The following is a 448,836-nucleotide window of genomic DNA, read 5'->3' on the forward strand; positions in this document are numbered from 1 at the left end:
GAAGTTCCTCAGTTGGAGAATGAAGGATGTTCACCCACACATGCACATGCATGCACACACACACACACACACACACACTCCCAACCATATGATACACAGATAGATAACATACACATATACACATATATATTATATATATAAATGAAAGATCAAATGGAATTATTCAAGAAGTTTGGAGAGAATGAAAAACATAAACTCAGCTCCACAGTCTTAGTAGAGAATAGCCCTGACTAGTGGCCAAGAAGGATTTTCTTTCTTTTTTGGTTCATTTGTTTTCATTTTCCTTTTTTTTTTTTCACTTTTTAGAAATAATCTATTGATCAATTAGTCATGTAGTTTAACGTTAATATAATTAATTGATAACCCAAAAGTGCACTCATGGCTAAATGTTTTTAAGTATTGAAAAATTTCTTGACTTATGCTTACAGTGCTAAATATGGTTACATATTAAATATTAATTACTTAATGTTTAATAAAATTTTATGGTGCATATGAAGCAATAAAGAAAGTTTTAACTTATTAATGTCAAATTAGTAATTATTTCATTAATATTTTATATGTTCCTATAAAGTTCTGTCACCCCCACCCCCTAAGTTAGTGATTGGCTCTGTTCACAACCCAGGTTTAATTAAAGAATTCAAGACTTGCTTCCAGCGTTATACAATTTCCAATTTAAAAAAATCCTATTTCTCCAATGAACACTTGCTACAGAAAAACAATATAGACTTTGCAAGCCAAGAGATACATTTGTAATTTCTAACCACCACTACTTGCCTGAATAAATCACTTAATTTATCTCAGCTCCAATTTTGCCTCTGAAAAATCGACTTTATAAAATTAAACTTCAGGGTTGTTTTGAGAATGAAGATAATGTTTTAAATTACCTGCCACCCTTGATGTGCTTACTAAATTTGCCACAATAGATGCACTATGGTGGAAAGAGAATTAGGCTAGGGATAATATGATTTGGGTTTAAGCCCTGGCAAAAGCAATTATCTGTCTGATTTCTTTATATGACACTTAACTTCTGAGAGTCTGTTTCCTTATGTTTAAAATAGAATAAAACCTGCCCCACCTTTCTCTGAACATCAGGTGAGATATTATAGGAGACAAGGTGGCAAACCTAAACGGATGCTGTAGATATAGGACCTAGGAAATCTCCTCCCAAGGTATTTGTGTCCATGGTATTACTTGGCCAAGGATAGCGAAAAAGAAGTAGATAGTCTGGACCTACTCAATGACACTCCAAATACTAGGAAAAAAGAAAAAAAAATCTTTCACTTCCACTATTTCCTATTCTATCATTCACCCCCACAAAACCCCAGGACTTCATCCTTGCTTAAAATCACAACCCTTGAGGGAGGGGAGGGTGGGTAATGGGTATTGAGGAGGGCACCTGTTGGGATGAGCACCGGGTGTTGTATGGAAACCAATTTGACAATAAATTTCATAAATAAATTAATAAATAATAAATAAATGAAAACATAAAAAAACTGAGAACCATAAAAAAAAAATCACAACCCTTGTCGGAAGGAGAAAACAGTGGCATCCAAAGGGATCTGTGTTGGATTTTACATCAAGGTCAATGTGTACTAGTTAGCCCAGTGATGTCCTAGTGCTCTATTGATGAGCTATGATTCTCCTTCTTACTAGGTCCTGAAAACAAGAGAATCCCTACTGATGATGGTAATTTTACGTCAATGTTAATTTATTTTTATCTAGTGATAATGACATATAAAATGAATGTGAATATATTTTCCTTTTTAAAACAAAAGACATGAGGACAGGAGATACATTGCCCCAAAGAATAAAGTCTTATGTTTATATTATTTGGAATTATATAACTGTTTAAATGATATCTGAAATCTGCATGAAAAGCCGTAGAGGAAACTGACAAAAACAAGTGAAAACACCTTCATGGTTCTAAATTAGTGCCTTTTAAATTCACATAATTCCCCTGGTTTTAAGTTTCTCATATACCTGCATTATATAGGATATGTTTAAATGATAAGAGAGTAAGGACCTGCCCCATCTTATTTAACACTACTACCTCAGCACATACACTCTTGTACATTTGTGTACATATCACACACAATATCAAGTACTATCAGCAGCATTATATGGAACAAAACTTACTGGCAACACTCCTCTAGTTATGATTGCATTTTTAAAGACAGTATACAGCCTTTGCTTTTCATTCTCAGAAGATTCTTGTGTTGCTAGAACTATGCCAGCAATTTCAATTTTATGTAGAAAAAAATACTTGTGACGAAAAGAAGAGGAAAAGAAAGAAATTTGGAAGACAACGGATTTAAGTGAAAAAGAAACACTGAATTTCTCTCTGGGACCACGTATTATTTGCTAAAAATGCCTGTTGTGCATACCTTAGACACTGAAGCTTATTAATATTCAGGAAGCCCAAATGAAAGTAGATATGCACACTCAAATTTAAAAATAGAAGATTTATGAAAGGAAAATCCTCCTGTGACTTGACACAAGTTCAGATTTTGCCTTTGACCAAAATAAACGAACATGAGTTCGCCTGAGCATTATAATCGATTAATCCTGTATCAATTTCAGCAAGATGCATTTCAGATGGCAGAAGGATAATTATTAGAAAAGTGTCCTTTCAGATTAATGGTTTATGATATCCATTACCTTATGTTTTGCTAGTATGACTTTTTAAAATATTATTTTATTGAAGATTAGGGGACAAACAAAAGACCGAGAAATTGAGCTATCTCAAGGGTTTGAAATAAATTTCATATCTGTCATCGCTAATACATGAGAAACCAAATAATACATGTTTACGCGGCAGTAGAAATCCCAACAAATTATATTAACTGTTTTGTATTATTTATATGTACCCTTGTGAATTTGATTTCTTTCCAAAAAATTTCAAGTCTCATTTTTAGAGCCATAGCTAAAATGCAATGCCTGATTTCTGTTGGATATTATATATCCTTTTCTAATAATATTTTATTCTTGTCTGTAGAATCCTTTTGAAGTTTAATTGAATAAAAGGTAAATATTATTATTTTTTAATAATAAATCCCAAATTTTCATGAATTATTTAACTATTGAAACAAAAATCATAAAATTAGAGGATTCCACATACATTTCCTGAGACTTTCTTTGTGGCTTTTGGAGATTCTTGGTTCTTAGGATTACAAAAACAAAATAACCTCAATGATTTCATAATTTATTAAAAGAAATAAACTCTCTCCTACAAGTAATTATCAAAGCGAACAAAACTATGAATTCAGCATTATAAACTATGATGCAGCCTTATGAAGAACACTCTCTGCAGAGACGAAGTACACAAAGTGTACAATAAAGTATATTTTCTGTGGGAAGTGAAGTAAGGGTGTCACAGAGAAAAACGGATGGAAATGTTGAGGAAAAGCTTTATGGGAACCCGATTGTTCTGCAGAAATGAGAATAGGCTACGATGTCAGAAATACATGTAAACTCAGTATGACATTGTAACTTCTGTGGGTTTAGTGAACTTACTCTTGTGTACTTGGTGTGTTCCAGAAGTCAATAGCATCTTTTTTACAGAGATCATGGAGCAAATTTGGAGTTGTACCCAAACTGCCTGGCACATAGAGGTTTGGTCATTTCTAACCACTTACATTTTATTCACAAAGGAAGTATTATTTGAATTAATGCTGCAAAATGACTCCTATTTCTCCTGATGGAATATTAAGAATGTTAATTTCAATTTGAGAGAAAACATAAGCAATATGTAGAAATAGAAATGTAGCACATGCACATGGAATATCAAATATTCTGTTATGACTAGAAGCTGTACAGAAAAAGTGGTGGGGGGAGGGCAGATAAGGCTGGAGAATAGACTAGGTCCTGACAGTAAAAAATTTAAATCCCTTGCTCATAAGTGTGGATAAGACTGTGTAAACAGTGGGAATCCGGAATGATTGATGGAGGGCTCAAATGGGCTGTGATAAGTTATCTGTAAATAAAATTTATTTTCTTAGTCAGTAATATGAGCAATACCATCACATGAGGATCTGCCTATTGGTCTATACTGTATATTGAATAAAGACCCAAAACACTTTAGCCAGTGCCATGTTACTTTCAGTGATATATTCACGCTTTGTATTTTTCCTTAAAAAAAACATAAAATATTACAATGCACAAACAACAGAGAAAGTAAATAACTGAAACCTGTGTAAGAATCAAGTTTAAGTAAATGTAAACATGTTGTCATCTTAAATTAGAACTGTCAGAGATTGACTTTGGCCATGAGAGCATGAGGCGCTCCACTGAACTGCTCTCCAGGGAAACTGTTGAAAATTATCAAAACACACACACACACTATTGAAAACCTTTGCAAATGGTCCTAAGAATAGCAAACAAACGAGGAAGAAATCTTTCAAGAAAATCTACAATTGGTAAGAAAGAGGAGATATGTTGCTTGAGTCTAGACCATTTCCACCCTCCATCTCAAGAAGACAGATATTCTACTCCAGAATACAGCAGCCAAAAACACAAGGATCCACTTCTCAGCTCCCAGTTACAGAGTGTTCTCCCCAAGAAACAGGATGTCAGAATTTCTCATCCAGCCCTAGCTGCATATTGCAAAGGCTAAATCCCGTGGTATTGCAGTCGAGAGAAAACCAGAGTGGCTTTACTAATACTAGACAAAGTAGACTTCAAAACAAACACACAAATAAAAATATTACTAGACTTAAAGAATGTTTTATAATGATAAAGGGGTCAATTTGTCAGGAAGATGCACCCAACATCAAAGCACATAACCATACAAAGCAAACATTTACAGATCTGAAGGAAGAAAGAGACATCAGTATAAGAAGAGTGGGAGACCTCGTACCCCACTCTTAACAATGAACAAATTGTCAGACAGAAATCAATAAGAAGACCACAAAACTAAACAACACTATATACCAACTGTAACTAACAGACACATATAGAACATTCCACCACAAGCAGCAAAAGACACATTCTTCGTAAGTGCACATGGACCATTCTCTTGCACATGCTAGATCACAAGACAAATCTTAACAAATTTAAGAACACTGAAATCATTTCATGTCTCTTTTCTAATCCCAAGACAAGGAAACTAGAAATCAATAAAGAAAATGAGAAAATCTAAAAATACATGAATATTAAACAAAACACTCTTAAGTAATCAAAGGGTCAAAGAGAAATAAAAAAGAAATTAGAAAAAACCTTAAGGCATATGAAAATAAAGATACAAAGTATCAAAATTCATGGGATGCAGGAAAAATAGTACTAAGAGGGAATTTTATAGCAATAAATGCTTATGATAAAAAGTAAAAACGATCTCAAACAAACCCAACTTTATGTCAAAAAAAGAACAAAGAACACACTATACCCAAAATTAGCAGAAAAGAGGAAATAATTAAAATTAAAGCAGAAATAAATGAAATACATACTAGGAAAATAACAGAGAAAAATAAATGAAATTAAGAGTTGGTTTTTTGAAAAGAAAAATAAAAACAGCCAACTCTTGGCTAGATTAAGAAAAAAAGAAAACTCAAATAAATAAAATCCGAAACAAAAAAGGAGACATTACAAATGATACCACAGAAATAAAAAGAATCATGAGAGTCTATTATGAATGGTTACACACCAACAAAGTGGACAACCTGGAATAAAAGGATAAAAACCTAGAAATTGGTGGTGGGAATTTAAATTTGTGCAGCTACTATGGACACAGTATGGAGGTTCCTCAAAACTAAAAAATAGAATTACCATTTAATCCAGCAATGCCATGGATGTGTATATATTCACAGGAATTGAAGTCAGGATGTTGAAGAGATATCTGTATTCCTCATTGCAGTATTATTCACAATAGCCAAAATATGGGAACAAACTAAATTTCCATTAATAGAGTAATGCATAAAGAAAATGCAGTAGATACATACAGTGGAATATTATCCAGCCTTCAGAAGAAAGGAATCCCTGCCATTTGTGACAACATGTATGGACCCAAAACATTATGCTAAGTGAGATAAGCCAGACACAAAAGGGCAGATACTGCGTGATTCACTTTTATGAGGAATCTAAAATATCAAACCTATAAAAAAAAGTAGAATAGTGGTTGCCAGATGCTAGGGGAGGGAGAAAGGGGGAGATATAGTCAAAGGATACAAAGTTTCAGTTACATAAATGAGTAAGTCTAGAGATCTACTATACAGCATGAGGCCAATAGTCAACACTGTATTGTATATTTAAAAATTTGTTAAGAGGGTAAATCTTATATTAAGTGCTCTTACCACAACAGAAGATCCAATACAAGAAAACATGGGTTTGGGAAGGAGACTTCTGGAAATGATGGATAAATGGATAGCCTTGGTTGTGGTGATGGTTCCATAGGTGTATACTTATCTCCAAACTCATCAAGTTGTATGCATTAAATATCTATAGGTTTTTGTATGTCAATTGTACCTCAGTAAAATGATTTTAAAAAAAAACCACTATGTCTTCTGTATTTGTAAAGCATATAGGGATAAGGAGGAATGGCTTACAAAGATTCACTACGAAACTTTTGGCGTGATGATTACATTATTATCTTGATTGTGGTGATGGTTTTACAGGTGTATACATATGTCAAAATTTATCAGATTGTGTATTTTAAATGTCAAGTACTTGCCAATAAAAAAAGGAAAAGAAAAATTTTAAATCAATATCCAAAGTCACCTGAGGAAAATAACACTCTACACATGTCTGCTGCTTCTATAACAACATTAAGAGGAAAACTGATAATTGAAAAATAAATGTATTCTATGTCCTACCTTGAAGACCAAATTGTTGCTAGAGCTGTGACCTTTGAAATCTTCAATTACTTATTAGTAACCGAATTTTACCTCTGGGTTTCTTTACAGAGCTTGCCCAAAAACTCATATCAATCTCTGAGCAAAAGGTCAGAGTGTTCTCCCATGTAGTATGGGTTTTCATTATTTCCTTATAAACTACGACATTTTGAAAATGTCAGCATCAGAGAAAACTTGAATGTTTTTTATTCTTTCTTTTTGATATATAGTATGAGATATATTACATGGAAAACATATGAAATTATTATATATATATATATAATACATACATATTAAATATATGTGAAAATATGCATCAGAAGAACACATAGAGAAGAAAGCCCTGACTAGGTTTTTAGTAAGTTGTGGTCCTCATTTTACTCTTTTTCTTTTATTTCATAATAACTAATTGAAATAGTTGCTGCAATTAGGTGTCTACTGAATAAGCAGCATCTGAAAGATGAATTAGTATTGCCTGTTAATGTTTATTATCCTAACAGTGAGATAGGGTGATTAACATCAATGTATGAATCATAAGTCTTGTGATTAGATGTAAAATTAGCATGCATGACACTACACTGTATCCATACAATAATATTACATGCACTCTATGGTGTTAAAATATTACAACACATGAATACCAAGGGAAACAAACTTTAGCATCTATTAACTACTGATCACCAGAGATGACTCAGCTGGAATACATCATTCCTACCTAATAGAGAAACTGCTATAGAACATGCCTTCTACTGTAAACTACTATAAAATCAGAACATTTCCAGGCAACAAAGATCCCAATGCAGGCATACGATTGCTGAGAGAAAAAAAACTCACGATTTTAGACTCATGTTTAGACCAGATTCCTGCCTGGGAGCACTTTTCACCGTGTAGTGGAGGGAGGTTAAGTCCAAACAAGACACAACAGTCTCACTACACTGAGGATGCAAAGGTCAAGTGTGGAGAGGAGATAGGATTCTCAGGGTCTAGAGGAGAAAGAGCTGTGCAAAAGAAGGGCATCAGATACTTGCATGAAGATCCTTCGTGGCTCCTGAGTTAAGAGCTGGGTTGCAATGTACAAGTCAAGAAAGACTCCATGAGGACTACCTGAGAATGGCTGCCTTAGGTTTGAAAGCCATGAAGGTGGACCAGAGATCACTCAGTATAGGAATAGGTCAGTGTTTAGGTCCAGCCAGAATTGAGAGGTTCTTCTGAACTTAAAAGACCAAAGTTTAGGAGTCAAATAAAGTTCATTCCTTATTACCGAGGAAAAAAGTAAAATAGATATGTCCTAGCAAAGAATGAAACTAAGCCAAACAGGATCCAGAGGATTCTCCAGTAACTCAACTCCATGCACCAACAAAGCACGACAATAAAACAGGACAAAGTGTACACATCTGAGCAACACCAGTGAACTAACTGACTGACATCTGTAAAATTTTAGACCCAACAAGACAGAAGATAAGTCTTGATAGTTCCATATCTGGTTTTTTAAATAATTTTGTATGTGAAAACTTAAAAAAACCTCAAGACACAGATAGTATCACTGGTAACTTATATCAAATCATAGCAAATATTTAAGGAATTAGACATCTAAGGAAGATATGATATCAGTACATCAGTAATACAGATGTGACTCAACTAATATGTTCTGCTCACCATCTCCTCCCATTCAATTCCATATATATTCTTTCCTGACATCTTTTTATTGTAGAAGAATATGAAAAATATTAATACAGTTATGAAGACACACATTCTGTGGCAGAAACCGGCTAGTTATTTGTGAACATTCATTTTATCTTGACACTGTTAGATCTTATTGCCCAGACTCCTTACAGAATCTGACACGGTTGTTTTCACCAACAGAACAAGAATAGAATTGGCACATGTTACCTCTAGCCAAGGTAGCTGAAAGCATGTGTACCTTCCCCAGTCTGAATGGTACTTACCTACTAGCCAGACCAACAGAATTCAGTCCTTGAAACATAGAAGTGCCACAGGTACAGAAAACCTGACCTCCTGACACCTGCATAGTTAGAACACCTTTATTCCAATGATTCATTTGCATATTGGTCTGTAATGTGAATGAGGAAACCTCATAACTTTAATTGTGGTAAGCCACTAAGATTTTAGGTTTGTTTTTATAGCACTTAATCCACCCTAACTAAAAACACTTCCATACTTTACCTCCTCATGCCAAACACTGTAGCTAAACATATCCTTAAGAAATATAATCTTTTATAATTTTTAAATCACTAAATTTTCTCTTTCAGTGCAATCTTCACCTACTTAGATAAGCCTTTGATGTGAACCTCTCTTAATTCTACTGGTTACATTTTACTTAGAATGAACTCTCTTACCTATTACTGGCAAATTCACAGAAATTCTCCTTTTATTATTCAGAGGCAATCCTATAGCTATTAAGGAGTCACTAATATCTTCCCTTTCATGTAGATTTATATGTTTCTCTGCACACAATGAGCCTCCATTGAATCATGTGCAGGTATAGCATCTTACAACTATTGCCCTCAGGAAAGGAAATTATTTCTAAACATGACATCGCTCGTTGAAAGTACATAATCCTAAATTAATAGTAGAGGTATATTAACCAGTAGATTTTCTTTCATTAAAAGATAGATGAACAAGCTGGAGGTAATATAATGTAGTAGGAAAAGACACTGTTCACAGATTCTGGGAGTTGGCTCACAAGTCTAGTTTCAATATTACAAATATCTCCTTAGGCAAGTCTCCTTAATATAGGAGTCTAACTGTCCTCACAATTACATGACAGCAGCTAGTAGATAACATTTATTGAGATCCATTGCTGTGTAACAAATTACCCCAAAACTTAGGGCTTAAAACAACAAACACTAATCATCTCACAGTTTCTGTAGAATCGGAACCTAGGCCTCATGTTGCAAGCTTGGTAGAGAAGAGCAGCAGCTGCCGAGAAAGCCCTTCCTAGATCCTTCTTCCCTATCTCTTCCACAAATCAAAGACTTCATCTGCTGGGGAAAACAAACAAACAAACAAACACTGTCTCCCTTAGGCCATTAGGGAAAACCATTACATCTAAGGAATGGAAGACAAAAAATCCACTCCTAGAGCTGGGACAGAAATCCATCCTGGGTAGAGACCTATTTTTGGGCATGAAATAGTATTACAGAGAATGTCCTATATCTAATACTGAGGTTTAATCAGAATAACAGAGGGGTGATTGGGTGGCTCAGTTGGTTAAGTGTTCCACTTCAGCTTGAGTGATGATCTCATGGTTCATGAGTTCGAGCCTCACATCGGGCTCTCTGCTGTCAGCACGGAGCTCGCTTTGGATCCTGTCTTCCTCTATGCCTCTCTCTCTCTCTCTCTCTCTCTCTCTCAAAATAAATAAATAAACATTTTTTAAAAAAGAACAACACAAGATGCCCTGTGCCCAGTACCTCCAGGTATCAAATGGTCTACTGTAGAGAGAGTGGCAAGAATGTGGAGAGAGATCCTCTCTGAGATGCAACATAAAGAAAATCCCTAATTTGAGGGGGGCATAGATATTGAGATAAACCTACTGGCAAACCAATCTAAACCAACACTAAACATAAGTTAATACTAGAACTATTTGAGGCCTATGGTATACTAAGGATAACAATAGAAAAAACACAATCCAACGTAGCTCAACTCCTAACTAGCTTGACTCAAAACCCCATTTTTTAAGGGTCTTGCAGAGTAAAAGGCAGGCCCATTTCCAGATAAGACTGTTTATCTCAGCTTCCACTATACTACATCTAATTTCCAGATTTCAACAACAGTAATACACTATAAAGAGATAAAGCAATCAATAGGACAATACCCACTGATGATCAATACCCACTGATATTTCAATATCAGTGATTTTTTTTATTTTTTTTAACGTTTATTTATTTTTGAGACAGAGAGAGACAGAGCATGAACAGGGGAGGGGCAGAGAGAGAGGGAGACACAGAATCTGAAACAGGCTCCAGGCTCTGAGAGGTCAGCACAGAGCCCGACGCGGGGCTCGAACTCACGGACCGTGAGATCATGACCTGAGCCGAAGTCGGACGCTTAACTGACCAAGCCACCCAGGGGTTATTAATATTTAATAATAATATTAAATTATTATTAAATTTAATAATTTAAATTATGATTATTAATTATGTTGAAGGATCTAGAGAATTAGTGTGCATGATGAGAATATTAATTTTAGCATAGATGAAAACTATAAGAAAGAATGAAATAGAATTACTCAAAATAAAAAAAAAAGATTTGGTAGTAAGTAATAAAAAAAATGCCTTGACAAGCTCACCATTGGCTTAATGTAGACAAGAAAAAAATCAGTGACCTTGAAGTTATATGGAAGATATATCAACATAGATCAAGAGAAATTATTCAAACTGAAATACAGAGAGAAAAAGGAGATTCAGGGTGGGGTCTCTCAAGAGCAAACATCCTCAGAGGTAAGAAGCAGAAGCTGCTAAGAGGCACAGCATTACTCTGACCTTTACTGTTGGCCAAAACAGGCACAATTTCTGCCCAGACTCAAGAGGGCAGAGAAAGGCACTATAGCTCTTGATGAGGAATGAGCCAGTGTTACATTGCATAAGAGCATGTGGGATGGGAGTTATATTGCAGCAATCTTTGTAAAATATAATCTGTCACATTAATACTTATTGACTTTCTAGCATGTAAAATTGTTGGGTGTCTTAAGATAAGTAGCCCCTGAATTGGCTAACCATATGGAATGGAGAGTTTGGCAACAAAAATTCAAATAACATGATAGAAGGTAGAATGTGCCAAACAGCACAAGCAAAAACAGAGTGCTGTGGAGCTTCAAAGGAAATAGTCAGCATTCCTGTGGGAAGAAATTTAAAAATAACACATGCCACAGTTAGAATGTGAGATGACCCTTCAAGGGACAGAATACGATTTTTACAGAAAACGGGAAGGAACATAATATCCAGTGAATATTCTAGTTTGTAGAAACAAGGAAGAAGAAAAATAAAAAGATGGGAAAAGCTTCTGGAATTTTTGTAGGAAACAGGAAATAATAGTGTTTATAAAAGAGCACTGAAAGTTAAAAAGCAGACATGTACATGGATATTATAAGGCAGAAGGAAGGAAACATCAACAGAGGGCTAAGGATGCTCTGCGAAGTATTCTGTGTATCTTATGTAACCGAGCTCCTATCATCTTCATAGCCATCCTACACATTTTAGTGCAAATAAAGGAAGTAGGGCTCTCAGAGTTTCAAAAATTTGTCCAAGGTAGAAGAGGGAGTCAACTCATGTGCAGTTTGGGAGCCCATACTTTATAGATTTCACCACAAGCCTCCCCCCGAAGGAATCTGAATTGGCATTTTGTGGAAATTAATAGAAGGGTGTGGACAAGAAGGCAAAATGATTTTAATTATGCTATTTAAAGATGTGAATAGCTTGAAAAAGAACCCAAGGAAGACAGGGAGACCAACCAGGAGGCCACTACAACATTCTGAGAGATGTGGGATCTTAAATTATGACAAGGCAGAAAACATTGAAAATTGAAACAGTTTTAAAGGGACTTTCAGACTCAACATAAGATTTAATGGCCAATTGTGCCTGGGTGTATGAGATATAAGGAGAGCAGTGGGTCAACAGAGCAGAAGAAGGGGATGATCAGTACAGATTTAGTCAGAGAAGACACTGGAAGATATATTTGGTCCTAGAGATATTGATGAATTAAAAAAAAAAAGATCAATTGTAAAAATAACGACCAACAACGATCAACATTACCAAAAGAGAGATACAATGACAATACAGAAAAGACATGAACAATAGCCTTGAATATTAAGAGAAGGATAAAAATTGTCTGAAAGCTCTGTAGGCTTAGCGACCAAAAATATATGAGAAGCAGGTGGAGTTTATGATTGACCTGGCATGCAGTTTTATTACCTGCAAAGAGTTCTGAGTATTTATAAATGAGCCAGCTATAAAACCTTCAGCAATATCTTACTGTTTCTCATCCAGCAGAGGCCCTTCATAACTGAAATATTAAAAAGTGAACCTATGTCACAATTCCAAAGTTTTACTAGTCTATTTCTCTCAAAGAATGATCCAATATTTTTATGGTAGGCAGATGGTCATTTTTCAGTGAAACACCCACCTCCACTTACTGAGAAACAAAATGAATGGGGTAACATTTCTTCCAGATTTTTCAGCATGGTCACTTCTCTTGTGAACTATTGATTCATAAAGTAATACTGTGTTTCTAAAGTAATTTTAATTAAAGTCAATATTATATATTACCTTAATTTTGTTCTTACAGTTCCCCTGATAGGAGGTAAATTATGATATTGTATTCTATTATCTCCATTAAATAATTGTGGAAAGTGCTACTTAGAAGAAATAATTATCTTACCCAAAGTTTTAAAAGTGTTGGTATAACTGGAACAAATATTAAAACCCAAGATTCCCAATGCCCAAAACTGATACTTACTCTTAACTGAAATACTTTTTTGTCATTAATAAAAGCAAGATCATATTTACCTAAATAATATTTTATTCCATGCCTATGCCAAACATATTTAAGTCTGAAAATTCTTTGTCCCTATGAAACATATGCTAATATATATTCATATATGTGAATTTATTCATATATATATTCCCCATATATTTATACTTAAATACCAGATTTATATTTAGTATTTATATACAAGGAATTAAAACAGTGTGTATATACAACAAATACTAATTATTTCCAAATATGATCTTAGGGAAACCAAATGAAAGTTGGAAATTCATTTATTTTTTAATTGTATTTAATTTTATTTATTTTATTTTGTTACTTTTTTTTCTTTGAGAGAGAGATAGACAGAGTGCACGCAAACAGACAAGAGGGGCAGAGGGAGAGAGAGAGAATCCCAAGCAGCCTCCACACTCAACTCAGAGCTCAATTCCAAGACCCTGGGATCATGACCTGAGCTGAAATCAAGAATCAGATGCTCAACCAACTTGAGCCACCCACGTGCCCCAAAAGTTGGAAATTCAAAGTCAGATCAAAACAGGGCACCTGGATGGCTCAGTCAGTTGGGTGTCCAAATTCAGCTCAGGTCATGATTTGGGGTCTATGAGTTCGAGCCCCATGTCAGGTTATGTGTTGACAGTTTAGAGCTGTCACTCTCTGTCTCATGTTCTGTTTTTCTTTGTCTCTCAAAAATGAATAAATGCCAAAAAAAAAAAAAGAATTCTGGAGCACCTGTGTGGCTCAGTTGGTTAAATGTCCAGCTTTGGTTCTGTTCATGATCTTGTGGTTGGTGAGTTAGGGTCCCGAGTCAGGCTCTGTGATGACAGCTCAGAACCTGACGCCTGATTCCGATTCTGTTTCCCTCTCTCTTTCCCCACCCCCCACTGTGCTCTCTCTCAAAAAACAAACATTAATTTAAAAAAAAATTCCAAGTCAAATCAAAACTAAGATTATACCAATATTGGACTTCTTGATTCATGCTACTGTAATCTGTCCACTTTTTGCAGGGGAGGGGATATGTTGTTACACCCATAATGCCCATAAGAGAGCATGAGTTCTGACTGAGATCATGGGCTTCTTAATTTGATTCACTGACATAAGCAAAGGTTTCTTTTGGTGATAGTCCTACTAAAATTGCATCACTAAATCTAATCATTATGAAACACCAGAAAAATGCCAACATAGGGACTTTTTTATGAATGGCCTGTAATTTTCAGAAGTTAAGACATGAAAGCCAAAGAAAAACTCAGGACATGTTCTGGAGTAAAGATATGAGAAAGAACCACAATTAAATGTAATGCTGCTTTGAATTGTATCTTGAATCATTGAGGTTTTTTGTCTTTATAAAAAATTAATGGAACAGTTAACAAAATTTTAGTGTCTATAGATTAATTATTAATATTGTAGCAATATTTCTTTTCTAATTTTAAAAATTGAACTGAAAGTATGTAAAAGAATTTCTTGCTTTTGAGAAATACACGTGAAATTATCTAAAGATAAGGCATCGGTTCTGCAACTTACTCTCAGATGTTACAGATAAAAGCACACGCACATGTATACACATGGAGAGAAGAGAGAAAGTAATTAAACAGATAAGAAGAAATGTTAATTTGGTGTGGATCTCAGAAATTTTATATTTTTTGTGTTATTTTTGCAACTTTTTAGTAAATCTGAAAATTTTCAAAATAACTTTTTGAAAAGATTATAAATTCTTGCTCACTTTTCTTTTGCTTAAGTTTGAATTTTCTGAAGCCAAGTAAAGTGAAATAATATACATTTTAAAAGAGAGGGAACTATGTGAATGCTACCTAAAATAATAAATTACAAAAAGGTACCCTCCAAAAAATTAATGTTCAGTGGTTCACATTTAGTTTTTAAATACCACTGTGTAAGTTTTTGTTAATATTAATGAATATATAGGAATGGATGGTAAATTGCAATGAGACTATTTCAAGTTAGATAAACTCTGTAAATTGCCAAGCACCTGCTAGCCACTCCATAGCCTTGAATGAACACAAAGGTATCACTGTAAGATTTTATTGATCATATTTCCTTGCCCTCGGGAACAAAGCCATAATGAAATATTTAGTATCTTTTTGTTTATAAAGTTTTTTTTGTAGATAGGGGTAAATGATTCCTTCTTTGAACTTCTTATTCAAAACAATTGCCCTTATAAGTGAATGATAATTATGTTAGCGGTATATAAAACAACAAAGTGGGGGGGGTTCTTCAACAACTCTATGTCAGTGCCACTAAAACTCTAGACTAGTCTTTTTTTAATGTTTATTTATTTATTCATTTGTTTATTTTGAAAGAGAGAGAGAGCATGAGGGGGGGAAGGGCAGAAAGAGAGAGAGGGAGAAAGAGAATTCTAACCAGTCTCCACACTGTCAGTGCAGAGCCCAAGGTGGGGCATGTGCCAAAATCAAGAATCGGACACTTAACCGACTGAGCTACCCAAGTGCCTGTAAGTTAGTCTTTTATCCCTAGAAAAATCTTTTTCCCTCAACTCCAAACCATCCTTTCTTTGTACTCCATAATTGTTCATACTTCTAGTATAGACTATCACATCTCAGCATAAGTAATCAGTCTCTTTTCTGGATTGTAATGTCTTAGAAGAAGGTACTGGTTCATATGTTGCTTTGAATTCCAGCAGTCAGCCTGTCACATAGTAGTCACTCATTAGTGATGCAGTGAGCCATGCTGAAAAACAGTGGGGACTGTGGTGTTAGGCAAGCCTGTGTGAACTTAAGCAAATTACTTAACCTCTTTTGATATTCAGTTTCCTTATATGTCAAGTGGAAATAACAATTTTTACCTCATAGAGGAATATTAAAGATATTCACTTAATGAATTTAAAAACTAGCTTGATCGCAGTGTGCAATAAATGTTAAAAAAAACTTTCTAGAAAAAAAGCTGAATTCCATCAATCTTAAGAAGTTAATAGAGCACAAAATAGAGTAAACAATATGGACAGAGACAGTGAAAAACAAACTATGAACCTATCCTTTCTTTCCATAAGTAATCTGTACTTTTTAGTATTAAATGATTATACTGAAATATTTTGAAATTCCTTTAAGTGGGATATCTATTAGTGTTGTGCAGGAAGTAGCAGGGTATCAAACAAACAAGCAAACAAACAAACCAAGAACAACAACAACAAAAAGGGGGAAGCTATTGTTTTAGAGTTTTCACTCCAAAATGATGCTTAGTTCCTAGCACATTTCCCTAATGCTATGCCAGGTACCAGGAAAGCTTTCACTGAGTGGATTATTGAGTATATAATTATCTGTTAGTGAATAAATGAATGAAAAGCCATTCTTTCTTTCTTTCCACTGTAACTTCCTCGATTGTTACCTGGGCATAAACTGCCATCTACAATAAAGCCTACCTTTCCCAGCCTCAAAGGGACAGCATAGGACTTCACAGGAAAAATCATGAAGTCATAAATATCTGTTTTTAGATTATAAAACCTATAAGGAAACAAGACAAGATGTGCAAAGGCAGAAGTCATGAACGGTTGAATCAAATCATAAAAGTATAATGTATTATGATTATTGTATATTTATTAAATATTTGTAATATATTCAAACAAAATTTTAAAGATATAAAGAAAGAATGCACAATTATTTAAAAAATAAAAAAGCATATTTGAAAAAAGACTGAAAAGAACTTCCAAAAATTGAAAATATACTGCTTGAAACCAGTAAGTAAAATGTGGTACCTATTTCAAGTGGAAATAGAGCTATGGAAGCTTCCATAGGGAACGAGGCAATAATGTACAGCAGTCCCCCCTTATCCAGGAGGAATACATTCCAAGACCCCCAGGGATGGCTGAAAACACAGCTAGTCCCAAACTCTATATATACTATGTTTTTTGTATGTGTGCATACCTATAATAAAGTTTAACTTATAAATTATGCACTGTAAGAGATTAACAATAATAGGTAATACTAAAATAGAACAATTATAACAGTATACTTTAACAAATGTTATGCGAATGTGGTGTCTATCCCGAAATCTCTTATTGTACTGTATTCACCCTTCTTATGATGCCGTGAGATGATAAAGTGCCTGCATGATGAGACAAGTGCCATGAATGACGTAGGCACTGTGACCTAGTGTTAGGCTGCTATTGGCCTTTTGAGGATAAATCAGAACGAGGATCACCTGTTTCTGGACCACGATGGACCTGAAATAACTGAAGCCTGAGAAAGTGCAACCACAGACAAGGGGACTCCTGTGCATGTTATTTCATTGTCTTTTCTATTTATAGTAACACGACATTGGAAACAAGTAAAGTTAAAAGATTAAATTAGTGCTATACATTAACAGAATATTTCGGTAGAGTTAATGTGTTTTCAAATGCAGTTCATGAAGTGAAAATACAATATGATGTCAACTGCCCTAGTACATTTGACATCCAGAGCTGATTATGTATTAGCACTGCCCCATTGAAAAATATTATTTTCAGCAATAATTATGCAATATGCAGTAATATTCATTTTCAATTTTATTTTAAAACAAAAAAATTCTAAACAATAAATGTCAAATTGAAAGACATTCCTCAAATTGAGTAAAATATTTCATGCATGTATTCAAATGTGCACCAACTAAGCAAAACTATCGTATCTGCTATTTCACTGTTTTAATTTTAAATACATATGCCCCAAATCTCCAAATGCTCATATAGAATGACAGAATTGAAATAAATAAGTTCTATTTATTCACCTTTATAATCATTATGCTCTCATCTTTAAAATTCAACAACTAGTATTTCTCAACCAGAGTTCCATGGAACCCTGTTTTTAGCAAGAAGTCACTAGAGTGTCCGTGAGAGAATATGTATTAAACAAAAGCAAGGTTGCTGTTTTGTTAACTTTACATGCCATGTGATACCAGTGCTTACAATGATGGGCAGTGGATGGCCCCTTTACCAATTGCTTCAAGGGCATTCAGGCCCAGTTGACAGTGTACAGAAGGGCTATGTTCCTTTGGCGGAGTCCAGGCTCCACAAGATGAGAAAGGCTATTGATAATTAGTGAGTATTCTATTGTTCAGAGGAACCAGCAGATGAGTATTTCAATCTATCCCTCTTCAATTAGCTCCCCCCAGTTCCCCTTGCATACAGCTGACTTACTTGAAAGAAAGAACATGCTTTACTCCTATGATAAAAAATCGCAGAGAAATTTTAATTATAAAGAAGGAATTTTCACATGTTGTGACCCAGCCACCCCTGTCATTCTGCTGTTTTAAGTGCTACAATACATGGCTTATGTAGATTAGAAGTACATTGTATTGTGAAGATTTCATGTTTTTAGTCTTCTCATTTTTTATGCCCTTCTCGTATATATTTTATTAGTTTTACATTTTACAAACATGTCTGATAGTTTTATGTTCTTTTTGAAGATGATGTATGAGCTGGAAGGTCTAGAACTATGAATAATTTTTATAATGTTAGAGATAAAGAATTACAATTTTCAAGTTCCTTCACTAAACTAGTGCAAGAGAGGACACAAAATAAATCCTTTGTTATAATGAAAACTACTCATCACTGGGTCTTTCACAGGATACTGATGCAAGTTGTCTTATCTCATTGTGTGTGGCAAACAAGTTTAGATATGCCACAATATCTCCAGCTAGATTGTAAAGCTGCTTAATGAAATATCACAGCATCTGAGAGGTAAAGGTACTGATTGTTTTAAACAACTATTGGAATCTCAAACAGTATAACTTTAAAAAAAGTCAGTGAAAACCTTCAAGAAGCAAGGTATTCAGCAGTTATGCAAAATCACATAGTTGGTGAGAATCTATTAATGCCAGCATATAAAATTATAGCAGTGGTGCTAGGTCAAGATGTAGTATAAAAAATTTGAAAGATTCCACCCTCATAAAGTATAATAAGTTGAAATATTGATAATATGTCACATGATGCTGAAATGGCTTTGTGTAATAAACTGGTAAACAATTGCTTCTATGTCCAAGTTGATGAGTCAACAAATTTTACTAACAATTGTCACACTGTAGCTTTTTTAAGATTTGTAAATGATAGGGAACTTTGTGAAAACGTTTCTGCTGCAAAGGGCTACTTAAAACAAGGAAAGGTCAAGATAGATTTAATAGTTTGTCTTCATATCTGAAAACAAAAACTCTGTCTTGGAGAGACTTGATGTCTTTCCTAATGTTCTCCCATGGGTAGACCAACTTAGAGATGGTCAAAAGTGATTTTTAAAAATGCATATTCTCCATAAAGTGCTGATATAAATGAGTTCCTTTTATAAGAAAGACCTGAGACAAAGTACTTGAAAGAAAAAGTGAATTTAGATACAGTACCTGGCCTCAAAGAGCTAAAAGAAAAAACCTATATAGGAGGCAGTACACACAATAAATGCCTTTTAAATGATACTATTATTACTTGGGGAAAAAACAGTAATCTGTATAATTTATGTGATAATCAGTGTTCACAAAGACAGTCAGGAAAGTGAGATATAGATTGATTTTGGTCTTTAAGGACAGATCCTAATTGGGTCAAGGGGAGTGGATAGAAACTTCCACACATGGGAAATAATATAGGCAAATGTGGAGATCTGTATGTCATTGCCATATTGGGCAGCAAATGAGTAAATATTTTACTATTTCACTCAATGTCCAATGAATATATATTGAGCTCTTACTAGGTCTCACATATTACACTGGGGATTGTCGGATCCAAGAGAACAAAACAGATGTAACACGTTTGTGGAAGCAAGTATTGGGACGTCAAATGGGAAATAGCTAAGTCTCAAAGTCCATTTTTCACGAATGCAAGTTCATTAGAATACCATTATGGTGAGGAAAGATGTTGGATAATTGACACACAATTCCAAAGTGTTAGTTTTCTTTGAAAAAAAGGAAAAACTGCATAGCCTTTATAATACAAATGTTCTCTTCATAGACATACAAATTATGAACAGTGTTGATGTAATTAGAGCTTTATGCTAAAGTATTAGTAAATGTCAGGAATGCTCAAAATATTGGGGGTACCCTTTCCATTCAGCTTCCTGAACGTGTGTTCTAGACATTAGCCAATATGTCTGTACATTAAAGTAAAAATGGCTGAATCTTTTGTGTTTTCCTCCTAAGTCCAGACATTATTATTTGAGTCAGGCACACAGTCAAGAATACTAATGAAAGATTCATTGACTGCTTTCTCTACTCACGACTAATAGCCATGGCAGATGGAAAACATTAAAATTGATTCATAATCCCTGAATGTTCATATCATTTATTGAATTTAGTTTTAAATGGGGAATAGAATGTTTGGTCCATACTGTGGATCATTTATACAGAACAAGGGCAGGTATCGTTTGATTATTCAGAGTTATCTCCAGGAATATTTATAGCAAACTTTCTATCATCATTTCCTTAACACTTAATTATGTCATACAAAATAATGTATTTTATGTTTGTTTAAAAATAAAATATTTTGGTATCCTTGGTAAAGTAAAAATGTGTGGAACAATGGAAAACAAGTGAAAAGGTCAAATTTATATTTCATTACCTAGAAAGATAATTCATATTGTAGCAAGTGCCCAAATATTAGGCATACATATTCATGTTTAAACATACGTTGAAATACTTGTTTTTGAACTCAATAATGTCTAATTCTTGGGGAACCTAGCTGGCTCAGTCAGTGGAGCATGTGACTCTTGATCTGAAGGTCATGAGTTCAAGCCCCACATTGGATATGGAGCCTACTTAAAATAAATAAATAAACAAACAAACAATAAATAAAATTTTTAAAAATTATAAAATCATTTTTAAACGAATTATCACTATTTTATACTGTATACGTATAACTCACCAATATTAAGTTATACTAAAATTGACTATATTCTTATACACACATGCAAAGTTTTTAATTAAAATCAAAATGAAAAAACATAACTTTATATCATGAAAAATAGGCTCTTAATTTATCATTTGACAGGCATCATATTCCCAGAGTTAGTCTGTTATTCTTTCTCTCTACACTATAGTAAAGGATCTCCACTGTTGCTCAACTGCGACTCAGCCTCCTGGCCACAGTTGATTGTTCCAGAGATAGACACTGATCCTAGTTGATGAGTTCCTACCAATAAGTTCCTTTACTGAGAAACTCGGATCAGCAAATTAGAGGGAAACCATTTTCTCCTCCGTGCTGGATGTGCTATTAAGTTTTACTAGGAGATTGTCAGAAGCTATTTTTCTTGCCGTATTGAGAAAGTTAAACTGCAGCAATAAACGATAAAGCATGTGAGAATAAACAGAATAAAGCAGCTACACAAGGACAGAGGAAGCAGAAGCCAACTGGCCAGCATTAGGACCTCTCCTCCTATTTCTAGTCCAGCATCATCATTCCTCCTGGATTTACAGAGATATGATAGACATTTTCTCACCTAACCCTCACAACTTGAGGAGGCAGCTTTTTAAATACCAGTTTAAAAATGTAGAGCAGAATGATGTCAGGAAGATGACAGAATAGGAAAACCTAGACACTTCTTCCCCCACCAAGACACAGATTTAACAACAAATTGGAAAAAAAATACCTCTGCGAGGAATACAGCAACCAGTTAAAAGATTGCTGCATCCCAGGCAAGCATGTAGCCAATCACATTAAAGCCAGTAGAGAGTTTTTGACACTCTCTACTATCTTTTGTCAGAGGCCTTCCCTTAACCTGCTCCCCTTCGCTGCTCCGATCATTTGAGAAGTAAAAAGAACACCCTCAGTCTTGCACCTTCTGTAGAGGGAAAACCAAGTTCCTCCCTGCTGTGTCTTTCTTTCCTGTGAGTCTCCTTCACCACTCACACAGAACACTTCAATCTAGTACTTCTGATCACCAAATGTGTGGAGGTTCCCCCACACACACAAGAAGCACTTCTCTGTGACACCAACTGGGTGACCTACATTTTAACTCAATTATGCCACTGTCTACCCAGAGAGAGCATCAGGTCCCACAAGTTAAGGGCTCAGACTCACAAGACTGTCACTACCCCATTTCTGATGCCAATCCCAAATAGTAGGTCCCCACATTACCCACAACTTCTGGGTGACTTGGCTGCAGATTGGAGGTTCCCCCAATCCCTCCCTTGGATTTGATGAATTTGCTACAGCAGCTGACAGAACTCAGGGAAACATTTACTTATGTTAATCAGTTTATTAAAAGATACGATAAAGGATATAGATAAAGCGATATATAGGGCAAGGTCTGGGAGTGTCCTGAGTATAAGAGCTTCTGTTCCGTGGAGTTGGATGGATCACCCTGCCAGTGCAGATGGGTTCACCAACCTGGAAGCTCTCTGAATCCCTTATGATTGGTCTTTCATAGAGGATTTCTCATATAGGCATGATCATTAAATTTATTTCTAGCTCTTCTTTTTTCTCTGGAATATGAGGTTGGGACTGAAAATTCCAAGTTTCTAATCATGGTTTGGTCTTTCTGGTTATCAGCTCCCATCCAGGAGTAATCCAGGAGCCCACTCAGAGTCATCTCAATATCACCTCAGTACAGCAAAAAATATTCCTATCACCCAGGAAATAACAAGATTTTCAGAAGCTCTGTGTCAGGAACCAGTACAGAGACCAATATATACTTCTCTATTATCTCACAAGGAGCAAATCCCCAACTCTCATCTTATCCCTGGGAAAAGAAAGGAGTAGAACATTTATTCAACCAACAGGCTCTGGAAGTTCTGGTGTCTTTCTTGCCTATACCCAAGCACGGAAAGGTTGGGGGTCTTTGAGAACAAAGTCATAAACCATGCACAAGAGTTTGCAATAACTTAAAGATTCTAAGGGGGAGAAAACTGTTAGAACTAAGAATCAAATCTTTCAGGATACAAAACCAACTCTCAAAAATCAGTTGTATTTCTATATACTAGCAATGATAAATCCAAAAAGGAAACTTAGAAAACGTTCCCATTTACTAAAACATAAAAAGAATAAAATACTTAGGAATAAACTTAACCAAGGAGATGAAAAACTTGTACACTGGAAACTACAAAACAGTGTTAAAAGAAATCAAAGAAGATACAAATGAAAAGACATCCCATACTCATGGATTGGAAGACTTTATGTTATTAAAAATGCTTATACTACATGAAGGTAAAAAAGTATACAACAACATATATCATTACTATAACCAACCTATTAATCCCCAAACTATAAAAAGAGTGGCATATTTTATACATTGTTCTGTGACTCCTTTTGAATACTGCATTAAGTAACATGTAGATAATTTTCTATGAGTTCATAAAGATTTTCTTAATTATAACTGGTTAATAGTTTATGGTATACCATAATTCATATTTTATACCTTCTGTTTAAGAAACAATGTTGTCTATAGTCTGATACATTAGTAAACTAGTCATTTCATGCCTGAAATAATATTCCTAGAGAATAAATTCCTAGAAGTTGTATAATTTAGCAAAAAGAGTATGAACACTTGTAATTTTGACAGATATTGCAAAATTTAATCAGAAAGTTTATATCAGTTGATACACCCAGAAGAACTGTGTGAGCACACTGGTTACACATACTCTTGGTCCACAACATTTAATCTAACTTTCTAAAGTTGGTCAATATGAGAAGTAAAAAGTGATGTTTTCATAAGGTTTAAATAAATAAATGTGGTTGAACAATTCTTCATGTGTTTAATAGCTATCTGTATTTTATGTATGTATGTCGTTCATAACCTTTGATGATTTCTTGATTATTTGTTACTGAATCCCAGTGATTGAATTTGAATTTTTATAAATAAAAATGTGCGTGTTCTACTTATCTGTTTGAAAATTCCTATGAGGGTATTGTCCCTGATTCTTAGATACATGTTTGATGTAGCCTAGTTTACACACTTTACTTTCTCATTGTTCATTTTTTTGCATTACCTATTAGTATATATCAGTTTTATTATTAACCCCTGGACTCTAGAGATATACATTTCAATAAGACCCTTACCCATAAAGGAATTATAGTTTTATGGGAAGACATTCAAACAGAATTATAAATCAGATAATAGTCACACATAACAGTATATAGGAGCATGTGAGAAATTGCCTAATCCATAACTGGGGACACAAGAATGTGTTAGTGAGGGTGAATCTTGACAGTAAAATAAAACTTAACCCAGAAAATAATGGAGAGAGGGCCTTCATTAAAGTGGAGTGAATATTTGTTGTGGCTCAAAGTCAAAAAATATATACCTTTAATTTAAGAAACGCAAATCAAAAATATTCTTTTAATTTCAGGAGTTCACATCAAATGTGAAGGTAGGTTTTGTGAGACGTGAGCCTGGAGAGGTAAATGAATGTTAAGGAGGCTGGAGTTTACAGTAAAGATCCCCTGAAGACTTGCAAGCATCTAAGTGACAGGAGGAGTTATGCATTTTAGGAAGAAAACATTGATTTGGTAAAAGACTGGAGACCGAATTGGAGCAGTAATAATGGTGGCAGTAAGAACACAAGCAGGAAATCATGCAAGACTGAATGTGAGGAGTCAACAAAAGGTCAGTGGATGACCGTGCAAACCAGACAGCATTTACCTGCAACGCCCGATGTTAAATGCCAGGAATTATCTAGAAGCAACTTTTAGAAGTGACTTTTCGAACTCTCCAACTGGAAGGCACATGGGATACACAGTTATAGATAAAAGTTATAGCAGCACATAGGAGCATATAGATCTACCTGATCTAGAACAGGGAATACAGGAAAGTGTCTAAACTGAAATGCTGGACCCTGAACCCCTCCAGTCTGGAGATTTGCAAGGAAGTGGCATCGTTAGGGATGGAACTAATTTTTTTTTAAGGCAAAGAGACATAGTGAATACTCTGGAAACAGATTAAAGATATATTTTACTTATCATGGAATGAAGTTTGCAAAGGTCACTGTCAAAAGATTATAATACATAGTCAAGCACAATGGGAGGTGAGATCCTCAGAAAAGAATCACAGAGGATGAAAACTGAGGATGAAAATTAAGGACAAAAAAAATAGGTGACACAAAAGAGTAACATAATGGACTGACAGCAAAGACGACAAGAAGAAGAATAATGCTAGCTAGATTAGCCTTGGATGTTCAGATAAAATTCAGTGTAAAAATGCCAACAGAGGTATAAGCTAAGGCCTCAAGTTAGAGGCTTGGCAGAGTCAGCAGGAAATTTGAAACTAATTTTGTAGGTTTATTTCTAAAGAGTACCTTCAGCTAGAAACTTCTGTTTCATTGATAATTTCTTTTCCTATAATTACTAATAAAATACCTAGATCACCTCAGATAACAGTTGAGCTTTAAGAAAAATTTTATTTTCCGTATACGCAATAAGAGAACTGCATTTTCCAACCTGCCGTTGAATTAATGTGCTATGAAATTTCTGAGTTTTCTGTATAACATCTGTATCAGAGTTTAGTCAGGAGGGAGAAATTATGCTGGTTACTTTAACAGAGAGAAATTAAAGTTGTTTAACAATATACTAACTTGGTGTAAAATTATTAACTTGGCAACTAGAAAGGCAAAAAGAGAAGTTACCATGGAGGGGGCAATTGTGGGAAGCTGTTACAACACCTATGTCTGCACAAACAAATGGAAGAGGCTAAAATTAGTCAACTAAGAAGCTGGGGAAGAGATCCTGGATGATGGAAATGCAGATCTGAGAGAAGGGCATGCTGCCGGGCTGGCGCCCAGTGTCTCTGACTTTGGGGTAGCACCTGTGGGACTCAGATTAGATGGGTATGCACGTGTGTATGTGTGCATGTGTGGTGTGTAACGTATACATAGTATCTATCTGCATATTATATAGGGCACGTGGGTGCTTAAATTGGTTGAGTGTCTGACTTTGGCTCAGCTCATAATCTCACAGTTCATGAGTTCTAACCCCGCATCAGGCTCGCTGCTGTGATCACAGAGTCCACTTCAGACCCTCTGTTTCCCCCTCTCTCTGCTCCTCCCCCCATCTCTCTCAAAAATAAGCATTTAATATATATACATATACTATATATATACTATACTATATGTATATATAATATATATTATATAATGTATATAAGTGTGTATATAATATATAAGTGCGTGTATATACTATATATATACATTATATATGTACAATGTATATATAATTATATATAATATACAATGTATATATATATTATATGTATATAATGTGTGTGTATGTGTGTGTATATATATATACATATATATTTTTTTTTTACTACAAAGACTCTTCCTAGAGTATAATTTTAAAAGCCTTTGTCCTTTAATTAACTCTGATATCAACTTTTTAAAAAATATTGTACCGTGGATTTATTTTAACTTAATTTTTTTCTGACACTGTTTCTTTACCTTTAGTAATCTAACTTAATATGTGAATAAGTTGTCTGCTGTCTAACGACAGCTGGAAACATTACCCATTGCAGCAGTAAAACCTTATTGGCCTTAGTAAATGAAAAATGCATTAATATCTGCCTTGCAACTCTTGCTGAGCATCCTGCTTCATTATGAGAGAAAAGAATCAGCAAATCTGCCATCTGTCAGCATTTTCCCTGATAGGGACTCTTCTTTCTCCGGCTACTTCACCTGTGAGCTGAATACTCATAAACATAGCTTTCCAGGATGGTAGTATTATGCTTGGCTCCTCAGGCACCAGTGTTTGGTAATCCATTGGTCTTGCTATCTTAAATCATGCAAACACTTTTTTTTTTATCTTCTACTGTCCACTTCTCACCAAGCTTAAATAGGCATCCCTTTTTTATTTAAATTATACTTTCATTCACTAAAATAGAAATAAAATACAAATATTTATGTGAATATAATAAAACCATTAGTACAGCTGCAAAAGGAAAATGAGTATACGTTAATTTGAGCACTGTTATTTCACAGAAGCTTAAGCCCTTATAGACAAAAAGGAGTCTGAATTCTCATGACAGTTTGCTCAAGCAAAGGAAAAAACAACAAAAGCTTAAAAGAAGTAAATCATTAGAAAAAAGAATGGTATCTTTTTTAAAAAATAAAGTTCTATTTTTATGAACTTAATTACTCCTAGAGCATAAGTTACTCATTAAGTCCTTCTATAAAAAAAACTGACCAACAGAAAAGGATAAAATTAAAATATACTTATATTTATAAATATTTATAAAATATATACTCATTGTTTCACCAAATCATTAGTAATATTGTCTTCACATTTCAGAACTCATAAATGTATTAGCACATATCATTGTATTTTTTTAATGTTGGGGCTGTCATAAGATTGTAACCTAAACGGTTTATTATTCTTTACTGAGGTCATAAGGCTGTGTAGCTGCATAACATATCTAAACTTATATGAGTTAAGTTTAGTTTTGTGACAGGAGGATAATGCATTTAAAGTACTAGATGCACAATGATAACCTTGAATGAGAATATTTTAGAGAATAAGCTTACTGTATTATTTAAACTAAAAGATTATAATTGTACTTTTTCACTTGGAAATGAAAACCTGGTTGTGAGTGGGGGAGTGGGGGGAACTAATTTGTCTAAATTGGAGCCCACAGTCTAATAAGAACTGTTTTTAGAATGTTTGTTCTCAGTACTATTTAAGAAATATGAGACTGTGCTAGCCCTACAATGAAGAAAATCAATTTAAATCAGAAAAACTGGACCTTTTCAATTGGTGAGTTTCAATTATATTACAAATAGCCAATATAAACTGACCTTCTTTATCTCCCCCCAAATTGAGAAAAGTAGTATTATTGATTGGTGGATATATACTTTTATTTTTTTCCCAATAATATAGTGAGGATTTTAAAAGGACTCTCACCTGGTTTATATGCTGTGGTAGCCAGACTTCAAAATCACCCCCAATGATTCTGATTGCTTGGCATTCATTTCTCTTATAATCTCTTTCCATACTGAATACATCTGACCTATGTAAGCAACTGGATATTGCAGAAATGATGAGTGTCACTTTTAGGACAGGTCATAAAAGACATTGTGTTTCTGCTTTTGTATGCTCTCAAACCACTGCTCTGGGGGAAACAGGTTACTATGTCATGAGGTCACTCAAGAAGACTTATGGAGGGGCCCAAATGATGAGGAACTGAGGCTTCGTATCAATAGCTGGGTAGAAACTAAAGCCTCCTGCAAAGAGCCATATGAGTGAGCCATTTTACAAGTGTTGCCTGCAGCCTCAGTCAAGTGTTGTTAATTATAGCCGTGGCCAACATCTTGACTGCCACCTCATGAAACACTCTGAGCCAGAACAACCCACTACACTACTCTTATAGAATCTTAATTCTAATCTACAGGAACAATGCAAAGTAGTAAGTGGTTTCTGTTGTTTTAAGTTTTAATTTATTGGACATCAGTAGATAACCAATACAAAAGTTAAGTTTAATATTAACCTTGAATCCATTGTTAGAGTAACTTTTTGGGCATCAATAGGTAACTAACAAATAAATAAATAAATAAATAAATAAATAAATAAATGTTTGATATTAACCTTGAATTTCAGGATTTCATGTGGGAAGAAACTCAGAATCCTACTTAAGATTACTCCAAGTCAGTCATAAAAATTCCTTATGTCCTTGAAGACTGGCTCAGAGGTTATTATAAAGCTGTTCAGTAATCGCATATTGAAAAATGGGACTGAACCTGGGAAGCTTTCTTTCTAACCAAAGTACCTGTGCATGCAGAGTATCACAGGTAAAAGGGGTAGTTGCATAGACATAATGATTATGAAAATCACAGGTAAGCATCAAAGATATCAGATGTAGCAGCAAGATCACACTGAGTCCAAGAAGCCAATGTAAGTAAAACTAATTTTAGTGATGTTCTTGAACAAATTTAAAAATAAGGGGGGCAGCTGGGTGACTCAGTTGCTTAAGGGTCCAACTTTGGCTCAGGTCATGATCTCGCAATTCACAAATTCCAGTCCCATGTCAGACTCTGTGCTGGCAGCTCTGAGCCCAGAGCCTGCTTCAGATTCTGTGTCTCCCTCCCTCTCTCTCTCTCTCTCTCTCTGCCCCTCCCCTGCTCGTGCTCTGTCTCTCTCTCTCTCTCAAAAATAAATAAACGTTAACAAATAGCAAAAACAAATTTAAAAAGGAGAATTTCCTTGAGAGGTAAGTTGGTAAAATGTCACACACATTGGATGTGATTTGTCATTTGAGAAAACAAACCTAAAGACTAAATCTATACTAATGACCAAAGAGTTCAGAGAAATACACAACTTAAACCAAGGTGACTTGAGAATTATCTCAAAGAAATAACAACTTCAATGTGGTTGCAATTTACATAGAAACCTGTTTATTTTGTCCCAGTTTGTAATAAAATATTAAAGTCAATATAACTCCAATTAAAAATATCCAAAACCTTTTAAAAATTTTTTTAAATGTTTACTTACTTATTTTGAGAGAGACAGAGAGCACGAGTAGGGAAGGGGCAGAGAGAGAAAAAGAGAGGGAGAGAAAGAGAGAGAGAAAATCCCAAGCTGGCTCTGCACTATTATCATGGAGGCTGACATGGGGCTTAATCCCACACAGTGAGATCATTACCTGAGCTGAAATCAAGAGTCAGACACTTAATTGACTGAGCTACCCAGGGACCCCAGAATCAAACAAAACTTCTTAAATGTGGTCTCACCAAAAACCCCACCCATGGTATAGTGACCCACAATCAGGGGCATCTCACAAATTTCAGAGCTTCTTCCTGAGAACAAGGGGTTTACACCCCACATCAGGCACTCCAACCCCTAGGACGTGCAATGGAGAGAGGAACCCCCAAGTGACTGGCTTGAAAACCAACAAGACTCACATTCAGGAGACCTAAAGCTTGTAGGGAAGTGAAATACTTCTCTTAAAGGGCTCATACATAGACTCACTCACCCCCAGGACCAGCACAAATACAGCAATGTGAAAAGTGTCTAGACCATGTATGAAGGAGACTTATTGGCTAATCTTAAAGCATCTGCCAGAGGCACAAGTGCCTGTTGGGATTCTCTCTCAGGGTGGAGATGCCAGTGGGCACCATTTTTGCACTCTCTCTCTCTCCCTTTATAGAGTCAGTGGATACACCCCAGTCCTATACTCTCCTTCTGCCTTGTTAAAGCCAGTGGGCATGCATGACCCATACAGGGAATATTCCTTGATCGACTGGCTTTGCTGGCTAGGGAGAGCTTGCATTTCTGGGTCCCATGAGACTGTAACAATCAGAGACACAGCTCTTGGCAGGTTACCACCCCCAGGGTACCACACAGACAGACAGACTAAAACATACCCCCAAGTCTTTCTGTGAAAAAGGTTCATTCACTTGTTCTGGAGCTTAAGAGACAGACTTCAGGTTTACCACACATCTAGAGGCTACTGAGAAGCTGTCAGGGAACACAGGCCAGGACACCATCTTTGTGTTCTTCTCAGCCTCATTACAGCTTGCCAGAACCTCCCAGAAAAGAGCTTATACACTCATCTGAAGCCCCAGTTTTTGTAACTGCCACCCAGGGGACACCTCTAGATCACCTGGTCTGTTGGCCAACATAACTTTGCAAGAAACAATGGGAGATGCATATGTTCAATACAAAGTTAATCCTACAACTCTTAGAAGCAATTTGATCGCTTCAAACCACTCCAATATATTTGTCTTAGCTTCCCCAATTTGCTGCCAGATTTAGCCAAGAATTTACAAATTCGAATTCAAAACACAATAAAACACATCGTGAGACCTTTATGTTAAGACAGATTAGAAATCTTTAACCTTTTCTCTCAACAGTACATCCAGTCAGTTACCATCCTAAATATCATCCTCATTTAGCATCTTGGCAAATCAGCCAGACATTATAGTAGGCTTGGGGAGAACTAGGACAAGAGGCTTATGCCTATGGTATTGCAACAGTGGTCCTTCTACCAACTTTACGCTATTCTCTAAAGTTATTTTTTTTGTTCTGAGAGCACTGATTTAATCACATCATGAAATTCATAATTGCATCATAAAAACTTCTTTGGTTTCGTCTAGAGGATGAACTAAATTCATCCTTCAAGACAAGCTAAAAGACCTTTAGGTCTGGACTTGATCTGGCATCCAGACTTGGTTTCTAGCTATCCTTCCCCACCTCGCTTATGTTCTGGCACAATGGTTTAAAACTCTGGCTCAGACTGGACTCACCTGGGGAGCAAAAATGCCAGTGCCTGGTTCCCAACCCAGAGAAATTAAATGAATGAGCCACTGTGACACAGGCTGGATGACAATATCTATTAAAACTTCTCTAGATGAGTCTAATGTGCATATGGCTGAAAAGTAGTTAAAAAGAACCACTACTCCATGTTGCTGTTTTGTTAGCAAGCTAGCCCAGTTTTCAGGTGTACATATTCAAAATCAAATGAAATGGGGATAAAATAATAAATTAGACTTCTTATTATTTTTCAACATGTGTAGGTTTCTATATTCTCATGCTTTGAGTCTGTTTGGAACAATCTTACCCACGTTTGCCACTTGGCAGGCTTCTACTTATACTTGAAAATGTAGCTTTAATACCACTCCTTAAAAGTATCCTCAGGACAGTTAGTAAATTCTAGTTCTAAACACCACAGCACTTTGAATTGATCTCTCTTTAAACATTGTGGAGAGATTACTTGCTCACCAGTCTACCTCTTGCATAAGTAAATATCACACCCTTAAGGACAAGGAACCAGACATTTTTTATCTGCTTATCTGACCTGTTCCTCTTGAGAGCTATAAGCAGTAAAGTAGGAGGAAAATCAGAATGTGGAGTCCCAGAAACCAATGGAAGACAAATTTCTGGGGAAAAAAATTATTTTTAACATGCTATGATAGTTAAATAAAATGAGGACCAATTATTTATAATATGGAGGCTATTTGTTATTTGGAGAAGCAATATAATTTAGTGGCTACAAAGAAGGACTTCAGAAGCATCTGTCTGGATTTTTATCCCCATGCCACTTTTTACTAGCTGCCTTGCAGGTTGTCATGTGGTTTAGATTAGCTACTAAATGGTTTTACAAAGTGTTTGGAAGGTAGTAAGTGTTATATTAGTGTGAGCTATATTACTAAAATATTAGCAATATTTTTACATAGCCATTTCACTGGAGTGTGGAGAATAAAACCCTATTTGGAATAAGTTTAAGAGAGATTTGGAAGAGAGAGAGGAGTATGTGTATTCTTTAGAGGAATATTACCATAAAAGAAAGCAGAGAAATGAGTTAATAGCTGGAGGGCAATATTAAACCAAGAGAGAGTTTTTATTTTTAAGAGAAGAGAAATAATAAGATGCTTGTATGCTAATGGGAATGTTCCAGTAGGGAGAAAGAAAATTTTTCAGTGCAAGAGACAGTTACCAGGTTCACTGAAATGATGTCCTTGAGGAGGTTAGAAAGGGGAGGGGGGAGTTTGTGCACAAGTGGAAAGATTGTACTTGGAAGTACAGTTTATCTGTGATAAAAGAAAATGGAGACGAGAGATTATGGTTCCTGAAACTCTGAGGCCTAGGAATGGTAGGTAGGTGGATAGACGTGGTGAGGGAAGACTGTGGAAGTTCTTTTCTAATTGTTTTGATTGGCACAGTGAGACAGAAGGCAGAGCGAGCAGCTGACAAACAAAGAGTTGGTGGAAATCTGGGGAAAGCTGGAGATGTAGGGTAGTTGCCCAGGAGAGCAGGAGAGAAATGGGACTGGGGGGACTGTGCTCAGATTGCCAGGGGGCATTACAAGCCACTCAAGATTTAAGGTTACAAATTTAAAGAGAGATTGTCAGTATATGTGTATGCTTTTCACCTGTCTTACTCAGCAGCATAGCTACAGTACCAAAATGTCACAAAATTGGAATAAACATTATGTTGTAGACTTGACAAAAATGAGGCGAGAAGTAAAGGAGTTATGAGTGGATGCAAAAGAGATGTTATAATGGTGAAGCATTAATTTTAAGATAGGTTGTATGGTCAATGGTTTTATGAAGGACATGAGGGACTAAAACAAGGCTAGGAGCAGTGGATCCTAGGTGGGTTGGGGTCTAAAGCCAGATAGACATGGGAGCTTAGGTGGTTGAATTCAGGTGCTTCTCTCCCTTACACCACATACAATTTAACTGACCACCTACCATTTATCCTTCAGCTTTGCCTTTTGATGTGGACTCTTCCAGAAAGCCTTTGCAAGCCCCACAGATTAGGTCGACTGCTTCTCCAATATGCTCCTAGACCACTCTATGCTTATTAGTTATATCTATTAAAGTAACTGAATTATCCATTAGACTTGTCATAAGAGGCTTGACTGTAGGCTGCTTGAGGGCAAAGTACCTGGCAACGTAAGCATTCAAAAAAGTTTTGATAGGCACATTAAAATATGTGTGACAGAGTCGATAATCAAGTCCCTTAGTGTGGTAGACGGAGTAATGGCTTCCAAAGATGTCCGCATTCTGACCCCCACAATCCAGGACTATGTAACTGTAACTGGCAAAAAGGACTTTGCAAATCTGATTACATATGAGACAGTGAGACTATCCTGGATCACCTGAGTGGGTCCCATGTAATCATAAGGGTCCTCTTAAGAGAGAGGTTAAAGGAGCTGTGGTAATGGAAGCAGAGGTTGAAGTGATGTACTTGATAATGAGGAAAGGGCCATGAGCCAGAAAATGCAGGCAGCCTCTACCACTAGGAAAAGCAAGGACACGGATTTTCCCCTGCAGCCTTGAGGAGGAACACACACCTTGATTTTAAGCTCTTAAGACTCATTTTTGACTCCTGACTTCCAGAACTGTAAGATAACACATTCGTGTTGTGGAGAGAGAGAGCGGGGGAGGGGCAGAGAGAGGTAGAGAGGATCCCAAGCAGGCTCCATGCTGCCAGTTAAGAGCCCGATCTGGGGCTTGATTCCACAAATCATGAGATCTTGATCTGAACCAAAATCAAGAGTCGAATGCTTAACCAATTAAGCCACCCAGGCACCTACAGATCTGTGTTGTTTTAAGCCAGTAAGCTTGTGGTAATTTGTTACAGTGCCAGTAGGAAACTAATAGACATGATAATTAAACTGATGATTCCCTTGGACTATGAACAGTACACTCTTCCTCTCCTTAAAGGGACTGAAACATCCCTAGCAGATACCATTGTCCTAAGGGCTGAATTTCTATCTCGCTCCCACATAAACCCAGATAGTTTTGCTTTGCCTTTGATTACCCCATCAGGTGATCTCCAGGATGGAGAATTAAATGAATTTTATTATGATGATAGATAAGTGTGACACAGTAATATCTTTATGCCATGTGTGGTTATAAGATGATAACAAAAGCCCCAGCTTTATAGACATGTTTTATTTCAGTTGGATGTAACATTAGATGTACTCTAATTCTTATACACATTATAGCAATTCCTTATTTAGCCTCAGAAACAGTTTGGCAAATGACATGCAGGTGAATTCAAATTTGAGAAAATATTGGCAACCAGCTAATAACTTTTTGCACAGTCAGTTGTGAAAGTGACTTACAGTGACAAAATATATTATACACACTAAAATATTTAAGCTCTCTGGACATATCATGAATCATGAGGCAATGGGTATTTTATTTTTGATGCAGCTAAATGCATCTGCAGTTTGATGGCCCTCATAAGTAATAATCTGAATTGCCTATCGGAGGAAAGTACTGGAGTTATTTACAAAGGAAAAACTAACCCAATAACCCAAGGTGTCACCATTTTATACAGAAATAAAGTGAACCTGGCAGCAAGAAAATGAAATGAGATAAGCCATACACTTTTAAATCTTATATTTTATGTAAAAAAAAAAACTTCATAAAAACTATTTATAGACATCTATAGGTTTACTGAAATAGAATTCATATGAATTGCATACATGATCAGCCACAGAGCTGACTCTAAAAATCCTTGTAATGACTGTGGTCACCCAAGTGTCTATGCCTATGTCTTCCAGCAGCCATGCCTCAGGCTGACAACCTCTGAGTTTCCTCCTTCCTTCAGTTCCTCAAAAACAAAGCCTCTTTATTCCACAGAGTGTGTCTGATGTCTGCCATTCTCTATTGCTTAATTGAATCAGAAGACACTCTTCCTATAAGCCTTGGTTTTATTCAGTAGATACTAACATTTTTGTTATTATGCAGTTTAAACAAAAGTCTGTTTTCCTCACATTTACCTAGGACTCCTATTTATTTGTAACTTCCTTGCAACAGACTTTTTTCAAGTCATTTCATTTCCCAATTTGTACTATGTTCACAGCTAATCTTCATTTTCCCATAATTCTTAATTATTGCTGTATTTTATAATTATTGCTTAAGGGGAAGGCATAAATACTATAGAAAAAACATAGCCTTGGGGAATTCATCGCTGGTATTATTTAGTTGTACATGCAGAGTAAAGTTATTTACCATCTTGAACTTCACTATCCTCTTTTATAAAAATGGATATTAACAATTTCTTCTAGCAGAAAGAACAATTAAGAGTATTTAGGTAAATAAATAATATAAAGTGAAAATGTCAAATACCCAGGTTGGCCTATATGGTATATGATGTGTTTTCTCTCCTTTCGGTGTTTAAGGAATATTGTAGTCTTGAACAAGGTAAGCTATGGCCAAAAGGGTGAGGAACACCACATTTACCTTTGTCAATGTCTTATCTGGTGAGAATAACATCAGCAGCAGCTACAACCATCCATCCCAACCAATCAATTCCTTTACCCTGTAGTTCTCAAAGTGTGGCTTATGAATGAATTCTTGGAAGTCCTCTGCAGATGGCCCACGAAATCAAAAATATTTTCAGAATAACACTAAGACAGTATTAGTGTTTTTCACTCTCATTCTCTTACAACTGTTCAGTAGACTTTTTTAAAAATTGCATAACACCTTTATTGCAACAGAGTAAAGGAAGAAACAAACGTGAAAATCTAGCTATTTTCTATTAAGCCAGTAATCAAGAGGTTTGCAAAAACATAAAACAATCCCACTCTTCTCATTATACCTTTAAAAATATAGTTACTGAACAAAAAAAATGTTATTCACGTTAAAATGTAGTGGGTATATTATTAATTTAAGCAAATTATTTAAGATTTTAAATGTCTTAGCTTTCATTTCCAATGCAGTAATCAAGATACTCTGCAAATACAAAAACTTTCAGCGGTCCTCAATAATCTTTACCCATGTAAAAAGTTCTGAGAAGATGTTAGGACTAATTCTTTAGGTCTTCTACTCTTGGTATATCACTCACTGTCCCCCCATTCCATTTGCATCATTTTATTACGCCACTGCTGTAACATGACTTGCTGTGATTCCTTGTGAGTATTAATTCATAATATAGTACTCCCCCTTATCCATGGTTTCAGTTTAGCCAGTTTCAGTTGCATGTGGCCAACCGTGGTCCTAAAAGCAAATGATCCTCATTCTGACATATTGTCAGAAGGTCAGTGGTAGCCTAGCGCTCTATGACAATGCCTGCATTATTCACTCCACTTCATCTTGTCACGTAGGCATGTTATCACACATCATCACAAGAAGGGTGAGTACAATACAGTAAGCTACTTTGAGAGAAATAGATCGTATTAGCATAACTTATTTATTTTATTATTATTTTTTTAAGTAGGCTCCACAGCCAACGTGGGACTTGAACTCACAACTCTGAGATCAAGAGTCACATGCTCTCTCTACCGACTGAGCCAGCCAAGTGCCCCACCTTCACATAACTTTTAATGCAGCAGATTGTTACAGTTGTTCTATTTTAGTATTACTTATTATTGCTAATCTTCTACTATGCCTTATTTATAAATGAAACTTTATCATAGTTATATATGTACAGGAAAAAGCGTAATATGTGTATAGCATTCAATACTGTTTGTGATTTCAGGCATCTACTGTGGGTCTTGGAACATATCGCCCACAGATAAGGAGGGACAACTCTATTACCCTTTGGAGTTGAATATATTCAACCATGATGTACACATGCCAAGTTCTGTATTACTAGAAGAGTTCAAGTGCTGTAATCTATATTTGCTAATCATAGGAAGAAAGATCGTTTAGAACAGGGAATAGAGGGCCTTCTCAGTTTTATTGGATATGGAGGCACTCTTCTCTAATACTCAGTCTGAAACTTGAGGTCTTCATGTCCCTACATGTGTTTGGATCCTTTCTCCTTTTTTCAACCAAGCAGAAACTCCATACATGGAAGCCTGCTTCTCTGTAGAGATGTTACATCACACTTCTTTCTTACATTTACAGTATAGACTCCAACCACAGCATATTGCTTTAGAATTCTGGCATGTACTAGTTTCTTCCTGTCAAATTGACTTATCCCTAGGGAAAGACTAATTGCCTTATGCCAATGGACTGATAGAGTCTCTAAAAGAACATGAGTTGTAAAAATCACTGTGCCTGACCCTGTTAAATAAGCCAGAAGTGAATTTTTTTGGTTATCACTTTCTAGAATATCTAAATTTTTTAAATATTATACTCTTAATAAAAGGTTTGGTTTTTGTTATTGTTTTTTGTTGTTTCTTTGGGAAAGTGGTATTTCTAGAGCATGCCAATTCCAGTATTCTACAGCTATGCTATCTCATATGGCTACTGAGCTCTTGAATTGAGATGTGTTGTAAGTTATACCTTGGGTATGGAAGACTTAATACAAAAGGAGATGGTTTATCCCTATAGTTTCAATTGCATTGTTCTGTTCTTCCTACTTTCACATTTCTGTTCTTACAATCCATTTTCCACATAGCAACCAGAATGGAAACCATTAATCATTCCCCAAGACTGTCAAGGTCATGAAAAACAAAGTCCGAGATACTAACAGACCAGAGGAAGCTAAGGACACATGACGACTAGACCAGAGGAGACTAAAGAACATAGCAACCAAATGCAAAGGAAAATTTGGTAAAATCCAAATAAAGTCTGGACTTTAGTTAATAAAAAAGTGCTAATAATGCTACTTCGTTGGTTTTACAATGTACCATGGTAATGTAAGATATTAATAATGAGGAAACTAGGTGAGGTGTACATAGGGACCTTCTGAAATTAAATCCCTTTCCTTTGCTCCCTTCAATGTCTTCCTACTTTTCACACAATGAGACCAAGTTCCCCTCATAGCTCATAAGGCCCCATCTGCCTGTCTGTTCCCATCTTGAATGCCCCCCTGCCTTTCCTACCATTTAGCTACTATTCTGCTCCTGAAATATGTCAAGGTAATTCCCACCTGAGGATTTTTGTATTTACTGTTCCTTCTTTCTTGAACCATAAAGATATTCCATGGCTGGCTACTTTCATCATTCATATCTCAGCTTAATTATCTGTTCAGAAAATCTGGTCATAATCTTCCATCTTAACTTACCATTTTCCCTCAAAAGCACTCAATATCATATTACCTTGTGGTACACATTACCTTTACATATATATGTATGTATCATTTTATAGAACTTATTTTTGAAATTAAATCTTTTCTGCTTATTATGATACTTATATTTTTTCTGTTTCTCACAAATCAAATTGTAAGGAGAATATTGTCTATTTTATCCATTGTTATAAATCCAGCACTGAGAAAAGTACTGGTGAATACAGGAATGTCCTGATTATTTATTGCTGTATAACATTCCAAAAGTTAGGGGAATAAAACAATCCCATGATTTTGTGATTTAGCAATTCAAATAAGGCATAGCAGGTATGGTCTCTTCTTGCCACCTAATGTTTGGAAATCCTGTTGGAATGGAACAAACAGCTAGGCTGAAATACTCAATATGTCTCCTCCAATCATACAGTAATCCAGAAACTTCAGTTGAAGGCCTCATGTGGTCCTCCATGTGGTTCTCTCCAAGGCCTCCTCACAACATGCCATTTGGGTTCCAAGAGAAAGCAACTAGAGACTTTCAGTCCAACAAAGAACTATACCCAGAGCTTTTTTCTACCTTATTTTTTTGGTCAAAACAGTGATAGGTCAGAGTCAAGGGAATAGAAAGGAGAAAAATAGTAATAATAAAACGTCACCTCTTGGGGCGCCTGGGTGGCTCAGTCGGTTAAGCGGCCGACTTCGGCTCAGGTCATGATCCCGCGGTCCGTGAGTTCGAGCCCACGTCGGGCTCTGTGCTGACAGCTCAGAGCCTGGAGCCTGTTTCAGATTCTGTGTCTCCCTTTCTATGACCCTCCCCCGTTCATGCTCTGTCTCTCTCTGTCTCAAAAATAAATAAACGTTAAAAAAAATATTAAAAAAAAAAACAAACGTCACCTCTTGATGGAGCAGTAGCAAAATCACAATGTAGATGAGTATGTGGATGGGAGATTTCACATGCAAAATACACTCACACCAAACCTAATTTTCCCAAAGTATCATTCAATTATGGAATCAAATCAAAATCGCTATATGATACCTGAGGCCTCAGCTGGGACAATTCAAATAGCTGGGGGTGAAGTGTGAAAAATGGCTGTTTCATCTTCACTATCATGGTGGGCAAGTTGGTACTGGCTGTCAGGTAGGAGGTCAGGTGGGGATGAGAGCTGGGAGCTATGATTTCTGCCCATTTGGGTCTCTTCAGGGCTCTTTCAAGGCAGGATTCTTAAAGGAATAAAGTAGAAGTTTCTAGGCCAAATAAGACTTATGTTTGTATTTAATCAGCCAAAGAAGTCATAGGGCGACACAAATCACAGGGGTAGAGAAATAGTGTACAATAGTTTGATGTTTCAGAATATGACCTTTTCCAGCAGAATGCCTAAATTTGCTCTCTGATTCCATCTAATTTTATTCTATGACTTTGTTATAATTTACTTAAGTCTCTAAGACTTGGTCTCCTTGTTTGTAAAATGAGGTGATAATAAGGACCTATTGTGTCATTGTAAGGATTAAGTGAGTTAATTCAAATAGAATATTAAAAAGCAGTCTCTGGTAAAGAGGAATCAACCCATTTGTATTATCTCTGCATTTTCCTTCATCCCATTTTTTGGGGGTTCCTATTCCTATGTTTTCAGGCTTCCAAGGAATATAGATTTTCTGAGAGCTAACATATGGCCTTTTCCTACTCTCACCTCCTCTCTTGTTTGCTACTGAGTTCAGATTATGGTTCTTATTTCTTAATTTATTATACATTATGAAAGATAAGAAAGTATAAGATTAGCTTTCTGGATGAATAAAAGAAAATTTGAAACCAACAAAATATTGTTCTATCAGTAAGCCAACATTGTTAGAATTTTGCCACATCACTTCATTTTTTTTTCTTGATATAAGATGTGTCAAACATCAGTTATATGTGTAAAGTAATTGTGTAAAGTAATCCCACTCCCTTAGGGATGTCACACATCTGGACATTCCAATATCTGGAATGTCATCCATAATATTATTTTAACAGTCTAAGAGGTATAGCATATGACAATGCAAACAAGTTCACTATTTTAAGCAACACATAAAGAAGCCCCATTGACTGAACCCAATTTACTGTATTCCTAACAGTGGTGACTTTGTTATAAATTCCTACTTACACATAATCAATTTTACTAAAAAAAATTGCTTATGGCTCTTTTATAAATTCACAAGCTATAATCATATAAATGACATTTTTCTACATAAAAGTTAAGATCTTAAGAATTTTTGCACTACATTTATTTGTAACCAAAGTGGATATATATAAATAAGTATTTTGCAAGATGTATACACTGTTCCATCAAAAACATTAATTGGAAGCAACAGAAACTAAGTGTGACTCATTTAAGCAGGAAATGCTTAAATGTATATTGGATAATTAATAGATTTCAGTAGTTCACAGAATCTCCAGGAATACTGCAGCTAGGAGGATCATGCCACAAAGATTGAAGACTGAAATCTGTTATCCCAGGACCGGACCCCCATTGCCATCACTTGCTCTTCACAAGACACTGCCATGAACCACTGTCTTTGCTTCATCTGAAGACCTGGTAATGCTGGGGCTGCAGGCCTCAGCCAACAGACCGGATTTTCCCATGACTCCTTTCTTCTGTCCCTTTCTGTGCCTAGATCTGGGTTCAATATTGTGGGCCGGTACACTTGATCGGCCTATGTGATATACTCAAGCTTATCAAGGGATGCTTGGAAGACAAGTATTTGGTATTTTAACGAGCTCTTCCTTCTACCCAGATATATAAGTTGTGACATCCCCTGAATATAGAAGTGAGATTCAAAGCACAAAAAAAAGGGACAAAAATAAATAAAATAATAAAATAAAATAAATAAAATAAAATAAAATAAAATAAAATAAAATAAAATAAAATAAAATAAAAAATACCCATGACAGAAATATAAGTATTCTAAAATTACTGGAAAACAGTAGTGAAAGTTAATGAGAAATTTATTTTACAGTATTAAAACATGTACTGATTTGCACTGACACATTGCAGCATTTGTTTTAAAGGTCAGAAGAAATGTTTTTCATTTTTCTAATTATAAATTATGTCTTTAGAGATGCGATGTGGTAATAACTTGGAAATTCCTTTTTTGTTGCATGTGTGAGGTTGAAAATAAACATGCCTGTCATATTCTTGTAAATATATTATCATTTATCTAAATTAGCTGCTAAGGTAGTAAAAATCAACTAAGAAAATATTCTCAGTACCATATCTGCAAAATCCATGTTTATAAGTCTCTGTTTCAGACTTTGTTGTTGCAATCAGTAGTCGATACTAGTTTTCAATATAGACTGAAACCAAACTACAATTACTAACAGCATGCTCAAACTGCTCATTGACATCCAGTCTAAAATGCATCCTATTTTATCTCCAACACAACTTATAAAACACACATGAAATTCTAAGAAATTAAACATCAAAACAGAAACTAATGAGGTGTGGATCCAAGCATCATACAATAAAAGTTAACGTGTTGGGAAAGGATAAAATATTCTGTTCCTAATGCGCATACTTTGAATTTGAATTTCTTTGAAACTGTTTTAATGAGGAAACCTAAAGGAAAAATCTCTTTATAGTCATCTTTACCTCTTTATAAAACATCAACTGTTTGGCTTTAGTGAAATGGATCTTAAATTATGAGCACAGAGTTACAAAGAAAGAAGAAAAAAATGAGCGTGGATTTTAAGAGATGGTGATGAATGGTGTACAATTAACATTATATTACGATGCTATTTGGCTGGGGAACAAATAAGTGCTCTGCCCTGTAAGTTCCTTTAGAGATGCTTAAGGGAAATTTATGCACAGAGAATGGAGCAAGAAAAGTAACTCTTTGTCATAACTGGGAATTTAAGTATCACATCCCCAAAGCAAAAATCTAGTGAGTTAATCAGCCCCAAATATTTTACATCTTCTAAGCACTATTGTCAATGCTAGGGACAATGAGACGAGCACTCAACATGGTACCTGTCTTCTTGGAGCTTAAAGTTTATTGGGAAACATACAGACCAGACAAGTCACTTCAGACAATTAATTGAATAATTCAAACTGCACCAAGGCTGCAGGCAGCGTATGGGAGTGTCTGAGAGTGCACCTGATTCATTGTCAAGAGCTGAGAAGGGGGCTGCAATTAGGCTGAGACTCCAAGGGTGAGTAAGGGTGAGCCAGATGGAGAGAGGAATATAGAGGAACCGTATGTTCGAAGGCCAGGAGGTGAGAAAAAAAGCATGAAAATTTTGAATTTACATAAATCCAGCATACTGAGTGAGGAGAGAGTGGCATAAAGAAAGTCTTCCGAGGTGGGCAAGGGCGAAATCATTCTGACCTTGCAAAGCCCTTTATGGTTTTTGGCTTTGTCTAAAGGTGACAGGGATCTATTGCCTGGGGGGAATAGTATACAATTTGCATTTTACAGAGAGCTTCCTAGCTTTAATGAGGAGAATAGGTTGGTTGGAAAAAAAAATACATGGAAGAGGGGAGAACAGTTAGGCCCCCACTTCGGTAGTTGGGGTAGATGAGTGACCCCATGGAATTCCTTACCTACCTTAGACTGACCTAGAAGCAAAGAAGCCCAAATTGTCAATCCTTCCCATCACCCTTAAGCCTAAACCCAAAGCAAGTTCATGTGGAAGCATTTAGTTGCAAGTTGTAAGAATGTGTTTGCCCGTGTTGTTTAAATTGTCCTCTGCTTTGTGTTCTGTGAAATATGTGTAGCCAGATTCAAGGACAAGTTTGAATCGGCATGAAATAAAATGCAAGTAGCCTGTCACTGCCTGAAAAATCAAAACTCTAACACTGGCTATATTTATTACTATGTACTGCCTTGAAATCTACCCCTAAAATTACACAACTTTGTTTTTTTTTTTTTATGAAAATAATTAGCATATTTTATAATGCTTTTGCATTTTCAATAGCTATTTTAAATCTTCTCAGTAAGGAGGACTCTACCCAGTTGTATTAAATAAACCCCAACTTTGGATGAAGTGTGTGTGTGTGTGTGTGTATGTGTGTGTGCGTGCGCGAGTTGGGAGTGAGAGGGTGGGGAGGGCATAGGGATAAAGAATTTTTCAACCTTAGAGCCTAATAGTCAATTTTTAAAAAATTCAACAGAGATTGTGAATGCATTGACTGAATTGCATGTTGTTTTTAAACATGTAAGCCTGAGTGTGGTATCCTGTTCCCTAGCATTCATACTGCATAACTCTGAGATTAATGAGATTCCCTGGCTCAGTCGAGCTATGTGTCGAACTACTCAAGCCTTGGTAATAAAATACCAGGACTGAAGGAGTTCTGAAGTGGCCCTCCACTCAGATGGCATCTTCTGAAACCTTAAAATCTCTGGTCAGAATGTTGAGATCAAAAGCTTACAATTCTGAGTGATCCAACCAGCACCGTTAATCACTCTACCATGAGCGCCAATGGCCCCACCTTCTTGTTGATCCTTTAAATAGTAATCCTTGCTTGATTTATTTAAGTGGCATCTGGGGCTGCTCTTTCCATCAGTCTGAACAAACTGTTGACATGATGGTTGTGCACTTTCCTGGCAGAGGTCTGACTATTTGGATTCTGAAAGAATCACAGCCTACTTGTCGATGCACACTTGGGGTCTGCACACCCACGAATACATAAAATGTGTGTTTTTGAACTGGTAGTGGAGCAGCAGCAGGCACTGACAGAGATTCAAAAAGACTGAAGTCTAGTCGGCTCCCCCGGGGCGTTGTGAGAACCCTGCTGCTCTGATGTTGCAAACCTGGCTCCAGAGCCCATGCCGTGCACAGCCCCGGCCAGAAGGCAGGAGTGCCAAAGCCTCGGTCATTGGCCCCTTGGACCGGAGGACCGTCAGATGCAGCTGCTCGCTACCCACCCTCCAAGTGGGCGACATTTGTGAGCTTCCTCCTGGGCGCTGTTTGTGGCTAGATATGCAGCTAGAGACCAAATAATTCTGAAACTGGAGGTTCTGATGTCTACACATGTAAGTAAACATTTAAAATACGAAAGGAGCAGGTTTTTTAAAAAATTCACTAATTTAATGACAATAGTAATTAAGTCTAACTCTCTGGAGCACCTGCTTGCAAAAACAGGCTCCAAGCATTGGCTTACCTGGGACAGATGCTACTGAATGTTACATGTAGGTCAGAGGCAGATTGAGCTAGAAGCCTGTAATTGTTTGCTAAGGACTGAATCATGTGTGCTATGGTGACAGCGTGATACCCTGGTGGCTGCAGATACAGGGAGATTCAGCCATTAGTAGGCTTCTCCTCCGAGAACATCAACAGGCATCCACAGGAAAGCTTAGGAGGATCCTGGAGAAAGGTTTATCTGTGTTGCTGCCTGGGAGATGCAAACAGCAGTCACCGCCCAAAGTCTACATGGATGCATCACGTCTATGTTCTCTATGGAAAGCTTTATTCTGCATGAGGAAGAACCACAAAAAGTTTGGCCTCAGTCATGGTAGAAAGCTATTGCACCCGAAGTATGAAGATGGGGGAAAAAATCTCTACCCTCGGAGAAGGAGAAGGGATGCACATTAGGCTCAAAATTATATTTACAGAGGAGCCAAGAAAACTGGTGAAAGCCATATCCTGAAGCCCAGGTCACAGTGCCTGCTTGATTGGGACTCATGCAGAACAGCAGAGAATACTGCCACACTCCACTCCATGTGCCACACTAACAAGCGTGAAATAAAAATCAATGTCGGATACACCTGGGGGCTGTAATAGGCAGATTTTCTTGAGGGAATAGCAGAAAGGAAAGGCCCATAGATGAACAGGGAAAAGACATTCAGGAAAAAAAGAGGGGGAGGCTCCTGGGTGCTTTAGTCGCTTCAGAGTCTGACTGCTGATTTTGGCTCAGGTCCTGATACCATGGTCCTGAGATCCAGCCCCGAGTTGTGCTCCATGCTGAGTGTGGAGCCTGCTTAAGATTCTCTCTCTCTCTCTCTCTCTCTCTGCGCCCTCTTTCCCTCTCTCTTTCTCTCTCCTTCTATCTCTCTCCCTCCCCCCCCGATCACGCTGTCTCTCCCTCTCTTTCAAAAAAAAAAAAAAAAGACATTCAGTAATAAAACCCTGGCAATCAGCTCACCATAGATAGATTTCAATTTCACTAGAGTAATTTGAAATCTCTTGTGCAGTGACAGTAATCACAGCAACAATAAAAACTTTAAACTCAGTCCAACTCTTAAAGAGACTAAAATGAATCCCCACACTATCAGAAGAAAAGGAAGATTCACCTCCAACCAAAAAGGATATTTATGCTAGCATCAACTGTCTTATGCATGTCTTGTATATACATACGTATACACATACATATAAGGCACAGAAAAAGTGATTAGCATGGGAAAGTTACAAACGGAAAATGTAGAGTATGTCCAAGATAAAATAGATATCTTCCTCCGAAAGACGAAAACTGTAAGAAAAAAGTAAATGGAAATTGGTGCCCTACAAGATAGATCAGTAGAAGTTACCAAAAACCTGAAAGGTGAATAAAACAAAGCAAAACAAAATGAGCATCCAAGAGTTGTAGGAAGACACCAAATGGTCTAAAGAATTTGGTGGGGCCCTTGGGTGGCTCAGCCGGTTAAGAGTCAGGCTCTTGATTTCAGCTCAGGTCATGATCTCACAGTCCTGAGATCGAGCCCCATGTTGGGCTGCAAATATGGGATTCTCTTTCTGTCCCTGCCTCCCTTGCTCACTCTCTCTCTCTTTCTCTCTCTCTCTCAAACTAAATAAATAAACTTAAGAAATAAAGAATGTGTAATTGAAATTTCAGAATGAGAAGACAGAGAGAAATGAGTAGAAAAAATATTTGAAGAAATAATGGCATGGAGATAGATACAACCCACAAATCGAGGAAGCTCAGTGAGCACAAGACTCATGCATAATAACTTTAAAGACTTTAGCATGTCATATTCAAACAAACAAAAAAAGGAAAAGAGATAATATTGAGGGCAAAGAAAAAAGACACACTAACCAAAGTAAGATAAGAATAAGTATTTCAGCCAATTTTTTTTAAGTTTATTTATTTTTGAAAGAGAGAGAGAGAGAGTGCACACACAGGGGAACAGCAGGGAGAGTGAGAGAATCCCAAGCAGACCCTGTGTCAATGCAATGCCTGACACAGGGCTCAATCTCACGAACTGTAAGATCAAGAGTCAAGACACTTAACCAACTGAGCCACCTAGGCGCCCCCAAAATTTCAGCAGGTTTTTTGTCACAATCCACGCGAACAAAAAGAAATAAAGTGACATCCTTAAAGTGAAAAAAGAAAAAAACAAAATATCAACCCAGAATTCTATACAAAGAGAAAATATCCTACAACAGAGATGGAAAATTGAGACTATTTTTCAGTAAAATGATGGTTGAAGGAATTTGATGGCAGACCTTCTATATAAGAAGTGATAAAAAAAGCTCTTTGATAAGAAAGAGCATGATGTAGGTCAGATTTGGATCTACAGAAAAAATCAGTTTTTAGAAATGAAATAAATTAAGGTAAAATATAATATTTTGGGTTTTTATCTTTATAACTTATTGTTTAAAAGAAAATTAGTTACAATATAATGTATGTTAGTAGCATGTGTGATAGTGAAATGCATAACAAAATGACACAAAAGATGGGGTGGAAAAAGTGGGAATATATAGTTATAAGGTCCATATTACTGCAGAAGTGATATATCAGTGTATGAATATTGGCTCAGATTACTTAAAATGAATATGGTAAAGCCTAGGAAACTACTGACTTCATAAAGAAGAAGCATAAATAATAAGTCAATAGAAGAGAGAAAATAAAATCCTAAAAAAAGACATAAATTCGGAGAAGGCAGGCGATGAGGTGAAAACAATCAAAAAACAAATGGAAAAATAGAAAACATCTAGCAGATCTCCAATTATTTGCATCATATTAATAATAACTTTCAATGTGGATGGTTCAAACACATCAGTTAAATGACAGGGGTTGTCAAATTGGGATTCAAAAAGCTGGAATCAACTTTATGCTATCTATCTATGAGAAAAAGTGCTTTGGGAACATTGCTTCACTTTTGGGGTGTGAACTTCCTCCTAGTGAAGCTGAAGGAATTGCACGTGTAATCACTAACTTGTCTTTCAGATTAAAGACTCTTGGTTCTATTCTTGTCAAACTTTGCACCTATAGGCAAAGAGGCTGGATATGATCTCTAATTTAATAAGCTCACAGTCTAAATTAAACAGTCCAGGAAATACATTCTAGAAAAAAAAAAAAAAAGATTGAAATGAGGACATATTCCTTGCTACTGGGACCATGATCAACATTAGACATCTTGCATATGGAGAAAAATTAACATTGGATTTATAATGTTGAGAATGGGTAGGAATTAGACACTGTAAGTGGTTCCTAAGAAAAAAAGAAATTGATTAATATGGCCCCTAATTCCAGCATAAAGAGTGGACTACAGGAAGTCTAAATTTGGAGACATTTAGTGCATGCTCACTATTAACACGTAATATGAATAACACAAATTTTGATGGCCTTTTGCACTTTTTACACTTACGATATGTCTCCTACAAAATAAGATTGTTCTCTTTGTCTTATCAAGCCCTTAAATTCTAAAATATTTTTAAAGTTTAATTGTGATATGCTTTCTTCAACTTTTTCTAGAATATTTAAAATCTAGGACGCCTAGGTGGCTCAGTTGGTTAAGAGTCCAACTCGATTTCGGCTCAGGTCCTAATCTCATGGTTTGTGAGTTAGAGCCCCATACTGGGCTCCACGCTGGTGGTGTAGAGCCTACTTGGGATTCTCCTTTCTTTCTGTCCCTTTCCCACTTGTACTCATGCTCTCTCTTTCTTTCTTTCTCAAAATGTATAAATAAACTTTAAAAAATAAAATAAAATAAAAATTAAGTTCATAGGTAGAAGCATTTCTGATTTTAAGGGAGTTCTATGTAACAGATGATAATTTTTTTATTCGAATATAACTTTGTTTTCTTTTTTTAATTTTTTTTTCAACGTTTATTTTTTATTTTTGGGACAGAGAGAGACAGAGCATGAACGGGGGAGGGGCAGAGAGAGAGGGAGACACAGAATCAGAAACAGGCTCCAGGTTCTGAGCCATCAGCCCAGAGCCTGACGCGGGGCTCGAACTCACGGACCGCGAGATCGTGACATGGCTGAAGTCGGACGCCCAACCGACTGCGCCACCTAGGCGCCCCTAACTGTTTTCTTAACTTTTTAAATAGTTTTTAATTTATTAAGTTAGCCTAAAAGGTGTATTAGATCTTTCTCAAAAATCTGTATAATGATAACTTTTTTGAATTTTAAATAACACAAAACCAGTGCCTATAATCACAGTAAAATCATTGCAGATATAGTGTTGTTTAATTCTAATATGGTAGATTATTCATAAGAAGCTTTATATAGAAAGAAACCCAGTTTGCAATGGAAAACTATTTTCAATTTGGCCACAAGATGGTGATATCACAAAGCAATTCCAAAGATAAACCAAATTATAATTGTGTTCTTACTAAGCCCAGCCTTTAAATGTAACAATTCTCATCAGTCAGTGTCTTCTCCAAAGTATTTTGTATTTCATTGTCTGTCTCATGTCTTCATTTTTGGGCTTTCTTTGTCCCTGACCCCTACTGCGGATTGCTATCCCTTGAAAGAGACCTATTAAATCTATTGTCTTGAAAACTGTATGCAAGGTTGGCAAAATAATATGTTAAAAAGAAGAAACAATATACTTCTATTTGTATTCATTGTTGCTATTTATTTTCTTCTTGTTATTTAACAGAAAAATTATTTCCTTTTCCTGGACTTACAGTGTCAGTTAACGGAACAGTCACAACCTGAGCAAACACTTGGGAAAATAACATGCTCAGAAACAAGCTAAAATAATATTTTCATTAATTTGGTCAGGTGCTTCTCTTTCCTCACCATCTGGATTTCCATGTGTTGAAAGGTTTGCCTAGCCAGCAGAGGCAACAAACAATTAAGGGCCTTCTCCAAGATACACAGAAACTGAAAGGAATTCTTAAAGCATCATTCACAGATGATTTGACATCCTTCATGCTGCATTCTGTCGTATTGTGTCAAAAGGGTGTGATTACTATTATTGTTTTATGAGGCTCAAAAAATTCAGGGTTTTAATGGTGCAACTCCTCTAGAATTCAAGTATAATATCTGAAGGTCCTAGAGACCCTCAGTGTGTCATTTAGAGGATAGCAATTTGAGGGTTTGTTGAAGCAAAGAATAAGTTGTACTAAAAATTGCAGAGGCTAATGGTCCAAAGATAAAAAAATGAGACAGTCTATGCACTATAAAGATAACTCAATTTGTACCCTTAAAAAGAAAACTTAAATTTCTCCAAGTATTTATGGAAAATAATTTCTGCTATACTTGTTAGCAGAGAGCATATTCAGGAGACCTCTTCTGAATGAGGAGTGGGCAGATTTTTTCTGTTGAAACTACTCTGCCATTATAGCAAAAGTGGTCACGGCAAACAGGTGAGCCAATGAGGATGATGGTATTTCAATAAAGTTTAGTTACTAAAAATAAGTGGAATTAAATACTTAGGAATAAATTAGACAAAAGAAATGCAAGACTTGTACACTGAAAATTACAAAGCATTGCTCAAAGAAATTAAAGACCTCAATAAATGGAAGGTGTTGCAGTTCCATGGATCAAAAAACTTAGTATCATTAAGAATACTCCCTAAATTAGTCAATAATTGAATGGAATACGTATTAAAATCCCAAATAACTTTTTTAGTAATAGGTTAATCCTGAAACTTATATGGACCAGAACAGCCAAAACAATCTTGAAAACAAGAACAAGTTGGCAGACTCACCACTCTTGATTTCAAACATAATACAAAACAATAATCAAGACCATTTGGTACTGGCATAAGGTACACATAGCAATCCTCTGGGCAGATAAAACTGAGTGAAACAACATCACTATTCTCAGGAACTCAGAGCAGATCTCTGAACAGAAATTTACATCTCGAATTCCACATTAACATTGTTGAAATTCATTCCTTGAAATATGTAATGAGAGCCAATTACGTACCAGGCACGTTGCAAAGCACAGGCTTAAACAGGCAAGATTCTTACCCTTGCAGAACTCAGCCTCTTAGGAGAAGCAGATGAAATTCACATCAACAAATGCATGATTTCAATGAATGAATTCTGTTTCAAAGTTTTGAATATAATCACACAGTCGTGTGTGAGAGAGATATTTTAATTAGCATTTCTAAGTATTTTGTTGTTCATTAAGCCTGAAAATCTCCTACAACAAAATATCATACACACACATACACACACACAGACATACATAGCTATGTGATATTTCAGAACAGAGTAGAATGAAAAATACAGTCTCATATTTGATTTTTAATATTCCTAATAGTTGATGTTTAGTGAAACTTTGTATTGTAATAAAAAAGTGGTTTTGGGAAGCCTGGGTGGCGCAGTCGGTTAAGCGTCCGACTTCAGCCAGGTCACGATCTCGCGTTCTGTGAGTTCGAGCCCCGCGTCAGGCTCTGGGCTGATGGCTCAGAGCCTGGAGCCAGTTTCTGATTCTGTGTCTCCCTCTCTCTCTGCCCCTCCCCCGTTCATCCTCTGTCTCTCTCTGTCCCAAAAATAAATAAACGTTGAAAAAAAAATTTTTTTTTAAAAATTTTTTAAAAAAGTGGTTTTAAAAATTAAATTCACCTAATTTACATAATCTTGGTCAAAACAGTTACAGCCATAAAATGACAGGTTTTGATTAAACAATATTTAATTGCAAGAATATAAAGTTCCACTTATCTGGATTCCCTCACTCTCCCATTCATCATTGATCTATTCACTAATTTAACAAAGATTCCATAAATGAACAATTACACCTGAGATACATGACATTTTTTTTTAAAGGTGCTTGGTGCTATGAAAACTTTCTCTTGCCAATAAATAATATCTTTGGGAAATGACTTACATATTTTCACACCTATAACTTGTCTCCATGTTTCCAATCTTAACTCAAACCAATAAATCTTAAACACTACTGCTGGATGAATTTTATCCTTAAGCGAAAATTAGGTAATGCCAATCTTCTGTTCATTTTTAACTTCCCCCTCTCCCCCAAAAGGAAAAGATTTCTTGTTATCATATTACAGATCTCCATCTATTTGATTCCAACCTGGTTTTAGTCCCCTCTCTCTTATCCTCACTCATGTGGGTTTATTTTTTCTATAAAAATCAAGATTGGGGAGCCTGAGTGGCTCAGTTGATTGAGTGTCTGACTTCAGCTCAGGTCAAGATCTCGCAGTTCATGAGTTCAAGCCCCTTGTCGGGCTCTGTGTTGATGGCTCAGAGCCTGGAGCCTGCTTCCAATTCTGTGTTTCCCTCTTTCTCTGTCCCTCTCCCTCTCACACTCTGTCTCTTTCTCTCAAAAGTAAAATAAACGTTAAAAAAATTATAAAACATCGAGATTGTCTTATTTGTTCCATGGACTCTAATGTTTTCTGCCCCAGGTGTGCCTTTGTTTATAATATTCTCCCTACCTGAACATTCTTATAATTTGAGCATAGATTGGGGGAACCTTCTCGGGCCATCTCAGAGTTAGCACGATGCTTTCACATTATGTTTATGTGGTGACTGCTGTTAATTAACTAATTGATTTCTCACATTCCTGTTGAATAGATGTTGAAACTGGTCTTCTGCAATAAGACCTCGCAAACAACACTACAGCCGAGAACATATATAAATGTGAGATATGAAGACTGGTAATTTCTACCGAATAAAAATAATAATATTTATTGAGTGCATATTAAACATTAACTTAGGCAAATCTCACAACAATCATATGAAGTACATCACTTTATGCCTATGTCTATGAGGGAACTGGAACACCCACGTACAGAACTTGTCCAATGGTCATATGATAGTAAATTGGGGACCAGGATACATACCCAGGCAGTCTAATTTCAAAGCCCACATTCAACCATGGCCATAATGCCAACATAGTGCCATAAAACAAAATCAATTTTAATCCACAAGGCAAAATGCATTCATGGCACCTGCAAAGAAATGCAGGTCTGTTGAAGTTGATTCTTAGTGACTGAGAACAATTCTGTTAGAAATTACATACTTTTATTAATGGCGGAATTCAACTTCCTACCCTGGAAATAGATTTCTACTGTTTTGTTTTCTAGCTATTGTTGAAGTAGGCAAATTGCTTAACTTTTGTAGGACTGTTTCCTCAGTTGGAAGGGCAGATAATACAACCTGCCTCATATGATCATTGTAAGTGTTAACTGAAAGAATGAATGCAAAAGTGCCCAGTACAGAACTAGGCAATTTACATACTACGTAACAAATTGCCTTAAAAAATTTGTGTAACAAATTGCCTCAAAATACAGTGGCTTGAAACAAAAAGCATTTATTTTTCTTTATTTCTGTGGGCCATCTGGGGGGGTCAGCTGATTGAAGTTGAGCATGGCTGGGCTTGACTCCAAGCTGCAGGTTGAAAGTCTGCCTTTATCTGTCTTGTCCTCCTTGGATCAGCAGGGTAGTCGGGGGCACATTCTGTTGTTGTTGTTTTTTAATGTTTATTTATTTTTGAGAGAGACAGAGTGTGAGCAGGGGAGGGGCAGAGAGAGAGGGATACACAGAATCTGAAGCAGGCTCCAGGCTTTGAGCTGTTAGCACACAGCCCTAGGCAGGGCTCCAACCCATGGACCACAAGATCATGACCTGAGCCGAAGTCAGATTGTTTACCTGACTGAGCCACCTAGGTGTCCCGTTTGGGGGCACATTCTTATCTCAATGATGGAAGAGCAAGAAAGCAAGTCAAGCCAACCTTAAGCCTGTGCTTCCATTGTGTCTGCTTACATGCCATTGGACAGAGAAAGTCACATGGTTAAACATCAGGTCAAGGGACAGGAAATTGCACCCTGCTTCTGCTGGAGGGACCCCAAATTCACAAGGCAAAGAGTATGGAGAGGGAGAGGTGAAAATTGACTAAAATCTATTCTCTAACTCATAAACACTTTGCACAGATCTGTCATCTATAGAAGCCAAAATGATAGTGACAGTTCTTTCAACTGTCCTTATAGTTAATACCATCAAAGATTATTCAAGGCATTTCCTGTGCTATAAATATTGCCTCAGGTATAGACCTTCCTTCCTTCTTTCCATCCTTCCTTCCTTCTTTCCTAAACTTTGACTAGAAAAATAAGAATAAAAGTTCAAATAAGTATTTTGTCCTCAATAATCGTATCTAAAATATGTTACTGACAGTGATTATTACATAAGTTTGTCTCTTTCCCCAATATGTGAGATAATAAGCTATAGCATTCTAAGTAACGATTTCACCGATCAAAATGTCTAATTAAAATAATAATAATAATTAGTTTTAGTCAGTGTGCTGTCATTGAGATTTTTAAGTTGGCATTACCTTGCTTAATAATATATTCTAAGCCCCTGGTAATGTTCAGAACCTCTGACACAGAATTCTTATATATAGCAGCCTTTTTCTCTGCCTGAGAACTGAGCCACTGATAGAGCTGTAGAGAACATTCCTTAGTTATCTGGCAACATGGTGTTTCTCGTACTGCAGCCCAGAATCAAAGACTTGCCCATTTGATGACAGGCTCTGCCAGAAGAACTGAAGCCTTCCTAGCAGGACAGAGCCTTTATCAAGAAACTTAAGGCGCAAAAGCCCACCAGGGCACATGCTCTCTGCAGGCCTATAGATCCCCAAATAAGGAGGTGATGGACAGGACCTGAGATCTCAATGTTCTTGGTACTTGCCCCCAAAGGTATCGTTCTGAGAGGCCAAGAATATTGCTCTAAAGACTGTCTCCACCTCTTGGCAAGTTCAGGACTAAGGAATACATGTCTAGAAATGAGTCTTTAGCCATAATCAGAGATATAAACATATAACCCAAAAAGTCTTAATCACAATATTAATTATAGTGTCATGTAAGAAAAAGAGTCTAAATATCCATTACATAGTCAGGATTCACAAAATAGAATATAAGGATAGGAGCTGAGAGACAATAGCTTTATAACTGACCATATGAAAATGTTTACATTTTGGTGTATATAAATAATGGTATATTATGCAGTTTTAGAAATGTTTCGAGGAATGCTTCAAAGCTTTGAAAAGCCCCACAGTATAATACGAAATTTAAAAAAAACAAGACTATAGATGCGTCTAATATAACATTCAATATACATATGAAATTGAGATAGCCCCACAAAGAAAAACATAAACATACTAATAAAAAATATGTTTAGAGCATGTAAGTTTTTTCTGTGTCTTGTGTCCATGAAATACAGCCAGACCAACACTAAACCACCCTACACACCTAGAAAAATCATTGGAGGATTAACACAACAATCTGCACAAACTGAACCACAGAATTCAGCAGGTACGTGGTGCGGAGAGGTGAACTTGGGGAAGGAAAAGCCGGCAGCAGGCAGAGAGAGGGCAGAGACTAGAGGGGGAGAATACGGAAAAAGCACCCCTCCCCAAAAGCAGCTGGAGAGAAAGTTGAAAATTGGAAACAGCCGCAGGGACTAAACTAAAAAGGGAGAAAGGAGAAAGAGGAGTGCAGAGTCTGCAACTCCGCAGCTCAATACCTGTCGGTGCTCTGGTGGGAAGGCGAATCCCCAGGAACAGAGTGGGGTCCGGGAGGTTCTCAGACCACACGGGGAAAAGCGGTTCCACTGCTGGAAGGACATTTGGTGGAGACTATTGAAGCCACCTGGTCCCAGCAGACCCCAGAAAACGGCCACATTCGCTGGTGCTGAAACTAGGTTGTTAACGGTGAAGCCTGGTGCCAGATGTGTGTTGTGATTTTCCACAATCCCTGAAAAGCTGCTGCTATGCTATCTCGTGAACTTTTTCCGGGGGGGAGGGGGGGAAGGGGGGCTGGCACCTGGCCGCAGTCTCGGGGCACTGGCAGCAGCAGAGTCCAGCAGGCATTCCTGGGTGCAGACATTATTCGGCCATTGCTCGGTGAGACCCTCCCGCAGAGGGGCGGAATGGGTCAAAGCCGCTCTGGTCCTTCAGAAGTAAGGGGCTGGGGAAACAGCCACATCTGAGACAAAACTCAGGAGAGAGGTACTGCCTGGGGCTTGGTCATGGACAGTGAAGGAGTGAGGAGTGGACGAAAGCTGAAGACAGAGGACAGGTGCACGATTGCTAACTGCAGAGAACAGAGTTCCCATACTGGAGGCTGGATAGCTGGGTGACATCATTTTTCACCACTCCTGCGCATGCGCATAGTCAACTAGGAGCAACCTCTGCAACAATCCACCCCAGTATGCTAGCAGCGCCATCTAGTGGAGACCGGAGCCGTTACACTGAGCCCCGCCCAACTGGGCCAACTTCACTCTTCAAGAACACAAGTCTCACCGCCTACTTAGTTTATGGACTATAAAACACTACATAGTCTGACTTCTAGTGGGAAACAAAGTAATTTCAGTCCTATTTCAACCTGTTAGCAGGTCGATCTATTCAATTTTATTTCTCTCTTTTATCTCTTTTACACTACTTTTCTTGTTCTTGAATACAGAAAGAGAAAATATTCCTTTTTATTTTCAGTTTTTATTAAAAATATTTTTCCTTAATTTTTTTACTATATTTTTTACTTTTGTGTAATTTCTTCAAATTCTATCTTACTTTCATCAATCTATTTTAGTCTACTTCAGTGTATTCACATTTTCAAATTTCAAACTATTTCCTTGTTTTCTTTTTTCTTTTTCTTTTTTCTCTTTTTTTGTTGCTTTTCTTTTTCTTGAATGCAGAAAGTGAAAAACTTAATTTTTAGTTTCAATTTCTATTAAAGATATTTTTCTTTAATTTTTTTATATTTTTTGCTTTTCTGTAAATTTTTTCAAATTCTATTTTACTGCCATCATTTTAGTTTAGCCTACTACAGTGTATTCACTTTTTCAAATTTTCAAACGATTTCTTTTTTTTTCTTTTTTCTCTTTTTTGTTTTTTTCTTTTTCTTGAATACAGAAAGAGAAAAAAATTCATTTTTATTTTTAACTTTTATTAAAAATATTTTCTTTAGGTTTTTCCTACTATATTCTTTACTTTTGTGTAAATTTTTTCAAATTCTATTTTACTCCCATCATCTCATTTTAGTCTACTTCAGTGTATTAATTTTTTCATATTCTGAAATGATTTCCTTTTTTTTCCCACTTTTTTTCCCTCTAATCTGTGAAACCACTTTCAACACCCAGACCAGAACACCCTAGGATCTAGCATCATTTATTAGATTTTGTGTTTCTGTGTGTGTTTAATTTCTTAATTGTAATTTTTTTAATTTTAAATTTTTTTAGCTTTAATTTTTCTACCTCATTAATTCCTTTTCTCCCTTCAAAATGACAAAATGAAGGAATGCACCCCAAAAGAAAGAGCACAAAAAAACGACAGCCAAGGATTTAATCAACACAGATACAAGCAAGATGTCTGAACCAGAATTTAGATTCATGTTAATAAGAATACTAGCTGGAGTCAAAAATAGATAAGAATCCCTTTCTACAGAGATAAAAGAAGTAAAAAATAGAATGAAATTAAAAATGCTACAACTGAGATGCAATCACGGATGGATGCAGCGGTGGCAAGGATGGATGAGGCAGAACAGAGAATCAGCAATACGGAGGACAAACTTATAGAGAATAATGAAGCAGAAAAAAAAGAGGGACATTAAGGCAAAACAGCAAGATTTAAGAATTAGAGAAATCAGTGACTCATTAAAAGGGAACATCAGAATCATTGGGGTCCCAGAAGAGGAAGAGAGAAAAATAGGGCTAGAAGGGATATGTGAGCAAATCATAGCAGAAAACTTTCCTAACCTGGGGGAAGACACAGACATCAAAAGCCAGGTAGCACAGAGGACCCCCATTAGATTCAATAAAAAGTGACCTTCAACAAGGCATATCAGAGTCAAATTCATAAAATACTCAGGCAAGGAGAGAATCATGAAAGCAGCAAGGGAAAAAAAGTCCTTAACCTACAAGGGAAGACAGATCAGGTTTCAGCAGACCTATCCACAGAAACTTGCAGGCCAGAAGGGAGTGGTGGGACATATTCAGTGTGCTGAATCAGAAAAATAGGCAGCCAAGAATTCTTTATCCAGTAAGACTGTCATTCAAAATAGAAGGAGAGATAAAAAGTTTCCCAAACAAAAATTAAAGGAGTTTGTGACCACTAAACCAGCACAGCAAGAAATTTTGAGGGGAACTCTCCCAGGGGAGAAAAGATTAACATATATATATATATATATATATATATATATATATATATAGAGAGAGAGAGAGAGAGAGAGAGAGAGAGACAGAGAGAGAGAGAGAGAGAGACAGAGAGAGAGAGAGAGAGACAGAGAGAGAGAGAGACAGAGAGAGACAGAGAGAGAGAGAGATAAAAGATTTGTGTATATATATATATATATATAGAGAGAGAGAGAGAGAGAGAGAGAGAAATAAAAACCAAAAGCAACAAAGATTAGAAAGGACCGGAGAACACCACCAGAAACTCCAATACTACAAGCATCATAATGCCAATAAATTCATATATTTCAGTACTTACTCTAAACGTCAATGGACTCAACAGTCCAATCAAAAGACATAGGGTAACAGAATGGATAAGAAAACAAGATCCATCTATATGCTGTTTACAGGAGACCCACTTGAGACTTAAAGACACCTTCAGGTTGAAAATAAGGGGATGGAGAACCATCTATCATGCTAATGGTCAACAAAAGAAAACTGGAGTAGCCATACTTATATCAGACAATCTAGATTTTAAAATACAGACTGTATCAAGAGATGCAGAAGGGCATGATATCATAATCAAGGGGTCTATCCACCAAGAAGACCTAACAATTGTAAACATTTATGCACCAAATGTGGAATAAACCCAAATGTATAAATCAATTTATCGCAAACATAAAGAAACTCATCAATAGTAATACCATAATAGTAGGAGTTTTCAACACCCCACTCACAGCAATGGACAGATCATCTAATCAAAAAATCAAGAAGGAAACAATGGCTTTGAATGACACACTGGACCAGATGAACTTAACATATATATTTAGAACATTTCATCCAAAAGCAGCAAAACATGCATTCTTCTCCAATGCACATGGAACGTTCTCCAGAATAGACCATACACTAGGACACAAATCAGTCCTAAGTAAGTACAAAAATATCGAGATCATACCATGCATACTTTCAGACCACAACGCTATGAAACTCGAAATCAACCACAAGAAAAAATTAGGAAAGGTAACAAATACTTGGAGACTGAAGAGTATCCTGCTAAAGAATGAATGGGCTAACCAAGCAGTTAAAGAAGAAATTAAAAAGTATATGGAAGTCAATGAAAATGATAACACCACAACCCAAAACCTCTGGGATGTAGCAAAGGCAGTCATAAGAGGAAAGTATATAGCAATCCAAGCCTTCCTAAAGAAGGAAGAAAGATCTCAGATACACAACATAACCTTATGCCTTAAGGAGCTGGAAAAAGAACAGCAAATAAAACTCCAAAACCAGCAGAAGACAGGAAATAATAAAAATTAGAGCAGAAATTAATGCTATCGAAACCAAAATAACAGTAGAACAGATCAATGAAACCAGAAGCTGGTTGTTTGAAAGAATTCACAAAATTGATACACCACTAGCCAGTTTGATCAAAAAAGAAAAAGGAAAGGAACCAAATAAACAAAATCAAGAATGAAAGAGGAGAGATCACAACCAACACAGCAGAAATAAAAACAATAATAAGAGATTATGACCAATTATATACCAATAAAATGGGCAATCTGGAAGAAATGGAAAAATTCCTAGAAACATATACACTACCAAAACTGAAGCAGGAAGAAACAGAAAATTTGAACAGACCCATAACCAGTAAGGAAATCAAATTAGTAATCAAAAATATGCCAAAAAACAAGAGTCTGGGGCCAGATGGCTTTCCAGGGGAATTCTACCAAACATTTAAGGAAGAGTTAACGCCTTTTCTCTTGAAGATGATCCAAAAGATAGAATGGAAGGAAAACTTCCAAACTCTTTCTATGAAACCAGCATTATCTTGATTCCAAAACCAGACAGAGACCACACTAAAAAGGAGAACGATAGACCAAATTTCCCTGATGAACATGGATGCAAAGATCCTCAACAAGATATTAGCCAACAGGATCCAACAATACATTAAAAAAGTATTCACCACGACCAAGTGGGATTTATACCTGGGATGCAGGGCTGGTTCAACATCCGCAAGACAAATAACGTGATTCATCACATCAATGAAAGAAAGGACAAGAGCCATATGATCCTCTCAATAGGTACAGAGAAAGCATTTGACAAAATACAGCATCCTTTCTTCATAAAAACCCTCAAGAATGTAGAGATAGAAGGAGCATACCTCGACATCATAAAAGCCATAAATGAATGACCCACTGCTAATATCATCTTCAATGGGGAAAAACTGATAGCTTTCCCCCTAATTTCAGGAACAAGACTGGGATGTCCACTCTCGCACTGTTATTCCACATGGTATTGGAAGTCTTATCCTCTGCAATCAGACAACACAAAGAAATAAAAGGCATCCAAGTCAGCCAGAAAGAGGTCAAACTTTCACTCTTTGCAGATGACATGATACTCTATATGGAAAACCCAAAAGATTCCACCAAAAAACTGCTAGAATTGATTCATTAATTCAGCAAAGTGGCAGGATATAAAATCAACGCACAGAAATCGGTTGCATTCGTATACACCAACAATGAAGCAACAGAAAGAGAAGTCAAGGAATCGATCCCATTTACAGTTGCACCAAAAACCATAAAATACCTAGGAATAAATCTAACCAAAGAGGTGAAAAATCCATACACTGCAAACTATAGAAAGGTCATGAAAGAAATTGAAGAAGACACAAAAAAATGGAAAAAGATTCCATGCTCCTGGATAGCAAGAACAAATATTGTTAAAATGTCAATACGACCCAAAGCAATCTACGTATTCAATGCACTTCCCATCAAAAGAACACCAGCATTCTTCACAGAGCTAGAACAAATAATCCTAAAATTTGTATGGAACCAGAAAAGACCCCGAATAGCCAAAAAGATCTTGAAAAAGAAAACCAAAGCAGGAGGCATCACAATCCCAGACTTCAAGCTATACTACAAAGCTGAAATCATCAAGACAGTATGGTACTGGCACGAGAACAGACATTCAGATCTATGGAACAGAATAGAGAACCCAGAAACAGACCCACAAACATATGGCCAACCATTCTTTGACAAAGCAGGAGAGACTATCCAATGGAATAAAGACAGTCTCTTCAGCAAGTGGTGCTGGGAAAACTGGACAGACACATGCAGAACAATGAACCTGGACCACTTTCTTATACCAGACACAAAAATAAGCTCAAAATGGATGAAATACCTCAATGGAAGACAGGAAGCCATCAAAATCCTTGAGAAAGCAGGCAAAAACTTCTTGGATCTTGGCCGCAGCAACACGGCCTGAGTCTGGAGACTCAACACGTCTCCAGAGGCAAGGGAAACAAAAGTAAAAATGAACTACTGGGACCTCATCAAAATAAAAAGCTTCTGCACAGCGAAGGAAACAATCAGCAAAACTAAAAGGCAACCGACAGAATGGGAGAAGATATTTGCAAATGACATATCAGATAAAGGGTTAGTATCCAAAATCTATAAAGAATTTATCAAACTCAACCTCCACAAACCAAATAATCCAGTGAAGAAATGGGCAAAAGACATGAATAGACACATCTCCAAAGAAGTCATCCAGATGGCCAACCGACACATGAAAAAGTGCTCAACATCACTCATCATCAGGGAAATACAAATCAAAACCACCATGAGATACCACCTTACACCTGTCAGAATGGCTAACATTAACAACTCAGGCAACAACAGATGTTGGCAAGGATACGGAGAAAGAGGATCTCTTTTGCACTCATGGTGGGAATGCATGCTGGTGTAGCCATTCTGGAAAAAGTATGGAGTTTCCTCAAAAAACTAAAAATAGAACTACCCTATGACCCAGCAATTGCACTACTAGGCATTTATCCAAGGGATACAGGTGTGCTGTTTCAAAGGGACACATGCACCCCCGTGTTTATAGCAGCACTATCAACAATAGACAAAGTATGGAAAGAGCCCAAATGTCCACTGATGGATGAATAGATAAAGAAGATATGGTGTATATATACAATGGAGTATTACTCAGCAATCAAAAAGAATGAAATCTTGCCATTTGCAATTACGTGGATGGAACTGGAGGGTATTATGCTAAGTGAAATTAGTCAGTCAGAGAAAGACAAAAATCATAGGACTCCACTCATATGAGGACTTTAAGAGACAAAACAGATGAACATAAGGGAAGGGAAACATAAATCATATAAAAACAGGGAGGGGGACAAAACAGAAGAGACTCATAAATATGGAGAAGAAACTGAGGGTTACTGGAGGAGTTGTGGGAGGGGGATGGGCTAAATGGGTAAGGAGCACTAAGGAATCTACTCCTGAAATCATTGTTGCACTATATGCTAACTAATTTGGATGTAAATTTAAAAAAATAAAAAATAAAACAAGTTAATAAAAAAAAAGAAAAATATGTTTAGGTGCTGGAATTGTGAATTATAAAGATTTCTTTCATATTTTGTGTACATTCCAATAATTATGGTTAATCTCTATAAGCATATGCATAATTAATAATAGCATGTGTGCATTTACCTTATTCAAGCAAAAACACTGTTAATATAAGCCTTAGCGATGGAATGCTCCTTTTTTTAATGTACCTTCGTTGTAGTTGAAGATTCAGCGATATTGGATGACTTATTTTTACAGATTAGATTTAATTCTGCATTTCTAGCTTTAAATTCTGTAAAAACCTAGTATTATAACTATGGTCACAAGAAAGTTTTTTTTTAATTTTTTTTATTAGTTTTCTTTATTTTTGAGAGGTAGAGAGAGACAGAGTGCATGTTGGGGAGGGGCAGAGAGAGAGGGAGGCACAGAATTAGAAGCAGGCTCCAGGCTCTGAGCTGTCAGCACAGAGCCTGATATAAGGCCCAAACTCACAAACCGTGAGATCATGACCTGAGCTGAAGTCGGAGGCTCAACCGACTGAGCCACCCACGCGCCCCACAAGAAAGTTTTTTAGATAATATTTTAGACAATATTCTATGTAGTGGATACAGTGATCATACACAACGCACAATAATTGTTGTCAATCTAATGGAAAAAAGGACATTAAGCAAAAGATAACAAGATAACTATGTCACACAAATTGTAATTGTATAAGTGGGGCTGTAATAAGTATAGTGATGAGGAATGCTGTGTAGACTGGAAAATGAAAGAAGGATTCTGGATAAAGGATATTGATGCTGAGACCTGATGTATTTGAATGTGAAAGTCATCAACATAAAGACTGTATACATTCCTTACCTTATTACAGAAGTAAATTAAATTGCCTTGGAAAAGAACATAGGTACAGTGAGATAAGGAGAGCAAGGATTGAGTACAATGAACTCTGGCCCAGAAGACAAAAAATGAAGACCTTGAAACAGATCAGGAACAAATTAGGGAGGAAGTCATGTGGTGTCATGGAAAACAAGAAGAGCGAAACAATGTCATAAGCCATTGAAAGGCCAAGTAAAATGAGAATTGACACGTTTCCATTTGGATTCATTTAGAAAGAAAATTGGTAAGATTATGAGAGCCTATAGCAAACTTGTTATGTAAACCTTGGGAAATATTTATTAATGTTGTTTGTTTCTAATATAATCATTTTCTTCGTTTTTATATCCAATTTATCTAGAGGTTTTGTTTGTTCTCCATGAACTATTTCCCTTGAATTTTAGTAGAGCCCTGTCAATAACCTGAAGGGTACTTAAGACTTTTACTTCCATCTGAGATACGATCTGTCTGTTAAATGGATTTTCTAGGTACAAGGCATTTTACTTGTTATCTGTAGAAAATTGTCCCAGAAATGTGCATATTATGAGACATACCTTTAGACTGAGAACCATGCATGATCACGCTGTGATAGTCTTGTTTATCTTATATACCACAGGATTGATTGTACTGGGCCTGTGTTATCCAGGATATCTCCTTTATGGAGATCTCCATCCACTGTCTACAATATGGTGAATAGTTTCTCTCTGACCCTGCATCTCATCCGTCATTGCTCTCGCCCTTTTGCTTGTATATTCTGACAACAGATGGCTTATAAAGTTAAACGACATTGGGAATCCACCACTTACCGTATCTCCCTGCTGGAGATTTCTAAACTTAGAATAATAAAGACCAGAGTCCTACAAAGAAATCTTTTACTTACTTTGCTGAATTTATCAAATTGAGGAAAGAGCCGTGGGTTCGTATAGTTGATAAAAGCTGCACGTTTTTTAAGCAATCTTTACACGCAACCTGGGTCTCAAACTCACAACCCTGAGATCAAGAGTCACACCCTCTCGCGACTGAGCCAGCCAGGCACCCCAAAGCTGCACTTTTTAATTACAAGGAAATAATCTGCTTATTATTCATTAGCTTCCATTCATCAATCAGGCACAGAAATAAAACTTGGTTTCATTCTGTTTCCCATCAGGATGTGCTGCTTCTCACCTCTTCTCAAATCTTTCTGGAGTCTAATTGCTGTCTAATACACATAACCTTTGCTCAGTTCTGTGCTGGAGGATTTTAGCTTGCTTCTTTTGCAGTACCAGAAGGCTTTCTCTGCCGATCTCAGACAAGGCTACAAGGTCCACCCTGTTAAACATCTGCTAGAGGCTTGACTTCTCCAGAGAAAATGGAACTGAGAGTCTCCTCACAGATCCACAAATGTCAAGGGAGATCCCACTGCCCCCCCCCTTTCCCCCTAACCTAGGATTTGGTTCCAAGGGAGTAAGAGATCTCTTTACTCATCTCAAAAATCTTTGGAGTCCTCAACACAGGGACAGTTTTCTTTTGTCTAGAAGGAGGGGGAAAGTTATTTTGCCTTTCAATTGAATGTTGCTTTTAGAATTCTGGAACAAATTATCTGACAAAGTTATTCTTTACAGAGGACAATCTCTAAAGCACTGAATATTTTTCTTTCCAGCTTTCAAAGGGGGGAGTGATTAGGTAGAATATGGAGGCAGGAAAAGCAGATCACTTAATACATAATACTTAGTGCTTAATATATCACCCTCACACATATTACCTTCTTAAATTTAGATTAGAAATGAGGAAAGCCACTCTGTGTTGTGCTTTTTTTTTAATGAAAAAATATTATTAATTTCAAAGACAGTCTTTATAAAATTGAAACTAAAATTCTTTTGAGTGAGGATAATCTTTTCTCCAAAATTGATTCATTTTTTTGTCTATGACGTATTTGTATGAAATCTAGTAAGGATGATTTTTTTTTCATACCTTAAACAGCCTTCTGTCAAAATTTAGTCAATTAGAATTTGTCATGAATATGTGTATTTTTATTATTTATTCTATTGGGAAAAAAATTATTATCCTTAATATTCCTTTACCCTTTTGAAGATTATTTTTGTCACGTCTCCATTTCACTTGTTAAGTACAGGAAGCACAAAACAATGAAACATAATGTCAGTATTAGTATGTTTAATTTAAAAAAATAATGCCCTCAGCTTATTAAACTATCTTTAGCACAAAACATGATATTTATGTCATAGGATGGCTTTCTATTATTTTTCCTTCATTGTAGAAACACAAAATTTAAATTTTATTTCAAGTTAATATGTATCTTGCTATTGATAAAATAATGAAAGAAGAATTAAGGCAGATTTCAGTTACATTTAATTAAACTATTAAGCTGAAGAAAGAACCTCTGACCTCTGAAATAAACTGAAGCATTGGAAGGTTTAAACCAGTCTCTTTTCTTGTTCATTAATAGATGGTTAGCAAAATATTTTTGTCCACAATTTAAATTCCTAAAAAGAGATATATTTTAATTATGTTATTTTTAAATTAGTCATATCTGATACAAAGCAGCATACTGCTAGTTACATTTTCTTTAATAAACTGCATGATAAAAACACACCATTTATTTTGGTAAGTATACTTAGAAATAAGTAATAGGAACCTATGAAAATCTTGTTTCCACTAGATTTAAATGCATTCACTATCTTTATGAATATTCCAAAGGGAATATGCAGACTAAATTCCAAGTATTTTTAGCTTGAACCATGCTAATAATTCACCATCTTTGATCCACTAAAACAGCATTTTTATATCATTCCATTTAAGAAATAGAATAAAATTTACCACATGGTAAAACATAAGCTCAAGGCATTGAATCGGAATAAAACTTGCCATTGATGTTGTGAATGGTCCTTTATCTTATATTTTTATTGTGAGGAGGGTGTTTCAAAAAATCATTTGGAATTATGACCTCTGAGTAATGAATTCTAACTTAAGTAAGAGACAGATATGCTGTGGTTTCCCTCTACCGAAGATAGTGTATTTGCACAGCACTTTTCCCTTTACAATGTGATTTGATGTGTTTAACCTCATCTGTTACTCAAATGGATCTGACGATGGAGGTGGGAAATACAGAACATCCTGCCAGTAGGGAAATTGAAATGTAGTGGAGTTAAGAGGGTGGCAAGGATTACAATACATCAGCAGATGACAGAGCCTGGAGCTGCACTAATCACATGTCCCCACTTTAAGGAGTGGCTGTCCACAAAAGGCACTGTTTCTCAAAGAAGTCTGCATTTTGTATGCGTAGTTCATTCTGCAGCGGCCTCCCACGCATTGGGGAACTTGTCACATTCCCAGCGCCTCCCCATTACGTGCCAGTACTTCTACTGACATTTACTAGGCAACCAAACATTACCCACTATTTCCAAATGTTCATGGGTGCACATTTCAGTTCCAAATGATAACCACTGCTAAATTGTAGAGCGGCGTGTTCCAAACCAGTGAAGTTCACTTGACTGAACAGAAAAAAAAATATGGCTGTATGGCATACACAAGCAAACTGAAGGGAAGTTGGAGGGGTCTGTTGGGTTTGATGGAAAAATAGTTTTCTTTCTTTTCTTTATGCATTTTTGATAAATACAGATAAAATACATGGTACCTGAGAATATAATAAATATAAAATTGGCACTCAACTTATATATAACAGTTTTGCAAGTTATTTGAATGAGATCTTAAACTTGCTTTCATGAGCATATTTTGTACCCAAATAGGCTTGAAATAACTATGCACAATTTTGGAACACATATTTTTCCCGATTTACTCTAAATTTTTAGTAATCAACACCAATGAACACTTTGTAAGTGGTAGCACATGGAAGTACAGTATTTATTACTTTTTCTCCAATTGGCAGACTCTTCTCTCCTGTAATTAGATGGAATTTAGTGGAATTATACTTCGACTATGGATCATTTCCCCAAATATAACATCTCTTCCTCTTCTTTCATTCCACAAACAAAATGTTGAAAATGTTGACATAGTAAGTGAAAGAATCCTAAATTCCACATTTTTCACATCGAGAATCTCAAAATAGTAGAAAAGCATGTCACCAACACATACAAAAATAACTCCACTATGATTCAAATTATAACTAGCATAAAAATTACGGGTAAACAATTTTAACTTCTTTACTTTCAAAATGAAAAGGCTGTCCTACTTTCAGAACCCTTTGTCAATACAGATTAATGTCTTTTCTAGTGGTTCTTTACTGTCACCTTAGTTTCATGTGTACAGAGGTATCAAACAAGATATATAATTTTAAAATATTTCTTTTATTTTGAAACTCAATATACATACAGGAAAACCCATGAAACATGTATGTAAAATTTAACACATAACTATAAAGTGGGTATCTATATAACCACTGTCAGGTCAAGAAACAGAACACTTCTGCTAAAAGGCACAGAGTGCTCTCTCCCTCCTACTGTAGGCCATAATCATGACATCACTTTTTCTCATGCCCATGAATACTTCCTAAACTAAAAATTAGATCAGTCTCTGTCTCCTCTCTCTCTCTCTCTCTCTGCATCTCTGTCTTTATCTGTGTATGTGTGTGGGGGGGAGGGGTTGGGGGAGTTAGTTTCAACAGATTTTTCAAACATTTGGTGTTTAAAAATTAATTTAAGCCATTACTCTTTCTGATATTCAAGTTTTTTTCCCCTCTAAATTGGCTAGTGGAAACCTCAAGCTGATTTCTAAGTTCTTTTGACAAGCTTCCATCAGTCTTGGAGCAATATTATTTCCAGGCTGTTTTTTAAAGCCAGAAACTATTCTTTGACAAATTTGCAAGATTAACGATTCACACAAATTAGTCCCCTCTAATGGGTAAACTTCCATCAAAACTTTTCCTTTGCTGTCTAATAGTGACTCTTGAGTAATCTATTTCTCATTTTTGTGGGGCAGGGGGGTTAAAAATTATAGAAAGTTGGGGCACCTAGATGGCTCAGTCTGTTAAGCTTCTGACTCTTGGTTTCAGCTCAGGTCATGATTTCACAGTTGGTGGGTTCAAGCTGAGAGGCTCTGTGCTGACACTGTAGAGCCTGCTTGCCATTCTCTCTCCCTCTCTCTGCCCTTCCCCTATTTGCTGTCTCTGTCTCTGTCTCTCTCTCTTAAAATAAATAAATAAACTTTAAAAGGTATATAGAAAATTGAATGGTCACAGCTTGGATTGTTTTACGTTAACAATTATATCACTGAAAATGGAATTCAGACCTAGAGGCAAACTTTGATATATAAGAGCTTCCCTTCCATGCCAGTGATCAGTTTATGGCCTCACAGTTCCAAATCCATTCTTCATAGTGTGTTCTGTAAAAATGGCCCTGGCCCTTTAACTATTTCTCCTTTTCCAGCTGGCAAGATGCTTATATTTGTCAGTAGAAAGCACTGGAGGGATACTCAAGTAGACAAGGAAAAGCTTGTTTGGTTTTGATTTTCTTCTTTTCCTGGTTCCCGTGTGCCCCCCTCACCAGCCTGCTCCCACACACATTCCTCAGTTCCGATTCCCCAGTGAATGGCTTGCCTGCCTTCTGCTGCTGCAGTGAACATCTCGTCCAGAAACAGGATCTTGCAATGCTTGGCAGGCAGCCTGCAGCTTGTCCAGGCAACCCTTCGGGAGGCTTCAGAGCACAGTGCGGTCTGCAGGGCATGCTGCAGAGAAGTTTCTCAGGGCTCCCTTTTGACTTCATAGCAAGTTCTGAAGCATAGCGCTTCTCTGAGGGTAGCTTTCCTAGGTACCCCGGAGGGCAGATTTATGGCAAGTTCTGCCAGTGAGGCACCATAAAAATGTCTCTATCATCCGTGAGCCACAGCTGTTGCCTTTTCCAGCAGGGTCAGTATCTTAGTCTTGCTTTGGTGTGCAGGTGGAGGGACTGCCCTTTGGGTGCCCTATCACAACTCTAGGCATGATGACCTCCTTATACATATTCTTTATTCTTTAGGTATCTTTATTTCTTCACTAACCAATTCCCCCATTACTTCAATCTTGTTACTATAAAGAACTCTTTATATTAAACTTTCCCTATTCAAATTCCAGCGTGGTTTCTCTTCCCTGAATAGATTCATACTGATACAGAACTGATACCAGAAGTGGATCCAGGAGCTAGAACTGCCCACATGGGATTTTGCCATTGGTTTGGTCCTGCCCTTGGACTTGAGTACCCTTCTGACCTCCTCACCAATAACAGATGAGATGCTAGTAATCCATGGCCTGTAGCAGCACCACAATTAACTAAGCTATCCCTTGTGACTGTGATGAAGCACTATCTGAAGCACACTGCCTTGGGAATCAAAGGAAATCAGGATTGCATTTGAGGATTATCACAGGAATCATGACCGTGGTGCAAGATGAGTTCTTTTGAGAACACTCGAAGGTTAGAGAAAAACTGACAACTCTCAGCTCAAGTCATTTCTTGATAACCATAAAGCTTCCATGATAGCCTTAAGAATCTCTTAATTTTTGTAGCCACATGGTCTATGTGGCCAGAAATCAAATGCAAAATTGTGGGCTGCTAGATTACAACAATTGAATTCACAGTCTCACCAAGCTTTACATGTAAAAATTAGTCAGTGAACCCTATAATAGGCAGATGGCCTGAACGGTTGGATGGTGTGTTTTGTGTCAACCAGGAGGATGTTTTTGAATGAGATTTACATTTAAATTGGTAAATTTTGAGTAGATATATAAGAGCTTCCCTTCCATGCCAGTGATCAATTTATAATTTGGGTGAGCTTCCTCTGATCATTTGAAGGGCTCTCTTGAGCAAAATGGAATTCTGCAGATGGGATTTGGGCTTGAATTGCAACATCAGCTCCTCCCTGGTTCCCCAGCCTGCCAATTCAACCTGCAGACTTCACTTGCCAGCCTCCATTATCATGAGTCAATTCCTTACAATAAATTCCTTCACTAAATATAAATATCAATAATATAAATATAGGTGTAGACATATAGGTAAGTTAGAGATAGAGACACTGCTTCTGTTTCTTTAGAGAATTTCTGACACAAAGGGGACACTCAATTTCCTGGAGACCCATCATAATCACTTCTCGGTTCTGCTGAACCCATAACTGGTGTCAAATTTCAGCATGCTCCAAGAAGACAGGTCTATGCTACACTTCTGGAAGAAATAACATAGACACTATCCAAATTGCAAGATTTATTTGCTACATATATTGACAGAAATCTGGGGACCATGTGTGGGAGTGAATTCTAAGGGAGTTAGACCAAGAGGTGAGAAATGTTACAGTAGTTCGTGCCAAATTATTTAATGTAGGTCAACTTGCAGAAATTCCAGCTTTAATGTCCTAGCTGGTAGCTAACTTGCTTGAGTGACAGAAATGGGGGCTCAATGGTATCCTATATTTAATGAGGCTGAAGCGCCTGAGCTTTCTTAGCATGATGCAGAGAAATGAATAAAATGATCCCCTCATTAAATCTCAGCTTCTCAGAAAAAACTCTTGATTTAAAGACTATACATCGTTTGTTATTGTAGCCACATAGTCAATACACAAACTTATGGAGTGCTTCCTTATTACCTAATTTGTTTCAAGCATTCATGTCCACTTTGAATAATCTTTCCCTCGGTGCTCATTTTGGTATTTCTTTGCAAAACACCCAGTGTTCTTCCATATCTCTGAGGGATTTTAACTGTTTTATTAACTGGGCACATTAATTGATGTCTGAAGATTCACTGATCTGCAATGAAGACTTTTATCAACTTCTGAATTAATGCCAACTTTGTATCATCTGGAATGTAATGCATTTTATAATAATATTATTCTGAAGTGATATCTTTTTATTTGATTCATAGTCCAGAATGTGGTGTTGAAAATTTCCTTGCTGGATGATGAAATGAGAAATTCTCTCCTTTTGTCAGGTATCTTGGTTTTAACTATTAATAATGTCACTTTTTCACTTGCTTGTTAAGCTCCAATACTTTTTTTTTAATAGCGCTTAAGAAAGATCTGTACTTGTTACCTATCTTTTATTTATAAATATTTTAACATGTTATTTCCTTGCATAAAATGATTTATTTGTAGTAACGTGGTATCAGAGTTTGCTTTGTACCACTCTTTAATTTGAAAACTTTTCCATGCAAGTAAATCTTTTGGGCTGAGAGAGCAAAGACGCACAGGGCATACAAATCCATTTTGAATAATTCATATTAGTTGCTCAATTTGTAATAAAATTTTTGGAAGGAACACTATGCCTGCTTTGCAAATCTGATGACTTTTCACATCTAAATTAAAAGATTTGACAATTAACAAGACAAACTAGGGTGTATGTGAGAGGAAAGTGTGGTTAAATGTTACACACTGAAGAAGAATGTAGACTTCATTGCTTTAGAAATATTCAAAACTGTCACCCATGTTCTTAAAAATACTTTTAAAAATCATATCAAAATTATGTATACAATAAGAAGAATGTTATTCAACATGAATTTTATTAATATAATAAAGTCCAAACATTTTCTGAAATATTAATAAAATGTATACTCGTGTATGATACAATAGTAAAAAATATTTTTCTATAGCCATAAAAGCAAACACTTTCCTGAATTTAGTGACTTTCATTAGGTAATAGTCAATAAAATATATATTTTTTATTTCTACTGCAACTCACTATAAAGTTTGATTAAAAACCATGACTTAGTAGGGGTGCCTGGGTGGCTCAGTCAACTAAGCATCCAACTTTGGCTCAGGTCATGATCTCGTGGTTTCCACATTGGGCTCTGTGCTGACAGTTTGGAGCCTGAAGCCTGCTTAGGATTCTGTGTCTCCTCTCTCTCTTCCCTTCCTCCACTCATGCTCTGTCTCACTCTCTCTCTCAAAAATAAATAAACACTAAAAACATTTTTTTAAACCATGACTTAGCTAGTTATTAAGTTTTAGGTAATCAACAAAATAAACTGTGCTTTCTCTGGAATTATTTAATGCTAGAAAATAACAATTATGAAATAATGACAACATATATTTTATTTATAGAACAAAAAATGGAAAGTAATAATTTTAAAGAAAATAAAAACTGAAAAACTGCTGTTTGCCTTCACAACAAAAGATTTCCATAATGATAGATTAAGAGTCAGTGAGTAATCAGGCAATCATTCAGATGTTTCAACAGGAGGGTAAGAGGATGGGTTAACAATCTGTCAGTAGCTGACATTCAGAAAGCCCTACACATCAAAATGATAGTTGCTGGGATTAGGAATTTACAGACGACACTGCACAAATAGTACAATTTAAACACATAACATAATAACTTTATAATGTTGGATTTTTTAAAAAATGCCTTCCATTGTTAATTACTGTAAACACGTACAGTCATCAAGATCTATTTCATACCTATATTGCATTCACAGCACAACTAAAGGTATGTCTTGCTCTTTAATATATAATATAAAGAACCATCATGTTTTAAATTTAGGGGAAATTTAGTGCTTGTTAATGAGGAAGTGATCATATTATACAAGCATAAGCTCTTGATTCTAATCTCTTCAAGTCTCACATCTAATCACTCAAGTTCCAATTACACATTAAAAAAATCTTAACTTGAAAAGAAGTTTATTGACATATAATTAACCTATAACATGATTTTAGTTTCAGAGTACAATATAATGAGTCGATATATATGTATATTGAGACATGATCTCCACAATAAGTTTAGTTGACATCCATCACCATAAATGGTTACAATTATTTTTCTTGTGATGAGAACTCTAAAGATCTACTCTCTCAGCAACTGAAAAATCTGAACCCTGTATTCTTTGCATCTTAGACCTTAACAACTGTCATGTGAGCTTATAGTGTTTTGTCATTGTTAAAAAGATACTTTTTCTCCTGAAATTGTATTCAGGGCAAATAACTAAACCCTGGTCCATGGCTTGTGATGACATCCATAACTTCAGCCAATAAGTAACAAACATGCAACAAGGTGAGGAGAAATGATCTACCCATTTATAAATGCTGTGTCACATCCCTAAAGGCAAGGGAATTAAAAGCAAAAATGAACTACTGGGACCTTATGAAGATAAAAAGCTTCTGCACAGCAAAGGAAACAACCAACAAAACTAAAAGGCAACCAACAGAATGGGAAAAGATATTTGCAAATGACATATCGGACAAAGGGCTAGTATCCAAAATCTATAAAGAGCTCACCAAACTCCACACCCGAAAAACAAATAACCCAGTGAAGAAATGGGCAGAAAACATGAATAGACATTTCTCTAAAGAAGACATCCGGATGGCCAACAGGCATATGAAAAGATGCTCAAGGTCGCTCCTCATCAGGGAAATACAAATCAAAACCACACTCAGATATCACCTCACGCCAGTCAGAGTGGCAAAATGAACAAATCAGGAGACTATAGATGCTGGAGAGGATGTGGAAAAACGGGAACCCTCTTGCACTGTTGGTGGGAATGCAAATTGGTGCAGCCACTCTGGAAAACAGTGTGGAAGTTCCTCAAAAAATTCAAAATAGACCTACCCTATGACCCAGCAGTAGCACTGATAGGCATTTACCCAAGGGATACAGGAGTACTGATGCATAGGGGCACTTGTACCCCAATGTTTATAGCAGCACTCTCAACAATAGCCAAATTATGGAAAGAGCCTAAATGTCCCATCAACTGATGAATGAATGGATAAAGAAATTGTGGTTTATATACACAATGGAGTACTACGTGGCCATGAGAAAGAATGAAATATGGCCCTTTGTAGCAACGTGGATGGAACTGGAGAGTGTTATGCTAAGTGAAATAAGCCATACAGAGAAAGACAGATACCATATGGTTTCACTCTTATGTGGATCCTGAGAAACTTAACAGAAACCCATGGGGGAGGGGAAGGAAAAAAAAAGAGGTTAGAGTGGGAGAGAGCCAAACAAAGCATAAGAGACTCTTAAAAACTGAGAACTGAGGGTTGATGGGGGGTGGGAGGGAGGGGAGGTGGGTGATGGGTATTGAGGAGGGCACCTTTTGGGATGAGCACTGGGTGTTGTATGGAAACCAATTTGACAATAAATTTCATATATTGAAAAATAAATAAATAAAATTTAAAAAATGCTGTGTCATATGTACACATGGAAAAAAGATCCAGTACATTTTGAAAAAGACCAGAGATGGCAGCTATTGTGTGCTGAATGTTTCTGTCTCTCAAAATTCACATGTCAGATCCCTAATCCCCAATGTGATGCTATTTGAGAGGGGACCTTGAGAGAGTAAATTAGAATTAAATGAAACCATGTGGGTAGGCGGTCATGATGGGATTAGAGTCTTCATAAGAAAAGACACTAGAGAAGGTTTCCTCTTCCTTGCACGTGGGCTAGACTTAATGATTCATTTCTAACAAAACAATGCAGAGTGACAGGATGTGATTTAAAAGTAAAAGATAAAGGACATGTGGTCTTTCCGTTGGCCTCTGTTGCATCATTCACTCTACTGTAAGGCAGTTGCCACAGTGTAAGGAGCTGCATGGAGAGAGCTATCGTCACAGAGGTAAAGCAATTAGAAGATTCTTATTTGTCCTTAACTCCAGGAAAACAACGGTTTCCAGAGAATGCACCAAAATTGTTCTATCAAGGTAACCAGTAACTTCCACATAGCTAAACCCAATAATCAATTCTTGGTTTTCATCATATTTAACTTATCAGTGGTAGTTCACATAGTTGCTAATTTGATCTTTTACTCAAGAGAACTCAGCCTCATGGGAAAGGATAGACTTGAAATGGTAGAGTAAACCTGAGTAGATGCCTTATAAAAGGCATTTTGTGTTTTTTTAGTGAGAGAACAGAACCTAGGCACAGCAACCAAGGCTGCATAGAGACTCCGTACACCTCCTGTTCTTCCCATTTCCTCAGGATCCATGAATAATAACAACCCATAAGCGTTATATATAATTATAAATTGATCATGGTTTAGATGGGGAAAGAGTCATGGAGAATTTACCCACTATATCAAAACAAAAAGAAAGTTCCAACAACTTGCCCACATTAACTATGAGCAAGAAAATAAATGGAATGGCCACTGTGCAAACAAAAAATGGAAGGGAAAAGAAATAGGAAGACATAGAATGTGGACAAAGAAGATGAGATAAAAGTGAAAGGAAGAAGTCCAGAAAAAACTATCAAGTCTCGTATTCGGGCACTAATGAGCATGAGTAAGGAAACAAAGGTGGTATTTATAGACAACGATACTATGTTATAAACCTCAAACTTGCTGAGAGACAAATTATTCCCATGACAGGGAAAAATGATAATTATGTGATGTGTTGGAGGTGTTAACTGATGCTACAATGGCAATCACATTACAACACATAAATGTATCAAATCAACGTATTGGACACTTTAATCTTACACAATGTTACATGCCAATTACATCTCAATATCTCAATTAAAAAAAAAGGTGGGAGACAGGAACTAAATATAGTCTGCAAAGACAGTCAAATAATCTAATCTCAAAGGAAACAAAAGAGAAGAAAAAAGATTTATCTGAAAGGACTCATTATAAGAAAGAACTTTAATGAGGACATGGGTCTGAGAGATGAGATTTCCTTAAAAAATGGACTTTCTAAAAGCTTCAAATGAAAAGTGAGACCACAATAGGAGGAAATTAATTGAGAATCAAACGACATTACAAATAATAATTATGTAAAAAAGAGATAAAAATAGAGACAGAATTAAAGAATAAATTAGTAACCTAAAAGAAAGTCGAAGAAAATCACTTTGAATGTAGAGGAAACTGTAAAGAAATTAAACTTATAAAAGAGAGAACAAAAGTAGAATACATGATAGAAAAGATGTTTACATAAGAATATTTCATTTCTTAAAAAAGAGAACAGAACAAATAAAAATTATAAAAATAGAACAGAAAGAAGTATTCATTAGGTAATAAAGTTTTCTTTAAAAAAAGAAAAATCTTCAGATTAAAAGAGCACACAGTGTTTTGTAAAAGAAAGAAAAAGAAAGAAAGAAAGAAAGAAAGAAAGAAAGAAAGAAAGAGAAAGAAAGAAAATGACACAAAAATAAATAACCAGACATATGCTAATGAAATTACTGAGCTTCAAAGATAAAGGATTTTTTTGATATCTTTGCAGAAATATCATGTCTCTTGCAAATAAAGATTAAAAATACTATCAGGCTGGCCCCAAGCTTCCAGATATTTTCCATTGATACATCTAATGCCAGAATGCGATAGAGCAATTTCCACACAGTTCAGAGGAAATAAAGAGCAATGCAATAATGTTTATTATAAAATCCACCAAAGCTGTCATTCAAACAATAGCAGACTTTCTCATACATGTAAGAATACCAATAAGACCCACTGGGTCTTATTTCAGTGGAATATATATATATATATATATATATATATATATATATATATATATGACACTCTATCCCACTGTGGCCAGGAATGCAGTTTGTTTATCATTGAATTGCCAGGATCTGGGTCACATGCCTATATCTCTGTCCTATTATCTCATTCCTGATTTATCTCATATATATACATACACACACACACACACACACACACACACACACACACATTAGAAAAACCAAGTGCTGATCAGAAATACCATGTTAAAAACCATGTTAAAGTGATTTTACTCACTGGCAATAAGGATTTACTTCCAAAATGAGATTAAACAGCTACAGGAAGATAAATGTTACGAATGTTGACAATTTCAAAATAAAAACATTTTTAAGGGGCGCCTGGGTGGCTCAGTTGGTTAAAGCGTCCAGCTCTTGGTTTTGGCTCCAGTCATGATCTCACAGTTTTGTGAGTTCAAGCCCCACATCAGGCTCTACACTGCCAGCGTGGAGCCTGCTTGGGATTCTCTGTCTCCTCCCTCTGTGACCCTCCCCGACTCGTGCTGTCTCTGTCTCTCACAAAAATAAATAAATAGTCTTTAAAAAACCATTTTTTTAATCAAATAAATGGGAAAATATGTATATGCATTATTTCGGTGTCTTCATTAATGAGGAATCTTCAGTCTTTGCTAATGAAGATTTGAAATACATTGAATTTGGTACATTAAGGAATGAAATTTTTATATATTACTTAAAATTGTACTTAAAACCAAGAGAATACTCACAAGTAATATCATAACTAACACATACCAGGAGATGAAGGAGAAAAGAGTTGTGTGATCTGTCAGCTTTTGACTTCCCAAAATATCCACTAGAAAGCTGATGTTGAGGTTTAGCAAGCAAACTTATGTGTCAGACTTACTATAATAAAGAAGAATACTGTTTTGCCAGAACTTGAGTAGAATCTCAGAAGGGAAAAATCAAGTTTTAAGGCCTGGGCTGGATGATATAAGGTGATTTTGCAAGACAGGGAACTGACTGCAATTCTGTAAAGTTCATGACATAAAACTTGCATTGCTGGGCACAGAAAGAATCTTAAAGTGAATAATGATGAGTAGGCAGCTAATGATGATCATTGTTTTGTTGGTTCATAATCTTATCTTCCAGAAACACTTCCTGGAGCAAGAATCTAATAATTTTTGCCAAAGGCCAATGTTTTTTGACACACAAAAAATGAAAGCATGCTATGTGCTAGAGTTATTTAGCACAGAAATGGTAAAGTATCTTGGAGCCAGAATTTCATAGAACAGGAATGGAAAAATAGACTGGTTTCAATTCTCAATCTCCTCTTTGATTATTCTTTAGTCTAGCAGGGAGAATGAACCATTATCACCTGGGGATATGACTAATCTAGGTCTGCACTGGTATTTAATATGTCGTGCTCAAGTGTAGACTTAGAATGACAATTTTTCCATTTCTAAATGCCATGTCAGATTTTCTTTTTTCTTTTCTCTTTTCTTTTCTCTTTTCTTTCTCTTTCATTTCCTTCCTTTCCTTTTTTGTTTCCTTTTACTTCCCTTCCTTTTTCCTTTTTCTTTCTTTCTTTCTTTCTTTCTTTCTTTCTTTCTTTCTTTCTTTCTTCTTTCTTTTGAGGACACTTCTTATTGGATCATTATATGGAACAGCCACTGTACAGCTGCACTTAAAACTTTGGAGATCATATATTTGAGCCGCATAACAGAGATAAATACTGAGGATAATTATGACCACAACTTATGGTTTCTTTCCAGTCCAGTAGCCAAGAGAGCCCAAATTAAGCCAAGACTATTTCCATATCAAGAAACTGCAGACCCAGGCACAGAAGTATAAGCCTAATTATGAATTCCATGATTTCATAGTTTATTTTCCAGAAGTTTTTAGCAATATTAAAGATTCCAGACAAGCTTCTAAAGTTTTAAGTACAACATTCTTTTTGTAAGATAGTTCACGTTCCACTTTGAGCAGTCTGCATTATGTCTAAAGTGGCTCTATTTAAACCACAATCAAATGACTTCAAAAGTTGAGGGTGATGGGACACAGGTATTAATATGCAGAGTGAGATTTAGATTACAGTGTGGAAATGAAGATTTGGCCTGGGGCTTCCTGTGGTGACAGAGATAAACAATAAAGGACACATGAGATTAGTTGTGGTTAATTCCTGAATGGGCACATGGAGGAAAGCACATCTATTTCCCAACAACAAAAATTCATTTCAGAGGCAATAGTGCTTTAAATCCTTATTTATGGAGCAAAAAATGCTGGCTATCCATTAGAATGATTTAAAGATCCTTAAAAATATACAAAGCTGAGACTCTTCCCTCAGAGATTTTTATTTAATTCATTTGGAAAGGAGCCTGAGCACTGATATTTTTTAGAAGCTCCACAGTTAATTCTAACTTGCAACAAAGAGAAGAATCACTGGCATAAAGTTATAACTCACAAAACAACCAGGAGTGACAGGATGTGACTCTCTCACAAAGAGAGCTTATAATATCTAAATCTGATTCATCCTTTATTACTGTTCTATGTCCAGAATGTGACTGAAAAGAACAGCGAATGCAGTGACCTCCGCAGGAAGGGAAGAATCCCAGGGTGGCAAGACTAAGTATCAACTCTGAACCTTTCAAGTCATATTACTACAATTACCTTCCAATGCAGCAGGTCTGATGTTATCATCTGATTTCTGAAATAATTTCATTAGCAGTGGTGAAATGAAACCTGGGTCTCTGGGAATGAAACTGGTAGGCAACCCACCAAAGTTTTATTTGATTTGTAGAACCGGAGTCAAGTAACCCATGAGAGACTTTGACCTTGACTCCACTTTCAAAACTGGAGAAGATATAGAATTAATAGTCTTTTGAATAAAGAAGAGGCCCAGGTCACCAGCCACTTGACATTGTCTAAACCTAGGCTATTCATGCTATTCTCATAGAGGCTTCTCTTTTAGACAGATATGCCCAAGAGTGTATTTCTCAGAAAAAGGAACATTCTCTCAGAGAGAGATTTGCAACCAGATTTTAGAATTGGGTTTCCTCCCTATGAATCAATAGTGGATCATAATACTACTAACAATATCATAAAGGCAAATGGGGGCAAGAGGTGTGAAAAAGTACAGGATACCATGAAAATGTATAAAGGGAATCTTCACTAGTTTATTTCAACTATTAGTAACGATATTGTGAGACTTTCCTTGAAGAAGTATTTCTTATAATTTATTTTAAAGATATGTCTACATAAATATTTGTTATAACTGAATGACTAGATGGAATGAGGAGGAGTTAGATAGCCAAAGGTAGGAGGAATATAATCTGAGGCAAGAGAAATAACATGTTTGGTTCTTCACTAGAGAAAAAGCATGTAGCCTATTTGAAAAACTGAATACAGTGTATTGTGAGTGAAACGTAGTGAATAAGAGGTGAGGCGGAAGAGGTAAAAGCATGGGGTCAGATCATAACTATCAGGCCTGCTAATTCTGGTCTCTATTCTAACACCAACAAGAAGCCTCTGAGTGATTTTAACTAATAATAAATCTAAATTTTTGAAAAATTTTTCTGATCATAATTTGGAGAAAAGGATAGAGGAGGGCAAGATTGGGTTTGGCACATTCACTGGAGTAGCCCAGGTGCAGGCTAGCGTTTCAGTACTCCGGTGTGGGACAGAACTGGTGAGAACATAGAACATGAGACCTGTTTAAGAGGAAGAAATAACAGAACTCCGACATTAACTGATGGGAAGGAGTAATGAAGGAAAAGAGGAAAATCAAAGATGGGCCTCAGGTTTGCCCTTGTGCATTTGAGAATCTCTTTTTTGAACCAGTATAACACAATAGTTTTGTGTTTATATCCTGTGGACAGATGACAGTCTGAGTGGTATCATAAATAACGGGTATGTCAGCTAAATATATTTACAATAATTTTCAACAGAGATTTATTTCTGAGCTTCTAAAGTCTTCATGTCAATCATTTTTTTAGTTCATAACAACAGACAATTGCTACATCATAATTTTAAGATGTCTAAATCTATAGCCATTTTCTCCACAAAAATCATTTCCAATTTCATCACTCAGGTACCAAGGTCCGTGGTTTCTTGCTCTTCAGAGCCTCTGACAGAACCAGCTGGAATGAGTACTGTCTCCAGGAGCAAACTCAACACTTACTTTCTCCAGCAGAGCCCTCTGTGACTTTAAGCAATCCTCCCTTTTCATTGGATTGATAAGAAATGGACACAGACTCAACTGCCATGTTACAAGATCAGGGAGTTGATGCTGGCTGACCAACTGTCTTTTTAGGAGCCAAACTGTCCTACCATTCAGCATCTGTATGCCCTGGGGCCAGATAGCTACCTCTGTGGGAATGGACACAATGCGAGATGTGGCAATTACGACACAGATAAGTCTACAGAGTAGTCAATACCGTATACACAAAACAAATGACTTACCCTTGATTATCATCTGTATCCTGCAGTTTATTCTGCGATGCTATCAGAAGAGTTATAAAGAAACAATTGTATTTTAGACTTAGTTGAAAATTGTCTTCTATCTATGATACAAAGAGATGTTAAATTACTTCACTAAATTATGTCAAAGTTATATGAAATTTGTAATTATTTTGGTGGCTAGTTTATATAAATAGGTAAACAAAAGGAAAGTGTTAAGGAATGTTGAAAGATGTCGGGGAAATTTGATTCTTCTAATATTGAAAAATTGCTCTGAGACCAAATAATTATAAGGCAGGCAGATCTTGTCAATATCTCTTAAAAGTGGCTATTTAAGAAAAAACTACAAATATTACAGAAACTATTTTGAGATACTAAGCTTTTGCTCTTACAAATTCTTAATAATACACTTTTAAATAGTTTGTTACTTGCATTACATGGTTATCTACATTTCAACAAACAAGAAAAAATGATAGCATGACCCCAAAAGGACTTGATGAAATAAAATCACTTTATTAAGTGATTTTAACTTTTAGTACTATCTGATAAACATCACAACCATATTAATAAATAGGTCAAAAAAAAAAAGAACAGATCTCTTGTTTTAAAATATGTGCCCTGGAATATTTACATTCCAAAGTAACCAAAGAACCTCCTTCTCTCTTTCTAATTTAGGCTTTTAAGTTTATAAGCACACCAAGGTAAGTGATGACTTTTCCTCTTGCTTCAAATTGGATTGCAACTTGTTTCCTAGTCAAGGAAAAAATCTTAATTTCACTAAAGTGAGAAATGAGTATTGCCCACACTAACTCGAAGGATGTCGAGCAGTCCAAAATAAAGGACTTTGCTCCTTTAGTCAGAGATAATAAATCACGTACAGCTACTTAATTATTTTCAGCAACATGTTTTCCAGTAGAAACTTCAGTCATTTCATAGTCATCTCACAGCATGCTTTTTGCCAAAAACATTAAAAATCAATTAGTTTTCATTAAAAAGTGATCATAAGATAATTCTATTTTTAAAATAACTTAGTTGGTGCAAAATATCTAAAACTGAAGTATTTTTCAAGAAGTTATTACTGTTTTCTCAACTTCTTCTGTTCAAGTTTGAATACTTGATTAAGGTAATAAATACTTCTATTATATTTATGTTACTGTAATGATTTGGAAATTTATATTATTCCAATGAATATATATTTATAAAATCTTTAACCTAAAACTTAAGGTCATTTTCTTCATTGGGCATTCTTCTAGATTAAAATAATTTTTTTTATTATATTAAACCCTGAGATTATGGTGTTTGTTTAACTATTACTGCAGCATAGCCAAAACTGTCCTGCCACATATGTATCATAAAGTGCCAGTTTCCTTGCGAGATCATTATGACTGTGCTAGACTGAGTGTCTCTCCTTCAAATTGGTATTTGGAAATCTTACCCTTCAGTGTGATGATTTCAGGTGCCCAAAGGGAGATAATTAGGGTTAGATGAAGTCATGAAGGTGAAGCCTTGTGAATGGGATTAATGCCCTTAAAAGAGTTTGAGAAAGGGGGTGCCTGGGTGGCTCAGTCGGTTAAGCATCCGACTTCGGCTTAGGTCATGATCTCAAGGTTTGTGAGTTCAAGCCTTGCGTTGGGCTCTATGCTGACAGCTCAGAGCCTGGATCCTGTTTCAGATTCTGTGTCTCCCTCTCTCTCTCTGCCCCTCTTCCACTTGTGCTCTCTCTCTCTCTCTCAAAAATAAATAAACATTAAAAAAATAAAACAAATAAAAGAGTTTGAGAGAGCTTGCTGCTCTCTACTCTCCACCATGTGAGTGGACACCAAGATGGCCACCTACACACCAGGCAGTGGTCTCTGGCCAAACAACAATTCTGCCTTGATCTTGGACTTCCCAGCTTCCAGAACTAGGAGAAATAAACCTTTGTTGCTTAAACACCCCCAGTCTATTATATTTTATTCTAACAGCCCAAGCAGACTAATATAGTAATTGAATAAATTGTACTGTGGGCTTCATTCATATCTGATTTAGATCAGATTTAGATGAGATTTTGGACTTTAGACTCTATAGTTGATGCTGAAACAAGTTAAGACTTTTGGAACTGTAGGGATGGAATGAATGTATTTTGAATGTGGAAAAAAAAACATGAATTTGGGGGATGGGAGCAGGGACAGAATGTTGTGGGCTGAATGTTTATAATCCCCTTCTTGCGAATTCATATGCTGAAGCCCTAGTCCCCAATGTCATGATAGTAGGAGGTGGAGTCGTTAGGAGGAAATTAAGATATGATGAGATCATGAGGGCAGAATTCTCATAAATAGGATTCATGCCCTCATAAGAGTCCCAGGAAACTTTGTTCCTCTCTACTTTCTGCCATGTGGGGTTACAAGAACAAAGCCATCTATAAACCAGGCAGCAGGTTCTCACCAAACAGTGAATCTGCTGATGTTTTGATCTTAGACTTCCCAGCCTCCAGAACTGTGAAAAATAAATGTTTGTCAAGCTACCCAGTCTATGGTATTGTTGTTATTACCACAAAAATGGACTAACACAATGACACACTGACAGATTTCTTTGTGGGTCTCATTTTTGTGGGTCTCCATTAAAATTTAGAATCCATTACATTTGATGCATATTGGTACAACTTTTGACATACGACAATAATGAGTAATAAAAAATGCAAGTTAAAAATTATTACTTTAGCATTATATACTTTATTTGTGCCCTGAATGACTAAGCAATGTATTTACAAACCTCAACTTCAGTCCTTACCTCAGGTCTAGTAATAAGAATGTCTCATAGCCCTGTCTTTTGCAAGTTGAGAGTTTTCAGATAAGAAAATAAATACCTGGGGCACCTGGGTGGCTCAGTTGGTTAAGCGTCCGACTTTGGCTCAGGTCATGATCTCATGGTTCATGGGTTTGAGCCCCACATCAGGATCTATGCTGACAGCTCAGAGCCTGGAGCCTGCTTTGGATTCTGTGTCTCCTCTCTCTGTGCCTCCCCCGCTCACACTCTGCCTTTCTCTGTCTCTCAAAAATAAATAAATGTAAAAAAAATTTTTTTAAAGAAAAAAGAAAAGAAATACTTGTATTTCAAGACCATCTCAAGCTTTCTTATTCTAAATGAATATTAACACAGACCAGGGAATGAAAGTCTATATATTTAGGAATGTCTCCTTTTGGAAATTATATTTAATTTTCAAATGCAAAGATATCTAGCCTGGCATAACATGAAATGAAACATATTTTGTATATAGTAGAAACAGAAAATATAAATATCTGTGTATAACTGTACATGAATGAGACTACACAGGAATGAGACTAAATTACAGTACAGTTTATTAAAGATTTCTGGTATGATTTATACTTAGGAAAACATATCATTATTTTTGTTTCTATTAAAACATTTTAGATATAAATAATAAAATATAATTCTCTTGAATAGTAAGAATACGGACTTTAATGATAAGCCAAATAACTATACTTTTAGGACCATATGGTATAATATTAGATTGATCCACCATAATTAAAGTTGACATGTCTCTCCAAATAAAATAGACTAGAGAGCAGTCCTATAAGAAAGAAAGAAAGAAAGAAAGAAAGAAAGAAAGAAAGAAAGAAAGAAAGAAAGAAAGAAAGAAAGAAAAAGAAAAGGAGAAGATCAAAGTGAAATAATGTGGCCTAATACTCCACAGGATGAGCATGGTGTGTTTTAAAAGTTTCCCAGCAGGTGCTATTTAATTTGTTGAATTTCCCCAAAATCTGTCCTTTAAATTGCAGTCCTTGAAATTTGATATCAATATTATGTCAGATTTAATCAGGTTGAAGAACTGCTGATTTGTGCATCATGTCTCAGCCCAGATTCAATCTGGACAGAGAAACCACATGGTGATCTGGACAGAGAAAGTTTAATGTAGAGAATCATTAGCCATAGCAGAGCTTTGGAGTTAGTAATAAGTAAAGAGAACTTGAAAATAATATAGCGACAGCAGATATATAAGAAGCATGCATCATTGTCAGGCCTGAGATACAGTGCCCCAAGAAAAGACCCTGGGACTGAAATCAAGATCTTGAGATGGCCTAGCAGTGGCTCACAGAACTGCAGAAAAGTCATTGTGGTACTTGCACTGACAACCTGCTGGAAATCTGGGGGAGTCGTTCATGGGGAAGGGTCTCACTGGAGGCACTGGACCATCTGAACTGGTGCTGAGGGCAGCTCCTGGCCCCTGGGTACGTTGATTGGAGAAACCACACACACACTGCAGGATCATCAGGACTCTGTGCTGTGCACCACCTGCTGCAAGAGTCAATCCCTTGGAAGGAGAGAACACGTTTTTCTTGGGACTTTTTTGTCCATGTTCATTGGTATTTCCCAATATCCAGAGTAAGTTACATAGGAGACCACAAACAAACCCAGAAAACTCACTCCCCTCAACCCTGTGCTGTTCTACAAGACTCAGCTCCCTGGTCTGTCTTCCTTCTTTTCACTTCACAGTCTTCTGATGCTTGTTTCATAAATAACATAAAAAAACATTTCTGTTTGTGTTTTTGTTTTTTTGTTTTTTCTTTTTTTAAGCTATACTTAGCAGGAAGAATAGGCTCCATTTTCCTGGAGCCAAAAAGTCTATCTTTGCATTCAAAATTATTTTTCTTTTCATTAACCAGTGCTTTTCTGACCTTTAAATGAGTGTATTGGCTCTGATTTGCACACAAAAAAAATTCTCTTGTGGCACCTACATTCGTTCTTTTCCCCCTTCCTTTTATTTTCTACTTTTCCTCCCTTCCCTTTGTTCACTTCTTCTCCACCTCCCATCCCTGACCCTTCCTTCCTCCCTCCTCTTTTCCTGCTACATTAGTTATTCAGAAACTATTACATTAAGAAGCAATTCAACCAGTTTTTTATGGCTATCTTTTCCAATGAGAAGACCTTCATGTTTATGTTGGTTTTGAAATATAAAAGTGGCAAAGGAGTTTTGTGGTTTCAAAACATAATTGGTTAAACAATTAAAGTTTTGGCAAAAAGCACCAAGGGGTTTTCACCATCAGAAATAATTTTTATTATTTATTTTAAGCAATTCAATGTAACTGGTAGCAAAATGGTACATAGACAATAAACAGAACCGATTCCCATAGGATTACAAGGACTATTACTGACTTTATGTTTTCTTTTGTGTGCAAGTTAAGTATTTTAAAAAGGCAACAGTTTGTTAAAAGGCTTTTATAAGCATCTTCTATTATTTAAATAACAGAAAGACTAATAAACTATCATTATTATAGCAAGCTGCTATGAATTGTGTCAACTATTAAATTTGGACTAATGTGCATAATCAAAAATAACCATTGTAAAATTTATGAAACAAAACTTTTAGTTTTATAGGAAATATAGTCATGTCTTAGCGTAAAGTCCTAGTCTTGACAATGGTCATAATGCAAAAATACTGAACTTGAGATCTTGTGGGGAAATAGAATATTCATAAAATCTTACATTTATTCCTAAAAATAACTGTAATGGAGTAATGAAATGGCAACTTAAAGAAGTATATGAGTTTTGATTTTTTATGTGCAAATATAAAATAAGTTACTTAAATTCATTGTCATTCTCCATTACAGACATTGATCCAATTCTGCCTTTAGCCTGAATAATTTATAGGTGCATGTGTAAATTTGTCAAGTATATTTCACATGTGTCTACAACATACACGCACGCATATGCATACAATCTTCGTTTTAAGATACAATTCCAATTTTAAGAAGCTTGTTATAAATTCTCTATTTTCTTATCTGATTAAAGAAAATTAAAGATAGGCTCTCTCTGTTTTAGGAGAAATTCTTGGTGTTTTTGTTATGCTAAAATGAGAGTAATAGAAAATACTAAAAACCAATAACAAACAGGCATTTCTTCTTCTCTAAGCCAAATTATACAATGGCTATAATCTATCCTTTTTTCATGTTAGGTTTTACATTTTCATTTTCATAGAATTATTCGGGGAATTTTAGGCTTTCTCTATGTTTTTTTTTAAGTTCTTCCACTGTCTTTCCAATTTATCTGTTTCTTTATGAAAAGAAGAAAATGTCTCTTTCTAGTCTTACACATCTTCTTTTCTGTGGAATTAAAAGTCAATGTCAAGGCCAGAAATTTTTAAAATGCAAAATTAGAAGAAAAATACCTTTTGAAATTTACCCTTCTCTCTCTCATGGGAATGCTGTAACACATTCCAACTACTTGGCAAACACTGCTCTTGTGCTTTTCAGTCTGTTTCTGAAGAGAAATAAAGCAGTAAGATAGCAGCACTGATGGCATCAAGGAGCGATTTACATTTAATTGATAATTGTCAAGTTCTTCATAATTTATACTAAACTTCAGTGGCGAAAACTACTTGTCGTTACGTGTGTTTTTCCTCACCGTGTGAAAACATAGTTCCTATAGATGATTTTTCAAAATTAAATCAAATTTTTTAAGATACCACTGTTTTGTGTATGAGGTTTCGATACTAAAGGCATAAAGGAGGACTTTTAATGTTTGAAATGTCCTTGTATTCCATAAATAGCATCATTTTGCCTCTTTGAATTTTAAAGGAGTTTTCTAAATAAGATATATAGATTAGGAAAATGTTAAAACTCCAGAGCCTAATGAAAACCATTACTGCATGTTTCAGTTAATGTTTCAACGCTTGGCTTAAATTTAAATTAACATATGGGCTTTAAGTATTTTCTCTGTTAGCTATTCTTTTAGGAGAACAATAAATATTTGCTTTTTAATACACTTTTCTTGGCAAACAACGTGTGTCGGACATAAAGTTAGCAAAAAGTTCAGGTACTTGACATTTTTTGGTTTCTTCAGTGTAATAGAACATGCTATGAACATCTCAAATACTAAAATGAATATGATATCATCTGAAAGGCAACAAAAAAAGGTTAAAATGACTTAAAGATTTATATGCTAAAGCAAATTGTGAGTCTTACACAAAAGTCAGCCACACAAGTTTGTTGGTTAATCTCTGTGTAGAGAAGGCTAGACATTGATGATGAGCTCAATTTTATAAAACAGCAAGTTTAAAGGATATGACTATTTAACTTTTAAGAAGAGCAACAATCTTCTGTGTCCATTGTGATGCACCAAATATACTTGGGTTTTTCGCTTACTTTCATAAAAACTTAATATTTTAAAAAACTGGCTTCATACACTTTGGATTATTGTCAAACAAATAACCAATTTAAATTTTGTCTTTTAATTTAGGTTTTGAAAATCATTACATTGATGTCTTTCAAATATTAATAGGAAGAGTACCAAGAAGCAATACTTTAAATTTCAAAATAATCTATACTTCTAAGAGAATAGATTTCTTTTAATATGAGAGAATGGAATATATTCTGATCGAGTTTATTTCATGCCAGCAGCACTTATTTTCCCCTAAGATTTAGAGTTGGTTTAAGCAAGATTCTTGTAGGAAAAAAAAAAAAGGTCTCTTATTTTCTTTTTATCAAAGTTGAGTTTCCTCCCGAGAGTCTTGACCTGTGGTATTGCAGATGCTGTTTTTTCGACTGGGTTCACTGTTTGGAAGGTATGCCAGCGGATCTGGTCGGATTAAGTATCTAATAAAAGAAAACAAAGCAAATAACTGTAATAGTAAATAAAGGCAAAACTAATTCACACTTACAGTTTAGACTCCTGCTTCAAATGTATTCAGTTTTTAGGTGATCTAAACCGTGTCTAGATACAGCACTGGTAGCAGGACTCACTTTTAATTGACCTAAAATATTTTGCAGGACTTGTATTATTTCTATACCTAAGATTATGATGATAAATACTGATGAATCAAGAATTATTATTTTTTAGTTATAATCCATTTCACCATCTTCATCTTATCAAAATTTTATGTTTTATTTTAGTATTCTATTGATTTATCATCCCTTTCTTTGGCTATTTTTCTAAGAAGCAGACCTAAATCTAGCCATGATACTTCTATTACTTAACTGCTCTTAGTCTTACTTTTATAATTCATAAATAAATTTGATCTAAATAATTTCTTTAGTCCTTTATTTAAATACTTCAGGATTCTAAAAAAAGTCATGATTTAATACATGCTCTGAAGAATACTGTGCAGAGATAACCTTTTAATTATCTGGAAATTAATCTAAAATTCAGGTTATGCTATGGTGAGCACTTATACAAAATAAAAAATAATTCTTAATTTATGCAACTAGTAAATAGGAAAGTGTTCATCTGCCAAACTCATACATTTAAATAATGTTATAATTTGTTTTAAGAGAGATGTTTTACTTCAGATCTCAAATAACGAGCTTCCATTTCTTGAGCACTTCTGGAATACTGCATTAGGAACTGGAAATACAAAAGGTCGCAAACCCCAACACCTGTCCTGCAGAAGATCCATTGAGTTTAATTTATAAAGCAGATAAACACAAGAAAAATAAATTCCAAACATCACAGAAAGAGAAAAAAGAAGCGACAGAGAGAATTAGGGAACACTATTCAGAAGGTTGAGCTGAACTTTGTCTCTAGGTTTGCTCCTGATCTCTTCCGAAAGTGAGCTTGATTTCAGGAGAATGGTTAAACCAGGAAATAGTGGAAGGTAAATTCAGGAAGAAGCGTAGAAAACAGCTAGCAGAGGACTTTAAGTTTCAGGATAAAGTAGTTTCAAACTCTGTCCCAAAGGCAGTGGGAAGCCACTGAGAGTTTTCAGGGAGAGAAGGAAAGTAAATCCGGGCAATGCAGCACTCAAAGAAAGTCTTGTTTCAGATGCAAATGAAACTAGTAATTCATAGTTTTATAATAATTTGGGAGGTACAAAAAATGAACAGAAAACCTAATTTGAAGAGATTAGTCTAATAGAGTATTGTACGTTTCCTCTTAAAAACTGAAGAAAAATATTCAGAAAACATGTTCCTTAATGAATATGAGAAAAGGCAATTTAAAACACAATAGTCTATTTTCTCCAATCAAATAAAAGTTGAAATTAATGTCCTTGAATCTATTAACTGGATATAGTTATCCATGCACACTGCTTTATAATTATTTTAAATATCACTAGCATTGTAGATTGATGAAGACAATTAATAGTGCACATTAAACTCTTTTTTTTTAATTTGGTAAATTGAACACATTACAAATTGTAAATTAAAGATGTAAAACGTTGTTTTGATACATTTATATATTTTAATACGATTGCCATTGATGCCATATTCATCACATTACATCATTATAGTGCATCATTATTAACCGTATTCATTATACTCTACATTAGATCTTTATGGCTTATTTATTTCTTGTTATAAGTTTGGATCCTTAAACACCATCAATCTCATCCCTCTACTTCCCCATCTCCTAGTAACAACCTGTTTTGGTATGGGTTTGACTTGTTTCTAGATTCCCCATATAAGTGATATCATGTAATACTTGTCCTTCTCTCACATCTCGCTTTTATAATGTGCTCAAGGTCCATCTACGTGTTGCAAATGACAGGATATCCTCCTTCCTCATAGCTAAATAATACCCACATCTTTCTTATCCATTCACCCATTGATGGGCATTTGGGTTGTTTCTATATCTTGGCTGTTGTGAATGATGCTGCAATATACGTGGGTGTGCATATGTCTCATCAAAATCCAGTTTTCATTTCCTTTAGATAACATATCCCAAAGTGGAATTGCTGGATCATATGGTAAATCTATTTTTAATTTTTGAGGAATTTTCATATTGTTTTCCATAGTGGTTGGACTAATTTAAATTCTTAACAACAGTGTATATAAGGGTTCCCTGTTTACAATATCCTCACCAGCACAGGTTGTCTCTTGTCTTCTTGATGATAGCCATTCCAACAGGTGTGAGGTGATATCTCATTGTGGTTTTATTTGCATTTCCCTGATGATTAGTGATGTTGAACGTCTTTCCATGGCATTGGCCATTTTCGTGTCCTCTTTGCAAAATATTTAGTTCAGACTCATTTTTTAGTCTGATTGTTTGGGGTTTTTAAAATAAGTTTTAGCTCTTTATATATATTGGATATTAACCCCTTATCTGAGTTACGATTTGCAAGAATTTTCTCCCATTCTGTAGGCTGTTTCATTTTGTTGATGTTTCTTTTGTTGTGCAAAAGCTTTTGAGTTTGATGTAGTCCAATTGTTGATTTTTACTTTCATTGTTTGTGCTTTTGTCATTATGACCAAAATATCATTGCCAAGACCAATATCAATGAGTTTCTTCCCTGTTTTCTTCTAGAAGTCTTATGATATCAGGTCTTATATTTAAGTCTTTAATCCATTTTGAGTGTTTTGTTTGTTTGTTTAGTGGTGAGACAGAAGTCTAATTTCATTGTTCTACATGTGCTTCTCCAGTGTCTCCCACATCATTTTTTTGAAGAGACTTTCCTTCCTCCATTGTATTCCTAGCTTCTCTGTCAATTATTAGTTGACCATAAATACAGGGATTTCATTTTGGGCTATTATGTCCCATTGACCTATAGGTTTATTTCTGTGCCAGTGCCATACCGTTTATATTACTATGGCTTTGTAGTATAGTTTGAAATCAGGAAGTATGATACTTCTGAATTTGTTCTTTTTTTCTCAGGATTGTTTTGGTTATTCAGGATCCTTTGTGGTTCCACATGAATTCTGGGATTGTTTCTTCTAATTCTGTGAAGAATACCTTTGATATTTTGATAGAGATTTTGTAGGGTCTGTATATGGCTTTGGGTAGTATGACCATTTTACCAACATTTATCTTTTCAATCCATGAACACAAGAGGTCTTTACATATCTTTGTATCTTCTTTGAGCTCTTTCAGCAAAGTTCTGTAGTTTTTTTTAAAGTTTATTTAATTATTTTGAGGGGGGAGAGGGGCAGAAAGAGATGGGGGGAGAGAGAGAGAGAGAGAGAGAGAGAGGGAGAATCCCAAGCAGGCTCCACACTGTCAGCATGGAGCCCAAAGTGGGGCTCCGACCCATGAACTGTGAGATCATGACCTGAACCAAAATCAAGAGATGGACACTTAACTGACTGAGCCACCCAGGTGCCCCAAATTTTTGTAGTTTTTTTTTACCTTATTAAAACACTGAGTTTATTTCACATATACATTTTTGTCTCCCTATCATTTCCATTTGTCTGAACACTACTACTACTATGTCCTATCATAACATTCCATACATAAAAACCAAGCAAAGGGTGGAGTGCCATCTTTAAAAACTAAACAGGCACTTTGGACAACACATTCTTGGCAATGGAACCTGGACAGTGTTCATCAGACATTCTCACTCTGCATTATAAAAAGGACAGTCAGATATCAACTGGTACAGAAGTGAAATAAGATGGAAAGTTTTAACACACTGTTTAAACTACTTTCATAAAGAGTCTTCCTCCACTGCTAGATTTCTTGAATAGCCTCTTTGCCAGTCATCAGGAAGCAATTCTTCACATAATTGATGAACTTGGCTTCCACTTTGGGAAGAGAACCACCTTTTTCTATATTTGCTTGCATTTTTGCTTTAATGTCTTCTATAGAACTAGGTTCTTTTGGTGTTTTGGGAGTCTTTTCCTGTTTTTTGAAAGATTCTTGACCTTTTGATCTTGGTGTTGATGGTTTTGAGTCTTTTCCATTCTGGTTTGATTTTTGTGCACTTTTGGCTGCAGTATCTCCTATAGATTTCTTTACTGGAGACTTTTCTTCAGATTTGTCATCATCAAAATCATCATCATCCTCGTCATCATCTTTATCGGCAGCAGGTTTCATTTTTTTTCCGTGGAACCTTGTTACCACTTCCAAGGGGCAGAACGCTTTCCAGATATACTAAGGACCTTCACATCCTCTTCCTCTTCGTCTTCTGACTCTGCATCTTCCTCCACAGTTATTGAGTGCTGTCCACTAATATGCACAGGCCCTGAACCACATTTCAACTGTAAGACCACAGGTAGTGTTATTTCAAAGTCCCCAAGGGAAACCATTGGCTCTTCACACATTTTCAAAGTTGCCAGTGTGATTTTAAGTGGACTGCCTTCGTAATGCAATGCCTCTGCTTCAACAATGTGCAATTCATCCTTTGCACAAGTCCCTAAACTGACCGATCTTAAAGATAACTAGTGTTCATTTTCATCATTATCCACCTTAGAGTGATAATCTTTGTCAGCCTTTAGTTCACAACCAAAAAGTTCTGGGGCCTCAGAGGGCTCACGTCCATGTCAATCGAATCTTCCATGTGGTGGTGACATGCACTTAGGTGAAAGAGAAGATGGGCAGAGAGAAACGACTATTGTTCCACAGAACAGCCACATAAGATGAATCACACCAGGGACAAAGTTTTGTAGTTTTTATGTACAGATATTTCACTCCTTTTGTAAATTTATTCCTAAGTATTTTATTGTTTTTGATGCTACTGTGAATAGGATAGTTGTATTTCTTTTTTTGATGCTGCATCATTAGTTTAAAGAAATGCCACTGATTTCTGTAAGTGGATTTTATAATGTCTCACATTACTTAAATCATTAATTCCAACAGGTTTTTGATCGACTCTTTGGAATTTTCTTTATATAAAATCGTATCTTCAGCAAATGGTGACAATTTTATTTCTTCCTCCTGATTTGGACATCTTTTATTTCTTTGTCTTACCTAAATACTCTAGGTAAGACTTCCAATACTATATTGAATAGAAATATTAAGAGTGGGCAACCTTGGCAACCTGATATCAGAGAAAACTTTTTCAGTTTTTCTTATTTATATGTTAACAATGAGTTTATTGTATATGGCTTTATTATATTGAGATACATTCCTTATATACCCAATCTGTTAAGGGTTATTATCATGAAAGGGTGTTATATTTTGTCAAGTTCCGTTTCTGCATCTATTGAGATGATCAGGTGATATTTATCTTTCATTTTATTAATATGATGAATTACGTTTATTGATTTGCATATATTGAACCATCTTGGCATCCTGAGGATAAATCCCGCTAGGTCATGGTGCATAATCTTTACAATATGTTCTTGAATTTGGTTTACATCTATATTCATCAGGGATATTCATTTATAGTTTTCCTTTCAAACCCTTATGTGGTTTTGGTATCCAGGTAACACAGCTTCATAGAATAAGTTTGGAAGTGTTCCCTCTCCCTTGATATTTGGAAGAGTTTAAGGAGGATTAGTATTAATTCTTCATTAAGTATTTGGTGGAATTCACTATTAAAGCCATCTGCCTGTGGAGTTTTCTGTATTACAATTTTTTTTATTGACTCAATCTCTTAAGTCATTATTGGTCTGTTCAGATTTTCTATTTCTTCTCATTCCGTCGTTCAGTCTTGGTAGGTTGTATGTTTCTAGAAATGTATCTATTTTATACATAACTATTCAGGTTACGTAATTTGGGGGCATATAATTGTTCATAGTGGTCTCTCGGTATTTCTGTAGTATCGGTTGTAGTGTCCTCTTTCATTTATAATTTTATTTGTCTTCTCTTTCTTAGTTGGTCTACTTAAAAGTGTGTCAATTTTATTTTTAAAAAAAACAGCTTTTAGTTTCATTGATACTTTCTATTATTTTTCTAGTCTCCATTTCATTTATTTTTCTATCTGACTTAATTTCTCTCCATCTGCTACATCTGGGCATAATTTCTTCTTCTGTTTCTAGTTCCTTGAGGTGTAGAGTTAGGTTGTTTATTTGAGATCTTTCTAATTCTTAATTAAGATCTTTGTAGTTCTTTTTTTTTAACGTTTTTTAAATTTATTTTTGAGAGAGAGAGAGAGAGCATGAACGGGGGAGGGTCAGAGAGAGGGAGACACAGAATCTGAAACAGGCTCCAGGCTCTGCACGGGCAGCACAGAGTCCGACGCGGGGCTCGAACTCACGGACCGCGAGATCATGACCTGAGCGGAAGTCGGCGGCTTAACCGACTGAGCTACCCAGGCGCCCCTGTAGTTCTTAATATATGCATTTACTGCTATAAACTTTCCTCTTAGAACTGCTTTTGCTGCACAAATCTTGATATTTTGTAGTTTCATTTTCATTTATTTCAAGAACATTAAGCTGCTTAATACCAATCACTTAGTTACTTATTGTTCTTTGAGCCAAATTAATGTTGCCCCTTTATTTAAATTAAACGTTTGAAAGCATTTTTTTAGAGAAACAAAAAGTATAATTCATTACCCCCTGAATTCATTGAAATAGCTGCAAAAGTTGCTTTCCCTTATTATTATCACTACTAAACCTATGAATCTAATAAAGTAAATTTCTTAAACATGTTTTTATTAAATACTTGTCACAGTAGGCATTTTTTCATGGCATTTATCATTGCTCCAGTTATAGTAAAACAATTATTTTAAGGGCCACAAATACGGATCATTGAAAAAAAGGTGGCTTCCCTATAGCAGTCAAACTGATGTTTTAGCTTAAATAAATAAAAAATAATAGTATCAATAAGGCAGAAAATGTCATGTTTATTTTACCTGTAAAATACATATTGTAACATACATATTTTATTTCTAAGTTTTAATTTGGGGAGAATTATTTTAAATTATAAATGTATGTTCAATGAAAGGACATGTTTATAGACTCAAAAGATGAACAAAATCTCCCCATTCATTCAAAAATAGTCATGGGAAATAATTATATTAAGTTCAAAAACCTATAATTTATTATGAAATATGAATAAGGTAAGCATAACTTCTTAAAAACACTATATCATGAACATAATTACAACTAATTTGAAAAAGGCATAAAAAGATTAGGACTACAATTAGCAGATGAAAAATTAATAAAAATTAATAAAACAATAAAAATTGACAATTAATAAAAATATGGGCTTAAAGGAAGAAAGACATATATAAATATGGACATAAGAAAAACAGAGCAGTTTTGTTTTATTATAGTAATATACCAGGTAAAGTCTCCAGAATGTGCAGTTTAAAGCAGATGCATCATAAATAAGATATTTTCATGCCACTTAAAGTCCTCCATAAATTCAGTATCACCACTGGACATAATTTTTGACAGCTGCTTTAAGAACTCTAACAGGTGAAATTATCATTCATCTCATTCCCTAAAGCTCCTATATTCTAACCAGTATCATCAAATGACAAAATAAAGCATTATACTAACTAGTTGTATATGAGGTACATTATAAGCTGTTTTCACACTGATTTGGGATCAAAGTTACTCCTGCTGATGTATTTTCCTAAGAAGTTTTTGAAACACACTTATGTATCTACCCTAAAATCATTATCTTTTTAGCTTTGCTTATCTGGAAGATGAAAAATAAATATTTTCTACATAGAACTAGCTTCCTTTCAAAGCTCCAGTACTCTATTTCTTTACGCTTTCTAGACATTTCCATGTAGCACACTGAATGATGCATCTAAACTCTAGCTTGTCATCTATCTCTCTTGTTTTTTGGATGTTCATATCAGCTTTATTCATAATAGAAAACTAATCATTTCCTTTTTCTCCACAGCCAACAATGCCCCCTTTCCTTCCTAGAAAATTGCTTCCCTTTTCTGACTTGCTTCAGTGAACGAGCATTCATTTATTTATTTTGCAATCAAATAGAATTGCCATGTTATACTCCTTTTCCAAGTCCCGTATCAATGAACAAGTCTTAGTCTTTGCCTCCATAAATGTATCTGCGTAGAAACCTGCCTTTACAATCCATTATCCTAATGCTTCCAGAGATTCTTATCTACTTCACACCTGCCTAACAACAATTTAACTGGTTTCCTTATTTTCATGTCTATTTCAACCTTAAGCCATCCTGCCAATAAATTCTACTGCTGCTTGCAATGCTCTTTAAAAAAAGAAAGAAAAGTACCCTTTCCATCTCAGCAGAAATCTCTCACAAAACATATAAAGGTAGGCTTCTAAATCTTGGCACATTACTAGCTTTAGTTCTAAACCACTTGCAAGGATCCATTTCATGCTCTGCATCACAGAATGTTCTCAGTCCTCTTAGTCTCTGACTTTATTAATGATTTTCCTGATTATAGATACAAACACATCCTGTGGACCTAACACCCGCTGAGACTTTTGGATCTTTGGTATTTGTATTAAGTCAGTAATCAAACCTGGAGTTAGCTACCTTACTTAGCTCAGCAGCTCTTGATCCAGCTCAGCCTCAGGACCTTGGACCTCAAGGGCAGATGCACATTAGGAAATTTCTCCCCTAGGCTGACACCATGAACTGTCAAAATGCCTTTCTAAAATCTTGCTACTTCCTTGTTCATCTATTAAGCACTGTTCCTTGCCTATAAGGTTTAAACTGAGTTTAAACTCCATATTTTTCACCTAAAGTCCTTCCAGAGTCAAGTTTAATGTATGTTTCCAATATTAGGTTTAATTAACAACAGAGATGCTAATAATACAAAGCTTTTTTACTCTGGTCAAACTGGACTCTGTAGGGTTGCCAAATGAAGCATATTATGCAATCCCCATGTAGTGCATTTTCTCCATCCATTTCCCTGTTTTGGAATGTCCTGTGCTTTCCAACTACACAAATCTTATCTACCTTTCAAAGTCTAGTTCAAGTCCTTATATCCTCTGTAATCACTGTAATTCACAGTAAGTTTTCCTCTTTGAAATGAGAAAAATACTGTCACACTCAGTGGATGCTTAATTCATTAGTAACAAAGCCATAGTATATATTGCTATTAAATTTTTTATGTTTAAATTGCAGTTTTGTTAATTAGAATGTAAGCACTTTGAAGTCAGGAAAAACATCTAATCTCTATTGCACTTTTAAGGAAACACTAATGCAATTGTACACGCATAATACAGAGTTTTTGATTAATCAAGTTACTACCATAAACCTTTTCTTAGTAAGTCTTTTGACTTATATTACTCAGAGCTTTTGGAAACTCTAAGATATTGAGGAGATAGTGTGGGGTATATCAAGTTTCCCTCTAAGCTGTTCTCTTATTATTCCACATATATTCTCTTATTTCTCCAAATATATAGGAGCTCAGAATACAGAATTCTTCTGCTCTTTCCTTCTTTTATGCATCTACATTCTACAATGTTTTTTATAGTATAGAAAATACATAATACATAGAATACATAGAAATACATGAAATACATTTGTTTATTAAACACAAAAATTAGGCTTGGAGTTTCTAAGCATTTATGACACAAGAAATAAGGGACTATAACGGTGAAAACAAAAATATAAAAATAAATAAATTAACTGGTTTTCTAAAAATAAATGCCTTATGTGAGATATGAGTTCAACTTACACAACATCATTCAGCTCTAGCCTGGTATCTGGAGACGGGTTAATCAGGATGTAGGAGAGGGTACTTTGATGATCATTCATTTCATCTAGAAGATAAATAAATGCCAAGTTTGTTATACTACTTACAGAAAATTACAGGAATTACTGTAGAGCATCTAATCTTCAAACCATATAGCTGTCAACGAGAGCTTGCTATAGTTCTGCCCACAGCATGATTGTGTACATAACTTTGACTATTTTCAAATTACTGTCATTGGAAATATCTGACAGGTACTCATTTTTTGTTCCAACAGATGATAGAAATAAAGTATCTAATTCTGTTCAGAACAACTACAGTTATATTCTACCCTCTTTAAGCTATTACACTGAAAGTCTTTCTATTAAAGAAATAGACAAAATGTTTATTAGTTTATTATGTCTTATTCATTATAAAAACTAATTGTGGTTATAGTTAGCCATCCCAGATATGAACATTCATATGGGTAATTCTGTGAAAAATCATCTGATGACATTCTGTTTAGAAAACACAACAGAGGGGTGCCTGGGTGGCTCATTCAGTTAATGTCCATTCAACACTTGATTTTGGCTCAGGTTATGATCTCATGGTTCTTGAGACAGCGCACTATGTCAGGGGATCTGCGATGACAGTGCAGAGCCTGCTTGGGATTTTCTCTCTCCCTCTCTCTCTGCCCCTCTCCCCACTCTCACGTTCTCTCTAAGTAAACAAATGAACATTAAAAAAAAAGAAAACACAATAGAAATGTATCTAAAGAGGTTGAAGGCTCTAAATATGTTTGACTTTGTTATAAGATATACCTGATATGTTTTTGCAAAATATAAAGATTCTCGTAGAATTAACTGTTTCAAGGAAAGTGTACTGCTAAATTATTTGTTTTTCTTCTAAGACAATATGTATTTTTAAAATAAAAGGCTATGTTCTTTCATTTTTTTTCAATTCACTCTGAAGACATTGTCAGCCTTCAAGTTTGGAGAGCTAACTTGCATTATATTGGGCACTTAAAAATAAAACAGCTTTGAGATCTCAATTTCTTAGCTGCGAAAGCTATGATAAGATGTAAATGTAAAGCCATGTGGACACATACTTCAGTAAACATCAATCCTCCCAAAGGTAGTATTTTTAGGCTGTGAGGATACTGCTCAAAATCCTTCTCTAGAGCCACAATATCTTTCTAGCCACTTCAGTTGCAGATAAGCTTGGTTCCTGAACAAAAGTACTGAGTTTTGCATTTTGATCCAAACTCTAAGAATGTATTTCATACCAATGGAGATATATCAATATTCAAATGCGTCAAGTAAAGGTCTTTTTTAGGCCAACATATTTGACTCTAATAATTTCCTGCACTGGAAAATATGTATCATTTTTTAAAAAATAATGTCTATCACTGTATTCCTCTAACTAGAAGCCTATCACTCTAATGAGCAAAATTTAATAATATTTTCGGTTATGATAGTTCAAGTTGATATGCAGATGTGCCATACTTTTAAAGTCTATAAATGAACATCTTTATCTTACAAGGACAATAAACTGCAATGTAATCGAACTCACCATAAGTTTGCCAATAAAACCATTATAATAATAAAATCATAACATTTATATTTAAAAAAGAACATGTTTGGTTGCATGTCTCTGGAGTGGACACAAGTAATTGTATCCTGGCATAGGGATAGGATTCTCAGGCCAAATAGAGACTGCTTGGTGAAATCTGAATTTCAGATAAAAACTAATAATTTTTTGACACACATGTGTCCCAAATATTGTTTGTGAGATACTTATGCTAAAACATTTATTTATTACCTGAAATTCAAATTTAACTGGGAACCCTGTATTTTTTATTTGCCAAACCTGTCAATTATACCTACAGGTAGATGGCTAACTCAACCAGTTGGAGCTTGGAAACCCAATGAATATATGATGTTGAGCTTATTTCAAATTAGGTATAATTCCAATTCAAAACATCTTGTACTGGTAGGAGATGACAGAGATTCTATATAAAAAGCAATTTTGATTTATCTATGCTTTTTGAGAAACTTTCCTTTTGTCTGAATTTCCCCAGGTGCTATACAAAGGAACATACTGATAGTACATTCTGGAGACTGAAACATGATGCTCTACAATGTAACCAGCCTACCAGAAAATCTCCATCTTATTTGGTTATGTCTAACTCAATTTCTTATGTAAAACAGTGGCATTATTTAAATTTCTCATATAAACAATGAATATTATTGAACAATGGCATTAGAGGAAAAACAATTTTAAAAATAACTTCTCAGTCCATGTTAATCCCCAACCTCTCTCTTTGACTATTAAAATAATGTTGTACTCATTTAACACCTGGAATGAAGTCAAGATATATTGGTGACTTGGTTTGCCTGTTATAAGTGACAAAACTGTGTAGATAGCTGAGAACTTTATAGCAATAGATACAACTATTGTGTTGATTTTTTTCTGCTCAAGTAGTCTCATTTATCATTTTGAAGATTTTCATTTTTCCATGCACTCCAGAAATCAAAGGAAATGTTTTGCTAATGTGCTCAATTCCATAATCCCATACGATTTATATCAAGACATGCATGGGTAACACAATCAGAGCTCATCATTCCTGGTTTCTTTCCTCATCCACCCCTTGCTGACTTCTCCTCAGTGTTAGGTTAAAAGAAGTTGCTGAGTTCAAAGCCACTCTCTCTTTCTCTTTCATGTCTGCCTTGCTGTAGAGTTAATTCTGGTCTGCTTTTTCTCTGTCACGCTGCTTTTTTGGGAAGTCCTGCAGTTCATTCTCCTTTCCTTTGTGACTCTGTGGTTACGAATTAGGAAGCAAGGTTTTAAAAGCCTGTTGTGGCCACATATCAAAACCACATTCAATGGTCTAGTTTTTCAGCTGCAAGTCTGGAATTATTGTCTCTATCGGTCATTCCTTATATTTATTCTTTTGTTATTTCTGAATTCTGATGGGGAAACTGGTAGGTCTCCTAGATCTTTAAGATCCTATTATAATCATCCCTTTGGTAGTGGCAAAGTCACAGTGGATTAAATAAGGTTCTTTACCAAAACTACAACAAATTTAGTGAATTAATAAATTTGCTTTTTAAAATGTTTCATGAACCAGAATCAATATTCCATGTCCTATCAGAAAAATATCTGCTAAGAAAATCTGTTGTGAGAACATTCAGCGTGTTCCTGATAACTAATATCTGACCCTGAGAAAATAAAAATCACTCTACATTTGCATCGTTTTATTGAAATTATTTCATCATTGATATAATTATCATAAATGAAAAATTATCTTATGAAAATTTACAATAAATGTACTAGAATATTGAAAAATTTAAAAGATATTTTAAAATTTCCAGTAGTATTTACCAAGAAACTTAATTTGCTGTATTAATTAGCATATGCAATTATTCAATCACAATCTTCATATAGCAAATATTCTGCTTAGAGTGTTTCAAGTAAATAGATCACATTAGAAAGGAAATGGATTTATACTCCTGTTGTTCTTACAAAATACTTCTTGTTAAAGTATTTTAAGAATACTTTTAAATACGGAGAACAAAATTTGATCAGAAAGAAATTGAAATCCTACATAATTTGTGTAGGTTTCATTAAATATTTCCAAAAGCATATCCATTATGTGTTATATAATTAAAGAGACATTTTATTATTTATTTTTTTATTATTTTTTTAATGTTTATTTTTGAGAGAGAGAGAGACAGAGCGAAAGGCGGGGGGAGGGGGGGTGGAAGGGCTGAGAGAGAAGGAGACACAGAATCTGAAGCAGGTTCCAGGTTCTCAGCTGTCAGCATAGAGCCCAATGCGGGCTGGAACACCCCAACTGCAAGATCATGACCTGAGCCAAATTCAGACACTTAACAGACTGAGCCACCCAGGCTCCCCTAAAGAGACATTTTAAATCAAGAGACTCAGTTAAGAACAGAGATTCTAAAACCAGAGTGCCTCTGTTGAAATCCAGCTTTCTCGGAACACCTGGGTGGCTCAGTCTGTTGAGCGTCTGACTTGGGCTCAAGGTCATGATCTCATAGCTCATGAGTTCAAGCCCTATTTTGGGCTCTGTGCTGACAGCTCTGAGCCTGGAGCCTGCTTCAGATTCTGTGTCTCTCTCTCTCTTGCTCCTCCCCTGCTTGTGTGCTCTGTCTCTCAAAATAAATAAAAATTAAAAAGAGAAAGAAGGAAATCCAGTTTTCTCAATTACTCATGCTAAGGCCTCCTTAGGCAAATTACTTAATTTCTTCTAATCTTTTGTCCTCGATTTCCTCACCTGTAAAAGGGAGGCGAACAATAGTGTTATCTCATAGGTTAATGTTAGAATTAAATTATAAATGAATAACTAATATAATGTAAAATTAATATATTAATATAAATGTTTAGTTCTTAGAATCAGTGTCTGATTTATATTAAGTGCTACATAAAGGTTTCCTATTATTATTGTGCAGGCAAAATCATTTCATAACCTATAAACAATAACTGTATAGATATTGCAATATGAAGGTGTTAGCATACAAAGACAGGGGGGAGAAAAGTGTCCAAAGAGAACAGCAATGGGAAAGACTGAGATGGTTGAGTTTAAATTGCAGAAAACAGGCCCTGGATTGAAGTGAGCAAGAAGGAGATTAACTGGGGTCAATGTTGAAAAGTCAAGCTAGGACCAGATCCCGTAGGGCTTTATAGATGTTTATCAGAAGCTCGAATTTTATTCTAAAAGCAATGGGAAACCAAGAAGGGCTATTAGGGTGGAAGATTTAGTGGTATGATCTAATTTCCTATTGACTATATTATGTTCCTTGGCTGCTTTGTGGGAAATGGACGTTAGGGCCTCAAGTCTGGTCTCAAGAAGAGTAGATAGACAGTGCAGAGGCCCAGGTGAAAGATGATGGTATCCTGGGAGCAATGGAAATGAAGGAAATTTGAAAGAAGGGAAGAAAAGATAGCTAGTGAGCCTGAAAGAGTGGGGATAGCGAGCCTGAAAAAGTGGGGATAGAGTAGGGGTAGGAAACATGGGAGCCATAAGGGAGGGAAGGAGAGATTGAGATGGTCTTAGATGGGAGAGATACAACAACATATATGGATGCTGATGAAAAAAGCAAAGACAAAGAAATTGATGTATTAGAGTGAGGGTATGTTTTTCTTCAGTCACTGCAAGAAACCTCATTGAGGAAAATACTCTCAGTTGCACAGTGCTTATTTCTTCTACATAGTCCAATAATCCAAATAATCAGTAGTAGCATAACCCAGTGATGATTTCATTTTTCCCACCTCTAAACTTCTAAACATATTATGTGTTATTCAACTATAAAACTGGTGAGTTTTATAATGCTGACTTAATTTGCTCATCTGTTTTAGTTTAATACCAAGCTATGCTTAATGAGTACAACTCTTTTGTCAAATTTACTGAATTTGCCAGTCTAAGGGGGAAAAAGGTTAGAGATAAGGATAAAAGAATCTTTCTGTTTAATTACCTCTATTTTAAGCAATTTTCATTACCTTCCAATAATTTAGAACTATTTTATGATACATAAGATAAAAATCAGGACTTTTGTAACCTCCCTTCATATAAACCACTAAGAAATGAAGATTAGATGAAATAATTAGTAAAACAAGCAGCATGATATAAAGCCAAGTTTCAGAAATTGTTCAGTTCCAACTCTGCCATGAGCCACTCCATCACTTACTAGCTTCAGACACAAAACTAATTACTTTGGGCTCAATTTTCCTTTTAAAATACAGTATGCAATGTTTCCTAACCTTTTAAAATCTATTATCTTTTATAAATATTAAAAGACCAAAACACAAAACCCTATTTTATCATTATTTTTGAAATTGATAGGGTATTCAAAAACAAAAATAATGGAAGTAAAAGTGAATAATACTTCTAAGAACATATTTTTTCAATGGTGTAAAGTCCAGTTTTGTTTTGTTAAAATGCTTTTTCCACTGCATGTGCCCTTCTCCCACCCCCACCAAGTACTGAGTAATTCAGAGTAATTTTGTGTCCCTGGTGAATGGGAGCTGCTCAATGAATGCTCGTTTCTTTCAAAATACTCTGACAGCAGATATTTTATATTAAGTGATGTGAGTCAAAATGATACAGGTTGTCTGCAAAGTCAGGAGTATAGGTACACCTATTTTTAAGTAGAACATTAATTACATTTTCAAATGTGTTAGGTATGTTTTCAGGTGAAGTACTTCTAAATTTAAAACTATGACTCTAGTTGATAGTCTTAAAAAGTAGAATAAATATACCACAGAAAATCTAAAAGATTTTGGAAAGACTATATATTTTTTCTTCATTTTAACAATTGACCACACTGCTTTAAATTTAAAGATACTTCACCTGAAACAATATCTGAGGCTGAAGAAAATGTATTGAACATAATATCTGCACAACCTAAAAATAACGTTTTCCAATTTTGCAGCTGCCCTGTATTATTTCCATATGACTTATAGGAGGCACTTTTGTGATAGTTGATAATCATAATTTGTCACACATGTATTATTTTGTTCTTCAATTTAGTCATTTAATAATGTTAACTGGTTATGATTAGACCAGTCACAATTCTAAATCAGAGGACAGAGCAATGAAAAGATAGGCCAAATCCTTTCCTTCATAGACCTTTTTAGCAATTTTCTGAGAAGCAGTATAGTATGTAAATACAGTCTTCAGAATAGAGGTCACACATCTATAGTTATAGGTTTACTTATAACACTAAATTTACTGTAAACTTCTTATATGATTTTAAACATTCTTTAAGTTATCTTAAGATAATCACTATTGTTCTTTTATCTCATACACTTGCTGTTAAACAAAAAATGAAATTCACTAATTCCAAGTGCACGAGGAGTCTAGACAAATACATACAGTAATGCAAGCTATACCATAATTATGATAGAGAACATTTCCATAATGCCAAAAAGCTCCCTCCTGCCCTTTGCTGTCGGTTGTTCCTCTCACTCCCCCAACCCTTAGCAATCACTTATTTCTAAAAACAATCACTTTTCTAGAAGTCTGCAGTGTGTTTCTGCATGGCTTTTCCCCTCTTTGCATAATGTTTGCATAATGTCAAGCATCCATGGTATGGCATGGATCTACTTTAATATTTATATAGCCACTCAATTTTCTTTGGATTTATGATTGCAAGAAATATATTTTTTTATGCTTTTACTTTTAACCTATTTGTTTCTTTAAATTTTAGGTGCATTTCTTAGACAATACAGAGTTGGACCCTGCCTTTTTTTTTATCTAATCTGATGAATTCTGCTTTTTAACTGAAATGTTTAGTCTATTTATATTTAATATAAATATCAATATAATTAGGTTTAATTTACCTTCTTCCTAGTTGTGTTTTTAAGATTTTAAAAATTTCTTCTTATAATCATTCCAATTCATTTGCACTATTGGTTGTTAGTTATATCTCTTTGATTTCATTATTTTTATTTTCTCCTGGTCATAGTTTGGCAAATGTTTTCCTGTAAAGGGCTAGATAGTAAATATTTCAGGCTTTGCAGGCTATACGATCTCTGTTGTATTTATTAAACTTTTTACACTGTAAAGTAAAAGTAGTCATAGATAATATACAAACAAGCAAGGATGGTTGTTTTTTTCTTTCTTTTTCTTTTCTTTTTTTCTTTCTTTTCTTTTTTTTTTTTAACAAACACTGGTGTACTGTACTTTGCTGTTTCTTTCTCTAGGGTTTACAATGTACAGCTTTAACTTCTCAGTAGCTATGCTTAAATAACATACCACTTCATATGTAGTATAACAATCTGACTACGTTATATTTCTCCTTTCCTATTATCTGAGTTATTATTGCCATACATGTTTGCTTGTATATATTCTATAAACCTTAAAATGTTTGTTATAAATAGTACAGTGTCTTAAACAAAATTTATGAGGTAAAACATATATTTTATATTTTCCCATATTTACCATTTATTTTTATCTTTCTTTAAAAAAAAGTTTATTTTTTTAGTAATCTCTATGCCCAATATGGGGCTTGAACCTAAGACCCTACAACCCCAAGATCAAGAGTCACATTTTCTTCTGACTGAGCCAGCCAGGCACCCCTACCATTTCTTTTTAGATCTAAATTTTCACCTGGCATCAATTCTCTTCTGTCTTAAGAACTTCCTTTAACATTTATTTTCATTGTGAAGATCTGTTGCTGACAGATTCTCTCAGCTTTTGTTTGTCTACAGTAGTCTTTATTTGCTTTTATTTTACAAATATCTTTTTACTGTATTTAAAGTTTTAGGTACACTATTTTATTTTCAGTACTCCAGTGATGTTTCTCTATTGTGTCTTGGTTTGCAAAGTTTCTGTCAAGAAGTCTGCTGTCATCCTTGTACAGTTGACCCTTGAACAATGCAAGAGTTAGGGTTGCAAGCCCCCTATGTAGTAGAAAATCTGCCTGTAACCTATGACTGCCCCCAAACTTCACTACTGATATCCTACTATTGACTAAAAGCCTTACCAATAAATACAGTCACTTAACACATGTGTATGTTATAGGTATTATATACTGTACTCTTGAAATAAAGTAAGCTAAAGAAAAAATGTTTTGGAGAAAATCATAAGGAAAATAAATTTACAGTACTGGATGTGTATACTGAACACAATATATGTGTAAGTAGACCTGCACAGTTCAAACTTGTGTTGTTCAAGATTCAAGTGTATTTGTTCTTCATTTATAAAATGTCTTTTTCCTCAGGCTCCTTTTGAAGTCTTCTATCATTGGCTTTTCAATTTTGTACACTGTGTCTTGGCATTATTGTATTTGTTATACCGCTCAAGCTTCATTGAACTTCAGATCTTGAATAGTTTGCATCAACTTTGGAAAAAATTTGGTCATTATTTCTTCAAATATCCATTCCCTTCTTTCCTTCTGAGACACCAATTACATGACTACACGATACTATCGCACCATAAGTAACATTCTATTTTTTCAAGGTTTTTTTCTCTCTCTCTCTCTAGTCTGCATTTTGGATAGTCTATTGCTTTGGCTTTATGTTCATTGATATTTTCCTCTGCAATATTCTGATGTTAATGCCACTCAGCATACATTTCATTTTTAATACTGCATCATAAATTCTGACCTCTAGGAAATTCAGTATGGTCTCTTTTAATCTTCAGTTTCTTTCCTTATCATACTTCTGTTTTCCTCTACAATGTTGAACATATAAACGATACTGTAAAAACTACTTAAGTATTTATGGTTTTCTGGATCTGTTTCTGTTGACTGATTTTTCTACTGGAAAAGGTCATATAAATGCATATATATTTTATTTTGGGTCCATCTCCATCTCTTGGGTCCATCTGATTCTCTTTTTTCAGGAAATGGAGTTATGATTTCTTTTGTTCAAGTGTCTGCACGCTATTGATTTATATTTTTTCTAGTTATTTAAATTGACAGCATAAATGGTCATCATAATTGGAAGTTTCTTTTTGTTGTTTTAATGCTTTCAGGTAGCCATTCTTTGCTCTGTCAATAATATGCTGAGTAAAAAGTTCATTCAACCGACAGTTGTTCTTAATGGTAAAAAATATTTCGTTTATTCAAATTGGCCACTATTCAAATTGGCCACATTTTTCTTACACACACATAAAACACAGCATTTGAATTTCTAGTCATAATGATAAAATATATGTATACTTAAGTGCAATTAAGTTGACTGCAGTGTTAAATTATGTAAAAATATTGATATTATTGAAAAATTAATGTCCTGAGAAGGACATGTTACAACTCCATGAAGAAAAACTGTATAGTTTCAATTTAGGGATATATGAAAAGTTCATTGCTCAAATATTTTCATTTACCAGAAATCATTATCACCTCATCAATTATGCCCTTTGAAAGCTTCATTACTTTATCTATTAAGAAAAGCATTGAGTTTGATATTTTTCTATTAATATTCTATATGTACAATGAGATTAACATAAAACAAGCACATCTATGTATTCTTCTATTTCTGACTGACTCTTCATGAGAATGAATCAGTTCTGGAAATACAGAGTAACATAAAATCATCCATATTCTGGGAATCTATACCGGGAGCATATTGACTGTATATATCAATATTATTGTATTCATTTGTATTGGAAAAAGCTAAATAATACATTTCAAAAACAATAAAAATTTAGTACCAATTTCTTTTGAAATACTAAAGTGTTGATGAAGTTGTTACAGTGACTTCAGATACTAACATTATTCCTCCTAAGTACTAAATGTTGCAAAACATTCCATAAGAAATATGGAGCTTTTTCCTTTCTTGGTAATTTTTTTTAGGATAAATTTGTAAATAATTTTGTACTAAATTAGGTACCTGATTTTTGGATTCAGATTTTGGGAAATTTTTTGTTAAAAGCTTATATAAAAATGATCATTGATTTATAAAAGAGTATGAGAAATTCATGATTGCTATTATTACTACTCCTCCTCCTCTTAGTACTGCTCCTCCTCCTTCTACCACCACCTTGTCTATTGTAACTTGGGTGGGAATAACGATCTTTTTGTTAATTTTGCTTATTTCTTTCCCATAAGAAGGAGAATAATTAACAATTGAGTCTCTAAATTGGCTATTAAAACAATATTTTGTCTAATCTGTTCATTATTTTGGGCAATTATAAATTTACTTTAGAAGGAAACTAAGACTTTCTGGTAGATGTAATAAAAGCCAGTGTCTAACTAGTACTTATCTCTTTGTTACTGAAAAGAATTTCTTTCTTTTCCTCCCTTGGGGTTTCATCTTTTAGTAACAGTACGAAACTTACAACAATCCATGTCAAAACCGGCTAGCACCTGTAGGAGCAGTCACACTAGGAAGACTTGCTTGCCAATTTATACTTAATAGTGTGTGCCATTCTGTGGCTAATCATCAAGAATCTGTCAATAGTTGGAAAGAATAATTTTTTGTGAGTGCGAGAGCCATTCTAAATATATTGTTGAAGAATAAGGCTAGTTATGAACATAAAATTATAATTATTCATATTTGCTGTATAGTTTATAGATTATATTTTTACACATACATTGTATTATTTTATACCACATCCCTTTAGGAAAGCTTTATTATCCTTGTTTGATGGTTAAAAAAACATGATTTTCAGGAAGATAGTAACTTGGCCTAAAAACACATGGCTAGCTAGGATACAATGCCATGAACTTTGAGGTGAAGTTTTAAAAATTATATTGAAATTTCCCCCCAAAATTCAATGGAAAGCAAGCAGAATTTGTGATTTTTCACTTCAGCTATTTTTCCAAAATATACAGGTCCTCAAATTCCATCTCCCAAATCCATAGGGTCAGATGTGTTCCAGAATTGAATTTTTAGATTTAGAAAATAATACTGGCCACATAATGTATACTATGTAACATCACATAAAATGTTACTCACCTTCCTGTCAAAATACTTACAAATTTACTGCATTTAAAACAAATATTTTGAAATATCTAAGCTCATTTCCAAATATCTAAGCTAAGCGTTCCAACTATGATCTTTTTCCTGTATTTCCAACTTCTTCACTAATGGCTCAATCTTAATAAACATGCTCCCATCTCCCTGATCTTCAAAACAGTCTCTCTCCCCTCACCACTTTCCCATGCAGTTAGCTTCGTATTCTCACCTTTCCTTCACAATGGAAATTCTTAAAAAATATCTACTGTGGCAGACAGATAGTTGTCTCTAAATAGTCTTTCTCCTTGTCTTCTTTAATGTTAGGTTTGGGCCATCAAAAATAAGCCATATTCTTTTCCAATGGACATAATAGAAATGGTGTGTGTAATTATTTGATAATATGTTTTAACTGAAAAGACCACTCTTTGTTCTCTGGTATCTCCTTCTTACCTGCTGGATGGAATGTGGACAAAAGAAGCAGAGTTCCCACATTTATCTTTTACTGTAATATGATTTTGACAAGAGAAGCAATAGATGGTGGAACAATGAGATAGATTACATTTTCAATACCTTGGGGTCCCTAATATATTTATATCCACTATATTCAAATCCTTACCTCACATCGTTCCTCAAGCTGCTCAAATTTGACTCGTATGCATGCCACTTAACTGATACAACTTTCACCACGGTCCATCAATGACTTATCACTATACTCAACAATACTCTTTGGCATTATTAATACTGCTTCCTATTTCTCAGCCCAATGCTTTCCAACATTTTTCACATCATAGAACACAGAAGAAATGATATTTGCACTCACATTGGGTAACAGACAAAATTGCTTATGGCTGGAAGTAACCAGCCTGAGGAGTGCCTCTAACCACCCCAGGTCCCACAGGGCTTTCTGAAAGTATAAAGGATCAGTGTCATGATAAACCATGTAATGAACTGATAGCATACTACTGTAATATGGCACATCTTTTGGGCAATTCAGTTATAGACATTTCAGTCTCTTGTTTTTAAAAAATATTCCTTCCCTTAACATTTCTGAAAAATACAAGTTTTTTCCAAAGTTCTAATAGAATAGCCCTTCATCAGAGGTTATTTCATCTACTCCTATGACTTTAATTCAAATCCAAATGCTCTATCAACATATACAGTCTCAAGTCTACATAACATCTCATTTCTTTTTCTGACACCCAATAGCAGAAATTCAGCTTCTTTTACAGCATCACCTACTGGAAGTCTTTTAGGCACTGAGTTAAATTTAGTATCTTTACCCCAACATATTTGTCTTCTTTTTCTAAGCTCAGTGAATGTCACCGCCATACACTTAATGTTCAAATAAGAACCCTCAGAAGTCATCTTTTGACTCTTCCATTTCCCTCTCCTTTATGTCTCATATCCAAAAGGTCAAAAGTAATCTATCCATTCTTTTAGAGCACGCCAGACCTAACTCAGAAAAAAAGCAGATTATAACTTGTGGTTAAATTAATCATCATGCATTTTTTTAAGTATGTAAAAATGTTTTTCAACTGTAAATCACCATAAAATACTGACAATATGTACAAAGAACGTGGTATAGTGGAAACATAAATAGACATAGAGTCAAAAGTCTTAAGTACTGACTTGAGTGTCTAGTAGGCTAGGAAATCATTTATATTTGAGACCCTGTTTTCTCACCTGTAAGCATTCCATTTGTTCACGCATTCAATGTGCAGTTACTGGGTTCCTATGTGTCAGGAAATGTGTAATATGTTGGGGATACAAAGATGAAAAGATGAGTAAGACATTCCCTTTCTCTCAAGGAAGGAAGGCAAACATGCAAAATAATAACTGGTTTAAAGCATACATCCTCAATGGAGGCAATATTGCCTCTGAGGGTGCAAAACTTGTTTTTGTTTTTGTTTTTATTTTGTTTTGTTTTTTGAGGTGGGCAAAAAAACCACAACTTACTCCTTTTATGTATAAAACACAGATATACATACAGTACTTAAACAGATATATGGAAGATTTGTGGTATTAATTGAATGCCAGTTCTGAGCTAAGGACATTACTGATTATCCCATTTGTCCCTCACAAGACACTTATGAGATGGGTATTATTATTTCCATTTCACAGTGATTAAAAAAAATGGCTTGGAGGAGTTAAATAATCTGATAAATCTATTGGCTTCTAAAATATAAGTCTAATAAATGCAGAAGTCCTATCTCAACAGGTCATTAGTCTATTCCCAGTACAGACCAATAATATCTGTTGCATGGATGAATTATTATGAGTTAGGAACACATGGAGAAGTTTAGTAAGTCCATGATGTATTAAATCTCAAGCCCTATTTTCATAATCTTTATGCTGTTAAAGGTGTCCAACACATGGTTTTAGAAAGGATTGATGGATCTATGGATGGATAGATGGTTAAAATGGACAGAGAGAAGAAGAAATAAAAAGGAAAAGAGAGCAAAAAAAAAAAAAGGTGGACAATATCCATTCTTCCTTTCTGTAAGAGTGAGTGTGAGAATTAAATTAACAAATTTATATAAAAAAAACACAACACAGATAATAACTAAATGCAAGGTACCTGATAGAAGTTTCATTAGCAAAAACATAATATGTTCCCTGATGATTCTCCCATGCAGCCAGTTCATGCATTTTTGTGTCTCTTAGAGTCAAACTGTTATCTGCCACAGTGCTTACAGGACCAGCCTTGGGTTATAATGTTCATGAAACACAGCTGGAACTTGGATGAACAATCATTTACTAGAACTTTCCAAAAAAAGAAAGAGTAGCTGAATAATAACTAACAAAAGTACACACAAATATAGGACTATAGTTCTATACGAAATACAATCATACTTAGTGTCATCAAATTAGCAAAGAGCTATTCATATAATTTTTAAAAAGAAGATAAATTTTTCTTCTAATTTATTTCTTAATGTAAGACCTTGTGTGATTATATTAAAATTATTGGTCATGGATGAGTCTGTACTACACTTAAGTAAAAAATAATTGTTTTAATTACATATGGAATCCTGACTCCAATACATTTCAACTGTATGTCCTTGAGCAAGGTCTTTAGGCTCTGAGCTTCAAATTCTTAGGGTAAAACGGGACACCTATCCAATCAGGGTTATGAAGAGTAATGAAAAATACACATAAAGCACCTAGCATAGTTCCTGGCACAGAGTTGGTACTCGGTAAATATGTTTAGAGAAACACAGGCTAACTTCTTTTAAACTCTAACTAATTCAACAACTAAACTTTCTCCCTACGTACACTGTTTCAAGTTGAGACTTTGGGGGCAAATATAGAGTGCATTCCGTTTTATCCTTAACCTGCATAATACCTACATTATCTTAGCTTCTGATTTACCCAAGTTATATTTATAACAACACCATTTTATTTATCACTTGGCTTTACTCTGAAGTGTGACAAATTTTTTTAATAAAATTCATAGGCTAGTAAACAATGTATTTTTAAATTATCTTTGTTTTTTATTTCAGCTGTGCCTTTTGATCTATACTGCAGTCACAGATCAACATAGGAAATAATAATTATTGATACAGATCTATACTATATATCAAGTACTGTTTGAGCTTCAAATTAAAGCTTTTGGAGACTTTTGTTCCTGGACCACAAGAAACTAAACAAATTTTACAGAGACATTTCAGTTCATCTGTGACTGCTACATTTAGTTGCTTGCCCATGCCTCAAATTCATTTTATCCCAGATCCTAGAATAAGATGTGGTATGTGTGTGTGTGCATGTGCACGCGTGTGCATGTGTAAGAACATGACAGAACAGGTTATAAATCTCAGCCACACTATTAACAAGCTAATTAGCAAGTTATTGTCTAAGTTTCCTTATCTCTAAAATGGAAGAGTTTTGGTGAAAAATAAAATTAAGATAATTTATGTAACAGGTTCAGCAGAGTGCCTAAAGAACTATGCAAATACTTAACATTTTTTGCATTTACTTTGGCTGTCATCATAATTTTCTATATTAGATATATGCCAGTAGTTATTTCAAATTGGCCTGTGAAACAAAAATGTGATTCTTAACTTACTAAATGTGAACCAGCTATACAACAACCATGGCAAGAAATCACAAGTCCATATCACACAATACTTTTAAAGAGCATACCATATCCCGCTGTAGAAAGACCCAAGTGTTTCATTCTATTATTCACAAGTTCAGCAAGCTCTTGTCTTTCTGACCTCCTGTAGAGGTTCAGTCGCTGCTGGGTTATTTTCTCAGCTGTTTTACCAGAGTGTTTTGGACCTTTTCTGCTCAGTCTTCGGGCCCACTGCATGCTCTTTCTCCGCAGCAAGGGATGGTCTGACTGGTCGCTGGATGTTGAGTTGCGGTGGTTGCTTCGGTGATGACCTTGTTCTTTGCAGTCTTTGGTGTCTTCCCACTCTTCTACACTGATAGATATTTGAGACTGTAAAGGAAATGGATATGGATAATTAGATATTTTAGGGATAATTGTAACCTGGAGGTAAGCTGATATCTTTTGCTAATATCTTGGTATAATTATATATCTCAGGAGACTTTCCCCAGAAAGAGCAAAATCTTGATCATTGAGTACATTTTGTTACCACCAAAAATATTATTTGAGAATACTTCTTTTGAACTTATATATGAACCAGATATCTTTGCATCTTCAATATAACCCTACTAGCATAGAGTTGTTTGGAGACACAAACAAAAAAAATATCTTATTTAAAAAAATTTTTTTTAACATTTATTTTTTGAGAGACAGAGAGAGACAGAGCACAAGCAGGGGAGGGGCAGAGAGAGAGGGAGACGCAGATCCAAAGCAGGCTCCAGGCTCTGAGCTGTCAGCACAGAGCCCAACACAGGGGGTCGAACTCATGAACCGTGAGATCATGACCTGAGCCGAAGTTGGTCACCCAACCGACTGAGCAACCCAGGCACCCCACAAAAAAATATTTTAAAATTTTATTCAAATAAAGTCAATGTAATGAACTTTTCCAAATCTACTACAGGCATTTCACATGAAATTTAAATAAATATAATGCAAGTTGTTTTACTTTTGGAATTCATAATATTTTAAAAGATTTTTAAATTATTGCTCTTTCTCAAAATGGCATTGGAATGAACTTTGTAAAGCGTGATTTTTTTTAATTTACTCACATGACCCAGAAGAAAACAAAACCACTTTTTAATTAGTTCATGCATTAACTATTCATGACATAAACCTTTTTCTGATTAAAATATTAAAACGTATTTCAGGAACTGTTCTCAGTATTCTAAGTGAAAATCTGTTGTAAATATTAATATTTCACAAATGTACTCCAGAATCATAAATAAAATTTAAATCAGGCTATTCTCCATTGGAAGCAAAAACAATAAACTCAGAAAGTGTATTTTGATTTACTTTTTTACTACTAAATCTGATTTTTAAAGTAAGAAGCTTTCCTTTGATTGTAGGCCCTTAATAAATAAAAGCTTCCTGTTTCAAAATGTTGCTTTTCATACCAGGAATTTAAACGAAATGCAACATGGATCAAAGCTGAAGGTCTTACCTTCTAAAAGGATGCATATGCAAATGAACAGTTTCCTAAATTGTACTGTACATAAGGGCAATACTCATGAATCTGCTAACTGTGTTTCCCTTCTATGCATGGAAGTTTGAACTTTAGCTCTATCATTCATGTTTTGCTGGGTTTCAAAGTAATACCGTTTAATGACCAATTTAAGTAAGGTCAAGAGGTAGATCCAATAAAACCCTTTAAAAGTGAATGTAAGTTACCAAGTCTCAGTCAATGCCTTCCATACAATTCCTAGTGGCAAGCTATGACATTACCTCACACTTAAATTCAATGAAAACATTTAAATATTCACACATTTCTGTTTCAAAACAGTGAGCGATATTAAAAATAATTTCTTTTAACTTTCAAATCTCCACAAGAGAAAATTTTATTTTAGTGTTTTTAGAAAACTTATTTGAGACACAGAATTTAAATTGGAAGTAATAAAATTTGGATGCTGCCTGGTTTTGCAATCATGGATACCTTTATGAGTCTTAACTTCCTCTAGTCTCACCTACTTGATAATATACTGTAAACCCTCTTCTGTGGAAGTAAAATACATAAGCCCTTGAGTAATATCTACCATCATTAAATAATACCAATCTTTGTTCAGTAGATTCAGTTTATATGTACTTTGTAGCAAAAATGAAAACATACAGATTTAGACATTTTGGCTTGCAGGGTTTTGTTAATCTTAAATTTATTTGAAGTGATCTTTCTAGTCAAAAGTCCCTGTGAGTAATAGTTTGATTTCCTACAAATGTGTGGAAATAGTAACCTTGCCAGTCCCATAATTCAAGTAGAGGATGAAACCCTATCTGTCTTTGCAAATGATTTTTCTTAGTTATATATACCAGGGAATGTATCAAGCAAACATCTAAAACATGAACTGAAGCCTACGTATGTATAAGCTAAAATTACTGAATACCCTGTTCATCATTGTTTTGAATTTTCGTAAGAAAGGAATGGCATGATTTATAAAGAAAATCCATAGGGATCACAAGGCCTTTTTGTCAATTATTCAATAAAATAAGTATCATTTCTTTGTATATTTCACTTTAAGTACAGAAAAAAGGAATTTGAAGGATTTGAAGATTAATTTTAAGAAATTTGAACCTGACAACACATAGATTGTTCCTTGTGTGTTTGAAATTTGCAGGTTTTTCTCCCATATTTCCAATATGACATAATGAAAAGTACACTGAATTTTATGTATTAAGATCACAAGTTTGAATGATATTTTGGATATTTCCTAGCTTTGTTCCTACAACAAATCTGCTTTAACCACTATGTAAAATGAGAATAATAATAACCATCTTCTACCTCATTGAAATGTTGTGCAAATTCCTATAACACACCAATGTAAAAAGAAAATATGTGCCAACTATAATTTTCTACATAATAACACATCCTAGTTGGAATAATTATTGACAATAACAATTACACTGGAAATAAACATTAGTTTTTCTATTCCTGGGTAGCAAATATGTGTGTGTACACCTGTGTGCTTTTTAAAAAGGTCCATTTAGGGGCACCTGGGTTGCTCAGTCAATTAATCTTCTGACTTCGGCTCAACTCATGATCTCATAGTTCATGGGTTTAGGCCCGCGTTGAGCTCTGGGCTGACAGCTCAGAGACTGGAGCCTACTTCGGGTTCTGTGTCTCCCTCTCTCTCTGCCCCTTCCCCACTCATGTTCTGTCTCTGTCTCTCAAAAATAAATAAATGTTAAAAAAAAGTTTAAGTCCATTTATAAATATACTTTCTTGCTGCCATCTCATCATCTGGATTACCTCTATTGTGTTTTTAACATGACACACCATAATCTAGTGGAAACAGTGTGGTGCTGGGAGATGAAGAAGTGCCTTGATCGTAGGACTTTTTCCTGAATTTAGAGTCAGAGTGACAGACTGCTTAAAAGCAAGACCACTGCCATCAGATAGACCTGGGTTTAAATACATGTTTCACCATTTACCAGCTCTGCATTCGTGGTTATGTAATTTAAACTCTCTAAGATTACGCCCATTTCCCTATATGAAAAGTGGTAATTATAGTTTTACTTTGCCCACAGTGTTTTTCTGAGACCTAAGAGATAATACTTGAAAAGTGCACAATATAGTGCCTGTCTCAGAAAATGCTCACTGAATATTAGTTAATATTATGGTTCATGATCTGGTATGAAAAGACAGTAAAAGGGAGACAAGAGGAAGAAATAATTATGAAGGGTTATATAAAAGTGAGAAATGGGTATGAAAAAGACAGGAATGACTCATATTTCTGATGTAGTTTTCTCTATCAGTGGCTGTACTTTACAAGAAATCAAGGTGTTGTAAACAAAGATTCCTTGGGCGTAAAGATTCCTTGGTTAAAGTTTTGTGAATCTGAAGAAGAGAACAAGTATTTAAGTGGAAGGGGAGATTTATTGCTCTGCACTGCTTCTAGAACTTATTCTTTATTATTTCTATGAATAACGGGAGGACTCTGGTGTGAGATTTTTGTACTTTTACTATCAGAAGACTAACATAATTACTAACATGAAAATCAAGATTTAATACTAATGTTTACAAGAATGAAAAAAGACATTTTCATATTGCTATTGTTATGGTCTGATCTGAATGTTGTATCCCCTCAAAGTTTCTTTGTTAAAATCTTAAGCCCCGAAAGTGATGGTATTAGTAAGTGAAGTCTTCAGAAGATGATTAGGTTGTAAGTGTTGAGCCCTCATGAATGGGATTACTGCCTTTAGTAAAAAGACCTCAGAGAGATCCTTAGCCTCTTCTGCCCTGGAATTAGCCAAAGAGATGTCTGTGATCAGAAGGGGGCCTTCACCAGACCATGTTACCACCCTCATCTCCCACTTCCAGCCTCCTGAGCTGTGAACAATCAATTTCTGTTTTGTATACGCTACCCAGAGCCTGTGGTAATTTACTATAACAACTTGAATGGACTAACACATATTTTTTATGAAATGCTTCTGGGAACATATTTATATAGTTCAATAAGGAAATGAAAAATTCATATGGCTAATCGACAGTTTTCATATAAATTTAAAACATTATTATTTTTAAAAATTATATTATTTTCCAAATATTGATCAAACTTAATATGGCTTTTAAAAAGCCTACAAATATTTTTTCACAAGAATGAGAATTGGCAGAAAATGTTTCTTATGCCTAAAACAGCTTAATTAGTTTCATTGTTTTCAGAAAGGTAGAAAGTGTCAGAATCACAATATATATCAAACATTCTTTTCCACACTCTACACACACAAACACATGCACATGCACACACACACACACACACACACACACACACACACACACACCCCAAAATGACTCAGTTCAACTTCCTCTCGATTTTTTTTGTTGAAGTTATTCATGTCATAAGGTTACTGAGCAATCTGTGGAACAAAGTGGTATTTTAAAATAAATCAATTCACCCAATAGTTTGAAAGTGAGTGTTTGTAATCTAGATTCATGACTCCCTTAAGAATAGTTTTATAGGCTTTAAAATAGACTTAAACTGTGCTATGTGATTTATGATTGAAGACATCCTGAATTGTTGTTAAAGAAAACTGAGGAAAATGAAATCACTAAAGATATGTTAGTTTAACACTTTATAAAAGAATTCCTATCTAATGTTTTCCATTAAAGGAAGGTTAGGAGCGCCTGGGTGGCTCAGTCGGTTAGGCAACTGACTTTGGCTCAGGTCATGATCTCACCTTTCCTGAGTTCGAGACCCACAGAGGGCTCTGTACTGACAGCTCGGAGCCTGGAGCCTGCTTCGGATTCTGGGTCTCTCTCTCTCTCTCTCTCTCTCTCTCTGCCCCTCCCCTGCTCACACTCCATCTCTCCCTCTCAAAAATAAATAAACATAAAAAAAATTTAAAGGAAGGTTAAAGTATAAGAATACTTGAGAGATCATCTGAATTTAATCCATATGCACCTTGGCTAGTGATCTGGGGTCTCATGGACATTTCTTTGTATTTAAAAAAGTTCACAAAAAGATGATTCCCCACTTTCTATAAAAGTTCAGATTAACCAATTCCTTTAGTCTGTGATCTAAGAAAAGATAGAAAATAACTAGTTACATTGTATTTAGATGTATTTTCAGCATATTTTCAGAATCACAGAGATAAGTAGACAATCAACAACATTATAGTCTAAAATATGCTGACTTTGGAATCCAATACTACATTGTATTTTCAGTCCTACCAGGCTAATACCTCATGACTTCGAACAAACGAACCGAGCTTCTTGAAAAATAGTGACAATTTTCACAATTTTCGATGCAAAAACAAACAAGAGAATTCTGTAGTAATTCTCTAATATAAATTCTAAAGTCAAATAATTACTCAAGAACTAAGGTTCAAATGATAGCTTCTTTTTAAAAGTTAATCACCTGGTGGAATAGCAAAACTGATTTCAATCTCTTGACTTCATTTTCCGTATCTAAAAATCAGCTATTTCGTCTCCATGTTCTATTTCATCTATTAGTCTGTGAATATAAAGTTTACCCATAGCACGTAGAACCTCTAGTAACTCACCATTCCAATCTGATAACTTCGAAGTCAAAATTTAATTTTATGTCCAAGTGAAAAAAAATCCCAGGTTGTCTATTTAGAGACAGTGCTAAATAATCCACAGACTTGTCCTAGCTTTCTAGCACTGTTGAACAGAATACATCTCTCTCTCTCTCTCTCTCTTCTCTTTTTTTCTCCTCTTTCTCTTTCCATCTCCCCCACCCCATATCTAGTACCTATCTTTCTGTTATTGTCCCTAAAAGAAAATCAATCCTAGTCAGTTACTCTTATACTTATGAATTCACTTTCCTTTTTTATTGTTTGTTCTAAATTTATACATTAAGTTGCATATTCACACATCCTTGGCAATATTTCGTGTGTGTGTGTGTACATGAATGTGTGTTTAATTAAATCTTTCCTTTCTTTGGTCTCTGTGGAATTTTGAAATCTAGCTAATTTATCATCTTGATATTATTTCTCACATTGTGGTTAATTTTTTCCCCTGGGCCTTTAAAACTGTCATTCAGAAACAATCAGTGTACAGGGGTTTCAATTACCTAACAGCCTTCCTAGTGCTTTTAGACCCAGAAAATCATACTTTTTTATTCTTTAAGATCTTAAATATTATTGTTATGTAATTGCTAACAACATGGTGGCTGTCTTCCATAGAATTTACATTCATCTGAGCTACTAAGAACAAACTGAGAAGGGAATGTTGTTCTTATTTTAATTGGCTGTATTATTATATCAGGTGTCCTAGTAAAGTGATTCCTAAAGATGTACATGATAGATGGATGGCATATATATTAGCTACTTTATTTTTCATCACATGTTTAGGAAGTTATACTCGAAAAGAACTATTTGGGCTCTCTAATTTATATAGACCAAAATCTGGGCAACGTGTGTGGGACAATGGTAGAAGAAACATAAAGTTGGATCAGGCAGTATTTATTGTTATGGACTCATTAAACAGAGATTCTGCATTGAAAGTTTCAGCTTGGGGAGTTAGAAAGGGTTCTAACAGTTTATCTGGTTGACTGGCTGAAACATGTACCAAAAGGTGACCCACAGTAAGCAAGTTGGACATGAGGAATCTAATCTGGTTTAATGTAAAGCAAGGGATTTAAAGTTGTGAGAAGATTGGAATGTAAGAGTAGATTTTTCACTTAAAACATATTCACCCACAGTGAGAGGGTCTAGAAGGCATTCCTTTTACCGCAATTGTGAGAAATATATTTGTGAGCAGAGCCTCAGTACCCTTGAAGAGTTCCAAGATCACTCTTCTCCCTGGGCCAGACCATAGTCTGATAATTGCAGTCACTCAGTTGGGAAACCTGAATGCAATGGGAGTAGCTGGATCCCAAGGAGGCATGGGCCAAGTGGTAGCAATCAACTGCCCAAGGTAAGCATGGTTATAATGGACAACAGAGTCAAAGCAGAAATCAGAATAGTCTGACTTGCACAGACCCATGGCACTGGTGTTCCTACAGGTAAAATAGGTGGGAAAAACCACTAAACTCTTACCTGATCTGCATAAGCATCAAACATCTAGGTCAAGTGAACAAAAATCTAACCTGAATCATAAAAATAGAGTGTCACAGACTTTCAAATAATCCCCAGAATTGAGTCAGTTTACACAACTAGAACGCTTCAAAGGAGAAGAAAGCTTGTTCCTTTTGCGGAAGGATCTGGCATAGTACCAAAAACTTACACCATTAATCTTTTACCCAGCCTTCCCCAAAGAGACATACAAACTTTTACCAGGGTGACTGTACACTGAAGAAAAGGAAACAATCAGACCTTTTAAAAAGACTACTGGAGACTGGCTCTGAAATGATTCTAATTCCAGGACACTCAAAACATCACTTTGGTCCACCAGTCAGGGTAGGAGCTTATGGTTGTCATGTGACCAATAGCTCAGGTCTGTCACACAGTGGACTCAGTAGGTCCCAGAACCCATCCTAATGATATTTTTCCAATTCCAGCCCCACATTGGCTCCCTGACCATACTGACCTACTATGATGGGAAAGGGCAAGCAGAAGCCACTAGACTAGTGGAAGAAAATATTAAACCAAAAGCAATACCAAATTCCTAGATGGACTGCAGAAATCAGCGCCACCATCAAGGACTTGAAATATGCAGTTGCAGTGATTCCCATCACAACCCCACTCAACTCACCTATTGGGCAAGTGCAGAAGACAAATGGAGCTTGGAGACTGACAGTGGATTATCCTAAATTTAACTAGGTAGTAACTCCAACTGCAGCTGCTACACCAAATGTGGTTTCATTGCTTGAACAAATTAACACATCCCCTGTACCTAGTATGTAGCTATTGATCTGGTAAATGTCTTTTTATCCATCTCCATCAATAAGAAACACCAGGAGCATTTTGCTCTCGGCTGCCAAGGACATCTTCACCGTTCTACCTCACTGGTATATCAACTCTCCAGCTCTATGCCATAATTTAGTTTGTAGGGACCTTGACAACCTTTCCCTTCCACAAGATATCACGCCAGTTACATTGATGACATTATGCTGATTGGACCTAGTAAGCAGGAAGCAGCAACTACCCAAAACTTACTGATAAGACATTTGCATGTCAGAAGGTGGAAGACGTATCTGGCAAAAATACAGGGAGCTCTTACTTCAGTGACATTTCAAGGGGGCCAAAAAAGCAGCACAATACCTAGTGGGTTTTTTTGGACATTAGAGGCAACATATTCCTCATCTGGGTGTGTTAACTCTGGCCCATTTACTGAGTGACCCCAAAACCTGCCAATTTTTAGTATCCCAGACCAAAAAAAAAAGGCTCTGTAAGAGGTCCAGGCTGCTATGCAAGTGCTCTGCCGCTTGGGCTCTAGGATCTAGTAAAACCAATGGTGCGTGCAGTGTTGCTCGCAGATAGGGGTGCTGTTGGGAGCAAAAACCTGCCATCCTCTGCGAATGGCTACTCTTCTTTGCGAACAAAGGAGCAAGCTCCTTTAGGGCTCTCTTAGTATTATTATACTGTGTGGGTTAGGTCAATGGAAAACTGCAAAAATCCAATCCAGATAGAACTACTAATGGCCCAGGCCACTAGACAGGAATGAAGATTTGAGTCACCTCACCAGACAGGTGCTGGCTGAAGGCAACAGGAATATAGAATACAAAAGGGAGTGGAAGGAAGTACCAGCTATGACCAAGTGAATAGTTAACAGAAGTAAGGAATGCAATTGTCATGCATATCTCTCCCTTATTTTGTTATAAGTTTATTTGACTGTGTGCATGTGTGTTAAGAAATATTTTTGTTTTCTTCCCTCTCTTATTTATCATGTAACGTAAAATGTATAGGCTTTATATCATACTGTTTAAGTATTATTAATTTTACAGCATACTATTTAAGTTACAGACATCAGGGAGACAAGGAAACATCACTCAAGGACTTTAGCTCCCCTTTGGTGAAGGACTTAGTGTGTTTTTATTTGTACACAAAATAGTTATGTTAACATGTTAAAAGGAATTAGGACCTTGTTATTGTCTTTGGAGATTAAGCATGTTTTGAACAGATGTATAAGGTGCCTAATTGACAAAGAGTGAACTCATGAAGGTTAATTTTGTGTGTCAACATGACTAAGCCACAGGGTGCCCAAACATCTGGCCGTTATTCTGGGTGTGTCGGTAAGGGTGTTTCTGAATGAGACTAACATCTGAATTAGTAGACTGAGTAAAGCAGGTAGTACTCCCCAATGTGGGTGGGCCTCATTTAATCAACTGAAGATCTGATAGAACAAAAGGCTATTCTACTTAACTGCTTCAACTTTGAACACCAGTCTTCAGCCCTTGAATGCAGCTTCCATCTCAGCTCTCCTGACTCTCAGGCCTTCAGACTCAGACTAGAGTTCCACCACGAGCTCTCCTGGGTCTCCAGCTTACCAACTGAAGATCCTGGGACTTCTTGCTCCCCATAATTGCATAAGCCAATTCCTTATAATAACACACACACACACACACACACACACACACACACACACACACACATCTACCTCTCTCTCTCTTTCTCTCTCATATATATATATGATATCTATATATAGATATAGATATATAGATATAGATATAGATATAGATATAGATATAGATATAGATATATATCCTGTTGGTTCTGTTTCTCTGGAAGACTCAGACCAATACAGTGACTTATGGCCCTTTACCCTACCCTCTTGGTGCACATGTGGAATCGTCAGTCTCAACACTTTTACCAGATTTTGGTGAAGGTGTCCCTCCTGTCTATGAGGGTTGATCTCAATATTTGGCACAGCAAGCAAGGTATGCAGGCAATGGCCACTGCCACTGAGGATCTTCTTTTGCTGAGGCTTATTAACTGATTTCACTTCCTGCTGCTCAGCAAAATTTTTGAGTTGTGTTGCCATCTATTATCAACAGTTTTATGCTGTGCAGTTTTATGCTGTATCTGTAGAGTCCTCCCAAGCTTCTGTTTATGATTAACTAATATAAGTTGGAAATTTTAATAATGAAAAGATAGGTGTTGGGGCACAGGGGCTGGGTGGCTCAGTCAGTTTAGCATTGACTTGATTTCAGATCAGGTCATGATCTCATGGTTCATGAGTTTGAGCTCAGCATCGGGCTCTGTGCTGATAGCTTGGAGCCTGCATGGGATTCTCTCTTTCCCTCTCTCTCTGCCTCTCCACCCCCCCCCCCAAAATAAATAAACCTTAAAAAAGGTAAAAAAAAAAAAAGATGTGGTTTAGAGATAATGCCCTCGTTTTAACTTTTATATCTCAGAATCCTCAGTTGGGGAATATGAAATGGATGAGAAATAAGAAATTAAGAATATGAGAATGTATAGAAAAATTTACTATTCAGGAAGCCAGGAATGAAGCATTTTTTATGGAATAGAATGGGTGATGAATATTATCAAATAGTTCTTACTACAGCTTTTTGCCCTCTACTATATATGTCACAAATAATAGCTATTGTTATAGAGGCACTGAGGAAGAGGAAAAGACATAACAAAAGGTCATTAGCTTATTTAGGACCATAGCACTACCCATGATGGGAGATTTTTAAATAAAAGTTATGCACCTTTTATTCATACAAGTATGTTATAGAAGTTACTGGTGATCCTGAGAAAAGAAATTGCTAAACAGCAATATTTAAAGGTTAATATTTCTCTAAAGTATGCATAACTCTTTTAAGTTGTAGTGTTCAGAAATATATTTTAAATGTTTAATGAAAATGCCTTTATTATGTCATGTTTCCATGAAAATGTCACTAACCAATACCACTAACACTATTTTACACTATTTTCGCATTGTTTTTCTTTTGAAGTCAGATGATGTCCACTTTTTTTCACTGTGTAGTAGTGGAATGTTTTTGTCTTCTCTGAAGGTATAGCATTTCTTCTCCAAGTAATGCTTACGTTTTTTGTCCTTTTAAAGAGAAAGTGATATTATCAGCATCAGAATTGCTATTACCATATATTTCACAAGTACTTTTTTTGTAGGTCTCAAGACACCCCTTCAGTCTTCTAATTGTTATTTAACTTTAACTGTTGTGTGCCACATGTTGATGTGTGTCCACTAGGCCAGAATGAAGGTCTGGCCCAAATTTAGATTGATTTCATCATCATTAAATATTGGTTTATAAGGAAACTAAAGAGTGGTTTTCTTTGACCAATTCATCCATTTTATGTCTAGAAACAAATAAACATAAGAGTGTACTTGCTTTCTACATAAAACACCCTTTTGGGGTTTCTATGATTAGGTTTTAAAATTTTTTTTTTTAACGTTTATTTATTTTTGAGACAGAGAGAGACAGAGCATGAACAGGGGAGGGGCAGAGAGAGAGGGAGACACAGAATCGGAAACAGGCTCCAGGCTCTGAGCTGTCAGCACAGAGCCTGACGCGGGGCTCAAACTCACGGACCGTGAGATCATGATCTGAGCCAAAGTTGGAAGCTTAACCGACTGAGCCACCCAGGCGCCCCTATTAGGTTTTAATGTATTATACACACTTATGTGTGTGTGTGTAAAGAATAGCTTATACATCTGAATAAACTGACTTACAATCAGCAAATAGAAGAGCACTGAATAAGCACATGGGTTTAACATCCTCATAAAGGCATTCCAATGGCTTACATTATTAGAATCATATTTTCATTGCCAGCTCTGTCTTCTTCACAGTTCAATTTTCTCTTACCACTTTCCAGAATTATAGGAATACACAGCCTAAAACAATGGTTTCAACAGTGAGTATATGTGTGTGGGGGCAGATACTACCCATTGTAGGGCAAGTTAGGGAGGATATCATTCTATCACCTCCGGCATTTTACAGTCCAGAATAAAAGGACTTAAGCATATAAATTCATGAAAAACCTTTACAGTGATTCTAATGGGCCAATTCCACCATTTTAAACACTGTTTCTCTCTCCCCCTTTCTCTTTCTATCATTTGAGAACCACTGACCCAAAACATATGGTAGTTATGGATAAATGAGCCTGTGGAAAGAAAATTTCTGTGATATATTTAATGTCTTAATAAATTGCAGGCATAATGGGGGTGCCTCGGTGACTGAATGGAGCATCTGACTCTTGATTTCAGCTAAGGTCATGATCTCAGGGTCACGGGATTGAACCATGTTGGGCTCTGCAATGAGTGTGGAGCCTGCTAAAGATTCCTTCTCCCTCTCCCTCTCACTCACCTCCCCCTCTAAAAAAATAAAAATAAAAAAAGAAGAATAGATACAATGATATAAGACTTCACAGATATAAATATTCACATTCTCATGTAAAGAATCTACACAAAACAGTATTATTGATCCAAGTATACTGTTGCTTACAGAACACCACTCCATTATGCAGACCTAGATCAATCTTATAATTTTCCATCTGGTTCTGATTTTGTAGACTCTAGTGGCCATTCAACAGAAAGCTGTAACTAAAGGCCTAATTTACTTCTAATGGCAGTGCAGAGTGAAAGCATGATCTCCATGCAGTTTAAGATGTTAAGTGGACAGAAAGTCATGACTATGTAGTTAAATTAAATCAAACAGATTGGATTCACTTAAACAGCTTCCTGCTAATAAGTGTTTCAATGAGATTCTTATTAAGTTAGAGTAAGGACATAATGCAAGTAAGAAATGCTTTCCTGGCGGTGGAAATGTACAAGATAAGAATAAAAGCCAGAAAATATTTTAAAATAATTGTAAAATAAGGTAAGAAAAAAGATCTAAGAGTATATTTTCTGTAAGAGAAAATGTGAAACAAAATTACAGATGAGCTTAGACACACGGTGTGTGTGTATGTGTGTGTGTGTGTGTGTGTGTGTGTGTGTGTGTAATTAGAATGCATTTGAGATATATAGTGAATATATACATGTTTGACTAACATTATAAAGTATTTATCCAAATCACAAGAATACTTACTATTATATTATTTTATAAATTTAAGTGTGTTGATACAAATGCTTTCTAAGGAATGTCATCCACTCAAAATGGTGCAGCAGTGAAAACTGATGAAATAAGATCTATGGTACTCTATGTACTCTGCTCCAGAATCGTTCGCCATTAGCTATGAATAATTAACACACCACTGCCCTTTATTCTAATTTGTGAAGTGATAATCATATGCTCCCTACTTAGTCTTCACTTTGCTATGTGTTGAGAAGAGACCATTTTACACACAGCTAGTAAAGGGAGAAGCCAACATTTAAACCCAGATCATCTGATACCAAGTTCATTTCTCATTTGGTCAGGCAGAGTAACTGAATAAATGATCTGTACCAGACACAGGGACAGAAAGATTATCAATAAAGAATGGCTAGAATATAAAGTAGTGTAAAATCCAGCAATAAGAAATTTGATTTGATATAGTAGGCATCAAATATCCACTATATGCATCATGCATCATGTGAGTAAAGTAAGGAATATGATCATTAATCTGTTCTATGCAAGATATTGAAGGGAAGAGAATTTAGATATTGTAAATCCACCAAGAAGTAATTAAATTCAAGAAAAGACATGAAGTTTTCATGTTAGCTTTCCGAGAAATCTTCCTTGTATGTTTACTGACACGTTCTGATCATCTTGATGGGTGCATCTGGTGCCTAGTGGTGCTCAATAAATATTTTTACCTCCTAGTAGATAACAAAGTGAACAGGATCTGGCAGAAAATAGGTTTGTCTTCATTTTTATGAATTACAAGGATGGAAAACACAAATCTGCCATCCATCAACATAGAGGTAATAATTGAAACCGTAAGACACAACGACTGTTGCAAGATCAAGTGTAGAAAAAGACCAAAAGACTATAAAACATACATTTAGTAAATGCCTGCTTATGGTTCCAGTGTCAGTTCCCATGTTGGTTCTTAAACAAAGCATCTGAGGACCTCAGAGCAGATGGTGGAAAAGAGAGAGGTAGTTCAGAAACCGGTAGAGGCTGCTACAGTGAGACTTGGTGATTAAAAGAGGCTCTGGTGTCAGTGATAAATTCTAAAACCAGGTCTGCTATTTCCAGGGCTTTTGACCTTAGTCAAGTTAACTTCTCTATATCTCTGCTTTAAAAACGCGAATAATGTTGGAGTGCCTGGGTGGCTCAGTCGGTTTAGCATCGACGCTTGGTTTGGCTCAGGTAATGACTCACGGTTTGTGAGTTCGAGCTCCGCATCAGGCTCTGTGCTGACAGTGTGGAGCCTGCTTGGGACTTTCCCTCTCCTTCTGTCCCTCCCCAACTTGCTCTCTCTGTCTCTCTTTCAAAGTAAATAAATAAACTTAAAAAAAATGAGAATAATATTGTCTGCCATATTGGCTTATGGTGAGGATTAAATAAAATAATAAAGTGCTTAGCCCTGGGCAGGGATCAAGATTAAGCCTTCAGGTGAGACTACTGGCAATGAACTTTAGCCTAAACTCAGGTGGTTAATGGAGTACTTTCTGGAAGTTAAAGATGAAGACCAGTCCTAGAAGTCCTAGATTGCTGCAGCTACTTGGGAGTCTTGAGCTCCAGAGCCAATCCCACGGACAATGGGTTAAGGACAAGTCTTCAGATGGGAGATCACATTGGCAGCATCTCAAATGAGCTGTTATAGGCAGAAATTGAACAATAGAAAGAGGGAGGGAAGTTTAAGAAATGAACCAATAAAAACAGGTAAAACACATAAAGAAAGTAATTCATAATATAAAAACTGAGGGTAAAGAATTTTAAGATGTAGAAGATAATGAACCCTGATAAAGGTTATATGATGTCTAAATAAATTAAAACTAGTTTAAAATGTCCATGATTTTGGCTAAAGACTTTTAGTGATTCAAGAAGAGAGTAAATACAGTAGTGGGGAGAAACTGTGGAAGAAATTGATAAGGAATAGAATAAACAGCCATATGAGCTTTTCTCAGATTTTAACAGCAAGAATGAGATAAGAAAAAAAAAGAATAAAAGGGGAAATTTTTCTTGAGAATTTGGGAAACCCATATATATTCAAAGGTAAAGGGAGAGAGTTGATGGGGAGAGAAAAAAACCTAAAAACAAAAATTAGAGCTCGAAAAGGTGAAAATTGTTGTAGAAACAATCAGAATTACAAAGATAAATGTCTTCATATCCACAGTACAATTAGAGGTTTTTCCTTCATAAAAAGTATTGCAAGAATGATACTTATATTGGAAGACTCAAACCCTCCAGTAAATGAAAGGGAAGACACTTTGCTTACACAGGGAGCTGACTGAAAGATGTTTAGACCTAGAATAATATCTATGAGAAAGAAAAAACTTCCATGGGTAAACTTGCAATTGGCTGCCATGATTCAGCAATGTGCCAAACTTTTGCCTTTAGCACCCAAGTGGTAAGTTGGAGAAAAGAGGTGATGGTGATGTGTACCACCTGAATACAAATGCAGAACATCTGAATCAATATGTAGAACTGCAACATAGCCAAAACCTACATCTGAAAGATTCAGTCCATTTCCAAACATAAAACTATAAAGTTTTTGACCAAATGAAAATTTTGTTTTTCCTGGGACACAGAGGAAACCCTAGCAAGTGTTTCTACCACTGTGTTTCTACCACATCTGGACTTATACCTGAGAATCCCTTGAGGAAAAGCAAGGTGAAACAGCTTGGCTTGTGACATATTACCAAATATTTTATTAAATACTGGATGCCAATTCACTGCACTTGAAATTTCATTTGTGCAGCTGGTCAGGTCAGATATTGGTATAATTTAAAACTTTAAAATATATGTTTGATCTCATTTGAACTCAAAGTGTTATAAAACATTCTAAAAAAGCAACAATAAAACTCTAAAACATGTTCCCCAAAATCATTATATGCCAGGGATATGTTCTACATTGATCTAAAATTTGATCTTAATTTGCTCAACCTGCAGGCAGTCATGGTAGCTGAAACCCCTGAGCGTCTTCATGCCAAACAAACACTATATTTTCAGTGTGGACCATCATGTGAAATAGGTTGGAAAGCAGTCCTCTAAAACATCATTCATGCACCCCAAAGTGAAGTTTCCTTGGTGATTACTTAGTAAATTCTAAAAGATTTAATATACAATAAAACAAAATAAGAATACTGAAAAATATAATAGCTGCAACTTTTAAAACCTTAAATAAATAATTTAAGATGTTTAAAATAATTTAGTGAACAGAATTTGCATTTATTATATAGATTCAAATGTATGACATAGGTAAGACAATAGTCATTACACCAAAAATTTGGATAATATAATACAGAACTTTTCTCCAAAATTCAACAAGCTGAAAAACAGACGTGTACTCTCAGATGGCAACTTTGGCACACAAGTTTTACAGTTAATGGGCTGAATTCTACCACTGCTTTCACATTCAAAATGCAATTTTTAAAGTTGAAAATACTTAGATTTGTAATAGTTACATTAATTATGTTAATGTTTGGGAGTGTGTGTTAGGTGCTAAGGCCATAATGACAATTGTTTATCATAGTTTATACGAAGAAAGTGGAAAATAAAATTAAAAATACAAATCACAGGAAGATAATATCAAGGTTTTCAGCAATATAAGTGCATGTATACATACATAATATTAAGAACTTTGTTTTCATTGTAATAAATCAATTATTAGCACTGATCACTGTTATCAAACACTAAACTGATGGTTTCTTCATGACAATAAATTAAAACTATTAAAGAATAAATTCAACATTAAAAAGTATGCTAGAGAAAGCCATCCCAGGTCCTATTGTTCCTATAACCCCTTCTAGGGGGACCAGCCTACACAGGAAGTGTACAAAAAGGTATGTTTCATATCACATTTTCAGTCCCAGCTGCTTGCATTGAAGGTGGGCCCCTCACTCAAGGACAGACAGACAATCCACAGCCACTAAGTGATGAGTAGGTAATGACATCACACAGTAAAACATATGATTGGATTAATACATAAACATTGTTTGAAGACAAACAGGTAAAATGATCTCACAATCTTATTAGGGAAATACAGACACACTAACTTGAGAATAGAGCATTTATAACACCTCAGCTTAATCAATTTGTTTTATTTTAATATCTGAAATATTGAATTCAATCATTAATATTCTTTCCTTTTAACAGCTCTGAATTCACAATTAAACTGGTTGAAGAAAGGGAGACAAAATACTTACTTGTGATGCTATTTCTCGAGACTGACACAAAGGAAGGAAAAAAGAAACATACAAAATACAGTTTAAACAATGACTAAACAATACATACATGAAACGATCAGCAACAAAGACAAAATATGACAAGTCCCCACTTAGCACTCACATTACAATTATGTGATTCATTGTCTATCACGGGGCTTCTGAATAAAATTAGATAAAGAATAGATTATTATTTTAAAAGCTTCCCAGAAACTTCTTATTCGATTATTTTTTGTTTGTTTGTTTGGTAAAACTGTTTCTCTAATGTTTGATCAAAAGAAAAAGTGGTACAAGTAGAGAAAACAAAACAACTGACAGAAGCTTATAAAGTTCATGAGAGAATATTTGATATGCTTATTGGCATTCAATAATCATTGTTGGCATTAATATCTGTACTGTTTTAAAATTTGCATCTCATATAAAATTGTTTTCTAAAATTTAATACTTCCAAATTTGGATGTTGTAATAAGATTGTTTTTCTCCAATGCATAAATTTAATTCATTTTGAGAAATATTCTGAGTTTTCACATTGGCTGTGAAGTCTAAAACTTGATCTGTCCAGTCACCATATAACCCTTAAGTAATTAGGGGATATAAAAGTCATGCTATCTTATTCTTCAGTTCTAAAGAATAACATTCTATTCACTTTTCAATGAGTGGAAGCAAAATTTTCAATTATATTCTTTGATATAACATTACTCAAGTCTGACAAATCGTCTAGCATTCTAACTGTTGTCACAAATCTAAACAATGCATAATGAACATTTAATTACAGCCTCCTTAATAAAACTGTTGATCTCAGGATTCTTAACACATGGCCCAAGAAAATAAAAACATTGCTTGAGTGAATAATGGCAGAATGGGCAGCTAGAATTTCAAAACTATTCTATCTTAATCCTTATTAAAATAATTTTATTAATGTGATTTTGTACATTTAAAAATACTACATTTCACCTTAATAGTCAAGAGTAAATGACTGATAGATGGGACAGTCAATGATTAACTATTCCATTAAATCACATGCTTTAAAGTTACAGGATTTACTAACTGTGAAGGTGACCAACAATCAGAGTAACATATTCCACTAATTTATTGTGCACACCGAAGAGATACTGGTACTTTAATGTGCTTTAAAATGATCTTTTTCTAATTTCTAGTACAATTCTCAGTGGTTACAATATACTTCAAACAAATGGGACTTTCAATACACTGGAAAACGAGGTAAATGCAGTTTCACATTTTCTTACCAAACAACCATAAGAACAAATATGTCTATTAATTAAGAACTTAACAGACTTTGGAAAATGGTACTGTACTATATAGTGTATGGTAGGAAATGTCCCTAGTGGGTCTTGGGTAACATTTCATGATAAAAAATAGTAATATTTCTGCAATGAAAAGTACGAATATTCACTTTAAGGGTGCCTGGGTGGCTCAGTTGGTTAAGCCTTGATTTCGGCTCAAGTCATGATCTCACAGTTCCTCGGATCGAGTCCTGCCTTGGGCTCTGTGCTGACAGCATGGAGCCTGCTTGGGATTTTCTCTCTCCCTCTCTCTCTGCCCCTCCCCAGCTCTGCACACATGCTTTCTCTCAAAATAAATAAACATAAAAAAAAAAGAATATTAACTTTAAGTGGAATAATAACATTAAAATCTCACAATTCAAGTGAGATATTTTGGATTTCGGAATTGTGGATAAAGGATTGTGGACAGAAATGTAGTTCCTCTTTGTCAGCAAGAGCAGCATGAGTCCTTGTGTATCCTGTGTTTTTTGAACCAGGAGATTCTGATGTTTATAAAGATTCCCTTAAATAGACACATATAGACAGTGTAGAAGTCTGGCATGGTGACATATCACCAGCTAAAAGGGGGAAGATCCAGCTGTACCCTACTTTCCATGGACTGATTTCTTGAGTCACTGTATGAACCTATGCTTTATTCTCTGTGTTTGTATGAATTCTCCTTCCACCAGTATACAGCTCACCAAAAAGCATACTGTATTCCAGGTCTTTTGTACATGTTACAATTTTAATGATAAATATTCTTCATCATCATTTATCTTCTCAAAGATGTCTGCTAGAGTAGTATTTCCCCTACTCCCACAGACAAAGCAAAATAACTTTTTTTCTCTACATTGAATATAAGAAGATACTAAAGACAGAATAGAAAATGAGTTGGCATGAAATCCCATGTAAAGTTAAATACAACTTTAACTTGTACTTTTTTTAACTTCATGAAATAACAAGGTAGCAAGGCCTAGTTTTTACGTGTGTTTATCCCTACTACATTCTGATATGAAATGTCGGCATTTAATAAAAAATTATCCACAGGATAGGACGGAACTTAACACTTGATAGTATAATCTGAAAAATAATAAATGATTGGGTCTTATATGACTATATATGACTATAAGTCTATTAGTTGTTTTTATTAATTATAAATACATAGTTTCATCAGAAAATGTTATGATTTGTTTTGAAAAATAGAAGCTTCCACTATCATCACTTTTATTTCCTTAGAGTTCATCTGCTTTTGTCTGTTAGCTGGATATGTAGTTTTTATCTCTGTTTCTATATAGCACGCCTGATAATTTTTTTTTCAGCCTCTGCTTTCATCTATTCACTTCATACTCTGAAGGAAGAGGAATTAATCTTTTCCACTTATTTGAGTACCTTTGCCATCTCCCATCATTTCAAAATTGTTCAAATATAATTTTGGTCAGATCAAAATTGAGGGCATACTATGACTAAATGCAATTTACAGATGAGCTATACAGGAAATGTGATTACTATTGATTTCCTGCATAATTTTTTTTGTCAGTAGTAATACTGTATTCCTATAGTTAATAACTATCTTATTTTTATTAACTGCTTAATTATGTATGTACTTAATACATCCTAAGGTCTTTGGCAATTGTCTAATCTTTCTGTAAGATATTGAGATATATAAGGTATTCTGTAGATTTCATCTTCCTGAAGAAATCGCTATGAAACCTTCTGACCCACTCCAGGTTGCTCTTATGCCTAGTGGTCTTTTCAGTGCAGTCCTGGGGAGGGATTTCCTTAGCCTCATATTTGTTGCCTGGATTCTACAAAATGTCTGGTTTCTTCCATACCATGATTCCTTTCTCAGTGCATTCATTTCTTTTGGTGGGAGTAGTTTCCTTAGAAAGCAGCCATGGGAAGAATGTTTTTGAAGACAATGCTAAAATATGATTTATCCTACCTTTACACAAGTCTGAAAGGTTTGGCTGAATATAGAATTCTAGTTCAGAATTGGAACTAGAACTAGTTGGAAACATTCCCTCAACATCTTGAAGGCATTGTTCCATTGTCTTTTGGCTTACGGAGTTGCTGTTGGAAAATCCCAAGTATAGTTTGCATGTGACCTACCCCTTGCTCTCCTCCTGAATCTTCTTTCCTTTAATATTCTGAAATTTTATGCTGCTGAGTCTTGATATGAATTCATTTTAATTCATTATAGTGGGCACTTGGTGACCCTTCCGATTTGAAACTTAACACACTTCTATTCTGGGATTATTCTTAAGTTATTACACTGATATTACTTCAATTTTCCCGCATCTCCTCTGTATGAAAGTCTTAACATTCAGATCTTAGACCTCCTGGACTAGTCCTCTAATTTTATCTTTTCTTTACTGTTTCCATTTTTGAAATTTTGTTCTAGTTTCCTGGTGATCTCTTCAACTTTATGATATGAACTTTTTTACCTCTGGTATTACATTTTCAGTTCCCAAGGTTTTCTTCTTTCCTAAATATTCTTTTAAAAATTTAGTTTCCTGTTCATCTTTCATCCTTGCAATATCTTATCTTTCTAATATTACTGATCACTTTTCAATATATAACTTTACTAATAATATATATTTGACATAGATAATTTTCAAATGTAAAATTCAGGTATTTTAGTAAATTTACCGAGTTGTAAAACCATCACCATAAGTGAGTTTCAGGATATTTTCAATACCCCAATAAACCCCATCATGTTCATTAACTGGTTCCCCATTTCCTCCACCTCACCCTGCTTTAGGCAATTATTAATCTGCTTCCTGTCTGCATACATTCACTTTTTATGACATTTCATAAACATGAAATCATACTATATGTGGTTTTTTGTGTCTGCCTTAACATATTTTTTAAACATTTATTTATTTTAATGTTTATTTTTGAGAGAGAGAGAGAGAGAGAGAGAGAGCAAGTGAGCGGGGGGAGGGGGCAGAGAGAGAGGGAGACACAGAATCTGAGGCAGATTCTGGGCTCTGAGCTATCAGCACAGAGCCCGACATGGGGCTCAAACCCACCAACTATGACATCATGACCTGAGCTGAAATCAAGAGTCAGATGCTTAACTGACTGAGCCACCCAGGTATCCCTATCATAATATTTTTGAATTCATCAAAGTAACAGTACATATAAGTAGTTTCTTTTTATTGATAAATAGTATTCTGTTGTATGGATATACATTTTGTTTATCTGTTTACTAGTTGATGGACATTTAGGTTGTTTCCAAATTTTGGCTATTATGAACAACGCTTCTAAGAACATTCGTATGCAAATGGCAAATCTTTGCATGGATGTATTTTCATTTGTCTTAGGTAAATACTGAGGAATGCAAGTCTTCATTTTGTGCTTTGAAATTGTCTTCTTCTTCAATGATCTATCCTTCCTACATAATTTTTTTCTTCATGTTTGTTTATTTTGGTGCCTTTGAGTTTCATTCTATTTCTTGACATACGGAATTTTTAGTTGTCTACTCGTATTTAAGAGTAGGGGACTGATAACATTTATTGAAAGCTCCTAGTGAAACATTTTTTATTGAGTTTCATGGTGATCACTGGATTATTGAATATCCCATGTCTACATCTTTAGGCTGTTCACTTGGCTTGGTCAGATTCCCTAGGGAAGACTCTTCTAACCTACTGCTGATGGGTACACTATACAAAATGTACCTTGCACTAAGCTCCCTGAATTTAGTATGTATCACTGCTCTCAACTATGCCTAGTGTCTCCCAGTCCACAGTATCTGTATCATCTCTCCATTGAAACAATCTTCAATCTTTGCCAGTGTGGAGTGAGGGACAGTAATACGGCTATCTGAACTGTCAAGGGGAATGGGGATCTGACAGCTATCCGAAAAGAATACGTTAGACTCTTCAATTCTAATTATTAAATGAAGTTTCTCCCTCCTGAAATCTGGTGTCTTTCTTCAGTTAAAGTAAGACAACCGCGTATTTGAGGCAAAGGTAAATCATTTGAATTCTAACGTGACTTTTCTTGAACCATCTGGTATTTGAGAAAGATGGTGGAATGTATGAGTCACTCTTTCATCTCATCAGAGATGCTAAGGTCTTATTCTTTGTTTTTGTATGGTCAGGAAAAAAAGTTTCCCTCTTCACACAAGACCCAATGTCTTTACTGAGTTATTTAATTGATGCCCCTTTAAAAATAAATAAAAGATTAATTTAAAAGATATGCACTTTAGTGGCACTTTGCATCTTACAAAACTATGATTGAAGATAGATACTCTTCTTCATGTTATCTAAAACCTTTTAAATAAGAAAGCTTATATTATATGTGTTCTTTTAATAACCAATCTTTCTCAAGATTAATTTTTATCTTTTCATGAATCAGACTATAATTACTATATAATTCAACAGTTCTATTTTTGCCTTACTTGCCAGGAAAGTAAAAGTAGAATTCTGGCTCAACTGTGGCACTAAGTTCATTTTAGATGTAGAATAACATTCATTTCTCGGCCTCTATTAATACATTTTGTTGTCAAAAAATCTTGATGGCTTTATTTTTATCTTTAATTATTTAAGTTGCTTCAATTTTTATACAACAGGCAAAAATATATGTTCCAAAAGATGAGTTGAATTCAATAAAGGAAGACAAGGGGTATCATCTTTATTTAACTCAGTTTCCTTTTATTTCCCCAAGAATATATGTTTTCCATATAAGCTAGAGCTTTGGGGATTTATAAACATTTTAATAAAGTGATCTTTTTTGTGATGGGAAGACTTGACCAAAATGTAGTGTTAAATGCTGCTTCATGGCAATACAAATACTCTATTATCCCTTCCCTACATATAATGTAAACAGAATAAAACAAAGTCCCTTAATAATATAAAATAATCTGAATATGAACTTGATCAAGGGCAGAATTTACTACATTCAAATTGACAAAGCCTATATGTAAGATAAGAGCATAATTCTCTGTTGAATGTAAATTTCCTTTATATTTACCAAGTTCAAAAAAGAAATGGTTAATTGCTTAGGTGTGAAAGCCCTTGTCTTCTATTAAAGGTTTTTAATCGAATAATAATTTTTTGGATCCAGTATTCTTAAAATTTTAGGATTATCTGGCTAAACTATCTTACAAATAGCAGAGATGGCAATAAAGTTCCTTCTAGCACTCCCGATCTACAGTGAAAGTGCCAGAAAACACCTCAGAAAAACTGAACTATTTCCTGCTGCCCTCAATATTACTTTTTGAAATGGCAAACCACAAAATTATCAAATAAACAAAACTCTCCTCTTTTACTCATAAAGCTCTTTATATATATATATATGGATTCACTTATTTTAACACAAACTGGTAAAATGGCTGCATGGATTACTAAAATGCATATAACTGATCTGAGCCTCACAGTTGAGTTAATTTTGCATAAGACCAGAAATAAATATGGCTAACCAAAATTTCAAATACCTTTAAGGTATTTGAGAAGAAAAATATTTCAAGAATATTTCAAGAAAAAAATATTTCAAAATATTTATATTAAGTAATTTTATAAATATTGGTAGAATAGTACATTTATCCAAAATTTTTATTTCATAAGAGAATATAATTTAAAAAGTGCATGTTATGGGGCGCCTGGGTGGCTCAGTCAGTTAAGTGTCTGACTTTGGCTCAGGTCATGATCTCACAGTTGGTGGGTCCGAGCCCCGCGTCGGGGCTCTGTGCTGACAGCTCAGAGCCTGGAGCCTGTTTCAGAATCTGTGTCTCCCTCTCTCTCTGCCCCTCCCCCGTTCACGCTCTGTCTCTGTCTCAAGAATAAACATTAAAAAAATTTTTTTAAGTGCATGTTTTGCCAAGGATTTAAAAATTATTTAGAACAACATTATGGGGCCAGATCAGTGTGAATATGTTTTCAGCTGTATGAGGCCATCAGAAATTTTGTTCTATATTAACAGATTCTATTTTGCTTTTAAAATGACGGAGCTTTCCTCTGGGAAGGTCTGATACTACTCCTGGAGGGTTTTATCTTGGCTTCAGAGTAGTCTTTAATCTAGAGTTTGAAAAATGTGAGTTTCAATGCTTACTAACTTCAATTTACTTCCTTCCAAATGTGTGTATATGAAATGAGCAGTATATTAGAAAGCTAGATTGTTTGCCCTGAGAAGCTCTCTTATGTGTCAGAAGGTTACTTAAAATTAATTTGCTACCTGACAATCTAGACATGCAAAATCTTAGATCTACAAAAGGCATTCAGAACCCAAAGTTCATAAACTCTAGAATAGCCCCTTAGCCAACAATGTTTTGCGAAATTCTGACATAGTTTACTTACAAATATTTAAGTTTTTGCCTCTGAGATGACACTATATGTCCAGAAAGCATTCTTTGTCACTTTCTATGACATATTTTTTTTAGAAATCCATTTCCAAAATTAGAAATGGCTATATTTAATCAGGTTAATCATTAAAATGGAATATTTTGGTATTTCCAAACCTCAGATGTAGTAAGTTTCTGGGACTCAGTCCTGTAGATCCCAATGGGAACATCTCCAGTAGAAGAGCACAACTTCTGGTAAAGTCTGGCATAAGTTCTGATCCATAGGTCATCCTCAGTGATTTTCATCTATAAGATATACGAATCATTTACACATTACATTAATAAAATAAAAATACAGTGGTTGTTTTTCACTTTTTAAACGTAGAATTCATTAAAACTTTGAAATGTCAAAGTGACATTCATAAGTGCTTATCCATGTATTGAACTTAGTCATAGCATTTCACTTCAGCTTATCCCTGGGGTTCCTCAAACTTCAGAAGACCAACCACTCAATTTGTGGCAGCAGGACATTATATTAGTTCAATAGAGTAGACAGTAGTCACATTGTATCAGTTCAATATTGGTAGACAGTAGTCACTGTTAGTTCACCGGGAGATCTTACAAAACGTGTAGACTTTGTGAATGTTGCAATGATTACAGGCTGCTACTAAAGTTTAGCAGGCAGGGTCTGCCAATGTTACAGATGCTACAGGTGCAAACACACTCCAGCACAAAAAGAAACTGTCCATCCAAAGTCCTAATAACTCTCATAATGAGAAAAAGGTGTAGCAGGATGAGTACGGGGCTCCCAGACAGAAGGCATAATTAAGTACTAGTCATTCTTCACGTATCAAAAATCTTAATAGTTGGCCAGTCACTTCACTGAATACGCCTGGATATAGTGTACTCATTTTTAAAACTAAGGGGTTAAACGTCATGTCAGAAACTGTCTGTCTCAAATGCCAGCTAGAAAAAAAAGACACTGGTTCTGAATTTTGTACAGAATTGCTATTTTCATGATTATTAACTTAAAATAATGTTTCCCCAAAAATTTTTATAGAATTAAAAAAAAACTATGATGATATTCTTTGAGCACATATTAGAGGAAAAAAGTGACATATATGAGTTAGCCAAACTATACCACAGATGGATTTCAGAAACATCTCTTAGAACAATCTTCTATTCCAGCGAATATTAACTTACAGAGCAAAGAAACCCTGATCCTGGTGTAGTATCCAATCCCAACAGAAGTCTGGTGATAGAAATCATATAATCCTTTACAAATGACTGCAATATAAACAAAATATGTATTTATTATGTGTATGAAATGTACAGAATAGCTCAGTGAGAACATCTTACCATTAACCAGTAAAAGGTTACTTCCCATAACACATCATTAAGCCCCCACAAAAAAGGAAATAAAAATCTATCCTGTCAGTGTCTTAAATACACAGGTACAGTTAAGATGTCCATAAGGAAATATGGGGAATGATTGTTTTATAGAGTATCCTGATATGCTTAAACTTTATGTATGCTATCAGTCATGATAAAAGTGTTTTTAGATTTTTAGTAGCAAAAAACTATGAGTTAAAAAAAAATAGAGAATATTAAAAAAAAAAAACCTTGAAAACTAAAATTTGCAAGGGGATATTCTAAAGGGTTTCTTTGGGACTAAGCTCCTTGCTAATAGAATAAATTTCTAATATTTCAGTAGGTCTAATTATTAATGATTAATATTTTAGCATTAAATATCATCATCAAACTATTTGATGTGGTAGCATATATTTTGATATGTTGCTAGAATACTACTCAACAGAGCATTAAGTTAACAATGCTTCCAACTTCTTCAATTTATTCTTAGCTCTGAGTGAAAAGAAAAACTTTCAACCAATACTAGTACATTTTCACCATGCCATGTAATTATTTCATAAACTATATAAAATGACTGCCTTGAATTTGATCTTCAAGTGTTAAAAAAATGAAAAGATTAAATAATTGTCTAGTTATTTTGCATAGCAAAGACTTTTTTTAAAGGTATAATACCTTTTAAATACATTTACTAGACTACTTTGTCCAGTACTTTTTACCAACAGCAAGCATCAGAAAACTAAACCCTCCCACTTAAACGAGCACATAAGGAAACACATCCATTCCCTTATCTCAGGCCAAAGAAATGGCAGTTTGGTTTTAAGGTGTGTTAGTCTTCTTGTAGTTATCAAGAGCAGTGGTGACAAGCACTGTCCAACTTCACTCGTAACTCAGTGTGTTTGCTAAAGAGGACTTTTAAAACACATTCTCAAGAACAAACTGAGGGTTGATGAGGGGGTGGGCGAGAGGGGAAAGTGGATGATGGGCATGGAGGAGGGCACTTGTTGGGATGAGCACTGGGTGTTGTATGGAAACCAATTTGACAATAAATTATATTTAAAAAATTTTTTAATGTTTTTATTTATTTTTGAGACAGAGAGAGACTGTGCATGAGCAGGGGAGGGGCAGAGAGAGAGGGAGACACAGGATCTGCAGCAGGCTCCAGGCTCCGAGCTGTCAGCACAGAACCCAATGTGGGGCTCGAACTCAGACTGTGAGATCATGACCTGAGCTGAAGTCGGATGCCCAACCGACTGAGCCACCCAGGCGTCCCAACAGTAAATTATACTTTAAAAAAATAAAATAAATACATTCTCAACTACTTAAAACTATTTTCCAAAGTGAAAAATTGAAAGTGCTCATGGAAAAGAAAGTAAACTGAGGATTTGGCAAATGACCATTATAAATTATTTTTTTAATGTTTATTTATTATTGAGAGACAGAGAGAGACAGAGCATGAGCATGGAAGGGGCAGAGAGACAGGGAGACACAGAATCCGAAACAGGCTCCAGGCTCTGAGCTGTCAGCACACAGTCTGACACGGGGCTCGAACTCACAAACCGCGAGATCATGACCTGAGCTGAATGAAGTCAGACACTCAACCGACTGAGCCACCCAGGCGCCCCCGTTATAAATTATTTTTGAGTCAGATGTGGTAATACAGCTAATTTGTTCACTGTGTTTGTCACTGAAGTATTCCTTATCCAGAGATCATTTGTCCTGTAACGTCATCAGGTCAAAGACAAGAGGTAGGAATGAGCCAAAAAGACAGGGACAATCCCACCTGATATCACAAAATCCATGCATTCAATCTCATATAATTCAATCACAGAAGAATATTTTTCAGTTTCCTTTAGTATCTATTTAATTTTATTTTCGATAATACTTTTTTCCCCCACCCCTCCCTGACTCCTCCGCAGATAATACTTATTTTTTTAAGTAGTCTTCACACACAGCACAGAGCCCAACATGAGGCTGGAACTCATGATGCTGAGATCAAGACCTGAGTTGAGACCAAGAGTTTGACGCTTAACAGACTGAGCCACCCAGGAGCCCCATTAGTACTTATTTTTTAATCATTTGTTTTCCAGGTCCACAAAGAGAAAAATTAAGAAAACTATTAAAAATGTACAAGTGATATGTGTTTCAAGTGAGAAGGAGAAAAAGGATGACTGAGAAGATATTAATAAAGAAAAACAACCTTCTGGTAAGTTAAAAAAAAAAAAAAAAAAGTACCACAAGAAACTCAAACACGATACAAATATGGACTCATTTACCAGGGATGAGGTTGTGAGTAATCAAATGAGATGTGCATGGTCTGAAGATGCGGGTTCACACTAACCATGGGATAATTTATCTTTCTGAGCCCTTGTGTCTCCTCTATTGTGATTGATAGCACTGCCTATATCAGAGTTTTCTTTGAGGAAGCAAATGATATTATGTCTAGAATAGAATTACATTAATAGTAAATCACTGTACAATTCTAGTCATTAATAATAGTTCTTAAATACATAATATAAACATTTATCCTCAAGAAGATGGGTTCAAATCATTAACCAAAAAAGTTAGATGGCATTTAGTATATATCTTAAGAATACACGCATGCTTGTTATATAATTTTAGAAATTTACTTATAATTTCTAGTATCTTTTTTAACCCATAAATGACTACTCTTTACCTATCTGAAAAATGAAACATAACATATCTTGTCTGATGTCAGGCAAAGCTAAATAGACAGTTACTACTTTGAAAATTATTGTTCTAGTTCACGCTTTCGGCGCTAGCTTCAGAAAACACCAACTTCCTACATTTGTATTTATAACAACAACAAAAAAATAAGGTATAAATGAAGAGAAAGAAATAACCACTGCTTTCCACTTCTATAGAACAGTTTCCCTTCTATTTACCCCATATATTAGCCTTTCTAGTGAGATTTTATTGAAACATAAGATACCAGGGCTAAGAAATCTGAAAAACATTGGTGCATAATGACATCCACCATTTGACTGCTAGTGACATAAAATCTTCAGTTTCAGGATTGCTCTTCAATCCCTTAAGAGATCAGAAGTATATGTGTGGGAATGGTGTGTGGGGGTGGAGGTCCCCCTCTTGGATTGCCCAGATAATGTGTCTGGAAACTTCAGGGTGAACAGGAGTGTTTATTCTCCTCTGTTGCTTTTGTTCCTGGACTCATCTGGCATAAGCAGATGGTTTGTGACATTGCTAGAGGCATATTCAGGGGCATAATTAGCCCGAAGGCCAGCTCTAACTATCTTCAGATTAGTTTATTCAGTCAAGCATTGCAGAAGAGGGTAGATAAAATACATAATCAAAAGGAAAATAGCACAACAAAATGTTTGAATACGTAATTTGAGATTAAAGCTATCAAGTAATTTAAAGCTCCATGAATACCTTTTTTCTCTTAATAGAAACATTTATAAATTGTCTGATTACTTGAGTCAGAGAATATGAAATATTACTGCTGTTCAGTTTCTGGTAGCCTTAAAAAAAGATTAAAATATACTGGTGCAAAATAACATCTCTAAATATCTTAGCTATGATCAAATGACAACGTTAACTTTGGCGTTCAGGAACAAACTAAATGTGTTTTAGATGTTGCAAAATCTTTTTAATATATTTTCTAAGTTTGCAATAATTAATGGATATTTAAAACATCCTTGGTTTATCACTTTATTGACATCAATTTGGTGTCTTATTTCCAAAAAATGTGCATTATGAAGAAAGGTGTCTTTTTTTTACTATAATCATTTTTTTCTTAGCTTCTTTTTTTTAGTGTGGTAATATGCTGAGAGTAATAGGCAAAATGTATTAAAATGTCACAGTAAACACTGTAGGACACTGATGCTAAAGAATGACTAAAAAATATTTCATAGATTATTCTGAAAAATAGTGTTTTCCTTACAAAATATTTCACAGGCACATTTGTCATGAACCACACAAAATAAAACACTGAATTACTTCCAAAGCCAATCTTAAGGTAACAGCTGCATGAGAAACACTAGAGGGATTATTTATTTAATAAAATCTAAGTGAGATTAGGATAAATACAGTAGAGAGAAAAGAAGGAAACACCACATACCTGATACAGAAGTGTGTCCAACATACTGATGCTGAACACCCTCCCAGCAGCAAAAGGAAGTCGAAACATAAAGGCCAAATTAGAACCTTTCTCTCGTTCTTTCTGTTCAGAAATTTGAAATGGAAAAATTTGTGAGGATTCTATATTTTACGTTTTTCTGCTTATGTTTTCCTGATACATGTGAAGAAGATATTTTCATTAAACGGTTGGTGGCTACACATGTACATGACTTCACACATTGTGGTAAGTGTATATAACTGCATTTTAAATACGTCCCTTTATTTTTCATGACCAAGTTTTCTTCACCAGTTAAAGTACCCAATAATTAAGGAAGGTTAATCCTCTCATATATTAAACATGTGTTTACTCTTTCAAATTTTTATTTAAATTCCAGTTAGTTAACATACAGTGTAATACTGGTTTCAGGTGCAGAATTTAGTGATTCAACACTTACTTAGACACTGGGTGCTCATCACAAGTGCCCTCCTTAGTCTCCATCACCTGTTTCACCCATCCCCACCCACCTGTCCTCTGGTAACCACCAGTTTGTTCTCTAGGTTAAAAATATTTACTCTTCATATATATTTCTGCAAAAGACTTGAGGTAATATAATAAAAAGAACAAACACAATAAAGGACTCAATAAAATGTAAAAAAAAAAACCTAAAACCACATAAAGTATCATTACACCTGGAAGCTTCGCTTTTGGATACTCTCCTATGTGAGGACACAAAAATAGGCAGGTAGGAGCCACCACATCCAGGGGTTTCCAACTTTCTGTCATCTGAGTTTTCGTTTCCCTAATTACCTTTAAGTTGTGCCCAGCCACACTAAACTGCAGCTAAGTTCTTTAAATGCCAAAAAGGAGAAGGAGAAGGAGAAGAAGAAGAAGAAGAAGAAGAAGAAGAAGAAGAAGAAGAAGAAAGGAAGGAAGGAAGGAAGGAAGGAAGGAAGGAAGGAAGGAAGGAAGGAAGAAAGAAAAGAAAAGAAAAGAAAAGAAAAAGAAACTGTGTGTGTGTGTATTATGTGTGTGTGTGTATCACAGTGTATGGGAGTTTCTTTTGAAAATTTTTGTTGCAATTAACTTCCCTTAATAAATGAAGACATGAGAGCAAATGCTTGTGTAAGACTGTAAGGGGCTTCTTAAGAACGGAAGTTAATCTTTTACTTAGCCAACAGTAATCTCAAAAATGCTGGTTTCATTTGTTGCCACCTTTCCTTGGAAAAGATAGATACAGCTAAGCAAATAAAAAACTCATATCTTAGCTATGATCAAATGACAACGTTAACTTTGGTGTTTAAGGCAAAGGAAGTAAGCTCCTGTTTCCAAAGTAGCAAATCTGGAGGAAGGGAAGGAGAGCCTCCCATACCCCGATTTGAAGACTGTGTGCAAAAGACTACTGCTCAAAGAATGAAAGAGGCCTACTGCCCTTGCTTATTGTGAAGGCATGAGGGTGATCTGACCCCTGGGCTTCCCCTGGACAAACAAATGAGGTCTGTCTAAGAGGACAGATGAGGCTCTTGGACAGATGAGACCCTTCCAAGTAGTGACACGAGTTATTACACCACATCCATCCCCTCCATCTGGTTGAGAAGACTGTCTAGACTATAAGAATATCCTCACTTGAGATTGTAGGGAGAGGGCAAAAGGAAAAATAAGCAAGTGATGCCCCATTTTTTGTCTGTGTCCATTACATCCTAGGATATTCTCTAATTTAGGAGGCAAGGTGTCGAGAATGCTTAGTTTGAACAGTACGTGTAGGTGGTTTGGAGATGACTTCTCAGTTCTTCCCAGCATGGATATTGATGAGTCAGATTGGCTGTCTGGTGAGATATGAAAATCCCTTCCCCAGATTAAGATTCTACCTCACAGTGGATAATATTTTCATCTTATAGAGAATTCACTGTTCTTAATGTCAGCTCTGAAAATCCTCCTCATTCTCTAAATGGTTATTATGCTTTACATACTCAGAAAACACTTTCTTATCGAGGGATGCTGCCCTTCTGTGTATGTGAACAATTCTGCATTTGTGATTTACTCTCTTTTTTAGTATTAACTGCCCTTATAGTGGAGAAAAAACACTGAAGATCCTATAATAAAATTTTTGAGTCCTACTAATTTTTAAGTTACATAAAAAAGTAAGAGCTCAAGTAACTCATTCCATCTAGATGAGAATACATTCCACAATTTCTTTCCTCTAGACAAAGAAGAAGTTGGATTAATTTCTTAAACCTCCCTTTTATAAATGCCATTTTATACATGGGGGAAAAAATTATACATGACTAACACTTAGTCTTACCATCCACTCCAGTGTCATTCTTTTTTTTTAAATTTTTTTAATGTTTATTTATTTTTTTTGAGAAAGAGAGAGACAGAGTGTGAGCGGGGGAGGGGCAGAGAGAGAGACAGAGGGAGACACAGAACCCAAAGCAGGCTCCAGTCTCTGAGCTGTCAGCACAGAGCCCGATGTGGGGCTGGAACTCACAAGCTGTAGATCATGACCTGAGCCGCAGTCAGACGCTTAACTGACTGAGCCACCCAGGCGCCCCTCCAGCATGATTCTTGGGACAGTATCATTTATCTACGCCTCTGTCTCTCAAAAACAACACATACACTAGCAGTTATACATTGGCAGTGCACAGTCCAATTGAAACTGCAGGAGTGTCATTTGGCCTGCGTGAATTTACTGAGGCTAAGTTCCAACACTTAACCTAAGAGTCTAAATTTCTGATTCCTTTTACATTTGGAAAATCTGATATCATAGGTCATGTCAACAACTGGCCATAATTGAAAGCATCTGCTTCCTTTTAGATTCATTCTTTCTTACATATGATTCACTTGATTCATCTGTATCACCTGGTTGTACGGTCAGGCTCTTGGTTTCCACTTTGGAAGATAAGACACGTAGTTGGAAATGAGTCAAGAGATCTGTTAGCTCATATCTTGTTTAAACAGTAACTTATATCAGAAATAATATAGTAAACTAAAAACACATTTACAATGTGTGTTAAATTAAGGGGGAAAAAAGGAAAAAAAAAAGCTTTGACTATTCCCATGGCTTCGGAAAAAACAAAGCAGTGCAATCAAGAAACACTTATCCATTAACTGTTATGTATCAGGCACTGAACTGGGTTGATAGGATGCAAAGATGATTAACAGAAGATTCCAATTTTGCAGGTATTCATAGTTTTGCTTAACAGACAGACTTAAAATCAAGTATTTACAAAGCCATGTGATGTGAGCCTGTAGAAGTCTAAGTATTAAAGAAGCCTCACGAGGATGCAGATGGTGTCGTAGATGAAGTGACATCAGACTAGAGCCTTAAAAGGCAAGTTTGCCAAACAAACAGGAAGCAATTATGCATTCCATGTGCATGATCTTATTCTGCTTTTTTACAGAATAAGAGATCTAAAATATTTACAGTTTCATTAGCTTTGGTTTTGAGAAAAGCAACAGCTATTCCTTCTTGTGCTTTTATAAACTATAAAATAAACTACCTGTATGCACTTTTCAAAAATAAAGGTAAGTTCAGTGCCATTTAATGTTGTTCAAAAGTTATAGTTCATAAAACACAAGTATCCTTTTAAAAATTAGTAAAATAAGGTAAATCAACAATAATTCCCACGACAAGGGAAGGTCTGAAAAACAAAACAGCATGTGACATGCAGATATCTCACTGAAAAGAGATCAAGAATTAGAACCAAATAAAATGTCTGCAGAAGCAGCTGATAGTTCTTGCTGGGGGAAATTTTGGAACAGGAAAGGTTAGAAAATACCACTGACACAATAATTACAGGAGAAATTCCACTCTGACTAGGTTATCAGCATAGACATGATGTTTTGAAGGATACCTGAAAAAAGACTTTGCCCAGGGGTACCTGGGTGGCTTAGTCAGTTAAGCGTCTGACACTTGATTTTGGCCAAGGTCATCATCTCACATTTTATGAGATCGAGGCCTGCATTGAGCCCGGCACTGACAGCACAGAGACTGCTTGGGATTCTCTCTCTCCTCTCTCTCTGCTTCTTACCCCATTTGTGCTCTCTCTCAAAAATAAATAAACATTAAAAAGGTATTAATAATTATCCACATAAATAACATTTTATCACTCCTTCAGAGTGGATCAGGTAATGCTTTTCTACATTCAAAAGAAATAGAAACTAATACCAATATTTTCTTCCAATTCTTTGTGGACCAGTAAGGGAAAAGGTAAATATTTGCTTAAAAACAGGATAAAAATCTTTCCTAATGAATCAAATCTCATGTAGGCAGCTAACACCAAACTTGCATTCAGCCATTCTAGTACTTTGATTATGAACAAAAAGTAGTCCAATTATTTGCACACACAAAAAAAGTAAGGCCATGTGTTTTGTCTGTTCCTATATATCTATCTGTTCCTCCCGTCACATTACAAATTCCAAGTATTTATTCTATTGGAAACCTCTAGCATTTAGTAAGGTATTTGGCTCATAATTGGTGCTTAGTAAATATTTATTGGCTTCAGTTTAAATTGAGAACATGAAAAATTTGCCTTCTTGCTTTTACACAGTTGATATGTTGAACAAATAATTCTGATAGTCTTCACTTATTTCTCCCAGAAGCTATCTCCAATTTTTATCATTTTGCTCTATCACTGACTACAAAATGATATGATTTGCAGACATGACTCTTTGCAGTCTGACACCAGTTCTGTGACACCAACTGGATGTCCTACAATTCAATTCAATTATGACACTACCCAGAGTTGACTCAGACCCCAGAGGTTAAGGGGCCTCAGTCCCACAAGACTACCCTCAGCCACAAGTCCTATGTATCTCCAAGGCAACTGTACTTCTGTCCAGACTGCTATAAATTTGGGGCTTTCCACAGTCCCCTCAGTTTTGATAATTTGCTAGAAAGCTCACAGAACTCATGAAAATGCTATATTTAATAATTATCATTTGATTATAAAGAATGAAAATGAATGGTGGATAAAAAAAAGGACACAGGGCAAATCTGGAAGGATCGTGAGCATAGCAGCTTCTGTCCCGATGAAGTCAGGACATGCTGCTTTCTTGGTACATCAATATGTTGACCTACCAGGAAGCTCTCGAATCCTCGTTTTTCAAGTTTTTATCAGTTTCATTATGTAGACACGATTAATTAAGTCATTAGTCATGTGATTAAACTCAATGTCCAGCCCCTCTTCTGTCCCTGGAGGTTTGGAAGGTGATGAAGATATTGAAAGTTTCAATATTCTAATCATGAGGTTGCTTTTTCTGGTTCTCATGCTGAAGCTATCTCCTCTATGAGTTGCCTCCTTAGCATAAAATCAGGTATGGTTGAAAGATATGAACAACAAAAGACACTCCTAAATTCCAAGATTTTTTGAAGCTCTGCATTAGGAACCAGGGACAAAGACCAAAAATATATATATATATATATATATATATAGTTATTATTATACCACACTATTAAACTCATATTTTCATTACTTTGCCTCTTACATTAGTGTGCAATTACCATATGATTGCTCAAGTGTAATTATGATCATTATTGAGGAATGGTGATAGTTCCAAAGCCATTTTAAAGGAAGCAGTTTTAAAGCAAATTGCATCATCTGCATGAATAAAAGGCTTTTTTATGAAATGCATCAAAACAAGAGAGATGAAATAAGTCTTCAGAGGGAAATGAGATAGAAATTTCTCTTTTCCATATTGCTGTCCTCCTCTTCTTTGTTTCCTTATTATCTGTCACATTTTTCATCTCTGCTTAGCTCCAATACTGTGTTTCTGATGCCTGTTACACTTACTTTTTTAGGGGAAGTCTCAATGACCCAACATGACCAATGTCCAAATGTGGGAAGTAATATTGGGAAAACACTGGCAGTAATGGGAATATCCAGGAGAAAAAGAATATTGTAAAGCAAAACAACTCAGGAACAAAAGTGGATAATAACAAAAGAAAGATCAGATGATGGGAAAATGCCAACTAAAGCACTAATGTTCAGAAAATGTCTTGATTATATACATTTGAAAAAAAATCAGTGATATATTGCATGTGACAGAGAATGTTGACTGTCCACCAAAATCTTTTGCCCAATTCTTCTTAGGCACATGACTGAACTACATTTCCCAGTCTCCCTTGAAGTTGGTGTGGACACATGATTGAGTTCTAGCCAATGGCATATGGGTGGAAGTTTATTTGCCATTCCCAGTCCTGGCTCATAAAAACTTCTATCTGTTTAATATTGGTGTATATATATTGTTATTTGCTTGCTGTCTTTCGTTGGGCATTACAAGGACAGTAGTAGTTCAGGCAAGAATTAGTTTCAAGTAGAGACTAAAAATAAACAGGTAGCTGAGAGATTAGGAGCCTCCAATACTTAAAAATTGTGTACTTCTAAATGCCAACAACACAGGAGAGAAAACTGAAACAAGGCATTGAACAACAAAGTCGAACCCAACACTATTGTCTCAATAACCTCAAGGTAGCTTCCAAGGAGATAGAGAGATGCATGGATTGAGGAGACGAAGAAATAAAAACTCAAAAATTATATTTTAAGAAGGAATTTTGAGGACAGTCTGGCCATAAAAATTTATGGAAGTAAGTATACCAGAAGTTTATCAAGTTTTTGAGAGAAATTAGCAGACTAGTCTGAAAAATCTTTAGACTTTAAATGTCTTGGGAAAAAAGTGCTTTCATAAGCTTAAAGATCTTTAGATTTTTTTTCAAATTTGCATAAGCAATAAGCAAGATACAAAATTCACACAGGCTGCAAGAAGTATGTACTCCCAAAGTGACGTGGATAAAAATAGCTTAGGAAGAAGCTTGAGGTGAGACAGGGGTCACATAAGACAACAGAAAAAGGAATACCTCCAGACAGCAAATATAAGAAAAGTAATCAAGGAATAATCAAGGACTTTTCTTTTTATAAGAACAGACGGAGGTCCTCAACAATATCTATTGTTCACATCACTGTCACAGACCAGTAATCCTTCCATGTTCTCAGTTCCCTCCTCTTCCTAATGGAAGTTATTATTGTGGATATTCTTCCATGAGTGGCCTCTTCCAGAGAATCCTTACAGAATATTACTTGCATTACCAATGGCAACCAAGGTTCTATTAGAATGCAGGGTCTACCAGGAAACCACCCAAATGTAATCATCACACAAGTAAAGCAGCCAGGGTCAAAGCAATCTAATCTTCCACAAGCATCCTGACCAATTCCAGCATTTCTTGAGTTTAAATGGAAACCACTTAGTGTCAAAAAAGTGTGGCAAGCAGCCCAGCTGTTGTTTGTTTCTAATTCAAAAACTGATTATGTTTCTAAAGGTGAATGTTTCATCTGTGTAAGTGCATCTAATTAGAGATAGAATAAAATGATATTCATAATTACATTCAAAAGAATAAAAATCTACCTATTCCTCAGCCAATATAACTCTAGAACGTGTTACTCAAATACTAGAAATAAAGGTCAGTTTCCTAATCCTAAAAATATCTCCTTGCATCCAGAGGACAAAGAAAGATAATTACTTTAAGAGATAAGTTAGCTGTATTTATATCAGATAAAAAGCACTGATTGGAAATGAACAGTTACCATATCATTGATGGCACATGTGTTAGTTTCCTAGCGCTGCCCTAACAAAGTACTCCAGACTGGGTGGCTTACACAACAGAAATTTATTGCCTCAGAGCTCTGGAGGTTGGAACTCTGAAATTAACATGTCACCACCATCGGTTGCTTCTGAGGATTTTAAGTGAAGGATCTGTTCCAGGCTGTTCTTGACTTGTGAATGGCTGTCTTCTCCCTGTTTCTCTTCCCATTGTCTTCCCTTTATGTGTGTCTGTTTCTGTGTCGAAATTTACTATTTTTATAAGAATGCCAATTGTATTAGATTAGGACCCCCCCAATGGTCTTCTTTAATCCAATTACCCCTATAAAAACCTTACCTTCAAATAAGATCACATTCAGAGGTGCTAGAGGTTAGGACTCCAACACATGTTTTTTTGAGGGGGAGGAACACAATTTAAGTTGAAACAGTCCAAAAGTCTAAAGTTTCTATGTACCAAATCCTTATTTAGATGAACAAAGTGGTAATGACTGAATTGAAAAGAATTTCCTATGACTTTATAACCTCCAAACCAATTGGTTTTAATTCCAATTCCCCTGGCCCCTCTACTTCTAAACAATTAGGGAATGTACCAACTTCCTTTATTTATTTTGGGAAATATCTAGAGCATGTCAGAGTAAATACAAATCTAAAAAATAAGTGAATTCCCCTGATGCCAAAAGACAAAGAAAACTCATTCCTTCCTGCTCTTTTTTGCTAAAGCATTTCCCCTAGAAAACCTGCGATTGTAAGTTCTCTCTCTACTTGAGAGGGATGCAAACCTTTTGAAAACCTGAATAATCTCTAGTCAGTTTTTGTAAATCAGTGAAGTCTTCCTTGGGAGCTTTAGAACTATCTTTCTGAAATGTGAGCATAAAGCATCCTGTCTTTCGGTCTCTGTGAGAGGTTAGCCTAGGTGCCGGGCTTGAAGTTGTAACTTTTACTCATTGCAGAAATACAAGAAGTTTTATTTTTCCTTTCTATCAAGACATTAGCATGTATGCAAATGACTGTATTTGCCTGGCTGTATAAAAGGATGAGATGCCTTTCTGTTTTTTGCAATCTCTTAAGTGGATTGCTTGAGATATATTGCAGTCTGATTTAATGCTTATTCAAGTAAAACTTTCCTACATTTGTGAAGAGGATTTCTAGGCTGGCAGAAGAGTTTAAATTAATTCCCCAACAAAAATGAAAATATCATTTTGTTCTTCTTTTTCCCTAATGCAAGAGACACACAAAAATATAGACACATACAGTCAACATTACTGAAAACATCTTCCACAGTTATGACCTTGAAACATCTATTCGGTGTAAAATTGAATACACAGAATGGAATGTTTATTAGTGACATCCACAACAATTTATAATTATGTTTTTAGTACCATTTATTTGGGTACTGACTATACGACAAAACAGCTAAATGTTTTGGATAGATCATGCGGTGTAATCTTGCAGCGATCCTATTATTTGTCTATTACCATTATTTCCAGAGAAGAATCCCAAAGCTATCAATGTGTAAATAGTTTATTTAGCCAGGTTCCATTCCTAGAAAGTAGTAGAGAAATGGACCAATCTAACTCCGGAGCTTGTATTCTTCATCACTAGGTGACCCTCGCTCACTTTGTCATGAAGGAGACCATCAGACACCAAGCCAGCACCGATTCCAGCTAGATTCCTGGTAACTGGGTTTGTCTGTGGATGCTGAGCCAATTCACTATGCCTGCCACCACCCTTTCTATGTTCTTAAAGAAGTGTGGCATAATGGAAGTTTTCTGTCCTCAATGCTAATGTCTTTAAGATTCTCTGCACTGACTTGACAGCTATGTAATCTTGGAAAACTTATTTTACCTGGCTTAAACTCAGTTCCCTCTTCTGAAGGCAGTGCCTGACAAAACTCAACTATGATAACAAAGGAACAGTGGGAAGGCTCTACTGACACAATGTATGTGACCAGCTCTGAAGCTGGGTATCAACAAACCAGAATACAGAAATGCCCTTACTCAGCAATACATCTCCTAGCAATTAGGACTATGTAATCAAAACAAAATGAAGTGAAAAAATGAACTAATCAAACAACAACAACAAATATAAGGCATCGTTTTCTGTATCTCTTATATTGTTATAAACAATGAAGATAGAACAGACTTAACACATTTTCACATGTATAAGATTGAATCTTATTGTTTTCTCTATATGAAATTCTCCCAGTATACTAATATCAAGTCAATGCTGCATGCAAAAACCATTTACCTTGACACTCTGTCTAGACATTAAGCATGGAAACCACACCTCTCTGTCCACATAACTACTTTGTCCGTTCACATTACCCTGATCCCTTGTGAATCCTAATCAAACTCCCACTTCAAAAGACTCTCACTAAGTAAGATTTCCAAAACCCAATAAACTTTGACCCAGTTCTAAAGCACTGCCAAAGTTCTGAGATGACCATCTCCCTTATCTAAGTAAGCAATAAACTCAGCTTTGTCTCAGATTGTGTTGGTGACATCTGGGAAGCTAACTTTCAAGAAAGCCTTTTCTAAGGCCTTAAGGATTATTTTAAACTGCGAAGCCTTCTATACAACATGGATTTCTTGACATAGCGCTCATGACATTATCAATATAACTGACATTATAAGCGGGTATATGCATTCTTGTTGAATTTAACTCTTTCTTAAATCATGCTTTCAATCTATAATAAATGATGAGAGAACAAGATATCTTCAGTATGTTCACTTGTGATACAAATGGTTCAAATCCATCAACTCCCATTAAAAAATTATAAACGAAGATTTTTAGCTCCAAAACAAGAATTCACAGCAGCATTTTTATTTCTACTATCCCATGGCATTTCTTTCTATATACAGGAATTGCAGAGTTACCCTTTCAAGAAAAATAGTTAAATGCAACCTCCTTAATAGGAAGTCTTACCTTTTCCAGTTTTGAAAGAGCAAGAGAGTAACAGTCTTTGGCTCTGAATTGCATGAATCTCATGTTGGCTGGGTGAGTAAGCTCTGTGATGATACTGAGACTGGAAAACAACCTACATTTAAAAACACACACACACACAAAAGCATTTGCATCACACTAACAATCCAATATGGTATATTTTGTAACAACATATTTATGAGTGAGTGATTCTTAGCCTTAGGCATAAAACTACATGCAATTACAACAGCAGGCATTGTCACATAAACTGTCTGTACAATGCAAAAAAAATGACATGCTATTTCCCAAAGAATATTTTAACCAACATTTTAGCACTGTAAGAAAAATAAATTTAGTAATTTGGCTTTTTATTAGATATTTTTCTCTCTACAATTATGAAATGGCATAGAAGAGAAGCTCATGAAGCTAATTTAAGAAGTCACAAGTGACTTTGTGGATAATATCAAAAGAGAAATTTATAAGATGAATATGACAATTGACAAAAATTCCACGTGATGAGCTTATTGTCCATAATATGAGTTCTTTGATCTTCTAAGATTCCCTATTCTCATAGTATGCGATTTTGAAGGTCACATCTTGCTATAATGATCTCCTGAGAAAAGAAAATATTTTAACTCAAATAACATTTCATTGTAATGAATTGAGGCCAAGGCTCAACTGATAGTGTTATTCTAGAAAGATCCTGAGAGTTTTCACACATCCCATAGCTTTGCATTAGCTTCCTTCTTATTCACCACCTTCTCCCAAAACACACACACACACACACACACACACACACACACACACACACACACAAGATAATAGTTGTCAGATCATAACTTCATTTTGTTATTTCTATTAACTGAGGCATATTTTTAGTATCTAATTTAATAAATAATAATGAAGTGTTTGTTATTGGAAAGCTCTGGTCTCCAAGACCTAAAAAGAGGTATAAAGAGATATGCTGGCCTTTAAATTAGACTCTACTACCCAATAGAGGAAACTATAAAAATGTGTAAGTTATAAGGCTGTATATATTTTTATAAGAGTGATAAATATGGCTGACTGAATCTCACAGACTATGCAGCATTAAGACACCAGTAAATGGATAGCTTGTGAGAAGCATCCAGGACAGTGTTGAGATATAAGGCCAGAGAAGTAATTTGTGAGAAAAACATAGCTGCAAAACAATGAAAATTTATTTCATCTTTTGGAAAGTTTAAATTTTCTCTGTGAAATAGAGCTTTTATCTTTCATACATATTATTTTTCAAACTTTGGATACTTTTGTGGGATTACTTGGGATGATTTCTAACACATTACATCAAGTAGAAATGTGTAGCTATATACTTGAGAGCTGAGTAACAGTGAATGATAATATGATTGGTTGATCTGGTCATTGTATTTAAGTGACTTATAGAGTTGAAATTAGATAGAACCAAAAAGTTTATATGATGTGCTGTTTCTGTTCTATATAAATGAACCAATACCATTATGTTATTTGAAACTGAGGAAGTGAATGCATTGTCTACGTCTGCCACCTAGTGAAAATCTAGAACTAAATAATACTTTAATGAAATGTTTTAGTGCATTGCCCTTTATATCTATAAACTATTACTTACATTCAATTATAATACATTCATAAATTTGTTTTTTAGCAACTTTAATTATGTATCTTAAAATATGAATCTGTAAATCTATTTCTGGGCTTTAATATGACCTAAACACATTTTGAGTATAAAACACTTTAGAAATAAAATGACATAATAAATGTACTTTTCCCTAGGTACTAGATAATAATAAAGCAATACTGTAATTGAAAAATAATATGGTCTGGGGTGCCTGGGTGGCTCAGTTGGTTAAGCTCAGGTCATGATCTCACGGTTCATGAGTTCAAACTGCATTGGACTCTGTGCTGACAGCTCAGAGCCTGGAGCCTGCTTCAGATTCCACGTCTCCCTCTCTCTCTCTCTGCCCCTAACCCACTCGCATTCTGTCTCTGTCTCTGTCTCTCTCTCTCAAAAACAAAAACAAACATTAAAAACAAGAAAAATAATATTTTTTTCTATTTAAAACTTTTCTACAATTAATTTATGTCCTGACTGAGTGATGTAAGCATCATTGTGGAGAGGTGCAAAATCTCTATGGACTAATTCCCTGCTTGGTATAATTTATTCAAAAAATACTTTTGACAGACATGCCCAGTTATGCTAACTAATAGAAGATGAAAAACACACCATATACTCTACTTGACAGACCACTGGGAGAAGTCTGAGACTACCTGCAATTATATATTCAAGAAAAACAAACATAAGGGCATACAAATCTGGAAAATGTTCACAATATTTTAATTTAAAAAACGGAGCTAGTGTGCTACACTATAAATTTTTATCTGTTGTGGTGGCTAGGAATGATGTTTCAGAATAACAAACATATATATTAATATATAGGTATAGAGACTCACTTAGATATGTAAAAAACCAGTTTCATATTACAATTGGCTCTCAACACTAAAATGAATATGAATATATTTTAATCTTTTAAAAATACTTTTTAAACACTTTAAGTCTGAGATATCAGATATCTCCTGTATGTAATTTTTTTATCTATGTAAACCAATCAAAATAATAAAAATATTTCTGCACTACATAAATGAATCATTCTTGTATTTATACATACTCATTATCAATATTTTCAATTATGTCTTTTCCCACATACAGAGGTATGACATTTCCTCAATAACTATGATTATTGTGTCAATAATAATCTTACTTGTGCCAACATAAAGACAATATTCTTTTTTGATTTTATTTTTTAACTTGCCATTTATGCTCTTTGCATCCTGGGGATGCAAGTCTTCTAACTGCACAGCTCTCCCCTCCTCTTACTTTCCCCTCAAACCACTCTTCACATCGTAGCTAAAATAGTATTTTTAAAACTCTATCCTTCAGTGATTTCCTTCCTGTTGTTCTAATAATGAAGATCAACTTGCTACCGTGCTCTACAAAGCCATGAATATTCTGATTCAGATTCAGACTTCAGCCTCACGTGGTCAGTCTTCCACCTGCTCTGTTCCAAGTCATCAACTTTGCCCGCCTCAATACCTCAGAGCCTTTGGATATGCTGCCCCCTTGTGGAATGTTCTACTCCTCTCCTCGCCTGCTTAGTCTATCAAGTAAACAACTGAGTAAAATTCTTCAGGGAGATAATAGGTAGGTGTTCCTTGATCCACTGGACTAGATCATACATTCTTGTTGTCTGTACCTGTATAACACTATATTCTTTTCAGTAGCTGCTACATTTATAATTCTCTACTGGAATATCTTGTTTAATATGTTCCCTGCTTAGACTATCACTACTTAATCACTACTGATCACTATGTCTGCCTTAGGCACTGCTCGGCCATAGCATTCTGTATAGTCCCCAAACTTACTAGATGCTCAATAATACCATGAATAAATCACAACTGTAGGTGTTTGTAGACGTCCTCCTGACCTACTATGGGGTTAATGCATGAATTTCTCTGATTCCTGCAATACACAGATCCATGACTTGAATATGTTCCCATTGCCAGAGCACCGATTATCTTACCAGTTTGATCAGCTACATTTTAGGAAAAAAATCAAAAGCAAAAATATCTTTATATTAAAACAAAATCAGCCTAAGAGACTTCTGAACTAAATCATTCCTAGACTTTTACAATGCAAAGAAAACTAATGTTAATTAAATAAGGAGGCCATTAGACTGAGATGGCGCTAATACCTTAGCAGGTTACTTAAACAAGTCAACACCTCAACCTATACATGCCTCAAGGTTAAGAAATCAAAACCAAAGGACAGCCAATCACGAACCGTCAACTAGGCTTTCTCAAATAATACAACCACTTAAGCTGTAGCTGATCAATTATTTCTTTGCTTTATTTCTGCCTCTTCTCTGTAAGTCCCTCACTCCTGTCCACGGAGTGTTTCTAACTACTTCCTACCTGGCACTGACAAATCTGAACTGATTTTTGCTCAAATAAATTAAAAAATTTTTAATATACCTTAGTTCGTCTTTTAAAATTAGCAAGTATTTACTTTTGTACCCATTCTGTATTAAACTAATGTTTATCTATCTTGTGTGCTCTCTAGAAAAACATTTGATTCACGACTCCTTGAGTTAATTTTCTCCTCTCCCTTTCTCCTGATACACAGACTTAGGCTGTTGGTTTGAATCGGCCATTTTTTTTCCTATATAGGATAGGATGAGCTAGTAAGTTGCTTTCAATATCGTCTTTTTTCTTCAGTTAAATGAGAATAGTGATAGATGACATGGCCATTTTGAAGTGGTTGTTTTTAACTCAAGGCACATTTTGGCATGCTTCTTTAAATTTAGTTTAGATATTAACACGTTCATAAAAATGTGAAAACAGGCAATATTTTCAATACACCAAGTGCTTGTGAGGTAAAACTTTAGCAAGAGACACTTAAATTTTACAGTAAGGACCTGCTTTTCTTTTAATTTGGAAATCAGACACTCACTTAGCAGATCTTTCAAGGAGAATGACCCATGACTGTTTTCTCTTAGATGTATAAACTAAGGTCCATAGGCACAGGAGAGTAAGAGGCTTAGCCATATTTGACTTGAAAAGACCTTATCTCCTATAGTCTTTGGTACTTTGAAATGGTCTCTAAGGTTGATGGGCCAATTGTTTAGGATTCAAGGAATCTCTTCAGAGTAAAGTACTAGAGATACTCTCTTACCTAGAGAATCTGGAACCTCTGGAATAGATTGTCCCTGAAGGAGTTTGCTGCTTACTATAAAGGACTACTCCGAACCCACAAAGGTAAACTCATCGTAAGTGAAGCAACAAATTTGGGCAAGTGATCAATACAGGGCCTGCTTAGGTTGTTCTGGTGACAAAGCTTGGCTGAGGCTGGAGGCCCCTCTTGTCCCAGCCATCCCAGAACAAACTTAAGGAATGTTTATCAAACATCTGAGTGTTAACACTTTGTATGTCATGCTCCAGACTCTGGATATGGAAAATAAAACACTTCCTGGGTAGGTCCTCTGGAAGAAACATGCAAGGGCCAAACAAGCAAATATATAATTGCCCTACTGGATAAAGACACATTGAATTGTGTAATCCAGTTTTCAATTACAAAACTATGTTTGAGTTATAAATGCAATTCCAGATGAAAAGGAATTCTCCCGATGCCCCCAACTGTTCTCTAATTCTTCCTAGCCCTGCCACCCAAATATACTGCTAGTGAATTAGTGAGTTTCTCCTATTTTCCCTTTGGTCTTTTGGGACTGAGTAACTCTGAAAGGTCCTTGGACAATCTGGACAAAAGAGAGGCCTTGTCAAGTGAAGCTGTATAGTAAGCTGGGCAGGTACGGGTTCAAGTGGTCACTGTGAGCTTCTGAATAACAACAAATTTAACCCTATTCCTAGCCAGCAAAACAAATCATACCAGTTTTTATCAGTAACTAGAACTAGAGCACTGTTGCTTTCATTTCATATTTGAATTCCATCTCATTCTTATGTCCTGGACTCTAATGCAACCACAGATTGAAGATTCCTCTAACATATTCTTTAGTAGTTTTAAAAGCTGAAAATGTAAAGGTCAAAATGCCCCATGTCAAAATGGAATGTCAAAATAATCAAGATAAATGGTATTTACAAACTAATAACTACACAGTCATTTACAAACTAATGCTAATAAAATGTAGCATTGCTCTATACAGAGCAACAGCAGAAGGTAATCTTAACTTGCTTAATATATACAGCTACAGAGAAGATTAGAATTCAGCTCTTGTTTGAGGAAATTAATGATATTCATGAAGATATAAGGATTGGCTGAGATATTTTTGTGATACTATTATTGAAAAAAAATTCTAGGACCACGATGGAGCTTCTCCTGTTGGGTTGCCATGCCAGCAAACTAAAAACTTAGATAACTTTTCTGTCTCTGTGATAACGTTAATTTGAATTTTGGGACCCACAAAACAGAGGCTGTCTCAGTGGCCTGGCCCATGTTACAAATCTAAACATGTCAGCCTGTACTTTTGGTAAATATCTATCAAGGAAACCCAATATACACCAACCCTAATCCTCCAACTCAGCTTTAGCTAGCTCAGCTTATGCTAGAAAACAGGATCTATTACTAGCCTTAGCAAATGCCTGACCTCCTAGCCCATCATGCCCTGTTTCCATGTTGCCTCTTCTCACATTCTATAAAACTCACTCTTGCCCAACATCTCTCCGGGAAAGTGTCTCACTGCTTGTGAGGCACTGTACTCCCCCAATTCACAGCCTGCTTTCCACTGATTAAAAAATATCGAACTTGGGACATCTGGGTGGCTCAGCTGGTTAGGTGTCTGACTCTTGATTTTGGCTCGGGTCATGATCTCATGGTTCATGGGATCAAACCCCACGTTGGTCTCTGCCCTGATAGAACAAAGCCCTCCTGGGATTCCCTCTCTTCTTCTCTCTCTGCCCCTCCCGTGCTCTTTCTTTCTCTCTCTCTCTCTCTCTCAAAATAAATAAATAAACATTTTTTTAAAAATATCAAACTCATTACTAAATTGTTTTAGGTTAGTTACTTGATACCTGTAAATATTCCACTTGACCAGAAACACAATATATCCAGTCAGCCAATCCCAAAATGCCAAGCCAACTCTGGGGTCTATACTTACTTCCTTGTTTTTTGTTCCTTACTCGTTTTTTGTTTTTCTTTCTTATTCCTTACTCTTTATCCCATAAAAGCTTCCTGCCTCACACTCCATTTTGTAGTTGTCTGGATCCTTGAGAATGGAGACTGCCCACTTCGTGAAATGTTAAATAAAGTCTGTTTGTATCACTTAACTAGTCTTCTTCAATCATTTTTAACACTATTGACTTTCATATACTCAGTGTTCTCTTAGAGATGGAGCCTTAAGCTTTAATCCTAAATAGCTTGGTATCCAGCCACTATGACTGGATTTCTGATTGCCTGGTGCTCACTTATGAAGATAACTGGATCCTACCTCTGGAATTTTGTCATCTGTCTCTAAGAAATTTCATGCAAGGTGATGGGCAGAGAAGCTGAAAGGATAGAAAACTGAGGGCAGAGGAAGGGAGACAGGAAAGAGAGTTAAGATCGGTGTCAGTTCACAGTAGTGGACACTAATCAGTGATTGGTGGACACTAATTCAGGGTTTCAGCACAGGAGTGATTATAATGATTGATATTGGAACTTAATCTGGTAAGCATGGAAGAAAAGCCCTCAGATGACTAAGGACAGTGAAAAGGTAGCAGAACCAGTGGATAGTAGGTTCTAGTGGAGACAAAAGGCTGCTAAGATTGAGGATATTAGAAGAAATACCCCCAATAGTACTCAGAGTAGTAGTACTCAGAGAACTGAATGAAACCGAAAAGAAGGAGGGTAAAATCATTGTTACTTCAAGGTAAAGGCTACGACCATGAGAACAGGTGGCTAAGATAAAACACTGAAAAGATCATCTGTGTAGGATTGCTGATACCATCAAGAATTATGATAGAAGCAGGATTTCTAGAGCCACAGTGAATCAGGAACTAAAATCTTCAAGGAATGTGGGTGACCTCAAGGGTGGTAACTGACTGCACCTATTGATGAAACTAATAAATTTGCATAGTTTTGGTCATTTATCTATATAAATAACATTCAGTACATCATGGGGATCCATGTGTGTCTTACTTTTGCACTTTATTATATAAGACTAGCCTAGTTTAGCACTAGTTTAGATTAGGAGCTCATGGATTACCCCATAAAAATGTTTCACAGAACTGTTTTCTTGGAAAATATTGTTATGTACTTAGTGAAATAATGGTAATATCACTACATGTATATCTACCCTTAGTTATTCTGGTCAGTTAGTTCAAAAATATTAGAGCCTTTGCATCGCTCAGTAAGATGGGGATTTATTATTGATTGATTGACTGATTGTTATCTTAAAATCAAAATTATTCATTCATAGTATATATAATAAAAGTAGGTCAATAGAAACTTTACCATAATAGAAATAAACTCATGATAAGTTGAAAGCTAAAATGGTATGTTTAATCAAAAGAACCAAAGATCCTCTCTTGTTAAAAATATAACTAGCTTTTGCCACACAGGGAATAAAAAGGATGATGTTACGTTGTTCACTGGCTGTAAATCTCATCCTTCTAAATTAATTTTATACCCTATAATATCCTTTTGCATTCTCTAGAGAAAAAAAATTACTTACATATCTGTCATATTTTAAACATGTGCTATTCTCCCTTTAACTGTACTATTTCATATAGCTCAAGAACTAGTCAGCCTTATTCTAAATGAACCGCCTCATTACAGTAACTTTAGAGGGTACATTTGTTCTCCTTCTGAAACAAGACTTTCTCATGCAAGTTCAGAGTAAATTTTCCAGATGCTGGAAAACAGACTCTTTATATACCTAATTTCCAGTCTTCACATTAACACTGCAAGAAGGGTTAACTATTGTCCACATGCATTTTATGCATGAGAGAAACTGAATTTCTATGAAGTTAAGAAATATGCTTGAGGTCACAAAGTGTCTACTAGCACCTCTGGGACAGATGAAGTTTGTTGTTATATTGTTCCAAGGTCTGTGGCTTTTCCACTCTGTCAGATGAAAGCGATCATGAGAGTGCTAATATTACAGTAGCCTTCAATGAATAATTGAAAACTACCAGTCACGTGCTACAGCATTATATATTTTTAAATTCCAATCAACTTTGTGATTAAGACATTGAGGTTTAGAGAAGGAAAGTAATTTGCCCAAGATCATATAGTAAATAATCAACTTAAGTGTGACTCACATCTAGCCTCTCTCTTCTGAATTCTAAACTCAAACTCTAAACTGAAAATTACCCTCAGTATATGCTTTGCTACAATATAAAGGTTATAAAGGTGGAGTGATGGGAGATGATGATGGAGTTCAGATTGTTTTATTTACTTCCATAATTTGGTAGCTCAGGTATGTCCTTTGGCCTTGTGCAAAAATCATGAAACTGAAATAAAGATCTTTTAGATATTTAAATTTTAAAATGATTTCAGAAAGAACCATTCAAGTGACATAGATGTCTTCATTTACAGGGGAGTTTTTGACTTTGCTTATAACATGACCTTTTCTTTGGTTTTCACTGGTACTCAAAGATAACCATAAAGAAAATTCCTATCTGGATGAGTTATGACTTGGCTCCTAACATGGGTAAATTATCTGTTCACAGTTTTATTCATTCCTAGTAATCCAGTTTGTAAACACGTACTATTGGCCACTGCCAGGCATAAAACCAAAATTGTAACATACATGGTCTGTCACAAATCATGACTACTACAGCACAGGATTTAGAATTTGTTATGTTAAACGATACAAAAAAAAAACCACACTTATTATTCTATTTATTTTTAAAAGAATGATGATCCTGCATTAAAACTTAAACACATGGTGGGGTGCCTGGCTGGCTCAGTGGGTTGAGTGCCCAACTCCTGACATTGGCTCAGGTCATGATCTCACAGTTTGTGAGGTCAAGCCCCACGCCAGGATATGCACTGATAGTGTGGAGCCTGCTTGAGATTCTTTCTCCCTCTTTCTCTGTCCCACCCCCTCGTCTCAAAATAAGTAAATAAACGTAAAAAAAAATTTTAAAAATTAAACATATAGTGCCAGTCATACATTAGATGTTAAATAAGTATTTGCTTTTGGATTGAATGAATGAACGTAACTTCAGGGTAAGTATCTCATGTTCACTCCTTTTATACAGACTCAGAGTCAAATATTTCACAGATATTTAGAAGTAGACAGCAGGGCAGAGCTATTCAGACAGTTACCTGAAAAGGGTCTGCACGTTTACAATCGTTTTGGCATCTGCCATGTAGTCTTCCTCGGCACTCATGGTACTCTCTTTGTCCACAACCACCATGTTGGCAGCGAAAGTCACTCCACACCTGAGTAAATCATCTAGGCTTTGATAAAAATCAACAGAGAAAAATGGACTTTCAATAAATCACAGTACTAAGATCAGTGCTTGCTTACCCACTACACTTGTATAGGTTGCCCTCATAGATGGCTTTCACAGAGTTTGCCCTGGTAGATGTTAATGGGGATTATAATACATTCTCTACAGATATTAAATAATTTGTATTTTTGAGCTGTTTATGTTTCATTAGATCTTAACCGTTTCAAAGCACTATGCTTTAAGAATTTTTAAATAATATTTATTAATTATATAAGGAAAACACCCATTTTGCAATCAAATAGAAATAAAGCATATCAGAACTTTTCTCTCACTATTTCAAAGACATGACATTTACATCTTCTTTATCCCTACAGTACTTTTGGTAAGAGTAGAGATGAATACTCATATTACCTTAGATGGTCTAGCCCAACAAAGAAATGTTAAACTATGAAATATTCTCAAATGTGGATTATCTCTTTGTGAGAGCTGTGTGTTAAAGATTGGTTCAACACAGCCACGAGCATGAAAAATATATAAATATCAGTTGTATTCAAACTTACCATTTACCATTTAGTTTTTGAGCAACCGATTGAATAACCTAATTTCTTTAGTTGCATGAAATAATTGCTAAACTAGATACAAGTTCCTGTGAATTATAAGTCAGTCTTCTCCCCTATCACTGATAAAAACTAGCAGTTTCCCACTGAATTAAAAGAAAATGTTACCATTAAAACTGAAACAAGGAAACCATTATCTCACTGCCTCTGCTTCATACAAACTAGAAAAATAGGGCTGAAGTAGATAGAGGAGACTAAATTTGAATGAGTGTAAGAATGTTGTCCATACAAAGTTGACTGAAGACCGTGTAGACCTTAAAGAACAGTAGTTCCTTTTAAATTCTTCAATTGAAGGGTCAGTTCCCTGAGGATATTTTCCAAGTGTGTGATTGGCTGAACTAGTCACGTTACTTTAGAGGGAACTGTTTTCTTCTTATGATGAGGAAGGAGGTGGGATTTCTTATTCTGTTATGAGGTGAGAGAGTATTACCAAAGCTCTGAGTCCAAGATCCCCAGGGGTAGTTCAGAAAAAATATTTTGCTTGGATCAGGAACAATGCTCTGTGGCAAAGATTTTATGGCTAAAACTATGGAAACAGAATGTTATTCCAAATAAATTTCCTATGGTAAGAGGGGCCAGTACCACAATATCCAATCAATATGATGATCAAGTTTAAATCCCTAGAAATACTTTATTTGGATGTTCCTTTTAACTAAGAAATTCATAATTGTTCTTAGGTCTATTAAAATACATTTTTTAAAAACAAAGAAATAGGTAGAAAATTAATGTGATATAGTCCCTTATGGGCCATAAAAATGATGCCTTCAATTCACTCTATTATAATTTTAAGTCGCTTTCTATGTCAGCTCTTAAAATCCTGCTCTCCAATTAAAAAAAAAAATCATGTCTCCATTATAATTATCTACATAAAAAGAGGGACAGATCAGGTGGAAGAAGGTAAGCCTGACTGGAGAAGGATATACACATGAAAGTTATGACAGAAAAATGAGTATTTCATTAGTAATAAATCAATGAGGTCGGAACGTGACAAAAAATTTCACTGTAAGTACCTGTGCCAAATAGCTAATAGTTACCTATACCTGTATGTATCAGTTAATTCCATACTCAAAATATTGGCTGCTGTAGTTCACATATAACCTAGGCAAATGATTTTAGTAATTATGATTAAGTACGAGTTTAAATCTGTAGAAAATACATAAAATTGGAATGGCATTTCAGAAACACGTAGAAACATTTTGTTCTTCATGTTTTAACTTTGAATCACTTATTTTTGTATCCATTTAATATTACATTTTATTCCTTTTTTATCTTTATTATGCTACCAGTGAATTATAATGCCATGTCTATCATGATTTTTCCACACTATCCTCTCTGCAAAGCCACTTGCCTATGTTTTTATTCAGCACAGTTGCTTTACACAGTTTGGCCACCAGATGGCTGACTAAGATAAAAGTTAATATTGAAAAAAAGATAATCTCAAGAGGAAACAACTTCCTTTGTACCCTTCTCTAGGCCTTCCTTCCCAAGAACTACAATGTGCATGTATGAGTATATGGCAGTGTTGTGAATGGGTTTTAATTCATTCAAAGGTGTGTCTGTTTTTTTAAGGGAAATTTCAAACATTGACAAAAGAGAATAACACAGTGAACCTCCATATTTCAATCACCCAACCCAGCTTCAATAATTATCAACTTGTTGCCAATCCTGCTTTTTTCTCCATTCATAGGAACTTGACCCTCTCAGTTCTTTGTCTCAACATAAACACTTTTATAGAGGAAGAATTCATTTCATAGTTTACAGCAACAAGGACAGATGGGAGGTTTATTCATCTTTTAAGTATTCTGTTTTTCTAATGAATTTTAATAGAATATTATCATTTCACAGTAACATTACTAATGATAAAATATAGTTTGATTTCACATTCATGGATTTAAATAGTAATTTTAATGCGCCTAACTACATCTTAGTTGGTTAGTATTAAGATAACTGATCATGTAAATTATATTAATGTAGACTAGAGGCTAGATATAAGTTAGTTTGGTCTTTAATATATCCGACAGCCAATAAACACTTCCAAAGTTATAAGACTTTGTTTTTCAATATCTACAGGACAAAACGTAAGCATGAAAGTTCTTAATTGATAACTTTTAGCATTTTGTTTCGACGGTTCTGGTAGACATTTTGTTGTTAATGGGTAGCTAACACATTTTATGTGCATATTAGTTTTATGATCTTTAGTTTTTATATTTCTTATATGCTCATGCATATAAAAGAATTTGTATTTTAATACTAACATATTGCACACATTTGACTTCTTAATTAACACATTTTTAGAAGTTATAGATTGATATACGTTACTAGAATAAAGTAAACTCTTAAGGAAATGCTCCAGTTTATAAATCTGGCCTAAAACAAACATCTCTAAATTACTTTGAAGGTTTCCAGAAGTTATGACAATGATATCAATGCATCACAACACTGAACCTTTAGGTTTTCTCTATCCCTCGGCCCTTAGTAACAACATTATTGCTACAGACAGTGCAAAACTAAAATAGCTTTAGAAACTAAACAAATGTGACAAAATTCTCATGCAGCAAGATTTGTTTTAATTCAACAACAGATTACTGCTTTAGGAAGTTTGAATACAAGATGTATAACACGAGACCATAAGCTCTGCATGCAAAATACACCATATTTGCAATACTGAAATGGCAAATTACACTCATCATGCAACACGGGGCACAGCACAGGACAAACCACAGGACACCACACTAGTTAGTGCGCCAAAGATTTTGTCACCTACTTGTCAATAGAGCCCACCATGTAGTAAACCATTGGAAACCAACAGATTGCATCCAGAAAATGCATATCTGGCCTAAGTAGCAGATGGGTTACAAAATGAAACACAATGTCACAACAGTGGCAGCGCTTCTAGGGAAAGGAAGTAAGTTGACTTAGTTTGCATTTCCAAAACTAAACACTGTTGACAAGATTAATTTTAAGTGCCTTTTTTCTTAACATTAATTAGAAAATATCATTTGTACTTGTTATGAATAATACAATGTACTATTATATTATAAAAACAAGTTGTATTTCTGCTTTCTAAATCAGAAACATTATGGCATTATTCTACAAAAATACTGAATTGATATCCTTAATTATGACTAAAAAGTCTTATCAATGACTTTAAAAATTATTCATGCAGAGGAGGAATCGTAAAATGAGAAATTAATGATTTTTTTCTTGGATGGCCCAAAGCATAGAGAACTAAATTAGCATGCTTATTAAGAGCAACCTCTCTAAGGGATATACACAATTACAACATGCCCTTTTTAATGTATCAGCCTATTAATCAATAAATATAGTATATGCACCCATGTAACATATGTATCATATAAAATTAAAAGTATTTCACCTTTACATAATTGACTTACTCCATGTATATTGTTGAGCAAATATATATTAAAATCTATACTTATAGGCATATTTGGGGAAAGAATCATAAACCTGGATGCTTCTTTAGAAATCACTTAATCTATTATATTCATTTTATAAAGTTATTAACTCTTTCATGCATCTATTCACTCAGCATATATGTACCCATATATTTATATAATAGACATTTCTATACTAAGGCATACAGAAAAAAGAATATCATGTTACCTTGTACTATATAAAATACAGCTTTCGGAACACATGTACAAAAGCACATAATTACAATATGTGTTTTAATCAGAAAAAAAAACACAATAGATTGCACTCAGAAAGCAGAATTGGGGATCATTTCACAGAAGTGATATTAAATTTGGATGTTTGCCAGTAAAAGAGAAGGAGAGGGAAATTCTAGGAAAAGGGAAGGATAGCATCTATAATACCCCAGCTAGATGAAGTCTTTTCCTCCCTGACCTATTTTCTTCCTGTTGATCGTCCTCTTAACCCTTTAACTCTAAAGAAAAAGAATGCACAATACAGTGAAGCTAAAAAGACAATCTTCCAAAGAATACTATTGTAATGTTGATTCAGCTCAACATTAAATTTCTTCATAGTCATTTTAAATGGCCCCATATTAGAACATATTATAAATGTACCACAATTAATGTTTAAAATCCTCAAGTATTCAGTATATAAATTATTCTCACTTTCATATTGTTAACTCTTGAAGTTACAGGTTATTTCCTATATCTTGCTATTATATACCATACTGGTATGAACATCTTTAGATGACATTTTCCTGTATTAGTTTTTAAATCATTTATGCCAAAGCATTCATAGAAGGATATTAATGAATCACAGAATACAGATATTTTAAAAACTCATGATGCATGTTCATTTCAATGAATATTATACCAATATACAGTCCGAGCAGCAGTCTTTTATAGAACCTTCTGGTTCGGTCTGAGCACTGCTCCGCTTCTTAAAATTAGAAGTGCCATTCTCATTGCTCCTTCGATAACTTCCATGACTCTCCTCCCCTACCTCATGTTTATAGAAGCAGGTGTGAGGACACCACAAGATTGGGACCGTACTGAGATTTTGCGGTGGTTTGAAAAATCATTTTGCCTGTGTCTTTTTTTGGTTGTTATTTTGTTTCATCTCTCTTTACTCCTTTGCAGTTCTACTCAGATAAAGTGAGTAGCTCAATAATCTATGTGACAGAGATGGATCTAAAATTCTTCATTATTAATTGCAGATACATACCCTGGCTGGAATAACCACACTTTTACTCTGACTCATTCTTTTACATTCAGATCATTTCAATTTCTTTATGCCATCTTCTCTATTCTAAAGGCTAGTAAAGCAAGAGTAAATAATGTTATTGAATAACTCAACTTAATGAAAATACTGAAAAACTGTGTAATAAACAGTACTGGGGTCACTGGGGACAAAAATTAAGTCCTTACTTTATGCCAATGCTCCCAATTAGAGTTAAAATAAAAATATGTCCTTTGCATTTTGTTGCTTTTTCCAGTAGGAATCATTAAAGGTACTTAGACATCAAAATTATTGCCTTGTTTTAGGAAACTCATGAATTTTAGCCACATGCAATTCTGCCACAAACATGTATTTACGATGTGCAAGCAACCTTCTACACCCTCAGAAATTACATTAGCATCTGCATTATGCTAGCTTAGTTCATCCTTACACAAATTCAACTATGTTACAAGGTAAATCAAGCCCTTGAAACCTAGTAAATATATAATCTTGATGAAGCATATCTAATGTAGAGAATCTTATATGCCATACTTTTTGCAAAATGTAACTTGTATAACGAATAGATTCATCTACTTTTATTGATAAAGTTAGTTTATAAGGAAACTTGAAACATAAAGAACATAGCAATTGTACATTTGTATGTACTATGTTAGCTCATTTAAATAAATTGGCAACAGTGTTCATGTCACTAAACTGCTTAGTAATTGATGAGTGACATAAATGATATCATAGGCACTTAATAGACTAATCTTTCTAATTATTGAAGTTAATTGGCAAACATAATCTTTACATTGAAAGACACTAAGCAAAAACATAAAACTCTAATAAAAACAGGAAATGTCCCATTCTTATGCTGCACCCTAAACAAAGGACAGATGAAGAATGGAATGTAGGAAAACAAAACCATCAATACTATAGAATAAAATGTATGCATTTTTTATCTGAATGTTAAATACAGAAGACCTATCTATGTTAGAAATTACATTATGGAAAAGTGAAAATAATTACAGATTTAACTCTAAAGCTCATCACAAAAAAATTAGCAAAAAAGAAACAAACATTTAAAAATGGGTTACTTAAGGGCACCTGGATGCCTCAGTCAGTTAAGCGTCCAAATTCAGCTCAGATCATGATCTCGCGGTTTGTGAGTTGAAGTCCCACACTGGGCTCTCTGTTATCATCACAGAGCCTGCTTTTAGATCCTCTGTCTCCCTCTCCTCTGCCCCTTCCCTGCTCACCCTCTCTCTCTCTCTCTCTCTCTCTCTCAAAACTAAACATTTTTTTTAAATGTGTTACTTATATATTTATATGTTACTTATAAATTCATAGATTCTTTTTGCTTAATATACAAAAGTATTTCAAATCAAGAAAAGATAAAGAGGAAAAGAGATCTAGAACAAAAGAAATGTACACAGACTAAAATAAAACATGTTGTATCTAAATAGTAATAAAAGAAATTAAAATTCAACAAACTCAGACGTAATTGATGTTAGTAAACAGAAAAAAAAGTGAGCACATCATTAATCTGCAACCTAACTGTAATTATATTAAGAAAGATGACTGTTTATGAGTCTAAAACATCATATTCTTACAAAAGCTTTCATTATAAAAATTGCCATTACATGCAAATGTTAATTAGCTACTGATTGTTAGGAGTGAAAAGGTTTGTGGATTTGCATGGATTTGCAAAGTTGAAGATCATTATTTCCCATTTAAGTAATAAATGTGATGGGCTTAATTTTTGTATTTCAAAATCAAGAAGTGAATGAATATAGTGAGACAGTTTATTTTGTCAGCATTTCATAATTCTGTTAAGTAGTTTATTCCTTTCTTAAAAATATATAAGTAGTTTCATTTAAGTGCTTAAAATAAATTTCCCTTTATTGTTAATTGGGTTTTCACCCAAATCCACTCATCAGTTTGAATAGTGACAATGTCATTTTCTTGATTGGTATGGGGGGTACGGGGACAACTGACATTTCCTGACTGCCTTACTAAGTGAGATATTTCACTAGTGCTTCACACACACTGTCTTATAAAGTCTCAAAATTAGCTGTTCAGATAAATGTCCTACTCATTTTACACATGAGAAAACTGAGGCTTAGAGATATCTGATAACATGCAAAAGCCTTAATAAGAAGTTAAGTAAGCTTAGACCATATCTCAGATCCATGAGTCCAAAGATTGAATGTCTTTAATAAGGGCTCTGATATATCAGACATTGTATCATTGCTTTTAAAATAAGCTGAAGTTTACTGGACACTATATATGAAAAGAAGATTGATGCACTAAAAGGATTGTAGAAAGAAGATGTAAAAATTTGGGAACCTAAGCCTGGATCTTGCACTTCAACTCTGTGTAGCTTTGGGCAATATATTCCAAAGTTCTTGACTCTTGTCTCCATCTCTTTTATGAAATGGTATTATCAGATGACTAGATGACCTTGAAGGTTGTGGTGGTCATCGAAATATTTAAGATCAGCATAGCACAACAAGAGACCAAACAAAACAGATGGCCAACCAATTAGAATCAAGACCAGCTCTAATGAGCCAGTATCAAATGCAAGATCTTTTCCACTGTGACTGGGTTTCATTAAGTTATCAGATGAGATCCACAAGTCTTTCTATTTGGAAACATTATGAAAACATATTTTGACATATTATGTTTGGGAATATTATCAATTTAATTTACATCTTAAAATCCCATACTTATGACATCTGTTATTGTTTATTTGTTATATTGAATTAATTGTTCTTTCAACTTAAATAGCCATGTACTGAATATTATTTTCAGCAATACTCATGTGAGTTTAAAACAAAGTCAAAACCCACTAAACTAACTACTAATTAAAAAAGTGTATACAATTCTTAGCATACATATTCTTATAACATGGAAATACGTTGAAGAAGAAAAGCATCATATTTCTTTGTAACACTGTAGGATAGATTACAAAATACTAGTCATGGCAGAGCAACAAACATTTCATTGTTTGAAAAAAAAGGATTGCATAAAACTTCCTGGAACATTATTTATTAGTGTTTAGTTTTCATTTCCTCATTCTTGGCCAAAAGAGCAGAGGACAACAAATAAAAATTTTAGACATCACTTTTGGGAAGGACTCAGGAAGCTAATAAACATTACAGCATGTACTTTCATCATTAACACTTTGAAAGAAAAGTCAAACCCTACAAAATTCATCTAACAAAAAAACATCATGGGAATAATCGGATTCCAAAATGTAAGTTATTAGGAAAGCAAAAAAATTTTAATGCAAAATAATCCAGTCAAAATATATTACTGTTTCTAAAAAGAATTCGCACTGTATTTTTTGCATATGTTAAAAACCTGTAAGTTAAGCAACATCATATAGTTGAAAGAACAATGAAGTATGAATTACATAGAAGGTTCTAATCCTAGAACTAACCTTGGAATAGTCATTTAACTTCTTTGGTCTGTTTTTCCTTGTCTATAAATTAAGAGTACTGTAACCAAGTGACACAAGCTGGTTTATTTAAATGTTATCATTGTAACTTCTAAACTTTGAGATTTTAAGCTGCTTGGTACATCTCTCTGAGGATAAATCATCAGTATATGATATAGATATATTTCTAAGGGGAACAAATGTAAAATAAAAGTAAAGTGTCCAGTATGATGACTGACAGGCAATAAGTGCTCAACAATTATTACTGTTATGAACAGAGGGTAGAAGTAAAGAATATTGACTTCTTTAAAGGATCTCTATGGTCTCATTCAGACAAAATACTCTCTCTAATAAAAGCTGCATCTAGATTTATGCGGAAATACTGACCAGTTTTCCAATAATTAAGAGGAACAGAGTTTTCAGGTTTTTCCATGATTGACCAGATTTAGGAATTAAGACTATAAAAACGACCAATTGTTTTTATAACTCTAAATTACAAATCATTCAACCAATCCATCAGTAATTGGGCATTTTGGCAACCTATTTATTCAGAACTAAACAAAAAGGGACTGATTTAGATATAACCATTCAAAAATCTACATAAGACACACACATAAAGGAACGCTAGACCCTGCCACCTGCTCAATGGGATAATAAGGTAGACACAGGAGGATTAATGATGCTGACATGGGATTACCTATTAAGACTAGATATTAAAACAGAGAAAAGTCCATCTCTATTCCATGGAGTAAACACCACTCCAAAATTTGGAGATATGGATTCTTTTGGGAGGTGTAATATCGTGACTTATAAGAAATATATATTTGGACATTCAGATCATCCATGATTCTTGGATCATAGCTCCCAAAACCCTCGGAATTTCCTGAGGAAAGGAGAATGGGAACATTTTTTGTCATAATGTTTGTTCTCTTGTCCTCAGTTCCTGATATCACTTCAGAGCCATAGATGTACAATGGGTGTCTTGTTATTCATAACAAGCCCCTTTCCATCACAACCAGGCTGATATTAATGAGGTGACTTCTGGGAACCACCTCTTTTGGGGGCTTGTTGTCAGGGGAACACACCATAAATACAGGGTTGGAACTTTTAGTCCCATACCCTGATTTCTGAGAAGGGGAGAGGGGCTAGAGTTTGAGTTCAACAACAAATGACCAATGATTTGACCAATTATGCCTACCTATGTAATGACCCCTCCATAAAAACCCAAAGGAAGGAGTCTGAGGAAATTTTAGGTTGGTAAACCCATGGACATTTGGCAATAGTGGTGCCCTCAGACAGGGTGTGGACACTCAATGCCCTTTCCCCATACCTTGCCCTATGCATCAACTCCATCTGGCTGTTCCTGAGTTATATCTTTTTATAGTAAACCAGTAATCCAGGAAGTAAACGTTTGAGTTCTATGAGCTGTTCTAGGAAATTAATGGAACTTGAGTAGGGAACTCTGATTTCTAGTCTGTTGGTCAAAAGTATAGCTAAAGGGGCACCTAAATGGCTCAGGCAGTTAAATGTCTGACTCCTGATTTTGGCTCAGGTCATGATCTCATGGTTCGTGGGTTCAAACCCATGTTGGGCTCTGTGCTAACAGTGTGGAGACTGCTTGAGACTCTCTCTCTCTCTCTCTCTCTCTCTCTCTCTCTCTCTGTTCCTCCCCCACTTGTGCTCTCTCTCTCTGTCAAAAAAAAAAACACTTAAAAAAAAAAGAAAGAAATATAGCTAACAACCTGGACTTGTGAGTAGCACCTCAAGTCCAAGGAGGGGGTCACTGGAACCTCCAGTCTATAGCTGGTTGGGCAGAAACACAGATGATAAGCTGAGCTTGTGACTGGCTTCTGAATGGAGGAAGTAATCTTGTAGGACTGAATTCTTAACCTGTGGAACCCTTAACCCAGACAGTAGTGTTAGAATTGACTTGAATTGTAGGACACCCAGCTGGTCTCGGGTATTGCTTGCTGGGGATGTGGGAAACCACCCACCAACACATACACACATTGAAACTGGGTCCAGGAACCCAATTAGATTTACACATTAGAACAAGAAATTTTACCTTGAAATAACGTAAAGCAGGGGAAAGGTCAGTTTTTACCCATTGCTTTACCACAGGGATACTTCTTTTTCAAGCCTCTTCCTATCTTTCTCTCTGTATTCTGGGGCCTCAGTTGATCCACTTCGATCCAAGCCATACAAGATGAGGATGTTCTAAGGCAATCAATTTGAAAATGCACCTACCTGAAATACTATCTCTAAGGGAACAAACACACCAAAAGCACAAAGAGCCAAAACCTGATGTGTTACAATTCGCAGGGCCAATTGAGCATTTCTTGTGTGCCAGTTCAACCAGTCCCTTAGAACTTCCTGCCAAAGAGGTTCTAGAATTAGGGATACATTCAAAGGCCTTGGAGGTATTTTACAACCACTCCATTGCCATACCCATCCCGCAACCCAACTTTCATCCTCCTAAGATTTGTTTCATTAAGCTTTAATTTCTTCTGACATCAAATCCAAGTTTCTGCTCCCCCCACACCTGCCCTAAATTTACCTAATCTTTCCTTGGATGCCAAAGTGATAACAGGAAAGTCACTGATTCATCATACCTGAAAATTCTTCAACCGAAACCTCTAGAGTGTTCTCAATTTTTAGAGTTATCATTGCAATAATGATGCTAGAAAAGATGCATCAAAGAGTGTCTTGATATTGGTATATTCAGAATAAACAATGTCACTAAGTTAAAATAGTGAAAAGATATTTCTGTTTGGAAAAACTTCTTTTGATAAATTTTAAAGGCAGAACAAGGCAACAGATTTTGGCCTCATTTAGTTTATCCTGAAATTTTGTATCACTTTGGAATTTAAGAGGAGAGTTGGAGGATCCTAAAATATGGTATTGATCTAAGAACCATCTGCTACCAATTTTGAGCCACAGAGAGGAATATCATAATTTTAGGACACAATGGGTTTGATCATAACATTCAGTGACCCACATTTATATTTGCATAAGGATTGTGAAATGCTTAAGTAGTCTTATCTCACAAGAGTATATCAATCCCACGTTTTCAAAATAAATGAACATGGTAAAGCATTAATTATTCATGTTATGGTATAGAATGTTGTTTTAACAGTGGAAGAATCATAATAACTTATAATTATGTATCATACTATCACATAAGAATGGATCATTAATATGCTTAGCGGATAATTAATGGTTCTTTCAAAAGACAAGAAATTTGTCTAGTTTTGGCAGAAATTTTCCAGGCTAGCTGATTAACTTAAAGAAAATAACTGTAATTATTTCAGTGGCGTCTTTCCCATTGATATTGAGTGATAACAACTTGCAAAATAGTTTTAAATAACATGCCTGAGCATCTTGCTCCAGTGATGTTTCAAGTAGTATTTGTGAAACATAACCATATTCAGTGATTGTTTTAGCACAAAATATATCTCCCAATGAATCATGTGCCATAATGTATCTGATTTAAAATATTCTAAGCAAAGTAAAGTAAATTATTTTTGATATAATGTTAAAAACTCTTTGTCTTGTTTGGGTATTTTAAAATATACTTACGGGTTATCCAATAGCAGTACTATGGGATTAAGTTCTTTCTTTGGTCTATAATATGCCCTGAGAGGAACAATAAAATTATACAATCCATTTCCAGCTGTTTCAGCTGCAACTATAATAAGCTTATTTTTGAATCCATAGGCTTTTGCGTCCTCATAGTAGTTATGCTGGCAACTCTAGAGAAGAAAAATTATACAAAGAAATGCCATTTTTACACTCCACTAAAATTTGGTGAAAAAAATTTAGGATATATGGAAAAGTAAAATTAAGTTAACCTAGTAAATCCCTTATTTTATAAAAAATTTGAAAATAGTTACATTTTTCTATGCCGTTCTCCAGCCTGCTTCAGGAAACGAAGGTGTTCATGGCAAGACAAATGATTGCGGGTGTGTAGCATGATGTAGGGGAAGAAAAAGTCAGCAATATGTGTGCACACATGTTCTACTGGAAACTGAAACTTACTACTAGATGACATCTGGGTATCTATATTTAAAAATTATCATAATGTGTATGTATATCAAAACATCATGTTATGTTGAATATATGCAATTTTTATTTGTCAATTATATCTCAATAATGCTGGGAAAAATCTACTTCTGACTTTCATTGCCAGAAATAGAATAATTAAATAACCTTTGAACATTCCAAGTACTGAATATCTAAAGGGACGAATATGGAAAAAACATTTTCTTTGTTGTTAAAAAACAAAAAAGCAAAACAAAACAAAACAAAATCCTTAATTATATAACTGTATATCTGAGCTGTCAAGATAATGATAGAAATACACAAAAGTACAATACTACTACTGGTAATAACAACAAAAACAATAACAATACTTTATCAAAACTCATTGTTGCCCTCAGGGTATTTTGCTATTTTCTAGGGGGCTGGTACTTAATAGACATAGCAGTATTAAACCAAGGTTCTTTTAAACTAAATTATCTGCATGGAGAACTCCTTTAGTGTTCTGCTTTTTCATCTATCTATGTCTCTATGTGAGTTTGTTTATTTGGGTTGAGATTAGTTGATTCTCTGTGGATTCATCACCAATTCTGGAATATTCTCTACCTTCATTCTTTAATAAAAAATTACAAAATGCTGTTGGGAACAAGGCACCATGAGTCAACAGAAACAATAAATGATAGAATTAGACTCACAAAGACTACAAATTATTGATGTTATTAGATTCAGAATATAAAACGAACACATTTACTGTATTTAAAGAAATAAAAGAGAACATTTAAAGTATGAACAAATAAGAAGAGATTATTTAAAATACTCAGGTAGATGTTAAGAGAAATGCATATATTTGGGGCACCTGGGTGGCTCAGTTGGTTAAGCCTCTGACTTCGGCCTAGGCATGATCTCACCATTCCCTAGTTCAAGCCCCACACTGGACTCTGTGCTGACAGCTCAGAGCCTTGAACTTGTTTCAGATTCTGTGTCTCCCTCTTTCCCTGCCCCTCCCCAACTCATGCTCTCTCTCTCCCAAAAATAAAATAAACATTTAAAAAAAGTTAAGAAATGCATATATTCTCTTTTAGAACTAAAAAGTACACTAATTAAAAATAAAACTCAAAAGCTGGGTAATATTACACATTTGATGCATATGAATGGGGTCAACTACAGGGCAGAGTTGAAGTAACTACTCAGAATGTGAGAAGGAAAGTGATATAAAGTAGTAAGAAAAAATGAAGATATTTGGAAAACAGTGTGACAGTGTCTAACATATATTTAAACGAGATGCCTGAAAATGAAAGTATCAGAAAGAAGCCCTATTCAAGTAAATACTGACTGAGGATTTTCTAGAATTAATGAAATACTCAAAACTTCAGTCAAATAATAAATAAAAATCCAGCTTCATATGCATGGTAATAAAAGTGCAGAACAACCAAGGCAATGACAAGATCTTAAAACCAACCAAACAGAAAAGAGAGACTCTCCACAGGGAATAGGAACTAGGATGATGGCCACTTCTCAAAAGCAACATGGAGCCCATAAGGCAGTAAATAAAATCCCAATGTGCTTAAAGGAAAAAGAAAACTCATAGCTTGGAATTGGACACCCAACAAATCTATCTTTTAAGATTAAGAATATTTGTAGAGAAACTGAAATTGACAGAATTCAACACTGATAGGACCTTAGTAAGAGAATTTCTAAAAGCTATAATCTGGGAAGTAGAAAAATGAATCCAGAAGGAAGGTTTAAGGTATAAAAAAGAATAGAGAAAGGGGAAATGGTTTTAAAAAGGAGGGAGCAATAAGCCTTCATTGGAAGTATGATTGAAGATTTACTAATATAAGTAGGATCTGCAACCATATGAAGGAATGAGGTCACTCACAAAGAGGCCGTGGAAAGGGAAGAGTGACAGGTGATGTTGAGACTATTAAGAACTTGAAGATTTATGAAGTAAAATGAGAAACAAAAGAACTAATTTAGGAGTAGCTCAATTAGCGACACCTGGGTGGCTCAGTCAGTTAAGTGTTCGACTTCAGCTCAGGTCATGATCTCACGGTTTGCGGGTTCAAGCCCTGTGTCCAGCTGTGTGCTGAGAGTTTGGAGCCTGGAGTCTGCTTTGAATTCTGTCTCCCTCTCTCTCTCTGCCCCTCACCCACTCGTGCTCTGTCTCTCTCTCTCTCTCAAAAATAAATAAACATCAAAAAAAAATTTTTTAAGAAGAAGTAGCTCAATTAATAAAAAGGAGAAAACAGGGAATTTAGTGTTGATAAACCTTGATCAGGAACCAGCTTGTTGATGCTGATGCAGAATGAACTGGGCAACATAATCCCAACTCACACTTCACAGATGCAGTAGGATTGGCTGCCCAACCCCATCTCCTAATTACAAAGTAGGCATTCCTTTATGGAGCAGACCACCACCTCCAGCCAGCCTAATGCTAAATAAATATATGATAATACCAGATGTCACAGCTAGTCAGCAACATTCAGAAACTTTGCCTTCTCTATATGGTAGATAGACAGTTCAGTCTTTAGTTTTAAAGGACCCTCTATTGTTCACCGATCTGTATCTCTGAAAGCTTAACTTTTCAGTTATATCAGTTGCCTGCTTGGGGATAAATCATTTCCCCTCTTTGGTCTCCCAGTATGTTTTTTCTCTTGAACTGTGTGTTAAAAAATAAAATGGTACAAGAAGTGAATCCAAGTTTTGTGGGGCCTAAAGCTTCTGTTTCTTGGGGAATGTTCTTTAAGGAAAATAACACAAATATTATAAACTAAAAAAATTAGTCACAGGTTCTTAGAAAGGGTCAATACAGGTGAAGAGTCCTGAAGCTTAAGATTTATTACTGTTACCAAAAATACACAGATAGTACTATCAAATACTGCACATGGTAAATTAAAACAAGAACAAAAGAAAAAGGCGTTGAGAGATGGAACTGTCCATCTTAATGGACCCAGATGAATATTTGGAAGAAATGACAAAGATTTACAAAAAAAAGCTTCAGAATGATAAAGGCAGAAATTTTCTAATGTTCTGCTAATCTTCCTCAAGAATGACAGTAATAGCCAAGACTCATGATGTTTATTACACAAAAAAGTAATAGTAGCAAGAATACTAACAGAATGCATTAAGTGCCTAGTCATTTATTAACTTCCAGGCACTATGTTAAAAGCATTCTACACACACTAAGTTATAGAATTCTCAAAAGAACCCGATGAGGCTCATATTAAAATTACAAACATTTTGCAGATGTGGAAACTGAAATTTAATGGTGAAGTTATTTGCCCAAATTTCAAAGCCTGTAAGCAGATTTTAACACCCATTAACTCCAAAATTTACAGTAAAATTCCTGGTTAGAATTAGTGGCACATTTTAATTTCTAGGAGGTGGGAGGGGCAGTTGAGAATCTTGTTTTTATCTGCTTTCTTATTCATCAAGAGAACAAGCTCTTATACAGGTCATGCCAATTGGCCATATCGTGAAAGAGATTTAAAAATGCTCGCCTTCTTGGAATCTTTCTGTTTTTAATGGTTTCTTTGGAACATCCAGACAGGAAGCAAGAACTATAGTAAAATCTTTAGGAAAGGAGATATTAACCACGACACAGATATTAGCTTTCAGTCTAATCAATAATGAACCTTTGTGGCTAACACATAGATCAGCTAATTTTACCATGCCAAGCAATCACACATTAAGTTTTGAGGCAAAAATACCTGGCAAAATAAATAGTGCCCATTTGGCCAAAGTAATTTTGAGAGACTTTGGATGTTGAAAATTCATAACTTTGAGATTCTGGCACCTTTGTTTTTTCCTTAACAAGATGACTGGCTGAATCATTGGGTATTTTAGTAGAAGAGTAGAGTTTTTGGGTAATCTTCAGTTCAGTTAAGAAAGTACAATTCACCATTTTATGTATTTCATTTACATTTGAAAAGATAATGCTCTTTAAACATATTTTAGTCAAAAGATTATACAAAATTATTTAAATATATGTAATTACAAAATGCCATAATTTCAGTTTTGGAGAAAATAACAATTACTTACCTTGTCTAGTCTTAAGCAGCAAAATGGCACTTTTTCATGAAGGAGATGACAAAAAGTGGGTGAACTTCCTATATATGGAGAGTAAGGTGGGTAGCCTTTAGCATATCTGTAAAATAATATGAAATATTTGAATTGCCTTGAACAAAACACACAAAGCTGGACCATTAAGTTATAGCCATACCCCTCGATTTTCATAAAGTTAGATGCAACTCTTTTTGTTGCAATTACATTTTGATAAAGAAAGGATTTATAATAAGGATAAGCAAACCAGGACCCATGGACCATGTCTGGCCCATCAGCTAGTTTTGTGAATTAAAAGTGTTTTGTTTTGTTTTTTATTTTAAAGGATTGGAAAAAGCTTTAAAAAATAAATGGTTGAAAAAAGACAAAGAATAATATTTCATGTCACATAAAATATTATGAAATTAAAATGTAAGTATCCACAAGTAAAGTTTCTTTAGGACACAGCCATACTCATTCATTTTATGTATTGTCAATGGGTGCTTTCATGTGTCAAAAATAGCTGGGTGTGTACAGCCAAATAGGGCCCATAAAGTCTAAAATATTTACCAGCTGGTTCCTGTACAAAAAGTTTGCCAATCCTCGGTTTAAAAATTTAGATAGACTTTTTAAAATATGACCATTATTTTTTATAAAACACATTTAAAGCAAAAGGACTTATTTTCTAAAAAAAATTTTTTTTAACGTTTATTCATTTTTGAGAGACAGAACGTGAGTGGGGGAAGGGCAGAGAGAGAGGGAGACACAGAACTGGAAGCAGGCTCCAGGTCCCAAGCTGTCAGCACAGAGCCCGATGCGGGTTTTGAACCCACGAACCATGAGATCATGACCTGAGCCAAAGTCAGGCACTTAACCGACTAAGCCACCCAGGCGCCCCTAAAGCAAAATGACTTATTATGATTTACTTCGTCAATACTCATTAGTCCTGGATGCATAATCACAAAGGAGTAAACAGTTGATTTAATCACTCAAACATTCACCAAAAACCATATTGTTGGAATCTTCCTTAAAATATCATCAAAAACATTCATTTGTTTGCTGACTTCATGAAAATAGCCACTTGTACATCACGGCTGTTATTGATTTTCAAAATAAAACTATCAAAAAGTAGCAGCAGCAGAAAAAAGAACTATTTATTTATTAAGAAATAAAATTTAGTAGAGGCAAAATCCCTTTAATATGAAAACTGTTTTCTCAGTAAAAATTTACCTTCTAAACCAAATTTCAAACCTAGTTTAAACTGTTTTCCAGACATTATTAGCTAGGAGGGTAAAAAGGTGCCCATTTTGCAAATTTAGAACCTGATAATCTCCACTTTTACTTCATCATCTTTTTCCGTTTTCTAAAAATAAAAAAATTCGACCTCTCAATCTTTTCAAAAGCACATGCAAAGAAAGAATTTCAATCACAGCACACAAAGTAATTTCTAGGAAAATCCTGGCACTCAAACCTCCTTGTTCCCATCAAATATTTCATAACTATATTTAAGTACTATTGATTTCTTGGAGAGTGCATTGTGTTCTGTAGGTACATCAAACTTCCCTGTAATAGATTTTTTTAAAGTGTAAAGGATTAAAAGAAGGATTTTTTTAAGTTTCACTTGTATTTCAGGCTATTTTAGTTCAATTCGACATTAACATCAATGTTAATTGAACATCTATTATATGAAAGATATCAGGAGCAGTATGTGAATGGTGTTACCATTGACACTACTACTAGCCCTGCTATACCTCCTAGTAATTATTACTCATTGAATGCTTAATCTGCACAAAGCATTGTCATAAGCACTTTTCCATTATCTCAATTAAACTTCATATGAACATCATGAAGCTGCAATTATACTCACTTTATAGATATAGGCACTGTGATTCAGATTGTTTAATCAAAGTCATTTGTACATAACCAGTATAAGGTGGAACTGCCATGAGAAACAAATTCTTTCAGACTCCATAGTCAAGACTGTTGACCACTGTGCTTTCCTCAAGAAATAGCAATATAATATGTGATGAAGACAAGTAAACAAACCCTACTGAAGGCTAAAATGTGACTAATAGCATGTACATTGGCCCTATGTGTTACGGAAGCACAGTAAAGAGCACAAGTACTTCCTTTATCCATGCATTCAAAATATTATTGACGTATATCATATGCAAAAGACTGCTGAAATGCTGAGATTTGGAAGGGAAGCTTAATGGAAGAAAGCTCCATTACATGTCATTTAATAACCGAACTTCAATATCGACATGGAAGGATATAAAGTTTAGAGAGTACAATATAATTAACAAAAACATACAATCATGAAAATGCATCTTATAGCATGAAAACACCGATTTATGTATTTTCTTCTTTAAGGATAAAAGATAATTGAGAGAACATGGAGCCTGGAAATATATGTTGAAGCCAGAAATTTGAGGTCTTAAAATATTTTCTATTTTTATATAACAGAGATATTGGCTAGTAGGAAGGATGTTTTGGTAGAAGTATGTAGAATTGATTCTAAGCTGTCCAAAAGGTAAGATACTATGTCTCATAGTAGCACAAATCCCAGTAAATCTTACAATTTAGACTATCTAAACATACTCTAAGTTTGAAGAAGTTTCTTCATCTGGTGTAGTTTCATCTTCTGATTGATCACTTAGAAGATCACATGTTTGAATAGATGATGTATCTGCAACCTCTAAAACGGGGGCAATGCTAGGTCTTCGGATTTCTTTGCTTCCCTCTGTAGGAAGAGACAGGGTGGGGCCGCTTGTTGATCTACAGCTTGTGTCTTGCAAGTCTATAGCCACCGTACCTGCAACAATGAAACATAAAAATCCATCAAAACATCTGCCGTCTGTATGAGAATCAACCATTTAATGATAAAAATACAACCAGTATAACCAGGGAACATATTATTGTTTATCCTTTAATCTCAAAGTTATTTCTTTCTCACGTGGGCATTTCTTACCTACGTGGATTAAAAAAAAATTGTGTATTTGTGCAGAAGTGTATTTGCTGAGTCTAGCTCTATTGCACAAAACATAAGACTTGTGAAATCCTGAAATATTTAGGAATTTAAAGTGAAAAAAATACCTTGTTTCAATTTACATTTATTTAAAATTAATAAAAAGAATTTTTATCCTTTGCAATATTGTGTATTTCTCATATCTTTCCCCTCATTTTGTTATTATTCTCTTGTTGATTCGTAACCACTTTTTTATATTGGAACCATTAATATTTTATATTTATTCAACAAATATTTACTGAGTAATCACCGCATGGCAAGCACCTAACCTAGGCACTTTGGATATGCAGGGAGTGAGACATATAACCATTTATCTTTAAAATAACCAAGTAGACAAATAAATGGGGGAAAAAAAACTCTTTTAGATAATGATAAATACCATGCAGAACATAAAACAAATGATGTGAAAAAGAACAGTGGGGTTGGGAGCAGGAGGATGTATGAACTTTTCACCAGGTGGTAAGGAAGGTTACTCTGAAGTCATGACTTTTGGTTTTTGACGGGAAAGACAATAGTGACAATAGTGAGTGCAAGTTCAGGAGCTGTGGAAATATCCTGAGACAGCAGGAACAGCAAACCCAGATAGCTTAAGGCTTTTGAATACTTGAGGTACTCAACAGTAAACCGAAGAAACGAATTCCTTTGGGACTTTTTGTATTGGAATTTTGAAATTAATTTAAACACCAATTTGTGGAAAGTTGATGTCTCTACCCTTCTGAAGAAAATAATACAATCTACCTGATAGATGCCATCACGTTTCACTACCACTCACTTCATGTATGCACTCAGTGATACCTCGTCATCTTTCTAAAAGCCCTTAGACCTCACTTTGTCCCATCTGAATCATCTATTAATACACTCTCCACTTCTCTCAAACCTGACCTTGCCGCCTCCTTTACTATCTCAGCAGGCATTTTTAAAAAAATTTTTTTTCAACGTTTATTTATTTTTGGGACAGAGAGAGACAGAGCATGAACGGGGGAGGGGCAGAGAGAGACGGAGACACAGAATCGGAAACAGGCTCCAGGCTCTGAGCCATCAGCCCAGAGCCTGACGCGGGGCTCGAACTCACGGACCACGAGATCGTGACCTGGCTGAAGTCGGACGCTTAACCAACTGCGCTACCCAGGTGCCCCTCAGCAGGCATTTTTAAAGGGGAAATAAAACTAATGGATTTTAGCATCTCTTTCCTGTACCATGGAAAGAGAGGTCAGCGACTGATTTCTAAAACCTCTGAGGCAACTACAAGTCTTCACAGAAAGACAGATGAACAGAATGTTTTTGAGGGTGAGGGTTGGTAGCACAAGTCTAGTGAGAATATTTGAGAATTCCTCAAAATTCAAATAAATTCTGGAGGTCAAGTTTCAGAGACTGGTCCCTCTTCATATACACATACTCAGATTAAAGGGACGGGAAGCCTAGTGTGTCTGTAGTCAGTGGGGAAGCCTTTGTGTGAGGGGCATAGATGAACATATTTAGAACTGCTGTTTCTGAGAAAGAGATGTGGCTACCAGCACTCAGCGATTCCAATATCAGAGCGAAGGTAAAGGTGGTTGCCATCAGAAACTATACACTCACCCAAAATTTTAGCATCATAAATAAGGACTAATCTATAACTCGTTCTCTTTGGGGGAGGGGTGAATGGGGATCCTAGAGAAAATGAGATTAAATTTTCTATTAAGTCTGGAATTGATTAAAAATTAAATTTTATATATTTGACTTACAAAAATAAAGAAAAGCAATACATGATTTATATCCTAAGATTTTGAGTTAAAATTCATATGTATAGGGGCAGCTGGGTGGCTCAGTCGGTTAAGCGTCTGACTTAGGCTCAGGTCATGATCTTGGGGTCCGTGAGTTTGAACCCCACATCGGGCTCTGTGCTGACAGCTCAGAGCTTGGAGCCTGCTTTGGATCGTGTCTCCTTCTCTCTCTGCATGCTCCCCTGCTCGCACTCTGTCTCTCCCTCTCTCAAAAATAAACAAACATTAAAACATTTAAAAAATCATATGTATATTATTTATTCTCTGCAGATAACCACAGTGCCATATTCAGGGAGGAAACAGAACTTAATGTAGAAAAAACCCTTCAATTCCCTGACTTTAAACAAACATTAAAGTTTCACCAAACTTTTATTCCTTTATTTCTGCTTAGAAGCAAACAAACATACCTCCATTTACATAAAGCTCATCCCTACTCTTCTTGAGGGAATTAAATCCTCTCCTGCTTCCTAAGGAATCATGATCTTTTAATTCCATTCTCCAAATATATTTGACTCCACATAACCCCCAACTACCGCTTTATCATTTTCTTGCCCAACAAAGGGAAATTTGGTCACTTCCTGATTATTCTGCCAACACGGACACCTGGCACCAAACTGGGCCTGAGGGATACGATCCTGAGAAAGAATCTAGCAGGGAAGACGCAATTTAGAAAGTAGTTTCAATTACAGAAACAAGCTGTTCTTGGAACATTTCCTTTCCTTAACAAACCTGGCTCTTCCCTAACATTTTCCGTCACCCCTTTAAAACGGTGGGTTGGAGGTAGATAAATACCCTCAGTGCTGTCACTGTCTCTTTTAAACCATTTTCCTTTTATCCTTTAGAAAATACCAGCTTTGTATCCCATACCTTCAAGATTCTACCACCGCTATCTTTCATGGCTTTGTTTGGTAACTAATACTATGCCATTCTACTTATTTCTTAAAGATTCTAGTCCGTTTCTCCAATACTATTGCATTCATAACAAAGAACCAAAGAAATTGGTTGGCTTAAGAAACAGAAATTTATTGCCTCATAGTTTTGGAGGGTAGACACCCAAAATCCAGGTGTTAGAAGGACTGGTTTTTTTCTGAGGGCTGTGAGGGAATGATCTGTTCCAGGTCTCACTTCTTGGCTAGTAGATGGCCATCTTCTCCCTATGTCTCCTCCCACTGTCTTCCTTTGATGTGTCTCTGTGTCCTAATTTCCCCTTCTTATAAAGACACCAGTCACAGTGGATTTGGGCCCACCCTAATGATCTCATTTTACCTTGATCACCTCTGTAAAGACCTTAGCTCCAATAAAGATCACATTCTGAGTTACAGGGGGTGGGGGGGGGGGCGGTTAGGATTTCAACATATGAATTTTGGTGGACACAATCCAATTCATAACACTTTTCCTGCCTCATTCAGTATGTTAAAAATGCAGGTAAATAAACCTTCCCACATCCAAAATCTCACTTCCTTGAATTTACTAAAGAAATCACTTTTCACCTTATCTTAGCCCCTCACTTCCACATTCACTCTTTAGATTTTATTATAACCAATTACAACAGTGCTCCCTTTACTCATTTCCTGCATTCACCCTCTGACCACCACTATTTCCTATCTTTTTAGGTCACTTTTATTTGTGTCTCAACTTCAGCTACGGTTTCACTCCACTGGAACTTCAACTGTATTTATGATACCAAATTTGAATTGTCTCCCTTATTCCTTTCATGTTCTGTCTTCTCTTCTTACCCACCTTAAGCTCCATATTTAAGAAATATGATTATTTGCTAGCAAGCACTCTTGGCTCCCTTGTCACATTTTTGCTCCCCTATTCTCCTGGCAAAAGCAAATCCTGTTTAAATTCAACTCTCTAACTAACCGATACCTGCATCGATGCAAATGAATATGCTTGGATAGTTTAGTTCCTGCATTAGTCCGTCCAGTACAATGTCTGTCCTCATTCTTGACAAGTTCTTTATGCATGTAGATAGATTTATATTTCATTACACATGAAGATGATCCTTCCAATACTCTAAACTTAGTTCCTTGTCCCTTCATCCACTAATGGCCTTTTCTTCCACCATTCTTTAACGATTCACTCTCACAGTCATACCCTAAATCTGACAGTTACTATTTAGTACATGTAAACTCTATTTCTGGCATCTCATTCTCTGATAGGTACCTTCACCTCTTCTCCTTCCACCTCTACCCTTTTTAATTCCCAGTGGAATTATAATCTTTGAATCCACTACCCTTTTCAGCTTCCTTCAACCAAAGATGGCTTTTCATTTCCTTAGCTAAATTAAGTTCCACGGTCTATCATTATGTTCATTCTCTTAAATATATTCCCGATTGCCTTGCCCTCTCACTTCCTTGTATATCCACCACGACTACAAAGTCATTTCTTTGCATCCCTTTGCAGCAAAACTTTTTGAGACACTGGGCCTAGCATCTCTAATTTGTCTTCTACCATTCTGTCATGAACCCCTCCGATCTGCCGTTTTCCGCTACCACTCCAATGAAAGAGCAACGCTCACCATTTCGTTACATTCAATTGCCAGTTCTCAATTCTGATGTTATTTGAACTATTGGTGGCAGTAGACATGGCTGATCACTCCAGTATCTTGACACACTTGATTCATTTGGGTTCTAAGACCACACACTCACCAGGCTTTCCTACTACCTTGCCAACGGCTCCTTCTTGGTCTCTTCTGCTGGTTTCTTTTCATCTCCCTGATATTTAATGTTGATACCCTGCAGGATTCACTCTTTGTTTTTATCCCTTTTCTGTCCATACTTATTTCATCAATGATCTTGTTCAGTCTCATGGCTTTAAATATAATACATAAGCTCACGAACCCCAAATTTACCTTTCCGGTATACAACTCTTTCCTAAACTCTAGACTTTTATGTCTAACTTCCTATGTGACATCTTTTTCTCAATGTCAAACAAACATTTGAAGTTCAGTGTGACCCAAACTGAACTTTTTACCCGCCCCACCCCCCCCCACAACCCCAGCCAAACCTGCACTCCCCCAAGCCTTCTCTATCTCAATAGACAGCCATTCCCTTTTTCCAGTTGCTTAAACCGAAAACCTTGGAGTTCTTCACAGTTCTCTTTTCTCAGTTTATTTACAATCATCAGCAAACCCTAATTATTCTATCTTCAAAGTTTACCCAGAATTTTCTCCTTCTTACTATTTCCACTTGATAATACTCTGATCCTTTGGCCAAACCAAGAATCTCAATAGCAGCCAACGTGATTGTATTAAAACATAGGTTAGCATAGATGAGGTCATGCCATTGCTCTGCTTAAAACTTTCAATGAGTCCTCCTTCACGCAGAGTAGAAACAATAATCTTTAATTTGACTTTAAAAGCCCCAACACAATTTGTCTTATTTTATGTCTTCTACCTCATCTCCTATACCCCACTATCCCTCACTGTGTTTGAGTCACAAGAACCTTTTTACCTTGGGAACCTTGTTCCCAGACCGCCCAGTTAGGCTCCCAGTGGGGACTTGATCTTCTTCCAGATATGCACAGAGCTAATTCCCTCATTTTCTTCAAGTATTTTCTCAAATGTCACCTTTTCAATAAGGCCCAATAACCACCTCATTTAAAAATCCAGTCTCTCCAGAATTCATAGACTTTTTTTTACTAGCTCTGTTTCCCTCTTTCTTTTTCTTATTACTCATCACTTTCTAACACACTAAATAATTTATTTTTTATGTGCTATTTATTGCCAGTCTTCCCTGTGATTGAATGTAAGCTCTGGGAGGTAGGGATCTTTGTCTATTTGTTTACTAATTTATCATAAATACTTATAAGAGTTTCCAGCACATACTAGGTACTCCATAAGTAATTGTGAATAATGGAAAGATAACGAGTAGGACTACTGTAGAAGAAAGATAATATGCTATGTCAATGACAAACAGGGTTACCTAATACAGTCCAAGTAGAGCCATGGAATATGTCTCAGAAAGACTGATATTGAGACTGAGATACAAAGGATTAGAAGTTGTTACCAGGGCAAAGTTGGAGGCTGGGGAGTAGATCCTGTCAAAAGAAACTTCATGTGCGAAGGTCTACCGGTCAGAAACCATTAGTGAAGATTGAAAGGAATTTAGTATGATTGGGACTTAGGAGTGCAATTAAAGGGATGATAAAATACAGGACTAGAAAATTAAGATGGAATCATTAAAAAAATGTATAAGTAAAGTGACTGTGCAATTTATCTTCTTGAGAATCAAGAATTCAATAATTACACCCAGGACAATGTATATAAACTGGAACTGTCCTGGGGAAACTGGGATTGACTCATGAGAATAAGAGATTTTGGTCATCCAAAGTATAAGCCATGTGATATTATAAAATTTAGATTTCTTTTTCCCATTGACCAATAAGAAGCAATTCAAATGATTTATGTGGGACAATGACACTATCAAAATCATGTAAAAATTATTACTCTGGTTTCAAGGTGGAGAAGAATGCAAGACAGCACCAAGGCATGGAGAGAAGGTTGTGGGGACTGACCCTGCAGTTGAGGGGAAAGATGATGGAGACTGAGAACATGACCATACAGACAATGCACAAAGAGAGAAGGGAATGACTCTCAGGGTTACTCAATGATCAGATTTAATAGAATTGGGTGAATTCTGAGATATGAGAGGAGAGAAAGAGTGAAAAGTCAGAATTGTGACTTTATAAATTATAATGTGTCATCTGTTCTTTAGCCAAAAAATAGAGGAGGAAGATGGTTTTGCATGATGGCAGAAAGATTGGTTCAACTTGAATATGCTGTGCTAGTTTTTCCTGTGAGGCATCCAGACAGAAATAACCAGTACACCGCTGAATATGTTGTTGTGAAGAGAAATTTAAGTTAATGATTTACATGAGAGAACCATCAATTTTTGGCAGGCAAATCAATCTATAAGAACAGATGGGACTATTTAGGGAAAATGAATGTACACGATACAGAGAAAAAGCACTAGAGTGTTTCAGGAAGAACATGGTCAAAACTATCCCATGCTGTGAAGATGCTCAATGAATTTAGTGACAAACAGAAGAGTGGTGACTTTGTCAGAGTAGTGATATAAGGACTGCAGATTTCAGACTGAACTGGGTAGAGCATGAAGGGACAACAAGCCAGCAACTGAAGACAACTCTTTAAAGGAATTTACCTGTGAAGATGTCATTCCAAGAGGTTCAGGGGTGTGTGTGTGTGTGTGTGTTTATGAAGAGAGAGACACACAGAGACAGAGACAGAGAAAAAAACAAAGGAAGGAGAAATGAGCCAATGATTTTGAAAAAAATAAAGTTAGGTAATGAGGATGAATCAAAACACAGGTGAGGTTCCAGAAGAGGTAAAAGAGATGGGCCCACTATATAAGTGATGACATTCCTATTAAAATGTTAAATGTTAAAAGAAAGGACACATTTCCTTGTGACAAAAACTGAATGTTTGTGGGCTTGTAGGTAGTTTGGTGGCAAATTTTAAAGGAAATTCTTATTTTTCTGGATCTATTTCCTTTTTTTTTTAACTTCTAGGTTATAAAACCTAACTTCAGTCCTGAGATGGAGGATGGAAGAAGAGTTTTGAGAAAAATGGTGAATATCTGAAATAGCCTCTGTTGATAACTGGATACAGAACTTACAAAAGAAATACACAAGTGTTGGGTATTTGTAATATAATCAAAAATATGAAAAATTGTTGGCAATTTTGAATTAGCTACATTTCTTACCAGTTTAACAGCTTAGAAACTTTGTTCTGTATATGCAGCTACACCAAATTTATAATATACACAAGTAGTTTCTAAATTTGATGTTGAAATTTTAACAAACATTGGAGTATATTTATTATGCTTTTTTAAAGAAAGAAACTAATGATATTTTCAAATTTATTTATACTTACCCATGCTGGCAATTATGCTATGTACAGGTAATCGAGAAGGTCCATGATAAAATGACCTTGATACATTGCTTTTTTTCTGCTGGTCTTGGTTTTTAAATGCTGAATTCTCTTCTTTGGTAATATTAATATAAAAACATATATCTGTAGCATTCATAATACATCGAGGACCTGGATTCAGCAAAATGTTTTTATTATCCTCCCTCCGAACACCAATCAAGCAGACGCCAAACCTTAATTTAAAATAAATAAATAAAAGTTTAAGAACTGTGATTCAGCAAGCTCTTAGTTTTTGTTTTTAAGTTTTCATATTAGCAAACTGTTATAAGGCAGAGGAAAATTAAAACCCAAATCAAAGCCTTTTACTTATTTTTGAGACAGAAAGAGACAGAGCATGAGCTAGGGAGAAGCAGAAGAGAGAGGGAGACACAGAATCTGAAGCAGGCTCCCGGCTCTGAGCTGTCAGCACAGAACCCGACATGGAGCTCGAACCCACAAACTGTGAGATCATGACCTAAGCTGAAGTTGGACGCTTAGTTAACTGAGCCACCCAGGCGCTCCAGCAAATCAAAGCCTTTTAAAGCGTTTTGAAAAGATCCTAAAAGTTCAAGACTCAAGATTCTCAAGACTTTCCTATTTTCACAGGAAAAGAAACTATGTCCTTAGTGTGTTGTGAAATCAATTTAGTTGATTATAACATATATATATATATGTATGTATATGTTCACCTAAATAAAGCAGAAGAGAATAAAAGATAATAGAAAACATCAGCATATCATACTGATGTATACTTATATCATTAGGAAGGGTAAGAATTTTTTTTATAAAGTGTGTGTGTATTGGGTCTTTCCTTAAATATGTATTTTCATTTGATCAAAAAACATAAAACAACATTACTTAGTCAAAAAAAATTGAAAGCCATTGGCCTAAAGGAGAGGAAGAAACTTACCAACGTCACATGACGAAGAATCAGGGTCCCTAAATTTCTTTTAGTTCTGTGTCTACCATATTTGTTTTACTCTGAATTTTAGGAATAAAAAATTTAATAGTCTGAATAGGTGCACAGCTTAATTAGTAGAAATATCAAGCACTAAATTGAACAGATATTAATAATTGCTTTTATACTTTTTCAGGTTATGCTCCAAACAGAAAATGTCCTGAATGTTTTTATTTCAATATGTCTTATAGTGTTACAAGTAAATCTATTGAATACAAATTATTTATAAACTAAATATTTTTTAAACATCAAAAGTATATTTAGTATGTATGGATAGAATCACATGGAGAATTTAAGTGTAAGACATAAAATATTACATTAGTAGAATATACTAGATATAAATAAACCTTAAAAATGTTTTATCAATATATTTATAACACTGATAATATATTACTTTCATTATAAACATACATTTTTATTTCTTCAGTAAATGATTTTTCTCAAAAAGGAAAAAAAATTATGTTTCATGTTTCAATTAGAAGATACTATTGATTACTTTTTAACTTATTTCTCTGGCCAAAGAAAGTTTTTTTAAATGTCTAGTTTTTATAAATGTTATTATGACTTTGTTTACATTTTTTAAATGTTTATTTTTGAGAGAGAGAGAGGGCACGTGCAAGCTGGGGAGGGGCAGAGTCAGACATAGAAGATCCCAAGCAGGCTCTGTGCTGACAGCAGGGAGCTGATGTGGGGCTTGAAGTCAAGAACTAAGAGATCTAGACCTGAGCTGAAGTCATACATTCAACTGAGCCACCCAGGTGACCCCTTTGTTTACATGTTTAAACAACACTTTATAATTAGATCTCCAAATAAGATTCATTTCATTATTTGTAAATTCCTAATGGATTAAAATATTTTTAATAGTTTTTTAATGTTTATTTATTTTAGAGAGAGAGAGAGAGAGAGAGAGAGAGAGAGACAGAGTGTGAGCGGGGGAGGGGCAAAGAGAGGGAGACACAGAATCCCAAGCAGGTTCCAGGCTCTGAGCTGTCAGCACAGAGCCCGACAAGGGGTCCCAAACTCAAGAACCACGAGATCATGACCTGAGCTGAAGTCAGACACTTAACCAACTGAGCCATCCAGGCGCCCCATTAATAGATTAAAATATGTTAAAGACAATTTAAAAATCACTAAAGTCGAGGCACCTAGGTGGCTCAGTCAGTTAAGCATCTGACTCTTGGTTTTGGCTGGGGTCATGATCTCAAGGTTTCATAGGTTCAGGCCCCATGTCAGGCTCTGCACTGTTAGCATGGAGACTGCTTGGGTTTCTTTCCCTCTCTCTCTCTCTGCCCCTACCCTACTTGCACTGTGTCTGTCTCTCTCAAAATCAACTTTAAAAAGAAGTTACTAAAGTCAATATTCCTACTAAGTTATACTTTATACCTAATAATATTAACTTGTAGAGATCATACAGAAGCTCAGAGTTCAAATGTCTCAGTAATTACATTAAAAATTCCATAATACTTGGAATTCATGAGCACCAATATGGGCTGTATTTTAGAAAGCTGTGTTTAAAAGGTATGATTGATTTATATTTTAAGTCCACTCTGGAAGCAGAAACATACTTTTTGTGTGCATGAAAAGAGGCATATGTAAAACTCTTCCCTTCGTATTCAGCAAAAAATGTACTTTCTTCCAAAACAATGTGGTATACTTCATTGCCAGAGCATCTACCATACATCTTCTGCCACTGTTCTGGTGACTGCTGGCCTTCTCTGCAACAAAAGCACACACACATACACGCACACCAAGAGAAAAACACAGTGAATGAAGTTAAAAAAACAAAAAAACAGTTGCCATACATAATTTGGAGTTTCCTCCCAGGAAGAATTAGTAAACACAGTGCAAAGAAGTATATGTATGGTGCTCTAAATGATGATATTTACAAAATCAAAGAATTACTACAAAAATTTTGAAACTAACACAATATATAATAAGCTTGAAAGATGGCACAATCCTAGAAAGTAGTTTTTCATACTCCAGTTAATGAAAACATTTATCCTGACCATGAACCAATGAGATATAGCATTTATAGCATTTCATTTTAATTTCTGTTTATGTCTATCCTGTCATGCAAATCCTACATATTACACTTGTTTTATAGTCTAAGTAACATGGCGCCTACTTCATCTCATTTATGATACCTATTTGGCCCCTGTAGGTAACTGATTTTGCTTTGTATTTATAATTATGTATTCATACATGTCAACTTATCAAGTTGATTTCACAGAAAACATACTCTTAATTTCTGTCCATATCATAGCAATGGCTTCCTTCCAATTATGTAGCAGTTAAGAAAAGATACCTCTTCAAGATAAAAGGGTCTTCAATCACCAGAAGTATTTTTTAAAAGAATATAAGTTTATCACAGAAAGTACAGTTTCTATTTTCTGGAATGCTCTCCTCAGTGGCCTTGAAAATATATAAAAAAAGTCAACCTATGAAAAATTATTTTTTCCTATGTTTTATAATATATTTCATTTACTTTTTCTGAATAAAGCTTATGGACTCTATAAACACAAAAAATGCATATTCTAGAAGGAAAGTGATAAATGTATAAATATCAAAATATTTCAGTAGATTGTCTATAGATTTTGAATGGATAAAAGCAGATAACAAATCATATTTGTCATATTTAGGGTTTTAAAAACATTTTAAACTCTTGAGTTTTGTCTAAAGGATTATTAGAGATAATACATTTATTAACATTTAGAAGAGTAACTAAGTTTTAAAGAATCATATATTTTCCAGGTATGTTTAATTGTGCTTAAGAGTCAAGAGCCTAGACCTTGGAGTCTGATTGCCTGATCTGAATCCTAATTTTAAGATCTTGTGTGAGTTACTTCTCAGTGATTCTCTGCCTCTTCTGTGAAAAACAGTATCAGCCTCACTGGGTTAGATAAAATGAGGTAATACAAATAAATCACTTAGCAGATGTTGGGATCATAGTAATCACTCAGAAAATGTTAGCTTCCATTATTATTTTGCTGTTATACTTTTCTCATTGCTAGATTCTGGAGACACCTTTAAGCAGCCCAGGCAACCTATTGAACACTAATGCTTTTAAAACCTTTACTCTTTCTTCTGTAATAATTTTAATATGTTTTTGGAAGTAGAAAAATAAAGTAAAAACACTTTTGACTACAGCCTGTATATGGCTACATCTAACTATTATTTTCTAGGAATAACTGTTCCTGGTAGAGAAAACGTTCCTTTTGGCAAACAAAAATAAAATCATCTTTGTTATGTACCACAGTGCTACTTGGCAAGATGATACTTGGCAAAGACAGAATCCACTTAAATGGGTTGGAAATGTAACAGAAGATGCCAGTAATTCATCATGGTTTATTTGAGATCCAAAAGGTAGCATGGAGTCAAATAATTGTCACACAAGGGTACTAAAAGCTATTCAAAAGAATCATACATCTAAGTCCAGGGGCTGAAATGGGAAAACAATATTGTAGCTTGAAAAGGAGAGGGTTATACAAGGACATTTCAGATGGATTTCCTTAAATTATTTGCTTCTTCTCATGCTATTTTATGCTTTCATGCCAGGAGACATCTTTATGATTTCTTCAAATATATTCCTAATAGGTAACCAAGAATCTCTAGGTTCAGCTAATTGTAAATATATAAAAATGTTCCCCTTTTAGCTCATGTAAATTTTTTGAGAGATGTAAGAAATTAATAATGCCATTTAATATCATTGGGTAAGTTCAGTTCTCACTTATTAATTCCTACATGAAATATTTATCAAGCACCTAGGTTGTGTCAGGGAAAGTTCTAGATTCACAAGTTATGGCAGTTAAGAAAGCAAAAATGCCTTCTTGTTTGAAGCCTCTAGTGAAGGAAGACTGACAGTAAACAAAAGAAGCAAACTGTGTTATGTTGGAAGTGATTAGTGTAGGGAGAAAAATCAGAGAGAGAATAGTTTTGAGCAGTGAATTGAAAAATAAAAGGTAGGGTTGAGGAAGGCATTGCTGGGAGGTTGACATTTGAGTAAAAATCTTTAAGAGAGTGGGAGAGGCAACCATAGGAATACTCAGGAGAATATTGTTTCAGGCAGAAGGACCAACAAGTACTTTCCTGAAGCAGAGAACAAAGAACAAAGAGGCCACTTTGGCTGGAGTTAGGGGAGGAGAAAAAATGAGGCCAGAGAGATAACTGGGAAGGGGGAGGGGTCATATAGAGGTTTAAAAAATTTTACAATGACTTGGACTTGTACTTGGGATGATTTGGAAGTCACTGGAGGATTTCAAAGATGGGCGCAAAAGATTCTGACTTTAATTTTTTGTCTTCTTTTATTGTTTATGTGTTAGTTAGCCACCATGCAGTGCAATATGGGTTTCAGAAGTAGAATTCAGTGATTCATCATTCACATACAACACCCAGTGCTCATCACAACAAGTGCTCTTCCTAATACCCAACACCCATCTACCCATCCTACTAGACATGTCCCCGAAAGCAAGGGAAACGAAGGCAAACATGAACTATTGGGACTTTATCAAGATCAAAAGCTTCTGTGTGGTGAAGGAAGTAATCGACAAAACTATAAGGCAACCTACAGAATGGGAGAAGATTCTGACTTAAATTTTACAAAAATCCCCACAGGTCAGGATGCTGAGAAGAGACTGAAGAAGGGGTAATGACCAATGAGGAGGTTAATATAATGATCCAGCTAGATGACAATGGTTTGGACCAGATTAGACTTTGGGTGTGTTCTGAAGGTAGACCAGAAAGGATCTGCTAATGGAAGAGAAAAAAATATATAAAACTCTCAAGCACCCATGTCCATCGGAAATATGGATAAACAAATAAATAAGTAGAATCCATAAAGATAAGAGTGAAAATGCAGGTACTACTGATTATAAAACATCATGGAGAAATCTCAAATATAAAATGTTAAATAAAAGAAGTGATTCCAGATTTGTTATTTTAGTTAACTAAGTCCCAGGAAAGAAAGAAGTCAATCAGAGATAATATATGTGGGCTTCAGAAACATTTGTAATGTTTATTTTTTTTAATCTGAAATGCTAGGCACCTGGATGTTAATGACAATAATCTTACAACTTTTGAATGTCTGAGACATTTATAATTGCATCACAAAAAAAAGAAAAACAGGACTAACTCAAAAAGATATCTGCACCTCATGTCCATTGCAGCATTGTTTACATGAACCAAGGCATAGAAATAACTAAAGAGTTTGTAGATGGATGAATGAATAAAGAAAATGTGGTGTAAATATATATAACGAGTTACTATTCAGCTATATAAAAGGAAATCCTGCCATTTGTGACAATATGGATGGACCTTGAGGTTATTAGCTAAGTGAAATAAGTCACCAAGACAAATACCATATGGTCTCATTTAGATGTAGAATCTAAAAAAAAAAGTAAACAAAAAGTAAACTCCTAGATTCAAAGAACAGACTGGTGGTTGCCAAAGGGGAAGTTGGGGAGATGGGTGAAACAGGTTAAGGTGAGCAAAAAGTACAAACTTCTACTTATATACTAAATAAGTCCTGGAATATAATGTACAGCATGAGGACTATAGTTAATAATACTATATTATATATTAGAAAGCTACTGAGAGAGTAAATCTCAAAAGTTTGGCATACAAGAAAAAAAATTGTATGTGTGGTGATGAATGTTAACTAGACTTATTGGCATGATCATTTCCTCTCTACATATATGTGTGTATGTGTGTATACATATACCCATATAGAGAGAGAGAATTATGTTGTACATCTGACATTAATGTAATATTACCTGGCAGTTATATCTCTATTTTTAAAAGGGGCATTTTACGGCCTGTAGACATATAAAAAAACCTTTTCTTTGTCTTCAATTTACTATTCTCCCTAAATTTTCTCTTCATCTATCTTACTTTATGTTTATAGGCAGAAACAATTCAAGATTATTTTTCAATGGAGGAAAACAATCACATAAATAAAAAGATATTTCCAAACTTCTCATACCAGAGAATTCTTTAATTCCACCATCTAGGTGGGTCTTGATCTCACCACTTGTCCCTTTCTCCATCAATTCTTACACTTTTCAAATAGTCCTATCCCACTGTCTGGCCTCCTTGCCTCCAGTATTGGTCATTACAAATCTATTTATGGTGCTGTCAGAAGACTGAATTTCAAAAACTCCAATCAGTTCATGTCACTCTCCTGTTGAAAATGTTTAAAGGGCTTCCTCCTTCCATTTTAAAAATGTGAACTTCTTTATCATCATTACAAAGCCCTCTGGACCTATGCTATACCTACCTTTCAAATTTCATTTGTTACCTCTGTCTTCTTTCTCTCGTGTGTTCCAGCCATGAGCACTCCTTAATTTACCCTGAACAAGAAACTCTTTCTTATATTTTGGACTCTTCACAAGGGTGTTCGTCCTATCTCCAAAGCTCTACTCATTCTCTGACCTATAGCTTACTCATTACTTCTTAGCTTTGCAGTGCTGTACTTTGTTCATGATATAGTAACACTAAATTGTATTAATTACTCCTTAATGTCTTGCTTCCCTGTGAAATAAGCCACATGAGGAAAGGGATCATGTCTTGTTTACCACTATACTTTTGAGACTCTGACATCCATTCTGACACAGTGTAAGTGCTTAATAAATGTTTGGTTAAATGAACAAAGAATAACCTAACGATGTTCTTTATGCTCAATTACTAAATGTTCTGCTTTCCTAATTATATAATACCTGTCTTCTCACCGGAATCATTTTTTAGGTCTAACCAATTACTTTCCCTATGATGAATCTGCCATTAGAATTAGAAAAAATAATCATGGAGTTCCTCAATCGCTAATGGACATGAAATAAATTTAACCTCAGCAGCAGTAAAAACACAAAAGATATTAGGGAGAAAAAACACAGAATGGAAAGCTTAGTGAAAGTTATAAAAAGCCATTTAATGAAGATTTAAGATGTGTTTACACTAAGCAAATGAACTTTTAGGGAAAATAATTGGTTTGTGCATTTACTTCCTGTCAAGCTCAAAGTATATTGCAACCTGTAAAACAGTACAGTCTAGTTTACTCCATACCCTTTTTAGGATGTTCTAACATTTTTACTGAAAACTTACTGGTAATCAATGCTTCCTAAACCAGTTTATGTCCACCTTTATTTTCAAAATCATTGCCATCTCCAGCTGTTTATAAAAGTATAGTAGAAAAAGAAAACTGATAGGAATATGAAAATGAAATATTCTATTAAGACAATAAATGGAGTACAGAGTAACAGTATATGCTTCATATTTGAAAGAACCTCTTTGAGATATCTATTTCCCCTGCATAAAGAGATATGCTGTAAAATGCATGCACCCAAAACTAGAGTCAGGAGAGCCTTGAAAAAACTTAGATGAGGCAGCTTAGAAGGAAACAAAGCTTGTGTCTGCTCTCCTATGCATTCTAAACTCTAAACAAATGTCTAAGTGAGTAATTTTTTGTTTTTTTTTTTAAAGAGAAGTGGAAGGAAAGGTGATAGACAATTCCTTAGGAGAAAGGGGGAAAAAACGCCTAGTCAAGTGAATAAACTAACCCTTTGTCAAAGTCTTCAAGACCTTGTAGCCTTCTAAGCACGTCCTGTCAAATCCCCTATTCCTGTCTTATAATAATATCTTGGGCAGGTCCCATTTCTTTCAAATCATGTTCAGTTATTAAAAAGCTCAGTCTCACCCCATTTGAAATTTCAATCTTACCAGTTCAGGCTGATTCTCCACAGGATGTTGCTGCTCTTCAAAGTAATTCTAATTAGTAATCGCTATAAAGGGTCTTGTAGGCACATGTGAATATCCCTTTATGGGGAATGAGGGCTGTACTTTGGTATATGATCACTGATAAGAAAGTCTCTTCCACTCTCCCTCATCTTATTTACCAGTGGTACATCCTACAATCTAACTGCTTGAGTTTCCTCACCTTGTGACCAACACACTCAGATGGGGTACCAGAAATATGGCTCAGATCTTTTTAAGCTATCAGTCATGCTGTGGAAAACCCACGCATGGGATTGAAGGCTGTCTTCTAGCTCTGCCATTTTTCTCTAATTCTTTTTTCCTCATGTTCAATTAATCACAGGAAACAATATAAGCAAATGTCCAACTAAAGGATGAGATGCTAGTTCCCACTTCCTGCAGACAGCCCTATTCTCCATGAGTAATGCATAATTCTTTTGTACTTCTCCTCACATGGCTGGGGTAGGTGCAAGAGCACTGTACTCCTCTATCCATCCCCCTCTCTAATCTCCTCTTTCACCAATTGGGGGGCATGAAAGTCCCTCCCAATATAGTAAGTATTGGTGTAAAAATAGTATATTTGCTCAATTCTGTTTAGTTTTCCTAAGTTAGAAATATCTGGGAAAATTTGTTCCAGTTAACTTCTGGATGATACATAAATCAATTCTGACAACTGATTTTATTTTTCTTTTAGATGCAAGTTGCACATTCCTCATTAATCTATGATTATACCTTCAAGGCAAATGGGTATTTATTGCCAGAAAGCAAATTAACTCACATACCAATCTCCTGAGCTTTAACACGGTCAACCAAGTGTGAGGAGGACTTAGTAAGTACTTGAGTCTGCTCTTTGCAGAAATGTATTTAATGCAGGCTTCTGAATGCAGTAAAAGAATTTTACATAATTTTGTCTCTGCAAGTTTCCCCACCTCAAATTTTCCCAAAGGGAGAAACAAGGATTTAACTGGAATTTCCTGTGCCAGATAGAAGAGGTTGAAATTGTATTATAGTACATAATCTCTTTCTAGTTCAGGAATGTGCTGAACTGCTCTGCTCAATAACAGAGTTGGCATTAAAAACAAAAACATCATAAAACCTTATTCTACTGACAAATTCCTATTTTCTTATAAAAATGGATGGTATTTTTTTAAAAAAACTCATACTAATAACTTTTAAAATAAAATTTGATTTTATTTTCATATTTTCTGTATGCATATAAGCACACCACAAAACTATAGGTAAAGTCAAGAAGAGTAAGCATGATATTATGAAGCACTGCCTTCAAGGTTATAAAATGTAATCATTAGTAGAAATCCACACAGATTGCCAAATTAGTTGTTTTTATATACCTATTTTTTTAATCAAACTAAATTACCTTCACATCAGTAGGAATAAAAAGCACCTTGTCACAAGGTATCTTTGATATAAATCCATTCTTCACTATGTAATAAAAGGCTTCACATATAACTTAGGTGGAAATTTTTGCCTTAGGAAAAGGATGTCATTTAGATTTAGAGTTGAAATGTTAAATAAAATAAAATTTCCTTATTGATGCTCCATTTTCAAGAAGATATTTGTTACCTCATTGTATTGATTGAAAGTAGATTTAAAACCCAAAGGTTTAAATCTAATTAAAATTAATACATTTTATTTAATCTTATACTGTTGTGTTTCCCCAATTTAATGTCTGCTTGCTTACACATAGTTATTTATATTCTTTACAGGGTGCTTTTCTGCAAACACACATGAATTGCATTAACTCATAATGGTCCCAAACTGTTACATTATTTAAAAATCAAGTTATTTAAATTGTACTACAATCTTGCCTTTACTATCAACCTCAGGAATCTACAGTGAAGACTGTAGGCCAAAGAAATGATTTTGACAAACTGTAGCCTGTGTCACTAGAAACATAATTGTAATTTATAGGTGGAAAGTGTATATTAGAATATACAGAAGCTTCCAAAACAGGGAGGATACAAAAGAAACAGCTAACACACAACTTTGATGCACATTTATTCTTGTTAATCTGCAGACAGAACTGACATACAAATATGGTTATCTTATCTAAAAAGAAAATATAGAAAAAGTAATAAAACACAAGATTAAGATGTCTCGGTCTACCAGGAAGAGGCTTATGCATTCCTACTCTTGAACAACTGAACTTCCCCAGCTTTTTATGTCATCAGACACCAAAATAGAAATCTGAGTCCTAAGATTCAATCAAGTCAGTGGATGCTAATCAACTTTCTACCACTAGATGGAACTGGAAAGCTGTTTGCCATTCTTGGGAAAAGAAAAATTGTTGGGATGGGGAGAATAGAAAAATGCCATATAGCTTTCAAATATTTTTAAAAAATTTTTTAAGTTTATTTATTTATTTTGATAGAGAGAAAGAGAGTAGGGGAGGGGCAGAGAGAGAGGGAGAGAGCAAGAATACCAAGCAGGCTATGCACTGTCAGCACAGAGCCTGATGCAGGGCTCAAACTCATGAACCATGAGATGATGACCTAAGCCAAAACCAAGAGTTGGATGCTTAGTGGACTGAGCCACCCAGATGCACCAGCTTTCAAACATTGTTAATAGTGACCTTAAACAATGAACACTCTTTTGAAAGGGATCTACTTCAAGAAAAAATGAAATACAGCTTAAACATTAACTCTAAAGGGCCCACTATACTTGAAGGTGGGCCAAAAGCCATTGCCCTTACTCCAATGTGATTTTCTGAAATGCTCACTTAATTCAGAAAGCTGCCTAATTATCACACACACAAAAATCCTAAAATTCTGTAAAGATTTTTCATCTACTTTTCAAACTGTCAGGTGAAAAGGTAAATTCTTCTGTCATAATGAACGTCATTCTCAGCTCTTTCATGCTACTATGAAGTCATAGCCCACTGATTTTAAACTGTTCTCCATCAGAATGAATACAAATGCATACCTGAAGTGCACTTACCCCTTTCTTTCTCAGAACACAGCCTGCTTGTTTACTGAAAACCATACACTCAGCTTCTAATAAAGTACTTTGTGCCCTTGTACACATACATAGTGCTACTCTATCTATCCCTTTAGTTTAGAACACCATTGTGAATTTCCCAGGGAAGTTATATACCATAAACACTAATATTTGGGGATATAGGAGTTTCAGAAGCTCCTGCTGTTATTATCTACATTTTGCCATTTGAGTATCTTTTTTTTTTTTTGCCCTTTTAAAATTATTTGTAACTAGGAGATTTGTTCACTGTTTTCCCATGTTGTCATTTGATTTATTCTCAAGGTATGCAAAGGTAATCTTACCACAGAGAGAAGATATTTCATTAATAAAATAAATCTAGGGGAAGTTTATAATATGTCCCAAATCCATATATAAGCCATGTTTACATTGTGTCCTACCCTGTATTGAATATTAGTCTTTTCTCATCAGAATGTACTTGTTCTCAGGGCACCTGGGTGGCTCAGTCGGTTGGGTGTCTGACTTTGGCTCAGGTCATGATCTCACAGTCTGAGTTTGAGCCCTGTGTTGGGCTCTGTGCTGACAGCTCAGAGCATGAAGCCTGCTTCAGATTCTGTCTCCCTCGCTCTGCCCTTCCCCTGCCCACATTCTGCCTCTCTCTCTCTTTCTCAAAAATAAATAAACATTAAAAAAAATTTTTTTAAACAAGAATGTACTTGTGCTTAGCGTTTCCCAAACTTCTAACACAGTGCCTTATACTGTATGGATGCATGCATTTATTATTTATACAATGAATTAATGGCCAAAACATAACAATATTTTAACTCAGTGCTATTTTTAGCATGTTATTTCATCCAAACCTCAAATTTTAACCAAAAAAAAAAAAAAAGAAAAAGAAAAAGCTTCCAAATCTTCAGCTTAATGCAGAGTTTTAAGGTATTTCTTAATGATAATGCTCTGAAGCTTTATCACTATAATCAGTATTAGGCACTGTCTATTGACTGCCTTCTCTGAGGTATGAGACAAAAGAATGATCTCACAAGAGAGTCCCCACAGGTGCTGTTCAGATAACGATACTACCATTTTTAATTCCTCTTTGGGATTCCTCTTCCAGAGTTATTCTGCAACTCTAGTGTCCACAGAGCAGGTTAGTAAAGTAAATGCTTAAATCAGGCCAGATGTGACACAATGGGGAGTGTGCAGGCTTGGGTGGGTTGGCTGTTACATGCCTGCTGAAAAGGCAAATTCAAAAAAAAAAAAAAAAATTTACATCAGGCTGGTGGCCAAATAAAACCTATCTGCTAACATAAGTTGGTTCATTGGTGATTAGGTTTGAAACTTCAGATCCACTAGTTACATTTTAACTTTAAATAACACACTTTAACTCTGTTACACTAACTATATCCAGTCTTGATTTCCATTATGTAACCTGAGGATATTAATGACCCTCTTCCCTTCCACATCTTCTCCCTACTTTTATTCTAAACCGTTATTCGCTGTACAATTTTTTTCTACATTGTTGAAATTACAAATATTTATACTTTGTTCACTAGCTGCAAAAAGTCAATGGCTTAAGATTAAAAACAGAAAGGCATCTCAGTGGCTCAGCTGGTTGAGCATCCGACTTCCACTCAGGTCAATGATCTCATGGATCGTGGGTTTGAATTTTGCGCTGATAGTGTGGAACCTGCTTCAGATTCCCTGTCTCCCTCTCTCCCTCTCTGCCTCTCTCCCACTAGTTCTCTCTCTCAAAAATATACATTAAATTAAAAAAGAGAGAGGACATGTTGTACACCTTAAACTTACACAATGATTTTGTCAATTATACCTCAATAAAGCTGGAAAAGAAGAGAAACTGTGCTGTGATCACATTATTATGATTATTACAACACAGTTCACTTAAGAGCTAAAGGGAATTCTATAATTATGAAAGCTTCACCATAGTACCCTAAGTTATTCAATAGTGACTATTTTAAAAATTACTCTTTCCTTACCAACCTACATGTTATTCAGTATTATGGCACACTTTAATTGGCTTTATTTTAGTTCCTTTTTTTTCTCAGAGTTTATGATTGTCATTTTTTTGTTGTTGTTTTGTTTTGGTTTGTTTCCATTTGTTTTGTTTTTCAGCTGGGAGAGAAAACAGATACCTCCTTTGCCACATCACATTGTGATGTAGCTTTTAATCTAGTGTAGTCTTTTTCTGAGACCCAGTGTCTGACTTTTCTTATCTTGACCATAACTTTTAGGAATTTTTGGTTTTAGCTATGATGCAGACATGTGACCTGGGTCCCATCAATCAGACACAAATGCAGGATTTACTTTGGTAGAGAGCTAAATGAGGAAACGGACGGGCAAGTGGCATCCGTTTTGTTGCAGAGGTAGTATGGTTCTAGGATTTTTACCTGGTTAGTTGTGTGGAGTAGCAGGGGAAATTGTGTGTGTCAGTTTAGCCAAGATAGAGGTCAACTTTCTTGCTCAGTGTTATCCATATTCCTCCATAAATCTCTTTACAATTAAACTTGTTAAGTAGATACTCTTGTATAAAGTTAAGAACACTAGTCAATACTAAGATTTCCCCCCATTTGTAGAAGTTTTAAGAAGTTTTTCTTCACCATTATTGCTCTGTAATTTGGCAATGCTATGTATGCATCTAGGTATAGTTCTTTTTCATTCATTATAATTTACAGCAAGAGACTCTTGTCAATTTAAAGATCTGAATCTCCCTTATTCTGTCATAATTTCTTACATTCCATTTTCTCCATGCTCTCTGGAACTTCCACTAAATCAGGTATTATTTCTCTTGGATTGACCTGCACTGCAAATCCTTTTTCTTATGCATTCTATCTCTGTCCTTTTATCTGCAATCCTCAAACTTTCTATGATATTTCTTTCAAAACTTTTTTTTTTGAAAAATTTTTATTTTGGTATAATTGGCATATAACATTATTCTAAATTTAGGTATATACCATAATGATTTTATATGTGTATATATTGCACAGTGATCACCACAAAAAGTCCAGTATCCATCATCATACATAGTTATGAATTTTTTTCTTGTGATGAGGACTTTTAAGATCTACTTTTACCAACTTTCAAATATGAAATCCAGTATTATTAACTATAGTCACCATGCTGTATATAAAATCCCCATGATTTACTTATTTTATAACTAAGTTTGCATCTTTTAACCCTTTTCACCCATTTTGCCAACTCCATTGCCCGCACCATGACAACCACCAATCTATTCTCTGTATCTATGAGGCTGGCTTTCTGGGGGTTTTTTTTGTTTTGTTTTGTTTTTTTAATTCCATATATAAGTGAGATTCTTTGATATTCGTCTTCCTCTATCTGAATTATTCCACTTAGTGTAGTGCCCTCAGGTCCATCATTGTCACAAATGGCAAGATTTCATTCTTTCTTATGGCTAAATAGTATTCTACTCTGTGTGCACACGCGCACACATGCATAGCACAACTTACTTATCCGTTCATTTATTCAATAGGCACTTATGCCATTTCCATACCCCAGCAATTACAAATAATGCTGCAATGAGCATGGGAATGCAAGATACCTTTTCAAGTTAGTCTTTTCATTTCCTTTGAATAAATACCCAGAAGTGGAATTGCTGGATCATACAGTAGTTCTATCTTTCATTTGCTTTTAGGAATTTCCATATTGTTTTTCATAGTGGCTGCACCATTGTACGTTAGCACCTTCGGTATACAAGAATTCCCTTTTCTCCACACCCTAGCCAATACTTGTTATTTTTTGTCTTTTTGATAATAGCCTAAGCATGAGGTGGTAATCTTGTTATGGTTTTTATTTGTATTTCCTTGATGATTAGCGGTGTTAAGCACCTTTTGATGTACCTGTTGGCCATCTATGTCTTCTTTGAAAAATATCTATTCAGATCCTCCGCTCATACCCTAATCAGATTTATTTTGCTGTTGAGTTGTAGGAGTTTACTGAATTTTATTAAATTTTAATTTCAGCACTCTGTCAATTTCAAAAGGTCTTTTTTACTTTCTATTTGTACACCATAACTGTTGTCTTCTTAAATCTTCCTGAGAATAATAATTGTAATTATTTTAAACTATTCTAGATCTGTCCTTATTTGTTATGGGTTTTTTTCTTATTATTACAAAGAAAATCCAATCCTCCAGAAATCTCAACAGACATTTAAGTTAAAGATTCTGAAAAATAAAAATTCTACAAACAAAAAAAATTTCCTCAGCATCTTATTCCTTTAAACAGTCATCATCATCCTTTTATAACCTTCAATATTCTTCTAAACTATTATGTATACTTCTCTATTTATTAAAAATATATTTAAAATATTTTCTTGTTTATGGAGACTTTGTTTCAAAAAATAGATTTGATTCTTTTTGAATTTTGACTTTTTTTTTTAACTGGTGAGTGTAAGACCAAATTTTCCTCTTTCCCTATGGATCCAAAACAATTCCAGTGAGAATAGAGATAGCTGTTTCCATCTGGCTGGATTTATTTCCGTAATTTCATACTGCATGCTGATAGTCAACAAATTGCAGGAGCCACATTTCAAACTTCTAAGTATGAGGCATAGGGATATTAAACGGATTCCTTTGTCTGTAAATGTTTTGTTAAGTGGCAGGTTACACTTTATGGTGAACAGGAAGGGATCACAGTATTTAGTCTGGGGCCACTAAATGCCTGATTATAGAAGATTGAACCACAACTCCAAACTGTCTACTAGCATATAATTCAGACATTTTCTTCTAATTTCTTCAGAAAAAAATCTGATTTTTCCCAGTGATAAATGTCTGACTAAACTTAACTACAAGGGAATGGTACTATGATAGATGGAAAAGGGTAACTTGTATAGTACACAGGAATTCAATGAAGATTTGCTTTCTTTTTCTAGAGATCATGTACCCTAGAGCCTCACTGGGAGCTGCCATTTTGTCCTGGTGCATCAGCCTCTAATCCTTCTGGAAGGTGGGGAATAGTTCATCAGAAAATATTCCTTTTTCCATCTCTCAGAAATTCATTGAAATTTCTTACACCTTTCACTTATTTTTCATTAATGAAAGCTTATCATTTTTTCTTTCTCTGTCATCATTTCAACGGAGTCTCATGAGGGAGAGCAGACAAAGGCATGTGGATCATAAACTAGTTTGAAGCAAGGGGTTCAATGAATCATCTTAGTGAATCCTTTACTTCATTTATTTAACTAATATTTATTGAGCATCCATGCTGTAAAAAACATCTTAGAAGGCATAAGAATGAGCACAACATGTTCTCTACCTTGATGAAATTATAGCCTACTAAGCAGGAAAAAATAGATACATAAAAAAACATAATACATACTCGGGCAGGGTATATTAAAATTCTATGCAAGTTCATAAAAATGAAAAATCACATTAAATTGGGAAGTTTAAAAATATTCATGAGGAAATAGAATTTTTGATTTAGCAAAATCCTCCAGAAAAGCCAGAAGAAATGAATTCAATGCAACAGTATCAACATTTTTAAAAAGATGTAGAAGGTGGAAACCACAAAGTATATTTAGGATCATGCTATTTGGGGAACATGATATATATAAGAGAATCATGGGAGATAAGGATATAAAAATAAATTAGGACTAGAGTATAGAGGGCCTTAAATTAAATGGACATATTTGAATCTAATTTGATAATGAATGATGAGCTGCTAAAGGCTTTCCAAGCAGCGGACTGCCAGACTAGAGCAACATCCAGATTGCTCAAAATATGTCTAATAAAATACTGTTCCAATTGATCTTTTAATAGGTATGCTTAGAAAAACATTTCTCAGGTAATCAAGTAGATTTTAAACACACTGAATAAAATGTATTTCTGTGGAGATTTTCAGTACACGTTAACTAACTTACATGAAAGAAAAATAAGCAGCATCTCTCTTGTGATTACTTCCATTCAGACCTCTAATCTTGAAGTCCTTTCTAAAAAACATTTTTCATGGGAGAAATGGAAAAATGACTATTAGAGAAACACAGACAATGCCATCTTCCTCAATTTCCATGATGAAAAAATGGTTTCCACAGAACCAGCAGAACTGTTTGTCTAGTGGAAATAATAACAATCTACAGATGTGTTCCAATAAAACCCATGGTATCTCCCAACTCCAAAGCTGTTATGGATGAATTTTATCCCCCTACAAAATCGTATGTTAAAGTCCTAACCCTTAATTCTTCAGAATGTGACACAGCCTTTAAGGAAGTAATTAAGTTGAAATGGGGCTCTTAGTGTGAGCCCTAGTCCAATCTGGTGTCTTCATTAGAGAGATCTAGCCACACAAAGAGACTTGAAAGATACATGCTCACATAGGCAAAACCACGTAAGGACACAATGAGAAGATAGCCATCTGCAAGCCTGGAGAGAAGCCCCAGGAGAAAACGAACTGGCCACTTTCTTGATTTTGGACTTCCAACCTCCAGGACTGCGAAATTGAATTTCTATTATTTAAGCCACCCACTTTCCTCAACACTGAGCAGAGAGCCTGCTTGGGATTCTCTCTCAATCTCCTCTGGCCCACTCTCCTCTATTTGGGCTCTCTCTCTCTCTCTCCCTCTCTATCAAATAAAAAAAGAAAGAAAGAAAGAAAAAGAAAAAAAATGTAAGCCACCCAGTTTCTTTGTTATGGCAGTCCTAGCAAACTAATACAATGGCCAGGAAAACTGAAGCACTTTAGAGCAGGGTAATGTGAGGTGGAAGAGTTTTAGAAGAAAAAGTAGTTTCCTGATGCAGTGAAATTCATGCTCCGTAGTGGAAAAGCAAAGGACAGGGGAAGGAAATATGTAAAAGCCCTTTCTATGACCTTCGTTTCTTGTCTGGAAGTCTGAGTAGCAGTAAGTTACTAGGTTCCTAATGGTGTGAGGTATTAAGGATGGAAAGGAGACTTGAGGTTTGGTGGGAGAGAAAAAGAGCCTGTTAATATTCTCAGTTCTGATTGAAAGCAGTGAAAAGTATACAATCAACATGTTAACGGAAATAGAGCCTCGGATTTAAGAAAGTTCTATCAAATAAATTTCAAGATTTATACTTCAAGTGACAATGACTTGAAATAGAGCAATCAAACATTAGAACTGGAGAAAACAATTATGTTTTGCTCTAAAGGAAAACCAAGTGCCCGTCATCCTTGTAAACACTCTACTTTTAGCTTCTTACGGGAAGAGGGTGACTGGATTAGATCTGCCAGATTGCGAAACGTAATCTTCTGTCACAGTTTTGGAATGCGAAACTTCCAACAGAACTAAAGGTAACTCTTGAGCTTGTCCCGCCACTCACCCTCACATTTTTTTTTTCATTTTCCTTTCTTTCAGTCAAGGTGGTAACTATAATCTTACTTTTAAGAAACTTTCTCCTCCTCTCTCATGGCAACTGATTCCCTGGGCCCTCTGTGACTAGCTCAGTATTAAAAGGTGAAAAACTCTCCAACCTTAATCTCTACCTCTGTCTGTGCTTCCCTCCCTTGTCTTGGTCCTTTTTCTGGAGATGGTAAAAGACATTCGATTTGCCTATTTGCTCAACATAGTATTGAAAATAAGGACTTCCTGGATGTTGGAGTGTCATAGACAAAGGAAGTCTCATGGCTAATTTTCATCTGAGGTCAGAGAAACAATGAAGCCTTCTGCAATCTCTAGCCCAGGTCCCTATAGTTCTGCTTAGGTTCAAAGATACAACAAAATAGGGGCACCTGGCTGGGTCAGTCGGTAAAGCGTAAGACTCTTGATCTCAGGGTTGTGAGTTCAAGTCCCACATTGTGGTGTAGAGCTTACCTAAAAACAACAACAAAAAAAGATATATACAAAATATTGCCCTACCTGCCATTGACCCTGCTCTTTGTTGTCTCCACATATACTTTTTTCTTAAAGATTTTGCTTGGAGAATTCCTCCAGTCAAAATACTATCTAAAGTATTTAAATCACTCTCAAATAAAGCTGACAAAAATGTTTAAAAAGAAATATTCAGTTCCTCGGGCTCCCCTTGTCTTTCACCACCTTGACATTTGGAAGAGTCCTGGTCAATTATGTGGTAGGATGTTCTCAATACTGGTATGTCTTATGTTTTTCTCATAATCAGAACATGCTGGCAGGAATACCAAAGAAATTATGTCATGTACTTCTTTTTTTCTGTCATGTACTTCTTAGTGCATCATAGGGATTACATGAAGTTGACATCTCTTTTTGTGGGTGATCAAGGTAATGTTTACCTTGATCTCTTGATTAAGGCAGTGTCTAGAAGGTTATTTCACTATAAAATTGTACTTTTCCTTTCATAGTTATCAAATATCATGGACAGGCACGTTGAAACCACACAGTGATCCTGGCTGTCTTCAAATTATCACCCACTAATATGAGCACCCTTTAGATGATTTTGTCTACAACAACTGTTTGCCTACATGATGACTTCCTATTTCTCTCTTCTACATTTATTAGTTGGAATTCTTAAGTAAGAAAGAGCTATTCCTTCTTTCCCACTTATTTATTTATCCCACTGCTTATTTACATCAGTGTATTTACTTGATTTTATGGGTCAAAATCTAATGTTATCATTATTTATTTTGTTTCTCAAATTGTCCCATCTTGGCTTATTAGGAACTCCTTCAGGTTACTTCTTGTGTCATTTTGATGACCCCTCACACTCTTCTGAGCAACTCCTTAATTTCTGGCACCAAAAGACTTTCCAGACTCCTTTTACACTTTCTCTGCCCTCATCCTGGATTCAACCAATCCTTGATTCCCCAAGGAGCCCTCGTTGTTTTTATTAAAGAATTATGTTTAGTAACTGAGATGTGAGCATTAAAGTGTGCTAAGTGCTACTGAGCTGTCATTGCTTCGAGGCTCTCTAAGTAAACAGAGCTAGGAATTATATGTGTATGTGTCCACAGACCCATAGAGATACACATCTATATTTCTGAATCTATCTTTGCATAAATGTGTATTAAATGTCATGAGTTTATACTGATTCCAATCTTATCCACAGGAACTGCCACCGATTGGAGGAGGCTTAAGAGAAATAACAACTAAATGCAATGCAGGATCTTGGAAAAGATCCTGGAACAGAAAAGGGATATTAATGGTAAAACTGGTGAAATTCAAATAAGGCCAATAATTTAGTCACTTGTATCGTACCAATGTTAATTGGTCATTTGGAAAACTGCACTATGATAATGTAAGATGTAAACATTAAGGGAAGTTAATATGGGAAGGGTATGTAGGAACTCTGGACTATTTTTGCAATTTTCTGTAAGTCTAAATTTAGCTAAAATAAAAAGATTTTTTAAAGCCATTAAAATTTTAATATGCAATCCAGCATTTCCCAATCTTATTTGAGCACGTAATTTTATTTTTCAGGAAAATTACTAACATCCATCCAAAAGCATTATTAATTGTGCCTTGGAACACAAATTTGGCAATTCTATGAAATAACAAAACCACTATTTATATGCCACACACAGAAATTAATTTCACTGCATATTGGCTTAATGTGTTTCTACTGTGGTTGAAGATTTCCCAAAACTATTAAGCAATCTCTGGTGAAATAGTTACTTGAGAAATCCTAAATTTCACTTAAGTTTAAATGAACACAATTATAATGCTCATGATAGAAAGCTGAATAAGACTATTTTTCTATAATTTTACAAACACGTTGCATGTGGTTAGAGGTATGATAAAATTTTGCAAGCTAAGGAAATAACCACAAATGAAGGTGTTCTATTTTTAAAGAGACCAATTACATTGAAAACAGACAAAATTTAATAGTGTTTAGCTTTCATTTTACAAAGAGCATTGCAATAATAACCCAAATATGCAGTTTCCAGATCCCATTGATGGACAGAACACACTCACCCGGTACCTTAATGAAGGGCTTCTTATGAAATAACCCTGCCGGGCAACATATTTATGAAATTGCAACTTTTTAAAAATTGATTTTACTAAACTATAAAAGCAAGTTTGCTTCTCCCTTATTTCTACTATGTATTTATGGAATGTATCATTGGAATTCTTGTATCTTTTCATTTATTCAAAATACTTAAAATATATATCATACACCAATTGATTTGTATTTGAAGTCTTCTTTTTTGTGGCCATGTAAATCAAAATAAAATTATTGTAACACTTTGTAATGATGTATTATCATTACCTGAATCTGCCAGCAACTGTTATCTGTTTATAGTCATATAATTTAACCATTTTCTCTGGTATCTGATTTTTTTAATCTTTTTCTCTTCTAACTTTTAAAATAATTTTACTGAGTTTAACAATTTTCTTATTTAAGTTATTTTTATAATGCATTTCTTCCAAACAAACTTTGAAAAGGTCACTAAAACCCTATATATTTTTAGAAGAAAAATACTTTTATACCTCCTACAATTCTATTTGGCTTTCTTCTATAAAATTATTCCATGACTGAATAATATAATATATTGCTTGAGAGTAAAATGCCTCACATTGTACATATTTGAGTCATCTTTTTCAAAATATATGTAGTCCTAATCTCTGTAATACTTAAGACAGTGATTCAGAGTCCAGAAAGCTAACCATTACACCAAGGAACCCCATGTCTTAAGACAGTGATTCAAAAGATTGGCCATGGTAAATTATATACCTTCACTGTTTATTGCTTGGAAGGACTGTGATGTATAGTGTTCATTCATGTCATTCTTCATTCAAAAAAATAACCAAAGTTTTGAACATATTCAAATTTACATATAAAATACATGTGTGCATGGCCTGAGTCTTTTTCTTCTCCATCACAAATACGTATATGGTTCTAGGTGTCCAGCTTTGTCTTTAAAGCAACTCTCCTGCCACCCTCAAACTGTCTCCGACCAAATATTAAAAAATAGTTTTGACGCACATAAAATCTGACTCCCTTGACCCAGGTGAATACGTGAGGGAACCAAAGAGTCCCCACCTACTATGGTCTGGCATGGCTATAAGTAATCCTCAAAATAATCCTGTGAAGGGACTTCATCCAGTTTCATGGTTTTAAAGTGTCTGTATGCTGATGACAACCAAATTTCTATCATCCATGTAGAATTGTCCCTAAGCTCCACACTGTATACTGGACACAATTCAGGGAGTCTAACAAGTATGTTAAACCGATCATGTCTACAATAAAAATCCTAATCTTCCACGGTCCCCTTAATTGCGGTAAATCACAATTACACTCTTCTCAGTCCAAAACTCTGCATTCACGCTAGACTCTTCTCCTTCTGCCCCAACTCTAATCAAAAACTGCTGACAACAATGCCTTCAAAATACATCTAGAATCTCAACACTTCTCATCACATGCTTGTGCCCTTGCCAAAACAAGGTTTAACTTCTCTGGCTTAGATTATCCCCATAATCTCTTGATTGCTTTGCTCAACCAAGAAGCCAATGAGTTTGTTCCTCTTATTATTCAGTTCCTACCACTCTTTTGCTCACACTCTTTCAATGATTTTTTTTCATTTTAGAATGATAGCCTCCACCCTTATAATGACCTAGAAGGCCCTTGTTTCCCTATCAGATCTCAGCATTTACTACCTTTACTACCTTTCTCATCCCTTGGTTATAGCTACACTGGCCTACCTGCTGTTTCCCAAGTCATCAGATGTGTTTGTATCTCAGAGTCTTTGCCTTTCCTTCAGAGTGGAGACTCACATCTCAGAATAATCTACATGGTTCACTACCTTAACCTACTTAGGTCCTGATTAAATATCAACACCTTGATGAGGTCTTCCGTGACTCTATTATTTAAGTTGGATACACTGTTCCATATTTGAACTTCCCATTGTTCTTTTCTGCTTTATTTTTCCCTTTGCACTACTGCCTTCCAAGAGAGGTTATATATTTAACTTATTTATTTTTGTTTACTATGTGTCTCTTCAAGTAGAATAAAAGCTTCATGACAGCTGGAATTTTTCTGTTGGTTTCCTTGCGGAAACCACAACACCTGGAATGGTTCTGTCACACAGTAAGCAGTCAATAAATAACTGTCAAATAAATGAATAAAGTAATGGATGAGAAAATTATTAGCTCAAATTTTCCATAGAAAATGATTGAGAATTAAATGGAGTACGTAATTGGTTCCATGTTACTTAACTCTCCCAGTTAGTGAGTCAACTGTTTCAAGCTGCCAGAACCGGGGATCTTTTATCTCTGTCACATTTCCTCCCTGAATTTATGAGCCCCATTTGCGGCATAAACACTACCAAACAGAGGGAATATTAGTTGTGACTAGGATATGCAGTTCCCAGAAAGTCCAGTTTTAGTTGTCACTTTAATGAGAGAAGTTTCTGATCCACATATTTTATAATAATAACATGCTTGGGTTTGGCTCACTGATAGTTAATATGTTAAAATTCAGGTAAAAGGCCAACTATCAAGAAGTAATAATAATTAGCAACTATACTATGGATATACTTAACAATATTTTTTAATAGGGCCAAGTTTGCATCACCACATTTTAGCTCCCCCTCTAATAGGATGCAATGACCTTCACTGTATTTCACATATAAAACTTAGGCTTTCACAGTTATTTGTATGATTCAATATACCCTCAGATAAGATCCTTTGATTTATCTTTTGTTCTTGTGATATATAACCTAATTATTTTTAAAAAGTAAACATACAAATGTAAGTAAATATGTGTGTATATATGTTTAGGAGGCAAATATATTCATATTAAACTCCTTTTTCTTCTATCAAACCACATGTTTTATAGTTCTCTACCATCTAGACACACATCTAGAGATTTTTCTTTTCCTTTCCCTTTTCCTACATTCATATCTATTCAGTAGCCAAGTTCTGTAAATTCTAACTTTGCAGTATTTTTCTTAGCGATTCTCTCTTTCTTTCCCATTGATTATCACTGAGGCCAAACACTCAACCTCTTCAACAGAATAATGAAATATTATTTGAATGAAAATAAATTGAAAAGAAAAGAAAAATTTCAATTTGACAAGGATGAAATATGGGTCAGATGAATATCTATCAACTGGCCTGATATCAGTGTTTCCTTGCTTAAAATCATCATGGTCGCTGTCCAACAGCCTACAGTAATTTCTGTCCAAAGAATAAACTTACATTCATCTTCCTGGTAAGACTGCTGAACAAATAAAAATGTTAACTTAATCAAGAATAAGGAATACCACTGCCAACTGCACTGAACACTCAAATGCAAATGAACTGAGGGGGGAAAAGAGTGAAGTGCCAAAATACAGAGGAAACTCTCAATGAATAAAATGAAACCACTTATTTGAAGTCATCTACAAGTTACTTTATGACTTATACATCAACTAGAACTAGAATGAATATATTAATATACAAGAAGAAAGAATGTAAGATCGTTAAGAGTGCTAATAGCCATGGGAGCTATATTAGTCAGGGTATTGGCTAAGTTGCTGTAGAGACTCCAAAATATAAGATAGAATTTTTTTAAATTAATATTCCTTTTCTATAAAAGTCCAGAGGTAAGCAATTCATCCTTAATATGTGACTTCCATCTTTGTCCCCATTTCCACTGGCTAAAAGAGAACTAAGAAGAGGACAAAGGTGTTTGAGTGGGTGAGTCTATCTCTAGAGCTGAATTAGGAACTCCATTATCACTGTGAACTAAGGCAGAACTAAGGCAGGTGTGTCATGAAAGAGCTGATCTTTGATCTCAACTCTTGATTTATCTCATTAGTTTCACAATTCATATTTATTATTTTCTCTCAATACTATAATCTATATAACACTTTATTTAAAGATATATTTTTAAATTAGACCATTTCATGTTTTATATTATATTAACTTCTCAGCTTGTTGGATCCTAAAGTATAAATTTCTCTTTTCACTTCTTACCAACTAATATAGCACACAACAGCTTGTGAATATCAACTATTTGTAGTCAAAATCACCATTTATTATAAAATGAAGCTTTAGTAGCATAATCTCTCCTTTTTAAAGTGGAGAAATTGAGCATTAATTGTAAGCTTTGTTTTCAATTAAGGGTTTGATAATCCTTGCATGAAACATTTCTTAGACTATTCAACATTTTCCCCATTATACTACTTAATTCACCTCCCAAGTCTGTTCTCTTATTATGAATTCAGTATATTTGAACTAATTTCTGCTGATGCTTAAGGGCAAAATTTCAAACATGTTCTGTTAATAGGTGAATCTTGACTATATCTTCAGTTAATGCATAATACAAAAGACAATACAAATACTTGGTCAAACAATACATTTAATAAAATATATTAGATATGTTAAACTGAGTGATTTGTTTGGATGATTATACATGTTCAAGTGATGGTATATATCTGATTTAGGTACTTGAATTTAGAAAATACAAAAGCTCTTACTACCCAATAATCAAAGACAAATAACCCAATTTTTAAAAATTGGCAAAGGTCCTAAGTAGGCTTTTCTTCAAAGAAGATATACAAATGTCCAATAAACAGATGAAATAATGTTCAAGGTTATTAGCCATGAATGAAATTCAAATCAAAACCATAGTGAGACACTATTTTGCATCCACTAGGATGGTTATAATCAAAAATTGGACCATAACAAGTGTTGCTGAGATTGTGAAAAAAAAAAAAAACGGACCCCTGCTACCTCGCTGGTGGGAATGCAAAATGTTAAAGTCTCCTGGGAAAACATTCTGGCAGTTCCTAAACAGAGTTACCATGTAACTCTGCAGTATAAACAAAAGCAGTGAAAGTATATGTCCACATAAAAATCTTTTCATGCATGTTAAAAGCATTTTTATTTACAATGCTGGAAATAGCCCAAATATCCATCAGCTGATGAATAAAAAATAAATGATATATCCAAATAATGAAATATTATTCAGTTGTACAAAGGAATGAAGTACTGATGCATATTACAACACAGATGAACCTTAAAAACATTATGTCAAGTGAAAGAAGCCAGTCCAAAAACACAACACAAAACAAAACAAACAAAAAAAAAGCGCATATTGTATGATTCCATTTATATGCAATATGCAATGTCCACAATAGGAAAACCTATGGTGACAGGGTAGACTAGTGATTGTGTGGGGATGAAAGGGTTGTGGGAAAATGTGAGTGACTATTAAAGGATAGAACATGTCTTTATGGGGTGATGAAAAGATTCAGGAGTTAGATAGCGGTGATGTTTGCACAATTCTGTGAATACACTAAGACATTAAATCGTACATTGTAGACAGTTGAATTCTATGACGTGTGAATTATGTCTCAATAAAGTTGCTATGAAGAAAATTATGCTGGTGGACTATCGCATTTATTGTGACATAATTCTGCTGGTCAATTTTATTCATGGACAATCCTTAATTATGTGGTAACAAGGTCTTCAACAACATTCTTTTTTAATAAGACAAAATTCATTAAAGTATATTGGGAAAAGTCCTATTTTAAGGGTCACTAAAATTCTTTTTTAGCTTATATCAAGTGCATTTGTTCACTAGGGCAATAGTGTATGTGCCAATAAATACTATTTATTGTGACTTGAACAGCATAATTCAACCAGTCTATGAGTAATGATGTATGTTAGTGTTGATGGGCACATTTTATCCTTTCTACAACGATAAAGTGAGACTAGATATTCAGTTCTAAAGTTGTATGATTCTATGACAAAAAGGGTATGGCAAAATAATGAGCCCATGTGATGAGTTCTGTGAATGTTCCATTCATTGGTGTTAAAATAGTTTTCAGTGTTTAATTTCATCAAAATGCTGCATACTTTCTTCAAAGAAAAACAATTCATTCATGACCCTGTTGCATCTTTTCCACTGCACAAATTAAAGGCTTACAAATGCACAGAATAGAAATATTTTCATTTCGAACTTTAAGAAAATTAATCCTTGGACAATCTTACTATCTCAGTAGAGCAGAGACATAATTAGAGGTAAGAGAGTAAAATCTACCTGGACATATTGCAGGGCATTTGCTATTTCCAATTAGCAACTTACTCCACCTGGTATTAAATCCCAAAAAAGAATTTTCCTTTTTTCTTGATTTATTTGACTTGGCACTTCACTTAAATATCAATTAACTTACTAAATTTAAATAATCACAATCACAAGCACCACAGTAAAATTTTCCTATAAAATCAACATTTTGTCTAAAATACCAAATAAAGAATAGGAAAAGGTATGAAATGCAATGCAACGTTGTCTCTTCAAATAAGAGTGGGACTGTACTCACTGATTATACTTTCCTTGATCATCTGAGTCAAATACAAACTCTATCATAGAACAAATTGGTCTGATGATATGACTCTCCATCATCTACCTCAAAATGCATATAAAAAGTGATTTCTTTTATACTACATTTGTTAGTTTTATCAAATACTTTGTTATTCTGTAATAGTTATAAAAATTTAATTTTGATGTCAATTATGTACATATAGCTTTGAAATAAGAACTTACCTTAGGAATAGAAGAGAAAATAGCTTTCAGATCTCATACTAATGATTCTCATCATCTCATTTCTAAAAATTTTATTTCCTAAGTATCTCAAAAATAGAAACAGTGCCCTAATCCTAGATTTAACAAATGAACAAATTATCTCAAGATTCATTAGAAAAAAAACAGCAAATCTCTGTCAATTTTCTATGTCTTGGTCTTCCCCTTCACAGGTCTGTATTTGTCTATCTATCCATCTATGTATCTATCCATCTGTCTGTCATATGAAGATAATTCACACAAATACAAGTGTTAGTACATATCTAGCTGTATATCTTGGCTCACTGTACCTCTAAATCACATAACTACACTTATATTATTTTTTTTTATAATTTAAAATGCATTATCTTAAAGAAAAAATATACTTACTGCCCTCTAGAGGTATGAACCAGAAGTGTAATAAGTGTAGATGTTGCTGGGCAAATACAGTTTAAAGCTAACATGGCGTATTTAAACTCTTCTTCACAAACAACATGATCTGTTTGAAATAAAATAGGTAAATAAGAATAATTTACCTTGGGATAGTAGTATTTTTAAATAATATTCAAATAAAACAATAAATAAAATTACAAAAGTTTCAACACAAAGACACTTGTCTTAGAGATGCTTTTACGTGTGCAATTTTCCCCAGGAAAAAATGTTTCAAAAGAGAGAGTACTAGATTATGAGTTAAGTGATCAAGAGGGAAGGGGATTCTAGCCCCAGTTCTGTCATTAGTGAAACAGGCAGCCTTTGGCAAAATGCTTACTTTTCCTATGCCTCTTCTGGACAAGCAGATGAGAGGCAGATAGATTTGAGGTACAGTCTGGAAAATAAATCTGGGACTGTATAAAGTTTCCTTTAATTCTGATAAAAATTCTATGGTAAAAATGTATTAGTATTGATTTAAAGCATTATCAATTTATCAAATTCATAGTCACACAGCACACAGAATTACTAAATGACATGGTAGATAACATATACATAACATAGGAATAGATTTTGTACAATCAAAACAACTATAATATCAAGCAATAGAGATTAATGCTAAAATAAATTTAAGTTTAATTGTACTTTGACCTCAAGACCTACGGTCATAAACTCAAAAGATGATAGGGTCCAATCAGGAAACATAAAAAATAACAATTGAAGTTCAGTTACATAAAAACAATAGAGTGCCAAATATGGTGGTACATGAGAGGGTACAGGCCACATTAAGGGGGGGGGGGGGTGGTACTCAGCCCACATCCTTTACTTTCATAGAGCGAGGAAGGCTCAGATGCCAGATATGCAATTTTCCACAGAAGTCATATTTGAGAGAAGTGAACAAGGTATTGTTTACTTTGGGGAAAAAACCTTCCCTTCCCAAGTAAACAATTAGACCTGGCATTAGAAGTAAAGACAATGTGTAAAGTTCTAAGATAATAAATATTCTTAGAAAATAGTTTTAGCTAAATTAAGAAACAGAAGGTTGAAATTTGTAGATGAGTCAGATATCTATACAATGAACACATACCCAATACCACTGATGAAGAAACATAAAAAATTACTTGGGAAATGGTGCAGCAAATGCCCTGGACAGATAAATAATAAACTTACTCCTGGTTTCATGAGTTAACATATGAAAGAGCCCATTATTTTTTTCTTTTTCCTTCATTTCCTTATTTATTTACTTTTTCTTTTACATTTTATGGAAGAAATTGCTACAGTTACATCTCAGGATTTACTCAACATCAAAAAAAAAAAGAAAAATCAAGCATCTGCTAACAATGTTTCTGCCTCTCTCTTTTTTCTTTACTGCTTTTACAGTGTCTATTAGCCCATCAGCAAAGCACACATTACTGGAGATAACTTTGCACATAAATACAGAGTATGTTTGTAACTGTTTCAGTAGACCTAGATCTTGAACAATACAGGTTTGAATTGCACAGGTCCACTTACACAAATTTTTTTCAGTAAATATTGTACAATGCTATAAATGTATTTTCTCTTACCTATGACTTTCTTAACATTTTCTTTTCACTAGCTTACTTTATTGTAATTATATAGTACATAATGCACATAACATACAAAATATGCATTAATCAACTATTTATGTTATTGGTAAGGCTTCTGGCCAATGGTAGGCTATTAAAGTTTTGGAGGAATCAAAAGTTGACTGTACAGGGCAGGGCCAAGCATGTGGCGGGGGAGGGGAGAGGGCAGTAAGGGGTTGGCGTAACAACACCCATGTTGTTCAAGGGGCAAAACTGTATACTAAATTATCTAGGAACACAAATACTGTGTAAATTAGGAGAAAATATATTTTATTCTGTTTGGCATTGTATGTCATTTATACAAATTTAAGATGTTTAATTACTAATATTAGCAATGTCAGTAGCTGGCACATACTTAATGGTGCAAGTACCTCTCCTTTCCATTGTGCTTTCTTGAGTATTCATACCTGCACATTTACGTATTGAAATACATTATTATTCCCCTTTGTTTCTCCTTCAAATTATGATTAATATATTTATTATTTTAAATGTGTTCATATAGATACTTATATTTACTCTGAATTTCATTCCAGGGTAGTAAAGGAAGTGTCACAAAATATTTACTGTATAAAGGAGGCACTGGTTGAAATGCCATTGGTTGAAAACCACTGTTTAGACAAATGAGTTAATATATAATTATCATGGGATTTCTTGTTAGATAAAAAGAAAAAGTCAGTATTCTTTTCATAAAACAGAAATTGATTTAGTCAATATGGCTGATCAACACAGGGAAATATGATAGAATATTCAACTAGGTATATTCTTTTGCATAAATTACAGAAAACTGAAGCCCACTCTGTAAAACAGAAGTGAATATATCTTTAGACCTCTCCTCTTAAGTTCAAATATATGACTCCTTCTGAGACATTTTTAAAATACTAATCACTGTCCCCTAACCTGAACTGAGAAACTCATTCTTTCCTGCTACTTTGACCCTCACTTCCCAATGTCATACGACAGCCAAGGTTTACTGATATCACTAAAGCTGTCTCTATCCATTCCATTCTCCTGACTTGCTACAGGCTTCCAATCCTTATCCATAATTCTTAAGGGCCAGATATCCACTCTTAGAATTATTTTATTTTATTTTATTTTATTATTATTTTTTAGGTTTTAGAAAGGCAATGTGCCTCATCTACCTTACCTAATGTAATACATCTAGGAAGCAACCTATGCTTTAAAATATTATTTCTGCAGTTAAATGTGTCAACATCTATACTAGTGGAAAAAATAAAATTCAGTGTTGGAATTGCCACCATATAATTTCAGGTCAGGTCAGATCTCACTAACAACAGAAATGCTTTTTTTTCCCCTGATATTTTCTGGATTTTAGAACTACACTAAGGGATCCTGAATCATTATTCAAACACTGATTATCTTTCACCTAGACAAATGCAACAATAACTTCTTAATTGCTCTTCTTGTCTTCCAACTCTTCAGCATTCCACCTATTACCCTTGTAAAACTGTGCTGTCCAATGAGAATTGCCACTGCCACATATGGGTATGTAAATTTAAATAAATTAGAACAAAATACAAACAGAAGTTCAGTTTCTCCATCTTACTAGCCATATTTCAATAGCAATAAATTGCTCAATAACATCTATGGCTACTGCCTACAGTATCAGACATTGCAAATACAGAACATTTCCATTATCACCAATGACTGGATAGGGTTGTTTGATTAGCCAATGGTTTAATGACCATTCTTGAATCCTAACACTTATAGGATATATTTCAAATTCTTTAAAATGACATCATAGAGTGCCAGAATTTGGGTAATCTTACTAACATACTATACCATCTTTTTATGACCCTTCTCTGTCTCATTGTTGCTAAAATTGGTCATCTATAATAACAGGAAAGAAGGAAGGTCATATGAGTGTACATACAGGTTGGCAGGTAGATGTGTAGGTGGAAGTTTACAAAAATTTTGTTTTTCTTCTTACGTTTCTATTTTCTTGGTGGAATAGGTGGAAATGATGATTCAGTAAGAGGATGGAAGTGAAAGAAGAAAATACAGCATAGTTGTTTAAGAAATCAGGGATGATCAATGTAAAGTGGGAATAGTCTGCAGATTGTCTTTCGTTTATTTCGTTTCCTCTGGCCACATTCAAATGTGTAGAAGTAAACACCGTCTTCTGTCAAAAAGAATTCACCACCGTTAACTTCTGACAAACAAGTCTAACTTATGTACAGAAGTTCAATGAACAGAGAATGAATTATAGTAATGGATTATAATGGTGTGCTATGGAATTCATACAGGTTAAGAACAGAAGGCAGGATCTGCAGTTGTAACTAATAGTAAACATTTGGTAGAAACAATGAATGTCATTCCCAGTGTAGTGAAGAGTTAGCTGGAGTTCCCGATTAGAGGATGTGAACTGGAATGATAAGTGGCAGCGGTCAAAGAAGAGAGATTGGGGGGGGGAGGGGTGGCGTCACATTAACAGGTAATAACATGATCTGTAGAGTGTGTTTCCGGATGTGGATGCTGAGTTAGGATGGTGAACAAGAACATATATAATAGGGAAATTATAGGTACACAAGTCTAGGGCATTGAGAGAATCACTTTCATGGCTACCAGTATCATTGAATATTATGACGAAGCAGTTTGGAAAAGAATGAGAGTGAACATGGAGAATGAGCATTTTTCAGCTCAATTGTTTTATCAGCTACTAGTATTTCCTTTTTGGGATATTTCAAGTCACAAACTGACAGTTTTTATCAAATAATTTTATAATTACAAATGTAAGACAAAGTTACATAAAATTTAAGTACTACTGAAATGTATAAGGTAGAATTATGCCTGTAACAGAAGTGCTATTTTTCCTTATTATCCATTTTCCACTCTATCTGCAGAAACAACATATCTATGGAAACATGTCTAGAAACATGTTTGGAAAGGATAAGAACACTAATGAGTGGTGGTAGCACTTTGCTGACTTCAGTCACATATAGAAAGATGACCTCAGGTAAGAACTGATCACTTTGCAAGCAGAGAGAAACAGGAATAAAGCTCTCTTAAGTAGGGCACTGTTTGCTTAAAGCCAGAAAGCCAAATCAAGAGTCCAAGAATCTGGACAGTTGCAGAACCAAAAAGTGAATTGTACCCTAAATAGCAGATGATACATTTCCAGCGTCTTCCATTAACATTTCTCCCAAACCAATAAAGCCAGACCTGTGGCAAGAATCAGATTAAAGTGCAGCCTTCTCACTCAAACTTATTGTTTCAAGTGATGCCAAAGTAGCTGCCATTATAATCCAAAAGGAGACATGAACAGGACAACAAAAGCCAGTAAATAAGGCAGGTTTAAGAGAGTTCTTGGAGAAGAACTTTGAAAACAATTACTGACACAGGGAAAGGAATGAAAGAAATCTGCTCCAATTTGAACTTCCTCTAAGGCCACAGAGAATAGAATAGTGCACAAGGAGACATGGTTATGAATAGACAAAAGAGTTATTCTCTAAGAGCAGAATGAGTATCTGATAAGGAATTTACTGCAAGGTCTCTGCCATTCATGTCCCACAGGATTTCATCATTGCTATGGGCCAATAACTGTTGTGTATCTCTGGTTCTTTTTTCCAAACACCAATATTTTATTACAATTATCTTGTTTCACTATTTTATATTCATATGGGATTGGGGTGGAGGCAGCTAACTAATTTATTCGTGTGCGTGTTAATGGATGAGTATCTTAATGTAAAGGGAAATATCGTACACAAATGCTTAGATGAATAAGGATTTGAACTGTGGCTGCAACTGCTGTCACCCATATTCATTCTCTCCTTCTTCCTTTCAGTAATAGAAGTTCTTATTTCCTCTCACTCATCCCCAAATTTTAGCTGGGTGCATGGCTGCCCAGGTAAAAATTACATTGTCCAGCTTCCCATTCGTTAGATATGGTCACATGACTAACTTTGTCCAAATTCTGTATTGTTTTTTTGTAGGCAAAACCACTTTTCCTAAACTCCTTCCTTCTTGTTGGTGAGACCACATATATGGCAAAAGCCCAGTTTTGATTATGTAGACAGAGATAACTCCTTAGCAATGATAAAATCTGTCCATTTTTCTTTATGGCTTCTAGTTTCCCTCCCTTGCTGAAGAAAGCATTTCCTCTTTCAAAATTATGTGCATCTCATATATTCTCAACCTTTTGAAGTTTCTGTGTATTTACTTTAGATCTTTCTTGTCCATGGCTTGCTGTTAAAGCATAAGCACATGAGATCAAGTGGTGTCACCACCACTAAGTGGGCCAAGCCATGGGCAAACACTGATCCCTCTGAGCCTAATCTGCTTTATTTTTAAATGTGAATAATAATAGAATATGCCTCATAGAATTGTTTTTAAGTTCATTTATTTATTTTGAGAGAGAAAGAGAGAGAGAGAGAGAGCACAGGCAGGATGGAGAGAGAGGTAAAGAGGGAGAATCCCAAGCAGATTGAGCACTGCCAGCGCAGAGCCTGACATGGGGCTCGAACCCACAAACTGCGAAATCATGACCTGAGCTGAAACCAAGAATTGGGACACTTAACTGAATGAACCACTCAGGCACCCCTCATATTTTCTGAGAAGAAAAGTAAACAATGACTATGAAATGCTGATCTAAATTCTAAACAAGTACTATGTATCATTGCAATCATGCATATTAAAAACAAAGATTTCAATAAACTGTCTTGAAATAATGCCAATAATATATTTAAAAAATTTAAGTAGTGAAACAATATAACATAAATTTATTGTTATAGAATTAAAACATGATCCTAGTCTTATAAAAATGCTGACTTCTGCATGTATGTTCATATGTTCACATATATGTCTGAATAAACACAAAAAATTGTAAGAACAGGAACCAAACTGTTAATACTAACTACCTCAAGGAGTGGGAAAGTTTTCAAGGAGTATCATTTTTAAAATAAGATTACGTGAAATGTTTGGTTTCTTTTTTATTGTGATGTTTATTATTTTAAAAAATTCAAAGGCTTTTAGATAAGCCATTATAATTAAATATACAAATTAATAGATACATATGAAGCAAATCTATTTTCAAGTCCCTTTTACTTTATGGCAAATAAAATTGTTAATTACATTTTAACAAGTCAGAATCTTTTTTTAAAAGTCTGCCTCAGTATTTTCTGAGCTCTTGTATGATTTAAAATACTAGAAGCTTCTTCCATGCAGTTGCTAGGTAACAGGTCTTTGGAAAGCAGTAACAACAGTGGAAAGTGCAGTAAACCAAGGCAGGGTTGTGATTTACAGAAATCAAATATCCTTTGGAAAAGAGCTTTTAAACAGAAACACAAAACAGGATAAACTTGAAAAATTGAATGTTATTTGCTTTTATTTTAAGGGGAAAAGTTTATTGCATGGACTGAACAAATTGTGTTATAAAAAACTCTCACATATCCTTTGCTTATTGTACTGTTTATAAGCATGAGTGGGTCGATTGCTGTGAAAATTGCTTTTTCTTCTTAGAAGAGAATGGATAATCTCTAACAATTGAGCTTTATTTTGATTTTGTCACTTTAATCAATAAAATAACCAATTGATGAATGTGTGTGTGTGCACATATATATGTACACACATGCATGAGCACACATCAGAGACTTTTGCCAATTCCAGGATTGTGAGCCATGCAACCACTAACTGGCTAAGAATAGATTTAAGTAAACCTTTAAAAGTCATTTAGTTTTACAAGATCTAAATATAAGAATGCATATTAAATATATAGGATTCAACTCCATCTGAGATTGGCAATATTCTATAAAACAGATTTATTTCACCTCAATAATAAAGAGTATAAAAAGCTTGCCTGATTTTCTTATTGCTTGAATCCCTGCATTATTTCAATGCTGCAATTTTGAAGTATCATACTAATTAAATGCTCAAAAGGAGAATCAAGTTTCCTGTACTCTAGTGCAAAAGTTTAATTCTATTAACCTCTCTTTCTTTTACACATGTCAGAAAACAGAAGTTAATCGTTTTTGAAAAATTATTGTCCTCAGAATCCTTATTTCTTTATGTTCTAGCCAAAAGTATTCTTTCCTCACTAGCTCATGATAGTTATTGATGTCATGAGGGTTAATGATATAGTCATTTAATCATCTTAATAGTAATAACAATACCAACCAGCATTTCAGTTTTTATGTACGTATGTATGTGTTTATATATGTGTGTATGTGTATATATTTTACTAAACCTCACAAAAGCTCTATAATGTATATTGTGTTAAACCATTTTCAGATAAAGAATCAGATGTTCAGAGGTAAAATAACTTGCCTAAACTCATTATTAATTTAAATTCAAACTACCTATGAAAACTCCACAAAAATTATACAACTTTAAAATTCATTTACCAAACACATTAAAATAAGTGATATATTCAAGTGGTTTTTCCTTCTCCTGAACTCACATTAAAGATTGCTGCTTGCTATCAGAGGGACAAATGGCTCAAACAGCCACTAAATTAAACTGATGACTGAAAAAAATACAACCACTATGTTCCTCGAAACCCACCATTTCATGAAGGAGTTTGGAAGGAATGAAGTCAAATTTGACCTTGAAAACAATTTCACCACTTCGTAATTACACACACTAAAATCACAGCTGGACTAAAATGATTTGAGTCACTGATACAAAGGGATTTTGAAAGATCTCTATATTCATTAGTAGCAAATATACCTTTATACTGTGATAACTGTTACAATAAATGAATGAATGAATGAATGAATGAATGAATGCAGGTGCTATAAGGGGATACAAACGGACACCTTTCCTGCCCTGGGGCAAATCAACAAAAGCATCCCCAAGGAAGTGATGTTTAAACTAAGATTTTGGGGCATCCAACTCTTGCTTTCAGCTCAGGTCATGATCTCACCATTTGTGAGTTCAAGCCCCACCATCAGGCTTTGCACTGATAGAGTGCGGTCTACTTCAGATTCTCTCTCTTTCCCTCTCTCCCCTCCTCTCCCCTGCTGACTCTCTCTCAAAAATAACAAATAAATAAACTTTAAAGAATTTAAAAAATAAACTAAGATTTTAAGGGTAAATTAAGAATAAGTTAGTTGAATGGTGAAGAAAGTGGACAGAGGTAATTTTCTTAAAAATAAAATCAGAGGTAGGAGAATAAACTTTTATGGAAACTAAATTAACAAAAAAAGAGAAAGGTCTAAGGATTAAGGAGAGAAAATATTACAAGGTTGCTGACAGACTATGAGACAATGAGATCCAGCATACAGATTAAAGGGAAGTGTATTGTAACAGAAGGAAAGCAGGGAGTAATAAGTGAAAATGAAGTAACATTTGGAAGATATGGTAACAAAAACTTGAGGAAATTTTCACTTATTGTTTCCAGAAAACTAGGAAAAATGAGATAAAGTTTGAAATTGTAACTGCAAGAGCAAAAGAGTGTTTTGATAAGAAAAAATTCCACTCTGTTAAGATGGCTTCTGAGCTGCCCAAATGAGTTTACGAGGACACGAATCTGACTGTCTAAGTGATTTTTTTTTTCCCTCAGCGGTGCTCAGCCAAGGAGCAGGAAAAAAAGGATCCACCCATGTAGGATCTTGTTGTGTGTATGCTTTCTTTTCAAAAATAAAGGAAATTACTATAGTGATATGAGTTTGGTTGAAATGACAGCCCACAGAGCTCAGGTTGTTTAAAGAGGGCAGAAGAGAAGAAAGGAAAGAGAGGCCCATGAAGAATCCAGATTGATGATGCATTAGAACAATGCTCCTCAGCTATTTGTGATGAAGAACCAGTATTTTTTTTCTTCTTCATTTCCAACCCATTGCAGACACCATCCATGTCTATTGTGCATGGCTGATATAGAACTCATGCCATGTGTCACTCACCTATGATTCTGATGTGAGTCTATTCACTTTCCAAAGAGATAACACATTGATTATGCCCTTGGATGTCACAGTGATGTCAAATTGCTATCAAAGTTTCTAAATGCTTACTCTCAATTGATGTACTTGTAGCCCAGCAAAAGTCTGTAGACTAAAACTTGTCATTGGACTACACTTTGAATAGCACTGCACTAAAAGTCATAATGAGGCAGAAGGAGTGTGTTTAGATAGTAATGGATGGTTGAATAAGCAAAATTGAAACACAGAAGATTGAGGCTGGGTATTGTGAGATTTGAATTGTGTAAATAAGACTGGAAGTATTTGCGATGATGTCAAGTCCAGGTAAATACTCCATTACATACCTCTTTCACTCTAACTCTCAAGGAATTCTTGCCAATTAAACGGAAAATGGATCTTCTGAATCAAGATTAAATTCTATGAAGATTAAATATAATATCTTAGCACTTGTAAAAGTGCATGATAAAGTAGAAAAATGTTACAAATGTTGTCCTGTACTCTATTTAAAGATCATTAGATTTGGAGTCACAAAATACAAGTCTGAATCCCATGCCTTTAAGCATGCAGTCTTTAGGCAACTATGCTTACTAACATATTAGACAAATAGGTATAGTTATTTACATCTACCTTATAAAAATATAAATTTCAGATTGAACTAACATAGGACACCATGCAGTAAATTATAAATTTCTATACCAAGTAAATATTTTTGTTTTAGAAAAATGGAGAATAAATGGAAATATGAGCTTATATGAGTGTACACCTTTCCTTTAACAATACAAGAAGATGCTATGATTTATCTGATCCTCCCAGGCAAATGACAACCCATAGCCATATTTATAGTTGTCATGTGTAATCTGTGACAGCTGTTTTTGCTAGTGTCCTTACTCTGGACAAAATTTCAGAAGAAGCTCTCACTTCATCACTTATATTAGGCATTTAATACATACTTATTGGCTATTGCCCGCCTTTTGGCAGTCTCCCATAATAACCAAATCTTTCCCTTTTCCTCCAAAATGTTTGTATCAAATGACAAATGATAGATAGGTAGATGATATATAGAAGATAGATAGATGATAGATAGGAGATAGATAGATAGATAGATAGATAGATAGATTAGATAGAGAGATAGATGATAGACATGAGGGGGGAGAGAGACAGATGATAGATAGATAGATAGATAGATAGATTAGATAGATGATAGGTGATAGATTAGATAGAGAGATAGATGATAGATATGGGGGGGAGAGATGATAGATGATAGATAGATAGATAGATAGATAGATAGATAGATTAGATAGATGATAGGTGATAGATTAGATAGAGAGATAGATGATAGATATGGGGGGGAGAGATGATAGATAGATAGATAGATAGATAGATAGATAGATAGATAGAAAGAAAGATAGGTAGTTGCTACTGTCAACTAGATGGTCATCTAACAATCTAAACAAAGTAAAAGTAAAGGACAAAAGAAGATTGAAACATGAGTTTTACTGGGGGCATATGTAACTTAAAAGGAATTCCTCAATGTAAAAGTGAGGTTGATTTCATGGGTAATTGAGCCAAATGATTTGTCTAGCTGAGTCCTTCCCTACTTGGCCTCAATATCACCAAAATTCCACCAAACAGCCCCCACAATTCTTCAATATAATATTCATATCAACAGATTCCAAGAAATAAAGTAAATTGGACATTTTAGTTATTCACTCTCCACACACTCTTTTTGACCTTAAGGGACAATCCTAGAGGTTGCTACAAATTCTGTCTAAAAGGAAGTAACTTCTGGAAAGTACACTGATTTGAACTATTAAATGATGAATCTATGGACAATCTAGAGGCAAAAATCACAAAAGTGCCAAAAAGAGATAAAACTTTTGTTAGTTAAAAGTACCATAAACATAATCCAAAGACAACTTGAAAACTGAAAAAAAAACAATGCAATTTTTAAAAAATCAAAGTGTTCATAACTTAAGAGTATGAAAAACCTCTATAATTCACTAAGAAAAATAGTCACCTCTATAGAAAGTAAGAGTTCGGGGCTATATTTTACATATGAATGAACACACAAATTAAATGGACAATAGATACATGTGAATGAACAGCTCTGTCAGTAATCAATAATTGAAAATTAAAATGAACTATTAACAGCAATATCACATATCTCTTAATAGCACACATTTTGGAGACAGAGAACATGGATTAAAGGCTTAGTTCCACCACTTAGTATGGCTTCATCAGCACTTTACTTAATATCTTTGTGTCTCAATTTCCTCATCTGTAAAACAAGAATACTACTGTTCCTTTAACAACATGAGGGTTAGGTGCACCAACCTCTGCATAAATGGAAAATCCACGTGTAATATCTGACTACCCTAAAACTTAACTACCAATAGTCTACCATTGACTAGAAGCCTTACCAATAGCATCCAGTGGATTCACACAGAAATTGTATAATATACGTATTATATACTGTATTCATATAACAAAGTAAGCTAGGGAAAAGAAAATGTTATTGAGAAAATGATAAGGAAAATATAATTATAGTATTGTCCTATATTTATTGGACAAAAAAATACACATATAAGTGGACCCGTGCAGCTCAAATTCGTGTTGTTCGAGAGTGAACTATACCAATAAAATCTACTTATGGTAGCAAGCCTCCTGGACAGCCACTAGTGGTTCTCCCATCCTGGTATTCACAGAATAGGGCTGATCTGTGTAACCAGTAGGATATCGTAGAAATAACAGTGTGGGACAGCCAGAGCTATGTCATGAAAGATATTGTGGCTTCTGCCTTGCTGCTTTTTAGGTCAATGTTTTCTGGGAGAAGTCAGCTGCCACATCGTAAGGACACTCAAGTAGCCCCAAGAAAAAGTCCAAGAAGTAAAGAACTGAGGCCTCCTGCAACAGCCAGCACTAACTTGCCAGTAAGTGAGTACTGGCACTTGTGAGTAAAGAGTGAACCACACCGGAAACATCTCCCAGTGCAGGTCCAGCCTTCAGTAACTGTAGTTCCAACTGACATCTTCATTGCAACATCATAAATACCCTGATTATTACTTCTCTCAAATTCTTGACCCACAGAAACTTTGAAATAATAAATGTTTATTGTTTATACCACAGAATTTTGTGCTTGTTACACAGCAATAGATAACTAACATATTACTTTATAATATAAGGTTGTGATGAAAACTAATTGACTTCATCTACAAAAAGTGTTTTAGAACAGTAGTCCTTGCACATAATAAGCATTATATAAATGTTGGCTGCCAATATTAGTGTAACTATAATAATAATAAGAGAACTCTTAATATTATTTTTCCTTTGCCCAAGGGGCAAGAGTTAAAAGGAATATTGCTTACTTTTGCAAAAGTAAGTTATACATTTCTGAAGAGCAAATTGGCACTGCATATTAAAAATCATAAAAGGACACATACTATTCACCTTAGAAATTACACTAGATAATCATCTTAAGCTTATCACCCACGTCCAGGAAAACTTCTCTTATGGTAACTGAGGATGTATTATTTTATTTATTTACTTATTATTTTAGTTCTTGACAAAAGTGAGTCTTAGTACGCTGAAAAACAAAGAATATTGAATACACAATCCAAGGAGGAGCTAATTCATCAAAATTACTAATCTACAATTTCAACAGATCACACATTTCTTTTTCTTATTTTCAAACACATAAACTTCCAAAAATTGTTGGAAATAACTTATCTAAGCTCATGACATTCACCTTGGTGATTTTTAAAAACAGCTATCACTTTTTAATTTTGCTTATTTTTCATCCTTCATTGGAAGCTAAGTTAACATTCTCAAGAAGGAAGTAGGTACTGACTGATCATCAGTTTTTGTCTCTATGAATATAGGGCTACAGAATAGCTTGATGGCTTAAATGAGAACTTGGCACCAATGAAAGTTATTATTATATTAAAATATTACATGGCATTTGTCATGGGTTATAAAATATAACAATATGCTGATTTCACAGATTCATAAATTTATATACATTATCTTTTACCTACCTAATAATGATATTTTAGTTCACATTAACAAATTATTATAGTCTATACAAACATAACTTTTATAGCTGTAATTAAGTGAATAACATGTTCCCTGCTTAGATATAACGATTTATAAATATTTTCATGGCATTAATTATACTTAATAATTTGGACCTTGTGTGAAAAAAATGTAAAAATATAAAATCTATAAACAAATTAAAAAGCAACATTATCAGCAAAATCACCTTCTAGCTAATAATATGTTTCTATATAAAAATGAAATACAATTCATTATACATGAATTATATTAATAAAATTGTTACTTTACTTTAAGTAATTCCATATCTTATTTCATTTGTATTGCCTCTCATTTTAATATAATCTAATAATGACTTTTGGTTGGAAAATACATATACACACCACATCCATGTATCTTGTGTATCTATTCTCATATGGCTAGACATTGTTGTTTCCTTCTACATTTATCCTTACAATAAAATTTAATAAATGTCCTTCTACATAAATGTTGTATGCAACTCATTCTACTTCCTTATGAAACCTTCACGTAACTGTGTAAACAGATGTTAGTGATGTCTCTATCCTTTCTGGATTTCTATCTATACATCCTTTTACTACTTAAACAAATAAACTCAGACCTGTGCTCCCCATCAGGCAATTCCTAAAATTACCTCTAGCACGGCATTCTAAGAACACACATTTTAATATGAAATGCTGCTCAAGGAAAAAAATGAAATGATGCAGAAAAAATTACAGGAATCTGTTTATATTTCTGATGCTCTTACTCTAATTCACTCTTCTCCTCCACAACTTTTTTTACTATAATATGATGAAACATTACTTTCATATCTGAAAGACATATATATGTCAGATATATACATATAGATAGATGATAGATAGATAGACAGACAGATAATAGATAGATAGATAGATGATAGATAGATAGATAGATAGATAGATATCTACAGTTCCTGGAACAGAGCTTCTGAAATGCTGTATTTCTTGGGTGATAAGAGCCCTAGGAGTTTCTTTTGTTCTAATATTGGTCTTTGACTTACTCCCTGACACAGGTCTCCTAAAACCCTTGTAAATTCTGAAATGGTAAGAATGCCAGGAGCCTCTTTTGTTCTAATGAAGCAACTTTGGATGGGTTCCTGGATAACTCCTAGATGGGGGCTGGTCCCCAGAAAGACCAAATCATGATTAGAAGATTAGAAGATTCAGTTCCACCTCCCCCCTCCTCCAGAGAGAGGATAGGGGCAGCCCGGAAATGGAGTTATCATTGATCATGCCCACAGGAGGAAGCATCCATAAATCCCAACAGTAGGGGTTTAGGAGAACTTTCAGGTTGGTACATACATACACTGGGAAGGTGACATGCCCCAACTCCATAAAGACAGAAACTCCTGCACAAGGGACCCTCCCAGACCTCTACCCTATGAATCTTTTCATCTGGTTGTTTTCTGTATCCTTTACCATGCCCTTTATTAAACTAGTAAATGTAAGTAAATATTTCCCTGAGTTCTTTGAGCCACTCTAGTAAATCAATCAGACCCAAGAAGGGGGTGCTGGACTTGCAACCGATAGCCAAAGGTTGGTCAGCAGAAGCACAGGTGACAACCTGGACATGCAAATGGCCTCTGAAAGGGGTGGGGGAAGGGCAGTCCCTGAGCCCTCCTGTGTGGGATCTGATGCTATCTCTGGGTAGAGTCAGACTTGAGTTGCACTGTAAGACATTCAGCTGGTATCCTAGAGAACTGCTTGATGTGGGGAAGACACCTCTACATATTTGGTAACCAGAGAGTCAGAAGTGATGTTCCTATGTAATTAGTGAAGTAGTCTCACCAGGGAGAAAACACAGTAGGGAAGAATCAGGTTTTTCCCTACACGGTGGGGGGGGGATTGCAATTTTTTTTCCTTTTTACTATTTTATATATTATTGCATATTTGTATTTTACTGAGTTATAGTACTACTTCTGAACATTCTTAATGGATCTTTTAAGTTTTTAAATCTTATAATATAGCCTATATGCTAGTAATAATAAGATACTATGAGTCGAGCACTGTGCATGTCACTGAAGAGCATTTAAGAAACTCCTATTCTAGGTAGAGGCACCTAGCTGGCTCAGTCAGTAGAGCTTGCAATTCTTCATCTTGGGGTTGTAAGTTCAAGCCCCACATTAGGTGTAGAGACTTACTCAAAAATAAAATCTTTAAAAAAAAAAAAAAGAAACTCCTACTCAGGAGTTAAATGAAAATCGAAGCAAGCTACAAATCAATTCATAAACTGCTATAATACAATTTATATTAAACGGGAGGATATACAAAAAAGAGAGGAGAGTGGCAAAAATCAAATAAACTGATTTCTCACTATCTTTGGCTCCCATAGTTAAGTGATGATCTGGTCCACAGAATATATCTGAAATGATTCATGAATCTTTCTCACTTTCCACATCCATCATCACTACTCTGGTTCAATCACTCAGTCTCTCTCACCTGAACACTCTAATAGCTTCCTAAATAATCACCCCTATGAGACCCTTTGTGTCCTGTCCACTGCACTCCACAAGTCCTTGGAGTTACTTTATTATCTAGTTAAAATGTTATACCTTCAACAATAACTTTCATAAATCTCCTTCAACATTCCAATTCTTTAGTAAAGGCTAATTCACAGTCTCTCTCCACCCATCCCCAAACACATGCTTGTGTGTGCACAGCATGCTGTCATACATGTTTTGAGGCAACATTAGATAAATATCCTGTGATAATATTTGCCATCATCTTTATATTAGGATTTCATTCTTTGGGGGTTAAAAGTCTTATTTTAAGAGACTTTTCAATACAAACATAATTACTCCAGAGATGAGGGTATTATATTAAATTATAAAAACTTTACGTAAAATAGGTCTATCAGATTGACTAATCTCATCAAGCAAAATCTGATAAGACTAGAACAGAAATGGAATCATGAGTTTTGATATATATGGAGGGTGGCAAGGGCAGGAGAGGAGGATCATAAGGTCATAGTTGAAGCTCTATGTGGAAAGAACAGGCTCTGTTAGAGTAGTATTCTCGGGCAAAATGTAAAAGTACACTGGCTCATTCTTGATAAAAAGGGTGAAAGGTAAAGAAAATGAGAAAACCGGCCATTGGAATAGACAGCTAGTCCATCTGATTTATCATCATACTACTAGTACCTAGAATAACAAATAGTTCACAGTAGGACTTAATAACATTGTTTGAATGAGTAAATGTGGGTGCAAGATGATATACCTGTTATTCTTTATAAATCATTGTTATTAAGAAACTACATTACAGACTGAAAATCATAGATCTAGGATATGATGGAAAATGCCTGGCACTTTCCAAAGACAGAAGAAGAAATATGCTACTCTGGCTTTCAGAACCATGAAATTGAGTCTGGGAGAAATATAAGACTATAAGAAAATTAATGGAGAAAAATATAAAGATGCTTCAAGTTCATTTAATTTTAAGTTCCCCACAAGAAAATGGCTTGAAATACATAATGTTCAATGGCAATTTAATCAAGTGTCAAAGAGAACAAACAGGAAAGTTGGTTTGGTTATTTAATAGACCCACAAATTAAAATCTTAGAAACTATAAAAAAGTAAAGCAAATAAGTTACCGATATTTTTGTTAAGAGGAATGAAATACTAGAAAATATTTCACTTAAGGAATAATTTACACCAATGTTAATTTTTTAGCTTTGATTAAATGTACCATGATTATATAAGAAATTAACATCCCAGGAAGCTGTGTGATATGAAGGGTATATGGGAATGCTCTATACTGTATATACTAATCTTCCAAATTTAATTATTTCAATAAAAAATTAAAAAGCAAATGCAATAAAAAAATGGAATATTGATTTAATACTGAATAGTACCATACACTTATAAAAGATATTTGGGGAACAACTGACAACATTTAAACATGAACCAGATCCGTGAAATTATTTAATCTTCTCAGAGGTAAAAATGTTATTGTGGGTACACGGCAGAATGTCATTCTTAGGAAAAGCATGCTGAAGTTAAAAATACGTGCATATCTGTGTGCGTATCTGTGTGTGTGTGTGTGTGTGTGTGTGTGTGTGTGTGAGTGTGTGTCTGTAGGGAGAGAAGATTAAGCAAATGTGGGAAAATGTTAATTGCTGAATGTAAATGGAGGGAATACAGGTTTTCATTGTATAATTTTAAACTGTATATGTTTGATTTTTTGCAAAGTAAAAAATAGTGAGGAAAGAAAAAAAATTAAAGACTCTCCAAATTGTGCTGGTTTTGAACAGACCTTAGGTTAAGTGGCTTCTGATAATCTGTATCATAATACAAAATCAAAGAAAAAATATTTCCACCTGAAAACGAAGAATTTTAAAAACTGTGGTAACTTATCTTTTGAAAAAAATAGGAATTCAAAGCATTATGTTCTTAAGTAGGTTGTAAGAATGAAATTTAAAATGATACCTATGTGGGTGTTATATGGGAAATGAAGAAATTATTCAGCATGAAAAACTCACACCTTACCATTTGGTGAAAGTCAAGCATTGCACTTACATATGTTATTTAGAAACAGCTGAGATAATTTCCAATATTTATATTACTTGGAAATATTTTTCTACTCTCTTTTTTGGGTAGAAAAAAGTGAGGCATTGGAATGTCTGATGTTTCAGCAAAAAAATTAATGGTGACTAAATTGAGATAGGACCTTCAGTTTTTAGTCAAATTATTTCTCCAAGATCTGTGTTTGTGTGGGCACAGACATGTGCACATATGTGCATACTGTAAACAATATTGCTTTTATAATGATAGCCACAACTACCTACTATAAGAAAGATATAAGTTTCTACAATATTGTCAATGGTATTGTTAAAAATATTTTTGTCTATACTTTTAACTTGTATTGCAATTGAAATCTTTTTTTTTTAATTCCCAGAACCAACTCCTACTGTTCTAGTATAATGAATCATTCTTCTAGGCATGTTTAAGCTGTGAAGTAGAGAGAATTTCATTCAGTCAACACTTTACTCTTGAGGTACGATTCTTCCTTTCATTCATGTACTTAAACTCAAATTCTCTTATGAAATATCATAGTCAAAGCATGGAAAATAAAATTTATAGAAAATTCACAACCTACAAATTGATTTTTATGTTCTTTACTCTTTTACATTTTCTACTCCTACAAATTTATTAACATTTCTCACGCCTATCTATAGGTGAAAATTTACCAATTTAATTTTTAGGTCTTCTTACATTCTGTTAAAATGACGTAGAAAATTTTCAAGGACCCAGAATGTTGAAAGTTTGTTGACAAAAGAAAGGGAATTGAATATTCACTCACAGGTGACATAACCCTTTATTTGGGGGGTGAAGATAGAGGCAGCATAAATTTAGCAATGAATTTACTCATATAACAGGAATTCACCTCCCACTGATTTTCTGAGTAATTTCATCTGACTAGGAGACAAATAGCAAACTTCTTTTAGATTCAAGTAATTGGACAGCAGAGTTTATTCTTTAAGTTCATTCAAGGATTTTCAATAAAGCAGTTCTTTTCCTAGTATACCACATTTTTTTCTTATGTTTGTCTTGTTTCATGTTTTCTTTTTTAATGATTTTTGGAATACAGAGTGAGGAAAGAGATATGGGCTTGGTTTTATTCTGATTAAAATCTACAGAAACATGTCTGAAAGCTGAACTAGTATAATGTTTTCCTTTTTCATCATGGTTTTGCCACGGAGGAGAAAATCTGTGAAGGGCTTAATAATGTGGAGTCCTTTTTTCTAGGTGATTTCAGATCACATATATGACCTTGGAGGCACTCTACTAGAATTGCTAGTCCTACAAGAATCTGGCAAAGAATACAAGATGTTACAAAACCACATTTTTATATTAGTCATAGCTATGGAACACTGCCATTACTTCTTCCTATGTTTCAGTACCAACTGCCACTTCTTAAAAAAGAAGTGTATTGATAAAAAATATTTCTCACTGGAAAAGAGATTTAACACAACCAAAGCTATAGTACCATTTGACTTTTGTTCTCCAGAGGTTGACAAAAATAACCCACCAGCAAGAATCTTTTAAAAATAATGATATTGTAAAAGAATGTTGCATTGATATACTGGAAAAAGGAAACTAGTGAGTTTAGGTCGACGTTAGAGGTGCAAAGGTACAGCTGCCTACCATAACACACAAACAGTGATTGCTGTTGCAAATGTGCTGAGGAATATGAAGAGCACCAGTAAGCTTATAGGCAGAAATCGTGGACACCCAGGAAAGAAGAAAAGTGGAGTGTTCTGACACAGCCATGATCATGGCAGGGCCTAGTGTGGTGTCAGTGGATAAGCCTGGGATACTCAGAGAGTCTGCCCTGTAGGACTTGATGGATTGAATGCAAACAATGGAAGGATGACTCATAGGTTTGGGGGAAGAAAGAGACAGAAACAGATTTCAAGTCAGGAACAATCAATAAATATTTCTAGATATCTTAATTTTGAGACAACTGTTAGAAACCTAATGGGAGATACTGACTGTACAGCTGGAGATACAAGACTGAAGCTCATAGTGAATACTGAGGCAGATATGTAATTTTGGAAATCATATAAATGTATAAGATCCCCTTTTTCTTAGTGGAATATATGTACAATTATATATTATATAATCTTATATAAATAATGGCAATTTTATTTCACGCTTTTCAATGCTTACTACTTTTATTTATTTTTGTAATCTTACTGCACTCCTTAGGATTTCCAGGAAAAAGCTGAGTAAAAGTGGTTTCAGTAAGCACCTTTGTTTGAATGTACTCTTAAAGGTAAACTTTCAATATGTGGTCATTAAATGTTCTTTATTCCTCTAGGTTATTTTGTAGATAATTTTCCTTAGCTTAATGAATGTTTTCCTCATGGCTTTCTAACCCTGTTTCTTTTTTTTTTTTTTAATTGTAAATCGATACTGAATCCTCTCTCAAATGCTTTTTTTGTATGCATTAAAATCATGACACTAATTTCTCTTTTAACATAAAGATCTCTTTCTACAATAATTTCAGCTTGGTAATATTATTTTTTAAATACATTACTTTGTTACTTCTGTAGTATATTTTATATACTAAATTGGTCTCTAATCACTTCTTATACTCTCTTCAATGAATTTTGTATCATGGCTAGGATAGCCTCATAAAATGAGTCTGGGAAATATCTTTTTTTTCTGTTTTCTGGAAAACATGTGCAAGCTGAGAACTATGTGCTTTTTGAATATTTACTATAATTAGCAATTTGTAAAACATTATGAGCAATCCTCAGTTACTTTTCCTGGAAACAAGGGTAACACAGTTTTGTTAGGATGAGAAATAGACATTTAAGATTAATGATAATCATCAATTTGATAGGTACCAATTACTAGTGGTTTATGTTCTTTTGAATATTTTTTTATCATAACAACCCTATGGGAGAGTTTCCCTCATTATCCTCTTCTTCTATATCAAAGAACTCAAGTTGAGAGGCGCTTGGGTGGCTCAGCCAATTGAATGACTGACTCTTGATTTTGACTCAGGTCATGATCCCAGAGTTGTGGGATCAAGCTTCGCACTTGGCTCCATGCTGAGCATGAAGCCTGCTTAGGATTCCCTCTCTCTCTCTCTCTCTCCCTCTGCCCCTCCCCCTGCTTGCTTTCTCTCTCTCTCTTTAAAATTAAAAAATATAAATAAATTAAAAAAAAAAAACTCAAGTCAAGAGACATTAAGGAGCTTGGGATCATGCAGTTACTATATAATAGAATGAAGATTTGACTGAGGATGGTCTCTTTACAGATTTCCCAATATCAGTTTCTTTACTTTGACAAATTTATTATAAAAAGGAAAATTGCTGAAAGTAAACTTGTTGTATGAGATTGTTTGAGTTTCTTTTCTTCTTAGGAAACTTGTGGTGATTAAAATAATCAAATTATCTATGAAGTATATTTTTATGCTATTGAATCTCATTAAAATTTGTAGTGTGCATGGGTTTATATTCAGAAATTCTGTATCATAGCTATTATTCTACTGAGGACTTTCTATCTCTAGACTTACTATTTTTACTTTCCTGTCTTGGTGAAATGAATAAAAGCATATCTTTTCTGCTGCTGAAATCAAGCCCACCTAGACTTTTCCCCTGTAACTCTCATCAAAGTGTAGAGGATTATTTTAATTATAATTAATGATATAATAATTCATTCAAATGATATTTTAACAAGTCAATAGTTTACCTTAATGAATGCCTATAGTCATTTTGTTCAGAAGAAAAGGATCCATACATGATAGGAAAGGTAGATCTGTATAAAGGAATAATTGGTAGGTTGCTATATTGTTTCTATTTTTTAATATTTTATAAACTCATAACCCAAATTTTGAAGTTTCTTCTTTTCCTTTTTTAAAAACATGGATTTACTTTTTAAAAATATATAACTTATAATCATAGTAGTAGTGCCACAATTTAGGGTGTATTAAAGGGGCTATTTAAATAAAGAGAAACAGGGCACCTGCGTGGCTCAGTTGATTAAGTGTCAGACTTGATTTTGGCTCAGGTCATGATCTCATGGTTCCTGAGACCAAGCCTCATAATGGGCTCTGTGCTGACAGCATGGAGCCTGCTTGAGAGTCCCTCTCTCCCTCCCTCTCTCTCTCTCTTCTATGCCTCCTTCACTCATGCATGCGCTCTGTCTCTCAAAATAAACAAACATTTTAAGGTAAATAAAAAAATAAAATTATCTCATTTTATATCCTGTGATAATTAGAATTGTGCTATTTAACATTTATAATGAAAAGAAAGTAATATAAATATTATCAAATGATATGGTTTAAAAGTAAAGCAAATATTATTTTATTACAAATGATATTTGTTATCTATTGCCAAATAACAAATAACTACAAAGCATAGTGACTTAAAGCAAGCAACACTTTTATTTCTCAAAATTCTGTAGGTTAACATGACTCCTTGGGTTGGCTGTGGGCAAGTCAGGAGATAGAGAGGTAGGATGCCTAGGATGGATAAGTCTCATTTTCCAAGTGATTGTTCATCTTTAGGGAGGCTAAATTGGGATCCTTTACATGCAGTCTCTGGGTAATGTTCCAGTGAAGGGAAAGCAAAAGCATAGACTTTTAAGGCTTAGCCTCTGAAGTCATACAGTGTAACTTTTGTCACATTCTATTGGGCAAAGCAAGTCACAAGACCAGCACCTATTCAAGTGGTGGGGAATTGCACTTCATCTCTTAATGGCATAAGCTGCAAGGTCCCATCAACATAGGACATAGACACAGGGAACATGGTTCACTGAAGACCATTATTTTAACAATCTTCCATACAAACTAAGTGACAGCTTGATACACTTCCTTTTGAAATGCAAAGTCCATAATCTTTTAACCTCATGCTGAGATGTAAAATATATTATATCGGTTGCAGAGTCTCATACATCACCCCAAACTGTCTTATGGCGTTTTAATGAAACTAGGATGCTTTCATCTTTTTATAATATAAGAAAAGAGTTCCTCTGAGATGTTGTAATCTCAGCCATAAAAGAATACAGACATCATTAAGAGGAATTTCAGCAGGTGCCATAAATTAGATATATTGTGATACACTATCAGGATAGAATTTTTAACTATCTCATTCATTTCAATGGATTTATCAAAAAATGGCAAAATAAGAATATGAAAGAGAATCGATACAAATAGTCTTTGTAATTTCTTGTTTGTAAAGGTGGACTGTTTCAGTGAGTTTGATCTATCTGTTGTGAGCCTATCTATGGCCTGCTAAGAAAGGGAAAAGAACAAAAGCCTATTCTGAAATTTAGTAATAACACATTCAAAATTATGATCCACATTCGATTTCCATTTATTGAACACCTACTATGTTTCCGATATTATTTAATTCTTACTGTTAATCCTAACTAATGGAATAAAGACATCATAATTACGATACCTAATTTAACAAAAAAGAAATATGGGGTTCAGAACTCTAATTTGCCTACCTAAATCTTAAGTGGTGGCACTCAAATTTAAATTCTCATTTTTAGGACTTGGTCTGATGCTTATGCCATTACCACCTTCCTAAAAAATTATATCATTAGAAGTCATTATCAGGTATGATAAGAACTTTATAAAAATATTCCTTTTGCTAAATAACAATAAAAAGGGAGCAGCTTAGTTGCAAAGGTCTTTTAAATAAACAATTGGCATTTCTTTAATGCTAATTAAATATGTAACAGGTAGCAGATGGAGAATTTACATGTATTTTCCACTAAATTTCACAAAGTCATTTACAAAGGAGGTGCTGTTATTTTTAATTTTCAGTTTAGGGAACAGGCTTAAAAATGCCCTGGCACCATCATCACAATTTTAATCAGTTATTAGTACTTAAAAAAAAACCTTCCAGACAGATACTTAAATGCTGCCATAGTTGAGAGCCATTGCTTTGTTTACTATAAATTTTAGGGAAAAAAAAAATGATGCCATTAGAAGCAAAGTTAAAAGATAAAAAAACAGAGCAAATTGAATGGCAATATTTTTTGTTATTATTTAGAAATTTCTTAGTGCTTATAATTTTTTCACTAAAAATCATATACAAATAGGTAAACATTATAAGATATGTAAACACATCTTCTGAAGGAAATACATTTTGCTAACGCATAGTTAAAATGGTTTACATCTTAATGGTGTTTGCAGCTTCAATTATGAAGGTGAAATGTTAAAAAAAAAGTTGTTTTTTTTTTACATGAATATAAATTACTGTCTGGATCAAAATTAGTTCCTAGAGAAACATTTAAGAAAAAATTAAAGTTATCATCTTACTGTTCAATTTCCTAACAGTTTAAAGTATAATCTCAGATGAAATTACTTCAAAAGCAGTGTCTCTATGAAAAACTCACACGTATGTATTTCTTGAAATGTTTTCAAAATCTATCTCTAAATAAATCTATTTGTACTTGAATACATTTCAGTATTACTCTAATGCATGGGAAGTTTACTTGTGTATTAAATAATCTATAGCAAAACACTATCTATCTGTGTAAACATGAGAATAAATTAATAGATATATAGCATTTGAAACCTGTATTTATATTATGCATAAAACTATAAGTGCTAATCTATTCATAGTCTTATCAAGATATCCAGGAAATTCAGTTGCTAAAATCACCAAGTTATATAAAAAATTAAAGATACACTCCCAAAATATTATCTTGCCACTTTTTAAAGTGAGTAACTTCTTTTATAACAAGTAGATGATAAAAGGAATCCCTCTATTCTATACATTCATGAATATATTAAGTTGCCACTAATTTCAGAGACATATCTCTTACCATCCAATTTGAAATTTGAAATTAAACTTACCAGCAAATTTGATATGAAATTTATTTTCAGGCTTCAATATCTGGACATACAAAGGGCAATTTGGAGCAAAATCTTTTACAGCCCATGCTCTCAAAATTGTTTGGTGGTCCTGAAATGATAAATATCAAAATATCATGAAATAAAATGAAAAATTTATACTACATAAAGTAAAAATAATCAACCAGTGTGTTAAATGCGCACATCCACAATTTAAAGTTAAACATATTTTAATTAAACATACAAACATACAAAATAATTAATTCAAGGACTTATTTGTAAATATATTCATTATTTCTACAAAGGAGATTAACAATACCTAATTCAATCAGTGCTAATTACCAGCACTTAAAAAATTAGCAGAGAGTAAGAGGAAAGTTTCTTCAAAAACTTAAAAGTACTCTTCTTGGAAAATAGTTGAGGGTCAGAAGCCTTCAACAATGCAGCACAACTAATAGTTTTTAGTAACAGTTTCCATGGAAAAAATATGGATTTATAACAATTTTAACACTTTTAGAAAGATTGGCAAGAGAGGAAGGACTACAGCAACCACACATGTAGAGAATACACTATTTAAAATTTGTTTCTATATAAAAGTAAAAGTAAGAGAATCTTGACTCTACATGGGTCAGTTGGAAAAGATCAGTAACTTTCAGATATTAAAAATACCAAAACAGTTAAAAAAAAAAAAACAGAAGGTGCTAAGATTTAGAAAAGGAATAAAAATCCTGCTTAACATTAAATCTTACACATAGTGTGACCCCATAAATTATTACTTAATTCATTAAGTAGATCAAAGCAAATTATTAGAGAAATGAGTCAGCTAAAATACATTTTGAAAAAGGAAACAAAAACATTTTCCAGGGTAGCACTGCCCTTGGAGTGAGTAGCCATTAGCCACATGTGGCTGTCTAAATTTAAAGTATCTAAAATTAAGCATTCTATTTCCCTGTCACACTGGCCATATTTCAAGTGTTCAAAGCCACATGTGGCTAATCCAAAGCTTTATGGAACAGTGGAGATATAAGCATTTGTATCATCAAAGGAAGTTCTATTTGACAATGCTGTTAGGGAAACAAGAGGGCAATTAAAAATATAAATGGATATAAGGGATTATGTAAAGAAGTGCAGAAAGAAGCTGCTGTAGGTAGTTAGTAACTTTAAGAGGCATGAAAGTTGATGAATAGTAACTCCGAATTCTAAAGTGGATAAATGGACAATGTGTGTCTTCCAGGCAAACATTCAATGAACCTGATACAGTGTGATGGTTAATTTTATGTATCAACTTGGCTGGATCATGAGGTGCCCTGGTATTTGGTTAAACATTATTCTGGATGGGTGGTAGACCCCAGAAAAGGGACAGGCAGAGAACAGAAGCCACAAATCCTGTGTATAAATTTATACAACACTGGCTAACCGCTAAACCATGCATACATGGGACAGAATAAGAGCAATCTCAACTGAGATTTGAATCACTGCCAAATGCTAGGGTAAGAGAGATTGTATTCAAGTGAACCAAATTAACTGCTTGCTAAAACAAGACTATCAACACTCTTTGGAGGAATATAAGAGACTCCAAGTCTCCACAACATAACATAATATTCAGAATACATTGTAAAATTATTGAATATATGAAGTGCCAGAAAAATGTGACCTATTTGTTTATTTCATGGGAAACAAACAAAATTAAATCCAATAAACATTAGCCTCTAGATGATCTAGATGTTTGAATTATCAGACTAGGGCTTAAAGCAGATAATAAAAATATCATCACTGAGATAAAGGAAATCTGCTCATAATAAATAGAGGAAAACTCTAAACTAATAGAAAATATTTTTAAAATTTTTAAAAATATTTATTTGTTGATTTGAGAGAGAGAGACAGTGCATGCATGGGTGTGAGCACACAAGCAGGGGAGGGGCAAAGACAGAGAGGGAGATAGAGAATCCAAAGCAGACTCCAGGCTCTGAGCTGTCATCAGCACAGAGCCCGACATGGGGCTCGAGCCCACAAACCATGAGATCATGACTTGGGCCAAAGTCAAACACCTAACTGCCTGAGCTACCCAGGTGCCGCTAAAAAATATTTTTTTTAATTAAACAAAAAGCAAAAATACCTGAAAAATATTCACTGAATGGGCTTTGAAGTAGAATGGAGATGACATAGGAAAGAGTCAGTGAACTTGATCATAGATCAACAGAATTTATCCAATTTGAAAAACAAAGAGAAGAGGAATAGAGAAGGAACACAGTTCAGGGACTTGTGCAACAATGTAAAAATGTCTTATATAATATAATTGGATTTCCAGGAAGAACACAAAAGAGAAAATAGAACAGAAAATGATTTGAAGAAATAGTAGCCAGAAACTGCCCAATTTTGTTAAAGGCATACTTTTCCAAGTTCAAGAAGCTCAGAAAATCCCCAACTGCATAAATGAAAAGATGACCACACTAATCACATTGTAGTTAAATTACTGAAAACCAAAAGTAAAGACAATATTTTGAAAACAGCCAAAGAAACACAGTTTTGTGACCAAGGATTCTTATCAGCAATCATGGAAACCAGGTAACACAGAAACAGTATCCTAAACTCTAGAATGAGGGGAGGAAAAAACTATTACACCATAATTTTATAGACAAAGATCCTTCAAAGAGGTGAAATAAAGGCTTTTTCAATTAATGAAATCTAAGAAAGTGTGTCGTCATCAGTATCAGACTACAAGTATAAAAAACTTCTGTATGCTGAAGGGAAATGATACCAGAGTGAAAACTTTAGATTTCAAAAAAGACTATAAGAAATGGTTACTATTGAGTGAATATAAAATAAGAGCTTTCCTCTGGAATTCTTTAAAATACAGATATATTCATAAAGAAAAAATATAGTATTGTCTTATGGGATATGAAATTTATGAAAGTAACAGAAGAATAAGTGCAAAGTTTCTAACTTCAATAACTTGTGCCATATTTAAAAATAAATGGTGCAATATTAACATGAAGTGGTCTATGAAAAGGTAAGGCCATGTATTGTAGTCCCTAGAGTAGTCACTAAAAAAATTTCAAAAGATAATTCCTAAAAAGCCAATAGGTATATAAAACTTGAATTCCTAAAAGAAAAAAAAAAGTCAAATAATTTTTTTAAATGTAGAAAAGGGAAAACAGAAAAAAACTTAGGTAGACCTACATCCAACCATATAAATGATAGCACTGAATGTTAATGAACTGAACATATTAAAACATAAAGAATATTAGAACAAAAGAAATAAGACCCAACCATAAGCAATTTAGGAGAGATGCATGTTAAATATAAAGTTACTGGTAAGAGAAAAGGAGTAAATGATAATAAGAAAACAAACAACCCACTTTGAAAGTGAGCAAAAGATCTTAACAGACACCTCACCAAAGAAGATTTACAGATGACAAATAAGCATATGAAAAGATGTTTAACATCATATATCATTAGGGAATTGCAAATTAAAACAGTGAAATACCACCACACAACTACTGGAATGACTAAAATCCAAAACACCAACAACACCAAATACCAGTGAGGATGTGGGACAGTAGAAAGTCTCATTTATTGCTGGTGGGAATGCAAAATGGTTTAGCAACTTTGAAAGACAGTCTACACTTTCTTATAAAACTAAGCATACCCTTACCATATCATCCAGCATTTGGGTCCCATGGTATTTACCCAAATGATTTATCCACCTGAAACCTGCCCCTGGTTGTTTACAGCAACCTTATTCATAATTGCAAAAACTTGGAAGTAAACAAGATGTCCTTCAATAGGTAAATTGATAAAACAAATGGGTACATCCCAATAATAGAACATTTTTCAGCAATAAAGAGAAATGAGCTGTCCAGCTATGGAAAGACACAGAGAAAACTCAAATACTGCTAAATAAAAGAAGCCTAACTTAAAAGGCTGCATACCATATGATTCCAACTATATGACATCTGGAGAAGGGACATTATAGAAAGTGTAAACAGATCAGTGTTTGCTAACGGGCTTGGCAGTGGGGGCAGGTGGAGAAGTAGGGATGGATAGGTGGAATACAGGGGATTTTTAGGGCAGTGAAAGTATTCTGAAAGATATCGTAATGACGGATAGATATCATTCTACATTTGTCAAAACCCACAGAATGTACAAAGCAAAGAATAAACCTTAATGTAAACTATGGACTTTAATAATAATAATGTACTTATTTGCAAATATCAACATGTATAAATCAGTTGTCGCAAATGTACCACAGTAACACAAGATGCTAGTAACAGTGGAAACTGGGGAGGAGGGGTGGTGGAAATTCTCCATATTTTTTGTTCGATTTTTCTATAAACCCAAAACTGCTAAAAAAAAAAAAAGTCTATTAAAAAAAAAACAAGCAGACAAAGCGTGAGCTTTAGTCACAAATTCGGAGCTCTAATTTCACTCTAGAATTTACAAACTGCGTAAGTAAAATTACTAACCAAATCTGATTCTCAGAATAAAAGGTTCAATTGTTTGTAAAGTGGAGGTAGGCAGCTGGCTCTTCTTTTTTTTAAACATTTACTTATTTTTGAGACAGAGAGAGACAGAGCATGAATGGGGGGAGGGTCAGAGAGAGGGAGACACAGAATCTGAAACAGGCTCCAGGCTCTGAGCTGTCAGCACAGAGCCCGACGCGGGGCTCGAACTCATGGACCGCGAGATCATGACCTGAGCCGAAGTCGGCCGCTCAACCGATTGAGCCACCCAGGCACCCCTGGCTCTTCTTATTTCACATGATGTCTGGCAACATGTGACAGGTAGACCACTGGCTCCCTAAAATTTTCTCCCTTGGCTTCCATGACACTAATGTCCCTGATTGTCCTTTGGATTTTTTTATCCCAAATTGAACTCATCTTCAGATCTGCTGGTAATTCTTTCTTGTCAAAGAGGTGGGTTTTACCAGACACTAAATCCTGATACCTCTGCATCCAATACGCTCCTCCATCCCTCCCTCCCTCCCTCATACCCCTGCAGTCAATCAGTCCTCAAGTCTTGTTGATGATGTCTTTTTTTTTTCAATATATGAAATTTATTGTCAAATTGGTTTCCATACAACACCCAGTGCTCATCCCAAAAGGTGCCCTCCTCAATACTCCCTCCCACCCCCCATCAACCCTCAGTTTTTTCTCAGTTTTTAAGAGTCTCTTATGCTTTGGCTCTCTCCCACTCTAACCTCTTTTTTTTTTCCCTCCCCTCCCCCATGGGTTTCTGTTAAGTTTCTCAGGATCCACATAAGCGAGAAAACATATGGTATCTGTCTTTCTCTGTATGGCTTATTTCACTTAGCATCACACTCTCCAGTTCCATCCATGTTGCTACAAAGGGCCATATTTCATTCTTTCTCATTGCCATGTAGTACTCCATTGTGTATATAAACCAAAATTTCTTTATCCATTCATCAGTTGATGGACATTTAGGCTCTTTCCATAATTTGGCTATTGTTGAGAGTGCTGCTATAAACATTGGGGTACAAGTGCCCCTATGCATCAGTACTCCTGTATCCCTTGGGTAAATTCCTAGCAGTGCTATTGCTGGGTCATAGGGTAGGTCTATTTTTAATTTTCTGAGGAACCTCCACACTCTTTTCCAGAGTGGCTGCACCAATTTACATTCCCACCAACAGTGCAAGAGGGTTCCCGTTTCTCCACATCCTCACCAGCATCTATAGTCTCCTGATTTGTTCATTTTGGCCACTCTGACTGGCGTGAGGTGATATCTGAGTGTGGTTTTGATTTGTATTTCCCTGATGAGGAGCGACGTTGAGCATCTTTGCATGTGCCTGTTGGCCATCCGGATGTCTTCTTTACAGAAGTGTCTATTCATGTTTTCTGCCCATTTCTTCACTGGGTTATTTGTTTTTCAGGTGTGGAGTTTGGTGAGCTCTTTATAGATTTTGGATACTAGCCCTTTGTCCGATATGTCGTTTGCAAATATCTTTTCCCATTCCGTTGGTTGCCTTTTAGTTTTGTTGGTTGTTTCCTTTGCTGTGCAGAAGCGTTTTATCTTCATAAGGTCCCAGTAATTCATTTTTGCTTTTAATTCCCTTGCCTTTGGGGATGTGTCGAGTAAGAGATTGCTATGGCTGAGGTCAGAGAGGTCTTTTTCTGCTTTCTCCTCTAGGGTTTGGATGGTTTCCTGTCTCACATTCAGGTCCTTTATCCGTTTTGAGTTTATTTTTGTGAATGGTGTGAGAAAGTGGTCTAGTTTCAACCTTCTGCATGTTGCTGTCCAGTTCTCCCAACACCATTTGTTAAAGAGACTGTCTTTTTTCCATTGGATGTTCTTTCCTGCTTTGTCAAAGATGAGTTGGCCATACGTTTGTGGGTCTAGTTCTGGGGTTTCTATTCTATTCCATTGGTCTATGTGTCTGTTTTTGTGCCAGATTATGTCTTCTAAAATTGTTCTAATACGTCCACTTCTCTCCAAGCTCCCTGCCAGAACCCAAGTCTAAGCAGCCATCACTTCAAGCTTGGAGTGAAGGCAACAACCTCCAAATCAATCTATCTCAAGGTTTATATTTTTTACTAATTGTGTCTTCTTATCAGATTTACTGCCTTTTCAAACTACAATCTGATTGTATATTTGGCTGCTGAGAACCCTACAGTGGCATTCCTTATCCTGAGCATCAAGCCCAAACTTCTTAACAAGGCTTGCAAGACCCTTTATTAAACTGTCCCCAAATTACTTCCCTAGCCTTTGCACTCTTTGTTCCAGTGGTAATGCATCCTCCATCCTTGAGCCTCCAGAATTTCTGTCACTTATTCTAGGAAACCCTCTTCTTCTGACTGAAGTCCATGCTAGCTGTTTCCACTGCATTCTGTATTTGACCATCATAGTATTCACTCACCTGTGTTTTTAAGTTGATCTCCACTACACTGTAAGCTCTAAGAAAACAAGGGCCATGTTTATACTTCATTCATCCTAAGGGTACTTCATTCATCTCTAGCAACCAGCTTTCATTTGCTTTTCAAAGATGAGTAAGAAAAACCATATTTACTTCATAGGGATATTGTGAGCATCAAGTGAGATAATGTAAAGAAGCATCAGGCACACAGAAAGCATTTATTAAATCTGTCACATCAGTGGATAAATAGATGGATGAAGTACTGACCCTAAAAGCCCACAAATCTCCCTTGTTTTATTCATGCATTGTGCCCTACCAACAAGCATCTATGACCTTGTGAGTGGAGCACTAAGTAAGGAAAAAGGAAACAAGGTACCAGGGCATAAATGTCACATAAGGAATAGGAAATAGGTATTTGCTAATACAGATAATAAAACAGCACAGAAACAAGATTTTTAATTCATTCTTCTAACAACAGAAAATGATATTGATTTCGTTTTTTTCCTTGCTGACAAAATTCAGCCTGAAATAAGACACGCTAAATTTAATTGTAACCAAAAAAAAAAAAGCATCAACTGCGACAACTTTGGAATAAACAGCCTAAATAATAAAGGAAGATAACACAGGGTATTATTGGGTCATCATAAGTGTCTATTCTGCTGTGAAAGCAGAACATTTCTCCTAAAGTCAGTATACCTAAAAATTAAATTGGCTAAAATCATCTTCATAAAGTTCAACTTTTATAATTTGAAATATCTAAAAATTATTTGTTGGCATTCTAAGGACCTAAAACAAATCCCTTTACCTATGGCAAAGGTCTTTATTCCTGAATTCCAAGTGACCCATGAAAGAACTCAACACTTTAGATGAAATTTTATACATAAGTTGTTTCCCCACCTCTCCATGAGAATCTGTAATTTTCATTAGATTCTCAAACACAGTCTACAACTCAGAAAATGGCTAAGACGTTAGTGTGATCAAAGGTCACTTTCAACCCCATTTTCAATTATAAACATACATATGTAGCACTTAACAAATGATAGATTTATTTTTTTATATTTTGAGTATATTTTGATAACCTATCTACTGGAAACAGTTTTTAGGATCAAGTAAAACTGAATTATGAAACTTAAAATAATATATGTATATAAATTTGCCCCCAATTGATAGATCCTTGAACAATGTAGATACAACATTTATACAAGAGTAAAACAACTTGCAGCAAACTGGAAAACAAATCTTTCCTAAACACAACTCAAATGTACTGTTTTATAAACAACTCTTGCCAAATATACTCCTTGCCTAGAGAATAATATACTCCTAGAAGTCCCTCTCAAGACGTTGCATTAGACTCAAAAGCACCTTGACTGCAAGGGGCCATTTTGTTCACAATTACACTGTCTGGGTCTAATAAGTAAACTGATAAATTATAAGGCTAGATATATAGCTGATATATTATAAGGTTACCTATATACATATATATGTATGTATATATACACACATATATATATAGCTGATGATACAAAAAAATTGAATGTAATTCTGATACATAGGATCTATGTATGTGTTATCTATGATTAATTGGTTTGACTTTATGATTGAATTAAGGAAACTGCATAGTTCATTTGTAATGAATTGTAATTGATGTCTTTGGAGAATTAGGCTTCACATTTGATGTATATTTATTAAGTACAAAAGTAATTCAGAATGTTCTTAAATAAAATACTAAAAATGAAGCATATAACCAAAAACTCTAATAGATATAAAACATTAAATCATCATGTTGCCTTTTAGACTACCAAGCTGTTAGGAAGCCATCTAGTTTGAGTCAAACATCTATAGGTTCAGCAGTAACCCATCTTCAAGAACTATGGACACCATAGTCAAAAATAATTAAAGAAATCTTAGTCTAGCATTCTAGATTTTGGTATCAAAACTTGACTGCTAGGATAATTTCATCTTTCTGCCAAGTTTAAACAGAAGGGATTTGACATTATGTCTGAGACAGAAACATTATCTTGGATTCCAGTTTTAAGATTATTTGTACTTCCTGCTCCTTCCAATGATCTCTCAGGGACTGGAATTCTACTTCTGATTTCCATTCTTACAGCTGAGAGTTACAGATGCATAATGGCAAAAACCTGAGTGGCTGTTTGAAATTCCAGATATAGCATATTCCTAGAATCTTCTTACCAGAAATTTTGGGACTGTGTACCGAGTCTACTTTATGGTCAGCTAAATAACACATATACTTTCTGTCTTCACTTGTCAAGAACCAAAGCCTATTTTGCGCTCTGCTTCTCAAAGCTGAAATCTTGTATTATTTCTTAGAGCTTGTTGGCCTAAGTTCTAATAATTTGCCCAGAGCCTTACACCCCTTAAATGGTGTCTTTTGCATATTTAAATCCTCTCCCAGGAAAAAAAAAATCCTCTCCCAGGTTCTTCAGGAATCACCATTAACAGCAAATCTAACTCCAGATCATAATCCTCTTGAGTCTTCCCTGATTTATTCTTAACAAAGTTGTGACCACAGCATTTTAAAACTCTCACAAAGCCCATTGACATGTGTCAAGTGAATAATCAATAAAGTGATTCATAAAGAGGCTAGGCTATCTTGAAAGCATGTACCTGAAGTTCAGTGATAATCATCTGCCAAGAATTTACCAAAAGATATTTCTGGACAGATTAAAAAATGAGTTACACTGGTGATCACAGGGTGTCTTAGCAAGTTTAAAATTTACAGTTTGAAATTCTGTGATTTTATTAATTAGACAGGAAGATGTTTGTGAGAATGTATTATTAACCACTGGGTTGAATTAACAAGCAAAAAATTTTGCAATACCTTTCCAAAGAATTTAAGGTACATTTCATTAGGTAATGACATAACAGAAATGGTTATTGTGTTAAAGTGTTGCAATGCTCAAAATGGATCTAGTTAAGACAAAATAAAATTCTTTTAAAAAAAGCTTAAATTGTGAAGGGTAGCAGAATATGCCATTCCAGAGTATGCCTTTTTAGCATAAAGATTATTTTGATCTGATTATTTTTGAGAAAAAGCAGCCATGGGAGAAGCTCTTAAATCAGAGTAGATACTACCCTTATTCATAAAGTAAATCTCCATTTGTAAGGGTAACTCTCTCCCTGTACCAGGAAGAGAAGGATGACTGACAGCTCTTTACCAGTGGAGAAGGCACCAGACTTAAATCAGCATAACAACCTTACTATACTTGCCTTGATAATCTCCCAGAACTAGTCTCCCCACTCCCACATCATTCTTTTGTCATTAGCTGAAGATAGTATTGAAAGTGATGGCTTGGGTCATTTGGGGGAGTTTTACAGCTTTCCTGGGTATCTCCCATGTACACATGAGGTATACATATTAAACTTCTGATTGCTTTTCTCTTGTTATTCTTTTATTACCAGGGGGAAACAGCCACAGAACCTAGAGTGCAAAGGAAAATTACTCCCCCGCCCCCTACAACTGCAAACATTGTATTTCAGCTCTTTTCTCATGCTGTCTGAAAGGGTCACATAGGGAATTTGCTGTCTGAGTGTTTGATGACTGTTTGCCTTTTACTCTAAGATTCCATATGTTCAAAAATGCATGTAATAATCAGGAAAAAATGAGCATCTTTGACATTTAAGAGGAAAGCTAACAACATAGTTTAAAATAAATCTTTTTTCTAAAGTTACAACTTAAAGTCTTTGGAGTCAGATGACCAAGATGGTTTTTAAGTTTCCCTCAGCCTGATTTCCTGACAGGTTTCTTCCTGACCATAGGCCTCTGACCTCCCTTTTCTTAGAACCTTTATTTTAGAAAAAGTCCAATTATAAATTCTTTTTTTCTGCCCCTTTGAGATTTAAATCTTCTCCCAGGCTTTCACCGGTTTTACAAACCAGAAATGTCTTTCTCAAGAACCTGAGGGCCATTGCTCTGAAAGGTATTCAACAAAGAATCAAGAGCCTCTACCTCCCTTATCTATGGGAACATAGGACCCTAACTTTCTTAAGAGACAATTAGCAAATCATGGTGGAATCACATGGAGCAATCTCCCCTCTCCAGGATTTTTCCACTGTGTTCATCCCAGAACTTAAAAATCCTCTAACCTTTTGTTTCCAAGTTGTTGAGTTCAATCTCTCTCCTTTACCGCAACAGTCCTAAATAAAATCTCCCTTGCTTGTTTAACAATGTCTGATACAATTTTTCCCTGACACAGACAGAATAAAGTACAAATACTAGGTCTGTGAGCTCTGCACCATATGCACCTAAGAACTTAAAATAGCTAACCACAGTATTATTTTATTAATCTACAAACTTAAGCTAGTAATAACATCCTTGCAAGGTTGTTACGAAAACACATGACATATATAATATGTATAAATATATATAAATAATCTTTAGCCTGAAATCAATATTTAGTAACGGCAAATAAATGAGAGGTGTTAATATGTATTTTTTTTCAGTTTCAAAAGCAAGAAGTTTAAAAATCAGTTGTGCCAAGAAAGCTAAAAGAGCAAAGTAAACACTACAGGTTTTTTTTCAGAAGTAGGCCATTTATGTAAAAATCCATATGTCCAGCTGAGCTCAAAAAATTAAATTCTTTTGCCACTGCAAAGAAAACCTGTCTAAATGGTAAATCTACTATGCTGCATACATTAAAATGACTGCATGGATATTTAACTTTGAACAAATTTTTAGGAGTACACCTAATGATAGACTGAGTGAACAAGACATGAAAGTAAAGTGTCTGAACCTTTTTTTTTAATGTTTTATTTATTTTTGAGAGAGAGAGACAGAATACTAGCAGAGAAGGGACAGAGAGAGACACACACACAGAATGTGAAGCAGTCTCCAGGCTCCAAGCTGTCAGCACAGAGCCAGACGCGGGGCTCAAACTCGTGAACTGCAAGATCATGACCTGAGCCAAAGTCGGATGCTTAACCAACTGAGCCACCCAGGCATCCCTTGTGTCTAAACCTTTTAAAACACATCACAACATAAGCCAACATTCCTCTGTCCATTCAGCACCTCTCACTTTCCAGCTCACTATCTGGGACTGTGATTCCAAAGAATGTCCGACATCATCAGCAACTTCAATCTATCGATACTCTCATTCTCTTTATCTCTATGCCCACATTCTCATTTCCCTGCTTACCGGCTTGTACCAAATGTTTCACCAAGTAAGCAGACTCTGGCATAAACAATCATTTTGCTTGCCTCTCTGACTCAGGCCCACTCTATAGCCAGAACTACAACCTTGCTAAATCCAACTCTCTTTCTACTACAAATAACAGATGGCAGGCACAAACACACGTATGTGCTAAACAGGCCTTACTTCACATTCAGAGTCCATACTATCACATAGGAGAGGAGCGTTGCTCAGCAACTCCACATTTCTCCAGGTCATTCACTCCCCTGCTGCTCTAGAGAACTATTTCATATAGCTCCTCAAACTTCTACCATCTCTTCCCTCTTTTCTGACGATCTCAACTACTATAAGAAAATAGAAATAATAAAGCGTCCATAGCGCTCTCCACCACATCTGACTACATACTCGCCTCTTGTTAAAATGAGTGAGCATTTTACACACTTAGCAGAGAGAAACCTTCTACACTGGATCATATTCTATCTTATAAATCCTCTGACTGTATTCTTCCAACTTTTCACTTTCCTGTATCGTTCATTTTCCTATCTCTGGTGGATCATTTCCTTTAGGATACAGAATTTCTAAAAATTTTGCCCACTAAAAAAAGAAAGAAAAAGCAGAAAAAACAAAGTCTTCCTTCACCACATATTACCATCAGGTGCTGCCCCATTTATTTCTCTGTTCTCATTTGTAGAAACCACTTCTAAATTCTGTAATTGTTGCCTTCATTTCCACTTTACTATTTAATTTTAAACTTTCTTTTCTAATCCAAGAACTTAAAGCCATGAATCTCTTTTTAGGCACTACTTCATCTGTGTCCCCTAAATTTTGATACGTTGCATTTTCATCCCAATTCAATTAAAATAATTCTAGTCTTCCTTGTTATTTTGTATTTTACCCATAGATTATTTAGAACTGTGCTAATTTTCAAATATTTGGGTATTGTCCTGCTGTTGTTTTCTTACTGATTTTTAACTAATTTTTATTATGATCAGAGAACATACTCTGTATGTTTACATTCTTCTAACTTTTCTGCCATTTCTTCTGTCGTCCAGCATATGGTCTTCATGAATATTCCATACACACTTGCAAAAATGTGGATTCTGCAGTTGTTGAATGCAATGTTCTATATGTCAATTAGATCTAGTTGGCGAAAATTAGTTCAAGTTTTTTTATAACCATACTGATTCTATTTCTACTTATTCTGTTAGTATCTTAGAGATCAATATTGGAATTTCTAACAATTGTAGCTTCTTGAAGTTTTGCCATTTTGAGGTTTCACAATAAGGTATGTGCACACACATTGAGGAATGGTATGTCTTTTTGATGCATTGATCCTTTAACAAATACAAAATATTTTTTTAGAGAAGATCCTTTAAAAGCAATTGAGAAATAATGGCTTAAGTATTAAGAAGGAATTCTACAAAGATTGAGGGCACAAAAGCAAGTAGAGAAGGGAATAGCATGAAGGAGGAAAAAGGTACCAATGGTTATTTAACAAAATGGGGAGCACAAGAAAATAATACAAAATGTTCTCTACTAGGGGACATTTGGTGTTTTTAGAAAAAAGACTGTCAGGGATATGGATGCAGTGTAAACTGGAATGAGCAATCTAAGGGCATTATAAGTTTGAAAAAGTGAGTGTCACTTTTTCAAGAGGTTAGACCTAAAAAGGAGGAAGAATTGTACTACGTATAAGAATACAAGTAGTGTAGGTACTAGGTGCCATAAAAATATTCTAGTGAAAGCAACATGGTGTTGCTTTCTGTGTTCCTGCCTTAATAATAATTAATGAGCTTTCTATTTTAAGTTAGTCTTTCAAAATTTTGAATTAATGTTTCAATCTAAAAGATCAGCCTTCTCTAACATTCCATATGCCTCTTCCCAGTGTTCTCTCCTTACCACTCATCACTAGCTAACACTCCATTTATTTATTTAATTAGTACATCGACTGTCACTTCTACTAGTAGGCTAGCTTCATGAGATTTTTTTCACTGCCTTGTTACTAAATGTATCTTCAGTTGATACATCAATGCTTGGACTATAAGCCACTCAATAAATATTTGTTCAGTGAATGAATGGTTAAAAACGGTGATAGTGTTACCCTAGGGCACTTTTATTTCTTGGGTAAAGTGCTATGCTCAGGTCTAAGAAGCATACAAATAATTATGTCAATTGGCCCCATGTAAATGGGAAGCTAAGTGAACTAAGACATGTAAACTTTATATGCAAATGTGAATAATAAATTAACATACAATAAGATAGTGAGTGCAGATAACAAATCTACAATAAATAACAATAAAAAATAGTAATGAATGGTAACACATACCTGTGGGGGATAAGTTTAGGAATCCCCCGGGGCTTACACCAATGGGTTAACAAGGCATAAAGAAATACAAAGTCATAAAATGCTCACACCCGAGTTTGGGCAAACCAGATTGGCACCCCAAGAATAGGGAGGCACAAAGGTGCCAGGAATAGGGAGGTGCAAAGGCACCCCAAAATAGAGGGGGGTGCAGAGCACTCAGAATAGAGAGGGAGAGGCAAAGGCCTAAAATAGGAACAGGTGCAAAGGTGCCCAATACATAGGTATATGAAATAAACAAGATTAGATATTCAGGGTGGAAGCACCCCCAATTTAGTACTATAGCAGAAAAGCTGCTTTCACAGGAGACTAGGGCCAGATTAGATAAATTGGTGAATTGGACTATGGACCCTGTGCTGCAGGCAAAGCAGCCCAGAGGGGAAATGGTTAACTAAAGAAAAGGTGCCTTGTCAACCCTGAGGTTATTTCCCCTACCTGTCTCATCCCCTAGGCTAAGGTAAACAGAGGTGCTGGCTCCGGTCCCCTCTAAACAATCTTCCTCCAGACTGCCGGCGCCGGGATTTTGTTTTGTATTAACCCAAACCCCTAACCACGAATATTTTCAAGACGCCCTTTCCTTCACTTCCGTAAGTTAATGTTCACAGATTCATTATCCCTTTGTACACATCCATCGCCATGTTTGTAAGCCTTCTAATCCTAATAAAAACAGGGCAAGTACCCTTATTCGGGGCTCTTGTCTTTTCCCAGACATTAGCCATCTCTCGCTTTCAATCCTGAGTCCCGCTCTTTTGCTAGACAAAAGAGAATTTTAGACCCAGAGTCTACGACATATACGTATAATGTACACCTGATTCTGAGAATTTAGGAGATGGCAGGAAACAATACAAAAAAGGGAAAATGTAATCAAAGTGATCACTGGTTCTTCAGTGAAAAGAGTGTACATAGTCACAAAATTCTAAATGTATACTGCATTCAACATTTAGACTTCATCAATAAACAATGGCAGAACATTTAGTTTTAATCACCAGATAAGAAGTAAATGATATCAGCCTTCATATACAAAAATGTAAATACAGAAGGCCAAAACTGGATCATGGAAAACTGGGAATGGCAGCTGAATGAAAAAAGAAAACAAATGCCATATTCTTCTTACAAAGCAGAGATACAAAATACAGTATCAGTGGTTTAATGGATTTAAAGTAACTGTCTTTTAAAAAATAGACTAAAAATTGGGAGTGGGAGTGACAACTGATGCCTAAAATCATATATATATATATATATATATATATATATATATATATATATATATGTATATACATATACACACACACAGACACACACAGACACACACACACACAGACACACACACACACACACACACACACACATACACACACACACGTATATTCTCCTGATTACAATTTCAAACTGTGGGACCACTTTTATGTCCAAATGTGTGACCTATTCGAACTGTAAGCTATTATCACCATGGGAAGCCGTTTGGGTACAAAGAGAAGAGTGTTAAAGTTGACCTGACCTGGGTAGACGCCAGGCTCTGCCACTGCAGTAAATCTAATTAACACCCCTGAGCCATGGTTCTCTCATCTATGGAACAATTGCAGTGAGCATGAAATGCCACGATGTGCACAAAATGCCTCACCACATGGACACTACTCACGAAATATCAAATTTGTTTGGTTCCTTGTTTGTTTGAGTTTTATTAAATAAATAGACTTGAAAAAAATGAGCTAAACTATGTATACCAAGAATAGCAGTATTAACTAGAACTCCAGTTCTATATAAACATGCAAGATTTTTGTAGAAAATTAGCAATACAATATTAGAAGTTTTAAAAATTTTATTTATCATCCTTCACAATAAGTTATGTAGAAAAATACATGTTTGAATACTTTCACTTGCTGGATGATAAAGCCTGTTATCTTTAAAATAAAAATAAAAAGATGAATAAATAAATAAATAACCATGTTAAGAAAAAAAATGGGCATTTTCTTTAAAAACCATTTATTATGAGCTTCATTCTTTTTAATTAAATTTGATTTAGTAACATCAAAAAGAATTTTTGACTTAAGTGAAACGAACACTTAATGATTTTTTTAAAAACAACTTTTGCCACTCAATACAAAGAAAAAAAAACTTTACTAAAGATGCTGCTATGGCATTTTCAGGTTCATGAGAACCCTACAATATTTGAATAAAAAATATAAAACTTTACATAGGAATACATTTCTTTTTATGAAATATTAATTCCAACACAGAGTCCTTTGGAACATTTATTAATTTTTCATGTTGATGTTTTTCACAACTCTGCCTCTCCTCCAATTAGAAGAATGTACAAAACTAATATTAGAGTCGGAATTATTCTGCCTGGTTTAAAAAATGTTATTAGAACAAAAGAGGAACTCATTCATTCAATTTTGCAGCCCAGCAATAACACATGCATATGTATCTATCAGAAAGTGTGCAAACAATATTGTTCAACAGGTGTAACTGTACCAAAGAAAATAATGTAAAAGAACATTTTCATAACACAATGATTTTAAACATTTTTTTGAATATTGATGACACACAGTGTTATACTAGTTTAGGTGTACAACATAGTGATTCAACATCTCTACATGTTATGCTATGCTCATCACAAGTATACCTAACATCTGTCACCATACAACACTATTACAATGTCATGAACTATATTCCCTATGCTGTGTCTTTTATTCCCATGACTTACTCATCCCATAACTGGAAGCCTAAATGTCCCACTCCTCTTCATATGTTTTGTCCAATCCCCTACTCTCCTCCCCACTGGCAATCATCAGTTTGTTCTGTATATTTGTAGGTCTGATTTTGCTTTTTGTTCGTTTATTCATTTGGTTTTTTTTTTTTTAGATTCTACATATGAGTGAATCCATATGGTATTTGTTTTTCTCTGACTTACTTCACTTAGCATAATACCTTCTAGATGTATTTATGTTGTCAAAAATGGCACGATCTCATCCTTTTTAACAGCTGCATAATATTCCATTCTGTTAGAGTGTGTGTGTGTGTGTGTGAGCGTGTGCACATGTATGCCACATGTTCCTTATCCATTTATCATTATTTTTTAATTTTTTTTCAATGTTTATTTATTTTTAAGAAATAGAGCATGAGCAGGGGAGGGGCAGAGGGAGAGGGAGACACGGAATCCGAAGCAGGCTCCAGGCTCTGAGCTATCAGCACAGAGCCTGATGTGGGGCTTGAGCTCATGAACGGTGAGATCGTGACCTGAGCCAAAGGCAGACACTTAAGCGACTGAGCCACCCAGGCACCCCTATCCATTTGTCTCTTGATGGATACTGAGGTTGCTTTCAATATCCTGGCTATTGTAAATACTGATAAAGTAAAATTAGGAGTACATATATCTTTTTGCATTAGTATTTCTGTTTCTTTGGGTAAATACTCAGTAGTAGAATTATTGGATCATATGGTATTTCTATTTTATTTTTGGTAGGAACCTCCATACTGTTTTCCACAGTAGCTGTGCTAATTTACATTCCCACAAACAGTGCATGAGGGTTCCTTAGTTTCCACATCATTTCCAACTCTGTTATTTCTTGTCTTTTTTATTTTAGCCATTCTGATAAGTGATATCTCACTTAGGTTTTGATTTCCATTTCCCTGATGACTAGTGATGTTGAGTATCTTTTCATGCATCTGTTGGGCCATCACACCAGAATGTTTTTAAACCGTATTTAGAAAAATTTCTTTAACAGTATGCCTAATATTAAAAATTCAGCTCTATAGATTTAACATTTTTTTCCACACAACAGATAATCATGACTCAAATGTGCATATATATATATATATATATATATATATATATATATATATACAGCAGGAAAATATTGCCAGGTAAATCTAATATATTAAAAATAATTATTGGAAAGGTTCATCTTACAACCAAATATATAAAAAATTAATCTAAATTACTTCTTGAGAAATCCTAAACATTTCAGTAATTTCACATATATATCTTTGGAATTAAAATTAAGAGAAGAAAAATAAACTTGCCTAATCTTATTTACTTAACAAATAAATATTTAACAAATATTTCTCCAAGGAAGGTTCAATGTAACTGACCTTGTTTTTGGTCAGCTTTTAAAACAAAGTAAAACTTTTGACTTTGCTCCATAACTGTCTGTAAAATATAAATCTACCTGTTTCTTCTCACTATCTAATAGTTTCAACACTATTTCTCAACCCATGTTGCAGAGTTATGAAGCCTACGAGTGACTGATTGCTATCCACTGCAGGATAGAGAAGGAATGTCCCGAGAATCTAGAATTTTCCCATGTGATTCTAATATCTAATAAGAGTGGGCTTGATTAAAATTAAGGAGACCAGACAGCTCTTAGTCAAGTGGAACACAATTCCATCAGGTAAGAACACATCATGATTCCATGCCTTCTGGCCCTCCCAAGACACCCACTTATTTTCACTCCCAAAAGCAAGTATAAATGACAGTACTACTGACTTGGCTGCTTAAGAGTAGAATTCTAGAGTTCATTTTCCTCTAAATGAAAATACAAGAAATTTACTGAATGTGAAATGATTAAATTGTAGCAGGACTAAATCATCATAAAGGAGGAGTTATTCTCTTCTTCTACCCACCTCCCAAAAGAACGATGTACTTGGGGAGAGGCAACCAACATAGTTTGTCTGGACCAAACTCTCATACATACAAAAAGATACGAACAAAGAAAAAAAAAGATGACCTAGATTTTTTACCAAAATGTATATATTTATTAACCTCTAGGAAATCAAAAACCAGAATTTCAACTCTCCTGATAGGATTTAAGCCAAACAATGGGGGTGGAGGGGCGGGTGGACCAGAAGTTGTTGAACCAACTTCTCTGTAGGAAACAGTGTAGAATTGTTTGAAAGCAACTACACTAGGCCCTTCCCAAGACATATTAGGGAATATGGTGTCCTCTACCTCAACACTTAAAGCTACTTAGCTAGTGCAACATTTTTCTGGGTTTCTGTATTTTTTTCTAAATAAATCTTTAATTGGGTCATTGTGTCCATATATGTAAAAATGATTTTAAAAAAGAGATGAGGGGAGCCTGGGCGACTCAGTTGGTTAAACGTCTGACTCTTGGTTTTGGCTCAGGATATGGTTTCTTGGTTCATGAGATCGAGATCCACGTCAGGCTCTATGCTGACAGTGTGGGGTCTGCTTGGGATTCTCTCTCCCCTCTCTCTCTCTAACCCTCCCCCATTCACATTCTCTCTCTCTCTCTCTCTCCTCTTCTCTCTCTGTTCCTACCCCACTCACACACTCTCTCTCAAAATAAATAAACTTAAAAACAAACAAAAAGAGATGAAAGGAAGCCCACTGGTGTGTCCAAATTTGAGCAAACCAGGAACAGCCTACTGTCCATTTTGTAATTAAGTCCTGAAAGGCTGTTTCTCTAAGACCTGAAGATAAATCCATGAGACCCCATACAGAAAATACAGCACAGTTGTGAGACCCTCCAGTCTTTGCCAAAGGAGCAGAAATACTGTATACTTAGTGCCACTCATGGATATTGGTTTTTTTCTTCTTTGCCGTCTGTCAAGACATAAAACTCCATTCAATTACCGGGACCCGGTCCCTTCTCCTTGTCCCTCGGTTCAAGGTGCCCGAAACTCTGACATTGACTTCCCTTCTGTATTTTCTCCCAATACATTACATATTTTATTATTTTCTCTTCTTGTGTGCATGGTTTCTGAAGATAAGTCAGATGAAATTCCTATCTTTGCTCCTCTATAATTAGGGTGTTTCCCCCACCCCCACGCCCAACTTCTTTCAGTACTTTATCTTTGATTTTCTATCATTTGAAAATGATATTTCTAGGTGTATTTATTTGACATTTTTTCTTCTAGGTGCTCTCTGAGCTTCCTGGATCTGTGGTTTGGTGTCTGATATTAATTTGGGGAAATCCTGTTACTATGCTTTCAAGTATTTCTTCTATCCCCTTCTTTCATCTCTTTCTAGTATTCCCATTACATCTATGTAAAACCTTTTGTAATTGTCCCAGAGTCCTTGGATATTCTGTTCTGTTTGTTTTTGTCCAGTCTTTGTTCTCTTTGCTTTTTACTTTTGCAGGTTTCTGTTGATTTATCCTCAAGTTCCAAGATTATTTCCTTAGCCATGTCCAGTCCACTAATAAGCCCATCAAAAGTATTCTTCATTTCTGTTAGTGTTTTTATCTCTAGCATTTCTTTTTGGTTATTTCTTAAGGTTTCTTTCTAGCTCAGCTGACACTATGTATCTGTCATTGCATGCTGTCTATTTTATCTATGAGAGACCCTGGCATATCAATCAGTTGTTTTAAACTACTGGTCTAAGTTCAACATCCATGCCATGTCTGTTCTGATACTTGCTCTGTCTCTTCAAATTGTTTTGTTTTGTTTTGTTTTTGCCTTCTGGTATGCCTTATAATTTTTTCTTGATAGCCAGTCATTACACACCAAGTTAAAGGAGCTGCTATAAATAGATCTTTAGAAATGAGGGAGTGAGCCATGGGGTAAGGCGAAGCGTTCTAAGTCCTGAGTTAGCATCAGTCTTTATGAGCCGATATCTCTAGACTGTGACCTTCGCAAATGTTTTTTTCAGTGTCCTGGTCCCCCTTATGTGAAAGAGGATGGCCACAGTAGTCTGGAATTGTGTGTTATCCTTCCCCAGGTCACCTGGGCTCCGATAACTATGTTTCCAGCAGGTTAAGGTCTGGTTAACTAGTTTCCCTGAGGGCAGGGACTGTTAAGCAGAACAGAATGCTCTGGTGTATCTCAAAATGTTTCCTCTTCCCTGACCCTTGCTCCCAAGGGGATTTTTCTCTCATATTTACTGTGAGAACCTGGTCAAGCTCCTGGAGGTGAATCTCACAAAATTAAGAGACCCCTTCCCCATGACTACATTCCCCAGGGGTTTTTAACTCTCAGGGTTATCTGCACTGAACCTCCAGAAATTCATCAAATGCAGTTGAGGTTTTCCTGCCCGCACACTGGTTCCCAGGTTGATTTCCACTTATGAGTCTCTGCTCTGGGAAATTACTATTCTCTGAATTTGACTGTGAGTCTCTCCAATAGTAGAGATAGTATTTTGCCCTGTTTCCTCCCCTCTTGCTTTTCTCCTGAACCTTTTATACAATTTTTCATGAGTTACCCTATTTTTAATTTCCAGGAGCTCTTTCTGGTTCATGAAATGTTTCCTGTTTTGTCTTCAATTGTTTTATTCTACAGCCTACTATTCTTGCTTTATGTATGTACACTCTTTGCAACTTCTCATATTACCATTGGAATAGCTGTTATACATTTTAAAATCTACTTCCTCTCCTAGAATTGTATAGTTTTGTTTGTTTCCTCTGAGTTCTTTGTTTTTAATGTTTTTTTATGTTTGTTCACTGTTCTTTCTTTCCCTTGTCAGGAATTTTGTTAAACATCTATTGATCTCTGTACTCTGAACATATGCAGAAGTGAAACACTCAAAAGCTGTTTGAGACTTGATTGAATGTAAGAATCTTATTTCACACAGCATTCTATCTTGTGATGGATCATTTCCCTACAGAAAACTACTCCAATCTTGTTCCAGTGGAGGGGTGGACATGGCTATTAGGATTCTGAGTCACTTGGGAGAAGCACCTCACATTCAATGAAACGACTTACTCTTTAATACCTTTGACTTAACCCTGACTCTTAGTTGCACCTTCTGGTTCTGAGTGAAGGGTATCCCTGGGTCAAACTCTGCCAATATTAAACCTGTTCCCCGGGGTGGGGAAAGGGATCAGCAATGGGTTTCTGAAGGGATTCAGGGAAACTAACTGCTTCTCTTACAGACTTTTAATCACTATTCATATGTTTAGTCCTACATATAACCTTACTTACAGAAGCATCTGGTGCCTCTATATCCTGAGATTTTTGAAGTTCCATTGCAAAAAGCAACCTGCTTCTGACTTGTTTCCTCTCTCAACTTAAATTTTAACTTCCTTCTAAGTCAGTTACCACTCATCCATCTGCTTTCTAGCTTCCAAACTTGTGTTAGTGCTGTCTCATCTACCATCTCCTTGGTCCTTATGAGTGTAATTTTTTATTCATTTCCTGTTAATTTGGCAGAGTGTCAGAAAAAAATGAAACATATTTGTTTAACTGAAAAATCCCAAACTCACACTGTAAAGGGTACTCCAAAAGATATTATATATTTATTTCTTAATGTTTATATTCCTCTTTAATACTCAAACCATTATTGATACTGGAGGGCAGCAAGTACTTTAAAACCAAGTTATCACTTAAGGGGCACTAGATTCACAATTACAAAAGTTAACTAATTATGGAAACATACAGGAGATTGTAATCAGTTCAAATTCATTTATTTTATAAATACATTTGGAGCATCTAATTAAGAAACTAATTAAGAAACTTCTGCAATGATACTTAAGTGAACTGAGAAGGGTGTGGTTTGAATTAAGATAATAACCAGGGAAAAGAAGGGGAGCAGATGAATTTTTAGAAATATATATTAGAGGGGCTCCTGCATGGCTCAGCCAATTAATCATCCAACTTCGGCTCAGGTCATGATCTCACAGTTCACAAATTTGAGCCCCACATCAGGCTCTGTGCTGACAGTTCAGAGCCTGGATCCTGCTTTGGATTCTGTGTCTCCTTCTCTCTCTGCCCCTCCCCCATTCACACTCTGTCTCTCTCTGTCTCTCTCAAAAATAAAAAACATTTAAAAAAAGAATATATATATAAAGAATATATATTGTAGGGGTGCCTGGGTGGCTCAGTCAGTTAAGTGCCCAGCCTCAGCTCAGGTCATGATCTTATGGTTTGTGGGTTCAAGCCCTGCATTGGGCTGTGCACTGCCAGTGCAGCCTGCTTAGGATTCTCTCTCCCTCTCTCTCTCCCCTCCCCCTTTCATGCTTTCTCTCTCTCAATATTAATAAGTAAGCACTAAAGAAAAAAATAAATATATTTTCATAAAGAGAAATATTTTACAAATTTTCTAAACTATATTTGTTCTATGCTCTCATATTAGTTTAGTAGGCTGCAGTGATAAAGTAGCACAAGCTGGGTGGCTTAAATAACTGAAATTTATTGTCTATTGGTCCTAGAGACTAGAAATCCAAAATTAAGGTGTTGGCAGGGTTGATTCTTTCTAAGGGCTAGGAGGGAAGGATCTGTTTCAGGCCACTCTCCTTGGCGTACAGATGGCGGTCTTCATGTTCACGTGGCATTCTCCCTCATAACTACCTGTATTCAAATTTCCTCTTTTTACAAGGATACCAGTCATATTGGATGAAGGCCCGCCTTAGAGAGCTCATTAAAATTTGATTTTCTCTATTGAGACTTTATCCCCAAATAAGTTCACATTATGAGGTACTGGGGGGTCGGACTTCAATATATGAGTTTTGGAAGACACAGTCCAAGCGATAACGACCCTCTTCAAATAAAGGATGAGAAAATTGGTTTAAAAATCAATAAACACTTTAGGTAAATTAGAGTGAGGTAAACAGGAGAGCACAGAGCTTGCCACATTCAGGACTCATAGTCTAAATTAATATAACAAGAGGGTCTTATTAACTATTCCAGGAAAAAGCAAATCATGTCCCAGAAAGACCCATGCAATATTACCTTTTCCTCAGTCACTACAGGAAACACTAAGGTTTTGTCTCTGCACCACAGATATGGCTAGAGATAAACTCACTGGCTTAGAAACACAAGAGTTAACAGTACCTACTCAACATAAAATAATAAAGTACTTTCTAAAAACAATAAAATTAGAATGCATGTTTAAAAATAGAAGTTATAATTTGGTAAATTATACAATTTAATTATGAGTTTATATAACTTAAGTCTGATAAAAATACATCACAGAGATCATCTAAACCAAAGGATGCCAAGTTGGAATGTGCTTCCCAACCACGTGGGAATCTTTTTAAACACACAGATTCTGGAATATATCTAGAATAGAATTTTCATGAATGCATACTTTTTTAGAAGCTCTCCAACTGATTCTAGTGCAGACTGCCTGATCCATCTGCTTTGTTTTAGTTGAGGAAAATGAGACCATTTTAACAAAATTACATAGCAAAGGACATACATAATTAAAAAAATGGTCCAGTTCTATTTGTATATGACTCATTTCATTTTGATCAATGGAAAACCCAAGAATTAGTAGAAACTACTTCAAAAACAGTTGTACTGATATAGGCCATAATGCAACTATTCATATATCATAGCAAAGACTGTTCAGAGATATTTGCTTCCCTTTAGTAATATTTTGAAGTCACCTATATTTAACATTGGCAGATTTTTTTAAAAAAATCCAAAAAACAATCTTCTAAGGTAAGAAGCACAATTTATGAAAGAAAATTTAGAAACTTACAGATGATGTCCTATCCACTTCACAACGGCTGCTCAGAATAAAACAGGCCTCAGCATCATCCATCCTAAATACAGACAGAAAAACAAAATAATCATACACTGAAATATCTGGGTATTGGTTGAAAAATAGAATCCCAATGCTTAATCCAATGTACACAAAGTATAAATAAACTATGAGTATCCTTAGGCTTAAATGAAAGTTAGATTTCTAGCAGATCATGACTGGACTTGACTGTGAACAAAACAATTGTTGAATTGGCTATAACTCAATAGATCATAATGACAAAAGTAAAAAAAAAGGTACTCAAATTTTGTGATTATATATTTTTTCATGTATGTGCTTTGTTTAAATTCAGGGAGTTGTACTGGTCTTTATTTTATGATTAGTTACATTTTAACTGCAAAGTTACTCAATTAACTAGGAGAGAAGGAACAGAGCTAATTAGTATTCTTAAGTCAAACTCTACTATACATTTACATTTCTTGGAGATGATTCATCATCTTGTTCCAAACCACTGTCCCTTATGCTAAAGTTCTACATTTCTTAAATTTGGTGGTAAATGGTATGTTTCAGTGCTTGATGAATAATGTTCTAAAAACCTAAAAATGTTGGAGTGCCTGGCTGGCTCAGTTCCTAGAGCATGCGATTCTTGATCTCAGGGGTTGTAAATTCAAGCCCCCCATTGTGTGTAGAGATTACTTAAAAATTTTTTTAAAAATCCTTAAAAAAAATAAAAACATCAAAACGTTAATTTCAAAATAAGAAATGTTTTGTCTTTTTGGTTCATTATGATAAAATAAACCTTCCCCCCTCCCAAAAATTATATTTTCTATGCAGCGAAAAGAGAAAAGTCCATGAAATTAGACCAAACCAAACAGTTTTGGAAAAATACTAAGCCATGGTTATAAGATAATGAGTATTGCATAACATTTTCAAAACATCATCTTCAACAAAGCAATTCAAAATTCATGCAACTGACCTTTGGAACTGGTTTGGAGAATCCTACTCCTTGTTTCTTGCATGGGAAATTGTGTTGAAGAATGTATTAGTTAACATTAAATCCCAAATCTTTATATGACATTAGGATAAGAAATGAACATAAAATGAATACTTCTTTCTTAACCCAGATTTTTTAGTATTACCAGCCTGCTACCTCTCTCATCCTATCATCCTTTTTAATTTCCAATGAATGAATGATTCTTGTAAATGTGGTTGATTTTGCTGAGAAATCATTTTAATACTATTAATAATAAATGAATTATGCTAATTCTAAATTGTGAAATTAATAAATATATAAGCAAATAATTTTCCCTCTACCCTTCTAGGTTCTTGGCTGAGACCCCTTCTGTAATAAAAAGACAGATTAACAGAAGAAAAACAAACAAGTTTAATAACACATATACTTCCTATATAAGGTACAAGTGGGAGACACAAAGGAAAACTATTAACTCCTCTCCCATGAGGCCACCACCTTAAACTCCTTCTTCAGCTAAAGACAAAAGATGTTTGGCTAAAGGTAGGGGGAACCAGATATGGGACCTATCAGGAGAGCACAGTAAACAAGGGTAAGATTGTTATGCAGATTTAGGTCTTTGCCTTCTCATTCACAAAAATTTCCAGAGATGGAGTTATCCTCCTCTTCCAGGCACTGAGGGGGAGCCAGCCTTATGGATTGAGATGTTCCTTACAAATGTAAATATCCCTTACAAAAAGGGTTAACTTCTACTTGGCTTTCAGTTTTTCCTAGTCTACTGTTTCCTTAAAAATAACCAGCTTGTGATAATCCTGCCTTGGAGGCACATTTGGGGGCAGCAAATTCTGCTACTTTCTATAGTATCAAGCTAAAATACTACCAGATAATTCTAAGAGCTTACTTTATTACATAATGAAAAGGATTCATTTATCACATAAATTCATAGTGAACATAATATGGGAATTATTCTTATGTGAAGAACTTAATGTATACAATAAAATAAACGTATTGATTACCGATGCAGATGAATATAAAGATCCAAGTTATGTTAGTGCCTAAGCAACTATTTTTTTAGAGTTCCCAAATAATGCATTTAGATAGCAAATAGCAAACACCTAAAGTCATCTTTTACTTGAGGTACTGGGAGAATCTGACTTAACTACTGTACGTACAGTGACAACTATGAAGTATTTAATCCGCCAAAAAAACTAATATATTTTCAAAGAAACTAAATTTCCTAATTATGCACCATTCATTATATCCTGATAGTTTCTACTAACTTTTTTGTTTCAGAAGGTATTAAATCATTGAAGATCTCACTTTAAGTGACCTGTTGCATCTAAATCAAAAGTAATGTCAAAGTTCCAGTTACAAAATATCTAGTCATCAACTTGCAGGAGTATGTAGCAAAAAAGAGTTTGAGAATTTTCTTCTGTTCTTTTCCATCACCATCCTGCACACACATACACATACACACCACACACACACACACACACGTACACACACACAGAACATGCACAAACACACCCATACCCACTAACACACGTACCAAGGCAGCCAGAAAAAAATAAAACAACAACAACAAAGAAAAAAAAAATGTATGCTCTAAAATTCAGTGAGGAGACATATTTAAAAGACTTTGTAAGACAACTCAAGGATAAATATGTAGATGTAGGATCCAAGGGCAGGCCACCCCAAGATGGGCCACTTTGGCATGAAGACTATTTTAAGCTAAAAAGCAATCAAAACCCAGCAGATTCAGGAAAAGGTCTTTATCTCCCTCCTCACTGCCTAAGAAGAATTTAGATTAGATGAGAAAATCTGCTCCAGGAAGAGAGCTATCACCATAGATAACTACCTTAGGATATAAGCTAGGTAGGATAGGGAGGGAGGAACCTTAGCAAGGCCTGTTTGATCAAAATTTTCCATGTCCCATTCTCTCTGAGTGGCCCAGCAAACATATGCTTACCAAATTAATTATTCTTTTTCATCTTCCTGTAAATTATTTTCCTTCCCTTGGAAGACCTCTACCCCTTCTCCTCTACCCCTTCTCCTTAGTTCAGAATGACATATATACCTCCTTTTGCTTAACTATCTTTGAAAGTTCCACATCCGTATGGATTCCCTGTACATGAACTATTAAATTTGATTTTCTCTTGTTAATCTGTCTCTTGTCAATTTGATTCTTAGTCCAGCTAGAAGGACCTAGAAAGGGACAAGATATTTTTTCCTCCCCAACAAAGACATGTTTAAAACTTTAAAAGCAACAAAAAACATGGAGCAAAACCACCTCTGCTAAAGATTTCTTCTGGCTTCTGAAGCTATGGGTATTGTTTGCAGATGCCCTGACTCCCTGGTGTCCATGGTCTGCCCAACCATGCTTTCACTCTGCTTATATGGAACGACCCCATGATTTGTGACAAATGCCTATGCCTATGTCACCTTTAAGCGAGGCTGGCTAGCACATGTGCAACAGGAAAAGAGCAACTAAGACTCAGTTACTCTTCTGATTCCTCCAGCCCCCAGGGACAACTCTAACACCAGGCAACAGAAGTGTCATCTGCCCACTATATAATACAAACTCTAAAAATTTAAACCGTGACTCAAACTGCTTTGGCATTTCACATAATGTTTGGCACAAGATTTTTATTTGTGGAATAAAAACAGTATTCAAGGATTCAGAGACTACTCTAACAGTGGGTCTGGATAACTCAGCTAATTACACCATGCCACACTCCTTATTGTGTTGTGTGGACACGGTCCACTGAATATCCTCGCACTGAGAAAGAGGAGCAAAACACTGGTTTTATATTTTTAACCTTTCAATTTGACCAGCAGTAGGATAAAGGCAAGACCCTGTATTCAAAAGTACTTAAATACACCTTTCAAGAAGAAAACCGCTAAAATTTGGAGGAGAGAAAAGATATTAAAGTATTGCAAGATGGAAAATAGATAGGGATACCTACTTTGCTCTCAACAGATCCTGATCTTTAAGGGCTGAGCCTTGAAGGTAGATAACTCTTTGTGACCACATTGGAATCTGCAGTACCCTCCGAACTTGCACATCCATTTCAGTAGGACACAAAATCACCACATAATAATCCTGTTCAAAATAAAATGGGCAATAGGATGAAATCAATAATGCTGTGTTTTATATTACATAAGTAAACAGAATGTCTAAGAACATTTAGAAATACAATGAAAGAGAAATAAACTTTCACTAGTAATTAAAAATCTGCATTTAAAACCTGGGCATGTATTAATTAACATGACACTATAATAAACATAACTGAGACATAGAAAAATCACATAAAACAAAATACAATAATCCTGATCTTTTTCAGTCTCATTAGTACCATGAAGAGAAAGTAACCGGTGCTTACTATGTATACATTTCCAGCCTATGAAGTTTTCAGTAATAACTTCAGGCTAATTCTAAAATATACAATACACACAGGGAAGAGGTGCTTAAAAATCAATTCATACTTCAAACTGTTACTTACTATTTGAAAAACTATGATGGTGATTTATATCATTTGGTCATATTATTATTTATTGATAATAATGAAAAATCTCTGATGAATATCTGAATGGATAAGGATTCATAAGAATATTGATAATACAAAGTAAATTTAACAGTTTAAGATCATGTATTTCAAAATAATGGTCCTTTGGAGAAAATACAAAGGTATTCTGAGTGATAAAATAGTTTAATACACAGGTTATAGGAATTACAATTCTGTGGTAAATATTCACCATTTTATCACTCTAAAATATATCTGGTAGAAATCTGGGCAGTTTTGAGAACTCTCCATATTGATATTTATCAGAATAAATTACTATATATCAAAATTTGGGGGTTCAAATTTTCCCCAAAATAGATTTTCTTTATGGGTTATAAAGAGAAAACCTGCAATTATTTAATATGCATAAAAATAAAAATAAATATGGTATTTCTTCAAAAATGCAAATTATATGAAAACAAAAGAATGTATCATGTAATTTAAGTATCACTTATAAATTGCATTTTTAAAAATATTTTTTTAAGTATTTTAAAAGTTCTCCAGTGTGGGGTACTTGAGTGGCTCAATTGGTTAAGGGCTGAACTTCAGCTCAAGTCATGATCTCATGGTTCATGGATTCGAACCCCTCGTCGGGCTCTGTGCTGACAGCTCAAAGCCTGGAACCTGCTTCAGATTCTGTGCCTTCCTCTTTTTCTACCCCACTCCCACTCACACTCTGTCTCTCTCTCACACACAAATAAATAAATAATAAAAATTTTTTTAAGTTCTCCAAGTCAATTTAAGGGAGATTTAATTAGAACTGTACTCAGTACTGTCTTGACCTTAAGATTGTCCAACCTCTTGACAACTTGACTGAGGAAATACAAGACATTCAAGTAGCTCTTTCCTGTTTGACCTAAATTAAGTGCATTAAGCAGGAAAGGAGATTACCTAAATCTACACTGGCCCACTACCATGGCAAGTGGAAAAGTATCTGAAGATTTTATCTGCATAGACAGATGAAGAGATTTTTTTTTCTGAATTAGTGTTCTCAATTCAGCCAGTTATTGTCCAATTTTTGGTGATTCATTGCTACTATACGACCTAGTTACATTCTAGGAAACAAAGGAAAAAAATGGAAATTTCAGACTTCTACATTTCTATCAGCAACACTTGATAAAATTTTTGATATTTTCAAGTAGATGATACTCTGAAATTACTTTTTCATTGTTTTATATTTTATTTTAAATTTCACTGTTTCATAAAAATATCATTTATACATTACCCAAAAGAGAAAAAAAACAATCCTTTTAATTCAAAGAAAACATTTCTCTGTAGCATTAACATAATTCCATCTGTCTTTTAGTGTAGATACAGAAGGAAACTTAAAATACTGTGTATTCTTTAAGCATTTTTTCTATGTTCCCGGTTATATTTGTAGTTCTTCATTTACTCTTTCTAAATTGGAGCATATAAATAAAATCCTCCAGAACGCAGGCTGCACCTTCAGTTAATTGACTTTGACAATATGTTAGGTATGATCCAGTAAAATGCATAACATAATTTTAATGTACCTGAAGTCTTGGGTGAGCATAGAATTCATTTAAAAAGTCCATAAGTAAATCAATCTTCAGTGAACTGACACACAGAACAACATGCTTCTCAGTTTGAGCTCTATGTCGACTATAGTTTCCACCTGACTTTTGCCTCTCCATCCACAAATAGGCCAGCTGTTCAAACTGTAATGCATTTTCCACATATGAATGAAAAACACTAGGCATAAAAATAAAAACCAATGCAATACATCCATTGTTTATTAGATATACTCAATTTCTTAGATGGAACTCATTGAGATTCAAATTATCCACATTCCCTTCAATAACAGACTTTTCATGTGATTGCTGCAGAGGTCGCTAATGCTTCTTGGGGGTTTCAGGTCTCTATAGAAACATATTAATATGAATTTCCTATTATATTACTAACACTAAAAGGTTTGTGCCTCTGCTTTACACCCAGGAAAGCAGGCAGCCATGATGTGCCATGCCCTGCATCAAAGAGAAAAACCTCAATGGCATTTCTTCTACATTTTTCTACTAAGTTCAGCACACATCTCATGCAATGAGGGATACCCAACACACACGGCCACATTCTAGTTGCATAGCAGCAGTTGGTACGTAAGGGAAGTAGATGGAATAGAGGAGGGATGTCAGGAAGGAATACACGCATGGTTGAACAGGAGTGGGAAGATCTTTTTCATACCTACATAAAGTATACTTAGATAAACTGTGGCCAAGGGTTTGTAATGGAAGATACAAATTTGATTTTTATTTGCCATATCTTATTTCTAACCTGCTCACCCACAGACACCCAAAAGTTCACTGTAAGAACGAGTTGCAGATCGCATCTACTCATCTTTAGTCTCCTTTTATACCTCTGTCCCTTTGCGACCACCTTATCCACTCCCAAAACGTTGCATAATATTTATGTATCATCTTCAGATTTTGTTTTAGTTGACCAATAAATGCGATCCATTTTTACTTACCACAATGTTCAGCTTTTATATTATTTCAAGAATCAAAAGAAATCAAACCTTCATACGTTTATTTCCTTGGTCTATCATTCTATAATTACAACTAAATCCTGTGATCTTATAATTAACAAGTTAAATACCCTCTATATAAAAGAAACATCTTCAAGAACTGGAATGAGATGTGAGCTTTATCACTCGTGAATAGGGGTAAAAAATCAGTTTCTAATATAATGTGAGAAGGAATTTCCTGAGGCCATTTTAATTAATTGACTAGATACAATAATAACATGTGTTAATAGATTAATAAACCACCCACATTTCATTCTAAGCATGGAAGATTTCATTTTATAAGGCTTTATACATTTCTGTAAAACTTAACCTGGCTGTGTTTACCTGTATGGGTAGAACCACAAGAGCAACACAGATCATGGCAACAACAAAAAGCTTAGAGGACCAGGTTTCAGGCGTGACATCCCCAAAGCCCACAGTAGAAAATGTCACGATGCAGAAATAAAGGGAGTCAAAGAGATTCAGCTTCTTTCCTATCCGTTCAAGATGTTGGATTCCACAAATGCTAAGGAAACAAATGTGCATTAAAATTAAAACTTTTAAATTGGGCACATTATTTCTTATTATTCTTTTGAAAGCCAAAGCACATTACATAAAGCACATTTAGTGAGTTGGAATCTTATATTGTACAATATATTTTTTCTCATGAAAACATAATTTTTAAGTTTTTACCTAATTAACCAAATATAATATTATTTTTATTAATAATCAAAAGTTGTAGCCAAAATATCACAGAGTATACCTGAGTAGAATGTAAAAGGAATAGACTGAATTTCATGGCTGACTTACACAGACATTTTGAATGCATGCCAGGGAAAATAGAGACAGAAATTGCTAAATTTATTCCCTGTAAAAGAGTGATAGCCTTTTTTTTTTACAGGAAGCTATCTTATTGTATAATATGTGTGTATATTGTGTGTGTGTGTGTGTGTGTGTGTGTGTTTCATGTATACATGAAAGGTTTGAGGATTTAACAGGTGCCAACTCACTCTCAAGAGATCACCATCTGTACAAAGCTAAGTCAGAGAGTAGCATAGAAATTGTTACAAGATGTCCCCAAAGTAAAATGGTTAAAATAGCATTAAAAATAGCCCAACTACAGGCTAAAAAAATAATAATACTAAAAATAAAAATAAATAAATAAAAGGCATGGTGACACTATGAAATAAATATATATATTGTACATTTTTGGAGATATAAGTCATATCTCTCATAAATCATATCTGTAACATAAATCAGTGTATGATGGCATATGATTCAGCAAGGGGGAAAAAAACAAGTATTGATGCATGTTACAATATGGATAAATCGCAAAAACATGCTGAGTGAAAGAAGACACATGTACAAGACTACAGACTTTATGATACTGTTAATTCAAAATGCCCAGAAAAGAGAAACAGGGCAGACCAGTGGCTGCCTGGGGCTGATGGTGGGAATAGAGTAATAGAAAATGTTCTACAACGGGAATGTGGTGATGATTGCAGAACTCTGTAAATGCATTTAAAATGGTTGGTATTTACACTTAAAATGAGTGCACTATAAGGCATATAAATTATTCCTCTACAAATCTGTCCAAAACAATCTGTGTTTACTTTTGGACACTCATTCCAACCCCTATGCACAACGAGCGGACATAGCGTGATTTTGGCGACCATGAATAAATAGTACTCAATATTTAAATTCAAGAAATTCCTTTTCTATCCTTTTAAGATAATTTTCTTATTTATTTAAGTTACATACAAAACATGTTTAATTATCTTAAATATTTTTTTGTTGTTTTATTTTTCTAAGGCAGAGAATACGCAGGTGGATAGTTAGGTAGTTGGGTAAATACACAAGTAGTTAAATCAAGGGACAGAAGAGAAAGCCTAGAGTACTTGATATCATTTTACTGCTGAGGCAGAAACTGTTCTTTTCTTCTTTTCCTTTTTTTAAAAAATATTTTCATTTATTTTTGAGAGAGGAGTGAGACTGAGCGGGGGAGGGGCAGAAAGAGAGGGAAACAGGATCCTAAGCGGGCTCTGCACTGACAGCAGAGAGCCCAATGCAGGATTTGAACTCACGAACCATGAGATCATGACCTGAGCCAAAGTCAGACGCTTAACCTACTGAGCCACCCAGGTGCCCCTTCTTTTTTTTTTTTTCTTTTTTTAACTCCAGGTTTTCAGAATGTAAAAATTGCCCTTGTTCTATGCTTAGGAATTTTCTGTGAGCTGCCGGCCAGGTCACATGAGTTCATTTGTATCAGGTTATTTGCTCAGCTGCCCCTATGCAGTATAACAGTCAAGCTAATTATAATACTATTCAGATAAAATCTTACCATAACCAAAGAGAACAACTGTTTGATAACAATCATTTTTGTGGATTAGGTTTTTTATTTTATTTACAATAATATATATTTGAAAATGTAAACAATTTATACTTATCTTTTATACTATAGTAGAAAATAAAAGTGAAGATAAATTATACATCTTTAAAAATTCAAATGTGAAGGCTTACTATATTTTGCATAACTACACATTAAATGTCAATTCCTGCTTATAGATAAAAATGTCCACTTTGTAATTCAAACATTATCTTCCCCTAAACTACTAGAAAAGTCCCCTACTCTTACTTCCTGCTCTTAGTTTGCTCTCATATTTAAAATGACCTATTCATAAGGGCCATATTCACATTCTTAAACAAAGCTTACATACACATACGCCAATCTCAGGTTCAAAACAGCCATTGGATTCTTACTGTTTAACAACACTCTTTAATTCATGGTGTGATAGATTATTATGATAGATGCCAGTAAATCAAGTCTTCCTATGTTCATACCCCTTTGCAGTGTGGTATTGCTGTACTTCCCATCAAAAGCGAAAACTAGTTCTCCACGTCCTTACATTTTAATGGCCTAATAACTTGTTTTGACCAACAGAATACTATAGAAGTGATGCTGTGTGGGTCACAGAGTGTGGATCTTAAAAGATCCTGAAGCTCTTGTTCTCACCATCTTAGAAGACTGAGACTACAATTCTATGAAGCGGACTGGTACGATCTACTGAAGGCTTACAGGTCATGTGGAAAAAACCAAAATGTCCCAGCTGACAGCCAGCACCAACTGCTAGACATGAGAGTAGGGCCACCTTGGATGCTCCAACTCCTGTCAGGCCATCACATGACTGAAGCCAAGAGTACTGAAGGTGAGATCAGGAGAAACACTGCCTAGTTACCAACCACAGAATTGTGAGAGACAACAAACTATGCTGTTTTAAGGCACTCCTCTTTAGGTGACTTGTTATTTTGTAATAGATATGTGATACATACAGAATTAACTAGACTCTAGCATCTGGATCTAATCTGTGTTTTCTCAAACTTATCTCCCTTTCACTTACTATTTACATCGTATACGTATCATAGTATATAATCCTTACCCTCTATTTCTACTTTTGCCTAATCCATTCCCTTCAACTGAGAGCCCTCTTCCTGCAACACCTACTACGATTCCTATTTTTTGAACCCTAGCTCAAAAATGAAGTTCCCTCATAGACTTTATTGAATCTCAATTTCAAGAAATTCCAGAAGTTCCTGCTGAATTCTGAGAGCGTATGAGTTCATGTCTTATACAAATACCAATTTTTAGAGTTTAATACTTATTATCCCAACTCAACTATTATTTACCCTACTGACACTATTTAAACTGTATATTTTTATTTCCTAGAGCACTGAGCACAAAGTGCTTGGTAGGCACTGATTAACTAACTGCTAAATGAACCAAAAAACACCTGGTTAAACCATACTCAGATAATATATGCAAACTCCAAAAAGTATTTCATTCATGCATTTCAGTTTTTTATCACTGAATAACAAATTGCCCAAAACTCAATGGCTTAAAACAGTAAAAATTTATCATTTCACATGATAAATTCTGTGTTACATGGGAAGTTTCTCTGGTTTTCTTAGGCTTGCTCATGTGGCTCATTGGACTAGAAGTCTGGCTAGAATGAAAGGTCCAAGATGGCCTCAATCCTGTGCCAAATGGCCAGTGTTCGTCGTTGTCTGTGTGCCTGGCTTGGTTTTTCTCCATGTGACCACTTATCCTCAAATAGACTAAACCATCTTCCTTACTGTCTCAGGGCAATAAGGGCAACTGAAAGTCCTCTTAAGAACCTAGCTTTATCTGCCCCATTCTGTTTGCCAAACCAAGTCACAAGATCAGCTCACATTGGAGGGGTGTGGAAATAGATGCCACCCCCTCATGAGAGGAGCTACAGAATTCTGTACCCATGAACTTTTGTTTTTCAGTTCACCAAACTGTACAAGTGATAAAAATTATCACAACCTATATAAATCATAATAAATTTTATTGAATGCATCATCTTACAGTCTAAGATATTTAATTGCATTAACATAACTGTAGTTAATCAATACTTGCAATCATTTCTTATAATCCTTATGTAAAATGCCATTTTACTTGACCTAGAAAAATTATATGAACCTTTCACATATTTATCAATTTCACATTTAAGATTCAAGACTTGATATTCCTTAATACTCACTAAAGCAACATGAAAATGAAGAATCCCACACCAGCTGTTACATGTCTGATATTATTACATAAAAACAAAAATCAACTTTTTTAAGAACTATTAAGGTAAATATACTGAATTACTTTTAGAGTTTCTCTATGATTTTGAATAGGCCCACCAACTGGTTTCATTTAGAGTTTCATTTACTGGGTCACTGCTTATGTCCATGGATAACAATGTCATTACATTTTAAAAAAATGGTGATATTAATATATTATCTTCTAAGTCAATTATTATTTTTGTAATAAATAAATGAATTTACTTTCTTCTTCCCATAAGAAAATAAGGCATACCATATTTAAATATCTAGCCCAAGGAAACAATAATCCTTTTCAGTTATAGATCTAATCTGTTCCCTCTCTGTTCCTAACTCTCAATGCCCTTTTATCTTATTCACAATAAAATCCAAAAGCCCCTGGCTCTTCTCAGATCTTATCTTCTAAAGACCATCCCTTACTCACTGCCCTCTAACCACACCAGCCTCACTGCTATTCCTGAAACATAAAGTAGCACCCAAATCTTCTTTAAACATCCTCCTTTTATTTCTAATATTTCTAACGTCGAAACTGAATCCAAAAACTCCTCTCTAAATTTGCTCTTAACAAATTCTTCAAATCCAGTGTTGGCAAACCCCGCTCTCTTGTTGATAGTGTCAAAATCCTAGAGTCATCTTTGACTTGTCTCTTTCTTTCACAGATCACATCCAAACCCTTATCAAACCCTACGGTTTCAAGCTTCAAAATATAACCAGAACCCACTATCACTACTCACCATGCTACTGCAATATTTCATGCCATCATCTTCTCTGCCCTGCACTACAGTGAACACTCCCATCCTTCTCCTAGAAACCTATCACCATCGTGCCAGAGTTATCCTATGAAAACATAGGTCAGATCATGCTATTCCCCTACTGAAAACCCTAAGAGGGCTCCCAATTTCATTTGACTAAAAGCTAATGTTCTTAGATTTGTTTATAACACACTAACCAATCTGACCCTTCCCTATGCCTTTCAGACTTATTTTCTACTCTTATCCCTGTGTTTCACTCTACCCAGCTACACTGGCATTCTTGCTCTCTGATCAACATAAGAGGCATGTTCCTTGTCATGGACCACTCTCTCTGTCTACAACCCTATTGCGCCAGATTTTGTCATCACTAATTACTAATTCCTCACATCTTCCAAGTCTTTACTTCTATACTGACCATCATATATACTCTTAATCTTTCTTATCCTGCTCAAATAAAAAAAAAAAGAAAAAGTTGGGGGAGGAGCCAAGATGGCAGAACAACAAGGAAGTTTTTTGTGTGTCTCACATCCATTAAATACAGCCAGACCAACATTAAACAATCCTGCACACCTAGAAAACTGATCTGAGGATTAACACAACAATCTGCACAGCCTGAACCACAGAATTCAGCAGGAATTCACCCCCAAAAGAAACAGCAGGAAGAACGATAGCCAGGGACGTAACCAACACAGATACAAGCAACATGTCTGAACCAGAATTTAGAATCACAATAATAAGAATACTAGCTGGAGTCAAAATAGATTAGAGACCCTTTCTGTGGAGATAAAAGAAGTAAAAGCTAGTCAGGATGAAGTAAAAAATGCTATAACTGAGCTGCAATCTTGAATGGATACCACCACGGCAAGGATGGACAAGGGAGAACACAGAATCAGTGATATAGAGGACAAACTTATGGAGAATGATGAAGCAGAAAACAAGAGGGAGATTAAGTCAAAAGCACATGATTTCAGAATTAGAGAAATCAGTGACTCATTAAAAAGGGACAACATCAGAATCATAGGGGTCCCAGAAGGGTAAGAGAGAAATAGGGGTAGAAGGGTTATGTGAGCAAATCATAGTGGAAAACTTTCCTAACCTGGGGAGAGACATAGACATCAAAATCCAGGAAGCACAGAGGACTCCCATTAGATTCAACAAAAACCGACAATCAACAAGGCATATCAGAGTCAAATTCACAAAATACTCAGGCAAGGAGAGAATCATGAAAGCAGCAAGGGAAAAAAAGTCCTTAACCTACAAGGGAAGACAGATCAGGTTTGCAGCAGACCTATCCACAGAAACTTGGCAGGCCAGAAAGGAGTGGCAGAATATATTCAATGTGCTGAATCAGAAAAATATGCAGCCAAGAAATCTTTATCCAGCAAGCCTGTCATTCAAAATAGAAGGAGAGATAAAAAGTTTCCCAGACAAAAATTAAAGGAGTTTGTGACTACTAAACCAGCCCTGCAAGAAATTTTAAGGTGGACTCTCTGAGGGGAGAAAAGATGACAAATAAATAAATAAATAAATAAATAAATAACAAAAGCGACAAAGATTAGAAAGGACCAGAGAACACCACCAGAAACTCCAACTCTTCAAGCAACATAATGGTAATAAATTCCTATCTTTCAGTACTCACTCTAAACGTCAGTGGACTCAGTGCTCCAATCAAAAGTCAGAAATGGTAACAAACAGAATGGATAAGAAAACAAGATCCATCTATATACTGTTTACAAGAGACCCACATTAGACCTAAAGACGCCTTCAGGTTGAAAATAAGTGGATGGAGAACCATCTATCATGCTAATGGTCAACAAAAGAAAGCCGGAGTAGCCATACTTATATCAGACAATCTAGACTTTAAAATAAAGACTGTAACAAGAGGTGAAGAAAGGGCATTATATCATAATTAAGGGGTCTGTCCACCAAGAAGACCTAACAACATTTATGCACTGAACGTGATAGCACCCAAATATATAAATCAATTCATCACAAACATAAAGAAGCTCATTGATAATAATACCATAATAGTAGGAGCCTTCAACACCCCACTCATAGCAATGGACAAATCATGTAATAAAAAAATCAAAAAGGAAACAATGGGTTTGAATGACACACTGAACAAGATAGACTTAACAGGTATCTTCAGAAAATTTCATCTTAAAGCAGCTGAATATACATTCTTGTCTAGTGCACGTGGAACGTTTTCCAGGACAGACCACATACTGGGACACAAATCATGCCTCAGCAAGTACAAAAGATCAAGATCATACCATGCATATTTTCATACCACAGCACTATGAAACTCGAAATCACCACAAGAAAAAATTTGGAAAGGTAACAAATACATGGAGACTAAAGAAAATCCTACTAAAGAATGAATGGGCCAAACAAGAAGTTAAAGAAGAAATTAAAAAGTATATGAAAGCCAATGAAAATGATAACACCACAACCAAAAACCTCTGGAACGTGGCAAACCTGGTCATAAAAGCAAAGTATATAACAATCCAGACCTTCCTAAAGAAGGAAGAAAGATCTCAGATATACAACCTAACCTTATGCCTTAAACAGCTGGAAAAAGAACAGCAAATAAAACCGAAAACCAGCAGAAGACAGGAAATGATAAAGATTAGAGCAGAAGTTAATGCTATCAAAACGAAAAAAAAAAACAGTAGAACAGATCAATGAAAACAGAAGCTGGTTCTTTGAAAGAATTCACAAAATTGATAAACCACTAGCCAGTTTGATCAAGAAGAAAAAGGAAAGGAACCAAATAAATAAAATCAAGAATGAAAGAGGAGAGATCATAACCAACACAGCAGAAATAAAAACAATAATAAGAGAATATTATGAGCAATTATATGCCAATAAAATGGGCAATCTGGAAGAAATAGACAAATTCCTAGAAACATATACACTACCAAAACGGAAACAGGAAGAAACAGAAAATTTGAACAGACCCATAACCAGTAAGGAAATCGAATTAGTAATCAAAAATCTGCCAAAAAACAAGAGTCCAGGGCGAGACAGCTTTCCAGGGGAATTCTACCAAACATTTAAGGAAGAGTTAACACCTATTCTCATGAAGCTGTTCCCAAAAATAGAAATGGAAGGAAAACTTCCAAACTCTTTCTATGAAGCCAGCATTACCTTGATTCCAAAACCAGACAGAGACCCCACTAAAAAGGAGAAGCTATAGAACAATTTCCCTGATGAACATGAATGCAAAAATTCTCAACAAGATATTAGCCAACCGGCTCCAACAATACATTTAAAAAATTATTCACCATGACCAAGTGGGATTTATACCTGGGATGCAGAGCTGGTTCAATATCCACAAGACAATTAACATGATTCATCACATCAATAAAAGAAAGGACAATAATCATATGATCCTCTCAATAGATGCGGAGAAAACATTTGACAAAATACAGCATCCTTTCTTCTTAAAAACCCTTCAGAAAGTAGGGATAGAAGGAGCATACCTCGAGATCATAAAAGCCATATATGAATGACCCAACGCTAATATCATCCTCAATGAGGAAAAACTGACAGCTTTCCCCCTTAGGTCAGGAACAAGACAGGGATGTCCACTCTCGCCACTGTTATTCAACATAGTTTGGAAGTCTTAGCCTCTGCAATCAGACAACACAAAGAAAGCAAAGGCATCTAAATCGCCCAGGAAGAGGTCAAACTTTCACTCTTTGCAGATGACATGATACCCTATATGGAAAACCCAAAGGATTCCACCAAAAAACTGCTAGAATTGATTCATGAATTCAGCAAAGTTGCAGGATATAAAATCAATGCACAGAAATCGGTTGCATTCCTATACACCAACAAAGAAGCAACAGAAAGAAAAATCAAGGAATCCATCCCATTTACAATTGCACCAAAAACCATAAAATACCTAGGAATAAATCTAACCAAAGAGGTGAAAAATCTATACACTGAAAACTATAGAAATCTTATGAAAGAAATTGAAGAAGACACACAAAAAAAGGAAAAATATTCCATGCTCCTGGATAGGAAGAACAAATATTGTTAAAATGTTGATACTGCCCAAAGCAATCTACATATTCAATGCAATCCCTATCAAAACAACACCAGCATTCTTCACAGAACTAGAACAAATAATCCTAAAATTGGTATGGAACCAGAAAAGACCCCAAATAGCCAAAGCAATCTTGAAAAAGAAAACCAAAGCAGGAGGCATCACAATCCCAGACTTCAAGCTATACTACAAAGCTGAAATCATCAAGACAGCATGGTACTGGCACAAGAACAAACACTCAGATCAGTGGAACAGAATAGAGAAACCAGAAATGGACCCACAACCGTATGAACAACTATTCTTTGACAAAGCAGGAAAGAATAACCAATGGAATAAAGACAGTCTCTTCAGCAAGTGGTGCTGGGAAAACTGGACAGACACATGCAGAACAATGAACCTGGACCACTTTCTTACACCATACACAAAAAGAAACTCCAAATGGATGAAAGACCTCAATGTAAGACAGGAAGCCATCAAAATCCTCGAGGAGAAAGCAAGCAAAAACCTCTTTGATCTTGGCCGCAGCAACTTCTTACTCAACAGGTCTCTGGAGGCAAGGGAAACAAAAGCAAAAATGAACTACTGGGGCCTCATCAAAATAAAAACCTTCTGCACAGGAAGGAAACAATCAGCAAAACTAAAAGGCAACCGACAGAACGGGAGAAGATATTTGCAAACAACATATCAGATAAAGGATTAGTATCCAAAATCTATAAAGAACTTACCAAACTCAACACCCAAAAAACAAATAATCCAGTGAAGAAATGGGCAAAAGACATGAATAGACACTTCTCCAAAGAAGTCATCCAGATGGCCAACCGACAAAGGAAAAAATGCCCAACAATACTCATCATCCGGGAAATACAAATCAAAACTACAATGAGACACCACCTTACACCTGTCAGATGGCTAACATTAACAACTCAGGCAACAACAGATGTTGGCGAGGATGTGGACAAAGAAGATCTCTTTTGCATTGTTGGTGGGAATGGAAGCTGGTGCAGCTACTCCGGAAAACTGTACGGAGGTTCTTCAAAAAACTAAAAATAGAACTATCCTATGACCCAGCAATTGCACTACTAGGCATTTACCACAGGATACAGAGGTTCTTCAAAAAACTAAAAATAGAACTATCCTATGACCCAGCAATTGCACTACTAGGCATTTATCCACAGGATACAGGTGTGCTGTTTTGAAGGGACACATGCACCCCCATATTTATAGCAGGACTATCAACAATAGCCAAAGTATGAAAAAGCTCAAATGTCCACTGATGGAGAATGGATAAAGAAGATGTGGTGTGTGTGTATGTATGTGTGTATATATATATATATATATATATATATATATATATATATATATATATATATAAAATGGAGTATTACTCAGCAACCAAAAAGAATGAAATCTTGCCATCTGCAACTATGTAATGGAACTGGAGGGTATTATTCTAAGTGAAATTAGTCAGAGAAAGACAAATATCATATGACTCCACTTATATGAGGACTTCAAGAGACAAAACAGATGAACATAAGGGAAGGGAAACAAAAATGATATGAAAACAGGGAGGGGGACAAAACAGAAGAGACTCATAAATATGGAGAACAAACAGAGGGTTATTGGAAGGGGTGTGGGAGGGGGGATAGGCTAAATGAGGAAGGGGCATTAAGGAATGTACTCCGGAAATTATTGTTGCACTATATGCTAACTAATTTGGACGTAAATTTAAAAAATAATAAAATAAAAAAACTCAAAAAAAAAAAAAAAGAAAAAGTTTTAATCATTTGTTGGGTTTGGTGTCCACTGTCTATAATCCTCTATATGAATGGAGGCCAAGTGCTTTCTTTATCCATGTTGTCTGAGCACCTAAAATATTGCTAAGCACATAATAACGTCCATGGACTTCTACTGCCATATTTAAATCACGAAGCCTTTTAACCTCTTCAGATATAAACTAAATACAATTTATTAATTTTTAAAAAGCATCCAAAATCTTTATATGGCCACTGACTTAACTGTGGAATCTAATATAAGTGGCAAGACTAAATACTTCTTTGTCAAGGGAGGCAAATGCAATATTCCATAAATCTATGGACTTTCCCACCACCTTTTAATCAATATCACTTGAAATATTCAAGTTCTATAAACAAGAGAATTGGGTTTTACTCTCCCTAGTAATTAGTATTCGTAACTCCAGCATTTGTTTCAGTTAGTAGTACTACTTAAATAATATGATAAATGAAGAATTGGAAATTTGAAGTTTGGAAATTGACTTGTATTTATAAAACTTATATTTATTCTCATTACATTCTAAACTCTCTATGTCACTAACATGTTTAAAACTACCTGAGTTATTGAATTATTTGCTACATTTAACTATTTCCTAATCAAAGACTTTACCCAAAATCACACACTTGCCACTGTTCATGAATATTACATACTTTAATACTAAACTCAACCATGTTAGTTATAGAACTTTTCATAATATGGAAAGTGTCTAGCTTATGATTTATGAAAGAAACTACTCTCAATATTAGAGAGAAATCAGCCTAAAATAACTATACATTCTGGACTCCAATGTCACTGTCACATTAACTTTTGAAACTACTTCCTTTTTGCTCTTGTATTTATTTAGAAGAATCATGTTACTTGAAGGGCAGAAACAGTTTAAAGGGAATTTTGCAGAAATTTGCACAAGCTTAACAAATTCTAAAGAAAGAACATTCACACTATTTAAGCAAAAAGGAAAAAAAAAGAAAAAAGGCTCTCAAACCTCCTCACCGAATCATAAAAGTTAGATTTAAAAAGTATTTTGAAAATTATCGTTCCGTGTTATAATTTTATAAAAGTAAAAACTAAGATGTGGAGTAGTTTAATACGAGGCACAAACTGGACTATTCTCATCATATTATTTGGCTATAGCATCATTTCCTGATACCAGTTATGGAGTATCTATATGGAATATGTGGAGAATGTTAAGAGTATCTGCCAACTTATTATAATCTATTTTGGTTATAGTAACACATCTAGCAATATTTTGAAGTTAAGAAATATAAAAATGTATATTAGTGTTCTATGTCAATCATTCAACTAAAAAATAATTTTAGATCATTCATTTAAGCTATCTTTCCAAACAGTAATTCAGCTCCTTTTATGAAGTAATGAAAGACATATATCTTCAGTGTCAACTGTACTTCAATTAAAGAAAAAAAGTGTATCTTCAGGATAGATAGATACACAGATACTTTATTGTTACTTTATCATATAATTCTTAAGGCTAATACAGCATTGACATACTTTTGATTTGCATTATTCATAAACATTAATATTTTATTTATATATTAGCTATTTTTCCAAGAACTATGAATGCTACAACATGCTAGCTAAGGATCAGAAACCATTAGTGATTATAACCATTTTAATATAGATTGTTATCTTACTTCATTTATATATGTCTTTGGGGCTCTTATTAAACAAAAACTGCCTCTTCTCCCTGATCATAATTGATGAATTTCAGTTAATTATTATTTTGTGCCTGTACCCAGAAGTGATTTTAATAATGGGTGCAGATTTTCTGATAAACTAAATCTAAGAATGTGCTCAAATAGTCCACATTGGTAATAAAAATATCCTATTTTGCCTTATCATAAGAGATACATCTTTTCAGTCAGTCAAAGACTCAGTTAAACTGTTTAAATTATATCTTGAATTGAAAGTGGTGGAAGAATTTAATAATGCAGAATTTAAAACTAAATAAGCATAGCTGATAGATGTAAATAAACACTCCTGCCTTTAAATTTTATAGTAATCAAATTTAAAATTGTTTTGTGACTGGGCCATAACATTAAAACCAAAAAGTCTTGCTTAGAATTTTAGTGGATATCTAATTGTAACAAAAATTTTGCTTATTATCCTGTATTGTCTGCCTGAACATTTGAAATTAAATATTTTAGTGCTCGCTTCGGCAGCACATATACTAAAATTGGAACGATACAGAGAAGATTAGCATGGCCCCTGCGCAAGGATGACACGCAAATTCATGAAATTAAATATTTTATTCCAATTTAAGATGGAAAAAATAAAACAATGTCACACCATGTTCAATTTATCTTTGTTTAGTTAATCCACATAAAAATTACTCATATTCATTTATACTCATTGATTTTGAAATGGAAAAATGCAAATTAATATGATTTTCTTAAAATTTCTATGTTCTTAAAAATACCTGTAAGTTTTAAATAAGAAACAAACTGATTTATATAAAACCAATAGGTGCTATAAAACTTAAATGTTTCATAACAGAAAAAGGGTAACCTTACTCATAAAGGTAAGTCATGTGTATTCATACAAATACATTTATGGATGGTTTACTAAAATAAAGCATTGTACTGTATAATAGAGATGTAGATATGAATACAACACCGTCATCTACATAAAAGAGCTTCTAAATCTAAAGTGAATGATTTTAACCCCAACTTTATAATATTGCTAATAATCATACCATAAATTAATAATCAAACATTTAACTTATAACTCAATTAATGCTAACTTAGGTAAATTACTTAATCTTTTTAAACCATATCCTCAACTGGAAAGTAAATGTAATAATATTAACTTCTTCATTTGGTTCTTAAGGGAATACAATGAACTAATAATGCTCAGTGAAATGTCTGACACATAATAATGCTCAATGAATTCAGTATTTATTTATTTATTTAGTAATTTATTTAGTAATGTATTTATTTAAATTCCAGCCCAGCATAAAAGAATTAAAAGCACAAAAATGAGTCAAATATAAGAATCAACTATCTACACAAAATAGATATAAAGCCTTTGTTTTTCACTTGACAAGAAAATAAATGTACTATTAGAGCAATATAGTCAGTGCATGGCGTGCCTGGGTGGTTCAGTTGGTTAAGCATCAGACTTGATTTTGGCTCAGGTCATGATCTCACAGTTCATGAGATCAAGCCCTACGTGGGGCTCTGCACTGACAGCATGGAGCCTGCTTGGGAGTCTCTCTCTCCTTTGCTCCCTGCCTCTCTGCCGCTTCCTGCAGTCTGTCTCTGTCTGCCTCTCTCTCTCTCTTTCTTTCTCTTTCTCTCTCTCTCTCTCTCCCCCTCCCAAAATCAATAAACATTAAAAATAAACACAGTATATGCATAGACTATGGGGAAAGAGACTGGGGTTGAGAAAGTAGCATGTCTGTTCCTCTTTACTATGGAGTTAGTAACAGAGTTATTAGCAGCAAACAATCATCCATGAATTAATGAGAGTAGCTGTAATCTTGTCCAATCTTTTCTCAAACCTGCAACTCTCAACTTTCCAAAAAGAAAAGTTAGGCAATTTGCAAAATAAACTCATAATATTTAACTATTTACAAAGACCAGAGTCATGCTGATATTAGCTGACCTTTGGAGGGTTCACTATCATCATTTACGGAAACTGACAACTAATTCTTGGTAATGCAGTCAAGATAAAAAAAAGATTAAGCACTATTTCTCGGCCAAAATGTCAATAACAGGCTAGTGACATGTTTTAAAAAGGACAAGTTATCTCTGAGATTGCCTGACTGAAAGAATTTTCATACAATTATGTAAGCCTGCATATATATATATATATGTGTGTGTGTGTGTGTGTGTGTGTGTGTGTGTGTAGATAGATAGATAGATAGATAGATAGATAGATAGATAGATAGATAGATAAAATATGTATTTATTTATATAGTTCACTCACTGACCTTGGTAACTACTAAGTATATCATCATATGAGAATATTCATGATTTGAATGTTAAAATGTTAGTATTTAGGGGGGAAAATACCAACAAAATTTGCTCTTCTTATATTATTTTTACACATACATTCATATTCACCATTCTTTTTTAATGTTTATTTATTTTTGAGAGAGAATGTGTGCATGTGTGAGCAAGCAAGCAGGGGAGGGGTAGAAAAAGCAAGGGAGACACAGAATAAAAAGCAGGCTCCAGGCTCTGAGCTGTGAGCACAAAGCCCCATGCGGGGTTCAAACTCACGAATCTTGAGATCATGACCCGAGCCGACATCAGGCGCTTAACTGACTGAGCCACCCAGGCATCCCCATATTCGCTGTTATTTAAATAGGTATTTAATTATATCTAACTTATAGGTTTTCTATTTTACAAACATTAAATACACCTATTTTTGAAACTATGCATTTTGTAAAGTAGAGAATTTTTGCCATGCATGTGTTTATGTTTTTGCATAATTGTGGTTGATATTCACAATAGCTTAAACTGGACTTCCAAAACTTTCACAGAGCCATTTCTACCTTAATGTAATATAGTTTTATGAATACCCATTTGTGATGATGTCTGTTTTAAAAATCACTTTTGGGGCACCTAGGTGGCTCAGTTGGTTGAGCACCTGACTCTTGGTTTTGGCTCAGGTTATATCATCTCTCAGTTCGTGACTTGGAGCCCCAAGTCCGGCTCTGTGCTGACAATGTGCAGCCTGATTGGGATTCTCTCTCTCTCTCTCTCCCTCTCTTTCTCTCTCTGACCCACCCCTGCTTGCTCACTTTCTCGAAAATAAATAAATAAACTTTAAAAGAATAAAAAATAAAATAAAAATGACTGTTACAGAATAAAAATCCTTAAGGAATTTTATGGCATGGTACCTTGGCAAGATTTTCTGAATCAAAGTGGCCAAGCACTTAAACTATGCAGACTAGAGGACAAAATACATCCTTAAATACCTGCTCAGAACTTGATTACCACAAACACACTAAATATACAGAAAAACAGAAAAATACCCTTGGGAATTACATGTCATCTAAAACTTTCACAATCAATAAGGATAAGAGATTGAGTACATGACTCAAACCATATGAAACAAATACAGTTTTTGAGAGGTATAATGTTTTATTTGATTTTCAACCAATGTTTGTAGATTTTCCAGTATGACCTATAGACATCAGAAGATGAAGGCAATGGATAAAAAGTTATAAGGTAAAAAATATTAGGGAAAACTTTGCAGGTGGAGAGAGGAGAAAATTATTTAATTTTTTAAGAGGTTGAATTTATTATAATATTCACTTTCTATTACTAGACAAATGATAGAGGATATATATGATGTTATTAGTATTATTCTACTCCTATCTATCATTAAGGTAATTAATATTTAGTAAGTGCCCTTTTGCTTGTTTGATATTTTATTTTGTTTTGATTTAGTTTCTAATGTAAACTTCTGTTTTTAGTCTGTCAATTTACTACTATAGGAATTTTATATCTATCTCTTGAAAGTGACCTTGGTATATATTTCTGTATCTCAACATATGTTCCTTGAAAAGCCAATCTAGCACTGTATCTGGTAAGCCACTCAGCTAATTGGTCTGTGTTGCATGGCTATATAGCCCAGATTATAAACCCTCTGTAGCCATCTGTGTGAAGAACAATGTATCATTAAACCCATATTTATCAGAAAAAAAAAATTGGCAACTCTAGGTTAAACATATTTATTTATTTCGTAAAGGACTTTCCAGATCATTTTAATGAGTTAATGTTTATTGTGGATCTCCAAGAGTAGAATAATTTTCCTAAGATTAACGAAACACACCTGCCAAAATTCTTAGTTTTGACAGAGTATCTCAAAGGATTAGGGTCTTATTAACTCAACTAGGAGAACATTAGCTCATAGTTTGTGCTTTGTCGCAGTATTTTAGAATCAGTTTAGCTTAATTATTAAATGATTTGGGTAATTTTTTATCTTTGTCCATGCCCTGAATTATATCGCCCTGGATTAACTGTTCCTTGAAGGAATTTAACAATGAAACTGTCAGGCCCTGAGGTTTTTTCTTTTTTCTTTTCTTTCTTTTTTTGTGGTTTTTTTGTTTACTTTTTCTCAATGGAAATCAAAACATATAATTTTAAAAGTGCTCCATCTCTATCTTAATCACAATTTAAGACTGCTAACAAATCTGTAAACATGCAGTTTCAAATGACCTACCATTCCTTCCTTAGATCCACAAGAATAAATAAGCCTCAATCATCATTCCTTGTTCTTTGCTGACTTCCTACAAATCTAAACTTTGAACATACCTGACAAAGTTTAGAAATACAGGACAACAGCGGTCATACTGAGTACTGGATAAGCAGAGAAGCTCCCTCTCTCTGCTGACAAAGAAGCTAAGAGAATAGGACAAATTTTTTCATAAATGCTGTGATTATTTGAAATGTGCATCACCAAATTGAGCATGCCATATGGAAAGGAGGACTCCAAATTGTATCTCATTAAAAAGAATTTAAAATTATTTTTTCTTAACTAAAATACTGTTAAATCTCATTAAGAATAATTTTAAAGAAACTATTCAAACACTTATGTAAAAAAGCCATAACCACATTAAATCACACACAAAAAGGATTATGCCCCATTTTGCACTAAATGCATAGAGCCAGAATATATACCATATCAAGCATTAAAGTCATAAATACTCTTGGTAATAAAGAAGCTAATACAATGTATTAATTTTGAAATTTTCACTTTAACTAAATATTCTTCCATTAGGAAAAAGCTAACATGTTAACTTACATATTTTAAAATATTTTTTTCTGACTCACCTAGTAAAAGAAAGATCACCAGGATATGAGACAGAAATTATCTAAGGCTACACCAACCATAACATAGTGGTAAGTCTTCTTTCTTATATTAAACGCTTCAATTAAAGGGATTCCACATTGCCCTTTACTATTCTGATTCAATATATTTCTTTTAACAAAATTACATTAAATTCATTTCCTCTCCTTTCATCATTAGTGATTTAAGCAAAATAAAAGCATCTGGGGAACAGTCTTCGTAAATTACTCATAGACGCATCAGCCTATGGGCCATTACTATGATAATGCATCAGATGGAAGTAGGGTCTTTTTGTTCATGGTAGGAAGGATGGAACTATAATCATGTAGTGTTTTGTTCTGTGTTCCTCAGGTTATATGCTGCACTGAGCATATATTTATATTCATCTATAATCATTTAGTAAGAAATGTGTACTGGGTCTCAATACAAAATGTGTTTTCTAGTGTGAATTGTGAAGGAAGTAGACAAAGAAATAAGGCAGTGGGATATGAGAGAGGAGTAAAACAGATTAGCAAGGTGAAAATGAGACAAAATTTAGTCAAGAATCAGGTAAAATCATGATCATGTTCTTGTAACTCTCATTTTAGGAGCCTCTAATGTTAAGAAATGAAACCGTTAAGGGAAAAAAAAACAATAAAAACCTGTAACATCAGCAGAATGTTATTATATTTTCATGTTTTTAAAACAGAATTGATAAGACAGTAAATAAAGACAAGGTGGTACTTAATCATCTCACATTCCTGTTAATAGATAAAAATGTTTTATTTACCACTTCTTGCTTCCTGGAAAACTCAGGATTTTTCTCTCCTGAATCTCCAATAAAGTGCTTATCATTTTATTTTTGCTCTATTGTAGATCATATACATTTGAAAAAGTTTCACATGAATTTATTCACCTATTTATTAGGTGTTACTACATGGTAGGCAAAGAATTAGGTACTAGGGGAGACAGTGGTATGGAAAAGCTGGCATGACTGGTCCCTTGTGGAAATTAGAGTCCAGTGAAAGAGACAGAAAATGATGACTAACCTAAATATACATAAATTTAACAGGAGAGCCCTTTTGCCCCTGCCTTGCTACGCTCTCCTGTAATCCTGAATTTGACATAATCAGGTGGACTAGACATAAATGACAAAGTGATGTTTCCATTAACATTAAAAAAAAACGATAAGACAGATTCTACTCTGCAAAGAAAAATAAGGTAGAATATTATAAGGATAAAGAAGGTTAGTGTGATGGGAATAGTAAGGGAAAAAAGTAGGACTCCTGAGCAGAGGATAAATCAAGGATGTGAGATGAAAATGAAAAAGATGAGGAGAATCCTGATTGTACTGGAAATTTAGGACATATTAAGTAAGAAGTTTTGTGTTCATCCCAAGACACATGGAAAACTTTTAACAAGCATTAGCAAGCAGTCACACATTATATTTACATTTCACAAAGGAAACTCTGGTTGCCATGCGGTGAATGGTTTGGAATGGAACCAGAGTGGACATAGGTAAACCAGTTATAACAGCACTTGTTGTAAAGAGGTTCTGGTAGTTTAGATGAGTAAGGTGATGACTGAGAGGAATAGAAATGGATAGATTTGCAGGATACTAAGGAGATAAAATCCGTGGGATCTGTTGATTGTGTGTTGTGTCACAGAATAGGAGGCATTAAGAATGATTCCATTCTTTGGAATTGCCCCCAAAGAATGGACAGTAGTTGCTATTTCAGAGATGTGGACAATCTGGAAAAGAAATAGCATAAATTTGCCTTTGGACATACTTACATTGAGGAGTCTAAGAGGGTATGTCAAAGAAACAGTTGAATATAAAAGTTGTAACTAGAACCATAAAAACTGACCTAAGACAATTTGTTGGCTCACAATTATCAGGTTCTTTGAGGTGCTCATTTGTAACCTCCAACGTAAAGAGGCAAAGTGGAGGCATCAGACCCTACTCCCCAACAACCTTGCGACCAAACATTAAACAGAGAGAGCAAGTCATAAAGCAAATTCTGCCACCTAAAACAATCATTCCTGTTCTGTAAGATCAAAGAGGTTCCTGTTCTTTCTGTGCATAACAACAAATACACTGAAAGAAAGGTTCATACCAACAAAAAATGTGAAAATATATTAAGGGCAGGTTCAGCTAATAGGCTTGTGGAATCAGACAACAGAATCCTCTGTCAAGTGGGAACACTCTTGAAAGGGTCTCAAGACCCACATGACCACTCCCTGCAAGGTTAGGCTTGTTTATTCTTATGATCCAATTATGCAAGAGCAGATAAGACCAAACAATACTTTCTTGCCAACTATACACCTTGGAAAATATTTTTAATTCCACTTTTGTTCATATATAAGGATTCTGATATTGATGTTTGAACTGATGATAGCCTGGGAGTGGGTTCCTCACTAGAGTCCTTCACATGCTTATTACTATCTCTTAATTGTTATAGACAATATATCACACTACACTGAAATATTTATGGGATTACAGAAAATATAGCTAAAATATATAATGTATTCCTAGTGGAAAAGTATAAAATAAAATTAAAAAGCCAAGGTCTGATCAATGAGAAAATACATCATTTAGTGAAATGTTATAGAAGAGGATGAGGACATAAAAAGAGTGTGTATATCTGCATATGTGTGTGTGCATGCATTTATGCAGTATGTATATATGGGCCTCACATGCCCACAGACATGCTCATAACCTCCATGTGTATTTAAATGATTCTTCATGTAAATTGTTAATATTTAATATTGGAATATTGGAAATATTAAAGTCAGTGACTTACACTGGCTTTCTGAGTTCTACCGTGACATTAGAGATCCTTTCTAAACCTGTCTCTACTTCATTCCCAGAAACAGAATAATAGAAAAAGGTCAATAGTTCCAAGATTCATATTCCTTTTTCCTCCTTTTTTAAGATTTAATTTTTAAAAACAAGCCAAAAAATCACAATATCTATTTTGCTTTCCTTTTTATTTGCACTTCTTCCTAACCATTAGTTTACTTAAAATAAAAGGTATTCTCAACAGGAAAGGCTTCATAATCAGGTCATGAACAGTTCAATATAACTTCTACAAGTTGCAAAGAAAAATTTTGCATAAAAAAAACCAACTGTGAGCGCATTCCTTTAGGGCAATATGGCTAAAGGACAGCCTTTAGAGTAAGACAAATAAGGGCAGATGAGGCCAGTGAAGTGGGCAGGGACAAATTATAAATCACTTTATATACAACACCATGGATTTTACATTATCCTGAAGACATAAATGAAAAACTTTAGGCAAGAGAATGAATGATGTGATCAAATGGAGTAGTTGTTGAGCTCATTAATAAAAGTCTACTGATATCCTGAGTGGTAACTCCTGCTCCAAGCAGCAACTATATTTACACTAGACTCTTAGTCTCCAGACTGACAAAGCACTTTAAGACACTACCGATACAAATCATCCAAGTGAAGTTAGAGTTGTGAACAGAAAAATAATGGATGTAAAAAAGCTACAAAATTCAGTCCTCAAGCACTTTCTAAGTTGTAAGCTCTTGCCTCTCTGCCATTTACTCTTTTTTTCCTTGAACTTTTTTACCTGATTCAGTTCTTAAAAGTGAAGTACCTAGCCAATAAAATATTAGCTTTACACACCATTAATTCCCATTACGCATTTAAACATATGTACCTACTTAGAGTTCATAAAAATAAAATATGTATATATCCAAATTCTCTCCAGGAAAGGTTTGAGACTTAGTATTATATTTCACATTATTTTTTTACTTTTCAAGAAATTAGTAAGATAAACAGTGTAGGAGCCAAGTTGGGCCACTTGGCATATGTAGTACTTTGAGCTAAAGACAACTGAGACCTTACAGTCTCAAGAGAAACTTTTGCCCCTCCCTTAACTGCACAAAAAAAATCTACACTGGGGCTCTTTCCCAAAATAAGTGTTTACCAGAAATAAGTTTTATCTTAAAAACGCATCTATGGCAAGGCAAACATTCGTTTACCATATATTCACTTTTTTTTATTTTCCTGTGAATTGCATTCTCTCCGTTTGAAGTTCCAGACCTCTTCCCACTCCTTCTTATTTCAGGATAACATATATACCTCATTTTTCCTGACTGCCTTTAGAACTTCCATGTCTATGTGGATTCCCTGTACATACTATATTAAATTTTATTTTCTCCTGCTAATCTCTATTATGTCAATTTGATTCTTACTTCAGCTACAAGAACCTAGAATAAGACAGAACATTCTTTTTTTTTTAATTTTTTTTAATGTTTATTTATTTTTGAGACAGAGAGAGACACAGAGCATGAATGGGGGAGGGTCAGAGACACAGAATACGAAGGGGGAGACACAGAATCCGAAGCAGGCTCCAGGCTCCAAGCTGTCAGCACAGAGCCCCACGCAGGGCTCGAACCCACGGCCCATGAAATCATGACCTGAACCGAAGTCAGACGCTCAACCAACTGAGTCACCCAGGCGCCCCGAAGACAGAACATTCTTGACCCCAACAACACTTATTTATATATCCTTGCTCATGTGAAATGTGAGCACCAAATAAATATCAACTAATTTAAGCTGATTTACACTCATTTAACATGTTCCCACAGGGATGTATTGCTAGTTGCTACCACATAACAAAACTAATCCCTAATATTCTGTCTCTGGTCAACAGTTTCTGGAAATTAAATAAGGCACAAAATAAAGCTTTATCTCATTCTATCTGAAATAGTCCAAATTTAATCAGTCACTAAAAATAAAAGAGAAGAACATAGAGCTTCCCATGTTATACTTCACACTGTAAGGAATGGGAATTACTCTCAGAGCAAAAGTGACTCTTATTTTTATATAATAATTTATTTGAACCCAGCTTTTAAAATGTAATGCTAATCTGTCATGAAAAGTTTGCAATAATGATAGCACATTTACTTTTATAGTATTTAATCACTGCTTAAAATCAATTGGAAAATTTCCTCTTTCTAAGAGATGGCTAAGTAAACATATGCCTGCTTCATACTCTACTCACACTCTATTTCATAGAGTGTAATATTTAGATAATTCTGTAATAAACAAATATAACCATATGTGAGTAAGAACACTCTTGAGAAGTATCTGATTGATTCTTTTGCACGTTCAGCTAACATTTCCATTGATGGTGCATTTAATTGTTCATAAGATGAGGTCAAATACACCAGTTATCTGTGTAAAATGGTCTCCTAGGTAAATAATCATCCTTTTTTTTCCACTGGAAATTACAACTGCTTTCCTGATCAATGATATTTGTTCAAAGAACAGTTTTGGAAGGACAAGACACATTCTGAACTAAAGAAATCTACTGGAAAACATGACTTGTGTGGACATTTACCTAATACACATTTTGCTCCCATGGCTTCCGTTAAAAAAAAAATCTGCTAAGAACATTACCATATCAAATTATTTATACTTAAAGAAATTAAACTGGGAATTAAAATTGCAATTAAGGTACCACCATTCAAGGAAATCTTTGATTCTGTATTTTTTACATCAGGAAAAAATTAACTAAGCAATACGATAGCATTTTTTTAATTCAATGTACGCAATCAATACGCTATTTCCTTTATTTTTTTTTTACACATCATGAGACTCATTTAGCTCAATATTTCATTTAACAGCGTATCCCAATAGCACTTATCTTTATTCTTAGCAATTACAAATATGAAACACTAAGCCAATAAGCAGGAAACCATTACTATTTTTGCATTTAAATTTTTTAATAAGAAATAACATTTATTGTGTCTCTATACTTACATATAATGTCTACCATTCTGCCTATAGAATGAGATTCTTGAGTTTTTCAGGAAGTGGGAGAGGAGGATATTGATTACATTGAGAAATTTGTGTGATTTCTTCCTTCCCATAAAGAGAGCTAAATACAATTACATTTCTCCATCTACCTCAGCTGCCTTCAAGCTTACTATCAAATTTATACTTCATTCTTATTATGTTGATGTGTTGTTTCTTCTCCTATTATGAAGACCCAATTTCATGTCTGCTTTTAAAACTACCTCAAGCCTTTTGTTGAAATTTATACAATATTTTTCTCTCTGTATTTGACAAAATTACTAAATTACAGCTGAAAGACTATCCGTTAAAGTCACACGCAAGAAGGTGACGCAGCCAAGATATCTTTTTACCTAAGGTCCCTCGAGAAACTTGTATACGCACATATGTCCCTGTGAGAAATAAAGCCTAAGAAGAACAACTTTTTCTCTAAACTACAAATCTTTCCTCTAAATTATGGCAATAAAAAATACATTATGTTTAAATAGCATTTTATAGTTTACAAAATACTTTTATATAAATTATCTTGATCTTGGTGGTCATTCAGCACTGAGTCTTGTTTGAATTAACAATTATAAAATAGAAAGATTTAGTAAAAGGCAAGCAAACCAAAATATCTTGGGGAGAAAAGTTAAAGCATTTGGGGGATATTTTAGGCTTGAAAAAATAGATGACTGGGTGCTTAATTGTCAATACAAAAGATAATTGTAAAGCAGGGTATTAAAAGTGGTTTTCACCTTGCAGCAGACACACCAGAGGGGACAAATTCATATGAAAGTCAAATGATATATTTAGAACATCTTAAAATCAATTTGTTAGCAAACCAAGATCTTAAAAAGAAATACCAAAAACTTACATAGAGAGATATGGCTCAATGGACAGGAACTAAAACAGAGTATTAAATACCAAATGAACTGGATTACTAGGGGTAGTCAGAAATATTCTGTATAGGGCTACTGGGTGGCCCAATGGGTTGAGAATCTGACTACTGATTTCGGCTCAGGTCATGATCCCAGGGTCAGGGTCTTGGGTCCCGCTCTGCACTGAGCATGTAACTATTTGAGATTCTCTCTCTCCCTCCCCCTGCACCTCTCCCCTATATTCACTGACTCTCTCTCTCTTTCTCTCTCTCTCCCTCTCTCTGCCCTTTTCCCCTGCTTGTGTACTCTCTCACTCTCAAATGAATGAATGAATGAATGAATAAATAAATAAATAAATAAATAAGTAAATAAATAAATAATAAAACTTTAAAAAAGAAATATTCTATATAACTTCTGCACAGCTTTGGTGCTAGTTAATATAACCATGGAGTAGGAGATACACCAGCTTAAGCAATGAATCTAGAGAAAGGAGATGATGCTAAAATGAGTCTCTCAACACTCTGAATCAAAATATTTTAAAATACATTGGCAATGATTATGGGCAAGAAAGAAAGCAAATCATAACACAATGAAATAATCTGACGCATTTACTAATAAGAAATTGTGAGGAGAACAACAATGATATACGATCCCAAATATAAGGATTCTAAAAGTCAGCTGAAATGCAAAAGTGTCTAAGCAATTTAAGGAGTTAGGTAAAAGAAGAAGAATTAATAAGAAGGGAAAGACAGGATGAAAAAATAAGGAGGAATTTAAAAGAGAAAAAAATAGAGAGTTTGTGGTGGTTTAGAAGGATGTATGAATTCTGCACAGATTTGACTGCTCGCTGGTAAGAAAATGCTTTTATTATAATGAGAATGTACTATAAAAGCTCTGACGTTGACTGTGGTTAAAAATAGGCAACCATCTGGGTTGAATGGTATAGGAAGGGCTATGTTTGGAGAAGTGAAAATAAAAAGAATTCTTGGCTCTATTTTAGAGATATGATTCTTTATTAAAGTCTCCTGCTACAATTACACTCTTATCAAGTTCCCTCTGCATTTCCACTAGTTTTTACTTTTATGTTAACTACCAAATAGACAAGTGGCTATTTGATACCTAACTAAGGTTTCTAAAAGGCAGCCCAGCTATGATGGACTCTTTATTTCTCGTCCTCTTTATGTTTCCTTCCAGGTTGCCTCACCCTCATACATGGCACTATCATTCAGTCAGTTCCCAAAATGCAAATCTCAAAATCATCCTTCAATTTTTCTTTCTCCCACACCTTACATCCAGTTTGTCATCAAAACTGTATCACTTCTATTTTTTAAAAATTTACTGCAGTAAGAACACTTAACATGAGATCTACCCTCTGCATGAAAGGGATAAGCATATAGTAAGTGATATGAAGGTACAGTCGTGGGGTCATAATATGAACCCAGAACTATATAGTTCCAATTTACGATTTTTACCATTTATACCACAGAGCAAGCACATCTTAAATGAAGACAGTCACAGAGTTGTAGAGAACTCAGTTGTCACTCAGTGTGACAACAGTTGTCATTAAAGTGGAAATTGAAGTCCATACTATGTGGCAGAAAATAGGATAACTGTGTGATGAACCACCGTGTATGCACATGGTAAATGAAAAAGTTTAAGCACAAGTTGAACCAGACTGGAGAATCTTTTTAATTGATTATAAAGCTATTGCCTTTTTGTCAAGGTTGCTCACACATCATTCTTAAGGAGCCAGCAGGTAACATGACTCCATATACAGCTTGTCCTGACCCAGAGGAGAATGCACTCACTGATTGCTTGAGAGCTCCAGGTAATTCATGGCCTTGAAGTGCACCATTCACAGCAATGACCATGGACCTCGGCTCTTAGCACAGATAAGCATTCAAGTAAGATGTGACCCTGGACACTTGGATGGTTTATGGAGTTGTTCATGACCAAGCTCCCAATGCAGATATGGTAAGAGCTAAACAGATGTAGTAGGAGACTCATTATCTGATCTCAGTACCAACCTGCAACTGGGTCACACCTACCTTATTGCAGCATCGTATATAATTTTGTTAATGAATGTCTTCTTCATAAAAAAGGCAATATTCAAAACTAGAAAAATATGATAGGCACTGACAAATTATACTAAATAAGAATTCATGTCAAATATTAAAAGAATGTAAATGAATTAAATACAGTTAATTTAAAAGCTTCAATGTTAGCTTAAGGGTTTGGGGGAGTTTTTTTTTAGAAAAAAAGTTTATTTTTCTAAACGTTTCATAAAGAATGCTGGATTTAAGAGTTTACTGGAGGGCTGCTTCCCACAAAACATTCTAAAGTGTTATCTTTGACACAGATCCATTCAAAATAATTTCAGTGTTATGCAATTCTAAAAGAAAATCTGAACATTTAATTAGGATTTAATATACAGATTCTCATGTTATCCTATTTAAAATGACTGAAAAATCATACTTGATTTGCTTACTTAATTAGACCCTATATATAATAAAAAAGGGATCTTAATTACTAATCACTTGTAATTAGTGCTCTTCAAAATTTGTCTTTGAAGGGGCACCTGGGTGGCTTGGGTTAACTGAGCGACAGACACTTGGTTTCAGCTCAGGTCATTGATCTCAGGGTTCATGAGTTAGATGGTTTGTGAGTTTGATCCCTGCATCCGGCTCTGCTGAGTGGAGCCTGCTTGAGATTCTCTCTCCCTCTCTCTCTGCCCCTCCCCTGCTCTTTTTCTCTCTCCACCCTCCCTCCCTTCCTCAAAAAATAAATAAACAAACATTTTTTAAAACTTTATTTAAAATTTGCCTTTTGAAATGTTAACTATACATTTGGTTATGTAGCAGTCCCCTCTTATCTATGGTTTTGCTTTCTGGGGTTTCAGCTACCTACAGTGGGGGCAGATGATCCTGTCATAACGTCATGTCAACAACAGCCTAATGTTACATCACAATGCCTATGCCACTCGCCCTACTTCATTTCATCACACAGACATTTTATCATCCCACATCATCACAAGAAGAAGGGTGAGTAGAGTACAATCAGATATTTTGAGACAGACCACATTCACATAACTTCTACTACAATATATTGTTATAATTATTCTTTTCATTATTAGTTATTGTTAATCTTTACTATGCCTAATTTATAAATTAAGCTTGATCATAAGCATGTGTATGTAGGAAAAAAAATATATATAGGGTTCAGTACTTCCCACAGTTCTAGGAATCCACTGGGATCTTGGGAGTGTATCTCCTGTGTATTAGCAAGGGACTACTTACTATACAAGCTTTCAAGCTTCGGCAAGTTTTATAAGGACTTGCATTGCAACATTAAGTTGAATGAAAGGAAATACTGAGACTGTTAACTTTGTCACCACCTGGTAAATGTCAATTTGTACAATAAAATATTTTCAGAGAAAAAAAAAGTCACGTGGCATAAATAAATAACCTTAAATACCTGTGCACTCCCTATGAATCCTATTGCTGTGCACAGTTACTGGAAAAATTTAATTAGCAATGGCATTCTGTGCTAAAAGCATCTAACACTTTGATTTCATGCTTGTAGTTCAGACATTAGTATTCAAATCAGCCCACGACTTGCACTTTGGTATTTATTGAATGAATACCAATTAAATTGTTCCAAATAATCATTTTCATTTCCTGCAGGGTATCAGCCAAAAACCTAATATTCCCATGGAATTTAAGATATCTGAGCTGTACGGATTTTTACATTTTCTAGGGAGAAATGTTGTTTTTAAGGTAATAATAAATCTAGTTTTTCTATTGTTTCAAGAAAGTTCTTATGCTCCTGGGCATTGTCCTTGTTATCTATGCAAAAATAAGATTACCGAATCACTCCATAAACCATTAATCTGAGGTCAACATATACTGCAATTTAGTAATTCATGAAAAGAGACCATACCTCACCCTATACCCTAATGTCCACAATTGCATATTCTTTGTTTCAAAATAAATGAATGATGAACACTTTTTGGGAGAAGATCAGGATTTAGATCAGATGGGAGAAGCAAAAGTGCAACTGAACCAAAAAAACCCAAAGAAAGAAATAAAACAGGAAACAAAAATCCTGAAAGATGATGCGGGGAAAAAAAACGGCATGATGGCGCCTGTACTGCAATGCTCTCTAGTATTTAATCAATTTGTTTCTGAGCTCAATATAGGAGGTGGTATTTTCAGTAATTTTATTAAATTATTTTGCTCTCACAAATTTTAAAGTTGAAGGAAGAAAAATCGTCAAGACGTAAATTCAGAAATTATATGGAGACAAAATTAACAGCCAAAGTCTGATTTATCTGAAATTCTTATTTATGAGGTGTGTATATGCAATTTATAAAAATTATTTCAAAGAGTATTTCTTTTTAATTAAATTTGTAGACATTTTACTACCCAGTTATATCTCCTTGGCAGAAATAAAACATTCCTAGAATATCTTCATAGATTATACTTGTTAGATTTTGTTGCAACGTTTTTGGTTTTTTTTTTTGGGGGGGGGGGGGACAGAGAGAGACAGAGCATGAACGGGGGAGGGGCAGAGAGAGACGGAGACACAGAATCGGAAACAGGCTCCAGGCTCCGAGCCATCCGCCCAGAGCCTGTCGCGGGGCTCGAACCCACGGACCGCGAGATCTTGACCTGGCTGAAGTCGGACGCTTAACCGACTGCGCCACCCAGACGCCCCTACACTTGTTAGATTTTAATTCCTTCCATGACCTCATAGCAAAGTTAACTGTGAAAAGAAGGTATTTAAAGGAACCTCTCCAAATATATGGTTTCAACATACTTAGCTTACAATATATTTAAGTACCTCCAATTGATAAGATACTGTTTTGGAATTTTGGCCCCTGAATGTTACTGTCTATCTACTGCAAACGTCTGTTAAGCATCTTGTATTTTCCAACCACAGAGATGCTGGGCATAAAATGGTAAGAAAGGGAAACTGACTCTGTTCTTATATATCATGAAAATCTACCAAGAAACACTGATAAATAAAGAAGCATTCAACATTTAACATTTTTTTCCAACTCTGAGAAGCACAAAGTTTAGGCATCTCCCATTATTCAGACAGCCTTCAGGAAAAGTTCAAGGCAGGGCTTCAATTTAAAAATTGAGACTCAAAGAAGAAATAGGAGAAAAAGATGGGGAATCTGGATATTTAAAAAACTTAATATGAGAATCACTTCACTAAAGGAAGGAAATCAATCACATAAATCATATTGAATGTGATCTTTACATTTGGCATTTGTGCTAAATTTTGTTGTCACTTTTTACATTCCTTCATTTTTGCTACAGTTTTGTTTGTTTTAAAAAAGGATACATGTTCATTATGAAGACTGACACCATAGCAGAAAGTATATGGAAGACAGTTGAAAACATGATGCATAATTCTTATATCCATATATAATCACTTGAATATATTCCCATCTCTACAGATACATAGAAATACAGAAAGGGAGATGGATGAACAGATAAATGAAAGTAATTTAAACAGATTATAGTTATGTATATGTTGTAACTTTATCTAAATGTATTGTACTTATGTTTGCTAAAGTTAAAAAAGAAAAAAAAAGATTAGAAACTTGTTGAATTTGAGGCAACTAATTATTCACACACAAGAGACAGCAATAGCTAAAATATTCTTCTGTCCTTAATCAAAAATATCTAAAAATTAAGAGTTTGTCGTCTTTTTCTAAATTTTTTACGTTTATTTATTTTTGAGGGAGAGAGAGAGAGAGAGACAGAGCATGGGGGCGGGGGTGGGAGGTGCAGAGAGAAGGAAACACAGAATCCAAAACAGGCTCCAGGCTCTGAGCTGTCACCACAGAGCCCGACACGGGCTCAAACTCACGGACTGCAAAATCAAAACACCTGGGCCGAAATCAGATGCTCAACCAACTGAACCACCCAGGCACCCCAAGAGTTCGTCATCTTAATGTCTTACTAAAGTATAATGCTACTTCAAACAGTGATTTAAAAATTCACAATAAAAGAAATGGGAAAATTAACATAATTCTCTTTGATTTTTTTTAGGTTATTTTTTTATTCGTGACTTCTAGAATATCAAAGAAATAATACTACAGTGGTTAAGTATGTGGGCTCTGGCACAAATCTGCCTAGGTCTAGATCTGAGCTCTGCTTCTTACTACTTGTGGACCTAAGATAATCTAAGGTTCATCATTTTATTTGACCTTTCTGTGCCTCTGTTTCTTATCTGTAACATGAGAATTACTGTGGCATGGCCACTTTGGTTTTCAATCACTCCTTCACCCCACCTTCTAATTGAAAACCACCCTTGGCCAGGTACCTATGCCATAAAAATTAAAACTCGTGTCTCTGCCTCTGCCTGGGTAAGCCTTCAACTGCACTTCTGATAAAACTCAGTGTGAAAATAGGGTTTCCCAGAGAAACATCCAAGGTGTTGCAACTTCATATTCCACAGATTCTCATAAGCTATATTTTTTTCCTTTTCCTTTATCCTTTTTTGTCTCATTTCTGTAGTACTTCCTTAATAATATGTAGGTAGCAAACTTTATAAGTTCTTGTATGCCTGAAAATAACTATACATTACCCTCATAACTCAATGATGGTCTAAATCCTAATTGCCTTAATATCTGGCTGCCCACTTAGGCAAAATTTAGTTGGGACAAAAAGGTTTCTATATGTTCTAGTGTAATACAAACCTGGGGGCTGTTAGATCCTCAGACAAATGCACTTTCTGTCATTCACTTGTAATGAAGCAAAACAAATCTGACCAAACAAAACTAGTAACCAAATATCACAGTGGTGATAACACCATTAGAACATGGTGTAATACTTTCTCCAAACTTCAGTACTTATTTTCTGACTGTGCACCTCCCACGCGGCTATTTACCTTAAGAGTTAAATCAGTAAACAGAATTCAAGAACTTCAGCATCGAGCATTAAAGTAAGTATTAATCAAAGATTCACAAGAAAATCACAAATACTTTTTTAATTTAAATTCTAGTCAGATAACATATATGGTAAAATTGGTTTCAGGTAGAATTTAGCGATTCACTCATCACTTATATATATATTCAGCACTGACTTAAGTAAGCATGTTAAAAATTTTAACTAGGTCACATTTTTAAACAATAAATGGATTTATTTTCTCCTGAAGTAAGACTGAGGATGTATACTGAATTGTTTTCATTGGACTAAAACATGAAACATCCATTAACATAATACAGCTCTTTATGCTACAGCTCTATGAAAGAATATAAAAATATCCAAACATACATATTCAAATAAAAAATTGAAGTTTGAAACAAAGTAGGTGCAAAATAAATCTACTAGTGTAAAATTAGAAATGCCAAATGCATTATAAATTAGAGTTCTTATCATTGGTTGGATTATGTTGATAATTAAGCTAAAGTCATGCGCTTAATTCCCGATGTACCAGTTTCCTCTGCTTTGTTACAGAGACACAGGCTGAATCACAATCCCCAGCTGCCTTGGAAGTGTGCGTTATTGATCAAGAGGGGTACACAGCAGACATGGGGAAAGATTAGTCCAATTCCATTACAATGACAGGAAAAACAATTCTGAGCACATTCCCTACAGACAGTGGGTCAGCTGCTTAATTTTATTTCAGTTTGGCATGTGTCTCTTGTAGACAGATGCTTAATGATAGTTCTTTGTAATGTTAATAATGATGAAGATAAGATACATTTTTAAAACTATATAGCAGCTTCCCCAAACAGGTAATTTTAAAGATTGTGAGATTCATGAACAACACAGCCAGTTCACCAACTATTAGCTGTTGAATCTTTAGGGGCTTAAATTTATGTATTAAAAATTGTGATTTTGGAAAAACACTGACAGTCTTGCTCTATGACATAATGTAACAGCAACTGATTAAGACTAATATCACCAAAATGTAAAAAAAAAACAAAACATTATATACATAGATAATATATATGTGTGTGTATACACACACACACACTCGTATTTGTAAAGTATAAAGTATTAAATGTACCCTGAAAGAGGGAGATGCTACCATTACTTTTAATTTAGTGAAGCTAACTAGAGGAAACAGATATTAGAAATATGTAGAAAGCACAGAAAGTCTGAATACATTATAATGGAGGAAAATATTCTCTCATATTTCCTAATAAATATATATTTTAGGCATCATGTTAAGTCTTATATTATTATTAATACGTTACGATGCTTATATATTTTAGAGCAAATTAGTTTTTGTGCACTCACAAAATTCAATCATCGTATATAAAGAGGACATTTGAAGTAGAAAAAAAAATGAAATTTTGGAGTGTTCACACCAAATGCCACATCCTCAGATAGACATTGTATGACATACCTAATTTGTCCTCATTTAAAAAAAGCACAACAAAAATCTTACAGGGTGATTAATATCACCCTCATTTAATAATGTGGCATATAAAGGGGCGCCTGGGTGGCTCAGTCGGTTGGCCGTCCAACTTCGGCTCAGGTCATGATCTCATGGTCTGTGAGTTGGAGCCCCGCATAGGGCTCTGTGCTGACAGCTCAGAGCCTGGAGCCTGCTTCGGATTCTGTGTCTCCCTCTCTCTCTGCCCCTCCCCCGCTCATGCTCTGTCTCTCTCTGTCAAAAATAAATAAACATTAAAAATTTTTTTTAAATATATAAATAAATAATGTGGCATAAAAGACTGGGTAAATTAAGTAAATTGCCCATGGGCTCCAAACTAACATAGCAGAGTTTTAAACAAAGGATGCACATATGGACTTGTATGACTTATCAGGGCCAGAGATGGCTTATTGTTCCACAGTATCCAGTTTTGCTTTTCCATGATAGCACAATATTCAGCTGGTATACTGTTTCCCACCATGACCAGAATTTTGGAGACTCCCTTTCATCTGTGTATGAATATATGACCAAATTCTTGCCTAAACTATGCATGCAATTTCCAAGTTGTTCCTTCTTTTCTTCCTTCCTACAGGCTGGAGTTAGAATATAGGCAAGAGTAGAGTAGTCATCTTGAGCCATGAAATGGAAACCATGTTTTGGGAATGGTAGAAAACAAGTTACAAGAAAATTTAGTCTCCAGCAGTATTAAGCTAATGTAACCTTCTTAGAAAGACTACTTAAACATTTCTTTCTTTTTTTCTTTTTTTTTTTGGGTGGGAGGGAGGGAGGGAGGGAGGGAGAGAGAGAGAGAGAGAAAGAGGGAAAGAGAGAGACACAGAGAGACAGAGACACAGAATATGAAACAGGCTCCACATAGACTCGGGGCTTGATCTCACAACTGTCAGATCACGACCTGAGCCAAAATCAAGAGCCAGATGCAGAACCAAATGAGCCACCCAGGCATCTGGACAGACTACTTAAACATTTCTATTTGTTTAAGCTGCTGAATCTTTGTGTATATTCATATTTTATAGTGTGTGTGGTGTAACTTTGTTACAACAGCTTGTGTGTTATAACCAGTATAACATTGTTTATATTTTTCTTGTACATAACTGCACTTTTGATGGTGAATTCATACAAGGTTTATTCTACCTTACTATGATAGTCATGATTTATGATGACATTTTGCTTGTACGGCTAGAGGAGGACACACAAAGAAATCAAACTTCAGTTTCCCCATTCTAGATTTTATAATTTAGAAACATGTTAATATAAATGTATGAACATACAAGTGATTAAAAACAATGACATTGTACATTGATAATGTACGTGTGATTAAAAACAATAGTACACAAGATCAACACCAACAAAAGCAACTCTAACTTCAAACAAAATAAAAAGTGAAACAAATGACTTAAATGAGAAATAAACTGCATAACAGCAATTTCATATACATCATGAAAACCCTGTATCTAGCACTGCTGCATTCCTTGGTGTGAGAAAGTGGCTAGGTGCTTCTTTTGAAAATAAAAACTACTCAAGAAATAGACATATAGGCAGAAAGTAAGAGCAAATAGAGAGCCCACTATGCATGATTCACTGTGATAAGGATGCTTCCAAAACAAAAGTACTGAACTAACCGTTACCATATAAAAATAATTTATCCTTTTTTAGCATTATATTTCAATTGCTTCTTTACTAACTTTACTTTAACAGACTCTAATAATATTTTTTAAATCACTTTACTTTCTTCAATTTTTCAGCATTTGAAATATTAACATGTACATAAGTAAAAAAAAATTCTAATTTGTAGTATTTTTCCTGAGGTAAAACAAACAAAACAAAAAAACCCTCTTAAACTATTTATATGATGTCATTATCTTAAAATTAAGAATTTTTAGTGACTTGAGAGGGAAATCATTACTCTTAATATTTCATATTTATGCAGGTAGGTGTTTACGAGGTGAACAATAAAAACAATTTGTGAACAGTAAAAAAGGTTTAAATGATAAGATAGCTTTGTGTCAAGTTTAGAGAGTTTGTATCTATAGACATTAAGTATCTTAAAATATATTTATTTTTTAAGATATAAAGTATGCAATAAAACATTTTAAATCCAGTTAATAGAGATAGGCACTGCAAACTACTGACACAAAGTATTACTATGCCTATATATCTCAACCTATGTTTACACACGTACACCTATAGCTCTATTTGTATCTGATTCAGTTGTACTAGCACATGAAGGCATTCTTCTTATTTTGTACTTCCTAATTAGCTTTTTCTCTTTCTGAATACGTCAAATCCAGGACAGAGCACCATTGCACATAATATTTAAGACTCCTGTAACTGATATATTATTCTACCTCATTTTTTGATTTTCACATTTTTTCCCTCCACTTAAGGATCTACATGAGTCCATATGTGCAGAGCACCATTTCCCACTGGATTACTTTATCATCATCAAGGTGAGACTTTCCAGAAAAAGAAATACCTGTTTTCTATAACAAAGCAAAGAACCAGGTCTTGCATTGCACTGGCAGGACATCTGCCCTTGCTTTCTGCCTGACTGTGTACTGAAACATCACGGAGACAAGGCACAGGCAGAGACAGTGATGGGTAATGACAGTTTTCTCAACAGTGTTTCTGCTTTGAAGATTGTAAGAAAGATAAGGGCACCTCCAAGTCAGCAGTTTGAAAGAAAATTTCTTGTTTGACAACTATGGCACGAAGTGCAAATTCTTGTGATTTGGTTGTTTACAGCATTTGGGAAAATGTCAAAGTTGCAGTAAATATCAGTACCAAATGATAGACGTGCTTTCTTGGTTTTTCTGTAAGACTGAAGGAGAGATTTCACTTTTAATTCTGTAGGTGATCTTTACATTTGTAGAGAATATCTATTTTAGCCAACTCATTTCAAATGATATATAATATTTAAAAACTATAATTAAATGAAACAATAAAAATGATATGTATAATCTTACCAAGTGAAGATAAGGCATAGTAATGTAGATATTAAAATCAAAACTTGATTAAACATTGCAGACTGGGTACGCTGTATGGCTCTGTGCAGATCATTCTAAAATAAAACCAAAAAAAAAGCATATTTTAATTTTGAAAATACTAAATATCCATGAGTTTCACTACATTTATTACTATGTATTATATTTTAGCTACCTTGTGCACACTTGATACATATACTTTAAATGGATATAGCAACATATCTTCATTTTTGCCTAGGTCTAAATGTAACTTACCTTAGCATTCATATGACAAACATAATACTATGGGGGACCACCAAAGCACCAAATTTCAGTTACTTGCCTTACCAACATCTACAGAGATGTTGCACTGACTCCCACAGCCCTCCATGATAAGCACGATCTCTTATGGAAAATTCTAACTTTAAAAGATCAGAAAACAATATATTCAATTTAGGGGAAAGCAGTAAGTAGGTCAAGCTACAATCACATCTCATTCTCTGAATCACGAAAAATGACATGAAATACGCCAGGCAATATATCATAAAAATCAAAGGCTAAATAGCCAATGAACAAAATTTTTTAAGTTTAACTTCATTAATATAAACTTGAATTCAAGATATGCTTTTTAATCTTTCCATTTGAAAGACATTAAAGAATATATACCCAGTGTTGTTTAAGATACAAAATATGAGCACTCACATATGATATTGCCTATATACTTTGTTATAAAATGTCTTGAAGGTGATTTAGTAACATAGGTCACAGCCCTGTCCTTTTTATTTCATACATTCATTCATTAATTTAGTGAGTACTTATTCAATCACATAATTTCTAAAAATTGACCACATGAAAATAATCAGAGATAAAAATCAATATTTACGTATGTTCACCTTTATTACAAAATTATAATACTTATATGAAATAACAAATGTTCATTACTATTAAAGTAACTAAAATATGCAATACAAAATGATTAACTGATCAAAACTATATAACAGATTTAGATGCAGCCATTAAAAATGATTTAAAAAGGGGGTGCCTGGGTGGCTCAGTTGGTGTCCAACCAAAGTGTCCAACTTCGGCTCAGGTCATGATCTCACCGTTTGTGAGTTCAAGCTACGCATTGGGCTCTGTACTGATAGCTCATTAGCCTGGAGCCTACTTCAGATTCTGTGTCTCCTTCTCTCTCTGCCCCTCCCACCCTCATGCTCTCTCTCTCTCTCAAAACTTAATAAACATTAAAAAAGTTTTTTTAATGATTTGAAAAAAGTATTTAGTGATATAGGAAATTGGGCACTATAAAAACAAAATTCAAGGGGCGCCTGGGTGACTCAGTCAGTTAAGCATCCAACTTCAGCTCTGGTCATGATCTCACAGTTCATGAGTTAGAGCCCTTCATCAGGCTCTATGCTAACAGCTCAGGAGCTGAGCCTGCTTTGGATTCTGTGTCTCCTTCTCTCTTTGTCCCTGCCCTGCTCATGCTCTGTCTCTGTCTCAAAAATAAACATTAAAAATTTTTTTTAATTCAAATTATAAAATTGAACATATAATTTCATATATGATAGGTATGCATGTTTTTCATAGAAAATATTAGGAGGATATAAAGTCTGATAGATTTATAGGTTTTCATAATTTACTTTATAGTTTTCTGTTCATCTCAAAAATTTTATAATAAACTTTTAACAATCTTAAAGTCGGTATTGCTTGAAATAAATCAATTCACCAATATAAAATCTCAACAAAACATTACTTTACCTTCTTCTACCACATATTTAACCAAAACTGTTATGAAAACAAAAAAAAATAAGTTGGTTACAATTTTACCTCTCATTCCTTACTTTCTTTTTGACAGAGGGTTAATGAGCAGAAAAACTAAAAATTTAGCAATCAGTGAAAGGAGAAGCAAAATATAGAAATACAGTGGAAAATGAATCCTAACTTAATATTACAAAGCACTACTTTTGCTCTCAATGATTGATTAATGATTCCTCCCATGGTTAGGTTATTTTTTTTCCACCAACTAATAACACAAATTAGTAAAATGAGATTTATTTTTTCATGGTGTATTTTTTTCATTAACAATTTGGGCAAAATATATTTAGTGAAAAAATGTTTTTTGGGTTTTTTTTGGGGGGGGGGGGACAGATAAGACAGCCCAATGTTTATTCAAACCACTTCACAGGCCACATTCCCCTACTGTTTGCTCATGTATTTTCATGAGACTCCAGTTGTTACTCAATGTTTGGAAACATTCATTTGGTTGAGAATACTTAAATGTTATTCCAAATATTCCTTTGGCTAAAATTTCATGTTCATTTCTTTTTAAAAAAACATTTAAAATAAAACAAGTCTGCTTGTTGAGCCCTGGCTCAGGGCCTGCTTGAGCCCTGACTGTGTTTGTGCCAGATACAATATTTTATACATATATACACACACACATATATATATGTTTATACGTATATGTGATTTTATTTAATTCTCATTGCAAGTCCGTAATGTAAGTACTTTTGTTCTGTTTTGAAGATGAAGAAAGTTAAATCATTAGCTATCATATCAGACTGCTTGGCACATAGTAGACTCATATTAGCATTTATAGAATTGATGACTAAAGAGAAAATGTCTCACGGCTAACTTATATTGAAGCCTATAGTAAACACATTTTGCTCATAGTTATAAATCAGTCCCTCCGCACAGGGTCAGCCTTCAGCAAAATCCAACCGTGGCACAACTCTTGAGTTCTGAATCTCTTACTTCTCCTTCTCTTTCTCCCTCTAATATCCCACTCACAACCCAACCTAACAAAATGTAAAAGGATGACTTTAAATGAAGGGTTTCCAGCTTCAATACAGAACCTCACAAAATCTCACATATTTTTATGGAATGTGAGAAAACCTACAGCTAAGAACAGTCTGACATCTGGGGCTCCTGGGTGACTCAGACAGTTAAGCTTCTGACTCTTGATTTCTGCTCAGATTATGATCTCATGGTTCATGAGATTGAGCCCCGCATCAGGCTCTGTGCTATAGGGCGGAGCCTGCTTGGGATTCTCTCTCTCCTTCTCTCTCTGCCCCTCCCCTGCTCATCCTCTCTCTCTCTCTCTCTCTCTCTCTCAAAAAATAAATAAACATTAAAAAAAAGAGCAGTTTGACATCACCTCCTAAATCCTTAAAACAAGGACTCCCATTATATATCAACAGATTGCCTAGGAAGGTTATTCCTCTTCACAAGATTGGTTAATTTGTTGTCCAAATAGCAGATAGCTTTGGTTTGGTGATATTTAGAAAATCTGAATGATTTTTGTTTACCAGTTCAAAGGGCCTTACAAAGGCAGTAACTTGGCAATATGGGCATTTAAGAAGTTGTCATCCTGAATTAGGATACAAGCAAACTTAGGGTCTATTAGCTTCAATGTTAATACAACATATCACTTTCATTATTTGAAGGTATTTTACCAAAACTTTTTCATTTTCGTAAACATTTAAATGAAACTATTACTAAAATACTAAATTAATTTAAAAGAAGTTTAAAAATAAGACATTTAGATATTTAGTTATACCTGAATAAATCACAATAGTATGAGTTTCTATTATAGGGAGGAAGAGTGTGGAAGTACAAGACTAAGACTTCAAATCATCTTCTCTCTCTGTTTAGTCTGAGCATCAAAAGGATTTAAAAAATAATGGAGGGTTGAAAATAGTTTTGTATTTGCACTTCCCTGTCATACTTACAATCATATTTTCCAAGGCATGTTTGGCAAGCCAACAGTTTAGAAAGACTGGGACAAACAGATTCCTTAAGGAGGGCCAAAAGATCTGAAAAACAAACCAGAGCTAAACTTTTATCTCAAAGCAAAAATCATAGCCAGCAAATTGAAAATAAATGTAAAACAGGAAAAAAGTGATTAAAGGACATATAATTTTTTTAAATGTGACAAATACTTTAAGCTCATTAATGAAATGGGAGGAGAAGATATGATCTTTGCATTTATCATCTAAGTCTTTCTTATGGAAAACTTCTTTGGGAATTATTGTAGAAGCAGAAAGGAAATAATAAGCTCCCACTGAATATCAGCTACAACTATGGTAATTCTACCATTAAATCTTTCAGTGTGACAGTTTACAACAGACATCACTTCTCTCTTCCCTACAACTTGAGGGGGAAAGTAGGAGTAAGCAGAGAAGGTTTCCTTTTGCTTAACATTACCACTTACTCTCTTCAGATTCAAACATTTTAACTGACATTGGGAACCATATTCAATTGGATTATAGTTAGGTAGCCTGTCATTTAATCTCGTTCCAGTTGTTTCTCTAGATAAATCACTAAAAGTAAAATAATTATCAGAAGTAAGCAACTGCTTTAGATAATATTTTCTTACTTTCATAATTTTCCAAATAAAACTCAAATAAAGTGTTGCAAAGCATATTCCCAACAGACATTATCATAACTCTATGAAATGGAGATTGAAACCTAATTTTGCAATGGGAAAGTGCTGGTTATGTGTTTATGGGGCTGCAACTGAGCAGGATCTTCATAGAATTGGTACTCCACTGTATTTTGGTAAAGAAGCAAAAATTGCTAGCTGTCTGGCTATTGGCAACTTTCTTATTAACAAGAGAAGTGAACATAGTAAAATAATTGTGTTTAAGCTAGAAATAAGTATATTCTCAGTATGAGAAACTTTCATAAATGCTTGATATCTTTTTTTTAATCTGAGTATAGTTGACCCACAATGTTACATGACTTTCAGGTGTACAACTTAGTGTTTTGACAAGTTTATACATTAAGCTATGTTCACCATTAATTATAGCTATCATCTGTCCTGTTGTATCACTATTGCAGTATCATTGATTGCATTTCTTACACTGTGCTTTTTATTCCCATGATTTATTCATTCCGTAATTGGAAGCCTGTATCCCACTCCCCTTCAAGCAATTTGCCCAGACCCCCCCCCCCCACCCCTGACAGCAGGAATCAGTTCTCTATATTTACAGGTCTCATTCTGCTTTTTGTTAGTTTCTTTTTTTTAAGTCCATAATACACACAAGAAGTGGAATGACTAATTTCTACTCTGTCTAGATAATACCCACACCTGTTTAAATGGCACATCTAGAGCATATATGTCTAAGAAGTGTTTTATTTTGCTATTGCACTAAATCTCATTAGTTTTCATTTAATTTCACAATCCAGTTATCCAACTGATTTTACTACTTATTTTTAATACCATGATTCTAACCAAAGCCCAAAATCATTTATTGGAACTAATATATTATATATTAGTATTTAGATTTAAAGACTTAAGTCCAATAACAAAATTATTTGTTTTAAAGATGCTTTTAGGACTTACTGAGATAATGAAGGGAACTGCATTAATTATTTCCAAGATGAAGGGTATTCGTAAAATCTGTTCCCAGATGTTTCCCTTCCAAGAAAGAATAAATAAAAATGAAAGTCAATTATACTGAATCCCATTAAAGGGGGAAAAAGACAGCACTCAGAATTTCTCTAGCAAGGATGCTTACATTAACAGAATACCAAATTATTTATAAAGATATAGCAATAACTTTTAAAGAGTATTTTTCTAAGTGTAATTGTACTCTCTCAATTTTGTGGTAAATTAAAGAAATAAAGCAAACATTTATAGTAATTCTTGAATATTGTACACAACACATTTTGATCATACACTATTTCATGGAAGAAAGGTTACTAGTAAAAATAAAACAAATATCAAAGAACCTACAGAATCAGTAAAAAGTGATTCAATCTTAATGTTTTTACTATGTGAATTATATTCACAAACTGTAAAGTATATTAAATAGTTTATAAACACATACACTTGTTAATGTTTATTGGTATTAACAATGGTTTTATATCGATAAAATGTAAAAAGAAGGGCTTTTTCAATCATCTAGATTCTAATCTCCCGACACACATAGTACAACGATATTAATAAAAATTGGCAACATAATTTGTGGGGCCTAGTGCACAATGAAAATTCAGGATCTCTTATTAACAATCTATTAACAATTTCCAGAAGGTGACATAAGAATATTAAAATAAGAGCAGGTCCTTCTAAATCTTTAACACTCTGCAAATGCACATATTAAACACCCATAAAGCTGACTCTGATATAAACAGGTTAATCACCGGCTCTTTCTTAAATGGTGTCCGATGAAAAACAACTCTGAATGCCCTAAAGCAGCTTATTCTTCTATAAAGGGATCTCCATATTAAAACGCAATTGGAAATCTGGGTTTCTGTAATTTTCAATTATTTTATAACACTGGCTTCAAGATGGGGAGTCTTTCTTAATTATCCTTGAAGTCCCAAAGGCTTAAAACATTAAAGTGATACAAGATACTTCTACATCACAAAGCAAGGTTCTAGGTTGGCTATTGTCCATGTACTCAAATATTAGGTACTAAGTTTTCCTGTATTTCGTTCATTACCATCTGCAGGCTACATAAAAAGTGGTAGAGGGAGCAGGTGGAAGAAATGGGAGCAATGAGAAGCCCTCCATACAGAGAGGTAAGTGGTGCTTTGGAGCTTCTCTCATTACTTCAAGCTAAGTGAGAAAGGCTCAAGAGAGTCACTTAAAGAGCTTGACTCACACATAGAAACTGTACCTGGCTAATGCCTAAAACATCTAAACATGAAGAGAAAACAGTGCAACAAGAAAGAGGGCTGAAATGAGAGCAAGTCACAATTTTGCCAATTCTAAAACAAAGGTACTTGTTTTCTGGGAACGAGATATAGGCTCTAAAGAATAAAACGTATGGCCATTTTAAAGGAGTTTATACTCAGGAAGACTATACTTGAATGGGAAGCGAGACCTCAACAGATGGCGACCTGAGGAGTTTAGTCCAGCCAGAGGCACTGAGGCATCCAAGGCCTTCAGCCAAAGGCCTGAGGAAGACCACAAAAGCCCTACTTGTATCTGCCATGCAGGACAACCCAACATCAAACTACACTTGTGTCAGTCAGGCACCTGCATCCCAGAAGCTGACTTCACCCCACTCCCTGTGCCTCCTCAGCCCTGGTGGGACCACAATCAGCAGCCTCAAATAAAAGAGGAAGTGAAAACAGCAGATGGCCTCCACAATGATTCCCTGTCCCACACAGGTCTGAGCCAAGGACTAGATAAAGCCTTAACGTGGATGAGAATTTTAATGTTTATATATATTGGCCATAACTTCTTAAATACTAAAACGAATCTGCCTTGTGATTGAAGAGACTGGAAAAGCTCTGAGATCTGTCTGAGATATCATCTGATCAGCATGGATCAGGAGGATGTGAGGATTTCAAAAAGTATAGGAAAACTAGAGGCCTTTCTTACTTGCAATAAGTCAGACATATTTAATAAACCAGTTATAACTGATCTTAATTATGTCACGATTATGTGTGTGTGTGTGTGTGTGTGTGTGTGTGCAGGTTAATATCACCATTTCATTCATCAGTCTTTTACATGGCTCAGTTTCCAGAATGCTAAACATTTGGCTTATTCTGTCCTTGGTGTATTTTTACTACTGATTGTATACCTCTCTTTGGTGTTGATGATTGTTCACGGGGAAAGGGAATGATGTAATCAACAAAAGAAAGAGTCTGAAAACAGTTACCACTGGTGATATGGAAAGCTATGTCTATTAAGGCACAGCAGGATTATATCAGTTCTCATAGCTGTGAGACACTCTTTGGAAAAACTTGGTTCGTAGTAAATAAAAAACCTTTTTCTTGTAAAAAGTCATTTTTTCTTTAAATGTTCATTTATTTCTGAGAGAGAAAGAGAGAGACAGAGAGCATGCTCACTCATGAGTGGGGGGAGGGGCAGAGAGAGAGGGAGACAGCGGACTGCACCAACAGCACAGAGCTCAATGTGGGGCTCAAACTCAGGAACCACGAGATCATGACGTGAGCCGAAGTCAAATGCTTAACCAACTGAGCCACCCAGGTGCCCCAGCAAAAATCTTTTCTATCTCTGATGGTTTGCTTCATTTCCATTTGTAATACTTCAATTTTTATGATTTTTTTTCTCAATTAAAAGAACTCTCAAACTGGTATCTGACTTAATTAATTTCCGATTTCTCTTCTATATTAAAGGCAAAGTATTCATTCTAAAATGTCATTGCCAACATAGTAACAACCAAACTACTCCTTATATTATATGAAAGTTCATAATCTGGAACTTAACTCTGATTACTGGTCTGGTTCGAACCTACTATACTCCTATTTCCATCTTGAATTCAACCACAGATTCATCCACACTGAACTTTATACAATTCTCTGAACATGGTAGGATATTTCATAGTTTTATAACTTTGCTCATACTTCTCCCTCTGCTTGGAATGCCCTACTCTCCATGCCTTTACCACTACTCTCCTGACAAGAGTTTGTAACATTTTATACAACTATTTGTTTCTATGCCTGTTAGGGCTCATGTTAATGAATAAATTATACTCCCAAATATTTTATAAATGTTCTTCCTCCTCTTGGTATATTGTGTTATTTTTTTAATGTGTATTTACTTTTGAGAGAGAGGGAAAGAGATAGAGAGCTAGCACAGAGAGTGTGCACACTAGAGGATGGGGTGGGGACAGAGAGAGGGGGGGACAGAGGATCCAAAGTGGGTTTTGCGCTGGCAGCAGAGAGCCCAACGTAGGCTCAAACTCACAAACCATGAGATCATGACCTGAACTATAGTCAGACACTTAATTGACTGAGCCTCCCAGGTGCCCCTGTGTTATATTTTCAACTTAAGTATTTGTATTTCTTTCTATTGGATCCAAATGGAAATGCTTGAAAGGATTTTATTATTTGAAGCCTACCTGAATATAGTTATACATTAGTTGTTTAACTTGTAACCACAGAGTTCCAATGGAAAATTTCTGCAGGAAAGTATTTTAAGAGTACTTGGCTACAAACCTATCTCAGGTAGTTTCGTCTGTTTCAAAGTCAACTTGTTTTCAATAATAAACCAATGACTTCCAAAGCTGTATCTCTAGCGCAGATCAATATTGTATCTCTGAGATTCTGTTTCATTTCCACTATTTAAGCCACTGCTTCATACAGAAGCCTCAATGGTACCTTGTGTGTAAAATGTCTAGAAGTAAAATTTATGATTTTTGCCCTGATTGGTTCCCCAGTAACACAAACCAAAAATCCTGGAGAAACTATTAACATCTTCCTTCCCCCAATCTACCTAAGTATAATTGGTCAATAAGATCTCCTGATTCATAAATAGATACTGAGTTTGCTTAGTTCTTATTCTAACTCATTCCCCCTCTTTGATCTGGTTGAGGCTCCTAGCTGGTCTCCTTCCCTTCATTCTTGTCCCATTCCGATTCACCTACCACATTACCTAGATTATTTTTCTAAAGGCACACCTAATGTGCCAATCCCCTGAAAATGAATAATCTTCCCTCCAAGGGCTAATTTTCATGATCTAAAATTATACAGTGAGGCAATATACTCATTGCTAAAAATAATGCATGTCTTTTTATTGTATTCACTAGGTTTAATTCTAAGATCTCAGGTTTTCTCCTGAACTGAGAGATACATGAATAAATATCTCCCCTAAAATTAGCTAATGAAAAGAAAATATAGAAAGTATTCCCAAGTTACACTGAGTGTTAGGGAACCTAACTATGGTTATAAAAATCCACATAATAAAAACAATTATTGTGAAAAAAATGTATCTATAGAATGACATTATGTAGAGAAGCATAAAATAAAATCCAGAATGTCCTTCAAAATTATGTTAAATACTTATTTCATTTAATCTTATTTTCTTTTTTTTTTTAACGTTTTATTTATTTTTGAGACAGGGAGAGACAGCATGAACGGGGGAGGGTCAGAGAGAGAGGGAGACACAGAATCTGAAACAGGCTCCAGGCTCTTAGCTGTCAGCACAAAGCCCGACGCGGGGCTCAAACTCACGGACCGCGAGATCATAACCTGAGCCAAAGTCGGATGCTTAACCGACTGAGCCACCCAGGCACCCCTAATCTTATTTTCACAAAGGAGGTAATAGGCATGTCTTCTTCCAAAGAATAATTTATTTTATTTTTATTTTTTAAATTAGGCTCCATGGTCAATGTGAGGCTTAAACTCACGACCCTGAGATTAAAAGTTGTACACTCTACCAACTGAGCCAGCCAGGCAAACCCGCCCTCAAAAGTAACTTCTTAAAAAAAAAAAATTCTTTTTTTTTAATTTTTTTAGACTTTTTTAACATTTTTATTCATTTTTTGAGAGACAGAGACTGTGAGCAAGAGAGAGGCAGAGAGAAAGGGAGAGACAGGATCCAAAGTAGGCTCCAAGCTCTGAGCTGTCAGCACAGGGCCCAATGCAGGGCTTGAACCCACAAACCGTGAAATCATGACCTACGCCAAAGTCTGCCACTTAACCAACTGAGCCACCCAGGCACCCTCCAAAAAAAAATTTCTTAGGTAGCTTTCTTTATCTGTTCTCAGTGTGTAAAACTGTGTTCCTTTTATTGAAAGAATTCAGTAAAATATAAATAAACATTAATCCAACCATTCTACATTATTTGGTATGGACATCATTTTCCTTAGTAAAAATGGAGGAAAATAGGTAATTATCTTAAATTAATCAGGTTTTTATTTTTATCATAAAGGAAAATGGAAGTTTGTAACTATTTCTAAGTACCTCCAAAAAGCACTTAAAAAATTATAAGATGTATGGTAATTAAATCATTAGCCCAGCATATACCAAGAGACTTTTTAAAAACTCTTTCTTCTTCAATATTAACAATACCTATATTTAAAATACATAACTAAAAAGGCTGTTAACTTATCTTCCTTTGATGAAATTAAAATAGTGTAGTAATCCTATGGTAGCCTTATTTTGTATTTCTAAATGTAAACTGAATATTTAGATTTACCATTTCCATGGTATTGTAAGCAGAATCATCAGCATCTAAAAGTCCTTTCCTTTGTCCAACCCTTTGTTCCTGACCAAAAGGGAGCTCATCATGGTGTGACAATCTCAAACCATTGTTCTTCATCAAGTGATTATAGAAAAAAGAACTGCAGATTTAATATAAGCCTTCTAGGTATGTTGGATTTTTGTTTGCAGAATTTTGGAAATTATGCTGGAGTTTGTTTTCGTTTCCTTATGATTTAATGAATGTGTATGTATAAATAGAGTTCTATTTTGAAGGCAGTTGATAAAGACATAGAGGGTATTTATGGTAACAGAAGAATAAGAACTTTACTGCTGGGAGATCCTGGGGCTGTTCTGCCAAGTAGCTATAAACATGAATGGAATGATGTTTAAGCACAGACCTGCACTTCTGTAGGATAGAGGACAAAATAAGGTGATGTCAGGGACTTTTAAAATTATCCACTAACCTCAACATACACTTTGTTTTTAAAAAACTGCAGTCTTGGGGCACCTGGGTGGCTCAGTGGGTTAAGCGGCCCACTTCGGCTCAGGTCATGATCTCACGGTCTGTGAGTTCAAGCCCCGCATCGGGCTCTGTGCTGACAGCTCAGAGCCTGGAGCCTGTTTCAGATTCTGTGTCTCCCTCTCTCTGACCCTCCCCCGTTCATGCTCTGTCTCTCTCTGTCTCAAAAATAAATAAATGTTAAAAAAAACACACACACACAAAAATAAAAAACTGCAGTCGCCATAATACTTTAAACTATTTTAATTGTTAAGGATTAAGTCGTGTTTATTTTAGAATGCTTAATTTCAAGAATTATAAAGTGCTTACAGAATACTATATTAAGTTTATTTTTAAATACTATATGTGCACATGTATATTATCTATAAATATTCACATTATCTGCATATATAGAAGTAAAGAAATTTTAGAAAAATAAATATTGATTTGCCATTAATAGATATTTGAGAATGTAACGTATCCCAGAACAATACTGGGAATATGTACACTTCTAAGGCAACATCTATTTCTGCCCACCTGTCTATAATTTTTATTAAAAATCTAATTTGAGAGGAGGAACTCAATTGAGATTCTGCTATCCAAATTTGCCTTAGTTATAGGCCATAAACAGTTACCAATTACAGTTACCAAACAGTTAATTTACTCATTTCACATATTTTATCCAACAGCCTATTGGTGGGGTAAAAAGAGTCCATGAGTTTGACTGAATTTATGAGAGGAAAAAGGAGGTAGCTAATAGAAACCTGTCCTTCCAATATCACATAACTCCTTTTTATCCTTTGCTTCTTTGAAACACACAAAACTCAACTACCATCTACCTCTCCACCATCTAAGCCATTAGTGTTTATGAAGGTCAGAAGGGAAATATTATATATCATCTAGTTCTTATAATGCCACTAGGTCTCATAATGCTTTGCTCTCATTTTGTAAGTGGCAGGAATTAATTAATTACAAATGTCAACATCATATGATTATAATGGAAAATTATCTTGAATCTGTTTGTGTTTCTTAAATGACTTTTTAGATTAGGGCTAAGAGTTTCATTAAGCACCAAAGTTAATTTCATATTACCTTTTGGCTAGAATTTAGAGAAAATACATTCACAAATGTAGATTAATATTTTAGCCAGTTATATATCTGTACACACTCTAGAACCAGTGGAAGAGGTTTAATACATTTACCAAAAACACCCATGTGCCTAATTTTTCAGCATGTCATTTTTTGTATATTACATTCGACTTTCATCACGTACTTGAATAATAAGTAACTTCGGAGATACAATCTTGGATATTAATTCACTTGATTTGTATTTTGCTCTTCTAGGTATACAAAATCCAGATTTTTCAATCAGTATATGTTTCTAGAGCACCTATTTTGACAAAAAGATATATTTATAAGCCATTAAAAGATCTTCCTCAACATCTTAGTCTAAACAATTCATCATTGAGTGAGTAATTAGGTTATTTAAGGATGAGCGACTACCTACATGTAAGGTCTCTCAGGTTCCCTTCTCTAGCTTCAAAATATTCTTTCGTGCATCATTTTCCATCTTCTGTGCTCTCAGAAAAGAATGGAATGTATCCAAAGTGAATCAGTAGACCTCAGGTTCCTAATCCAGCTTATTCTTACTTTGCATAAAACTTGCTTTGTCTATCATTTTTTTCTGGTCCCCTCTACCTACTTTCTCTAAATGATACAGATTTTTTCCGTCACTGGCAATCTTCTCTGCCTCATTTGACCACTTCTAGGGAGCTCCTACCCCAAACAACATTCTTCATTTAGTGCTTTTTACTCTCAATTGTACAACCCTGAAATTTTTTCCTACAGGTGAATAGCAAATGATTTTCTAAACTGTAAATCCAATGACCTTTTCTCAAACTTCTTACTAAACTTGTAATTCCAATGCTTTCAGAGAACACTTTTCTTCCTTAGAATTTCTAACACCCAATCTTTTCTCACAAATACTAAATCAACCCATCTATATTTTTTGGAAAGCCCACATTCTTTTTTTTTTTCTATACTTTCTAATTCACCAATCTCACCTCATCAGATATCAGCATTATTTTCTTCAGACAGAGTTAAGGAGAATATTTTTTAATAAAGCCACAGGAAAAGGTGAGTTTGTAAAGGTATCTTGTTCTTAATTTAGGATTAAAAGTAGTCTAACAAATGTTATCTTTAAAATCCTATGTCTTAAAAAGTGTGAAAGCAGTTGATATAAGAGTTCCCCCAAAACATAACCTTTAGTAGTACACCTGATGATACAGTACATGCAGAAAATGTGAACTGAAGGTTAGTGATGAGTATGACAGCCATTCTGAAGTCTTTCTGCCTTTCTTGTCTATGTCTCCGTCTTCCCTGATTACTCTGTTCTTCTTCCAGCAACCACAATGTAAGCATCTCCATCAAATGAGCCTTAGCTTCTCCCTCATTATTATCCCATACTTAATAAACTCGCATGCTTCCTCCACTATCTCTGTGAAAATGACTTCCACATCTTAAATCTCCCTGTTCCAGATTCTCATTTTTAGTTGAGAATGACTACCTATTTGTCCATGATCACCTCAAATTCATCATTTCCAAAACGATTGTCATTATTCCATCTATCTTGACCCCAATCTGATTTTTTTCTTGATGTAATTTTTCTTAGTTTTACTGCCATGTTCCCAGCCATTTGAGTTTAAAATATGTTAAAGCGATATGTGACTTTATCTTTTCCTCCACTTTTTCAATCAAACAGATGATGGTTTCTTTAGTTTCTACCTTTATATTTCATCTTATGTCACCTCTGTCTATTTCTTTCACCCAGCTAAAACCTCACTCCCAGTCTTCCTTTCTGCAATTGTGTCTTAATTGAGCACATGGCCTTAGTGCGATGTCTCTCTGAACTGTGCTGCACAGATGTTCCGAACTAATACTCCTAAAACTTAATTACAATTACAGAACTCTCATGCTCAACATCCTCCATCAAATTCCCATTATATGGTGCTATACAAGGCCCTCACAATATTGTACCAAATTTTCCCAACCAATATTTTCCCAAATGTCCCAAAATTCTGCCCAAACTTATTTATTCTTCTTCCAATTTTATATGCACATTACTTCTTTTATGCCTTTGCTAATTCTATAAATCTTTAGTGTCTTGCCTTTTCATCTTTCCTTATTGAAATCACTGATTCAAGGACTCTGCTTAAATCAGTCAAGTATTTTCTTTTCATCCTATGATATGCCATCTCTCTATCCCCATAGGACTTTATTTGCACCTCACTGAAAGTACCTCGTATTCTGTTTTGTATTATTATTGTCTGTATAATTTTCTCCTATATATCCCCCTTTCTAGATGGAAACTCAATGAGAGAAGAACAATGCACAGTATAGAGCTCTTCACCAAATAAGTATTTGTTAAATTGTTTCAGCCAAGCAAACCTTCACCAAAAACGAAGAGAAATCATTAAAATAATTCCTAACAGACATGTTTTTGCTCCCTCAATATTTTTTATACAGATGAGGAAAAGAGATTAGGAACAATTAAAAGCCAGCCCATTCCATTTGCTTGCCTCATATGAGCATGTATATAATAGGTAATTAGCCCACAGGAATTAGTGAAATATTTTCAAGCCACCAAGGAAAACATTACTATATAACTACAGATTCTTATCACATACTACAGAGGCCCAAAATAATTAAAGAAGCTTAAGGAGAACTTGCTTTATCCCCAGGGTACAAATTATAAATAAAGGAATACTGGGTAAATGCTAGTAATGTGTTCTATCAAAAGAAAACTTCTAATTAAAATAACTTACCTTATAACTGAGATAACCAAGTAGTATTGTTTCAAATAGACTTATCAATGCCACTGAAACCTGGAAAAAAAAAGTACTTTAATGAGAAAATGCAATAGAATTAAATATATATATTTATGATTGTAGTACTTACCTTACAAATATTTGCATATATGCATATGTATCTGTATACACATATTTGTAGAATATCCAGATATAGATGTAAGGAGGTATTATGTGGCACTTTAACTTCCATAGACACGTGAGAGGTTGCAAACTATTCCCAGCACTACAAGCTTAGTGTTATAGTTTCTAATACTCCTGAATAAATACTTATTGTTTATCTCAAATATAAATGTGGAATTAGAAGAGTCAGGCTAGCTGGAGCTTGCATGATCTGTAAAGAATAGTTCTTTTGTGTATGTTCTTAATATGCACAATCACACACAACTGCCCCGCCACAACCACCACCCTCTCCCACCAAGACTTATACCACCTCTAGGACATCTACCAAAAATACTCCTTTCAGAAAATAAAAAGAATATAAGCTTTGAGTTGAATGATACATTCTATCCTATCACCCACCAAATGAAAGAGCAGCATCCTTGAACACTAAACAAAATAGTCCCATGTGAACACTTCAAGGTACTTTCAGATTTTATTTAAATGAACTTTCTAACCAATTCCCCTTTCACAGCTGGAAGAACATATCCTACACCCTCCTAGACAAGTTTCCATCTTTATCTACATTCGCTGATCTGTGTACAGTTTCCACTGCTGAACTACCAAAAAGCTATGATTGCACAACAGGAAAAGTAACTGTAAAAGATATCCAAATGATTTTGTATTAAATACTCTCAGCACTTTGGGCTACATGAATAGAAGAAAATACGCAAGCATAAACAAGAAATGACTCAGAACAAATATGTTTGTTTATACACTTTTGAGATTTCAGACAATCTACATAAGAAAGGCAGATACCCTGGAGTTTTAAATTTTAACTCCTGTTGGAATGAAAACTTTGATTTAAGTGAATATCAAAACAAAAGAACAACAAAAAAGCATGTGAATGAATGGCAATATAAGTAAATTATGTTCAGAAGTACATATGGTAGCCAGGCACTGCTCTGACGTTACATGCACATCTCATAGATTTTCCCTACTAGTCCTTTAAATCGTCATCATCCGTGCTTTTTCCTATATGTAGTGTTAGAAGATCCCTACAACATTTGTGGCATGACTACTCAAAATCCTATTTGAAAATGAGCATTATCATTATTGTAAAATATCACTATTAGATAAAAGCAATCTGAATAGATCAAAATGTATTTCAAGGCCATATACGACTACTCTCAAAAATATTCACTTACTTTAAATGTGCTTCTCACTGAAGGATAATATAGGAATCAAGCTAGAGACTAATAGACTGCATTTTTAGTAAACACTTAAATATTTGAAAGGGTATTTGTAATTAATGACATTGCAATGCAAATCAGTGTAAAAAAAAACCATGAAATGCAACTTGACTTCAAAAAAGTATGAAATATCTAGACACAGTAAAAATGTGATTTCATAGTTATGATCACAATGCATACATAATTAAAATAATTCATCATAAACTTTAAACTTTAAAATGTACAGACTTTACAATCCTCATGACTAAAAGACAAAGCGAACATTTGATTTTAACATATTTTAAAGGTTGTTTATAAACAGTGAGTTTTAGAGTCTTTCCATTACTTCCAGACTCAACTGTCTTCCAATCTGTGATTTTTTACCATTCTATCTATCCTTTGGATAACTTTCACAGTTGAAAAATAACAGAAAATAAAAAGTATGTGTAGGAGAGAGACAGGAGTAGAGGAGATGGGAACTTACAAAGTTTGCTGGGCATAAAATTCAATAGAACAAGGAACAAAGCAGAGATACAGAGGACTCTAGGGAACAATGCAGCAACATAATTCAGACATGCTGTTCCCTCTCATATTTTCTGACTCTTTCTTCAGGACCCCTTTTATGCCAGAAATATACTTTTTGTTTTATTTACAAAATTATCTGTTTAGGGACCAAGCTCTTGCTATTGGTAATATGAGCCATTCATTCATTTGTTTATTCATTTAATAATTATTTATTGAGATTCTGCCATGTTCCAGACACTACGGATATAAAGTAGAAGAGCAAACATGGTTATGAGATTCTGATTACTTTTTCAAGGATTATATAAGGTGAATACCTAAAGTAGTTTGGGGAACTTGTGGTGCCTTAACACACTCCTTCACTCTGGTTTTCTCCATGCCCTCCAAACCTTTTTCTAAAGTCAAATCCTGATCAGAAGGGAATTCTCAAAAGGTAGAATGCAGGGCTCAGGCAAACAAAGATAGAAATAAAATTGTTTGTCTAAGATGTGCATCAAGATTAAGTAAGCAATAAAGCAAATTCATTTCTCTTATCAACAGTTTTCTCTCCAATAGTATTTCTCTGTGAAATATGATTAAATCCAGAAATATAGGGATAAAACAAAATTGTACATAACCTGTAAGCCCCATAAAGGTAGACTTCTGTTCACCCAAAAGATATGAGACCTATAAAAAAATGATGAGATATTAATTTTTACAAACATGAAAAATGCACTCATTTTAAATTTTCAATTGAAGTTGGAGATATTTAAATAATGCTTCACTACAAGACAATAAAATATCAAAATTAAAATTAGAAAAACTTTTTACTGTTTCAGTTTTCATTTTGATAATATTCACTTCAATTCCAGAATCAAAAAATGGCGTATTTCTTATAAAGCATTTCTAATTTCGCTTTCATTTGCATGTTAATATGAAAGAAAACATAATGTCCTCTTATTTAAAGAGTGATTATGGCAAGGTAGAAAAACCTCAAACCCTTTACTAGTCAAATCTCCACTGAAAAGTCACTTAAGGGTCTGCCATAAACCCTAAGATTTTGTTATATTTAACACTATTAATATTTCGACAATATAAAGTCAACAGTATCAGTAATCACAATAAACTTATATTATAGAACACAGTTATATTTCAGATTTGGATTTGTATAAAATATTATACTACCAAAAAAGTCTGTGGCTGAGGTTAGAATAAAACCTTATGCAGGACAAAGAGCAACTATCTTTAAATATCCCCTAAAAATCATATAATCCCTGATGTTAAAAATTGTCTACGCTCTTCAGAAAACACCATACATTTCTAATGTCCCACAGATTATAATGTTTTAAGTAGGCTTCAAGCCCAACATGTGGTAGAACTCACAAACCCTGAGTCCAAGAATCACATGCTCTACCAACTGAGCCAGCCAGGTGCCCCAACTAGTTATAATTTTTAACTATACCATACTATTGCCTACAGTTTTTTTGTATACAGCTGATTCAAATGAAAGTCATTCACAGCAATATAATCTGCTCATGAAAAGATGAGAAGAGTTATATTATGCTGACCAAAAAATGCAAATAAACAAATAAACAAGAAACCATACAAAACAGAACAAAGCCTACTCACTCTTTATAGTTATGAAGTATTAGAGGAGTCCCATAAGATATTAAGTATATTTTTAAATCCTTTTGGTAATATGTTAAAAATAACAAAGAGCAATAAACTCTCTAAAATTCTAGTTTTAAAAAGAATTATAAACTTTAAAATACCATTCAAAGAACCTACCTACCATATTAAACTAAAGTACTCTGTTATTCCAGAATGTCATATCTACCTGGATAACCAATATACTCAATTGCTCCAAACCAAACCTGTGACCTTTCTCTCAAAAACTGGTCATCTCTGGGGAGCCTGGATGGCTCAGTCGGTTAAGCGTCGGACTTCGGCTTGGGTCATGACGACATGGTTCATGGGTTTGAGCCCAGCATCAGGCTCTGTACTGACACCTCGGAGCCTGGAGCCTGGTTCAGATTCTGTGCTCCCTCTCTCTCTACCTCTCCCCTGTTCACACCCTATCTCGCTCTCAAAAAGTTAATGAACATAAAAAAAAAAAAAAAAAAAAAAAACTGGTCCTCTCCATTTTTCACCTCTCAGCAAATGGCACTAAATTCCATTGTGCTTGGTTACCCAACAGCTTAAGCATCATCTTAGATACTTTCCTCTCCCGTATTTGCAAATACTTAATACACAAGTAATCAAAACTTCCAATTCTTTCCACCACGTATCTGTAGAATGGATTACCTCTCTTCATCTCTACTACCACAATCATCTCAATCTAAACTACCACTTTTTGGGACTCTTGCAAAAGCCTACTAACTAGGAACCTAAGCCACTTTTTGCCTTCTACATTTTTGCTCCAAATTACTACTACACAGATTCTTTCCAAATGTATTTTAGATCACATCACTCCACTATGTATTGGCACTACACTTTTGTTAAGATAAAGACCAAAACTCTAAAATGGCATTCTTAAACTTACTCAACTGTGACACGATCCTTCCTATCACACCCTTTTTTACATGAGTTCTTCCCTTATCCTAGCTCTCAGCTCAACTGTCTCAGGGAAACCTTTCTTGAGGCGGCCACTTGATCAATGTAGTCAACTAATCTCTTCGGCAACATCACTCACCACATTTCTCCTGCCATTTATGTTGGTTTTAACTTTGCATTTATTTGCAGATATAGTTCTTTAGTAATTATCTATTCATTAAACTGCAAGTTTCCCTAAGATGAAACAGTATGTCTATTTTACTCACCATTATAGTCCCAACGTCTTTAGTACGCAAGGCATTCAATATAAACAAATTGATGGTGCCATAAAAGCAAAACTACGGCTGATGAGTTCACAACACTGTCCTTGCCAAAACACATCTCTTATATTCTCAGTGACAAGATATGTAAGACCAGAGAGAGATATGGACACAGATTGCATAGATGAAAATGATATGCCACAAAAACAACTAAAATCAAGTAAATAGCAATCTCTGGAAAATGATAAAGTAAATTGTGAATCAGAAGCTTGAGAGCATTTTCAAAGAGAAATTAATACTTAATATGGATTTAGTAAAAGCTAGCTATCAAACAAATAGCATTTCCTTTGGTCCAAGATGTTGCTTTGATAGGTCCTGAAGTGTCATAGAGCATTTAAATTTAAATAAGACCTTGAAGAAAAGCCTTTTCTTAGACAAGGCTAGGTCATGTGGAGTAGGTTTCATAATCCTTAAAAAAACATTTCTACAAAACTCTACTATATAAATTGCAGTGTGAAGTGAGATTCCCAATGAAGTCATCTTCTCCACAAATTTACTAAGCACTAAATTGGATAAATACAAAGAAGAATACTGTATAAATTCTAGTAAAAAGCTAGTGCCCAAACTCTTCTTTATAAAGTGAATTTATCTTGAAAAAAGAATATAGGATTATTTTGCACATTTCTAGATCACCTCCAGAACAAAGAAGAAGTGAAAGTGAACCTGGCAATCAGACCGTATTTCCAAATGCAGCTTCAATCCCACTGACAATAAAGTACTAGGAGGAAAGAACAGCTGTACAGGAATATTTATTGTAGCATTATTTGTAGTAGGAAAGTAGCTGGAAGAGAAAGCATCCTCGTCATCAACAATAGCAAAAATAACATGAATAAGAAAAAAATCATTGAAAAAACGATGTATACAATATTGTCCTAACTACATCAGTATGAGCAGGTTATAGGTATGTGTGTTTATACAGAGAGAATTTACAAAAGATTGCTCACCAAAACACTGAAAGTACTTATTGCTAGGTGTTGATATTTTAGGTAACTTCTACTTCCTTTCCTTGCCATAGGTATTCATATAGTAATAGTGTATTACTTGCCATAGGTATTCATATAGTAACAATCATGAACCAACTATAAAACCATGAAAAATAAAATAAATTTCACTTTTTTAATTATAAAAAATAAAAACAAAATTTATATGATTCAGTTATTCAGATTAAACTAAGTTTATAGATAAAATCCATGTTTGAAGCATCATTATGAAAACTGGAAGAACCAGATCAAACAATGGAAGTTACAGCAACAGTTAAATATAGAAAGTTAATGACCTGTAGCCTCAGCCACTTTTCACAGCATGCTTATTTATGGCTTCTCCAAAAGGTAAGAAAATAGTTGCTAAAAATGTCTGATAAGCTTTGGCAGCTGAGGCAGAAGTGCAGGGTTGAATATGTTAACCAGAAGAATAAAGCATTTGTTAAGCACAGGAAAGTAATAGGGTCAATAGGTGGGGCATAATTCATATGAAAGGACCCTGTGACTCACAAACTTGAGATGAACGCAGATTGATAGCTTTCCAAGACAACAAATACAAGCTTCTATTAACAGAAGTATAATACCCGCAACCAGGGTGGAAACGATAAAACTCTCCTAATCATAACAAATACTGAGAACTGAGTACTAGGTATGGTATATAGGCTCACATCTCAACGACATATAAAATTTAGTGCATATCTGAAACCAAGGAGACCAGGATACTGACACATAGTAGAGTCTTGACAATATATTAGGGAGATTTTTCAAAAGCTGATTCCTTTCAAAACACTAGATGTATTCATACCAGGCTACACAGCCTATCCTTAGGGTGTTAGAGGGAGGACTAAATACTAACTCTTTGAGAGATTGGACTTTTAAGAGTTTTTCCATTACATATGCACTGGCTTAGGCTTTCTATCAACATTCCTCTCCCCTCTCCATGGTATAGAGTTGAGTGCAAAAAGCCACTCTTGACCCAAGGCTACATTTCTCAACCTTTCGGTGAGAGTATGGTGATATCACTAATTCTCACCTGAGATACGAGAATAAAATACAAGTAAAAGTGATGTTTGTCATTTGTTCGACAGTAATTTCAAGAAGTGTTTATATACCTTCTCCATGCTTTCTTTACCTTTCCGAAAACTATAGAGGATTCTTAGGTCCCAGCATATAGACACAAAATAAAACTGGTCTGCATACATAATAATGTACTTACATGTTATAGAGCATGCGCGTGTGTGTGTGTGTGTGGGTGTGTGTATGTGTATGCGTGAATCAGTGGAGAAAATATCTATACTAAAAGCACCAGCATTAGACTCTAGTAAACAAAAAAAAAAATCTTTTAAATTTTTGATATATATGTTGGAGCACTGGGTGCTAACTTTCATCTCTACTGCAACTAATATACATGAGAGAAGAAAAGGTCTACATTATGACATTCCTTCCTATTGGACATCACATATTTGAAAGATACTGTCAAAATTTTATTTCTCCTTTTAATAACTGCTACCCTAAAGAAGAAATAATCTTTAAAATGTGAATGTCACTTAAACACATTTGTTGCTCTGTTAGGCACTGATTTTCAATGTAAATCCAAATACTATAAAGTATAAGCACATTCATGTACTTCTTACCTCTGTCTCTATCCCTTGATATTAAAAACTAATAATCACTTCCACAATTTTTAAAATGGAAGAGGATGCATTGGTTTTGACACACAATGAAGAACTGTTAAGCACCAGCAGGCAATGAGTCAATGCTGATGGCTCATGTCTCAATGAAATTCATAAACAACATGGTGCAGGTGTGTTTCCTCTGCTAATGCTTTTAAATCATTTACTACAAACTGTGTGGACATCACAGTTTGTCACTTGTACAATTTCATACAATAACAATAACACTTTTTCATATCTTCAGTTTGTCCATACTTGCAACATCTTTATATCAATTTTCGCTCTGAAGAGATTTAAAAATAAAGCAAAGCAGCACAAAATATCCACAGCTTTATTATGTCAGAAACTCTAATTAAATAAATCTCTTTGCTGAATTAGCCTCATTATTTTAAAGTAGAGTCTGTGCCCATAAAGGCCACTTCTGTTTTTCATTAACCAATACTGCACTGACAATGGGAACTGAACAGAACACTGTATTCAAAATGGAGCCATAAGTTATGTTGTTATGTTTTTTAATTGCAGTAATCTGGTTTTTCAAATGTATATCCTCTATAATTATGGCTAAATATTCTCAGTAATATGACACAGAAGTTAATTGTAGGAAACTTTGTTCCTCTTAATGTTTTTCAAATAATATAATTTTACTCTGCCATCATTCCCCAATGCCCTCTCACCCTTAGAGAGATTCTATCATGCCTAATTTTATGATTTTCAGATCACTCTAATGTACATTTTATTTATAAATCACCAAATTTTAAGAACTATTGTAGTGTGCGTTTAGAAAGAAGTGTAGTGTGAACCATTTTTAATACATAGACAGAAAAATGTAATAAATGTAATATTCACTGCCATCTCTAGCCAGTGGCCCTTAATCATCTTGATTGTGCAACACTATCAATAAAACTGCTGAACATAATTCCATTATTTCAACAACATTCCCTGACCCACCAAGTCTTACACTAAATATGAGAGCTAGAGGCAAGTAGAACATGGTCCTTGCCCTCCATAAGCAAACAAAGAGAACATAGGCAACATGTTAAGTGTTGGGACAGAAGTAGGGTGGGGGTGGGGGTGGTAGCGGGAGGCTCAGAGAATCCCTAGAAGCCACTCCTAACCCAGAGTAAAACTGGGCTATAGATCATGAGGTCAGGTAAGAATTTCAGATTAGGTGCTACCCAAAATTGTTACCCTGAAGGTCCACAAATCCTGACCCAAGTTAAAAAGGAGTAGGTAGCGATGTGGGAAACAAAGGCAGAAGGAAATGGCAGATTAAATTAAATTTCCTCATAACCTGCAGCCCACTGACAAACACTTGAGGCAAGCAGAGCAAAGTTTCTCAGGAACTCCCTACCATTTTAATGCTAATGTTTTGCTAGAGGGAAAAACCTTAGCTAGACCATAGCTAGGCCTCCAGTATCCTGTGTGTCTTTTTTAGCATATGAAAATCTCATTGGAAACTTCCCCTGGACTTTACCTCCCCCAACTCCAGAGTATACAACCAGTCTCTCCTCATGGTCCCCGGGCAGTTCTTTCTGCCCACAGGTCCCGTCCCTGCTTTAATAAAATCACCTTTTCGCACCAAAGACATCTTCAAGAATTCTTTCTTGGCTGTTGACTCCGGACACCCTGAACCCCACTATCACCCCAAAACCTCATCAGGTAGGGAAGCTAGGAATGGGAAACAGAAGTCCAAGAAGACAAAGCAGAACAAGCAAAGGCTCAGAGACAAAGGAGAACAGAGTATGTATAAGTGGCTTGAGGTAGGTGAGCTTGGCTGGATAGGAGGTGAGGTGAGGTAAACAAAGGTCAGATTATAAAGGACCTTCATTTATTCAGTTATTCACTCACTCATTTAATAACTAACTACTGGTTGTCTGGGGGGCTCAGTTGGTTAAACATCTGACTCTTGATTTCAACTCTCATGGTTGAGAGTTTCAGCCCCCACCCCCTCCCCGTCTAGCTCTGCACTGATAGTGTGGAGCCTGCTTGGGATTCTCTCCCTCTCTCTCTCTGCCCCTCCCCTGCTCACACATGCTCGCTAGGTCTCTCTCTCTCAAAGGTAAATAAATAAATTTTTTTTATTTTTTTTTTTATTTTTTTTTCAACGTTTATTTATTTTTGGGACAGAGAGAGACAGAGCATGAACGGGGGAGGGGCAGAGAGAGAGGGAGACACAGAATCGGAAACAGGCTCCAGGCTCTGAGCCATCAGCCCAGAGCCTGACGCGGGGCTTGAACTCACGGACCGCGAGATCGTGACCTAGCTGAAGTCGGACGCTTAACCGACTGCGCCACCCAGGCGCCCCTAAATAAATTTTTAAAAACAAATAAGTAACTACTGAGAGTCAAATTTTTTCTGAGGATTCAGACAATAATCGATGCCCTCATGGAAGAGCCACAGCAATCCATGTGGAATACACAGGAAACAAAACAAGTATACTACTTATAACATATGAAAGAGATAAAGGCAGTAGAGAAAAGTTAAAAGGGAAAAGAAAAAAAGTATTTGAGGGAGCCTTGTGAGGAGAATACAATTTTAAACAGGATATTTAGGTAAAGCTTCACTGAAAATACAATTTTGAGTAAAGATCTGAGGAAGTGTGCCTTATGTTATCTGATGGAAGAGAATTCCAGACAGAGGGAACAGCAGGTATGAAGGCCTAAGCCAGCTCTGTGGCTGGTATGATCCAGAAACAGAGAAGAGGCCAATGTGACTGGAACAAAATGGGTGGAGGAGGAGGAGGAGGAGGAGGTGAAGTTACAGGGAAGCCATGGGAAGCACCTCAGCATTCAGAGCACAGCCATGTCAAGGTCTGACTTAGAACTTAAAGAAACACTGGCTGCTATATTAAGAATAAACCAAAGAGGAGCAAAGGCACAATTAGCAGAACTAATTAGGAGGGCTACTGCAGTACTCAGGTGACAGAAGGTGGCCTGTGCCAGGATGGCAGCCTTGAGAAGTGATTCTATGCTGGATATATCTTGAAAATAGAAATGACAGAATTTTCTAAGGGGTTTGCATATGCTGCAGAGTGTGAGACCAAAAGAGAAGTTAAGAATAACTCTAAAGCATTTGGCCTGAGCAACTGTTAGGTTGGAATTTGGTTCTGCTGAAATGTGGAAGGCTGAGAGTGGGGCAGGGCTAGGGGAAGGATGGAACTGTCACATGTTGAGATGTGGAAAAGCACAGAAGAAGCCAATTGGAACACGGCAACTTCGAAATGCCTATTAAACATCCAAGTAGAGAGGATGAATATGCAGTTCAAAAGGGGGGGAGAGTAGGGGTGGGCGACCAGGGCAGGGACCAGGAAGGTGCTGGCTTCTGGGGTCAATGACTTAACCATGGATAAAGGCAGAAAAATATGAGTGCTGAAGGCCACAAAGTGAAGGGCAAATATAAGAAAATTTCTGCTTCTCTGTATGTCAGGTGGGAATAATAAGATTAAGTGCATATTGAAGGTAATAACATAAATAAAACAATTAGACCAATGCCAGAAAAGAGCAAGAACTCCAAAATATACAACCATTCACAGGCTGAAAAGTCCCTGAGGGTAGAGAATGTTGTATCTTGAGTCACAGAAATATAAACACATGCCAAGTATTCAATAAAGATGTAGTGGAATAGCCATAATTATATTTCATTAAATAAATTAAAATTGTACAAAGAATTATCACATAAATTGTTACATAGGAAAATTTCAGTTGTTCATCTTTAATCCTTTAATAAATACAGAATAATTTTCACTGTCTACACAAGCTGAGGAGTAACTGATTCATTTAAATGCATAATATATCATCACTTCCCATTTTATTTTGATTTTTTGTATTTCTCAATTTTACTAGGGTGAACCTCCACATGAAAAACAATTGTACAAAAGTTAGCCACCAAATTTGTTTTCTGCTTTGAAAACTATTTAAATTTAGTAGGTTGGGGGCGCCTGAGTGGCTCAGTCGGTTCAGCGTCCGACTTCAGCTCAGGTCATGATCTCGTGGTCCGTGAGTTTGAGCCCCGCGTCAGGCTCTGTGCTGACAGCTCAGAGCCTGGCGCCTGTTTCAGATTCTGTGTCTCCCTCTCTCTGACCCTCCCCTGTTCATGCTCTGTCTCTCTCTGTCTCAAAAATAAATAAACGTTAAAAAAAAAATTTTTTTAATTAAGAAAAAAAATAAATAAATAAATAAATTTAGTAGGTTGGACAGGAGACCATGATGGTGATGAGTTAAAAATTATTCATGCTATTACACAGACAGTTCCTTTCCCTACTACTTCTAGTGAAGGATAGAGCCTAAAAAGGGAAGTCTATAAATGAACAGAAATGCAATTTAATAAAAGCAACATAATAATGAATGGAAAAATAAGTTAAAATAAGTCAATAAGTCATTTAACTCAAATAAGATAAAGAGCTACACAAGCTAAATCTGAGACTTAGTCATGCATCCCAGTATATGCTGGAGTGCTTCAAAAGTCACTAGATTTTTGTTGTTGTTGTTTCGGGTTTTTGGGGTTTTTCGGTTTGTTTGTTTTTCGATTCCACTGATAAATGAAATCATACAGTACTTCCAGTTTTCTAATTTATTTCACTTAACATAATGCCCTCAAGGAATCTTTAAAAAGAAAAGGTAACACCTGGTAGAACTGAAAATACTTACATAGCTGGCATACAAAAGAGTATACCTTTTTGGAGTATATGTAAATCAAGAAGAGAGAGGTATATGGGTCTTTAAAGAGACTAACTCTAGATTAAGCAATTACTTAAGAGTACTTTGGTTAGCAATAGAAATTATATGGGTGGGTATCCAGTATTAGCTTTGATAAACAGATAATAAAAGAAGAGATGTTTACTTTTCTTTAAATAATGTTTTTTTTTCTTTTCTTTTTTGAGCTTATTTATTTATTTAAGTAATCACTACACCCAACAGGGGGCTCAAACTCATGACGCCAAGATGAGCACACTCTTCTGACTGAGCCAGTCAGGCACCGGAAGAAGAAATGTTTAAAAAAGAACCTACAACGATTATATTCATGTATTAACTGAAAGCCAGATCAATTTAATTGTGACAAATACCTAAAACATCCTTAAGAAAATGAATTCCATAGAACACCCTTCAAAATTATAATACAATTCAAAATAATCGAAAGACTGTTGTTGAAGTTCAAAGACATCTTACCATTCATTTCCTTGTGAAGGGTTTTCTAGTAGCACTCGGATTATGTATAATAAACAGCTTAATAATTTGAGAGAAAAATTGAATAGACGAATTCTTAGACCTTTAAACAAACAACAAAAATTTAATTTTCATGTTAACTTAGTTCACGAAAGTCTAAAAAAATTGCCACAAATAACAACTTTAAATATAGCACTTATTGTATTTAAAAACTCTTTAAATTTTAGACATCTGAATTTTAATTGGCTAAATATTAGGAAAAAAATGTGAGATTGACAGACTGCATGCACTGCAAACGGCCGCAAATATTACACCCAAGAATAAATCTTGGTTTGAGCACTGAGAAGCCACAAAAATCATGATTGGTTCAGATATGCTTAGAAGTGTAGTATTTTTTATATCCATGAATTTTGTAATAAATTTTAGCTAGCTAGAATATCTAGCTGCTTACAAATCCACCAGATAAGTTATACATCCTTTACTTTCAGAACACCTTGTAGATTTGATTGTAAAGAAATTATAATCAAGTATATAATTATATATTATACACTCAGTAATTACATAATTATAGAAGAATCATAATAGCATTTGCTGGAAAATACATATACATTCACACACATTTTAGTTCTACCAGTTGAAACTTACTTTTTCCTTTAGGTTAAGTACTAATGCAATCTTAGATATTTGGGGGGTATTAAGACTGTCATGTATGTATCTGTGAAACTGTGTAAGTCACAGTTATGAGGCTTATAATACTTAGTGATGAAGAAGAACAATTAACATTAAGCAAAATATGCTTAAAGTCTGATTAATAGAAACATTACCACTCCTGCAATTATCAGGTGGTATCTGATTCATGCATTATGAATAAAATTTTGAGAAAGGTCTTCTTATAATTATTTAATAGTATCTGCAAGTGAAATGTCATTTTTTTTCTCTGCTATATGTGAGTGTACTTGAGGTAACATTTCTTAACAGTAAAAGATTAATGCCTATTAATTTTGTAATTTTCCTAGGCTTCCTTATTAAAATGGCAGGTACACTTTTTATGGGTTAACTTCTTTATAAAGTCTTTTAAACTGTTAATGAAATTGTCCTGGTTTTATAGAACTGGTCTCCTCAAAAGACTGCTTAATCAAAGTTGGCTGCTGGTGAAGTATTCAAATAACGCATCTATATTTTCTGGCCTGGAGAGATAGAATTATTAGCATTAAGATCAAGAAGACCTTCTATTCAAATGATATGAATACATCTATTGGTAGGACTTCCTTGGAAATTCTAAACAACCAGGTTAGAGAGGCAGTAGCTATTCTTAGCCTTACCTTTGCAGCTAACTTGCCATTAAGAATCTCTAAGCAGTGTGCCTTACAGTATGAAATATTCCTTAGAGTCAGTATTTTGATAACTTCCAACAACTCAGGCTTTTCTCTTTGAACCCTATAAGGGCACAACTTAATCGAGACCACCCAAAGAAGATTCCAAGATCAAAATTCAGAAAGAACAAAGTCTACACCACTTTCCAATAGTAGACCTTTCCACTATTTGTTGACATTTTAAGCAATAATCATATGAAAAGTTGCATACTGACTCATTATTTTTGGCTTTTTAAAAATATGTGGTATTACGGGGAGGCAACAGGTGTCACTGACCCATCAGCCTTGAATGGTCTTAGCTCATTAACTATGCCAATTTCATGTCTTCCTCAAGTTGCAATGTTTCCCAAACTTATCTGATGAGAAGAATCAGTGGAGTATGAAACTGTGTGCTGAGCCCTACACTTCCTGATTCAAAATCTCCAGAGAAGGATGTTCGTAATCTGTACATTTCAGAAAACCCTAGATGTTTCTTATTATCAGGCATGAATGGGAAACATTAAACTCTTCCCCAGTAAATCAGACAGTTGTTCCCATTTGGTTAGAGCCTTCTCAAACCAAGTTTTACATGTGCCTCACAGTTAAAATAAGGGGACCCCTCATTTAAATTATTTTCCTCACTAATCCAAATGGCCCTCTCACAAGTCTACCTACTGGTATGGGATTTGGGGAACTGCAGGTATTCAAACACTCTAACACCACCACATGTAACATCAATAGCTTTCTGAATTTTTACTGCCTGGCAGACAAGATTATCATATTTATTCTACATAAAACATATTTTGCTAAAGGATCACACAGCTGATTTTTTTTAGTTAAACGTATGTATAAACATGTTGATGGGAGAATAAAATGAATGACTTACTTGACCTCTGGTTTTTGATAAAAAATAACTTTAGTCTCTCTTTAAATGTGTTTTCATTCATATAGAATTCAACTTGTACCCTGCAAGCAGAAGATAACAGTATAATTAAAAATAATAAAGAATAAAATTATTTTATTTAATTCATTATAATATACTTTGAACAAATCCCTACTACAGAAAATGAAAATTGAGTAAAATGCTCAATTTTTTGTAAAGAACCCGTTACTTTCCAATTCTAAACATAGTAAGTTCAAATATCTTACATATTTAATTCTGTTATCAGTATTAGTGGATGTAATGAGTGGTATGGATGATTCAAAACAGCAGTAATATGTGTCTTTGGAATAATTTTGAATCAATGTTTTCCCAAGTTTTTCCCGTTATTAAAATCAATTGGATGTTTGAACAGCGTCAATGCAAACTGATCCAGTTTGACCCCCAGCACCCAAAGCACTGCATCAGAATCTTAAGGGCCTGGGCCGGAAAATCTATTTTTAACAAGTCCTTCCCTTCATCTTGAGCCTATATGAAACAGCACATTATGGGACATTTTACCATTTTATTTATTTATTTAAGCTCATATTAATATACACATGATCAACAAAGGGTAGTAATGACAAGTAGAATGTTAAAGTCAACATAGATATGTTATAAACCAGACAAAACAATGAAGGAACTGAATATTATATATGTGATGTATAATAAAATATTATCAACAGTCTAAAAAAATAGTAGCATGCTAATAAATACATTTGCTTTCTCCCTAAATTCCAGCAAACTTCTCTCATGTGATAAGACACAATATTTTAGGAGTGTCTGGGTGGCTCAGCCTGTTAAGCGCCCGTGGCTCAGGTCATGATCTTACAGTCTGTGAGTTCAAGCCTGACATCAGGATCTGTGCTGAGGGCTCAGATCCTGGAACCTACTTCCGATTTTGTGTCTCCCTCTCTCTCTGCCCCTCCCCTGCTTGGGCTCTGTCTGTTTCTCTCTCTCTGTCTCTCTCTCAAAAATAAACATTAAAAAAATGTTTAAGACATAATTAATATTTTTTAAATATTGAGTGAAAAGAAATATCATGTTCATGATGATTTGTTAATGATCATTTGCAATTTTCTTAATGGTCTCAAATACATTTATTTATTTTAAGTTATGATTCCAAAACAGCTATAAACGCACTTTAATGTTTACACAAACATTACACTTAATTTCATTTTTCCTAACATCACAAAATTTTGATCTTTTGTAACTGGTATTTTGAAATTTGTTTAATGTTTGTTTATTTTTGAGAGAGAAAGACAGAGCATGAGCAGGGGAGGAACAGAGAGAGAGGGAGATGCAGAATCCGGAGCAGGCTCCAGGCTCTGAGCTGTCAGCACAGAGCCCGATGTGGGGCTTGAACTCATGAACCGTGAGATCATGACCTGAGCTGAAGTTGGACACTTAACCGACTGAGCCACCCAGGTGCCCCATGTAATGGTATTTTGTAACTCTTAATTCCCTTCACCTATTTTGCACCTCCCAACTGCCACCCTCTCTGGCAACCACCATTCTGTTCTCTGTATCTCTGAATTTTGTTCCATTTTGTTTGTTCATTTGTAGCATTTTTTAGATTACAAATTTAAGTGGAATTTAATGGGGATATAGTGGACAGCAGGGTGACTATGGTCAATATTAATGTACTGCAAATTTGAAAGTTGGTAAGAAAGTTAATCTTAGGGGTGCCTGGGTGGCTCAGTGGGCTAAGCAGCCGACTGGATTTCAGCTTAGCTCATGATCACAAGGTTCAAGAGATCAAGCCCCGCATCAGGCTCTGAGCTGACAGCATAGAGCCTGTTTGGCATTCTGTCTCTCCCTCTCTCTCTGCCCCTCCCCGACTTGTGCTCTTGCTCTCTCTCAAAATAAATACATACACATCAGAAAAAGAGTAAATCTTAGAAATTCTCATCACAAGAAATGTTTTCTAACTCTGGAGATAGATGATAACTAGATTCATTGTGGTGATCACTGTATACAAATGTCCAATCATTATGTTTACATCTGAAACTAGTATAATGTTGTATGTCAACTATACTTCAATAAAATAATTGCAATATCCTCTAGCAGAACACTTACATATGCATGTCTATGTGCATGTACACACTCCCATACACACATACACAAACTTACATACTCACACACGCCACATAAGTGCATGCACACACATAGAGACACAGAACTCCAGTAGTATCTTAGAATCCATCACTGAGTCTTTTCCCTCATTTTTTTGATTGAAAAGGCAGTTCATTTTAAATAAAGTAATTGTAACACTGATATCAAGCCAAATTATTTCAAATTTGATATAGACAGAAAAGGAAATTTGAAAGGACGTACGGCTATTACACAATAATTCAGCAAAGACGGTGCAGATTTGCTCTAGAGTTAACAAGTTTATAAGAATAGGAGTCCATTCTTCTGATAATATCTGAACTTCAGTACTGGGTATATAACAAAGGTTTAACTAAAAGGAGATCATTTAAAGCCTGATGCAAAATAATGAGATTCTGGGAAGTGTCTCATATGAGGAAAAGTTTAAGGAACTGGAAATGTTTAGCCTAAATATGAATAGTTAGCAGTAATATAAGGGTTATCTTTATTTTTAAAAAATTTTTTTAAATATTTATTTACTTTTGAGAGAGAGACAGAGTGCGAGCGGGGGAGGGGCAGAGAGAGACAGAGACCAGAATCCAAAGCAGGCTCTAGGCTCTGAGCAATCAGCACTGATCCCCACACAGGGCTAAAACGCCCAAGCCCTGAGATCATGACCTGAGCTAAAGTCAGATGCTCTATCAACTGAACCACCCAGGCGCCTCAAAGGTTGTCTTTAAATATTAAAGTGGTTACCACTATTAACATGACATGACTCAATACATGATCCTCTATTGTATATAATTAATCATAGAGAAATAGGAGAATTAGGAATGAGATTACCCAATTATGAAATGACCATCATTGTGAAGTGGAGAGCCCTCCAATGTATATAATTGTGCCAAAGATTGGAACAGCTTGTAATGCAGTGACTTTTTTTCCTGAGATAAAGACAATTTTGCATGAGACAAATTCTCTCATTAAATGACTTCCAGATTCCTTTCTCATTACAATATTATATGAAGTAAAACTCTTAATTAATCTAGTTCTCTAACAGAGTTTAGTGTTTATCCTTCCTAATTTTTTTCATGATTTTAATTTATTTTATATAACCTCTTTGTATTTCCCTTTCCAGATTTAAATATGCTTTTCCTTTTTTCCTTCTCCCCTTCCTCCTTCCCTTCCTCCTTTCCTTCCTTCCTTCCTTCTAAACCCTCTCCTCCCATCTCTCCAAATTTACCTCTATACAAATAGGTCAACTTAGTGCACTCCTTCTGGACTTCCCCAGAACCTCATGGTTTTAGTCACATTTACCCCAATATAATAGTGGAATTATGATTGTACTTAATAAAAATAAAGTAGAAAAGCAATTACTAAGTGGTATCTTCTCCCATCGACACATTTTCATTGTTTAATAATATTAGCTTTATAGTGGTCAACAACATTTTATTGTTTTATTTGCATAGATCCTATATTTCTTTGTGACATTTATTTCTGAGTATTTTATAATTTTGGTTGCTATTTTTAAACGGTTTTGTTCCAACCTTTAACTTTTGGTTTTGGTATTGTAAATGGTTACCATGTTGAATTCCTTTATATGTAGTAATATTATTTTTCAGGTTTATTGCTTGGGTTCTCTGGGCGGACAATCATGCCATCTAAAAATTTCCAATATTTCTGTTTACATTTAGCTGTTATTATACTGACTAGCATTTATTGAAGAAAAAATACCAACTGCGGTTTGTGTTCTTAAAAGGCCTCTTGTGCTTTAGCAATTATTATATTGTTGACCCTGGAATTTCAATAAATATTCCTATTTTACTAAAAATTATATCAGGAGTAGAGGGATATTGATTGTTATCAAAAACTAACTTGACTATCAAACTGATAGTACCTTGCTGGGATTTTTTTTGACATTGATTTGGTGAATTATTTCAACAGTTTTCCTATTATGCAATTATTTTTCAAGTCTGGAATAATTTTGGTAATCATTAATTATTCAGGTAATTTACTGGTGGATTCATTTTCTTATACTTTAAGGAGTTTTTCTTCTATAGTCATAACTAAGATTGATGTACTATCATCTTTAGATTATTCTGATAACTTCAAATACAAATTGAAAAACTCTCCAGATTTCTCTATAGTCTGTAACAATTTTAAAGACTATAGAGACATTTTGTGTAACCATCATCAATTTGCCTTATATTGATTTTAATTTGTTACTTCTTTTCCTTCTCATTGTGTTACTCTGGTTACTTGAATTTAGTATAAAAATCATGCAGGATCTTGTTAAAAACCAATTTCCTTGTTTCACTCTTAAAATTCCTCTTCACTAACTCTGAAGTCGGCCTCACCACTTTAATCACACAAAAAAAAAATTCTGTCCCAGACTGTCCACACACCGTTCTTTCAGAAACACTATTTCACTTTTTTCAAGGGCTAATAATGTCTTGGGCTCTGTTTAGGATGTCAAATATTTGCAGGGGTACCTGGGTGGCTCAGCTGGTTAAGCGTGCAACTCTTGATTTTGGCTCAGATCATGATCTTGCGGTTCATGGATTTGAGGCCCGCCTACATTGGGCTCTGCACTGACAGTGCAAAGCCTGCTTGGGATACTCTCTCTCCTTCAATCTGTCCCTCTCCCTTCTTTCTCTCTTAAACTAAATAAGTAAATAAAAACTTTAAAAAAAACCAAAACATTTGCCAATATTCTCTTTGGAACTTGTAGCAGATATAGAGAACTACCAAAAGAAAACTCTTCTTATATTTCTACTTGGTGCTGCTCCTTTCTGCCTCCCTCTGATTCTACAATATCAGTCACAGAGTCCGTGCATGAGTTTTTATGACTATACTCATTTCAAACAAGGCACTATCTGCCTGGATTTTCTGGTCCAGCAGGCAGGTTCAGTGGATACATGCTAGTCTATTTATCTGTTGGTGGTTGTTTTTTGTTTTTGTTTTTGTTTTTTTTGGAAAATCTACATTTGGATGTCAAATTAATGTACATAGCTCCCATTGCAATTCCCATGTCTAAGAACTTTTCACCTGACATCATTTATGTGTTTTTAAATTGGGGCATCCTTCTAATCACATGCTTGGTGTTCTGACTCCAAAGACTAAGGAGAAAAAGTAAAATCTCTCCATATACTATTGCCAAGCTTCTCTCACTTTATTTCCACCACAACTAATCTTAAATGCGGTTTATGATTATGAGAATTACAACTTTTCAAATACACATTACTGTGAATGTGCACCTTATTTTCTCTAAATTCATTGTTATGCACTGAACTATGTTCCCTAAAATATGTTGAAGTCCTAACCCTAGTATCTCATAATGTGACCTTATGTGGGAATGAGTCATTGCAGACATAATTAGTTAAATTAAGATGAGATCATACAGGAGTAGGATGGGTCCTTAATCCAATACCACTGGTGTCTTTATTACAGGAAAATTTGGATACTGACATAGAAGAAAAATGGCCATGTGAAGACAGAGACAGAGACTGGAGTTTTAGGGCCACAATCTCAGGAACACCTGGAATACCAGAGGCTGAAAAGGCAACAAGGATTCTCCCTCAGAGACTGAAGAGAGCATAGCACTACCAACAACTTGATTTCAATTTCATTACTCTATAGCTGAGAGTTAATAAACGTCTCTTGTTGTTAGGCACCTAGTTTCTGGTTTTTGGTTATGACAATCCTTGTAAACTAATACAATCATTTTCTATGATGGTGACAGTAGCATTTCTCAGTTCTATGAAGTAAGTCCATTAAAATGTAAGTTCCAAGAGGGCCAGGAATGTATTGTTTTGTTCACGCTTGCATCTTTAGCCTGCCACATTATTACTTGGGACCTTTTAGGCATTAACTATGACTGACTGAAGACCTGAATGAAAGGGTAGATTGGTCCCCAGTTCTATCTTTGGTACAAACCTTATGGACTCTCTGTGGATAGTACAGTAGGAGCGATAAAAAGCATTTTCCTTTCCTTCCTTAGATTAAACTATTTGAGGATGCAAACCCTGGGTTTGTAGTGAGCTCAATCCTTAGAAGCGCCTTCTTATTCCAACTTGATCTTCCTTATAATTAAAGATAATTCCCTGTGGGTTTCTATTTTTGTTTCAATATTATTTAGATTTACTTATTTGCCCTATCTCCCCATGATTTTTATGAATATTTCGGAAAAAATACACTATCATACTTAATTTTTACAATGTTGATATGGCTTGGTTAAGGCAGTCATCAATTTTATTCTATAGAAAAAGATACTTTAATTCAAAGAATTTTAGTGAATTGCCCAAATTCATAGCTAGTACTGGGGCAGAATTGGGACACTGTTCTTTCCATTACTTCTTCTTGCCTCCTGCTTCCTCACCAGTAGACTCTTCATTATTAGGAGAGTTCTGGGTCATTTGTGAAATATTACAAAAGAGCATTGCAAACACCAGACCTACCAAGGGATAAAGACAAGTATTTGTTTAGTTGTGCCCTTTGAATATTGACTCTAACCCAGGTATCTATTTCCAAATATTCACTCCTAACTTCTGGTAACTAATTTATTTAATACAGCAACCATTCAAAGGGAGCCTTATTAAAAAAAAAATAAATGAATGAATAAGCCTACCATCAATTCTTCATCTTAAAAAAATAACTTCACCAGTTCTTGCTCAAGTGCTTCCAACGGGTTTCTACCCAGCTTCCAACCTTTACTACATGCACAAAATTAAGTTCACTTTAAATACTCTTAAGTCCCTCCTAAATTTTCCAACCTCTCTTTTTGCCTATCCAATTCTTTTCATAATTACTCAAGCCTAAGTTTCTCACCTTCTTTAAGTCAGTAACATCTTATGAGAACTCAGAGATTAATTCTGATGACTTTCAATAGTATTCTCTTATTTTAAAAAAAATTTTTAACATTTATTTATTATGTTTGACAGAGAGAGAGACAGAGCATGAGCAGGGGAGTGGCAGAGAGAGAGGGAAACACAGACTCCAAAGCAGGCTCCAGGCTCCAAGCTCTCAGCACAGAGCCCTGTGCAGAGCTCAAACTCATGAACTGTGAGATCATGACCTGAGCCAAAGTTGGACGCTTAACTGACTGAGCCACCCAGGTGCCCGGATGTTCTCTGATTTTTAAAATGAAATTTAAAACAACATCATTTTTGGAAAGATAACCCAGGTAGTATAGACACATTCTCACAACACATACGCACACATATATGCACACGGATATGTGTATGTGTGTGTTTGAATGTATATATGTAGTGATGTATTGGTAATGAGGGAAGAATCTGGGGTGCTAATCACTTATCAATTTTCTTTCATTATACATAATGCTGATAGCTGTTCAATAGTTGCATTTATGTTCTTGTCACTCCCTGGTAATCAAGGCTTGCAGGTAGCTGGAAATACACAAGTTTGTGGTTTCCATGGTAAAACACATTACAGTCCACCCAAGAGTACTTTTGTATTCAAGTCTCTCTTCAGTTAGAAAACTCATGTGTTCATGTGCAGTGTTCATTTTCAGGACCTACTGTCTGGACTTCCTCATTTTATTTAAAATAATTAAAGGTAGGCAAGCCCATTTAACTTAATTTTCCATGGGAAGCAAAAAATAAAGAAAGATAGGATAAGTGTAAAGGTACATTTTTTCAAACTTAAGTTGCAAGGAGATTTTGCTTTTTCATAGCCCTGCCCAACTGCATAAGCTGGGTGCAGGCCTAGTTCAAGCCATTAAAAAAAAAGAAAAGAAAAGAGAAAAGAAAAAAGAAAAGAGGAGAGGAAAGGGGAGGGGAGGGGAAGGAGAAGGAGGAAAGGGGAAGGGAAGAGAGGAGAGGAGAGGAGAGGAGAGGAGAGGAGAGGAGAGAAGAGAAGAGAAGAGAAGAGAAGAGAAGAGAAGAGAAGAGAAGAGAAGAGAAAAAATTGCAAACATTTATTCATTTTTATTCTAAGTATGTAATAAAAAGTAGCAAAAATATATAGCATTTAGACTTACAGTAAACTGTGTTTGTTATGTATTATAAATCTTTTCCACCACCACCTCAAAAAACAGATCAGATGTTTTAAGATCATGTCCATTTCTTTTCTCTCACCTCAACTCTACTTCTTCCCATTACACACACACACACACACACACACACACACACATACACGCGCGCGCGCATGTATACATACACATGCATAAACATATATATATATATATATATATATATATATACACATGTATATACATATATATATGTGCATGCATACATGTACACATACATTCTGGAAGCATATACAAAGCTATTAGCCCCAGAAAGGGTTATAAGCTTACATAACATGACTAAGGCAGCACAGCCCCACCACAAACCTAACAGCCTCCCAATCAAAACTCGTAGCAGCTACAACATGCAAATCTTTTCTTTATCTCTATACTTGTAAGAAGAGGATATAAGATACCACCTAATCTCTAACTCAGATTGGAATAGTGAACCCAGTCATTTAAAAACCTTGATGAAAAATATAACGGTGCTCACGCAGCCCAGGATGGCTAAGAATGACAGGGTTAAATAGCAAAACCCAGTTTGGTGAGGGAAAAAAATGCGTGTTTTCAAAGAGGGACCCATTGGATCTCAAGAGTCAAGTCATGTTAAACAGATACTAGTTGTTAGTATGAATCCAGAAATTACAAGAAGACACTCATGTACAGTGAAAGAAGTACCTTTTAATTTTATATAATTATTTGCACCAATGACATAAGACTTGAAATCCACCCTCCAAGCAGCTCTTCCATTTGGCACTCATAAGTTATATTTCACTAATGGGCACAGCTCACTAGGACACATATATTTCTTTAGAATATTCTAGTACTTAGCACTCATAACTCAGGTAAAAGTAACATATATGACTTGAAATAGGTACATCATATTGGGTTAGATATATTTAAAGATAAGGTCACACAATTTGGAGGAAAAAGGGAAAATAGTTGCAAATAGAATTTCACTCCATAAATTTTAACAGTAAAACTAATGGGTTTTCTAGGGAAATTGACTCTTTTCCCACAGTAGTTTGTATGTTCATTTGTTTGTTTATTTCACAGTGCAGTATAAGGATTAAGTGAGAGAACATCATGGACTTTGGAATCAGATTATATGTACTTGATTATCAAATTTGCTAACTTTTATTTACTGTACAATGCAGTTATTACTTCTGTTAACAGAACTGTTATGAAAATTAAAGAGGATACTTCATATATGAGCCTACAAAACTGAATAATCACAACTGATAACTTTTTTCTGGTGTGTTGGTAATAAAAAAAGAATAAGCATTTATAATTGGAAAAACAGAAACTATGGATTACTTATGTCAGTTTGATGTAGTTGATTCCTCCAAGAAACATTTCCTTAAGAAAAATAAGGATATAAGGCAATAAATAACTTCACTGTTTACTTCAGAAAATTCCTACAGATCAATTTATTGGAGACAATAGTCTGTTCACCTAGGCAAACACATCACTTATCTGCAACAACTACTCATTAAGATGTGCATTGTCTTTGTACTCATTATTCATTAAGACTTCAAAACCCTCACTTTGCCATGTCCTCCAGTTCCAAATGATTTATCATGAAACTTGATCATTGCAAATCCTTTCTCTCTGAAAGATCCTCCTAACACCACTTGAGCCCTGATTCAAAAAGCCTAATAAATACCTGACTTCTAACATCATCTTGTGAAACACTTTTAATGCTTACTCACTTCAGGGAGCTTAAACAAGTTTAGTTTCGCTGCATTAATAAATATCTAGTGACAGTTCAATTTAAACAGTATAAAGGGAATCAAACCACACCTGCTGCTCTATAACTTAATTATTTTTACTTAAACTTAAAAGATGCAGGCCTAGATCATCATTTTTAATTATTACAAAATAAGTCTATATATTCCTCTATGTTAACAACACACTATTTTTTCACTAATTCCTTACATACATAAATGGATCTTCAGGTTTTCTTTGTTTACTATTTTAAAACACATTAAAGAAAAAATCATCTATATTATCTAATATAAATAAGTAATAAATACATTCTCTGTATTTTCACTAAATAATGTGAAAGTTAAATGTCAAATTATTTTTAAATGTCTATATAGGGCAGAGAATACACCAGTAATCTGAAAATCTAGTTATCATCTTAGCATTTTAATAGTCAAATCAAGTTCTCCCATGGAACTTTACCAATGCATTTTCCCCAAACTGTATGAGAAGGTAGATATAATAAATGATACAGTCAAAATACAAAAATATTATACCAGAAAAGAAGTTGCTGTCACTTTTGTCAGAAAAATTATCCAAAATTTAGAAATAGGCAAAAGAGTTTATTGGATGTTCTTTCAGTAAAATGCTAGACTCGACTTTCTATTTTCTGTGCAATTTGACACCTGTGAAGGAGCAGACATTAGCGTGTCGAGTTTTGTGTAATAGATATGCAAAGAATTGCCACCCAGTATAAGAGGTAACTCCATAAGTTAACATTGATGGCCCTGTAGGGCTTTTGGAAGAGGGGTACTAACTGAGCAATCTTATTGCCTAGTAATACCTAGCTTCTTAAATGTCCTGTGGGCCAGTTTTCAAGTATTACTGTTTCACTTATTAATTAATGAGTTGAGTATAATATTTGACATTTTCATTTTATATTTGTATGAGGTACATAGCTTTCAACCTATTAAAAATTATATTTTAATAGCTCCTCTTCAAATTATTAAGAATTTCTTATTAATTATCAGTATAATTTAAAGTGCTATCACTTTGGAAAACAATTTGGTATTTATATTATAAAATACCACAGATTCTATAAAATCCCAATCAAAATCACATAGGGAATTTTGTGGAGTTTGATAAACTGATTCTACAGAAGTAAAAGATCAAACTAAATAAGAATAAAGAGTAAATATTTGCCCTATCTGGTATCTAGACTTATTATGATACTACAATAATTAAGACATTATAAAAGTAACACAGAGAAAGACAAATTGATTAGTGAAATGAAACAGAGTCAAGAAATTGATTCATTGTATATATTCAATATTAATATATAATAAAAGCAGTATGACAGATCAATAAGGAATACAAAGAAAGGATTCAATAAATGGACTTTTTAAATAAATAAATAGGAAAAATAATTACCTTGGACCCCTATCTCACAACTTATGGATTAAATTACATCTAAACAGGTTAAGGAAACTTTTAAATTCTTATGAAAAAAAAATGGTGAATACTTTTTTGACTTCTGAATAGTCAAAGTACTTAAGATACAAAAACATAATATCATAAACTATGTATAAAATATTTGCCTGGAAAAGTAAGAGTGTAAATCACTAAATAGCTTCAAGGATGAGCTTAGGACATTTGTATAGCTCATTTTATAAATTTAAAATTTTAATTTTAAAGAGAGTGAAACACAGGGGCGCCTGAGTGGCTCAGTTGGTTAAGCGTCCGACTTTGGCTCAGGTCATGATCTCACGGTTTGTGAGTTCGAGCCCTGCGTCAGGCTCTGTGCTGACAGCTCAGAGCCTAGAGCCTGCTTCAGATTCTGTGTCTCCTTCTCTCTCTGCCCCTCCCCAACTTGTGCTCTGTCTCTCTCTGTCTCTCAAAAAATACATACATGTAAAAAAATTTTTTTTTTAAATAAAGAGAGTGAAAAACAAATTCACAGCTAGGAGAAGATATTTTGATACAAAACCAATAAAGGTTAAAAATCAAGAATATATGAAGAATCCTTAACACATCATAAGAAAATGACAAACTGTGTAGCCAGAAGATATGAAATGGCATTTTAGAGAAAAGAAGCTATACTGGCTAATAAACTGAGGATGAAATTTCAACCTCATCAGTACTCAAGAAAATGCAAATAAGACTACAGTAAGATAACATTTTATACCCATTTGAAAAAATCAAGAATGACACATAATAATGCCAAATGTTGAAGAGAACGTGAATCAAAGGATTTTTTAATTGTTGGTGAAGCATAAGTTGGTGAGATCACTTTGGTAAACAATTTGGCATTATCTAATAAAACTGAATATTCATGTATTGGCAGTTCAGTCATTCTACTCTTAGACAAATGCCATAGAGAAATTTATACACATGCACTAAGATGCATATACAAAAAGGGTCAAAAAAAAACGCACTTTTCATGAGAGCACAGAGAAAAACCAGAAGCAATCAAATATCCACTTACAAGGAAATGGGTAAATTGTGGCATATTTATGCAATTAAATACAGCAGTAAAAGTTAATGAAATATGGCTATATGACAGAATTAAGAATGGATCTTAGTAACAATGCAGAAGGTAAGAAGCAAGTTTAAAAAGACTACACTACATGCAGCATGCTAGCCACTTTTAAGTTCAAAAATATCTAAAACCAAACAATAATTTGTTGAGGGATACACATAATCTGTTAAACTATATTTTTTAAAAGCAAGTAGGAGCCCCTGGGTGGCTCAGTTGGTTAAGCATCTGACTTCGGCTTAGGTCATGATCTCACATTTTGTGAGTTCGAGCCCCGTGTCGGGCTCTGTGCTGACAGCTCAGAGCCTGGAGCCTGCTTCAGGTTCTGTGTCTCCCTCTCTCTCTGTCCCTCCCCCACTCATACACTGTGTCTCTCTCTCAAAAATAAACATTAAAAAAATTAAAATACATAAACAAATAAAATAAATAAAATCAAATAAATGAAAAGCCAAAATAACGACTGTAACGACTCCTGAGAGAAAGGCAGGGAAGAAAGTGGAGGAATCCAGAGTTGCTGTAAGTTATTAATACAGTATTAGTTCTTTGAGTGCTGATAGGTGTATATACATTATTAATAAGTTTTTAATAGATTAAGGAATAAGTGAATTAAATGACAGCGTGACACAAACTAAGAATTATAATTAAACTAATTCTGAACCTCTGGGGACACAAGAAATTCCTAAATATCTTATATTTATTTAAAAAAAACAGATGTGAGAGGGACTCAAGGGTACAACATGAGAAGAAATCCACATAGTCTACCAACTAAGCGTATGAGTCAAATCTTTAGCCCAGGGGGGATTTAGTAGGGGGCCAGAGAGAATAAGATTAGCAAGCTTGGATGAGAAGAGAGACATGTGGAAAGATTTTTCTGATGTAAGAAACAGCAGGTTCAAAGGGAAAAATTGTGTGAGAAAAAATATAGTATATTCAGGGTCTTCAAAGAAGTTAAAATGGCTAAAGCATCAGGTAACAGCAATAGATGAAAACACAAAGACAGAAAAGAAGACATAATCAAAAGAACTTAAATAGAAGCCAAGAAGTGTATTAATAAACACGGACAATAAAGTTAACAGGAGCAACCACTTATTGAAAATGCCCAGACACTATACTGAGCACAAAGATGTATTACCACACTTAATTTTTCAAGACAAACCTTTAACAGGCACTATTAACGTCTCCATTTTACAATTAGGAGACAGAAGCATTTGCCCAAAGTCACACAAATAATACCTGGTGGGCCTAGGTGTGAAACAAGGCAGTCTACCTCTAGCCCACACACTTAATCCTGATTACATATGAGCTTAACCAAAAAAGAAAAAATTATATGAATCAACTTTACCTTTTCTGCTATTTTTATTGAGATATAACTGACATATAATATTATGTTACCTTCAGGTGTACAGCATAATGATTTGATATCTGTATATACTGTGAAATAATCATCACAATAAATCTAGATGACATCCATCATCACACATAATTACAAGCTTTTTTCTTGTGAGGAGAACTTTTAAGATCTACTCTCTTAGTAAATTTCAAATATACTATATATCAATATGCAACTATACTATAATAAATATGTTATACAGTATTATTAACAATAGTCACCATGGTTATATTACATACATGACTTATTTATTTTGTAGCTGGAAGTTTGTACCTCTTATCCACCCTCACCCCAAATTTTCTTTTTTATTTCTTAAATTGTTTTTTTTCTGATTATATAGTATGCTGAAACAGATTATAAAATATACTACCCATAGCTGACAGACATGTTAGGAATTTTTTGGACAAAATTTATTTACACATGCCAAGAAATGCTTAACAATTTCAGCTTCAACTACTTTAATAAGTAAATATTATTCCCTAAGACTGTATCATGTTAACTAACATATAATTGGATATGGTAAACATGGAAACATAGCACCCGTTTGCCCTCCTTCAATAACTGCCAATAATTTCCAGCTGTCAGCTGCATCAGGGTTTGTCATGGGTACAGTGAGCCGCCTTACCTGAGGTCACACCTTTCTCAGGGCAGCCCACTACCCAAACTCCCTATCAAAATCTGCTCCTACAGAATTAAAACCAGAGATACTGAATTTAATGGTTCTTCAACTTGATCAAAAAGCAAGCAACTGATTGCGATTAAATTGCCAATATATCAATAACATCAAATTGCTTTATCACAACAAAAATTTCAAAGTAATTGAGGATTTTGCTTCTGACCATGTGGTAGAAGAGATGTCCTATACACACACAGGCACACAGACACACATGTATCGATACACACACACACACACACACACACACCCCACCCCACCCCACCCCACCATACCACACCACTTTTTCACATGTATGGCTTAACTAGTAAGAAAGTAAGGTAAATCCTTACAAGACAGAAAAGACAAGAAAATAAGAATCCAGTGAAGTAAGCTAGCAGTAAAGCTGCTGTTCACCCTGGTGCCAGCTGTCAATTTTTGATGGTATAGAATTTATATTTTGACAAGCAGGAAACTTGTCAACGAAATCCCCACAAAGAGCTCCACAGGAATCCCCCCAAAGAAATCCTCCCACAGAGAACTCCATAGAAATTCCCATTAAAAAACAAAAACAAAAACAAAAACAGAATTCCTGAAAGGCAACATCTTCAGTGCATGAGCTAAGAAAAATCCCTTACAGCAGACGAAGATGATGAGTACACTTGGCCCTCTTGGTCATGGTTCCAATTGGTATTGAAAAGAAGAAAGCGATACTGAGACTTGCTGTATTAGTTTCCTAGGGCTATCATAACAAAATACCACAGAATGGGTGGCTTAAACAATGGAAACTTATTTTCTCACAGTTCTGGAGTCTGGAAGTCCAAGATCAAGGTGCTGGCAGCGTTGACTTCTCCTGAGGCCTTTCTCCTTGGAGAGTAGGTGACACCTGCTGACTGTGTCCTCACAAGGTCTTTCCTCTGTGTTCAAGCATCCTTGGTGTGTTCAAGTTTCCTTTCTTACAAAGACACATTCAGACTGGATAAGAGCCCACTCTGATGGCCTCATTTTAACTTAATTACCCTGTTAAATTATTTCCAAATATAAGTACTGTGCTAGGATAGGGTTTTGAAATGAATTTTGCAGGACACAACTCAGTCCATAACACTTACTAACAATAAACCTGAAATCACTGACTCCAATTCTCACTTCTTGTTCTTTCTTAAGCCTATTTCACCTCGTCACCAAATCTGCAATTAGCAAGGTCACCAGTGATGTATATATGGCAAAATAAAAAATCAGATATCAGTCCTCATCTTGGGTATCCTATTAGCATTTGGCATAGCTGATCATTTCTTCATCCTGAACCACTTTCTTCACTTGACTTCCAACGCACTCTTCCCTTTGTTTTCTTCCTACCTTACAGTTTACCCCTTCTGAGTATCCTTGGCTGGTTCCTTCTCTTCTATTCTCAAAAATCATCTCTTTGGGGCATCTGGGTGGCTCAGTCATTTAAGCGTCTGACTTCAGCTGAAGTCATGATCTCGCAGTCCTTGAGTTTGAGTCCTGCATTGGGCTCTGTGCAAACAGCTCAGAGCATGGAGCCTGCTTCAGATTCTGTGTCCCCCTCTCTCTCAGTCCTTCCCCTACTCACACTCTGTCTCTCTCTCTCTCAAAACTAAATACTTACAAAATCATCTCTTTTCTAACTATACTCAAAGTGTAATCCAGGGGCACCTTGGTGGCTCAGTAGGTTAACTGTCCAACTTTGGCTCAGGTCATGATCTCACAGTTCATGGGTTGGAGCCCCGCATCAGGCTCTGTGCTGACAGCTCAGAGCATGGAGCCTGCTTCGGATTCTAGGTCTCACCCTCTCTCTGCCCCTCCCCCATTTGCACTCTGTCTCACTCTCAAAAATAAATAAACATTAAAAAAAATTTTTTTAATGTGTAATACATCTATATGCCCAAGACTGTCAAATTTATATATCCAGCCTAGGCTTCTCTTCCAAACTCATACCTTTAACCACCTATTCAACTTTTCTACTTGGATCGCTAGTGGACATCTCCAACTCAGCATAACCGAACCAAACTTTCTAAGTTCCTTCCCTAACATTTCCCAATCTGAGCTGATGGCAAATCCATCCTTCTGGTGGTCAAGACAAAAGTCAAATGAATTATCTTTTCATTTGAGCACATATTTGTATTGTTCTCTAGAGTTCTTTCAGTAATAAAAAGTCTTTTAGCATAAGAAGAAAAAAATGCTTGTAATGAACATGTTCAGTCAACGACCTAACTTGCACAAATGACCTATAGATATTTAAACTTGCTTTCAGGTTAAAATCTATTTTCTAAGGCAAACCATGGAAAAACAAAACGAAACAAAACTTTCAGTGATAAACAGAAATACTGAACCAAAATGGAAGCTCCATTCATATATCAATCTACATAAATAGCTGGAAAATATTTCACACCATTGAAAAAGCACCGTGATGTGCAAAGTCTTCTATTCTAAGGCATGACCTTTAATTAGATAGGACTGCAAAAACTGCCAGATTAGATCCCTAGTGTGAGTGATGTATAGTGACACAGAGGGAAGTATTGTAAATGAAATAAACACCCACTTTCTTCTTCCCATCACCTTGTGTCTAAGAAAGAAGGTACTCTGATCTACCTACTAATTTTCTCTATGCCTATCATCTCCCTCCCCCAATGAATTCCAATTATGGCATCCAAGATTCTATGAAAATTCAGAATTGGTTTAAGGGAGAATAAAGTTTGTCCTCACACAGTTTCTTAAAGCCACATTAAACCTCAAGCTCCACCAAAGAGGTATTAATCAGTATTTGCTTACTTATAATTGTTTGCCCAGTGCCTAGAATATAATGAATGTTCACTAGAATATAATGGATGTTCACTAATATACACGGAATTAAAAATTACTCAGCAGTAGTTGCTTCTAACACTCCATTAGCATCCAAAGTTGACAACTATCAGCATGCAGAGGCTGGCAATCTGTGGCTACTGCCATCTGGCATCTATGCTGGGAAACAGAAATTCCCGAATAACCATGCTCCAAAAGGAAGAACACATTTGTTAATTTGAAAATGCATGCTTCTGATTTGCTATGGATAATATGAATACTCTGGCATACCATAATTCCTCTTCATTTCCTTAACCAGACTCAATTATCATACAAGTTATTGGCTTTTAAATCTCTGAGTCACTACTTTTCAATAAAAATATTCAGCTGGACCTTAAGAAAAATAAACAACCCTTAAAATGAACTAAGTTTTCCTTTGCCTTCCTTTTGAGATCTTGTCCTCCTTCCCTCAGGTCTCATCTCATTTGAAACTTGGTCCTCACCCAAGTCTTTATTAAGTGACATACCTGTATTTTTACTTAGTGCACTCTATTCTTTTTACCATAGACTTATTAGGATATATGAGGATTGCCTTTTTAAGGGTCTCTATCTTTCAAATGGACCTTAGAGATCAAATAACTGGTTCTATGCCATAGGATGCAGAACACAGATATTTAAAGGAGGAAAACAGATAACTTTTAAAAATCTATAATTACAAATTTGGCATATTTACATTTTGGAAGTGTATACTCTCCTTGAACAAAGCAGAAATAGCTTATCTTAGTGCTTTGCAGGAATAATGCGCAAAAATAGACTGAATTAGACAGGAAGCCACCAAGAGCCAGATGGAATGTATCATTAATAACATAGAACTAGAAGCTTCATCAAGAGTTGATCTGAGGGCAAAGCTATCTGTCCCTCCAAAGCTGCTAGTAATAGCTTTGTTTGGCTCTAAAATTGTGAAGGCAGGAACTGTACCTATTTTGTTCATTTTCATTGTGTTTTCAGAACCTAACACAATGCCATATACACATATTTTTATATGTGTACTCAATATATTTGCTGAGTGTTGAATGAATTTTGCTATATAAAAGTCAACTTTTTGATCATGTTATTTACATTCCTATCAGTCAAAATCATACTGTCAATTTTAAATCTCTTCTGAAGATTTTTCTAATTTTCCATAATCGCTTCTTTGTATGTTCTGAGGTGGTGGTTTATTTGAAACTCCCACCTAGCAATTTCCTTCAAACTTCCCCCTCATAGTTCACCAAAAGAGGAAGAAACAGTATCATTATTTTCTTCTCTGTGAGAGAAAAGCATCATTGAAAAATTTTTTTTTGCCTTTGTAATACCTTCAGACTAACTAAAGCACTGCACAATAATTACTGGCAAAATAAGGCTAAAATGTGGACTGTGAACTTTTTCTTAAATATTTACTTAAATATTTAAATAAGTACATGTACAACATATGAATATTTAAGCAACTAGTCAATTGCTTCTATCTATATCAAAAGATAAAATAATTGTTACCATTTATTTAATTTTGTTGGAATTTTTTCATTTACATATTAATATATCATTAAATTTCAAAACTATCACTTTAGTAACTCTGTTAAAACATCCCTTTTAGAATCATGAAACTATCTGCCCCTGAAATGAAACATGTAAAATATCTCCTGAACCAAATAAGTTTGAATTTCAAGCATCAGTTTATAAGAGAGGAAACAAAAATGAATATAACTCATCTCAAAAAACAAATGATGGTGTATAGGAATGCAACCGATTTCTGTGTGTTGATTGTATATCCTGCAACTTTGCTGAATTCATGAATCAATTCTAGCAGTTTCTTGGTGGAATCTTTTGGGTTTTCCATATAGAGTATCACATCATCTGCAAAGAGTGAAAGTTTGACCTCCTCCTGGCTGATCTGGATACCTTTTATTTCTTTGTGTTGTCTGATTGCAGAGGCTAAGACTTCCAATACTATGTTGAATAACAGTGGTGAGAGTGGACATCCTTGTTTTGTTCCTGACCTTAGGGGGAAAGCTCTCAGTTTTTCCCCATTGAGGATGATATTAGCATTAGGTTGTTTATATATGGCTTTTATGACCTCGAGATACGATCCTTCTATACCTACTTTCTTAACGGTTTTTATCAAGAAAGGATGCTGTATTTTGTCAAATGCTTTCTCTGCATCTGTTGAGAGGATCATATGGTTATCGTCAATGAAGTGACAGAAAGAGAAATCAAGGAATCGGTCCCATTTACAATTGCACAAAAAAAACATAAAATACCTAGGAATAAATCTAACCAAAGAGGTGAAAAATCTATACACTGAAAACCATAGAAAGCTTACGAAAGAAATTGAAGAAGACACAAAAACATGGAAAAAGATTCCATGCTCCTGGATAGGAAAAACAAATATTGTTAAAATGCTGATACTACCCAAAGCAATCTACATATTCAATGCAATCCCTATCAAAATAACACCAGCATTCTTCACAGAGCTAGAACAAATAATCCTAAAATTTGTATGGAACCAGAAAAGACCCCAAATAGCCAAAGCAATCTTGAAAAAGAAAACCAAAGCAGGAGGCATCACAATCCCAGACTTCAAGCTATACTACAAAGCTGAAATCATCAAGACAGTATGGTACTGGCACAAGAACAGACACTCAGATCAGTGGAACAGAATAGAGAAACCAGAAATGGACCCACAACCGTATGGCCAACTATTCTTTAACAAAGCAGGAAAGAATAACCAATGGAATAAAGACAGTCTCTTCAGCAAGTGGTGCTGGGAAAACTGGACAGACACATGCAGAACAATGAACCTGGACCACTTTCTTACACCATACACAAAAAGAAACTCCAAATGGATGAAAGACCTCAATGTAAGACAGGAAGCCATCAAAATCCTCGAGGAGAAAGCAAGCAAAAACCTCTTTGATCTTGGCCGCAGCAACTTCTTACTCAACATGTCTCCGGAGGCAAGGGAAACAAAAGTAAAAATGAACTACTGGGACCTCATCAAAATAAAAAGCTTCTGCACAGCAAAGGAAACAATCAGCAAAACTAAAAGGCATCCGACAGAATGGGAGAAGATATTTGCAAACAACATATCACATAAAGGGTTAGTATCCAAAATCTATAAAGAACTTACCAAACTCAACACCCAAAACACAAATAATCCAGTGAAGAAATGGGCAAAAGACATGAATAGACACTTCTCCAAAAAAGACATCCAGATGGCCAACCGACACATGAAAAAATGCTCAACATCACTCATCATCAGGGAAACACAAATCAAAACTACCATGAGATACCACCTCACACCTGTCAGAATGGCCAACATGAACAACTCAGGCAACAACAGATATTGGCGAGGATGTAGAGAAAGAGGATCTCTTTTGCATTGTTGGTGGGAATCCAAGCTGACGCAGCCACTCTGGAAAACAGCATGGAGGTTCCTCAAAAAATTAAAAATAGAACTACCCTACGACCCAGCAATTGCACTACTAGGCATTTATCCACAGGATACAGGTGTGCTGTTTCAAAGGGACACATGCACTCCCATGTTTATAGCAGGACTATCAACAATAGCCAAAGTATGAAAGAGCCCAAATGTCCAATGATGGATGAATGGATAGAGATAGAGATAGAGATAGAGATAGAGATAGAGATAGATAGAGATAGAGATATACGCACACACATACATACAAGGGAGTATTACTCGGCAATCAAAAAGAATGAAATCTTGCCATTAGCAAATACATGGATGGAACCAGAGGGTATTATGCTAAGTGAAAGTAGTCAGAGAAAGACAAAAATCATATGACTTCACTCATATGAGGACTTTAAGAGACAAAACAGATGAACATAAGGGAAGGGAAATAAAAATCATATAAAAACAGGGAGGGGGACAAAACAGAAGAGACTCATAAATACAGAGAACAAAGTGAGGGTTACTGGAGGGGTTGTGGGAGGGGGGATGGGCTAAATGGGCAAGGGCTAAGGAATCTACTCCTGAAATCATTGTTGCACTATATGCTAATTTGGATGTAAATTTTAAAAAATAAAAAAGAAAGGAAAAGAAAGGAAAAGAAATAAAATAAATACATAAATAAAACGCTTCTAGCTGCTTATGTGATTAAAAAAAAGAGAGAGAAACAAAGCCACAATAAATAACTTGGTGTATTCTAGAGATTCAGCCTCTTGTCATAACCCATGTCTCTGGTTTAGGAAAAATGAAAAATATTTTTTAAAATACTATAGGAACATGGAGAAAATTTTAGACCTGGCTCCCCATCATTGTCCGTATTTAGGGAAAGAAACTATAAAGAGTCTGTTGTAAAGCCTTTATAGTGTTTTTGAGAAGATAACTTTACTAGCATCCACAACTATAGGAATAACTACAGCGTGATCTTTTCAAGTGATCCCAAGGTTTGTCAGCAGAACTCTGAAGGCTGTCACCTCACATTCTGACCCCCAATAAGAGGCCTTCTAAATATAAGGCTGTTAGGTTTCTGTTAGCAGTCATTCCACATTATAAAATAGGTGATAAACTCAAGAATACTAATTGTATGCAAACTTACCTAAAACTCTAGTATTCATGAAAATATGCATATTTCACTCTTACATCCATAAAAATTGAGCAATCATTAACTTACCATTAACAAGAAAGGTGTTCCTTATAAACAGAAGTTGATATGAAATCAAACCTGACTATAGATACACCTTGTGGAAATAACTGAGAATCAATTATAATGGAATTTTTCTCATTAATGATGCAATCACATTTTTCCTATTTAAAGAAAAAAAAGAAATTCCAACAATACTTGTAGTTCTGTCTAACAATATGCCACAGAATATAAATATCTCTATAAATTATATTTAGCTGATATGTTTATGCAGAAAGAATCTATACTTGGCAATTGCACTTCAAACCAGCTTTCACTTTCTTCATGCATTTTTGAAAATTTTACATTTTTCTTATTAACTTGTTTGTAAATTAACTTCATGTTAATTCATGTTAACAAAATATTAAAAACTAATGCAAGTGAAAAAACTAATTGTCCCTGAGTTAAGAGCCTATTACATATAAAAGCTAAAAGATCATACATACACAAAAAGTATTATTATTACAGATGCCATCAGTTTCTGATGTACTTATACCAAAACAATGTTATAGTACATGAGGAATCAGTAAAATCTGCAGAGTAATGAAGTTACTAAATCTTACATGTCTATGCTTTGAGTTTTAAAATTGCAGATGCCTTAACTATGTTATTTGTTATATGTTATATCACTTAGGACTCTGGTCTGCAACTGAGAAAAAGAATCTACTCAAAGGTTCATGTTAAGTCCAGAAAGAAAAAGAAGCAAGTTTTTACCACAATTTCAAGAAAAGCTTCCACTGAGTTTCAATGGATCTGACTGTATCACATACCCATCTCTAAATTAAACACTGAAGTCAGGAGATGAAGTTCTCTGGCTTAGCCTTGTTCATATTCTCCAATCTCAAATTAGGGATTTTGGATTACAGTTTGGGTAGAGGAGGACACTAAAGTCCACAGACTGAGAGTTAGGAATAGGAAGTTTCCCAGTGAGAATTGAAGAATCATTACCAAGAATAAGCAAATGGATGCCAGTGCTATAAAATAACTAATATCCACTGAAAAGGCAATATGATGTATGACATGATGTAAAATATGATATGATGAATGTATGATATTGTGTAAAATAATAAAGTTCATATTAAAGTCTTATTTATTTTCAGTGTTAATTAAGTAAGATCTTCATGTTCTTTTTTTTTTAATTTTTTGAATGTTTATTTATTTTTGAGAGAGAGAGAAACAGACAGAGCATGAGCCGGGAGGGGCAGACAGAGAGGGAGACACAGGATCCAAAGCAGGCTCCAGGCTCCAAGCTGTCAGCACAGAGTCCAACGCAGGGCTCGAACCCATGAACTGGGAGATCATGACCTGAACCAAAGTTGGACACTTAACCGACTGAGCCATCCAGGTACCCCAAGATCTTCATGTTCTTGTATCTTAAGTATCTTTATCATAAATAATATTGAAAATGACATTAGAATTGCATTAGGACATTTCTATACTGACACTATTAAATTTAATATTTTGAGTATCAATTGAGGCAGTTCTTAGCTATCAAAATTTCATTTTACATATATCTCCAGCTACAGGAAGGAGGGCAACCAAATTAGATGTAATTTTGTGTTAAATAAACTGTCTTCTACCTTAGAAAAAATTAATTTAAATCAAATGCTAAGTTTCAACTTTTATAAATGAGTGTTTTATTATATAATCATCAGTTTTTCATCTTTTTTATATTATAACTGGAGTGTAAAAAAGTGAGAAAAAAAAGTGATCAAGAAAAGGTACTATGGTTTTGTAAATCAAATTAAGGAGTTTGAACTTGGACTTTAAAGGTAATGGGCAGTCATATAAATAGAGAATTATTTGTTATGTCTGTGATTTTCAATAGTTTATATCAGCATAGAGACTGCACAAAAGGGTCAAGATTAAATGTGAGAAAACCCACTAGTCCAGAAAAAAAAGATGATGTTAAAGGAACAAAAGAAACACTTAGGAATAGAAAGAAGTCAATTTGGTAATTTGTTTGGTCCCTATGAAGAACAGGAAGTCAAATCTTACTACCAGATTTCTAACTAGAACATCTGATTAGATGGGAGTACCATTTAACAGGAAAGCAAATACCAGAAAAGGATCAGAGATTCAGTTGTTTTTGATTGTTGGAGAATAGTGAGTAGACAGAACATGATCAAATCAACCTTCACAGCATTTTCATGATCATTTGTGGATTTTCATAAAGCAGCAAACAATTTGAGTCTTCTTTAGGGCAAGTCCCCAGATGGGGTTGAATTAGGTGACACTTTGCCTTCCTTTTTAAGCTCCTATACTTTAAATAAGTGTCTCTTCTGTGGTTTATTTAGTGTCATGCTTGCATGTTCTTTGTGCTTTTTTGTTGGTGATTTCACTGCTTAAAATAATCCTGGGGCGCCTGGGTGGCTCAGTAGGTTGAGTGTCCAACTCTTGATTTTGCCTCAGGTCATGATCCCATGGTCGTGGGATCAAGCCCATGCTCAGAGTGGAGTCTGCTCAGATTAACCTCTCTCCTCCTCTGCTCCTCTCCCCTGCTTGCATACTATGTCTGTCTGTCTGTCTCTCTCTCTCTCTCTCAAAATAAAATAAAATAAAATAATAAAATAAAATAATCCTTAAGCAGTAATGCTAAGGTGCTATCTAGTGTACCAAATGCAAGAAATTTTTGATGAGCCTTACAGAAAAAATGCGTTTGTTAAATAAGCTTTCTTCAGAAATGAATTATACCATTATCAGTTGTGAGTTCAATGTTCATGCAGAAAAAGGAAGAGGAGGGGCAAGCGACCAACTCGGTTTCGGCTCAGATCATGATCTCACGGTTCGTGAGTTCAAGCCCTGCATTGGGCTCTGTGCTGAGAGCATAGAGCCTGCTTGGGATTCTGTCTCCCTCTTTTTCTGCCCCTCCCTATCTCTCTCTCTCTCTCCCTGCTCACTCTCTATCTCTCTCTCTCTCTCTCTCTCTGTCTCTCTCAAAAATAAATAAATAAACATTAAAAAAAAAAAAGAAACAGGAAGAGGAAATCCATCAATCTATACATGAGCCTGCTCTGAAAATGTTTAATTAACATCCCCAGTGCATGATGAAGTTTTGGAAAAGATGGAAAATTGGCTAAATTTGTAGATTCATAAGATGATAACTAATACAAAGAAAAGTGTAATGGACAACACTGTTCCAAGGCCAAAAGCCAACGAAATTTATGGTCATGTTATCCAGGATCAAGAAAATACGAAACCTTTCTCAGTGTTTTATTATAAAAAAAATATTGCATATATTTAGTTATTTGGAATATATATATATGTATATATATATACATATACACTTTGTGTATATATATTCTAAATATATATGTGTATATTATTCCATATATATGGATATATATAGTGTGTATATATTATATATTTGGAAAATATATTTGGAATAATATACACATATATATTTAGAATATATATATACAAAGTGTATATATATATACACATACACACACACACACACACACACACACACACACACATATATATTTGGAATAAATATACAAACACACATAAAGTTACGTATTGATCAGCTGAAGAAAATATGACCAGAGGCTTGCAGGAACACAATCCTGTAATGATTTAGGAACAACAGCCCTATATTCATTAATTCAGTGTTTGTGGAGGCTTAACCGACCCTAACTAGTGCAAATAAGAATAAATGACTGTACGTGTGTATGTGCAAATTTATATAACTGTGAACAAATCAAATGTTCACACACATATATGTATACATATTACATAAATACAGATAAAATTTGAAGTAATACCGTCTGACACTCGGTCAGAACCTCCCTTATAGTTTACTTGAATGATCTAGAGTATTCTTGACTGGTCGCCAAACGTTACCAACAGCACTGACTGTCTTGCACTTTTTTGTATCCCCCTTACCGTGTTGATTCTACAGTATATCCCTCAAAAGTTTCTGTTGAAGAAACAAAAGATCTTTTGAAATGGCAAATTATCTCTTACTCATTTTAATGGAGAAAGGTGGACATGATAGCATTTATGAGAGCTGTTTAGTAGCTGTTCAGTAATTTGCCTTTAGTTATTAAAGTATAAGTATTACTAGGCTTTAAATGCACACACAGAAATGCATCATACCACCACAAAGTTGGGGAAAATCACCTGAAATGTGTTCGTAATTATTCACATGTAAATAACAACACTTTACTAGCAAAACAGGGTGACATTAAATCAATGATATTAATACTCTAACAAATATCCTAAAAATGAGGCCATTAACTTTACAACTTCAAGTACTTTAAAAGCTGCCTGAATTTCTTTTATGGGGAAGAATATTAATAGGAAACCATTATTCCACTTGTAAGTCAGCATGTGCTCTTTGAAAGTAGCATATATTTCCAGCATATGATAGATATACACTTAATTACTCAGGAACTTACATTTAAATAAAGAGTATAAAGTTACAATTTGAAAAGTTTCAATTAGTTTAAATAATTTAATGTGAAATAAAGTTGCTGGTACATGTGAAGACACAGAATTCATATCAAGAAATATATAAAGCATAAAGCTGAATTAATTTCCCACTATAATCTGCAGATGTTAAAACTATTTCCTAATTTGTTTAGTTGAGTAGTTGGCATGAAAATGTCCAATGTGGGGGTCAAGAAACTATTCAAGAAATCTGTTTTCCACTTTGCATCTTCAACAGTTATTTGGTTCAATCATTCTATCCTTTTTATATGCAAGGCCTTTAGTAGGAAATTGACAAATATAGGTAAAAATGAAATAGAAAAAACAATCCCCAATGACTAACATGAACATGATAAAAAATATTTTCAACACCAGTGAAAATTTTCATTCCCCAAATGGACTCATATTGTATTAATCAATCATACCATTTTAATACATGCCTGCTATATGCTAGGCATGTATTCGTAAAATTTTAATATTACAAAAATTATGTGAGCTAACAATGATTAGCTTCATTACACAGATGAGATTGGTGAGGCTCACAAAGTTCAGTATGTTGTCCAAGGTCACACTGCTAGCAAGTCATGAAGCTGAGATCTAATAAAAGTGCAATGTAATAGTGAAAATAAAATGGATTTTGAAGATTTACTCCCCAATTCCTTATAATTTCTCTTGTACAAACACTAGGGTCATAACTTCTTCCACACAAGAAATTCTTTAGAGCTAAATTTTATTCATAGGTAGCAAACTGAAACTCAAAAGTAAATAAACAATTTGAAATGAGGTACATCCCCTTCATATTCAGTGACAGAGCAAGACCCAAGCATAAGTCTGATTCTTAGGTCATGGCTCTTGATAATGTACCAAACTTCTCCTGCCATTTCTCCCTTACTTTTAACTTATCAACTTTCTTAGCCTCAAATGGATTTTGATTAACTACCTGTAATAAGCATTTTTGAAAAGAAAACCACAGGATAATGATCAATAATGGAATGACAGCCACCATGTCACTAGTCTAATGATCCCCATAATCACTTCTATGAGAGAATGGCCACTTCCAGATAAAAAATTAAAAGCTTATGTTTTTTATGTCAGAATTTCCTGTCTCATTTTCAAATAACTTTTCAATTTGTTTAGTACATCAGTGCTGTGATCACTGTATATCCACAGAAAGACAAATCCTTCAGATTTTGCATAAAATAATATTCTCTGGAGAGTTAGAATAAGATGTGGAATTACTCCGAACACACATTTTCCACCCAATGTTACAATTCTGGGTAGCCCCAAGTATTTACAAAGGCTGAAAAATGGTCTATAGATACCATTAATTTTATTACCCTTTGTTTTCCTCCAAGCACAACAAAAAATTCTAAGGTGCCATTATAATTGCGAAAACAAATCACATATGAGCCTTTCCTCACATTTCTCAGAGTAATCAACTTTCTTTTCAATCAAGGATCAAACAGAAATGGCATACACTGACTTCTAATTTCTAATGATATCCAAGTCAAAGAAAGTATTATTGACTAAAGAACCAATAGGAAATGTAATAAATCTTTACTCATTATGGGTTATTACCCAAACACTTACTTTACCATACTCCATTTAAGGAAAAAGCATTTTAGTTTTAAGTGTTGATCATAAAAAACACAATCATTAATGGAGTAGAGATTTATCTTCTGTGGGAGATTCCTTCTTGCTGGCTCATGACTGCTTGTCAGTAATAAAAATTGGCTAGCACTTCCCTTGCTCATTAGGTAGAATTATTCCCTTGACTGGTGACATCAATGTATTTGTAACAACCCCATCTGAAAGCTGGCAATCCAGCCTTAAAAGTACTGATAAAAGGAGCAGGAGTAGATGAACGCATTTGGACATAAAGCTATTGTAGTTCGTCAAAAACAGAAAAAGTCAGGCAGGATACAACTGTGCATTAGATTGCCCCATACCTTTCATGTTTACAACTATACTATACAAAAATATCTAACTCTTGAACATGTACCTTAAATAATGTAACTGAATGGCTTTTTTTAGAAAAAATTTTGGGCATAACACATTGAAAATACCTTTCATTTAAGTAATAATGTTAGAGAAAGGGTATTATGTTGAATAAGAGCATTTTGATAATGATGTGTACTCAATCATATATACTCATATTATCCTAAGGTATAAACTCAATTGGGCATCTCAAAAATAAATTGCTGAACTGAATATCACTAATGCTAAAGAGAATTTTTGGAAATGTGTATCTCTGGTTGATCATTAAAGTAAATATATTTAAAACATGCAATATAAGCTCATTGAATCTATGGATTATTAAAAGTACTCTATTTTAGATGAATAAATAAAAGCAAATAGTGATAGCTTTATCTATGTCAACAAAAACATTCAAACATTTCCATTATTTAAACCCCCTGATGCTACAGCCTACCCTACAGTACCTTTTTCTTGAATCCGATATTGATGGCTGAAGTCGTGGAAAAGGCACAAATGTGGACCCGCAAGGAACTAGCTGTGGAGACATCATGATCTTCTGCTCAAGTATTTGTTCAAGAGAAAGAAATTTGTTTACAACCACAAACTCCCTTCATCCAGTCGCATGATCAAAGGAATTGAGTCTTTTGTTTTTACCATTACTTTGGAAAGATTTTATAGGATGTAAACATTTCAGCTCTAGCAGCTGATTCTAATTTCTTTAATGCTATCTTTGACTCAGCATTGCTTGACAGACTATTAAGGAAATGTTGATGATACAGGAAGACCAGTGTACTGGTTAACATGATTATTTTACAGAACACTGTGCATTCATTAATAGCAAGTAAGTTGTCACAATATTCCTCTCTGCTTCTTTCTAAAAATATTTTATTTATCTTTATTTAGTCTCAGGATGTTTGGTGTTCAAATTATAGAGCACATTACTTGTGTCCGAAAATGTAACCTAGTAAACAAAATCAGATGTTAAATAAGGAAGTCCATGATATTGAGACCATGTCTACCAAACACACGAGCCTTACAACCCAGAAAAATAGGAGTGATCATAATTCAAGCAGCAAGGGCTTTCTACAATAAAAAAAAAATGTATACAATCTGAATGCTAAATTCCAAGAGGACAATGATGTTTCATCCACCCTAGGAAATGCCTGATGTATTGAGGAACACAATAAATGTGGAGAAATATATAAAATGTACAAGTCTCATTAAAGAGCAAAGAAAATGTTAGGAAGATATTAGCAATCTGTATAAAAACAATGGTACACAGCAGTATATATACTTCTTTTGTTGTCTTACTCATCATAAGCATTTTTGGAGGGCATCTAGGTGGCTCAGTCAGTTGAGCGTCCAACTCCTAGTTTCAGATTAAGTCATGATCTCCCGCTTCATGAGTTTGAGCCCTACATCAGGCTCTGCGCCTCCCTCTCTGCCCCTCCCTTGCTCTCTCTCTCTCTCTCTCTCTCTCTCTCTCTCTCTCAAATAAACTTAAAAAAAAACATTTTTGGTAGCCTTATTCATGATAATCTTGTTCTGATTGTGAAAAATCAAAGCAATGTAATTGCCTAGTAATAAAAATCAGATATTTCTTGATGCATCAATAGTATGGAATAGTATGCCATCACAAATGATGGAAAGCTACTTTGATATATTATTAAGTGGCAAAGCAACAAGTAAACAAACAAACAAACAAAAACAGTTGCCAAATACTACTGTGGTTTGACCCTGTTTGGGTAAAATCTATACATTGAAATATAGGGAGGGAAAATCTGAAGTGTTACACATCAAATTCTTAGCATTTTGTGAATTTATAAAATTTGTGAAATTATGGGGTTTTTTTGAGATTTCTGGATTATTGTTAATCAGTATTCTCTAACTTTCCCATAATGACCATGTATTTATATGTAATAAAAATAAAACATTAACAAAACAAGATCCATCATTTGTACCAAGTAACATCACTATCACAAAGTTTAACCACCATTTTATTTCCTAAAATGCTTATCCCTTCAAACTCACTTTCTGAATGTCATTTACAAAGATCCAAACAGCTGCTCTCTGGTGACATTAGGTCATTTCAAAATACGTCATGCTTGAAATCACATCATCTTCAGAGTCGGAAGTGAAAGACTCTTGTCCTAACTTCAACTTACTAATTGGTTCAGCCAATTAGACTTCAGCCCCTTGCCTACTTCCCAGGATTATTTGTGAGGTTCCAAACAAGAACTTTAAAAGGGCAAATATTTACTGTAAATAAAGATTTTATGGAACATAAACTTTTGACCTTATCACCACCCAGGGATCAAGAACCATATTATCTAATATCCTCATAATTTTTATTCTTCTGAAGAGTCTGTGGGAGGTGCTTCTTCCATTCTTTCAAATACAATGTGCGGGTTTTAATGTTTAGAGCTTGGGGGGCATTTTCTTTAACTCAACCGAACTAAGTCCCATTCTTTTCTCCCAGCCTCATCAGGGAAAACATATCCTCACAGCTCTCAGAGCAGAATCCCCAAGCACACTTCCAGAAAGACAGGTTGCCACCTGGAGGGACTGTAATGTTAAGGAACATGTACAAACTTCACAGACACACAACTTGCATTTAAATCCAACAGTAAGACTGCCTGGCTGTGGGACTTTGAAGGCACCTATGGTATTTCCCTGTTCTGAGACCTACAGTTTTCTGTAGGTGGTAAAATGGGGATGGTAATTCCAACTTCCTAATATTAATGAGAATAAAATGAGAATGCAGGTGAAATACCTAGTGTAGAAATTGGCATGCAAAAAACTCTCAATGTTTTCTTTCTCACACAATTAGTAACCTGGGATAATATGATAACCATTATCATCACACGAGTGTGATAAAAGTTCGCCCTAAAGCAACAGACATTCCAATAAGTTTCAAAGGATTATCACTGAGAAATGTAGATTTGTGATAAGTTTACTCAAATAACAAAAACAACTCAAGAGCCCAGTGATTATTTCAACAGAATCTCTAGTGGGTCTGTACTAGAGTCTCTCTCAATGAAGTAATCAGAGATGTCTTTATTTCAGCAATGGCTGCTGGCAGAAGTGAGAAAATGAAGGCTGAAACAGTATTTCCCAGTTTTTGGAAGTTCTATAAAGTGGTAACTAGGAGTACCTGGATAGGCTTATCTGTGCATTAACTTTCTTGCTCTGATTATGCCTAGTTATCAAGAAGCACGAATTGTTCACAAGATAAAAAATCAATTACAGAAATCTGTTGTATTTCTATACACAAATAATAAAGCAGCAGAAAGGGAAATCAAGGAATCAATCCCATTTACAATTGCATCAAAAACCATAAGATACTTAGGAATAAACCTAACCAAAGAGGTAAAAAGATCTGTACTCAGAAAACTATAAAACGCTGATGAAAGACATTGAAAAGGACACAAAGAAATGGAAAAACATTCCAGGCTCATGGCTTGGAGGGACAAATATTATTAAAATGTCTGTACTACCCAAAACAATCTACACATTCAATGCAATCCCTATCAAAATACCACCAGCATTTTTCACAGAGCTAGAACAAACAATCTTAAAATTTGTATGGAACCATAAAAGACCCTGAATAGCCAAAGCAATCTTGAAAATGAAAAGGAAAGCTGGAGGCATCATAATTCTGGGCTTCAAGTTATATTACAAAGCTGTAGTGATCAAGACAGGATAGTACAGGCACAAAAACAGACACATAGATCACTGGAACAGAATAGAGAACCGAGATATGAACCCACAACTATATGGGCAACTGATCCTTAACAAAGCAGTAAAGAATACCCAATGGGAAAAAGACAGTCTCTTCAAAAAAAAAAAAATGAAGGGAAAACAGGACAGCAACATGGAAAAGAAAGAAACTGGAGCACTTTCTTATACCATACACAAAAATAAATTCAAAATGGATAAAAGACCTAAATGTGAGACAGAAAACCATCAAAATCCTAGAGGAAAATACAGGGAGTAACCTCTTTGACTTGGGTCATAGGAATTTCTTACTAGTTATGTCTCCTGAAGCAAGGAAATGAAAGCAAAAATAAACTATTGGGACGTCATCAAAATAAAAAGCTTCTGCACAGCAAAGGAAACAATCAACAAAACCAAAAGGTGGGGCACCAGGGTGGCTCAGTCGGTTAAGCATCTGACTTCTGCTCAGGTCATGATCTCAAGGTTCACAAGTTCAAGCCCCACATGGGGCTCTGTGTGGACAGCTCAGAGCCTGGAGCCTGCTTCAGATTCTGTGTCTCCCTCCCTCTTTGCCCCTCTCTGACTCATGCTCTGTCTTACTCTCAAAAATAAATAAACATTTTTAAAAAGGCAACCTACACAATGGGAGAAGATATTTGCAAATGCCATATCTCATAAAGGGTTAGTATCCAAAATATATAAAGAACTTATCAAACTGAACACCCAAAAACAAATAATCTAGTTTAAAAATGGATACAAGACATGAACAGATATTTTTCCAAAGAAAATATGCAGATGGCCAACAGACACATGAAAAGATGCTCATTATCACTGATCATCAGGGAAATACAAATCAAAACTAGAATGTGATATCACCTCACACCTGTCAGAGTTGCTAAAATCAACAACATAAGAAACAACAGGTGTTGGCAAGGATGTGGAGAAAGGGAATGAAAACTGGTGCAGCCACTCTGTAAAACAGTATGGAGGGCCCTCAAAATGTTAAAAATAAAACTACCCTACAACCCAGACATTGCACTAGAAGGTATTTGCCCAAAGAATACAAAAATACTGATTTGAAGGGATACATGCACCCCAAAATTTACAGCAGCAGCATCAACAATAGCCAAAGTACGGAAACAGCCCATTGACTGAAGAATGAATAAAGAAGATGTGATATCTATATATATATTGGAATGTTACTCAGACATAAAAAAGAATGAAATCTTGCCATTTGCAATGACATGGATGGAGCCAGAGTGTATTAGGCTAAGCGAAATAAGTCAGTCAGAGAAAAACAAATACCGTATGATTTCACTCATATGTGGAATTTAAGAAACAAAACAGATGAACATACAGGAATAAAAAAGAGAGAGAGAGAGAGAGAGAGAGAGAGAGAGAGAGAGAGAGAGAGAGAGGCAAACCAAGAAACAGACTCTTATCTATGGAGAACAAACTGAAAGTTACTGGAAGGGAGGTGGGCTGGGGGATGGGTTAAATAGGTGATGGGTATTAAGGAAGGCACTTGTTATGATGAGCACTGGGTGTCGTATGTAAGTGATGAATCACTAACTTCTACACCTGAAACTAACATTACACTGTATATTAAATAAGTAGAATTTAAGTAAAAACTTGAAAAAAAAAGAAACTCAAATTTGTGGTTCAGCTTCCTTTGCTCAACACTGCAAAGTGAGTTTTTTCAGTAAACAAATCTTCATTATTCTTTTTTCCCCCTCTTAGGAAAGGGATACCCTATCACATGTTCCTATTTATTTATTCCACAGTGATTGCAAATGAGGATCAACAGAAATAATATTCTGATTTAAAACTTTAGTCCATAAAACATCTTTCTAAAACACCAGAGTTTGGGCTAACAGTACATGCTGCCAGGAAAAACTCATTCTGACTCTGAATAGTATCATAAACACCAGCAGTAGCCAAACGGAAAAACAGGGATAAGTAGGTGATTGGTAGTTACTATGTAACGTATTTGGACATCATTTGAGTTTCCAGGACTAACATCAACACTACCATTCAACAGCTAAGTTCATTTTTAAACTTAACATCCTGGAACTCTTTAACATTTCCAAACTCAAACTTGGAACATGAGTTGTATTAACCAGAAAAGAAGGAAACTGTTGAAATAAATAAGAGAAAAGACATATATAATCCTTGAGACCATATGTTTCTTATTTCCTCATTGAATTTTCATCATATCTAGCATAACTCTATGTGCACATTTATTAAATAAAATAGAAAAAAAGTAGAGATTGTGACTATATTGCAATCTCCAACAATTTATCAACAAGAACATACTTTTTAACGTATTTAACAATTCTCTGTGTCTGAGCCAAAGTCAGTTACTTCCACTCTCTATCTGAACTTTCACACGTTAAAGGGATATTATAAGAGAATCTTCCACTCTACTAATGTGCTTTGATGAATAATCAAGTTATTGAGATCTTCCTATAAACCAAGGCTTAAAACCATATGACTTAATAACAGAAAACACTGCAATGAAACAAAGGGGTTCAGACAGCTTACTTCTCCCTTTGATCCTAGAAACACTGTTTCCTCCCAAGTATATTTTGGTCATTCAAAATTTACCCTTCTCAAGTAGCAATTCAAAAGCAAAGGAAAGTCTCAAATTAGCGATGTACACAGAGACCTCGGTTGGGTCACACTGTATTTCCACTCTTTTTCTGTGCAAAACAAGGAGTACATAAATGCTATCATGAATAGAATGGTTTGTCAAGTTAGTGACAAAGGGGGTTATCAAGGATATCAAAATCCAATTTAGGATTTCTCATACCTGCTAATATCTTCTAAAGCACAAGGTGTCCCTTCTGATGCTAACAGAATAGTATAAGGAAAGTTACTAATGTAGTGAAGCTTTCTTTCAATGTTTAATAATTATTGGCCTTTTCAGTACTCTACATATTAATAAGAAAATTATCTCTCATTTACAAAAGAAAATCATGATCCTTATTTCTCTGTGGATATGTCTTCATAACTATAAATCATTTAAAAAGAAATATGTTGTGGCGCCTGTGTGGTTCAGTCGGCTGAGCATCCAACTCTCGATTTCTGCTCAGGTCATGATCCCAAGGTTGTGGGATCAAGCCCTCATCGGGTTCCACACTGAGAGTGGATTCTCTCTCCATCTGTCTCTGCCCCTCTCCCCACCTCAAAAAACAGAGAGAGAGAAATATAATAATATGGAAAGAAGATATGAAGAGGAACCAACTGTCCTAGCATTAATTGATAGCACTCTTGTGAACCAAAATATATTTGGGAACTTTTCAAGTTCTTCCATCTTCAGGGATGCTCAGTCTCCCCAACTACAAAATGAGATTTAAACAGTTTCCTCCCAGATCAGAAATCTAGCATCTTTTTAAATCGATTCATGTAGGAAGAAAAGTCTCAGCTTGGTTACAAAGGCCTTATTCATTCATTCAATAATTTTTAAGTATTCTATTCTTCTATTGGGCATCATGCATAAAGTAGTGAACAAAAGTAAATAGTCTCTGTTCTCACAAAGCTTATATATCAGTCAGAAGAATAAAAAAATGAACAAACATAGCAATAGATGGAGGGAAGGAGGCAAACCATAAGAGACTCTTAAACACTGAGAATAAACTGAGGGTTGATGGGGGAAGGGGAGAGTGGGTAATGGGCATGGAGAAGGGCACCTAATGGGATGAGCACTGTGTGTTGTATGGAAACCAATTTGACAAAAAATTTCATATAAAAAAAACCAAAAAACAAAAAACAGCAATAAATGTTCAAATACAAATTGAAATAAGTGCTATAAATACATAGTCCAAGACACTGAAAGAGCCAACAGATTGAGCAGGTGTGAAGCACCAATGGCCCCTCCAGTTGTACCATATTGTTTGAGCCAAGGGACTTGCTTCTCATAGGTAGTCAGCCCAAAAATGATCTTATTAATTGAAAATTGGCTTTCATTCACAATTTGAGATAATGTGTGATATCTGTCATTTAAACCCAGTATTCTTGCACTCAGTGGACAAAAGCTTGGAATATGGTGGATGGAGTAAAAAAGGAGAGAATTTTTTTACTTAACATATATAATACACTATCTCAGAAAACCACAGTTTACAAAGATTGCCTCCTATGAGCATCCACACCACAATGTTGAATGCCTCAACCCATTTATACTTTGAGAGAAAATCATAAATAGAGATATTGTTCCATGGAGTAAACTGATTTCCTGCAAGACTATCCGGGAAATTGTCTCTGCATTTCAAGTACACAACTGGCTAGGTACGTTACTTTAAACTTTCTCATTTTGAAATCCTACTCCAGGCAATAAATACGTGCAAGCCACAGAATTATTATTAACATAGTATTTGCTAGACTTGGGAGACTAATTATTTGAGCTGATACAGAAATGTCTATGTCCTGAGATTGTTCTCAGATGAAGAATAAGAAGGAAATGGGGAAACCAAGAAAGCTGTTGAAAACTAAATTAACATTAAGTAGGAAAAAAAAACATAATAAAAGAAGCCTTCCATCTCAGCCTTTAAAATTTCTTAAGAAAAAAAATTGGAGCCTGCTTCTTAGGCATTTGATTAAAACCTGGAGATAATTCAAAATCCATAAAAATAAGATTTATATGTTTTTATCAATGTATAATAAATAGATCTTAAAGTCCACTCCAAGAAAAAGCAGACTGCTTTACAGAACAGACACAACTTCACTGATTTCTGTATGCTGGATCAATGGAAGAGATGAATTGTCAACCTTCCCAATAAGGGCAAATTCTGATAATTCTGCCACTGGAAATTAGTCACAACATGGACTACATACTACATAGTATTCTAAGTTACATACCTGCCTTTTCTCTATTTCTGAGTCCATTGTTATGTATATAAAATTCTGATTATAATTTCCTTTTCTACTCATATGATTTTAATGTGAAAAAAGTCACTACCCTAACAATATAGCTTCTATCGCAGCCATACTTTTGTTTGCTAAACATGAAGTAGATGATTTGAAATTGCACTGTTCCGGATGCCTCCACAAAATCAGATGCATTTGAAGAGTCTGAGACACTACACCATGGGCCTCATCTAGGTAAGGCCACTGTGATGTGTTTCCAAAATGGCCAACCACGATCTCATTTTTCCTCTGTTTGGCTTTATATTTGAAATTTCAAAGCATAAAATTCCAATTTTTCAATTGTTATGTATTAGAAAAAGTATTAGAATACTAGCAATACTCATTTAAAGGTAGTATCTGTCACACTTTGGACACTGGAAATTGGACATTGGAAATTGGAAAGCCAGAGATGCCTAAATCAGTTAATGATAATTCCAATTAAAAATGACAATTGAAAGCACTCTAACAAATATTTGAGAGAATATAATACAATTTATCTCATTTTGGGCTCTCAAAAAAAAGCCCCTCAAAAAAAATTGTTTCTGAATCATACTCACCTTCTTCCTGTATTCTTAGAACCTTGGTTATATTGGCATCACTACCTTATTGGACAAAGGTGTTATATATAATACAAGTGATTTTGTCCATAGGGAACCCTAACCTGAAGTATCAGTGACTGTACATAATATCAAGCCATATTAAGATTAGGTTTTACTATATTGTAAGATTCAATTTTCAGTGGACCATTTGACTATATTGATTATTCTTAAAATTTCCTAACTTCTGCTTATTATCATAGTACCAGCCAGTTGAAAATTTAACTTTAAAATGTATTAAGAGGACTAGAACATGAGAAATGAAGTACATACTTCCATCAAATGTATCTCTATTTGAATGAAAAATAAATAAGTGGATTTGTACCTCTTAATCCCTTTTATCTGGTAAGAGGTATAAACTTCCAATTATAAAATAAATCACAGGGATGAAAAGTACAACATAGGAAATACAGTCAATAATAGTGTAATAATTTTGTGTGGTGACAGATTGTAACTACACTTACCATGGTAAGCATATCATCATGTGTGAATTGTTAAATCACTATATTGTACAACTGAAACTAATATAATACATGCAAACTGTATTTCAATTAAAAATTTTAAAAATGGCTTTAACCTCTTCTTTGTGTTTTTGTTAGTTTTATGTTTTATATAATTAAGAATATTTCATAAATTCCATGCAAAGTGTTAAATAACTTCATGAAGACAGAAATAAATATAATGAAATTTATACAAATGAAAATTGAAAATGATTAATATATTTTATTAAAATTATCCATTAAAAACTAACTCAGCTTCTTTGATTATAAAAACAAATAACAGTACTAATTCACTGAGGACTGAGATTAAGATATAAGAAAATAATATTTTTCTTTAGGAAACAAGTATGCAGAGGACAGGTGCCATTTATTAATTTAACAAATATTTGCATAGCTTATACATATTGGGCACTGCATGGGCTGCTGGGAATACAGTGCCTTCAGAGGGCTTTCTTAAATCATTGTGGCATGTATATAAAGTGTAACTATTTATATACTGACATTTTTCAATAAGCTTATCATCTTCTAATTATAGATTTCTGATTCATGCCTATGAATCTCAAAATGTTAATATTTTGCCCTGCATAAAACATTTTTAATTTAAGTCCAACTAATGTTTTTAATGATATCAATGTCTCTAATTTAGGGCAGTATAGGTCCACATTCTCGCTAGTTATTTTCAATTTAACCACACATAGTACTTAGTTTTTATTTTGAATAAACTACTATAAAGGGTATTTTCCCTCTTGTTCATCTTGGTGGTCATTAAGTAATGATTGGAACTGTTATCAATAAAACAAAATGCAATGGCATGATCTCAGTATTAGCTTCTGCTTTAAATTTTGGAGACAGATATGAAGTGAATCATTTTCTCTGACATCTACAGGTCATTTGGTGAATCTTCTAATGATTAGCCTTTAAACAATCATTAAAATTAAAGAAATGGTCTGATCTCTAAAGCTCCATGATTTGGAACCAGTAATGCAATTATCTAATCACAGAATGCTCCTATAGACTGGAGATTAACCCACAAATCCCTAAAAGGCTTCCAAAATGTGTATTTCCCAGAGCTAAAGAGAAAATGTTTTATGGCATAGCAGATGACTGTAGAAGGTCCCAACCACCCAATTAATTAACATATTTCAAGCTATTAGTGCAAGGTTTAATTGCAAATTTGAAATTTAACCTTTTCCAAACAGGTGATATTGGTTAAAATGGCATGCTGTTTATTTTTGCTTTTACTTTAACAATTCTGCTCAAATACTTTTATAAATCCTTACATATTTTGAAATAATCTCTAGGAAATAAATCCATATCTATCCAACAAAAGTATGTTTAAATTTAAAGAATAATAAAGTGAATTAAAATGCGTTTTCTATGTTGAATTCGATTTTGAAGGGTAGCAAATTTTACTATCAACATTGTGACTGTAATTCAATAGTTACTGAATAAAAGGATGACTTTTAATTGGTCTTAAGTCCAGAAAAAGAATACGTACTTTAACATATTTTATAATCTCCATATAAAAGCACTTTATTCTCCCTTTAGCCATTGTGAAAAACAAACTCCCAATATTGCTGTGTCATCATATATTCTGAACATCTGAGGACTCAAGAGGAAATGGACTGAAATTGCAAAATTAAAAATTGAATTATATATATAACTGCAAGTCAGGGACCATATTTGAAAAAAAAAAAAATTAGGTTCCATCGTGGAATGGTTAGCACTCTGGACTCTGAAAAAAAAAAATTACTCTGTGTTTCAAACTCCATTTGCCAATTCCCCTTAAAAGGAAGCTAGGTAAAGCAAAATCACTCAGGTGAAAATTATGTAATGAAAATAAATATGAATTCAATTTTTCTGTTTATATCTTTGAGAAAATAACAGCGGTGAATATCAATCAACGAATTAAAAAACAACAAAACTAGAAACACCTAAACATGAGCATAGTACTGTGCTAAGTAGAAGCAGCATTTTTATGTGGCTGAAAAATAGAGTCTGATAAACATCTGTTAAAAACCACAGTCTACCTCTTAGCAAGAATATAACCTTGGAAATGTTACCAATCCCCTTCTTCCTCATTACTTCATCTATAAAACAGAAATAAGAATATCTACTTCATAGAGTTGGTGACTTGATTACCTGAGATAAAATACAAAAAAACTGTCTAGCACTTAACCATCATCAACGATTGTTATATCTTCCTCCCTAATACATTGAATTGGACATACAAGACTGAAAAATTAAGTTATTTGATAATCAGCATTTTATTTTTTTTTTAATTTTTTTTCAACGTTTTATTTATTTTTTGGGGGACAGAGAGAGACAGAGCATGAACGGGGGAGGGGCAGAGAGAGAGACACAGAATCGGAAACAGGCTCCAGGCTCTGAGCCATCAGCCCAGAGCCTGACGCGGGGCTCGAACTCACAGACCGCGAGATCGTGACCTGGCTGAAGTCGGACGCTTAACCGACTGCGCCACCCAGGCGCCCCTGATAATCAGCATTTTAAATACATATAAGAAAAACTTAATTAGAAATGAAATGAATTGTATTAGAACCCAACAACATTATCCTGAACCACATCTGGAGGCAGCGAACAATAGCCAGGAAGCCAAATCCTGCCCACTGCTTGTTATTTTATCACCTGTGAACTAAGATGGATTTTATATTTTTAAACAGCTGGAAATAAATCCATAGAAGAAGAATATTTCATGGTATGTGAAAATTTTATGAAAAGCAAATTTCAATGTCCATAAATAAAGTTTTATTCAAGCTCAAACATGTTCATTCATCTACATATTGTCTATGGACACTTTTAAATTACAACAGCAGAGTTGAATAGCTGTAGAAGAGACTTTATGGCCTCCAATGCTTAAAATAATTGCTATCTGATGCTTTACATAGGAAAAATTTGCTGATCTCTGCTCTAGTGAGGAAGATATCCAATCTTCTGCCAAGACCTATTTTGTAACATTTTAGTAGCACTTTTAACAGACTCACATTTTGGTTACAGAGGCTTTATTTTAATTATCTGATAATACACTCTACACTTTTAAATAATCCATGTTGTATGAGATGAAATGATGTTATGAAACTAAGAATAATGCTTATTGATTGGGGGTCCAAATGAAAACTAGCGTGAGGACAAGATTGGAAGAAAGACTTTTCACTACATTCTTACATAGTTTTTTATTACTAAAATATGTAAATATGCTACCTATTCAAATATTAAAGAAATATGTTTATTTTTTAAAGATGAGGTCATCAAACACATTAAGCAAATCATTTCCTCTATTCAATTGAAAAAAAAAATGTATAGTTTTAATTTACAAAAGGAAGAAATATAAAAGAGCATTCATAATTTTAAAATCATGAGTTAAATGATATATCTAAGTCATTTACACTGAGCTAAAATCTGCCTAACTCATCTATTAAGCAAACATAGTTTCCAAAGTGTACTTTCTGTTTAATCAGAATTTCTTAATTACTTTCTATGAATTGACCCTAATATGCATTACTCTTCCACAGACAAAGCCACAAAATGACATCAAGTCTTTTCAAGACAAGAAAGTGGAGGAACCTGATCGCATTTATGAATATAAAACTTCAGAAATCATTCATCTGCAGTAAACACTTAGACATTTTCATAGAACTCTGATAAGATATGAGATGAAGGAGACAGAGCTGTAGCATCAGTCTAGGATGTCTGAAAGTGATTAGGGAAAACCACTCCCAGGGCAACTCTACAATACTCTCTTCTTACATAATTTCCTTTCTGAGTTCATCAACTGTTCAAAGAAATAAGAGTTCAGAACAAGTAATTTACTGGAAAAAGAATATTGAGTATTTCCATGGAACTTAGAGGCTAGGAGGTATTTTTAAGTCCATTGTTTCATTCACTCAACATATAAATTTATTCAGTGCTTACTATGGATAAACTGCCAACGCTGACACTGGAGAAGCAGCCATGAACAAAAAAGGCATGGTCCTCTTCATGAGGACAGCTAGCAAGAGGTTCTGTTACAGGCTGATAAGGAACTGCCAGTATGGGTGTTAAGAAACAGGAGTGAAGAAAACATGGAGGAAGGATTTAACCTGTTCCAGAGTTCAACAATGCTCACTCTGGCAGCACACTCTAAAAGTGGGGCAATACAGAGATTTGCATGGCCCCTGGGGAAGAATGAAAGAGGTCAGTAAAGCCTTCCCTGAAAAAAAATAATGAAGGAACAGAGATCTGAAGGGTAAGAATCACCTAGAGAAAAAGTTAATGGGACTTGGAGAAGCAGAAATTGTTCAAGGCAAAGTGAAAAATAAACATACCGTGAGATATTTTACATGAAGCTATAAATTGATAACATACTTATTTAGCAAATACGTAGGCAAAACACTAATTTTAAATATAGCTGTGGTGGTCTTGAAAACTGTTGACTTACCATTCTTCAAGGGAATTCACTAGACTCAAGCTACATGCATAAGAAATTTAGCTCATGATTTAACTTGTAGCTTCCAAACAATTATATTTGATATGTAGATAATTACCCATCTGTCTCTTGGCAATATCTTAGAGAATTAACATTTTAACATACTGCAATTGTGAGGACTCTAAAATCAGAAGACTAAAGTTTAATCTCAGTAAAATGCCTTGTGTACCTCTCAGGAGGTAAATCAATCGGAAGCCTCTTCCAATATAACCACAGAACTATACATTTTATCAGATTGAATACACAAAAATCAAAAATCACATTTACTATCATCTTAATACTCTCAAAGAAAAATCTGTGAAGGTAAAAATATAATTAAAAAGAAAATATTGGGAGGTAAAAGGAGTTCGAACAAATACCAAACTTAATTTTAAAAACTGTACAGTTAATCTTTAACTTGTGATTTCTTTACCTTTGAAGGATCATCCCATGTTGTTAAAATGGACGTCTGCTAACATTTTCTGTATGGTTCTTACCACATGAAGTTGGTGACATTTCATAATATAAAAATTAGGCTTGTTACTGTTAGGATGTCCTTGGAACCACAGTAGAGGGGATGGCCATCTTGCCAGCACAACCCAAGGAAAAGCCCCTAGTAGCTGCCAGAACGAATTGGAGGTCAACCAATCACGGAGCAACAGCACGACCTGACGGGAAAAGGCCCACCCAGACCTAAACCCGGAACCGAACCGCTGCAGCTTAAAAACCCCACCCCACCACACCTGGATGCGACTTCCCTGACTCCTCTCTCTCACTCCCTGAGTCACGGAACCTCGCCCGAGACCTCAGTTCCCAAATAAAGCCTTTGACTGCTAAATTTTTTTAGCCTCTGACTCCTATCTTTACCCTGCCTTACACCTGACCCTAACAGTTACATACCTATCAGAATGGCCAAAATAATAAGATTTCAACACTAAATGCTAGGACGGTGTGGAAAACTGAATCGCTCATACACTGCTGATGGGAAAGTTTGGCTATTTCTTAAAAAACTAAACATACAACTACTATGTAACCCAATAATTGCACTCTTAGGCATTAATGTCAGAGAAATAAAAATTTATTTTCACACAAAAACCTGCACACAAATAAATGTTCATTGCAGATTATCTGTAATAGCTCAAAGCTGGAAAAACCCAGATGTCCTTTAAAGGGTGAATGGTTGAATAAACTGTGGTACATGTATGCCATGTCATACTACTCAGGAATAAAAAGAACTATTCACACATGGAACAACACACGTGAATCACTAAAACAACCTAAACATTCAAGAAAGGTCACTGTACCGAAAAGTTATGGTATGCCCACACAAGAGATTACATTGCAAATTTTTAAAAAGGGAGAACCCGAAGCCCTGTTATGGAACTATCTCCAAGACTTCTTATAAGGTGAGGGGTGCCTGGGTGGCTCAGTGGGTTAAGCTTCCAACTTCAGCTCAGGTTATGATCTCACGGCTCATGAGTTCGAGCCCCACATCAGGCTCTGTGCTGACAGCTCAGAGCCTGGAGCCTGCTTCGGATTCTATGTCTCCCTCTCTCTCTGCCCCTCCCCCACTCACTCTCTCTTTCTCTCTCTCTCTCTGTCTCTCAAAATGAATAAACATTAAAAAAAATAGGGGAGCCTGGGTAGCTCAGTCGGTTAAGTGTCCAACTTCAGCCCAGGTCATAATCTCACAGCTTATGGGCTCTGTGCTGACAGCTGAGAGCCTGGACCCTGCTTTGGATTCTGTCTCTCTCTCTTTCTGCCCGTCCCCTGCTCATACTCTGTCTCTCAAAATAAACATTAAAAAAATATTTTAAAAAATATTTTTCTTTTAAGCATACGACTTGATTTTGGCTCAGGTCATGGCTTGCAGCCTGTGAGTTCAAGCCCCACATTGGGATCTGCACTGACAGTGCAGAGCCTGCTTGAGATTTTCATTCTCTCTCTCCTCTCTGCCTTCCCCTGCTCCCTCCCTCCCTCCCTCCCTCTCTTTCTCGCTCTCTCAAAATAAATAAACTTAAAAAAAATAAAGTGAAGGAAGAAATGTACAACACAGACTATATAGTCACTATCATTTGTATAAAGATAAACTATACATACATCCACGTACTTCCTTCCAAGCTTATAGAATGTTTCATGAAGCATATACCAAAAACAGAAGACAAGCTAAACCGATTGCCTTTGAAAATGCAAACAGGGTGGGGGCAGAGATAAGAGACAATTTTCACTCAATTCCTTCTATTCCTGTAAGTGTTTTAAAATTTGAAACCATGTAACTGCATTACCTATTTAAAAAAACAAATACATCTTTTAAAAATAAAACATGTATGTGTTTCAGCTTTTAATAACTCTCTTCCAAGAGTAGCAGAAAGGTTTTAATGTACATGCGGTTGCAATTAGAAAGGTGAAAAGGGTAACATGAGGAATTTTAGGTTTCGAAGTTGGAAATAAATTTGCCTAATATGTCTCTGGTCTGGAAGAGAATTGCTGGGTGTCAGAAATACTCCAGTGGTTTGAGCATTTTCTTTGATATGATTCCATATTCTCACTGAGCAGGCTTTTCATCCTAATTTGTTTCCAGACAGAGTTCACTGGAAAAAGAAAGCCCTGAGTAGCATTAAGGCACATTGGTAGGCTTGGCACTTTTCCCGTCTCATTATACATGATCAAATTTGTTTTGTAATACAAATAATGTCTCCTGTGAGACTAAGCAGTGAGATTTTTCTCAGGATGTGAACAGTTGAGAAAAAACTTTGGAATAATAACTGACTTCACAAAAATAGGAATATTGGGTTTAAAGCTAGTTTATGAAATGTTTTTTCTGGCCAAGAAAAGAGGAGAAAATATAATCTTCGTTCTTAGCAGAAGATTTTTAAAAAATAAGATCAGTGGACTTCTCAAAAGTCAACAGGTTTGGAAAACAGAATTCGGTTCAAATGTGTTATACTTTATCCATGCATGCAAAAAGCTACTAGCAGAAGTTACAACTCCTTTGAATTATGAAATGTTTCCCACAGCCCTAATTCCAAAAACAACCATTAAAAAACCGTCCAAGTTTAGATTTTTTCTACTGCAAGAGGTTTTTGGAAATGAAAAGAGAAGACCTTGGGAACTTAAGCAGGATATAACTATGCAGTGACTATAAAAATTTTAAAAGAGAACTAGGAAAGAATAAAACCACCTCTACCCACTTAGCTCCAGTCTTCACCACCACCATGAAATGAACCACCTGGGTTGAGGAGAAGAGGGAGCACCATCAACAGGGATACGGACATGGCACAAGGGAGAGTGAGCAGAGGTCATGACCTTGGGGAAACAGGGTCAAGTTAGGAAGGTTGCTAACCCTCCACAAGACTGCATGATGAATGACCAAAGAGAAACCTGGAAGTAAGACTGCACTCCCCTTGGCCTTTTTCATGACTTTACTGTGATATAATTCATATAGCATAAAATACACATATTTAAAGTATACAATCCACTGGTTTTTAGTATATTAATAGAGTTGTGCAAACATTTTTAGAACATTTTCAGTCCCCCCAGAATACCCTGTACTCATTCGTCCATTAGTAGTGGCTCTGCATCCTGTCCTTGGCAACCACTAAACTATTTTGTGTCTTTATAGATATGCCTATTCTGAATATTTCCTATGAACGGAATAATATAATATGCAATATTTTGTGACTGGCTCCTTTCACTTAGCATAGTGTTTTCAAGGTTCATCCATGTTGTAGCTTGAGCCAGTACTTAAAGCCTTTTGATTGCTGAATAATATTCCTTTGTATGGATATATGACATTTCATTTATCCATTCATTCACTGATGGGTATGTTGTTTGTTTCTATTTGAGGGCTATTATGAATAATGCTACTGTAAAAACCATGTACAAGTTTTTGCATGACCATATGTTCTCGTTTCTCTTCAGGATATACCAAGGAGGGGAACTGTGGTAAATCTGTATTTCATTTCCAGAAATGAAACTGCCAGACTGTTTTCCAAAGCAGCTGTACCATTTGACAGGCCCCCTGGTAACATACAAGGGTTCTAACTTCTCAACATTCTCACCAACACGTTATTATCTGTCTTTTTCAGCATAACCATCTGAGTAGGTGTCAAGTAAGTTCTCGTTTTTGTTTTGATGCGCATTTCCCTGATAGCTAACGATGCTGAGCATCTTTTTTTGTGTGTGCTTACTGGCCATTTACACATCTTCTGCAGAGAAATATCTATTCAGATCCTTTGCCCATTTTTTCCCACTGGGTTGTCTTTTTTTAATAATTGAGTTTTAATAGTTGTGTAGGTATTTTAGATACAAACATCTAGAATAGCTGATGTATGATTTCAAATGTTTTCTTCCATTCCATCGATTACCTTTTCACATTATTGATGATGTCCTTTGAAGCACAAAAATTTTTAACTTTGATAAAGGAAATTTATTTTTTTCCCTTGACATGTGTACTAATGGTATCAGAGCATTTGTCTTTATCAGAGAGGAAAACTATGTATCTTCCAAGAGAGGAACCCTACGAGCTATGTCATCTTTGGGACATATGGACCTTCTAGGGATGCAGCCAACAATTTGACACTTACATGATTAACAGATGGACACCTTCCTAGAACTCAGAGTGTTTTCTAAGTCACCTCTGCCCTGTGGCCACAGTCCAAAACACTTATTAGTCTCTGAAAAAGGATGCTGGTGCTAATTCCCAAAGGGTGGTGATAGTACAAAAGGCAAAACCTGCACCCCAATGCCTAGTGAGTAACACACTTGTTATAAAATCTGTGTTACTGTTACTACTGGGTTGAAATAGAAGAAAAACAAAGAACTCTGAACACACAGACAGACTTCCTTTAAAAAAAAAAAGAGAACAAATGAGTACGCCAAAAAAAAAAAATTTTAATTATTGAAGAAAACTGTACTGAAATAAAACTCCAATCTGCAGCAACTTATGGCACACTATGCATAATAAAAAATTGATAGCAAGTAAGACATAGTCTAGTAAAGTTACCAACCTTCATAGAATAAGTTTTACATATATATTCAGTAAATTACAAGGGGGATAGGTGAATTTGAGTGATCTGATGTTTCTTCAAGGAAATAATATCTGAAAACACAGTGATATCTACAGTATTAAACAACAAAAGAATTATATGTCCATGCAATTAGGCCATTCAATAAAAAAGACATATCTTCTCAAGCATGCAAGAAGTTAAAAAAAAACTGTGTTAAAGAAAACTAATGAGTATTGACTCGTTAGACTTTCCTGGGCACACTCTAAAATTCTTTAATGAAATCGTTTCATTTAAGAGAGAAATCAAAATAAAAGCTCAGGGTGGGAGATGCTATGAGTACTACTGATAAGTATAACTCTAGATAAAAAAATAAGCTCTAACAAGTATTGAAATTATGATTGTAGGATGGAATGTGAATATTAGAAACCTTGCCATTATAAAAAAAAAACTGTCTTGAAAAAACAAAATTGGGAGGTGGAAGTGTGAGGCAGTGCAATGATATTTACTTCCCCATCCTTCATTTGACAGATAGCAGATGTCTGAACTTGAAACACACCCATCCCAGGATGTCATTACATTTTATAAGACTTTTAAAAGCTAATCTCTCTTCCTGTAAAAATTTTAAAAAAAAATGCTTCAGTTTCAGCAATATCTTCAATTTCACTTAAATTTCTTTGTTTTGAATCAATTCTGAATAATTCTGAATTCAGAAAAATTAACTTAATATCTTTCATTTTAAAATGTTTTACATATAGCATGATTCCACTTCAGTAAAACTGTCTCATCCTGTCCCATACATCCATACACCCATCTTCCTATCTATACCTGCCTCTACATCTGTATATAAGACGTCTGAAGTTATCATTATTAACATAACATACAACATATGTTATATGTTATTTCTGAGTGGTTGAGTGAGTTTCCTTATTCATATTTCCTTATTTGTATTTTTTTAACTTTTTTATGTTTTATTTTTTATATTTGAGAGAGAGAGACAGAGAGCGAGTAGGGGAGGGGCAGAGAGACAGAGACAGACAGAATCTGAAGCAGGCGCCAGGCTCCAAGGTGTCAGCACAGAGCCCGACACGGGGCTCAAACTGACGAAGAACCGTGAGATCATGACCTGAGCCGAAGTGGGATGCTTAACCAACTGAGCCACCCAGGCGCCCCGCTTATCTGTATTGTTGTATCTTAAATGGACATATGTAATTTGTACAAAAAACAATACAGCTATCTTCTAAAAACATTTTTATTAAAAAATCATCATTTCATAAAGTAACAGATTAGAAGTAAACTCCAGTATGGTAGACAAAAGCATTTTAAGGTAATGCTTCTCAAATTTTAGAGCAAATACCAATCAGCTAGGAATCTTCTAAAATGCAGTTTCTTCCTCTGTAGGTCTGGTATAGGTCTGGAGTCGGTCCAGGGCCTGCAATTCTAATAAATGCCCAGGGCCACACATTGAGTAATAGGTTTTAAGGAATTTCACGGAGCTGTTCTTTTAAAAAGCAGAACATTTATAAGCCATGAAAATGAGGATATAAGGGGAATTAGAGAAAACAATAGAAATGAATAAAAATAATTAAAATCTATACTTTGCCAGGCACTTCTACCCCGAGTCACCTAGGGAAGATCTGTTTCTACAGTTTGAGGAAACATTCTTTTAGATTTTATGTTTTGATAAAGTAAAATTTATGTATTTAGTTATTCAATGAAATTTTGGAAGTTCCTTTCTTCCATTTTTGTCTACTGTGACTCCATTTTTTTTATACATGAACTTTAAGTACTGCAAAGTGAACCACTTTATGGGAAAATATCATAGGAGAAAAGCAGCAGAATCATATGGAAGGTAATAGGCCCCCGCACTAGATAGAGCAATTTAAGGAATAAAACCCATAAAAGTTCTGTAAATGCTATTTCGTGATGCGAAGTATGAAATCACAAACCCCAAATATTCCTTCTCTAGTCACTAACACTTGAATTCAATCCTAAATCACTGGTAATATGTAAAAATTTTAGAGCAATGTTTCTTAACTAACATCAGAATCTGTTGGGGAGTTTGTTAAAAATGGGCATGAAAGAGTTCTGAGGGCCAGGTTCCAAATGTGGATTTTCAACAAGTAACATATTAAAGTTTGAAAACCTTGTAAATCTGTTATTTAGATATATTCAAGTACTTACTTTTTTGAAGTTTTTATTTAAATTCCTTTTAGTTAACATGAAGTGTAATATTAGTTTCAGGTGTACAATATAATGATTCAACAATTTCATACAATACTCAGTGATCATAATGACAAGTACACTTCTTAATCCCTGTCACCTATTTCACCCATTTCCCCACCCATCTCCCCTCTGGTAACCCTCAGTTTGTTCTTCACTTAAGAGTCTGTTTCTTGGTTTGCCCCCTCCTCTTTTTTTTCCCCTGTGTTCATTTATTTTGTTTCTTAAACTTGACATATGAGTGAAATCATATGGTATTTGTCTTTCTCTGACTTGTTTCACTTAGCATAATACTCTCTAGCTCCATTCACATCGTTGCAAATGGCAAGATTTCATTCCTTTTTATGGCTGTAATGTGTGTGTGTGTGTGTGTGTGTGTGTGTATGATACATATATATGTATGTGTGATACATATACATATGTGTATACATATGTGTATGTGTATACATATATATATGTATCTTACATCTTCTTTACATATACATATGTGTATACATATGAACATGTGTATACATACATATATATGTATCTTACATCTTCTTTATCCATGCATCAGTTGATGCACATTTGGGCTACTTCCATAATTTGGCCATTGGAGATAATGCTGCTATAAACATCAGGGTGCATGTATCCCTTTGAGTTAGTATTTGCATTCTTTGGGGAAATACCTAGTAGTGCAATTGCTGGATAGGAGACTTGAAACCATAAAAATCCTATAGGAGAACACATGCAGTAACCTCTTTGACATCAGGCAAACTTCTTTCATAGCAACTTCTTTCTCGATATGTCTCCTGAGGCAAAGGAAAACAAAAGCAAAAAACTATTGCGACTTCATGAAAACAAAAAGCTTCTGGACAGTGAAGGAAACATTCAAAAAAACTAAAAGGCAACCTATGAAATAAAAGAAGATATTTGCAAATGACATATCTGATAAAAGGTTAGTATCCAAAATATATAAAAAACTTATAAAACTCGACACCCAAAAAATGAGTAATCCAATTAAAAAATGGGCAGAAGACATGATAGACATTTTTCCAAAGAAGATATCCAGATGGCCAACAGACACATGAAAAGATGATCAACATCACTGATCGTCAGGGAAATGCAAAACAATACTACCATGAGATATCACCTCACACCTGTGAGAATGGCTAAAATCAACAACACAAGAAACAAGAGGTGTTGGTGAGGATGCGGAAAAAGGAGAACCTTCTCACACTGTGTGTGGGAATGCAAACTGGCACAGCCACTCTGGAAAACAGTATGGAGGTTCCTCAAAAAGTCAAGTATTTATTTTTTATTGCTAGCTGAAAGCAGAATTTAACTAAATAGGACCTGGGTATTTTAATAGAGGTTAAGCTAAACAGCAAGTTATAAAAGACCCAATAAATCTTGGTAAGAAGGACAGAGTTTGGTAGGAAGTCTCATGGGTCTTGGGGGCTGAATGTCTTAAGCAGTAAGGGGGCAAGAAGAGATTTGGGCACAGTGCCGACAAAACAAAGGTGAGAAGACCCCAAAACCAGACCTCATGTGTTTACAAATGTTCTAAAACACACATTCCTTTCTCTGTTCAGACAAACTAAAGGTAGAATGGCCTTGGGTTCAGCTTTGTGGGTTTACAGAGAGAATGAGAAGGAGCAAAGGTAAATGGCTGTAGGTATGCAGGGTCATAAGGATGTAAATGAAATCCAGGTCTCACAGTTCTTTTACGTGCATCACTTGATTTCTCAGTAAGCCTGCTTTCTCAATACATAAAAGCAGAAATTGTATAAGTAAATCATTTAATATCTCTAATGTATGTTCTCTGTATGTTCAAATCTTGCTTCGGGGTTAAGGAGAATATTCATCTAGATATATAAAACAATACATATGTTACTCCTAATGCTATGGTTCTAAAAATAGCAAACCAGAAGATAACAAAAGTATGGGGACATGATAGGTATTATAATAATATTCTTGCTGCTGTTGTGTGAATATCTGTATCCCTATCTGTTTCTTAATTCTCTTCCTTGAAAACTGTAACTTTATAACTTTAAGGACTAGGCAAAATAGTCACAACTCCAATTATGAAATGCATCACAAGCATACTTTCCTCCCTAGAAGCCCCACATCAGGATGATTTTTGCATTAATTTGTTGAATTTCTGTTTTTATGTTTATTTATTTTTGAGAGAAAGAGAGCACAAGCATGAGAGGGGCAGAGAGAGAGGGAGACAGAGAATCTGAAGTGGGCTCTGGGCTGACAACAGACAGCCCAATGTGGGGCTCCAACTCACAAACCGTTGAGATCATGACCTGAGTCGGATGCTTACGGACTGAGCCACCCAGGTGCCCCTATTTACTGAATTTCTAATACATGTTTAGGCCATAACTGGATAGTTAGTTTAAAAAAAATTTTTTGAGACCTTACATCAAAAGGGTGTTCAATAGGAATCAACAGCTTGTCTCAAATTCAATCCCACTCCCATATGCTTATTATCAGCTTAAAGGGAAAAAAGCATTGCTCAAATAGACTAAATTTCAAAATGTATGCACTTTCTCAGCAGGAGAGAAAAAAATTTAAGCTCAAAGATCCTGGCAAAATCATTTAGAAAATCAAACATTTGGATCGTCTAGATTCCACTTAAGTGTTTTACTTCAAGTACCATGTGTAAGAAAAAACACAGAATGAAGATTGGTTATTTTAAATGTGGCACATTCTGTGATCACTGTCAGAAAAAAGATGGATTTTTATACTGCATATAAATAATTTCTGTTAGATATACTATTTTAATAAACGATTATCAAAATCAAGGAAAAGCTTCAGCCTTGCAGTATTTCTCCATTGAGTTATGCTTTGTGTTAATATGTACAAAACCATTTAAGATTTTAAACGTGCTAAAACTAATACAGTGCTATGGGTTAACTTCACTGGAATGAAGATGAAAAACTTACTTAAAAAATACTTTAAATGTAGACTACACTTTCATTTTATCCATGTACACAGGCTTAAAAATAGGCACAAGGTCATCCGCACAGGTTCTAAAATAAGTCAGCCAGCAAACACATAAAACTGAACATGCTCTGTTTCTCACTTCTATTCCCGTTTGCTTAGTTATCATGGGAATCTCTGTTTCCTTTAGGTAGATGCTTGCATTCTACAAACCAAAGGGTGTGGGTCAGTAAAAGGAAAAAAAAAAAACAAACAAACAAACCATGGTAGAAAGAAGATTGCTGAAGCCAAATCAGCTAGACGCCATGGAAAATTTGAACACAACATGGAAAGATTATGTTCCTAATGATGTAATTTTTTTTTCAAAATACAAGAAACTGCTCACATTCATGTATTTATGATTCATGATTTCAGATAATTGCAGAAGTTGTGCCAGACCACGTTCTCTCTGTTCGCAGTGCATGTTTTTACAGCGCTGCCTCTAAGGGAGTCACTAAAGAAACTGAACAGGCACAGCTTGGCCTCCAGGAGGCAAGTAAAACTCAGCGGTTCCTTGTTTTTGCCTCTTCTATGCCTGACTACATAGAGATTGATGAGGATTAACTCGTGCTTAAATACCCTCTGAGATCATTAAATCTATCTTAAGTCCGTAACTTCTGTTAAATTATTTTCATCAGATTATAATGCAAAAGCACTGAGGAATAAGAGCTGTTTTTGTTTTGGTTTGAGGAACAAAACATAAATCTGATATGTAAAATTATATAGAGTACATCTAAAGGCAACAGGAGAGCCAGTGTGTGGCAGGTAGATATGGGGATTTTCAGGGTGTTGAAGATGGAAGGCCTGTTTTTAAAAGGAGAGGGAGCCTTAAGTGGAAAGGTTTTATAAAAATAAACGTTGGGGCGTCTGGGTGGCTCAGTTGGTTAAGTGTCCAACTTCAGCTCAGGTCATGATCTGAGGGTTCACAGGTTCAAGCCTCACATCAGTCTCTGTGCCAACGGCTCAGAGCCTGGAGCCTGCTTCATATTCTCTATCCCCCTCTCCTTCTACCCCTCCCTCACTCGTTCTCTCTCTCTCTCTCTCTCTCTCTCTCTCTCTCTCTCTCAAAATTAAATAAACATTTTTAAAAAGTTAAAACATAAAATAACAAATGTTCACTACTTTTTATTTCATTTAGATGGTGGTGACAGCAGTTTTTGTGTGGAAGGATATATAAAGTAGGATCATATAAAATTAAAATGTGAATGTTCCTTAAAATCTACTTTCTTCTATTCCTTAGAGGGCACCTTCTAAATCATCTAGAAAAGATAAATGCCCAGCCCTTGCAGTCAGTGTTAATGATAGGGAACCCACTTCATTAGGATGAGGTAAGATCCTAACTCTGGGACAGTGTATGTATTTCCTGTAGCTTCTTGCTGTCTCTGAATCATGATAAAACAAGTTTCCTTTCCCAATTACGTTAATTTTTTTTAATGTTGATTTATTTATTTTGAGAGAGAGAGAGAGAGACAGAGAGAGGAAGCAGAGGAGGAAGCAGAGAGAGAGAGTAAGAGAGAGAATCCCAGCACAGAACCCGATGTGGGGTTCAATCTCAGGAACCATGAAATCATGATCTGAGTGAAACTCAAGAGTCGGGCGCTCAACCGACTGAGCCACCCAGGGCCCCCCCAATTACATTTATTTATAAAACATCCACTGTGGGATACATTTAGTGCTAGGTAGAAAGGCTACCATATCAATTTCAGTAAGCAATGTGGTCACTTCCCCAAAGAGCTTGGATATCTCCAGGCATTTCAACAGATTTCTCTCATACTTTCCACCCTGACATTTTCCCTTCTACAATAAGGAGAACAATTCACACTTCTATCTTCCCTGGTTGGTGTCCTTTCTGAATAGTTGCACCTATAATGAACCACGACATGTGAAACATATTTTGAGAAGTTCATAATGTAATAAGAATCTAGGCATAATATCAAAAGTAATGGGATTTTGTTATATGTCAGGAGTATTCATAAATACAATGAACCTCAAACTCTTGACAATTCTGCTGCTCTGCCTATTCTTGTCTATCACGCCATCACAATAATTACCTTCCCAATCCCAATCCCTATCCTGGACCCAAATTAACTTAAAAAAAAAAAAAAAAGGAAAAAAAAGGAGAGAAGAAATAAATAGTTTTATGTCAACAGAAAACGGAGACCATACCATAAAATGACACTCCCCAATTCTCAATAGCTGTGTTCATCTTTACATTGTATCTGCTTTTAAAAGGAATTACTGATTATTAAAATCATGAGATTTTCTTTTTCATTTTTCAGATGTCTCCATAGTAGTTCATTAAGAGCTAAACCATTCCTGTTTTAGAAAGACAACAATGGCATAAAATCTCTTCTTTTTCATAATTCCTATAGTATTTGCATGTATCATAATTTTGAGCAAGAATTAACCAAAAACATAGCAAATATAATCCTATCCCATTTCTGGAGGAATATAATGATGCCTACGAACAATCCCACTGAACTGTATCACCTATAGTAAGCAGCTTGGTGTTAATTAAGGATCGAGATGGGCTTTTTCATGGCTCCTGTGGATATTCTCCTCTTACAAAATTTATGACTTAACATGATCTCTGTGTAAAAAAAACCAAAAAACAAACAAAAAAAAAAAACAAAGAAAAATGGCAGGCTGATAAGAAAAATGACCATCTGGTCCAGCATGCACAGAGAATTTATTAATTAGCAAAATAATTCAATTTTGCTTACCACAATTAGCCCCCTCTAACATCAAAATGATGAGAAGTATGCAAAAAGAAAAGAAAAAGGAAAGAAAACTATAAGATCACTAAAAAGGGGAGATAAAAAAATACCTATTTCTGAAGCCTTATTTGTGAACAAGAACAGGTAATTTATTTGATGAAGTAGGTTAATAAATCAGTTTTCCAGCTATCTACATTCTTTTAAATGAAAACATATATTGACTATTTTAAGGAGCATCTTTTGTTCTCAAGGAAATCAAATTCTTCCTCAAAAAAATACCTCTTAGAATTATTCAAAAAAAGCAAGGTGATTTAATTACTGTTATGTGGTGAGATGTGAGAGGTTGCACATCCTGACAGGGAGGCTCTGTAATATTTTATCTCACTGTTGTCACCAAAATGTTACAAATCAGCATCCTAGCAAAGTGGATGATGTCTAATACTTTCCAAAAAGCATTCTTTCACTGCAAGCTGTTATTATAATACTGTGAATGATTGATTTTTCTTTCTAAATAGAAAATAACTATGAGATAATGAGACCAAAGTAAGTTCTTCAGTGGTCACAGTCCCAATCCACTGCTGAAGAAATTATAAGTGCAATTCTCATACCATAAAAAGAAGTGGAAATCATATATGCCAAATCTATTAAAATCTACCTCAAGTTATCAGTTAACAAAGAAGACCATAAAGTAAGGATATTATATCTGATCTATAATTGTGTAATAATTTTTAAATTCGCCTTAACTACTGTGGGTTTTTTTTCTTTTATTTTGTTTTGGCCTACAGCTTTTGCAGGAAAATGGGAGAAATAATATTTCCACAACCAGTGTAACAAGCCAAGTAATGTGTGTAACTTACCAGAATCCCTAATGTCTTTGGGGACTTGGTCAATGATTTGCCAGGAAAACAGAACCAAAAACAAATAAGCTGTGAACTAATGGTAAGAAGACAAATGCTGAATTAAATGAGCTCACATTTCTTTTATATTTGCCTTTTTTTCCCAAATATTTTTCTGATGGTTTTCTATTTTCTATTTCTATCCTTTTTTACATAGTATAAATGCATTTTCTTTCAGAGTTGAAACTTATTTTTAATTATCTTATGAAAATATAGTAAAATTGAAAAATATACTGAATCAGATGTGCCCGTGTTTTAATATTTTTAGTATGTAAAAAAAATTAGTTAGAAATCTCTAATTCCAACACAGGTTTATATACAGTTTCATGAAAAGGTGACAATACATTATGATTGATCATAAATCAAGCAATATCTTGAGAGGTACATTTATTTGAAATACAAATGATTAAGTGCGGCTCCTGCGTGGCTCAGTCAGTTAAGCATCTAACTCTTGATTTCTGCTCAGGTCACAATCTCTCCCGGTTCATGAGTTTGATTCCCTCACTGGACTCTGTGCTGACGGTGCAGAACTTGCTTAGGATTCTCTCTCTCCCTCTCTCTGTCCCTCCTCCTCTTGTGCATTCTCTCTCTCTCTCTTTCTCTCAAAATAAATAAATAAACTCTAAAAAAATAAACACTAAGTGGGAAAACAATAGTAGTTTTGCTTGGGGAAAAAAAGATTCACTGAATACTCTCCTTAAATTGATCACACCTAAATAAGAGCTTTTTAAAGATCACCTGAAGGTAAAGTGTCTTCTCACAATTCTTTTATGTATAATCTACCTCTTCTAATATAGGTCATAGTAAATGAGTGAAATATTTTTGCTACTTAACATTACATATATGTATTACATATGCGTATTTATAGGTATTATATATATATATATGTATCATACATGTGTATATGTTAAACCTGGCAATAATAAAAAAAAGAATATATTTGCCATGCTTTTAAAAACTACCTGAAAAGATCATATTTTGTTCCTACAGAGAAATTCATCCCATACATACATATATTCATAAATTAGTAAACCATTCCTCTGATTCTGAATATTTACATTGCCCTTAATATTACACTGTTAAAAAACAGTGAAGAGTAACTTATGTGCAAAACTCTTACTGCATGTCTGAGTAGATTCGCGGAAGTGGATTTCCTGTTCAGAGTCCAGACACTTCGAGAATTTTGGTAAATACTGCCAAATCATTTTGCAAAGTGTTCTACAAATCTACATTCCCAGTCACGATGTAAGAAAGTTCCTATTGTACTATATCCCTTCCGGATTCAGAAGTGCAATTGTAAAAAGCACTGCTAAATGTGGCATCTCATTTTAATGTGCATTTCTCAGTTATTGGCAATGTATTTTTTCAACGGTTAGCATTTATTTGGATTTCATCTTTTCTGGATTTTTTACTTAATTCTTCACAAAATATCCTCTGAAAAAATTATAATACAGCAGTTAATCCATTGCTGTATTCTTCCAATGTGTCATCTGCCTTCTGACTTGAGAGCAAGTGTGTGTGTGTGTGTGTGTGTGTGTGTGTACAGATGGAAAACTTTAAAGCAAATTTAGCATTCCTTTTCTTAAACTTAAACTGGTTTTACAGTGTTTTTTTTTTCAATCTTAGGAAGATTTCCTCCATTTTTATATTTGATAAATATTCAGTTACATTCTATTTTACATTTTTACCGGTTTATTTTTTCATGTTATTCTTTTTCATTCATTCCTCTAAAAGTATTAGCAAAGTGCTTACCATACGTCAAGAAAACATACTTCAAACTTGGCATAAAGCAATAGTGAACAAGACCTGATCCAGCCCCTGTGCTCATGTGGCTTAAAATCTATTGCAAGAGACAGCCATTAGGGGGCCTGTGTGACTCATTCTAATGGTCCAACTCTTGATTTCAGGCCATGTCGTGATCTCACTTCCTGAGATCGAGCCCTGCATGGGCTCTGCTCTGTGCTGACTGCACAGAGCCTGCTTCAGATTCTCTCTCTTCCCTCTCTCTTTGCTCCTCCCCCACCTCAAAGATAAATAAACATTAAGGAGAGAGAGATAGCCATTACCTAAAGGAATGCTTAAACTGAGTTGTAGAAGATCTGACCAAGTATGTCTAAAAGGGTAAAGCAGGAGATTAAGCAGGAAAATAATCTTGTGCTAAAACAGTGTGCTGTGCATTCTGATACAGTAAAGTCAGAACAATGGAGCTGAAAGTGAGTGAGAGCAGAGCATGGAAAGATAAAGCCGGAGAGATAAGTAGGGGGACCAGGCAGCTCTATAAGCCTCTTAAGAGTTCTGGTCTTTATCCTAAGAAGAATGGAAAGCATTAAAAGGTTTTTGGTGTTGTCAAACAAATACAAATTAAAAATAAGAGGCTTAATTCTCTCAGTTGAAAATAAGCAAAGGGATTTCTCCATCCTCCCTTTTCTTTGAATATTTACATTAGAAAATTTGTGTTTGTAAGTACTTTCCTCCTTTGAAATGATATAAATCCTTCTGAGAACTAGGTAAGCCTCTTGTGAGCTTTACAGATCCCAGGACTGTCTTTCTCAACCTGAGAGTCCTCTCCTTGAAATGTAAACATCAAGGGAGGTAGCGCCCTATCTCAGTTTCTGTAGTAGGACAGCAGCCTAACTTCAGTAGTTTTGCAACTAATTCCCGTAATAAAGACCTGAAAAGTTTGTTTCTCCTCTGGACAAAGCTAGTTAGTTAATACAGATGGTCACCCCAACTACCAAGTAAAGTTAGAATAAACTGTGTGTGACAAATGGCACTGTCAAGTTCTCTTCCTTGGGGACCAGTTACTATCTTGACAACACACACGTTAACGGGTTGTATCTACTTGGCTAGATTAAAGGTCGATATTTCTATTTTTGCAATCTCTTAGTACACTGTGATGTGCATCACATTCTGGGTTTAATGCTTATTCAATGACAAAAGTTTTTGAAAGAGCGGACCTACGCCAGCCGACTCCATCTTGTTCTGTGTCCTCCACCTTGAGCGACTATGTCCCCAACATGCCCCCTTTCCGGCGGGGGGGGGGGGGGGGGGGATTGCAGAAACCTCAGACCACGCCTCCTCCCCTTGAGTAACCTCCCGCTCACCCATTCAAACTTCCAGATCAAAACACGCCCGGCGACCTGCCTAACAGGACTCCGACCCTTCCCCAGCCAATTGGCTGAGGCCACAGCCATTACCTCATCAACTGCCCCTAGACCCCTATAAAACCTTTGTGCTTTTGAAACTCCCTCTCTCTCCCCGGTATCTCACCGCTTCGTCGGTGCAGGTAGGGGAATGAGCTCGAGCTAGCTCGAATAAAGGCTCTTTTGCTTTTGCATCAGACTCGGCTCCCTGGTGGTCTTTGGGGATCACGAATTCTGGGCATAAGAGTTTTATCTTTTTCTCCTACCTTTGTGGAGAGAATTTCTGGACTGGGAGAAGATTTGGTGGGGGTGGGGGGAGGTTTGTGGTTATTGCTGTTGCTATTTTTTTTTTTTACTCAAGTGTAATTAACATACATTGTATGAAAAATTTTTTTAGTTATTTTCCCTCAGAAATGTGAAGGAACGTAAAGTGTGTTTAGTTTTATATTTCAAAATGATCTCTGGCTATAAAGGAGAAAATGGATCAGAGGGGTGGAATAGTTTCATCCAACTACTCCAGGGTCCAGGTTGAGAAAGGGAGGAGCTTGGAACAAAATGGGAGTAGGGAAGCAGATATTTCATGTATAAGACAAATAGGACCTGGCGATGAATAGGATATCATGGTAAATTGGGTAAAGATAACTCATAAAGTATTTTATAACAAGAAGCACGATAATCCAAGAAATATGAACACAGAATGGGGAGTAAGACTGCTTTACTGGGAAATACTGAATTTGAGGTGACTAAAAAGAATCAAATGGTAATAAGTTGGCCGCTGGATCATTTGTTTTTGAATTTTATTTTGGTGAGCCTGAAGTAAGGTTCTAATTTCTTGTTTGTTTTGTTTTGTCTTCTTTCTTTCTTCTTTTTTTTTTTTTTTTCTGAATAGCTAATTGACTCCAGGGCAAATTCTATTTTAGCTTGGTGGCTTTACCAGAGTCCTCTCTTGCCAAATGCAAACAAATTAAACACAACCAGAAAAACTGACTGCCAAATAAAAATACTCTTCTCCTTCACACTAGATATTTTTCTTTTTAACTAGATTCCAACATCTAAATCTAATGCAGAATCTTTGCTTCGAACTCATTCGTGCTCTGCACCTACCTTCTGTAGAGAGGATAATATAAAGGAGTCGGGATTTGATTCTTTAGAGACTGTCCCATTATTTGAGCTTTCCTACATCTAGGACCTGGGCATCAAATTACGATTATTCTGTGCCTTCAGCTTTGGGTTTTTCTCAACAGTTGCCAAGAATCTAAGGACCTTAACCTAGATCTTAGTCCTTAGCCCTCCCGATTGCCCAGGAAAGTCAAGCAACATTAGGAATATGAGGAAAAGAGAAAGCATTTTTTTTATTGTTGTTATTCTCCCTGAGAAGGAACAATTTTCCTTCCAATGCCTTCCACCCGGCCACCACCATTCCTTTTCCAAACACAGGTAATGAAGAATTATGATGATTGGCTTAATATAATTGTTCCTAAATGCTGAAGAGTTCTGTGTTACTGAAATCATCTGGTGTGGATTGCTACCCAGAATGCAATCACTTCAAGGCAATGGACCTTGTTATCGTTTTATGCCAAAAACCTAAAAAATGTTCTCCCCTCCCCGTTAAGACCTTAGTGAATACTTAGTGACCTAAATAAAACAGAAATAAGCAGGCAGTGATAGAAAAGATAATTTGGGTCACAAAAAATGTTAGATCACTTAACATCCTTTATTGACAAGAGAAGTGGAACCATTATCTCTAGGTCAAATTCTATTAGGTTAAAACAATGAAAAAAAAATGAACTTCCAGAAAGGGAAATATGATAAAGTAGCAAAGGACAGTTTCTGAATAGAACAGCTTGAGTAATTTCACAGGTAATGTGGTATCAAAATTGGTGGTCTTTCAATGTTAAGTTGCCGAGTTTCAATTGTGTCCTTTAGGCCACCGAGAGGACAGGGAGATGCACAATAAAGGATATTTCAGTGAGAAATAATGTGACCAAAGCAATTTTTTCTGAATAAGAGTTTGGCAACTATATGCAAGATTAATCAAATGAGATGGGACAAAAAAACCCAAGTTTTGAGAGGCTATTTCAAGGCCAGTTGTGAAGTGATCAAAAGATAGATTAAAGCAGTGAGAGTGAGAATGGAAAATAAGACAACTTTATGAAATCTAAATGGAAACTTACCTATAGTTTGACAATGAATAAACCATTTTTATAGTTTCATCATGCTGGGGCCAACGGACAAATAGCTATCTAAAGGACACCTCCTTGGAGATAAGAAGGAAATTGTACGCCATTACCATAGCTAAATGTGGTAGATGAATGGTTCATACAGATGTCAACATGATATGGGTACCTGCTATGAGAAAAGTATAGGATGTACATAAATAGATTATGAGAGGTAGCACTTTGTTCTATTACAAGGTATTTTTAAAAGTGAGATAAAAATATTGCTAGGTTTTGAGCATGTAGTTGAAATTTGAGACAGTATTTTCCAAAAATCAATGCATAAATACACATAAGGTCCATAAGCAAAACTATGTATGAAAACTCCATAAACATATAAATACATAAAAAACAAGGCTCATGTGACATCTAATTGAGATTGTTATTATATAGCCCTTAATCAAAACCTTTACTAGTTGAATATTAATTACAAAATTAAATATGAATTCCTCCATTTAAAATAGATCCATCATAAAACATTTCAGTCTCTCCAGTCATATCACTCAATCTTCTACTTGAATATCAAAAAATGCTTTAACTACACCACATGAGACTAATGACCACTCCTTGAACAGAACTCACTTTTGCATGCCCTCTTCCATCTACCTAGAATGCCTTCATGACAGCACAGCCTCTTGATAATCTCCTTATCTGTCAAGAGCAAAACTCACATGTCCCCTCTCCCCCTGAAGTCTAATCTTGTGACAACATTGCTTCTAAGTCTCCGCATGATAACACTGAATCTCAAATACTGCTGACATAAATCTAGGACTTTCTAATGTTTTCCTACAATTTTTGCCAATAGGATTGATAACTGATGCTTGACATTCATCAGGAAGTGAGAGAAAACAGGGTCCAGAAGTAGATCGCTCACTCCCTGGAAAGATGCTTCTTCTTTGTGTCATGAGCAGTTAGTGCAGGAGTGTGCTCATTTAGGTACAGTTACAAGAACTTGAGAAAACTCTCCTGTGTGATGGCTTCATTCTTATTCCTGTAGTGCACAGTGAGGTGTTCTCTCAAGAAACAGATGAAGGCAGTGAAGAAGGACTATTGAGGACAGTGGACAGCCTTTCAAAGAGCCTATGTGAGAAACGGGATGATACAGAATAGCAGAACTGCCGGACAGCACCGCCACCGTTAACCCTCCCTGCGTATTCAAGCCTCCCTTCATCCGGGACTTTGATTTCATTTACTGTAACTCTGCCTATAGCCTTGGGTTCCAATTTATGTGGTTCACAATTCTCAGCAGCTCTAATATTCATGCACAGAAGGAATCCCCTCTCAAAACACACACACACACACACACACACAAAATACAAAAGCCTGAAACTTGCTCCCCTCTTACATTAAGAACTACCTCTTCTCTGTTTTTTTTAATGTTTATTTTATTATTTTTGAGAGAGAGAGAGAGAGAGAGAGAGAGAGAAACAGAGCATGAGCAAGGGAGGGGCAGAGAGTGAGAGGAAGACACAGAATCTGAAACAGGCTCCAGGCTCTGAGTTTGTCAGCACAGAGCCTGACACAGGGCCTGAACGGGGGAACATCAAGATCATGAACTGAGCCAAAGTCAGACACTTAACTGACTGAGCCACCCAGGAGCCCCTGTTCCATCTTAATACCCAATACTAATCTACATCTGCATTCACCACAAATTAAAAAGGTTTCATTATGTTATATAATGGGACTTTTTCCTCTCCAGAGTCTGACACAATTGGAGCAAATAGTAAATTTTGGTTGAACGCATAGTAGAAAGACACTATGCTGGGAATATGGAGATAAGACATAACTCTGAGCTCAAACAACTCTCAGTCAGTATAGTCCAACCAACTGATGTGCTCCCTTGTGATAATTTTCTATCCTTTTAAAGAAATGATAATCCAGGACACGGAATGTGGCAAGAATCATTGAGGTAGTGGCTCACTCTATTACAATTTTATTCCTTTTCAATTTTTTTAAGTTTATGTATTTATTTTGAGAGACAGAGAGAGCATGAGTGGAGAAGGGGCAGAGAGACCGAGAAAGAGAGAGAATCCCAAGTAGGCTCTGCACTGTCAGCAGAGAGCTTGACGTGGGCCCTGAACCCATGAACCATGAGATCATGACCTGAGCTGAAATCCAGAGTCAGACACTTAACCTACTGAGTTACCCAGGTGCCCCTACAATTTTATTCCTAGTAAGTTTCCATCCTTTCACTGATACCCTAAAATTACTATCTCCTCCCTCCTAATTTTTTAGGGTTTTGTTTTCTGTTTAGCGTCCTAATCTGTTGAAATATTTATATGTTAACTGATTTGATTTTATAGTCAGTTATATTTCTAAATTTGTTTATTTAAAAGGCGACTGATTACTTCTAATAACATTAAATTCTTGTATTAGTTTCCATAATTTCAGGACAATCTATACCATTTCATCCATCTCTACAACTATTTTGGGATTATTTTGGGGGGTGGGTTTTGAGAGAGGGAGGGGGTGCAAATGAACGAGGGGCAAAGAGAGGGAGAGAGAATCCCACGAGGGGCAGAGAGGGAGAGAGAACAAAAGAAGTGGGGCTCACCAGATACAGGGCTCGAGCTCACCCAAAGCAGGGGTCGAACTCATGAACGCTGAGATCATGATCTGAGCCGAAGTCGATGCTTAACTGACTGAGCCAACCAGGCACCCCTACAACAATTTTGAATAAAAATTTTTAAAGAATGTTCTGTCCTTTTAAGATATACTTTAATATTTGGTATTGTCTGTCTCTATTTTTCAAAATGACCTCTTTAATTCTCAACATTTATTCTTCAAATTTACTTAATAGTGATGTGATTTTTCAACAAAAGATATATTTAAACTTTAACTGGAACTTAATAAAGCTATGAATTTATATGATATTTGGGGACTTCATGAGGGTAAAGCTATACTTCTGCCTTTGTTGAAGCCTCTATTTTACGTATCCCAATTCAATTCTATAGATTTCTTTAGGATCATTTGGAATAATTTACTGCTATAGCTATTTATGGCAAAACATTACTGAAGGAGTTGAGGCTTCTAGAGAGACCCAAAGAGCCCCTGAATTCTTAATGAAGTTAATTCAAAAGAATAACAACAGGGAAGTAATATTGACCACCCATAGGGAAGGAAGAGAATAGCAGACCTGGGGCTGCAGATCCCTATTCAAATTTAAGCAACTGGAGTTCATGTTCACCCAAATTGGCCAGACTGGAGAGAAAATTAAAAGACTGCTATTTCCCACACTGCTAGAAACTTCTATTAAAAATAAAGTCAAGCTTTTGTCTTGATTACAGGGGGGATGGGACAATTTTGGGGGTTGGGAAGAAGGGTGGAGACTGACGGAAAGCTACAATCAAGTTAATCACCTCCAGAGTCTCTCAAGGACTACAAGGGTCTTCTGCTTATGTAGAGAAGTTCTGACCAACAATAAGGGACTCCTGAGATAGAACAGAAAAAGTCCTTTGAGTAAAAGGGTTTCATGTAACAGGGGGCTGAGAAATGCAAAACAACACTGCTTTCCACTAAAAACAATAAAAAGAAACCAAAAATTTTCCAAATATCAAGGATAATCTGTTCTTAGGATAAAATGCAGTAACTGTGGAGAAAAAAAGGGTCTCATTTTGAGAAATTGTTGGAATTTGGTCATTCTTATTGCTAAAAGCCTGTTAAATATTGCTGTTGGCAGATTTTTACAATGTGTTTTTATTACATCATTTTGACTGAGCCTGAATAAAGGACTGTAGGGCAGTCAAATAAACTTTTTCATAATATAATGAAAGGAATCTGCAGATTTCCTAAATTGGACCTATTTGTGGGACCCTCATTCCAACACTTTTCTATCATATAATGGTGTTACACTCTGACTCAGTACCAAGTAGACTAAAAAGTGTTGAGCTGTGAGTACAGAATAATACATTGAGTAGTATTCTCAAAGCAAGAAAATACTTTACACATCTTATAAGCTGGCAGATGTAATGGTACATAAATTGTCTGTGGCAGATTAGGGTGCTACTCTAGAATGTGTGACCAGCTCTCATAAGGAAGGACAAAACAAGGATGCCTAGGATTCTGAAGCAAGAATAAGTCCCCGTTGGGTGAGTAACAATCATTCTCTTCAGAAACAGCAAGATTGTGGCTTTCTACTGGATCTTGGTAAAAACTAAATGTCAAACTACTGAAAATCAGAGGGCTCATCTTGAAGGTGCCCCATAAATAACTGATTACATATGATTCATGCAGCCATAAAATCAAGCATTCATCATTTCCTGTAAAGGAAGTTCTCAGAAGGCAAAAATAAGTTACTTGAGCACACAGCTCATTCTCGCAGCCTACTCTTGCCACACAGCTCTGATGTGTCCTATATGACAAGTTACCTATATTAATTTGTTTTTACCACCCCTTCCCCTGCCCCATGAGGGCACAAATGTTTGCCAATTTTATTCATTTGTACAACTTCAACACTTTGCATAGGACCTGATACATAGGAGATGCTCAACACATATTTGTTCAAATAAGAAATGCTTTGAAGTTAGATATTTTTTGCAAAGAAATAGGATGTTGCTATTAAACAGAAAGGGGAGAAATAAACTCAGTTGTAGAAAATGCTTATGGATCCATTTACAGTATCTGTTGGAAGAACTTGACCAGCATGGGAAAAGATCTGAAGAATTCCTCAGACTCATCCTGCTCAGGATATTAATTTTGGAGGTGATATGGCTATCCTTGAGAAACATCCCAGAATATGGTAGCATTGGGCTGCAGTTTGGACCAAGCTGAAAGAAATGTAAAAATAAATAAGCCCCATGATGTAAAATTTTTGGTACTTGAGACTGAAGTTAAGATAGTTTTTCAACACAAGTCAAAAATGTCCTCTAAACAGATCTGTGTTCTTGGTTATTAACCATGTGGATTCATCTTCTTCCATTACAGACTCATTATCTATGAACAAGATAGTCGTGATCAACAGGTCAATCAGGCCCTAATGCCTAGCAAAGTAGAGTTCCCATAGTGCAAATCCAGGAGAAGTGCAGAGACCCACATTTCCAGAGATCCAGTACACTGTGTTACTGCCCAAGGTTCCCTTTCCATAGAAAGGGTCCAAATCAGCTTGGAAAGACGTGTGCTTATGAGGGGTAATGGGTGTTATTGGAATTTCACAAAGCAGAAATGTCAATTCCTTTGTTTTAGTAATGGAAACAGCGCGTATCTTTGGTAATGTATATCCACATGAAAAATCTGCCCCTGATGCCTAACAGAAAAATCTGCCCCAGCTGTAACTTGCCTAAAGGAGATTTTCTTTAAATGAGGAGCAGGGCCTGAGAGGTAATGTATTCTGATACTATTAATGAAATGGTCCAAATGACACCATTGTCCTTTTGCCTTACATAATGCTCAGATCCTGCCAACAGGCTAATGGGCTTAAAAGGCACTCACCTTTTAATCTCTTTCTCTAGTGGACTAGAAAACCACAACAAATCGTGACTGTAAAAGAAGAGAATATGGTAGTGACATATTTTGAGAGTTTCCTTACCCTGCAAGTTCAAGCTTTGTATCTGATATAAAGACCCACTAGGGACCTGGGATATCTCTCAATGCAGGAAAAACTGCCTAACACAGGATCCTCCAGAACCAGTCGCCTAAACTTGGGTAGTAAAAGTCAGAGCGATAACCCAGTGACTAATACAAGTTAATGAGAATCTCTCCCAACATCTAGGAACCTGCATCTAGGAAAGAAGGTAAAACTAGATAACAGCACACAAAATGGACCCTGGGTTTCTTAATCTTGGCTTTCTCAGAGGTACAAAGGAGTGAGAGAGTACCATGAAGTGAATCAGAGAAATCTGAAGAAGAAGCATCCGCGTAAGAAAGAAAAATAGGTTTTGCCACCTTGTCAGCAAATCTCAGTCACCATCACCACTTTTGGTGGGATAATTTGTAAGGCATCATTGTTGTGGAATGCAAATGATTTCTAGTAAGGGTGGATATTATTAATAAAAAGCTATTTTATTTTATTAATGCATTTGGATAGGCAAATGTAGGCTTTCAAGGAAGGCTGATGAAAAAGGAAAAGAGAATTTACTAAAATGATGGAAGGCCAGGCACTCTGTAGATCCAGTAACATGGGAACCACCGACATACGAGTTGCTGCAGAGACTTTAAAAACAAGAATGTCTAATGCATGCTTTTCAATTATTTCTTGATGCATGATGATTCCTGTTTCTTAGAAAACTTTAAGCATAATTTCTGCTCCATATAAATGGGTATATAAATGGTAAGGGGCTCTAGTGGCCCAGGTTTAGATGGATGCTGCGACAAAAGAGAGGAATACATGTAAATGAGAAGAAAAGAATCTCCAGGAACTGTATATCTGAGCTTGTGTTAACCACTGCAGGCCTTGTCTTTTCAGAATTTTGAAAACTTTGAGTGTTGGTTTTCAATTTCCCACAAGGCACACATTGGGTACTTGACCAAATCCTACCAAATGTGAGGGGCAGGAAATAACTGCGGATCCTTTACAGAGATTTGGACCATTGCATTCAACTTCAAAGAATGACCTTTAACAGTCTTCATAGAAAAATGTGACAGTTATAACTAATTTTTAAGTTTTAAGAATAAAATAAAGACATACCAAAAAGAGAGAAAGGATCTTGAGAGATACATTTAAATTCTATGAATTTAATTCTATGAATGTATGCAATATTATTCCTCAACATGTGTGTGCATGTGTGTGTGTATGTGTGTGTTCATTGCATGGCTTACTTAGATCTAAAATCAACTGCACTTTCCTTGTTGGGAATTAGCAGAAACAGTGCTTTTGATCTGGTTATACACCCAGCACCACATCTAATTGCTTAACTATCTTTTTAAAAAATTACTGAGGCTTGATTTCTAACCAGAATAGGTGAAAATGATCTTAACAACTTAAATTGATGAATCACTCTGTAGAACTCAAAGTTAAATTGAAGATTTGACACGATATTCGTATTTTATTCTAGCTATTTATCCTGCATCATTCTAAGTGTTCTGAACACTAAATAATTGATGAGTTAAAGAAGGAAGAAAAGAAGAGAGGGAGAGAAGGAAGGAGGAGCATCTGAATGGACTACCTCACAGAAAACTGGCTGAAATATTCATAAGACTCAGTAATTTTATTTCTAACAATTTGCAGTGCTTAATGGAGATGTGAAAATGTATCCCCCAGGAGGCATTTATTTTATTCATGTTTATAGCTTGCTTTTTTTTTTAATCTTTTATTTTAAAATGATTATAAATTCACAGGAAGGCCAAAGAAATGTTCAGGGTGTTCTGTGTACCCTTCACCCAGCCTCCCCCAAAGTTAACATCTGACATAACTATAGTACAATACTGAAACCAGGAAAATTGAAATTGATACAATCCAAAGAGTTCATTCTGATTTCACTAGTTATAAATGCACTCATTGGCATGTGTGTGTGTATGCTAAATGTATAAAGCCCTATGCAACTTTATCACACATGTAGCTTCATGTAACTACCACCACAGTCAAGATGCTTACTGGTACCATCACAAGGTTCCAAAGAGGTATCTGCTTATAGCCATACCCACCACCCCATCCCTAATACTTCCCAACCACTAATCTGTTCTCCATTCCGATAATCATGCTATTTCGGTAACACTAAATAAATGTAATCATGCAGTATATAGTCTTTTGAGATCTTCTGTTTTCCTCCCAGCCTAATTTCCTTGAAGTTCATCTAAGTTGTTGAGTGTACAAACAGATTTTCCTTTTTATTGCTTACTAGTATTCCCTAGTATAGATCTACCACAGTTTATTTAACCAAAGGTTGGCTGCTATGAACATCTGTACACAAGTTTCTATGTGAAAATCAGCTTTCATTCCCCTGGGATATATGCCTAAGTGTGGAATTTCTGGGTCATACAGTTGATCTATTTTCAGTTTTAAAAGAAACTGCCAAACAATTTTCCAAAGTAGCTTTTCTATTTTACATTCACACCAGCAATGTATGAGTGACCCAGTGTCTCCACATTCCTGCCAACATTTGAAGGTATCGCTATTTCATTTTATTTTTACTTTATTTTTTAACTTTTAGCCATTCCGTTAAAAGTGTAGCAATTATCCTCTTGTGCTCTTAATATGCATTTGTCTCATGGCTCATGACACTGAACACCTTTTTATTTGCTTGTTTGACATCTATATATCCTCTTTGGTGAAATGTCTGTGAATATCTTTTGCTCATTTCTAACTGGGTTGTCTTGTCTCTTTTTAAAATTTTTTAATGTTTATTTATTTTTGAGAGAGACAGAGCACAAGCCAGGGAGGATGCGAGAGAGAGGGAGACACAGAATCTGAAGCAGGTTTCAGGGTCCAACCTGTCAGCACAGAGCCCCAACACAGGGCTCGAACTCAAGAACTGTGAGATCATGACCTGAGCTGAAGTCACACACTTAGCAAATTGAGTCACCCAGGTGACTCTGTATCTTTTTAAATGTTGAGTTTCAGTAGTTCTTTATATGGCCTAGATACAAGCCCATTACTGAAATGCAGTTTGCAAATATTTTGTTTGTAGTTTGTCTTTTCATCCTCTTTACAGGTGACAGCAAAAGCAGTGAGTTTAATGAGTGCATTTTTTTTCCTTTTAGAAATTGTGCTTCGGTGTCAAGTCTGAGTACTCTGTCTATTCTAAGTCTTGAAGATTCTTCTTCCATGTTTTTTTCCTAGAAGTTTTATTGTCTTGTGTTTTATATTTAGCTCTATGATCCTTTTTGAGTTGTTCTGTCTAAAGTGTGAGACTTAGGTCAAAGTTCATTTTTTAAGCTATGGATGCCCAATTGCTCTAGCTGCATTTATCAAAAAGGTTATTCCTCCTCCACTGGACTGCTTTTGCTCTTTTGTTAAAAATTAATTAAACATGCTTGTCTAGATGTAGTGCTAGAATCTTTTATTCAGTTCCATTGAACTATGTGTTTATCCCTCCTCCAGGATCACACTGTCTTGAATACTACAGCTAGATAGTAAGCCTTAACATTAAGAACATTGATTCCTCCCACAAAATTGTTTCAGCTATTCTGGAGACTTTTCCTTTCCAAATAAATTTGAGTAAATCTGTCTATGCCAAAAAACAAAAACAAAAACAAAAAAACAAAACAAAAAACACCTTCCTGAAATAATGATAGGAACTGTATTAACCCAATAAATCAATTTTGGAGAATTGTTATCTTTACTATGTTGAGTCTTCTGATCCATGACTGTGAAAACTGTTTCTAGAACCATCCTATTTCCAAATTCACTTTTTCACAGAACATTGACACCTTTATGAGACACTAAGGAGAAAGTGTCATGTTTGAGTATTACAGATTTAAGGTCAAGAATGGACCTTTGGTGATTTCTAGTATTTACTCCAAGTCAATATTTTGACAAGCTTCTTCTGATCTGGGTAACTTCTTTTATGTGCAAATTTTATTGCAACATTTATTATAACACATTATAGTTGCTGAAATACATATCTGTCCCACTTGAGAGGGTGAGGGACTGACTTTATCTTTCATCACTGTATCCAAAGTCCTTACTTGAGTGCATTCCACACAGTGAAAATTCAATAAATGTTCATCGAATAAGTGAATCATTCTTTAATCCATGGAGGATTAAGACAATTATTGACAACATTCTTAAATTCCCCTCTTTTATTTCATATTATTTCTTTTCTTTTTTTTTTTTTTTTTTTTAAGTAGGGAGCATGGAGCTTGAACTTATGACCCTGTGGGGCTTGAACTCATGACCCTGAGATCAAGACCTGAGCTGAGATCAAGAAGTGGATGCTTAACTGACTGAGCCATCCAGGCACCCCTTCAAATCCCCCCTTTTAATCCAGAATTCTTAGAACTAGCATGATTCAAGCGGGTAATTTTCTGTTTCGCCAATGGTATCTACATCGTCTTTTTTTTCCTTTAACTCAACATCTCTCTTTTGAGATGATGCACATAATAATACACTACAGTTTTATGGTGAATGAGTCATAAGTAAAATGTCCACAAGTCCCTTGACTACAGCAGAGCTGTGAGTGCCCTAACCTCTAACCAAGAAATATTTTACAACCATTATTCAGATTATGAAAGGTCTGTCAAACTGACTTTAATTTGGACATTTATGGCACAAACCCTCAGACAACTTGTTTATAAGCTTACAGCCCAGAGCCTATATAACAACCACAGATATAATATTACTATTTAATGTGCATACTGTTTTTAATATTTCCCAGATATGTTTATATTTATAATGTAAGATGCATTTTCTCAACTACCTTGTTAACTTATGTTAGGGCAGGTATGGTAACCAACATTCTGTGAATATTTGTGAAGTGCCAACCAGTGTTTTATGTTCTTTATATACATGTTTTCAAAGAATCCTGATATCAATAATGCAAAATGGATATGGTTACACTCATTTTACAATGGAAGTAATTGAATTGAACCTCCCAAGATTAATTAATTCAAGGCTAGCAGATACAAAAAGCAGTATAAATACAGATATAGCAGATTTAAAAGCTACTGTTCTTGGCTCTACTATCATTTTATAAAGAGAAAACTGAGATTCGGAGAATTAAACCAATTATCTAAGGAGACACGCACAAATAGTGATATCACAGGAATTTGAGTGGTTTTTCTATTTCAATCTACTGTCTCCTAAAGGACCTATACTATTTAGAAAAACATTCCAAGCAAAACTCATTAGGAGCACCAGCTAGTAGCATACTTCAGAGTAAAGCAGATATTGTCATACACATGATTATGTGAGAAGTTTACACATAATTCCTATCGTATGATTCTGAAATCATCTGTAAGGTCTCATAGGCAAAGTATGAATAAACATGTATATTTGAAAATTAGAAAGTAAATGGGAAATACTGTTAATATGCTCTTCAACATCTTGTGGTACTTTTTTTGTATCTATAAAGACTTGCCATTTTAAATAAAAGGCTACATACACCTAAATATACATGTTTATATTATGCAGTTTATTAAAGCTTTTTAAGTCACTAGACATTGTTGGCTAAAAAGTTCATTTTGAGACTGCTAAGTGTGAATTCATAGAGCAACCAATCTAATCAGTGATAGTTCCCCTTCCTTCCTTGCCTATATTTTCTTAAGTGACAAAGTCAATGAAGTTAATTAAACTCATCTTTCCCATCAAAGCATTTTCTTGGAAAAGTGATCAACTTTTTTCCTTTGCACAATTTCTAAGTGGATATCTATGTAAGGACTTCTGGTGACATACTGAATAGGGGGGGAAAAAAAACCTCTTAGAGTAATTTTGGTATTTTTTATTCAATTATACCAAAAGATTACCTTTTTTTAAGTTTATTTACTTTGAGGGGAGAGAAAAAGAGCAAGCAAGCGGAGGAGGGGCAGAGAGAGGGAAAGAGAATCCCAAGCAGGCTCTGCATGGCCAGCACAAAGTCCAATGCGGGACTTGAACCCACAAACCTTGAGATCATGACCTGAGGTGTAATCAACAGTCAGACACTTAACCAACTGAGCCACCCAGTCACCCCCTGCAAGAGATTAATCTTTAGCATACCAACTGCTTGAAAAAATATGGACTTTTTATAAGCATGTACAATAAGAATCAGTAAAAAATCAACATCTACTCTGTCCCTTCCACTTCTGGCCAAGACAGAGTAACAGGCACCAAATTTACCCTCCTCCCTAAAACAGCCAAAAAACTGACAATATCTACACACACAAAATTTCAAGGCAACAAAGGACCATACTCCCTGAAAGGTAAGAAACCAATGAGGTGAACCCACAGGTGCCTCGGTGTACTCCGCTTTAAGAAAGTTTCCCACAGGGAGGGACAAATCCAAATAGAGCCCAGCAGACTCTAAATTGAGTAGACAGTGCCCAGAGTATGGAAAAACCAAGGCAGGTAGAAATCACAGGACAGAGGACCAGAGAAGTGAGAAGTGCACATAGAAAAAACTCCAGAGATCAACAGACAATCCCCCTCGGTCCTCAGCCGACTACTGATTAACACACATGCATATTAGGAACAGAGTCTAAGGAAGAAGCCTGTGGTCATAGCGCCAGGCACTAACACAGGGCCAGGGATTCTGCCTGTTAACACATCAACTAGCTTGGAAAACTTCAGGATTCTCAGGGCTGGAGTTCTCAGAAAGGTCTTGCCTCAGCAGTGGGGAATAACAAACCCTAACCTGAGCAGTGCTCTTCTGCGGCTGCCTGACAGATCTCAAAAGCGAGACCCAAAAAGGTCAAACACTTTCCAAACGGTATCATTCCAAAATGCATTCAGAGTATTTGTAGAAATACAAGATATCTGCCCCCAAAAGGTAGAATTCAAAATGTCTGGAATCCAATAAAAATCACTAGGAATACAAAATGCCAAAAAAATATATATAATCCATTGAGGCTATAAGTTCCTTATATCCTTCTCAAGTATGTTATTTTAAAATCTGTGGATACTTTCCTCATTAGAAAAAAAAAAACGGGCATGAGAAATGTAAACTGCACTGTTTTGGGCACGTTGTGGGGTTTTACTTAATGCTTATTTACTTGTCCACTGTCATAGGTCACTGATACAATACAGTGCTCAAAACACAGCAACTGATATTAGAAAAACTTTTCATTTGTAATCAAAATTTAGAACAAATAGTCATTACATATACCATAGTTAGGAGAAAAAACAGTCCATTGAAACTGATCTGGAATTGCTACAGATGTTATATAACAAAGGACAACAAGAAGCCCCTGAAAAGACAGTAGGGAAGCCAGGAACCTTGGGAGTAGAGAAAAGGCCAGTGAGAAAACAGAATAGATACAAGATCTGTTAGTACCATATCCCCTTTTCTACCACCCACAATTGGGCAAATATCACTCCCTGACTCCCAGAGCATGGGAGGATGAGTCAGAGTAGCTGCAGACCAGGGTGGACCAAGAAGAAAAGGAAGTGGGAAGGGAAGTGGCATTATCCAAAAACAGAGACTGAAGTCTAAACATTGCAGATTAACGTATAAAGGACTCCTTTTTCACTAAGCTTCTGGAAAACTCAAATCTGGGGAAATTGACCCAAGAGACAAGAACTACAAACACTGGCATCTGGGATAGCAGGAGGGGGAACAGAAATGACAAAGAAACGATCTGCCCCTCTCCATACCAACCACAGTAAAGTCCACAGGCAGCAAATCCCATTGATTCATAGAGCCTCCAGATACTCCTTGTAATTCACTACTAAATTAATGGGGGGAAAAAAGACCTCCATCAGACTACATCATCATGAAATATCAGAAGAGTGACGATAAAAGTTCATTACCTAGGAGCAAGTCTCATTGAAATGGTCATAACACAGGAAGACAGCAGCCAATGAAGCAATTCCTTCCAAATTCTGAGAGGAAATAATTTTCCCAATAAAATTTTATTTTATTACTAAGCTTGAAAAATATTTAAATAGTCATAGAACATACATACTTGGTATTCCCTAGCAAAAGTCAGGAGTATATATGATGGACGAGGAATGGAAGTTGTGTTGTGGTGCTGTGTTTAGACTGTAATTCCTCATCTACCATAGAAGGAAGTCAATGGATATTGCCTAAAATTGAAAAACTAAGAAACACTCTATATAGACAGTTAAGAATTGAAAAAACCTGGGGCGCCTGAGTGGCTCAGTGGGTTAAGTGTCCAACTTCAGCTCAGGTCATGATCTTACAGTTTGTGAGTTCAAACCCCTTCGCAGGGCTCTGTGCTAACAGCTCAGAACCTGGAGCCTGCTTCAGATTCTGTGTCTCCTCCTGTCTCTGCCCCTCCCCTGCTCATGCTCTGTCTCTCTCTGTCTCTCAATAATAAATAAATGTTAAAAAAAATTTTTTTAATAAAAAAAATTGGAAAAGCCAGTTAAAAGACTTAAAAGCACTTCTATCTGAAAGGCAGATCATGAGAGGATGGAGGCAGGGGCCAGATGCTTTTGTTTTTCTTGCTTTCCTACTGTAAGTTTTCTGACTTCTTGAACTATGTACATGTATTATTCTGATAGAAACACTGTTTCTTTTCAAATCGGGTCATTTATTCTCAAGGAATTACAGCTACTACAGCTATTTACAAAACATACAAATGTTTAAAACACATTAAACATGTAAACATCAGTATATATGCAATTAGTCATAATTTTAACATTTTTAGCTTTTTACATCACATAGGCTTAAAATAAGATCATATAAATGCTAATCTGTGCCAAGGAAATACTGATTTAGGCTGCAATGCTCCCCTTTTTTTATTATAATAGAAATATTGTTTTTACATGATATTTAGGGAATGGAAAGCTGAAAATATTTCTCCTAAGAATTTCATTTTTGTAACTTCCCAAATCCATATGCTTACAAACATCTAGATTCGGACCAGTTTAGTAAAAGCAGTTTTATTTTTATCTATATGTTAAATAGATAATTATGTTTTTAAAAAACATTAAATTTAATAATGTAGAGGTTTTTGAGTTTTCATTGCTCCTCCCTGAAAATGAATGCCACCAGATGAATACGGACTCATTTTTTTCCAATCCCTTTCTGCCTGAGGCTACTCCAGAATTTGAGTCTAATGAAGTTAATGTAATCCAACATTTCTTGGCAGCCTGACTCATTCTACAGGCACTCGGTAAGTATCCTAAGAAGAAGAACTCTGCGGGTGCACAGGGAAGAGTATTATTGAAGAAGAGATTTGCTTTCATTCATTTATAACAATTTTCTGAGTAGGGAAAGAAGTCCTACTCAAATACAAATTATTTTCAACTAATCTTAAAAGTATTTGCTAAAGGTACTGTCTTATAAAAAAACACCCAATTTATCTTTCTTCCATTATATCTCATTTTGTTTTGGAAAAAAATGTCTTCCATTTTGTTGGTCTCTTATTTAAATTGTACTAAATATGTACATGAATAGACATACGATAGTTGAATAATGGACATTAGGAATATCTAAATTTTCACACTTTAGAAAATTAAATCTCTCTTGTAAGAAAATTCTGTGGCAGAATATTGCCAGTCCTCAGGAAAGTTTCCCTTAAAAAAGATGTATATTTCAAAATCAACTTGTATTTTATTAATATCTATTGATTATCTATTCCTATTTACTGACACTGGATATAAAAAAAATTGGTAATGTTTATTTATTTTTGAGAGAGACAGACAGAGTGCAAGCTGGGGAGGGACAGAGAGAGAAGGAAACACAGAATCCGAAGCAGGCTCCAGGCTCCGAGCAGTCAGCACAGAGCCCGACGCGGGGCTCGAACCCACGTACCATGAGATCATGACCTGAGCCGAAGTCAACTGAGCCACCCAGGCGCCCCTACCGACATTAGATTTTAGAGAAATAAGCCAAAGACCTCCTCCCCGTATCCCCACGTCTCCTTCCTACACCTTCCTATCTTCTTTGGGCACAACCTAATGGTAAAGAAGAACAGGGTTTGAGTTTCTGGCTCTGCCAATTTCTAGCTTTGTAACTATCACTCGGTCACTTAATCTCTCTCTGTCTCAGTTTCTTCATCTATAAAATGGAAATAATATTATACTTTCTCATGGGACATGTAAAAGACTTAGAGAAGAATGACTGGTAAACAGTATTGTTACATAAATGGTCTAATAAGGAGCTAAAGTCCATGAATAGATTTAATCCCATATTACTTAGGCCAGGAGGAAATATCCTAGAGCTATACAGATCTAAAATAGTCCAGCTTCCTTGATTCTAGGCCCTGCATCCTTTTATCTATTTATTATGTTAAATTGCTATGTTATCTTAAACTTAAAAAAAAAAAGTAGGGGGAAGAAAATCTGGTGGAAAAAAAAACAGGCACATCACTCGATTTGACATGTTGTGTTCTATTTAGATTCTGTCTGACAAATAAATTGTAACCTCTGGTAATGTATAAATAATGACATGGGTCAAAAATGCAATGTCTAACATGGGGACCTTTGGTATTAAACAAAAAGAGTTGCGTTTTTTCTTATGGAAACAGGAAATGAATTTGCGAAGCAAAGCTAAGGTTTTGAGAGGCTTGCAGGTTAGGTAGAATGACAGAGGGCAAGTTGTGCGAGCTCCCTTACCAAGGAAGGTCAGGTTGTCATTTCTTCAGTCCTGGCCACTACCTTAGTGCCTCTAGCAAACACTCAAGACAGGGCAGCTTGGACTGGGCTTGATTCAAAACCTTAGCACCTTGAACTGTTTTCTTACCACCACACCATTTACAGCAACGATGCTTCAGGCCAGGGTACAGATGAACCATGTCAGCTGCTTCAGCTTATCCAAACTGGATAAAGTAGAATAAACAAAGGATGATGGTTTGGAAAGAGCAAAATACAGAAGATTATGAGAAGAGAGATCTACAGAAAATAAAGTCTTCCTAAAAATGCTGAGACAAAAGATAAGTGATAGTGATCAAAAATATGGGTGACTATGGGATGGCAGGATGAGGGTGAAGTGGATTCCTCTTAGGGTGGTTACTCATTCCAAATGAAGGCGTTCTCAGCCAGCAGGCTGAGATGGAAAGCCTGAGGCAGGCAGAAAAATTAATAAGACACTTCTCAATGGTCCAGATGAGAATAACAATCACATCAATCATAAGAGTAAGAACTAAAATAAAAACATAAAGACATTCATATGAGCCATCTATGAGTTGAATCAATGAAACTTGTAGTAAACTAAGCTTCAGGTAGAATTTAATGCTCCTGGCTTGGGTGGCTGGCTGTGTGTTGCTATCATTCCCAAAAACAGAAAATACAGGAGAAAAAGTAGTTTTAAGATGATAAAATTGATTTTGACATTCTGAATTGAAGAATCTGCTGGACAACTATGCAAAGACATTCAGTGGGGAAAAAGTACATATAATTTTAGAGCTCTGGATAGAATAGTAAGACAAATATAAAGGTCTGGAAATCATCAATACATCATTAAAGTTATTGAAGTTTGAATAAAGTGAACTAGAAAATGATAAGAACTGAAAACAACAAAACACCAAGGAATAATTCCTAGTAAAACCCAATTTTAAGAATAAGTAAAAGAAGGGAAACCTATAAATGAAAACTAAGAAAGAATGGGCAGAACATAAACTGAAGGAGAAAGACATCATAAAAATCAAGAGAAGGAAGTTTCAAGAAAAAGGAAGAAATTGTTCACTGGACTTGGCATCAGAAACTGTAAGAGGAGTGTCAGGTGGGGCAGTTAGACAAAAGAAAGTGCAGAAGGTAGACAAGTAAATAAGAGGCAGAAAAGAAAAAGATGCTAAAAATGAATAGGAAAGAAGCATGGCAGTGGAATGCACAAGGGGCTGAAGGTGTTGATGAATGTAAAAATAAATCAGGTTAGTGTTATAGTGAGGAAGTGTGTGGGCCAGAAGGACAATCAGTTAGACAGTGGGATGTTGCAGTACAAATTACCAGAAGTAAAGCAATTCTGGTCATGCTAGGCTCCAGCCTTACAAGAGGGTGCTGAAGAAAACTAGATCTGAAAGTCATCAAACTAAAAAAAAAAACTATAAAAAGAGGGTCTTGAACTGGTTGTTCACTAAGGTGAAGATCATACTAATACAGCAGAATCTGGAAGAAGAAGAGCAGAATCTGGGAAAAGAAGAAAGAATGAAAATCTGCACCCATACCTTCTACGACTGCAGAGGAATCACCAAAAGGTTGACAGAACACAGCAACAAGGAAAAACAAACATCATGATAGAAACACATACATCTCAAAAATATGGAAACACAATGGTCTATAATTAAGAAGAACAGGAACACAATCCCAGTCAGACACAGGGGAGCAGTCCAAAAATGAGCCACTTTCATGGAAAAGATTCCAATGTTAGAGCTTAGTTCCTATGAAAATGAACAGTAAGAGTGAACTCTCTTTAAAAAATACTCAGAGTGTAGGGGTGCTTGGGTGGTTCAGCCGGTTAAGTGTCCGACTTCGGCTCAGGTCATGAACTCATGGTTCGTGAGTTCCAGCCCCGAGTTGGGCTCTGTGCTGACAGCTCAGAGCCTGGAGCCTGCTTTGGATTCTGTGTCTCCCTCTCTCTCTGTTCCTCCCCCACTCGCACTCTGGCGCTCTCTCTTTCTCTCTCTCTCTCTCTCAAAAATAGAGTAAAAAAATTTTTCTTTAAATAAAATAAAAGCAAACACCAATGACATTCTTTTTTTTTAATTCTAAGTAATAGAATATTTTCTGCACTATTTCAAGTACATACATACATTTTCACACCTTTAGTATATTCAGAAAGGCAACATCTCATGGAAGATATTTAAATGCACACAAATCCAGAGACAAATATTTATTTTAAATGTATATACATCTCAACTCTATTAAATTCTTAATAATATAATGAGTGGATTAATCAGTCCCTTCACTTCTCTTCTTGCTAATAGGTTTCCAATTTTGTAGGTTAAGGGATTAAGGTTTTGTAGGTTAAGGGATTAAGGGTTAAGATAAATCTTAAGGGATTTTTAAACTGTTGATTTAAAGTTTTAAAACTAGTAGTAATATTAAGAATTTGATCATTTGGGGGGCTTAAATTGCTTTGATAATAGTTGATTAATAAGTTAGACCTTTCGTTGCTAGAAGAATAACATCTCTTATACTCATTAGTATTCTTTTCTGTTACTATTAATGATAGTAACTGATCTGATACTGAGTCACCTTCTTATCCTGCTATTGGGAGAACCTACAGTCAATCATCTTTCCTCTTATGAAACATGAGTTTTCAGGAAGACAAGTAGAGAGAAATATATAGCCAGGGAAAAAATAGTTAGACAGCTACTAAAATTAAAATTGAGAAAATATTTTTTTTAATATTAAATGGTACAATTTACAATTTCTTCCACTATATCCTATCATTACAAACCATTTTTCAGGGGTTCTTCACTTGATCTTTTAACTGCAGTATTTAATAAGTGCTCACATGAGAACAAAAGTCTTGTTGTCTGTAAGTAATGAAAGAATTCTTTATCTTGGAGCTTGACTCCCCAAAGCGCAATTACCATAATACTGTTAAAACAAACTCAGAGTTTACGAAACATGAAATAGCAATAAACTTTTGCTATCAAGAATCAAGATTCTATTTTTCTCAAAGCTGTGTAATGAAATGTAGGAAATATTCCATATGCAGAAACATTCAAATAAAAATTTAACAGAGCTGACACTTCTTACATTTAAAAGATATATTTCTTAAAAATGTTTTCAAAAATAATTTTTCTAAGTCATAACAAAAAAATCAAGTAACAACATATTGATGACTTCTAAAGCCTGACTAGGTATTCTAAAATTTCAAAATATTGCTAATAAATTAACAACACAAACAACATTTATTTAGCAGTAATTATTACCTTGTACTACCCTAAGGGCTTTTCCTAGATTATCTCACTTCCCAAAGACAGTAAGATTATTATTCTCATTTTGCAGATGAAGACATTGATAACTACAGAGATTAAATAATGGCCCAAAGGTACACAGTCACTAAATGCTAGAAGACAGACCCAAACCCAGTGCAAAAATTGGTTAATATGTTATCAACAACCATACTACAATGACATTAAAAGTATATGACCGGGGCGCCTGGGTGGCTCAGTCGGTTAAGTGTCCAACTTAGCTCAGGTCATGATCTCACAGTCTGTGAGTTCGAACCCCGCGACGGGCTCTGTGCTGACAGCTCAGAGCCTCGAGCCTGCTTCGGATTCTGTGTCTCCCTCTCTCTCTGCCCTGCTCATGCTCTCTGTCTCAAAAATAAATAAAAACATTAAAAAAAATTTTTTAAGTATATGACCTTTTCCCTTTTAATTATTTCATAGCATACTATAATTCACGAAGTTTTGTCATTTATTAACATTTTGTATCATTATTCAAATTGCTAAGTATCATGTTTTCATCTCAGAGTCCTAATTCAGGTGGATGCTTATAAGATTTATCTCTGTAGGCTTTAATTATAATAATTTATAGACATGTTTATGTAAATATTCAATACAGAAAATTTATTTTAATTTTCCATTTAAATTCTAATCTACCGTTTTAATGAAAAGAAGTGTCACAAATAACCCACAGAACATGTAATACCAGCTCCTTGATATTTGCTTTTAGAACTAAATGGACTATCCAGTGGCCTAGGTAAGTGTAACATAATAAAAAATAAAATAAAATAAAGGTCCACTACAAAGCTAAGACAGTTCAAATTACTCTGTTTTGACATATTGACATGCTCCACTGCTCCCAACTATTTAATTCATTCTAGAGAAAAATGAATACATCTCTTCAAAAGCAGTAAAGCTCTCTGGCTCAATGCCTGGCTGACTCTTGCCCTGATAAGATAGTGTGGAAAAATTACCATCATCATAATCATCATCATCATAATCAATACTTTAAACAACTTTTCCTGTCAGCTGAGTCAGGATAGGACAAATTCTCTTCTTATTATTAAACTAAACTGCCATTTCAAGAGAGAGTGGCTTTGAATATCAGCTTTTGCAGCTCAAATTCTGCAGGGGTAGTATTTGAACATGGGTTAAATAGACAGGAAAAAAACAGAAAATAAAACATTTAAACTAAAACCTACTGCCCTATTGTCTTGGGTACAGTATGCCAAAAATGTGATGATTTATTTGAAATAATAAAACCTGAATATTATTCATGTACATCATCAGCTTTTCCTAGAGGGTAAGGTATAGGTGTGATTTGCTCACCTTTTTCCTTGGTTTTTTTTTTTTTTCCTTAGCAGCACACAGTAAAAATAGAGATTTTATCAGCAAACGAAAGCATTCTTATTGTAAGCATTTTGACATTTTTAAAAAGCAGGTGCTTTTATTGCTGTTGCTAATACATGTACTGATAGGTCAATTTCCTTGTTTTTTTTTCTTTTTTGCTTCTGTTTTGCCAATGATACAAATACACAATGAGACAAGGAAAATACACACAGAAAGTAAATACATGGTGAGACAGATGATTCACAAGGAAAGGTAAAAGGACTAATATAGAGCTCTCTAGTCTATCATGTTGTAAACTTGTATTTTAAAATGATCTAGAATTTGTATAGGTATAGGCGCCACTGGGGAGCATGGGTGGCTCAGTTGTTAAGGGTCTAACTTAGGCTCAGATCATGATCTCACAGTTTGTGGGTTCAAGCCCTGCATCAGGCTCTGTGCTGACAGCGCAGAGCCTGGAGTCTGCTTCAGGATTCTGTATCTCCCTGTCTCTCTGTCCCTCCCCTGCTCACACTCTGTCTCTCTCGGTCTCTCAAAAATGAATAAATGTCAAAAACAATTTAATAAATAAATAAATAATAATAATACATGGATTATTGAACATGGAAACTAAAATATATTTCTGCAGTGCAATATAGAAATATTCATTAAAAGCCATAAAATGATCTTATTCATTGACAGAGTAATCCCATATTTAAGTTTTTATTTTAGGAAAATCATCAGCAGGGCCTTAGAGATGCCTATTAAGGATTTATTTAGTTATATATCTATTTATTTATTTGAGAGAGCACATGCATGTGAGTGGTGGAGAGGAGCAGAGGGAGAGAGAGGGAGAGAGAGAGAGAGAGAGAGAGAGAGAGAGAGAATCCCAAGTAGGCTCCATGCTCAGTGTGGAGCCCAACATGGGGGTCCATCCCAAGACCCTGGGATCATGACCTAAACAGAAGTCATGAATCAAACACTCAACTGACTAAGCCAGCCAGGCACCCCGCTATAAACACTTAGAGGAAAAAAGTATATCAGCATGAAAGCAATCTAAATGTCTAACAACAATAATACCTAAGTAAATAAATATAATACATTCATATTATGGCATACTATACAATCATAAGTAATCTTGTTTCAGAACCTACTTAAAGATACATTTCATGTAACAGATTTAAGCAGATGCACTTAACAATATGTTCCAGAAAACAACAGTTAACAAAACTGTATCTTCTCTGGTATAACCCCGTTCCTGTAAACATAACCCTGAAAGTCAACATGTACAAAATAAATGTGTATATGTGTATAAGTAAATAGTCAAAGATTTTATGTGCTCATTAAAATGTCCTAACTGCATTAAAGTGTTCTCCAAAACAAAACTATTTAGCATAGTATTTGTACTCTAGAAGTATTAAAGACCAAAACTTGATTTTTAAAAGATAAAATTTGATAAATTTATTAGCAACTGAATTTTCAAATAAGCTTAAATATAACATCCTGCCTTGTTTTTGTTATAAAACTAGTTGTAAAACTAGTTATCTTTGGGTTGTCCATTCAAGCACACACCAACCCTTCTGAGACCACCCCATCGTGCTCAATCTTGAAGCTGCTCCTTCCTTATAAAATCATATATATTTGTGACACTTAGTATACTCATTAACACTTATTATATTTGGCTACTCATGCATATCTTTAATATTCTTGGATCTCTATAGATGTTCTGAATAGATCTAACAGTCTATTTCTTTCATTGTGTCAGCTATTGAATTTATAACCTACCATACTAATCCCATTTCATTAAAAGAGCTCTTTAGGCATATAAATATTTAAATCAATTTTTACTAAGCATTACCTAGGATGTGCTCCTATAAACCTTCTGAAAGCTATTTTTTTAATCCTCAAGTTAGCTAACATACAGTGTAGTCTTGGCTTCAGGAGTAGAATCCAGTGATTCATCACTTATATATAACACCCAGGGCTCATCCCAACAAGTGCCCTCCTTAATGCCTATCACCTATTTTCCCCACCCTCTGCCCATCCATCCCCATCAATCCTCAGTTTGTTCTCTGTATTTGAGAGTCTCTTATGGTTTGCCTCCCTCTCTGTTTTAATCTTATTTTTCCTTCCCTTCCCCTATGATCATTTGTTAAGTTTCTCAAATTCCACTATGAGTGAAATCATACGATACCTGTCTTTCTCTGACTGACTTCTTTCACTTAGCTTTATACCCTCCAGTTCTATCCATGTTGTTGCAAATGGTAAGATTTCATTCTTTTTCATCTCAGAGTGGTATTCCATTTTGTGTGTGTGTATATATCTATATATCTATATATCTATATCTATAGATATCTATATAGATATATAAATATATATCTATAGATATAAATCTATATAAATATCTATATAAATATATATCTATAGATATCTAGATATCTATATCTATATATCTATATCTATAGATATCTATATAGATCTATATCTATATATCTATATCTATAGATATCTATATAGAGATATAGATATAGATAGATCTGTATCTATAGATATATAGATCTATATATCTATATCTATATCTCTATATAGATATCTATAGATATAGATATATAGATATAGATATAGACATAGATATATAGATATATCTTAATCCATTCATCAGTTGATAGACATTTGGGCTCTTTCCATAGCTATTTTTTTTAATAAAATAACACTGACATTCCTCTTGCTTTCCTCATTCCGATATCAGAGAAAGCATTTTTGTAGCCATTGTTGTTTTAAAAACAGCATAGCCCTCTAGACGTGGGGAAATCACTAAAATGTTAAAATAGAAATTAAAAGGAATAAAACTAAGTATATAATACTAGTCCAGCTTTACCTCTCCCCACACTTGGTTATGACCTTTCACATAATCCATTTTAAATATGCCAAACCAGCAAAAAATATAAAAGGACAGCAGGGGAGAGGAAGAGGGAAGATTATATAAAATTCCCACAATCTGCTTTAAGTAATCAACAGATACCTGCTACTGCCAGATAATATATTTATTAACGAGCAGGACAAATTACACTTGTCTGATTTAATGGCTGATTACAAGACAGAGATATAGTGCCATAGTCCCTGGGATACAGGCCAGGTTTTAGAAGATGGCCCTAGCCCCCCACCACCACCTCCTCCTCTGGAGCTTGGACCTCCTGCTACCCCCATAACCTGGCAGGACCTTCAGGGTTTTCTTCCATGATCTTCTAATAATGCGGGACATGCTCTCCCAGATAAAGAATGACTTTTCAGTTAGGAACCTGAATGTTCCATTACTCATAATCCTGATGGCTGATCTACTTTAAAATTTCTAGGTAAAACAAAGTTGCTGCCTCTAAGTCACTTGCCAGTAAGGAAGATTTCACCTCAGCTATAGCTTATACACATATTCCCTTCCTATCATCTACTACCCAGCACTGAAAATACCAAAACTTCCTTAACACATATACAATTAAATGCTGATTTTGTTAAAAGATTTGCATTCTCGAGATCCATTAATCAATGTCCCACAGAGGCAATTCAGAGTGACTTACCATTTTCCAAAGGACCCAGTTACAAGTTGAGGTAGTGTACATTACATTACAATTTCCTTAAGGGAATTTGAGAGCACTCACATGTTGAGCCATTCTGTTTATCAAGAGACTTAGAATACCAGGAGAAATTATAATTTCCTCTGAAAGCTGCTCAAAAGTGAAGGAAAACTATCACATGTTTTAAAAAGTATACTCTAAGTTAAAATTATACTTGAAATTACAACAATGGGTTCCCTACCTCATGATAGCCATCATCTCTTGCCCAACCTGCATCCCTCCTCACCTACCTAAACACACACACACACACACATTTTTCTTCCATAAACAATTCTGGTTTTGTTCATTTATCTAGAAGTGGCAGAGCTATTTCAAGGAGGCTGAGTTTACCTCCAGTACCAGAGGTTGAATGAAACTGTTCTAAGCTCTTCATACTGGTCTCATTACCCTCACCATGGTTTTATTTGGGCATGGGCATGACACAAAACCAATTCTATTCAATAGCACATGAGAGTAAATCTGTTGCAATGCTCTGGCACTGAATTTTCTCACTTTAAATAAGGGTATAAGACAAGGACAATTCTTTTGTCCACCTCTGGACTTTGTCACTGTATACCATACTTGGAACTAGAACAGCCCTTCCGGGACTAAGAGGGACCAGTGCCAAAGATAAGTAACATCTGTCAGGGGATGTCAAGGGTAAAATGGAAATATCCTGGGTTCTAAAGCCAACCCTGAAACTACTCTAGCCCCAGAATTCTTGTTTTTAGTGTGTATTAATTATTAAGATTATCTTAGAGTGCTTTTCTATAATTTGCAACTACAAGAATCAGTAGAGAATTTCTGCTATTTGTGCTGGGTATTTAAGTTCTTTTCAGTTGAATTTCTACCTATAAAATGCATGTGGGATTGCTTTACCTTTCTAGTCATGTTGTAAAGAATCCAAAAACAATAAATTTTAAAAGGTCAAAATACAATGTAGTAGCTTTTATGTGTACATATTATGCATACAGAATACCATCACATAATCGTTCTTCTTCCGTGCTAACTTCATAATTTGTTCAAAACTTACATTATTCCTAATATAGTATGCTATACAATAATTATTTGTTATTTGTCCTTCTTCCCTTTCTGAGATAAGTGAAGGTTGGCAACATCTTATTCTTTGTTTTCAGAGATATTAGCACATACCACAACTCATGGTCAGGGCTTAACTATTGCTTATTGGATTGAATTACATTTGATCAATAACAAAAGTGTGTATACTAAATCGCACCTTTCTTGGATGCTTTGCAAGGCATAATTAGATACTACACACTAGAAATTTTGCCTCCTAGAATTTATAATCCAATATGTAATATCAAACTGTATTGAATGAACATGACACTTTTTTGTATTTCTTCTCATTTCAAAACATTGATATTCTTCGCCCTAACTCATTCTCAAATTTGTTAATGATACTTCCAAAGTTTTCTATTGGATATTTTTATCAATTTTCATTATCTCTGTTCTATCTTTTTTAGCCCATTAACCAGTTTAATCTCCCCACTTTTTTTTCTTCTGAACCCTTACACATAGTTCCAAAGTAATAATTCCACTGAAGATACAATTTTTATACCACTTATTTAAAACTGTTCAACAATTCTCCAAAGTCTACAAAAAAACAAACAAACTCTTTCACTTGGCAATACAAGTCTCCTACAATCTTTCCCCCAAAACTATTAATATCCATTACTGATCCTCATGTGTCCGATAGTTTCCAAATTAGTCTCATAACTGCATGTTTTCCTAGAATATGCCCTGTGGAAGACCCACTGAACCTTTGTGCTAGCCATTACTACTTTATTTCTAATAAATGAATCCTAATATATAAAATTTACTTTCTCCCTAGAACTCTCCAAGAAGCTTTTCCAAAACTCCCATAATACTGATGTACCATGTTCTAATTTATATAGTAGTTACTTTGTAAGTCTTATCCTTCCAACACAATACCCGCTCAAGGATAGTGTGAGCGTGGGATCACATCATTCAAATATTTCTCATACATCATCACGCCTCACTGGTAGCAGAAGTAAGTTCAATTGAACACAATTTGGGAGGCACAAAGGGAGCTTCCCCTCACTTCACTATGTGAATTTACTAAAACGAGACATTACTTGGAATACGTTGCAGAAGGAATAGAATCAGCAAGTCAGAACAACTTTATAATGAATGTTTTAATTAGTCTTTTTTAAGCATACTTTTAATTATATAATTCTGTAAGTGATTAGAATTTGTCTCTCTCCTACCTTCCATGTGGCAGTAAAGCTGCAAGTGTAAAGAGATGTCTGACAAGCTTCTTTCTAGCACTGAAAAGGAGGAGTGAAGTTAAATCAAAAGTGGTCATTCCATGTGACAAAAACAAATAGGTAAGGATCTGACTTAGGAAAGAGAGTAATAACAGGCATATACATGTTTTAGAATAATGTGCCTTCTATTGAAGGACTCAGAACATGCTTAGATAACTGTCACTGATACATCTCACATGTTTTTATTCCTCCAGAAAATCATCCTATTCATGTTAACACTGCAAAATTAAATACACTGTAAACTAGTGTAAGCACTGTTCCTCAATAAGAAAAAAATTTTTATAAGATTTAAGACCAAAAAAAAAAGGCCCCCCCCTTCTGTTCATCCCAATTATATAAGTATTATTACCACTACCTAAGTGAGCAGGAGATGAGATGATCTTTCACACCTCCACAAGTCCCTTGGACGATGGCACTGCTGGCTGTCATGCAGATTGATGGCTTTCACAGAGCTGTTCCCCATGCAAATTTCAGAATTCACTTTAACAGTCATTTGAACTGTCACAGTATGAATTATGGACTGAAGCACATTCTGCTTTGCCATTTCCAAAGGAAAGCTCCTTGTGAATATCAAACTAGATGTAGAAAAGGCATTTTCAAGTCAAACTACCAGACCTGGCTTTAGAATAAGCTTTAAAAAACTACTTTTTTTCCATGAAGGAAAAAAAGTCTCAAATTTAAGTGACCTCTATTTTTACTATAATAATGTATATATGTATATAAGTGGTACACTTACATATTCAGAACTGTGACTTTCTTTCCTTTTAAAAGTACTTTACAGAATTGATATTTTGGAAGTGTTTGTGTAAACCACTTGTGTTACTATATAAGAGGATCCAAAATGAACTGAAGACACAGCTCTTTCCCTAGAAAGATATATGTTAAACCTGAAATGACATGAGTAATTGCAAAACAACAGAAAAATATGCAGACTTTTAAAAAAAATAAGCAAAATATACTGAAAAGCCTGATTTGTGTTTTTAGTAACTCTGGCTTTGTGTCTAATTCAGGGTACAGTCATGAAAAAGGGGATGACGTGAACAGGAAGAGATTGAGTACAGCGTCAGGTCATAGTATGATACAAGCATGTCAGCAGCCATTAGCATGTGAGGCAAGGGGTGATTTCTGTGAATAATGACACTGATTAAATTCTAAAAGGCAGTTTAGGAAAAAATAATGAAGGAATCAATTAATGAAGATCACTGAGTACTGAACTCGGTGGCTTAAATTTCATAGGATAAGCATTAGTGACATAGCATAGGTTTTAAAACACGGCTATATGTTAAAACCACATTCAAGAAGACTATGATAAAGATACGAGGGTTAAGTGGGGATTGAACTGGCGATGGAACATTGTTAGAAGTGGGGTGCATAGAACAGACTCCAAACAATGAAGCACGCTGGCAAGTGTTCTGTTCACTTAAATATAAAAGGAGTGAAATCCTATCAAGAAAGAACAAATGGAGATCAAGCATTTAGGAAAAGTGAGCTCAAAAAGAAAAATACAAAACCACTGCCAAGTTATGAAATGGAGAACTCAGGGAGATTATAGTGAGATTGGTGGTGATGGGTAAATTGAAAAAATATGTAGTTTGGGGTTACATTTTATCAATTACTTAGCAACCAGAAGTCTGCTTTATAATTATGCACTTTATATATATACATATATATATATGTATATGTATGTGTATATATATATACATACATATACATATATATATATAAGTAAATCCATAAGTAAATTCAGGATACTTACAAAATCTTAACGGAATGTTAAACAGTATGGTATTTACCATAGGCATTTGTGTGAAAAGAAACAATCCAATGTCTGTTAGGAGGTGAGAGTGACCACAATTGAGTCTTATGCTTTGGTTAGAATCTTTGCAGACTCTCCATAAAGCTATGTCCATCCTAGCCTCTACTGACAATGCTTACACTCAGGTGCACGACAAGGAATATCAACTCTAAACTCCCTGCATTCTTATTTATTAATCAAAGTCATTTATATTTTTTAAAGTTTTGGGGTTTTTTTTTTAGTTAACTAAATTTAGTTTAGTGAATGCATTTATGTTTTTAAAACTATCATGAAATAGACCAAGTTTGGTTTTGATGCCCTCCCCATTTTGTTAATGTGAATCTTTTTTTTTAATTGAAATTTAATTGACATACAATGTCATATTAGTTTCAGGTGTACAACATAGTGATTCATCAATTTCATACATTATTCAATGCTCATCGTGATAAGTGTAGTTACCATCTATCACCATACATTAGAGTACTATTGATGATACTCCCTATGCTGTACTTTTCATCCCTATGATTTATTTTATAACTGGAAATTTGTACCACTTAATCCCCTTCACCTATTCCACTTGCCCTCCCATTCCCCTACAGCAACCACCAGGATGCTCCCTGTATTTATGAGTCTGTTTCTTTTTTTATTTGGTTTTTTAGATTCCACATATAAGTGAAATCGTATGATATTTGTCTTTCTCTGACTTATTTCACTTAGCTTAATACCCTCTAGGTCTATCCATGTTGTCACAAATGACAAGATTTCATTCTTTTATATGGTTAACATTATAGTGTGTGTGTGTGTGTGTGTGTGTGTGTGTGTGTGTGTGTGTAACTTTATCCATTTACCTAGTGATAGGCACTTAGCTTGCTTCCGTATCTGCCATAAACATAGGGGTGCATTAGTGTTTTCATTTTATTTGGGTAAATACCCAGTAGTGGAATTACTGGATCATATGGTATTTCTATTTTCAATTTTTCCACAGTGGCTGCACCAACTTCCATTCGACAAACAGTGCATGAGGGTTCCTCCTTCTCCACATCCTCACCAGCATTTGTAATTTCTTGTCATTTTGATACTGTATATCTGACTGGTGTGAGGTGGTATCTCGTTTCATTTGCATTTCCCTGACAATTGGTGATGTTGAGCATCTTTTTCTGCGTCTGTGTTGGCCAACTGTATGTCTTCTTTGGGAAAATGTCTGTTCAGGCCCTCTGCCCATTTTTTAATTGGATTATCTGGGTTTCCTTGGTATTGACTTGTACAAGTTCTTTATATGTTTTGAATAGCAACCCCTTATTGGATATACAGTCTACAAATATATTCTCCCATTCAGTAGGCTTCCTTTTCATTCTGTTGATGGGTTTCCTTCACTGTGCAAAAGATTTTCAGTTTAATGTAGACTGTTTTTGCTTTTTTTTTTCCTTTGCCTTAGGAGACTTATTCAGAAAAATGTTGCTAAGAGCAAAGTCCAAGTGATTGCTGCTTATATTTTCTTTTAGGAGTTTTATGGTTTCAGGTCCTACATTTAGGTCTTTGATCCATTTTGAGTTTATTGTTGTGTATTGTATAAGAGAGTGGCCAAGTTTCATTCTTTTGTATGTAGCTGTCCAGTTTTCCCAACATTTATTGAAGAGACTATCTTTTCCTTATTTGGTATCTTTACCTCTTTTGCAGTTGATTAACTGACCACATATGTGCTGGTTTATTTCCAGACCTTCTATCCTGTTCCATGGATCTATGTGTCTATTTTTGTGCCTGTACCATATTGTTTTGATTACTATAGCTCTGTAGCATATCTTGAATTCTGGAATTGTGATACCTCCGGCTTTGTTATTCTTTCTCAAAGTTGCTTTGGTTACACAAGGTCTTTCACCTACACCTACACCTACATTTTAGGGTTCTTGGTTCTAGTTCTGTGAAAAACACTATTGGTGTATTGAAAAGGAATGCACTGAACCTATAGATCACTTTGAGTAGTATGAGACTATTTAAAAAAATTTTAAAGATACATGAAAGGCTCATAATCCATCAGTAATCTCAAGTGTTCCCTTTATTGTCCTACAAGACATAACTGAAATACATTTATGAGTGTCCTGAAAATCTACTTCAAGTGAGTAATTCTTTCTAATTATATCAGGACCTGGCAATAAAGACATTACAAAAGTCTTATGAAACTTGCTATTTTATGATAGGAGAGAGAATGAGGATAGTGCACACTAACTGAAGATCCACGGGAGCAATGTCTTTTCAGCCTGCACACCAAGTAAAGCTGTATTTCTCTTGAACTACTAGTTTATTTCTCATCTTAGGCAACTGATCATGTCTTCTTTGCTCTGGCTAATTTTGAGGTCCATCTCCAGTAACAATATAGGAACTCATAGAATTAACATTGTGTATCAACTCTACACCTGATTTGGTTTTTTCCCCCTTATTATCTTTTCTCTCTGCTGTATTTTCAATTTATTTTATCCTATTGCATGTATTTATATGAACCACTGCAAATTTTCTTTGGAATAGATGAAACTAATAGGTAGGGTTACGTGTTAAACTCACAGTCAGTAATTTCACATTACCCCCATTTAAACCATAGCAAGAGGGTTTTTTTTAATTTTTTAAGTTTATTTATTTATTTTGAGAGAGAGAGACAGAGAGACAGACAGAGAGCCCAAGTGGGGGAGGGGCAGAGAGACAGAGGGAGACAGAGAATCCCAACAAGGCTTTGCACTACCAGCACAGAGCCCGATGTGGGGCTTGAACCCACAAAACTGTGAGATCATGACCTGAGCTGAAACCAAGAGTCGGACGCTCAACCGACTGAGTCACCCAGGTGCCCCCATAGGGACAGTTTTATCACCAGAAGAGTGGCTGAGAAAAATGAATTTCATCCATGTACAAATACCTTAAACAGTAGAAGTGTAAGTAAGAAACTCCAATGTTCTACTAAGGAACATACAAAAAACAAACAAAACATCCACCCAAATCTAAAGAAAGACAATTGTAGATTAACTAAAGTAACAAAGAGCTATGGGAAATGGATGACCTTGACCAAAGCTTCTAAAGTGAACAGTTTAAGAATATTAGTAAGTTAATTATATGACCTTATATGATGCCTTTTTGATTCATCTATACTTTGTTTAAACAAATAAAATCTGTTTTAGTTGTATTACTAATTTCTTATTTTAATCCACTCTCTCCAGACTATCAAAAGAACAATGCTTTCCATTTAAAGAAAAGAACTTATTTTCTCCCAGAAAATATTACCAACTTTGAAAATTCCATAGCTTTTCTTTTGAGTTAATCATTGTAATATGGGGCCCAGAAGGATCGAGATGCTATATGACTTTTTTCTACCTTTAAAAGCATTTACATTTGTTTGTATTTTGTCCTGTTATTTAATAGCATTAAATCACATCTGTTTACATTCTAAACATAGTTGGCAGGCATAATAATTAGATTCTGATTCTACCTTTTGTGATTATGTAACTTAGAACAAGCTATACATTTCTGTGCCTCAGATAATTCATCCATAAAAAGGGGCAAATAACAGAATTCCTCAGAGCTGGTGTGAAGATTAAATGAAATAATACATGTAACATGCTTAGAACAGTGTGTGGCATACATTAAGCTCTTGATAAATGTTCCCTGCCTATATAACTACTAATTCAGTACCACTGGTTTTCACCTGATCTTCTGCATTTTCAGCAGAAATAGGTGAAATGGCACATGAACCCCTGTGGAGAGATAGGCAAGAAATAGAAAGAATATATATACTGAAAGCTCCCCTTTGTAATTTGCCAATGTAATCACCACACGTTACAGCAGTGACTAAAGTCGTTGCCATCACTCTTCACTGGTACTTGTGCAGCTTACTGATCACCTTATGTGACTCCTAGGGAATCGAGTGGTATTTCAGTTTTTGGCAGGCCCGAGACAGCAGGTTGTCCATTATTAAACCACACATCTGGTCCCCGTTGTTAATAACTGGTTGTCTGCAATATGTGGACAATCTACAAGTTTCCCACAGGGAGTCAAATGAAGTTGAAATGTGTTAATCCTCTCTTATCCCTATTCACACAGTGATTTACAAGATGGGCTAAGTGTGCCCCTGTAATAACAATTCATCTTTATGATTCTGTGCAAAGTCCAGTACAAGAAAGCCAAGAACAAGCAGTCCCTTATTTCTTAGATGCACTGCTTTTTGGTTTGTATGCAAAATCCATTTCTTATACACATTTACATACTGTGAAAATTGGAAGTAATACAACTCTGAGTTTAAGGAATGCATACACAGAGGGCACGATTCTCACTCTTTAAAGCCATGTCATAACTGCAATGGTGCAGAGCACTAAAGCACAGTCCCAAAGAGAAGCCCAGTGAAGACTCTAAACAAGAAAAGGTCAAAGAATGGGGGACTTGCTGCCAGCCACAGTCCCCTACAGACAAGCTGAGCTTGACAGTCTGGGTTTGTTTCTATTTACCTTCACTGCTTCTATTTGTCACAAATAGGTAAAGATAAATGTGATCGATCCAAGACAAAACTGTGGAAAGAAATCTCCCTGTCCTCTTTCCCCCCTATACTCAGGAGCATTTTCCCCCTACTCCTTTCAGGCAACTAGGGCTTTCCAGCCTCTAACTGACTCACTTCCAACTCCAAACCCATCTGTATTTCTAAGCCAAAGGAAACAAATAAATCTAATACCACTGGTGCACTGAATTTGTTTACATGAATGATTTATTTTTCCAAGTATGTGCAGTGGTTCCTCCTTCCCTTGAAATTATACTACATCTTAGATTCTCTTTACAAGTCGGCTTGTTATAGTTCTATCTAGTTACTGAGGAATCAAGGTCAGAAATTTCGAATCCACTCTTATGCTTCTAGATGATCAGATGCAAAGGATCTGATGCCATTTTCAGTGCTTTCTTTGCCTTCATGGAGCCTGGGTTTTTATTTATCTGCTGTAAGCAAGCACATGGTCATTCTGCCACATGAGATATATGCAAATTAGACATTTCCGGCCCTGCTTATCCATATCTACCCTACTGAAACAGTACATTCAGTATGCGAAAGGACTCCACATCCCCTACCTTCACTTACATCTCACTTTCTACAGTTCCACACAACCAATCCTGAATTGGTACTGAGGATGAGATGTGATCAGTGCTGTAGATGCACCTTTGCTTTTTCACTCTGTCCTCCAAGTGATTTTCTCTTCCGTTGCAACTTTATTGCTATCTGATGATTAAGATCCTTGTGAAAAGAATTGTTGTTTTCATGATCCATTTAAAAAAAATAAAAATAACCCATATCAAGTCAAGGCTTGTCAAAAAGTAAAAGTAATTGTCTTTCTGGATCATCATCTATCATTTTGATTATTTTTAATTAGCAACTTAAAACTCAGTAAAAGCATTAGCTTACAAACATCTTTTAAAATTTATTTTTGTTAATTTCTTTAAGTTTATTTATTTATTCTGAAAGAGACAGAGAGAGAGAGAGAGAGAGAGAGAGAGAGAAAATGAACGGAGTAGGGACAGAGAGAGAAGGAAAGAGAATTCCAAGCAGGCTCTATGCTGACACAGTGCAGAGCCCAACACGGGACTCGAACTCACCCACCACGAGATCATGACCTGAGCCAAAATCAAGAGTCTGATGTTTAAGCAACTGAGCGCCCAGGCATCTCTAAAAAACATCTTGATTAAAGTATTAAGTATTGCTCATGTAGAGCACCTGGCTGGTTCAATGGGAAAAGCATGTGACTCTTGGTCTGAGTCATGAGTTGGAGCTCCATGTTGAATGTAGAGATTACTTACTAAATAAATAAACAAACAAACTTAAAAATAAATAAATAAATATGCTCAGAAGAGGCCAAGCTAATTTAATTTCAAACTATAAATACATAAAGCAACTGGTTAGATTTCATTTTCTAAAAGTAACTTAGAGAAGGATGGTGCATAATTAAGACAATATTGGGAATACATAAATACACTAATAAAAACAATTAACCACCAATGACAAAGTGATTTATGAACATGTAAAACATTTTAATAGACAAGAACATGATTTGGAAAAGTCAATAAAACTATCACATTCACTATTAACAGCAAGAGAATAAAAGCATGGCCTAAGCTACAGTCACACCTTATGACTAAATACATTGTTAGTTAATTTTTATTTTGTACTAATAATGAAGACGAAAGCTGTAAGTGTTCAGCCTTCATCTGCACTATTTTCCAACTATCCTTCAAACGTACTTTTGCAGAAGCTGAATGACATTACTAACAAAAAAGAGGGAAAGTGTGTTAATAATTTTGATAAGACAAGTTAGCTGAAGTCATTTTGCTGGTCATCCATAAAGAATTATGTTTTTGCATCTATCCTCAAGACTAATTTGAAGCTATAGAGAAATTATTTAGTAGAAATTTTAATCTCCTTAAAATGTCAAATAACTTATGTAGAAAATGAAATTACTACCTCCCAACCTCCCTTATTCAAGACTTATTATATGTAGAAGTACTCTGAAAAGTTATAAGTATAATACAGAACAGGTGTTATTAACACATAAGCATATACAGAAAGTGGATATATATATGAGAGTGGGTAAATGGATCACACTTTAAAAGTAAATTTTATGTAAAAAAAATAAAAATAAAAATAAAAAGTAAATTCTATGTAATCTGAAAAGCCACATTTCAGTTCATAAGATCAGGTCAAAAGGAAGAAATCATATACTTTTTTATATTAAAAAAAATTCCTGGTAAGTATTGATAAACAAAAATTACTAAAAATGCATATTTCTCTGCATTGTACATATTATACTATATATATATATAATCTAAAGTCTTTTTCACCACTACCTACTTCAGTAGTAGGTAATTTTTTATTGCCTTATTCATGGAGATTTCCCTTAATATAATAGTGCTAAGAAATACAACATTATCTAGATTCTCTTAATAATACTTAAACCATTTTTATAGATACCGCATATGAAAAGTTGACTCCACTATATAAATACTAAAAATAACATTTCATTCCTTTTTACTAACACAAAATATTTTAAAAGTGTATTTAATGGCCTGAACTTACAAGTTTAGAATAAGTACTTTATATCAAACGACTACTTTTCAAAATAATATATAATTTTGTTATGAGAAATAAAATTGGTAGGTTATATAAATGTGCCATTCCAAATCCATTGTTCCAATTTTATTATATAAAGTAATATACTTGCACTGTATATTTAAAATTACACATACTCCAAAAGCTATCCAAACATTTTCACCATTTTATAAATACTTCTTAAACTATTAATTGACTGGATTGCACTCTTTGTCAAATCCTTTTATATTTTCAATTATTACTACAATACATTAGGTGACTTGCTTACATCACTTTTAACTGCCACCTATAAAATATGAAAGTTACACTTAAAATGACTGGAGTTGAAACCACCGACCAGATATTTGAAAACTGAATGGTGTTAATTAAATAAAAGCCCTACTCCTGTATGACTGCAACAAGAATTGTCCATTAACAGTAATTTATCAACAGTGATGACAATTTATCCACATCAAGTGCATTGTGTTCCAAATTTTAACATTAAGTCACGATGAAGACTTGTTCTGTCTTAAAGCATTTAAAACTTGAAATTTACCAATTCTTAACTGCAAGAGAACATTCTAAATCTTTATTGTTTTGTGAATCATAGAAACATTAATACAGAAAACAATAGATTATAACACTGCTACAATTCTACATATTACAGAATGGCTTCCATATAAAACCAGATAAATTCTGTCTCTAGTCATATTTTAATCACAGAGTAACTTTAAAGATACTAAGTATCCTAAGTACCAGATTCGAATGATATTGAACACTTTGAGCCATCCCTAATACAGGGACTTTATTTCCAACCAACACTGACTATTCTATCTACAAAGGGTACATGATCTTCTTGACAGTCTTAAAATTGAAATTCTGCAAAAACAGCATAACATAAACAATACTGTCAATATTTGGGTGAGGGGAGCTTATCTCTATATCTGTGAACACCTGACAAAGCACTGTTCCATATTCCTCCTTATATTCTTCCTAAAACCTAACTTGATAAGGCCCTGAGATGCAGCATGTAGTCAAATTTAGCTGAATGGATAAATGATCATTAAAGAAATATCACACGGACCACCTGATTTAGACTTTTTTATTTTACTCAGGATGCCAAAGAAATAAATGTGAGGCATACCTGCAACAGATTATCTCTAGGCTTTAGCAGTGTTCATATTTAGCAACTCTCAAACTTATTTCATGGCCTCAGAGTCTTACGTTATTCATGTGCTACATGTGCAGTTATCTACAATGCTATGTCTAACTCGGTTCTTTTATGTCCTACTCAGAAAAGGTTACCAGAATGCAATTCAGGGAGACATAATTATATAAAAATGGCATTGATACACACACACAAAGTCTATACATGTTTCACATATATGTATGTATATATATATATATATATATATAAACACACACACACACACATATACATGTCACATGTACATTACATATGCACTTAAGCATGTGTGTTTTTCCCTACCAAAAGATGGTAGAGTAAAAATTTAAGTGAAGTATCCAAGGTTAGTTTACAGAAAATCTGTGGGGTAAAGTAGTATGCTTTACTCATTTTCACATTCCAATCAATCATGCCCTACTAAGATTTAAAATTCTTAACAAGAAAAGCAAGGTAGAAAGTGTCTACTTTCCCATCAGCTAATTCCTCCACCATTTCTAGGATGTTACTCTATATGGAAAAGATACCCACCTTGGTTCAGATTCCCCCAGCGCATACCTTGAGCTAAGGATTGGAGCATAAGTAGTTTATGTGGGAACAGATCCCAGAATTGATCTCCCCAGTAGGGGAGAGGGGGAAGAAAGCCAATAAAGCTTGTAATATCAAACCAATTACCACTGTGGGCAACTGGAGCTCAGTCCCATTGGACACAGTGTAGAATATGCTTTAGAATTATCCAACCAAGAAGTTAGAAAGCTAAGGTAATTATCTAACAATTCCTTATTTACTCAATGGCACTTCTGGCTTGTTCTCCAAGACCTGGGGAATTTCTGAGACCAGGGGGAAAAAGCAAACAAAAAACCTCAGGCAGAGACTATTCATAGAAAATAGCCTAGAGAATATGGACAAAACACTAAATGTATCCATTGGTATAAATCATCCACCTATTCTTACATGAAAGAGTGCTTTCTCCTCAGCTCCATAGGAATTGAGCACATGATAACAGAGTCAAACAAGAAGGCTACTCAGATTCAGTTGCAAAGAGAAATTTATGAGCATATGAAAGACAAAAAAAGATGACCTTACTTACTGCATATTAATTAATGATTCTGAAGAAAAATTTAAAAAATAATTGAATACTGCAAATAGGAAGTGAAGAAGGGAACTAACATTTAATGAGCACCTAAACTGTGCTGGATGCTGTAAAATTATTCTTACAATTTCAGACAACTTAAATGGAAAGAATTGAGGACCTTCCTGAGGAATGTTGCAAAGAACAGAGCCCCGGTGTCATCTTTCACTCAGATATATTACCAAGACAAGTATTTAATTGCCCATACACTTAGTTTCCTAGTCTCTAAAATACATACACACATACATACATATACCCTTACACACACACACACACACACACACACACACACACACACACACTATTAGCATAGTTAACATATAACACAAGCCAGTGCTTAGTGCTAAGTGTTAGTTCTGTACCTTACAGAAACTATTGAATCTCATAATGGCTGAATGACTCACCCAAGACAACTCAGCTAGTGAAGAAATGAGCAAAGGATTGAAAGCTGAGTCACTATTAATCCAAGGATCTCGTCTTCAAAGATGGACAACAAATGGAACCAAAACTATTAAGTTTTCATGAAGCCACAAAACTAGTCAAATGGATGAACAATTTTTTTAATGTTTAATACTTCATTTTAATAGTAAATACGGCCCAGATTGTAAGTTAAACTTAGCAGAAACTTTGATCATAACAGATATTTTAAATGTGTAAAACTTTTTTTAATATAGCAGTGACTTACTTGGGTAGTATTCAACTAAACAAAATTATTAATTACTGAAATATATCTTCAGCATCCTTAGAAAAATGAGGGGAGCCACATGAACAATTCTACCTTGGATACAATATTAAGAAACAAACAACGCTCTCACCACCAAATCCAAAATATATTCTCTATGAAATTAAGTCCATCTCACGCTTTCCACCATGGGGATTTCTATTCTACATGATGATCCTAAGGTCCTCAAGTAACAAATATAGAATCAATCACTATGAACACGATGGTGCATTTGATAAGCCATTTAAACTAGGCCAATACAGTTTATCTAAAAGTCAACTAACACTGCAATCTGTTTAATATTCATGTCCTTATCTTCAGTCAACCAGAACACCTTACTTTCCAAGCATACTGGTAAACTGGAATTTGTTCTTTTAATTTCTAACAAATATATATATGTGTTTTACCTTTAAGAGATTGCATTGAAATATTACCCTCTGAGAAACATCATATCCCTTCAAATTACTAATACGAGACCAAAGAAGTCCAAAATTGATGCCTAATATAAAAGCCTCTGTGCATATGGTCAGAAGTTGGTATTGAAAGCTGAAACGGTGAGAAAAAAACCAGTGCTGAACGGGGAGATTTTGAACAGGACCAATAATGGATCTTTTATGTAATTAAAATAGAATATTAATACCAAACTTCAAGGAAATATTTCAATTGAGTTGAGAGAGACCAGTTAGTATACACAGATTATTTAAACACAAAAACATATGGCATGTGATACATGAAATGACTTCCAGAAAATACTAAATTCAATGAAACATAAAATGTGTCTTTCAAATAATGAATCAGATAGCCGGAGGAATTTCAGAAGTTTGACGAGGCAAAGCAGTGATGCTATAGATAGAACACAAGAGCAGTATTCTGCTGATAATGAATATTGTAGTTTTGAAACTTAAGTTTTAATCTTGTGACATATATACTAGTTAGGTTAAAAACACATTCATTATGAAAAGGTTGGATCATGTTATGCAAACACCATTATTAATCATAGTCACAGTTACCTGCTCAAAGTGAATATTTTCAATTGAAAACGTCATTTTTCCTAACTACCTGTTACATATTTAAACCAATTGTCTACCTACAACTCCAGATGTTAAGAGTATAAAATTCCCAGCAGCAGGTGAACACCTTAACAAGACAACACTGACAAGGAGTTAGTAAACAGGTGCAAGAGATTTTAAGTTTCTTATGTGCTTCTTCAATTACCTTGAATACATTTTTGAATTTGAGAAACAACACCTAAAAGGAAAAAATGAAAATTATATGGCACTGATACTGCGTGCCATTTGGATGAATTGTACCTCTCGTAGCAGCCTTATACACACCCTAGGAAAGCACAGATAGACAAAAGAATAAGTACCAAATAAATGCAATAAATACATTGCAAGGATAAGAAAGTGAAAAGGCAAAGAGTCCCTTGTCTATAGCAACTGCTCAATACAGTCAAAATGGAGAGACATATCAAAGAGTCCCTTTCCCTCTCTCCTCCCGTCTGTGGCTCCCTTTTTCTTGTCTCCTCTTCCCTCTTCAGCCTCCCCATCTCTGTCCCTTTTTCAGCTGTACTGACAGAGCAAGACTGCACAGCACCACTTACCTGTCGTCGTTTTGCCATCCTTGGTCCCCTAGCAGCAAATCCCGAAACCTGTACCTGGGAGGCAGAGGAGGCACTTCGCTCTCCAAATCAACCATCCTTCCTCAAAGAGTGGGAAACAGAAAACGACGAACAGAGGAGTGGAGGGAGAGAAAAAGAAAATTCTGCGGAGTAGAGGGAGGGGACTAGCAAGATGCGTGGTCCGGAGAGGGACGGGGAAGGGGAAGGGGCCTGGGAGAGGGAGGGGTCCGCTCCGAGCCGGAAGCTGAGGCTGAAAGGGGGCTGGATCCTCTCTCCTGAGGGTGTGATGGGGATGATGCAAACCGAGCCCAGGAGCAAAAGTCTGGCTCTGACAAGAATCTACGCTGCCAAGGAACCGCCCCCAGGCTCGGCACCGCCTCTGGTCCCCAGGACTCGGGGGAGGCGGGAATGCAAAAGTTACTTCGCGGAAAAAAACAAAAAACAAAAACGAAAGCGCGCGGTGCCTAGAAAGAGGGGAGGGGGCGTGCGCGCTGCAGGCTGGGGAGGCACTTTCCTAAAAGGCGGGTCGAGGAGCCTCCTCCGAGGGCAATCCCGGCAGCGGGTCCCCGCGCGGGCGTGCACGCGGCACAGGCAGGAGCCGGCGAGAGAGGGACCGTGCGTTTGGTCCCAGCCGCGGCCAACCCGGCTCTCCCCGCCAGAGCCGTCGCAGCTGCCGCCGGGGGCCGAGCCAATGAGACTCCCCCTCATTAGCATAACACCGTGACGGCACGGAGGTGCCTTGGGGACAACCAATGGGGGCGAGTCTAATTAGAGGATTCCCGGGCTCTAGACCCTTCTCTGGGAGGCGGGGGCCGCCGGGTGTGGGGAGTGTTCCCAGGGGCCGCACGCGCTTTCGCGGGGCTCGCCTTCAGCTCCGGTGAGCGTGGTGGAGAGTGCACGTTCGTGGAGAGGGAATCCCCGCTCTCAGTCCCAGGAAAGTCCTTTTTTTTTTTTTTTTTTTTTTTTTTTTTTTTCCCCTCTCATGGTCTGAAAGAAAGAAAGGTGTTTCCCGGATTCTGGAAAAGAATGTAGGGCCACTTTAGGCCGCTGAAGAGGAACATTCAGATGATGGCTGGGAAAGCACATGGAAACGCATGGAGGATTATGTTAGTAGCAGTGTCACTTACATTACTGTTGCTGCTGCTAGTATTGCTGTGGGCTTCCAGGTTGCGTGGCCTTGCCTTTGGAGTGCCCCTCGTAGTGACCCACCCAGTCAGAGGAAGAAGTGAACCCATGAGTCCAGAGTTGGTTTTTCAGTATCAGCTGCTGCTTATGAGAACCTTCCTGTACAAGCCGTAGGTCTGCATGCAGTTCTTCCGCCTAGCACTGATTTCTTTAGGGTGCGCACAGACGCTCAGTACCTAACCACCTGAGAGGCACTGGGCCTGAAGACACAGAAGACCACCCCCACGCCCCCACCCCGTGCCCTCAAGAATCTCATGCTTTACTTGGAGGAGCAAGCTTATAGATGAAGTGATACAGTATGAGACACAGCAATCAAACAGCATATAACGAGATTTGGAAATCTCAGTGAGATAACATACTTATTCATGGAGGGGTCCAGGAAGACATTGAAAGTGAAGCAAACCTTCTATACTCGTTTGCAACCTACTTAAGGTAAGGGAGGAAAGCAGTGAAGCGAGCTGGGAGAATGGGAAGAGGAGGGCAAAGTGATTTTAAAAACAACTGTTTGGTTTATTCAGGAGACAATTGTTAATTTGGTATGATTAATTCTCCACATAGTGGAGGGTTTAGACACAATGTTGGAAATGCAAGACGAAATCAGCAAAAAAGATAATATCACATAAAATAGGATGAGTACCTAAACCTGAGGAATCACGGTGGAAATAAAGTGGTCATAGCCTGTGTATCAGTCTTCAAAATCCTGAACACTCTTGCAGACCCAGCTCAAATGACACATCCTCTATTAGATTTCCTGATTCTTCCAGCAAATCATGGTGCCTTCTTCCTCTGAAAACTTCATACCCCTCGTGAGTATTTTGCTTTTAGTACTTACTAGATTCTCGCCTGCTCCCCTGCCTCTGGCTTATCTTTCTAACACGTATTTTGAAAATAGCAAAATCACAGCGAATCTGTGTTGAGATGCATTAAAAGCTTTTAAGCCTAGAATATTAATATTTTTACACATTTGCTGTAGCCCCAGAATTATGCATTTGTTTATGCTTCTTTGGCATGAACTTTGGTAATCACTTTGCAGAATGGGAAAATTACAATCACTACATTGTTAGTTTGTGGCAGGTGGGGAGGAGGGGAAACTAAATATCTGATTTATATTTGGGAACTTATCATCTTCCATTAAGATTATTCTATGAATTTTATTTTTTTAATATTCCACGTTAATATTTTTATTATAATAGTCTGCCTTTATATATTTGGCATAAGTCCAAAATATTTGATAGCAGTAACAGACTCAGAGGCACTAAAAAAGAAAAAATTAGCTATTGAGTATTAGACTCCTGAGAAACTGGAGGTTAGTGGGTAAAGCCACAACATTATACTTTTTGAAAAGCTGTGCACCCTTATTTTATTGTCACAGTCTTAATTATTTGGCTTCCAAGTGCCCAGATAACATTTTAGGAGGAAGCAAATGCACTATAAAGAGAAAAAAATTAAATAAGTAAAAACCTGCTCAGCCAATACTGCCATAGCCCAGCTGTTCAGGATACAAATGGTACAGGGGACTCTGTACCATTTGAAGCCAGATCAGTTGGAGACTGCTCCATTAATGATACACTGATGTTCTGTTTGCCTTCACGTTGTCAAAGTGAAGACTTACACTTCTAAATTTAGGAAAATTCTAAAAATAATGCAATATAAAAACCACTATCCTGACATTCTTACAATGAAGTAATATTTGGGCACTGAAACTTAAACTTGTAATTGAAAGATTCTTTTGCTCTTCTTTATATTTTCTTTTCATTTTCTTTAAGCAGACTTTTATTTTGTATCATTAATTTTGACTTTTAGTTCTCCCACCTGTCTTTCTACACTTCTATTCTTTTTTTTTCATGTCATGTCATGTCATTTCCTGCTGTTAAAATATATTTTCCACTCTCACTGTTTTATCTTGGTTTCTTTTTTCACTGTGCTCTCTTAATATCCCATTTCATAAACTCTTTTTCTCTGTGTGTGTATGAAAGCTTTCATTCTACCATAACATGACATTTGATTTTTAGAAACAATTTTAAATGTGGTTCTGTACATTACACTTTTGCACCATACTCACTGGTGTTCTTAAGCCCCCTAATCAACATCTAGTGTAGATCAGAGCAATAGACTAGTTTGGTCCACACTAACAAAAGAGTACTC

The 448,836-nt window shown here is 35.1% G+C and overlaps 1 protein-coding gene, 2 long non-coding RNA genes, 1 other non-coding gene and 1 pseudogene across 20 annotated transcripts; 3 read left to right on the plus strand and 2 right to left on the minus strand.

The window, feature by feature from the left end:
* Positions 1-28,363: 28,363 nt before the first annotated feature.
* LOC128313061 (uncharacterized) lies at positions 28,364-38,306 on the plus strand. Its single transcript, XR_008293214.1, has 3 exons — positions 28,364-28,634; positions 36,898-36,978; positions 38,026-38,306. It is a non-coding gene; the product is annotated as an uncharacterized LOC128313061 (long non-coding RNA).
* A 47,161-nt stretch (positions 38,307-85,467) lies between these two features.
* On the minus strand, positions 85,468-446,132 carry KCNT2 (potassium sodium-activated channel subfamily T member 2). 17 transcript variants are annotated; one of them, XR_003425716.2, is made up of 31 exons: positions 445,489-446,132; positions 343,668-343,747; positions 341,433-341,532; positions 331,380-331,428; positions 328,868-328,927; positions 318,987-319,061; positions 317,371-317,472; positions 313,643-313,737; positions 277,887-278,067; positions 276,538-276,702; positions 274,427-274,563; positions 270,488-270,551; positions 245,724-245,832; positions 220,800-220,908; positions 194,841-194,990; positions 192,282-192,511; positions 184,193-184,406; positions 181,592-181,697; positions 177,092-177,264; positions 168,182-168,253; positions 164,673-164,807; positions 154,844-154,955; positions 144,326-144,427; positions 140,062-140,145; positions 139,036-139,164; positions 131,275-131,295; positions 113,711-114,011; positions 112,149-112,333; positions 111,254-111,302; positions 98,150-98,234; positions 88,382-88,523 (listed from the first exon to the last, which is right to left on the minus strand). XR_003425716.2 is itself a non-coding variant. In XM_053209435.1 (30 exons), exons 2-30 carry the CDS (start codon positions 421,570-421,572, stop codon positions 88,412-88,414), a joined length of 3,363 nt encoding a protein of 1,120 aa, XP_053065410.1. In that variant the 5' UTR covers positions 421,573-421,637; positions 445,489-446,132; the 3' UTR covers positions 85,468-88,411. The 17 variants fall into 17 exon arrangements, 14 of the variants coding, with proteins under 14 accessions (XP_053065410.1, XP_053065411.1, XP_026930739.1 ...); XM_053209435.1 differs by lacking the exons at positions 111,254-111,302; positions 112,149-112,333 and adding an exon at positions 421,562-421,637 and having other exon boundaries at positions 85,468-88,523; XM_053209436.1 differs by lacking the exons at positions 111,254-111,302; positions 112,149-112,333 and adding an exon at positions 421,435-421,637 and having other exon boundaries at positions 85,468-88,523.
* LOC128313062 (nucleophosmin-like) lies at positions 88,533-94,632 on the minus strand (annotated as a pseudogene).
* On the plus strand, positions 290,929-291,035 carry LOC113604005 (U6 spliceosomal RNA). The gene has a single exon (XR_003425821.1). It is a non-coding gene; the product is annotated as a U6 spliceosomal RNA (small nuclear RNA).
* Positions 305,217-349,529, plus strand: LOC113603917 (uncharacterized). The gene is made up of 4 exons (XR_003425718.2): positions 305,217-305,296; positions 313,064-313,126; positions 320,098-320,167; positions 349,239-349,529. It is a non-coding gene; the product is annotated as an uncharacterized LOC113603917 (long non-coding RNA).
* Positions 446,133-448,836: the final 2,704 nt, after the last annotated feature.

This window comes from Acinonyx jubatus, chromosome E4, assembly GCF_027475565.1.
Source record: "Acinonyx jubatus isolate Ajub_Pintada_27869175 chromosome E4, VMU_Ajub_asm_v1.0, whole genome shotgun sequence".
NCBI classification, from domain to species: Eukaryota; Metazoa; Chordata; class Mammalia; order Carnivora; family Felidae; genus Acinonyx; species Acinonyx jubatus.

Bases quoted from the DNA above. Each gene is read 5' to 3' on its own strand.
- KCNT2 (XM_027074931.2), bottom strand. From the start codon at position 445,583: ATGGTTGATTTGGAGAGCGAAGTGCCTCCTCTGCCTCCCAGGTACAGG. The intron at 278,068-313,642 runs GTAAGATTATAC...TTGTTTCCTTAG, and splicing joins CTATGCCTTATCTTCACTTG to CATTTGTGGAATCCAACATC. The intron at 276,703-277,886 runs GTAAACACAGCC...AATGCATTACAG, and splicing joins TTGTGGTTCTACCCATACAG to TTTGAACAGCTGGCCTATTT.